Genomic DNA, 569,025 nt, shown 5'->3' with positions numbered 1-569,025 from the left:
TTTGTAAATGTCTTTGTGTGTGCGTGCTTGTGCATCTGTCTTCTGTGGGTGAGAGGGATGGGAGGTCAACAGCTGGTTGACCCCTCCCTCTCCCCGCACCACCATCACTTAACCCTCATGACTGTGATGACGTCCTACTGTACCTGTAGCAGTGATGTCATATTGATGGCGGTGATGCAGGTCATCTCTCTCTCTGTAGTTGGTGACTGTGCTGTTTCTAATCCCTCATCTCTGCTCTCTTATGTCTCCCTCCCTCCCTCCCTCCCCCTCTCTCTCCCCCGTCTGTCTTCGTGCACCTCTCCTCTCCTCCCTCTTGTTTTTTCCTCTCCTCCCTCTGTATCTTTAACCCCCCCCCCCCCCCCCCCCCGTGTCCTGTTTTCCCTTCATCAGGTGTCCCAATGACTATACGGGGGACCGCTGTCAAAACTCCGTCATGGCCGGTTTCTACAGTATGTCCATTTGCTCTTGTCTGTCTCCTTCCCACCAAGATGCTGCATGCTACATTGGAGGGGTTGGATGGAGCTGTGTGTGTGTGTGTGTGTGTGTGTGTGTGTGTGTGTGTGTGTGTGTGTGTGTGTGTGTGTGTGTGTGTGTGTGTTCTTGGGTTTTGATAGTTTAATTACAGTATGTGTGTGTGTGAGTGAGCTGGCTTGCTTCTGTGTCCACCCCTTCTTCCTCCTGTCTCCCCTGGTTCCTCTGTGATGCTCCTCCAGGAACCAGAAACAACTAAACTGTGTGTGCAATTCGCAACCAGTAGCAGCTTCTTCCCTCTACTGTTACACCATAAGATGATTTAATTTTAACCAGTTTATTGCACATAAAACATTTCAGCTGCACAAAAAGGAACAGAGGAGACAGAGAATTAATACAGTAAATGATACAGGAGGTCCAATTTATTTGTCTTGACTGCAACTCCCTATTTTTGCAGATGGTCCATCGATGCTGCTTATTTATCTAGCATTAAAGAAGAACTATCAAACCTGCAGATAGAAGTGATTAATAGTTTTTAATCTTTGCTGTGACCCTCTTTTTAAATGACACTTCCATTGATTCGGCTGTGTTGAACAGCTGCCAGTCTTTACTAGAAGCTAGTTTGTCCAAGATTCCAGTGATTTGGCGAGCGACTGGGAATGAGCTGTAGAGTTTGACTGTGTTTAACATTTCACTTCTAAGGTAATGAGATGTAAAAGCATCGCTCACAGCTTTTCTTCTGACCTGATACTGATCCTAGTTTGAGTATTTTGAATAAACTCACATTTTTTTCCACTCTTAGCATCCATGGATCATCTGTTATATCCACCAAAGCCTGACCACATGCTTCTCAAAGGAATTTGAAGTTGACACCTAATAAGAATGATTTTACTTGGTTTGCTTTTGATCACAGAGATAATGAATGAAAGGAATAGTTTGACATCGGTCAGCGCCAGTGAAGCTAACGGCTAACGGCTAACGGCCTCCAGCTGGGAGCTCCTGACCAGTTGATCATCATTTGACCCCAATCAGGACAATTTGTGCAGACCGTCAAACTAATCCTTTGCATTATGCAGAGAGGCATGTTCTTCTCTTCATCTGCCTGTGAGTGCTTGGGCAGTGACGCCGCTGAAACACGTGATCACAACAGATCACTGAGGATGTGGCACCACGGGCGTTTCGCACCCCCGTTTGCTTGGTTCCCTCTTGCTCCTCCACTTCCTGCCGCTGCCCAAGCGTTCACGGCGGAGGGGCCGACGCGACCCCCTCCTCGACCCCCGGGGTCCAACGCTGCTGTCTCCATGTCGTCCTCGCTTCGCTGTGTGTCTGCTGCGGGTGTTTCCAATAAGAGCAGCCTCTTTCACACGCTCAGAAGTCTAATGCCTGCTTGTGTTCAACGCCGTCATTAAGCCTTGTCTACTTGCTGAGATTTGTGTGCTTTTATTTTGCCCCGTGACGCTCTCTCAGCCAGCGGAAAAGAGGCCTTCTGCTCTTCTAGATCCATGTTGACTCTGAACATGAGGCGCCGTCTCAGCGTAGAGCAGCTCACGCTACAGGAGTGGGGTGGGGGGGGGGTCACTAATGCATGCAAAGCCATGGAAACTTCATGGAGGGTGATTTCTCTGTAAATCATGCGAAAGGTTATATTAGCCGTGCGCAGCAGTAGTGGGACAAAGTGCATCACAAGAGGTTTGCTGCGATCGATGCGAAGGCACAAAATTGTCATTAGTCAAACGAGTTGCAGCACCCACCCCCCATTTGCTGTGCCATCGACTCTACTGTGTTTTTATGTTGTAGAGTAACTCACTGCTTTTTATCCTTTGTTTCCCTATATATGTGTACTGTATATGTATGTATTTATACACTGTACATATACCGTATATATATATATATATATGTTTATATATACACATCTTGTGTTTCGTCCTGTGTCCAACGTTGTCGACTCCATAGGTGAAGTCCAGTGGACACAGCCGTCAGTGGTGCGGCTTCCTGTCTGGTTGTGTGCGTCGCATGCCTCGTCCAGCCTGCTGTCTCTGTCCTCTGCTTCATTTTCTCCCTGTGGCGTCTGATTGTGTGTCGTCGTTGTCGTTGCTGCCGCCGCTGCTGCTGCTGCTGTGGTTGTGTCATTCCTCGGGGTCACAGAGCTGAGGCTGTCTGAGTTGTCTGTCTGTTACCGGACCATCGCTATGACTGACGACGCTCGTTAACCTATATCCTGATTACGTCTATGCAGGACATGTAAACAATATATCTGCTCCAACGTGGACGTTACACCTGACCCTATGTGTCTCTCTCCTTCTATCTCGACCGCTTTCTGCGCTGGCAGAGCTTCTCAGAATTGAATTTATGGGTATGGAACATTATTATTCATTTTGCTGTGCTTAAAGGCTTTGCCAAGATCCTCTCACAGTCACACATTATTGTGCCATCTTCTTTCCAAAACCAACAACTGGGTCTCTCTCAACCTGTCCCCCCTTCTTCTCCTGCCCACTAACCTGGTTTTCAGACATGTAACCCCCCCCCCCCCCCCCCCAACCACCACCACCCCCCTCTGCATGCGCTCCTCTTCTATTCTGACCAATGTCGTAAGGGAGGAAGCAACAAATTGATCTGATTGACTGACCCGATTAGGTCAGTCAATCAGATCGTAAATCAAGGCTGCGATTGTTTGAGCGCCTCCCGCCGTCCGGGAGAACCGGGGAGCGTCGCATCCGTCGAACCAAATGCAAAGATCTGGCTCGTCCTCCGCTTTGGCAGCGCGCGTATCGGCTTCAGCAGCCTGTCGGATAAAAACATGCAAGCCGCGAGCATTCTTGCGGAGCGCTGCCAAATGCCCAGCAAAAGGCCTGACCACATAGTCTGTCCCTATTATTCTGCTCTTGATTGACTCGGTGTCAGAGTCGAGCGCTCGCCTGTCCTAAATCACGATTGTTGTTGGCTCCGCGGTGCCAGCGCGCGCGCCTTCCCATTTCCCTTTGCCTTCCTGTATCAGCACCCTGTGACACACACACAATTGCCGGGCCAAGGCTCTCGTAGGCTTGTCAATCCCTACAGAGGCCCTTTATTTAGAAGTGCTGCCTCCCCCCCCCCCCCTCCCCCCCCCTCCCCTCCCCTCCCCTCCCCTCCCAGCGGTGTGTCTAGAGCTTTTCGTGGGAGCATAGAGGGGAAAAGGTGAGGTGTAGAATTAGGACAGGTTACATTTTTCAGCCCCTCGTTCTCACACTTATCATATTTGGGCAATGTTACCCATAAATGTAACTTTCTCATGTATTCCCCTTTATTTGTCATTTCTTTATATAGATGATTTTCGCTCGGCCAAAATAAAAGGACGCAATTAAACAAATTGTCTTTGAGAAGTATTTGACATTAAGATGCTCTTTCTAGCCTTTATGGAGTTTAATTTGACCATAACTAACAATTCAAGGGCTTCTCTAATCCCGTTCTACCTGATAAGGGCCCGTCAGGCCAGGCTTGGGTTTCTGGGGACCAGCTCCTCCCCAGGCCTTCTAGACACGTCCCTGCTTCCCTCTCAGCCCCTCCTCGACCTCTGTCTATGTGGTTCCCGCTGTTTCTCCTTCCTCACTCTTTTGCTTTTGGCCCTTTTATTTTGTCCCTCGTCCCCTCATGTCCTGGTCTGTTTGTTGCTCCCTCTGTCACCGTGTCGCTGCATTTGCAGTCCTGACACAGTGTTACGCCACAGCGTTCCTCAAACTCTGAATTGACCTACATAGACAGCGACGGTGTAGTGTCCACGTGGCATCGCCCCAAAAATGGGATGAGTTTCATGTAGTGAAGTGTAATAGTGTCGTAATCGAGGTGACTTTTTGAAAAACTCAAAAATGTAATTGAATTTGAAACCCTGATTAAGAAACTTTCCTTTTGTGGGTTGGTTAAATAACTTTATATATACATAATTTTATTCTGCCCTGATTTTTGATGATGAAGTTATTTGAAGTTATTTGAAAACATTTACACTGTGTAGTTATAATACTTGTTGTACTAATTAGTAATTGTAAATGTAAATTGTTGAAATTAAATTACTATATATTTTGATATAATAGTATCACAAAAATGTACACTGTGAAATAATAAGCCTCTGTGGTGTTAACACTGTTCTCATCTGGACGCGTCTCCTTCATTTCATCCATATGAGCATGATGCATTTAGAGCCCCGTCATTACATCCTCATAGCCACTGTAAATATACATGTAAAGCGACAGCAGGAAGTGTACGTCAGGAGGTAGGCTTACATTTATGCGCTTCATCCCGGTATGTCTCAGCTTGTAGGATTACTCATCTATTTTTAGCAGAACTGCATTACTGTAGTAGTTATTACTAGGAGCCATGTGGGGTGGAAGAGCAGGAGGAGCACAGGGGAAGAGGAGGGCAGCGGATAATGAGAAAACTGTATTTGTAGTTGCCATCGGTGGAGTGGCGCTCACGCTGTATGCCTGTGTACCTTTCTCTGTTCTGTGTGTGTACGAATGCAATACACAACCGTGCGCGTGTGCATGTGAACCTGTGTGTGTGTGTGTGTCTGTACGTGCACGCGTTTCCTTCCTCAGAGGCTGAGGAGCTCTACCAGAGGCGGGTGCTGACCATCACGGGCATCTGTGTGGCGTTGCTGGTGGTCGGCATCGTCTGCGTGGTGGCCTACTGCAAAACCAAGTAGGTGTCTTCCCTGGGACGAGGGCTGGCTTTGCATCATTAAAAGGCTCCACACCCTCAACTTAACTGCCTTTGTTCGTTTTTTCCACCCTTTCATGTTGTTCGTGGCTAAAAATGGCCACCGCGAGTTTACGCTGTGATTCTTTCGATTACATATTATGTCTTTTGCTTCTTTCACTGCATAGATATGTTAACTAGAATCAGTTCTTGTGTTGAGTATAGAATATTAATGTATTCTTTACTAATTTAAGCAACTGTGAAAAAACAGTAAATGTAGCTGCTTCTTTTCATGCTAGACCTGGTTTTACTTTTAAGCATGATGTATCTAATACATAACATATTAAAATGTAATTACAAAAATGCAGTGACATTCAAAGTACAATGGGAAATCTGCTGATTGTTTGTGTTTCTGTTCTGTGGTTCGAATTACAGTGATCAACATTATTTGTGGCCGGACTATATAGAAAACACTGGCTATGATCATACTTTAAATGATCATGTGTGATTTACAGACACTGCAATGACCTTACAGAAGTATATGATACCAGTATAATTATACACAGTAGAATTGGAAAAGGCAATAATGATCCCAGACAGGCAAATATAACGTTCTATTTAATGTTCATTCTAAATTCATTCTTACGTCTGTCTAGGAAACAAAGAAAGAAGATGCAGAATCACCTTCACCAGAACCAGAACCAGTGTGTGGAGCAACCCAACCGCATGCTGGCCAATGGGCCCAACCACCCCGGGCCCGGTCCTGAGGAGATCCCCATGGTCGATGTGAGTGCAGACGGTAGAAACACGCAGCACAAACCAGTTCAGGTCTCCAGTCTGAGCCGGGTTCCAGTGTAACTGTCCAGTGACCGGCCTGCGACTCTGGCGAACGCTGAACAGATACGGCTGCTAAGAAATACAATTAGGTGGAACAGGTGTCATCTTTTTTTTTTATCAGAGACTCTGGTCAGTTGCTAAAACAAACCCAAGCAGGGCCAGATTCCACTTTTTAAAGCTGAGTTTAAATTCCACAGACCATGCGATTTTAGTTTGGGTTCCTTGAAGTAGATTTAGCACAAAGAATTACTGACAGATGATGACGTGACGAAAAGAGTGAACTATATTCTTTATCGCTACCAGCTGTTTATTTAAAAAAAATGATAAAAACGGTGAAAGTGTTAAAATGTGCTTCTATGTGTGTTTGTTACAGTACATCTCCAAAAGTGTCCCCACCACAGAGTGCGTGATCAGCCACGGAGCCGAGGGTGCAGGCAACTATGCAGGCAGCCGAATCTCCACCCGCTCCCACCACTCGACCACTGCCTCACACGCTTCCAGGTACAAGTAGGACACGCGGGGACGCCCCGTTAACTGGGCCGAGTCCAAACGCACTGTTTACGCCTCAGACAGCACTGAGGCGAGGCTGGTTTCTCCCTTGTTACAATGAGCCACTCCTCAAACATCAGGCCACAGCGCGGGACATGTCTCCATCACTGATAACTGTCAAACTGCCTTTAGATGTTTCCTCAGGTTTGGCATCCACTGCATTTCTACTGCTTAGAACTTACATTTAACCTTCTTAATGAAATATATTTAGTATATTCACTCTCCAGAACTTTTTCACATTCACACCTTGCTTTGCCTTTAGTGACTGTGGCTGCAGCTACTGATGTTGAAATGTGGGCCGGTGTCTCCTTTTCTCTCTACCTACCAGTTCCCATTAGCTTCGACTCACCGCGTCAGCTGATGACGAGTCCTGATCCAATATCAGCACTTTCTTTTTTCTATGATCACGGTGGAATAACTCATATCTAAGTTAACATTAAGCTGCATGTTGCCAGCACGAAAAATTGAGTAGGCGGCCTGCTCTGATTAAACACTATAATGACATTGGCAAAGAAAGTATATTCAATGTGAATCAGCCACATCATGCATAATAAATGGACTAATACCGAGCTGGGATGCAGGACTGTGAATCCCTATTAACATTGTCCCTCAATGGTGCTTAAACTCACCTTATTCACAGCGGTACAGACGCGTCCCAGTGTCCACTTCTTCTTCTTCTTCTTCTTCTTCTTCTTCTTCTTTATTATTCTTTTCTTCTGCGGAGGCTGAGTATGCTTATGAGGAGGGATGCTGCGGATGACTTGAGGCTGAGGCGGCGGTATGAGTAGGCTGAGGAGGGAGGCGGAGTCGCGATTAGGAGATGATGGAGGAGGAGGCGAGTGAGAGGAGGGGAGGCGGATGATGGGTAGTCGTCTGTATTATTGTGATTATTTTTTCTATCTTCTTCTCTTCTTCTTCTTCTTCTTCTCTTATTCTTCTTCTTCTTCTTCTTCTTCTTCTTCTTCTTCTTCTTCTTCTTCTTCTTCTTCTTCTTCTTCTTCTTCTTCTTCTTCTGGGCTCTAACCTATTTACGCCCGCAGACACGAGGAGCAGACGTGGAGCATGGAGCGAACGGAGAGCATGAACTCAGACTGCCAGTCTGGTGGGCTGTCCAGCTCTGTGGGAACCAGTAAGTGCAGCAGTCCCGCCTGCATGGCCCGGAGAGCTGCCCACTGGGGCTGCACGGACGCGTCCAGAGCGGGAATGCAGTACGGGGACTCGTACGACTCCCTGAGGGACTCGCCTCACAGCGACAGGTAACGGCGGCAGGTCCACGCTGCCTCTCTGACACTGACTTCACAGCACGCTGCTCTATCAGTCTTTTTACAGTCCGGACCTCTTTGCTCTTTGGCGACACCAAGTGGCAGAAGATCGCTACTTCATTATGCGTTCAGGACTTCCAGCAACTGTAATGTGACTTATAAACAAGCCAGGCGTCCATCATGAGATAATATATTTTATAATTTGTTGTTATATTTGGAAGGACACTTTTCACTGTCATCATGATGGTAGATGTTAAACAGGCCATTCTTGGCTCTTTGAACAAACTCAGCTGTGTTTCAAGGTGAGTTCCTACAGTTACAGTGGTTTCCTACAGATCCCAGAACCCAATGCAGGTTTACACTGTATTGTATTACCTGTTGTTTAATATTGGAAATGAATATATCAGCTTTATTTGAATATTTGTAAATAATAAAATAGCCAAAAATATTTGACTTCATATGTTCAAACTTTTAAAGGCTCTACTTTAGACCATTTTAGAGCAGTAATGCTCCAGTTCAAGGCTTCCTCCCCCCAAGCTGGTGTGTCTAACATTCCCCAGTATCTAACACAGACTCACTCAGACACGAGTTCTGCCTGAGTGGCTGTTCTGGGCGTGAGCCTGAGCCAACTGGCTGCGGTGTTTTAGTTCCTCTCACAGCTCAAAGGTACGAGGAACGCTCGGCCGCCTGCAGGTGTCAGTGTGGCTGTTTGTCCATATGCGCGGCGGCCCTGCGACTGAAGGGCGCACCCGTCCTCGTGCCCAGTGCACGTTGGGTCGGCTCCAATCGCTTGGCTCCGAGCAGGACGAGTGGTTCAGACAGCAGATGGATAGGATTCACTGACAGAGGGCCTGATACTTAGCAGCTATTAAGTCTGCGTGCATCAGAGGCGTCCCTTTCTGGCCCCGGTGGTTTATTTCAAGTGTGCAGCCAACAAAGTCCAACGAAATAGCACAGGTTGAACCCGAGCATTCATTCATTCAGCATTCAGCTTCATTCTCCCATCGCGGTGGACTTGTTCTAACCCCGCGCCGTCTCTTTCCTGCAGGTATGTGTCGGCGCTGACCACGCCGGCGCGTCTGTCTCCAGTGGAGTTCCACTACCCGCCGCTGCCTCCCCAGGTGCCCACCTTTCAAATCACCTCACCCAACACAAGCCACGCCCTTTCCCTCCCCCCCGCTGCGGCTGCCTACCACAGAGACGATGACCAGCCGCTACTGCGATGCCCTGATGTACGTCCTGCAGTGTTTGGTTCCAGGAACTGATGCTGCCTGTTTGGGGGTCATTTAGAGCATAGCGTAAAATAGGCTCATCCCTGCCGGAGTTCCCTTAAGCAAACCGCTGATCGGCCAACACACTCAACAAAAGCCGCGCAGGCCGACGCCGGGTTCTGAACCCCCCCCTCTGGTTTCCGTTTCTTTCCAGGATCGCAGCTTGTACCGGCAGCCGAGGCGCCCCAGGCGGCCCTACCTGACGGAGAGCACGGGCAGCCTTCCATCCAGCCCCTACCGCCTCCCCGACGAGGAGGCCTACGAGACCACGCAGGAGTACGCCTCGTCGCGGGAGCCCATCCGCAGCCGGCGCCGCCCGCGCCGCAACCGCCTCAACGGACACGTGTCCCAGCGCTCGGCGGGCCTGCGGGACTGCAGCTCGCAGAGCTTCAGCCAGTCGGAGGAGGAAGAGGAGGAGGAGGAGGAGGAGGAGGATGCTCACGGGGAGAGCACGCCTTTCCTTAGTATGCAGAACATGAACGTGGACCCGCCCCTAAGCATCCCAGGTTTCCGCTCGTCGTCCGGGGCGGACTCGCGGACTCACCGCGGGCTGAGTCGGCCGGGCGCGCGCAGCAACGGGCAGAGCCGAGGCTCCCAGTCGCAGCGCTCCAAGGCCGACAACACGCCCCTCTAAGACTGGAGCCGCCCCGGCACACACCCATGCACCCCCGCCACCTCCCGCCCACGCCCCCTCCACGCCACACACCCTCCTCCTCCCACACACAACCAGTGGACTAGAGACCTGCACCTAGGAAAAATATTTTTATTTTGTATAACAGACAGATATTCTAAACAAATGAAATATTTATTTTCATTTCAGCAAAAATTGTCTACTAGCTAACAGCAAAGACTTTTTTTATAACGGGGGGGATATTTATATGTAAAGTTTTTTGATTTACAGCATTATGAGAGATGAAAAAATAAGAGAATTACGTGCCAATTTTTTCACGAGTTAGATAAATAGAATAATATTGTGGTGCCTTTTGCTGTATGCTGAAGTTGGAGGTCCCATTGAGTTTTTGTAGCCTTTCTTATAAAGACTCCTCGTTTTTATAGAGACCAACCCTCTTCCTTCCTTTTGCTTTGTTTTTTTTCTGATTTGGGATCTTCCTCTTTTTGAACTGTGATCTGATTATGTCATCATGCAATATTGATTCCTCCTCTGTAAAAGGTGTCTGTTTACATGAGTATGATCCACACGATGTGCTCGTTTCACAGGGACATTTAGTCACTGATGCAACCAGATGGATAGGGGAAAACTTGTAGGTGAATCTTTCCGGAAGAACACACATCGGTCATTTACGTCCTCGTTCGCTACCTGTCAGTCACTTATTGTTATTTCTGAGGAAAGTGAGGAAGTGTCAGGGAGCTGGTGAGAGAAAGTGACCTCAAATTCGTGTGCAGGTGTTCAGGGTGCTGCCATTTGTGGTGGTTGCAGTGTGTGTGTGTGTGTGTGTGTGTGTGTGTGTGTGTGTGTGTGTGTGTGTGTGTGTGTGTGTGTGTGTGTGCATGTGTGTGTGTGCGTGTGTGTGTGCGCGTGTTTGTGTGCGTGTGTGTGTGTGTGTGTGTGCATGTGTGTGTGTGCGTGTGTGTGTGCGCGTGTTTGTGTGCGTGTGTGTGTGTGCGTGTGTGTGCTTGCCTCTGTCTACACCTCATGAAGCCTCATTTGGTTGGCGTTTTCCTTCACTCTCGAGGTTGCGGTTCCTTGTTTCGACTGACATGCTCCTCACACCAATCCTCACGCTGCCAGAAGCTCCATTGCACTGTAAGAACCTCCCTCTGTGAGCAGTCATTGGCCAGGGAGCTGCCAATCCAAACCCGAACCGAACCACTCCAATTGTAATCCAGCCTGACTCTGGCCACCCGTGGACTGCCCAGCCCGCCCGTTTCCTATGCCAGCAGCTTAGAGCCGCACTGTGTCTCAGGACTTCCCCATCACATCACAGCCAAAAGACTCAAACGCAGCGAGAGCATGTCACCTCAGTCACAGTTCAGTCCGCAGGCCAGATCCACATCTCTTCGCTGTCATTCCTTCCATCCGTCAGGTTTGTTGCGTTCACGCGTGGCTCCCTGTGACGAAGGGAGCGTGGGTAAAAATCTCCTGGACTCAGGAGGGAGATTGTTTTGCTGTCTCTACTTCCAAGGTCGCGTGTGTGTGTACATGAGCATGTATGTAACTCGGTGTGGGTCACGGTTAATGGTGAAAAAATGTGTTTGCTCTGAAGCAGGGGTGCAGCTAGGATTTCTGAGGCCCCCTTAGAGTGGGAACTCCCTCTGGGTTCCCCTTTTGTTTACTAATGTAAACCTACTGGAAACTGTCCAAGCCCTCTCTGCCTGCCGGCCTCTAAAGTTAGCACCACTTTTCACCCCACTAGCGATGGCACTGCTCTAATGGGAAAAAAAAAACAACGTACGGCTTAGGTTCATAGTGCTAGAGAGCGAGTCTGGTTCTATTTTTTTAAGCTGACAGCCAAACGTTAGTATATGATTACACTGATAACTGCATCCTTGATTTGCATTCCTGTATCTTTACGGTTCAAACTCTTTTGCTTGGTCACATTGACTGAACATGTTATATGTGTTTGTCTGCGTCTGGCCTCCTTTACTCCAACTCACACCTCGTTTCCACATCTTTTTAATCCCTTTATTGACCTTCAGAAGAAACTAGTGGATGAATTTAGGCCCCAGTCTCCAGACAAAAGCACTGAGCAGCTAATTAATAGTAGGCTGGTCATGTCAAAAACTCTTCCTGTGTCTGACAATGTGTGTCCCTATTAGAGTCAATTTCTAATACGTAGAGTTGATTTGTTTTTGTTGTTTTTCACACGGGAGCTGCATGGATCACAGATATAGAAAGTATCTTAAAAACGACAAAGACCCCACACACATCCAGGGGAATCATACTAGAAATATATAAAAATATTATTTGGGTTTTTGGCCCAAAGGTCTGGCTAGTTTTGTCTTACTATTACTGTAATCAATCTGGGATTTGCAATGTGGAAATACTGCAAGTGAGGGTAGTGTGCTTCTAGAGCTAGTTGAATTGTTAACACTCCCCACCCTCTTTCTCTTCACCCTGCACTCCCCCTTCCCTTTTATATGCGCACACACATTTTGCAAATACATGCTGACGTCATATATAGTGAAGCACACACTGAGACGCGCACATACAGACACACGGACCCCCATGTGACACACTGACACACGAAGCCCTTCCATGTTTGTGTTTGTCAAGCAGTTTGCCTTTGTCTTTTTTACCTTCCGACTCCCTCGCTCCTCCCAACTCCTCCTCCTCCGCCCCTCCATCCTCTCCCTTCTCCTCCTCTCTTGCCCCCACCTCTATCCCCCTCTGCATGTCCTAGTGGTACTGGTAGTTGGGTGCATGGAAAAAGCAGCAAGCAAATCGTTTTCCATTCGGTGAAAAAATAAAAAATGTGTCTTCATTTTAACATTCAGCAATAAGTCCCCTTCTCTTCATGTCCATCATTCTTGGAATATGCTAGAAGATTTTTTGCAAGTTTTATCAAAAACATACTACTTGTAAAAGAAGAAAAATCCCAAAACCACCCCTTCATATGAAAAATAAAACTTTATTCCTACCATTTTGAAACAGTCCTGTCATCTTTGAGAGGAAATGCTCTTATGTTTACTTGTGCATGCACACGTTAGTATGGAAACCCATGAGTTCAGTGGCAAATGGACTTCTTGAATTCTTTATCTTGAAAAAAAGCTAATGGAGTTGAAACTTTGGGATAAACATGACCCAGATGAATGAGGACTTTCACAGATGGCACCAGTGTGGGAGTAGGACTCACTCACTCACTCTCTCTCTCATTTTGTCCTCAAATGGGACACGGTCAGTGCTAACCTACCACCACCTTAAATTTCAATAGGAATCAAGTATTTTCTTAGACAGCATCAAATAGTAACCTAGGTAAATACTTTAATTGAAATGTATCATAAAATCAAAGAATCATTACTATATATTCAAATAAACTTCATTTGACAGGTGTCAAACATAACATGTGGTTTATGATATAAATTGTTCTTGGATTATTGTCATTATCATTGTCTGGCATGACAAGCCAAATTACAAACTAAAACCCACAATTAGAGCCTGTGGTATGTAGAGGTCATTGCATTTCTATGTAGAGTTTGCATGTTCCTCCCCCGTGTCCTGTTTCTCTGGTCGCGCCCGTTTCCTCCCCCAGTGCACGGACATGCAACTAGATTGACTGGGGAGACTGAATAGCGTCCAGGGTGTTCCTCACCTCAGCCAATAGTCAGCTGAGAGCTCAGGCAGGTCCAGGAGTGTCCATGAGGCTGTGGGGGTCCAGTTGGACCGAGTCAGAGCCAAGCACGGGCCATGAATCCATGGAAACAGTTTATGTTAAACACAACTCCTTTAAACTAAATCAAAAACACCAGGAGACGAAATGCATAATATAACCTAAACAAAAGTTAACACGTGGAGCTCAGGAAAAAATCCCAACGTGGCTAAGGCATGGCCTGAAAAAAACAAGGCTAGCGGAATGGCATGAGCAACAAGGCTAATGCATGAGCAACAAGGCTCATGCATAGTAAGGTGCGGGAGAAGGTGTGGTCCAGGCTAAAAACAACAGGATGGCTGGCAGAACCTGCCCTGGATCCTGACAAGGAGTGGCTGATGATGAGGATGAGTCAGTGGGTGACATGCTCACATGTGGCACTTTGGACACAGCCATGCCAAAGAATAAAGTATGGGCACTCCCTGATATCAAGACAATGGAAAGAAAAAAAATTTAAACTGTTATTGTCTTGTCAAGAATTAATATAACTATTGAATTGAAATGCCATCATGTAGCATCTTATCTCAGTAGTGGCTTTATGGATGGAAGTGTGTGACACAGAGGCCAAAGAATGCAACGCCACCGCTGCCGTCGGCTCTATGAGTGAACGGAGCGGGTTGAGCAGAAACTGCTCGGCTGCACTGCGCTTTTGGGCGTCTGTGCCCCCCCGACCATTCTTAGCATTTTCGTGCAGGTGCTGCCAAAACACTTTACATCCACTTTAAACAATTCTCACATTTCCGGTTTGACTTGACGTCTTAGGGACTTAGGAATCACAACAGCAGGTGATCTGCATCATAAAAGACGAAGTCACGTCAGTCACCAGGCCTGTTTGTGCAAGTTTCCCTCCACACAACTAGTACTGCTGTTAAAATAGTGGAGTACTAAACATACAGTAGCAGCCCTAAGTCAAGTTTAAGGGTGAGTTGACTGAATATACTGCTGTGCGAGCATCAACGAGTCAGTGACAATATTCAAGGTTAGCGTTTGCCTTACATTGATACTGTATTTACTGGAACTTCTCTCAGGTTGGTCTGCTATTAGTGCCATTCAGCCAATCAGTCAGTGGGCGTGTCATACAAGCACACACCTATTCAGCTCCCTTGTTCACTCAAACATCTTGCAACCACAGTGCTCTCATTCTCAGCGAGTGTCAGGACGGAGCCTGAGCCGACTGTCTGGATCACATGTCTTCTTCTTGTCGGAGCAGGAGGCTTCGTTTTCTGCGCGTGGAGCTCCACGCTCGCCGTGAGCAGAGTGAGTCTGTCTTCCTTAAATCACGTAACCAAAACTCTGCTGATCGAGTCTGTTTTTATACAGATATTTATCTGTCCTCATGAAATCATTTTAGTTGATCTACAGATTTTTTTAAATCATTTTACTAAATAGGTATAGATTTTATATGAGATTGGTGATTATTGATTGATTTAGTTGTAACCTAATATACCGTCAATCTCTCTCTCTTTTGTCTTTCTCAGGTGACTGACTTTTAACTATACAATGAATCCTTCTGTGTACATTGTGCAAACACTAACGCCGTCTGCATGTGATCCTTTGCAGCCAAATGGCGAGGCTTTGCTGCTGCTGCTGCTGCTGCTGCCTCCGTCGCCGGCGCCTACGAAACGTGTTGATCTGTCTGTGCAGCCCCTGCATCTGCCTGGCCCTGTTCGTGGTTTATGTTGGTGTGGTGGTGTATATAAGGACACAGCAGTTCATATCGTCTGGGGCTTTGATGGAAGGAAGTGTGCATATAATACATTTTGTGGCCCCAGGATCTTTAAGGAACGCAAACTTTGCCCCTCTGCCACAAAGCTTCTGGACCCTCGACCCGGCCCAAGGTGCCATTTGGAATCACCTGCAGTTACCCATCGACCGCTACTTCAGCCCCATACTGCACCCCAAACAACACAAACAGCCCGACAGCGATAGCTCGGAAGTCCTACTGAAACAGAGTTTCTCTGCTGTCACCAACACGGACAGTCTGAGGAAGAACTTTAAACAATTCCCGCAGCAGATACAGGACTTTGTGAACCACATGGATAAACGAGACTATCCAAACCTCATCCAGCCAGATGGGGTGTGTGGAGCAGGGGCAAGTGATGAGACCGGCCCCCCTCTCCTTCTTCTGGCCATCAAGACAACGGAGCTGAACTTTAGGAACCGGCAGGCCATTCGTCAGACCTGGGGCCGGGCAGGCTGGGTCGCAGGACACAGGAGCAGCAGCGGGGGCTACGTCCGCAGGGTGTTCCTGCTGGGCAAAGGGAACCCCCAGGACCAGGGTGTGGACTCATCAGAGTTACTGGAGCTAGAGAGCAAACACTATGGAGACATCCTTCAGTGGGACTTCAGAGACACTTTCTTCAACCTCACCTTGAAGGACATCCACTTCTGGAGGTGGTTCTCGCTTCACTGCGGTCAGACTCAGTTTGTCTTCAAAGGAGACGATGACGTCTTCGTCAACACCCCAAAAATGCTAAGTTACCTCCAGGACCAGCTGAGGAAACCGGACGCCAACAAGGTCATGGAGAACTTTATGGTTGGAGATGTCATTGGTGCAGCCATGCCAAGCCGAGCCAACATGTCCAAGTACTTTATCCCCGACACCTTCTTTAAGGGTCTGTATCCTGCGTACGCGGGTGGAGGAGGGGTGGTGTACTCGGGCCCCTTGACCAAGCGCCTGCATGACGTGTCCCAAAGGGTTCATCTGTTCCCCATCGACGACGTCTATGTGGGGATGCTAATGGTCCGGCTCAACACCTCCCCCGTCCACCACCCCGCCTTCCTCACCTTTGGCTTCTCTGAGAAGGAGGAGAAGGAGCCGTGTTCGTACCACACCATCCTGCTGGTGCACAAACGCAGCCCCAGCCAGGTGCTTCGGCTGTGGGACGACATGAGGAAGACGCGGGACCAGTGTCGGAACGTGACGCTGAGGAAAGACACACAAGTTGTGACACAAAAATTGGTTTAAAACCTAGTACAGTAACTGTACTAGTGTCTGTAACAATGTGAAATAATTACAATTAGTTGTCTTTTACGTAAAACTGTATTTTTGTTAAGTCTTTGTTATTTATTATACTAAGAATATAATAATATAATGTAAGCAGGTAAGACAACTATGTAATAATATAGTGTAACACTGTTCTGTTCTGTCTGTGTTCACTCCTTGTCTCTGCTGGTCTCGATGTTCCTGCCTGTGCTGTCTGTGTCTTACGTCATTATTTCGATCACATGCACCTCTGTCCTGTGTATTTAAGGTTCCCTCCCTCATGATTCAGTGTCACTTAGTCATACGTCATATATGTTATGTGGCAGACGCACTGTCATGGTTTGTGCTGTTTTATGTTTTGTTATTATATTTTGTTATATGTTCTACACCTGTCTGTAGTAGTTCATTTACTCCTTCTGCTTAGCAGTGATTTAAAGTCCCAGTCTTTACATTGTGTTGGGAGCTTTGTCCTACTTTGCAATAACTTTCAGTTAAATATTCTTTGTATGTCTCTTGTGGTTTGTGTCATTAAATCATTTATGTTAAATCATTCAAGCCTATTGTCAATCTTAAAAAGTCAGCTGTAGCAGCAAATACTTACAATGAACGCTTCCTTTTTTAGGTTATAAACTTAAAAAAGAGCAATGTTTCCCTCAAATGTTACCAGTGTGTTTAGGTCTAGTTTGTGCAAAAGCAATACAAAAATAAGACATGAAGCTGATCATCCACCTGCATGTGTATATAGACACGTCATTATACTGTAGAACTTGTGTTGTAGCCACATTTGAGTTGAGCCTGTTGTGTAAATGTAGACAGTCAAAACGACACAACAGGTGTCACCGGCCAAAAGAAGAGAACAGTAGAACACATGGAGCTTGGGGCATTTAAGCGTCACACAGAAAATCACTAAAATGGGAAAATGTGCCAAATTTGACGTTTGACAGGAAGCTCAGAGAAACTGTCCAGGAAGTGCATTTAATGCAGGGATGACCGCAAGTTTTGATTAAATAACTATGCATTAATGGAACAGATTATGCAACCTAGTAATTAGTAAAAAGAACACTAGATGTTACAAACAGGGATAGAAATGTGTCCCTAAATCATCACCTGCTTGTTCATTGTCTTGAGGCGATGGAAATCATAATTTTTAAAAAGGAAAGCAGCGTTAGCATCTGGATTTTCTTGAAGACACCATTTTCTTCTGAATCCTTTGTCAGTAAATATTAAAAACATTTGACAATACTTTTCAGAGTTTTTAAGCTCTTTATAGCGTTGTCTCAAACCTCAACCTCTGAAGTAAAAAAAAACAATCAAATATTTAATTTAAATATGCACGTAAAAGAAACTTTACCTTGCAGCAGGGGTTTGAAAACAAAAAAAAATCTAGTGGAAAAAAAACTGTGTCACACATCAGGGCATTACAAGAAATCCTTGTAGAACTGGTTCTATAGTAGGTGTGAAAACTCCTACAACCCTACAGGGACATTTTACGTCATTTATTTGGAATGTGTGTTCATACTTACAACAATCAATTCCAAGAAATCAGCCAGCAATACAGGAAATGTGTAAAAATTGGCATCACACCAAAGTGACAATACTGCACCTGATTTCAATCTTGAGTCACTTTCCATTTTCTGCAGGTGTGCAACAGATTTAGATGTTTAACAGTTCAAGCCAACACTGATCTACATTTGTACTGTAGTACTGGTATCATAATAGGTCAGACAGGCAGGTCAGGAGAAGTGTTTGACAGAATATGAAAAACATTGAGAATCCTATCAGTGAACTCAGCCGTTTTCCCAACAAGAACTGCAGGAGACACTAAAAGACACATGAGGACCGTCGCAGCTATCACTGCATCAGTTCATCATCATCACTGCACCATTCTCACAACTGTCAATTGTTCAGGTCCTCATTGCTGAATCCTATGAACCATTTTCTGTCCTTCCATCTTTGTCCGCACGTTCCTCCTCACTGTCATTGTCGTCATCATCTTCATCGTCGTCATCATCCTCACTCTCACTGTACTGATAGTTACAGCGGTTGGTGTTGACAAAAAGGTCGCTCTCATCATCCTCCGAGTCGCTAACGTCCTCACCCCCATCTTCTGTCTCCTGCTCTTTGCTCGTCTTGTCCTCTATAAACCCCTCTGGCCTAGAGGAATTGAAAACATCATCACAACGCACTCATCGTATACACAAGACAGCAAACACTGTGCTTCTGTATGCCTTTGTGTGTAGTTCACTCACCAAAGATTTTCTTTTTGCAGGTAATGAATGTGATGTTTGTAGAGAATAAAGCTGATCTCTGCCTTCACCTTCTCTCCTTCTTCAATGGGATCCACAATCACATAATCACCTTCAGAATCAGGAAACATCCACAGTATTATATTTTGTGCTACTGGGGTCCAGCAAAATCAATACCTTGTTGGTGAATATGTCAAATTATGGAGCATGGTCATGGCCAATATTTGCTTTTCTATTTTATTGGTCTTTTCAAAGTAGAGATAAAATGCAGAGTTTCTAATAAAGTGGCCACTTGGAGGTTTGAGATTGTTTTTAGGGTTACAGGGTAGTTTAGTTTTTACAGCACCAAAAAATGCACATATAACACAAAGATCAACAACATAAAAGCACTACAAAACCTTACTTTAAACTATGTTTTAAAAGGTCTGCAAGATGTCTATATACACACATACTATTCAGTCTATCACTCCGTCACTAACCTCGTTTGATCCAGATGTTCTTGCGGAACTTCGTGGGCATGCTCACCAGGAAGGTCTCACCCTGGGCAGTGACAGATTCATGAAGGTTGTTCCCACGGCTGCTGATGATCTGCAACAATGGACAGATTCAGAAGAACGTCCTGCTGTTTCCTGCGATAAGTGTGGTTCAAAACCTCCTTAAAGACTGTACACAATACAGCTGATGCACGGCTCACCTTCACAATCTGCTGCTTTTCTGTGGGAGTCACAAAATCTCCGAGGACCTCTTTGACAACATGTTTGCGTTTAGTGGCCTGCGACATTATATGCGGTCAACTTCAGTTCCCTTCGCCAGCTGAGAATGATAAAATGTAATGTCAACTACATTTAGTCATGCACCACTGAGATCACCTAGAGATGAACTCAACAGCAGATAAACAGGTAAACAATTAACGTGTGCGCCAAGTTAGCTAGGCTTAAAAAGTCAGCTAGCATCTTAATTTAACTGTGATTTCAGTGGACGTTTCACAAAAGAAAACACTTACAACCCTACATCACCTCAACACACGTTTCTCTGCTAGACTAGAATCATGAGCGAATATTCTTTAATTAGTGTTAGCATTGACGTTGGTCAGTGTGTTAGCTGACCAAGCTCTTTCAACACGTTTTCCTCTGCTTCTCCACGTAAACATGTTACATAATTACCTTAAAACAATGAAAAACGTAACAGTGTCTCTACGAAGTAGAATGTGCTTATCAACAACTTCTTGGTCACTACAAGTCAAGTCAAGACAAGCTGGAAAACACGCGTTAATTTGGTTTAGCAGTAAATATAAGACACATGCCGTCGGTTTTTTTCTCAACTTCCGGTATCAAGTGATCCAACCTTTTCACAATAAAAGATCGATGAATATCGCACATGCTTTTGTCTAGTTTGCATAAAAACAAAACATACAGTTATATATTTCAGATAAATGTCGGTGTGTATGTCATAGCTCATGTTCAAAACCGATCAGATCGATTGACTGTATCACTTATAACCGCACGAAACAAGCTTGTATTTATTAGGGCGACACACAGTACTGCTTCCGGAGCAGCGCTTTTGCATTATGGGAAAGTGAGTTTCATTGCTCATCATATTGAGTTACGTTCAAGATCAAAAGCGTTCAGTGAAATTCACGATTTCACCCATAAAGCATTTACCGACATTGTATGTTCGATGCAAGTATATATATTGGTTTAATATATTATTATTTAATATTATATTATTGTTATTTAATATATTGGTTTAATATGAAAGTTAATCAATATCTGTATGCTTAGACGACACCATGACAGGTTTATATATATGTGTGTGTGTGTGTGTGTGTGTGTGTCTATATATATATATATATATATGTATGTGTGTGTGTGTGTGTGTGTGTGTGTGTGTGTGTGTGTGTGTGTGTGTGTGTGTGTGTGTGTGTGTGTGTGTGTGTATATATATATATATATATATATATATATATATATATATACTATATATAGTTGAGTAAAAGTATATAAGTATTAAGTATAATTGACAATTTTACTACTAAGATTTCACTCTGTTGCATTGTATTTAAGGAAAAACACCATAAAAATCTGTCCGCACTTTATTATTTATCCTTACAGTCTTACAGCAGATGTTGTCAATTACAGTAATGTCATTTTTGTTACATCAGTGTATGGCAACAACCCAATATTCTACGTAAAAATCCTCTGAGCCACTACACAATAGCACAAACACTGGTTACAAAAATCCCAAACTGACAAGCTCCAACTTTGCCTCAGTTACTGGTAAGATTAGTTAAATCATCTTTTTTCAAACACAACAATGATTAATGCATTCAAATACACACATTATTAAATTACTATATTTAGTACAGCTGGTGTGCATAAGGTTAATAAGCAGCGAGAGGTATGGAGATTTGAAGGTGGAACACTAGTCTGGTTTAACAGTTTAGGTAACATCAGCAGGACTTAATTCGTGTATGACTTTGATTGAGCTTCATGCTCTGTGAATACAATGTATATGTTAGAGTAGTGTGGAGCGTGGCAGCTATGTTATGTGTTGCGATGGTGTGTGTGAGTCTAGGTGTGTGTGTATTATTATTATTGGTTTAATTGACTACAGCAGATGAGCCCATCCGGTTGATCCCACATGCATTAGAGCCCCTGTACAGGTAGTAGTAACCCTGCATGAGACAGAGAGAATAAAAAAGATTGTGAAGCATTGACAGATACACACATCATTCCTTTACCTTCTATAGAGTAAACAAAGAAACGTATTGTATGGGAGAAACAGAAAAGTTACTTTTATATACATATAACTCAATATGATATAAAATTGTTGTTTTTTATAGCATACAACAACCAGACAACTCTGAGATGAAACAGGCTTTGGATAAAAATAATAGCATTCATATGATAATATATGTAGTTAGTGCTTAAAGTCATAACTGTCTTACCTGCTCTCCATAATCCTCTCCCCAGCTGTTTTTGATGGCCCAGTATGGGACACCTCTCCCTGAAAACAGTATAAACGTAAAAATGAACACTCCACACAATACATTTGATTGCATTCTGCAAATTGAACAGCAGTATTTCAATGACCATTTTTATGGTGCCTTACGATATGAAGTAGTGAGAGCTGAAAAAGCAAAAGTAGGATAGCACACTTACGATCTCCATATCCCACCATGAGCACAGCATGGTCGATCATCCAGGGGTTGCAGAAGATCTTCAGAGGGTGAGACACTCCCTTCCTGTAGAACTACTCACATACAAAGCACAACATAAGAGAATAACACGTGTTTATAAATGGATCCTATCAAAAGAAAAACCTAAGATGCTCCTTGATAATTAACATCTTTTGTGAACACACGAGGTGATACTTATGTAGGTTTTTTTCATAAGTAGAAGTTGACAGTTTACCTGCATTGCAAAAGCATTCAGAGCAACAGATACTGGTCCATTCTCAGCCAGCCAGGCTGCAATTTCTAGAAAAAAAATTATTCAGTATTTTCATTACAACCAACTCACTCAATGGCCTTTCCAGGTAAAATGGATGCACCTAAGATGGGAGCTAATTAGTTTCTTGTCACTTTTAGGCTTTTCTTCTTCAGACCATGTTGAATAACCTACTCACCCCTCTCATCTTTGGATAGTTCCACAGAGCTGTTGATGTAGGCAACCACCTTCCTGGAGCTAAAGTCGCAACTCTGCTTGTGACCAGTGTAGGAGTAGTCACTCTCTGTCTCCACGCCACCTGTACCACACAGGAGGGGTGACAATAAGATCTGTAAATTAATAAAATGTTTACAATAGGCTGCACTTCCTCCTCTAAAGATTTGAAGCTCACCCAGCTTCTCAATGGCTTCGTAAGCATTTGACGGCAATCCTCCTCTGCATGCCTGGTCCAGCCCATCACAGTCAACCAGCTCTGGAAGGCACAAATTAATACACCAAAGAAAACATTAATAATGTTAACTATTAAACATTGTGTTTTCTGTAGGAAGAGATTAGTGTAACATTATATACATGTGTCTGTTACCTTGTTCAGAAAGTGACAGCAACGATCCATTTTTTAGGAACCACTGGCCTTCGATATTACCTATAACAGAAAATGCCCAGCAGGATCCACACATGCCCTGTGAACACACACACACACACACACACACACACACACACACACACCAGCATGAACTACACAGGAGTGTGTAAGTGGTTTTGACAGCTGTACAATTAAGTCTGTTTCTTCGTACCTGGTCTTTAACAGAGCTGACGGCACCGTGATCTCGCCAGTCCCAGCTGGCAGGAGCAGGACCTTTGGCAGAAAGGGCTGGTTTCATAGGACGGTGGAGAGTCCACTGACTCAGCAATGGGTTGAGATATGTAGAGCGAAACTCTTCCTCTGGTTGAAAACAGAAGGAGCAAATTTCAACATTCAGGTTTCTTTTAGAAACAAACAATGCAGAACAAGTCTTTCTACACAGGAACTGGTTTGGAAATACATGCACATGAACACACCAGTTAGGTCACTGAACTTGGTGACTCCATATTCAGCCGAGCCCTGATCCAACTCCTGCAGCTTCTCAGCAGTCTTGAGGTTCTGATGAAAGATGGCCAGACGACGGTCGGCCTCTGGGTTGAAGAGCAAATACAAACGCTTAATACTTATGTGCTGCCATGTGTCACATAGTGAACTGTAACTGAGCTGGTAGGACACTACGTTTGTCTATACATGCTGAGTATACAGCAAGTATGAACATGAGTCCAAACCAGCATGCACCTGCTATGTTTAGTATTCCCAATGTGTAAACATGTCAGTCAGTCAGTCAGTCAGTCACTCACCCTTCTGGCTGGTGTAAACCTTGTTGTATTTAACCATGAACTCTTTAAACTGGCCCAGCAGCTCCACAGATTCCTGTCAGATACACATGAGACAAGCACAGACAATGATGATCATCGTGCTCAGGACAAAACAAACAACAAAGTGTTTTTGTTGGTATTTGTACCTCCAGTGGCTGGCTGGTGAGCACTTCCCCCACCTTGGTGGTCTCTTCTGCTTTAGGTTCAGCTAAAAAGGGATAGTCGAAACATCCTGTGTGTCAGTGTAAATCCTCCAGTGTGAATGTGTAATGTATTAGAATATGCATTGACTGTATGATAATAAAAGGAAATGCATGGAATCTGTCAACAGCTGTGACATGGGTTCGAACTAGGGATAAAGGTAAATACTGTTTACTTATTTGGTATAAAGTATCATTCATCAACCAGGCTAGCAAACATACACGTTACATAATAAGGAAGAGGAATAAAGGTCAAAACCTGGACCTTTTTTCAGGCAACATGCAGATGCATTTCAACATCCAAACTGTTTAGTCTTTCTTCATATTGTATGGACTAACTGAGCACTTTGTGAGCTTTTAACATCAGTGCCAGTCAATAGAACAGTGGTGCAGTTAGCATAAAAATATCAGTTTTAATGTTATGTAGTTTTATTCAGTTTGTTGAGGCTGGAAAATGCTGCTGTTGCTGCAAAGGAAGCAAAGCATCTTGGGGAGGATTTGAGGTTAAGGGTTAGACCTTTGGTTGCGTAGTCGTGTTTCTCAAACGGTTAGATGCTTTGGTTGCTGACTTACCTCTGGGCTCACACTTCTGTTTGAGCAGAGTTGAGGTTCCCTGCCAGGGAATGTCCCACACCTCAAACACGCACACCTCCGTCTGACATAAAAAGATACACATACATATATGAATTCCAAGCATTTTATTGAGTTAGTTATTGTATTGTTATGAATCTGGAGTGTCAGAAATGGTGGATCATGCTAATTACAGAGAACACAACAGATGTTTTGCATTTTGTCGCCTGGTAGATGCTTTCATCCAAAGCGAGATGCAAATCAATCATACGTGTCAGTAAGAAGACAGGGTGTTTACAATTCATGTATATTTATACACAAAGTTGCTTTTTAAACACTTTTAAATGCTTTGTTCAGACAACAAAGAGTGGTTAGTCCATGAGCTGAGTCACAATGTCAGGTGACAAGTGACGTACGTGCTGAACAAACAGGACTACAGTGCTGCAAAGTCAGTCTTAAATGAACACACACAAGCCTGTTCACAGCTTGGTCTTATTTCACTCTAATCAGTGAGATCCTTTTTTCACTGCTCTACTTTTCTCTCACAAACACACATACCTTGAGTTTTTCTGACTCGGGGTAAAAGTCACATGTCCTGAGCATGGAAGCCTTCTTACACAGGGTGTTACTCAGTTCCACTGTCATTGTGTAGCGGATTCCTTTAACAAGCTGGAAAACAGACACACACAGGCTACAGTACTTAAATTTAATTTGAAATGTGCAAATAATACGATAATAATATTCATCGCCCACAGTAGAACATATTCTGACTCTAATGCTGCTGTACTCAAACATGCTGACAAGTTTACATTTAGAGTATCTAAATTATATAAAACGATGTGGACACCACCAGATATCACTGCAATGTGCCTTTAGGCTTCTCAACTCGTGATGCTGTTTAACAGTAGTGTCAAGCTAGGACACATTCAACTACAAAGCACTTCCGTCCATAAAGATAATATAAGTATTTAGAGAGACGTGTTGTCAGTTACGCTGTTTTGTAGTCTTTTCGGAGATTGTTGAAATGAACAGAGTAGTTTTGTAACAAATAAACGAATAAATTTAAAATTGACCTTGCTGATTATAAAACCTGTCTGGCATTGTTTTGAAGGACTGTCACGTGTTTTCCGGTTTTACTCTGGCTAATACCTGCTAACGTGACGAATTTTAAATGGTCCGCAGCCGCACTGTTGTTTACAAATCACCGAGTGCGCGTCTCTCTTTGCGTAATGAATGCTATGTAATAAACCTTTAAATAATCACTATTATGCACTCATGGTACTTTACTGTGATCAAACAAGACAACGCGACAACGCAATACATAGATGTTAAAAGTGAGCGTCCGTTACCTGCTTGGTGGCGGAGATGAAGCGGCTGACTTTCCGGAGGTGCACGGCGTTTGAGCCGCGGTTGTACCGCTCCTCGGCGAACTCCAGAGCCTTCTTCAGCCCCGGGTCGGACTCGTGCAGCCAGATGGGACTGCCAGGAGGCCCGAACAGAGGCCGGTCCAGGTCCTCACCTAAACCGAGCACCGACCCCAGCACCGCGGCCAGAGCCACGCAGAGGATTAGCGGGCGAGAGCTGCATCTAGTCCCCATGATGGTCCGAAGGAAAGAGGGACCGGTGTCCAGCCGGTGCTCGGTTAAATAGAGATGTTTGTTTTCCTGGAGGACAGATCGATATTAAGTTAACAACTGCGGTTATACAAGAGGCAGCGCTGCAGTGGTGATGGGCAAACAAATGTGGGATAAAGCTGTGGGAGGAGCCAGACTGGGGAAAAAGTGTATGTACATGTGTACGGGATGTGTGTGTGTGTGTGTGTGTGGGGGGGGGGGGGGGGGGGGGGGGGGGTGCTCTTCATTATAACTATAATGTCATCTATTTATTACCAATATAGGACGGGCTAAAAAAAAATCACCTAAGAAACGATGGATAAGAATGTTCATCAAAATGTGCGCCAGTCTTTGCCTACGCAAAGCAATACAGTAAAATGCAACAATGTTGTCTAAGAGAAAACAATGGCGTCACTCTAAAACAGCCAGCAGAATGCAACTATAGCCATCACCTGAGACTGAGGCTGAATGTGAGAGTTTGTGGATCTGTTGGACATTTCTTTCACATGCTAATTCTGGCCCCTGTCTTCTTCTTCTTCTGCATAAGCACAGTACTACATGTCTAAGCTGTAAATATGTACATATTGTTTTTTATGCTCTTATACCTTTTTTTCTCTTGCAATTCTGCACAATTGCCCTGCTGTCGTCCTGTGGCTGTTCCAACAGCTGAAACAGAAAAGTGCATCTCTGGGAGTTCCTCCCGGGGCTTTTGGGGGCATCTAAGGTGTGTTGGTGGGATTCTGGGGAGGGAAAGAAGCGGAAGTCTTGGTGAACAGATGTGCTGTTGCCAGAGAGTGTAGAACAACAATAAACAATAAATACGCTCCAGTTCTTTGTGGTTAACTAAACAGCTAACCGAAGGTTTAGTGCGACCTAGACTTCACTGACTGGAAGGTGGGGGTCAAAAATACAATATATTGTGTTGTGCCTTGAACTAAATAAAAAATCAGACAGTATAATGCGACATACTATACTGTGTCAGTAACTTGCAGCACCTCACAAGTGCATTAATTTATATAACAGTGAGTGCAGTCAATACAGACTTATGGTGCAGGTATCAAAAGTGACCGGCAGAGGGAGACAAAATGTTTTTTGCTGTTTTCCACTAAATCTATGCGGACTTCAACATTGAAGTATTTCCATAGCAAGCTAGCTTGTGCATGATAATACACGTAAATATATAGGAAGAGTTTTATTTTAAACCACTGATGGGGAAAGTGCGGGATTAGAGTCACCGTTGCCTTATGTGACGCTTCTATTTTTCTATTTTATTCTAGACCGGAAGTGGCCGGAAATGGCCTTGTTGCTGTAGCAGGCGCTAGCATAGCGCTGTTAGATGTAGATTGGTGCTAACATTTTAAAGTTGCTACCAGAGATCGTTAAATGAACAACAACGCGAGCTGTCCGTTTGCCAAGCCGGTGACATATTTGCTGTCGTGAACGTTATGACTAAGTTATTTTTAGGACTCAGGTTGTGTTCTTAGCACTAGCCTCTGAGCAAAGGTCTGACTGGCAGACATGGAGACTCGGGGAATCGAAGACATGTTTGACTTTCGTCGGTAAGTCAAGCTAATGGCTGTGAGCTAACGTAAGCTTAGGTAGCACTTAGCATTGGCTAATAGGTACGCTACGTTAGGTACGCTAATGCTGATTAGCTGTAGTTACGGTGGCCTTGTGTGTCAACAAAATACAATTTGATGTTATCGCCGACGTTTTCTAGTTAACTGTGAAGTGCCACAGGAAATGACAGAAGTAACATATAAAAAAACAAACAAACAAACATTGCGCTAATGCTAGTTAGCTCATCCAGTTGCCAGGCGGGGATGTTAACCTGTCACTTATCACGCAATGCTAATTTTAGTGTACACATGAGCTGTCTGTAACAGTATAAGTTGCCCCCGGCTATCGTAACTGTTTAGCTTAACGTTGTGAATCTAGCCTATATGCGTCCATCAAAAAACATAATGAAGTTTGCCCGACTGTCACCTGCACATTTCTGTGTATGTGGTAAACCTTAGGTGTGAACATTAAAACTTGTTATTTTATCATAATTTAAGGGGGGCGTGCTTAATATTTCACATGAACTCAGGTGAAACATCTGCACTTTTTACTGAGTGTTTGATACTTTCTTGGGCTGTCCAGATGTTTCCACCTCGTGATTTCGACATCAGTCTCAGAGTGACACGTGTATTAAAATGTAGACAGTGAAACTTGGGGACTGTGGTTAAAGGGAAGAAACTAATGCTGACTCCTAAAAAGGAAATTTAAAATTTTCACTTGATGATTTAACATTTCACTACTTATCTAGAAGGTGCAAGAAAGTAATTTATCACAGTGGTTTTTCATTACTACATTCATTGAGTTTGTTCATGGATAAATGCAAGTACATGAAAAAGGTTCCCAACACACCTCTTGTAGGAGCGGGCTTCATAGTTGCAGACACCTATAGACATATTTATTTTTGACAAATTTTATTCTTTAATGGAGTTTGATTATTGTCTTATTTACTATGATTAATTATTTTGAGCAAAAGCATTTCGTATTTATTTGAATTGTATTAAAAAAATACATTTGCTTGCTTCCTTATTCAGGCTTCCCAAAGATGCAATTGTTCTGCTGCTGCTCCTGATTTACTTTCCAGTTGGCATTTGTTTGATGCTTATACGGATTTTTATTGGCATCCACGTGTTCCTGGTCAGCTGTGCCCTTCCTGAAAGTTTTGTCAGAAGGCAAGTAATAGTTGTTTTTTTTTCCAAATTCACATCAACTATAAACTGTTAGATCTAAGCACCAAGGTAAATACCATTTCAGCCATAATTGCAACCCATCTTATAGAATACATAGAAATGAACTGAATGCTGCAATGAGAACAAAACCTTATCTGATGTCTCTGTGTTGAGCAAAACCAATCAACAAAAGAAAGTCTTTTATTGTCATTATCTCATTATAACACTTGTTACAATGTCACAACAAAATTGGTTCTCTGCATTTAACCCATCCCCTGAGAGAGCAGTGGGCTGCTATGCAAGACAGCCCTGGGAGTGTCTGACTCAAAGGACACACCTGCTTACATCCACCTTTCTTTGTTTGCCTTCAGGTTTATTGTGAGAGTCATGTGGTCAGTCCTGGGTTTGCATGTAAGACAGAAAAACCCTCGTTCCAGAGATAAAAACACCAAGCTGTACATATGCAATCATGTGACAGAGTTTGACCACAACATAATCAACCTCCTGACCCCCTGCAATACTGTAAGCTGTTGACTTAATCATGTTATATAATAATTTTAATTAATAGTTTTGGATACATTTGAGTTCTTCCCTACTATATTACTTCATAGTTTGCAAACCAGCTCTCATTTGTTACAAGCTTTGTGACAAAAACTCTTTTTGTGTGTGTGTAACACACTTACAGTGTTAGGCTAATCCCCTCTGTCTCTTTGTGCGTATTAGCCACAGCTAGAAGGCTCTAAAGGCTTTGTATGTTGGGCAAGAGGCTTTATGGAAATCCATGCAACATCTGGTCAGAGAGCAATAGAAGACGCTCTTCAGAGATACTGCTCATCTGATGGAACCTCACCTTTGCTTGTGTTTCCTGAGGAGGACACAACAAACGGTCGTGCTGGCCTGCTTAAGTTCAAGTTAGTTTAACCATTTTTTTTATTCAAACATGAAGATAATTTGATCTTGTACTCATAACTGTGTTTGTAAAAATTTATTAAAGGCAACCGCAAACTATGCCCCTATTGAAAGGAAGTTTTAGATACAGTTACAGAGAATAACTAAGGCATTTGTTTTGCCCCTCTAATTTTATGTGACTTCTATGACAAAACATAGATTGAGAAAAGCTCTCAACAGTGATTTGAGGAAATCAGAATTAAGTGTGCTTTATCAATGAATATATCAAAATCAGGTCTCCTGCACAGAAAAAAACAGTCAAGGACGCTTGTTTGGATGTCAAACATTGCTAAGGTTTTGTTTGCTGAGTTGCCACATGTAGTTTCTCACTACACACAGACACTGACTATATTGGTCGGAAACTACCCCAACAAACCACCAGCTTCCTGGCTGTGTACTTTATGATAATTGAGTCATTTTATAGCTACAGTACTTTCTAATAAAATGCATTTCAGAATTCAAATGTTCTTTTGCTAAAAATTCAGATTTTTTTTTCATTTAAACGTATTTGTCCTGTCTAACTAATCAACTATGTTTGTTTATTTTTCCTTTTAGTTCCTGGCCTTTCTCACTAACTGATTCAATCCAGCCTGTGGCCTTAAGGGTGAACAGACCATTGGTCGCTTTGGTAATGATGTTTGAGTTATTTATAATGAAAAAAATATCCATACTGTATTTTAGATTATTGTGCTGAAGACTCTTCATACAATATCTACACTGAATTTAGTGAAATTTGCATGAGGCGGTTGAATCTAATCCAGATTTTTGTACAGCAGTTGCTAATGTTTTTATGGTGAGAGTATTTTCATTGGGTAAGGATTGCTGGGCTCACCAGGTCCCTGCTGCAGCGATTTTGTTTGTATCCTGTGTGACTGTTTTTGCAATCAGCCACATTTAAAGCATTTCAGACAGCACTGTACTGTATTAGTGTGGTTGACTTCATTGTCTGTTCACAGAGCACACCAGAGTGCAGTTGGTTAATGGAGCTGTTGTGGACATTTTTTGCTCCATGTACAGTGTATCATGTAAGGTACTAAATAGTTTGTCATTTTTTATCACAAGTTTCACCTTGAACCCTCATATTCACTAGATGGCCGTTATGTTACTGTTGCTCTTATGTTTCCAGTTAACCTAAAGCGGTGTGCAGAAATGTATATTGTGTAAATAGAGCCACTGATTAATAAAAATATTCGCTTTGGTGCAAGCAACAGCTCTTCTGTAGCCCACAGTGTTAAGTGGGGAGCATACGTTTAATTTGGTATTATCTTATTTTAATAGGTTTTCTTTCCAACATCTGCTTTTAAATGATTTAAAACATTTCTGTTTCCATATTTTGTTACAATTATTATTAGAATTTACTTTGTGTTTCTTTTCTATTGCAGTTGGCTCCCACCAGTATCCAGACAAGATGGTGAATCCACGCAGGAGTTTGCTGACAAAGTCCAGGAGGTAAAATCACCCAATGAGTTTATTGGTTTGTTTAACTGACAAGCAACAACTAATTATTAGTTGGCTAATTAGTTCTATGAAATGTATCCTTCATGTATTATTTATTATAGCTATTAGCAGGTGAACTCAGCTTGGTGTCTACAAAGATCACTAAAGCTGATAAAGCAGAGCACATCAAAAGAAAAAGGCACGCTATACCACAAACATCTGCAGGTGAGTAAATTACATGAACCGATAACATATCTAAGGAGTCACATTATTGTTTTGGAGACTTGGTGGATAGGTCAGCTCTTCTTTTACTCACTCTAGGTGTCAGACCTGGTTCTATTGGGCTTGGTTTCATGGTCCATAATTTGGGCACAGATGATCATACAATTGCTAAGATGGCCCAGCAAGTGAAGGATGTGCTTCCTCATATCCCCCTGAATGTCATCACAAAGGACCTAGGTAGGATACACGTGCTGTGCTCTACCACGTCTCTGACTATACAGTGAATAAACAAATTTGAGTATGGTCCTAAATGTGCTTCAAAAGTTATCTTCTGATTGTTGACAGCAAAAACAAATTGTGTTGACACCACTATAACAAATCTGTTGGAAAACAAAGAAGAATCTTCAATGGAAGCAACTGGGACATCTACATTTGGATCTAAGCTCAGCTCCTACTCTTCTGGTTCTGCTCCCACCATAAAGGTTTGGACTCTACATTTTGCTGTGTCTTTACATTAGATTGCAAATTTATTTTGAGGATTCATTATCTGGATGAAAAAACAAAAAAACAAGTTCATTATTACTTTGGATTTTAATATTTAGACACAGGAGATTTTAGGCTACTGATACTCTGCTGCCACAGGTTCATTAATTTATGTGCTTTACACAAGCATCTGTTTTGCTCTTCTCTGCAGCCTGCTGCCAAATGTTTTGGGAAATCACCAGTTGACAGACACTTGTCTCTGCAAGAGAGAAAAGAAGCGCTATATAATTTTGCAAGAAGGTGGGATTTTTTTCGATGTCATTATGTCATTATGCACAATATCTTGTAGTCCAAAAAACAGTAAATTCATTTTAAGGGTTGTATCCACCTTTTAGCTTTGATTCTACATAATGTTAAAGCTGAAGCAAATAAAGGTAAAACACATTTGTCAGTTATTTGGAATCTACAGATATTCTACATAATTTACAGACTTATTCTGTAATCTCATGTGTTGTTACACATGATGATCAGTAGCAGCGGTAAATATATTGTATTTACACATTTGTTTGGCACCTACATTAGCTACATCTTAACCACTGATGATTTGTTTTGGTGTGTTGTGCTAGTAGGGGCTAGTGTAAGTGCTGTTAGTCACTAGACATATATAGGGGTTTGAGGAGGAGGCTACAGGGGTCAGTTACGTCGGTTCTTTCTTAATCACATGGCTCACATTGTTTTCAGCTCTAACCTGAACAGATTCTAGTGACACTGCTTGAACACATTGAGCATATGGCTACGCAGAGACAGCGAATGCTTTATAGAAATGTTTTACATGCAGTAGTGTTGGCTAACTTGTGTTAACTGTCTCCACCTTTTAATAGGCTACAGCATTAGGTTGTGTAAATGTGTCCAGTAAAAACTTGATGTATAAATTGGAAGAGCTGCTATACAATTGACTGTACACATACTGTCGATTAAATGAGAAGTCTTTTACTTTCTATAAGTTTTGCTTTGTATACAGTGAATGTTAAGTTGTGAGGATCATAGGTAAGTTCAGCTGCATTATCATGCGTGTCACTATTTGCAGCCAGGCTGCCACTTGCAGGGTGGTGGGCATGGTCCAGTGGGAATGTGACATTTGTTTATAACCCTCTGTCCCATGTCATCGAGTTCAAATATATTGATTTAATACCTGATAACGCTGAAGGTGAGACTGACTAAAGATGCACAGTGATATCGTAGTACATTTAAGGTTGTACTAATCGATCAATTTCAAAATCAACAGTGGGTCAAAGGTGACATGTAATTAAGGAATCGCTTTTTATGTGATTAAAGCTGAACACGGTTAAAGAATCTGTTGCCGCATTTGCATTTAAAGTGAGGTTCACAGGTTTAAGAGTTTTAGTTTAAGATTTGACTTGCTGTTATAAATGATAATGTTGCTGTGGAACGTGAACGTGAAAAAAAGCAATTGTTCAATTGCACATTTGCTATAACACATTCAGTGGCAATGTTGAATTCAGGTTGAGGCGTTGTTTCAAAGTGAATGAACATCTTTATGTGTTACTGGTGCTTGGAGGCTTTGGAAGGAAGTGTGGACCACTGTGTAATGTTCATTGTGATTCCGTCTGTAATGAAACGTGTCACATTAACGCTGGTTGGTTTGTTTCTGTTTTTTTCTCCAACAGACGTTATATTGAAAAGCATGGACTGGATCAAGGAGAAAGTCACTGAACACACTTTGAGTCAAGCCGTCTTTGGTCTGATAGAAGCATATTCAACTTGTTTTGCAGTCTAAGTTAAATGGTGATTTTATATTCTGTCAACAGATTTTGTTATTTACAAAAAAGTATTCAGAACATGTGATGAAATGGTTTTATGCATGTTGCATTCTTCATTCTGGCTGACACATAATTTTGATAACAATTTGTATAACAATCCACTGACTGTGAATCATCTATTTATTTTTATAATGTCCAGACTTGTTGATGAGAATAAAGAGCAGCTTGACCTTGTTTTTGATCTGTTATTTCAAACATGTAAGGTCTTTGTTGTCAAACCTGCTGAGGTTGAGTCTAAGGTCCAAGGTCATCTTCATCTAATAGTCTAAAACGGGCGTTTAGGAGAAGAACGTGTTGACATTAATTGCACAATTTGTTTTTCAAGGGTTTTTGCTGTAATGTCATAGTTCATGTAGTTGTACCAAATTCAGCCATAAGATGGAGCCAGAAGCTAACGCATCACTAGAGCGAAGGGAACAGAGGTATAGATCAGACATAAACATAGAAAATGTCCTGGGGACACTGGTGCTGATGCACTTCAGCCACACGAGACTGAAAGAAAACAATATCTATACTGAAGTTCGTTCAAAATCGTTAAATGAAGACACAATTTCCCACAGCGCTTGAAGGCATCATCCGCCCATCACACCGGAAGTTACGCTTTCTTTTTTCCGTTCCTGAAGCAGACGCGATTAAGCTAAACTGCAAAGTTAGCAATGTCAGGTGTCGAAGAAACTTTAAGTGAACCCGTAGAAGGCAAAGAAGATAAAGAGTTTAGCGTGGAGGCTGAGGACCAACTTGGAGATGATTATATTGCGGATCCGACTAGATATATATATTACAGGTAGTGTTTAGTTATTTTCTTTAAACGTTTGGGTGGCTAACCTGCTAGCTGCGCTGTCGTAAATTAGCTAGCTAGTTACGACTTCCTTTAGCTAACTTCAGCGCTTGTAATTCATTTGACGTTTCTAATCTGATGCATGTTATTTTCCTTAGTAAATGTTTGTATCGCTTGTCAAATAAAAACTCTACGCATGTAACAATAAGCATGTTTATTAAACTTTGGTGCGCAAACCAAGTGATTACTGTTTCATCCGCACCCCAAATGGCCAGTTTCACGATCATGCAAAAAGAATTGCTTCAGAGTTTAAATTAACATCCGTATTGCTTTTGTTGTGTGTTGTTGTGTGTGTTGTTCTCGATGCCTACGTGCGACACTACAGCTAAATGACGACCTTTGCTGGGTTTCAGAGACCGAAAGGAGTGGGCTGACCTGGAGCCCGTTCCTCAGGATGATGGACCTAATCCTGTGGTGAAGATCGCCTACTCTGAAAAGTGTAAGACAGAATCATCAGGAAGAAATTCACATCTTATAAAAGACGTCATAGACCTTTAACCAGCTCACTTACTGACATCGTGCAGATTTAATAAGCATAATGTTATATATAATTTACGGTAAACTGCTGTACATAGTTATGCATATAAGCACAGGCTATATTTATATTGTACATGTGTGTGTTTTATACCAGTTTCAGATGTTTATGACTATTTTCGTGCCCTCCTGAAGAAGGATGAAAGAAGCGACCGGGCCTTTGCATTAACAGCTGAGGCTATTGAGCTAAATGCTGCAAACTATACAGTATGGTGAGCATATTTGTATGTGCATGAAAAGTACATTAAAACACAACTAAATCTACGTTTTTTTTAATTAGTACCCATTTAATAATGGTTTCTAGATGTATTTCTAAATAGTATTTTGGAGACTTGGAAACAATCTTTCCTCCTACTGATCCTGGGCTGTGGCTCATAAAAGCTGCACCTCCTCATCAAATGTTTTATGTTTGGATGTCAAGATGTGTTTGGTTAGTACTTCATTAAGTAAAGTCAAGAAAGCTCTCTTTGATTTAGTATTAAGTTATAGTTTGTTTAATAGTTATTTACAAATAACATAATATCAAATATAACAAACTATTTGAATTAATAGCAAAAGCATCTTTCATTTTGGCTGTAATGTTTACACATGTTGGTGTCATATGTTAATGTAATGCTGCAGGTGGTGTGTGTGTGTGTGTGTGTGTGTGTGTGTGTGTGTGTGTGTGTGTGTGTGTGTGTGTGTGTGTGTGTGTGTGTGTGTGTGAACATGCAGGCACTACAGGCGAGTACTGTTGCAAGCCCTGTCAAAGGACCTGAGGGAGGAGATGAAGTACATTACTGCCATCATTGAGGATCAACCCAAAAACTATCAAGTCTGGTGAGTGCTGTCAAAGAAATTGGTCACATCTCCATCTGATAGAGTCATTTAAGTAAAAACGTTAAATCCAGCTTTTGGTTTCCAGGCACCACAGACGTATGGTGGTCGAGTGGCTGAACGATCCCTCAGAGGAGCTGGAGTTTATAGCAGACATTCTCAGCCAAGATGCAAAGAACTACCACGCCTGGCAGCACAGACAGTGGGTCATCCAGGTAGGTGTTTGAGTTTCAGCAGAGTCTGGCTTCAAAATTGTGGACTTAGATCCATTTTCTGCCTACAATGATCCACTCTGCCAGGCTGGCTTCTGTACTTATTTAGTATTCATTTGGTTGTTTTAATCCTTCATTAGACAGTATTTGTTCTAAGCAGTACAGGGCCACTAGTAAAAGCACTGCATGATTACATAAACAAATTTGTTTCCAGCATTTGTTCTATTGAATTTTCAGGAGTACAAACTGTGGGATGATGAGCTGGAGTTTGTTGAAAACCTTTTGGAAGATGATGTGAGGAATAATTCAGCATGGAACCAGAGACATTTTGTCATTTCTCATACTACAGGCTTCTCTGATCCGGCCATAGTGGAGCGAGAGATTCAGTAAGTACTTTCCCAAAACTATACACAAATTAAATGCGTTAATATGCACAAATTTACTCACACTTTTTTTATTGCTAGGTATTGTCTGAGTCAGATCAAGAAGGCTCCTCACAATGAAAGTGTATGGAACTATTTGAAAGGGTAAGATGTACAACACATACAAAAATACTTTTCTACATCATATAAAAGTGCTGCTAAGAGTAAACTTGTTCATATTTCATGTGCTGGTCTCATTCAGACATTCACAATAGATGACATGCTACAGGGGGAAGAAACAAGTGGAGACTCAGCTATTAAAAATAGAAAAGCTCACTGACAATATCCCCCCCCCCTTTTTTTTTTTCTTCTCCAAAGGATGCTGCAAGACAGAGGTCTGTCATCTCAGCCAAAGCTGCTGGAAAGAGTCCTGGAGCTGAAGGAGACGCATTGCTCACCTTACCTTCTAGCATTTCTCTACGACTGCTACGAGGATGCTTTGGAGGACAGCAGCCAAAAGGAAAGTGTGGACAAAAAGGAAACGTTAAGAAAGGCAGAAGAAGTGAGCGCTTTTAAGAGTTTTGTGGTAAATACATTCATAACTTTGTGGCTGTTGTTTTTCTGAAACACACTTTGTTTCTGTTTTTATTTTTTTTTTTTTTAGATTTGTGAATTTCTGGCACACGAGAAAGACACGATTCGTAAGGAGTACTGGCTGTTTTTGGGACGTTCTCTGAGAAGCAAACACGACTCTGAGCCAGCAGACAGCCCTGAACCTTCATCCCCAACGTCTGGACAGCAAGAGATGAGCTAGAGGAGGAGACCCGTGCCATTAGCGCTTCAGCTTGCCTCATGTCTAACTCACAGCGTGGTTTGACTGCAATGTATACTGCTAAATGAAAGGCACAGACGTCAAGACAGGTTCAGTGTTTGAATCATAAGCCATAATTTATACCATCGGATGTCAGGAATTTGAAACCATCTAACCAGTTTATCGTCTCCATATCAGTTCAGCAAAGTGGCTTTTGATAGTGTTTCTTGGAATCTGAGCGAGGCAGTCATGTTGTTTTCTAATTGTGTCAGTCTCAGTTTGCCAGCGTTGATTTATGATTGATTTAGGTAGTATTACCAAGTATACTGGTAATACTTCAGTCAGTGCATTTAAATGTACGATAAAAAACTATTTACAGTTGGAGAACAAATCTATTAACATGTTTATGCTCTTTGTGTTTTGTATTTTAAAGTACCTTTATGTGTGAATGGACACGTTAGTGACTGTAAATCAATATCATGTGCTTGTAAAGGCTGGAACGTTTTCTGAAACCGGTCAGAGAATTGGGTTCGTATAAATAAAAACTTTGTAGTAATACTGTAAGGTCACCTGTTGGCAGTGATGAGTGCGATGCTGCATTCTGAGCTACACAGCATTGCACACGTTGCGAACTCTGTCGGTGGCTGTAGACGGGCCACGTTGTTGCTCCTGGGCAGTTTGTCCTGTTTGGTGCTTTGACCTGTGCTGCCAGGAGGAAACACCGCTAACAAGCCGCTGAGCACACAGCACATGTATTGACACGAAGCCTCGTGTCCTCTTCTCCCTTGGAGCTCGGGAGAAAAAGATTTACTCCACTAGATGCAGCTGCTTCTACTTCTGCTGACACTACACCACAATCCATCCCCTCCAGTTTCCAAGCAAGCAGCCGGAGAGCCAGCAGCGTGTAATTAGAGCTTCTCTGCGTACTTCTTATTAATGGCGAATAGATTGCTTTTCTCTGCTTTTCCTCACTAATGTTTAGGTCAGTGTGATGAGCGAATTCACGTCATCAGCTGTTATGACACATGAGCACGAGGGCCACATGACACTGACATTTCCACGTAAGGCTGATGTAGTCAGTAGGACTTGCTGTATTCGAGTATTCACAACTGTTTCAGTTTATTCAAATCCATCCAGTATCACTGCATGACTACAAGCATTGTGTTGGGCTCCCTCATGGTTTAACCCAGAACAAAAAGCTGAGTGTCAGACAGTGTATAATTAAAATACTAATTAAACCCAGCCCACGTCAAAACAATCCACTCGCACTGCAACCTGGGGAAGTTATTAAATGCAGGTGAGGGCGGCAGACAGAAGCCAGAAACACGTCTTGGGTTCAGGCGTCCATATGTGAGGTTCACCACAGACAAAGTGGATTAACAGGGGAACAGCGAATCCAAATCCGGCTTGACTCAGGCATCTGTTTCTTCTAAATGTTTGAAAGGCAACTAATCCCACATGGGTCTCTGCCGCTTCTCCGCGTGTCACAGAGCCAGACACAACAACTGTTTCAGGCAACGACTGATGCTGGTGATATTAAAGCTAGAGCCACTATGGAGGATGAATCGAGTGTTCATTCTTTGTGATATACGCATTGTAAAATAAGATCTGTCAGACTCTTTGTCCTCTACAGTTTGTTTCTGTTCCGATGTGAAACAGTAACAGTTCCATCAATGCTCCACTGAAGCCTTTAATGAGGAGTGGGGGAGCCAGATTTTCCCAATATCTCATTCAAAGCAGCTTTGACGGCCACCAGGGGGCAGCACTGAGCTCACGACTTCACCACTAACGCGTCTTCACCTCATAGAGGGACCAAACTTAGTTCTTTTTCTTAATGAAACACGCACTGATGTGTTAAGACTGATAATTTGATTCCTTTTTACTGAATTAACTTTAGTAAATTTTATTTATATGTTTAGTTGTTATTAGCATCATATGACTAAACAGCATTTATTGGAGCCATCAGCAAGTAAGTGTGTATGAATGTAAGTGTTCTCACTCTTCTCAAAGCTATTTTTAGCTGCTCAATGCAACACTAGGCTTCAGTGATTATTGTCTGGGTTCACGTGTACCTGCCACGAAATACATTGTTCCTCTCAGACATTAGTTAGAGCAGGTTTAAATAACAACCTTGGCTTTTGACCACTGTGCTCGTTTGTTCATCTGCCCCGGTCCTGCCCGTTTGACAGCTCCGTTTCTGGAGATCTGTAGCTTATTGATTCTCTGCAGTTCTAAGTCAATTCCTCGTTGGGATAAACATCATCTGAGTCCCTCCCCGGTCCAGCCAGCAGCGGCAGACTGCTTTGGATTCATTAATATTTATGGCCTAACACAGGACTTTACAGGCTGACCTGTCAGCGCTGTTGTAGCCGCTGCTGTAAAAATGCATCTCAGATGCCAGAGCAGTCCCTTCACAGCCGACGCGCACACGCACACACACACACACACACGCACACACACACACACACACACACACACACACACACACGCGCGCACACACACACACACACACACACACACACACACACACACACACACACACACACACACACACACACACACACACAGGTTAAGCTGCTCTTAAGTGTGAAGGTGGTTTTTCTTCAGCGTGAGCGATCCGCCTGCATCGCTCCGTATGGCGCTGGACGCTTAGTTTTACCTTATTCTTCTGGGAAAAGTCCTCCACACTGAAATTAAATTACTTTTAATTCTACACTGGTAGACAGCCTTCCCCCCTCTCGCAGCCTTGTGATCTTACCTATTAGGATGGGAATTACTTTCCTCCTCGGTGGCGGCGTCTCCCAGGTTTGCGACCGTGACAGGGAAATTGTCTGTGTTATGGAGGTGAGCGGTGACATGTGCTGTTAACAACTTCTGCTTCATCACATTCGTCAGACAATTGAATTCAGCAGCTTGTTCCTCGGATTAAAATGCACGCTGCCTACCTGCGGCTGTTCCGACTGTGTGTTAACTAAAGACATTTTCCAAACTGGCCTGATGGGCCAAGTTTATTTGTATAGCTCTTAATCACAGCTACAGATCTAAAGGCTTCACAACGCCCACATTATGGAACAACAAATGTGAAAAATGGCCTGAATTTGTTGATCACCAAGGCGTAGACGTTATACAATACTGGAGCACAAGGGAAGACGGAGAGCTGGGTTCTGTCCTGCGGCTAGGCCTGATCTGTTTGGGTCCGTGCGTTTGCTCTTAACGCTGATGACATCGTCAGCTCTGCTGATCGACTGGCAGAGACGCGCGTTGCCTCCTAGCGGAACTGCCAATCACTTCATCAATTCATCATTCGCGCTGCTTACCAGCAAACCTGAGAAGTAAGTGTTTAAAAGCCACTTAGACTCACGCTCACACATACACTTACTGGCAGCTTCACCGGTGCAGTCAATGAGGTGGCTCATTGTGATGAATGTTCAGACCACGGCTTTCCCCGGTGAAACTCTCCCACCTGTACTCGTCAAATGTTTGGCTCATTAAGTCAAAAACTTGTCCTGTAAATGATTTTACATCCAGAGTTAATGATCTGGTAATGATTTAAATCCAACAACCTCCAATATTCTGGAAGCGGGTCGTGGTCTGGAAACATTTTACACGTCCTTCAACCTTTTCCACATGGTTGACTCTTATAGTAATCGTACAGTTCATTTTGTTACTTTTCCAAAGTTAGCAGCTGTAGCTTCGCTTTATATATGTTTTTATATATATGCTAGCAGATACTGACTTAGGTGATGCCATGACCTTTCCTGGCCTCCACCTGGTCTGGAAAGGTGTGCACAACATTTTATATATGAGCGTAAGTCACTCTAGATGATTTGTAACAACGCTCGTGACCTTAGACCTGCAATGTCAGTGTCAGCCTGAACTCTACTGTGTTTTATTTTGCTAAGTGTTACCAGACTTACACTCTAAGATAAAGTAGCATGCAGCAAATCAACCCCATTTATCCGCTCCTTCTTGTCTTTTAATAGGACCATATTGGACTTCACACCCAAATACTTACTTTTAGACTGTGGGTTGCATCAGCCATGTTCCAGCTTGGACTTTGGATGAGTCACACCATGTGTCCTCCTGTGTTTATTGTAGGGAAAAAAAACTGATTTTGTTTCCTCATCTACTGGTGCCTCCTGAGTTCTTCCGGCGTCTCCTGCCTCTCCCCCTCTCATCCAAGGTCACCTGGGCACTTGTCCAAAAGACCGACCCCACATCAGGTGACGGAGTCAGCGAGAAGCACAGTTAATGCCACACAGGCCTGGTGGGGTTTTAGGAGACTGGCCGAGGGGGAAAAGATGCTGAGGAGTCCAGTCAGTTGCCGTCTGGCCCAGGGGGTTTCAGCACCACGGACAGCGCACAGCCTCAGCAGCACCGCTCTATTATTAATGCTTTTGTTTATGATTTCCAGAAAGATGCACCTGACTGAAACATTTATGCAAGGATGACGTCTCCCTCAGTATGTATGCAACCTGCAACAACAATAGGAGGAAGATTTCTATGCGGTGATATTAGACTTGGAGATCACGATTATCCATCTTGTAGTTGCCTCGGGGATTTATGTAATTTACTGAACCATTCTACTGGTGGTTGTTTGGTCACCATTCAAAAGTGCGGTAGTTAACTCATTTTTCCATTTGTCACCAATTAACCTCGCCACGGGCGCCGTGGACACCATTAAAGTCGCTCTGAGGGTGTTTCACGCATTTGAAGGCCCGAGGGCCACTGGTCATTGGTCCACGGGACCCTCGGGCATCTCAGGCTAAAGCAGCCGCCTCCTTCTCTGCCTCAAAAGCGCCACACGGCATTGAGTCCGACGACTTGGCGGACTGCAGAGAGTCTGGCGTTCGGAGCAGAAGAGGAGGAAGAAAAAAAAACTTTTGGTCCGGAGGAAAAATGTCAAGAGTCTAATGGGCGGTCAGCTGACGCGGAGCTAAAGTGATCATCGACTGCGCAGGCTATGGGTTATCGATAAGTGCAAAAAGGAACGCGTTGTTGCCATTAATTATTTATATATTAAAGCGTCGCGGATGCGAGAGAGACGCCACAGCGGCGAGCATCTCCCGCTCTGAGCCCGAGGAGTCCAGCGGCGGATGATGTCCCGACGCGAGAGCGTTTCCAGAGGAGTCGAAGGAGAGGACGAAGGAGGATGAAGACGGGCGGAGAGGGATCGGGACCGGCAGAGGCGGAATATAATGAAGTTGAGTGGGAAAGGACTGTGCACCGTCTTCTCCAGCACTCTCCTCTTCGTGTGCGCCCTGAGCGAAGTTGTCGTTGGATTAAGATGCGTCTCGCTGGGATCTACGGTCAAAGCGCATTTCCACCTGGGCACCGCGGCCGGCGCCTTCTACTCGGGGCTACTCGTGGGCATCGGCCAGGTGCTGCTGGGCTCCGCGCTGCTCTGTTGCACGGAGAAGCCCGGCTGCAGGAATTTCTTCCTCCTCGGCGTGGTGGTCTTCCTGCTGGGGGTCCTCACCGCCTTCTCCGGCGCCGTGGTGGACGGGGACACCGCTTCTCTGGTGGAGAGGAAGTACTCCCACTACTGCTTCCACCCGCTGGCCGTGAACCCCGCGTGCGAGCAGCTGAGGGACTACCAGCGGAGCCTGGTCGTCTCCACCGTCCTCAGCACCCTGGAGTGCCTGCTGGGGCTCATCCACCTGCTGGTCATCAAGCGGTACAAGGCGGCGCAGTTCTCCAGGAGCAGACAGTGCCAGCGGCAGCGCGGCGCGATCATCTTCAGCGAGGAGAGGGACTGCTCCTCGGCGGATTTCCAGCCGGTGTCCTACATCAATTTGGGTGTTTTTAACGTGTTGGACGAGACAGGAGCGGAGGTGCAGTGCGGGGGACACCCGTCCGTCGAGCTGCCGGGCTACTCGCCCTCGGACCCGGAGCTCAACCACAGCTTCCCGTTCTCGTACCCGCTGCCCAGCGAACTGCCGCCCGCGTACGAGGACATCTTCCCCGCAGAGGCATGCAACACATAGCCGCTCCGGAGCAGCGCCGGCAGTGCTGTGACAATCAGGGACTTTAAGCGAGCCTCCCAGTCCTCCCAGCAAAACCAGTAAGTTACAGAGGAAGACGGCAGGAGCGGGTTTTAAATCACCCGGTTCCTTCTCATTCTCATATATGCCACATAATCCGCCTGATAGATTATCAGCAGACCGGTGACCAAAGTGAGAGAGAGAGAGAGAGAGAGAGAGAGAGAGAGAGAGAGCAGGCACATCAAGGCCCATAAACGCATCAGCTTGCTAGTATAACAAAGCAGAGTTTGTGTTTTGAATGTGTGCTGTTAACATTTTTACGTGTGAATAAAAACTATATTTAACCTCATCCGACGTCTAGTTTAGATTTTGGAAATTGCAAGAATTCAGCCCAATCTTTTTACTCCATGAGTTGAGATAATCAGTGAGGCGCTCATGTTGCACAGTGCAACTCACCAGGACACTGTTCAGAGGCAGCGCGGGGGGGAGAATGGCGTTAATACAGGATGCCGCATTCCCCACAATGCACCTGGCAGCATCTTCCATTAGACACCAGGCTTCGGACCTGCTGTTTATAAAGCACGTCTCCTGTGGCCTCCAGTTGTTTGAGCGACAGCAGACAATGTAACTGTTCACAAAGCCAGAATTGACACACGGCAAAGTGAGCCTGACGTGTAAAATGGGATAAAGTTTCAGTTTGGTCAAAGGTCGCACAGCGGAAGAACAAAATGATTCATGAAGCTGTTATCAGAGATAATGAGGGCTCAGGAGGAAGCTGGCGGACGGGTTGCACCTGAACACACCGTTCGCCCATAAACAGCAGAAGGGGCAACGATAGGAAATCTTTATTTCACAACTCCTTTAATGCACCGTCAGATGCAGCAGGCTGCCCGGCTGCGATACAGCTCCGCTTCTCATATGGTTCCCTTTAATATGATTGGAAACAAGTCCAGTACACACACGCAGCCACACGGGTTCTCAGCACGCATCTCCCCAGACCATCGAAACCTTGCAGCCCCGCTGTTACTAATTTCACTTACCTTCAGTGGATTTGGCCGACATCATCGCGTCTCCTCCTTTGGCTGCTCTGTGGCAAATGCATATGAAATGGTTCTGGTTCCCTCCAGTCGGAGCTCTCAAATGATCATCCACAGCCAAATGTCTCTCCAGGGGCGTTTGGACTGAAAACTTTGCTTTACGGGATCAGAGTAATAATCCTCCTCTTATCCTTTTCAAACTGTGTGCTGATGCTTTCCACGTACTCATTCTACTTAGCCTGGGATCTCTGTGCCAGAGCTCACTGCCAGATAATAAAATAAAAGAATCCTTCTGCTTATTTTGTCCAAAAATGATAAATACCATGAACAAATGCAGCAATGCCGTCTTTACATTAACAACATTAACTCAGCAGCCTCTGACTGAAGCAACGAGCTCAACGGCTCCGTGCGACTCACCTGCTGTGGTCGTGCACTCGCAGCGTCTTCTGACCCTTTTGAAGCAAAGGGCAAATCCAGCAGCACAAATAAGGAGTGCGTCCTAGACAGAAGCAGGTGTGAAGCACAGACAAGCTGCATGAGGAAGCTGGGCACCGTTACCTCCACAGAAAGTAGCTGGGAAGGTGTGTGCCCCCTCTCTAACCCCACAAGAGAGTGGGAGCAGATGCTGTAAAGCAATCCTGGCTCTGTTCCATATTTCTATGATACATGCTTCTTATTACTTATGATAAATGACCAAACATTAAACAGCTGAAGTCCAAATAAGACAGGAAAAGCCAGTGTGAATAAGCATTTTCGGTTTTGCTCCACTGCTTCTGAATAGGATCTTTAGGAGGATGAATATAAGATAAATAAAGTCCAGATTTATATGGTAATATAAACTCCAGATGAATCTGCTGTCTGATGAAACTATCAGCCGTTCTATTAAATTACCAGATTCATAACTGCTTTTGTTTGCATTCAGGCTTATTGGACTGGAGATACTGTCTTCTGCTTCTATTTTCCAGCTGATTATCTGGTCAAGATAAACACATATTTCATACATTTTCAGAATATTCAAGATCTACTTTCAAACTCTGCATTTGCATCTTCACACAATGCAGATGCAACACTGAATATTAAACTTATGGGAAACAATCGTGCAAATGTACAGCCCAGAGAGGTTTTTGTGGCAAACACAATTGTTAGAGATACACTTAAAAATCACTGATATTCACACTGACTGCGTCATACAGACAAAAACATATATTTCATTTCTGAATAATACAGAAAAATTAAGTAATAGCTTGTTTGTATTGTAATTTACACTATGTAAAACTATAGAAAGCAACAGATCACACTACTCACAACTGTCACAAAGGGCAATACAACAATGTATTACAATGTCAGCGTCTACAAATGCAGATGTTTCAAATTCAGAGGTCTTTTCTGCATTTATGCTGCTTTTATTTGTGACCTTTGGCAAATAATATTTAATCCTTTAACATAATTTGTATTATACTTAAATATTCAAAGTTTCTGAAAGAAAGTCTACCAGGAATTTACAAAATTCGGCTTTTCATTCAACCAATACAAAGTTATTGGATTCAACTAATAATATATGTAGCAAAAAGAGTACGGCAATAAAAGTTCTAGTTTTAATAAACATCTACAAATAAAGATAGAAGAAAGAAATATTTTTACTTGTTTTAACTGTGGTAAAATGTGAAAAATGTATTGACACAGTTAAAGTGTCCAAAATTATTATTATTGATGAAAATGCAACTTTAATTAAGTCTAGGTCGTTGCTCAGGTTTGACAGCTAGTTCAGCAAAGTAGTTGCTAGTTATAATACAAGTTATGTGTTGCTATGGTAACTGTCAGCGATTTCATACCCTATAAACCAGTAACACCAGTTTAAATGCCCTGACGCTACTCCCAGCCGGATTCCTGTTACCCAGAATGCTTCACTCTGCTCCCTCTCCTGCCTGCGTGCCTCCGCTCCAACGCGTAAAAGAAGCAGAGATTAACTTTGCTTCGAACCCGACGCCCGTCCAGACGAACGCGCCTCTGCTCTGCGGTTCTTAACAAGTGTCGCCCGCCTGTTGACTGGAAAGAAAACCATTTCACAATGAACGCACTCGGCCGTGCATCCAGGGAGGCGACTGAGCCTGGATCCACTTTTCCAGTAATTCACACATTCACACATTCATAGTGACAACGGGCCGCTGTCAGCTGTCACCGACTATGGAGCCGTCGCACGAGAGGAGACGGGAGGCGAACGTCGGGCTCGGAGGCCCTGAACCCGCTGACCTCCGCTCGCATGCCTGTTTGATCGCTGTTAATCACCTTAAGCCTTCATTTCTCTATTGCTCAATGAGTTGTTGGCTCACGATGTCCGCGGGAGAAGCTCCATATTATGATAAGTAATCAGGCCCGGGGTTGTAATGTAGGACAGCCTATTATCTTTAGATCTGCATTGTCCGTGGCCTGTGGGTTCTCTCTCTCTCCTCGGTGGATGACCCTTTGTTGGACGGCAGTGCTGCATTAGTGTAATGACAGCCTCCGGCCTTGGTCACACGAAAGTAAAAAAAAAAAAAAAAAAAAACTCAAAACGCTGACTTGCATCTCAGAAGTTCTTCACTCTGAGGAATACAAAGGAGGGCGACTGCACGGGTGATTACACTGCAGATATGGGGGTGATTGATGTACGTGGACAGGAGCGTTGGGCCCTGAGGCGCAGGAAGCGGGATCACAAGTGTCTCTGCCGCTTCCTGCTTTAGACAATTGGCTCATTAGCGCGTAATAACTTTAAAAGTGGCGACGGCGCTTCGGTGGCCGCACTGCTAAGACACAAGCACACACTCGTATTCCTCCAGTCCTTTTTCCGCCTCATCTGCATACTCGCCCCAATCTGTGTCAAGGACAAAACTAGCAGCCGTACTTATAGGACAAAAATCAATACCCCCTAAAAGCCTTTCATTAGATACATATCCATTTGTGCGCGTGCAGCTGCCAGCGAAGCTGCGTCTGGAAAAGCTCCAGTGGCTTTTAAAAGCCAGCGTTGGGCTTCTCCTGGAGGAACGTGTGCGTCTGAACCTACGCGGGAGCTCCAAAGCTGCTGGACTTCATTATCGTCCGTGACAGAATTCACAGAGAGGAGCGCCGCTTTGGAACGGGACGCAGACCCGCCTGCTCAGCGGCCGCGCGCCGCTCCGCGTACTGTACGTGAACCACAAGCAGCACAGTCGCAAAGGTGTCATTGAAATTCATTTACGTCTGCGCCCCGTAATTGGTTTATGCACTTCAGTGGATTTGTATCATCGGAATCTGATGTTTCTGACATATAATTATTCACTGTAATGCTGCATAATATAATTCAGTTTATTTATATACTGCAGCTGCACGTCAGCAGCCACAAAAGTCATCTCAAGGCGCTTTGCAATGGGAGATCTAAAACCGCACACATCACAAGGTTCAACTAAATGAGTACAATATAAACACACAAGGAAATGGAAATATTAAGACAACATGCCTATGATTATGTTTTTACTATTTTAATGATGTATTTTGAATATAATGACTGATTAATTAGTTGGAAGTTATCAAATCAAACCCTTCAAAGCTTCTAGTGACACAAAATTTGGTTTCACACTTTCCCTTTGAGTGATGAAAAGTACTTCTGATCAAAATTTGAGTAAATGTACTCTTAATATATTACCTGCATTTAAATGATAGTTGCCAGTTGCTTAAAGCAAACTGCTTTTGTTTCAACTCATCACAGTAGTAAACGATATTACAATGATTAATATACATTTACTACTATATTAAGACTCATCAGGTCTCGGTCTCTCCTGCACCAGTAATTACAGCTTTTTAGCTGCGGGCCCAGTAAACGGATACAGCAGGAAGTTACGGAGGTCGATGGATTTAACAGTAGCGGCCAAGTGCTGGGAACCTTTGGCTGTTTTCCATCCGCTGTTTCAAATCTCAGTAACGTCTGATAGAACGCTGCTCGACAGGAACGGACAGATGTGAAGCGGAGGCGTGCTGACCTCGGCCTCCACCTTCATGAACTGCTGAGTGAATGAGCTCCTATTTAATCACCCTTCATACTCCCCATACCCACATCTCGCTGCAGAGCAGTTAGTTCCATTCGTCAGCTAACGAGCACCGTTTGCTGGCGACGTATTTTATATTGTGCTGACTTCTGACACATTTTTTCATCCGCTGCTCCTCTTCATGCCGGGATTTTAAAGTTAATGGAGTTGCCGAGTCCCACATTCGTCACCAGAAATTTCCCTAAGAGACAATGTTGTGTTATTCAGTATATGAAGTCATTAAATTCCCAGATGATCTTCTCAACACTTCCTGACATTTAAGTCTGGATGGGTTAGAATACTGTTTTTAGGTCAGAGTCACTTCCATATTTGACTGCTAAGACATTTCAAACTCAATGGATTTATCAATGGAAGGCTGCTGTGCAGCCGGTCAGATCTGGTTGATGAGCGGTTAACAAACAGCTTTTCCGCCGCTGTGTCAAGTCAGTAGTAATTTTATGCAAACGGCGAGTGCTTCCCTCAAGGCTTCTCAACAACAGAGCAGTTTTCAGTGAGCTGGATTCCTCTCCGCAGCCTGGAACGGAAAGCGCGGCAGAGACGCAGCGGAGGGAGAAAGGGGAACCCTGGCAGCGCCCGCCGCCGCGGCGCGAGGTGCGTGTCAATCAATGGATCCTGCAGCCGCTGTGTTTTCAGACGGCGCCGGCGCCAAACCCGCAGCAGCCTCCTTGGCCGGCTGCCACCTGCCACTTAGCAGACGGCTCCTGGAGCATCGGGGGGAGCGGGGCGGTGGAGGCGAGGCTGCTCTCGCAGCGGAGGCCCCGACCTGATGCTGCGGCGGCGATTCGGCGCTCCAGCTGCGACAGCCCATCAACCGGCTCACAAAGGCTTAGTTCTTTATCTTATTATGACTTAAAAAGGATCTGGATGCAGAAGCGTTACGTCTCCGCTCACTCCAGCTGCTGGATGTGACCAACGTTAAACAGGTGGGAGCAACAAGAATGAGCTAAAACTCCAGCGAGCTAAGAGTTTAGCGACAGCTCTCTGTGGGTTTGTCAGTTTCAGTGACCTTTGACGAGTACAAAGAATGACTCTCTATGAAGCTTTATAACAAACAGTGAGATGTAATTAATGTAATTATAGTCAAGACACAGAAATCGATGTTATGTCACGGCATCAACCCTGGAGCGACAGCGCAGCTCAGGGGACACGGCGTCAGGCAGATGTTATCATGAGCACAGAGCTGAACAGTGCTATAATAAAACAATGAGCAACGTGCCACTTGTCTGGAGACGTCTCAGCACCTTCACAGGCTCATCTGAACCTGCTCTTACCTTCATGCGTTAGTGGGTGCGGCCATTAAAACCCTTAAAGCTCTGCAGCAGCCAGACTGATTAAAGAGTTAAAGCACAGTTCCTGCTCCAATGTGGACCCTGTGATAGACTGGCGACCTGCGCCTGCCTTTCCTGCAGTGACAGCTGGGACCCTTAACAGGATAAGCAGTATAGATAACGGATGGATGAGTGAATAACATCAGTTCCACCACAGGAAGCAGGAAAACCCCAGGGCAAACTGGGAACGCCTTGGGGAGATCGCATGTCCTTTCTAAGCAGTAAATGCCTCAGGATCCCCCGAAAGCTGGAAGACGAGACGGAAGAGAAGGTCACTGGATAAACATGGGTCAAAGTCTGCCTCACATGAAAGAGTCAGAAAACAAATTAGCATTAACGCACTAAAATAAGATACTCGTGCTACATAGAACTCAGCATTCTCACTGATTTAGATTTCAGGGCAACAACACATATTCAGTTCACCATCACCTCTGTGGTTGTGAGAGACACTCCCACTCAGAAGAAAGCACTGCACCAAATGCGCCTCTCTTTAAATAACTGCACTGAAGTCCAGCTCCAGAATCAACCGATCGCTTGATAATGACTCCTGAATAAGACCAGAAGCACAAAGAAAATGCAGACATTTGGTTTATTGCGAAGAGTCAGAGACAAACAGAAATGGGCTAAATTGCACAGTTACCTTCCACAAGACACAGTGATGTAACAAGAGGAACTAATGCAGCTGGTGACTGTGACCATCACGCTGATATTTGTGTTCTGGTTACAGTTACATATTCAGGATTATGAGGAATAAAATAGCTCGACTAGAATAACTCAGACATGAGACAGGAGCCGTGAACAGATGCTGGAGCTTTGAGATCACTAAGATTCAAGCTGCAAAAAAAAAAAAAAAAACACAAACAGACCTACATTTTATACAATTTAAACAGAGTTGGAAAAAAGCACTCAGCTTCCAGTTGTATAGACACAATGGCTTTCATGGCTGCGTGGGTATTTGGATGCAGTGGACTGATTTCGTGCAGACAGAGGTCCCATCAGACTCATGAGGAGCTGCTCTGAGGCGGCTCCCTGCACCGCTGCAGACAGCTGTGGCTCTAAGTGCGCCTGAGATCCTTCAGGAAATGAAGCTGTTTAGGTTTATGGGCAGAATACAAACCCAGAAATATCCAACGTTCCATCAACCCACAAAAAACAAAAACTAACCACTGTGCCAACTCCAAGAGAAATGACCCGGTAAAGTCAGAGCCGGTGCCGTCCAGGAGCCGCCCCGCTGCTCTGAGGAACGGTGGCATCGTACGTTTTCATTTTAGTGTCAAGCAGCTGATGAGATGCAGAAAGAGGCTCCTCCATCAGCCGTAAGTCATCCGCAGCACCGGAGAAACACTGAGTGGCCTGTGACCAGCAGCAGCATCCGTTCTCATCTCTCTAAACACAATATCTCTGTCAGGGAAAAACTGATTTCTACACATTCTAACTCACCCGAAGATTTACACTCACCGGAGGAATTTACATAATATTGACAAAGAGCTGAAAGAATCAGACGAGAGTCAACATTATTCAGAGGTTTTGGTCACTCAGTGATGTCCTCGTTTTCCTCGATTTAATGCTTTTCAGTGCGATTTTGTTTTATTCAAAAGTTCTTTTTCCAAATTAGAATTGTTTCCTTCAAAATGATCAAGGACACCTCCTTTGCAGACGTCGGCAGTTGAAGCCGTCCAACTCTTCAGGAGACAAAGACAAAGCCCATGTTTTCAGGAGGGTCTCGCCACAGATGGGACCGGCTCGTTGGACCCGAGCTGCTCCCACGACGGGGTCAGAGACGATTCTGATTCAGATTTAGGAGCTTTGGGTCCTGTTGTCCTGCTACAATAAAAGGCAAACAAGCCCACATGCTGCCAAAAAGCCCTTAGTTGAGATTAAGTTTCCACTCTTCACTGAAATTTAGATGAGGGGACTGACAAAAACAGACAATAATAATATGCTAATGTGATTTTTTTCATAATGTAAAATAATAAAACCTGTGTTGTTTGTTCCCACTGGGAGTTAACGCAAGCATTGTGCTGGTTCAGTGGATAGTTTGACTCTTGAAAGCGTGTGTACATTTATTACTCTTGTATCCGTACGGTGCAGGTTCCTACTCACGCATTACAGCGGCTGTTGCAGTTACTCAGATTGTTAACTTTGTCCATTAGCCTTTGTTTGAAGGCTGCAAGGATCCTTATTCAAGGCACCCGTCAGGAGACGCGGCCAATTTAGAAAAGGGGCGAATTCAGCTCCGAGTCAGAATGAAGTTAAACGTCTCCTGCTTCTGATGCAGACGAGCTTAACCGGCCGTGATCCATATGCAGCGTGCGCCTGCAGCTAACCCGCTCTATTCACATGGAAATCCTCTTGTTTGTCTGACTTTTCAATGATGGTCAGGACATTTAAATTCCCGTAGCCGGCGTTGAGGTTTGTCCCTGTCAAGGTGAGACGCGGCAACAAAAACAAAGGGTGAAGCTCATCTTGCATCAGACTTAAATCTATTCAAAAACACAGGGAACATCGGCTTTGCCTTTTTTTGTGGGGTTTCGGCATCTGCTCTCCCGGTGCCTGTGGCGGCTTCGGGGGATGTCAGTGATCTTAGCCGCGGGCGAGACGCTGTTTGGCGACAGACAGCTCATCAAGGTGAGTGACGGGTGCTGGGGCGGGAACTCGTGCTTCGCTTTCCAGCCTTGGAGGTGAGAAGTTGCACACGGCAGCTTTAACACCAAATCTTTCAACTGCCTGTTTTTTTTTGGCTTTCCTGGACGAATCTCGCAGGGCTGTGACGTAGGAACAGCTGGGTTATAAGCAACAAAGGTCTCTGAAGCCGTCCCAACGTCTCACTGACGTCACAGATTCAGAGGTAAATGCTAGAAACCTGCACTGTTGCATTTGGAGCATTGACTTTATGTCCAAACGACATGAAGAAACGCGAACAGATGTTCCAGAGGCAGCAGGTTTAAGTGGGACCCAGACAAACATCCTTGCTCTACAGGACGTCTGCCTGCAAATTTCCATTTTCTGATTTTCACTGTGAAACCGGAGACCAGGCAATCAGGGAGATAATGTAATTGTGCAGTACAATATGCTCCATCAGCGCTGGGACAGAAACACGTTGATTCTCTTTCGGCTCCAGTGTCTTACTGCTCTGGATGAATGGCCGTTTTCCTTTGGTGGGATTCGGAGCGATGTTGAAGGAACAGCTTGAGTTAAGGTTCAGCCAAGTTCATATATCAGCGCACTGCTTCCATGTTCAAAGATACAAAGAACATGAAGAACAACACGTGTGATTTTTCATTTCCTGCGCCCACAAGGAGAAGAAAAAACACACTTCAAACGTAAATAGATCAGCCTCACAACAAACTCTTTCCAGTTTGAAGTTCTTAGAGACTTTAGGATTGTGCTCCTGACACTTCTACAGCTAAATCCAACCAGGATAAACAGCCTAGAGGAAAAGCTGGTCACAACTGTGTGTCGCTCATCTTCTGAGGAGTAAATCACATTTTTATTTATTGGTATTTCATACACGGACATTTTGTCTTTTTGTTCTGAACCCTGAACCTCAATGTCAACTTAAGAAAAAAACAAGCTGTACATACATCGATAGCAATTAGATTCAAACATACTGTATAGTAAAAATAAAAATGTTCTTTGGAACCATAATATTCTACTTAGAGGCTGCATCAAGGCTAAGTTATCATCAAATACTTTATTTCTCTAATTCTAAATGTTCGTAGTGTTATTTTAAAAGTTCTTACTGACAAAGTAGGAAGAAACCCTGAAGCTTAGAACAGGATCATTATGAGATGCAAAGACTTTGTAAGTACTTTGCAAAGTTTTGCTAAAGTGTGAGAATTGAATGTAATCCTAATCCATCAAGGAGAAATAATACAAAGAAAGATGAACGGCTTTGTATTTAATAAACTTCAGGTCTTCAGCCGACATGATCTGCAGAATATTTACCAAAAACACCAAAGGTGTCAACATGAGCTAAATCCTCACATTAATCCATCAGGATATTAAAGTTAACACATTTAGTTTGGTGATAATTAGCTGGTTAACATAATAAATAATTTCATTGAAACACACAGATTTAAATGAAACAAAAAAGGTGATTATGATTATGAAACAGCAATTTTTTTTAATCTGATGGTAAATTAATTCACACTCTCGTTAAACCCTCACCCTCACATTCAGACATTGGGAGTTATGCATGTGCATATGTGCATTATGTGCAGCTTTTTGTCAGCCACTTCCAAAATGTCACAGACAAACGGAGGGTTAAATTCTAGCGCGGCTGAAAAAAGGCGCGGACAGAAGAAGGAGACCACATAATGTGCTGCCAGCCGGCGGAGAGTGTTCTGATCACAACACGAATGCGATGCCTTGCGAACGCCTGCATTAAAGCCCACCAGCCCCACGTCACGCCCACGCGGGTGATTTCACTGATGTGGCTGATTAGAGCTCCTCAGGACCGCGTGGGCGGCTGCCGGCCGCGTTTGACTGACATCACCCCCCTCCCCTCCGCGAGCCGCTCTGTACCTGTTGGGGCCGGGACAGCGCATGACTGGTTGTTCAGGAAGTCATGACTGTGTGACGGCGGCAGGCTCTGAAGCGGAAGCAGCTGAGCGTCTTTAGTTAATAGTTACACACGTGGTTTGGTTAAACTGTGCAGCCCCGACTCTTTTTACTTATAGATTATAAATATCACAAAGGAGCTCCACCATCTTATGGAGGGCTGCAGTCCCTGAGGTATTTTACAGGATGTATGTACTGTATAAAAAGTCATTTTCCAATAAAAACCATTCACATCCTCACCCAAACAAAGTATTTCCTGCAGACCAGGTGCAGGGAGTTCAGACGATGAACCCACAGATCAGTCTTTATCACTGGTGTTACCAGACTGTGTCCAGGCATTTGACTTAGAGGACGCCGCTCAGTGCTCAGCTCCCTAAGACTTACTGGAAGAGTGGCTTTGATCCATGGTGTTGAAGAACAGGCACACTGCTGCCGTCAGCAGTAGGTGCATGGACTCGTACAGCAGCTTGGGAGAAAAGACGCTCCATATGAAGAGATGGTAGCGCAGAACAGTCACCAGCACGATGTAGGCAGCAGCCGGCACCGACCTGAGCAGGGCCAAACAGTAGCAGCCGTGGCCCACTGCAACCGGGCTCCTGCGGAGACGAGAGAGGGATTCATCAGAGGAGGCGAGCGCCGCGGACGGCGACGCTGCAAAGTTCCTCCGGAGTAACACACAAAGTTTACGGGTGAACCAAGGTCACCCGGCGCTGATTTATGTGTTCTGAGCGATACAGTGTGTGGCGACGCCGATTCAATAAAGCCGCAGAACATTTCTGATGACTCAGTGCGAAGGCCACGTTTTCACATTTACCTCATGCGTGTATCCAGGAGAAGAGGCCTGATCCAATTATCTTCATAATAATACAGCTCGCTGGGAAATTCTGATAAAGAAACTAACGACTTTAAAACCCGCGCGAAGGGAGGAAGCCAGGAGATACCGAGGCGAAATCAGACGCGCACCGACACAAACTGGTGTGCGTCTAATCACTGAAGCGCGTGGCGTAGGTTCGCAACAGAGAAACGGGCTGAGTCCCATGTGAGGGGGAGGAACCTCAAACCTTCTCCCAAGACGAGAGGGAGGCACGACGGTGCAGTAGGAGAGGAGGGAGGAAGGTCAGTTTGGAGGCAGGAATTGAATCAAATGGCCAATTTACTCACACATTGTTACAAAGATACACATGAGGCAAAATTTAGCATAGAACATATCTAACAGTGGCCAATAATCAAGTACGGTACAGTGTATGTTTCTTTTGATGGAGTGGGCAATAGACAACCATCCCCTGACAAAGCTAACATTAGCTTGACCCAATATGCAAGAAAATGCTCTTTAAAGATAAAATAATACAACAGTTACATATGTAGATGTTGAATGTAAATAAAAGTCCTACATCATCTAGGAATGAGAAGTGGGAATATTCTGGTCTGGGCTGCACGACGGCCAGTAAATGAGACGGAGAAACATGACAAGTCTACCTGCAGGGTCTAAATAGAAAAAAGTCCTGCAGTCAGTCATGACAGTGAACAGGGCCTGGCTTCTGCAGCAGGACAATAATCTGGAGCGGACCCTCAAAATCGATCACGAAGAAACTAACAGCTGGAACGGCCCACGCAGTCCACAGACCTGAACGGCATTGAGCAGCATCTGTGGGAGGCTCCGACACGCTGCGTGGCCAGAAATATCTTTACATAAAATGGATTTTGTCAACACGATTGTTTGAAATCTAAATTTAATTAGCTTCCGTGTCTACTTCAACTATAGCTGAACACGCTCCACATGGATTTACAGCTACTGGTGCCACTGCATCACAATGTAGGTGACTGCCCTCAAAACAAAGTAAGGACAGAGTCTGAAGCCAAACCTGGATCTACCTCATCAGGCCTGATGCTAATGTAGGTAAAGGCAGCAGGAGCTAAGCAAAATAGCAGTAGGTTAGTAGCCACTAGTCTGTCTGAAGCAACATAAAGGTGATCTCTCAGTGTCCTGCCTCTAAAAGCTTATGGGGCGTTCATGTGCAGCCTCTCATGAGGGGGAGTTACTTGGTAAACACTCGGTCTTTGTGAAATCCCTTCCGCTGATTAATTCTCCCGGAGGAGAAAATAAACGGCATCTTTGACATTTTCTCTAAATCACACTTTTATAAGTTAATGAAGCCATAGAGAGGCCTGGCTCAACTTAAGCCTGGTGACATTTATCCAAAGTTATTCTTAGTTTCTTTTTGCTGTTGTAAATGTGCAACTGGGAGGATAAATGAAACTAAAAACCATGGTGAGTTTGTTGGGAAACTCTTAAATCTGCTGTATTTTAGGAAATCGTCACACTTCTGAGCTCACAGCCTGTCACCATCCCAACCCACAACTCTCTGAGTAGGTGATTTCAAAGAGCCAAAGCAGTTTCTGGGAAATGGGAAAGACTCTATGACATGAAGGTGCATTCAGAAGCCTGTGGTTTAGGCAAAATTTGCATCTAGCAGCAGTTTTAATGACGATACTCGAGTTGTGATGTGCATCTGCAGACGTCAGATTTAAAGGGCCACAGTGATAATGTGAACTAAAACAATAAGGACTACAGCATCTCCTCAAATTACCATGTTTCTTTAAATAGAGGTAGACAGTGTCCAGGGAGACCCGTTGATCAGCTATCGATCTAAACCCATTTCCAGTACTTTCCTTGGGGCCGAGCTGCTGATGGTGCAGAGTGAATTTTAAATGAGTTAACCGTGCTCTGTATGAGTTCCATTTGACTCTGAGTGCTTATTAGACCTAGGGTTACTGTGGAAAGCTTCATGACATGAATGATGTCAGCACAGGATGTCGGTCATGTCTCCCTGGTGCTTAATACTGTATGTCAGGCTGGAGTCACAGCAGTGGCCTCTAGAGGCTGTGATTCTCATTACAGGCAAATGATTTGGCTGCGCAGAGAGTAAAACAGCAGTCACTGAGCTATTTGTGGACAGATCAATCAAGACGTCAGTCTTAAGACGATGTAACGCCTGCAGAGGTGCAATATTGCTCTTCCGCGCTACTCTACAATATGTAAGATCTTATCGTGCTGCCTCCACTGTCTTTGTGTGTGTGTAATTTATAAATCTCATACTGTTACTTGCTTAGGAAATGCAGTTATTGGAGGTTAATATAATAGGTCACGACTGCTGAGGAAAATTACAACATATCTGTGTAAAGAGAGAAATTGGGATGAAGAGGGTGAAGATTTCATGATTGCATGATTGTAAATAGAAGGTATAAATCATTAACTGGACCAAAGCGCTCACTGTTGCATATCATAACAGCACTTGACTCAATGGAATTAGACATTATTAGGAATTTAGTGTATTTTGTAATGAACACAAAAAGCATTTGTCGCATAAAGGTGCGACTCTATGGCTGCAACCAGAAATACCCCCACATTTCTCTTAGTGGCATTTAAACAACAGATGCGGGTTAAACAAATCCCTTGAACACGAACGCCAACCTCTGTCTACATTAAAAGAGCATTTTAGCTTTGGCTCTTTGAGCAGGGCAGCTGTTGCCTAGTCACAGACCTCATCACTCAGCGGTGTGCAGAACCTCATGCTGAGGAAGCTGAAGTTATCGGCTGCGCACACACACACACACACACACACACACACACACACACACACACACACACACACACACACACACACACACACACACACACACACACACACACACACACACACACACAAAACTGGCCTCTCTCCAGTGGAGGTCTTGTGCAGGTTAAGCTGTGTGCATGCATGTCTCACAGTCTTAAAGCTTGGCGTCCACGATTAAACCAATTACCAGAAAACTGGGGTGCATCTGATAATTGAGTTAGTGACTGAGCCCTCTAAGGCTGGCTCCTACCTGTCTCTCTCTGAGCTGAGGTAGCAGACGAGGTGGCACGCCCAGAGCAGCGGCCCCGCGTAGGTGCTGAGGGCCGTGAGGAAGATGGCAGGCGCCTCCACGTAGCTTTCCAGTCCGACGAAGCCCACTGAAATGTCAACGGTGGCGATGTTGTTGGAATTGCCCTGCAGGAGCACAGAAATATACTTTAGCATAGACCGAGGGTTCAGGAATAGCGTGGCCCGTACGCAGACGGAAATAAGCACACGGAGGTCTGTGGGAGAAGCTCTGTAAGCATTTCAGAGCTTGCTTTATCATCATTACACCGAGCTTTTGGCGACTTCCCAGCGGCCCAGTTGTTTGTGTTTTCTAGTTAGTGACCACACACACACACACACACACACACACACACACACACACACACACACACACACACACACACACACACACACACACACACACACACACACACACACACACACACACACACACTCGTTAAGCCACTCAGGTTATGGTGTATGTGTGCGCATGTATACGTGCATTTTGTTCTTTAAAACACAGCATATTTCAGGACTTATTTAATTTCGCAGCCCGGTGCCAGCATCTCTGGAACAAGTCGAAGACGCCGGCAGTTAACTTAAAGTATTAAACTTTTCTAACCTTGTTTTCAACTTTTTTTTTCATTATTCACAAGAGCCAAAGAGCAAAAAGCCAAAACTTATTTCTTATTTTATCTCAAGCTTTAGAATATTTTAGCAGTGCAGTGCAATCAGAGTTTATAGTCATAATATAAAAGCAAGAATTCGATGTTAAAATGAACAAATGTAATAAAAAAAAAAACATTGCCGTTAAAACTCCTTAACATACGGTAATTTACTGTTTAAGAGCATCTTAACTTTCATTATACAACACCCTCAGACAAATCACCTGTATCCTGTTCATGTGTCTGACATGCAGCCTGCGGAAAAATCAATCAACCTGAGGCACTGAACAGGACCACGGAGATTCAGCTCACATCTTCTCCTACAAAGCTTCAAATGCCTCATTAGCCGTATTTGATTCTGTTGGTGTTTTTTCCACAGTAACTATTCAATTTCCCCGTGCACGTAACAAGTCATAAAACCATTCAAAATTCATTGTGATTCTTGGAGTGTTTAATGAATGTTCCACCCTATGCGAGCAAACACACACTGGAAGGAAAATCACACAATACGCTGAAATAGGCAGAAGGTGAAGACCAAGAGTGGCTTTTTTTGTTAAATCTGAAAGCAACACAGATCTATAAGCAGCAACGCATCAAGTAATGGTTCATTTCCCTTCTGTGCGCACATCTCTGATCACAGAGGAAGGGAAAATTAACAGCTGGCTCCCGTTTAAGCAGATAGGGAGTATCAGTGAGCAGGTTGGAGGCTGTACGCAGGCATTCTCCTGTGCAGGAAACACGCTGTGATCTTTCAACCAGCATTCTGCACCATGGACAAATATCCCAACAATGTTTATGTATGAATTTCAGACAAAATTGACTGTCATGACAGTTGTCAAGGAGCTGAACTGGCCTCATAGGGCTCCAAGCTACAGAACAGTGGATGGATTCATACTCATCTCAATTTTGGAGAAAGTCACAGAGGAAATAAACACGGGTCAGTTCTTCACCGTGGCCATGATTGACAGACGTCACAACACTCAGAGTGGGACTGGGTGGGTGAAAACCACCTCGTGCAGTGACTTGAGTTTTTTGCAAGTCATATTTGATGAATTGAATGTGACTTTCAGTTCCAGGCTTTACAACATGCCTGTGATGATCCATTTTCTACAGACGGCTGCTAAGCTGCTACTTCAAATCACAATCGCCACAGCTGATGTGGCAATATTTGAAAAAACGGTCTCATTTCTGTAGAATGAACATTTTCTTGCTGCATCACTGACCATCTGTTTCAGAGAAAGAACGTTCCACATGTCCATCACTCCGAGTGATCGGACAGTGGAACGCGCGCGGCCAAGCCGCTCGCCGACATCTTCCTGTGAGACAGTTAATTCGCTGTGTGACACAACTGAGCTTTCTTTGTGACACTAGCAATGCCTCTGCAGCTGAGGTTATCTGGAATATTTCCCATAATCCTCTCGAGCTTTTGTGTGTTTGGCTGCCAAAAGAACAAGGGCATTCTGAAAACAACAACAATCTACTGCCAATTGTTTATGGTGAAGCCTCTGAAACAAAACAACTGTCAAGGCGAAGACAGCGGTGCTTGAAACTATATGAGCCCGCTTCTTTTTTATGACCCAGTGTGCTCTAAAATCAGAATATTCAAAAAGGAAAACAGCTAAATAGCCAAAATCAAAAATACATTTCTTTGTTCAATATTACCTAAAACTAACATCTGGCAAATGTATCTGACTATAAATTAATTTCTATCAATTCATGATACAGTAAATGACAATCAGATGCAAGTCTCATAGGCCAACTTTAAGTTGAGTTAATATGATAATATGACTTGATCATCGGTTCACCTCCAGGACAACTGAGTGAACGGCGGAACCACTACCATGTCCCTTGCTGATGGGATAGAAGGCTGCTGGAGGCAGGAGGAGGGACCTGACTGGACTAGTATTATGATTGCTCACCTGCCTCTGATCCAGGGAAACCTTTCATTATTAATGGAGCTATGCCTTCTGAATTACACAAGCAAATTCTGCTCAGGGAGTTGTGTCTGCCTCCATGTGTGGTCCTGCGCTGGCCTGGCGACTTGTCCAGGGTGGACCCGGCCTCTTGACCAACTGACAGCTGGTACAGGCTCCAGCAGAGCGCAACCCTTGGGTTCATACTGCACACTTTTATCACATGACTATTTTCTGCTAAATGCCACAGTAATAACTAGCGACTCTAATCAATTTGCAACGTAGAGCTCCCTGATCAGCTGTAACTGTACGCGCTGATTAAGCTTTAATTCAGCACAAGTTTAATTGTTCAGAATGAGCCAGGGTTTTGGTTCGGAGCAGTGAATTTAAATCACACGTAGCTGCTTTACAGATCCATTATGCTTACAGCTTTACTGAGAACGTGACTACTCCAAAGTCTGTAATTACATGCCTGGGCGCCTGGACTGAAAATTGTCTAGTGGCGGCGTATTCCCGAACCCATCACCGTATTAATGACCCAAGGGTGATGAGGGTTATTAAATTCTTAGCGATGTGGAAGTTCAGTGTTGACAACAATACAGCGCTGATAAGCAAACATATCTGTCCTGACTGGAGGTGAAGTCAAATGCCAAGTGCCATATCTGCATTTAGGGAACATTCATACGGTAGCTCCCGGCACAACCACATAAAAGACCCGGTCTGGTTGGCCTTTATGCCAGTGCTGATGAAGGCAGTGCAATTTATAACCCATCGCCTCTACAGTTCACATGTTATCAGCGTTGATAGCATTCTTACTTGTTGCTACACTCAGTGTCAATATGTTAAATTGGACGTCTCCTTTAATCAGAGAACAACGGCTCCGATTCACAGGACTCCCTTTTGTAAATATGGACGGTGGTGATTCTGGCTCCAAGCCACAGTCTCACACCTGCGATCTTTTGGGGTTGGCTTCTGGAGCTTAGCAATTTGTGTAATAGCTGGAATGAAACTACTGGGTAAGCATGATGGTTTGTACCACTATTAGGCCCAGTGATGGGCTGACGACCTGTCCAGGGGGCAACCTGCCTCTCACCAAATAAATCCAAGACTTGGGGAGAAGCAGTTCAGATGATGGATGGATGTGGTACAATTAAAGTAATGTGATGAGTTTCATGAGCAGAACGGTCTTACTGTATCTGCTTGATTAGGGTGATAGCATGTTATGGTTTCTCCCAACATAACTTTTTTAAATACAGTATGCCCATAGTTTTTCTTTAGATACAGTATATATGAGTTAAAGAACAAATGTATTGAATTTCAGTCTTTCCTACCAAGTTTAATATATTCCTAAGTGCTTTGATAGTTAACAATGATATCAGCTTTGTTGCTTACCTGAAAGAAAAAGAAGGCCTGACCGAACCAGTAGTGCATGATGGTAGTCTGGGCTGCATCATACTGTAGTTTCTCCCAAATAAACTGAACCATGAGAGTCTGGATCAACAAGCAGCAGCATAGTATCGGCAGGTTGTGAGGGCGAAACAACAACGCAACCAACAGAACCAAGCCGCTGTATATCTCCCACAATCCCCTGCTCTTCAGTTTGGCATCTGCTGTGATGATCTGGGAGCGCAGCAGGTCCTTGGAGCCCGTGAAGAGGATGCCCAACACGAAGACGTAAACAAAGCGTGCCTCCACTGTTCCCCTAAATGAGAAAGATTACACACTGTGTCATTCCAGCATTCGCAGCATTGATTTTTCTCACAGAACTTCTCAATCAATATTTTAGTAATTGTAGTAAGTGACACTGAGTTGTGGATTGTGGTGCACTCGCTGCCCACGTCCATATGCAGCATTTATCAAATGAATATCCACAGAAAGGTTATGGAACATGAGGGGAATTATTTAATTTAGGCTGTACTGTATAACAAATAAAACAAGAACGATGCTTCCTATTCTAAAGTGACAACAACAGCTGAGGACAATGTTAGACACTGTTGCTCAACTGGCGAAGAAGGCAATGAATCAAAGGAGGTTAGTGCCGTTGTATAAGTCAGATCTACAGCCTAAAGCAGTGGACCTGAAAACTAGAAAGGCAGTGGCGTTTTAACCAATGACATCTATCCTGCATTCTGTAGCATGGAAAGACAGTTTAACACTATATATAAAGCACTTCGTGGCTGCTACTGTAGAGCCACATAATACTTACGTTCTTATTAATTGAGGAAAATAAAAAGGAGTTTTCAGCGCTGTAGCCGGGCTCACTAAGGGTCATAGTTGTGCTGAGCCTACTGTAGCATCCCTCTCATCAGCAATGACTTCATGAACTTTACAAATACATTTATTTATAAATCAACCTGAAGAAATTAATCTGAGCCTGCCAACAAACCTTCAGACTCAGAGCTGTGTGTCTCCAGTGTTCAGTAGTTGTCCAACCAGCCTGCCTGTGTTCTGTTGCTGCATGTTGTTGCTGTCGTCCGTGTTCTTTTTTTCTCTTCTCTAATCCCCTCACCATAACCGGTTGAGGCAGATGACTGCCCACACTGAGCCTGGTTCTGCTGGAGGTTTCTTCCTGTATAAAGCTTCTAAAAGCTTCTAAAGTCAATGTGTGGGAAACTGCCATTTTTGTGAAAAAAATACACTTTTTGATAAATGGAGTATCCTAAATAATAAGAGAAATATGATAGACGTATGTCATATTAGAACTAACGTCCAATTGTCCAGTTAGTAACAAGATGCTTAATGTGAAAAAAGTTAAATGCTAAGGTATATAAATAACACCAAAAGTCACTTTATCCAGCTTCACCAGTGTATCAGAATTGGTCTCATGAAGTCAAAACATGTGTTGAGGATTGACCTCTTCAAGGAAGAGAACAGTTTAAAATAGGAAAGTGCCAGTGGAAGGAGAGCAGATTTGATTATATCAAAAGGTACGAAAAACAGATATTAAAATCCAAGTGGGTGGGAAATCTAGAGGAATGATTTTATGGAGGCGATTTTCAAGGCTTGACACATCAACTGGCTCAAAATGAATGAACAAAAGGAGCAGCCTCGGGAGAGATATAGATTTTCAGATGATGTGGGAGAAATTTGTAGCCTGATCTCTTTGGTAGAACTCAAAGTCCCTTACTCACTCTTTACATTTTACTGTGGCGATTTCAGGGAATTCAATGAGGCAAGGCCTGAGCACTGCTAAGTCAGCCGTCTGAAATAAAACCTCCAGTTACAAGTGGCAATCTGCTATGAAAGCCACTCCTTACTTAATGCATACATATCTGCTGAAACGCAGTACTGATATGAAAGACAGTCCATGACCTCCAGTCTAACACACCATTTCAAACCATTTGTTCTAATAGGTTTTCAAAGTTCACAGCTTTAATTAATTTCATATCCGTCTCCTGTTGCACATACCTTATACTCCTGTAACTCATAACCAATCTTTCATTGAGTATGCAATGTGTCAGTGGAACATTAATAATTAAAGGTGTGAGACTGGGAGACAGAACAAATCGCCTGAGGAAAGCAGACTTCCTCACACCCGTCGCACAGTCTGCATAATTTGAGAAACACTGTTTGAAACACTTTAGGGTCATGTGACATTTTATTACAATTCGTCTTTAGGAGTGACTCATCGCTGGTTGTAAATAGCAGATAATATTAGGTAATATTAGGCATATGTAAGAAGAGTTAGACGCGACTCCTGAAGGTCAAGCAAGGATTCATAACCGCAGCTCTGGAATGTAAAAACTTTCACAAGTTTAATTTCTGGGATGCTGCTCTCACCAAATTTAAAATGTCAAAAGTGTGTGGCTATATTCTTCCCATGGTCACAAAGCTCCCACTTCTCAAAGTCTGCTGCCAGCTGCTGCACCTCCATAAAACGCTGAAGTTGCTCTCCTGAGTTACTGTACATAATGTATGTAACTGTGCTCCACTTACAGAATAGCAGCTTAATGGAGTGAGAGGTCTGTAATATTGTCCAAGTCTACTCTCCACAAAACAAAGCATAACATCACTACTGTAAAAAGTATCACCATCCACCTGCATCTCAAATAGAGTCTCAGAACGATGACCGAGCTGAGTCACCGCTTTTATGTTTGACAAAATCAAATGCTCTGTACACACAATCACTCTCTGTAAACAAACCACTGCTGAAAGCCAAAGTTTTGTGTGTTATGAATAACAAGATGTCACAAACTCGGTGCTTTGAACAATATGACCGATAATGAGCAATATGACTGATTACAGGATAAGCGGTCGACTGTACCTCCGACAAGGTGAGCAAGGCCAATAGAGGAGTGAGGGAGATGGAAGTCTGGGCTGTATATGTCAGCTTGGGTGAAAACATCAACGTGGGCGGACGACGAGTGGGCAGGAGCTTTAAGTCAAAATTAAACTGCCTTTGTGGTTAGAAAGCATTTCACTGTTGTGTATAACTCTCTGATGGGCTAAATGTTTGCCTTCATTCAGAGAAGGTAAATGCATTTAGAATGTGAGCGAAAGATATTAGACCATCACAAGCAGAGATCAGTCTTGTTGACGTTGTTCCTTGTGGACCTTAACACTTTAGACAACAGGATGTCTTCTGTTTAATGGTTAGAAGAACGTATGGTACAGAAATCGCTGTCGGCAACATTTAGCACAACTTCAAATGTAGGTAAGACCTATAATGTATGCCCTGTGGTGAATGACACTAAGTCTGGGTCTAAAGTCTGAAGCCTCTACAAGGTTAAGCCCATTCTCCTTCGAAAGGCTTACACCACAAAAATCATTTTACCCACCATCAATAATTTATATGCTCAAAAAGTCCCAAATTGAAGCTTTAAAGGAAAAGTGCTTTCGATTATGAAGGCAATTACATGTCGTCTAATTTCCATTTCAGACATTCAGCAGTGGCTGGTGCAGAAGAACTTAAACATTTCCCTAAACCTACAGGACATTTTAGAACATTGCCCTTTGATAATATTTGCTCAAAAATAAGAAATTAGCCCTAATTAGAGAAACGCAAACAAACACACAGCTGCAGTGTGTAGAGAGATCAAAAGATAAGTCGTGGAATTGTTCTGCATAATAGATAGAGGGGAAATAATGAGCATTAGGAGCTAATGACGTTTAGAGAGGCGGTGGATATTCGAGCAGGTTACAGCCTGAGGACATGGAGGCTTTTAATTGTGTTCTCGACAAACAAGTGGAAATTAACCCAGGCATTAAGAACACAATGTTGTTGTTTCCAATGTCTGTCTAAGAAACTGATCAGTGACAGAATCATTCCCAAAACCTGTTTGAATGAATGCCTCGTAATACAGAAACCTTCAAACAATGCACACATTGAGAAAACCCTAGGAGAACGAGAAGCTGCTTTCTTTTCTGTGGAATGTGATCACACCGTAAAAAAAAGGCGTCACTTTAGCAGCTGGATAGAGACAAAGCTGCACAAGTACTACAGGATAATAGCTGACCCTGGAGGAGTTGAGCGAGTATGGAACATGTATTATTAATCAGGGTGTTTTATGGAAACTTGTTCTAAGAGAGGAAAAGGAGCAGAGTAATGTGCGCCATACAGCGCTATTCTTTATTCACAAGTCCCCTAACACTATGGCAGGGATTGTATTCATCATTATTTCATGCAGGAGAAAAATCCCGGCCTGGATCTGATCTCATGTGGGGATGGTGGCGGGTTTGAGCTGCCAGGTTAACTTGTTAACTAGTGCACACGGTGGAAGAGATGAGAGAGTTACACACTAATCTTTGTCTAATCTTTCCGTCCAAACAGGATTGTGCCACACACCTACTGTAACGTGGCTGTTACCACGGAGCCAACGCCACGGAGGAAGATGGTCGATTTACATACTTCTCATCCCAAACCTGTACAGTATATTTAAATCTGAACGACAGCGGGACTAATCCACATCAGCCTGAAACAATAAACATTCTCTCATACACAGAGGCGAACTAAACGCTGAAAGGCATCTTGTTTGCTTTGACATTTTCAAGGCAGCGAGCGCGAGCTTTTCTCCGTGTCTGAGCAATAAAAAGCTATTTGTTTATGTCATTTCCCCAATCGCAGAGGCTGCGGGTATTTTTAGAATCTCCTGATTATAGTATGTCGCGCAGCACTTCCTCCACAATCAAACATCTAAATGAGATGCCGTTGCCCCCCATCAGATTCCTCAAAATATCCAGCCCTTATTTAACCCGGACTGCTTGTCAACAGCGGCAAGGCACCGAATTTAACTGCAACATGTCCCTGCCCTCTTGTTTTCTGCTCCCCTGAGGCGTGGTGGGTTGTTGTACACGTAAACAGTAGAGTGGTTTTCCGTCAGAGAGCAAGCAAACATCCAACTGAAGCAGCATCTATGAAGCACTATACATGTAGGTACGTATGTAGGGGCTGGCGGTTGGAGGTTCGACTCCCGATTCCTCCCATTTGTAGCCACTTGGCAGAGACAAACCCCTTATCTGCTTAAAATGCAGCTCATCAACTTCAAGAAAATTAAAAGGTATCAGGTATTTCTGGTGACAGTCTTAGAAGAGGTAGTTTTTGGTCTAATTACACCGCAGCCAGTAATCAGCCCTCTGTCAGATGTAAAATTATGATCTGGTTTTGAGGGGCTCTAAAAGTCCTCTATTTGTCCTTTGGCAGACACTAGTTAAGACCACCGAGCAAAGGCAGAGATCACAGCGAGTGCAGTCCTACTCCAGAATAATAAGTACGACGAGGCCAAAGTTGTCATGATAATAGTGTTTAGCTGTGCAGAGCACATTTATCTTACAGAACAATGCTAAAAGTGCATTTTGGTATTTCTAGCAACATTTCCTTTGAAGACTACTTGTGGAATTGTAAACTCTAAAAGGAGCATCATCTCCAGATTACATGGCTGGTCATAGAGCAAAGCAAAAAGCTCTGGACTAGAATTTAATAATTAAACTTTACATGATTATTTACATATAATAAAAATCAACTGCCCAATTTCAGAATAATCTAATTATCTTATATTAAATTTTAGAAACTATCAATATTATACTGTATATAGTCATGGGAACTAATTTCAAATCAAATAGCTTCCTACCATAATTGATGAAGTAATTTAATATAAGATAGTTCTGTTTTGGAGATTATACAGTATGCGCTGCTGTTACTGGTTTAAACTGGAATAATGTTATGTCACCAGTTGTATGTGAAATAAAAATCGCTTATTGTGTTTTACATTATCAATAACACTGATATGTCACAGATACTAATATAACATTACATCATACTGGTTCTAAATTATTAACAGCCCAGAGAACATGGTGAGCACAGGGATAAGAGTCTTTTGAAAAATCAGCTGTTCAACAGGTAAACAGAAAATCAGTGCTTTCAGCTGCTGTCCCTGTAGTTTCCCATCTGCTGCCAGAACGTTTTAGAGACAGCTCGCTACTTAGGCTAATGGCAAAACTGAAGTTGTTTGTACTGTTTAGCCTAATTAGTCACTCGTCTTACATTTGGCAGACTGTTGTGACATTAGCTCCCATCCAAACTCACCCCTAGCAGCTCTACCTGGCCAGCAATGAATCCACATTAGCAAGTTAGCGAAAGAGCAACAGAGGTTTGACGCTTGATGGCTGATTTGTTTTCGCGTTATTTCCATTGCTTTTGAATTTCTTTCAAGAACATAAACAAATTATTAAGGATAAAAAATACTTGTGTGATGTATACAAAATGTATGTTTCTACAGTATACTTCCCTCAGCACAACATACAGTGTACTGCTACATTAGAAAGTACAGTATGAATGGTTTTTGCATTTGGACATTATCCTATGGGGCTATGACCAAATGTAACATGCATATCATGACCACAATATGGTTTTTCTATTCACATTGCTAATACAATTTAGTGAGGATCAAATTTAAAGAGACCGTTTAGGGATTTTTTTATGCCTGTCAGTCAAATCAAATCAAACTAAGGACACACTCAATGCAGCAAAGCAGTTCAGTTTTTCAGCATCAATCGCTTTAAAAATAAAAGCCAAGAATTTTTAAATCTTTAATAGTTGCTTGTTTACCTAAAATTGTGTAGAAAAATGTGTAAACTTCCACGGCATTAAAGGCTCAGACAATCCCCCACAGCTTGTTAAGGAAGCAAAACCAGCCCTATCAATCAGATCCCATGTGCTGACTTTTGTAACGTTAATAGTAGAAACAGTCAGCAGAAAATAGTAGCTTGTCAAGCTGTGGTACATAGGAGCTGCTTGGATTTCACGTTACCTTGGAAACAAGAACCGGTGTTACAGCAAGTGAATAAGAAAAGGTAAGGCTATGTCCAATCCCCCGCAACATGTTTGGTATATCCCCTTCATCAATCACCTGCACCAGGCTAGCACTTGGAGTAAATCAGCCAAAACAAGTAATTCACAGCCAGAGCAAAGCATTGATCAGATGGAAGAGAATGATGAGGGCCTGTCTGAGCCCCAGTCTATTTGAGGGACGAGGCAGAGTACATCATAATTACAATAATGACACAATAATCACTTAAAGACAATAGTCAGAGGCAAAACAACTAATTACACAACAAAGCACAAGATCGATACCTGCTCAGCTGGCAGCAAAAGCTGTTGTTTCAGCCTTATGTTAGATTAAAGATCCAACAGTAGGATTATTTAGGAAGATTAAGCAGCATAGAGTAGAATCAGTTTGAGGAAGAACGCACCAAAGTCAGAGGAGGAAGATGCTTTGTTAAATGTTACCGTTGATGTACTGCACCAACACAGAATCCCCTTTGAATCTAACTAAACTGGTTTACCTCTTGGGTAATAAAACTCAAAAGTGAATTCAGTGTGTGTGTGTGTGTGTGTGTGTGTGTGTGTGTGTGTGTGTGTGAGTGTGAGCATGCACGTGTGTGTGAAAGAGTGTGGCAGGGGTTCACAGGTGTTTTGAGACGAGTTTGAATACATTTCCATTTTTTAAAATGGGATCGGTATGCATGAATATTTTTGAAACTGGGACCTGTATAACAGCCCCTTTCTAGATAAAGCAGCGCAGGATAAAATGTTTTGTACGGGTCCAACGCACCAGCACACACACAGTCACACACACACAACACACGCATTGTAAATGTTTGTTGTGGCTTCATGTTTGGTAGAAAAGTGCATAAGTGGAGAGATGGAAGACGAATGTCAGCTATGATGCATACCGGCTCAGACAGATTTGGCCCTGAGCCGGCTGCTTTGATGTTGAGCTACTTTCTATTGGAGTTGTTGTTTAGAAATTACACTTGCTTCATCTTTTACGGTACCTCCATTTCTGTGTTTTCCATGTTTTTAGTCATAGTCAGATTTGTCAATATGCAGTAAATAATAATAACATGCTTGCCCACTCTGTCAGCTGGCTCCAGGTCTATTTTTAGGTTTATTTCTGATGCTACCAGGATGGATGTGTGTGTGAGAACGAGAGAGAGAGAGAGAGAGAGAGAGAGAGAGAGAGAGAGAGAGAGAGAGAGAGACAAACTGTTTCCTCAGTGACATCAATCCAAGCAACTCTTTGAACCATTTAAAGTGAGCAGTGTTTGCTGTTCTCAACACCATTAGCCATTTTGAAAGATGCAACAGTGCAATTAGGCAGTTGGCACAAAGAGACGGTGAGGAAGGAGCTGGGGGCTTCAGGCTGATAAGATGCAGAGAAAGAGCAATCCGGGAAGACCAGACATTAAAAAAGGGTCATTATCCAAAGTCAGTCCTTGAAAAATGTGGAAATACAACTTGTTTAGAGCTTTTTTTTTTTTAGTTTGATACTGTAAGTGAAAGAGTTTGAAATTTAGCTCAGCATTTCTCCAACATTAAACCAAATAAAATCTGGGGAATCTTTTTTAAAGCTCGATGTAATTGCACCAACATTTCTTTTCAGACCCAGCAAAAGCATCCGGCATCTAAAACTGACTGCATGTTGCTTTCTTAAGGTCGAAGATTAAAGTTTGTCTCGGCTACATAAAGAGCTTTAGCCCAGATTCCTCTGTGTGGGCTAAATCTAAAATAAATCCTTGAGGCGGAGCACCATAACAATCACATTGATAGAGGTCTGAAGAAAAAGCAGAGGGATTGGTTCAACAGCCGCCCATGTCAATCACACACGGTGTCAAAGGGAGTTGGGGACCGTGAATGGCTTTCTTCAGGTGTCATCATATGAAAAAAGGGCGAGAGGTTGAGCTTTTAATTAGGTGAACAGGTAGGAGAGACTGCCAAGGAGAGCAGAGAAGGTTAGGGAAGGCCAGATACTGGTGGCTGATGAAGGGAGGTCAGCAAAAGTAGACAGGGGAGCTGTGTGCAGCCATGCACACTCATTATCTTCTGTCGGGGGTTAGCACCACATACAGTAACTCTGTGGCAAGCGCCTGCGAAACGCAAATTACCACAACAGAGCTGGAGGATTGTTGATTTCCTGTTTTTTTTTACCAGCAGCTACAGTACTACACTGCCTGAAGTAAGTTTGAAGGCACACTTGAGTTAATAGGTCCACAGGTTACGATAGCATGTACTGTACCAGACGCTGGATCACAGCTGATGAAAGGATGACATTATTATTTGTTCAGAGCTGAAGAGGCTCAAAAGGAAGATTTGCACTCCTAGGCTTTACTGTAAGGTTTTAACCTACATGCAGGTTTAATCTAAAATCCCAGCAACTACTGCACCTTAACTATCAAAAAAATCTAAATCCTCTCCAATTCATATTTTAATGATAACAGGAACAAAAACCATTTTAATGAGAAGAAGGTAAGATAGGAGATGAAAATGAAGACGGGTATTTCAGATACGCACCTCATGTTTCAGGTAAAATGTCTCCAGTTGATTCAAAACACTTTTAATTTGATTATCTGATCATTTAACACACACACTAGACTACTGCACACTGTGCTGTTGTGAGGCTATGCTTAACTTCCATTTAAAAGTGTCAAATTTCTGGTGGCAATACAGGCTCACCAAGGTCATGGAGATCCAGATGTGCACAAAGATTTCTACATACCCTAAAATTCCACAGCCTACAGAGCAATGTACCGTTTTGTATTTCATGAAAGCTAAAACAATTATTTTCACATCTAATGAAAAGCAAATTTACACAACTATTCCTCCCCTATTCTACACGGCGCTGTATTACCTCCTCAATCTCTGCTCTAATTGTGTTGGAGGAGAAAACATCCGTTAATACTACCGCAGGTCCTACTGGCTGCCAATTTAAATCAGCAGTCATAGATCACTTCAATGTTATTAATTTAGTTTCAAGCATGGTCAGACTTCTACGCTGGGTCAAGGAGATTTATGTAAAGCATTAAATAATCACAGCAACTTTGACAGTGCAGATAAGAGGGATGGGAGTGTGTGTGTCCCAACTAAATCAGCGGAAAAAAACAACCCTCCCGCACTTTAAATCAATCCTACTAAAGGGAGACAGCCATTTGCCAACCGTTCAGAGGAATACTTACTTGGACATGGTTCGGCCAGAGTGTTGCCAAGGAAACAAGACATTGCCAACAGCTGCCCGGTAGCTGTAGACACCCAAAAGTCCAAGGGCGAGGGCAACCTTTGAGACCCACGAGCACCGTCTTTGAACCAGCAGGTAGATGAGAACCAAACAGAACGCCGCCAATAGGGACAGCACCGTCTTGTGTTCAGAGCTAGGACAGAAACAGACAGACACGGGGTCACAGGAATGCACAGCACTCAGATATGAAAGCCTCTTTGAAATAACAGCCTGAAATTCATTTATGTTTGTCAAATGTCTTAGCTACGTTTCAGTAGTTTACCCAGTAGATCAACATAACTATGAATATTGTTTATAATTTATTTTTTTAAAAAGCCAAACATGATGCTTGAGCAACGCAAATCATTTTAATGAGAGGAAACACTGTCAGTCATTTCCTTCAGCGGTAGATTAAACTTTAAAACGACACAGCCCTTCAGTTTTCATTCACTTTAGTCTGACGTTACACCGCACTGAGCACAGACTGGAGGTAAAACCAAATTTAAATAGAAGCTGTGTATTTAGCTATTAGGCAGCTCAGGCACCTGTGGACGTTTGCTACTTTGAGACAAGATGAGGGGCAACGCCACCCAGATCTCATTATTCAGGCAACAGGCCGCGCAGGTAGGGAGAAAGGGCAACGCTGGGCAGGAGAAGGTCAGATCCACATCTCTATTCTACAATGTGATGCATGTTAAAGAACGCTCCATAATCCCACTGCCCTGTGCTGTTGACAGAATATTAACGGCTCTGAAACTGTTTCACTGAGAAATCAAGACTTATCTACAGTCTAATCAATCACAACGATTTGGCCTTCTTGAATGAAAACGTGTAAGTGGAGGGGCCTGTCAGCTTCTCAGCCAGAAACAAGACATTTAAAAGATGTTTCAGGGGAAAAAAGCGTTACATTTTCTTTTTTGTCTGCAATGGCCAAATTATTATCAGGTTGAACTTCCCCGTGCTGTTCTGTACATTACACTAAACCAGTCACAACAACATTCAGTAGACTTCCTGTGTTTCCTGTAGTAGCTGTTCAGAAAAAAGAAATTACTTGTTGCACTGATCTCTTACATGTACCGCATGTGTAAGCAGAACAGGAAAATTGAGATTGAACTGTCGGTACCTGCCTTTAATAATGGCTTCATCCCCAAGTGAAAGGTGAATGTGAAAGTCACTTCCACACTGAGGGACATGGACCAAAAACTTCACTGCAAATGTGCTTTCTCCCCTTCCGCTTGCCACTGTTGCTGTGCTGCAAATGACTTCCTGTAATGCCCTGTCACCTATATGTTCTCAAATACGCACAGAAGAAGAAAAATACGCAGTTCTGTAACACAAGACTAATAGTCCATCGGTCCGCCAGCAGCCCGTGTTCATTATAGTCCACTACGCAGTTTGTTTTTCAGAGCCAATGGTAAATTGCTCATGGGGCCTTAGCAGTAGTATAGATTAATTCAACAGTAAATCTTGTTTGGAAGTATGGACAGTTAAGGCACATATTTAACAATTTAAGTTCAAATTCTTTGTTTAGATCAACATCTGAACGCAAAGACTAAATAAAATAAACTGATAATATATTCTTTCTGGTGTTTGCAGGGAACTCTTCATAGACTTCATAGAAACTAAATAAAGAGGCAAAGTGTGAAATCTTATTGTTATTCAAACAGCGTTGCATCTTCTCCCCACAGAACATCTTAGGAATCATAATGCTGCCAAAGTAATTCTGAATCAACCAGGTAACTGCTGCTAAAACTCTCGCTTTGCTTTGCTACCTACTGGACCCCACGCTGGTGGAGCTCTAAAGGATTGTCAGACTTGATGAGTTACGCATAACATGCATTGAAATTATATTATAGTCAATTAATAATAATATAGTCAATAATTATAGTATAAATTACTGCTCAGGTTCTCATAGGTGGGCACCAGTTGCAAAGGTAATACCCAACTATTAGAACACAAATCGACTTCAACTTGTGTTTCAAAGACATAACAACTTTGAGACACAACAGTAGTTGTATTTAGGTCAAAACACCTCAGAGATGCACTATATGTACAGTACCTTTGGATTTTCTCTATTTTGGATTGTACTGGCCTCTGGTACTTGTGAGGAACCTTAGTATTGATCTCAAGACCTGCCTTTCTCCACCTGTGGAGTACTGTACTATCAAAACCTGGATCCCAACAACAACAACAACAACAATAATAATAATAATAGTAAATAAAAAGGTCCCTATACCTGGCTAAAATTCTCCAGTTAGATCAGAAATGCCGCAGCCACAGGTGTAATGAATTATCCTCCTTTGTGGCACCAACTAATGCTTCAGGTTTAGGAGCTTAAAACACGCTCTCTTTGATAACACTCACAGTCAGACAGGGATCAGGTCACTCCTCTCTCCCACTGTTTCTTTTGTTCATGCATTAACACTGAATATCATTAACTCTATTTTCTCTCTCTCGTAGCCATGTGCTTTGTCCTCTCTATACCATTCTGACTGTACGCTCAGGGATGGAGATGTGCTCCACATGCCTGTGCCAGGAACAGGCCGTGACACGTGATTGGTTTAGGGGCAAGGAGGTGGGCACTAATGCAAACATTACCACGACTACAGTAGTAGTAAGAAATATTTTCTTAAGTCATTTAACCAATTGGTTAATGGATATTAATGTTAGCGAAACCCTTTACTGAATTAGTGTTTAGTTGCTTTATGTAACAGTGTGTTTGTAATTTGAGGAAGCTCACCTGTTAAGCCAGTGTCCAACATCTGGAAGATGAGCCCACTGCACACCGGTCTGATTAAGGGATCGCAGCAGCCGGCAGCACAACAGTATGAAGGGGGGTGTGGCCAGCGAAAGCCACTTCTCTGGGTTATTTCCTGCCTTAGGGTTTGTAGAGTGATGACAGTCTTTGGAAGGAAGGATATGCTCTTTTTCATCCCCAGAGGCACTCTGTTCTCTGAAGTACTTCCGGCAGACATCTTGGAAGATGGCGAGGCAGAGGGTACTGAGGAGAAAGTACCAGGTTTGGTGCTCCTCTTCGACAAAGCTGCTGGCTGCCAAGCTCAGAGTGTGCCCGACTGTGCCAGCCAGCAGCAATACATCAAGCTCCGAAAGTGACCACTCACTGCCACTGCTGCTTATTGGAGACTATAAAAGAGAAAGCAAACCAACACTTTAGAACAAGCAGTAAAAAAGGACCAATGGTGTTTATATGCAAGAATATTTATGTTTGTTAAATGGGCATCTCATAAATCAATGCACACATTTTAGTGCAATTTTGTGGAAAGACAAGTCTATGGAAACGCTGGGTATGACTCAGGCAGAAACTGGGTAATTATCATTGTTGTAGTCTGCATTGTAAAATGTGAAAAGTTCCAATCTTTACAGTCTTTGTAGAAACTTTTCTGGGTCAACAAACCCATTTAACATATAGTAGGAACATTTCTTGGACTTGAAAGAGCCCGATTATATTTTTACCTCTGCCTTGTTTATATACATAAGCTACTGTCTTTCATTGTGCTTGGGTGATTCAGTTTATTTCACTATAAAACAAAAGTACAACTCTAGCAATGCCTGTGAAATGTTGCTACTACTTGTATCGGCTTTATCACCTTTGTTGTACTCTATCATTTGAAATGGCTTCAACAAGAGAAAATTACATTTAGTAAATTATTTTGTAATATTTCTCTCACACTATCTCTTTCTGCATTAGAAAAAGAAATGAGAAGATAAGAACTTAGAAAATATACATCAGCTTTAGATACAGAAAGATATCTGCAGGCAGTGACCTTGAGCTGTCATACATAAATTGTAGTCAATCACTTACTGTACGAATGCTTCCATCGCATTTTATTTAAGAATTGGTGTTTGTCCAATCACTTAGTTAAATTATTTTGTTCAGAAGTCACAGCTTACTGCCATGCGAGGCAAGTTCAACTAAAGTTCAGCCAACCTCATAGTTCAGCGGTAATATTTTAGCTTAGCCCACAACCATCAAATACAGGCTTCTTAGCCTGTGTTCACCTTGATGATAAAAGGAGGTTCAGTCAGTGCACACGGTACCTGCAGGCCACGGAGGACTTCTTCCATACTTAGATTTTCTGCAGACCATCATTGTCTGCGATTTTTGATATTATTCAGCTCTGGTAAATGTTTTTATGAAAAATCGATGTTTAAGCAAAAACTTGTATTTCTTTATACAAACATCTTTATAATTAGTTATTGTATTACTGAAAGTGACAGTATACATTATTTACAACTTCTTTGTTTCACATCGTGTGCTGCAACACAAACATTCCCACTGACCCCTTTGTCTAGTTTTCTAGTTTTCTATCAGTGCTGGGACATTTGAAAATAAAAGCATCTGTGACTGCACTGCTTTAAAACTGATGAAATAAAAGTGCCTACTGGAAAAACATCTAAATCATGTTAGGGAGCAATGAAATACTATGTATATCATAACAATGCTGATATGCCACAATTTGTGGATTTACCCCCGCATTTGAAAAATGCTGACCTAGATCAGATTTGTCTGGTATATTCTTAGTTTGATAGACAGGAATCAAGAAGAAAACTGTTAGGTGAATTTCTTGGACTTGATTCTTTTTCCTAACCCACAGTAAGTTTGTTGGTTGCTGGCTCCATTACTTTATTTCTCACACCTGCATATGTGAAAAATATCCCTTCAACTGTCAGAAGACAGAAAAAAATGGCGATAGAAATTTAGTCTCCTGATCATCTGAAGAGAAACAGTATAGTAAAAAAGAGAATTATCTTCTAAACAGCCTCAGGCCTGATAAATACAGAACAGTAGAGCAGCAATCAATTAGAATGTGAATTTAGGCCCAACGTGCTCAGGATGGATTAAAGATATTGTTCCCCCGCTGTGTCAAAAGTGTTATCGATCAGCGCACACAAAAAGGCAAGTGTGAGTTTTTTACCAGAGCATCTTTGGTGCCATTTCTCCTTTCATGCTATCATCTTAAATAAAAAACTGTATAAATGAGAGTTGGGACATCTTGGGAAACATTAATTGAGGTATGGTAATATTAGGGTGGCCCTAATATTGTATATGTATTTAATTAAAGTCTATTTGCAAAGCGAACCTATCTTTCTATCATACATTTGTGTCCTTCTGATATATATATTAAGATAGTGGATATATAGTCTGATATATATTATTAAGATAGTTCTTAATATTTTCAAACTCATTGTTCGCAGACTTAAGTAGTTTTCTTACATTACTCATGAGAGACTTAATGAACCCATTTGTTAATTAATATTTTTAATCTTGGTATTTCATTTTTTTGTAACATTTTTTTTCTTTTTAATCAACCTTTCTATCTATTTGTCACCTGTGTCACAAAAATGACTTCTTTAAATGAGGTATATTCACTTTAAGGTTATTAAAATTCATCCGTCTGACATTTTAATCACAATTCTGATCAAGTGGCAACTTAGTAAGCATGTTTAATCTTCTAGTTTCTCAACCTCAATCAGTCTGGCAGAGAAACTAATCAGGGAACTTCTAACAACAGTTTTAAATGCTGCCCATAATGCTTTTATTTGTCAAGTCAACGCAGGTACAGCTTTGCACTCAGTTTCAAACGATTCAAATGAATCATGAATCTAACAAAACTGTACCTGGCTTAGTTTAACACACTCTCTCATCACTTCTTTGATTTCTCTGTTTTGAAACTTGTATTTTGTTATTGGTAACCAAGTCCATCTAAGACTAGTTCAGGAATTTGTTATATGTTGCTAGATTCTAAAATGACGTTAGATACAAACATATTGTTGGGGGGCAATTAGGGGTAAAAGAAAAAACTAGGGTGATTCAGTTTGTTTATTGCATTATTTCTGAATGACACTTAAACTAAAAAAATACTATTGATTAATCCAACAAGCTATTCATCATTATTTAATTCTTCTCTGACAGTAACTTATTTTTTATTTTGCTTTCTGAGACTGGTAAATAAAACAACTGCCAAGTGAAGTATTGTATAAAAAGGTTTGGTGACATTGGAAATCAAAGAAAGAAATCACTTCATAGAAGCCTGGATAGCCTGGACACTGTGCGATACACTGGCTCCTTATATTAGAGGTAGTTTACTATAGCTTCACCTAACCACATGGTCAGACTGAATTTCTTGCCACATCAGCACTTTCGCAAACTCCCCTGAAGGGAAAAGGAGAAATAACCTTTCCAGCGGCAAAGAGCACTCATCTTTTAGGCCAATTTAAACAAAGAAAAAACAGAACAAACGCTTCCTCCAATCTAAGTGGTCACACTGCTTCAGATTGATTGTTAGGGAGATACTGTACAGGAGTAGTACAGTATTTGTGACATTCCCTGTAATTGTTTATGTAAAATTCAATATACTGCAGCTGTAACAAATGCAAAGCTAAGATACCTACAGGTATTAATAACTATTTATGCAGCGGGTCATTCTCAGTCATTTTAAGTCCACTGAATGCTGTCATCTTTCCTGATGTGTTTAAATTTAACTTGTTCATGGGTTCCTGAGGTATCCGGTTCCGGCCTCCCACAGGTTAATTGAGATTCTAAATCACCCAGTCCCTATACGATAAAACTGTGCCGTGATGGACTGGTGACACCCCCCAATTTACAGCTGGTACAGCTTCCAGAATGCCCACGACCTTATAAGGACTAAACGATAGAAAGCGAGTAAGTGAGTCATTTTCACAATGACAACTACCTGAAGTACTGGGCAAAGTGTAGCAAATTATAGCAGAGGAAAGGGGAAGATGGCTGGTAAAAGACGAGTGGATTGATTTTGAGTGACATGCGACAATAGCTTAAGTTTTAAAGTTGAAAAGCTTTACATCCTTGTGTCTGTTGTAATAAAGATAATTACAGAACCTAAAGATGATTGTTAAATCATTTTTTCATTCCCAACCACACAAAGTCCTGTAGCAATTGTCCGTGGGCTGCCAGTGTTGAAGTGGCAGCTACAGTACAGTACTTCATCATTGGTGTGTCCTGAATTCCCACGGGGATCAATAATGTAGTTGATGTTAACTGGACTGGTGCACTGCCGTTAACAGTCTAGCTATGGATTGCATTTGCATTTTCTACCATTTACGGCTTTTTGGGGGCAATAATGGGCATAAGAAAACTTTATATAATAAAGTCAAGGGCAACATCTACTGTACCTGAAGACAACAATGACCAGAAACACAGACTGAACTGAATGGCAGCACAGAACATTTTACATTTTGATGTAAATGACTGTGGGGATACAGACCTATTCAAACATGTGATCCATTTGTAACAGTTATAAATTAGATTAAAGTATAACCTCTGGGATGTGGAGTAATCCTACAGCAGAACAGGTTGTGTCAGCTTCTGTAACGTTTTCATTTTGCTGCTGCTGCTTTTCAAACACTGTCCAATTCATCATTTACAGTACTTGACTGCATTTACTGAGAAAGAAATTCTTCTAATTCAATATTATAACATTGATTCTTCTCACAGATGTATGTAAAGTCACATTACCAAGCTCAAAATGTTGACATCACAAATACTATCTACTTACCTTCTCCTAATGTACATGTTATTAATGAGTTTTCAACATGACTCCACTCAGACTTCCATTAAGAAACAAAGTGCAGTTTAAGCTACTGAACAGCTATAAACAGTTTAATTTAAATGGAGGGTGGTCTCTAAATCAACGACTGTAGGAGCCAATGTCTGAAACACTTTTCATGTTTTGGAGGAGTGGTGTTTCAGTGGTCACAGATCAAAGAAAATCCACTAAAGCTTATTTCAGGGCTATGATTTAAAATACAGAGACAGTCATTAGTGAAGACATTGATAATTTAAATCACAAAACAGGTTTATATAGAGAAGAGTGTGCCATCCTATCTGGATTAAGAGCATTCTCTCTAAAATAAAAAACCTAATACAATAGACAAGGTAAAAAAAGGACAAGTAGTAAGGAAAAGGTTTTATATGCAGAAAAATCTGGACTCATAAATATTGATTTTCCAACCTGGCAAAGCTGAACTAATAAACAAAGTTACATGGAGGTTACTGAATGTAGGTAGCCCGTGTATATATTCATGGGGGTAAACATCTGTTACAATCTGTACCTGTGGTTGGGTGGCATATTTATCAGCCAAAACTCACCTTCCTGTGAATCCTTGGTCCCAATGGGAGTCGCCGTGTTGCCATGGAGACCAGAATACAAAACATTGCTGAGGAAAAGACAACTGCAGCAAACACGAGACCCCAGGAGAGACTGCAGAGGTAGCAGGAACTCTCGGCAGACGTGCACACCAAGACGTGCACCGAGGCGAGCAGCAGGCACAAGAGGTAGAAAGGCAGAGAGAGCAGGGCTGGGAGCACTGGGAGGTCCACTGCAGCTGCACTGCCGAGGGCCTCGGGCATAGCCAGCAGTAAGACCAACAGGAGCTTCGGGGCCGTGAGGGACAGGCAGAATCAAAGGAGAGGGGAGGAAAAGTTTTTTGTTTACTGACTTGAATGACTTGAGCAGCTCACATGAATAGTGGAAAATTAAGTCCTTTATTGGAGGAGAATAATTATTAGTATTATTAGAAGCTGAACATACTGAACTGTAGGTAGTGGAGGGCACAACATGTCTTTACTTACTGTATATTTCAAAATTAACCCACTGTATCAAACCATTATCACAATCTTTTAATTCACCTGAATATCATAGAGTAACAACAGTGAATCAGTGAATCCATTTTTTCCTGCACTCACCTGAAACACAAACATCATGCCTGCAACCATGGAGTACATGTCGTACTTGCCCAGCTGTTTGCCGAGAGCCGAGCTCATGGCGGCCAGGGCCTCCAGATACTGCTTCAGGACCTTTTTGCCCATATTAGACAGCACCTCAGACGTGTTGCCCTCCATGTAGAGCTTCATCCAGCTGCCATGAGCCTTTTCTGCCACACGGAACTGCTCGAACCCGACTTCTAAAATGGAGAGGAGTACAATAGATATTAATAACCGGCTTCATTACACAGTCGGGCGCGAGTGTGGCCATCCTTTAAACTTAATTGTTTGTTGTCATTTACTCAAATCCTTAAAGTTAATGTGATATAACCTTGCTATTCCATTCATGCTCCCAGTATTTGTCAAAATGCTCTAGACATTTCTAGCATTTCATCAATAACTTCCTGATGCAGAACAACATTAATTTTGCTTTTGCTTTGCAACAATTTTACTCCTCCAAACCAAATGTTTCTAGTTGTAGAGTAACACACTGCTGACGAATAGAGCCACCATTTCCTTACACACTCATTGTTTTAATAGAAGAGCACAAATTTGTTTTTTGTTTTTTTTGCTACCATTTATGAACTAAACTAAGTCATGTAAAAAGTGACAAAACCTAGACTGTGGAATGCTTTGTGCTAAAAACGCATCTCATCAGCAGATCGAGCTGTACAGTATGTCATCATAAACACATTCAGGTATCGTTTACCATATGGATGAAAGCTCAATGATCCTATTCAAGACCTTCATCAATCCTTCTAACGATTGCTTAAGGTTTAAATGGAAAATCAATATGTTTTCTGTTTTCTATGTCAGTATTGGCCATTAACTTTAAAAGATAACATCCCTGTGGTAAAAACCATTTGGTCCTGAAAGACGATAAACGTATCATTTGTCAAGATCCGAATAAGCTACATTGACATGTTTACGCGAAACTTAAAATCTTAACCCTCAAACTGAAATTCATACACAACTACATGAAGACGTGTACACACACTCCTAAAAACACCTACACAATCTCAGCAGCATGGGTGGAGAGATGATAAATAGTGACTGTAGCTTAGAAAGGGTGGGTAGAATTATTAGAACCTTATCCCACAGATATGATTCATACAGTGTCGATGGCACTGGTCATGCTTCATCTGTCTAAAAGTAGAGGGTTTGCTTAATAGCCCTTAAAGATGCCTGAGGTCAGAAGTACAATGACATTAAGATTGAATCAGACAGAAAATACAGAGGCATAAAAGGGTTATTTAAACTCTGCATCACCAAAATTAAACTTAATTACTTTGAAATGCTTCAAAAGTTTGCAAGATGGTTCTGACTTTAGGAAAAAGTGAAGACTAAACCAAATACCCACTGTAGTAGTGTTGAGAATAGGGCAATATGGCCAATATACATGTCTATACATATAAATCATTTTATTGTCTTCCTGATGATACATACTTGAACACAAAAAAACAAAAATAGCATCAGCTCTTTTCTACAGAAACCTTCTTGTCAACCAGCGTCCTTCATACCTGGTAAGATCTGACCCCAACAGGTGTCCAACAGTCAGTTAAAATGTGATCCCTGGCGACATGCCCTGCAGTGACAACTATTACACTCCACTGCATAACAGCTTCATGATTACCCAAGTGGACACATTCAAAAAAATCAACACATCCAAATGTAGGTCTGCAGGAATAATTTCCATTTCATCCCATCACTATGGAAACCACGGACCAAAATAGAGTGAAAAATGTGCTGCCAGAGTGGTAAGTTGTTTAATGTGAAAGGATGTAGTTTGTTTCTAATCAAGTTTTTATTTGCTTCTCATTTCACTCAATTGTGTGTGTTTTACAGAACACTGTGCGCTTGTCTTAGCAATTCAACACAATTCAATGTTGTTACTGCACTCGAAACTCTGAATGACACATCACTGTGCGTGCACAAAAGAACAGTAAGGTGTAATGACCAATCGTCCCACAGATGCGAGTACAGTATTCTGGTTGGGTTTGTGCATTTAGCGTTTTTTATCCAGAAGATTCCCGTTACGCAAGAGGACCGCAACCACCACCTTCATTCATGCACATTCATTTCTTGGTCATTCTTTCAAAGAAAAAAAAAACATGGTTCATGGTAGAACAAGTTTTCATTGGCTAGTAAATTAAAAACTACATGTCCAATGTAGAAAAAATAGTTGTGATTGATCAACAAGTGCAATGTTCAGTGGTGCCAGTGGTGTACAGTATAAAATGTTTGTTGCCGTCCCTTACTTTCACAAAGAGTCAGACAGAGCGGGCGACAGATGAGAGGCGCGGGGGGAGAGGTGGCAAGATGGATAATTCTGACAAACTCTGACCCTGAGATACAAGTGGGGAGCAAACTGTGTGATGATATGTACATACATTTGCACAAAGAGTGGGTGGCATCGATGTTCAAGAACAGACTGCAGACTGTGTGGCGTTTTCACTGTTGTATGGTGGTTATTCAATGAGACAACCGTGCAGAGATGTGACATCACATGGTGACACGACAGGGACCAGTGTGTTCAGAACAGTTTGCTGCTGGAGCGTTCTGGTGGATTTCTGTTAATGCTGGGTTCAATCTTCCTTCCTCGCACACCTCCCCCCGTATCATACTGTTTCTTGTCAATGTTGGACGAGTCAATGTACAGTGTAACTACAGAACTACAAAAGCGTGACACATCTGGAAGATCATGCGAAAATCAAATCTGTTAAGCACCTTCCAAGACCACTGGTCAAAGTCATAGCATGAGTCTGAATAAATTTAAACTAGTTTCATCTGAGACATGAATCCACATTATGAAAACCCCACATTTTTTGTAACAAGTGCTTTAGTGCTGATTAGCTTTAGTTCAGTGTGATGTGTGATGAACCTTTTGAACTTGTAAAAGGATCCCACCATCTATTTAATAGGATTGCTTAAGGTTAAATGCTCCGCTTTGATGCAGCCAACGGCGCAGCATGAATAATGAGGAGATAGGCCTCTACTTACACTACAGCAAATAGTAAGGTAGGTTTGTGCCATTTGCTCGCACTGATCATGATTGAAAAGTAAATAGCAACTGTTATGTGGATAGATCGCATGCTACACAAAGCATTACTTTATCATCTGTAATCAACCCCCTCGGTTGAGGTGATTGATGAAGTGCCAGTCTGAGTTCGTTTGTCTTCTTACATCTAGGTTGCCACATACAGAAGCTGACTCCACGCAGTGCAAGTCATTAGGTTTCTGTAGGTGTCATGATCAATGTAAAAGTAGCTCACAAGCCACCATGATACTTACTGATTAAAAAAAGACTAAGTAATTTTGGTGAGAAAAGGAATTCAATTAAATTCAGCTGTTTATTTATATAACTACGAGATAATGTTTACATATTGACATAATGTTTCAAACAGATTGTGTTAATTGGCCTTGATATGTGGAATTAAGTTAATATGTTTATAGTGCTAACTATAGTCAAAATATTTATAGTATTTAAAATGAACTAATCACTAAAATGTAGTGTTTTGGGAATGACCTCAGCTGCTGATTGTAGCATCCCTACATTAAGTCTCCCTGTCAGACAGTGTTCTTGGCTTCCTGGACTTTTCTGGACCAATGACTCCAGACGTTGGAGACTGAATTTGTAACCCACCTTTTTTATAGTCAGGGACGCTGTCTTTGAGCAGGCAGCTGAGCTGGTGGCCATTAAGATGCAGGAAGCGCAGCTGATCTCGGAGTGAGGTTTCCTCCAACACACCCGGGATGACGCGGCCCACGCTGTTCTGAGAAATGGGCAGGCCAAGTCCCAGGGCCAAGGTTGGAGTCAGGTCAACCTGCTCCACCACTCCAGGCTTCTCCATTCCCACTGACAGGACAGGGCAAAACACAGAGGCAAAACAGTGAGGACTAATTACACCAGCAGGCAGATAGATGAAAAACATTGTTGAACAGCACCTATTTCAAGTGGCTTCACTTCTTAATCGGTGTCTCTATGATGTCTTTTTTAATCATATTTTAACTTACATATCTTTTTTCACATTTTTTTTCCAGAAGTATTTGTTCACATACTGTCTTTGTGCTTGATGATTTTCATGTAAAACTGTTTCTTTCAGACCTGGGAAATTGAAAATCCTTCAATACATTGGTGACATGAAAACTCACACTTACTTCAAATTTCATTTCACAAACAAAAAACATTAACATGATAGAAATGAAGAAATGACCAAATTCATACCAAATAAACTTTGAAATAGTAAGAAACATGATAAACCTGACATAAACACCTACAAAAAACACCCCATACTGTATCACTCCCATCACAAACTATTTCTGGGTGTTGCTGCTTCTTCCCCCCTCAGGACAGTCAAAGTGTTTACATGACATTCATCAAGCCAAAGTGCTTTATCTGTTTGCTGATTGGAATAGGGTCAACAGGAAAACTTGAATTTAAACACTGATGCAACCCAAACAACCTTCATAACTGCCCTTGTGTTGATACCTGTGGGTATGTCACAAATGCTAAGCAACCAAAGGAGTGGAATAAATGAAGTCATTATCATGTTAATAGAGGGTTTCATTTTTCTCCTGTCATACATATTTTTGTTGACACTCTACGTCCTTTTTCAAGCTTTCCAGATTGAAAACCAGAGTGGGTGTCATTTCCAAAAATGTCTGTCTCTGGTAAGAATGAAATACAATACAGTAGATCTAAAAAGGAACAATGCAGCTTTACATGTACAAGGAAGTGAGACAGATACAGAATAAAGACCATAACAAACCCCAGAGCTATGGGCTAATTTGGTTATTGGGCACAAGGAAATACTGTAAGCTCCAAAAGAATTCATTTCATAAAGCACAAAAAATAGTTGTCCCTGTACTGTATCAAGCTCATCAAGACTAGTGTATTATAATGCAATAAATGCCTAAGAATGTTGGCTGTACTGTAACAGGCCTGTACTGCTACATCCAGTAAAGATGTCCACTTTGTAATTTACTGTTTGTTTTATGATGATTGAAGGGACAAAGCCACAAACGTGTCACAAATCCAATACATGACAAACAGACTAAATGCTAATGGACAATGAGAAGGCTGCAGGATGCATTACTAAATAACAATAGTATCTCTAAAATACTTTCATAAAAGCCATTTGTAAATATTCCATCCATCCAGACACTCATGGGCAATCTAGAACAAACAAAGAACCTAAGGCACCACGGGATGAAGCCGTAGAACCCAGAGAGAACCCACACTGGGAGAACATGCGAACTCCACACAGAGGCTGGGAATGGAACCCAGGCCCTTCTCGCTGTGAGGCGGCACCGCCGTGCAACATTTCGTCGTACTAACAGGAGAGCCTGTAACTTTATACTACAACCCACTGGATTAAATTGTATTGTAACAACGTTTTAATAAAAGATTATTAATGTTTCCATTCATTTTAATAAACACATTATTTTGAGTTAGATTAATAATAAAATACTATTATTACCTGATGTGTTTTACAGTAACCTTTACTGTCCTTTTAGGACAGTAAAGGTTACTTTACTGTCCATAAATACTTATGTATTGTCTATCCATCCAGCCTGTTGAAGAGTAAACTAATTAGCAAACTGTAAGTCTACGTTATTGAATTCAATTCTATGAGTTTTAGAATATTTTGGATCTGGATGTCTTTTAATAATTAGAACACACAAGGTTTTCTGTAATTTATACAGTTTTTTGAGTTTGATAAAAAAAAAGCATAGCTGTTGACATCCACGTGTTCTGAGGAACAACTGTAAAAGAGTTATTAACAAGAATAGCCTAAAAAAATCCATGCAAGGAAAGAGCCCAAAAATAGACTGGGCTGAGAATGAAGCAATTATCACCATCACACGTTCACACTTAACCACGTTTACCGCTGCAAAACAAAGTTCTGCTCAGGAGCTGCTATTTGCATCACATGACACGGATCCTCACACTGAAGTGAATGGAACGTTTGAGCGTGGGGACAAACGGCTTCGCCTACAAAATTCTATTTACAGAATATCTCAAATTGTAGTTAGATTTTTGATTATCCGTTATGAATGAAATCTGGTCTTTGCTGCAGTTTAGTGGAGTAAGATAAAACCTTATTCATATGTGTTTTGACAGAATAGAGCTGTAGCAGGATGTCAGCCTCCACTAAACAGAATCTCTTCCAGTTAATGAGAAATCCGCTGTCCTAAGCTTCTCTGCGCATCAGTAGGCAATTTACCTTTTCTCTTGAAGGCGGGACTTATGAGTACCAGGGGTGTATTGACTTCTGGCTCTGAGGAGCCTCCATGGCTGCCGGTCTCCGACATGCCGTGGTCTCCACACAGCACCAGCAGATACGGCAACGATCCCTCCGCTTCCTTAGAGAAGGAAACCAAGGTTAATGGACTCCCACTGCATGCACTGATATATGAGGACAACCCTCAAAGCTCCGAGATCTAAATAATTCAAACTTAGCACCAAATGCTTCCTGTGTCAGTGACTGAAATGAAAAAAATAGATTCAGTTTAGAAAACTTCTGTAAAGTAAATAATGACAACCACTTCCTGTCACAGTTCTCTTCCATCTCCAGACTAAATAAGATTCAGTCAAGAGAGAAACAAGTACAGGAGATGAATCATTTGTTAGGGATGACAGACTTTGATCAAGCTTCCCTAAGTGATTCCCTTTCAACTAAACTCCTGAGAACCTTTCGCTGAGCATGAATTCGACAGGGACACCTTATGTATGAGTCACAGCAGCTGGGGCCGATTTAAAAACACGTCTGCAGCCGTTAACAAAACAAAAGCACACTACACATTCTCAGAAGACTCCTCATAGCGCACATAAGAAGATCACAGAGGTCACGTATGATTAAGCATTAAAGACCATCCTACTATGTACAGGTGGTTAATAAGCAGCACGTACTGTGGCATTGAGATGGCAATGAGCACATAGATACAGCTCACATGAGCAGAACACATGGAAACAGGACGAATACACTGAGTGAACACTGCAGGCTGGAGACAAACTGTCCTACTATGCCCAGCTGACCATTATAATTGTTACTAACTCAGCACAAAAAGCACAAAAGAGACCACTCTGTCCTAGATTTACCTTCTGGAGGCTAGTTATAAAAAGGCACTGGACACAAAAGACTATCAACACCCAAAGACAGGTGCTAAATACCTCTAAGGCGCACATCAAGTAGGAGTTCACTCCTGGTTTTCAGGATGAAAGCCCTGATAGAGGCTTTTGGTAGACTTTTCATATAATTAATAGGGTTTTTTTGACTTAGACACATGATACTCTTGTCAGTAGTTCTCCATGGGTGAGCCAGAGAAAAACACGCTTAATGTTTCACATGGCTTCCACTCTTTCTGGCAAATCAGTGATAGTAACCCAGGGGGTACTGTATGTGGTTCAGCTAATTAACTCAACTGAAAAATTATGTTACACTGTAAGTAAAAACAAAAAAATCAACCAACAAACATTAAAACAACTTAGTACAAATATTTGTACTAATTAAGAAAATAAACAGCCAAATTGAATGCAATATTGGTAAAATATCATCTTGAATAGTAACTCCTTTCAACTTTATCCAGTGTGCCACGGCCGGAGCCAAAATATCATCTTGAATACAATAGGGAAAACCGGTTAACTGCCGAGCTACAGTAGAGAGTGTAAAACAGTAAAACTAGTACACAACATAAACAAAACAAACAAAAAAATCTAAAGAAGCTGATAAAGTGGTGATATCTTCTACCCTTTAGTACAGAAAACCTCTGTCCTTATTTTGTTTGTCGTTTATGCAAATGTTAAATGAGTGTAAGAGAAATAATTATCCCCGTTAACAATTGAGTTGTATTGGTATGTAGCCTTAAGCAATGATTTATTATTTATTCTAACTAAAGGGCCGATTCCGAAAAGGAAGTAATGAATTGAATGTTTAAATTTCAAGTGTGTGTATTTCTACCACCTCTGGCTATACTTTAGGTGATGAAAAGTACTGAAACAGTTGAAAGACAAAAGCTCCAGCTAACAGAAAAGCAGTTGACATCATGGCTAAAGCAATCTGCCTTTGGAAAGTGAGATGGTGCCAATGGTGCCAGATGTGATAGCCCATCTGACAGAGCACTGGTCAGACATTAAAAAGGTTCCATGCGTCAAACCTTTTTGTATTTTTTTTTTATAGAACAGAATTCTTTTAATAGAGTAGAATATAATACAGTAATACATCCAAAGCAAAACACATGGCTCAGATTACAGTTCGGTATTTAGATCACATTTTGCACTTCAAACAGCAAAAAAGTAAAATGGGAAATATCCAGAGCAGAATATTGAGGCCATGAACTGTCCATTAACATAAAGGTGGGGCTAAGGTCTTGGTGACAGGGAAGTCCTTCTTTGCAGTGATGATTTAATGGAGAGTATTGTGTCCGTCAGCTCTGCAAGTAGAACTATTCTCTGCCCCAAATATGAGCACAGCGAAAAATCCCTTGCATGACACTGAAAAGGGAACTTGGATGCTTTTTTCTACTCGCACCATTCATTTTATTTCTAAAAGATGCCGCAGCCAACAGCTCCCATGTCACATGTACAGTCAAGCAGCCTGCGATGCTAACATTACACCTAACATGTTACAGTACAGTAAGTGCGTGCGCTGAGAAAACGTAGTTTGTAGAGGCTTGTAGGATACAGTGTACTGTGGGACCCCACTGGGCTGCGTCTATATTTAGGTCACACTGCTGCTGCAAGGAAGAGCAGAACAGTCACTGCTTTCACTAATGTGACTTTACAACATATTTTAGTCAAAGAGCTGTTGCCAGCACATACAGAGACGGGATTAGCAACTTTGGGAAAAATGTACTGAAATGTTAAATGGAATCTTACAGAAAAACAACTTGCTGTATCCTTTAACGTGAGAAAAGCTTTACAAGATGTGCGATTTGACTTCTGACGTCTCTAGTATTTAAGAGATGCGTTGGCCCGTATAGACAAGATCTGACACTCTAAAAGCAAGAATGACAATGAGACAATGGCCACTAACAATGCACACGACAACAGGCATTCGCTGCTGTCAGAATGTAACAATAAGACCACAAAACCTGCTCGCTGATCAAAGACTAAATCAAAGAGAACAGGGAGACTTAACAGTTCATTAAATCTCTGATGCTGCTGCAATGCATAAAACATTAACTGTACAAATGATCTGACTAATTAATGAATATTACTAAAATCTCCCTGATAACATCACCTTAATGATTAATTATTAATAATTACCTTACATTTGCAAATTGCATTTATTTTGTGGACGATTGCTATTATTATTGTTCTAATGATGAAAGACTGCTCTTCCAATATTAGGAAGGAGATGGTTGAGTATTGATGGAAGGAAATACAGTAGATGTTGATAAGCAATAACTAAATTAAGCATCAGCCCAGTTACACAGAACAAATGAGTAAATATCTTGAGATTGAGACAAGCCACTATGCTGAACAGTGAGTTACTGTAAAAGCACCTATTGTCCCACTACTGTATAGTATATTAGTTTTATATATTAGTACGCAAATACTGTCCCTCCTAGTGGCACGGGTCTGCTATTTCTGTGCGGTTTCATTCTACACAAGGAAATTGTCCCATTTGTAATAACAGAATTCAAAATTCCTCAAAATTAGTTTAAAAAAAACCCACATACACAACTACAGATAATGTTACAGTATATCTAGGATAATGATGCATCTCAGGACATAAGAAGATATGATTTGATATTATATGCTACTGTATATCGTAAAAAAACTGATATGATATTTAAACTAGATCAGTGTGAGTGATACCTTTGAAATGAGCGCACTGTGAATCTTCTTGAGGATGTCGTCCATCTCCAGCAGCTTGGGTTGGATGAGTGAGCTGTGGGGCCCACTGATATGACCAATGTGGTCCAGGCCCAGGTAGTGGAGGATCAAAATGTCCCAGTCATCTCTCTTCAGGGTACTGTCTAAATGACGGGTCACATTGTTGTCAACCTAAATGGAAACAAGATTCACACTTACTGAAAGCCAGGGTTTCAAATGATGATCAATTTAGGAGGATATTATTCAAAAACTACTCGCCCACCCCAGATCCAATTAAAACTGAGCAGAAAGGAGCTTTACCCAAAGCTGTGACAGAGTCTGATGAGTGTCTGATTAACATCGGGCAAACATTTTGCTGTCAGATATTTACCTTTATCCAGCATTTCAGGTAAAGGGCTCACAAATCAGCCGCACCAATCTGCCAGTATAAACAAGAGCAGATTGCCTGCAGTCCCTCTGTGCATTCGTGGCTATGGCATACGGAGCTAATTGATGAGCAGTTTTCGTGTGCTCTCAGCTCTGCGCCTCCCTGGCTGATCAACTGCCTTCGTCTCCTTAATGCAGATGATTTGGTCTCGTAGGTAATGTAGCAACTGACTCATTCCAAGTTATACATGTACAGGTTATTACACAAAGCACGTAAACAAACCAATGCTTAATCAGTCTGTATGTGCTGGTTTATTATTTATGGTACAATGTACAGCACTTTAATGGATAGAAGAAAAAGTGTGATGAACGTTAGGAAACTGCATTTCATTTCCATTGTTGTAAGATGTCACTGTTTTCTAATAATTTCACCTGTAGCTAATTTCACAAAGTCTCCTAAAACTTAGAAAGAACTAATGCTGTACCTTTGCACCCCCTCCAATTTCTTCAAATCTGCTTTCCTGCACATACGTTTGCAATTACAATCTGTGCTACCACCTAATCTTGTTTGTAGCACAAAAAGCCCAGTCTCACTGGGATAACAGCAGAAGGCTGGTTAATGTATCTAACCCCAGAACATGAAAGAGACGAACTTGTCTTGCTTATTTTTTCACTTGTCTTTGGAAATATGTAAAATATTACCTACAAGCTAATCCACTGGCGCTCATTACAGACCTAACATACAGTACTGTTAGTTTCTAGGATAAATGTGTATTTGCATATACTAGGGACTGAACAATTAGTAAATTGTATAATAAATTTACACAGTTCACAAAGATCATCTGTCGGTCTTTTCTTTATACTGTCCACAAGACTGAATTTTAAGTTTCCCAACTTGTTCGAACATTTGTTTAATTGCTATTAGCAGAGCAACGCATCCCCTGGATCTTTCATGCAGCCAGATCCCCAGCTGTTAGGCTCATACACACCTCGGTGTAGTCGGACACAAAGAAGGAGGTTGTGCCATCGTACTCCATGAAGTGTTTGGGGAAGAGGCGCACCCACGTGTCATCTCCGTAGAAAACTATCCGCTTCCCAGCTGTCTTGGCCTGCCAAATCAGGTTGTCTTCCAGCAGTGCGGGAGAATTTAGGTTCATTACCACGTCAATGAAGCCCGGGATGCTGCCAGTGGTGAGAGCCTGGGGGAGGGATATGTTTTTGTTACTGTCCTTCAAACAATAATTGTTATTTAATGGCGTTACACAACCGTACAGTCTTGTCTTATGAATCCAGCTAATTAAGATTATTACTGCAGTTTAGTGTCTGTGATAACGTGTTACAAATTACAATAAGCTCCAAGAACAAAGCAAATCAAAGGAATCACAGTCACGTGACATTAAAAAAATGAAACCTATTCCCAAATGCCCAAACCAATCTTGTTGCTACGGATGGGAAGTGAAAGCTGAGTCAGGTAAATAGATGATATTTGTGAAGCACGGTTTCTACTGATTTCATCATGTAATCTGGAATAAAACAACGCCGGCCTCCATCCGACTGACGGGGAAAACACAGCCTATTTGGGAAGTCAGAAGAGAGTCTGATGCATCGTCGAGGGGGAAAATACAAAGGCCTTGTCTTTATGCACTGAAGGAGACATAGGAGTGCAGATGCTGGCAGGAAAACTGTTATATAAACCCCCTATGAGCTGCCTGGAGCAGAGCCGCACATCCTCTGGGACATCCAAAACTTGAGACAAAATGGGAGGTGACCTGCCTTTACTAGAAGGGGGGCCCAGGTGTTAGCGGGACCCGTTGAGGAATTCGAGCTGGAAAAGTCTAAAGCCGCCTGTTCTGACTTCTAGGATTATTTCATCAGGTTTCATGTAGTTGTGCCTCTTGCTTGAAAGCCATTTGTAGCAGTCTGTGCGTGTTTCCTGTGTGAGCATCGCTACAGTAGCAGCTCTATAGCAGGTCTGTAGATACTTCACAGGCACAAGAGACAAACGGCAATAAACTAAAGATGTCACTCCCCCGCAATCAAGGGCAGCAAGACCTGCCACAAACCACTAATCTTTTTTTCTCCGCTCACCTCTTCAATAACCCCAGCTCAGGATCTTTTTAATCAGTTTGAGGCCTGATGTAAGGGCACTATGTGACTGAAAACATCAGGTATTTCTCTGACTGATGCTCAACTTTTGACCTCCATCTTGTGAGCTTTGTTCATAAGCTCAATTATTTAGCGTAGCTCCTTCCCTTCTCTATCTGCTATTGTTTTGCTCCTGTCTGGGCAGATGCTTGCTACTGCATCAAAAGCAGTCTGCCTGCCGCTCCTCACCGAGGTCCCCAGCCTATTATTAGAGACGGTCTGACTAATAGAACTGGTGGTTTGGACAAAAAACAAGAGCTGGTACACAAACCGTGACAAAGCTGACCTTAAAAGATTAAATCTTAACATTTCTACAGATGCGATGCAAAAATGCACCATGAAGCATATGAACCTGTGACTCATCAACATACCAATTACTGGCCCACAGTACTGTCTGTGTAGGCTTTGCGATGTGCCACCACTTGAACATCAAATTCATTATCAGTGGGGTACACAGACATGCTCTTGGAGGCTGGTGACATGTTGAAAAGGTGCCAAAACACAGACGGAAGGGGCTGTGACTTCCATCCGAGTCTGGCAAACAGCATTTCAGTTTCCTTTTCAGTCCTCAGGTTTATGTGGCTAAAAGCAGCGTTTCTACCATCTTCTTGAAAGTATACTCAGTCTTCTGGGGCCTTATTAGCACAAAACACCAATAGGTGGTGATGCAGTGAACCAATTACGCACTTGTGTTCTGTACTACTACCACTACTACAACTACTACAACAACTACTACTGCTACCCAGGCAGATACAAACCTTACAGACATTTCTAAGTCACACACACTTCAGTGCAGCTCCACTCGGTTAGAAACATCCATTAAATTTAGTGGGGAGACCCAGTGAGGTAGTGTTTTCTGCATAACTACCGTTTGTTGCCAGGCCAGATAAAAATAATACACAGTCAAACCAGATACTACAGCCCAACACTGTACTGTATCTACAGGAGAGAAGAGTCCACAGCTGTGCTTTAAGTCCACATGAGGTCCACAACTTTATTACATAGAGTGTTGGTCTTAAATTAATGGCTGTGCCACAGAGAGATTATGATTTAGGTTAGTTGGCTGTGTCATACCAGTTAATTGGGTGCAATGCGGTGATAGTGGGTGACAGTAGGGCTGTAATGCCCCCTACTGGTCTACTACCAAAACACAACCACGCTACAGTCTAAATTTAACTACAGTATGCAAAACTGCTACTAATAAAGGTCTGTGTGACTCATACCAAGACATTTACAGTGGAGCACATGAAGTCATGTGTTGCCTCAGAGCTGGGATCAGGCAGTAGGCTTGCTCTTTCAGGTGCCAGCTGTAGTGTGGCAGCATACTGTCCTGCTTTATTTGCACCTTATAGCAGGGCTTCAACTAAAATAGGTCCTGGGTATAGTTCAAAAACCAATTACCAATCATTTAGTATTTTTTTCTGTAGCGGTTAGTCAACAGATAAGGAAGATGATACACTACAATGATGGAGCTCCTACATTAATCTGCTGAAATCTAATTGAAATGCCCAGCCCCCTAGAAATGATTAAGTGCGCCTATAGAGCTCACAGCTGTACTTGTGTGCTCTCAGCAAGCCTGCAAATCAAGCTTACAAGCTATTGTGAAGCTGGGGAAGTAGCATTTTCCATCTCTCTGTGCACGTGGACAGTAATACAAACCTCTACCTCTGAACAAACCCTCCCCAACACCCGTTCTGAAACAGGATAGAAAAGGAGAAATTATGAAAAGGTAAACATCTCTTCTTATCATCTGTTCATTTTCATATTCGCACCCAGGACTGTTTTCCAAGCTGCCATCGAGTCCCTCCCCTCACCATCACCGAGTCTGCCTCTAAACCCCTGGATTATAGTGGAACATCTGTCTCCCTGCAAGTCCACCTCAAACCAGCTTAGCTCTGTCCCGTCATCCCTTCTCTACATCATCACTGACCTACAACGTCTCATGATGAGAGCCATCAGTCAGTCCTTATCCACACGCTACATACTATTACACACAGGTAGTGCTGGGTCAAAGCATTCATCCCCTAAAGCAGGATACAGAGTTAACATATGCCTATGGGATAAATGTGTATTTAAACGACATACAGCATCTAAAAGAAACACTGGCTATTAAGCATGCACGCTTTATTATTGTTTTTTACTGTTACTCTAAAAGATTTCATGTTACACGTATGTCTAAACAACTGCTAACAGAAACTTTGTTTTAAAAGCTGCTCTTGATAGGTTCTCGGTATCTTCATTCATCCTTGAGTAATAGTATCAAATTGTTGTTGTACTGATCTTTGTCATGACCCCTTTCCACCTTGTGCCAACTTGGAGCTGCTCTCTCATGCCAGCAGTTCCTGACTGTATCTTGCCACCTTTCTGTACAGTATGTCATCACTTTGGAACAAATGCTGTCACTGCAACTGTTCCCGTACAGTAGCTCATTCAGATATTTGTCACTGGTAGTCAGATTCTAGTCAGTTTGCTCAAGTAGCTGACTCTTCCAGTGGGGAGCCAGGAAGTGCTGCTATTGTGAGGATCTTATAAGGCATAGGTGTTTTGGGGTAGGGGTACCTCATTAAGTGCACCCTGAATCTCTGGATATCAGTGACCTCATGACAAAGGTTTGAACAAGAAGCACAAGATTTCTTTTTAGAGCTCTCACTGAGCTTCTCCTGTTCCTTCTTTAACACAAGCTTTTACTGTATGTTGACTCCTGCTCTGCTGCTCGGCTATAACCCTTCTACTACCTTCTGATGTTATTAGGGTATTCACTCATGCTAACAGTAGAACACAGAGGGACTTCTCCATGTTGTTTTGCTGTTACGTACGTCTGCCTGTTTAACTTGCAGTTGAAACTTAATCACAAGATCTTTGAGTTCCTAAATGGACAAAATGACATCCATGAACTTTAACTAACTAGGTATTACACTGCAATGATTTTTGGTCACCTTGATCTTTTTGGGAGCGTTTTATTCGATCATGAAAGCAACTGTATCGGAAGCATCTGACAGCAGGTCATTACTGTTTCTTCTCCAGAAAAGCTTTTCCTCTTCTTCAGCGTTCATCCTGACAGTGTCATGTTTTTGGCACTGTCAACCAACATTGCTCTTGCTAACCTGAGGACTGCTGAGTCGGCGCTCCCACAGCTCCCAGCCTACATGTCTGAGCACATCCACCGGACATCACTGAGCAAGACTCAGTCCACATCGAGCATTTTCAGTAGCAGGGTTCTCCTGGGCTGGGTTTTTGGCAACATCATGCTTCTGTCTTCACAACAGCTTGAATGCTGTCAACACATCCCTATTCCTCCCACCACCGCTAAAGCGTGAACGCTGCCTTTTTTCGCTGCCCTCTGACACCGGCGCTGAATATTCCGCTTCACCTGGCAGCTGTAGTTAGCCGTCTTCCCACAGCTCAGCGTGGCCCAGGCTGAGCTGCTATTTTCCTTGAAAAATCGTTCCCTTTGCAAAATGTCAACAACAACAAGCTGACACTTTCCCACTCTGCACACAACGCTGGTGTAGTTCAGCACAAACCAACTGTCAAAGCACACACAACAGGACTGTGATTCCAATTGGGCTCCGATCCAAAACACTCTGTCAGCAAGACACAAGATCCAAATGTACATAGCAGTGGACCAAGGATAACATTTCCAGACTCTGCATGTAACTTTGTTTCAGTCACAGGTTAAATAATTGGCATCTTTTCCAAACCCAGTGGGACATTTTGTTTTCCCAGGGGTATTTTGAGCTCGCACAACATCATCTGGTTTAAAAGAAAATTTTAAAGCTAAAATTTCCTAATTATGGTAATACAGTAGCTTGTTTAGTCCAAACGCCAAAAGACTCAGGACAATCCTTACACTAAATCCTGTAATATCTCTAATTAAATACTATGAATACTTGACTAACTGCAGTCATGACAGGATCTTTATTAAAGGTTTGATTTGTTCATTTCAGTAACGTATATAAACTGCTCTCTAAATCTGTTCAGCTGCACCATCTTAAATGAGAATTATGTTACAAGAATACATTTCAAAAGCAAAACAACTCTACAAAACCAAAATGTTTTAATTTGCCTGTTTAATACTACATGTACAGGTGGTTATATACTGTACGTCAAGGTAACGTAACGTACGTAAGGTAACATTGGGAATTAGCAAATTATTAAAATTATGTGTTTATATAAAATGTGTTTTATCTGCTTAGAACATTTCCCTAAATCACTAATATATACATTATATTTGAATCACATTTTTAAAAAAAAGGACAGTCAAGAACAGTTTGGCTTCGGGCCACGAAGTTCTGGAGTCTATAAAGTATTCATAGATAGACTATACCAGTGTTGACTTTAGCATTTTATGGGACAACAAACATGAGGAAAAGCAACCTGATGCCTGATTTCCTTCATTATTATCAGTGTACTATTAATATAGATCTACAGGTGGTGTCACGTGAGGCAGTATCTAATATTAAATCAACATGCCTTTCCTCCAAACATATATGTACATATGCTGTATTGACAACACTGAGTCCCTCTATAGAATAAACAGTATCAAACAACAGACACATGTCATGAACAGGCCGACTTACACTGGACTGTACCTCCACCTGAGTGACACCTGAGTGACACCTTACCTTGATCCTGGGCATGGTGACGGTTGGAGGCCTGGCCTTGGCCACGAAGCTCTGCGATGAGGCTCTTTCCACCAGGTGCCTGGTGTACGGCATGTACACGCGACCATTGGGTCCAAACACGAAGTCCTCCCGCAGAGCGTCCACTAACATGATTACCACTCTATTAAACAAGGGCTGTGGGAGGCGGGAGGAATTTGGGGATCTTCCTGTAATGTGGGACAGTATTTAGTAGTAACAGTATTGGAAGGTCATAAGCAGAGGCAGCGCGAACTCTGGGAGGCAGACGACGCTGTGAACTCACCTGTCAGCGGCTCCTCCGGTAGATCTGACAGCTTGCTCTTGGAAGAAAGCGAAGATTTGACAGGTACCGGGAAAAATCCCCGCAGGAACAGGGCAATGCCGACTACTTCAAACAGCAAAATAAACGAGGCGAAAACAGACGAACGCACTTTCATTATGCTGGTGGACGGGACACTTTAAGGAACGCGTAAAGTACACTCGCTATCTAGCAACGAGGTGACGCTTCTCACCCGAATATCCAAAATAAACCATAAGCCATGAGACTTCACCCGTATAAATAAAAAAAACTATGCGCCATGACAGTTCGTTTCAACTCGACACGCAGTAAAACAACACTCCACGAAGCTACGTGTCCTTGTTTTCAATTAACTGCCTTCATGATATATAGTTGAGTCCGTATTGATGGATAAAAACACTAACAGCTCATAGCGCAGATGCTAGCACAGCCGCTTCCGCATTGATAGCATGGAACTACGGGTACCACGAGGAACCAAACCAGTCCAATACGCTATTCCGCTCAGCAGGAATTCTGTGGTAATGATGCGTTAAAAAGTGTTATGTGATGTTAATAATTTACACGCGAAAATATTTAATACAAATAGATGATTATATGAGGTTATTAAGCACATGGCCTTGTTAAAGTGGGATAAAACATTCGATACAGACAGCTGATCAAGTATTAAACCCATAGTTCAAAAACAATTACTGTACGTACTGCTTTCACATTTTTACAATTCTAACCTCATTTTTTTAAACATTATTTCTCAATTGCTTAGAATGAGTAACCATTATAAACTTAAAATATTAATTAGTATGTTAGTATCTATTAGAATCCAATATCAAATATAGATGCTGTACATTTGGTTTAATTTGTCAAGCGCAGCACCTCATGAAGGGACAATGAAATATTTTCATGAAGTCACCTGAAGTTCTGGACAAAACAGGATTGTCTGGAGCTTAATATGACAGCAACCTACATCTATGGGTTCTGGGGACGATGAGGCATGATTGAAAAACAACTGAAAACGGATTTTATGTTTGAGATGCTACTGCCATCTACTGGCAGAACGTCCTGAAAGAAAGTGTTGGAAACATTATCTCATACAGTACATCCTCGGTGCATCATGTACATGAGCACAGATGTGATCAGGTAACTTATGTCTTATTCTGTCTTTTTTTCTAGTGTAAAAACGTCTATCTCCTTACTGTTTTCTTATTGTAAGGGAAGGCTGGACAAATCCTTTGCTCTGTGTAAAAATCTATTACAATTTACTGCAACTGTAGCTACTCTGTGATTCTGGACAAATCTTTCCTCCAAAGTCTTCAAAGCAGCAAATTCCAACTTTATATTGCTGTGTGACACAGCTCAGAAATAAATACCATGTGTAAGAAAAGGAAAGCATAGACAGCTAAAACATCACATCAGGGTTCATCATGAACTTTGGTAACTTACAAACTATTAACTTTGGACCGTATTTGGATGGTGAAATACTAATTACATTAAATCCTGTCAAAATCACCACAGTGACACGTACAACTGTTTACAGCACTTTATTCAGAGAAACCTCTCTTACAGGCATGTAATATTAGTATTTGATAATATACAAATATATGGTTTTGACAGTCTATTTATCTTTTCTCTTCAGAACATCAATAAAGGCATCTTTGGGAACGTCTATGTTGCCGATTCGCCTCATTTTCTTCTTGCCCTCTGCCTGTTTCTTCAGTAGCTTCATCTTTCGTGTTATATCCCCTCCATACTACCACAAAAAAATATGTATGAGATCAGAGAGATTGCAATGCATTCACATATTCAGAGAGAGACGTTAAGAGTTAGGAAAAACTTTACTCACACACTTGGCAAGAACATTTTTTCTGTACGCCTTTATTCTGAAAGATTGTCAAGTAAAGATTTTGCCTTAAAACCTATTCTTTGTATGTAGTCTGACAGCCTTATAACAAAGCCTACAGCTCAGTGCAGATTGTACTCACGTCTCTCTTGCGATGACCTTACTACCAATGGATGCCTGTACAGCAATCTCAAACATCTGCCTCGGTATGGAGTCCCTGAGCCGTTCACACATAGCTTTACCAGTAGAATATGCCCGGTCTCTGTAATCAAAGCAATTTAAAACAGTTCATTAAGCGATGACATAAAGCTTTAATTTTTTTTATGTGTTATGAATAAATAAACTAAATATTATTGGTTATTACCATATTTGAGCTTATAGTAGGAGGTGCTGCCAGATGTTCTTACACATGTACTGTACTGTTACTACTAATGTAAACAATGTCTCTGCCTCATTCGGGATTCTTGTGTCACTATCAATCACCCTGTAACTTGCCACCTGCCCTTGGGCTGGTGATTTGCCCTTAAAGGACATTACAACGCTGCCACCCTCAGCTCAGCCCCAAGGTTTACACGGTCAATGATCAGAGAGCAGCCATCACCAGAGAAGGACAGGACCACTCACCATTACCAAGGCCTGCAGTAGCTCCTGCTCTGGCTTTGGTATTATGCACATTAAACACAGATCTGCTGAGCATAATCACATTTTGCCTCTGATATATAGTTTCTCTATTGTCCTTGTCACATGAGAAATTGAGTCTTTGTCCAGTTGCCAAAAAAGATAATGGTATACCCACCTGCCAAGAAGCCATATTTTTATATTATCCTGGTTGACTGAATATGTTTCATTATTTATAGATTAAGTAGACTTAGTTTACTCAAATGCCACACAAATGACAGTGGTAGCAAAATAGGACGATCAACTGAAGCTGCACCAGGGTTACTGTACACCTCCTGACTTAGAAAATTCAAGCAGCTCACGTTTACCTTGAAACGTCTGAAATTGGCACTTGCCTGTTTACAATTGTGGTGAGCTCTTCCACAGGTTGGCCATTCAGCAGAATATCCATCTTTATCAAATTGGCAGCCTGGTATCCCGCATCCTCATAATCAAAGCTGTGGAAGATGAGATCAATATGGAGGTCACCTGATTGCTACAGTAGGAGGGCAGTGAAAAGTCACGCAGTGTTTTATTAAAGACTTTATCCAACAGCCAGATCAATGTATTTTATGGATTGAGTTTCACGAATGAATTTTATGCTTTTAAAGATACGTTGGATGATCTGAATGTATTTGACCACAAATTATCCATCAGAGAGCAATAACCTTTGAGTACCTCCATTTTTAAACAAGGGGAATTTACAGATGATTTTTTAAATAATAAAATAATCTCCAGACTCAAATTTAAAAGTTTCTCTTTAGGCTTGTTTAATCTAAATACAGTAATAATATATTAGGATTTTTTCCTCCTAAAGAATTTAAATGACCTAGTTCATAGTTATGCAAATTGCATATTTCCCTTTGATGTACAAAGAGGAACACATCTAAGAACGCACTGTTAAATCACAAGAATTGTTACACATGATGAATTCATATCTATGTCAAATTGTAAAGCTTAATTGATTGAAGTTACATAGTTTTTAAAGGTGAGTATAATCCAGGATAAATTACAGCTAAACTCATCATAAACAAACAATCCCTTCTCTACTTGTGCTGTTTCAGAAGTTCAGAAGAAGGTTAAAGTCCTGAGTATTAACTAAATATTTGTGACTGTACTGAGTATTAACTTAGCTGGATGCTACCTGGCATATCCAGATGACAGCGATTTGAGGAGGTCATAGAAATCCACAACAATCTCGTTTAAAGGAAACAGGTACTTCATCATCACGCGCTGGTCGTCTATGTACACCATGCTCTTCTGGACGGCTCTGCGGTTCTTTAGGAACATAACAACGCAACTGTTATTGTTTTCAATCACTTACATATTTTTCATGATGATTTGTCTTGATGGGGTGCACTTTCAATCAATACTATGGATAAAAAAGACACTTTGCATGTAATTATATGGGAAAGATCTGAACATGTTAAAGAAAAAGAATTAACACCACTCTTCCTGAAAATAGAAATAAAGACTTTTTTTTTTCTTATTCAGTTTAGTTGCATTTCCATTCTCCTCTTACCAAGCACAGAGTCATTATCTTGCCAGTGTAAGTGTCTGGTGCCAGAATGGTTCCCAGGACCATGGGTTCCAAATACTCAGACACAACCGATCTGTCTGGGAACTGAGCCGGGTTGACGATGGTTATCTCCTCACTGCCGTGTTCCTATAACAGGGGAAGTGTGAATAACAGACAAATCCTGGGTTAATATAATAACAAAACCGTTAATAATATAGTCTTTATTGCGCACACACACACACACACACACACACACACACACACACACACACACACACACACACAGACACACACACACACACATACTTAAATAAAGAATAATGTATGTGAATTTAATACCAGGTTGAACCAAGTCACTGAGAGTTGTGCAAGGCCAGCTTTACGGTAAGACCAGAAAATATGCCAGAAATATTGGCTCTCACCTTGACGAGTTTGGCTGAGGAGAGGACGGCTTTGTAGGGGACAGTTGGTGCGGTTACAATAACAGAGGCATTGTATTCCTGCTCCAGCCTCTGATTGAACACCTCCATATGGAGCAGGCCTAGGAAGCCAAGTCTGATTGGATACAGGAGGGTTCGAAGCTTTATAATTTATTCATTCATTCATCTATTCTATTCTTTTTAATTACAAAAAGCCTGTTTGGAAAGAGTTCAAGGCTCACTGCATCGCTGGTCATGTTCCTATAGCCAAAGGATCTAAATCACTGCCACTAACAGGATCAAATTTATAACATCTGGATTAGAAATATGGCCTATAATGATGAATAATCTCTTAAGCTCCTACTGTCATTCATTGTCCACTTTGGCAACAGGCAGTATGTCCCTGAGAACGTTCTTACAGTAAGTACCAATAAGTCAATTGCTAAGTCATTCAAGTTTGCATAGGAGCCTCTCATAAAGTCAGTTTCCAGTCATCTCGGAAAACTTTTATGCAACAGAAAATTTCTTGAAAAAATTCAGGCATTATTATGTCTTAAGTCTGTTCTTGTCTCAGAAATATGTCCTGTATATGTGAAGATTCATTGTTCTTTTGTGATATTGAGGTCATTTATCATTTAAATTCAAAATCTGTAAGCAAACATCCTGACCTCCAGCCTGCTCCCAGGGCCAGACTGCTGTCTCTCTGCACTGTGACACTCGAGTCGTTCAGGGTCAGTCGCTCAATGGCACTGCGAAGGCCTTGGTATTCTGACTGGTCCATCGGATACATGCCTGAGGGACACAAAGGCAAAGACGGACAGAATGCACATCAGCAATAAACTTCATTGCGAAAGCGGTGACTAGACTTTCTGTGCTGCACTAGCTACTGAAACACAGCCTTCAAGGCAGAGTCGCATTTGACTGCGTGTCCAGTGATACTCCAGTATGTAGGGCAACGTGAAAAGTCACAACTTTTTACATTTCTACATGCAAGGACGCAACTGCAGATAAAAAAATTTCCTACCAGCGAACACCATGGCTTTGGCTGGTTTAAACCCTGGGAGGGCCTCCACTGGTTGCCCCTGAAGGCATAGTGTGTCACCAATCTGGGCCTCCTTCACATCCTTCATGCCTGCGATTATGTAACCGACCTGGCCTGCAAACCTAGAGAGTGCCCATCAGAGAAGAGTCAAATTACTGCAACCTGAACACGCATCGGAGTGGATGGAGTTAAAGACTTCAAGTAATTACATAATAAAGTGTGTAAGGAGTGAAAGACTCTAGAAAACCAATCAATAATTAAAATCTAAAGAGAGAATAAGTAACTAACAATTTCATCTCAATATCAGAGCTACTCCACATGAATATTAACAGCAATAATGAGATGAGAGGAAACGCCACGTACAGTTTCTGCGTAGGCTGCTCATCTGGCCTAAGAAGCCCCAGCTCGTTAACCTCGTAGGTTTTTCCAAGATGAGCCGACACAATCTTATCTCCCTTTTTTACCCGACCCCCAAACACAGCAATGTTGGCCACAACTCCTCTGTAGTGGTTGAAATTCGAATCGAACACCAGGGCTTTAAAAGGGTCATCGATGTTTGCCGTTGGCCTGGAAACGAAAGCACAAAAAATGCTCAAAATTGTTTATATAAAATATTTGATATGATAAAAATTTAAGTGCGTTGGACTTCCTACGGTGGAATCCTGGTCACCACTGCCTGGAGAATCTGTTCAACATTTGTTCCGAGTTTGGCAGAAATCTGACAAAGGAAAAATGAAGAGAAATTTCTCAGAAAAGTAAAATAAACATTTACAAATAAACAGACTTCAGCATCTTTGACATTCTCCATCTTACCCTGATGCATTCTTCACGTGAAATATCGAACACCTTTTCAATCTGTGTCTCCACTCTTTCTGGATCAGCATTTTTCAGATCAATCTAAGGTAGAACACACCAGGTTAGAGCCTAATGACACACATAAACACAGGAAGATAACAGCCTGTCTGGAATTACCTTGTTAATAACAGGGATTATTGCCAACTGAGCTTCAAAGGCCAGGTAGAAGTTGGCCACCGTCTGCGCTTGAATCCCCTTCACATCAGAAGAAAGCAAATGAAAGTGAGCACATCCACAATGAAGTAATAATGACACTTGTAAGCTATAAATGTGCTTTTGTACCTGATTGGCATCAACTATCAACAGGACACCCTGACAGGCAGAAAGAGATCGAGACACTTCATAACTGAAGTCAACATGACCCTAGAGAGAAGGGGAGGGAGTAGTGGTATGCAATTAAGTCATTGCATATGCATATTTAATATGTGTTGAAAATATTAAACTTTACCCTTTACACAGATCACAGGTTTCTAATCAGAATATCAAACGCATGCCCCATCACACATTTTCTGCCAACCTCTTTTCCCAGCCTCCTTCCCAGCGGAGTACTCACGGGTGTGTCAATAAGGTTCAGGAGGTACTGCTGTCCCTGGTGTTTGTAGAACAATGAGGCTGTCTGGGCCTTCACTGTGATCCCCCTCTCTCGCTCCACCTGAAGCTTGTCCAACACCTGTTTGTTCTTCTCGGTCTTTGCTATGGCTCCTGTTTTTTTTTGTGATATTAAACCTCACTTTAGTCGCAATCGTTATATAAAGAGCAGCTGTAATCATAAACTGATGGAAAACATCTAAAACAAGTGTAATACTGTAGGGTGTGAGCAACGTACCTGTCATTTCTAGGAGTCTGTCAGCTAAAGTGCTTTTTCCATGATCAATATGAGCAATGATGCAGAAATTCCTAATTTTATCCACAGGAAACTTGAACAAATCAATGGTCTCCTTAATTAAATAAAAGGAAAGAGAAATGAAACCTTAATGGTGATGGCCTGTTGTCAACAGTAACAGTTCCATTATGGACAAATAGAATTACTGAATTACTAGGTTTGTAATTGAATACATTTAATGAATTATTAGTTATTAAAGTAAATGTAAAGAAACACTCCTTAACTGTCTGTCGTTCACTGAAATAAAACTGTGTTTTAAACAATTTGATACTTTAAGCGCACAGTGTACAGTAATAAACAACGGCAGTGATGATGACAAACAACACATTAGACGGTCCTGATGTTTTATCACCTTGTCAGTTTGTGTGCTTGTCATCCTGTAGAAAGCAGGCAAACATTTTATCCAGCGATGTCTCAACAGCGTAAACGTCGCATTGTAGTTTAGCATTTTCCGTTTGAACATTTTAAACTGTAACATTCGCCTTAATAAAGGTTCTTTGCAGTGTTTGGCAAGCGAGAACGACATGTCGTTATGCTAGTACCACACGTTAGCAAGGATAAACTACAATAAAGTTAGCTAACGTTAGCTAACTTACAAGCTATGAAGTCTAAATTATTGCCACATTTGTGGACCATTGCTGACCTGTAACGAAAAGAAAATACACAAGTGTTTAAGTCAAATAATCCTATAATAACCCCTGTGAGTGAGATTTTTTAAGGCGCTGACATTTTAGTTGAGAGTTCACCGGCAAAGACTTATGGGAAATGTTGTTACCTTTACAAACCGAAGATGACGGAAAGAATCAAGATCAAGAACAGAGCAGCTTCCGCTTTTGTAGAGTTAACGCAGAACAGCAACGAACCGACAGTATGATGACTGAAACCATACAATGTGTCATTATTAACCGTTATGGTGTTTTAAAAGCAGTAGGCTGCAATACAGAGAAGAAATATGGTCCAAGGGTACGGAATTAAATAATGGAATGGATATCTGTTTTGTTTAAAAATACGTTGACTAATGTCATTGAAAGCTAGCGTTTGAAACAACAGAAAATGTCAACGAAAAATTATTATCGTGTTATACTTTTATCCTCATGTTTATGTTCCACCTCTCAGATGAAGGACAAAAATGGATAACAGTTGCTATGGCAACAGATCTGCCTCTTGGTTTTCTTTTTTGTGCAACTGGGGATAATAAGCCTCTATTAGCCCCACATTCAGTCTGTCATGGAATCATGTTTTTTTGTTACATTTGATAATATTGCAGGATATACGCATATGGATAATGTTGTAGATAAAAGCAGGCAGCCTGTAAAAAAACTGCACAAAACATTTGAAAACACTGTCTGTTTAGAACGAACAAACAATAAATTGTTACATTTGTAAGGAGTGTTCAGTCACACATCTGCTGAAAAATCCACTAGTGTTAACTGTTCTTACACTAAGTGAAGATGAAAACCAGATATGTCTCTTTTTCATGATACAGAAAAATCATATATTTTATATATCCTTGTAGTGATAGATGTATAACCGATCGGCCCAAGTTAGCCCACAAATTAATATATCTTGTTTTAAACTTGCAAAGCCCATTTTAATTATAGGTAAAATAGATAAAATACTCAAACTGTCACATACTCACCAAAAAGGGGACTGGGCAAGAGAGAAGTAGGAAGTCTCCTGCCTGTCTGTGTCCAGGGCACCATTTATTAAATTACCTATCATGTGAAAGCATGAAATAATACCATAGGTAAATAAGGCAGATAATAAAGATGATACATTCAAACTTAACTTCAATAAGTCATAAAGCCAACTACCTAGTGACGAATGAATCTAATTGCTAAATCAATTTATCTATCCATTATCCTGACTGCTTTACCTGTAGCTGTGATACAGCCACTCACTTTATATACAGATGATATAGAGTGAGTGATGAGGTACAGTTTCTCTTCTATCTCAGAGCCAACTCCACCGCAAACACATTCATCTCTATTAGCTACAAAAATAATATTATAATAATTTGTTTTGGCTTCACCAAAGAGACAGTTATTTACAGAAACCGGCCAAATGAACTTTTTTCTAAGGCCTAGAAATGCTGTAGAATCAAATATAGTTTTACAAGTTACAACTTCAAAGTCATTGCACTCTATGACTGAATTTCAAGAAGACCTACAACAAATGCAAGAGTTTAAAAAAATCCCCAGGGCTGATGGGTACTAGTAAACAACATGCACTGTACATACTAATAAACTTCAATAATTATGCCACCACCCATAAACTAGAGTCAGCCATTGTCTCTTTAGATGCAGGAAAGGTTTTTGACAGAGTCAAATGCAAGTTTATTCACCACAGGTATATACTATACTAATACTGTAGATATTTCTTCATAGACTGGATCCAATTGCTGTACAGTTCAGAAAATGCCATAGTGCCACCTTTACCACACTCAAATAAGAGAACATTAGATACCTAGGGATTGGATACAATGCCATGTTTTGCCCATTTCAGTAATGAGAACAATTTCTACAGATAAAGTACAATAAAATAAGCGAAGGAGCTGCTTGAGTCCACTGATGGAAGGACGCCCCCCCATCTACTGTAAGTCAGGTGGGTCTCCCCTTCTGGGATGGGCCAGTGCAGACCCCATGGAGGCCTGACTGGCGGGTGTCCTGTCTGTGGCTGTTGCAGCACTTGAGGAGCAGAGTGGGATCCTCTCTGGCCTCCTGAGCCTGAGAGACGTGGCCGAGCCCCACTCCTCACTTTGGCTTTTACAGGTGGCACTTGGCATGTTCACACAGATGCACAAATGCACCTATCACCTTTTTTGGTGGATGACGTTGTTTTGCTGTCTCACTAACGTGATAAATTGGTCGGTGTTGTACTGTATGTTGCTTTGTGTTTGACTGTTAGTACTGTTCATTTTCTTTTCAATATTGGTTTGTCTTTTGACTATTTGATGTATATTTGTTAATTTCCTAACATCACTAATCCCCAGCATGGGCCTCTTTTGGGGAATGTCTTGGCTCTTGCATTAAGCACTAAGTCATCTCTGGTGTGGCACATTACTGCCTTTCCCCATGTGGCAGCTCACATAATTGTTTGGCTCTGATTAAATTTCTAAAATACTAATTTTTTAATAATTTATTGACAGCACCGGTGAGTCAGAAACAGGATACTATACACACAGTATCAAAGCTTTTTATCATGATTAATAACTCCTGACCTCTCTTTGGTATAACACTGAAGTATCTTTCATCCACCATGGGACTCTGCACTACACTTCATGAGATTCTGACATCCAGACCTTCGGATTCCACCTGATCCTGGATCAAGTCACTTCATGGTTGGTTCAGCTGTGCCCAAATTGAATTTACATACAGTGCACTGGCTGACCTCTCTCTTTGTGCACTCATATAAATCCCATTCAGTTAAGAGCTTGAGCTCACTGTTCAACCATTAGCTGAAGCAGTGCAGATTGGATTTGTCTTTCTTTTATTAGCTGAGCTGAGTTGTCTATCACTCACTTCTAACTGCTCCATTTTAAATGAACTTCAAAGACTTCCAGACGTGTGTGAAGGTCTGTGTGCTCCTCCCCACCACCTGGATACCTCACGTGTCAGGACTGATTCCTGTCAGGCCACATTGTTTGAGTGGAAGAGCAGGGTCAGCTGCAGACTGGGGAGACGAGGCTCAGAGGGCAGGCGACCTCACACTGTGTGCACAGCTGGAGAGGTAGAAGGATTGTGCTGAAAAATTGGAGTCAGTGCCTCAGGGCTTTCCGCAGGTTTGACACACGGAGAGTTTCCTCTACTGCTGAAGGAGGACCGCGCTGCTACATTTGACTGCTGCTAATAACCTTTCTATGAACATGGAGGTGTAGCTCCGTTGAACTGAATGAGCCAGTTGTAGGTTCTGTTCACATATTTCTGTCAAACTGTAAATGTATCTAAAAAATGTAATGTAAATTATCATGGATAATTATTTATACTGTATTTCAACTATAGATGTTTTTTTTTCAGAATTATAATAATAATACATTACCAATGCCAGAAAAGAAATGCCACACAGTAACATTATCATATCATCTTTAAAACAGAAGAAAATATAAAGATTGGTATAAATAATATGATGATACTGCATAAAGAATCAAGATGATATGTGTTTTATTAGAAACTGTGCACTGCATCAAGCATCCACCTCATGAGCAATCGTTACATCTGGAATGTTTAAGATTTCATCAGGAAGTTGGAGAAAACAAAACAAATTTAAAAATAAATAGAACCAACATAATAGCTTGTAAAAAAATCCTGAATTTCCTTTTCATGCAAAATTTGATTTAACCTAATTTGACTATCAAATTAGGTTAAATTAAGTTCAAATACTTATGTGAAGTAAATTATTTCACTTTATGGAACAATTACATAGAGTACTTTATGACTACTGATATGGGCTGAAGGAGATTTGTCAGTATAGTGCTTAAATGATGGTGAAACGAAGGTTTTATACAGTCTGACATCCTTTGTTTTATCCGTGAGTTTATAAAGTCAATGGTTGGCCCAGCTTTATGTAGCTGATGGAAATGTTTTACACAGTGACTGTATATGGCTTTTAGGTTCATTCAGAGATTTTGTGTATATAACAATTCACCTGTGCAAGAATAAGATGAAACTACATGAAAATTAAAAGTCTACGAATCCCACTTCTGTACTGTTACAGTGGTTTACTGTTCCACTGTTGCTACTAGAAGGATTTCCACCCATGTTTCACTCCAAATATGGTCTGCTTCCTTTTTTCCTATTTATCATCTACATTGCTAAAAATATTTAAATGAGCAAATATCTGTACTCTAAATCCAATGTCATTTGCTCTAATCACCACTAAATGTGCATGTTAACGATGAACACACAGTATTATCCCTGTGCTGTGTTATTTTTAGGCCCTTTTAGCTCATTGTTTTGGTTCTAAATGATCAAATTTAGATCTAAGCCTGGTCAATGAAAGTTCAACATGTCTCCAATGTTTTTGCCAGATACATGTGTGAGATGCCAGAAAGTATCATCAACAGCTTATTTTGAAAAAAAAAAAACTGTAACTGGTCTTTTGGCAGCATTTCAGATGATAGCATTTCAACTAACTACTGAATCAAAGTCATGATACACAACAAATAAACTTTCTAGACTTCAATTCTAGTTTAAAATCTTTTTTAGCTTTGAATTATTCTGAAGGTCAGCGCATGATCACAGCCCCATATCTGTAGTCACAGGTTATAAAACAACGCTTACATCGTAACAATATTATACAAGTGTGTTTTTGCATTGGCTTGGACAGAAAAATAAAAGAGTCACGCCACTCTTTGATGGCAAAGACAAAAAGAAATATGATCTACTCAGTCCCTTTCACTCCAAGGAAAAATATATACTGTAATATCAAGAGAGTGGGCATCGCCAGCAAAACTCAACACATTTAGAAGTATTCCTAAATAAAATGTGTGTGTTAATGTTTATGTGTCTGCTCTCCGTTTGATTTGTATGTACAGTGGCCACATACCGGACTGGAAACATACTTCAATAAATATGGAAATATGTACTCTAATTAAAAAGTAATCACACGAGATGCCACCATGAAACCATGAATATAAATATACATACACATTTACAAAAGCCAGGCTTCTCAAAAACTCTGCAGACAGTGTAGAAAACAGGTGGCGATAGAGGATCACACTGCAATCCAGGACTTCACTCTGCAAAGGTATGTGTACACAGTTGCTGGAGGTATTTGGTTTGTCCCTTAGTCCCCAGACCAGAACTCAGTAAAAGTGGCCTCTAGTTAGAGGGGACCATGTCCTTTATGACGGGTTCTCTGTTTAGATAGGTGGCCCAGTAAACTAGGTTAAAACTGCCAAAAAGGACTGGAAACAAAATCCTCGAGAGCCGGTCGATTTTGCTGACGCTGTTGAATGTCTTCTTGTTCTCTGGGGCTTTGCCTTCCGTCTTAGCCTTGTTGGGTTCTCCAGCGCCACCTTTGGCGACAGTTGGAAGTGTGGCGGAGTCCTTGGTGATGTTGGGCGCGTAGTTGGCCACGGCGACAGCGTAGGCGTTGTTCTTCTTGACCACAGACGCCCTCTCTTTTTTCTGTTGACAGACGGAAAGGATCAGGCGTGATGTGTCATGTGAAACATCTGGAAATGAATGTGTGATTTGTACAAACATCTTCTAAAACCCCCGTATTGAATGCAAAGCTGTGTCTAAAATGGAGAGCCATGACAGTAGACATTGTACCCAGTCACACAGTGAGTCACTCCCTTGCAGCAGTTGAAGTGTTTTGCTTCAGGCTACATCATGTAGTTAAGTGACAAGTGTACATAAATGTCTCTCTAAGGTCAAAAACATTTTCTCTCTAAAATATGAATGCTGGAATGCTAATCAGTGGTCCTGCTCCTGCCAGCCTGCACTCACCTCTGCAGACTACGTGTTACACCCAGAGGCCTGTTTTCACGTTTGAGGTTGCAGAGACAGTAATGGAGAGAATTACAGCAGCCTAACGAAGCTCCTCTTCCCTCATCGCCTTCGTTGACACGCAGTGGAATGCTAAGAAATTCTCTTTGAAAATGGAGCTGGCCAAAATGAAGTGTTTCTCGTCCTCGTTACCTTGTCGTTCACAACGCTCTTTCCATCCCAAGCCCAGCCGCGCTTGGTGAAGTAGTTGACGGTGGCGAACTCAATCAGGGCAGAGAAGACGAAGGCGTAGCAGACGGCGATGAACCAGTCCATGGCGGTGGCGTAGGCCACTTTGGGAAGAGAGTTCCTCGCGCTGATGCTCAGTGTTGTCATCGTGAGAACGGTGGTCACACCTGGAAATACGGGACACCAGCCGACGTGCGACAGTTGTTAACAGGTTCAAAAACACACAGGGCTGTTGTGAAGATAAGCAGATACCTGAAATCAAAATAATGAATTACCTGACATTTAACTTTTTTCACTTTAATTTTTCAGATCAGTGAAGCAAGTTTGATTCTCTGTGTTTAGCTCTTAAAATGACAAACAGTGTTGGTAGCTAATAATTCCATTCAATTCACTATAAAGTCTTAATTGCCTTTTCTCAACAAGTGTCTATGAAGCAGACAAGCCACAGCATAACTATAATAAAACACTGCTTTGTGTTACAGTGCGTAACTACTGTAGAACGGCAAGAGACACCAAGGATCTGTGAATTAAGTCCAAAGTGTCAGGGGGCGGCAATGAAAGGACCCACATGCGCAGCACGGAGGCAGGGTTATGATCAAAAGGAAGTTTATTTCCCAAAGCACGGTCAGACGGTCCAGGTCATACACGGGAGGGTTTAAAGCAGTAACAAGGGGAGCAGGCAATCTCGAGTCCAATGTCCAGGCAGGGTTCGTACACAAAGAGGCTCAGCAAAAGTACAGGCAGGGATGAGACAAACTCACGGTCAGTAGCAGTCCAGGGTCAGGCGATGAAACATACATACACTCATGGAACTCGAATACGCTGATGAAACTGGGACACTGAAGAAACACAAACAACGATCTGGCGGGGAACCGAGGACAAAGGTGGTGGTTAAATACAAAGTGAACTAATAGCCGATGAAGTGCAGGTGTGGATAATGCGGACCGGTACTAACAGGGAACAGCTGTGAGAAGAACAAAAACCGGAAGTAAAGCTCAAACCAAAAACAGAGACCGGGAGATTACCAAAATAAAACCGGAAACAACTAGACACAAAACCCAGATCGTGACAGTACCCCCCCCCCAAGGGCGGATTCCAGACGACCAAACAAAAAACAACAAACCCGAGCAGGGCGGGCGGAGGGAGGACCGGCGGAGGGACAGAACCAAAAACAACCCGCACAGAACACCGACAGGGCGGGCGGAGGGCGGACTGGGGGAGGGCAGAACGGGAACCCCCATCAAAACAAAACTCACGCCCGAACTCGACAGACCAGAGGACCTAACAGAAAAACAGAACAAGACCGAGTCCCAAAATCAAGAAACCAACACGAATGTCCATGAAACAAGAACAGAGTCCATGAGAGAAGTCCAGGGTGCATGAATAACCGAAACGTCCCGCTGCTCCTTCTTAAGGCGGGTGGAGACGCGGCGAGATCCTGCCCAGCCGCCTCTGCCCCCTCTGAGGCAGAGGGGCACACCCAGCGCCCCTGGGCTGGGCCAGCGTCCACGGGGATCTCCCCGAACGGCGATGTCCTCCTGGCGGACGCTGATCCAGGCGGTTGAGGAGTCGAGGGGGACGGCGCCGCAGGAGGCAGCACCATCCAAGCAGCGGGAGGTACCGAGGGCGAGGCCACCCGTCCGGCGGCGGAGCCAGAGACGAGGCAGGAACCGGAGGCGAAGGCAGACGTGGGGACGAGGCAGGAACCGATGCAGGTGCGGCCGGAGCCGAGCCGCCAGGAACCGATGCAGGTGCGGCCGGAGCCGAGCCGCCAGGAACCGATGCAGGTGCGGCCGGAGCCGAGCCGCCAGGAACCGATGCAGGTGCGGCCGGAGCCGAGCCGCCAGGAACCGATGCAGGTGCGGCCGGAGCCGAGCCGCCAGGAACCGATGCAGGTGCGGCCGGAGCCGAGCCGCCAGGAACCGATGCAGGTGCGGCCGGAGCCGCGACGGGAGCGACCCCCTCCTGGAGGTCCGCCGGGACTGCGACGGGCGCGACCCCCTCCTGGAGGTCCGCCGGGACTGCGACGGGCGCGACCCCCTCCTGGAGGTCCGCCGGGACTGCGACGGGCGCGACCCCCTCCGGGAGGTCCGCCGGGACTGCGACGGGCGCGACCCCCTCCTGGAGGTGCGCGGGGACTGCAGCAGGCGCGACCTCCTCCTGGAGGTGCGCGGGGACTGCAGCTGGCGCGACCTCCTCCTGGAGGTGCGCGGGGACTGCAGCTGGCGCGACCTCCTCCTGGAGGTGCGCGGGGACTGCAGCTGGCGCGACCCTCCTCCTGGAGGTGCGCGGGGACTGCAGCTGGCGCGACCTCCTCCTGGAGGTGCGCGGGGACTGCAGCCGGCGCGACCTCCTCCTGGAGGTGCGCGGGGACTGCAGCCGGCGCGACCTCCTCCTGGAGGTGCGCGGGGACTGCAGCTGGCGCCGCCTCCTCCTGGAGGTGCGCGGGGACTGCAGCTGGCGCCGCCTCCTCCTGGAGGTGCGCGGGGACTGCAGCTGGCGCCGCCTCCTCCTGGAGGTGCGCGGGGACTGCAGCCGGCGCCGCCTCCTCCTGGAGGCCGGCGGGCGCTGCGGCTCCGAGGGTGACAGGAACTGGAACGGCCGCAACATGGCCGACAGAGACTGGAACGGCCGCAACATGGCCGACAGAGGCCGCAACATGGCCGACAGGGACTGGAACGGCATCTACTTGGCCGACAGGGACTGGAACGGCATCTACTTGGCCGACAGGGACTGGAACGGCATCTACTTGGCCGACAGGGACTGGAACGGCATCTACTTGGCCGACAGGGACTGGAACGGCATCTACTTGGCCGACAGGGACTGGAACGGCATCTACTTGGCCGACAGGAACGGCATCTACTTGGCCGACAGGAACGGCATCTACTTGGCCGACAGGAACGGCATCTACTTGGCCGACAGGAACGACCTCTACTTGGCCGACAGGAACAGGGACTAGAACGGCCGCAACATGGCCGACAGGAACGGCCGCAACATGGCCGACAGGAACGGCCGCAACATGGCCGACAAGAACTGGGACGGCGTCTCCTCTGGAGCTGGCATGGCTACTTGCCGCTGCCGAGCTCGACGGAACAGACGTCGGGCCTGATCGGGTGTGCATAGCACCTGTGCGACAGGTGGTGCCCTCTGGTTGGGACACGACCTGCGCGTGACTGAACTGAACCTGGACAGGAACGTGACTGGACTGAACTGGAACCGGGACAGGAACGTGACTGGACTGAACTGGAACCTGGACAGGAACGTGACTCGACTGAACTGGAACCTGGACAGGAACGTGACTCGACTGAACTGGAACCTGGACAGGAACGTGACTCGACTGAACTGGGGCCGGAACAGGACTCGACTGAACTGGGGCCGGAACAGGACTCGACTGAACTGGGGCCGGAACAGGACTCGACTGAACTGGGCTCGACTGGACTGAGACCTGGGCTGGGCTCGACTGGACTGAGACCTGGGCTGGGCTCGGCTGGACTGAGACCTGGGCTGGGCTCGACTGTACTGAGACCTGGGCTGGGCTCGACTGTACTGGGCTCGACTGGGCTGAAGACTGAACGGGGCTCGGCTGGACTGGAGACTGGGCAGCACGCGGCTGAACTGGGGATTGGGCAGCACGCGGCTGAACTGGGGACTGGGCTAAACACGACTGAGCTGGAGACTGGGCTAAACACGACTGGGCTGGAGACTGGGCTAAACACGACTGGGCTGGAGACTGGGCTAAACACGACTGGGCTGGAGACTGGGCTAAACACGACTGAGCTGGAGACTGGGCAAAACACGGCTGAACTGGAGCCTGAGCGGCGCGCGGCTGGACTGGAGCCTGAGCAGCGCGCGGCTGAACTGGAGACTGAGCAGCGCGCGGCTGAACTGGAGACTGAGCAGCGCGCGGCTGAACTGGAGACTGAGCAGCGCGCGGCTGGACTGGAGACTGAGGACCGCGTGGGAGCAGGAAATCCTCCCAGGGAAACAACCATGGAGCTGGGCAGGTTGGTGCAGGCACGACGATCCGACGGGGCGGGGAGGAGGAAACCGAAACCATCGGCGGTGCGACCGGCGCTGGCGTGGTGCAGAGCGCGTCGCTTAGCTCGTCCGACTTCGCGCACAGTCGCTCATAGAGGCGACGAACACTGGGGTGATCTAACGCGGTGTCATCGTCCTCCAGCGTCAATATCGCCACCTCCACGGCGCAGCGCTGGTCCTTCGGGTTACTAGCCCGTCGGTAATCCTCCGCGAGGATCTCGAAATAAACATGTAGGTCGCTGGGTAGCTCGGCGCAGGTAAACTCCATACTTCCGCGGGAGAGTTATACTCGCCGTAAAAAAAAAACAAGGAAAAACAGTCACTGACCTGACCGGAGGCTAAGTGCTGGCTGGGTCCAAGTTTGGCCAGATCGTTCTGTCAGGGGGCGGCAATGAAAGGACCCACATGCGCAGCACGGAGGCAGGGTTATGATCAAAAGGAAGTTTATTTCCCAAAGCACGGTCAGACGGTCCAGGTCATACACGGGAGGGTTTAAAGCAGTAACAAGGGGAGCAGGCAATCTCGAGTCCAATGTCCAGGCAGGGTTCGTACACAAAGAGGCTCAGCAAAAGTACAGGCAGGGATGAGACAAACTCACGGTCAGTAGCAGTCCAGGGTCAGGCGATGAAACATACATACACTCATGGAACTCGAATACGCTGATGAAACTGGGACACTGAAGAAACACAAACAACGATCTGGCGGGGAACCGAGGACAAAGGTGGTGGTTAAATACAAAGTGAACTAATAGCCGATGAAGTGCAGGTGTGGATAATGCGGACCGGTACTAACAGGGAACAGCTGTGAGAAGAACAAAAACCGGAAGTAAAGCTCAAACCAAAAACAGAGACCGGGAGATTACCAAAATAAAACCGGAAACAACTAGACACAAAACCCAGATCGTGACACAAAGTCTCTTCATGTTTTCTCCAATGAAGCACATATATATCATTATATATATGTTTGTTGTTTATATATGTTTATATTATTTATATTACTGGCCCAAATGTACAGTATTAATTCATAAAAGTTCATCATCTATTTTTGGACATGTAACAAGAAACAAGGAAGCTGCATCCATAAATGTAGGGTTTACTGTGTAAAAAGTAGGTGGGTGTGTCTGTATATATGAGCCAAAAGCTATGAGGTGCTTTTTCATAAAATAATGTCTTTTAATGGTCTGCTTGACTGTTATGTCTTTCAGAATCTTGTGTTTTTATAGTGTGAGGTTAGTATTAGTCAGCTTAACTACAGACCTCCAGTAATGCTTCAACTGTTCTGTTAGTTCCACTTGACTTACTGTACAGAAAAGCCCAACTGGCCTGTAGAAGCACTGAAGCTTCTAGACACGTCACTTTTCCTGTAATGTTCATCACCCGCCATTTTGGAATTTCAGAAAGGAGAGCGCTCACAATCACACGCTCAGTGATAAAGTCCAACTCACCAAACACAGTTCTAGCTGGAACCGATTCTCTGTTCAGCCAAAACGACACTTGGGAGAGGATGACTGTCATGATGCACGGGAGGTACGTCTGGATGACAAAGTATCCAATCTTCCTCTTCAGATGGAAATGAGCCGTCATCACTGTGTATTCACCTGTGGGAACAAGAGGCAGGATCAGTGCGAAGCTCCACCACTGCAGCTGCTTTGACTGACATTTGAGAGTTGCTTTAATTACCTGATGTAATTCAATAAATTCACCCATGTATGGTGTAAATTCTGCCTTGTAGGTGTAACACACCACCTTCTGATAATAGGCCATACGGAGCCAGAAGTGCTTAATTAACTGAAGTTCTTTTCAATTATTCAGATTAGAAGCTGCAGTAATTGTTTTTTGTTTTGTTCTTCTGTGTCAAAAGCCGGGGCCCACTACCCATAATGCAACACCACCACCAGCAAGCAGGCCTTACATTATGATGGCGAGGTGAGATAGTGCTTTATAGATCGCCCAGAGCAAAAATAAAGTGTTAGAGAAAGATACGATACACCTGTACCACAACTACTACGCTACTACTGTACTACTAATACCGCTGCTACTAGTAATAAAATTGATGATGATGATGAATGTGCAAACTGTAACAGCAGTGATGCGGGAGCCGGATGGAAGCACGGACAAAGGTCCTGCGTTAGTGCTCGTACACAGGCATTTGATGGAGCAGCCTGTCACTGAAGGTGCTGCTCAGTGCACTCAGGGAGTCCTCTAGAGGGTGACTGGCACTGCCCATAACAGCCAACAGTTTAGTCATCAATTAGTAACATTTCATGTAGCCCTGAGCCTCTAGCTTTAAGCAGAGCTGAGGAACATGATGGTGGCAGGAGGAAAGGCCTAAAATAATTCATTATTAATATGTATTCAGTTATTCCTGCAACATTATTATAGGTCAGGAATAAATATACAGCTTTCTAATGTATGAGCTTGTCGGACTGGAGCTAATAATTTTATTAGCCAATCACATTGTAATTCTAAAGGAGAAATTTGCTCCCAACATCTTCATATGAACATTAACAAGTGTTTTTTTTCATTGTTTCTCATTTTTCATCATGCGCAGGATTCAACATTCATGATTACATTAAAACTATAACAGTAACAGAATGCATGCATGCATGGCTGAAGCCTAACATTCTTATTTGAGGATCTCGACGGCTTCGAGATGCCGTCTAAGACGCAGATTAAAGAGCCCACTTCAGCCGGGCAGTACATTTTTGATATGATAATCCACACGTACATACACAGAAAAGCAGACAGCCTGATTTTTCTAGCCACTGAGCAAAGCCTAATAGCTGACAAGGCAAACAGTGCCAGTGCTGCAGTAGCAGGCAGGCTTTCAAATGGAAGATATCTCAAAGAGAAGCCAAGATTAGACATGAGAAGAAAAAGATGTTACCCATGGCAACAGAACAGACAAACATAGCTCATTTGCTGCGATACTGAAACGAAGACCTTGATACGGCGCTGCCACTTGGTGCGAGGAGAAGCCTTTTCAGCAGTGGGAAAGTGGAAAGTGGGGGAGAACTACCGGTTATTCTGAAAAAATCTATGCCCTCTTTTTCATACAACTGTAGTTGTGTTGTGTGCATTTCCAGCAGTTACATGAGGCCCCTAATTCTCTCTGACACACACACACACACACTCACACACGCACGCACGCACGCACGCACGCACGCACACACACACACCCAGCGGACCCAGTGTGTACGCTAATGTAACTTCTATGCGGGTTCTGGGACACTTGCATGAACCGATTGAATTTGCTCCAGAGAAGTCTTAGGGGTGAGGCAGTAATTACAGCATGAGGATAGAAATCATACTTCCAACAGACAGGAAACACGTCGGTCTCCTACCAAAGCGACAGCAACGCCTCGCTCGTTCAGGATACGCGGTGTCGCTGCCACCGTCTGACAGACAGACGCCGTGCAACAAAAGACAGAGCAGCCAGCAGACGTTCCTTAGCTGCATGTTTGTTCTTATGCTCTCAAATGATCCACTGCATGTTTATATCATTTATATGACGCAACTGCACTTTGATGTTTTTACTTCATCAGGAAAAAACGCACTTAGCTTCATTTAGGTTTTACAGTTCCCTCAGCTCAGGTTGCTCTGATACACCGTGCTTGTGATAATCGGGTTCATTTCTAAAAAAAAAACATTATCCAACCATTCTCATTTAAAGGTCATCATTTATAAATCTTCGTGTTCATATCCCCTTAGGAAACAAAAAGAAAGTCTTCTCCACCAGACACCTGAACAAAAAATGCAACTCTATGAATAATCATTCATAACCAGCCTCCTTAATTCTTTACTTTTATGACCTACTGCAAACAAATGACTTCTGGTAGCATTAGCTAGAAATCTTGGACCATTTCTCCTCTCTGGCTTGTTATGTTATGCAGCCAATTTATGCTTAGCCTGGAATCTTTGCCATGATTGAGGCTCCAATAACAAATACGATGCAGGATTTAACTAAATCATAAATGTCATAACATTTTTCTCCTACGACAGGTACGAATACTTCACCATCCTTCACTTTATGCATGGGTGTTCTTTCAGTGGGGCGGCACAGTGGTGTAGGCTAACGCTGTCTCACAGCAGGGAGGTGACACTCTGGGGTTTCGTTGCCTCTCACTTCTCTGTGTGGGTTTTCTCCAGGTACTCTGGTTTCCTCCCACGATGCAAGGACATACTGTTTGGTTAATTGGAGATTCTAAATGTGGGAGCGCAATAGTGACTGATTGTCTGTGAGGGACTGGAGACCTGTACAGGGTGGACCCCACCTCTTGCTTGATTGACAGCTGACATGGGCTAAAAATGGACAAAACTGTAGATTCTTCATAATATATAACTGAGCATACAGTATAAGAACCAAGCTTAGTTGTGAAATGTGGTAATTCCTTAACAATACCTGAAATATGCCACATTGTACTTTATGAGAGACTGTTCATGGTGTTGAATAACTTGGAGGATGCAGGAGTCATAAAAAATGCTATTTTGGTGAATTTAAAGGAAAAATCTCTTTGGTTTGAGCTGTTTGGTTGATTTGGTCTCTGCAGGATTTTAGGCAAAACACTTCATTTCCATTGGGAGATGAATCACTTCAGGTGCAACTGTACATTGAGAACACAAAATTATATGAAATGCGAAATTGTCCAAAACGGTCCAAAGGACTATTTTGAAAGTATAAGCAATCACATTTAGGTCACACAGCCATCAATAATAATAATAATCAATATTTATTTTTTATCATACCATCTACTGTACTTGTATGTGGAACAGGTTGCTTTTACTCACAAATCAACGGGGAATTATAGCCTGGTTTCTCCAGTTTGTAGACATTTTAACCCCTAACCCTTCAGTACATGGTTTCAGTTCTTCAAAGTTACCTTACTGTAGTAAGACAGCGTTTAAAGGGGAATAACCCCACTGTAAGACAAAGAGATAAGGGCAGGGGCTTGTTGCTGTATATTCTAGAGCTTTTAGTTTAAAAAGAGCCAGATATTTCCCTCAGGAGTTGGTGGGAGAGCTACACATGACTGAATATTGGATTTACATTTGTCATGTGCCCAGAAACATGACTCAAATGAACATTAATATTTCTTGGGATCTACTAGACTGTTTGCTAAGAACTTAAGTAATAAAAATTAAATTATTATTTTATACTCAACACAAGTCCTGATTCTAGTTAACATTTTTACAGTATGCAGTGAAAGTAGCAAAAAAAAATTATAATCTAAAAAAATACAGCATAAACCTTTTGCAGCCATTTTTGGCCACAAACACAACAAAGGGAGTGTTTGTTTTGCCTTCCATCAAAAAATAGCAATGCATGAAATTTAATGTGTTCATTTGTTGCATATGTGGTATGACTGCCCTGTATGAACTCAAAAATCACCTTAGCACTAAGAATATAGAACATTTTTATAGTTGCATTTTTCCCTAGTGTCACTTATGCAATGAAACTGGCATTTAAATGGTTAAAAAAGTTAAAAGTAAATTATTATTTTATACTCAATACAAGAACTGATTCTAGTCAACATATTCATGCAGTGAAAGTAGCAAAAAAAGCTAAATAAATTGAAGAAATTACAGCTAAAACTTACTGTGGCTAGTCAAATTAAGCCATGTTAACATTTACAGTATATATATACAGTATATATCAAAATCTACTGTATTTCTTGCACGTTTTCAAGTACATATGCACGTTATTGTTATAAGACAGGGATACTGCTAGGCCACCATATAACACATGATAATCTCTGCGTATCAAGTGCGACACATTCACTTCTGTTCACAGTATAGTAACACAAAAATCTTTTAACAGCAAACAAACAAGCTCTTTGACACAGCGAGTCCAAAATGACAGTGACAAGCATAGGTATAGTTGAACAGTGGGATTGTGTTTGTGTGTGTGTGTTGACATGTTCACAGCCTTATGCAAGATGTCTGCCACGGCGAAGCCTCAGAGCATATTCATCGGCGCCAAGTGACCTAGTTTGAAAATACGCTACACCAAACACTGACACACAGTAATGAATGTTTCATTTAAAGTCAGCCAATCACATAATGCAGGGTGACTAGTTAAAACAAGACAAACATTTACTGGCAGGCGTGCTGCCTGCTACCGAGGCCTCGTCCACCACTTAACCTACATAGGTGCGTTTAGTGCACGCAAGGACTTTCATGCTCAGTGAGGATGAAGCAGCGAATCCCTTGATAGAGAGCTGCAGCCACTGGGGAAAAGCTCCACACGGGTAATTGATATCTATAGGGAGTAGTGGTGGGACACTTGTATCAGGCTTGTAGTTATGAAGTATGTTATGTAAAACAGTGTTATATTCATCTGATCTCTAACAATTTGAAATGACTGCTTCAATAGCATGAATGAATAATCGACTTGTTATATGTAAACAACAAAGAAAATAACCCTGTTAATGCTGAGATGTAATTTGGATTAATAACCGGATCTAGTTTTGACTCACTTCACTGGCCTAAAATACTTCAGCACGAAAAACCAGCACAGTTTATGAGAAAAGGACTCGCTCTACATGCTCAGGTGCATAAAGCAGCCATGTAACGCCACAGTGATGTCTGCAAACCACCCACTGCTCCCTTGATTTTACAGCTACTGGAAAGTCAGGAAGCGATAACTACAAGGCTGATATCCTCCACCAGGAACAAACCTCTTCAACGTTGGGCGGATGTAATTCATTCTCTACCTTTTTTTGCCAACAGCGACGCTTGTAATTCAAATTTCCTCTCCAGAACCTGCTGCAGCTACTCTTCTCAGAGGTCCATATCTGTGCTTGTATGCTGTAAATTATTCACCAGCGTATTTATTTTCTTAGCGGAGGAAAACATTTTTAAAAATTCAGCTTCCACACATCACTGATAAAAAAAAATGGCTAAAACTGCCCTTAATAAAGAATAAATAATTAAAACTTGTACATGTAGCTGTGCTTGAAAGGCCGTTATATATGGAGCATTTAGTCAAAGCAACTTAAAGATGAAAAACACCACTGGTCGGCCGGCACTTGATCACAAATCCTGCATCACAACTGATGCGACTGTGCTGCAAAATGGTATATCACAAAGCTCCTACAATCACATTCTCCTCTGCCAAGTAGTATGCTAAAATTAGATCCGTGCTGTCGCTCGGCAACACGGGGAATCGTGCATGACAACGCATCTGTCATCCACCGCAACTTTTTAACCTAAACAACAAACGGGGACGTAGCGCGAGGCTGTCAAACCATGCGGTGGACATGTTTAACCCTATTATAGCTGTAGCGTTATGTGACTTCGTCTTTAGCATCAGATCCCATCAGGCTTCAGAAACCACTTTTAGATTAATAGCTTTTAACCACTCATCAAGGCCTTGGCAGCGGCCTGCTACGCCTTTTTACCCACTAACGTCAGACGTGTCTGTTTATCCTGTATTTATCTGGTGAAAAACAACCCTCAGTGACACGTTGGTGGCCGTCAGCCGGTGAGCGTTAGGTCGTCAGAACCTGCGACCTCTGCTTTGTGATGTGCTGTTTAAGTTTTACTTAAACTAGTATACTGTCGAACAGTATATTGTTAGCATAGTAACGTGCACTGTTATATTGTGCGTCTCAATTGAGGTCCGCGGTTCTTTGTGCTCCATACGCTCGCGTTGATATCATTATTATTATTCATCAGCCGCAAAGTGCCGCTGCACAACGTCGTCCCCTTCTGCTGTAACAGTTAATCATCCACATCCACAGTCATCACATCTGACTGCACTGATCTGAAGGTCTATTTAAAGACCACCACATTCGCGCTACATGCTGACGTGCTCTGGCTGCTGTTACTACTGCGCCGCTCCACCCAGCCCTCCACCTGCTTCAGTTCTGCTCTGTTTGTACGCGTGCTGGAGGGCATTTACTTCAAAGTTAAAAACCACTGGAGATTATTTACAATGATCCCCACATGCTGTTCATCACTGTGCCACGTATTTAATTCTCCTGCTCTGTGCTGCCACAGCAGGGGGCCGTACCCAGGGGAAAATCATATTGCCTGAGAAAACTCTGTTCCCGGTTTTCTTCGCTATCTTAAAAGATTACGTGACCCATGAAACTGAAACGAACACGAGGCTGAGAATGAATTCCATTTATTAGGCAGCGAGGAGCTCTCTAAAACAACCCCTTTCTATCACCCGCAAATTTGATCCGCAATTGTCCAGTCACTTCATAAAGTGCCCTGTACATAAATGAGCAACACAACAAGATCACATCACTGCAGCGTGGCCTTGGTGTCGCTCCAGGGGCTCGATGACCCTCATCTCATTGACCTCGTTTTCAACAATCAGATCACACGCGGGCACCGCTAATGTAAGTACAACAAACACCAAGATGGTTGGCCATGGTCAGATCACCCCAGCCACTTGCCGACATGGTCAGGGACGGGGCCCACCCCCCGACCTTTCAGCGCAGACACTAATGTGTTCCGATGCATCCCCAGCTGGAGAATCGACCATCGGTGCAGGACGAGGCCCGGGCAGTTTCACAGCTTTCACCTCATCTTCCTTCTGATTAGCAGTGTACAGGAATGCTTCACTTATATTCACAAACCCATGTACGCACAGTGGAAATATGGCCCAGTTTCTTGGCATCTGTCCTAGTCTGTTTGCATGAAATGTGTTAGCTTGATTTTTAGTCCACATTATCGGAGGATATATAGAGGATTTTACTATTTCTGTTCAGGCCCAGCCTTCAGCACATAGAAATACTTTGCTACAGTATCTGTGACTCATTGTACTTAATATTGCTATAGCTGCCAGTTTTCTTACTGCAGCACGTTTTTTTCACACGTGACAGCTTTAGAATTTAAATTTAAAAGTAAATTCTGAAAACAATAAATCACAGGAACTTTGAAAGCAAAACATTCCAACCCTTTTCACTATTTATCACACATACTTAGCTGTAGCGAAATGTTATGGGCAAAAGTGTTCGTCAAAGCTCTTGTGCTTTATAACGCTACACTTGAGCAGCTGTTTAATAATGAGCTCGTCACTGTTACATCTACTAGCTAATGTTTCCTGCAGGTCTATTTAACAGAAAGCGCCACAACAAGTGCACAATGTGAGACGAGGACATAGATTTTCCTTTCATGTCACGCATTGCTGTGCTGTGAGAAACCCTTGTGTCTCTAAGCGTCAACATAAATCAAGTGAAGAACACCCGAGCCGTATAGCGCCTCTGTTAGCGTCCCTGACAGAGACGACGGACCAACATGCCCCCTAATCTTAGGTTGTGCCTCAGCATCTCCCATCTCTAGTTAATGATGTCTATGTAAAATCCATCCAAACCACACTGCATTCAAATGAATTCCCCTCTCTGGTTAATGAAGTGGAAAGGCTGCCCCAGCAGCAGCAGCAGCAGCAGAAGCAGCACTGCCACCAGCAGCTCACCTGTCATGTTGCTTTCACTTCTCCAGGCAATGCTAAGTGTAGAGTAACACGGTACAAGACAAGGCATACAGGGGCGGAAGGATGCAGTAAAGCCAGATCCCTGTTTTGTTGAATCTTTGTCATACAGTCGAACGCTTCTCTGCGTTGTTGCATCCAAATAAAGTGAGCAACATGAAACGCAAAACTCAGCAAGTGCTTCACAGCGAGGCACGGCCGCCTCCTGCAACATGTAGGAGGTTCAAGTTCAGCAACTACCCAAACAAGCACAAAATCCCCACAGTTAGACTTTCACACACACTGTGTAAAGAATAGAGAAGCTCCCAAATCCACAAAATTAAGCAGGCATTGATGCTGTCACAGTTTTCAAATTAACGCCGTGTTTACACAGGTTTCATCCCTACAGGGTGTTTCAGAAGCAGTAATAACATTCTACCTGATGCACACCACGTGGGTCTGTGTCCACTAAAACGCATTTCAGCAGCGTGGCTTCATAATTTGCAGCATTTGAGAGCCCCCTGTTTCCACCTTATTTCGAATCAGCTTCCGTAAAGGAATAACATTTATTAAGGAGGACATGGAGAAGTCGTGAGATGGATTTAATGCCCTCCGGCGTTCTGCAAAGCCTCACCTGTACTCGACTTGATAGTTTCCTGTCCGACCGTTTGCCCAAGGAGGTCGTATTGGTTCAGACGGGAGCTCTCACCTTCCACCACCACAGAGTCACTGGCGTTTCGAGTCCAGGCATAGGTGACTTCTGAGATTGTGTAGGCATCTAAAAAAAAGAGCGAGAGAAAGAGATAAACCTGGGGGAACAAATCTGGGGCGGCCACAACTACTGTACTGATGATTTTCTGAGAAATTATTTCAATTCCCCAAATGAAAACATTGTTTGAGGTATACAGTAACTAACACGGCAAAGAAAACTCAGCAGAATAGTCAGTAATTTATGAGCTTAACTTATGAGCCAATAATATGCGAGAAACTACGAATGTTACAAAAACATCAGTCGATATATTTAATTCTAATAGATTCTGACAATATTCTGTCAGTCCCATTAAACTGTAGTGCTTAATGCACTTACTGTAAGTAAAAAATGCCATACATTAATTAATTAGTCTGAGTAAATGCATTTCACACAAGTTTGAAACAATATATTAAAAGCAGCTTAAAGCAAAAGGTTTTAATGGCAATAAAAGTGTGATTAAAACACATTAAATTCAAAAAATGCAATAATTGGATGAGTTCAGTTTATTTTTTCCACAGATTTCTCAGTGACGTTTTCACTCACACTTTTATATGTCACTTACTGTATCTGTTTAACCACGGATGCAAATTGTGTTAATTTAAAGTCCCACTGGCGAAATACATGCATCCCAGCTTCACTCAGTTCTCTGTCGCCAAAGGACCAGTGAGGAGTGGGGGGAGGGGGAGCATTTTACTTAAAGTTGCCTCAGGCTCTATCACCATCAGAGTTACTCACAGCTGCCAAATTTTAGTGGACAGGAATGAAAGTCCATGGGGAAATCCTCCAGATGCATGGGGCACTCTGCATGCACAGTTAACCTGCATCCAATTCACAGAAAATGAAGGAGACTTTGCGAATGCTTAAAAAGGTAAACGGCACAGATTAGGCACAGTGTCAGAAAAACAAAACTCACAAGCCACATGCACTATTCAAGACATTTCCCATCTGCAATGCCTTGAAACAGAAACAGTTTGTCGTTACTATAACCAGCGGAGCAAAGTAAACGAGGCGCTAGAGAGCAGCAGAAATCATATGTAAGCGGGTGTGACTCCACGCGTTAGACATATTTATCTACCATTTATTCTGAATTCAACCACTAAAAATGATACATGTTTCTGTAGGGCTATGGCATGGTTTTGAAAGGTAAGTCTATGTTTTGGAATGATCTGGCTTATTGTCATCTGAGGAGTGTAAAAGCACATGTATGTGCTTTAAATTGATGAATGCTTTAAAATGAGCCTAGCACAACCAAACAGGGTAAATGACCAGCCTGTTTGTTTTTTCAAGGGTACCAATTAAATTCAACTTTTAAGATGTTATTCTGTATCTTATTTAATCTCTGGGTAAACATGTGGGTTTGTGTGTCTGACCCTTAACAGGAAATAGCATTCAGTGTATAATCCACTGCTTCTGTGATTGGAGTTACCTCATGGTGTACAACAGCGTCCCATCGTCTTTGATCCTCAGCAGTTTATTGGGCATGGTCATGTTATGCGCCACAGACTTCTTCCCATTGTGGAAGAAGGTGTCAGGAGTCCAGATTTTGCTCGCCATCAGGTTGTTTAGAGGCAGAATGTTCATTGGCCCGTGGAATTTCAACCTCTCGTCCTTCCAGCTTTGCCGGAAAAAAACATCTATGGTGTATTCCTGTGGGCAGGGGAGACAGATAAATCAAAGCATAGAGTTAAACGGCTTTTGATTCTATTACCTATAAATCTATTTTATGTTGCAGCTTTCCCACAAATGAAATGAGTCCTTCTCCAAAAATGTTAAATAAAACAGCACTTCCCACTGCCTGTGCTTTATAGAAGCCTACAGCGGTTCTTCACGACTCACTTCACCCACTACTCTAAACCTGCTTTCAGCTTCCTCTATTTGTCAAAGCTCCATCAAGGTGAAGTCCACAGTATCTGCAGACATCGCATCTCTCTGTAGCAGTGTTTTCCTAAACTGGCTTGGAGGCCAAGACAACCTCCTTGACCTACAATCCTCTGTTGTCAAAAGAAACCACGCGCAAGGAAGGATTTAGGGCAGAAAGCACTGCACTGCACTGTGAAATGAGTGTGTGTGTGTGTGTGTGTGTGTGTGTGTGTGTGTGTGTGTGTGTGTGTGTGTGTGTGTGTGTGTGTGCGCGCGCGTGCGTGCGTGTGCGTGTGTGTGTGTGTGTGTGTGTGTGTTGGCTTTCACACGCACCAAGTGAGCATGAGAAGGAGGGAGATAAATTCCTCCACAGTTTTTTTTTCCCATGTCACAGTTGAAAAGACTCTGACATTTAGATCTGGGGACACTGAAACTGTCTACTGAAACCAAGGCTAATTAAATTCTTCTGGGGTAGAGCAGCTCTTGCAGCAAAGTTTTGGTACAAATCTAGGATCTAGGTCTTGCTTTCATAGTTCTGGCCAGCTTTATTGTTGGCTGTCATAACATTGTGCTGTACCCACTGAGTCATAGGATGTGGGAGCGCATCAATATTATAGCAACAATTGTGAGAAGTCAGGAAACACAACCTGTTCAATGGTCAGACAAACTGTAAACATGCTTACTGTCAACCTTACTGATCTGAAATACTGTAAGTGATTTCATTTGAAGTACAATAAATAAACATGCTGGTACAATCACACTTTTCTATGTGTTTGTTAAAAAGTCAAATCATTTGAAGAAATCCTCCCTTGTGCTGTGTTTTTGAAATAAGGGCAAGAAAAACAAATGTACAGAATGACTCAAATTATTTGTCCTTGAGATGATCTTTAAGGACACGTTGCCACAAACACCACTCTACAGTACATGCAAATACATAAGGGCAGCTGAAAATATATAGCTTTATGGCTTTGGTTTCATATACAGTATAGACCACTGTCAGGCTCATGTTATGCTTGGCAATTGCTCTTGAAGTTAAATCTACAGTATATAATTTATTATACATACCAAGTCTATGCATGTGGCTCATTTCGAGGATAAAATCTGTCTCGTATGTTAATTTAAAAACCTCAATACATTTTAATGTATTGCCCTAGATACAGTATCTGAGCATTGATTTTACACCTACTGTATAACATCACAGTTTCTACCAATTATTGGTTATAAGCTGTAACTGACTCACTGATGTCTTTAGCCATTAAGTGAGAATGTGCCTTCCTGCTCGTCTGTCCATCTGCTAGGTTGCAAGATCATTTAAATAGAGGCATTAAAAGCAATTTCAATTTAATTAATTAGCGATCAGATGATTGTAGTGCGACTGCGCTCGGTTCCCTAAGTGGCGGTTTATGTTCAACCCAGTGCCTCCTAGTTTACATATCGCTCAGAGGCCACTGCATTGAACTCAACATCATAATTGTAAAACCAATAGATCAATCACTTGGAAAATGGGTCTTCAACAACAGAAGAGACGTTGATGATGTGATGTGAAGGTGGGCCAGTGTTTCAGAATAATAAACAGGAAAGCCCAGGATACACAAAGGAGTGAGTTGAATAACAAGAAGACTTTCAATAATTTATAGGATGAAAATTGTTGGATGACTGTTGTGTGGAATACTCGTCCTACTTCAGCACTGCAGCGTTTGTTAGTGTGTGGAAGGAAGGCAAGAAGGATGACACTATTAGAAAAGGAGGGGAAGGCGTAATGAAACTAAATATGAAGCAAAAAAAGCTTTTCTACCTTGAAAAACACCGCAGAGTAGAGTTAGTCTCTAAGCGCTTTACAACATGATGTGCTTGGACAATCAAAGCCATAAAAGAAAGGTCTGACGTCTGTTCTCACCATGTCTGTGTCAGAGACTGGTCCAAAACTGGTGACGTAGATGTTTGTCTTCACCTCAGTTACTCTGTCTAGATAAGAAACAACAATTAGAAGCATCAGGGCAGCAAAGGGGAAAACGCATGTCAAAGAAGCAAGTCTGCAAGAAGGAAAATGAACAGGGGGGAATATGTGAACGTTTACATGTAGCCTCTCACAAACCGCTTCTACATTTCTTTCACTCCCATTTTTAATTTAAAAGAGACTGTCAACATTTGAACCACAAGCAATTCTGTGATTCAATTGGGCTTCGCTGACACAAGTGAGAAGCAAATTACAATCAAAATGGGATATAATTAATGTATTATTAGTCATCACCATTTCATCTGAGCACACGATATTCCTGAGTTTGATAATGTTCCTGGGGGGTTAAAGAAAACAAACCAAACTAATTATGTGTCTAGAATTAAAGCCTGATCGCTCTCAATGCCCAAATTATGGATCATAGACTTTTCTGAAAAAAACTTTCTCTGATCTTTGGAATAAAATTAACTAGGGCAGAAATACAGCAACAGAATCATACCCCAGACAGAAACATGTAGACGAACACAAAGCTTTCTGTACAAAATAAATCTGAGCCATCGCTGCCAGCACCTGAGCCTCTTAACCACGATATGATGGTCAGCCATGTTAAAAACAGCACTGAGACCTAATAATCCCAACACAGACGATTCTTCTACTTTCTCTGACATCTGCATAAAATCCTACACTCAACAGGAGCTGAGCTGATTGTGTAAAGAAAAGCCACGTTAACGCAATTTATATAAAATATAACCTTTTAAAACCTGATGTGCACAGTAGCATTTAGTTTGGATCAAATTAACCTAAATAGCTCAACTAGAACTGACTCTTTAATAATGATAACAGATACATTAAATGTAATGCGCCACAGCAACGTGTAAGACTTTAAGCGTCCTAGATGTCCTAAATGTTCACACCGAAGAGCAAAGCCTCACACGCTTCCTATTCAAGGCATAATGTGTGACCGCTCCGGCGCTGGTGCATCAGGTTCATTTGCTTTCTCTACACTCTGTCTCTTTCAATAATTACTGAAGCTCGATTTCTCATGCACGGCCAATTAAAAAGGCTTTCACGTTTCAATCCTCAATCACAGCGTACTACAGTACACAGCGAACGACGTGAAAAGAACATTACCCAAAAGTCAAACGCCGTGGAGCGTGGTAAGGACAGCTGCCATCCATGTCCGTCTCACAGGGTGCAATGTGGGTCTGTGACAGAAAGCTTTAATATTTACAGCACTGGCTAATCGAGAGCATTTGGCAGCTTGGTGCCATCGATTTAGCGAGTAATGTCTGCAATTTGGTCGTGATCTCTTGTACAGAATTGTTATGTAGTCAGTGCTTCCAAAAAGTAAAATACCATATCTTATATCTACACTGTATATACGCTTATGCAATGATGTGTAAAAGCATTGGGTTATTTATCTCTATGTACATGTGTATACAAGCTTTTTCCAGTTATTACAGTGTAAGGAATGATGAAAAAAAACACTCCATACGTATAAACTAAACAGCGCAATGTGGAAATAAGATCCACCGCCAGACGACAGCTCGAGTCCATCTGCATTGCACGAGCGAAGCAAAGTCACAAGCTAAACTACAAATTATGCAAGCTCACGATAGCAAACCCAGACAAGCCATCCCGTAGAGCCATCAGGCAAAATATGTGCTCGCTAGTTGAAAATATCCAGAGTGCCTTTAATGCCTGGGGACGCCAGGCTGCAGAGGAAAACAACAGTAAAATGCAAAGTTGCTTATTTAGAAAGAACAATCGTAAACGCGTGCCTTTCATTGAATCTGAAGCGTTAAGTACAGATGGGTCTCCTGAACCATGTTTAATTGGTCAGACGCAACCTGTCTGTGTCAGGGGACTGAGCAACTATTCAAATGTTAACTCCTGCCAGTTGGGATGAAGGTAAAACGTCAACAAGGACCCAATGCTGTGTGTGGATGGACCAGGGAAACGCAGGAGATCGATTCTGGAAGGTGAAGTGATAACAGGCCAACGGTGACATGAATGCAATCAAACCGGCACTTCTTTGAATAAGAGTGATTAAATTAATATTCATCCTCCCCTATTGCTTAAAAATCCAACACAAAAAAGTGATTGAAAGAAATTCATTACAACTTCCGGTGTTTTAACACAAGTTAACAAGTTTTGAGTTATTATGTAGCCTTATATTATGAGCCACGTTTTTAATGGAATAAACAATCATCCTGGTGCCAAGACTGTCAAGTGTTACATAATAAGCATATTTAGGTGGGTAATAAGTCTATCAACCTAAATGTTTTATTATTTGGATGTAATTTTGAAGCTGCATTAATCAGCTTAACAAGTCATTACCTCCTGTTTCTTATGCAGGCATTGCCGTGTTGACGACAGAGAAAGGGCCTTACCTGGCAACACAATTTATTTTTAATCACAAATCCATAGCATCTAAACCAGTGACGGCGGCCTCTACAATGGAAGGTTGGGATTTCATCTTACACAAGTGCCTGGTGTAGCTACATTGCTGGAACATAATGTGTAGCTCCGAGCATTGAATTTGGTGATTAGATGACAAATTTCTGTACAGAAAACAAATTAGTAGCAGAAGTGTGAATATGAACAGAAGTGGGCTGCCTCGCAGTCACACTAATGATGATGATGTGGGAGCAAATGCTTTTCTGTAGTCACTCTGTAGTGAAAGCCACGTAAGCTAGCCTAGCCCTTAAAGAGACCTACTGTAGGTACACATACGGCTTCAACACTTGTACCAAGCGACAGGGAGCTAAAAAAAAGAAATATGCAGAATGAAAGCTGTAAGAATTATAATCTAGTCCAAAGCAGTTCCATTATGGGCTCATTATTACAGATATATGGCCATTTGTGCTTCTAAAAGCAATAGGTGTGTTGAGCCATGCATTGGCTGTCGTTATATTGTATTTGCTATAAATAAATTCAAGCAAAATGTGCAGCCTAAACCCACACAGTAATTCATTCACCGCTAAAACGATTACATTGGCTTTTTCTCTCCCCTGAAACCTTCTAGTAGCCCCCGAGGGACACGTGGGTTAATCTTGAAAACCTCTGCCCTAGATTCCTCTTTATCATTTGATAATCAGTGGAAGCTATAAAACTCCCATCTCTTGTTCGCGACGGTAAAAGACAGTAAAATGCTCATCAGCGGAGATTTACCTGTCTCACAGTTAAGTAAAAACCTCCAATCAATTAGTTAGCGTTCAATCACAGTATACAGCATTTTCTGCAGTGACAGCCCTTGTGCTGATTCTACCTTCACACAGCTTCTTAAAGCCTGTTGTTTCTCAGAGAATTTGTACCCAACAAACTGTCTTTTCTAGCAACCTTGGAGCATGGAGACTGTCCCCTGTGCGTCTGAATATGCAGCGTGTGTGACTGAGCACACCGGTGCAGCTGTGGTGAGGCTCTTTTTCAGCCATTACAAATGTGGTACAAAGTCAAGTCCTGTGAAGCGTAAACATGTTTTTCCCACAGGTGAGTCATGCTGATCTAATGTGTCCACAGCGTGGAAACCTCCATCTGATGGTCATTCTTCTTTTTAGGCTGAAATGTAAGCTATTGTGTCTGGGTTCATTATTAGGCAAAGTGAGCGCTGGGGTTCAGTTTGTGCTGGGTCCAAATCTGATTTAAAATGTAAAATGCTTTCTGCTGATACTTATTGTCATAGTGTGTCATCAGTAACTATGATATTACTATGGGGTTGTGCAACAGATATATTCTAGAAAACAGCGAATGATGCATTTTGTTGATTGATGATTTATTTAACAGAAGGTCGTTAAAAATGTAAATTTCTGTACCTTTAAAAGCGATTTGCTGCTACAAAAAGCCACACATACAAAATCACACCACTCATTGTGATTGTACATATAATTTAGGTATCCCCTTCTTCTGGTTTGTTGATGAAAAATCATTAAATAATGTCATTTTATCATTAAAATCAATAATGTTGTATTGATGCAATCACACAAATCCCACGCTAGACGACAAAACTGCTGTCAAATACAAGGAGCAAATAAATAATGGAGACTGTGAAATATTACCATCCACGCTTTTAAGGTAATTTATGCATCAGAGTAAACACTCGTGCTTTTCATACATAAGCACGGTACAGTACAGTATGTCCAGTTGTACATCCTAAGCTAGAGGAGGTCTGCTCCATATGGCATCTCCTAGACTGGGCTCATGGCCGCAGGAATTTGAAATTCAAATGGAACCAAATCCTGAGGGAGGAGCTCAGCTTTGGGGTGAGGGGCCATCTGGAAATGAGATGCCAAACATGGGGAATGATGGAAGAGGTGAGAATGGAAATGGAAGCTCTGTGCCAGTAAATCTAATTTAAAAAAAGTCAACCTTATCTGAGTGTTATATATTAAATTTAGAATTTGAAAATTTGAATATTCTGATATACAGTATGAATTCTTCTGACATTAAATTAATTAAATATTTTCAATGCATACATTTTATATTTTGTTTTTATTGAGGTTTCTGGTGCATTGTTTCTTCAAACTTAGTTACATTTAGAGGTCTGAAGAATAAGCAGTTTAACAAGTCAGTGGTGTGCCTGCGGTTTCAACCATGGAGCACAACAACAACTCACTAAAACATCAACATCAAGTCCAATCCTATTCTTTGTTCCGAACTTTCATTCCTTCAGTTTTTGAAATACCTCTAAAATAAAGCCCCCTGCGGTTTTCTGCGTGTCCACTTTGGCTGCTTTTACTTTCCAGGAAGTGTGATGAGTCTTATATAACCCAAGCCTTTGTGCACAGTGTGTTTGTCAGTTTATACTTGAGGGGATTGCTGTCAAAGGTAATCAGTGATACAAGGGCTGATGTTAAATTAAGTGTTCTCAGTCCAAATGAGCCATCAACCATTTAAAAAGCGGTAGATTCTACAAACCATCCACGTTGCTAAATTACAGTATGAAGTGCGGTACTTCAACATGACGCAGGCTTTTCTTACCGCCAAGACCAGGCCGTAGACGGTTGTCATATCCATCCAGCAGTCTGTCCAGGATTCGCGTGAACAGGGTGATGTTGGTTTTAAAGGCATCGGAATTAGCATTCACCAAACTAGTCAACAGACACACAAACAGCAACAGGATTACGCTTTGAATGCACTTCGAAACATTATTATTTTCTCCTGAACGTCCTTATTTATGGGAAGCAAGGCTTTATGATTATCTGGCATGTCCACACACACACACACACACACACACACACACACACACACACACACTTCCTCATCCACATTGATGACCCAGTTCAAGGCAGAACATCGGAGAGCCAAAGCCCAAATGCAGATGAATATGCAAATGCAATCAAAAATGGAGTTCATAGTAAATAAATTCAGATAAAGTCCTACATTAAAACTTGCCATAATTACAACAATCAACATCCTGGCAAAGAACATACTGCATATAATACTAAAATATCTAATTGACTTATTTTACCTCATTACTTATTTTAGGCTTTGTTACATCACATTAAGAATAATAATAATAATCACAAGCCATTATCACACACACAAACACAGCTATAAGCTAAAATTTATCCGCTTATCTGCTTCGATTTACTATTTTTATGTTGTTAGCATTACCCTGCTAGCAGTAGCTAGCAGTTTGTTGGCTACTAGCGTTAGTCTAAATTAGCTGCACTGCTAAGCATTAGAGGACGTGATATGCATCGGTTTTACCTCGTAATTGTTAAGTATGATCAACCTAATCTTACCTGGTGAACAAAGTGGCAGAAGAACAGCTCACCTGCTTTAAAATGGCCTGTACAATAATGGGCTAAAGCTAAAAGAGCAGCATAGTGTTTGAGTCTTGCTTTAGTTGTTAGCAATTTAATTTGCTGCAGATTATTTTACACAAAGTTGTTTCTCTGCCTGTGTTTTTAATACTGTCCTTTTTGAGAGTAGATATTTTTGTGGCATTGCATATATTGTCTGAAGCAAATCTTAGGTCCAAACCGAAAAACCTTTCTACAACATGACAATGTTTTTACACGATTTGCACGCGCCAACCATCATCTTCCGGTGAGAAAGGTCCACTCATCCTACAGTATAGCCCTCAGCCGTCCATCTGTGGGGTCCTAATGGAGCCTTGAGAGGAATTTAATCAACCCAGTTAAATAGCTTCTCTGTCGCCTCTGACTTTATCTTATGTCAACACTCCGCTGATGCCAGCGTGCGCGCGTGACCTCAATAGTCACTCTGTATAGACGCTGCTGCACCTGATGGGATGTGATGTCCTGAGAATGGAACGTATACAGTGTATTTATTCAAGTGTTGCTCTGTTTTCAGTCAATATGAATGAAACTCGATAGCTGTTTTGAGGGATTTCTGTTTAACGGGCTGTGGGCTGCATCACCTGCATAGTCTGCGTTTTTAGCCGATAATTAGCCCCGTGTCCAATGGGTTGTTTTACGCTCACACTGAGGATGCAGGAGGCGATAAACGCTCTCTTCTCATGCGCAATGTGGCTCCACTGATAACAGTCCGACGGGCCTATTGTTAATTCTGGATAAATGGAGACCTCCGGTGCGTCCGCGAGGACAGGAGGAGCGATCCCGCACATCCCGCACATCCCGCAGCTCGCGCGTCGCCTCCCATTCAAAGGGCTCACCTGGTTTTCCAGAGAGCGCTGAGCGCCAGGAGGCAGATGAGAAGTGGAGACGCGCTCTCTCTGCTCCACATGGCTGCTTCAACACCTACACACAGCAGGGCCGCTCTGAAATGACCGGAGGTTCAGTTTAACCGGCCTGACGTGCCACTGGATTTTATTTATGTGACCTACATAGTCGTCAGCGCTACTTATTTCTTGAGGTTCCCCCTTAGCGCGCAAAAGAAGGCGCACCAAAAAAAAAAAAAAAAGCAGCAACTGACAGTAATTAGTATTCAGTGACACGTCCCACGCCTCCACTCACTGAACGTTACTGCTACCAAAATGTTTAGGTATTTGTGTCAATATTTAGACGCAAAAATGTCAATAAATGCAGAATATTGGCGGTAACATTATAACACCAGTGCCGGAGACGCGACGCTCCTTTCCAGTGATTTACAACAAACCATCATGTAACGGATAATAATAAAATAGAGCGTTTCTTTGTCTCTGAGGTAAAAATAAGAAACGCACGCTCACCTCAAGTGCACTATGTACCTGCTGAAGCCGGAATCGTCGAAGATGCAGGAAAGTTGAGATCAATTCACCGCTGGCTCCTGTTTTGATGAGACTGAATGAGTGCAAGTCTGTCATGAGAACAAAGCTATGAGCGCTGATATATCACAGTCTGAGGCAGCAGCTGCAGGAATGCACCCGAAATGCAGCGGCATTCATGGTGTCCCCGAATGTGATCATGAAAAATGAACAGAAACGATAATAATGAGAGGAGGAAAAAATAGAAAAGATAGAAAATAAAAATGAAATTAAAAAAAAACAGGCCGTTGAGGGAACTGATCCTGGCTTCAAATCGTCCTATTCAGCATCCTCCTCAGCCGGTACACAAGCTCGATGTGAATCGTGATAAGAAAGAAGCACATCTCAGTCTCCCTCGTCTCAACACAAAAAACTACAAAGGCTGAGGAGCACTCACTGGGTCCTAGAGGTAGTTTAGTATGCACTGAGTCTCCTGCACAGCGAGCTGGGGACGTGGGGTTGTTAATGAATGTGCTTTCCACTCAGTCATTTATTAGTGGCATATTGATTATGCAGAGACAAGCCGCACTGCTGGGCTGTGATGGAAATGACACGTTTGGGGGAGAATGTGGCTATAAACCATTCATTTTTTGTACGTGTGCCCACGGCCGCTCGATATTTTAGGGCTGTTAAAATAAGTATTTAATATGGACGTGTTTACTGGAAGGAAGCAGCCTTGAAGGCAGCAATTAGACCGCAGGACACTCTCCAGTCACATGCACTGACTAACGACTTGAGCAGAGTGGCAACTACATCCTTTTAATGGCACACCAGCTTCTAATATACATGACTGATCTAAAATGAAAGGTTAATGAACTGGTTTAAATACAGTATTATTCCCAGTAAAATGCTCCGTTGTGTCGGTCAGTTTGGACCCACACATGTTTACTGTGTTTATTTCTCAAACACAAATGGGGGTCTCACGTAATATTTGTTACATATGAATGATTACAAATGAAAAGCTCATTAAACTAATAAATAGCTCAAAAAAGAACGCCCAGATAAAGTGTCTCCACCTGTGTTTGTTGGAGAGGTGATGGAGGCAAACCTTCAGGGTGAGTTGATTAGATTGTTGGTCAGCGTCACTGCAACTTCATTTCTGTCCGGTTCTGATCACCTGAAACACCTGCAGCATATTTTGTTCCATCTGGCCCAAACGTCCACATGGACTCAGGGATGAGCTGATCAGAATGTGAGTGTGGCCGGAACCACAGCAGAGAAGCGACGCGCCAGCACCCGGGTCTCCCTTTCAGAGGGGGAGGAGCTGGACATTTAATGGCCACTGGAGAAAGCTACAACTTGACATTGATTCATTCTCTGTCTGAACGTTGTTCTCGTGTTCAGTCAGGACACTGAGTGGGTGGGAGGTCCAGGGCCGAGAGGATTGAACAGGAACTCCTACCACTAATATCTAATGCACTCCAGTTCCACACACTCACATCCAACTATTAAAGGGTTTCTTATGCTTATCTGGGCTGCGTGGCCCTGGGTGACTATCCTGCCTCCTCCTGGTTGGGGAAGGGGGACCACGGCTCTAGGGGGCTGCAGGCCCTGCCTAGGACGCCAGGGAGACCTACCCTCACCATGAATGAGAAAAGGTGAATGGTGCAGGTGTAAGCGTGTGTGTATGTGCTGTGCTGTGGTGGGTGTATGGGGGGTCCCTACGGACCACGGGTCCTCGGGATCCAATCTCTGGGCTGACGCTCCCACCGTCGGGAGTGTTTGCCCCTGGTCCTCATGGGGCAGACAGCGTTGACCCACGGTGGTCCACTCTGACCTCGGGTGCTGTCTCTGTGGCTGCTGCTGCTCTGTCTGGGGGGTTCTGTGTGCTCGTTGACTGGGTGTAGTGGCTGAGCTCCCCACATCACCCTGGCTTCCACAAGTGGCATTGTTCATGCACCGTCTGCCTCACCCTTTGGGTGAACAGTGTTAAGCTCCAGCTTTACTAACCTTGTAGTGGGACACTCAACACCTGAGCTGATAAACAGGCTTCCTAATCTTAGCTGTACGTACGTCATTTACTGTTATCACTAATAATAATGTTTGATTATGGTAGTTGCAATACTGTATGTCACTATTATTCAGTGTCATGTGATTATGTGTAATAATATATATGCATAGGTGTATGTATATGAATGTATTTGTGTCTGAGTGTATGCACACGCCTTAACATTATTATTAGTATTAATATTAATTTAACCATTAACGCCATTACTGCAGTTATTTACTTTACTTGTGTTTACCAAAGGTGTATTTTTTTTTTGTGCCTTGTATGTCCATATTTAGTTCTTTCGCTTCATTGTTTTCTTTGTTTTCAGCAGCTGGTTGCACTTTCTCTACCTACAAACAAAAACAAACATAAACCATAAAAAAAGCAAACTGTCCATCTCATGACATTCAGCCTAATGGATGCTTCTTGTTGAACTGCGGGACAGGACAAATTAAAATAATACAGCAGTCTCCCCTCAGAAGCAGTTGTCTTTGAGTCCAGTGTGTCCTCCAGCAGGACACAGCACAGATTATTATATTATAGGAGACACCACAGATTACAGCTAGCTGCTTTTATCCTACTGTTGTCTTCCAGACAACCTCCAGGTCGTCGACTCAAAAGAGAGGAACAATAGTCTCAGCCATTTCTGAAGCGTCATCTTTTAACTCATCAACATTTGAGGTGATTAACTCTAGTCAATTACTCTGGTATAAAGAATTTAAAAATGGCAAAACCACATAGGGTACGTAGTTTAGGTAGGTTTATTTACAGGTTTCATTATTCCTAACTTCTGTAAAACAAGATTTACCAGGAAACCTTTTGCATTAGAGTTTTAAAACAGTAATTATGCAGACACTTGATGAGCGACAAACCAGGATGGAGGTTAAGTTGAAAAGCAGCAGAGGACGCTCGCGCTCTCACAGATCTAAAACAGGCCCCGGCCCTCAGGGGTTGGACCGTTATCAAGCATTCACTGCTTCCATTTGCTACACTTCAGACCCGCGCTCCAATCTATATCCGTGACAGGTGATCGATGAGGCATTTCATCTCAATAACAATGACCCTCCGGCCCATCATCAAGTCCAAGGGAGCTGGCAGGTACTGGAAAAGCAAGGCAGCAGAAGCAAGAGCATCAAGGAAAACACTCCAATATCCTTATTTCTGTTAACCAGTGTTCACACGTGTGTCTCTATTTTCTAAACTTGGAAGCTGCCTGCTCTGATAGCCTCTGGGCAACACACATACTCATGCAGCACATTGTTTATTGCAGGATGTTGCATCACAGTGAGCCCATCACCAGGCCTGCGTGCGTCCCAGCTGGGCACAGCGATCAAATCACTGTAAAATATGCAAATCATCTAACGTTCGCCGCTCTATTTGGATTAAAATAAAATACAGGTTTAGCGTATTGTTGGAGCATCGGGGTGAACGGAGATGTTAAAATCCTCCTGACGTTGTTGTCGTGACAGCGACAGCTTTGTGATTTATCTCACATACTTACATGCAAATGTTTTCATCACGTTTATGATTAATGGGCTGCTGAGTTACTTCAATCTGTGCTTCCGCAAACTTGTCTGTTAACCCTTTGATTTGTTTTCACAGCCCCCAGTTACCGATAGACAGATCACCTGTAAACAGAATGCCGAGGGAGCAATGAAAATGCAGATTTGGACAGGGAGGAATCGACTGCTTGAGCCGGTGGGGGAGCGGCTCAATAATGATCTGCTCAATCAAGGAGGCCGGGACAGTAACACATCCACAGGGGCTGAAGCTATGCAGCAGGACGGCGCCAGTAACTCACATTCACCGGTCAGGCGTAAATAGAAATATTTGTTTTGCATAAAATAAAATAAAGAAATCACAGCGTGAGGCTTGTGCGACTCGCACGTGTGCACAAACGCACACGCTCAGATTTCCAGCAGTGGCAGCTGGTGATTTTTTACCTGAGTGGGCCTGCTGCCGCTGAGGGCTTCTGCTTGTGTGTATGATGAATGTTGTTGTCAAGCTCAGTGCACTACACTTTGAATACAGTGGACTCTTACATTACTCAACAGCTGAATCTAAGAAGAGAACAGGTGTCGTCCAGCAGCTCTTTGCTTCATAGCCTGCCTTTACTCCAACAAAGGATTAAAAGCAATGAAAACCATTCCACTCATTTTATTTTTATTACATTCCTTAAATCCTAGCATGCCTAGATGCTACATTCAGCTTGAAATGAACCGTAGACTCTAACTCGTGTGCCCCCTCTGTTGACCATGACTGTTACTGATCACAGACTCTGGATCATTTCCTGTGGTGGAGATTCACAGGAGACCACTGTCCGCCTGTTCCAGTTTTACCCCACAAAGATCCTGGAAAGGACTGGAGATGCAAGCGAGGACGTCGCCATCACCAGGTTCTATCTGCTCAGTCAAGTCACTGGTATCAAACACAGCTCAGTTCATGCTACTGGTCTTCACACAGAGCAGTGGATGTGGCCCGTGTGCTGTACCTTTGAGCCGTATGATCACACACATGAGCCTATAAAGCCGGAAGGTCAATGACGCGTGCGACAGTTGGGGCAAAATACCCGTCACGCAGATACACATCGCGCCGTTGTCAGCGCCGCGTCGGCATGAGTTGTTTCACCAGACGTCGCTGGAAATGTTAAACCATTCTCAGGCCTGTTACCTCGGCAACAAGCCATGCACGGCAGAAGGAAGATGCTGTGAGAGAAAAAAGATGAGGAGCCTCCTTGAGGGGCTCTGGCACTCTTAAAGGGATAGGTCACCCTCAAAAATCCTTTGTCAAAATCCACCCGCTTTATGCACAACGCACTCGAATCCCGAGCCAGCTGCCAAACAGCTGTCCTCCCTGCAGAGCATTAACTGTTTCATTTATTAGGCACTTTACAGGGACTGGGAGATATTGCCAGAAAACCCAGAATCCATTTGGACAGTCAGGGAAAGACGTGTTCATGAAGGTAGAGCTTGGAGACGTAGCTGTGCTGTATCATGGCTGAGAACAGGTGGTTCTGGTGCTGTTGCTGGGTTCTGCTGGCGTAACTCATCGTCATTAGAATCCCTGGTGTTTGGTTTCTTGCTTGTTCAGCGTGCTTCTTCTTACTTGATGTTTCCAGTTTCCAGACCTTGCTTTGAACCATCTCTGCATGTGGGATCCTTTATGGTGCAATAAACCCTCATTGATCTGGTGCTAGTGATGGATGGATGGATGGACGGACGGACGGACGGACGGATGGATGGAAGTTCACATAGGGTTCGTGATATCAGCTGCCAGATGATCTCACCGTTACAAAATGCTGATGTTACATCTCTACGCCCTATTTTTGCCTCTTGCTGCATCTTATGCAACAAAAGTCTGAATCACAGGTACACTTTGCTTATAAAAATTAAAAGGTCACTTTCATAACCTTGGTAGTGCTATTTATGAAGCAGGAGTTTTCTGCACTGACTGTTGCTAATTTCCCTCGAGTTACCAAGGCAACTAAAACAAGTGCAGCTGGCAGTGGTCCATGTTTTTGCTGGTCATATTGCATCTGTCATTCTGTGCTCCAGAGTTCCTCCCTTGTTTTCATTCAATTCCCTTATTGTCTGTGGCTAAATCTGTCTTCTGAGTCTGTCTTCTGAGTCTGTCTTCATCGCGAACTTTGCTTTTTGCAGCACACTGTCACATTTATAGTACAAGGCAGCGCGCCATTCGCTTTCTTTAATACGCTCTGTGAAGGAAATAGTGATGAGTCTGTCCCAAACTAACTGCCCAGGGCTGTACCTGTACCTGCAGGGCAAAAGATTCAGAATTCATATTAGGGAATAAACATTGTTAGTCTGTTTATTGTATATGCTGTAGGGGTCAACAGTTCACATCATTCTGTATCAGACACAAAAAGTCAAGGGGACGCTCTGTGGACCAGTGTAACACAATACCTTGAAGCTTTGATTGTTCAAAAGACAGTGTGAAACAGAAAAAACATATTCAAAACCATATTATTCTGTCTGTTAGTGTCCAGTTAAGTATCTAGTTCATGGGGTCACTGGACGGTTGTCACACGCTGCCAGTTGTTTCAAAGAAAGGTCCAACAGGGAATTTGTCTAACATGTTTAATTAGTATTTCTTTTTCAATAATGACTAATAAATAACAATTCAAAAATATTTCATCATATGAAATAATATACAGTTGTCAATATTAAGTACAGAAATCACACGCTTCCTTTTCTTTCAGGCATCCGAAGCTCTGCGGGTTAGTTATTATTATTACAGCTGGAGGGTGTGGTAGTGTTCGGTAGGAGCTGAGTAAATACAGGAATTCTCAAAATATTTGACACACACTGTGGTGTTTGGTGCCACATGAGTTTATGTTAGGAAGCCATTCAAGGTTGGTCGCATTCTATGCTTCTGTTTATGTTCTGTGTGATATTAAAGAAAAATCCTAGAAATCGTGCTCCGGCCTTTGACTATTAATACTGAGTCTAGATAAGATCATTTGTTCACATCACAGAAACCCACCATTACAACATGAACCAGCAGATTTCTCTTGCCCAGCAAACAATCAGGGAGTAACCCCCCCCCCCAAAAAAAACAGTTAGGCTCCAGTAGGCATATTAATCCACTAGCTACCAGAGTAGTACACATGCATTGTTTTACTGCAGAAACTGGGTTAAGGGCTATTAACCCACATGAAATCTCTTCTGTGTTTACATCCAGTCCCAGTTGCCTAATAAGTAGCTGACCACCACATCCATTAACCAGCAAGCTGTGACCCACAGGGCTCTCAGTTATGAAGACTGGAGAGGGTTAATAGAACAAAATCCCAGGGTCCCATATCACCACACAATAAAACATCATCCCCGTTATCTTTTGGGAAATTAGACACAAATAGATAATAATTATAATAATAACAAAGTGGCCCTGAATGGAGGAAGCTCTCAGATTCTTAAGTAAACCATGGTTATTTGCTCCATCTAGTGGTTCAGTACTGTCATTGTGACAGTTATGGTGCATTGTGACGTCATGAGACGTTTTATTTCTTAAATCAATATTTTTTTTGGAGCAGCCAGAAATGTTTGATCTCACAGACTACATAGGATGTTGATACTCTTTATTTTTTAGATTCGTAGTTCTTCTTTTTTTAATCAGGTTGTAGATTTTTCTATGGTTATGACTACAACATTTTTACAGGCAAAAATCCTACACAGGTTTAATGGGAGACAACTTTAAAGTGTACTCTACTGAAGTACTGAATGTTTCCTTTCCACTGTGTGTAAAATAGGGTCACAAGTTATTTTTCAAGTACATTTTCTAAAACGCAAAACCATATTGTGTATGTTCAGAAATGTAACCATTTGTTTTTGAAATATGATTTGAGATTCTGAGCCTCAGTGTATTATCTGATCATCCATTTCCATACTTGTTCTGAAAACGAATTTATTTATTTATTAATTTGCAGGTCCCTTAATTAGCAGTCTAATAACAGAGAAATATAGTTTTTCCAAATAAAATGAAGGAATTTAGGATTGTGTTTAAAATGCAACTCAACAGTTAAGCCACTAGAGGGAGTGTTATTCCATAGTTTAAGCTCTGCTCGTCCCATTTTAACAGCGACATCTGCACTTTGTAGTTGATGAAGAGGCTTAAACAACTAAAAGAGGTAAATGTCAATCACCATGAGCGATTGACTGGTCGAACCTTCTGCAAACTAACCTGTGTCAGCTTTCAAAATGGCTAAATGAGCACGTTGACCATGTTGAGCTGCCTGTCATCCAGAACAGCATGTGTGTGAGAAAAACAGAGAGCTCACAGCCTGGCGTTGGCAGCGCTGTCACTCACGCACACGTGTGAAGCCGCAGACTCACACCACATAAACACTGAGCATCAATCTGTTGCTGGACGGGCTCCTTGTTAGGACATGGGCGCGCTGTGTTTTTATGATGAGATATATTTTGTACACTGTTTTGAGAGACAGGGGGGATGGGGGGCACCCACAGGGACGTAATGACGGCAAAATCAATTTCACACGCGGCTGCGTTTAGGAGCGCTGAGTGGCGGCGAGCGTCTTGATCTGTCCATCATCGTATCTCATGTCGGACTAAGCGGGACGAGGGCTGGCGACCATGACTGCGTGCATGATATGGCTGTTAGAGCAGGAAACTAAGGGCAAGTAAACCAGGAGCGTCCACGCGCACCAAGTCCGTTCCACATCTCTCTCTGCAGCGCGGGGAGTGACTCTTTAACCTATAAATGGTCTCATCTGAATAATGGAGCAGAAAATGAGGCCAAGAGGAAATACATCATCATACATCTGGTGGCTTTTATGATTCCTTCATGGACCTAAGGATAATATTTAATAAAGCATACGCTAATGCTGCTTAATGAGGGACTACATATCACTTCAGGACCAGTATTTAATAAAGCTCATTTTAAACCTAATCGTTTCTGCCCCTGTTATTTATAGCAGGCACCCAAAATGTCACATTGTCCAGAGGTGGGCTTCAATGATAATGAATGCCCCACTCACCTCTGCCTGAGCGCTACAAGACCAAGGGAGGCAGCGCAGGGGACAATTTCCAGACATCACGGTGGCGCACGGCTCGGTAATGGCATCCTTCACACTTTCAAAAGATTCAATTATTAGCAGTGTCTTTCATTTCAAACACAGGACCACATTTGCATTCTGCTCAGTTTTGACCAAGGAAAACACGGACAAAGAAGAAGTTAAACATTGTGGCAGCTGCACTTGTTCAAGGAGTTTGTCAGAAGGTTGATGCCACCCTGAATTTGAACACGAATGGACTCTTTCTATTATCAGAACCTAATGCACTTTGAAACATTTAGATGCTAGTGCACATTTTTCCCAAACTCTTCACTGTTCTACTGTTTCAGACCTGAAACTGACACCACCTGATTGTCCTGCTGAGCTACAGCATGTGACCGCTGGCTCTAGCTTTATATTTACCATCCAGCTGTGACTGTGGTATCCATCTTCTCATCTATCCCATGTTTCCAGGGACGGAATCTGACTGTGTGACTGAGAGCAGGATCATGGAATCTGGAGGTAGGTGCCAAACAGGACAAAAGAACTTGGGCTGATCTACTTTGCTCCACTTATGGCTTTAACGAAATGGGCCTTTCAGCACTTGTTCAAACTGTGTCAGCTGTAGTCAGGCTCCAGCGCAGCTTTACAGCTTCTAGACTTCATCCAGCCACATACTGTCAGAACAATGACTTTCCAGCTCTAATAGAAAAAGCCTAAACTGTCAATATAAAAAGGTCACATTTGTTAGATGACCTCCAGTTGAAGTGTCACATTTTATTGCTCCACAACAATCAACTCGCTACTATTTTGCAGCTGTCTTCTAACAGCTGACTTGTTTTGTTGTTGTATGAAACCATTTTAGTCTGGTACAATCGTTGTCTGTAATCGATTAAGACGCTTACCTTCTACTATTCCATGAAGTAATAACTCTTACTGTCCAACTGATCCACTCTTCACTAAATTTCATCCTCAATGTTCCCAGATTATTTAATCCACCTTGTATGTAAAGAAGCTTCGCTGCGTGTTACCGGTGCGGTTTGAGAGGAGCTTTTTCTGGCTGATCAGGTCCAACACTTCCGTCTGCCTGCCTTTATTCTGACCCAAACCCCTGTATCTATTTCGTTTTGATTTCACCATCATTCGGACGGTAATCAGGAATATATTGACCCAAAGGTCCAGCATCTCTTTGCTGCACTCAGATAATTTGGGTTTTGTGTTATCTGGTCTGACGATATCAAAGTCTTACTCTCCAAATGGAAGTACACTGTAATCATTCCATATAAATCCATTTATCCTAATAAATATATGTATTTATTTACATAACGTGAGTCAGTTCATTCCAGGACGGTGGTGCACACAGCTGAACATCCTGTCGTTGCAGATTACAAAAATAGGAAAATGAAAACAGGAGAAAATCCAAGCTTTCTCTTGACTGCAGGCCAACAGGATCTTAAGGCAGTCGAAGCCCATGAAGACCTTTCCTGTCACACGTAGTGTCTATGTCACATGGAGTAAAGAAGACAGAAGCATATTCCATTTTGACTCTGTATTTCTAATTTGGTGGTACGTTCCATGCTTGCTGTTTGAGGATCGTAGGAAGAAAAATAAAATGTATTCTGAGTTTGCTCTCCGGGAAGCGTAAGTCGTTGGCCAGCACTTTTGTTTATCTGTGTTGGCATGAGCAGTTTCCTGTTATTGTGTTCAAACTCCCACAATCCTTATTTGCTCCCCATCTGGTAGACGTGAATATCTGGGCTCCTCGTCGGAGAGCAAAGTCTACCCAGCTTTAGCCACCATGGTGTCCTTGGATAAGTAGACCACCCAGTAGACCATGTTAAACGCGCCGAAGGACACTGGGAACAGGATCCGGGCGTACTTGTCGATCTTACTGGTTCCGCCCATGCCGGCGGTGCTGGGCTGGGAGCACGGGGTCTGCTTGGGCTCCAGCTTGTTCCCCATCATGTGGATGCGCTCCAGCTTGGGCCCCAGCAGGTGCTGCAGCGCCGAGGCCTCGGCCGCCTGCCTGCCCTGCGTCCCCTGCGTCCCCTGCGTCCCCTGCGTCCCCTGCGTCCCCTGCGTCCCCTGCGTCCCCTGCGTCCCCGCCATCACGTCTGGACTGGAAGCCGCGGCCTGGGGGGTGCTCTTGACCAGCTGGGCGGACGACGAGGCCACGCTCAGCAGGCTCTCGGACTTGGGGCTGGAGCGGGAAAGGGTGGAGGAGCTGCCGTGGGGGCCGCCGGCTAGAGGTCGCAGAGGCCTGGATCGGCCGACTCCTGAAATGTTGGTGGTGGACTGGGCTCGCTGTTGGCTGCTCGGCTCCTGGTGGGGGATGTAATTCATCCGCTTTCTCAGGTTGCCGTTGGTATCTGGGTTTTGCTATGAGAGAAAACATGATGAAAACATCAGGCCCAGCGGTTTGGTAAAGTATCTCTACGCACTTAGCGCCTGGATGCTGAGCAGCTTCGTAACCTGCCGCTAACAGACATAAATGAGCCCCATTGAGATACAGTAGTCGGGTTAAGGAGTTCCTAAAGTGTTCTTTTCACCCCCCACTGAGTCGTCCTCACCATCTCATTACCTGATAGCGACTGAGTGTCATCTGCTGATCCGCCTCTATTCATGTAAAGGTGACCCTCCCATTCTCTGAAGGAAACAACAGGGGCTGCATCCCTTCTCTTACTAACATAATCGAATATATCATATCCCATTAATTTGATGCGAGAAGTCATAAAATAAAGAAAGTCATTTTACTAACATGAAACGTATTGTAGCCTCACATAAAAGACTATAATAGTGTACAGGATTGTGAATAACGCTCTCATTACTCCTGTCTCGCTGGTGCATGAAAGTACTTAGAGTCTGGCTAAAGCTCCTTTGTGTTTCTGTTCTGGAAAGCAGTGCGGGCGACTTAAACCTTTTCATATTGATCTTGTGACAGGCCCCATGACGCAGATGGCCTTCATCTGGAAGCAGCCGATTGAACGGATGCAATGCGGATGTCACTTACCAGGATTTTACTCATTTCACACAAGCTTAAGACAGAAAGTAGGTAGCACTGCATCAAGCTGTAATGCAGTGTAGCGTCAAAGGAGCTTATCTTTAGAGAGTTGATGTTTTCAAGCAGGGACTGTGATGCTAGCACTAAGGCATTTGCAGGAGTAATCCACCCTCTGGAAACTCAAAACATGCAGCGAGTGTGTGTGTGTGCGTTTGTGTGTGCGTGTGTGTGTGTGTGTGTGTGTGTGTGTGTGTGTGTGTGTGTGTGTGTGTGTGTGTGTGTGTGTGTGTGTGTGTGTGTGTGTGTGTGTGTGTGTGTCCAGCTTTGGCTGCACCACCAGGACCTGCTCTCGAGGAAAACGCCATTAATGGTCCTCCCGGTGCCAGAGTCTTCCTGAAACCTATACAGATGTACCCAGGCTGTGTTGCCGTGGCAACCTGCTAATCCACTGATGTGTCGTTGTCACTATACCACATTCAGGCACGATTACGCCACACTGAGATTTGGACCGGAGGGGGCAACTAAAAGTAGTGAGTGTAAAACTGGCACATGTGCTGCTGGGTTCCGTCAGCTCCAGGGATCGGTTAACAGCCAGAACTACTGAACAAATCAATCAGAATATAAAGATCAAAACAAAGCAGAAATATGCGCTTCTCTCATCCGAACACCGTTAATACATGACAGTTACATGAGCAGTGAGTTGTAACATATTCGTCATATCTGACTAAGAGCTCTGAAATAGCTTCATGGCATATTCATAAATTCTGTCCATATGTCAGCTGCTATTGTAATATGTTTAACCTTGTGATGCGAAATCTCAGAATATGTTCGTTTATTAATATAAAGTATCAAACTGTTTAATATTTTTTCCATCTTTTCCAAACAATAGCAAACAAAGCTGTTATATTTACAAGTATAGATGAATAAAAGGTTAATTTGTCCATTTGAGGATTTTGGGAGATTTGACAAAGCAATTACTTTCATTATCAAGTCAGAAAAACATCAGGCGCAAAGAGTCTGAGAACAAATATTATATTTGTCATAATCATAAAAACATGATTGTTTATGTCAATAATAGTTTATAGTTTTGTTGTAATGCTGCTTGTTTTTGCTTTAGTCGTTCACTGGAAGTAAAGCAGGGTCTCGTCTGCGGTGACACAAGTCGCTGTGAACTCACATCCTGTGTCACCTCACTTCTATGTTAAGACCCTCTTATCTCTCACGAGCCTCACCAAAGCCGACAAACCTCTGCGGGCCCACTCCCTGGCCACTCATCCACATACAGTAAGCACATAATAAGGGACATCCTGTGTAAGAGCTCCTCGAAGTCGAGCGCCATCAGATTATTTTCCACAGCCACTCGGAGGAAAACAAAAAAAAAAAAACCTCACCTGCAGCACTTCCTCCGCGTCCTTGACCTTGACAGGAGTGGTTTGTGGCACCGGGGGACATTTGGCCGGCTTCCTCTTGGCTCTCTCAATCTGTGCTTGGGTGAAGTAGTTCACCGCCGCGAACTCGATGAGGGCCGAGAAGACGAAGGCGAAGCAGACGGCGATGAACCAGTCCATGGCGGTGGCGTAGGAGACCTTGGGGAGCGAGTGGCGGGCGCTGATGCTGAGCGTGGTCATGGTCAGGACAGTGGTGATACCTGCAGCAGAGGGAAAAGGAGGAACGTCACAGGGCCATAGATCCAAGGCTTGGAATGAAAGACTTTTAGCATTAAAAAAAAGGAAACGACTTCCTTGTGCCGCTGCTTAATGGATGCTGTTCATTTGCCCAGTGTTCAATAGCCCGTGTGCTGAACTCATCAGCGTATTTCATTAACCGATTGCAGAGGGATAATGAACCAAATATATTTGTGTCTCTGAAATGGAAGAAGTACAAAAGACCCACAGTATTTACAGTATGCTTTGCTAATTGTGTCGACTGGGCACTTGAAGGCAACGTGAAATCAGTAAAGTGCATTTAGTGTATTGTAGTTTATGTGTGTGTGTGTGTGTGTGTGTGTGTGTGTGTGTGTGTGTGTGTGTGTGTGTGTGTGTGTGTGTGTGTGTGTGTGTGTGTGTGTGTGTGTGTGTGTGTGTGACGAGAATCTGGTAACACAGTAAGAGGGTCCTGGGTTCGTTTCCCAGGGGTCACCCTCTGTGTGCCAGCGAATCTAGTGTTTGTCAGCATCAATGCAGCATCACACAACGCATTACACAGTAGCAGCGTATCAATACATGTTCCAGCCCTAAGTAAGATGTATTGGTCCTACAGCTTTTTAGGGCTGGGACACGAGGGGGACAGCAGAGGTAGAGATGAGGAGGCAGCTCCCACTGCATCAACTGTTTAAAGGAGCAAACGGAGACTGACCTGCTGTGAAAACATACAGAGAAGGGACTTCATTTGGAACACGGCGACCGATGATATCAAGACACCAGAATAAAGCGAGCTGCTCCTGGCTGACAGACAAGGTCACACAGCAGAAAGGTCGCAGCATGAGCCTGTTGCTCAGCGCGTCCTTGATATTACTAACCAACGGCAATAATGTGATTGGGAGAAAATCCCCTTTACGTGGAGGTCTGGAACAGCGTGTGCTGCAGAGTCCTTGGCCAACGTGGACTCATCTCCGGTGTGTGGACGCGAGCGCCATCTAATTAGCTGTCAGTCAAGTGCGGCTGGGTGACATTGATGGGTGAACCGTGGCTTGGGGGCACAGACTGAGGATATTAACCTCTGAAATAAAGATGATCTCAACCAAAAAAATTCTGAAGAGATTAGATATTGAAGTTTTTTTTACTCTATTATATGAATACGGTACAGTATGAATGTACTGTATGACTCTAATTAAGTGGAGTTAGATTTTAGTCTATTTTTCTGGGTAAATATTCAAATGACTAATTTGACTGAAGTTCTACAGTTGAGCTACATTTTAATTATTAACACCTTTAGCAGATGTTTCATTTTCACACCCAGAATATCAAGACTCCAGGCTTCGCAGGTTGTGGTGGTACAAAAACAGATGTGCGACAACGTTACATTATGAGGGATGTACAACAATTAAATTTAATAAAAAGATCAGATTTTTTACAAATAAACATATTCTGTATATTATAACTCATGATGTCTGAAAACAGAGAATAAAGGGAAATTGTAATAAAATAATAATACAGAGAGAGGAGGAGCTGTACAGACTGATGGCACCGGTAGGAAGGATCTCTGGTAGCGTTCTGTGGAGAACCTAATACTGATCAGCCTTGGCTGAAGGTGCTCCTCTGTCCAGCCACACACTGTGTAGGGGGTGGAGGTGTTGTCTAGGATAGAGAGGAGTTGGACCAGCATCCTCCTCTCAGCTACAGCATGTAGGGGGTCCAGCTCCACCCCCAGAACAGAACCAGCCCTCGTGATCAGTATGTCCAGTCTATTACTGTCTGCTACATTCATGCTGCTGCCCCACAGACCACAGCCTAAAACACTGGCCACCACAGACTCATAGAACATCCTCAGCATGGAGCTGCACACGTTAAAGGACCTGAGCCTCCTCAGGAAGTATGAGCCGTCTTGTTCACAGCTGAGGAGTTCTTTTTCCAGTCCAGTTTATTGTCCAAGTACACTCCCAGGTATTTGTACTCATTCACCACCTCCACCTCTTCATTTTTAATAGTGAGTTACAGATTTCCTAAAGTCTATCACCAGCTCCTTAGTTTTACTGATGTTCAGTTGATGCGACGTTCTGCCTTCACGCCACTAGAGGCGCTCCTTGATTTTCTTGTCTGTGTAATTGGTTGACCTACCTGGTGTTATTTAGGTCATGTCTTTGGTTTCGTTGGTGTGTATGTGGTTGTAGCTGGATGCTACACCAAGTTACTCGTTAAAGAGAGGAGTTAAAGCAGTGGAGTTCGTTTTGGTTTCCTTTGATGTCTTGTTCCCTGTCAAGGTTTGTGAGTGTCTTGTGTTCATGTTTCATGTCAGGTTCTATGTGACCGTTAGTGAACGGAACGTTTCACATTTGTTAAAATAGTTTTCCAGTTTTCCTGCATTGCAGTGGTTTTTAGTTCTTTTTAGTAGTGCATTTTGTGGTAGAACTGAGTCCTGTCCTGCAGTGAGTTTTTGTTTGTGTTATTTTATTTAAGGTTATTTTCTGTGTGGGTCGTGCATTTGGGGTCTTCCCTCTTCCTGTTCCCCTGTGAGCGTAATGGTTCAGCAGAGGGCCAACTGTCTCTAATGGTGCGGTGTTCACACCAGTCCACAATGATGTCCACCACTCCCTTATTCGCATCCTACAACTGCAGAGTCATCAGAGAACGTCTGGAGACAGGACTCTGAGTTGTACCTGACGTCTGAGGTGCACAGGGTGAAGAGGAAGGAAACAGGACCCCCCCTGTGGAGCTCCTGTGCTGCAGAGCACGGTGTCACACACAGTTCTGCAGGCGGACGTACTGGGGGCGGTTGGTGAGGTGGTCCATGATCCATGAGATCAGGGGGCTCCAGCTCCATGTCCTTCAGTTTGTCTCCCAGCAGTGCAGACTGGATAGTGTTAAATGCACTGGAGAATTTAAAGAACATGATCCTCACTAAGGAGCCAGGCTGCAGGTGGTTATAGGCGCAATGGAGCAGGAGTATGATGGCGTCATCCACTTCTAGTTGTGGTTGATCTGCAAACTGGAGGGGGTCGACTGAGGGTTCAACCAGAGAACGCATGGGAGTCCAGGATCAGCCTCTCAAAAGCTTCATGATGTGAGAGGTCAGAGCCACGGGTCTGTAGTTGTTGAAGACTCTGGGACGTGGCGTCTTATTCACTGGCACAATGCATGACTTCTTCCACTCAAGAGGAACTCTCTCCAGCCGCAGGCTCAGGTTGAAGATGTGTTGGAGGACACCACATAGCTGGGGAGCACAGACTTTCAGCAAACTTGGGCTGATTCCATCAGGTCCTGCAGCCTTTGTTGGATGAAGCTTGTTCAGCTCCTCACACTTCAGGCATACTGTATTAACAGGTTGCTGTGGTGTAGCTTCAATGTAGAGACAGGGTTACTGTAGTTAAAGCTCCATAACCCTGATCCAGCTACACTGTAAACCCGGATTTCTTTGTAATTACAGTTTGTAAGTAATTATTAATAATTCCTTTCTTCTTTATAAAACAGAGTCATCACTAAAACAGACCAGTAGGTATCACTTTTCAGCTGAACTGTTCAGTGAACTAATTTTGTTGAGCATTGTTTTATGTAACGACACACTGAATATAATTGTGAGTATTTATAGTTGAATATCTGACATACAGTATTTGATCCTATAAGAGTTAGCTTAATTAATTAGTTACTTAAATACATCACACGTTACTTTTGTTATTTATCCTGCATGTTTCTTGCTTCATGTGCACAATAAAATCAGTTTTCATACACATACTCAGTTGATAGAGCACTGCTTGGGAAGCAAAAGGTCCCCGGTTCAAGCTCAACAAAACTCAACATGTAGAGGCAACGGATTTCCACCAGAACGTTTGGGTCAACAGTGTAGACCACCGATGACTTTGTAAAAGCTTATAACAAAACAAACACAGAATAAATGCTGGGATCATGAAAACGAGTAAATTAAAAGTGCATTCACATCAATTAGTAGATATAGTTGTTTTGTGGCAATTGCTGACATCTGGCATCTCAACGTTATTAATGGTTGAAAGTGACTTAAACATATGTGCTTGAAATAACTGCGTGCTGCCAGTCCAAACGAACGCCTGTCACAGCCACACAAAGCAACCGGTGTCAGTTTTGGATAAGCTGGTTAAAAACAGGCCTTTGTACTTGGACCCGTCCATCTGCAGCCAGCTCGCTCTAACACTAATCCTCCATCCTCTCCTGTTTGTCTTCCCGACAAATTGCTTCTTCCAGGCCAGCGACAGCGCTGACTCACCGAGGCAGGAAGTCAGAACAGTCTGCGGCTGCGGGGGGACGGGGGGGACGAACCCTGGTGTCACCCGGCCCAGCCTCACCCGGCGCTGCCACGCGCTGGCTGCTGCTGAGGATGAGCCTCAGAGGAGCCACCGACGCAACAATAGCGCCGCTGTGACACTGCTGTCATGCTGGACAGCCTGGGCCGGGCCGGGCCGGGCCGGGCCGGGGCGGGGGGGGGTGCAGCTGGACTGTCAGATACATTGGCCACCGCAGGAAAGCAGCACTGATCCTCCAGTTCTTAATTACTGCGAGGAGCGCTTTTTCCTACTCAGCAAACACACTAAATGCAACAAACTTGTGCGAAACAGCCCCAACCAGAACCGTTTAGCAGCCGAAGACGCAGCGAGCAGCAACTTTCCATTATTCCATATTAGTCACAATCATCAAATGAAATCCCTTTACAAAGCTTTAAAATGGAGATAAATGGAGACACATGGTTCATTAACTACCAGAAGGAGATGTCGCTTTATAATAAAGTAACAAAGCCCATCACATAGTTTAGCAGATCTGTCATTGTTTATATTGTTTGGTGGAACTGGGTCACAGGTCCAAAACACAATGCCCCATGGCATCTGTACATCTCTGCATGCGTTCATTAATCACAAATGAAAATGAAAACCATAACTTCAGGCAAAACCTGAGGAATAAGCAGAACACGCACTCAGATGCGTTTAGGAAGGTATTTCTTGTTTCTTTCCCTCCATATGCAGCTAATAAGTACATGATATAACGATGGCAGTGATGTCATAAGCAATGAGAATCATCCACTAAACATCACAAATGGTACTGTGGCGAATGGACGCTCACGTTCTACAGCGCTGACTTACTACAAAGTTCCACAATCAAACGGTTTCTAATTTGGAATAGAAACTAGAATTTGAGATTTTCATGAGAATCTAGAAATAAAAACTGCAGCTTTTTTTTCGTGCACGTGAACCACGTCACCTCATCATCTCATCATCAGAGACACGCACACTTTGATCGCTCTGAGCGCTGATGCCACGTGTGCATCACATAAACAAACAGAGAGGCTGTGACGGGTGGGGGATGCGTGAGGTCTACGTACCAAAGACTGTGCGCGCTGGGACCGACTCTTTATTTATCCAGAAGGACACTTGGGAGAGGATTACTGTCATTATGCAGGGGATGTACGTCTGAATCATGAAGTAGCCCATTTTACGTTTCAAGTGGAAGTAGACCGTCATCACCACATATTCACCTGGAGGGGCGAAGGAAGTGAATTAGTTTGATTCCAGTTCAAATCGATGCTTCCACGTGTGTGAAGCCGTCCACTCATGATGTTTGCAGTCTACTGAGGCTGGTACACATCTAGTTAAAAGCCCATTTTAGACACTGAAGCATCTGCGGTCTCCAAAAACAGTACACAACACCAGAATGGCGTCTGGAGCATTGTTCCTGCAGGCGTGTTGCTCAGCGATGGTGAGACTCGAACGCTGAAAGGACAAGCGAGTCTCACCTGTGATGGATTTGATGGTTTCACTGGAGACCGTCTGGCCGATGAGGTCGTACTGAACCAGGCTGGAGGACTCGGGGGGCACCTCCACTGACTGCTGAGGCCCTTTGGTCCAAGTATAGATCATCTCTGTTTTGGGATAGGCGTCTGTGGGCAGAACAGGAAGAGAGCTTGAATCCACATAATGTGCTGCATGGGTGTCGCCTCACGTGGGCCGGTTCTATCTGCCATCTTGTCACGAGAGTGTACGCCACCGTATGTGACATACATCATCCCAGCGTTGAAATCCACTTATTTTTAGCCACTAAAAGCAACATGGTGGAGTCAAAGGTCGCTGAGCTCCCAGCTGTCACGTTTCACCCGGTAATGCGTCGTGTTGGGACCTAAATAAGACATGCATTGCCGCAGCGTGGAACTGGCGACGGCCTCACAATGGTCGGAGCCCGTCGCTCCCTGTGGGACTCCGCGTCACGGAGCGGAACGCACGGGTCCAGATGGAGACAGGGAGAGGGAGCGACACCGGAACGCTGCGAAGTCAGGGCCAGATGAAGGGCCGCGAACACACGGGCGACGGCTTAGAGACAACAGATGCGTAGGTCTGCGCCGGCCTGAGGCGCAGGGAGGGACTCTGACCTTTCCTTCACTCCAGGCTGCTGCCTCCTGACCGCAGCGGCGGAGCAGGACGACGAAGGGGGACGAGGATGACGAGGGCCGAGTTGAAGCTCGTCCCCTGCAGTGTCACCGCGCCGCGCAACTGTAGAGTTGCGTTCCGTTCTGTGCCTGATTTGATCTACACGTCGCTGCTCTGCGGATAAGACGGCGCTGCTCCGGTTTCTGCTGACCAGTAGTTCCACTACAAACACGGATACTGAGCGAGGCCCCATTGTTCCCAGCCGAGGATGACATCATTCTGTCACTTAGCCTCGCGTTAGCGTACGGCTCCTAAAAGCGCAGATCCTCCTCCTCACTTCAGTGACTTTTAGGGAAAAAACATCTGTGAATTCCTGTGAATTGCTCTGATATCGTCTATAAAAATGAAATTCTTTTTATTGTCAACACAAGAGCATTAAAACCCCGGTGCTTGTTTTGCATTACAAGTGAAGCTGCTCCTCGTAATGCAGAGTAGAGTAGCACCGCAGGGCACAAGATGGAAACCTGAGTGTGGAGGTTGGTGAAAGCTGTGCCTTCCTTTAAGCAGGGCCTTGATTTGTTTATAGATTTAATAAATGACTCAAATGATGCAGATCTGCAGTGTGAATGTGAGTCATGATAGACTGTGTGTGAGGTTCCTTCTTACACAGCAACCGTCTTGCAAGCGGGATTTCTGAACTTTAGCGTTTCATTAAAGGGGTCAAAGGTCAAAATCACAATATCGTAATTATGGGTTTGGGGCAAAATCAAAATTTGCACGCGTCTGTTTTACATTCTCTCGGACGGAACTTACAGCTGCCGAACTTGAGGGGGCACGCGTGTCCATCCATGGGGAAGTCCACCAGCTTCATGGGACACTCTGCGCTGATGGTCAGCCTGTCTCAGCACAGACCGGCGGCTCAAAAGAGGCTCGCATTTGCACATAAACACAACTTGTGAAGATTTTCTGCCTGTTATATAGGACATTTTAGCCCTGATGATGAGTTCAATGTCATTATATATATTCTAGAGGGTAACATTACACACACTAATCTGGACACGCACCGGTTAGTGATGTCATAACTGTGCTATAGTACCTCATGGTGTAGAGAATGGTGCCATTCTTCATGATGCGGAAAAGCTTGTTGGGCGCCGTCATGTTGTGTGCCACTGACCTCTTGCCATTCCTGAAAAAGGTGTCTGGTGTCCACACTTTAGTCACCATCAGGTTGTTGAGTCTTAAAATCTCCACGGGCCCCTCGTACATCAGCCGGCGGTCCACCCACGTCTGACGAAAGAACACGTCCATTGTGTACTCCTAAGACGGGAGCGTTGAGGAAGAAGAGCACAAGAGGCTGGTGGGTTGGCAGGTGGGCTGATACTGGTTCTGAACGGGTCGCAATAAGCTCACAGCAAATCCGAGGAGAAGAACCGACAAAGGCAGGAAGGAGGGATGATAGAAAGTTGTGTGACCATATAAAATGATGGGATACGTACCATTTCCACATCTGACACAGGCCCGAAGCTCGTCACATAAATGTCAGTCTTCACCTCCGTGACGGGACCTGACGAGTCAGCGAAACACACCAAATATGCCGTTTTCACCAACTGCTTCCTGTTTTAAATCCTATGTCACTAGACTTATTTACACTTCTCGTGAAAACGCGACATCCCACCAGGATCCCGCTCTGAAACGTGTGCAGTAGCTTATCTCATTCAGAGGCGAAGCGCGGACTATCTGCATAATGGGAGTGAAAAAAAAAAACGCTCAAAAGACGTAAAAAAAAAATACATAATCCATTTTTTCTCAGTGAATGAATGCGGAGGGAGGCTGTGCGGCAAAGTGCAGGGATGAGCAGAGCTGCCCTGTAGAGGAACGCTGCCTCCTAACACATGATGCCTGACACACAAATCCGAGGGCCCGTCCACCTCTTCAGCTGTGCATTAAGCCCCGCGTACACAGTTACGTAAACGCATCATCTTACCGTCAAAACTATCAGGCTTGCGGGTCAGGCGACAATATGGCCACAGATTTATACGTGACCTCAAAGAAGCAGCTGCGTCCTGTCGCTTTAAGAGATTCAGACTTCACCTGCGTTCGAGCCACTACTTCACCGTTTCTTCAGCTCCCGAGGCGTGAAAAGTAAAGAAAGGTGTTTTATGACTTGTTACACTGCGGGGGGGCGCGCGCTTATCTGTGTGTGTGTGTGTAGCCAAACTAATTTTATGCTTTATTTATTTATTTATTTATTTTTTCAAGTGTCGTATGAACTTAAGCAAAAATAATAACTACCATTAACTTCACATCTGGCCTCACCGTTGCTCGCACTAATCGCTGCATCGTTTAAATCGTTGCTCGTTCTACGCGTTGCCTGAAAATAGTGAAACTTGTGCTTTTTAGGAATTTCTATGATCGGGCATTTTAAATACATTTTGTAAATTTCTTTCCCACAAACCTCCGAATCCAGGTCGCAGCCTGTTGTCGTATCCGTCCAGAAGTCGGTCCAAAATGCGAGTGAAATTCTCCGGATAAACCTTTTCATCCTTCCTTGTCTGCGCACAAACGTTCTTCACACTAGAAAGAAGAAAAAAGACGAGGGTGTTGATAAAAAGGACAGCCGTAACGAGGGGTTGGACGCCACGGGCTGCGGGTTTCAGCGCCGCGCACGGAGACGCGGCGGGGACTCACCAAGTCGCCAAACACAAAAAGTAGAAGAGGGTCCGAATCAGCGCGGGGCGCATCGCTGTCACCGTCTCCTTCTTGCGGACAGAAAGCATCTTCGCATGCCATTCTTCAAACCTCTTCACATCTCACACGCACCACACACGCCTGAGTCCCGGGTAGAAGAGGCGGCGGACGCGGAGGGCAGGGGGGGGGGGTGAGCCTCTCTCCTTGTCCAGCGCTCCCTCCGCCAGACGCACGCACACACACACGCACGCACGCACGCGCACGGACGCACACGCGTTTCACCTCCAGATTCCGCTTCTGCCGCTGCGTCCAGACAAATAAAACAATCCTGCCTCTCAGTTCTGTGATTTCTTTCTCTGTGCGCCTCTCTCTCTCTCTCTCTCTCTCTCTCTCTCTCTCTCTCTCCTGCCCTTTCCCACCTTCTTTTCTCTCTCTCTCCCCTTGTCCCTCTCTCACCAGCACCTTCCTTTGGTTTGGACACAGATTGGACGTGCACTGCTTTGAAATGACTTGCAGCAGAGATAGTCACATCTCTGTCCAAACTTAGAATGCACTCTGATGGGGGGGGGGTTATCCCTCTGACCTCCAATGCTTTTCAAAATCACTTTTTTTCTATCAAGGTTTACTTTGTCACCTCAGAGGAGCCACAGGAATCCAGATGTGCTCCTAGTTTGCCCTCTGACCGCAGCATCACCTAGCTTCCATTACTTGGTGACAATTGTGCACGCAGCCCATACAGTCGCCTATGAACTAGTTTCAGGAATGCATTGGTGAGCGCATGTATTAAGATTCAAATGGGTCAGTCTTGTCGCAATATGCAATCACACACACACACACACACACACACACACACACACACACACACACACACACACACACACACACACACACTCACTCACTCACATACGCACAAAGGCACACAGGTACTGTAGAGGAACTGGGACAAGCCACATGCTGCTCACAGATTTCTCTGCACCTGGGACAAGCAAAAGACCTTCACTGTGTGTGTGTAAAGTGAGAGCATGCGTGTGTGTGTGTGTGTGTGTGTGTGTGTGTGTGTGTGTGTGTGTGTGTGTGTGTGTGTGTGTGTGTGTGTGTGTGTGTGTGTGTGTGTGTGAGAGTGAGAGAGTGACTCTGAAGGTGAAGTGCGGATAAATCTCACAGGATAAACAAGATGTCTAGGTTCCACCACACTGGCTCTCCTGATTAGTTTTGAAGCATAACACACACACACAGATTCACACCGGGGTGAAAGAGGAGCCACTTACGGTGAGGAAACGTTATGTAGATGTGTTCCATGCAAGCTGAAGTCATGTAGTCTTAGTTAGTCTTATAACGCAGCTCCCAATCCCCTGCACAGCCGCCCACCCCAGTCCTCCCACAATACACTAGAGCAAGGCGGCTCTGTGGGGGATGAGTAATATGCTTGCTCTTTGTGGGGGCAGGCATTCATCCAAGTGATTTTTTCTTTCTTTCTTTTCTTCTCTTTTTAGACATTTGATTAAAAATTGCTCTTTTAATAGAAGCACTTTGAGCGTTACTGTACAAAACGTTGCATAAAAGTGCATCCAAACATCAGAAGTGTTGTTTTAGCTGAAGCCTCGTTGGTCTTGTTTTGCCACCAGTGACCTTTGCCTTTAGGTGGCAATTATGTCCCATGATGAAGTCTTGAATGTTGTTTTGTTATGATCTTCTGAGACTTTAGTACGAGACTGTTTGTGATACGCTTTGTCCTGAGATGACTTGAAGCAGGTTCTTCTGCTTCGTAAGCTGTATGCCCTGCAGCAGAAATAACCGCTATGATAACCTAGTTTTTGATCAGTGTGAGTGTGTGCTCGAAGGATAACGCGAGGTGTGTGTGTGTGTGTGTGTGTGTGTGTGTGTGTGTGTGTGTGTGTGTGTGTGTGTGTGTGTGGGTTGTAGAGTTGAGGGACATGGCAGCAGAGGGTCATTGCATTAACTTCTGTCGAATCCACACAGGGCCCGATGTCAGCCTTCACACACACACACACACACACACACACACACACACACACACACACACACACACACACATGCACACACACACACACACACACATGCACGCATGGACACACAGACACACATACACACACCTACAGATGCTGCAGCAGAGCTGTCAGCTCTCATGGTAACACAGGGAATTTAATTTCCATTGCGATATTAAAGTATATCAAGGAAAATGTTAAAAAGGTTATTTGAAGTCAGAGATGATTGTGACGAGTTGCACTATCAACCCCACCTCTCTGATTTGTCTTTATATGTATATTGTCTTAATGAGTGAGTGAGTGAGTGAGTGAGTGAGTGAGTGAGTGAGTGAGTGAGTGAGTGAGTGAGTGAGTGAGTGAGTGAGTGAGTGAGTGAGTGAGAAACTGTCAACAAAATGAGACAGAAGCTAAAATTGCCTAAAGAGCATTTCAGATATTTGCAGCATTTTAACTCGATAATTATTATTTCAGGTCAATGGAAGCAAATAATAAAACATAAAATTAAGCATATTATGGTTTCCTCAAACAATCCCTGAATGATTCTTTCTTCGAAGAAGAAACCAAGTATGATGTGTGGGATCATTTTGTGCATTTGTTATTACAATAGAGTATGAGCGACTAATTTTATTTTACACATGTGTGTTGTGGTACTTTGTTAATTTAGTCAGCTTTAATCTCAATATCCATTATATTTCTGTTTTAAATTCCATTACTTTAAGATTATTTTGTGATTGATTGGCAGCATTTTAACTATTAAACAACACATTATTGTCTAATGTCTACTGGTTTCCAGTCATTGTCACCATTCCAGACCAGGTCTTCATGAGTGGCCTGAGTGAATGATCGGTCCAAGCAAAGGCAAAGGAGACATGATTCTCGTAGTTGCTAGTTGTCTATGCAGCTCGCTGCATCTTTGTAAAAGCATTTTGCATGAATCTGCAGCCCACACTTTCCTGAACGCAACATGTGCCTACATGAAATGCCAACGTTAGTTTTCCTTTCTCATACAGCCCCAACAACACAAATTAGGAAATCACATTTTTGACAGCATTTACCAAAGTCTTTGTCTGTGTTCTGTATTTTCCTGCCGTGACCACACTTAACCTGTTTTTAGGTTGTGTGGCTGAGTGTGTGTTATTGATACTCAGGTAGGAAGAAAGCGCTTTTGTGCCGGGGGCTACGATTGATGAGGCTCATTGTGGCAGTGCAGGAAGCTAATGAGTCAGAACCACGACTCAAGCTGTCGGGAAATCACACGGCACGAAAAAAGCACAATGTGACATCTTCAGCACCAAACAAATGAAGAGAGAGAGACACACACACACACACACACACACAGACTGAGTGAAAATAAGACACCAGAGCAAAGAGCTCCTTCAAACACTAATTCATTACTTGAAGATGCATTTTGCACATAACAGTGCACAAATTACAAAACGACCTTCCTGCTCGTTTTACCAGTAAGCAACCAGCACCTTAATGAGCAGATTACATCACCTTTGTGTGGTGGAAATTTTCCATAAAGAAGCAGATGAGAGAGTTGTCCTTTTGTGCGATTTATTGAAATAATAAAGAAAATAAAAATAATGGGGAAAGCAAATAAAAAGCATGGATGTTGATCGTGCACATCAACAAACCAAAAACCAGCTGGGGAGATCAGTGCACACACCACGAAGGTGTGATGCAAAGAGCCCACGATCCTCAAGTTGCTTCTGCCTTTTAGCTTCTCTGTCCGACTAGGGTGGAATGTCTTTCTAACCCAATCAAATTACATGCACCATCTCCTTCCTGTCGCAGTGTGTGTGAAGATATTTACATTCTCACACCTGCATCGCTGACGTCCAACTATCTGTGAGAAAGGAGCACCAAGTCTCAACAGACAGAGACACAACTCCCCGACCTTGGGTTTGGGAGCTAGAGTTGAGAGTCTATCAGGCAGAGACAACCATTGAACAATCTAGGTGAAATGTCAAATGCATACAGTAAGACAAAACATAAGATATTAATTGCAGAACATAAGTCATAAATCATATAATAACTGCATAGAAGTAAGGAAGAGACATAGAAATAAGGAAGAGACAATTTTTCCCATAACACTCCCCCCTTTTGATTACACATTAATCAACCCATAAAAGAATAAAAATTGTCAACGTCACATTCTGTAATAATAAAAGACCTTGCAAATGAAACAATAAGGGTATTAACTCATCAAGATTCAAAATACACCTTCACATAAAATGCAAGTAACTTAGGGACAAAAGGTTGGGAACTGTTTTGGTGGGTAGTTATACAAGAATAACTTCTGTATTGGCATGTGAAGAAAATAAGCTCATTATCATATTTGTATCATGTTATATTTTTGATCCGATAGCCTAAGACCATCGTCAAAGTCATTAAGTGAATTAGAGTTGGGGTTTTTGAACATAGTGCATTGTGTCATTTGATACGAGAGTGTTGCTGGGGTCGCACGCATGATGAGACCTCTAACCAGTGTGATAACGCAAAAACCAAACAAGAGAATCACAGCCATCTCAATTATAAGGGAAACAGCTGCGGACATGAGAACAGATTTCCATTTTCCAGACATTTCGTCTAGCCAATTCCAAGGGAAAAAAACCTATACCAGAGTTAGCTGAGATTCTGAAGGCCGTGGAGCGCCTTCGCCACAATACCATTAGAATCAGTGTTTTCAGGATGAAGTACAACATGCGTCTCCAAACATAACACAAACGTCTCTTTTCTCTGCTAACAACGTGTCTACGGCCATTCAATTGTAATGTAATAAATACAATTAATGTATGATAGCCATAGGTTTCCGGTGGGGTTCTGTTTCATATAATCTTAAGATAGATTTAATGCTTTCGATCTTTAATTGTACATTTGCGTCTAGAAGAATACGAGATCAGGGATTTAACCAGAATGATGATGCATATTTCCGCTTGTGTTGTCTTTCATCTGTAGATGAAAGGATAAAAAGTCTTTGTAGCAGTGAATAAAGTGATTGTGAGCAAATTAAACACCAAGTCAACTTCAGGATATTTAAACTCAGTGTTGTGAAATTTTCTTCTTCAAAAGTAGTGTGTGAAGTTACATGGAAACATCATATGATAAAGGCAATATTCAGAGTAACATAAAATGTCTAACGCAACGAGGTTACAATTGATGTCTCGTAACAATCTGCTTCGTCCTGTTGAACAGTAGCGTTAGATTGTTTCCAACCTGTGTGTTGATGTATTGCCAGTTCGTTGGAGTTCTTCAGGTTGTGATCAGCTGATCACAGAGACACTTGGGATTCGTTATCACCGCCAGGTTTCCTCCCAATGTCGTCTGAGTCACTGTCACTCCCGTGATGTGAAGAGTCTACACGTCGTCCAGCGTTGGCAACTCAAGGCTGCTCGTGTGTGTGTTTTCTCAGGAGCGTGTGTGTAGATGTATGGTCTGATAGTGTGATTCACCGGCGCAGCTTCAGGCGGCGCTTGGCTCACACCTTTAGCTGAACGGTCAACGCAGCCTCGCCTCAGTGCATGTGTGAGCACAGCGAGGGTCGACCTTCTCAGTTCTTTTCGTCAGTGGTGTTTCTCGTGTGGTGTGAAGATATAGATGGAGGGTCGTCTGTCGGATCCGGGACCTTCCTGCAGTGGCTGGAGTGGATCCAAGTCGCTCTTTCTGCGATCTTCACAGCCGTGTTGGTCGTCAGAAGGACCTGGAAGGGACCTTGCCAACCGCTTTGAGTTCCAGTGCTTCCTGCGAAGCTCCTTAATGATCACCCAGTCTCCTGGTTGAATGATGTGCAGTGGTTCTGTCGCCTGTTTGGGCAGAGCCGCTTTCACACCTGCTTGGAGATTTGGGACAGAAACAGAGGATAAGTTCTTACAGTACTGTAGCATTGGCGTCTTTCGCACATTTCAGTAGGTGGTAAAATCCTAGTCTCGGTCTCAGGGGTGGATTCCCATCATAGGGGTCTACCAAATAGGATCTCATACGGGCTGAGGTTTGTTCTCATCCTTCTCCTCATTCTCATGTATGAGAGCACAATGGGAAGAGCCTGAGTCCACTTGAGACCAGTCTCTGAGCAGCATTTAGCCAGTTTGTTTTTCAAAGTGCCATTCTTTCTCTCTACCCTACTAACCCACCTACCACCACCCTCTCTAAACCACCCAACCCAACTACCTAACCCTCCTACCCCCCCCCTCCGCTTTGAGGGTGGTAAGAGCAGTGCTTTCTGATGTCGATGTTCAGAAACTTTCCCACTTCCTCGAGGGCTTGGTTTGCGAAGTGTGAGCCGTTGTCACTGCTGATTTTAGATGGAATTCCCCATCTGGGAATTATTTCTGTCAGCAAGGCTTTGGTAACTGCATGGCTGTTAGCATGTTTAGCTGGGAAGGCCTCCACCCATTTTGACCACATATCAACAATCACTAAACAATACTTTTTACCTTCCTGCCGGCGTTAGTTCGATGAAGTCCAGCATTAAATGGTCAAACGCCTGTTCCGGTGGTGGGGTGAGCTGCCAGTGGTTTGGCAGTCGTCTTACCTGGGTTGTGTTGGGCGCATGTCATACATGCTTCACAGTATTTTTGCGCATAGATTGAAAATCCCTTAGTGTACCAATGTTTTGTAAGAGCATCTAACATTCCCCCCTTTGATACATGGTCTAATCCATGTGTCAACTTCGCGAAATGGGGGAAAAAGTGTTTAGGTAGGCAAGGTTTGCCGTCGGGCCCATACCAAACGCCGTGGCTACTGGTGGCGCCATTCGTCAGCCAGAGCTTGCGTTCCTGTGGGGTAGAGAATGTCTGAAGATCAGGGAGAGCAGAGGGAGGAGAGGGAGGTTGGGTAGAGGTGGAGGATAAGAGGCAGGGAACAAAGGGAAGGGAATGTCGAGCAGCTGCCTTCGCAGCAGCATCAGCACGTGTGTTTCCAGCAGAGATGGGATCAGTGCCCCCAGTGTGTGCGGGGCACTTACATACAGCAATTGCAGCTGGTAACAGAATTGCGTCGAGCAGATCAGCAACCTTATCATGATGCAAGATAGGTTTGCCATCAGATTTCAAAACTTTCTGTTTTCCACAGAGCACCAAAGTCATGTGTGACGCCAAAAAGCGTATCTGGAGTCTGTGTAGATAGTAGCAGACTTCCCTTCAGCCAATTTACAGGCTTCGGTCAGTGCGATCAACTCCGCAGCCTGAGCAGAGTAATGTCCCTGGCAAAGCGCCAGACTGTAAAACAGTATGAGAGGTGCAGACTGCATATCCAACCTGACAGCGGCCCGAAGCAGGGTCTCTAGAGGCGGAGCCATCAACAAAGAGAACGAGGTCACAGTTAGGAATTGGCACCTCCGACAGATCTGGGCGCGGAGTGCAGACTTGGTTCAAGACCGAAACACAGTTGTGAGGACTCGCCATCGTCAGGGCCTGGAAACAAAGTGGCTGGGTTAAGCACATTGCACACCTTTTGACAGTAATGTTTGGCATTTCCAGTAAGATGGTGTTGTATCTAAGCATCGGCTGTAGAAAGATGTGATGTTTTTGTTCCAAAAGGATCAAAGACACGGCATGAGGAACCAGCAGGGTGACATCAGAATAGCCAACAATGTCACGTGATGCCAGCACGGCTTTCTCTGCCGCAGCCACTGCTCGGAGGGCATCGTGGGAGCCCCGCAGCGACTGGGTCCAAGCTTAGCAGAGAAATAGGCTACAGGGCGCGAGACGTCCTCCGTGATCCTGTAAAAGGACAGAGGTCATACAACCTGATTTCTCATCCACTGTTTGGGTGAAAGGTCGCGTAGGGTCAGGCAGACCCAAAGTAGGAGCCGACTGAAGAGCAAGTTTGAGGTCGGTGAACGCCTGTTCAGCCTCAGACGTCCACGTGAGACAAGAAGTGGACGATGAAAGATGTCTGCATCAGAACCCTGAGTGGGGGCCTCAAAGACAGTAAAGTTAGGACTGAAGGTCCTACAATAAGAACAAAGACCTAGAAAAAAACATCAGCTGTTTTTTTACGTGCACGGTTTAGGCAGGTTTCAATTGCTTTACTCTGTTGGGTGAGATGGATTTGCCATCAGCTGTATTACAAATGACCCAGAAAAATGACCTTTGTCTGAACAAAGTGTAATTTAGACAGGCTCCTCTTGTGGCCTGTAGCATCCAATGTTTCAGTATCTTAGATGGTGTCTGCAGTAACGCCATCATGGCTTCCTTTAAGAGGGTGTTGTTGTTTACATGGTTGTGGTCAGATTTAGGTGTGATGACCACTGGTTTCACATCCTCTGATCAACCTACATCATTCTGTGTGTGGAGCACAGGGAAGCAGGGCTTCCTGTAGAGGCTGAGTGTTGGGTCAGAGCGTCCTCTGAAAAATGAAAATAAAAACAAAAGCGTGTAATGTGTGTCATTAGAATGTGGAGGTACCCAGTTTACTGTTTGCTTGCACATGACAGGCAGATAAAAAAAAGTTTTCTCTAAAGTATGCAAAGTAGGTGAATACGTCAACATGGGGTCAGAAGTCGTTCACCAGTCTCCTACCCCGTTACATCTGTTCACGAAAGGACCCACGTCCTGCATCTGTCTCCATCATGTTTCACAGAGGGACGTGTGGACTGTAAAATAAAAATCAAAAATCTTTTTGTTCGTTAGTAAAAGAAATCGCAAGCGCAGACCTGTGTTCATCCCAAAAGAGGGAAGTTGAGGTCAGTTTGTGTGTGTGTGTGAAATCATAAACAAGCTGTGATGCAGCCTGTGTGAGGGCCTCAGTTACAGCCCCCCCTCAGCAGCCAATGATAGGAGCACAGCTGAGCTGAAGTTAACACCAACAAAAGAGGGATTATTTAGAATGTCTGTAGATGTAACCTGCACTTCGTCTGGAGTGGAAATCAATCAAATACCTAAACTACACATGAGATCTCTTCCTAAAAATTTAACTGGGCACAAGTTTGAAAGCAAAAATGAATGTTAAGGTGTCTTGCTGTCAGATGTTGCACAAGACAGTGAAAGAATAGGTTTTTCTTTAATAGTCTGGTACGTACAGTAATTATTATTACTTCTCTCTAATAGTCGTCTTCCCTTTAATAGTCATTAATAGTCTGTTTCAGTCAGTCTCAGTCTTCCTATAGTCTGTTTTGTTTTTTCTACAGTCTGTTTTGTTTTTCTACCGTCTGTTTTGTTTCCTATAGTCTTCTAGTCTTCTAGTCTGGCCAGACAAACCTATATTGTGCACAAGTATTTTTAGAAACATGGAGGATTTTATTACTGAATTTGTTGCAAATTGAAATAGTTTAAACCCATCAGACTGTAAAGTCATGCAGCAGTTGTCATTTAGCTGTTTGTCATCATTGTAAAATCACTCTGTGGGATTTTTTTTAAGCAAAAAGCGATTCTTCATTGCGAGCAGATAAGCATGAACATGATTTTGAGCGTGTATCAGCTGTAAGCGTGTTTCTTCATTGCGTGTATGAATGTGTGTGTGTGTGTGTGTGTGTGTGTTTGCGGTACCGTCTTGTACGTCACGTGAAAAGGAACCGTCACCTTCCTCCGTCCCCAACCATCAGTCTGATGTGAGCGCCAGCGGGCGAAACCTTTCAATGGGACAGTTGTTCCTCGATGACAGACCTTTCCTGGATCCTCAGATGCAGCTCTATTGGGCCGATCACGTCTGAAGCCTCTCCTGTTGTTTCAACCAGTGTCTCTGTTAGAGCACGTCTTCTCTGCTGTTGCTCTGTCCTTGTTTTCCTTTGCTGATTGTCATAAGCAGGTGTCTGTCAGACACACACGCTTGTAAGACAGTTTCCTCTGAAGCTTCAGACACAGTCCTTTCATGCTGGTGCAGGGTCTGTAGTAGCTGGTTCATCTGATGAGCCCAGAACGTGATGGCTGCAGACGTTGTGTGAGTCGGTGAGGCGTCCATGCTGTGGTCTGTGTCCTCCAGCTGCTGTGGTGTCAGAGCTTCCACCCTGTTCTGGTTGTTGGTTTGCGCTTCTTCTCCTTCGGTTCTTCTGCTGATGGTGGGAAAGGAGTCCAGATCCGGATTTACCCTCATCGCGCTCAGTTCTGCATTAGAATAGAGAGCAGAAAGAATGGGAGCATTTGCTCTTGGCATGACATGTGTGTGTGTGGTGTGGTGTATGTGTGTGTGTGGCGAGTGCAAACAATTCTTCCCCAGAGTTGTTATCTCCTTTTTTCCTGTTACTCTCATCACTCTTTTGTTTCTTTTAGGGCTTTAGTTTTGATAGTTTTGCTTTTTCAAGTATTTTCTTTTGTCTCTAATTTTTCTTTTAAGGTGCGTATGTCCTTACACAAAGCGATTCTCCTTTTGAACCCATAACCAGTTTCCCACTCATGGAAACATGAAACGCACTAATAACCATATTTACCTTTTACTTTTAATTACCTTTAATTTTGTAATGCTGCAGTCTGGTGGTGGAGACTTAGATCGCCCCGAACCCATCTTTCAGAGTCCCGGCGGTTTTCTGCCTTAGATTTTTATGTGTTCCGGCCGGAACCTTCCCAAAATGCCTTTTTATCGGACGTCTCCGTAAAAAGGGAACCAACCCGATCTGGCGACAGAGTCTTTCACGAAGTACTTCCTCAACGTTAGGCCCCTCTAGGCCCGGGGCCCTCGTCTCTTGAAAACACTTCACTCTGCAAACGCACTCCCTCTTTCAGAAGCCGTCTTTTATACTCAGTCCCCCACGTGTGGACCACGCACAGATCAGAAAAACATGTCTGTATCCTCAGTACAGACGGAAGCTCGGTTCCACGAGCCAACCCTTAGCAACCACCGTCTCGACCACCAGGGCACACTTTGACCTAATTAATTTTACCCGAATATTAAGTTTTTTAATTAAAAAAAATTGTTTGGTCCTAATTATTATATTTTAGATGTTTTCAGCCACATAGTCGTTTTAGAAATATTATCTCTTTTCCTAGTTATATTTTCTTTTTGTTTTTTCCCAAATTAAAAGGAATCTCTCTCACCGAGCTGAGCCAAATTAGGATTTGAGTTTGAATCTGAGTTCGTGGATCTCGTCAGAGGCGATCCAGACGGGTGAGCAGTCCTCCCAGCTCTGAATGTCTGTAGAGGTTTGGAGGCTGAGCGACCCTAGTCCTCAGGACTATCGTCCCTGGTCACACCGTCCAGACGACCTGCTGCGGGATCCTGCCGACAACGCCAATTTCTGTGGTGGAAATTTTCCATAAAGAAGCAGATGAGAGAGTTGTCCTTTTGTGCGATTTATTGAAATAATAAAGAAAATAAAAATAATGGGGAAAGCAAATAAAAAGCATGGATGTTGATCGTGCACATCAACAAACCAAAAACCAGCTGGGGAGATCAGTGCACACACCACGAAGGTGTGATGCAAAGAGCCCACGATCCTCAAGTTGCTTCTGCCTTTTAGCTTCTCTGTCCGACTAGGGTGGAATGTCTTTCTAACCCAATCAAATTACATGCACCATCTCCTTCCTGTCGCAGTGTGTGTGAAGATATTTACATTCTCACACCTGCATCGCTGACGTCCAACTATCTGTGAGAAAGGAGCACCAAGTCTCAACAGACAGAGACACAACTCCCCGACCTTGGGTTTGGGAGCTAGAGTTGAGAGTCTATCAGGCAGAGACAACCATTGAACAATCTAGGTGAAATGTCAAATGCATACAGTAAGACAAAACATAAGATATTAATTGCAGAACATAAGTCATAAATCATATAATAACTGCATAGAAGTAAGGAAGAGACATAGAAATAAGGAAGAGACAATTTTTCCCATAACACTTTGGCTGCGGCATCAGCTGCAACTGCACTGAATTACCTGGCGCTGGCACTGACAGCTTTACGCCTTATGTTGTTGAATGGCTCATCCTTGTTTGATTAACGTTATTTATGTGGGAACTGAGGGTGCTAATTATTGAAATAATTATTATTGTCTTGTGCTCTTTATACTGTACATCTTTGCTGATTACTAGACTTTAGCCCTCTCAAGATCCATGGCTGCTATTGGAGCTTTCTCTGATTTCAGAAAGTGCTGATTCAAATTAATCTATGGCAGAAAACACAGGAAACAGGAAATTTTATTTTTACATACATCATTAGTACCTGGGTTTATGTGAGATGAAAAATTGAGAATCCTAAAGTGAAGGTGGCTAAATATTAGGCTGAGAAGGACAGGAAACTCTGCAGTAATCTGAAGGGTCTACAGTTGCTCTTGTTTTGTGACAGAGAACCATCAATAACACTGAACTGAGATTCAGGGACTCAGGAGAACTCATGATATGAATCAAGTCCTAGGGCAGAAACCCATGTTGAATGTACATGACGTTCATATATACAGTATTGTTAATTCAATTCAGTCATGTTGCGTTATGTGGACTCGTTCTCTGCTGGGTTCTGTGGACTTGAGCTCATGTTACATAGAGCAGCAGGTTAGAACTGACCTGCACCTGCCTCGCTGTTAATGATGCTGGTTGGAAATGTGCATGTTCGATATCAATTCAGCTGTTGTGCCCCTCCATTTTGGAGTGGCTTCGTTATTTTCAAGTTGCCCTTCAAATCAGAGTGAGTGCACGGCTGATGTGATTATTTATTAGCTGAACACTAATTGTGTCGAACCTTTCAAACCTCAATGAACCTTCTGCCAAGAAGAGGAAAGATACAGTACAGCATAAAACACATGGTTACAACATAAGACAGGATGATGATGATGATGATGATGATGATGATGATGATGATGATGATGATGATGATGATGATGATGATGATGATTAACAGTCTATTAATAATCTATTTAGTTTATGGAATCCTTTTTGTCCTTCAAACAAGTGATTCACGAGTCGTCAAACTGAAAAAGTCGGGATAATATCTGGAATTTGTTTGCGCGTTGAACCTGATTTCATTAAGGATGCTTTAGACTACATTAGCACCGAGTTTGAAATTCATACTGTGTAATAATTATTCTGTCTTGACATTTTTAGAATTTTTACTCTGCCCAGAGCGGTTTTAAGATCATTTGTGCTTCCACAACATCTCTCCCACTGAGAAATATTTGGGAAACCAGACGTTCTAACTGCAATGAATCCATTTGCCTCATGTTAAACTGTGGCTCCCATTCATCAGGGCGTATTTATCCTGCACGGCTGCTGTTCTGCTGCAGCCGACCGCTGGAATACGTGTCTTCATCACATGAGACAGGAATGCAACTCAGAGCTCACCGTGGCCTCTGACTTTCCTGCAGAGGTGGAGGTGGAGCCAAAACAGGAATCTTCCCTCAGGGTTCAAAAGGCGCTAAAACCACACAATCGCTGATGTATGTGTCTATAAATATCACATCAAATTCAGGGGAAAAAAAAGATATTGACATACATCCTTTCCTCAGGGGTTCCGGTTACAGCCTCGCAGCCCACGCTGCTATCGGCCAGTTCCCACCTTGACTCGTACAAATAAAAAGATGTGGAACAAAAGGCGGCCTCACGAGGTCATAACTACAGCATAACCTCCAAACGAGCGTTCCTCTGGATCATATTCCAACATTATCCTCTGTCTGAAAGACTTTCTACTTGCCAAGAGAGTTAAAGTGTGATCTTGAGGCGCTAACGACTTCAATATGAGAGAGAAGCCGTTAGAAGAGAGGGGAGCATATCCCGCCAAGTCATTTTCTTCAGTGCTATTGCTATCTGCAGCCATGGAAAATCAAGTTGCTCCATCCAAATGTGAAGGAAGCATCAGCGTGAACCATTATCCACTTGTGAATCAGAGTGATTGGGAGCCATTTAGGCTTTTCAGTGCCCTAGTGCCCTCTCATCTACTCCAGTCAGGCTGCCTACCTATTACATGCAAGTGCTTGACAACACTTGAGTGGCCCGTAATGTACAGATGGCAAATTTGCCTCTTTCCAGACAATTCTCGCTTTGTCACGCGGTCGATCCGGCTTGATGAGCGAGGTAGAAGCAGCCGAAGAGCTGAAGTACACTGCATCAATTACCTCAATGCATCGCGAAAAGGTAGAGCCTCGTTCCCCTTGGCCTTTGGTCGGATCAGCCCCATTAACACTTGTGTCTCACACCCTGGTGTCAACTGCAGGCATTTGAAGGGATCTGAGGGTGATATGAAAGCTTGGTTTTGACTAGAAGTCTATTGTGGTGTTGGAACCTATGATGTGGCTTAATGAATCTGCACCGTGTAAAAAAATAGAACACTAAATCAAAATACAGAGCAGTGAGTTCAGTTAGAGGCACTTTTTGCTACTGTCCATCAAAAATAATTATCTCTATCTGAAACCTAACAAATATTTCAGTTCTGCTCAGTGAAAAATATAATTTAAATATAATTAAAAGTGCAAAATAGATTCTAGATCTGAACTGCTTCATATCAAAACCCTGACCTCATTGTCTGAGCATGTGTTATTTCTGAGACCTTTAAATGTTCAGAATCCTGAGTCACTTTCTTATAATAATCTAAAAATGCTTGTGACTGACTGACATGTTGGAATCCAAATTGATCAAACGGAAAATTGGATGAAAATGAAATGAACGCACAGATTTAAACTCTCAGCATCACCTAAATTAAATATTCATTTCTTTAATTTGAAATGAAAGCAGACACTTACAACAGACAGACGACTACAGCTGTTCTGGGCTTTTTTTATTTCTTGAACACAGAAGGCGTTTGCACATTTATAGATTATTCCTGGTGACGATTCTGGTTCCGTCTGTTCGGGACGTGGCCTGTAGGAGAACTTACTGTTGGAAGGGAAATGTTTCCCCTGCAGCAAATAATGTGTGAGAGCGTGAGTGAATTCATGTTTGTTTATGAAAGTCTGAATCTTAAGCAGGAAGCTTTAGGACACAAGCAAAGAAACAAAGGCAGCGTTTCACTGGGAGAAATGGATAAGAACCATCTCTTTATTACCGAAAAGGGCTGTTTCATCCAGTTTGGAGCGCAGCTTTTAATCCTCTGTAATATAAATAGCAGTTTAACAGCATTTCTCTGAACATACTCGGCCCGGGACGAGCGCAGACGGCGTTTCCCCTGTGCAGCGCGGGGTGGGAGTGCTCCCAGCGTGCTCCCGTTCTGCTTCACGCCTCTCTCCACAGCAGCCGGGACCGCCCGCCGGCAGCAGCAGATGCGGCCGCGCCGTTCCGCTGAGCCATCGCGGCCGCTGCGGCGCCAGAACGGGCCCGACGCACGGTGACCTCGGTGCCAGCGACGAGGTCGTCGGTTCGACCTGTGCAGAGGGGCTTTCAGCGTCACCGGCCCTTTAAACACATATAAGTGCAAATACATCAGCAGAGGAGGTGCAGCTCAGCTTTGACGGCTTCGTTGCTGCTGTGTCTTTGCAGAAAAAACCCCCAAAAGGAACAATTTAGACTAGATCTTGTGATTAGAGACACAAAGCAGGCTGCTGAGCGTCCTCGCGGGCCTTTAGCAGCAGCGGCCGCCTGCAGGGGACGCTTCGCCTCCAGCAGGGGAACCAGAGCCTCGCTAACGCAGATGATTAGGCAAATGACTGAAAGCTGCTGTGAAGTGAACTCCGGAGTTTGGACGAGCACCTGTTTGCCTTTATTGTTACAACCTGGCTGCACGTCCGGAGTGAGAAGATGCTGCGTGGTTTTAATTGGCAGGCTGTGAGACTGGAGGAGGTTTGAATGGGGTTATAGACAGGCACATCTGGCTTCCAGCTCTCAGGGATGAGTCTGTGATCTAATGTTGCTCTGATGTCTCCACAGAGTGTTTAGCTTGACTTTCCTCCCCTCAGAGCATCTGCACGCACTCCTTCCACCGCGTGTGCACTTACTGCGAATGCCTCATAAACACTTCAGTTCAGGTGGATTTAGAGTGAAAGCAATCGCTAAATTCTGACTCTCATTTCATTCTGTGCGATTTAAACACAATACCTCAGTGTGTCCTGTTGTAATCTGCTAAGGCCTGCGTATTTTTACTTCAGGTTGATTTTATGTCTTAAGGCAAAAGTGCGACTCTGGTCGGTGAAGCCGCTCGTTTCCTGGCCTGATTGCTGGGAAGACCTTTTTTTTCATCTCGCCTCTCCTCCTATCGAGGCAAGCACTGTATAAATAGGCACACTGGAAATAGACCTTCACTCTCAGAGGAGCCTCTCAGGAGAGGGCCCCGACCAACGGCCAGACTCCCAGCACTCAGATGTAGGCCACACCGTTACATATGAGGTGATGCTTTGTGGAATCCCTTCACATTTCGTGAACAGGTAGTAGTTCAACACTTTCGAATCAACATGAGTTCCTTTTTATATTCTAGAAAGTTTTTAAAAAGAATCTCTGAAACATTCGTACTTTCATTCATTGATTGTGTGTGGGACATCATTGTGCTGTCTCTCCCAGTGTCTTCCTGTGGGACTGAGCAGACGCACATGATCTGCACATAGAGCGGGTGTTTGTAGAATACTCAACGTATAAACCTCTGCTGCAACTCCAGCAGATCTGTTTGTTAAAGTCCGGGGAGTCACTGAGTCATTGGTTCAGTCAGTTTGTCAGTGGATCAGGTCAGGTTTGAACACTAGCAACATTACAGCCCTCAGGTGTTTTCCAGCATTTGCTGTGATTTCTTTAATTGTTTGTTTTGTTGAACAAAGACTTGTCTTTAAACCTGACCTTAACTATCAACCATCTCTGGACAATGTTGCCGTCATGTTTTACATGAACTGATTCTAGTATTCTTCCATTTTTGTCTGATAGCGGATGACTGTGTAACACAAAAACCGCCATAACAAAGTTAGACACATTATTTTCTCCTAGTACGAACAAAAGCATTTATTGCGATTTGATGACTCAAAGAAACCAACAAATTTTGCTTCCCTGAAACTACATTTGTGGCATTACTATAGTTCTTGATTTGTCAATTAGAATAACATGGTTTTCTATGTATATTGTGTCATTTCTAAGAGTACTTAAATTTTGCTGTGTAAATTTTTATGTTTAAGTATAAAAATCATCTAAATGAAAGCTGAGTTCTCACTCCTTCCAGTTCTACCAGTTCTATTTCAGTCTTTATCAAATCATTAGAGACAAATCTGGCTCTGCTGCTACTAAGTGTGTCACTGGTGGGTTCCCAGCTAGTTGCTAACAGTGTGCCATTAATTCTGAAGTCTGTACAAATGAAAACAGCTCCATGCTCCATCTGGAAACGAAGATGAGAGGAGTGAAAACAAACTCAAACTGGTGTGAGGTGTAAAAACAAGGCAAAGAGTTACAAACGGCTGCGCTGTCCTTCACGTCACACAGTACAGTTAAAACAGCAGACGCACAACTGGACACACTGTCATCCTGAATATGAAGGAATGTGATCACATAAAATGTGACGTAGTTGAAGTAATGTCAATCAAAGGTGATATAAATAAACACTTTGACAGCATCAGACTTTCACAGACACTCAAGATTAAAGCTGGTTCACATCTGCAATCATCACGTTTTTATTTTCAATTACTACAAATATAATATATATACAATTATAAGAGCCATTTAAGCCGTTAGAGTCAATTTTTCAGTTATATACTCCAGACTTGTTGCAGCTGTTCCACTGAGACGTACAGGTAGGGACTGTTATCGTGACTGTGTACCACGCGTGAGAGGGGGCGCCTCAAAAAGAAACCCTGATGCTGGCTCTTATACTGCACTCACCCAGTCATAAAGGTTTAAACAACACGCATTGTAGTTTTGTTAAATGATCTATGATCTGAGAAAATATTACGTCGTGATTGCACTATAAGCAAAAGGGAGAGCGGGAGAGAGAGAGAGAGAGAGAGAGAGAGAGAGAGAGAGAGAGAGAGAGAGAGAGAGAGAGAGAGAGAGAGAGAGAGAATCAGGAAACTCTCAGAGGAGGACAATGGTGCTGAACAGACTCTAACCCAAATCTCCTTCATTTTTTCCCCTGAGTGGCACGGCACTTTAAAGGAAACTGATTTGCCTGCAATTGTCTTCTGATTAAATCCTAATCTATTTTCACCCCTCTGTGCGGAGAGAGCCTTTGTTACAGGTCCTCTTCTAAACTGTGAGCTTCATACTGTATACTGTCGTTGAGGGGTCAGGGCCATTTGCGCATCATGTCATCACAAACCAGAAGTCAGTATGTTGTCAGGGGGCAACGTGGGATTAGATCAGTGTGTGGAGCAGCTGCGGACAGTGGGTCATGAATAAAGTTAAATGTCCAAAACATCCCACTATTGGTGAAATCATTACAGACTATTATGTTCCTAAAATACATTATCTCACATTTGGGACAATTATCAGGTTTAAATCACGTACATTTGTGGGCCAAGGTGAAAAAGCTCATTACCCTTCATCATTAGTGCATTTGTTCAAGCGCTGGATCCCGTCAGTCTCATTGGCAATTAACTTTCCTGGGGTGCAGCCCATGTGCACGTGTAGTTAAAGTGCTCCCTGCTTTGGTAAACTCAAGACGAGAATAGAAAGAAACTGTTCACTGAGCACAAACTACAGTATAGACTGTGGGAATAATGTGGGTCAGCGAATGAGACACTTTTACATATGCCTCAAGAATAGTTCCCACAAAACCTCCAGCTGGTGCACGAAAACTTTTAAGTCTGTTTCATTTCGCAAGTTAAAGCTTTCGCCTTTTAAAATGTCCTTCTGCTGCCAGATTGCCCAAGTGTCTATATTCAGTCTGCGTTTTTCTCCCGAAAAGACCGGGCGTCTGTCTACTAACGACTTTTTAATTATATGAGGATTAATTCTGCTGGGATCAAAGCCGACAGGCACGGCCAGAACCCCCAAATATTCTGTTGTTCATTCCAAGTGACGAGAGACACCAAGTGACTACAAGTGTAAACAGAAATGCAAGCAATATTATCATTAATGAATTAGCACCTAGAGGACTGAAACAAGGAATATGAGTTTGGTTAAACAGAAGGAAAACGGCCTGGGTACTGATTGTATGTCAGAACTCTTCAGCAGCAGCGTGAAGACATAATCTGGAACTTTTCTACTGGAGTTGTGTGACTCAGTAGTGACTCAACCCACTGCCAGTTTATGAAGTGTTTCGTTTTGCTACACACCTCTGCAACGACCTGCTAGTCGTTAAAGTGTCCAGTTTTGAGTTATTGTTTTTATAAGTGCTCATTTTTTTCTTTACAATTCCTCATTTCTTTAACATGCAGTCATTAGTAAACATTTAGTCTCTTATGATCATAAAAATCTATTTTATCTATTATCAGAGTCGCATTAAAGTTGGACATCCAGCGGCCAATCTGCTGTAGCAAAACCAGTGTTTCATTTTTCCTTTTGTCACTGCTTTGGAATTTGCCAAACCAAATTTGTTGTTTATGATTATCTCCAGAAAATGATCTTCTGTTTCTGTTGCTAAACTATGTTGACTATGGTTTGATGGAAAAGGTACAAAACCTCTGATCCATACGGGTTCAGCATCACATTAATCCTAAATGTCAAAGTTTAATGCGTTGAGTTTGTGAAAAAATAAATATTTGTCCTTTACATTTAATGATATGCTGTACAGTAAAAAATTAAAATCTTTAACTGTGCAACATATGGTGACAGTTAATGTCTCTGTTCTGTGCAACTAAACTAGCATTAGCTGTGGTAGTCAGTGTCCTATATTTAGAATATCCTTTCCTTTTTTCCCCAATTCCCAATTCACATTGTAATAATTCATTCAATTAACCAGACTAGAGGGAAGCATAATCATTATGACATGTATAGTTATTCAAGAATGTTCATTAACTGTTGAGGCTTTACCAATCATGCCCTTCCAACGTTTATTAAATATTTGTGACATGATTGATCTTTTAAATTGAGTCATAGTGAGGACGAAGCCTCCTCCTTGGAGCTGATTTGTCATTCACTGGAGCAATGTAAGGAAAAACTGCATAGACTCATCATGTGTTATCAAGTTAGCTAAACTGCAGTTCCTGGTCCAACTGTAGGTCCTGTCCTGGAGTCCGGTGCTGAAAGGTGCAATGAAGAAGAAAGTGATGGTTGTGAGGTGTGGTCTCGACAACTCTCTATCTGCCCACTTTGTATGTGTTTATTTATCCACACACTGAACTTTTTTCATTTTATGTGATCAACTGATACAACTGATACAATGTGTTTTCATACAATTTGTATTACCATTAGTGTGGAAGAGAAGATAAGAGAACAGAGATAAGAATGCCCCATTCTCTGCTCAGCTCAAATAGGAGTTTGTGTACCTGAATGACACCAGGAGCTATGTTGTCGAGGGTTTAATGCCCCTGCTTTGGGTCTCGCATGGCAAACAGGTCCTGGGTGACGAACCAGGCTGAGAGCGACAACAAATCCAGCAGGAGCCCCAGGACCCGCTGGAGGGAGGGAGAGGGGGCTATGTCTCTTGGCTGGCCTGGGAACGCCCTGGGGTTTACTATATATATTTTTTCATATAAATACATATAATGTACTATAGATGTGCATCATTTTTCTTTACGTGTTTATATGTTCATTTACGTTTTCTACCTGCATCTGTCTTAACTATGTTCAAAGAAAACCTGCCGATCCCACTATGCAAGGCAGAATGTTCACCTCTTATATAATAGCAATACCCACTGTCTTTGGGCCACATAAGCGGAGGAGGTGGAGGCTGACTGAAGAGCTCAAGCAGATCATGCAATTCCGTAAGAAACCAACTGCTTTTAGATTCTATTCATACTATAGCAACCACGGTTCCGTACAGTGATACTGTGTAAAAAGCAACTTCCACTACAATTGTTTCAGTAAGGGTGCCTCATAAATATTATTCACGCGACAAGAGATATGCCAAGAATTGTCTGAAGACACGACAGAAAAAGGAAAAAAAATCTTTTTTAACCTTCGAGGACAAAGATGGAACGGTTCCGTCAAATCTGAATAAAACATCATTCCCCTCTCCTCACACAATGTGCCCTTTTCCTTTTGTGAGAGCCAACACTCCCCCATGTGTTTGCATTACTTTAACCTGACAAGCTGACACTGGGATTTCCTACGAGCCAGTGTAGTGTGTGGGCAGCTTTGCAGAGCTGAGATGTGCAGGGTCATGTGTGAATGCGTGGGAGAGAATGTACAGTGTATTCTAAGTACAGTACATTCACTAGTAAACAATGAACTAAAAGAGAAGTTGGAAATCGACTTAGCGTTTCCCTGGAATGAAACCATCACAGTATGAATAGTTCTACTATTCCATATATAAATACAAACACACATATTAATCCTTGTTCTGGATTTTATCATTGTGTTGGACTTTGGGCTCATTGGAAGCTGCTTGATTCAGATTTAGTGATGTGTCTGTGCCATCTAGTGGACAAATAGAACAGCTAGCAGAAATTATTATGGAGAACATTTAAAACTTAATTAAGTTATAAATATATATTAAAAAAATAAAACTCTTCAAACAATTAAATGTTTGTGAAAATTATTGTTGCAAGCATCTAAGAGAACCAAATTATACTTTTACACACAAAACTGCAGCTGCATGTAGGATTTGTACAAACATTACGTGAATGCAACCGCTGCCATGGCAACAGTACATAAACGAACAGCAGTGGAGTCGGTGGTTAATTTGTTGTGCTTAGTTAGCGCTAGCTGTGTGTCAGACGGGTTTTACGTTGCTAACTTACGCAGTAGCCTTTGTTTATCACGAGAAACAACAACGGAGACTTAAACTTATCGTTAGCATGCTATGCCAAACGCTACATTCACCACCTCTGCAGTACTACGGCGTTTGAGGTGAGTTCACTGACTGTTCGTAAATATTGGTAATATAATAGATTAATTTTATAATATTATTATAATATTGATATTTTGTGTGTAAACAATGACAAATTCACGGTTGGCGGTTCACAAAGTGACTTAAGTTTTGACCAAGGAAAAAAAACACAACAAAGCTAATTTGCTCTTAGTACTTTATAGAGTCCTCAAAGAACATATCAATTTATTTTATTGTGTGCTTTTGGAGTAATCTTCTACTAAATTACCATCATGTGCCATGTGCTACATGTCATATTTCTGCTTGACTTACAAAATTATTGTGATTAGATCATTATGAACATAACAAAACCATAGAAACATGTTGGGTTTTATTATGTTCACAGTGAACGCAATGTTTTTCAAGATTAATTTTAATATGATGTAGATGTACGTCACACAATACATAGCGTTATTCCTCGACATGAAATTACTTTTGTAACTTTTAAAAAAAGGATGCCATACCATATCTTGAATATTTTATAATATTTTTTCATAATTTCAAAACCAATATATGTGTGTTTCATTAGTGCTTTAAATTACATAGTAATAAACTTTGCAATGCTTTCATGTACATGTTTAAACTCGTGTGTCAGCATGGTGTACATTATAAACTCAAATGCAGCATCACGACTCCTCTTGCGTGTTCGTTTTCAGTCCCGTCCCGGCGTAGACCGGCCAATTTTTGACAGTAATGTTTAATTCAGCGCGAACTAAGACAGGACTGTCTTATAGTGTACGTTTGATGCAAACTAAGAACTGTACGTAAAGATGGCAAAATAATTTGTTAAAAGATAGATGTCCACTTATTGCTGTGGCTTTTTTGGTTAAAGTGCCTGTCTAGTAAAAAGAAGATCCTAGGTTCCAATCCTAACTGTGCCTTAGGGTAATAATCATACTTACATACAAAATTGAATAACTTACAAGTTAAATATTTGAGAATGTTACTCACTCGGACATTAAAGCATAAACCAAATGAAACTAGTCATGTGACATTTAGAGCTATAAAATGCTTGCTAACCTTATAAGAGACTTTAGGTGGATTTTAGGAGAGTCACTTTACAAACATAAGCTTCAAGGTGGTTTTTAACAATTGTCTTTAAAAAATTCTCTCATGAATATTCTCCTAAGCAACATGTTGACTGCTGGAATAGATGGCATTTGTTGTGGCATTTTGGTCTTGACAGGTCACCAGGTGGTCAATATCTCACATATTTGCTGACACATCACTTTTAGAGATCAGCCCACTAAGGGCAGTGCTGTCAGCTAATTTAAAGTGCACTCAAGCCAGCAGCCCTGTTCAGAGGTGGTGATGGTCTTGTTGTTTCCTGCCTGTAATCTACCTGAGTATTTGAGACAACTTGCCCTGGTGCAGGTCTCATGAAATGGTATTACATGTGAGGTTAAAATATAGAAAATATAGAATACCAGAGAGTCCAGGAGCCAAAGGATAAAGTGGAGAGCCAGGTTATGACAGATGTGTTTGCTCTGCAGGCAAACAAGACTGAGAACACAACGTATGCGCCACTGGTCCTGTGCACCTTTATTTGTCACTGGTATGAATGATTAGAATTGGATGATACATGCTTCTAGTCAGATGTTGACAGTGTCAGCAAAGGCTACTAAAAGCTGGTGAGCCCAGGAGAACCTCTGAATATCCTAATAAAAAGGACTGTGTTACTGGCCTGAAGGGGAGATCAACCGCCATTCCACCAATAAAGGAGGGCTGCAATGTGGGCCATAAGGGGTTAAAAGATTTCTGCCAGGTCCACATTTGACTAGTCAATTTTAATATTCGTATTTTGATTGTAACATGCAGTTAAACTAAAAGTTGAGTCAGTGCAGTGCCACATTCTAGAGGAAACCCAAGAGATCACATTAAAACAAGCCAGTGCGTTAGTGTTGGTTTGATGATGGTGATATGCTGGACACATGATGAACATGACGTTCAAAAGGAAAACCTGCAGAAAATCTAATAAGTTGTTGTGTTTTCTTTGCTCCACAGAGTGCAGGTATGAAGAAGAGAGAGACACGACAGAGTCCATTTAAAGTGCCAGACAGCAAAAGCATTTTTCAGCTGAATGTAGCTGTACAAGAGGACCTTAAAGAGGTTGGTGTGCGTGCACGAGCGATACAGTGACTGTAAAACAAGCTGTTTCACATCCACCGAATGATAAATGTGTGACTCAGTGTCTGCAAAAAAGGTCCAGAATCGATCTTTTGCTCGGCTGAAGTCGTGCTGTTGTTCTCCTCTCTGCTCAGGAGACGCATAAATTCCTGGCTCTGCCGATATATGAGAAGACGTCCCACGCTGCAAGAAAGATGGCCAAGCTGAAGATAGAGCTGAAGGGAGAACTGGAGGAGGGGGAGGAGGGGGAGGAGGGGGAGGAAAGGGAGAAAATGAAAACTATTAAACATGTCAGGAGAAATGAAGCCCTCCCCAAACAAATGACTGGCAGACATGAGCTGAGGACGGCCATGATGAAGCGAGGTGAGAGGAGAGTCACACGGTGCTTTATCCACCTATTTAAACCTGCTGCGTGTGTTACAAACCATTATCCGCCCTGTGTCCCCAGAAAACTTTACAAAAGAGAGCAAGCATGACTTAATCGCCATGGAACGGCAGAAGGCAGTGTTGGAGGTAAACCGCTTCAGGGGTCATGATCTTCTGTGCTGCATCATTATTTATAGATCTGTAAACCAGAAAAGGCGTTTTTCTCTTTACTGATGCAGATTAATACTGATTTATAATTGGGATGCATTAAGTAAACAAGTACCACTAGCTTCCATGCTTCCACTCCTGTGTTGTTTAAGGTGATCAGCTAGGTTTTGATTGTTTTGGTTAGTCAGTATATTCATATCTAGCTTTTCTTTCCTACCTGGATTGTTTGGGATGCAGCTGGCCCTGATGACGAAGAGGTCGGACATCCTGAGGATGGACAGGGCCATTGCAAAAGAGGAGAAGCAGCTAAAGGAGCTCGAAAAGCTCATTGAAAGAGACAACCTCAAAAGCGAAGAGTTCCTCAGAGAGAATGAGAAGAAGTCTGTGGAGGCCCGCGCATTGTGAGATTTTACTTGTTTACGGTTGATCTGAATGACACTTGTGTCAGGTTTTAAACACTAGTGATTTCAGACATTTCTTTTTCCTGTTTTTATTGCCAGTTATGAACAGGAGGCCAAATCCAAAAAGGAGAAGACTGTTGAGATCAAGAAACTGAATGCTGAAACAGCAGCAATAAAAAGGTAGCGTCTGCCTTGATGTCGTATTATAAAGATGTTTGTGTGAGTTATCCACGTTTTTAGGTCTAAACCCACAAAAGCTGTAAAGGTTAGAAGGACGTGGTCTCATGTTAATGAAAATGGAGTCTTTCTTTATCATAGTGAACTCACCAAGTTGGAAGAAACCCTCATGGACTACACCAGATACAAGGATCTTCTGTTCAAGCTGTCTCCTCCAGAGTGGCAGGAGGCCCAGAGAGCGAAAGCCATGAAAGCAAAACCCCCCTCTGACAAAGAAGCACAGGATGAGCACAGCAGGGAGCCTGAGGAGGCGGCTGCTGCAGGTGGCAAGTATTTTACCTTCATGCAAGGAGCCTCAACAGGAAGTGGGAGGCTGTTTCATGTTCCTATTAATGTGCACATAGGGTCGGCGATGACAGCGTCTGAACCGGACAGAGAGACTACTCCCCTGTAAGGAAACATCAGCATACTGACGTACAGTACACAGCACGCTGGATTCACTGTTAACTTATTTTAAATCTGCTTTACATGCTGCTGCTAAAACCTGTCTGAATAGTGAAAGCTCAGACTATGAGGTTCGTTTTTTTATCCTAAATCTTTATTATCGTATGTATTTTTGCTGTGCTCTCAGTTTGTGACGCCTCATTGCAGGATGAGCCGGAGCTGTACTTTACGGAGCCCCAGCAGCTTCTTGACCTGGTGACAGAGCTGAGAGAGCAGAACCTGTCCCTCATTCAGAACTCCACACGGGGGGAGGAGACTGTGGAGGAGCTGCGACAGGTCATGGAGACAACCAGGGAGAAGATGTGAGTACGGAAGGTGGTGGAAATGCAGGCCATGTGGTAAAAAATACTCCCCTCTGCGCTTCCTCTGTTTCCAGCGAAAAAGATGAAGAGCACCTAGAGCTGCAGATTAATGACGTCAACCAGAGGATCGACAAGGAGAAGGCGAAATACAACAAGCTCAAACAGAAGGTTCAGCTGCATCTCTCGCTGAACACAGAGGACCAGGTGAGGAAGCGGCAGCCGATGTGGTGGCATCAGGCAGCAAAGCCATGTTGAGTGTGCCCTCCTGCCTGCAGGACGCGATGTTTGACGCGCTCAGTGACAAAGTGTCAGAGGTGCACAGCAGCTGCGTGGGTGACAGGATGGCCAACCTCAACACCTTGGAGAAGTTGGCCAGCCTTGAAAGCCACATGGTTTTACTGCTGCTGAGCCTTGAGAGCATCCCGAAGGAAATCCTGGAGATGATGAGGAAGATCAAGGACAGCGAGAGGAGGACCAGGTACGGAAGGTTCTATTGGACAAGATCAGTCAGTCACATTCATTGCAATGCAGCCATGAAAATACCGCGGAAGGTAAACTACAAATCAAGTCTCGTTGTAGAGAACGTGAAGAAAAGCTGAGAGAGCAGCAAGAGAAACAGAAGGACAGAATGAGGAGATACTTGGAGAGATCTCTTACTGACTCCAAGAGAACAGTAAGTCCTTTGCAGAGTATTTATTTCATTGAAATTGAATTTCAGCGCAGTGTAATGACATACTGAGTAAGAGCTGCATGAAATTTGCTGTCAATACTACTGTTGTAGGACATTTCTAGTGTCCTAATTTAATTTTACTAATTGGGATAAGTTCAAATGAATCAGAATTTGAAAATCTGGTAACTCTTGGCTATTTTTTTCAGTGCGGAAAGAAGCTTATGCCCAGGTGCATGCCTGTGGTCCAGAAAGTCAAGGTCGTTAAGAAGGACAACGCCCCTGCTCAGGACGAGATTCATGCCTACCTCTTCACCAGTGATGAGACAGACTCGTGATTTATAGAAGGGAAATAATGCACAGATCATTGTGATAAAAAATTGAAGTCATGCTTGTTATGTTTGTCAATAGTTGGCAGTAAATAAATAAAGCAAGCAAATGTCAATGGGCTCTTATTAGTACCACCCAAATGTATTTCTTCAGGGAATCAATCTTATTTTGGTACTTAAATCTTCTTATACGATTTCCCTCACACCTATGTGTGTGTGAATGTCTTCTGACCGTGGGAGGAAGTTGGAGAACCCGGGGAGAACATGCAAATCCACACAGAAAGGCATATTTTTATTTATTTAATGACTATTTAGTTATTTTGTGTGTGTCATTTAGCTCATTAATAGCTGCGGATCAGTAAAAAAACCAGATGTTAAGGTATCTATAATATATGGACTATTTTCTTTAGTTTGCTTGTATATTAAGTTTCAAACAGCTACACCAAAAATACTGCTTATTTATCTGTAATAATAAGCACGTAATTCATAATCATTCGTAAATATAAAATGTGAAATACGCAAATGGCCACTAGGTGGCGGTGTTGAACATTTCCATTGGTGAATAACCGCAGAGGAAAGAGATGAGGAAGCGTTCGCAGCCGTGGACTGGACGCAGACATGAAGTTACCTGCGGCGCTACGGGAGCAGCTGTCAGGCGGTTAAACTAGCTGGCAGCTGCTTAAGACTAATATTTGACAATGCGATGGGAAACTGCTGGGCATACTGTGTCGGCCTCTTCAGGAGAGAAGCCAACAGGATCCAGAGAGGAGGCGGGTGAGTCCAATAGGCTTTAGCTCCCTGAGCTAACGAGTTAGCTTGATAGCATCATGTGAACCAGCGTATCCGGTTACGGCGTTAGCTAGCCGTGGGTTAGCCGGCAACTGGTACACAGTGCCACAGTGAGTACTGAGACAGTTTGAATTCTCCGTGTTTTAGTCAGGCAGTGATGCTGTAACCAGGGATAAAGGCCCGTCGCTCAGCGGCTGCGTCCAAGGCTGTAGAACCTCTTGTCCAAGCTGCAGTCAGTCAGTGCCAGCAGGAGTCAAGACCCCACCCCTATTGTGAACAGTCTGGACATGACATTTAGCCAGATCTCACAAAATGAGGGCATTAGAGGTTCCCTGTGAACACCGGTGGCTGTGGGTAAATTTAATTGCAGTTGACGTTTTGACAAGTCATCGCAGAAAAGACAGGGCGTAATCAATAACACCATAAAGACGTGTTTTACTTTATCATTAATAAATGAACCTGCGCTTCTCTTGCTGTCATCAGTGTTTAGCCAGCAGCTGCTGCTGATTTTGAATTATTTGACATCTGTAAATTGTCATGTTTTCAAAATCAGAAGCAAATTGATAACAAACTTCATGATAATTAAGTCAAAAACATTTCTGAAGAACTGAACATTGTGGGCCAGTATTCTTCTTTAAAGTTGAGAGACTGTTGTTGTTGTGTTGTGTAGTGGCACTGATTGTAGGTATTTTATTCTGTATGTACAGTATTACACAGTGTGATTAATGCCTGCATCATCATTTTCACCAATAAGCCGACCGAGTGTAGCAAACGTCAGGTTCTTTCCACACGTTCTCCTTCTGTCTTATATGGAAGAAGTTCAGATAGCTCATATGTCTGTACTTTGAATAATTCAAATGTATCTGTATAAAATAGGGGGTGTTAACACAGGTTTCGACATTTCAGCGTGTTTATGTCCTGTTGACTGTTCTTACAGGTCCAAATATTTTCGAAGTAGTACCACAGGAGAGCATTACACAATAGAGGTATGAGGCAAACGTTTGGTAGGCTTTCTTTCCTGTTTGATTCGTGGACGTTCGCCCAGTGCACTTTCTAATTGTGAGTTTTTAATTCTTTGCAGTTTGAAAATTTGGTGGAGAGTGATGAGGTAAGTCTGACTAAATTAAGACCTGTTCAGGTTTTTCAAGATGACATTGTAATACTGAATATGTGTTTTATACAATGTAATGACTAAATAAAAGGTTTTAGTGTGCAGCTGCTTCCTACATTCATGTTGCATCACACTATGATTAGATACTAAGGTTAAACCTGCAGCATACATCACTTTAATAAAGCAGTAGCTTGATTATTTGATCAGAGTTGTATTGGAATTCAGTGGTACATGGTCATGTGTTATGCTTGTTGTTTTGCAGGGGGAGGGAGAGAGCCCACAGCCGTGCCCCAGGTAAGATGTCGTATGTTACTGAGATGCAAACCCGTACAGAAACATTGGCAGAATCTTCAAGTAACATTGTCACAGGTTGATCCCAAAGTTTAGCATGTCAGTTTGTGAATTTGAGGGTGTCAGGATTGCATGTTTGCACCCTTGGGTGAGAGGGTCATGCAACCATTTTGTAGCTTCAGTAGGACAATTGTCAAACTTCTGTATTCAGAAATATAGAAATCTATCATGATTTTTATCATTAATATGAAAAGTCAGAAAGGGGCAGCATTTCTGAAATGAAGTTAAGTTGTTAAGTGAAAACACAAACACATTTTAAGGGCTAATAAAGATGATCACAGATTTATGTCATTGTTTAAAAAAAAGTGTTATTTTTCAGTATATGTTGTTAATTTCTAACTGCAGACCCATCAGTGAAGATGAGATCAAGCACCTCAGAGAACACCGCTACACTGCAATCTCAGACAAGCAGGTCCTGATTGACCAGAAGCTTCAAGCAGAGGTACGACACCATATCGATGAGCTTCTGGCTTTGTTAGATTAACAGACCCCCTTGTTCATTTTACGTTAAAACCCCAATTTTTGCTTCTTTTTGATTTGCCGCATTGCTTTTTTCTGTTCTGTAATTTTCTGTTCTGTTTTGTGTTTGTTTCATTTCGTTGTTTCTGCTCAGTTAGAGGCACAAGAAGAGAAGTTAAGGCTAGAAGAAGAGGCTAGAAATGCCGCCCAGCGTGAGGCCGCCAGGTTGGCACGTGAACGCAAAATGAAGGAGGTGAGGCGGCACTGAGCGCTCCCTTCTGTCAGTTTGACTTAACTGCCTGGCCAAAACAGCTGGTCCTGCTTGAGAACTACTCTGCATTCAGCCTCCTCTCCTTGTTGTTTTGGTCTCAGCCAATTATTGTCATCTAGTCAGTGGCACTGGTTTGTTTGTCAGTGCTCCAGTGACCTGGCGTTAGTATTATAGTCTTTCTAATTCATTGACACATCCTAGCTCCAGTATGAACTGGAACTGGAAGTGAAATATGCAAAAATCAACTGTCTACTACAATTTTGTTTTAGTTTGTTTGTTTTGGTTTGTTTTTATTGAGTTTATGCCACATTCCACTATCTCTATGCTCGTATTTACTTTATAGCAAAACCATTGTGAAATGGCTTTTTGAAATTGAAATATTCTGTATTAAAATCACAGGTTTTACTGTTGACTCTACCCGTTGTCTTCTTTGTTAGCAGCTGTCTGCTCAGAGGACACGGGGGAAGGCAGATGGCTCCGGGAATGAACCTCAGCAGAGAAAGTGAGTCACTTATGTTCACTGCTGAGCTGGACCGTTCTTAAGATGAGGACAAACGGTGGTCTGAGGTTCTGCACATGTTTCAGTAGGCAGCATGTCTGCATGTATTACAGGACTGGAAAGAGAAGTGCTTCAACATCCTTAGGAGATTTGAAAAAACACCTGCAGCAGCGGAAAAACAAAGTGACCAGTTTTAGAATTCACTGCCTAATTATAATTGGCAGTTAATACCAGAAGGGCCTGAAAGCAGATTATTCCTCATGCTTTGCAGTGCTAGTAAAAGGTGCTGTATCCGCTTTCAGCTTCTGAATCTTGAAAGCAGGTCTGAGGACAAACATTAGCAAAGAAGCTTCTTTTAAGCTCCTTCAAATTTCATTGTGAATGGTTTTTATCGACTGTTTCAGACGAACCTCCGGGGAGGATTTCGACGTCTACCTCCAGAATGTAAAAGCCCAGTCTGAGGCTTTCAGGAGCAACAGTAAGCCTTAATTGTATTACCAATATTATGCATGTGTAAAAGATTTTGCGTAATAAACGGATCAGAGTTTATTAATTGCCAGTTAAGGTGATGAAGCACTTGTGCACTCTGTTTCCAGGACTTCCCTCTGACACAACCATTGTGACTCCCAACACGGAGTGTAGCTGGGATTTTACCACTAAGACTCGCTCAACCAATGACGATGGGACATCACTGGATCTGGAGTGGGAGGATGAGGAAGGTGAGACGCTGCTTTCCATTTAGACTTTGCTTTGGCACAAACATACGTCTAATAGTCTATTAGAGCTTTGGATGTTTGATTGCATTGGGGAACCAAGTTGATTCTCCTTCTGCCTCTAAACCTGAGTCCCCGAAATATTTGCTCAGAAACACAACTGATGTTAAATTCTATATTGCACAAAATTGAAAAGAGCAAAAAAAGAAACAAGGACATCTTTATAACATGGATCGCCACCTGAAGCTCTTTTTAATGTCAGTGATATATTCTGTGTTAATAAAGCTTGTGTCCTTACTTTGCAGGAATCAATCGAGCACTTCCAGCGTGGGAGAGGTCTCGGACAGAGGAGGACATCCTGCGCGCAGCCCTGAGGCCTGGCGGCAAGCAGATGAACAGTGGCCCAGCCTCGGCCTCGGAGGACTCCAATGCACTGGAGTGGGAGAATGACTTTGTGAGCACCCACCCTGAGGACAATGCGGACGCTGAATTTGAAGGGTTTGTCAATCCTGTCCTAGACACTCCCTCAGAGGATGCCTCAGACTGTGGCCTCAGGTTAGAAAACCAGGACAGATAGTGTCCAGCACCAAAGGAGACTTTTCTTGTATCCTCTTTGTGTCAAAGCTCACCAGCTTTTTGCCTCATGAATGGAAATGTACCTGCTTTTCATTACGTTTTTCATATGAGATGCTGATGCTGCAGGACTACATTATGGATCTCTACACTACACTAAGGTGTAGTCATTTTTTAAATCAAATTTTTATTTTCAGTGCCTTCATTTGCGGTGTTAGCGAACGATTTTGTTCATTGTAACACCTGTTACATCCATCACCATATTTATTTTCAGTACTTAATGCCAAGTTAATAGTACAGAAACAAACACATTGTGAGGCTGCTTTGCAGGCTGCTATTAACTAATTGGTGGAAACTGAATGGTTTTACTGGTTTTGAACAGAGGCGTTGTGCAGAATAAATAATTTAGTTACTTGTTTTAAATTCCAGTGAGGAGAATACGTTCTGAGCACCAGGGCTGTGAGCAGTGCCTAGAGACTTAGTGATTTCACAAAAAAACTTTGTGATTGATTGCACATGTTTTTTTACTTTGAGATGAACCCTAGTTAGCGATATGTATAAAGCAAAACCACCCTCAAGGAAGGAATCCAATTCTAGTATTTGTTGTGTAATGCAAATTTAAACAGGCAGAAGTTTTATGCTATTGCTCTAAGACACAAAGGACCATCATATTCTAAAGACTGATTCAGGACATGCAACACAAGTAGAGCTCAACACAAAGACAATGTTTACCAGCTTTAAAGATTTAATGAATGTTCACCTAATTTGACTTAATCTAAACATGTTCATAACCTGAATGTTGTGCACTGCTAGATATAAAGCAATATGTTTTGAGGGAATTATCAGAGTTCGTCTTACGAAACATGCAAACTTGACTCTGTCTTGACTTTCTTAGAATGGATCCAGTACCGGCCTTACTGGTTCGGCTGTACAAACAAATGTAGTTCTTGTGTATTACATTTGTGCAACCTGATAATTTGACCTATCCCATACTGTTTGGTTGAGCACGGGTCCGCACTGTAGCTTTTCACACCAATTAGTTTATCTGTTTGAATTAAATGCATTTTATAGGTTGCACTCAAATGCAATGATTCACAGATTCACTTGTAAGGAGGAAAATATGCACTATTATTGTGTAGATGGCACAGGTTTAATAGGTTTGTAAATGAAATCAATGTGTAATTAAAAATGTTTTTTTAAAAAGGCATTTTAATGTTATGTTTGCTGCGATTACACTGTATGATGACTCTAATTAATCATTGATTCTGTAAAATGGACTTAACATTCCTTGTCACACTGAGTTTAAGGTGAAAAATAAAAGGCCTTCGGGAAATATTGACTATAATGATATTTATACTCTGGATTTAAAATATAATAGTTATACAAGTAATATTTCACAGTGTCTGGATAACAAACAGAAGTAAATGATGAACCTAAAAGATTGTTTTGTTTAATTTAGTTCCCTGTAGTATGAGCATCTACATGGAATTTTCTGGTCTTAAACACTTCCGGTGATAAAGCCCATCAATCAAAGCTTTTTTATTGTACCATAATTTTATAGAATTTAGTTTATTTATATGGTAAGATGAGGAAAACCACAGGAGTTAGTGGAGGACGAACATGCAGTAGATAGTACTAATTAATGCTACTATCAGTCTGGAGTAAATCTCAGAGACAATACTTTTTCTCATTAGTAATCCTAATTGAAAGAATATAATAACAATTTCCTACAGCATATGTCAGTTATGCTGGTCTATATAAATTACAAATGATTACATTTCCTGACTGCTCATAAAGGTTTTACTCAGTTTGAATCAAAGCAACTTAGGAGTGATGCATTTTAATTTTTCTATTATTAGACCTGAGTTATTAACAGGGTCTGAAAAAGAAAACATAGCTTTGAAATTCAAAGAAAAACATGACAGAGGAAATATGCTCCAATACTGAGGGCATTTTTCAGGGCCACTGTTCATTGTGAATCTTTAATTAGATCAATGCAATGCAGGCCATAGCTGCATTGCAGCATTGGAGGTTATACAACCTTTCTTGATTAGTTGTAATGTAGAGAATGTTTTTGGACGTGTTACTGTCAATAATTAAACTTATTTTTAATGCACACAAAAATTATGAGAACAAATCCCTGTGGTGATTTTGCATAGGCCTAATAAACTAACCCAAAATCAGCTCTATGGATGAAGGGAGACAATAATCCTGCAGCTGTACATGTTTATCACTGATGTCACATTGGGTCTTTAGATAATTATAAAGTACTCCTAACTCTAATTCAGCCAATAACTATAAGATTGTGACCTTGGATGTGTCTTCCCTTAAAGCAGGTGCATAATTTATAATTTCACTATAGCTAAGCTGGTATTATTAAGACATTAATTGAATGATATGGATGAAATAGTGAAGAAACAAAGTGATTTATGAATCTTGGTGCATTATAGAAAGTTCTGTACAAACCTTTTGTATAGTCAAATATATTTTGGTCTTTAGTTCAGTGTGAATCAATGCTTCATTGATTGTCATTGGAGCTTGTTGCTATTTGTTGTCTTTGTGGTTTATATCAAATTTACCTTTGATGCAAAGAACTGGATCCAGATGAAGAAATGCTTTGATTTACGGAATCCATGACACTCATTTTTCAAACTGTGTCAGAAAACTGAAATATTGTAAATATTACAGAAAATACACGTGTTAGGGAAATTGTTAGTTCCCTTTGTAAATCTTAAATAAAGCAGACACAATCAGTTGAGACCTTGAGACCTGAGCAGTTTACAGCAAAGGCAACTTCCTCTCACGGAAGAGAAGACAAGGATTCAGCTCATAATATGTATTGCATTCTGGGAGGTGCATAGTCTCACAGTAAGTGGGGAATATTTTCTGCACAAAGCAAGCATTGGGTGCATCAGATAAGGATGCTACACACCGGTACTCCCTATTTCTTGCAGATCAGAAGGGAGAAAGGTTCAAGGCCAGAGCACAGCCAAAGAGGTTACAGCAAACCACAGCAAATATATTTCAATGATTAAATGCAGCATTTTTCCAACAACATGTAATTAAAATACAGTTAAATCTATTGGAGGATGAGACACAGCCACTACTGATACCCAGCACCACCATGCTGGTAAAGAACAACACAGACCTGGCACCATTTTAAGGTCCAAGGGCTGATAGCAAATTGACACTCCTCCACAAAAATCTCCAAACAGGTGATATGGTGGGTTCATACTGGTCTTACTGGTTTCTAAAAGTTAGGAACGGATGGTTTCTCTTTGGTCACCAATGCTAAACAAATGAAATTTGGACTGTTTGTATGACATCACTGTTAACTGTTCTGCAAAAGGGTGGAGTCAACCCAATGGGAACGGGTTTACACCTTTGATCCCGATGCACTGCTGTAATAGTGATGATGAAAATAAATGAAACCTAGTTATGCAAAATAGGTCAAAGCGACTAATAAAAACTGTAATAAGACGCCCAGCATCAAACTTGGTGTATGTCGCCCACTGGTGGCCGAACACAGTCACTGCGATCAATAGGGAAAGCGGGCACTGACTGAACAATCTGCTCTCCCAACGTTATTCCTACCTAATTAGCGACTCCTCTACGGACATGGCTGTGAAATAGTAATCAATAGTCGGACTAAGCGAAGTTAAACGGATTAACTCGAATAATTGACTACAAAGGACGACAATACACAACAAGCGGCAGTCCTCCAGACTGAGTGGAGCCAGCAACTTGTGAGACGTTCCAGAGCCGCAGCACGACCACCGTAAGAAACAACTTTATGAACTAGGCCGCATGTCTTGTGTTACATGTTTAGACGAGCGTCTGGTTTTGAACGTCAGTTATCGTGATGGTCTTTGTAGGGTGGACAAAGTTTGCTCATTTGGAAAAATATTCTCTTTTGCGCACAGGACAGTGAATTGGTGTTTATAAAATTAACCGTTAAAAATAAAATATTAAAATATAGTCAGTGTTAATGAAGTTTGATGTAGCCATTAGGCCGTAAAATCCGCTTCCGTCGTGACACTGACGCGAGTACTATTTTATCAAACCAGCGGAGGGATATGTTCTCCGCCTCTCTAGTCTATTTGTCTCCAGGACCCGGAGGACATGGCACGGGGAGTAGGAGGGCAGGAGCGGTGGAAAACGGGAGAAAATAGCGCATAAAGAAAGGAGCTCGGCGTTAACACACACGGGGGAAGTCGCGAGCATGGTTGTGTTCTTAAAAGGTACGTGGCTAGATTAGCGCTCGATTTGAAGGGTGTAGTTTAAAATCAGTGCATCAGTCGGGGTACACGGCGGAGTCTGGCCACTTTCCCTCGGAGGGCTGGGCTAGCAGCTAGCTTAGCTTCAGCTGGGAGAAGTTCAAAAAGTTTCTGCAATGGAGGAAGCGCTAACTTCGCTATCGAGAAGAGCCGGGAGATAAAAAAAAACGTACATCTCGCGAAGTCCTATTTTAAAGAGGGGACGTTGTCCCCGACTCTTAACACACGGTGGCAGACGTAGTGTGGGTTTTTAGACTAAAGAAGTTCTAGTTACGTTAGCAGAGCTCGTTAGCAACTTTTCGAGTCTGCTTACGTTAGCGTGCTACATACCAGGTTTGGCTAATGGCACTGGAATAAAGCTAGAATGTGACTGCGTGTTTCCGTGACAGGGCAGAAATAGCGCAGCACTGGGAGATATGTTTGCCACTGTTTGGGGATTTGTGTAACATTAGCTGCGCCTTTCTAACAGCCTTCGCTTCCTCGCTGGGTGGGGGGCGCTTGGCGTTACTTCGCACTACATCTTCCATATTGAACGCTACTCCATACTTTACCTTCACGCTGTGGGCCAGTTTGTTATCATCGTTTTCTTGTCATTGTTGGGCGTTAATGCAGACTTGGTTGGGGCACGAGCTTAGCTAGTTGTTGTTAGTGAGTTACACCGAACCCGGCAGTGATGAACTGTTAAGAGCACACGGTGTCTCACGGTTGTGTTCGTTTTCAGTTTGGGAAAACGATGAAGCAATATGGCTCTAGATATTTGATCCTTCCGTCATTTAAGCATGCCGTAATCTTATCTGTTACACTATGTAAACATCGTACAAAGCCATGGCCGTGATTGTGCTGTGTGAGTTTGCGGGGGAAAAGGGCAGTCATTCAATTCATACCACATTTACGGGATTTCTGATGAGCGACTTACAATCGTTGTGTACAGTTTGGTTCAGCTTTAATCTTTGTTAGTCAAATAAAACTAAATTTGATTGGGGGTTTTTCAGCCTCTGACGTTGACGACATTGGGAACAAGGGGTGAGTTGTTGTCACTTTGTGGGATTAGTCATTAAGACCGTTTTTCTTTTAGTTGTTCATCCAGGAAACGGGCACCTACCATATGTTAAACAATGTGCCTCTATTTGTTTTGGGCAGATCAGGCAGGTCTCTTTTTAGGACGGTTATTTACCATTGTTCACCCAACTGTGATTTGATGAATCATCACACCAGGCTGTGACTGGTCAAGCTATTTAGCAACAACTATTGTAATACAAGGTCAGAGAAGTGAACATTCATGAGTGGATCGTTTCAGTGCACGCCTACGTTGAGGTGTCTCTCTGCTTTCATGTGACTATGGAACAATGAGCAGTGGAAGGTGGGTGCAGTGCTGTCAGACAGCTGTGTGCTGTGAGGGAGGGAGGGAGGGATCGGAGCAGAGATGGGATGAGGGAGGAAGCAGCTTTTTGTGGTCACATCCTTTTCGACTAGGACTGGTTTCATAAGCGCCCTAAAAAGCCACTAGTGCTGATGTGTTTGACCAATTGAGATATAGTGTTATCTGTCACAGTAGGTGTTATGTGTGTAAACATCATGTCGACTGTGTAGAACATTGAAGGAGTTAGTGGAAGCAGTGGGGTGAGTGGGGATGATCTGAGGCACCTTGATGCAATGCTCTGTGAATCGTGGTGATTTAGTTTATTTTTTGTCTCATGCTACTGGATACGTTTACCCCTATTTACCAACATGTCAGTAATTTATTTGAAATGATCTGGGATTTGTTCCATCTGTTCTCTCCTGTTTTGCAGAGGGCTGGTGAAGAGACATCGTACATTGTCTGGATACGTCCGGTTTTAAGGCAGGAGCTGAAGAGAAGTGCTCAGTACGATTCTAAGCCTATCAACTTGCATGGGGGAGACCTGCTTCAGTGTGTCAGCTCTACAAAGTTCTTGATCTTTGCTTCTGCATCGTCCACCCCCTCCCTTCAACAGTGGTGGTGACCCAACTCCGGACAGCTTGCTGCAGGGCCCTTCCTGAGCAGCAGCAGCTGCGTCCTGCTTGCTGACTCCCCTCCCTCCCCTTCTTCCTGTCCTTGGTCAGACAAGGCTACAGCTTTCCCTCCCCTTCCCCACTCCTCATCTGTCTACCTCTCATACTTTCACATACTTGCATTCACATATTGCATATTTTTATCTTGTTGACTGCATCCTCGCATGGTTTCAGGCTACTAACAATATTGGAGATCATTAGAAAGGGACTTGAAGATCCCTCTGACAGACTTGGATTGACCTTCAACCACAGATTTTTTTTTTTCCTATCATCTAAGTTCAACCTAGAGCATGACCTCCATGTCCAGTCTCTTCTCTTTCACGAGCCCAGCAGTTAAGCGGCTGCTTGGCTGGAAGCAGGGAGATGAGGAGGAAAAATGGGCTGAAAAGGCAGTTGATGCACTCGTAAAAAAGTTGAAGAAGAAGAAAGGCGCTATGGAAGACCTGGAAAAGGCCTTGAGCTGCCCAGGACAGCCTAGCAAGTGTGTTACCATTCCACGATCACTGGACGGCCGGCTACAGGTATCCCACAGAAAGGGTCTGCCGCATGTCATCTACTGTCGAGTGTGGCGCTGGCCTGACCTCCAGTCCCACCACGAACTCAAACCACTGGACGTGTGCGAGTATCCGTTTGGCTCCAAACAGAAGGAGGTCTGCATCAATCCATATCACTACAAGAGAGTGGAGAGTCCTGGTGAGTACTTGTCCAGTCTACACAGTGCATGTAATGTGTTTTGTTTAAGACACATGTTGTACTGTAATTTGTAGTAGGTCTAGTTCAAGTGGCAGGTCGCCTGTTGTTGTTTTTTTCTAAATTTGCTTCATAAAGAAATGTCCTGTGTCCCATCTGTTAAACCTTGGCAAATGCAAGACTGTGGCACTTTGAACATCCCATAGCTGGCTCTTTGAATAAACTGTAGAGCTGGTAAACAAATCCGCAAAGGTCAGGAGGCTGTCATCACACGAGGCCTGTTCCACCCACCTCCTCCATTTCACAGAAAATCAATATCAGCAGCTCTTTTAGACTCTTATTAGATTATATGCCTCAGGCACTCCAGATGGGGTGTGGCATCACAGAGGGGCTTACTAAATGCATAAACCACTCAGACTAAACTCCAAGCACATTCTCATCACTACCCCCACCCTCTTTTCCTTTGTGTCACTCATACGAAACGCATGACACTGAGGGGGAAGCTCTTTCTACCATTAGTTTGCTTGGGAACAGCCACTGCTGTATTGACTGCTTCAAGTGTATGATTTGCATGACACAAGTCCTATTGACTCCAAGCACGTGGGGTTCTTACAAGGGAGCAGCCTTGAAGCCATGACACTTAAAGTCAGTGGATGAAAAGCAAGGCTGTGCAAACAACTTCTATCCTCTACAGAAAGTTGAAAATAAATATGGCTGCCTTTTTTCCAAGGTCTTAAGTGGCTTTACAGAAATAATAATGTTTTGTATTGACACAAATTGAGATTGTGAGTGTGTTTGTTTTAATATAAAGTGTTTAGCCCTGCTGTTATAAGCTTTTTATTAAATGTCCCGTAAAACTGTTTCTTTGGAGCTTTAGCACACAATGTCTAATTAATTTAGCTACCTTACATCTATTGATTTGGAACTTACTATGTTTAAAGGAAAATGTATGTATGTATCGTTGACATGATGTATTTTGATGAACTAGAACAGCTTTAATTTGTTGAGCTCTGATGCCAAATAGCAAGCAACAAGACAAGGGTTTGCTGTTTTTCTCAGTTCTTTATCATTGGAAATGAAATATCTCTGGGTTGTGGATTTTGGTTGAATGGGTCAAAGGCATTTAAGACAATTAGGTGTTTTTCCCCACAAGTTTCTGACCCGTTTATAGGTCAGCTGGCTAATTAAAAAAAAAAAGTCCTGTGACCATTTTCCCAGCACTGCTATCACATCCTTGTTAGTGGAAAAGCAACATTGCAAGAGAAGAGTGCTGTGACATAACACAGTCGTGCTATGCATTAAGGTTTGTTGTGTGACATTTTGAAATTAACAAGGAAAAAGTGTGGCAAGATGGATGGACAATTAATTTTTTTCCAACTTCTTTTTAACAAACTGAATCTTCTTTGCTCCAACATCCAGTGCTCCCCCCTGTCCTGGTACCACGACACAGCGAGTTCAACCCACAGCACAGCTTGTTGGTACAGTTCCGCAACCTCACCCACAACGAGCCACACATGCCTCTGAACGCCACCTTTCCAGAGTCCTTCCAGCAGCCACACAGTGGGGGTGGCAGTAGCAGTGGTGGCGGTGGAGGCTCCTTTCCCATATCTCCCAACTCTCCGTATCCTCCATCTCCAGCAAGCAGTGGTACATATCCCAACTCTCCTGCCAGCTCGGGACCTTCTAGTCCATTCCAACTTCCAGGTATGTTAAATAAGTCTGTGTACCTGACCCTGGGAGAGGTGCCAGGCTATTGTTTTTGCTGTCATGCAGCCAGCAAGAGACTAACTGTTGATAAACACTAGTCTATGGTGATTTTCTGTTTTTAAATTTGTTAAGTAAGCAAATGGTATCGTTTACTGCTACATTATAAATTAACTTTTGAATCAAAGCTCAGCTGAGTCCAGTTTTATACAAAACATGCATTAACCAGGTCAAGTTGATGTCTACTCAAGTCCAACTACACCCCTAAATGAGAACAAAGGAAATGCCAGCTAAGCACTGTCCCCCAGTGTCAGAGCTGCTGGCTGGTGGCTTCTGTCATTAACTCAGTGGACCAGGCTAGAGGACAAACTGATATCTAATGTGAACAACTAAGGCTTAACCCTATTTTTTTATACTGTTCAAAAGTCCTGGGGAAATAGCTGTATCTGTTTATATTATATATGTATTTTAGTGAGTGGGTGTCTGTTTGTGTAATCATTTCTCCATTGCAGATCTGCGGACATATCCGATGGCTGAAGGCAGTCGAGCAGAAATAGGGTCTTAATAGCAATTTAGGAGTGGAGTTTGTTCTTAAAAGCTCTGTATCATTCTCTAAACTTAGAAGCAGCAGAGCTGTCAGTTTCCTTACTGCAGTCTAAGTGCAGGCTTTTGCATTTTTTTCTGTGTGCCGCAATATGGACATGGAAAAGCTCATATTGCATCTCTGTTGGGAATGGGTTAGCATGTGGCTTAGCAAGTGAGGCATATGTAACCTGACACCATTTCCGGGGGAATGATCCTATGATGATTGTTGGGGTCTAGAGAGACTTGTCTCTGCACAACCATTTGCCAAAAACAACAACTGGTCTCATCCTCCCTAATTGCTCTCTTAATGTCTCAGCTGACACCCCACCCCCAGCCTACATGCCCCCCGATGAGCAGCTGGGCCAGGATAGCCAGTCAATGGACACGAGCAGCAGCATGGTGACACAGAACATGGCCAGAGGAGGTGAAGTACTTGATAGTGAATGCGTCTAAGAACAGTGGTTATTCATTGATGGCATTTTCTCCCATAGGCCACTGAGTGCTATACTAACAATAAAGATATTATCTTTTTTGAAAGATACAAAAACCTTGAAGATTTTGCAGGCATGAGATTGCATCAGCTTGACACTAGTTTTTGTATTACTTTTTTCCAGATGTTCAACCAGTGGAGTATGAGGAGCCGAGCCACTGGTGCTCTATTGTCTACTATGAATTAAACAATCGTGTAGGTGAGGCTTACCATGCCTCATCTACTAGTGTGCTTGTGGATGGTTTCACTGACCCCTCAAACAACAAGAACCGCTTCTGCCTCGGACTTTTGTCCAACGTTAACCGCAACTCCACGATTGAGAACACCCGCCGCCATATTGGCAAGGGTAAGACAATAGCTCACAGTTTACCAGTACAACAGAAATTTTGTCATAGAACATTTGCGGTCTAACTAGGTCTGTCTTTGGTTAACCAGGTGTGCACCTGTACTACGTGGGAGGGGAGGTGTATGCAGAGTGCCTCAGTGACACCAGCATTTTTGTCCAGAGTCGTAACTGTAATTTCCACCATGGCTTCCATCCGACCACTGTGTGCAAGATCCCCAGTGGATGTAGTCTGAAGATTTTTAACAACCAGGAGTTTGCTCAGCTTCTGGCTCAGTCAGTCAATCATGGCTTTGAGGCAGTCTATGAGCTTACAAAGATGTGCACCATTAGAATGAGCTTTGTCAAGGTAAGACTTGATCTAATAAGAACTAATACAGCAGAATGTAAAGCAAAAATGATTACATTTTGTAAGGTCATTATTACAACTCTCAATCTTTATACTTCCACAGATGTATAATTTGTTTTGTGTCTTTACAGGGATGGGGAGCAGAGTATCATCGACAGGATGTCACCAGCACCCCCTGCTGGATTGAGGTGCACTTGCATGGGCCCCTCCAATGGCTGGACAAGGTGCTAACACAAATGGGCTCACCTCTCAACCCAATCTCTTCCGTGTCCTAATATCGTGAAAGGCTGGGAAATCCCTTCTTTTCTTTTTATATCCCCCTGTGATAATTTAAGTTGGTCTTAATGGCTGAACTGTTTACATAATTTTGGCTGGGGGTTCAACATCAGCAGCCGGAATCCAGTTGTTGAGTAATGGTTACACCTGGAAGAAAGAGAGGAATAAAAAAGATGCCCCAGTAGCCAGTATGGCACGGACATGCTACTGCTTGACAATGCAGCAAAACCTGCAAGAATTGAGGGATCCCTTGTCAAGCTTGAATCTATCAAATTTTTTTTTTTTCATTTCTTCAAATGATTTTATTCCTCTGTGTAGTTTTTAATGAAGCAGAACAGTTTCACTACTCTGCCTTATGTCCGACACATGAATTGGAATTTTACTTGTCTCAATGTCCGATATTTACAGTTAAGATATAGACACAATTGTTTACCATTAGGCTCAGCTATAACAATGCTTTCTTTTTATAGTCTACTGCTAAAAATGAACACTGAGCTACTGCCTTTTAAGAAACCTGCAGTTTTTGATATGGGAAATCAATCACTGAACATGTTTAACACGGCATAAGCTAACAACATTGTGAATGTTACATCTATTGCAATAGAAGTAGACTTTAATGATACAATCTGACATTGACATGGTCATTATTACTGATTCCTGTTTGTACTCTCATTCAAGTATGAGTGACTGTATTTTCCATACTCATTCTATTAACAATATTGTGCACTCATGAATTTTGTGGAGTCGTATTAAATGTTGTGGGTACAAGGCATTATGTTGATGAATAATTGACTTCATTAGCTCAATGAAATAAACAGGTAATTGGTAATAACTTTCTGTGCTCCTGTCTGTTCACTTTGTAGTAGTAGTACTGTAAATAAACAACTAAATGATCATGCTCAATCCATAATCAAACCTCATCAAGGATTTAAGTTGGATGTTACTATTACAATTCAATTCAAGTATGAAAAATATGAATCAGACAATCGATAGAATAGCTAGGCTCACATGATCCTGCTCATCATGATAAGCAAATATCATGCAATGGAAAACACAATTATTAAAGGTCACCAAAGTCACTGTTAAAGCTGAATTATGAGGCATAATCCTCACTAAATGAGATGGACCTGATCTGTGAACAATTTTTTTTTCAATCATAAATTCTATAAACAGCAGGGGGAAATTAACAGTAACCCATCAGCAATGCCATCATTTTATATATTTTGACCCTGTACATATACTGTAGATATCGTTTTTTTCCCTTAGATTGTTCTTTAGAGTAATTACTGAAACCGACTACACAAATTCCCCCAATCTCTTATTTACACGTTTTGCTGATAAACTAAAAGACCTGACCTTTCAAGCAATAAAATTATCACTTGTAATACCTTATAGTTACGGATTAGTTTGTATTAATTATAAAGGCCAGTAACATTGTGAACAGTCATTTTATACAGTATATGTATATATTTACCACCAACATTGTTAAATATTCAAATATACTCGATAGCGGAGTTATTTCCAGTGCTCACTCAGACGCACTGTCTTCTGCATCCAGCCAGACAACTTCTCATTGGTCCACGTTTGTAGTTACCGTAAGTCTTCAATTAAATGAGTCATCTAAAGTTCGCAAATTAATTGTAAATCATTACATTGCATTAAAACCTATAAAAACTGTGCTTGAGCGGAAACACTGGGGCTAAGCAGATGTATCCTGCTAAATGCATTTAACACCAACGTACTGACAGAAAACAGGAACATGTCACTGATGCGTGAAATTGCTTTTGCGGCATTTTACCTTAACAGCCGGATGTGAGGTGGCTCCCAAGTAGCAAGCCAAAGATAAACACGTAGCCACTCGAACAAGGGAGAGCTAAATAAATATTTCAGAGAGGCTGCTGCGAAACCGTCGAAATGGAGTAGTTGGAAATTTTATAGATATTTTTTGTAGTCAAGAAGACATCCGTCAAATCAAGAAAGGAGCAAGTCTTCCGCAGACAACGAGTCGGTAAGTCCCGCAGAGCGCTGACAGCTAGCGTTAGCTTGCTAGCTGATGCGAGCTAACAAACCTAATTATCTGTCTTTGATAGTTGACATTATTTGCCAACTGAATATACTGTTACTAGTGCAAATAGCTTAGGCGAGTTCTGAAAAGTGTGGTTACACCATTACGCTTTTTCCTTTTGGAAAGCTGTTACCAGATTAGCTTAGTCGAATTTATGATACTCAGTTTTGCCACGTTAGCTTTGATGATAGCGAACTAAACAATTTGCCTCAGAAGTACGAAGCATATGGTGGATATTTACTGTAGTAAACACTGAAATAAGACAGGGTAAAATTGTTTACTGTGCAAGAAATCCAAAGTGTACACACACATGCTTTACTGACATCAGTGCAGCAGAAATAATTTTTTCTAAAGACTAACCATAAGCTTGACCTCCCATCTGCACAGTAACTGAACACTATAATAGTTTTATAGGAAAAAGATGGTATTATATTATATTGTATTGCATCACTTCTCGTGTGCATAGACCTAATCCCAAAAAGGAGGTTAGTTTGGTCTAAGTTAAGATAATATAATCTAGTAGAAATAAGAGACAGCCTTTATTTGCATATTGGTCAACATTTACATGTAATGCCTGTCATCATCTGTTGTCCCCACATCTGTTTCCCTTTTACAGTATCTGTAGCTGAACCCAAAATGGTTCGAGCAGCTTTGGTGACTGCCACCAGTCTGGCACTGACTGGGGCTGTGGTGGCCCATGCTTACTTCCTCAAACACCAGTTCTACCCAACGGTTGTCTATCTCACCAAGAGTAGCCCCAGCATGGCGGTAAGAACCGTGCTTCAACAGTGATCTTTGGTTTAGATGTGGTATTTCCACAAAAACGTCTAAACTGATTTACTTTTTTTTTGTTTTGCTTCTTGTGTCAGGTTTTGTACATTCAGGCTTTTGTGCTGGTGTTTTTGTTGGGAAAATTCATGAGGAAAGTCTTTTTTGGGCAACTAAGGGCTGCAGAGATGGAGGTAAAGAGCTGTTCTACTTAATAGTCTCTTCACCTATATCACACATCCCCTTTATTATTTGACATTAATCAGACTGCGTTGTCATCCGTGTTTGCATTCAGCACCTCATTGAGCGCTCCTGGTACGCGGTGACCGAGACGTGCCTGGCATTCACTGTGTTCAGGGATGACTTCTCCCCTCGCTTCGTTGCCCTCTTCACCCTCCTGCTCTTCCTTAAGTGCTTCCACTGGCTGGCAGAGGACCGTGTGGACTTTGTAAGTGATAATAGAGGAACAACTTGCTCATCAACTTCACAATTTAAAGGTAGAAGGCCATGGGTGGACAAAGCGTAGTCGAGTTTAACAGTTGTTTGACATTTTGCTGCTGATAACTGAGTGACGTTTTGTGTTAATAGGAAGTTGTCTGGGAATCTTAAACTGCATTAAAAGACAAATATGTAATGTTTTTGTTCTTTCTTTTAGATGGAACGGAGTCCAAACATATCCTGGGTTTTTCACTTCAGAGTATTATGTACGTATACTTAAAAGCCACGTCACACATTTATTTCATTGATGGCATTTTTTTACTTACCTCACTTTATCTTTCACTTCTCTCTCTATCTGTTTCGCTTTCCAATTACTGCACTTTTGAAACATGCCTGGCAACTGTATGCAAACTGTTTTCCTGCACAGGAGTCCAGGTGTCTATTACCAAGCTCCAGAATGACATAAACCTGTTTATTTTTAGATGTTTATCTTTGCCTTTTTCAGGGCGTTTGTGCACATAAACTAGTTACGTGTGCCCTCACAGAAGTGCTTATCAATGTTTTCTCCTCTGCAGCTCTCATGGGACTGCTGGGTGTCCTGGACTTTCTGTTTGTCAACCATGCCTGTCACAGCATCATTACCCGAGGTGCCTCCGTCCAGCTTGTCTTTGGATTCGAGGTTGGTCAGAGTGTAAATAATTTAAATTTGAGCCCTGTCAGTATGTCGAATGTCAGGTTTTGAGCTTCATTCTTACAAATTTTCATAGTTTTATAACCTTTACTGCATCTGATTACATGCAAAGGCTTGTTATTTGCTAGTGGTTCATGAATCCTAATACAGATAATAAAGAAATGGCTTTATTAGGTCCAAAATGTCAGATCAGCTGTAAATCTGCATCCAGTACTGATAGTTGAGTTTATAGTCAAAGGATTGCAGAAAAGTGCCTCCTATTTAATTTATTAATGAACTTCAGGTATTTAGTTTGTTTTGTTGTTGCTGTCTGTCTTCCTCAGTATGCCATCCTGTTGACCATGGTTCTGACAACGTTCATCAAATATGTCTTGCACACCATCGACCTGCAGAGTGAAAACCCTTGGGACAATAAGGCAGTGTACATGCTCTACACTGAGCTCTTCACAGGTGTTGTCCTTAACTGCTCAAGCTGCAATGCTAGAATTGTTGCTCTAGTTATCATGTGGCGTATTTGTATTAATTCCAGGTTTGTTTTAATTCTAGGTTTCATCAAAGTGCTGCTGTATATTGCCTTCATGACCATCATGATCAAGGTCCACACCTTCCCCCTGTTTGCCATCCGCCCCATGTATCTGGCTATGAGGTGAGCAGCTTTGTGATCTGTGTTTTATATACTTTAGTATGTAAAATTCATTGTTTCATACTCATGTCAAATTCTGTATTTCATTTTCCTATCAGGCAGTTTAAGAAAGCTGTAACAGATGCTATAATGTCTCGGAGAGCCATTCGCAACATGAATACACTGTGAGTCACGTTAAGTCTTACTACATAATTATTTATTGTAACATTTGACAGTACCAGACAATATTTGATAAGACTGGATGATACTGACATTGTCAGCACATTGATAAGCACAAAACCAAAGTTCATATGTGCATTGGCTGAAGTGTCTCTTTTGCTAATCATTTCTGTGTTCAGCTATCCTGATGCTACTCCTGAAGATCTGCAGGCTTCAGATAATGTCTGCATCATCTGTCGGGAGGAAATGGTCACAGGAGCCAAGAAACTGCCTTGTAATCACATTTTCCACTCCAGGTAAGTCATGTGGTCTCAGCAGGAACGATTGTGGGCTGCAAACAAACAGCTTGATTGTCATCTATGATCAGCGCCATTTACAGTAACTGATGTTATACACAAATGCACATAAAGTGCTGCACAAATAATCTAATCACAGTTATAGCAGCAGTGTCAGCCTGTACAACTGTATGACAAAGCCTTAATTAAATAATATCATATGACAACCTGTTTGTGTGCAGTTACTACTTTATCCATGCCCCTGATAAATGTCCAGGCGTGTACATTCACAAGATGTGTTATGTGTTATTTTTGTATTTTATGTGTTAAAACGTGTCAATTTAGTTTCTGTGTCACCATACTGAATGACATTTAAGACACTTGAATGCATTTTTAGTTAAAAACAGAAACAACATTTTGTTACTTTTTTTTTAATATCCTGCATACTAAAGTATTGTTCACAACAAATGTGGTCACTGTTTTTTTTTTTTTTTATATAACACTGAATACATGGACAATCTTTTTGATGACCTAAACTCTTTTTGTGCCCACAGCTGTCTGCGCTCCTGGTTTCAGAGACAGCAGACTTGTCCTACCTGTCGCATGGACGTCCTCCGAGCATCTAATAACAACCAGACTCCAGCTCCAGCACAGGCCCCGGCCCCTGCACCGGCAGCCCCTGCCAATGCCCCTCCAGCCCCACCTGCTAATGGTGAGAGTCCAAACCAGCAGCATGAGCATAGACACGGAGCACAGTTATTAACCGTGGAGAACGTATGCTGAATTGAACTGTCGAAAACAGCCAGAAGAAAAGTGATTACCTGCTCACACTTGCCGTTTAAAGTGACACTCACTACATTTATTCCTTCTGATAATACTTTTCTATATATAGCCATTCTCACTGGCACCAGTGTTTGGGAGCTTGTAGGATTTTTACAAGCTCTACAATGTGCTGGAGTGAACTTGTCTTAAATTCCCCTTTAGTATTTAATAGTAAACTCTGGGGAATCTGCTCAGTCATTATTGTCCGACATTGTCTACTGATTCAATGTCGGGCTTTTATGAAGGGGTCATTTTATTTTGAAGAATCCTCTGTCGGTAAGTTCATGGTGTGAGCTTTGTAAGGAACTCTTTATTCTCTTTGCTCTCCAGTGGCTCCCGGCATGTTGCCAGCTTTTCCTCCTGGCATCTTTCCCTTTTGGGGTCCCTTCCCTGCAGTGCCACCACCACCTCCTCCTCCTGCTGCTGCAGCTGCAACTCCTGGTGCTGCTGAAGCTTCACAGAGCAACACAGAGGCTGCACAGGCAGCAGGTAATGTGGCCTCATACAGCCTTGTATCACACCTTTTCACAATAGAGACATCAAGATGTGTCCCATCAACTGATGCGTGACCCACAAAACTCATTTAACTCATTTACCACCTCAACCCCATTACTAAACCTGCACTGTACTGATTTTTTTTTGTAAGTTGTGACTCTGGCATCATCTCAGGTCAATAAAATGTGTAACTGTGTGTCTGTGTGTTTCCATCAGGCACCAGCCAGACAACCTCATCTACTACAGAGACTACAGCAGCAGCTGCATCAGGATCTGCAATGCCAGGCTTCCCCTTCTCCTTCCCACCTCCTCCCTTCCCTACTGCACCGTGGCTGCCCATGCCGCCTCCTCCTCCCTTTGGTAAGTACTTGATATTTTTCCACATGCACTCTATGTTGTTTTCAAAAGTTTTAGGTAGAATTGGGACACAGCGATGTGGAGTGATTGACTGCTGGTTTTGATTCAAATGTCAAGTCTAATACTTGGTGCTGCTTGGTGCAGTTAGTGTCCATTTACAAAGTTTAAGCCATGTGTTGAGTTGCTGTGTCAGTGGTATAGTGGAGTTTATCTTATTATCTCCAGTGTCGTCTATGCCTCCGCCTCCTCCATCTCTCTCTCGACTGTCTGAGGAGGAGCTGAGGGAGCTGGAGGCTGAAGGTCGGCGTGGGCTTGAAGCCAGACTCCAGTGTCTTCAAAACATTCACACGCTGCTGGACGCCGCCATGCTTAACATCCACCACTACCTGAGCACTGTCGCCACACTCGCGTAACTAAACATTATTCTTTTTTTTCTTTTTTTTTTGTTAAGTGAAAACTAAAACAATCAACTTAGATTCAATATTATGGCAATTTTATGTTTTTATTAATGTAATATATCACGCTTTTAATTATTGTAATAGTTATACAATAGATTCATGCTTCATTGTCCTCCTCTGCTGTTTCCCCTTTAGTCCTCCTCGTACTGAGGGCAGCGCTGGAGAAGCCAGTGGGACAAACCACACTGCACCCTCCCCTGCAGCTGGCACTAGCACAGAGGTCCCCAGCCAGGAGAATGTCTCATCCAGCTGTAAGTGAATGTGCAGTTTGCATCAGCTGTATAAAACCACACTGACATTTAAATTTAAGTTGTTGTCCCTTCACTTTTTTTGTGCCCAGCTGATCAAATGAATGGAACCACGGTTCCCCCTCATTCTGCTGACTCCACTACTTTTGAGTCAGAAAGAAGAGAAAAGGACGATGAAGAAGTGGTGGAGGACGAAGATGGGGAGCCAAGCGCTGCTGAGCTGAGGCGTCGTCGCCTACGTAAGCTGGAAACTGCAACATCGTCATCACTACCCCCTCCAGACAACTGATTGTGACTTAACTCCTTCTCTGGACTTGAATAAACTGTTGATAGATGGTTGCTTTAGTTCATCATTGCCTCTCTCCTTCCGCAAGCTCAGGTTTGTAACTGTCTCAAGTTGGACTCAGGCTGCTGGAGGATGCAGTGATTCGCTTATCTGGACTGTTTGTGTTAGAAAGCAATAGCATGTCTGTTTTTTTGTTTTTTTTGTCCACCACCCACCCCCTTTTTTTCTCCTGATTGACACATGCAGGTTTCTCAGTTCTATCCCAGACTTGAAGGACTATTTAAGTGTACCTGTTGGCGTCTCTGATTTTAGGTTTAATTCAGCTTTCTTCAGTACGAAGGTGTTTGATTCACCATGTGAACATGTTACGCAGCACCCAGATCAGTGCCAGAGGAAAGTAGATCAACTGCGATTTCTTCTTTTCCTCTCACAAATCATTCCTGCGTTTTCTTGTTTCTTCAACTGTTGCCACTGCACAACGCTGTAACATATTGAATAATTTCAACATGTACATACTGTATAAAGAGTTTTAATAGGATGTTCTGTACATAACGCAGAATAAAGTGTTTGACTGAGACTACAGTTACATAACCTGTATACACGTGATTTTGTGTGAAACATTGACACAGCTCTACAGAGAACAGATGATAGGATGTAAATAGCTTCACTGCTATAAGATAATGTCCCTGTTAAATATACTGGCAGCCATGATTCAGTCTAATAAGTTGTTTTGTTTTATTTTTGGTTGTTGAATATTATATTATTTTTGAGTAGTTAATTTACTACTCTGAACTCTATACACACACACACATACACTTCATAATGTGTGCTAGCTTAACATCCATCTGATCGAAGTCAAAAAAATCAGTGGTACTGCAAATAACCCTCAATGACTATCAAATGAAGCATGTGTTCTGTGGGTTAAAACTTGTCAGACCACAGGTTTGGCCTCAGCAAACTTCCCGTGTATGTTTTTCTGCCTAGCAACAGATTGCACGTGCTCATTTTCAGTTTTTATTGGTTGTTGTTGACAGAGCGATTGCCACAGAGGCAGACCACAGGTATAATACCTGTTATTACAGCCCACAGTGAGACATACAAATAATATTCACAATTAAATGCAAAACACTGAGTTATAACACAAGCTAATATGAACAGAATTAAAATCAAGTAAAAAAATGTCAGCAAATGTATGGCAGAAAAATACACAAAGCAATGAATAAGTGTGTTAAGAAAAGAGATCCAATTTGAATTATTAAATCAACAGAACTTTGCTGTTAACAGCAGAAAAGACAGACGACAACTTGTATTTATTGTGCTTCAAAGTAAGTGAAAAGTAAAAACATGCTGCAGCTATTGACGAATTATTGCATTGAACTAAATTAATAAGAACATCAAGTTGAATGTGCATTTCTTAAGAACGTGCAAAAGTTATTTTACCTTTTTAATCCATGTAATACAATGCTAAAATTCTTTGGCTACATCTCATTGACCTTTATGAGAAGCTCACTGAGTTCAGTGTTGGCTCATATGACAGCAGGAATTTTTCCTTTTTTGAGTTTGTTCCCTTTAAGTTAAGAAAGTTAAATATATGTCTAGTAAAAACAACGTGCTTATTCAACATTTGGTGTTGACGTCCCCAAGGTTTTCAGTGCAAAAACGTGGATACCACAGCCCTTATCTTAAACAGCACTTGATCAGTTCTGGGGGGTTGAGTAGAACGAGTGATGCTGGTGGTTTTGGTCGGAGGGGTTGCTGGCAAACAAGAGAGGAGCAGTCTCTCCTCTGTACCAGCTGGAACAGATTTAAGCAGAACGAACAAGTGTTAAATTCAGTCCTATAAAGAAATGACATGATGCTGCTGTTGATTATTTAACCATTTCAGATCATATGTTTATACTGACAGTACCTCACGTGTGGATGTAAACTGCGATCCCATGGAACAGGTGTATCCTCACTGCCTTGAGGGTCATCAAAGAAATACGGCCGAGGCAGGACCCTGTTGTTGACCGTCATGCTGCTGGTCTGTTATAAGAAACAAATGACTGAGAGAAACAACCTTGACTGCTCCAATGGTACAGATGCTGCATTGTAATTTGCATTGCATTTTGGTGAAGATACTCTAGTTCTATCAAACACACTAACTACCTCCTGAGTTGGGCTGCGAACCCTGAAGATGAGGATGAGGAGGCCGGTTGGGAGGAGCTCCCATATGAAGAGGATGGCACCGAAGACCAGGTAGCCTTTGTCGCCTAGTTCATCTCGCAAGTCAGCCTGAAAAACAAATGCCTACATGGTTTATGATCAATTCAGCATTCCTGTACCCAGGCAGACCCAGGAATGGTGACATGCCTTCATTAATCACATTACCTGGTCGGAGACGTTGTACCAGTCAAAGTTAAACGACGGGTAGTTCTGGGACAGAAAGAGGGCCGTGAGGTTGTAGCAGGCTCGGCTGAGAAACAGCATGATCACGGCCACTCCCAGTGCTGCTGTACGGCACACTGTGGTCCCCTGGTGAGGAGTTACATAGGAGAGTCCAGTAAGAGCTGGTTCGCACCTTAACATGTTCCCATCTTACAATGACAACGCATATTTTAGTGCTCACCCTGCTGATCAGGTACGGGCTGGTGGAGCGCGAGTGCCGCGCCAGCAGCATCAGCAGAGCTGCCAGAAGCACTGCATCCAAAATGAAGAGGAAATCGTTGACCAGGACTCGAACCAAGACGAGATTCCATGTCTGCTCCCCTGAAGCGCGACGGCCTCTGTCGCCCAGCGAGGCGCAAACAACGTTGACACACAGGAAGAATGCGTTCAAACTCCCGTATAACAACCGCGCCGCCCACCTGACGTGAAGAGGAACAAATCGGGACTTTGTGAAGGTAGTCTGGGGTTAAAAAAAAAGATCATTCTAGACCGATTCTAACTGGCACTGTAGAAGAAAACTTACAGTTTTTTGTTCCCTTCTGAGCAATAACTCTCTCTAACTTTAAGTAAGACCTGTGTGAAAGAAAATGAAAGAGAATCCACAAACATAGTAAACAGAGAGACCTAAAGAAAGAAAGTGAAAGCTACATTATCGATATTTTGCACACATATGACAGGAGACAGTTCTGTCTACCTGTCCCCTGCTCCATCCTCCTGATCTTACCTGAGTAAAATAAAGGTTTATGAGGCTGAAAGTGAAGAACTGCAGACACACAGGGAAGCAGTAAAGCAGCCAGTAGGCTGCCACAGGTAGGTGGTTGGCCTCCAGAGCGTTACAGAAGTAAAAGGAGAACAGAGTTGTCCGGAGGGCAGCCCAGAGAACACAGAGGAACAGAAAGACACTCTGGTAGCTCCATCTTTTGTGCTTGTACAGGTACAGGAGCCAGAGCTGGACATACACCACCAGGAAGAGTCCGGCGTACAGAGTGGTGTAGAGGATGGTGAAGCCGAGCTCCACCGATGGAGCGACGGCTGGATGCAGAGGGATGGGGGCCGGTGGCAGGCCGGAGGAGTTGGGAGGAGAGGCGGCTGTGACTGGAGCTTCCATCGAGTGCCGTAGACATTAACTGTCCATTATCACCTCCTGAACTGCTCCTCTGAGGCTGAAGGGATTGTTTGGGAGACCTAGTGGAAGATTCACATGTGTGATTCAATCTTTAAGCCACGATTAAACAATTAATAGTAGTAATTATAGAACTGCAACATCATCTGCTGCATGTTGAGCCTGGAACTCATTACCAGACAAATTTAATCTATGTTTCATCATTTGAATGGAAGGTCACATCTCTTAACGACACTGTGACAGCTAAACCATAGCACTGATCAGACTATAGACAGATCTGTTACACTAACAACACGTCACTGGGTCGACTTGGCTAAATTAGCGCGTGTTTTACCAAAGCGATACCATGATAAGAACACGCTTCATCAACACAACAGTTGTCAGGATACTTGTGTTTATTTTACCTGAGTATCGTTGACCTTTGAAGCCGAGTGGCTGGCGATCGTTCACCAAACGACTTTCTGATGAACATAAACAACCTCCGTTCTAGACTTGGAACGACTAACCTGGTAGAATCCAACTGTGTGCTAGTTGGCGGATATCCAGCGTGTCACTGAGCTGCGCGTTGCTAGTTCATGAAAACAAACCGCTTAATCTCTCGTAAATAACTGCATAATGTCACAGACCTTGCTTGACTGACAGCAGACGAGGCTAATCCTTAGCTTCCGTGTTTTGTGACCAACGTAACGTCTAATGGGCGGAGCCTAAGTTTTGATTCCAACCGCCAATCAGCGACAGAAGAGAACCGCGGTTTCTTTAACTTGTTGTTTATTTACCCTCAGGAGGACGGGGCATATGAATCATATTGTTCCTCGGTTTATTCAAATGTCCCGTATAAGAGTCAGTATTTAGCTGTAAGTTTTGCATATCAGGGATCCAGCGACTCCGCCGTCGTTCACAGCGCGGATACAGTGGTAAACGTAACCGGTGTCCTCGCTCCGTCCCGTCCGTTAATCTCGTGCCACCGCGGTGCTGCATTATTAAAGTGCTCCAAGATGCCGATGTTACTGCGATCTAGACGATCCCTCCACCCGAGCCAGGCGGCGGAGGCAGGCGTGGAGGCACGGGACGCGACCCCAAGAAGGTCGATCCGCCTGCACGGGAAAAAGGCGACGGCTACGTATGAGGTGGGTATTTCTATTACTCAGCTTTTCCGCCTCCTCTTCCTCCGCTGCCGAAAACTTAGCAGTCGGCCACGTAGTTAGCTGGATCGCTAAGGACGACGGCGGCAGCGTTCGGTGGATCCTCTGCTAACGGAAAAAAACGCTCCAGGAGGCATTAGATCGCCCCCAAACTGCGTTATACTGCAGTATTTTCCTACCATTGCCCACAACGTCTGTGATGTTTGGTAGCTTGTTAGCATATCTGTAAAAAGCTAATAAAATAGCTGCACTGCGCCCAGAAAAAAAACTTATTCCACTCAGTACACGGCGGGTAAGTTCAGCTTCACCCTGACGACTTTGTTCGCGGGAATAACAATTATATGTGTAACTTATAAGCTCCTGTCAGTCTCATGCGTTAGCTGAATCGCGGCTTAGTTTGCAGCTGGTCCATTATTACACGCATACGTAGCCACTGCTTTACTACAACGGTGTAGCCTGTGTAATGAGTTCGATGATCCCCGCTGTGGTCCTGTCAGGAATCAGATGAGTCAGACTCGGAGCCGACCCAGGGCCCAGTGATGGAGGAGCACCAGAGTGTCCCGGCCGAGCCAGAGCCAGAGCCAGAGCCAGAGCCGGAGGAGGCTGCAGAGGATGCAGATCTGACGGTAGGCTGAACCCACCAACACCTCTGCCTGCGTGTGTGTGATGAGCAGCGTGATCACCTGTGATACTGTACCTGGGTGTGGCGCGGCTCACGTTTCAGCAGCTCTGCCCTCAAAGATTTTATACAGTGTGTGTGTGTGTGTGTGTGTGCAGCAGCAGCGTGTAACCATCAACAGGACACATTTAAGGTTAGTGTGGAAGTGTGTCCTAATCGCTTCTACTAATTACTACTACTTACTAAAATGACTTATATATTAAGCCTGGGCGACGATTACAACTAGCTGACTGCGAGTGTTTAGGTTGTTTTAGTTCTGATTTGATAAGATCTAGATCAGGTCTCATAGAAAGCCGCTTTAAAAGCCTTGTTAGTGATCACAGAGGTGGTGTGACTTCCCAGAAAGCTACAGTCTTGTCTCCTGTGCAACCCTGTAACTTTAATATTCCCTTGACATGCATGTGTTTAGATTAATGCTTTTCTATTTTGTACTTGATTGATAATTAATGTTGGGTCTACAACACAAAAAGTGACTCTTTTTTATTAAGTATTGTTATTTACTTTGATTTATTGTGTTTTTAAAGATATTCTTAGATGAGATCAACAGTACTGATGCCTCAAGGGAAATTCAGCTTTTTATTCAATCTAAATCAATCTAAAGGAGTTATTTAGTTGAAATGATGCCGCTGGCTGCTCGCGCTATAAACGTTATACTCCTGTTGACCCTGTTCATCCAGAAAATACCCTCAGATGACATCATAACAACCGCTTCTGGCAGTTTTCAAACAAAGGACGACAGCGCAAAGTCCGCTATCCATGTACCTGCATTGCTTAAAGCAGGACCTAAAGGTTAAAACAGTCCAATCTGATCTTAGAAGGTACTTTCCCGTGTCTGACATAAGTATAACTTTGTGTGTTGTTAAAAGATATTGTGTGAGCTCTTAGTGGGAGCTCAGGTGTACTACATTCAAGGACAATACAAGCAGGAAGCCTGTGGTTAAAAAATTGTTGCACCTTTGTCAGAGGATGCAGAGTCATGGTTGAACCCACTGGTTGAACTACATGACTTGGTTGGACAAAGTTAGGATTAATTAAACCCAGGCTACTTGGTTCATGGTGACTTGTTCTGTCCTGTGTCGTCATCACATCATCTTTATTTTGCCAAGACTCATTTAGGAGAGATTAATCCTAATGATTTATGTTTAGCTGTTAGACTCAGTTTTATGAGGATTGCTGTACATGTTGTTGTGGTTTGAGGAGTTTTGTACATGTAGGGTAGGGGAGCAAGTGCTTTAGGTAATGAAGCTCTGTTTCCCGTAGGAACTGAAGCCCTGTACTGTTGTGCTGGACCGCTTTGGCGCTAACGACAAGGCTGCAAGAAAAGAGCGTGAGGAAAAAGAAGACATGAACCGCAAAGGTGCAAAACCCACCTCTCGGATCCCCACCTTCCATAAACGACCGTCCGGCGGCGGCCAGAACACAGAGATGCCTGTTCTCAAGAAAGATACTCCAGTGCAAGTCACCCATCCTCCCCAGAAAGCTGAGAGTGGAGGCGTTGAGGCTTCAAAGGCCAAAGTGCCTGAAGCCAGAGAAACAGCGCTTTCCCTGCCAGCGTTCACGCTCCCTAAGCCCACCTTGGAGGCCTCCTCGCCTGTCAGCGGCACACAACAACCACCTCCACCTCATAGCGCCCAAATTACTTCACCCAAGAGCTGGAGTTTCTCTGGGTCTGAGCAGCTCATGACCGCGAGCCCCAGACCTGCCCTCAGACCAGAACAGGGCACACAGCAGCATTTACCAGAGCAAGACCAAAGCAAAACCCCGCAAACCCGAGCTCCTGCCACCGCCGTGAGTCACCCTCCACCCACTTCACGGAGAGACGCGGCGGAGATACATGACGCTGACACCAGAAGCAGATTTCACCTCAAGGCCTCCGGCGATACAGATAAGTCAGCGGCTGAAGAGATGGTTGAGCACGTGGACGCTATAATGGACGAAGAACCACCGTGGGTGACGGATCCGATAAACACCCTTGAATTAAAGGACAGTAGATCATCATCGGATGCTGAATGTGAGGAGACTGTGGAAGGCGAGGACCCCGAGGGTGACGATCCAGGGCAGGTGGAGGAGCATCATCACTGTGATGTCAGCAGGATGGAGTCTTCTGAAGAGGAAGCAGTTAAAATGGATGAAAAGCTCTTGCCTGCCTCAAAGGAGCCCACTAGAGTTAAATCAGCCGAGTCACCTAAGGTCAGTTGCTTTGCTCATCGTGTCTCTGACATGAGCTCGTACTGTCTTGTTTGTTCACAGCTGATTTAGTCACATGTGCGGAAGAATTCAGCCACGTCCAGTGACTCAGACTCTCCACCTGTCATTCTGCAGCGGTCAGGCTGCTCCAGTTTGGTCCTCGGCGTCTTCCTGCCCACCACCCTGCTGCTTCTCGGGGGACTCGGTCAGCACGTTTGGCATTATGGGCTTCCCATGTCCGTAGCTCAGCTCACAGCTCAGCTGGAACTGCACTGGCTGGAAGGTCTTGGCTTAGTGCCAGAGCCTTGCACCACGGATTGTCGGTAAGAATCGCTCTCCGTCGGGGCCGTTTGCAGGAGTCATCTGTCGGACAATTTAAAGCTAAATATAACATCTCTGTCTCGGCTCCACTTTAAATCACACAGCAAACATTAAATGATGTAGCCTTTAGAACGCTGCCATGATGGAAGCCAGATTGAAACATTGGTTTAAGACGATTAAATGTCCTTGATAAAGCTTGCGCTTCCCTGTCCTTGCTCAGCGTGACTCTGGTGGAGAGCATCCCTGTGGGTCTCTACGCGTCGTCCCCCTCGCCCAGACACAGCATCGCAGACAGCTGGCTGCGTCTGCTGCACAAGGCCAACAGCTCCGTCCACATCGCTGCTTTCTACTTCACACTACGAGGCAACGATTTGGAATCAACTGATTCCCTTGACTCTGAAGTGAGTTCAGACTAACTCAGTTTTCTGTATGTACAAAATCCTGTCGTAATTGAAAATGTTTTAATGTGTGTTTTATAGGGAACAAAGGTTTTTCAGCACCTAAAACAACTTGAATCTAGAGGTGTGAATCTCCAGATTGCGGTGAATGCTCCTCAGACCTCTGTCCACGACACAGCAGACCTGGCCTCGACAGGTACAGGATAAAACATAGCAAACCGTCCTTAAAACAGAGGCCCACAACGTCATGTTGTCGAAAGAGAAAATCACGTAATCAAATCAAGGTGAGGATATAGTGTGTCTTTGTTTCTCAGGTGCAGAAGTCAGAGAGGTGGACCTCAAGGCTGTGACTGGAGGCATCATCCACACCAAGCTGTGGGTGGTCGATCAGAAGCACTTCTACCTGGGCAGTGCCAACATGGACTGGCGCTCCCTAAGTCAGGTAAAACAGCGATAAGAGAGGAGTTGACCAGCAAAGGGATCATTGGATACGACATACAAACGCGCGTGTAGCGGTTGCTGGGACAGAGCTCGCATGTCGTTTGTCCCCTGCTACTCCCAGGTGAAGGAGGTGGGCCTGTCTGTGGAGGACTGCGGCTGCCTGGCTCAGGATGCGCTTCGTGTCTTTGGGGTGTACTGGACCATTGGCGGCTTGAACAATGGTTCCCTGCCACCGTACTGGCCCGCTCGCCTCTCTGCCCTGTCCAGCTCCCACAAGCCCTTGCACCTGAAGTTCAATGGCGTCCCTGCGCGCGTCTACCTGTCTGTAAGTTCCCCACCACTCTATCATAGCAAGTTGCATTGAAGGCATTTAGTCGCCTACAGATTTGCCTATTGGTAGTTCTTTATGAAACCGTCGTGTTCCAGCATTTTCATTGTTTCAACCCCACCTGTTGTCGTTTTCATCAAGTGCTTTTCCTTCTGTATCTGTTTCCTGCAGAGTGCCCCTCCTCAAATCTCAGCCCGCGGCCGCTCCGATGATCTCTCCAGCATCCTGTCTGTCATCAACGACGCCCAGAGATTTGTTTACATATCTGTCATGGACTACCTTCCTCTGTCTGAGTTCACACAGCCGCTAAGGTACAACCCACTCACAGAACCATTGGCGTAACTGTCGGAAATCTCATCATGTCAAGTAAATTGCATAATAGATGTCAACATAATAGAGTGACGACTAGGCGCATTTCGAATGCAGCTTTCTAACAAGTTTTTACTTGGAGCATACAGCCCACCCACCCGTTCTCTCGTGTCATGCTTTCAGGTTCTGGCCGCCCATCGACTCAGCCCTGCGAGCGGCGGGCTGCACCAGGGGGGTCGAGGTGAGACTGATGGTCAGCTGCTGGAAGCACTCTTCTGCCTCCATGTTCACCTTCCTGCAGTCCCTGCAGGTGCTCGTCAGGCCTCCGCTGAAGTGCAACATTCACGTGGTACGCTCCATACCTCGCTTTGAATTCATGGACTCAGAATATGTCCTGAACCCGTGTGGCTCTTTTGTTTTCGTGCAGAAAATCTTTGCAGTCCCTTCATCGGTGGAGCAGATGAAGATACCCTTTGCACGAGTCAATCACGCCAAGTTCATGGTTACGGACCGAGTCGTCTATATAGGTTTGCTATATCTCCTATTGCTTTAACAGAAAGCAGGAAGTGTTTCTGTGAACACAGATGAGCTGCATATTATAATAACAACTAGTAATTAGTAATAAGTAACAACCTTTTTTTGTTGATGAGCATTGGTAAACATTTCTAACATACTGGTAATCGTCACATTTAAGAATGACCACATGAAGGAACACTTTCCTGATACGAGTGTTTGTGTCCACAGGGACGTCCAACTGGTCAGAGAACTACTTCACTCAGACTGCAGGTGTGGGCTTGGTGGTAAATCAGACGGGCTCCGAGGTCGGGTTGGACCAGCAGACTCTGCAGAGCCAAGCGGAGCACCTCTTCCTCAGAGACTGGAGCTCCCAGCACGCCACAGCACTCTCTGTTGACGACGTGGACGTCTGTCCTCATGCCAGACATTGAAGGTTTGCTGTTGAATCACGCATGGAGGAGGCCTGGTTCCCTCTTGACACTTGAACTTTATTTTCCTTTTTGCAAAAATCAGCATGCTGCCCTGTGTTAACGGACACAGTTTATGGCTGCTTCTTAACTGGCTGCCCTTGTCTGTAAATATTTGCATTTTTACATTTCGTTTCAGGACATCTTATTTTTATACTTTATTTTCCTCTGTGACTTGAGGCATGTGGCTCAACTTATATGTGTTGTATTTTTTCCTTCAATTGTTCCCCCCTAAATAAGATGTGCCTTTTTAGTCTTATGCAGATTAAGCATTTCCAAAGAGGTGTGTGCACCCTGTCTATGTTTACAGCGCTGCAGCTATTCATGTCTGTGTTAGTGGAAACATTTGATGTTGGACAATAATAAATTATTGTACATACTGTCATAAGGAAATACAACTAAATGTTTGCCAGCGTAGATGGGAACTCACTCAAATAAGGGAGCGTGCTTTGGTTTTGATTTCTCATTTCTTTTTCTGGCACCTGTGTTACTGTACTGGTCATTATTGTGCTGTCTCCTTGACCAATTCATTACTTAGGTGATCTGCTGGACTGACAAATAAAGGACCTTCTGGCTCAGAGTGAAACAAGTCAACATGTTTCTATAAATTGTGTCTGTTTGACTCTTATGAACACAGTTGGAGGCTATTGTTTACTTGTTGAAGAACTAGACACATTTCTACTTAAAGTTCACCAAAACTGACCAAACCTTAGTTACCTCCCAGCATGTGACCATTAGGTTAATTCATTTTTGTGCATCTATGTTAAACGATTACAACTATAAGCATGATTTTTTTTTAATTATCGGACACATTGACAATTCCTAAATTTGGCAGTTAACACACAATGATACTATGCTCATAACAATGTTAACATAACGCCTTGTAGGTATAACACTATTAGGATCCATTGTCTCGCAGGCTATAAAAATGTTATGGTCATTTTTTTAGTAGAGCAGCTGATAGTACAGTAAATCCAGGTTATATACTGAGTGTTTCATAGGTACAATGTGCATTAATAAGGGTTAACCACTTGAAAGACTCACTAGGTTTATGTGCCTTTAATTTCACATAGTTTTATTTCAAGAATTTAATGTAATGGCTCAAACACACCCAACGAAAATAAAGCCTAACTTTAAAGTCTATGTTACATGTAAAGGAACCTGTTCCTGACTGACCCACTCCTTATTCTGTACTGGGTCATAACTACCTTTACAGGTCTATCTTTCCCCACCCCAGGTCAGTGTCACGTGTCTTACACCCGATCTGTGTCCAAACTCTTCAAAGCCTTCCTGTGTTCTGTTTGTCCCCACCGAGCTGAAGCTGCTGCACGTGTGCTATTAGCTGAGAAGAAACAGCAGGTGAATGAAGACAGGTCCTTGGAGGAGCCAGACAAAAGCTAACAGGATGGGTGTGGTGACCGCGGCAGCCATTCAAGTAGTTTCCTGTGATGCAGAGACAGATTGAAGACACAGCAGTGTTTCTCCTGACAGTCTGTGTTGTGTGTCCTCCTGCTTTTATTCCATGGAGAGCTGCACACTGTCTGCCTGGCCCTGCTGCTGCTGCTGGTGCTGCTGCTGCTGGTGCTGCTCATATTTTCTGGCTAAAAGACACGAGAAAAGATCCTTCCCATGAATCCATCCAGAATGACAGCACAAGAGACATGTGCCTGTCTAAACTGAATAAGGTCTGTGTTGTGGAATTACACACAATTTTATGTGTCCACAAAAATGATAAGAAGAAATCATTATTATGTTATGTTTTGAGAGCGAATAGAGATTCCAAATGATATGTGTGTGTTAAACTACACTTCATGTCATAATAAAACTTCAGATTGCAGAATATCCCTTAACTCTATCGTCCAATATACCAAACTATCTTTAAAGAGAAGATGGAAAATACTACCGTCCAGTGTTTTGGGAGGCAGATTTAGCAGATGTGCACTGATACTCACCCAGCGAGTACATCTCCAGCTGCTGCCGCAGGCGGACCTTCTGCAGGCTGTCGTAGAAGTTGGGCTCCGGGCTGCTGCCTGCTGTGGGAGGCAGCGTGAAGATGCGCATGATCTTCCTCTTGTTTCTAAATATTAAGCGGATGAAAAGGAGTCAATCGTTCTTTGTTTTGTATTTTGTTAGAGAGCTTAAATTAACGTAGTGCATATGCTTTGGAGTACTTTATCAGCGCCGAATTTGTCAAAAGACACCACACTTATCATTTTGATCCCACTCAATTCATGAGACCTACGGATATAAAAGTGACGAGGCAAACATTGAATTGTCGCATGTTATTCAACGACGTATGGTGGGACTTTGAGCAGAGGCGGAATGAGTGCGATCCCGACAGAGACAGACCTCCTCCGCCTCCTCCTCCTCCCACCTCCGCCTGTGAAGTGACAGAGAGAAATGTTGGCTGCAAATTGAACCTGTCCTTACTTTCTGGCGTACATCAACAGGCCGAAGCTGACGAGGATGACCAGCAGGTAGACGTTCGTGGCCTCGTTCCAGGCTTCGTGTACCGAGTAGTCTAAAGACTCGGGCTCGTTCCCCAGAAGCCCGTGGGCGCCCATCGAAACACAACCACGGCCAAACTCTGCGAGTATATACGGCAAAAAACAGAGGATTCTTACAACACCTAAATTCGCTTTGTTTAGCCTGCGAGTTGATGTATTGTAAACACTGTGACGTCACATCCGCTCCCTTCTTACCCGAGGTGGCGCCACTGCCCCCTACAGTCTGTACACGCAAATGATAATTGTAATATTTACCTTTTTTTATATTGCTTTGTGTACATGTTCATGTTAAACACCATTTGTGAATCCAAAGTGTTTACCTTAGAAGATATGTCTTTAAATAAAGCACGTGGCCCTAATTAAGCTTCATAGTTCACTAATCCTGTCAAACCTGTTCAGCCATCGTTGACAGGTCAGTGAGATCAAGCTACAAAAAAAACAGTGGCTAAAAAAAGATGTGAAGAAACATTACGATGCAACAACACTTTTATTTGTAAAGTTTACAACATATTCAAATCAAAATGGTAATGTGTTTTTACCTACCAATGGTAAAAGGTTTCAAATAATGTGAAATTAATATAACACTGTCTTCTCAAAACACAACATAAACTTTGGGCTACACTAAAAACATTTTGAAATGAAATAATTAATCAGCTGGGCACCGCACGCTTTCAGCATTTACATAGTACATTATAAACTCGTGTCGCATCACGCTGGCCTCCTTTGAATGTCTATTTTCAAAATTCATATTTTTCAAAATAGAGCTTCACTAAATCATTATTACAGAACAGATGAAGCTGCTTTTAATACATTTGCAGCAATTATTATGTTTATACATGAGAATGAGTCAAAGCTTTTCAAAGTATTAGAGAGAGCAGCATCAGGCTGCAGTGGTTCTTTGTGTTACACCTAAGAAGTCATGGAAAAATATTTTTTACAAAGTATCCTGAAAAAAAAAACGCAGACATGATATTTTAGGTTGCTTTTTCTATCTAATATGATAATGATATGACAGCCCAGAATTTCAAAGAATTACTTTCCTGTAGATTTAATATATTTTAAAGGAGTTAGTTGATGTGAGTTGTGGATGCACACGCTTAAGAAACCTGCTCAAGTGTAGCGCCAAAATCAAACCAGCCATACAGTACTCAGATTGGATCTGTAAAAGAATTCTTGTAAAGTTTAACCAAGGCTCAACTGCTAATGGAGAATTTTATTCTGTCTCTATAGGAGTGTCTGAAGACAAAAACAAAGACAAGTCAGAGTTTAAAAGATGTCATGAACAAATAACAAACTCAAGTACTTACAAAACACAATTAAATTCACTAAAATAAGATCTTCTTCTAGACCCAGTGGCAACTTACAGCACTAAAGCTATAATAACCAGTTAGTTTACTTGTCTTTCATAATGTATACAAACAAACATGAAAAAATGTTGTATCTAACCTTTATCACTGAAAGAAATGTAAAAGCAATATGCAGTAAATATGCTGTTATTTTTCATTTATTCACAAAACAGAGGCTATTTAACAGGTGGTATGTAAAGAATGAAGCAGGTCGTTAGTTGGCTGGACCACGCAGGGACTCAGTGTGGGCAATGACTTAAACATGCAGTGTTTCAGTGCTCCCTCTAAGCCTTGAGTGAGATGGATCCACAACACTCGTAGAGAAAGACAGACCAGCTCCTTCCTTCACTTCGGTTTTCAAATTACTAATCTTGTGCTTCTGAAATGACTTTAACTCTAAGACTACATGTTTAATCAAATTAAGTGTCTGCTCCCAATGTATGCCTTATAAAATAACCCATATTTACAGTCTATCTGCTTTCATGGAAAACTAATGTTAACAGTTTTTTACACTTAAGTCTTACTAGCTTTAATCTTTGCTGCTGTAGCCCAAATTGCAGCAGATTAAACTAGGTGTAGATGAGCACTGTGACCAGTACAGTTGGAACAGCTAATAAGATGAATGTATTTGTAAGCTGACTTGTTACCATCACTCTGTAGAACCTTTACAAACTCTGCTTCTGTTGCCGGATCTGTCCTTCTGCCAGCGGTGGCAGTATTAGTAGCAGTACATAGAAGCTGTTCTACAAGCATCTATAAGCAATTGTCTTGCTAACAGTATAAAGCTGAAATAATTAGTGTGTATTAGTGTATGTTCATGTATAACGGCAAGCTTCACAGCTGCAACATTAGCTCTTGCTGTCCAAAGGCTAGATAGCATAAGCAGGATTTTAGCAGGAACATTATGTACTGCACCCACAAGCAGTATCCCACTAGTATCAGAAAGCAAAAACTCTGTCCTAGAGGCTACAGGAAGCATTACTGCCAGACATTATTCTACAAAAAGCATTAGGAGCCTATTCGAAGCTAATGCATGCAGCGATTTGGACTAGCATGGTCTCTAAGCTCTATGCTAACGGCCGGATGGTGAGCAGGCATAGAGGGAGCACTGATTAATTCACTGGTGTCACATCAATATGTCCAGGTCGTCCGCATGGTCGTCTTCCTCTGTGACCCGCATCGACAGCACCTCCTCATTCAGAAACAGTCCGCTGAGACGCTCCTTCCGAGCCTGTCGCTGCTCTTTCAGCTGCCGCTTTCGGAGGGCTTTCTGCTGAAGCTTACGCTGCTTTGATCGTTTCTAAAAAGTCAGAGATGAGAGCAAGTAGAGATGGTACCTGGGTTTGGATCTAGGTTTTGAGGCTGTCAAGCAACTGTATGTTCTGTTAAATAGATAATTAAAATAAAATAAATAGAATAGATAAATAGAACAGGGCAAAACTTTTTCAGTACCTAAATTAATATAGATTTAATGTTTGGACAATGATCAGCTGTCTATAACACATAGTGACGTGTCCCAAAGTAGATGTTTCTAATTCATCTGTTTGTTTATGATACTTTCTGAAGCCTTTGTAGGGAGCACTGGGGTAGGACAGCCGCAGAAATGGGATAATATTTTGACATTTGCACGCACGCACGTGTGCGCGCACACACAGCATACAAATGTGTTCCTTACTTTAGAATCTCTTATACGTTCTGCAGCGCTAGAAAGGTTTCCATCACTGTGGGCTCTGCTAATGTTAGCAACACTGCTGCCACTGCAAGCTGAAGCTGTGCCACCTGCATAACAAGTACAATATTTAAATAGCTGCACCTAGACACATATTACTGGCAATTAAGCAGCCAGCCAACCAAGTGGCTCACCTGCTACTGAGTTGGATGCTGTGGAACTGGTGGAAGAGCTAGCAGAGCTGACCATGCTGGCATTACTGCTGCTGGCCCCACTGACGCCGCCGGTGCTAGCACTGCTGTGGCTACTTCTCTTCCAGCCCTCTCTGGTGCTGCTGGCCCGCTGCCTGGGGCTATGCTCTCTGATGTAGTTACGCACCTGATGACATCAAACAGGTTATAAATTATATTGTGCAGACTGAGAGTGAACCATGTCATCATTCATGATTTTCCAAGTGATTAATTAGCTATGAGCATTATAAGCGTTTTTGCATCACCTGTTTAAGTTTCTCATCTGTGAGACAGTTGAGTTCGATGATAAACTCGCTGTCAGTGGGAGATATCTGAGCACATGGGTCAATGATCTTGATGATGTCCAGCTGTTCTCTTAGGCCCATCTCTGTGCTGACCTTTCGACTCAGATACTCAATGTACTCCACCTAGTTATGGTAAACACAGACATATACACTTGTAAATGTGGGCCTAACATGTTGTCATGTCATGTCACAGATAGCAACCAGGAAAAGAGTGAGTATTAGTTTGACTCAGGGGTTCACAATTATTGTTGTTGATTGTATTTACAACAGCAGAAAGACTTTCTTTACTTGTTCATCGTTGGTCATGGCGCTCCATGGCAGTTCATCCAGGTTACGATGAGGGTGGGGCTTTGGCTTCCTCTTGGAAAACAAACAGGGTGAACTTGGCACACTTGGGATAATGTCAGAGAGGACATCACTGCCACTGGCAATGTCGCTTCCTGGCAACTGTGTGAATGACAGTGAAAGACAGATCAACGGTGAGACAACAATAAAGAATTTAAAAATGATTCAGCTTGATTTTTAATCGCACACAACTGTGTTCTAATGACCTTCAGCATAACGTACAGCACCTACAATACACTTAATCCTGCAGTAGAAATAATTCGTATATTGGCTAACAACTAACCTGCCACTCAAACTCGCTGTCAGACCAATCCCAGTAGGTGCTAATAGAAGAGGAGACATCGCTGCAGACACTGCCCTCTGGAAACAAGTCCAGCGATGTCAGTTCTTGGTCATCTAGAAGTGAATAGCAGTCATCCTGATCCCCTACAGACACAGAGGAGAACAGCTCCTCACTGCACTCTGAGCTGGCAACACTCGTCCCACAGGAAGTGAGGTTCCACCTGGCAAAAACAATAAATGATTCATGATGCATTTGGAACTTATGAATAACAAGTTGTATTTTAAACAACTTATTCTGCATAAAACTCACTGACAAGATGAACACAAATAAATATAGTTATTCTGTCATACACCATAACACTGAATATCACATTTACTATTTCTTTTTCTGATAGCAGCAAATTTCAGTGTCATGTAACAATATAACTACTATGAACACAATCTCTTATAGTAGCAGGGTGGAGTGATGTTTTTTTAATTAGTAAATTCATGTAACTTTATCAGTAACTGCATAATCTTAGTGATACGATGGCTCTACATCAAACCCAACTATGCAACTTGACATCCGACAGTGATAAGGTAGACAGCTGCAACTGCACATCTAGCAGGAGATGATGGTTGAGATTATATGCCACAAAATACTCAACCACGAGTTACAGGGATTTCCTACTTATAAACCTTAAAACAATAGTCTTACCGGTGGCAGGATACTTATATTTATGAACACAAAATCAGAAACATTGCTTGCCTGTTGCTGTGGAAGCGGTGAAGAGGATCTGTTCTATGACAAGATGAAAGCTGACATCCAAAGTCACTCACGTCCAACGTTCCCACATCACTGAGATTGGCCCTTTGTGAGAGGAGAGGGAACGGCTCCTCCGGGGCCAAAAACTTCTCATATAGAGATTCAGACATGAATACCTGACACAGCAGCAGATAAAAACATAAGTCACACAAAAATGTCACCATTAATACACAATGAATAAACAAACTCTCAACAAAACTCCCTGTGGTCTTTTATATCGTTTCTTTAATCACTTAAAAAAGAACGTCTTAATGCAGCAATAATAAGAACAGGAATGGGACAAGGTCGTTAAATTCGAACAATATTTAACTATATTTCAGTAAAATAAATTGTGGTTCAAAAAAAGACACGATACAAGCACTTCAGTAGTCGATGTATTAGTTTACGTTTATATAATCGTGCATTTGAGTCTCTGGTGGCAAAAGTAGTGGGGAAAATGTTGTTACATAACTTCAAAACGATTTTTTCCTTCGAGGGACGTTGAATAATAACCTGTTGGCAATAACTGAGTTTTGCTGTTGACAGATGTCATCCATGTTATGCGTCTCATAATTTAGTGTATATCTCAAATACACACTAAATACAACATTGTAAACATACCGACGTAAACGAAAAAAAGCCTACTGACAATCCACGATCAAAACTGTGGTTAGCGTTACTTTAATGTGAGTTGAGTTGGGCTTTTTCTTGAGCTGCTTTTTTTAGTGTTATATTGTTGTGTAGTTGTTGAATACGAACAGTTAATCTGTAATAACAACACAAGCTAACGTCGTCAGCTGGTGGCTAACCCAGCTAACGTTACCGTTCGTTAAGCCAGAAAACGACACAAAACTAAGCCTTTTCGCACTATACTACATCTCAGCTGTTAATAAACAATCTACTTTGGCATTTAAGGAACTAACTGAATTAAAACACCAACCTTTTATCGTTCAAATTCTGCACACTTCTGCCACCTCCATTTGCAAATCCTTTCTCTTCCACCGATAATCTACGTTAACACCGCGAGACTCGCGGGAACCAGGTCAACGTCATGTGACCTGAAGGCGGAAGTACCGCATAAACACAGAGCACACAGATCTGCAGTCAAATTGGACGTTTTCTCGCCCCCTTTTCTATGACTGGTGCATTTTGGTGTGTGTTTTGTCATGTCATCGATTCATGCACAGGATTCCAGCTTTTTAGGAGGCAGGGTACCACCAGAAATCGAGTCTCTGTCTAAAAACCTGAAGGATGTGGACCAGGAGATGTTCCGAAAAACACTGAAAGGTAAACGCTCCAATATAGCCAATGTGGTTGTTTAGTTTAGTTTAGTTAGCAGATTTGAATGAAAAGAAAATGAAACCTTTAGCAGTTTTTAAATCAACATTGTTGGCGCTATTTTTCTGGAACTGTTCAAATATTGGAATCCACAGGGGCCCCTGTCTGTTCATTTACGTTATTGCGATAACATTCAAGCACCACGGAGTCTCTAAAGCAGAAGTAAGTGACGTGTCTGTGATATGTTCCCTGTCCAGCTGTGGTCAGTGCCCTGGAGGGGAAGGACTGCAGAGAGATGATGAAGTCTATAGCTGAGAGTTCTATAATCCCGCAGGACAGACTCGGTCACATCGTTGCTGGGATGCACAGAATGCTGTCTGAGGCGATTCGCATCCCCACATCATCGCTTAAACAGGAGGTATGTAGTTATTAAACACTGTAATGTATATGTATTAGTCTCTTTTGCCCACTGGGGGTTTCTACTATTTTAGCCTGATAATATCAAATGCTCACACCTGTGTGATATTCTACGACCATAAATGTCGCCTACTTCTAGTCAATTATAATAGATTAAAATTATTAACATCAGCGATGAGCAATAACATTTTGTTGTCTCTTTGTTTAGGCCTTTAAAGAAGATCTCAGAGAACTGAGGCAAGATACATTTTCGATTCATTGTCAGTCGAACGTTTGGAAGACACGCATTCAGTTCTAATTGATCTCTTGTATCTATTTCTGTCAAACAGAATACCAGAGGAATTTATCACAGATTTCTCCAGTGTTGTTTTTGGAGCTCGGTATGTTGAATTAATGTTTTTTTTAAGTTTGAATCACTGACAGCTTTAGTTTGAGTGTATTATTGTAGTGTATGTCTCTTTAGTTTAACTGCAATAAAGTCAGAGCTGTTTTATTGTTACTGCAAATGTGTTAGGTCAGTGTTGTGGCTGGTTACACACACCTAGAATAACACTACCATTAATCGTCTTTATAGGACTGAGATTTCTGAACGATGGTGCAGTTAAAAATGATCTTCAGTTGTCATTCATAAAGAATCGTGATCAATGTGTCACATCTCTCTTTGTATTTTTAGTCGTGCTGCTATAGAGTCAGTGGCCTTTCAGAAGGATTCTCACCTGCCAACAGTAGAAGACTTTAAATGGAGAGTAGATGTTGCCATTTCTACAAGGTAATATGCATAAATGAAACACTGGCAAATGCATCAATGACTAAAATATAAGTATAATATTTCTTCAAGAGAAAATGTGAACGTGAACTGTTCAGTCAAACTCTGTGTCACAATGACTTTTTTTTTTTCTTTCTCCTCTGTCTCTCCAGCTCTTTAGCTAGAGCCCTGCAGCCTTCTGTGCTGATGCAAATGAAACTATCAGATGGGAGCTTTCACCGCTTTGAGGTGCATAAACAATTGACTAGATCATTTACATCACCTTTTAAAATAACTTGTTTTCATTGTGAATGCATATGCACAGTTCATACATAGATGTAAAAAAGTAGCACGTCCAGATCTACATCGTTATTGAAGATAAAGGTAAAATCTGTTTATATTACTATTAGATTAACACAGCTCCGGTTTAGATGTGCAGAATAGTAACCATATGTCCTTAAAGCCTTCTTTGCATTATAATTGTCTTTAAGCTTGTATTTTAGAAACCCACACAGAGAGTTTTGTCTGAGTGAGTTTCTAAAAAGTTTATCTTTAGCCTGTACTGTAGGTAGACAAAAGTTGGTCATTAGCCAGTAGGCTAATAAAGGACTGTTTAACTTGTTACGTAACTGGATCACACTGGAATAATTAAATAGAGCCTAACCCAGAATCAGTTTATGGTCAAGCATTTCTAATGCAAAAGCAGAATGCAATTAATAACTTATGACTTTGTAGTTTGTAGAACAATTAGTGATAAATGATTAATAAATTGACTAAACCAAAAAAGTGAAGCGAAGGATTCAGACACTGGAAATTTTAATATATTCTACAACAAATTAGAAATGAACTCAGTAGGGGGCGCTGCAGACCTGCAAAGTAGGTTAGTAACTTGGACATACGCAGCAGGACGGAGGAACTCTACCAGGGTTTTCATTGCACCTAGTGCAGCAGTTATGTAATCAGATTACAGCTGTATTATGAGATTAGCAGCAACAACATCCGATGTGTGAATTCTATTGATGGACCTCATCTCTACTTGATATGTGTTACTCAGTGTCCGGTTTAGAGTATGACTAACACATATATTCTGCTGTCACCATAGGAAACGGACAGGAGAGAACACACCCTGTATAGTTACTTTATCTGGCAGCTTACTTTTTGGGTTAAGCAGTTTATGAATCACTTTTACTGATAATGATTATGGTGCGTGTGTGTTATTTTTTTTTGTTGTAGTGCTTCCTGTGTTACATTGTGGGTTAAATGTTGCTATTTTCTGAATGTCCAGGTACCTGTGTCCAAGTTCCACGATCTCCGTTACAATGTGGCCTTGATCCTCAAAGAGATGAATGACCTGGAGAAGAAGAGCATTCTCAAAATTCAAGACTGATAAACCAGAAATCACACTGTCCTTTCTACCTGGGGTTTATCTTTTAAACACTCAGTGAAACTTTGTAAATGTGTAACATACAGATTAACCTTCTAGCCTAGGTACAAGACAATTAGCCGTAAAGACAGTGGTTTCTTTTGGTTTCTTTCTTTGTTGTAAGTCATTATTTTAACTGTAAAGCTTCTATTGTGCTAACATACAATTTCAGTCAAATGAGCTGTTAGACACTTACACTGAGTGAATCGTCAATGTTGTTGGAGACTCTGCATTCACATACATCTGAAACATGAGGATGAGTCAAAGAATATTTTTTTCTTACCCAGTTTTTTCATCTCTACTTTAAACCAGTGTCAATGGTTCTTTTATCTTTTTGAAATTTTATCTTAAAAGTACAAGAATGATTGCTTTGTGCGGATCACAGTGCACAATAATAAACGCATCCTTCCGTCCTCTCCGTCAATAGCCTTTGATCATACAGATTCGGGTTAATGAATAAATAGTTAATGTTAAGTAAATGAACTGAAGCATAAATGGAATGTCTCTGTAAGCCCAGTTTTTCTAATTATTTAGGGCACAGCTCAAGACAAGCAGGTCTAAGATGTATTAGACAAACAAATGCATTTTTATGTGGCACTAAATGTTACCAACCACTGGATGTGTGTAATAGCTAGGCTACTTATGCACAGGCATTCATCATCAGAGATGAGGCTGACATTTGTGGAGCAAAATTATCAAGATGAAAAATGTCTCTAAATGTTCACAGCTGGACGATTTTTAATGCAATTAATCACAGACATATGTGTTAGTATAAAAAATCTCATTAGTGTGTTAGTACCAAAAACTCTTTATCGTGTAATTGGGTTTCCACAGCAGCGTGCTGGTGTCTCAGCAGTTCTACCTGTGCATGTAGTTCCAGTATTTAGGTCTTTGAAAAACACCTTTAATCAATAATTTGTTCATCATTGGAAGGAGGTAGATCTCAGTCACTAATATCTACACTTGCAAAGTGACATCTCGTTGCTTTTCATTAGCTCTTAATTTTATACATTTTTATTTTAAGTATCACAGCTTTTGCTCAGCTCAAACCCCTCGGACACGTGCAGCATATCACACTTGAATGTTCTCTGGTTTAAATTTTAATTATTTGTAACATAAACAAAAATTGATTTGTCATTATTAGTTAACATTTTAGTATAAAATCTGTAAACACAATGGTACAGTACTGATATTCATCACATAATTATTCAGCTTCCTTTCCAGACAAGTTTGATAATGTTTTATAATATCTTCGAGGTGACTTTTAGGATGAATGCAGGTTCCAGCCCAGTATTTAATGTCCAGACAGACTGTGCTAGAAGAGCTGGCTAGACCGTGTTGTTGGCCTAGAAACACACACAGCAAAATTTCAAGGTTGAGAGGGGACGCGAGGACATCTGATTCTGGGTTTGTACTTGTATAATACTCTGAGTGTCCTCATTTGCATATAAGTCAGTCCCTCTCTTTTTACATGTGTGTCAGTCTGTCTCTGTCTGAACTGGTGTATATGTCAGCGTTTGTGTCTGTGTGTGGGATTGAGTTCACAGGCTAGACCGGCCGACCTATATTACCAGCACCGCTACTACTGACACGCACGCTGATCGACAGACCCGCCTGTAATCCCCACTCCCACACAGCAAACCCCTGTAACAAACAGTGCCTATTTTCAGATACAGGAAATACTACTGATAGGCTTCAGGTAAGGCTAATAATACCACGCAGTCTAGTGTCAGCACCATTTAGAGGACAATCCCTTAACTAGAGCCATTATATCCTGACTTTAACCATAACCTACTTCCAATCCTAGACTCAGAGTAAGTCAGTGTAATCAGTTGTTATGTTAGTTTAAGTCAACCATGGTTAATGTTAAAGTATGTAGTTACTACAACTAGAAAAGAGCTCTATTGTTAAATGTAATTCATTTCATTTTCATGCTTTCACATTCACATTTACTCAGGAAATCATGGAGTTTTATTGCTCATGACCCACAACCTAAGCTGTTGGCGGAATAAGTGTATAAATAAAACGTCACCATTAAACTCCCTCTAAAACGAACATATAAAATGTTAGATGAGTCATTGCTACTAAAAAAGCCAAAGTACATGTTCAGTACATGGAGTAAAAATGCAGTCTCAGTGTACAGGGTGTACTTGATGTGATTCATGGTATTTATACAACAGTGGCAGGTTAAATTCCACTGTTCTGGGAACAGACTGTGGCTGTCACAGTGCTCTCTGTTAGAGAGACACTTTGATAACCTGACATGTCTGCAGGTTTATTGCCCTACGAGCGACGCCGCCCTGCTTTGGATTATTTAAACCATTGTCCCTGTACGTAAAGTTTGTGTAAGTGCAGAACAAGTTTACCTGCTCTGCACCGGAGTGACTAATTAGAACCTCCCAGTGCCTCCAGTACTGTATGTCCCAACAACATGCAAACAAACGTCAAACCCATTCAGTCGCTTATGGCTTCAAAGGCCTCCCGTGTAGCACATCCCATAGCCTTTAGTACAGCTTTTCCAAAGTGAGGTAGGCAGCAGGTGTTTGTAGGTCATGTATTTGCTGTTTCTTAATCTAAAACAGGCAGAGTGCTCGTAAAAGCTCACACCCCTGGTTCATTGTTTTATCATAGTTTAAAGCTGCTCCAGGCGAGGGTTGTAACAGAACCATTGACGAATAAAGCTTCAGTTAAAATGTGTTAAAGACGAGACAGTAATCACAGCAATTACTTACTGACCGCATTAGGGTGATTCTGACCTGTGTCAATAAAATATAATTTGAATTGAAATATTTGAGATTTGTGCAGAAAATTATTAAATTTTTATTTATTTATTTATTGTTTATTTTTTGTAAATATTAAATAAAATTATTACATGTAAATAATGAGGTTACAGTTCAGAGTAGTGGACTAACAGAGTGGGAATAACCCCTATAATGGTGTGTGTTTGGTTGGTGAGGTGGTGTGAAACTACCCCCGACCCGCTGCTCCCGCATGCAGGTCACGCCCCCCCCCCCTTCTCTGCCCCGTCTCCGAAACTGTTACATGTTGGATTGTTTTGTAACGTGCCTCGACCAATGACATTAGCTGGGCTCCGTCACGTGACGCAACTTTTACGTAAGAGTTTTTTTCGCCCCCTTCCCCTGCTCCATTGAGAATAATATCAGTACTTCCTGGAGCGGACCATGAACGCGCCGCGCCGTCCGCGCTTCTCAGCAGACGCAGCTACAAACATGAGCGGCAGCGGGAGAGCGGAGCACAGACGCGCCGCGCACGCGAGGGCATAGGCGTCTGCGTCTGCGGGGCATGGGGACAGAGCGCGAGAGCATGCTGCAGCTGGCGGCGGAGGCGTTCCACTCCAAGAACTTCGACCTGGCGGCGGACATCTACCAGTGCCAGCTAGCGGGTCTCGGAGACCCCGGGAGCCGCCAGGAGCTGATGGTGAAGCGGGCGGACGCGCTCGCCTTCGGCGGCAAATTCACGGAGGCTTTCGCCGTGTACCGCCAAGCAGCGGAGATGGACCGACTGAGACCCGCGCACCTGGCCAACTTCATAGAGTACCTGTCCAGCAGCATCAGGAGGCAGGAGCGGGCTGGGGCTCAGAGTCAGGGGACGGGGACGGGAGCGGCGGCTCCGGGCACCGGCCGCGAAGACTTCTCGTGTCGGATCTGCCTGAGCTTCCTGTTCGAGCCCGTGACGCTGCCGTGCGGCCACAGCTTCTGCAAGAAGTGTCTGGAGCGCGAGAGGAAGGAGCGCGAGCGCCCGGTGATGTGCCGGGAGTGCAGCGACAGCTCCAGGGTGGCCGACGTGCAGAGTTACCGCGTGAACGTGGTGCTCAGCGGCCTGCTGGCCAAGTGCTTCCCCAGCCTGCAGCAGGCCGGCCGGCTGCGGCGGGAGGGCAACGCGCTGTACGCGGAGAAGCGGATGGAAGCGGCGCTGGAGCGATACGACCGGGCCGTGCTCATAGGTGGGCTTCGCTTTAATGGGCGCCTAACGCTGCGTAGCGCTGCGGGGCTGCGTGCTTTATTGTAGAGCAGCGTTATAACAGCGATGATTCGTTTTAAAACCCGACAGGGAGCCCAATAGGAGCCGGTTATAAATAAGACTCGGTTTCATAAGCGTGTCACCTACGGAGCGAGCCGCTCACACACTGCGGAGCGACGGGAGCGTCTCTCCGCTGGCATCCGCGCGTGTTGGATAACAGGGTTATGTAGGCTGGGCCAGTGGACCAAACATTGCGTAAGCGTAACCCGCCTCCCCCAGCCTCCGCATTGTGTAACGTCAAACAATGATTCAGGCAAATGTGGGTCAAGGGTATTATTGTGGGTCAGCACTAGGCGCACTAGTGAACAGGCGGTGTTATATAGTGTGGAGAGGAAGCAGGTGAACTGGGACCTGATAAATGAAACTATGTCAGCACAGGTGTCAGATCCACACAGTGGAATAAAGGTCAGTTCGCAGAGATCTGTGCTTTCTAGGATAGATTTTTCAGAGACATTGTGTGTGTGTGTGTGTGTGTGTGTGTGTGTGTGTGTGTGTGTGTGTGTGTGTGTGTGTGTGTGTGCCCGCGCTGGTCGCTCCTCCAGCTCCAGTTTGACTCCACAACTGTGAGACTCAGCCTGACCTCATTTGACTTTGCTCTGCTGTGCTGGAGCAGCTCCAGGCTCTTTGCAGGCTGCTTGTGTAAGTGTGCAGCTACTTGTTTCGCTCGCACACAGTTGACGCCTCTGTGACACCGATATTGTCTCTTTGGCCTGACGCTGGTTTGAAGCGCCCCGTCTCGGTGGGTATTAAGCTCCTACCTGCTGCAAAGCGGAGCTGCAAAGGCGCCGGCAGTCGTTGACCTCGTTAGCTCCCACAGAGTTGCACAGGGCTCGTTATGGGATGTTTCCAGGCCTGAGTGTGTATTAGGTGTATTATTAAAACGATCCTCTATTACAACACGGAATGATTGACAGAGATTCACATAACTGTGTTCGCACTGGTAGCACTTGTAGAAATGTTGAGCACACAAAACAATTTCTGTGTCTGTTTTGTGGACTGATTATCCGGTTGCATGCATTTATTTCACTGTTCTGGAAACACTCAAATGTAGGGATACGTTTTCCATGTGCAGGTAAAAGCTTGTTCGCCCTCTTATTTTGCGGTTAGGAGTTAATTTTAGAGCTGGATGTAGGTTAAGGCTGAGGATAAGGCCTGTGTTTAGGCACATATCAGTCATGGTTAAGGTTAAGGCAAACCCCCAGGGAGTGATGCATGTCAGTGCAGAGTTATAATTAGGTGTGTGTGTGTGTGTGTGTGTGTGTGTGTGTGTGTGTGTGTGTGTGTGTGTGTGTGTGTGTGTGTGTGTGTGTGTGTGTGTGTGTGTGTGTGTGTGTGTGTGTGTGTGTGTGTGTGTGTGTGTGTGTGTGTGTGTGTGCGCATCTGCAACAAAGCTACTTTGTTCAAAATAAGGATTTCTAAGAATCCTGTGCAGAACAGTGTTATTGTTGTCCTGCATCACTTTCTGTGTGTTATTGTGACCTGTACATTCGCAACCCACATTTCAATCGGTTCCTTGATGTAATTGATTGATTTACTGCCTGTTTGCATAAAAGCCAGTACCATACAGTATTTTCTTCTGATTCTCTTTGGGCATTTGCATAAGTTTGTATAGTTATGAAACCTGGAATGTGGGTGACCTTGATAGAGCTGCATGGTTTTGTAAGGCTTTTTTTTTTCATAACATGTTTTGTAACGTGGAATGTGATCCATTTTAAACATTCTTCCTGTCACACTACGGGAAACCTTATATCACCTCCAAAGTGTGGAGAGTGAAGGAAAAGCGTGCGGTGGCCAGACTATTTTAAATTCTTCAGTGGGTTATGAAACCAGTTATGAATCTTACAACATACTGTATGTTCTAGTCATCTGACTGACGTATTGCAACTCTGATGTGTAAATTATTTCTATAGAAAGTCATTTTTTATTTAATTGTTAGTTGTTTTATTTTTTCCAGTGTGATATTATGTTTTATTTATTAATTACTAAATATAATCATTTTTTGGATTTATTCCTCCCTAGCACCCATGGACCACATACTGTTCAGCAATCGCTCCCAGATCCACTCCAGCCTGAAGCACTATGACAAGGCTCTGAGGGACGCTGAGGTGGCCTGCAGGCTCATGCCTCGCTGGTCCAAGGTGAGACAAGCAAAGTTTGGCTCTGTTCAGCATACCGACGAACAGGTAAAAGCCCTTAGCTGTTATCATGAAAGTCACGTATCGCCTCTCTGCCTGCAGTGTCACGTTCGCAAGGCCCAGGCCCTGGTGTCACTGGGCAGGACAGAGGAAGCTCTGAGGGAGTATCTGCTGTGTCTGTCCATAGAGCCGGACTGTAAACTGGCAAAGGCTGAAGCTCAGAGGGTAAATACATTAGTACACTTTTATTAAGTCGTCTGTCCTTCCCTTTCTTATTTTTTCAAGTTCACATTCACAAGTGCACATTCTGAGTCAAACAATAGAAGGCTGATCTATTGCACGGTATGGAATAATCAAAGTTGTTTTGTCGTTTCCTCTCAGCTCCTCAGCGATCTCCTGGCTCCAGTCACAGATCAGGTCCCTGAACACATCTCGGACTACTCCAATATACTGTCTTCCAGAGCTCACATCAAAAGCAGCATCAGTTCTCCCTCCCAGGTAGGTGATGCCCGCATCCCTGACAGTCCTTTCAGTCCTAATAAAACAAAATGTGGGGTTTTATCATGCTCACCTTCCTTTTTCCTCTCAGACGCTCAGTCCCAGTTTGCAGTCTTCTGGGTCCAGTCTGGCCGCCACTCCTGCTCCTGAGAGGTCAGAGAAACGCGAAGTCAGAGATCAGGAAAAGCCCGAGGTCAGGAGGCTGGACCAATGTTTTAGCTTGAAACGGAAGCGACAAAATACAGAGGAGGAGGTCAAGGACGGGAGACATGAGAGGAGCGATGACCACAAGAGATCCAAACCCGGTGAGCTTTTGGAGGGCGCCAACGATGTACAGACACCCGTCACATTGGTGACGTTGGTGTGTTACTAATTGTCTCTCACTGTCTCCATTTAGAGCCATCAGACCTAAATGGGTCGTTAGGTTCTGCACTTGGTGACATTTTGGACCCGGCTGATCTGGAGTGTTCTCTTTGCATGAGGTCAGAATTACTTCATTGCTTGATTCAGATCTGAAAATGAAGTAACATGTAAATTAACTCATTTATATTGTACGCTGAACTGTTCGAGAAGGGAATAAAAGTTTATATTCTAGTTGGCTGATGTGTGGGAGCAGACTGAACTGGCAGACTACACTATGACACAATAATAACTAAAGGTCAACTTACTAGCGCTCTGTAGAGCCTTTAGTCATATATTGTATTGTTCTGCTGGTACATTTTACTCTGCTATCATTTTACAACCTGAGCTTGGAACTTGGATTATGTGTCACAGCAGGTGGGTGTCAAGCTGCCAAGCTTTTGTTCAAGGCCAGTTAAGATTTCCCAGGCAATATGGCTGGAAGCAAACACACAAACACAAACTATTTACCCAGAGTGCACCTGGGTCGTGTCAGTCAGTGTGCCACTGGTTCATCACTGTGTTGCTCTTCCAGACTCTTCTATGAGCCAGTGACGACACCGTGTGGCCACACCTTCTGTCTTCAGTGTCTGGAGAGGTGTTTGGACCACAACCCCAAGTGTCCACTCTGTAAAGAAGAGCTGTCTGAGGTACAAGAAATACTCCCGGAATAACGCTAGGAACATCACGAGTGTCACCAATTCATGTTATAGAAGCTCAGGATTTCTATGGCTCTGCTACTGAAAACATGTGTAATACTGTGTTCTCTCTAGTACCTGGTCCAGAGGCAGTACTCTAAGACAGTGTTGATGGAGAACCTGATATCTAAGTATCTTCCCTCTGAGCTAATGGAAAGACAAAAAGTCCATCAGGAGGAAATGGCGGAGCTCTCCAAGTAAGTTCACGTCCCCCCTCTTCCACTGTCTCATCGTCACATTGCACGGGTTCTCTGGGCTCTGTTTTCAGCATAGATTATGGCTTGTGGCTAATATAACACTCTGTACGTGAACACCCTTTTCTGGCCTTTGACCTACTAACCTACAGTAGGAAACCACTCTGACACAGCTGACGTCACACGAGGCATTAAGTATCGCTCAAATTGGCTCACTCACACAGAAGCGCAGGTTTTTTGGAATGGGGCCCAAAGTTTAGCTTTAATTACTGGTGCAGATGTAGTTTGGCCAAATGTTTTGAAATTTAAAAGACTTTTTTAGTTCTCGTTTACTTAGGATTATACTATTATGTAGTGAAATGTGAAAATGTTCTGATTTGTGTCCTGTTTCAGTCTTAACAAGAACGTGCCTATATTCGTGTGCACCATGGCCTTCCCCACTGTGCCATGTCCTCTACATATCTTCGAGCCCTGCTACAGACTGATGATTCGCCGGTGCATGGAGACGGGAACCAACTGCTTCGGCATGTGTTTAGGAGACAACCTCAAAGGGTCAGTACTGGGATGGTCGCTGTGTTTGATATGCCAGCGTCAGTAGGCTGAATGTTGGTGACTCCCGTCCACAGGTTCGCAGACTACGGCTGCCTGTTGGAGATCCGCGATGTGAAGTTCTTCTCCGACGGCCGCTCGGTGGTGGACACGATTGGGAGGCGGAGGTTTAAAGTTGTTCAGCACAGCGAGAGGGATGGATACAATACAGCTGATATAGAGTACCTCGAGGATGCTAAGGTATGGCGTCATGGGGGTTGAGAAAGAGCATCAAATGCTAGAAAGCTCAAGAGTTAACTGAAATGCATGTGTGTGTGTTTGTGTGCATAGGTTGAAGGTGTAGCAGAACGTGAGCTACAGTCTTTGCACGATGTGGTGTATGACCAGGCCCTGGTTTGGGTCAACTCTCTCAAGGCTGAGCAGAAGGCTCGTATTGAAGGGCACTTTGGACCTATGCCTGCCAAGGACTTTGAACTTCAGGTACAGTAGCACAAAATGATTGGATAGTCCCATATTTTTGAGACTTACAGATTAGCTTTGACTTCGATATGTGTTTTAAACCATCCTAACCTGGTCCTTGTCTCCCTTCAGGCCAGTCCTAATGGTCCCTCATGGTGCTGGTGGTTATTGGCTGTTCTTCCATTAGAGGGCAGAGCCCAGCTGCCGTTCCTGGCCCTCACTTCTCTGAAAGATCGACTCAGTGGCATCCGCAAGGTGCTGCTCTTCATGACCCAGTGCAGACACCGGTGACATGATCTCCACAAACTTTCAGCCACCTGGAAAATGCAGTGTCCGTGTTCCTGCCCCCATACACAACCCCTGCAACATGGCAGCAGTTGACCTGCTGTTGTTCCCTTTTGATGCACAAAGAAATTGACCTTGTTACACCTTCCGCCGTCTTCAACCTAAAGCAGCGCTGCATTTCACCTGCACATCAACAGCAAGCAAAGATGAAATAGATCAAACATAACAGCTATCTTCCAGCATTCTCTTCGCCAACCAACCAACCAACCAACCAACCAACCAACCAACCAATTCTTGCTGACTGTCTTTGAAATCAAACATCATTTTAAACAGGCTCATTTACCTCCATTTGATGTCATTGCGACAATGTTAACGCGCACAATCTCTGTTTTATGTTATAGTTCAAACACTAGTGTTCAGCAATAAGCTGTTGTGTATCTTCCACTATTGCCTTTCGGACTCTTTCCACCAGTGCAGTTCTCCACTTCATCTGAAGAATATGACGAAAACAAAACAACAAAAAGGAACTGATTTTGCACAATAGTTCAGTCTTCTAAAAAAATTATGGTAACCTTTCAAAAACATTATACAAAATGCTAAAGAAAGACTGAGCCAATTTCTCAGATCCAAAATATAGATTAGCTTTCTCCACCTACTACACATAACAAAACTTAGATATGCTTGATCAAATAACATCTCTGTAAATTGTGTGTCCGTTAGGAAGTGCAGGCATTTAGCGATAAATGTCTAATTACTGTAAGTCTTACAATATTAACAGCTTCCTCCTATTTTTGTGTGACTTCTCCAGCAGAATAACACTGGACCTGGACTGGACCTTTACATCAGTGTGCTTTAAGGCTTGTGTTCAGGTGTTTTATTCATTCATTTTTTGTTTTTATTTTCTTCCAGTATTTATTTTTGCGATTATTTATGCATGCATTGACATTGTTTACATTTCACAGAAAGAGAGCTGCTCACCTTCCAAAGTTTTTTTTTTCTGATCCCAAACATCAGCAATAACTACAGATTAAGTTTGGGTGGAAAAGCCCCAAGGTCACTTACCAAACCTCAGTTCAGAGAGGGTAACACACAGCTGATGTAGCTATCACTAAAACCTGCAAAGGACCAACTCTGGAAACGGGTTATGGGTAGAGTCCATCCCAGAACACCTATTTATAGATGACTGGTGACCCAAATCTATGTAGTAATTTACTGGCCTGTCGTGATCGGAGCTATGTTGAGTTTCAACCACCGCTCCTTCTCATGATCTCTTAAGGGTATTTATTTAGTATTTATTCCGATTTTTTGCACTTCTCCATTAAATAAGGGAACGAAACTAAGTAAACAGGCCTCAGTTCATATATGTTTAACCTCACAGGAGTCGGATGACTTTTTTGATTGACTATTTTGATTAATGATATTTAGTGTCCTTAGCAAAAAAATTAAACGCTTTCTAAATGTAAGTCTATTGCAGATCTCCATTCATTTGGCCAGTGCCTTCTATTCACAAAAATAAAGTTTACCCTTTACATTCACAATTGTTCATTCAAAACATGTGTTCATCACAGTATAAACAAAAACTAAACAATCGAATTACAGTTTGAGGATATTGAGGCCTTGCCGATGTCTGTGACATGACTGTTTTTACATGGTTTAAGATAATCTCAGATTGTTGAACTTTGTCTGCAAAAATATTATATTGTATCTACATGTTTGCTTTAAATGTTTTGATGTCAGTCAGGTTCTTTGTATTTTATATTTTCTTCATTTAGTATTTGTCACTTTATTTTCTGTGTAAGAGTACAGGGAGTGTCATGTCAAGTCATCAAACCAATTTTCTTTTTGGTACTGAAAGGGCCAAAGTCATGCAATGCTGAAGAATGGATCCCCGGTAATATGAAATGCCACAACTTAAATCTATTTGAAAAATAATTTATGGATATTGTTTTGATGCCTATATGATTTTTTTCATAGTGTCAGATAGCAGCAGTGTTTATTTATGGAATTGTAATTCCATAAATCCATTGTGCAATTTATCATCTATGAATGAATTTAGATGAAAAATATTGACATGACAGAAATAGTTTCATTCAACCATCTGCCTACCGCATAAAAGTATTGCTGCAGTAATGCTGAAAAAATGTTAAATGCATTTTGTAGCTGTTAATCAACAAGACTACAACAAATTATTAGCTCCAACTGGGCAGTAAAAGGAAACCCAGCATAAAAAGCATATCAGTGTATTCTTGTCTTCTTTCCTGATTCGAAAGGGCTCAAGTGGGAAACCAGTCTTAAATTTGGCTTCAAAGCAATATCTATATATTATTGTTTATTTGTGGCAGCAGCATTAGTGCCTTAAGTTAGACTTCTTCCATATTCTCTATGATGTATATCCTACAGTGGCAACAAGGTAACATGGTTTTAAAAAAAAAACTGAAGTTCTCTGTATCACATCTAATGATGATGAGCAAAGAAATTTCATTTAAAATTGATCCTGTCCTGACTTTATTTTTATCTCATTGCAGTGTCTGTTGGAACTGATCTGAATTGCTGTGTCTGACAGTATTTATTTTACTTGGAATTTGGTGTACGTTGAGAGAGTAACGTATTACATACTCCTGTGCTTAATTGTCACTTTAATTTGGAACATATAAATAATTCAAAGTCCTCTGGTCAAAACAAATGTTCTGAGGTTGATTTGGCTTACTAGATAACGGACACTACCCTCATTTCTACTAATGCTAGTATTAGCAGCCAGTTACTGTAGCTTAGTTCATCCTTTAAAGTCAAATGTAAGGCAGCTTCTCTAAGTTTGGACACAACCAGGCTAGTTCTTTATGTTTTATTCTAACTTTAATTAACTTGCTAACGGCAACAGATGCGTATTTTATTTATAGACGTGAAAGTGAACCAATATTTTAATCCAACTCTTGGCAAGAATCCAGTCCATTTCCCAAAGAGTCAAACTTGACTTACTTGACTCGATATTCAGGATGTTTTCGTACTACAGGATTTACTGAATTTTACCGCAATTACAAATATAACTTAAAACAAGAGAATATACAAATATTTTCACTCCCTGCAAACCTAAATTAGTTCTATCCGTAATTTTAATTTTAACATTATTATTACAAAATTACTGTTTTTTTTAAACACAGCAATGGATAATGTTTTTGTCACCAGTGAGACTCCATACATGGTTTATCACACTGTAGCTTATAGAGGTGTCACCTTTGAGCAGCAAACAGCACAGGTTATAAAATATAACTTTGAATACAGTGACATTTGTCTTTGTGTCAACTACTGAATCCTTGAAGGTCAGGATGAGTTAAAGCTGATTTTACATTTTAGTAGCACTCCAATCTCTTGATAACTGTGACTGACAAACAGCATTCCCTGTAAACAGCAGGCATGTGCTCCAGCATTGTGGGTGATTACATGTTAAAACACTGACCATGCTGATGTAGAAGGAGATGGATATTTTCAACTATGCAACAAAAGTTGACCTGAGCTCTAAAAGCCCATTGACACCATGACCTTTCAGAATTCACCCTTTGACCTTTTGAAGAAGTGTAACTACCTCTGGTATCTTCCTCAAGCACTTCCACGAAGAGGGAAAGAAAAATTATGATGCTTCCTAATTTTATAGTTTTTTCTTCTCTTTTCTCACCCATTTTAAGTGAAATTCATAGAATATATACAAATGTTGTACACCATGTCCCATAAGTGGTTATTTTTTAATTTGATCTGTTAAAAGGATATTCATAAAAGTTCAGCAACTTTTCACAGAACCCAAATATTTAAACAAATTAAGGAAGCGCTTGATTTATCTGAATTGCTTTCTAGAACCAAAAGCAACATTTTGAGGTTAAAATAAATTAAAACCCTCTGTGATTTTATCATTTGTGCATTTCTATCTGCTAAGCCTCAAAAATGTTCATGTCCTAAAGAAACGGAAGAACCAAGCGCTCTAGATATTTTTAACTATTTGCTGTAACTCCAGTTTTTACATTGCCTGCTTCTTTTAAACACTATCCTGTAGAACCCCATGGCCTCTAAATGTGTCTGGGTTAAATTGTACAAGATGAATGTATGTATGCCTGGACATCGCTGACGTTTTCTGTACATGTCTGTTTTTGATAGTTAAACTTTGGTTTGCATTATGTTTGCAAAAGTGCAGCCTAAAGCTACAGCTTGTGAATAAACCAAATGGTTTGTGTTTTTGATGCTACATGGAGTTTTAAACACACTAGACACAGACTAGACGATACAAGGTTACGTTCCCTGTTTACTCTATAGTTACACAAAAAGCTTTACAAAACAACTAAAACCACAGCATCTCGGTATTTACAGTAGACATATGGTGCACCGATAATATAAATGATATAAATGAAGTTAATTAAAAACAATTTCAGCTTTAAAATGACTAGTGCACGATTCATGCTACTTTATAGCAAGTATATATTGCACAAATATAAAGCCAGTGCCCAGAGGTTCTGTATTTTATAAGATATATTATCAAACAGCTTATATAAAGTGGATTATGAGTGGGTTACTCATTATCCACCAGCCGGCTGCAGCCTACATTACTAATGATAACCTCATTCTGCACTAATGCACATAAAGTTAATTTGGGTCAATATCCTTATAAATAGGGGGTGTTTAGGGAAAACACTGCAACCCACTGAAGGACAATGATTAAAGCTCAGTAAAGTAGTTTGAGGGGAGGTTGTGGTTACACAGGAGAATAAATAAGTATCATAAGCCAAGAACAGGCTGAGCCAAGATAACAAAAGTGAAACAAATTATCTTGCTCTTTAGTTCAAAACACTTTATCTTCACATAGCGCAGAGTAGTTTTTGATGTTTCGGACGTGCGCACGTTGTTAGTATCCACTTTATGTGAAGAGATAATGAGAAAGCGGAGCAAAGCAGGACAGACTGTTTATGCAGCATGAATTCAGGTCAGTTAGGAAACTTATAAAAGACACAGGCAGGTGTTCAGGGACCGGCGGCGACTCCTCCTCCTCCTGGATCGCTCTTTATTCGTTGCTCTTTGACATAATTACACTGCAGATTACACACAAGCACTGTCGTGTCACTGAAGGCTGCACGTGGACGTGGACGTGTTCTCTAACATGTAGATGTTGAAGATGCAGCTATAATCACTACATGAATAGACTGACTAAGAGTCTGTTTGAAATACGTACAGATACATAATAAGTTTCCTGTGAGCATTCGTTATGTTTGTGTGTCAACAATTACAAGACAAGGCATGTTTTTACTTTCTTTTGGAACAGAACACTGTGTTCAAGGAGCAGTAATTCAGGATGTGTGACAAAAAACTCTTATAGTCTGATGAGCCACGAAACAAGCAGAAGAATTTGGTATTTACAGACTTAGAATGTGAGAAGCCATGAATTTCAGCTTCAGTGACACTTTTCTTTATTTCTGTGTAAAAAAAGAGTTTGGCAAAATAAAACAGCTTTAACCAAAAAATGGTTCGAGCTGAAGAAATTCAGTGTTTTGGCTGATGCCTGATGCAGTGAAAGGACCTGAAGCGGCCAGAAGTGGATCAACAAACCTCAGCTGGTCTGTGAGTAGGAATTTGAAACAAACAAAAGTTTGTATTTTTTATTTAGCTTATTGAACTGACTTCACTTCATTCAGTCCAACAGGATTTAGACATGGGGACAAGGTTCATACAGTAAATGTTCAGGCACCACTGTGTTTAGTTTGAGATAGTTTTAGTTTTCTTTTTATCAGTATTTTCATAAACACAACAAATCAATGTGGAACAAACTCATACTAACAGTGAGTGAGAGAGTGTTTTTCATGCATTTTTGAGGTTATTGTTTTTATTTCAGATCTTGTAACTTAAACATTTATATTTATTATCACTGGTCTGTTGTGACTTAAAAGGTCTTTCTACCTTTTTCCAACTCTGTAACAATGTTAGATTTGTTATAGTTATTTTTTTATCATGCTGGTAAAGTTATTAAACAGTGATGGTCATGATTAAGTGGATGTCTCATGGATGTTAGCAGGAGATGTTTACCCTTGTTAAGGTTCAATCTTGTGTTGACCCATCCATGCAGAACCAGAACCAGAACCATTCTTATCTTTCCCACACCTCCTCCACTATGTTGCACCGTCACTTGAATAAATATGTTGTTTGGGGCTTTTGAAAATCATGGAACATGATTCATAGACAATGTTTAGCAATTATGGATGAAAAAATGTACAATATGTGTCACAGATTAATTTCATTAAAATAATTTGATTTACATGAATATTTTCTCAGATCATTTCTCGGCTTTTCTCTCTTGTCTGCAGACATTCATGCCTCTCCACCAACCCTGCGCTTCAGATTGCTGCCAACTTGGTTGGTTATATAACCTGTAAATGAGAAGGTCAGAACCCAGCAGTCACCGCTGTGGAGACTTGGCACCAGCACACGCGCATCGTACATCTTGGTTGGCTGGTCCAGTTTGGAGCTGTGTGTGTGTGTGTGTGTGTGTGTGTGTGTGTGTGTGTGTGTGTGTGTGTGTGTGTGTGATAGCATGCAGCAGAAGTAGGCCAGCAGTGGCATTACCTAACTCACCCAGAAACGGTATGTGGAGGGTGACGGCAGGCCACTGGTTACAGCTTCCTGTGACACACACGCACGCGCAGGAACCCACAGTTTGGCTTCGTGTCTCCTGGAGTTCACGAAGGAGAAGGAGATTAGCAAGCATGCGAGACAAGAGTGAGGTGCGCAGCGGACTCCACGTTATTGTTTCATCTGTAAGCGTTAAAGTCAGGATGGAAGAAAGGAAACGCGCGTCATAGTGTGTCTGTACGTGAGAGACAGAGGAACACATGTCGCAACGTTTTCATTTGTGGCGTGTGACGTCATCGACTGGACCGCGCTGCGATCGATCAGCTGATTCGCCATTGTATCCACGACGACACACGAGTGACGTAAATGAAACAAGGCGCCTCCAGTTTAATTATTATGTGGATGAAATGTTCCGCTTCTGTTACGTGAATGAACCAAATCGTCGACCGAGGCGTTCCCTCAAAAGAGTAATACAGATAATAATAAACGATAGTACGAATTAAAACCAATTAATGGACGAACAAAGCCACATAGTTAAAGCGCTGTTTGTGGATCCTGGAAATATTAGACTTGTATTGTATTAAGTGTCGTACAGTGAAAGTAGCCCGTGATGTCATCATAACTTCAGTATCAGTAATGAATTTTTGGAAAGCGCATGCGTCGGATCCTGTGTTGCTTGTCATCACATCTTTAACTCGCCTAATAACTGCTACAGAGACATGTGCTGGAAGTAGAGAAGACTAAACTGGAAACCATGGAATTAGAGGCTGGTACGGTTTCATATGTGGCAAACGTAACTGTAAACGTGGTTCTGCATTGTAGATGTCAATGCATGGATGAGAACATGGTCAGTGCCACAGTGAAAATAAAGTGAGTAATAATTTAGAATAGCAAAAATACTTCCCTGTGAGACATAAAGAAAATGCACATTAATGCAATGTCTGCTGAGTAATTCATAATGTTTTATTGTATGAACTTTCAGACTCAATGAATGGTTAATGGTGTAAAATCGCAGATGAGAAAATAAAAACTGAATTAAAAAAGTGAATTATTTGTTCTTTACTGTGGACCGTATGTACAGAACAGGTATTCAAAAGCAATACAAAAAAAAAAAAAATCACACACACACGCGCTCACACACATTTAATACAATGGAGACCTCCGCTGTGAAACTCACTTTGCTTTAGTGATGCTGTGCATCTTGCATAAAACTAATCTCAAAGTGGATGATTAGAAATATATTTATTTACATAGTTGTGACTGGAGAAAATTTTCAATTGAAACAACGCACTCATGCAGCTGTGACACGTTAACAAGACAACAGTCAACGTCTATAGTTCATGGCTTGTTGGATGCTGTTCAATCAGTAGATGTTATGTATTTAATACATAAAAACTGACAACATTCCTGTTATAGAAACTCACTAACAGCTGACACGCATGTGGCGTCTGCATGTTGTTACAACCAATATGTTTGTCTGAAGAGCCTGACTCCGAGAGAACAGCTTGTGGAACAGTGGATCAGCACATTTTTACCAAAGCTCCTGATCAGCAGTGGTTTGTGCAGCACATTGTTCTCCAGCTGTGGTTAGATGCGTTCCCATTTCACCCTCTGCCCATAAAGGCCCACCACATTCCCACATTAAAAGAAGCACACACACACTGACAGAAACAAAACATCCAATCAAATCATTCTTTTAGACAAAAATGAGTTAGTTTTACTTTATTCTGTAAAAAAGGATCCTTTTCATAAAATAACGACTCTTTTCCTCGCAATGTTACTGATATAAGGTTCAATCCTTTAGATAAAATAAATCATACTTGTGAATTTCTCTCATTTAGGCATCTTACACCAGACTATATGTGAAATAAGGACTTACTCCCAAGTAAAGATGCGTTAGCTTTGTGGGGATCCGACCCTGTCATTTAAAAAAACATGACTGTACAACTTAAGACAATAAAAGTGACGGGGTTAAACAGAACCTGTCGTCAGTGGCGTGAATCGACTCTTTGCACCCGACGACGGAGGCCGGGAAATATTAAAAATAAATAAAACAACCGCTGCGTGCGCGTGCGCCGATGTAAGCTCGCCCGTCCGGCCTCTCGGACCCCGTGAGCCCCCTCCACGCGTGACCCGCGGGGTCCGCTGAAGCCGGCTTTGGCCCGTTTACGCGACCCGACTCGGGCGCCGCTTCTCACTGCACGATCTGGGGCATCTCGCTCCAGGCCTTGGCCTTCTTCTTGGCCAGCGCCATCCAGGGCGGCTCGTCCGGGGGCGAGGCCGGGCCGGGCAGGCCTCGCTGGGCAGACGGGCCGGGCCCAGGAAGCCCCGGGGGCCTGGAGGCGGCGCTTTCTAAGCTGCTCCTCGACGCGGCGGGAGGGGGGGGGGCAGCCGGGAGCTGGGGCTGTGCTGGTTTGAACGCAGGCGGGGAGGGGCTTGTGCCGCAGGGAGGTTTTTGGTAAACTGGGACCGGGGTGGGTGGGGAGAGGGAGCGTGGGGCCGAGTGGGGCTGGGGGGGGGGCAGAAACTGCGGCTTTGGAGCGACGGGGGAGGGGGGCGGCGGGGACTTCGTAGCAGCTTTTCTGGCCTCCTTCTCGGCAGGTGCTGGAGGCTGACTGGTTTCCAGCAGACTCACTGGGAGAGGGAGAGAGACCAACAGTCAGAGCTACAGACGGGGCTGCTGAAAACAGAGGCTGCTGGGAGACGGCGCCGAATGCCCTAATTATTGAATCACCATATGAAACCAGTTAATTTGAAGGTAACCAGTGGATGCGTGCAGCTTTAATGTATAACTTTGTTTAATGCCTTGTCAGAAAAACGTTCTTCTACTTTGGGGACTGTATATGAATATGAATACCTGCATTCCTTATGTTAATGTTTGCTCGGCTTCTAGCTGTTTCCTTTAATTGAGTCCTTTTTGTTTTTCCAGAACCAGAATTTATTTTAATATATATTTCATATTAGTATATAATTCACCCATTAAGAACACACTCCTTGACGTCTTGTGATCATCCTAAGCACGTGAGACACATAACAATCACTTTAGCTGATGTTACGTGTTATCAGTGCAAATAACCTCAGAATAGCAGAAGCGTAATAGTTCAGTTGCGACATTCAGTGTTGAGTCTCACACAGTAGCAGGTGAGATCCACCAGATGGCAGCACCGCATCAGTCAAAATACACAGCTACTGTATGAGCTGAGCTAACAGCAGCAGCAGAGTGGGGACACGCTGCTGATGAAAGTTAGGGGTCATCACAGTAAACCACCACTGCAAATCACACTGATCATCTGAACTTGATGACTCTTGAAACACTTTCATGCGTCAGCTGATCTGTGTTTCTGAAAAAGGTAATTTTGTCAGAATCATCTCTTTTATCCTTCGTTCCACCGCAGTCGGCCGAAACACAGGATGTAAGTCTAATAAACACAAACCTGTCCTCTCAGTAAATTACAGTTGTGTGTTTGTGTTCTGACCTGTGCTGCCAGAGTCAGCTGGGTTGTTGCTCTGCTCCCTGACTGCAGCTGAGGCGATGTAGGTTGGCAGCGAACTCTTCCTCTCTGGCTCCTCCTGATGTCAGAGAGTCGTACAGATAAAGTACACACGAGCTGGCACGCGCACGCACGCACGCACGCACGCACGCACGCACGCACGCACGCACGCACGCACGCACACACACACACACACACACACACACACACACACACACACACACACACACACACACACACACACACACACACACACACACACACACACACACACACACACACACACCTTCTTGAGAGAAATCTCCTCCAGTGAGCTGTCTTTATAGATCTTCTGCTTCTGTTTGGCTACAGAGATCCAGCTGGGAGAGTCCAGTCCACCACCTGCAGCTGGGTCTGAAGCAATAACACTGTTAAACCACGGCAGCGTGTTGAGCTACGGGTGAAGGGACTCTCACCGACCTGAGGGGCTCTTGGTCTTTGCCGCGTCCCTGTGGACGTCGGGTTTCTTGGGGACGGCGGGTCTGGTGCTGACTGGCTGACTCAGCAGAGGCCTAGCACCGGCCGGCGGTTCCGCCCCACAGCCGCGTGGCTGAGATGTGGCCTCAGCGGGCGTCTGGGAGGAGGACGACAGGTTCAGTAAAGAGGTAGAAGCCGTGGTCCCGTGCTGTGACCGTCATCATCATCACCTCTGCGGTTTCCTCCTCGGAGCTGAAGCGGCGCGGCGCCGACGTCTTCCTCAGGCGAACTCCAAACGGGTTGTCAGGATTCGCTCTCGCTGAGACGGAGCTCCCTGAGGGAGGAGTTCAACCGTCAACCACCTCCATGACAAACAGCAGACCATGCACTCTGCGCCGGTGATGAAGGGACGCCCACCTGTGTCTGTGCCTGCAGCAGCTGGAGCGCTTCCGGAACCGCTCCCTGCGTTCCTGGCTTCGACCGGGCTCAGAACCGGCTCCGCCTCAGCACCGCCCGCCGGCTCCACGCGACCCGCTGCCGCCTCCAGCCCGTGGGGTTCTGGTTCCGTGGCGGTGGGGGAGGAGGGCGGAGTCGAACCCTGCGTTCTCTGCCAGGCGGCGGCGACGGTGAATCGGACTCGAGTCTGGTCTGAGGAGGGCGACGTGTGGTTCAGGGCTTCCTCCACAGACCCTTTGGTTTCCTCCTCCACACCCGCTGGCGCCTCTGCTTCCATTTGCTCCACACCCGCTGGTGTCGCTGCTCCCACTTCCTCTGCGTCTCGCCCGGCTGCTGCTGTGAAGGGAGGCTCCTCGCCGTCTTTGGGCCGCGCCGAGGTCGGAGAGCGCTGGAAGAACGCTGCAGACGTGTCTGAGCCGGGAGACACCAGGTTAATGTGGATGGTGCTGGTCTTACTGGGAGCGATGGGCTGCCTTTCTGGTGAATCAGCTGCAAGGCCGGACTCTGGAGGAGGCAGAGACGCAGCGGGGGCTTGTTCTTCAGCTTCGCTGTGGCCGTTTCCTGCTTCTTTCCCGTGAGACACCTCCTCACTGTCCTGATCTGCAGCTTCCTGGTTTGTTTCTTCTTCTGGCTCTGATTCCCGTTTGCTGTGCTCCACCTCCTTTTCTTCCCCATTCTCGTCCTGGCCTCCATGGTTTTGGTCGCCCCCTGCGGTGGAGCCTCCGTCACACACATCTGCAGGGATCTCCCCGTCGCCTGTGGGTTTTGTTGTGCGCGCGGCGTCGTCTCCAACCACGTAGTCTGTCTTGCGTCGCGTCACGGCGACCTGTGCGTCATCTTGCGAGACGTGAGGAAACCTCTCCGTCATCTCCTCTGCGTCGTCCCGCTCTTCTTCTGTGGCCTCCTCTGCCTCCTCCACTCTCTCCTTCCCTTCTCTCCTCTCCTCATCGGGCTCCTCTGTCTTCTCCCGTCCTTCCTCCTCCACCTCCGCCTCCTTTTCCAGCTCTATTGCCTCTTCCTCACCCCCGCTCTGGTAGTCTTCGTCATCTGCTTCGCCTTCTACGTGGACATGTGTTTGTCGGACGCGCTCATCCTCATTGTTTTTCTGCTGTGATTTAACTTCTTCCACCTCCTCTTGTAGCTGCAGGACAAAAAAAAGAAGAGCAAAGACGTGAGTTTTCAACAAGAGCAAACGCTTCCCATGTATTAATCTAAAGCAGAACAAACAACAAACAACAGATTTAGGATCAGTCAATGTTCTTTGTGTTTTCAATAATTAAAAAAAAATGGTAAAAGTACATACACGATGTTGATTGATCTCTTCTAACAACACTTCTTCCTCCTCTGATTGTTCTTCTTCCAGCTCTTCTTCAGGGATCACTTCGTCCTCACAGGAAACAGTAGCAGCGTCCTCCTCTTCCTCGCTGGTTTGACTCGACAGTTCAGGGTCTGAGGGAGAAGACTGGTGGATGTCAGTCTCCTCAAGCTCTGCCCCCTCCTCTTTCATCTCCTCTCCTTCTTCTATCTCAAATTCTTCCTTGTCTTCTTCCTTCACCTCCCGCTCCATCTCCAGAACGCCACCGTCAGCCTCCGTATTGAGTAAACAGGACGGAAGAGGGGTCTTCAAGGAGCTCAGCACTTCCTGTAGGAAGGAACTCTCCTCCTCCTCCTCCTCCTCCTCTGCTCCTCTGTCGTCTTCTTCTCTAAATGCTAACTCACTGTCATCTCTGCTCTCCTCGGCTCCACAGGCAACACCTGCAGGGTCCAACAAATACTCCCTACGACCAGCAGGGGGCTCTGGTGAGGCTCTAGAAGCAGAAACCAGGGCCTCAGATTCACAGGAGAAAACAGACAAACCTATTGCATGTAGGAGAAGGGGATGCCACTTCCACTTACCTGAGACTGTCCACGGAGGAAGCTGAGGAGCAGGGCTTGGGGGAGGGCAGGGGAGGAGAGTCTGAAACATCTTCCACTGACAGACTGGGCTGTGGAGAAGCAGCGCGCTCCGAGTGGTGAGAAACATCCTGTCCTGCTTCTGACTCGTCCGCCCTCTCCTCTCTATCTGTGGACAGGGATAGCGTGGAACGCTGCTGTGGCTCTTTCTCAACCTCCTCCCCCTCTTCATCTTCATCTTCTCCCCTTTCTACGTTCAATTTCAGCTCATCAAAACTTACATCTGGGTCATAGACAGAAAAAAAAAGTCTGTGGGAGCGAATGTCAACAGTCTACAGCAGACATAATGCAATCATGTCATTCAATTGAAATCTCATTATTAGTTCTTTGTAAAGCAAGCTTCTAAATATTCAGAATTTGAAAAGAAACCAAACAGTTAAACAACACGGCTAAGTAAACTTAACACTAAATGTGCCATTGAAATAATGGAATATGAACTTATTTTAATGCTGGCAGTCAGTGACTTCCACACATCTGACCTTCTGTCTTCAGCTGTTCATGCTCCACTGAAACCTCTGTTACAGAGGCGTTCAGCACCTCGTCCACAGAGTCCTCCTCCGCTTTCAACTCCAGCCTCTGCATTTAACAAGACGGAAAAACCGCTTCAGCAACTCACATGGTAGCGATCAGTCCTTCAACCAAGTTACACACTCATAAAATCAACAGCCAAATTTTTGTGTTTACATGCAACTGAGTAGAAGACTGGTTGTTTTAATAATGTGTGACATTTTTAAAAAATTTCCAACATTTGATACTGTCAACTGTATAGTAAGGTTTGCAATTAGGTACAATAGCTACAGTACAATGAAGCCCTAGTTGTGGAATAACTGTATAGAACTGATTTGAACTGAAGTGTAAACATTCCCCTTCGTAACGAACGCGTCTTACGCTGGCAGGTTTCCTCCTGTTGCAGGCTTTGTGTCTGAGGCCCATCTTGTGTTTGGCAGCTGAGTTATCCAGGCAGCCAAAGGGACTGGCCGGCTGACTGAAGTCGCCTGGAACCACCAGGGGGCTCACAGCCCTACTGGAAGCAGCACAGGACAGCTGGGCACAAACAGACAGCGAGACCTCGTTTCAGTAGGACATTCACAAACAGCGCGGTAACTAGTGACTGCAGGTGAATAATAATAATGTGATGCAGCACATTTTGGAGAAACAAAGAAGAAACAATTGACTGCAATAACATTAACTGGTCTTTTCCAAGACAAGCCAAAAAAAGCTAAATGTGAGAAAGGAAATAAGGTACCATGTTAAAAAGGATGTACAGAATTTAAGCTCCACTTCTCTGCAAATAGAAACAACCGTGTGATGTTTGGTTTAAACATTTCCACACTCCCATATCGATAGAGTTGTCATAAGTTTGTAACCCAGAGTTGGACAGGCCTTAGTTTTTACAGCTGATACTGTACATGCACAAGTTCTTGCATCACACATTTGGTGAATGATATAGTAAAATAGTTTTGCCATCTCAAGCTTGATCGTAAATACTGCTGTCACTCTATTAGTCTTTTTATTATAGTTATTATTCTGGTGGTTGTTGTGTATTATTATATAAAAGTATTATCTCTTTTCCAATCTAATGTACCCTATGTTGCTAGGGTAACATATGCTGCAGTTATTCAAATACGGCACATTTGATTTTTTATGTTTTAATTGAATGCTTAAATTGATGAATTCATTGACCTCCCGTAGTGAGGATGGAGAAGTCAATGGACAGGGTCATAAATAAGGTCATCACAATTGCCCATAACTGATTAATTTACCTTGAGGTAAAAATGATACCATAGTGAACCAAGTCAGAACCAAGCATGAAACAGCCCCGAGGGAAGCTACAGTATGTTGGCAAAGCTTGTTGTTTTCACCATGAAGAGAAGATCCAGATTCAAACAGGCATCATGATTTTAGACTGATATGGACATTTTGTTGTGGCTCGTGCTGCAGTAAAATCCATCTAGTTTCAGAGTCTCCATAAAGCCTGGCTCCAGAAAGGGCCACAGTGCCTGCAGTTCAGTCCTCCACGGCCACATTCTAGTGTGTAGAATGCACTTAGAAAGAGATATTTTCAGTTTGTGTGTGCATGTCTTTGGAGCTGGCCATTTGTGGTCCCTCGCAGAGGGAAGTGGGCCGGCCAGAACCTTTGTGAAACAGCTAAAAGTGCACTATGATTAAATGCTCGTTTGTCATACTTTGCTGACTGTGCCCTTTGTCGACATTATGACTAGAGAGGCTTAATCATTAGTTGAGGGTTTTTCGGACGTTTTTTCTTATCTCACATTGGCACCGTGTGTCTGCTCGCTGCTTAAGGGGATAGTTTCAAGCATTTGAGGCAAATGGACTAAACCGCGACGACTGAAAGTTGCCGAGGAGGATGCAGGACGGGAAGACAACAAAGACAGCAAGGAAAGATGAAGGGACGGATCCGAGTGGACAGAAGGAACCAAAGCAGTAAATGTGCATCAAAGGAGCTTTATTTCGAACCAAAGAGCGCTTGTTTCTGTGACTGCACCATGTGAAGTGGCTGGTTGTCACATGAGAAGACGTGTCACGTTTACATAAGCTCCACACTCACACTTGCCTTTTTAAAGAGCTCAGTAAATACATGCATATGACTCTTCCTGTACTTCCACTCTTACTCAGTCTTGCGCAGTGAGTCTTACCTGATCATCGTCACGCTCCAGACTGGTGGAGCTGTTCCTCTGAGCCTGGTTCTGTGAGAGCAGGAAGGAAAAAAAAGCATGGCTAATGTAATAAACGGTGTTGAAGTAGACTGGTTCAGATGTGTTTGTGTGTTACCATCGCTGCGTGGAGGGTGGTGTATTCAGGAGGACTACAGGGCAGACCGTCGTCCTCAGACATGGTTCCTGGGTCCTCTCTCCCCTTCATGCACATCAGGGAGGGAGGAGAGCCCATTTTGATGGCCTGCTTCAGCTGGAGCTGCAGCACAAGCACAAGCAGCAGCACGATAAGCGGTGAAAAGAAGCCACGCAAAAGGCCGCCTTTGCATTTTAGGGTTTTACAATGTTCCACTGATTTTACAATCTGTCTGTGTGTGTGTGCTTGTTACTGTGTTAGCCTGAAGACGTCACTCAAGCACCGGACCAGACAACTCATCTTTAGCTGGGCCGAACAGCGACACACACCGGGAAAAGCTCCCAGAGCGAAAAGTCCAGTGTTACTGGACTATTCTTTGACAAAGTCAAACGCAGGAGCCTCATATTAAACGGAATAAATCAATACATTTTTAGATATATTTACATAGATTTTTGAGACAAGACGTTTCCTTTTACCGATATGCTATTTCCTGATTCAGTTTTACTCTCATCTCTTTATCTTGTCACGTGGCTTTACAAAAAATCTACATGAAAGGTGAAAATGAAAATAAAAAGTATAATGTAAAATAAATTTATTGAATAAAAACATAAAAGTTATTTAAAGGGTTGCACATGTCCCTGCTTCCTTTCCTTTTCCTCCAGTGAGTAAGTCTGAACCAAATCCTCTAACTCCAGGACAAACTTTTCCTTTTTAGCAAATCCTCTTAAGACACTGTTGACCGTAGCTGTTTAGCTCTTAGCTTAGCGGATGCCAGCCGGTTTGACTGGTTGTCGTGACAGACATTGGTCCCGTCTGTCTGCGTTTCCGTTCATCACCCAGTCCCTTGTTTAATCATTTGGTGCTTCAGCAGACACACATCAGCTCAGGCCGTGATCAGAAAGGCATTAACCTCGAGGAAGGATCCACCGCGGAAGTGTTAGGCCCGTTCCATGCAACCTGTTCCCTTCACATCCCTGAGGAACGTTAACGTGATCACACTAACTATAAACACGGCGAAGTCGCAGCTCTGTCCTCCAGCGTCAACTAGTTTTGATCAGTACTGTTTATGACAGCTGGGAGCAGCACATTCAAACCCCGCTGGGGCTTCATTTGTTTATTATTCCTCATACAATGATGTCTGATGATGTCCTGTTTTCTCTCCCCTCTCTACGTAGGTGGGTCAAAGGTCAGCATCCAAGCCTTCAGGGATTTACTGTAGTGATGTTCACTGTATGCGTGAATGTGCAGATCTATGTACCTGTAAGGATTTCACCTTCCCATGAATGCTGTCCTGAGATGCTCCCAGTGCCTCGTTGGCCTCCGATGAGTCAGACACGAAGACAGAGTCATGTGACAAAGCCTTGGTTCCCAGGCTGCTCTTTGACCTTTGGTGAACAGGATGAAGGAAGGCAGAAATAAACAAGGCAGAAAGGGATATTTCACAGCTTCCTGAGGAAGATAAACAAAAGCAGACATAGGCGTCCAGCACATCACAGGTTGTTGTGTTTGGTGCCGAGTCACAGGCTGCTCAGTGTGTGTGATGCTGTCCCCAACAACACCCGCGCCAGAAGAGAGTGTCAGTTTCGGTGCATATCCTGTGGTGCCGAGGAAACGTCAAGAGTCAAGAAGGCAGGAAGTGGCACAGTTTAGGAAAACACAGGAAATCAGGACTGTTCACAGGAAGAGACGTTTCAACCGCTTGTTGGCAAAACAGGAAACAATGGGGTGACTTTGGCAGGAGAGGAGATGGTTGTTAAAATATTATCTTCCTTTCTCAATTATCTCCGTCCTTTTCACACAAGGAGACGTTTATCTGAGATGTTGGGCCCAGAACCCTCTGGGCTGCAAGTGGCATCTATGCTCAGCAGGCATTTCAACCTCGAACCACAGTGAATCAACGTCATAATCATGGTTGAATGACCGTTGGATTGTGTTTTGATTTTGAAAGGTGAGTCAATGTTGATGGGACAACGTAGCTGTCAACGTTACATCAATCTCAATGTCACAACAATAATTGACATTATTTCAACCATCTTTTAACGTTGAAGGTCGGTTGTGTTGCTGCTGGGTGTCTTTGTTAAATCTTTTTTTTTTAAAGACAACTGAAAAACTAGATACTGTACAATAATATTAGATTTTTCCATTTTTCTTCTTATTATTATTGTTAAATGTTAAATATGTCCCTATCCATTCCTCAGCTTTTCCTGTCCTCCTCGATGTCAGCTGTGTGTCTTTGTGTGGGTCTGCTCTCACCCGGAGCCCTTATCCTTGTCCGACGGAGTGAGTGTGTTATTCTCAGAGGCTTTGCTGACATTGTCGCTTGACTGGCTGCCTTTGAGCCCGTCGTCTGCTCCAGCGCCTGACGGCTCCTTCCTCTTCTTCCTGGCAAAGAATTTTTTAAATGTCTGAAACCTGGACTTCTTCTTTCCTGAAAGTAGAGTGAAAACAAATAAAAGGAGGTTGTTTCATTATTATTATTCTATTAATTATTTGATTGTATTCTTTATATTTCATAACCCACATCTTTACACACTGCCCTCATATGAACTCTAGTGTGACTAGTGTGACCAATTATCCCTGTGTGAGCTGTAAAGGTGCTAGTCCTCGGGATAAACCACACACATGCTGATGAAGGCTCACACACACGCACGCTTGTAAACCGCCCCCCCAGCGGGTCCCCGTCCATTAGCACCACAGTGGAAAACTCAACAACTCTCCTTCAACAGCTCCAAACCGCTTTCATTGCCTCCAGTCAGAAAGTCACTTCTCCAGAACATGAAATGCCCCCTTGTCCCCTCACTCACTGCCCCAATCGGTCCAGGAGGCCTTCATTCAAATCAAGTGACTAGAACACGGTTCATGTTCACCATGCTCTTTAAAACTAAGACGATGTGAAAGTTGTTGAGTTGCATTTTGGGTAATAAAGTGTAGGCTGCTGATGACACGTGGAGGATAAAGTGTCTTATTTATTATTGACAGCTTGGAAAAGTAACCATCACTTATGGTAATGCAAAACTATTTACATGGAGGGAAATGCTGGAACTGAAAATGAAAGGAACTGAAGCTATTGTATTCTGCTCATTTCAGGCACCAAAACTACACAGGAGCTGATAAACATCATGAACTAACTGATCTACTGTAACTATCACTCAGACATGGACACATTGTTTTTTATTCCCAGTAGGGAATCCTAGCGTTCCTCCTCCTGTCTAAAAATAGACTTTTGTGGCTGAAGCTAAATTACAGCTGAGAAAGTCAAGAATCCAAATACGGTGTCTGGGCCAAGATGCTTTACATTTCTGGGTCACTTGCTTAAGAACACAGGCCAGAATAACTAAGGATTTTACAAATGAGCAGCTTACTTTCCTCCCGTGTGTGATCTTTTATGTGCGTCTTTAGAAATACAAAACTTTGAAAAACACAAATCTCAAACACAGAGATACTGGATGTCGTTCTATAAATAGCAGCAATCCAACCATTTTTATGAGCCACCACTAAGCCACTCATCACTTTTTATCCTCTTCTGCAGGAAAAATGTTGGCTGTAAAATCTTTTGTCTTTTGTCCCTGAAGTGAAATGCTCTGTTTATTTCTCAAGCCTCCAACATGCTTTTTGATGACACTTCAGAGGCTTTTCTGCGGTGCCAAGATGAAAAATCTGAGGGAAACACCAGCCGACGGCACAATTTATTGGGCTATTTTAGGCACAATGCGCCGTTAAGCTAAAGGTCTGCACTCAGAGGGAGATAAAGGCCACTGGTCGGTCAGTCAGGGAATGAATGGAGATTGTTTCTCAACTTACTGTACATTAAACACGACCATAAGCATGCAATCAGGATAACATAAGAAATTATAGGAGGAAGGGAATGACCTCAACTGGAAAACAATGACAAGATGGTGACCTTTGACAGGGAAACAATGTTGTGGATGTGGAGAAAAAACAGAAGGAGAAGAAGGAACCTACAACATGCTTTAAAACAAACAAGTGTGTGGTACAATTTGCGACAGGAAAAGTTTTGTACGAGTGTTTTTGAATTTTATTTACAAAGAGAGGCAGAAAGTGGTAGTGGATCCTCTATTTCTTAGGCAAATGCAGTTCCGTTAAAAGGCAACTAGTTCTTTTATCAGTCAACACACAATGGAGAACAGATCTGCAACAACCTCCTCACAACCTGCTGGTCAGACCTGCCGTTCGGTGACTCCTCCCCGACAGCACACAGCTCTGCTCCGAGAGGATGCGCCTGTTTTCCGCTATTACCCGTTCATCCCTCAGATCAATATCAGTGTTGATGTTCTGCCGATCAGGATTCAGGCCAGTTTGAATGCACCAAAGCACAGCACATGAACCGTCTTCTGTATCAGCTGCTGTGTTTGTGGGTCTGTTTTATACCTGCATAGTTAGCAGACAGCGGCTACACAACAGCTGATGCTGCAAAGCTCACGCACCAGCTGCAGGCGCCGCTTCTTTCTTGCTACAAGCTACAGCTGCCACATCTAATAGCACAGCAGCGAGCATTTTGCAAGCTACAGCAGCTAGTTAGTTAAATATTGACAGTAAACAAACGGCAGCTGTCTAATATGTGTATTGAAAATAATGTCTCTCGTTCTCGAATGGGGTCAGAGAATTTTTTGTGCAAACAATACCAGTGAATATACAGCACATTTAATATTTTTGTGGATTTAATTTACAAATGTTAAGGTGTTTGCAAAGAATGAACAGATCATAGAAGAATAATTTTGAGCAGGACTAGGATGTGAAGCCCCAAATTCAACTCAAAATGCATCTGGTAATTAAAACTGTGATCTGACATTTGCAGATCTGGAAAAATTACACAAAAACATGAGATGTAAGTTCTTCTACTGTAGATACTGAAAGGAGAAGGAACAGTGGATGAAAGTAAAGGCTGAAACCAGACGTCTGATGAGGCAGATGGAGAAAAGTCAGTGAGGACCATTTTAACCAGTAGACCTTCCTACATGTGATCAAACCTCAAACCTGGTGTCTATCTATCACATTTGAGAATGTGAACACAAACCTCTATACAGCACATCAGTCCAGTGACGGACCACAGGCACACGCACACTAAGCAGCACAGCTAATGATAGAATAGATAAACAGAATGAAAGCAAGCTCAAACTTGTCTATTTGCTATATAAAGACTGCAGTCACTCTACTGATCCAATTAAAATACAACACATTCTGCCAGGCGCCAGTCACAGATAAGCCGTCCCTCTGGCACCAGCACTGGCTGAGCAGCAGGAGAATCATATGGACCCGACATCATCTTCTCTGAGCCCTGATCTTCTCTGCTACACATGTAAGAAACCTCATCACGCTACCGTATGCTACCAGTTCTAATGTCTGCTGATACGGTCATTAAACAAACATAGGGAGCTCCTCTATGACGTTAAAGGACGTATATGACCCTAGTATATGGAAGCCAAAAGATGAAAAATAATAGAAAAAAGAACGACAATAATGACTAAAGCACTAAATGTATTCATTCCCATTTCTACACTTTATCCCTATTATTTTAATTTATTTAATTATAGACAATTATATATTCAGCAAATTCCTTACTAAGTCTATCTGTAGGAAGGTTTGAATGTTTTAAGGTACTATAGCATAAAGTAGTGTTTTGTGTAATATCAACTCTTATAGAACGTTCTCTCCCAGATCACTTTCCATATCATTTTATCAAATCATCAAAGAGCTACACTAAGCCTCATATTGTCCAGTTTCTTTTTGTTTTTTATTTTCTTAAGACATGATTCTTGGTTCTGTTACATTAGAGGATTTAGCAGCCTGACCCCCAAACTGAAAAATATATAAAAACTGCAATCAAGTATAAATAATGAAACACTGATACACAACCACAAAGAGAAGAATAATTTAAACTCTGCACTGACAGTTTTCATAAAATTCTAGGCAAACAGCTAGTGAGTGTTAATGGGATATTTAACCTAAAACTGCAATGTAACTCAAGCAGAGAGGACATTGTTGATTGAGGACAGTTTTCAAATTCAATTCAATTTCAAAAAACAAACATTACCTGAGCAATCTTCCTGAACCTCAGCAGGCTCCTGATTGGCCAGCACGTCTGCAGGGCCTGACGCCATGGCAGCCCTGTCGCTGCTGAGACAAGGCAAGAAAAGGGATTCTAGTGGAACCCAACTAGGAATGTGACGAGGCCTGATGATAAGTGCTGCGACACCCACCTAGTGCTGCCAAGAGACGTGGAGCTGGCAGGTTGACTGGACCTGAAATCACAAAGTTAAGACAGTTACTGCCTATGAAGATCGAAATTCTTAACAGCGATGTGTTCATTCCCTGAACACGAGTAGTGAGAGACAAATGTTGATTTTGACAGTGCTTCAACGCAAACTCATAAATCCAGTGTTCAGTCTAAACTGCTCTCAGCAGAGGAATCTTGGCTGATGTTTCCAGCTGGGCTCCTGCCTGTGTGCTGCCACCCACATCTGTCAGGTTCACATATCAGCATATATCAGCATGTAATGTGGTGTCAAACAGAGTAAACAGATTAAAAACCAATTCTTCACCTTGCTGACGAATGCTGGACATTCAAAAACCCGCAAGATCTTCAGAAACTTTGGGGTCATGTGAGAGTTCAGCCCCACTGTACAGAACCAGTAAGCTCCTCCTACAGAGGGAGCATTCAACTTTTAAATGACCCCACATTTGATTCTCAAACCTAATTAGTCTGCACCCACTGGAGCTCCAGTACAGTTTAACCGGAAGACGAGTCATTACTGGTTTTCAGTAAACTGATATCTTGGAATAATTGCGGCTGCTACACAGTTTATTTAATACAGTTCATTACGGAGCCATTTCATGAAGTTCGTTGTGGTCGTGATCACAGGATCATGAAGTGGAAAGATTGGAACATTTCATTCAAAATACACTTCAGGACGTTTAGTTTCCAACACATCAAAAAATAGGCCTGGAACCACGTTCAGGCTCCAAAGCTGTTCTGATTGGCTGCTTCAAAGCTGTAATTGTGATTAATGAGACAAAGTGGAAAAGACAATGAGACAGAATCTGCCTGTCCTGAACTGAAACTGAACCATTACATGAAAATAGGACACATAACAGCAATGTTACTGTTATTAGCTCTCCTCTATGCAGCCGAGCACCATGTGCCTATTACTTTAAGATTAAACACACTGTATGAAACTTCTTTGTGTATAATAACCACTGAAACCACACAAGTACAAAACCAGAGGCCTTATTAAAGTCCTAGCAAATGTGACAGGAGCTGATGCCTTTGGGGATCAAGTCTAAAGCAGCTCGTCCAACTGTTGGCAAACAGAAACAAGACGTCCTTGAAGCACCATGTTTTATAACGCACTCCACTTCTCCATGACAACCGAGCAAACTCCATCCACGTCACATAACTCATCACCCAATTCAAGCGGACGACTGGACCTTCACTTGACATTGTTTTGACTCCAAAAGACATTGTGCTTCCACATGTGGCAGCGTTTTTGTCATTTCTTCTGGTCCTTTTTAGATGTTGGTTTATGAGACGGCCGTGTTTCCATGTTTGCCCTCAGCGCAAACAGCCTCTCTCTCTCTCCATTAAGGAAGCGGCTGGAGAGCTTCTTGTCAACTGTGTTTACAGAGAGTTTACATTATAGAAGCACATGGAAAATTCCAGAGTTTGTGGATGTGCTGAAGGCCTCTCCTCATTATTACATAAACCTTAGCTATTATCACTGATGTGGCCATAAGAAGTATGTTTTCCACCATCATAGCCACCAACAACTGAATGCTGCTAACACCATTTTTATATGCACATCAATGCAGGCCATCACATGCCCCTGAGCAGAAACATAGCGCTGCTGCTGCTGCTGTTATTACAGCCGCTGATAGTGCTGCACTAATCAATTTCCTGTCTGATGCCACAGGAAGACACTTGCACACACTGGATTCAAGAGGCTTAATAACATCGCTAGGAAACAGATACACAGACAGAAGCAAACACACAAACACAGACGTTCATGACGCGCGTTGCCTGTGATATGAACACAAGAAACAATGACGTGCACTGGAGACGAGCGAAACACAACACTGCACAGGAAAAACGATAAATATTACAATACCGACATAAAGGGAGTATTAACATCCTACTCTGTGTTGTGTAATAGAGTTTCTTTAGATTTTTAATCTTGTTGAGTCTCACAAATGTTTTTCAAAGGACTGACCTGCCCCCACTTCCAAAGCCAGCACCCCACGACGTCACTCCCCGCTTCATCTATAGGGGGCGATGGTGGGAGGACACAAGGGGGGAGGACACAAGGAGGGAGGACACAAGGGGGGAGGACACAGGGGGGGAAGGACACAAGGAGGGAGGACACAAGGGGGAAGGACACAAGGAGGGAGGACACAAGGAGGGAGGACACAAGGGGGGGGGGGGGGGGGGGGGGCAAGGGGGGGAGGTAATAAAAAAGCAAGATGTTGAAGCAGAAAGATGGATTTGCAAAGAAACATACAAGGATGAGAAAGGGCACATAAATAAGGAGCGAAGAGGAGCGAGAGAGGGGACAGTGAGAAACCAGGGGATAAATACAAGACGTGGAGCGAAGAGGTCAAAGACAAGGGTTGTGGGAAAGAGCAGCATGAAAGAACAGAAGAGTCCGTTAGATAAACACAAGAATATTAGAAACACAAGAAAGACAAACAACAGTAGATTGAAGAACCAAAGATGGTGGAAAGACCTGATTTCACACTTTAAGTGGGAAATGATCTGAATAAAGCTGGAGATTCTGAATCATTCGCTCATTAGTAGCATGGCCCAACATTACACACAAAATTAACTCTTAAAAGGTCAGTGTGACTGTGATGTCATTTGTTTGAAGCTTAACAGTAAGACGATTTTAGGCTGCAAAAGTCAGAAAAGTTCACTTGTGGAGTTTCCCTTCGCGAACAAAACTGTGTAAACTTCACTAATCTCGTTTTCCACCCAGAACTCTACTTCTCCCTGTCTGAGCTTCTCACCTTTCGCCATGTGTTTGTATATGATTTTAATACCCTTTGCTTATGTGCATATGCAAATGAGCATTACACAATGACCTACTGTACAGCGCTACATATATTTATAGCTGCGTTAACCACATACTGCGTGAACAGGGTCCAGTCGTACAACCTCATTTTCCTGTGGGTGTGAAGGGCCTCGTTAATCTGCATTGTCTTCCTCTGAAGGGTAAAACCTGTTCCCAGGCACACGCATGGGCTGCAGCTCCATCCTGATATTAAAGTACATTATTATGTAAAAGTTAAAATCCACAACAGCCATTTTTGAGTTGTAACTGTGTATTCTTTATGAGACTATTGCAAATGTTGTTTTCTTTTGGGCCACTTTTACATTATTGCATTGTTCCAGGAACATCTCGCGTCAACTTTGCTTAATTTCAAGTCGGAATCCTGTTGGGACTCCCCGGCACATCATTAGCTTTATTTAGAAGCCAATAAATGCGTGTCTGTGCTAGAGAGAATATCAGTGCGCGCGCGCGTGTGTGTGTGTGTGTGTGTGTGTGTGTGTGTGTGTGGTGTGTGTGTGTGTGTGGTGTGTGTGTGTCAGCATTATTACGTAACAATGGATATTAGCACGTAGCACAGCTCAGAGCAACACCAATAAAACAGCCAAAAACTCTAAGCACACACAAAGGAACACATGAGTTTAATATAACTCACCACATATTAGAGTATGTATTAATGAGAGAAGAAGAAACACAAAGCTCCCTATGACTGTAGCTTGACCTTGTCCACGTGGTTCTTGTGATTCTGACGTTAAGCAAATCCAGTCTAGTCCAGTCTTAATCTCTCAATGGGACCAGTGTTAGCAGACTCAGAGCACCACAGGCTTATGGTGCTGACTAATTGGCTCATCACGCAGACATGCAGATGTCCAGCCTGATGAAGACAGAGTGGACATTTGACCTGATGGGGAAATAAGCTCTCATTCTGATTAATAAGCCCATTCATGGCACTGAAACGGTTTGTGCTGCACACAAACGCACATATCGATCTTAAGTGTCTAAAACAAATCATCTAATATAGTTACACAGAGGCCTGAATAGAATGTCCCCTGTTGGACTTGGTTTTATAAGCACTCCACTCCTGTCCTAATCCTTCTGTAACACCGGCCTAATATGGACCTGATTACATTACAACAGCAATTAGAGACAGCGGAGGAAGAGCTTTCTGGTGAATCAGATGCAGAGACTGAGACGCAGGCAGAGGTTGGTTAAGGACAGGCCTCTAAGACACTTTAACATTGTCGAGGAAAACACCTTCGATGCCCACAGCTGCAGGTTTTCACTGGCGCTCGCAACACTTCTGCCTTAGATAACATGATTAAATCACAGTAATGATTTTGCTGCAGGCAAACAGAACAAACCCTTTGGACACGAGAAAAGCAGAGCTTCAACCAAGTCTAAGAGAGCTGTTAGAGCAGAATGAGCATATTCTGCTTTTTCATCACACGTTTCGTCCTCTGAAGCAAACAGGCTCATTCAGACTATTACAGTGGGTTCTGATGACCTGACGTACCTAAAAATATTAAAATTACACAGATGTTTGAGGTGATAAACTAATGTGTTAACAAATCAGAGTAAAATTAATTTTGATATTTGGTCTCTCTCGAATTGTCAGCAACATTTTAGAAGGAGAATTCTTGGAAATGTTTATCTATAGAGTATCTGACATACAAAGACGGGCCCTGTACAGGACATGGAGATGAACTGACCTCTGTGATACAATATTAGCCTGATGACGAGCCATGAGCCTTCAATTTCCACAGAGAAAGCCAGAGCTGAATCAGAAGGAGAAGATCAGGGCAAACACACACACACACACACACACACACACACACACACACACACACACACACACACACACACACACACACACACACACACACACACACACACACACACACACACACAGCAGCGTCCAGCCAGCATCAGTGTCGTTCACTCACCCATCACTTTCTTCCCATGATGCCAAACTACAGTGTTACTGTTCAACCAGTATCCATTGTTTGAGAGAGCTCAATTTGAGCCAAAGAGCCATAGAAGGATATGAGAAATATGTAGAAGAATGTGGGCAGACAGCACAGCAACACACCAACAGTTCATTATTCCCTCCACCCCCACAGTCGCTTCATTCTTTTATTCCTGTCATCTTATCGCCATCCATTCTCTACCTCTTTGTTTCGTGTGTTGTCCAAGTGCACAGATCTACTGTAACAGGGAACATGCCTGCAAATCTTTATTCTGTAGTCACACGACTGGGAGTCATAGTCAGAGAAGAAGAAAAGTAGCTGTTAGATTGGAATAATGCTGCAGGTCTGGACTGTACTTGATCCTTCCTGGTGCCTGAACACATCAGTGTGGTGTTTTAGACGCCTGTGAGCAGCACCATCTGTTAAATGTGTTTGGAATTCCAGTGAGATAGTTTTGATTTGTGAGTGTGTTTTCATAATGTGCAATTAATCAGGGGAAAGGGAAAATAAAACAACTGCAGGACCACATCAGAAACTAAAGCAAAGATAACAAAGCATCTTAGTCCAGTAGGAACCACAGTGTTTCTCTAAACCAGCAATGAAGAAACCCAGTAGGAACAAAGGAAAAACAAGTGTTTATGTTACAAGACTCGTCAGAATAAAGAAAAGGCCAAGACGGATTATCAACTTTATGCGTTTCTTTCTAAACTGCACAAAGATAAAGCACCTATTAGCAAAAGTGGAACCCACTGTTCAAATAGTTTGACCACGGTTGAGCCTCGGTGCGGTTACACGTTAGAACCCCTCTGGGTTCTGGGGCTTCCTTTGACTCGCTGCTCGCGGCCACATTCTCCTGTGCTCCATCGCTGCTCGGCTCCTGCGTGAAGCGGCGCTGTGCTCTTAGCAACGGGCCTTACAAGGACTCCAGACAGAAACTGAGCAAACAGCCTCATCAGTCACTCCGCGCATTCATTCACAGCTGCATCACCATTCCTGCCCAGCAAACTCAACGTACTATGGTTACACAATGACTGGGAGCCAAGGGGACGATGGGGCCTGGTGCACAGCTCAGCAGACGGCTCTGAGACGGACGCACATGAAACACTGGAGAGTTCCACGGCCTGACCGTCACCAAACAAACAGGCAAAAGTCTAATTCTACAAGGTGACAAGATGGTGATATCTCAATTCTACTTACACTTACACTTCTACAGCAGAAAGAAGCATAAATGAACTTAAGTTGGAATGACTTTAGCTTAAGTTGAACCTATTTAGGTCCAGTTTTATGAGCGAGCCATGGTCTCAGTTGGACATAATGAGAGTGTTCATCTTTTTTTAGACATATGTGTCAGATGTGACATTATCTAATGACGTCTGACCTTTACTGTGGATTCTTAGCGCGCTTCCACTGAAAACAGATTGCTGCTGGAAAAGCAACCAACACACAACTGATTTTATATCATGTTTGATTCCTGCTCCTTAAGTGGGGTCATGTCTTTGACCCTTTGAAAAATGAATGAATTCCAACAGTGAATACAGCTCTACAATTCTGACAGGTCTGAGCACACGGGTTGCTATAAAAAAGTACGTCCTTAGAGGTTTTTATTGGCTCTGTTCTCACTGCCACAGTTTAAAGGCTGTCATTTAAAAAGCATTTTCGAATATTTAGGAAGAACCGAGTAAAAGCTGTCTCAATGAAGGGTACGCGCTGTCTCTCCTCCTTAACTCATTTACACAACACTATGTTTGCTCTGCTCAGTGTGCCATTAAAGCCTGTATTGTTGTCATGCCATGACACTAAAAGCACAGACACAAAACAAGTAGAAGGGCAATCAGCTCGCTGGAAAACCACATCTACACATGTCTGGAACCAAAAAAAGCTTCTTTACTGCAGGCCAAACGCTAAAGGCTCTCATTATTTTAGTCCTCTGTGGTCCACACTGTGCCAAGCCCCGCGTCCTATTTATAGACAATGAAAAGATCTGAACATCACTAAAGGAAAAGCATTTAAATGAAGTAAAATGGCGGGGCATTACTGCAGGTGACCAACAATGTGACTGGCCTCAGAGTGTGAGCGATCCGCCGCATGCTTCTGCAAAAACAAAGTTAGGTTCAGGGGATTTCTGAGTGAAGGCGCTCAGTAAAGCAGCGCTGAGCAACACCACGACACAAAGCTGAAGACGCCTGCGTCTGCACGCGGCACAGTGAGCTGCCAGGTGTGATGGGGGGTATGTTAGAGCTGACACTTACTTCTTGCACTTAAAGCATCCGTTCATTCCAGCCATGCTTCGAGGCTGACAGGAAGCAAGGACCAAGAGACAAAGGCTTCCTCCCCCCTCTTTGCAAAACAAATGAGGTTTTCTTCTGTCGAATGTCAAGCCTTTACATGGAGCTTTTTTGTTGTATTCATATTGCTCTTTGCAACAGAGAAGATGCTACTCCACACGAAAAGACCACCAGTGTCAAATGGCGTTCCAATCTCTCCTCTCCAACTGTAGGTAAAATATGAACCACCGAAGGATCAGAACATCACATAATCAGCTGGAAGTTATAGGAGCAAAACCAGAAAAAACAGGACCTCCTGTTGGAATTAATCAGGACTTTTATGTGTCTTAAAAAACAAAAAGTTTCTTCCAGGTCAATTGTGGAATCAAGATACATTAAAAAAGCCAATCCGTGCGTATAAGTTAGAGGAAAAAACAGCTGAGTGAATGAGAGAATGAGTGGCTGCCGCTGCCTCGCTCCTCGCCTCACCAGTCCCCACACTGGTAATGCTGTGGTGGGAGGGCTGGAGGAAGCAGGGAGATAAAGAGGGAGGAGTGAGGGAGGAGGCGAGCGTGAACTAGACACTGCCCATGGATTCATCCTCCACCCTTATCTCCTGTTCTCTCTGTCTCTACTTGCTGGCTGTCTCAAATAACAGAAATCTTAACATTGTCTTCATTGTACTAAGGTGAGTGTTTGAGTTGCGTAACTATATTGAACACGAGTAAAAACACGACCTGAAGGAACGACAAATGCTTCTACTTAATAATTTATTTCCCATCTCTTGTTTTTATACTGACGTGCCGGTTATGCTAACGCTTCGTTGTCAGTCTATTAAATATGGCTCTAATGGAGTCGCTGTATATGAAACAGACAAGGTTGGGTTTTATGAGGAAGCTGATGCACAGGAAACCTACGCACAAACAACACTTAAGACACTAAACCTGCAAAGAAATACTTTAGTTACAAAGTAGGATATAGAAACTTGCGCTTGAGTTGGCTCAAGACGTTGATGTATCTTTGTCATGGTTTTGATGATGAGGTTGTTTGATTGACAGCATTGGCTGTCAAATTTAATAAATACAGCAGCCACAGATAGATCTCAATAACTTATTATCTTTTTTATATCTTAATTAACTTTTTTAAATTTTATTTCTGTAATCAAAATAATCATGACTGATGATTCTGCCTACAACTAATGAAAACCCCAAATTCACTATCCCAAATAATCAGCTCAAAGGTTTCCTACATGACGGTCGTCCAGCAGACAGTCACTGACAGCCTCCACATCGAGGGGACAGGAGGTCGCTGCAGGAGAAGCTGGCTTTTAACAGAGGGCTGCGTATTCATTGAAAGCTGAGTGGACTGCGGCTAAAGTCAGCGTCAGACGTATCCAGGAGATGGGCTGCAACTGTCACATTCCTAGTGACTCCCTCTGCTGACACGCTTCATGGAGACGCTGGCTCCATTCTCCAGCACACACTTCCCCAAAAACACCAAGCCCTGCTCAAATGACCACGGGATCACTGTGATTGATTGGCCGGCAGACCCACCTGACCTCCATCCCAGAACCAACCTTTTACTGGGCTAAACGTCTGACAGTAAACTTCAGTTGAGCTGTAAGCTAGCAGCGTTATAATAAATGAAACAACTGGTTCAAACGGATCACTGTGTGTAATTTCCTGAAGCCAAGTCCTCTCAGACTCATAAATACAATCAAGTGAAGAATCATGAGTTTTCCTCAAATATCTGTAAAATCGTTACATTTCTGTCTGTGTAAATGTCTGAGGATCAGTGTGATTCGATTTACTTTCCCGTCCTATATGACCTTTGATCTGAATCTGTTATACAAATACAAAGAGTATCTTGTTACCATTAAATGCAAAAGTGAAAATAGGCTCAAAACATCTGAATCACCACATCATGAACAGGGGACGAAAAATCCAATTTCTCAACTCATACGTGCCCAAACTAAGTTCCTCCAATGATTCATCTCAAACATGTTGAAACAAATACAGTCCAAGTGACAAGAGCCTGTGTGTGTGTGTGTGTGTGTGTGTGTGTGTGTGTGTGTGTGTGTGTGTGTGTGTGTGTGTGTGTCAGTGTAAACAGACTCGGCCTGTATCCCGTCCAGAGTCAGCAGCTCCATTTCAACACCATAATACACAAGCCGTCACTAGGATTGAGCAATTCTTTACGCTCACTCACACACACTGCTCATTGTAGAGGCCACAAGACATGACATGACTACAAATCATCAGGAAGCACCGTCTCAAGTGTTGTTGACAGAGGATGTGTTAATCAGCCCCCCCCCCCCGCTAGTTACCAGTAAAGGATCCTGAGTTTCCCCAGTCGGCCCCAGAGTCATATCAGACACTTAGTCACACATGTGGTTCATATCAAACAGAAACCGTGGGGTGGGGTGTGGCCTGGAAAGCTTTGTGCTGACGCGGCGCCGTGCAGATGTTCCACCGGTGTCCACAGCTGGAGCACAGCAGCAGGGCTGGTCAGACACATCAACCAGAGCTGGCTGCGTTCTGCTGTGAAACGTCTCCATGTTGAGGCTGAGAGGAGGAGGACGCTGTCTGGTCCCTCCCTCCCTCCCTCCCTCCCTCCCACAACACAGCACAGAGCACGTTGTCTGAGCTCAACCCAGGCACACGCCATTCAACTCCTCCCAGCAGAACCAGGCCCGAACCCATCACGTCCTCATATTAAGTATTAGAATGGTATCCTAATCATTATTGCTTGGCTCAAGTCTGCCTTTGAGCCAAGCATTTTTCATAATTTAGTTCCTCCATGTTGCAGCAGAGACGTGTAGAATACATTAGTAGGAACTCTTTATTTTGCTGTTAGCAGTTTGAGCTGTTAACGTTCTTCATTAGTGTGTGTGTAGTGGTGCAGGTGGTGTTGGGCTCAGTCTGAGCACAGAACAGACACATGACATAACGTCCAAAACGCCCGTACCCGGTGCACGTCTGCGTCGGTACATGTGATCGGCGCCGACAGGTCACACTGGACCCTACGGCGCCGCCCGGGTCGCGACGTGCGCCTGAGACTGTGTATTAATGCTATGGCTCTGTGTTTATACAGCCCAGAGGAATGTTGGTCAGTTTCCCTTAGAAAAAAACCCTGGGATGTTGGTATTTCCTCCGACGGGCCTGAGTCAGGCCTGAAAGAGATGAGGAGTGAGGGAACTGATAGTGAGCCAGTGTGAAGGTGAAGTACAGAAGATCAGGAACATCAGGACTGACGTGAAGATCATCTAAGAAGATCACTGTTTCACTGATTTTGAAAGAGTCCAATGTGTCATTTGATTTAGAGCCTTTAAAGCCAGAACTTCTCTCAGCAGTAAACGGGGACGGATGAAGCATTGGTTTCATCGTGGTGGGTTTGTTTTTCATTCAATGGTAAAACAGACAGTCTGACTTTCTGATCTGATCAACAGAGTGGCTTCATTCTTTCTATCCTCATCGCTATCACTTGCTTTTCTTCTGCTGACTCGGGTCCTCCTCCCCGTCTCCTATTCTCTCCATACCAGCATGCATAGGCTGATCCAGATCTGTGATTCTCTGTGAAGACGAGGAGGAGGAGGAGGAGGAGGAGGGGAGTCACTGTAGCTCTGAATTCCGCCTCACATCTGGAAACCATCTTCTCTCCCGACCCAATTCCCTGCCTCTCTGTGCTGTAATGTAAATAGGCCTGTAATCGTACTCCTTCCCTGAAGCCTGCCTCGCTGGGCGGCGTGTGAGGGGCCGAGCGTGAAGCCCACTCCTCAACTCCAACTCTGCCTCTAGGCTGTTTCAGGTGCCGGTTGAAGTCCGACTGCCTCACACCTCACCTGTGCGTGTGCAAAACACAGCAACAACCCGACAACCTCAAACCAAGGATTTTAATGATGGTTGGATTTTAATGCTGATGTGATGAACTACTGCAGTCTGCGTTGTTCGGCGACTTCGCTCTTCTGTGCTGTCCAGCACAGATTATGTGTATTATAGTCTAAAAAAGAAATGCACCAAACTGAGCTTTATAATTAAAACTACTTATCGTCTAAAAGCAATTGCTGCGGTTGCACAAAAAAGAGAAACTATAATACAAGTTTTCATTAAAATATAAAACTCTTGCTTTAGAAGTGCCTTTAATACGATAATCATCTCTACTTCCATCTTAATGTACTATATGGAAACAATCGCACATTTATAGCATCTCTGTCAGTCACAGCAGCACAACAGGTAGAAAGAGTGACTCATCAGCAAACAGGATGTCTGTCAAACATCTGAACGTTTGTTCAGCGACCTGGTGGCAGTTGACCTGATGAGCGCTCTAATCAGGAAGGCTGACAGTTGACAGGCCACACACACACACACACACACACACACACACACACACACACACACACACACACACACACACACACACACACACACACACAGGCAGATTACAAGCGCTGATGCCCTTAAGCTCACATATCCTCATCCAGTGTGTTAATACTAACTGGATTTACTGCCAGAGACCCGTCCATTATCGTGTTTGATCAGCGCTGTGGGGACTTTAGGGAGCACTGTTTGTTTTGAGTCACTGACGTCTCAGACGTCGATGTTGCTTTGCACCTTTTCCTCATGAGGATCAGGTGAGGTGAGCTCAGATCAATAGTGTCTTTCATCGCCAGACAACGTGCTGCTGTTCTGACTCAGTCAGTTTGTCCGTGTTAAGGATTACACTGGTTCCCACACAGTGAAAAATAACTGTTTAATCTGGACCGTCCTTGACCTGCCTCCTCTAAACAGTGACATCACACACGCACTGACACTGTGTGTGTGAGAGAGAAACAAGACACAGGAAGATTTCAATAGAAAGAAAATCACAGAGCTCATTACGGTAACTTCCAAACTAATTTTGCACAGGAAAACAATGTTAGTGTGAGAGTAAAGCTGATTACATAAAAGTTGTGTTTGATGGCGACCAAAACTTCAACTCTCTGTTTCGCCACCGTTTCACACTGAACTTCAATCAAGAGCTCGTCTCAGCTGTGATTTAACGGAGTAAAGCCCTTTAACTGTCACTAGACTAATTACAGTCGCATCCATCGCAGCAGCCCGTGCATCGTGATCCACTCACTAAAAACACACTTCAGCGGCTCCGGTCGAGGGGAAAACAAAGCGAAACCCTCCGCGCATCGATCACCAATCAAACGTCATCAGCCGCTCGCAGCACAACAGCTAAAGTTGCTCTCCCGCTGTTTGTGGAGCTCATCGCGGACGCGGAGGACCAGGACTCACCGCGTCTGCTCCAGCTCGAACGGCCTCAGAGTGAAGTCATCCCTCAGGGCCTGAAACCAAGACATCAGCGCTGTGTGGACTTCTCGCTGGATTATTTGTCCCAGCGCTGCCTTGGCGAACGCTGATCAGGAGTGCTGCGTTCGCGCGCGCCTCGGAATCTTCTCAAGCTTAACGGATACGGTTGCTGGTGTTGAACGTGTGAACATCGACCTGTGTACACTGTAAACACGTTCGGCTCACACAGTGTCTGTAATCCTAGTGCTGCATCCCATAAACAGCTGATGGTGAATTTTTTTTAACCCATGGTAAGGCCATGGTGAGGCCAATCAACCTAATGCATGCTTTTGGACTGTGGGATGAGGCCGGAGAACCCGGAGAGAACCCACATGAACACGGGGAGAACATGCAAACTCCCGGTAGACACGTCACAAACAATATCTACGTAGACTATTCACAATTTTCAATTCAGTGCTTATTTGTTGCCCTTTTCAAAATTTAAATATACACAAAAAGGGTCAAATCTTTAATTCACATACTCTTCTCAACACATCAATAAATATTAGTCTGGAGGCGATCGTCTATAAAGTATGTCAACTGTCACAGTTGGACCTAACTTGATGCACAAGTCTAGTTGCCGACTTGGAGCAACTTCCAGACACCCCACATGGATGACTGAGAATCTTTAATAAGAGGTTCACCACAAAAGGGATGATGGTCATTTTTACGAGGAGCGTTTAAATGCACCACAGGCACAAACAGAGCACCGCCCAGCTGATTTTAGATGAGATAACGAAATAATCTTCATCGCAACGAGCGCCGTTCTTTAGCAAACACCTGAGATGACTCTGAACATCTCAAGCAGCCAGAAACTATTTATGTGAGAGAAAAATATCAATTCATTTAAAAAGCAACTTGCAAGAGCAGCCAAACATGGTTCCTCAACTCCAGGAAATTAAGCACCATAACCGCAGGTTAATTGAGATTTTAATAAAAAGGACCTTAAAAACATACCTTTCATTTACAGTGTGTAATTAGTTTGTAAAAATAAGAAAGAATCCCAGACTATATAACGATGGAAGTTTGCGGATCTTTGTATGATAAACACTGCCATCTACTGTGGCAGCTGATGTAACTGACCACTGTCAATTACCTCTATTTCAATGTAGCTTTACATTAAAAATGACTTTCCTCAGGACAGAACGGTGATGTAGTGATTAGTAGTATGTACCCCATCTTTAAATGCATATCATGTTAATTTGAGGTTCTAAATTACCCATAAGTGAGTTGTATGCATTTTTATGTCTGAGTGTCTGTCTGTGTTCTTACAGTATGTAGCCCTGTGATATACTAGGATCCTGTCCAGGATGTAACCCCAGCACCCTTACAACAATAAATAATTCAAATGGTGCATGGACAGTCTTGGCAGATTCTACTCATGTTCAGTCTGAAATGTGAAAATTAAACCAAGCATGCAAAGCAACTTCACAGTCAATAGGAAACAAAGTCCTAAATGCAGTTAGAAACATTTGGAAGGATTATAAAAACACCTTAAAGAGAAGTCAAACTCAAAAGTTGTACTTCTTTTTTACACAAATTTGCATCAAATGTTGGACATTATTAATCAGCTGATGTTTGAAATACTAACAACATTTTGTTCTTGAATTTAACATTTATAAAAAAAACAACAACCATAACAAATGATGATTGATTTGAATGTCTTAAAACTACTGTAAGTAAAATGTAAATAATACTTTTTTTGTGTGTAAAGGCTGTTACAGTCTCCCTGCCTCCTTGAACTTTCCGAGCAGCCCGTTGTCTGCCCTCAGGGGGAAGTACAGGGTGCGGGTTTTGTAGTACTCCGGGTCAGACTGCAGGTTCTGGATGACGTCTGCCAGAAGGTGGGCTCGCTCCACACCGCAGCCTGGCGCATCGTAGCCCAACTTGGTGAAGTGAACGTGTAGGTGGTAGTAGGACGGCTGGTAGTGAAGGTAGATTCTTAGCTTGCTGGCTGGAAGGTTGTAGCGCTGCAGGATCGCCTCCTGGACCACAAATACACTGGTGTAAGCATCCTTTCTGGACTGTTCTTGTTATCTTGATCACAGCTTTGAAAACTGCCTCTTGGACAGCACACAGGTCATTTTATTGGTGGCTGTGACCCTCCAGTAGAACAACCACAACCACAGGGATCATTGTGACCTTACCTTTCCTTTGTGAAAGATGTTCTGCAGCATTTCTAGGTGATCTGACGTCAGGTCTCTGAGACAACTGATGCCTCTTTTATTTACTAAGGCAATCAGATACAGATCTTCTACCTAAAAGTGAACAACAAATATAGTTTAAGTATTTAGACTAGACTCCTAAAAGCAAAACACCCAATCCAAAAGATCAAATTGAAGTGCAGGAATTGTGAATGTGAATTTATCAGATAATTTATCAGTGATTGTAAAGATGTATAAAACTTGTTTTTGCTCCTGAAATTGTGTGTTTTTTTTTATTGTGTTCAATATTCCTGGTACTTCACCTGTTTTTGATCCCATTTGAAGTCAGGGAGAAGGACAAAGCCAACATCAGGGTCTGGATCTTCAAAGACTATTCTCTCAGCTTCTGCCTTCTTCTCCAGGATGTTGTACACCCACTGGAAGTCATCGAAAACACACAATGTTAATATTGCATTGTTTAATCATTTATTGTGTCTCAGGGGAGGTTATTTCCGAACTCTGACCTGCACACTGAAGCTCTGCTCCTGAATATATGGCAAGGTGATGGACTGATAGTCCTCAAACGTCTCCTCCACCAGGAAACTTTCCTGACGCAGGTATTTCTTCACATGCTTCTCCGTGGCAGGACACACCACTGTAGTCTTAATCTCTTTAAAACAGAAACAAACACATCACCTAATGTTCCAGTTGTTGCTGGATTAACAAAAAGCTCAGCTGTATACATTTGTACCATTAAGATGAAGAGGCGCTTGGAGTCGATATGTGCTGTATATGTCATTCTTCATCTCCAGCGTGAGTCTGGAGCCACTAAAGATCTCGGCCAGACACTCTTCCCTGATGGGAGTTTTCTCTAGGATGACCACAGCCTCCTGATCAGCAAGCTGGGGACGATGTTTACAACACCATGCAATTATGTGATCCATGTTAAAGACCTGATAACTTCAAGAAGGGTCACAATTCAAGTCATTTTAATGTGTTATTTCAGTTTAAATTTTAGCGTGCTTCAAAATATTCAGAATTTAACAATTTAATTTATACAATTAATAATGCAGATAATACTTGCATGTTCTGGCTTTAAAATGTACCATCACTGTCTCTATTTTACACCAAATGCAGCAGGCTTGAAAACGATGATCATATTATTTTGAAATAGCAAACCGGATGTGCAACTTATGTCCGTCAACAGGCAAACGGTCTTGAATGAATTTAAGTACAAGACGCATAGCTCTTACCTTTAAATGTAAAAACGTTTCAAGGACTAGGACACAAAGAACGTATTTAGGTCGTTCAATTTTACGTTAACGGTACAAACCTTCCCATGAATGAAAATGTTCTTCTCGCGGGCAGAATCACTCAACACGGCGCTGAGCTGAAAACCAGACAACACGTTTCCCGGTTCAGACTCTTGTTTAGATTCTCCACCATTCTCTTTGTCAACTTTCACCCTCTTGTTTTTTCCGGATAATTCATCAGAATCATTTTCCACTTCACGTTTAGCTGCACTGTCTGCCATGTTTATGTCCGTGGTGCTGCTTTACAAAGATCGTTTATATTATGAGTGATGACTCACTTCAACTTCCTTCTCAAACTCACTCAGCAAATGAAAACCTGGAGCGCATGCACTCCACTTTACCCAATGCAAAAAATATTTCTAAAGAAATAATATAAATACAACACTAATAATAATGCTTATCGACACAACAGTTTCTGTTAGTTTAACAAGCGTACACACTCTTTTATTTGATTATGTTATTCAACTATCTTTACTTAAGAACATAAGTCTCATTACTTGATATATTATTAGATATCTCAGATATTAATTTTTCTAATACATTTTCCCTCGTAGAAAACAATTGTGAAATCATTTTTTGGTCTTTTTCACCGCGACTTTAGGTAGCGTTGCTTGTAAAATACCAGTATGGCCATAGGACTGGTGGGCAACTTCCGGTTTTCGAGTCAAGTCTATGTGTCGCTGCAGGAATTGCAGCTCCATCTAGCGAACTAATTGCGGACTTACCCTGAATAACTGCTCAAGAGTCGTCTAACAAATCAGAAAATAGATAGACTGTCAATCAGTCAGTCAATCAAACAACCAAACAATCAGCTTTATTCATACAGCACTTTAAAAATAACAAAGTTGTTGCTATACACAGAGATCTGGAGAGTTAAAACACTAAAGACAACACTTAAGACATAAAAAACAATTAAAATAGCAATAAAATAGCACAGAGAGCAAATGTCAATTTTTCAAAGTGAAAAGACAAAAATGTGCTTTAATGAGAGATTTTAAAACAGAGACAGAACTAGTTTGCCTGATGTACACAGGTAATGCATTCCACCGTTTGGGCCCACAGTGGGCCCCTCACCATAATGTTAGGGAAAGGTAAAGAAATGACTGATCTGATGACCTCAAAGAGTGAGACAGAGCACTGAACAGAGATCAGACAGATACTGTGGAGCATGTTTTAGCTTTAACCAGTATCTTTGAACTTAACCATTTAGCTGATATGGAATCAAATTTAAGTTCACGCGATTCATCTACACACTACACAGAGACGCTGAACCAGACCAGACCCTAAACCCAGCATAAAGAGGTTCAGTGAAGGTGGTGTTGAAGGTGTGGAGGTGAATCAGTTTGTCAGAGGAGACTTTGTAGAAGGACAGAGTGCCAGCAGGATGGTCCAAGTACACTGATGCTCTGTTAGAGACGGATGAGGTGGAAGTGGGCACAGTTGTTTCTCTACTATTGTGCCAGACAGAATAACCATCATCACAGCAGTTTAGACACCAGGACTGATCATTTCTTCCAAACAAACAGTCTTCACTGTCTCCTTTCCTTCTGATTCCTCTGTAACTCACTGATATATGTAGGTTTCCTGTCCACTCAACCTCCCAGTAACAACGACCTGTCAGGCCATTCCTACACAGCAGCTGAGGCCACACATCAAACCTCTCGGAATGATTAGGATATGACTGCTCCTCCTCTGCGTGTGTCACCATCTTGTTGTTGTCAGAAAGTTTTAGTTTTGTGTTCACTGTGTTTGGATCCACTTCCAGTTCACAGGCATCTGGAGGAAAAACAAGACTCATTACAGCCACATTTTTTGTCAAACCTAATTACGCAAGGCAAATGATTCAATTAATTTCACGTTCCACTGTGAATATCACTAAACTTAACTTTAAGTTAAATACAACAGATATATAACATTAACAGTTACTGAATATGACAGTCCAGATGTCAGCAATATTCAGCTTTGGTTCTGCTGTAAACCCAATAATGACTGCTAATGGAGATACACATCTAAAAACACATGGGGAGAGTAAAGTCTTACTGAAAATATTTATTACAATATTTAAAAATATTTATTAGTTTATTATGAATATTCGGTCCATCTATCCTTCTATTTCGAGATTATAACTGATCTCTGAAGTTGCTGAAGTTCAATCTGAATTTGAATTGTTTGTGTTTGTGCTGTTTATAGAAATACTGTACTACTGAATGTGCAAATTTATGAGCAGCAACTGTTCTCATGGATTAAACCAGAAACGGACTTACACTTCTTTTTCACTCTGTGAGGTCCACCATGGTCCAACCTAGAGAAAGACAGAATCAGAATCTGTTACATACACTTTCACTTATATCCTCCAAGAAACAAAAAACAGAACTGAGTTCTTCAGGTAGTCAGAGACATGGGAGCTGCTGATGTTGGTTTGTACCTGAGAGTTTCCAGTCTCCAGTGTGAATCCACCATTCCAGCAGACAAGAGCTTCATTCCCATGTCTCCTGGATGATTGTAGCTCAGGTCCAGTTCTCTCAGATGGGACGGGTTAGAGCTCAGAGCTTCAACCAGAGAAACGCAGCCTTCCTCTGTGATCAGACAACCTGACAGACTGAACACATATTTCATATCAACTTTGGAGTATGGTACATTGATTCACACTTGTTTCCTGGATCAGACTTTCTGGCAAGTCAAAACCTTTTTAATGTAATAAAATGTACCTTGATAATGAAACTTTTAGGAAAAAAATCAACACATTTCAAGGTTGATAAAAAATTTCATAGTTCCATGAAACATAACATAAGGTGTAGGTCAGGCATTTTCCCATCATCCCCTAGGGTTCTGTGGTCGATGGATAACAATTGTAGTGCCTGGCTTCATTAACTAGCATCCTACCCATACCCAGTGAAGGGAGGTGCCATATCAGGCACATTGAGGCACTGGACCTACTGTATGCTACTGTTCAAAATGACTTCTCTCTACAGGCCTCCCTCCTCCATCAGCACACACTCCCAGTCCAACAGCTTTAATCTAGGAACCTCCTGTGTAGGTCGGGTTTGACACATACTAACAAGCCAAACCACTACAGACCAGTAGTCTTGACCTCCCACCTGATCAATAGAGTCATGTCATGGCTTTTGTTCTTTTTAGTTGCTAGTTATTAAGAACCAAACAAAGCGTTATAACTGCTTAGGGAATTCTGACCTTAGAGTTTCTAGTTGGCAATGTTGTTGCTTTAGTCCAGCAGAAAGCAGCTTCAATCCTGAGTCCTGCAGCTCATTGTTACTCAGGTCCAGTTCTTTCAGACTTGTGGACCGGGAACTGAGAACTGAGGACAGAGCTTCACAGCTTTTCTCCGTCAGTCTACAGCCACTGAGTCTGAGAAATATATGTGAAAGAAAAGAAGCCACTGTAACACATTAACAATGTTTCCGTTTAAAGCAAAATACTCATTTTCTAATGTTTATGTTCACACACAGAGCTTTGTTGGAGGCCTTAACCACTGGCAGCAGCCTCAGAAGAACCTCCTCTGAACCAGAGTATTTCTTCAGGTCAAACACGTCCAGATCTTTTTTTGATGACAGTAAGATGAAAACCAGAGCTGACCACTGAGCGGGAGACAGTTTATCTGTAGACAAACATCCTGATCTCAGGTTCTGTTGAATCTCCTCCATTAATGAATGATCATTCAGTTCATTCAGACAGTGGAACAGGTTGATGCTTTTCTCTGCAGACAGATTCTCACTGATCTTCTTCTTTATGTACTGGACGGTTTCCTGGCTGGTCTGTGATCTACTTCCTGTCTTGGTCAAAAGGCCTCGAAGGAGAGCTTGGTTGCTCTTCAATGAAAGACCGAGAAGGAAACGGAGGAACAAGTCCAGGTGTCCATTTGGACTCTGTAAGGCCTGGTCCACAGCATTCTTGTAGAACTGTGATGGTTCAGGTTCTTTAAAAAGTTGAAAAAAGTTGGATGATCGTTGTTCTGACAGCAGATTGACTCCAGTGTTAATGAAGGTCCGATGCACATGAAGAGCAGCCAGAAACTCCTGAACACTCAGATGAACAAAGCAGAACACCTTGTCCTGATACAGTCCTTTCTCCTCTTTAAAGATCTGTGTGAACACTCCTGAGTAAACTGAGGCTGCTCTGATGTCGATGCCACACTCTTTTAGATCTGATTCATAAAAGATTAAGTTTCTTTTTTGTAGCTGCTCAAAAGCCAGTTTTCCTAGAGATTCAATCGTCTTCCTGTTCTCTAGACTCCAGTGAGGATCTGTCTCAGCTCCACCGTCATACTTGATTTTCCTCACTTTGGTCTGAACCACCAGGAAGTGGATGTACATCTCAGTCAGGGTCTTGGGCAGCTCTCCTCCATCTCTGGTTTTCAACACATCCTCCAGAACCGTAGCAGTGATCCAGCAGAAGACTGGGATGTGGCACATGATGTGGAGGCTTCGTGATGTCTCGATGTGGGACATGATTCTGATGGCCTCTTCTTCATTTAAGAATCTCTTCCCGAAGTACTCCTCCTTCTGTGGGTCAGTGAACCCTCTGACCTCTGTCACCAGGTCAACACAGCCAGGAGGGATCTGATTGGCTGCTCCAGGTCGTGTGGTGATCCAGAGGCGAGCAGAGGGAAGCAGGTTCCCCCTGATCAGGTTTGTCAGCAGCACATCCACTGAGGTGGACTCTGTGACATCAGTCAGGATCTTATTATTGTGGAAGTCCAGAGGAAGTCGACACTCATCCAGACCGTCCAAGATGAACACCACCTGGAACTCTTCAAACCTGCAGATTCCTGCTGCTTTGGTTTCAGTAAAGAAGTAATGAACAAGTTCCACCAAGCTGAACTTTGTCTTTCTCACCACATTCAGCTCTCTGAAGGTGAATGGAAACGTGAAGTGTATGTCCTGGTTGGCTTTGTCTTCAGCCCAGTCCAGAGTGAACTTCTGTGTTAGGACTGTTTTCCCAATGCCAGCCACTCCCTTTGTCATCACTGTTCTGACTGGTTTATCTCTTCCATGTGAGCCTTTAAACATGTCTTCTTGTCTGATTGTTCTTTCTGCTCTGTCCAGTTTCCTGACCGCTGTTTCAATCTGTCTGACCTCATGTTCATCGTTGACCTCTCCAGTCCCTCCCTCTGTGATGTGAAGCTCTGTGTAGATCTGGTTTAGCAGGGTTGAGTTTCCTGCTTTAGTGATTCCCTCAAACACACACTGGAACTTCTCTTTTAGGTTAGACTTGAGTTCATGTTGACACAGTGGAGCAAAAATTACTGAATGAACAGAGACAGAACAGGGTTATTAGTGAGTGGATCTTTCAGAAAATCTGAGAATCTATACATTTGAGGGTGTGTGTAGGTTTTTTCCTTTATTGGTTTTATCATGATTTGAGAATAATAGAAGTGTGTATTTAAAACAGCCTCTGATCTGATACAGATTTTCTTACTGCTTTGCAAACGATCAGCAAGATCCTCCTTCTTCATTCTCCTCAGGAAGTTCAGGGTGATCTTCTGAAATGACTCTCTGCTGCTCCTCCTCTGCTCTTCATCCCTGTCCAACACCACCTGATCCTCCCTCAAACTCTCCAAACAGTAATCCAGACTCAGGACCCTCTGAATCGTCTTCAGCTCATTCTTCACAAACGTCACAATGTTCTCCTCCAGAAGCTGGAACAGAATGAGAACTTAACATTTAATTTCAACTAGAGGAAGAAATAATTTGATTCCTTTGGAATCTGTCCAGGATGTGAATGGTTCAGTATTTAATCAGAGTTTAATGTATTTCATAGAAAAAAGCTTGTACTGTACATGTACAGACCATAAATACAGAGTCCAGATCTGATTGATGCTGCTGGGTAGACTGATCACAGGGGACATCTGCGCTCTCCTCATCTGCTCTGTGGAAAAAAAAGTTTACTGATTTACCCCAGTGCTTGTAGATCAGTGAATATGTGTAGGGTGGATTGCAGGTCACTTTTTGACACTTGATTAATGCATAATACAATACAGATAGAGAAGCAGTCAGTCTGAAATCTTTTCTTTACCACCATCGGTGTCATTATGGGATGCATATGTCCTAAGATATGTTTTCTGGTCAATTTGTGACTACTAACCAGGAAAGTAAAAAGAGTATGTTGCAATGGTCTACTGTATGTCAATGCACTGTGTAGTACATGGCCATAGAAGTGGGTGAGAACACTGTTGTGATATGCACTGGCCTATTAGTGTTTGTCTCTCTGTCAGTGATCATCTCTCCGACTGCTCTCCCTCCCAGCTGGACTCCATCGAGTCAATGCCAAAACCCTGGCATAGACGTTCCTTATAATTAAGGAATACCTGATTAGAAATACTGTACTGTTCAGAAGCACAGAACCCACTTATAAGTAAAAGCCAACAAACTGAGAATCAGTTCCTGTTGAAAGAATTAGTTCAAAAATCTACCCTTCATTAGCGTGTTGTCCATCTTTGAAGTTAACAACAGCACCCTTGGACCCATCACTCTTCATGGAGACCCCACTGGCTTCAGGAGATTGTGGTCGTTGCTGCTTCATCCTGATACATCAAACAAGTCAAAAATCAAAATGTAGTTTGCTTCAAATGATAGACAGATACTGTAATGTTCTCCGGTTCATCTACATGTCATCTAATTAAAATTCTGTTTCATCTTAGCTGGCAACCTGTAGTTCCCTAATAAGTGGCTGGACTTTTTTTAAATAAGATAAATAAGTTACTAGTTCTTCTGCTATTGACTGGCTGAACGGCAGATGCGACAATGATATTTTGTGTTGTGCCTCGACATGGAGGTCATCTCACCTTAGAGCTTGTGTCTGACTCTTATGTTCCTCATCCAGAGTGCTTTTAGAGGGAAGGACTCCCTCCTCCCTGTCCTCACACTGATTCATAGCAGAGCCTGTTGGGAGAACTAGGCTCGGTGTTCTCTTGGAAGATGATTAGTTGCTGAATTTGCATACAGGCAGAGACTTTGGAGCTTTAGCTGTAGAAGAAATACGTAGAGAGGAGTAAAGACAAGTTTTATTGATGTTATATTGTTTGGTTTTAATTTTTTTTTTATTAAAACAAGTTCAGTAGGTTAATCTTTTGGTTTTCAGACAGTTTTGTTTGTAAACATGTATACTATATAATTCAACACAGAACAACTAACAACTGATATCTACATTTTAGCAGATTTTCAAGTGAATCATTTTAAGACTTGAGACTACTAAGTGAAAAAAAACCCTCAATATTCCACTTGCTAATTTCATTCTGCTTTGAAACTGAACAAATTGTTCATGCATGAACCATAAATCTTTCATGTAAGTTCTGGCAGCTGCATAGAAATCATTAACTCTTGATGTAATAAACTGAGGGACTTTAGACTAAACAGCAAAAGTAATAAAAGTAACAACAGACTTGTACCTTTATCCCTGGGATCTTGCTAAAAAACTAAGGATCTTTAGTCTAAATTAAAAGTAACAATACAAACTTATAATTTGACATTTAAACCAGTACAACAGCTCCCAAAAGACACGGACACAGTAGTGTCATGATTCAGTGAACCCTGTCCATCAGTGAACCTAGAACTGAACAAGTCCAGATGCATCTGTACAAAGCTCAAAGCACAATTTAAACTAAATATATATATATATATACAGTATATAAATATTATATATACAGTATATAAATAATAAAATAGCAACAGTTACAATAATCCACTTGCCTATGATTCAAACAAACACAGAAGGAAAGATCTCAGCATACACTCACCGTTCTCTGTGCCACCAAACTGTCAGCAAACAGTGATTAAAAGTAATAAAAGGAAACATCTGTACTTTGACACTGTCACCCGTACGGCAGCTACAAGTGCAAACAAGTAATACTGTTTTAGAACCTCCCATTCAGTGGACCATATTTACTAGGTGAAAATGAAAATGATTCCTGATAGGGATGATAGGATGATGCGTGCAAGGGTCCAGTGGTGATTTTAGATCATTACTGTCGGCACACTTAAAGACAATAATAATTATCACTGTTTATTAACATTTAATTTCATTGATATATTTTACAGATTAAATCAGATTTAATCCACAACTAAACTAAAATGTTTATAAAAAAACTAAAATGTTTATAAAAAAATAGTAGATGTACTAATAAAGAACTGTTGGGTCAAATTAACTGAACTGCATTATGGCATATTAATGGATGTGTGAGGTTATAAGTAGCTGCAAGGTGCGAATACTGTCAAACAATATTAGATCTAATAGTTTACCATTTTATCAGCTAATGTTAGCATTAGCGTATTAAGCTAATGTTAGTATGGTTGTAAACCCTCAAAAGAACGTGGTTTATTTGCTTAATATAACCACACCAGCAGACAATTGCTAAGCCATAAACATCAGATACTCCCAATAAACATATAGTAAAATCCATAAATCGTCCATAAATGGATTAAAAACTTACCCTGAAACATGTACACTCTGACGGCCCTGTACTCCCAGCATGCAGTGGGAGAGAAGACGGAAAAACAATAGAAAAACAGATTCCATTTTTTCATTTCATTGTTCATTTCAGTTATTCCAATTATTTGATAAAAAAACGGTCTGGTGTTACAACATTCAATGGAGCATGTTTTTTAAAAATATTTTTTAAATATTAAAGGTGCCTGTTAAAGAAAACAGAGGATGGAACAATAATGAGCATCCCATAACAAACAACAAACAAACAAACAAACAAACAAGCATCCCGTCAGCCCCCCACCACCACCACCACATGGACTTTTACTCACTCACACACACAAGCAGACCAGAGCAAGAGAGAGAATCCATCCATTAATTTTCTACCGCTTAATCCCATGCAGGGTCTCGGGTGGTGCTGGAGCCTATTTCAGTTGTCTTTGCTGGGGCTAGAGGCGGGGTGCACCCTGGACAGGTCACCAGTCCATTGCAGGGCAACACACAGAAACACAACCATTCACACACACACTCACACCTATGGCCATTTCAGAGTGACCAATCAACCTAATACATGTTTTTGGACCGTGGAAGGAAGCTGGTGAACACAGGGGGAACATGCAAACTCCACACAAAAAGGAACCCGGCCCACTCCGGGAATGGAACCCAGGACCTTCTCCTTCTCGCTATGAGGGGTCAGTGCTACCCACCACCGTGCTGCACAGATACACAGTATTTAACATCTAATATTAGGACAAACATGGGGGAACAGATTATTTAACATTGTCTTAGGTGCTGATCTTTATGTAAACCAAGTTGCTTCCTAAATTGGAGCCAGTTCTTAATAGTGTTGAGAACCACTGGGCTACTCGAGATTTTAAACAACTCGAGAGCAAGCTGAGAACAGATAATAGAGAGCAAAAAGAGAGAGGAAGATTTCGCTATGTGTAGCCAGAGTGGAATAGAAGCTCTGCCTCTAAAGCCACAACAGTAATTTACTGATGTTACATGCCCAAAACTAGAATTGGAAATGCTAAGCCCCCCTTAGATTTGGGAAGCTGATGTTCCAATGCAAGAAGAAGAAGAATTTATTAATACAGATTGTGATATGTTGGAAAAGATATAATAGTCTTGGCAAAACAAGAATTTTAATAATATTTGCACAGCTAATTAAAGTTAAGGAAAGGGTATGCCAACTTACTTAGTCAGTTTTACATTTGATTTTTTTTTAAATTAGATTTAATTTGTATTCTGACTTGCTGCCAAACTGATGATGACCAAAGTGAGTGATCCCTTTAAATGCAGCCTGCAGCAAAATGGACAGGCCTGGTTAGTTACCTGGTGAAGCAGGAAGAGAGAAGAATAAACCCCATTAGTATACACTGATGAAGACCAAGAAGCATACAAGAATCAAAACCAAGAAATTAATTTAGCGTCAAAGCCAAACTTCCCACTCCACCATGTCAAATGCTTTCTCTACATCCAGTCAAACCAAGACCTCTGGAGCAGAAGATGGGAGAGGTTTAAATGTTGAGCAGTCTCCTAGTGTTAAACAAGGACTGTCACCCCAACCTGTTTGGTCCAGAGGAAGTATGAATGGGATAACATCCTGAAGACGAAGAGAAGACATTTTTGTCAGATTGTCAATCGTACAATCTACATTTAGTAAGGAAATTGGACGATAGCTACCACACAAGGTGGGATCTCTGTCCTTCAGAAGGAGTGATATGGAGGCCATGCATACAGTTATTGGCAATCCTTAACGCCCGAATGTTTGTGTGTAAACCAGAGGAGTTATGCTATGTGAAAACACACGCCTCATCTCAGGTAGCTCCAATCTCTCAAGCTCGAGAGATTCGTCAAAGCACAGTGCAGTCTGGGAGTGGTTGGATATGACCTCTGGACATAGACCAACAATGTTAAATGTTGCTGCACATTTTTGCTAATAAAATGTAGTTTTTATAACAAAACAAAAGGGAATCACTTAAAAGGGCTTTGGTGAACATGTGAAATTTAAGATGAGTATGTAGACAGGAAACAAATATAAATGGTCAATAAGTAAACCAACCATTCAAACTGAACATCAAATGCGTCTCCATCTACTGTTACCCTCACCACAGAGTACAGTACAGTCGACATCCACAATGGTGGATAAAATATTGTTAATGTAAAAATGAATAAAGTGCAAGAACACAATATGCATGATTCTACATATAAATGTAACCCTAAGTACTAAGTAAGTAACTAAGAATTTTGAATACCAGTGTTTTCTTACTGAGCAAATGGTGTAAGCATTGAATTGAATTGAAACAAGCTGTATAAGCACTAGACTTGTACACACCTTGTGAGGTGCCCTGGCTCTTTTGGCATTTCTCTCTTGCTCAGTCTTTCTTTCTTTCTTTCTTTCTTTCTTTCTTTCTTTCTTTCTTTCTTTCTTTCTTTCTTTCTTTCTTTCTTTCTTTCTTTCTTTCTTTCTTTCTTTCTCTCTCTCTCTCTCTCTCTCTCTTTCTTTCTTTCTTTCTGTTTCTCTCTCTCTCTCTCTCTCTCTCTCTCTCTCTCTCTCTCTCTCTCTTTCTTTCTTTCTTTCTGTTTCTCTCTCTGCCTTCCTGAGGTGGAGCTATGCAAATTCTCAGGTGCCAGACCTTGTCCGGGATTGGAGGATGCAACTGAGCCTTCTTCCTTATAGCTGTGGCAGTCTCCACTGGACCCACCTCCACGGATTGAGCCTACAATTGAGACCTGCCATGAGGCTACAAAAAGGAGCCCAAGAGCTGGGTCTTGGGCAGTTTGGGGGCCATTTTGTGTGGAAGTGGCATTTGGGTGGTTGCTTGGTGGTGTTCTGGGTTATTTTAGTTTAATTTATTTTATTTTATTGTTGCAATTGTGTTTAAAACAAGTGCTGTCTTGCTTTCAGTCCAAGATTATCTACCAGTTGTTGCTTGAGTTTTTTTCTTTCTGAATTGTCTTATTTTGTTTGTGTTTTGTTTAAGATTACCTACCGATTACCTCATACTTAGAGATGGTGAAATCTAAAGCCTCGTGAATCACCAAGCAACTTTGACACAACTGGGTTAAAATCAACATGCTACTCGAAACATTTGATACAGTTAGAAATACAGACATCTGCTGGTTGTTTGCGAGAACTGCAACAAAGCAAACTGGCCTCAAATCCTCACAGATAAGTGGTGGCTTAACGTCTGACAGTCCCTGTTTTATTGTCAAATAAAAATTATTTGTCAAAGAGGTGTAATTGTGTTTCTTGGTAGATAACTGTATAGTAGTCTTACGTCAAATGTGTGATAGTGAAATGTTACGATTTACTGCGTGAGTGCTTCTGCAACTTTGTTTTTATTACATTGACGAGTGTCTGTCATTTGTGACATCAAAGATTAAGAAAAAGAATGGTTTCCAAAGTGCATGGTTTTAATCTGCTCCTCCTTCAGTTTGCCACCTCTCCATCTTTGGAGAAGACCCGCTCACACGGCGCAGATGTTTCTGGCATGTGGCGATTATTTTTTGGCCAAACTGAAAAGTAGTGGACACGTCGTTGCGCGTGTCTTCCAGTAAGCGAGCGGGTCTTCTCCTGTGGAGAGGTACGACTCAGACAGATACCGCTGAACTTCCACAGTTGCATTTGTGGAGTTGCTCCTAAAACAAAGTTAAGTATGTCGTCCACAGCTCCTGCCTCAGGATCGGGCTCTGACATTGCTGCTGACTGAAAAACATCATTTAGATTTGATCATACATGTATGTAAAGAAAAAGATAACGTACTCTAATAGATGAAAAATTACCTGCGATGTTGATGGCTCTGCACTTCCCCCCCGTATTGTGGTTGCACATTCTGCCGTCAGTTTAGCCACAGCCTCCTGAGCATGGCTTTGACTTCCAAATGCCAATGTTTTGAAACATGGGTCCAGAGGGTGGACAAACTAGGACTCGGATCATTTCTACGTTGCACCTTGTAGCCAAAATCTGCTGTAGGGTCTGGCACAGAAGACCTGGGGTTTCATTTTTTTTTAATCCTGCAGCCTTCGATGCCAGCTTGTGTTGCACCATTCTAATAATAGGTATAACTTTGGATCCTGATACAATTCACTCCACTGACAAATCCGTTGTAGCCAAATAGAACGGTGCTTCTAAGCATTCACTTATAGCGTCATCGTCCAGTGATACAAGGGGGGTGTCTGTCGGTATGGATGCCAGAGCTGCACTGACTGCTTCACGTTGTTCGTGTAGTCGTTTTAACATGGGGTATGTAGAATTCCACCGCGTATCAACTTCTTGGAGTTTATGTGGTGGAGTTTGGAGGTGATTTTGAACCTGAGTTTTTCTTTTGCCTTGACACTGCTTTTAAAAAATGTTACAATTCTTTTCCCTCTTGTAAACATGGCAGATCTGCCTTCATAATAATGGATGTCCACATGTCAGCAGTCACACTGACTGCCTCTGAGTCTGTCGAAGGCAGGACATACGTGGGGTCAAGCTTCTGAACAAAGGCCCTGAAGCCTTTGTCCTCCATCACTTTCAAAGGCTTTGCATCCAGCACAATCATATTCACCAGTGCCTCATCCAACTCCGCTTGTCGGCCTTAAAATTAAAACAGTGCCTTTTTTTAGTTCTTTCAATTGTGTACCTTTTTTAATTATAAATAAACTGCATACCTCGTTGGGCTCCAGCTCTACCTGCAGCAGCAGATGCATCAGTTGCTGCTGTATTAGGTGTGGTTTCTGGGTGTTTGGCTCGCAGATGACGCAGCATGGATGATGTATTGCTGCTCCTATTCTATAACTATCTGTATAAATAAATATGGTGTATGCGCCTGTGTATGTTTGTATGTATTGAGTGTTCAGTGTTTAACTAAACTAAATAAATCTAAATCTCTACTAGAACTCTCTCTATTTAATTGGTAAAATGATAATGACTCTAGCAATCTCCTCTCAAAAACCCACAGGTAAGCAGTGATTTGGACCCTTTTATAAAGCCATGACATATTGGCATTCCCCGCCCGCTCAAAATGCCCACTCAGCTGCTCGACGCGTCACGTGACAGGTCGAGACATCGACACCCATACTCCATATCAATAAAAATTATTTTTCAAAGATGTGTAATTGTGTTTCTTTGTAGGTAAAGCTATATTGGGTTGGGTAGCTTTGATATGTCAATATGTGTGATAGTGAAATGTTATGATTACTGCACTAGCGCTTCTGCAACTTTGTTTATACTACATTGACGAGCATCTGTCATTTCGTGACCTCAAAGAAAAAGAATGGTTTCCAAAGTACGGGGTTTTAATCCGCTCCTCCTTTGGCTTGCCACCTCTCCAGTATTGGAGAAGACCCGCTCGCACAGCATAGATGTTGGTGGCATGTGGAGATATCGCTTGGCCAAACTGAAAAGCAGTGGATACGATGTTGCGCGTGTCTTCCAGTAAGCGAGCGGATCTTCTCCTCTGGAGAGGTACGACTCAGGATTGGGTTCTGATATTTCTGCTGACTGAAAAACATTGTTAGATTTGATCATACTTATGTTAAGGAAAAAGATAACAGACTCTACCTGCGATGTTCCAAGCATTCGCTTGTCCAATGATACAAGGACGGTTATTTCTGCCTGTATGGAAGCCAGAGCTGCACTGGCTGCTTCACGTTGTTCGTGTAGTCGTAACGTAAGCAGCAGTCTGAGCAGAGAGTTCAAGACATCCCTCTCCCTAGACACTTCCTTAAGCTCGTCCGGTGGGACCCCAAGACGTTCCCTTACAGAGGAAGCTCATTTTGGCCACTTGTATCCGTGATATTGCCCTTTCAGTCATTACCACAGGTGAGGGTAGGAACGTAGATTGACTGGTGAATTGAGAGCTTTGCCTTTCGGCTCAGCTCCCTCTTCACCACGATGGACTGATACACTGACCTTAATACTGTAGCCGCCGCACTGATACGTCTGTCAATCTTGCGCTCCTTCCTTCCCTCACTCGATACTTGAACTCCTCCACTTGGGGCAGGAACTCTCCTCCAACCTGAAGAGACCAAACCACCTTTTACCTGTCAGGAACCATGGCCTCAGATTTTGAGGAACTGATTCTCGTCCCAGCCACTTCACACTCAGCTGCAAACCGCACCAGTGCACGCTGAAGGTCCTGACCATGGGGAACACGGTCCACTCGGACTCTGTCTCCAACCTCCTAAAGGTCTGTCTGACAGAAGGTTCAGACAGACGTTCACCCGAGTGTCCAAAACATATGGCCGAAGGTCAGGTGAAACGACTACAAAGTCTATCATCAACCTCCGGCCTAGGGTGTCTTGGTGCCATGTGCACTGATGGACACCCTTAAGTTCGAACCTGGTGTATGGTATGGCCAAACTGTGCCACATAAGTCCAATAACATAACACCATTCGGGTTCAGATCAGGGAGGCCAATCCTCCCAATCACGCCTCTCCAGGTATCACTGTCGTTACCCCCGTGTGCATTGACATCTGATGGGGTCCCCAGTTGGAGCACTTTCAAACACTCCCTCCAGAGACTCCAAGAATGCTGGGTAATCCACACTACCGTTTGGCCCTTAAGCACAAACAACAGTGAGTGACCAATACCCCACCCGAAGGCGCAGGGAAGCAACCCTCTCGTCTACCAGGGAAAACTCCAACCAATGGTGGCTAAGCTGGGGAGCTATGAGCCCACCAGCCCACCGCCAACTCCAGAGTAGCAGAGGGTCCAGCCCCTTTTTCAAGGAGTTGGGTTCCAGAGCCCAGGCTGTGTGAAGATGAGCCCGACTATTTCTAGCCAGTACCGCTTGACCTCCTGCACAAGCTCAGGCTCCCCCCCCCCCCCAGTGACGTGACATATCCCAATAGCCAGATTGGTTATCCAGGGATTGGGTCGCCTAGGCTCCCGCCTTTAACTGCTGCCCAATCCACTATGCACCTGCCCCCTACGGTTCCTCCTGCGGATGGTAGGTCCACCTGAGGACGGTCTCGCATTGCTCCTTCGAGCTGTTCCCGACCGAGCCCCATGGGAATAGGCGCGGCCACCAGCCGCTCCCATGTGAGCCCCAACCCCGGGCCTGGCTCCAGGGTGGGGCCCCGGCTGCATTTCTAACACACTGCTCCTTTTCGGACTGACTATCTTTAATTATCACGTCTACCCAGGCCTCATCCAGCTTCTGTTTTCTGGACACTGTGGAGGAAAGGTTTCTAACATTATACACATCTACAATAAATACACACTTGCTTTCAGGATTTCCAGCGTTGGCAGGGTGACTGGTTTTCTGGGTATGATTGTCATCATGCTTGGCACGCAAGTGTCACAGCATAGATTTTGTGCAGAGCAAATGCCACACCTACAATAAGTTGTAATTTTGAGACCTATTACAAAATTTAAAATAACATTCAATTATGGAAACATAAAATGTACTGTATGCCATAATCTAGATTGTATTTTATTTGTTGGTGAGATCATAACTATCCCAAACTTTAGAACGCCGTTTATTGGTGGTACTTGCCAACTTACCAAAGTACTCCCAAATCTCTCATATCACCCACATGCACAGCTTCAGACAGGATTTGAATAGAATAAAATAGTTATTCTTGTTCAGGCAAGGTCAGTTCAGGCAGGGTCATACACGGTAAGGCTCACAGCGACGGTACAGACAGGGTGCAGGCGGACTCAGGTCAAAAACAAACGATCGTTACCAGACAGACAGGCTACAGTACAGACGAGGATCAGGCAAAGCTCAGGAATGACGGCCAGGATACAGGATCAATATCAGGATGTAGACAAGACAAGGTAACACTGGATAGTGCTGAGTACACACAACAATCTGGCAACTGGTTCGGGTGACTACTGGTGCTTAAATGCAGGTGAGTAAATGACTGATGGCAAACAGGTGTGTGTTAACAAGAACTGAGAGCGAGAACTAACATGATAGGAACTGAAACGGAAGTGCTTTCAACATGAAACAGGAAATCGGTCTGACACTCTCTATCCTCACAACCCCATTTGAAGCAGAATGATGCATCTTGTATAGCTGGTATGGCACCAAACCACTCAAATCTGTGATACCTGTCAAGCTGTCATTGGCTCAGAATGCATTGAAACGCCATAAGCCAATCACACACACTGAAAGACTCGGAGCCAAGAAAAGCTTCGAAAACATTTGAAAGGAATTTAAAAAAAAAGCAAAAGCAAAACAGCGATGACATTTTAAGCTCCGAATGTCATCGGTCACATGATACATGTGTTTCGATACAAGCTCCGACACAGCGCTTCGAATCACTCCGCTCTGAGAGTGACACAAGTTCCGAAGCCTCTGTATCATTTGTCCATCACTAAATTTAAGATAACCTGTCTGTTGTGTTTTCGTTTGGAATTGTTTGAGTTGGGTGTTTTGTTTAATCTCAAACCTGTCTCTGAGCAATTCAAACAAGATTCAAGAATGAAAGATCCACATTTATTTCACTTACAAATGTACAACAAACAACACCCTAACTTTATCATGACATGATACGTTCATTTACTTCTAGGAAACCGATGAACTAGTCATGGCAACAACCATAATTGCCTGTGCTGGGGTGTGTTCCAGAAAGCGGGGTATGTGACATACCCAGGTAAGTTTGAGGGTATATTAGTGATTAACCTCAGCTTTCGGTTCCAAAAACAGAGGTAACTTTCAGGGTATTACATACATACCCATAGCAATGTCTCTGAACAAAATCTGCTCCGGAACAGGTTATGTTTCGGGGTACAGTAAGATCATTTCGGAGGTTGCTGAGCAGGGCGTGCCCATTAGATGACGAGCCTGTGGACGTGGAGGCGCAGCTTATATGGGGATTCTTCAATCGTGAGAGGCTCATACGGCCCTGTATCATTGTTTTTTCATATCCTGATGATTATTTTAAGGGGCGTTATTGTTTCTCTAAAAATCGGTAATTTATTCAATATACCTTTTGAAACCTTTTATTTTGAACATAAACCGCGGGTCTGCACTTACCACCGAAAGCATTCTGTGCTGCTTTTTTTGCATCAGGACATTTTTTATATAATTTGGGCGATGCAGAGCATGTGGGAAAGACACTGGTGTGTAGAGCCGTTCGTGTCTGGCACTGAAACTGTTCCTGCACACTTTTGTACAGTTCCCTGGCCACAAACCTCTGCGTGTCAAAGATGAATTCCACTTTCCATTTCCAAACATGATTGGGGGCATCGATAGCACCCACATTCCTATTAAAGCTCCTTCATTTAATGAGGGAGACTATGTTATTAGGAAGTAATTTCACAGTACAGTGCAGGTAACTACTGTATTATTTCCTGTCCAGAATCTTTTGGTGTAAAGACCATTACACTCGTTACTCATAACTAGGTAATATGTGATGCAACCCATCTCATCACAAATGTGGAAGTAAAATTGCCAGGGTCGGTACATGATTCCAGAGTTTTCAGGGAGTCAGAGGGTTCCCTTGTCTGCCCTATTTAATGACACCCTACCCTGAACCTGGACCACAGACACGGTTCATCCAGGTCTACAGCAGAACACGAGCCAAGGTGGAGAACACCATAGGCGTCATGAAGGCGAGGTTCCAGTGTCTATGTGGCCTCAGGATCAGTCCAGAGAGGGCATGTGACATTATAGTGGCGTGTGTGGTCCTTCACAACATTGTCACGATAAGAGGAGCGAGCCACCCTTCTTGTCTTGATCCAGTTAACCACGTAGACCACCGAAATGAAGGACTCTTAAGACAGATGATTTGTCAGAATCCTTTTTATTAAAATGTTTCTGCACCAAGAGTGGTCTTCATTTCTTCATGTCCCAAAACATAAAATGGACTATTTACATTGCTTCACGCACCCACACTTCAAATTGTAACATTAATGTTCAGATAAAGTAATAACCTTAAGGTGATGCTCCAGGATTTCGATTTCGAGTTTAGCCTTTTTGATGGCCAGTCTCTTCTCTATTTTGAGCTGTATAAGGTCCATCTCCAAGTCATTCTTTTTAATTTGTTGAAATGTCGAAAATAGACCTAATGCAGCTCCTTTGCCGGGAAATTAGAAGGCATTAAAAAGGGAATATTTGTTATAAAATCATATTAAACATTATGTGATCCAAATATAACTGCAGACACATTCTTATACTGCTTAGATTTTGTGACCCTCATCTGCATTTAAATCCCCAGGAATGTTTTGTAAAATGACAATTTGTTACTGTCATGTTAAAAGGGATCATGTGTTAAGTTATAATATGTATCAGATCTAGGAGCCCTGACCAATTCTGTTACAGCAGCAGTGGTCTCTTCATCTTCATTTTATAGTGGATATATGCAAGTATACTTTTATCTGGCGATTAAAAAAAAAAAATAACTTAAAGGTTCAGTACATGGCAACAAATTTTGCTTTGCTGTGCTTTCTGGAGGATCCAATAACACAATCCGTCCGTTAGTGACTGCAAGACTGCAAGACTATGACTTTATTTCACATTCATCTTAGGGGTAGCAGAGTACTATGCAGCATATGTAGTTAAATAAAACAAGCCTACATACTACTGTTAAGCAGATTAAAAAATCCTATTGAGAGAGAGTATTTATTTTGAAAGACAGGAAAAAATAATTAATATAATATGAACTAGTACTACTGTGGTAAAACTTACATTTCACTAAATTACTCATGTCATGAGAGGTAGTGTGGGATGAAGTGTCCCGGGAATGCCCTCGACCACTGGTCGCCCTTTATTCAGGGACAGAGCTAGCTCGTCAGATGGGGTGAGGGGAGGCATTGGTGCCCCCCACCTTTCTGAGGAGCCTCTGCCTTCTGCCGATTACAATGTCAACTGACAATTACAATGTCTTTATATATACAGTACGCCGTGCACGAGCGTTGACTCTGGGTTACTACATTACCAATATATTCCAGGCGTAGATACAGGCAAGGCGCAGGCAGAAATCGGCAGTCAGGTTCAAACAGGATCAAGAGACAAGGTGAGCTATACGGGAACGCTGGAATGTGGTGTATGCACGCAACAATCTGGCGTCTGACTGCTGAATGAGGTGGTGACTAAATACTGGTGATTACTGATTATTGTCAGGTGTGCATGATGAACTGGAGATAGCATGGGAAACAGGTGTGATATGGATAAGACACGAAGTCCTTCAAAATAAAGCAGGAACTAGAACTGAAACATGACACCAGGAAGCCTAAGGGTTCTGCGCAGTATCCTTGCTGTTCCGAGGACTGCGCTTTTCTGGACTGAGATGTCAGATGTTTTTCCAGGGATCTTTTGTAGCCACTCCTCCAGTTTGGGGGTCACTCCCCCCAGTGCTCCGATCACCACAGGCACCACTGTGGCCTTCACCTTCCAAGCCTTCTCCAGTTCTTCTCTGAGCCCTTGGTATTTCTCTAGTTTCTCATGTTCCTTTTTCCTGATGTTGCCATCGCTTGGTATTGCCACATCCAACACTACGGCTTTCCTCTGTTCTTTGTCCACCACCACAATGTCTGGTTGGTTCGCCATTACCATTCTGTCAGTCTGTATCTGGAAGTCCCACAGGATCTTGGCTCGCTCGTTCTTTACCACCTTGGGAGGTGTTTCCCACTTTGACCTTGGGGTCTCCAGTCCATACTCCACGCAGATGTTCCTGTATACTATGCCAGCCACTTGGTTATGGCGTTCCATGTATGCTGGCTCTCACGCTCACTAGTCCTCGGCCTCCTTCCTTGCGGCTAGCGTAAAGTCTCAGGGTGCTGGATTTGGGGTGGAACCCTCCATGCATAGTGAGGAGCTTTCATGTCTTAACATCTGTGGTCTGTATCTCTTTCTTTGGCCACCTTATTATTCCCGCAGGGTATCTGATCACTGGCAGGGCGTAGCTGTTTATTGCCTGGGATTTGTTCTTGCCATTGAGCTGGCTTCTTGGGACTTGCCTTACTTGTTGGAGGTATTCGGCTGTTGCCGCTTTCCTTGTTGCCTGTTCAAGGTTGCCATTCACCTGTGGTATTCCAAGGTATTTGTAATTGTCCTCTGTTGGGGCAGAGTGAGGGTTGTGGTAGTGCCAAGTGAATAAGCAACACCACCTAGTCTCAGAAAGGGCTGAGTTTGATTAACCGCACACAGGTTTGCACCAATTATGTTGGGGATGTGCGAGGAGCACAAAGGACATGGATATGACAAAGGACTATAGTTTGGTAAGTGAAACGCTTGACTATTATTGATTTAATAATTATTAATTGAATTAATAATTACTTAATTTACGGGGCACCACCCTGTTACCAGGGACCAATAACCAATTTGGAGTAGCCAATACAGTCTCACACACAGTATGTGTGTGTGTGAGAGAGAGATTTCATAAAACTTTAATCGTCCAGTTTAAATAACATAAAATAACATAATAATAAAATTAAATTTCAGCAACTAACAGTTCACAATATTAGAACCACAGTGCAGGAATGAATAAATAAATAAAAGATCATTAAAAACTAGTAAAAACTGACAATATTCAAAAAAAGAGCTAAAGACCAATTTATCATATATAACAGTGCAAATAATGTTTCCGTGGCACCACTCATCAATAAAACCAGGCATATTGTTCATGGCCTTGTAAAAATTAAAATCTACCCAAACTCTGGCCCTGACCAAAGCCAGGAAGACTGAGGTGGGCTCCTGTCTGATCTCATTTCTGCTTTTATAAATCGTCATCTTCGCCTGCCCTGACAAGAAGTTTAGCAGCTGCCACTTTTTGGCATCATTCTTACTGTAGCCGGCGCCAAAGATGAAAAAAGCCATGTTCCAGTCTACCTTAAAACAATTAAAAACAACAGATAATAACCTAAAAAGACGGTGCAGTCTGTTACACTCCATAAAACAGTGGAAAACGGTCTCTACCTTTCCGCAGTGGAGACATGCCCATGACACTGTTGGATTGAGTTTTGCCACAAAAGAATTGACAGCAATCGCCCCTTGCAGTATGCTCCACTGAAGGTCACCAGTTCTTTTGTTAAGAGGGAGTTTGTAAAAAACCTTCAAAACTGGCTGCACTCCATCGTCAACAGCCAGTTTTCCCCTCCACACCGTGGAGGGGAAAACTTCTATTGTTAAAATGCACCTTGTTTAGCTCTTTGACACAACACATATAGTATATAAGTTAAAACCCAATTCAGGAAAAGGATCCCGTTCATCTGCGGTTTCTAAGCCACTGCAGTACTCTCGTAGCATCATTCGCTCCTCAGTGGTAAGTTTCCTTGAAAACTTATGTAGAATCCTTGTGGCCATCCGAACTGAATTCAGGCCCAGCGTAGAAGTCACAGCCTGGGTGTCTGTCAGATCAGGGCCCGTTAAGTCCACCAGATGTTTCAGAGTGGTCACTCCCGCTGGTATTAGTGCGTGAGTCAGGACTGGAGTCGAACCATCTTGGACGTCCAATCTGGAACCGTGTATTAAAGGTTCTGCCAGAAGCCAGTATAGCGAGACTGAGGGCTCCAGTCTCTGCCACTTAAAAAGCTTCCAGGATCTAAGAACACTTTGATAAAACACAGGTAAAACTGACACATTAAGAACATTGGAGTTCAGTAAAAACATTGCAGTGTCAAGCTTTAGCCCATCAAGTGTCTTTAAAATGGCAGAGGCCACAGGTTTCCAGACCACGTCATCTGGTCTAATCAGTAGCCGCTGAGCAAACTGTAGCCTGAAGGCAGAGACTCTGCTTTGCAGTTGGACTACGCCTTGTCCTCCTTGATTTTTGGGGAGAAAGAGGATAGATTGTGGCACCCAGTGAAGTTGGTCCCAGAAGAACTTTATCAGTATGGCCTGAAGTCTGTTCAGAAAGCCTGCAGGGGGCTCCATGCAGGCCAAGCAATGCCACAGTCCACTGGCCACAAGGTTATTAATAATAATGGTTCTCCCTCTGCATGACATTTGTGGGAGCAAAAACCTCCACTTCTGCAGCCTCCCTTCAACCTTTTCCACCACACCTTCCCAGTTTCTTTTGGTATGCTCATCATCACCCAGAAACACACCCAGATATCGGAGGCCACCTTTTTTCCAAGTGAGACCCCTGGGGAGGCTGGGAAGACCTCTGTTCCATCTTCCAACAGCCAAAGCCTCACTCTTTGCCCAGTTTACTTTGGCCGATGATAATTCACAAAAAAGTGTCATAATTTCGCCAAGTGTCTCAATTTCTTCTCCTGTCCTCACAACGACAACAATATCATCTGCATAGGCTGATAAAGTGGGATTTGCAGTGCAGTTAGGTAAAACCAAGCCTTAGATGATCGAGCGGATCTTACATAAAAGAAGCTCTATTGACGGAGCGTACAGCATCCCTGAGAGGGAGCATCCTTGTTTGATGCCCCTTCCCACACTAAAAGGAGCACTCAGCCCACCATTAACTTTCAGCACACTCTCAATGTCTTGGTACAGAACCTTGATCATAATTACAAGACCAGGGTTGAGGCCAAAACTCTCCAGAGTTTTCCAGAGGTATTGGTGCTCAACCCGGTCAAAAGCTTTTTCTTGGTCTATTGAAATCAGACCTAAGTCAATGCCCAATGAACTAGAGTTCCAAAATATCCCGAATTAAAATCACGTTGTTCGTGATTAACCTACTCATCTAACCTTTTCATCTTCAGAGGCCTGAGGAAGATCACTGCAGAAATTCTAAAAAACATTGGTCATTCTCTTTGTACTGGCATTTTTACAGATCCTTGTAAAAAGCCACCGCCCTCTGTCTGATGTCAGCAGGTTCCCTCAGCTCCTCTCCAGTAGAGGACCGCAAGCTGTGTATGTATCTGCTCTGGTCATTCTTCTTCTCCAGACCAAAAAAGAACCTGGAGGAGGCATCCATCTCCGTGATGTTCTGGAACCTGGACCGTATTAGTGCCCCTTGTACTCTGGTGCCCAGTAGGCTGGCAAGACTTGTCTGTTTGGATTTGAGGACCTCAATGTTTCCTCTGTTTCCTGTGAACTCTGTTTGCTGTTGCAGTTTCACGATGTCGGTCTCTAGATCTCTAATGGATCTGGTAATGTCCCTAGTGACATTGAGAGTGTACTGCAAACAAAATTGCTTAATTTCCACCTTCCCACAGTCCCACCACTGTCTCAAATTTATAAAATCCGATTGTCTGGTCTTAAAATTCTCCCATAAGAACCTAAAACCATCCTTAAAACCTTCGTCAAGCAGTAAGGAAGTATTAAAATGCCAGTAAGGGCTTCTATACTTGATCTTGCTAATATAAACGTGACGCAGAACCATGGCATGATCAGTAAAACCAACAGGTGAGATAGAGCAGGATCTAAAAAACGTTTAGCTGGTGTTTAAAACAATAAAACCTGTCCAATCTCGCCAGAGAGTGTATTGTCTTTCAGTATTATGGAGACTCCTCCAAACGTCTGCCAGCTCATGAGTTTTTCTAACCCGCTTTAAAACACTCTTCGATGCAGAGTGAGGTTCAATGTGGTTACGATCCAGCAAGTCATTTTCCATACAGTTAAAATCACCGCCTAAAAACAGGAGGTCATCAGAATTAAAAAGATTTAAAACAGTGTTCACTTCACTGAAGAACAAAATTCTCTCTGTCCCAACAGTAGGAGCATATACATTAATCAATGTACGGTGCTCAAACACTGCCTGCACTGCCAATAGTCTGCCTGGAATGACTTTAAAAACAGTAAGGGAGGTTGGAAGACAGGATCTGGAGAACAGAATGCCCACCCCTCCACTACTGCTGCTGCCATGGTTCAGTGTCACCTGCCCGTCCCATTCGCTGTGCCAGTCCACTTCACTGCTGCTGTCACTGTGCGTCTCCTGTATAAACATAACATCAATGTGATTTAATTTCATTAGCTCAAAAGCAGCCATTCTTTTCTTAAAATCCCTAGCCCCATTCAGGCTCAAGGTGCTAATTTTAAAATTAATCATGAGAGAGGAGAAATCAAAAACAACAAAAATAAAACCCATTAGCAGCATGGCTAAAAGTGTGCGGTTACAAAAGACTACCATCATCATCATTTTGAAGTTCCTGACTCACTTTGTGCACCAGTTTCTTTAATCTAAAAACCTCTTGGTCAGTATATCCACCTTTACCCCTGCTTCTCAGCTGCCCACAAACTGGTTTTACAAAGATTTCTTTATCTGGGAAATAATCTTCAATTTTTACCCCCTTCATGTTCTTAGTCTGTGACAGAAACGGCTTGACTCTGTCAACACTGTAGGCCCTGGGCCTCTGTGATTGCGATCTGCAGTCAGACATTTCAGTGTCTGTGCACAGAGAGACTTCATCCTCACTAACGTCGGATTCTGGAGGGAACTGTTGACTGCCCGGTCTCCTCCCCTTTTTCACAGCCCCCAAATGGTCTTGGGAGCTGTCTACAGTGGCTTTGCTTTTCCTTTTTATACTTTCCTTTTCACCTTCTGTATTTGGCGATATAGTCACGTGATTACAGATCACAGATTACAGCACTTCAATGTGCAACTCTTAGATTCACGCAGATCTATAACAGCGTTACAGTCACGTGATCGCGAAAATACACTGATTATATCGGGTTTTCTGGAAAAGAAAACAATACAACAATAAAACAATTACTGATCCCCTAAGAGTTCTACTCTGCTCAGACTTAAAGGAATGCCTCTGCCTTACTGCTCAATCTTGGTGAGAAGATCCGGCGTTGCGGGCGTGCGTGCGTGCGTGCGTGCATGCGTTGTTGAGGTCCGGTCCGGTCCAGGTGTGCGTCGCAGTGATCGCGTCGTGATCAGCTGAGGCAGCACCGGGCGAGATGATTAAGATGGCGGTTTCCTGCCAGGTGGCTGGAAGTAGATGGGTGATCTGTTCTCTCTGACGATGTCCACGTTGGTTGGAGAGGACGAGGAGAGCAAATTTGAGCAAAGGGGGCGGGACAAGGGTCGAAGAGAACAAGAGGCGAGTCTTTGGTCACGAGAGCTTTTATAACCGTGTTTTTGGTCACGCCCGTCCTATTGCTTGGTCCAATCAGGATGGCTGACGTCTAAGTTCCTCCTCCGTTTGTTGCTTATATCAGCGGGGAGTCCTGGTGTCTTAGCGGGGAAGCCAGGTATGGTTCCCCAGCCTGGCGCCTGGCTTTGGCGCTCAGATTTGAAATCTCTTTGTTCTCACTCACTACTATCAGGATGAAGACTTTACATGCAGGCCGCAGTGCCTCCTTTGTCTGAGCATGTGGAACCTTAATAATAATTCTGTTAATAACAGATTATACAGATGAGGTCCCCCAACATCCCCCTTTTTTGTTCTGAATGTTGGCATGTCAGCCGTCGCTTTGGAACAAGACATTGAAAGGGTCCATGTGCTCTGACAAGTTTCTTAAGGTCCTCAATGTACTTGTCACCCCTGTGGGCATTATCAGTGTTCATTGACAGTCCATGTATTCTAAGCAGTCCTTGTTTGCTAGAGTTGGAGGCAAGTCTAAGCATTTTAGAGGCATGTCTGAGCAGAGGCAATAGCATGTCTGTCTACAATCCTAAACCATATAATTTCCAATGTATTTCTCAGGTGAAAGAAAACACAAGAAAAGAGAGGGATAGATGAGTGAGGAGAGGTGTGGTTAGAGTTTCCTGGTCAACTCATGAAAGAGTTGTTAGCTGGCAAGGCATTGCCAGGTTGGTGTCTTTATGAAGTGTACATGTCTGTGTCTGGTGTGGACTACAGTGTGTACATTCTCTCGTTGCATGAGATCTATAAAGACATGGGCCTGCTTCTAGGTTAATCTAACAACAATTTGAGTTGGTACTGCAAGGGTTGTGGTACCTGAAAGGGATGCATAACCGTGGTGGTAGAGAACACAAGGCTTTCCTTGATAAGGCTTTAACAGAAACTCAATAAGTTGCTACTGACTCTGACCGAGGAGCTAACTTGTAGATCAGATTTCATTAGCCTACCTAGCTACCTGTACCTGAATTATCTTCTCTGATTGTCCTGGAGGGTCTCAGGAGGCTGCAAAATCATTTAGAAGAAGAAATGAACTATGTGTGGGTTACACATTGTTTAGGCTCATCCAGAGATCCAGCTATTTTTACCAGGTTGCTGGTAAGATTTTGGGACTTACAATGGATGCGGGCTAGTTCTCTTTATACATTTCACGTTGTGGCATAGACTAGTCTACCCTTGCCTTTGGGAGCTAGGACTGCTCCCCCCCTTTGGTATGTGGATGTGTTTGACGCAGGCTTGGTGCCTGGTCTAGGCCACCTATGTCTTTCGTAACTAGTGGACTAGGAATAGGGAAAGATGCCTGATCTAATCCACTAGTGGGGAGTCAGTGTCTGAGTTCTGTTGAGAGGTCTGAAGGAGCATCCAAACTGGTAGGCCGATTATTGTCTTTTAAGGCCTCCTCCACGCATTTCCGTACCAGACTAACAATGTCCACCTCTGAGTCTTCCCGTGACAGGTGAACTGGACTGTTGTCCCTGTACTGTACCTGTGGTTCAAGTTCTGTCTGAACCGACCTCTTCCCCCTTGTGGGTGGGAACGAGGTTGTTTTGGCCTTGAATTACAGTGTTGAAGAGGCTCATCTTCCCGGTTGACTGTGTCAACCTGCTGGCGACGTGACCTGCGGTTGTGAGTCTTCCTTTGCCCTCGTCTGCTTCTCTTAGCACGAGGCATTTCATGGCCTTCTATTGTTAATAGAAGACTTTTGATGGGTCTGGATGCTAAAAACTCGGGCGTCCCCTCCAGGTCTCCTAATGGGGTGTACATGCGTTTTACATACCAGCTGGGCATATCTCACAACTCCCTGCATTGTGCGCCTGCCTGTTCTACAGTGCCTGGCGACATCAAATTGGATGGAGATTATGCAGGAATAAGGACTGGAATGTACTGTCTTCTTCTAGATCTGGTGTATTCCATCCTTAGAAGTAGGCCTTTCTGAGACGCCTGTAATATTCTTTTGGAGGTTCATTTCTTTTGTGTAAGACATTGAACACTTCAAAGATAGCTGCTGCCGGGTCAGAATATGTGGCATATTCTTCTCTTAAAGCTCGACAGAGTAAAGAGTATTGATCCCGAATGGCAGGCTTGAGTGTTGCCATGAAGACATGGACACTCCTGGGTGTGGTCTTCCAGATTAGCTTCAGTTTCTCACGAGCTGTTGCATGAGGGAGGTCCAATAAGCAACGATCGACTTCCCGTAAGTAGTCTAAGGTGGAATCATAGTTATTGGGGTCGCAGCACTCAATGTCCTTGGCTAGGGATTCAAGCTGGCGTAGGCGCAAACCTGAGTTTTGGGAAGGATAAGCATTATCAGAGTCACTTGAGCTTGTGTCGTCCCACTGGTCACCGTAACGTGGGTGAACCCGACGCTGCTTCCTGCGTTTGGGATGAGGTGCTTTCTCCTCCAACAGGGGGCTTAACCTGCCACTGTCACATTGGCTCTCAGGTTGGTTTTCCCTTCCCAGAGTGGGGGCATTTCTGTCCTCAGTGCATGAGGGGGAGTAAATCAAGTTTGCAGTGCTGTGCACTGGAACGCTATAGTCCTTGTACTCAGCCACTGTAGTGGTCTGAAAACCTTTGCCGTTGACTATCTCACTGGTTACACAAGTAGCTGGACTGAGCTGGTGCTCGTAACAAGGTGGCTGGGGGGTCTCTAGCCTCTGGGCAAGAGCCACTGTGCCTGCTTGGTGCATCTGCAGCTTTGCATGTGTTTGGTTGTCAAGAGGCAGGGGGTGCTCAGCCTTCCTGGGAGCTAGCCTACTCTCACCACCTAAACCTGACCTGGTCAGCTCTGGTCTCCTTGGACTGGCTGTCATGTCTACCTGATCACTCTGGCTCTTCCTCCTGGCTTTCTCAACTTCCTGACGGGCCACTGGGAGACTAGATTGTAGGGCGTCATGGTCCTGCTGCAATCTCTCCTTGTCTTCCCAGAGCTGCTCCAGCTCTCGTTTCATTACCCAGAGGCTCTGCTCAAGGTGGGAAATTGTCTCCTGCTCAGCTTTGTAGCCACTGCACACAAGGAAGAGTTTCTTTTAATACTCTGCAGCCTTCAGCTGCGCCTTGCGGTGGCACAGTAGAGCCAACTCACCCACTACCTCTTGGGCCAGGTGAGTTTCCATTGAGGGCTTGGCCATGTAAGATAAATACCTTTGCAATTCAGCTTCACAGTCATCAATAGTATAACTATTGTGGTCTTCAAATTCTGTTACTGACACTTCTAAGATCTTTGCAACAACTCCTTGAAAGCTTAAGTTTCCCTGTTTGGGGGAACGTTCAGCACAGGATCTCCAAAGATTCACATTGCCCATTTTGGTTCTGAGGAGCAATGTGATTTACAACTACAGTTAAAGTAGTGGTGCACAGGTGACACTTCAAACTGTGGCTTACTTGAATGTTTTTTATGTGTTAGCTGTGGAGGCTTTAGTCTGGGTTTGTTTTGCAGAAACCCGAGCTTGGCTCCCGTTAACACACAATTAGCTAGCAGGGGTTGCTAACTATAAAGGCATTAAGCCTACTCAATTTGGTTTCAGTGAAGGCTTGGCATAACCGATTCTTAATTTCTGGGGTTGTGGTTAGCAGCAGTTAATGCTAAGGGAAACACAACCCAATGGTATCACAATGGTAACACTTACCAGTTAATGCTAAGCTACTCCAGCTCACAGCAGCTATGCTAATGGTAGCATGCTAAAACACACACACACACACTAGCTGACATGTGGTAGCTTGTTCCTAAGCTAACAAAGCACAGCTTGGTAACACTGATCGCATTTATGCTTTGTTGACCGCGAGGACGTTGCCGCTTTAACCGTTGACTCAGTAGTCACTCAGGAGCGTCAATAGGATCGGATCCACGTGGACGGACAGAAACATGCAGTAAATAGCAGGACGGGTGTAATTTGACCGGAGAGGCAGAAATAAGCCGTAATTTAGTCATATTTGCAATACTTTTGTAGATAATTCATTATATAATATACATTACTAATAACATTGTTATTATTAATAAAGCTGATTTTTGTGGGCCCCTCAAAGTACCTGAGTCCTTAGCAATCATCACACCAGCGCAGGTGCTGATATTATTTCTTTGTTGTGCACTTTGTGGGAGGATTAGTTTTTTTTATCTGTTCTGCGTCTTCGTGTCTTTTTGTTTTTTGTTTGTTTTTTTGTGGGACAAATACAGCCCATCTATGTATCTATGTATCCATCCATCCAACCAGCTCCCCCAACAAGTTATTATTTTAACACAAAAGTACAGGATTAGCAAAGTACTTATGTTGAGGTGATATTGTGAGGATCCAGTGTGAGAATCCATGAAGGGATTTCCACCCCCCCCCCCTGTCAGAGACCCCTCCCCCCTTTCCCGCGCAGTCCGCGGCCAGGTGCCCTTGAGTCGACCCGCCATTTCACGGACCCGCGACAGAGTCAAGCCTCGTGATGTCTCCATTAATCTTTCTCGTGCGTTGCAAGTTTATTGTAAACGACTGCACTCGTCGACTCCTGGAGGATGAACGTACGAGCGAACTTTATCAGTCGACTTTTAGAAGGTGAGTTCAGAATTTATTAGAAGTACAGGAAAACAATTAATGTCAAACGTCCATTACGCCGGTGGACTGAGGTTGTGTTCTGGTGGAGACTCGTCGTGTCGTTAAATGTTTGACGTGAACGTGGGCTTTTTTTTTACTTTTTAAGAATGGAGGTCCTGCGAATGAGCCTTGAGTGGGCGAGGGGGGCGCTGATCAGCGAAGAAGCTGCTGACGAAATACTGTGTCTCATAGCTGATTATGTCCGAGGAGTGGAACGAGCATCTCAGGCCGCTCCGCAAGGTGAGTGAATAAAGAATGAATACAATGAATAATGTCGCTGGACTTCAGTCAGCTTGGTTGCCATGAACTACTATTCTACTACTAGTTTAACCCACTGAAACCCCCAAAACTGGGAACAACGGGGAGAACCCCGATTGACCTGGTTATTATTTACTGCGACTACGTGCCACAATTGTCGGAGGTTTGGAATAAAACTAACTAACTAACTGGATTGGACCTCAGAGCTCAGGCGTCACAGCTAAAACGTCCGACAAGATGGCGGACACGTGCTGTGGTAAATTATGGAGCATTTGTTGTCCCACACTGCCACCTAGCGTTAACAGCAGCGAAGAGTCAACGTTAATGCATATTGTCAGTGAGTGCTTTCTTTGTTTCTTCATGAAATATAAACTTTTATTTAAACTTAGACAGCAATCAATTTAAAAAAAAAATTAGTTTAATTTGAAAAGCATGTAAGTAAACTGGACTGTGTCTGCACAGACAGGAAATTATGAATAAATGTAAGAGTTGAGCAAAGTCGTCATTCTGTTTTTCTTTTTCTTGCATAGTATATTTTATCATTTCTTATGAAAAATAGAAGTGATGTGGCCTTTAGGTGCTGGGTTTAAAGGGCTTGTTTTAACCGAGGATACAGAGTTAGTTGGTGACTGTGAAACAGTTTGTTCTTAGGGAAACCTCTGCAGTTAATGTCAGGCTGACCGTGGTTAATGACCAAAAGAGTTGTGGGAGTGCGGTGGAGGTCCAAAGATTTCTGGGAAGCTTAACAGATAACTGGTCCATTTATCTTTTCTTTTGTGTAATCACGTAGCTTCTTTGCATTTCAAGCAAATGACTAAACCTTGTTCAAGTCTTATTTGGACATGGGGAGAGAGCTGAACTAGTGGTTGAAACAGGCCCGCAAAGTCTAAGGGGGTCTGCTTCTTTTTATTTGTCGTTCATGTATTGATTTTAATGTATTGGTCTGTTTCAATTTTCTGAAGAAGTTGATGTTCTGAATCTACACTTGCAAGAGAAGTACATTGAGACAGCGCACAATTGCCCTGCACCGTGTAATGATTAAATATGTACGTATGTGCCTCTATAAAATGACATCATTAATTATGGCATTTTGTGCTTAATAATATGTTACAAAACAGGTGGAATGAGTAATAATGTGTTTGTTTGTTTTGTTTTTTTTACTGAAAGTGCTGGTATGATGAAAAGAATAAATGTGATGGCCAATTATTTCAATACCTTACACACAATACCTGGTATTACATAAAGCTTTAGATTGTAAATGCATTACTAAAATTGTTATTTGATTTATGAAGTTCAGTTTAGGCAACAAAACTGCCACTCTTGACTAACTCGTGCTTACCTGGGCCTGAACCTGCTGACTGTCATTCTTTACATAACTTGCTTCTGTTTTGCCTATTTATTCAATTGCAGTCTTTGTTGTTGCAGGTAACTATGATTACCAAGCACCGTTGGTTTGGGGAGGTCGGGCTCGTTATTCAATCACCGCAGAACAGCTGTCATTCATGCACTCCGTAGGCTTCACTGCACGTGAGATTGCAGATATTCTAAATGTATCTGTGCGTTCAGTAAACTGCCGTTTAAGGTGAGTGGTTTCATTACATTGCTATATTTGTGTTGTGATTTAAGCACTACTCAAAATTGTACATCTGTTCACACAATCATCATAATAATAGTTATGTCTAACAAACATATATGTTTTTGGTGCAGGGAATTTAACTTGTCCAGAGTGTCTACGTTCTCGGACATGCAAGACGCTGACCTGGATGGCATTGTCAGAGACTTTGTGGGTGGCAATGATCTGATTGGTCCTGAGTCTGTGAAAGCATCGTTAAGATCCATAGGGCTTAACGTGCAAATCAGACGGATTCGTGAAAGCATGCTACGAATTAATCCAGGAGCATCTGCCCTTCGAGCCCTTTCGCTTAGGCCTGAGAGACAGGTGTTTCATGTTGCTGGTCCCAATAGTTTGTGGCACATAGGTGGAAATCACAAACTCATCAGGTATTGGTAGTTGCAGCATGGTTTTATTCCTGAACAAATATATTTTAAGAAAATTGCAAGAAAACTAGTGTCATGTTGCAACACGATTAATAAACAAACATGTTCCTTTTTAGGTGGAGAATAATTATTCATGGAGGAATCGATGATTACAGTCGTGTTGTGGTCTTCCTTCGTGCTTCAAACAACAACCGCAGCAGCACGGTGTTGGACAGCTTTGCTGAAGCCATTGTCCGCTACGGAATTCCGTCACATGTCAAGACAGTCGGAGGAGAAAATACCGATGTGGCACTGTCCTCAGGTCCTCAGCGAGACAGTGTTCTCCAGGGACGGAGTGTCCGCAGTCAAAGGATTTTGCGGCTCTGGAGTGATGTGTGGCGTGGAGTGACCAATGTGTACTACTCATTGTTTACCCGCCTGGAAAATGAGGGCATCATTAACATTCACAATGAATCACACCTCTGGGCTCTACACTATGTGTACCTTCCAAGGATAAACAGAGATTTATCTGACTTTGAAAATCAGTGGAACCACCATGGTCTGAGAACAGAGAGACACATGACACCACTACAAATTTATGTCAGAGGCTGTCTTCAACAACAGGGCAGAGGTTCTACAGCTTTGCAGGACCTCTTTCCAGCTGCCGCCGCCGCTCCTGCCGCCGCAGCCGCCGCTCCTGCTATGGCCGCCGCCACTCCTGCTGCTGGCGCCCCTGACTTGGCATCGCTGTTAGACTGGCCGGCAACAGTTGTTTTGCCAGATGCACAGCACAATTTGGACGATGCCATATTGCAGCAGGTTCAAATGCAGTTTGACCCTTTGGGTGGTTCAAGATCAGAACTTGGAATACAAATACTCCGGGATGTCATATCATTCTTGGATTCAGTGGTGCAGTGATAATCACAAAGACTGAATGTGCAGGGGTGTTTCTATGTTCTATGTTCTTCTATACAGTGGGTCTGGGGGTATTCAGACCCCCTAAAGTTCTCCTTGCACCCATTTGCTTAAATCATAAAGTTCAGTTATTTGTTTTTTACCCTCGTTAATGTACACACAGTACCACATATCGAGAAGAAAACACAGAATTGTTGGCATTTTTGCAGATTTATTAAAAAAGAAAAACTAAAATATTACACTCGTACTTATTCAGACCCTTTGCGGTGACGCTTATGTTTAACTTAGGTACTCTTTATTTCTTTTGATCATCCTTGAGATTTCCCTTTATTTGAGCCCAACTGTGTTTGAATATTGATTGGATTTGATTAGGAAAGCCACACACGTCTATATAGACTCACTGCTCACAGTGAGGGCAAAGGAACTGCCTAAAGAGCTCAGACAGAACTTTGGTAAGGCACTGATGTGGCCAAGTCACATCAAAGGTCTGCTGCATCTAAGTTTCCTAAAAGCACAGTGGCCTCCTTGCATTTGGGATGACCAGAAACCTTCCTAGAGCTGGCTGTGCAGCTAAAGAGCTGAGGTGAGATGTTAAGAAGTCGTCAGGTAAACTTTATACAGTATATAAAGCACTCCAAAAAAAACAGCAAGGGCTGACCTAAGTGTTTAACAATTTAAATTAAAGCACTAAAGTACAATCATAATAAAAGTACCAATAATATAGCAATAAAGCAGCAGGCCCAGATGGGATTTCAGGCAGAGTACTTTGCCTACCAGGTACTGAAGGATATTTTTAACACCTGTTTTGAAAACCCCATCAGGTACCTGCCTCAATGACTAATGACCAATCGCATGGAGAGGCTGGTAATGACACGCATAAACAGAAATGTCATCTCAGCCGTCATCTATCAGGCCGTGACACACCCAGAGAATAAGTGCTCAAGTCAGGTTGCATTTTCTGGATTTTAGCTCATCTTTTAATGCAATCATTCCATACACATTAGCAACAAAACTGTCCTCAGGTTGTCCTCACGCCTATGTAACTGGATCCTGGACTTTCTAACAGCAATGCCCCAAACTGGGGATTAACAACATCTCATCCTTCAGCATCATCCTGAACACTGGTTCTCCACAGGGGTGGAGCCCCCTCTTTTACACCCTTTTGACACATGACTGCACAGCTCAACATGACAGCAGCCTGACAGTGAAGTTTGCAGATGACACAGCAGTGGTGGGCTGATAGCAGACAACACTGAGAGCCTACAGGCAGGAGGTAGAGGACCTGGTAACTTGGTGTAAACAAAACAACCTCATCCTCAACACACAAGAACAAAAATGGTGGTGGTGAAGTCCAGTGCAATGCTGCTCCATCTCTTCATCGATGGAGCAGCTGTGGAGATGGAGAAACAACACTGCCTCCATCATTAAAAAGGCTTATCAGCACCTGTACTCCTGCAGCGTGGGATAAAGACAGCACAAAATATGTATGTATATGTCGTGATGGGGCCCTACACATCATGAGAGACACCACCCACATGGCACATGAACTGTTTACTCTCCCTTCAGACCGGAGGCTGAAAAGCATCAAGGCAAACACTAAAAGAAGGACAGTTTTTATCCTACTACAGTTTGTATTGTAAACACTATCCCTTACATGCTGCTACCTTTACGTTTTTAAAAATGTCTTCAAAATGTTTTTTATTTATTAAACTCGGGCTAAAATGCCACACTTAGGATTATTAATGTCCTCTAGGAATAATTTATACTATCTAGAACACATATTTGGCGTAGGTCACGTTTTAATTATTGTTTGTATTGCTTTTGTTTATTCTTTTATTTAATGTAAAATGTTTCCAAATGCTTATTATCTTAAATTATGTTTTTTTCAAATCGTTTATATTGTTTACTATACCGAGACCTTGAGTAAAAATGTTTTGTTCTTCATAGCTCATGTTGAATGACAATATATAATCAGCAGGAGACTGTTACAGCCACAGTGTAGGAAGGAGCGCCACCGTAGGTCATTCCTCCCCACAGACATCTGACCTTCCAACATATCACTGCAGTGACACACAATACCCACCTATGTGGTGTAATTTCATTCATTGTTGTCGTGTAATGTAAAAAAAATTACTTGTTACTGTGTTTTATTTTTCTTGTACAGTTAATACTGTTGTCTATTCTATACTGTTTTTGTCTGCTGTTACAAAGACAAAAGAATTTCCCCATGGTGGGATTAAAGTCTATCTTATCTTATTCCACAATTCCCCTACTGTGACAAAAAAGGCTTTAGGTTATTTGAACAGAGCATAATAGGTCAGATTCATACCAACAATAAATAATAGTGAATGGGAGGGATACATGATGCATGTAGGAGGTTCTTATTTACATAGAGCTTCCCCTCTATTATTGTAACTGTTCACCTGAATCATGCGAAACATTCTCCAACAGCAATACCAGCCAAAGCATTATCAATACTGCATTTATATTTAGTCTCTTATGTTTTAGTTTTACATCTATACCTTTCATACGGCCCCTCAGATGTAGGTGGTTAAATTCTTCATAATAAAACAGGAAATAAAACCCCAGAACATGACAGTACCCCCCAGGGCGTCTACCACGGCGCCCATGGAGGCCCCGCCGACCAGGGCGGGTGGAGGGTGGCTTCAGGAGGAGGGACCGGTCTCTTTAGTACCTGGCGGACATGTGTGACGTGCTCTTCCTTAGAACGAGGAAATATGAGGATGTCATCCAGGTAAACAAAAACGAAATTGTTTATCATAGGTTCCAATACCTCATTCACAAACGACTGGAATACTGCAGGAGCATTGGTGAGACCAACTGCAGCAAAAGGAGGGTGTTCCTAGAGCAGCTGGGCGAGGCGCTCGTGACTCCTATCATCCGGAGACAGCGGCATCCGCCTCGCTTGTGCGGAGGCTTCAGAAGGGGGTTCGGGACCATTCGGGTCCTCCTCCCACTCCTGCTCTGCCTCCTCTCCTAACCTGCACGTCCAGTGTCCTCCTGGGGTCAAGCTCGACTCCCGCCCACCACCCCCCACCAGCCCTCACATCCTCACCCACTTGTGGGGTCAGATGTAAAACCCTCCTCTGTTGCCCTCATGGGGTCTAAAAACGAGCACTGTGTGAGGGTTAAAGCGCTATCGCAGCACATGTACAATAAATGTTACACTGTCGTTACATACAACGACACACAACCATAAAACTGACAGCTAATAGATATGAATGCACTGTAAGCTAGATCTGTCTGCTGTGTTTCCTACACTCCGTTCGCTGTGAAGACCAGCGAACGGCTTTTTGAACAATAGCATCAGATGTAAACGGCTCCACTCAGCCCACGGTCCTCACGATGTTCCTGCCAAGACGCATGCGTTATCACTGCGGCTCCGGCGGACGCTCACAGCCTCTCCGCTACATTTAGGAAACGGACAAAGTCAAGGCAGCGGAGTCGCGGCTCCTCCCAGCGCGCGGCGTGTTTAGACTCACTCCACTTCTGTCCTGTTCCACTGAACCAGTCAGATGTCAGTGTCAACATAAGCAAACACTCAACTTGCATTTCCTTTTTGTAAAAGTCCTTTTAGTATTTCAAAGCCTTCAGCTTAGTCAGTGTTGCTGCCACGGTAGCAAGTGAAGTGCACTTTGTGCATTAAGACGGGGGCCGATTCTGCATCTGAGAAGAGAACCAGCATTGTGTTGCTTTCCTCAAAGCCCAGAGGCTCCTCACCAAAAGAGATCAGGCTCAGGCACAATGTGTCTGCTGAGATTCTGCAGATCAGCGGCCGGTCAGGAAACGAGGAGCTGCTGAAGGACTGAGTCATGTTCATACAAGACATTCAGAAGAGCATTTACCCTCTAGATAGTTGGTTTGTCTTTTGTCAGTTCAACATAAAACAAAACTTAAACGTCTAAAAGCGTCCTCACATCACATGCCATCATAGCTAAGGGCTCTTTGGTTTTACCGCAGCCTTAAGGTAAAACACACAACAGGTCATGTGTAAAGTATTGTATTTGTGTTGAAATGAAACTCTCCACACTCCATCAGTGGACAGGCGGGAGGAGGAGCAGAAACTCTGGTGCCACCTTGTGTTGTTGAGCCAGACGACGGCTGAAGCGCTGTGTGAACGCAGAAGGGAATTCTGTTAACACACTTCTTTTATCAGAGTCAAACATCAGCGTGTTCAGTTTATGGGTTTACTGTGTTCTCAGTACTGTACAGTAAGTGTTGAAAACAAGTCCTGTTATCAGCAGCTACATTGGCATCGTAAAGAACTAACCAATAAACTAAAATAAACTCTACTGCACCATACAGTATATCTGAAGACATGCATACATAATTATTAATTAATACATAAGATAAAATAAAAAATTTTTAATAGTCCCGGAGTGGGAAAATTACTTCACACAACAGCAAGTACAGATTTAGAGAATAATCATTATTGATTATAGCTCAAATGCACCAGATTATGAATTGAATATATATCTCTCTCTCTCTCATCGTAAAATGTTTAAAATAAATCCATGATAAAAAGTTATAGTGGAGTCAATGTGGTCTTTGCTCATCTTTGCAAAAGTTAAGAGGCTGAGATTTATTCTGGGTTGGTACAAAATTTTTCTACCAGTGTTAGACCTACTGTAATAATGGACAAATGTGTTAGTTACTGTTAGTTTTAAATGGAAAGTGTGATTAACGAGTTTATTTTTTTCTCAGACAGTTATTTAATGAACTGGGCCTTTTCATTACTGAAGCTCATCTTTAGCAAAGGCACACACACAGTGTATCTTAATAATAATTAAATTCAGCATCGATATAAGAAGACAGCTATTTCTGACAGAGTTCATATGTAACGCACCTTCTGACCTACAGTAGAAAGTAATATGGGCACCAACAGGTCAGGTGTATGAGAAACCAAGGCCTCTTGCTGTGCTCTTCAGATCTAATGACACAAACTGCAGCACGTGAAGCACAGACCTGAGGAACATGATGGGCTCCTGCACAAAAAAACAAAGTTTAAGATGAGTTTAAAATAGTGGAATGTTCTGTATAAACACTACTGTTTAGATTACTGTAAATATCTGATCCATAGCATAAACAAGAAGTGCACCAATGTGTGGATTGTTGTCAACGTGGGCAAAGTGTGCAACAATGAGCTTGAAGGCTGCCAGGACACGTTTCTTTCCAGCAACACCGCAGAAGAGACACAAGACGACTTCACCCAACAACCTGAGGAGCGCACACATGAAGAAAACAGGATGTTCCTCATGCTGATCTGCATGTTAGGGTACAAACCAGTGTCTGTGCACCACTGCACCTTCATGAAAGCAGCAAAATGGCAGACAGAGGGATGAGACCATACAGATCTGACCATATGGGCCTGATTGAGTTATTTACACACACACCCTCACAGATGTTAACATGAAGCTGATAGAGCTAAAAGAGGAAAAGTAGCGTAGTGATTTCATTAGTGACCAACAAATACAAGTTATTATTTTATGTTATTAAAGCATCACTCATTATTTTGAATGTTTGGTGAATTAATGAGGTCAATTTCTAGATTTCTGGGGTCATAACATAAAAAGTAAGATGAACATTTGGAGAAACGCTGTTTACCTGTTTATTGAACCTGTAACATGAATAAAGATTCAGGCGAACAGTTTAAAGTGGGTCCAGTTTCTTTGCTCTTGCAGAACAGTTCTGATCAGACAAATGTTACTGATGCTCATCAGTCCAATAATGGTCATGTGCTGTAACCATGGCGACATGGACCTCACTCTCTTTCTAACAGGAGAAAGATCTAGAAAATTCTTTACCCAAACAACTGCGATAGACAGAGATAGGACATTTTACAGCTGGGCTAAAAATTTAGATTGAACTTTTCCCAAACTATGTTTGGGAAAACGTTTATTTACCGTCCCTGTGTGTTTCTGTCAAGTTTTATATTATTGTACTAATTTTTTAATATTAGTTTTACTAATTTTTAATCACCATCAAACTGAGATGAGCATAATAATCATACACGTGAGTGTAACTAGATTATACATGCTCTAATTGTCTGAGTGAAAGGATACCACACGGTTTCACAGTGTGTGGTGACAGTAACACATTTAAGGGCAGAAAATTAAAGAATCCTTCTAAGGTGGCAGCATTAGCATCGCTCTATACTAGTTGTTTTGCTTAAGCTAAACGCCTGTTAGCATTAGCATGCTAGCTAGAAACTGCTGATGTCATTCATTAGCTGCTAAAACGCCATCTATCTAAATGTAAGTAGACAAATAGTAGATTCTCACATTTCTAGGTAAAAGGCAACAATGTGACACATTTTAAGGGAGAAAATTGAAAAATTCAATTCAATTTTGGCAGCATTAACATTACTTAATGTGTTCTGCTGATGCTAAATGCCATTAGTGTTTAGCATGCTAGCTGGACGTAGCTAATAGCATTAGCTTGCTAGCTGGAGGCTGCCAGAAGCATTAACATGCTAGCTGGAAACTGCTGGTGGCGTTCATCAGCTGCTAAAACACCCTCCATTTTGTCCCGCACTCACCTCTCAGATCTTCACCCCTCAGAGGTACATTATCTAGTGAACTGATCACAGCCTCTGTATCTCTGGCAGATTTAAAATGTCCAGACAAATTCAGGCAGTCTACATGTAGTAAAAACTAGTCAGCCAAAGTTTAGTACAAAAAGTAACAGTATGATTACTAATTTGTGGGAACATTTTTGTTTTGTTTCTGTTTAATCATTATTAATACATAGTTCATCTTCTGTGCTGTTTGAAATTAAGCCAAATATTTAGTAGTACTTTTGAGAAGCCGCGAATGTCGTGAGGGATGGGGATCAGTTTTTTTTTACTATTTGTGTACGTCAAGCCAGAAACTCTGAACTCTATCACAAAAATTACATGGTTGGTATCGTCAATGCTATGCTAAAATCTGATAAATACTTTAGGAGGATAGATATTGTTCATCATTATAATAGGTTTTTCTCTAGTTTATTGAGGAAGAGGGTGTTTCATATACATGTATGTTATTCTAATATTTGTGGTTATATCAAATTTATGAAATAATAATTTTATTTTTCTTCTGTTTTACAGGACAGAGTTAAAGTGACATTTTCAATATGTTTGTAAGAAGGCAGAGCGACATGGAGGAGAAAGATAGAAAGAAGGCAAAGAAAGCAGAGGCAAAAGAAATGAAAAACAGGGAGAATAAAGAAGAAAAGGAAAAGAAGAACAGACGAAAGCAAGAAGAAAAGGAAAGACTTAAGAAAGAAGGAAGAAGAAGAAAGAGAAAAGAAGAGAAGAGAAAAGAAAGGAAAGATGAGCGAAAAGGAAGATGAAGAAGAAAAAAAGAAGAAAGAAAAAGAGGAAGAAAAGAAAATGACAGGGAAACAACCAATCTCACCAATCGTCATCACTAAAATCATGATGATTTCCACCTCCTCCACCACCCCTATTCCCCCCTTCTCCCCCGCCGTCATGCAAGCGCTCCTAATCATTAAAAAACAACAAGGAAATGTGAGAGAAAGAAAGAAGAAGAAGATAAAAGGGAACGGAAAAAGAAAGATCAAATGGAAAGACAGAAAAAACTGATAGTTAAACACATGGACAGGATGTCAAAGAAATGAAATGTACACACCCTCATCCCTAAACCCAGCCCCAGTTCCACCCCCCCCCCCCCCCCCCCCCCCCTACTTCTCCCTTCTTCAAACTCCTCATTTGTACCCTCCCTGACTATAAGGAAAATAAATGAAGAAGAAGGCAAAGACTGACGAAATGGAAAGCATGTCAATGAAACAACCCTTCTTAAACCAACCTTATCCCCAAACACACCCCCTTTTCCACCTTCCCCACCCCCCTTACTTCTCCCTTCTTTAAACCCCTCATTCTTACCCTCCCTGAGTATAAGGAAAAGAAAGAAGAGGAAATGAAGAACAAGGCAAAGCCTGACGAAATGGAAAGCATGTCAATGAAACAACCCTTCTTGGTGGTGGGAGTAGTCCCTTCCCCTTCCCCATCACCTCCACTCCGACATTCCCTACCACCCCTACTCCTACTTTACCCATCAGCCCCTGTCAGGAGGGACTGGGGCTGATGTAGTGGTGACTTATCCCTCCAGGGGTCGCCGCAGCTAATGATTCGCATGAGTAATTTTTGCACCGGGTGCCCCTCCTGACGCAACCCGCAACCTAGCCGTCAGGAACGCAAAGCACTAACCATTGCGCCAAACAGCCAGGGCAATTTATTACCCTACTCCCACCTAAATAAAATAATTTTAGCATTTTAGAGGGAGGACCAGGTGAGGTTGATGAAGTTAAGAGACGAGCAATGGAGGGAGATTAACAAGATAAAAGGAGGTGAAAGTGGAGGAGGAGGAGGAAGATGGTGAAGATGAAGGCGGAGAAAAAGGAGAAACAAATGGAGGAGGAGGAGGCACAGAAAGCGTAAAAAGGCCAAGAAGAGGTTGAAGGTAGAGGAGGGAACAAGAGCAGCCTGACAGCCACCTGGGCCACTCAATGTACTGTAAATGTCCATGGCAGCCACCTGAAAACAGCGTTACAAGCAGCTGGTAACACCAACAACCCTCACGTGTGTGACGTGGTGTGAGGTAAGTGAAGGGGGAGGGAATCTGTGTTGGGGAAGGAGCCAAAACCAGCCTCTGAGCTGCTAGTTGTGCGGCGTAAACATGGCAGGCTGGTTCGCTGATGACGGGTCGGACCCGGAGGCACAGTCACGACTGTTTGACACCAAAAACAAGCTCTTCTGGACTTGTGTGTGGACGTGTCCTTGGGAAAGATACTGAAAGTCGTGTGAATTTGTATGTTTATAAAGGCTCTGTATGAGCCACACTGACCTCACTGTCACCACAATCTGTGAGGCTCTCTCACCAGGCACATGTCTCCAAAAACTTTACTATGACAACAATCACCTCTGGGTGGTGATGTCAATGTAACAATGTGTGTGTCTGTGCTGGAGGAGAAGCCAACAACAGCCTTTTAGAGTGAACAGTGTTTAAATAGGCCGACCTCGTTTAATCTTTCAGTACATTCATAGATTGTTTTCTTCACGCGGAGACCAAAATGGCATGTCCAAATCTAGACGATCCACGATCGGACCACAAGTTAAGTTTCTGTCATGTTCCCGTGCATACTCATTTGAGCGGTTCTGTTTTTCTTGAGAGGCCATAACATATATCAACAATCTTATCCACCCATACGTCAGACACATCACCCATCGTGGCCGTGCTCTTACATCCGAGCAGATTTATTGTGTTGCGTTACGTTTTTTTGCAAACATTTATTACAAAAATTATTCCAACAAAAGACGCTTGCAAAGAGCAAGGAAGGCAAAAATAACACGAACCACTGCTGCTAAGGTGAAAAATAGATGGAAGCTCTAAGCAGGCAGGACTATGAAGCAGACCTACGTCTTCACATGGCTGAACAGGCTCTATTAACTCTCTTCTTGGATCAACAATTACTCGTACACGAGTCATGCATCACGGTCCACTGTGACTTACCAGTAACTAGATCCAGTCCGACCCTGATTTGAATACACAGCCTAGTGATAAGACAACCAGCTCCAGGTGTGTCTAATTGCACCTGTGTAGAAACGGGTCAGATCAGAGACCGCTTCACATGATTATAATTAACAGGTAAAAACTGATTGCTGTGATGTTGATTTAAAAAGAATGTCAGGAAACAAAATGAAACGCCTTTGATAAAATATTGATTTAGCAGCGGTTTATAACCGGAACATTTATACACAGCCAGTGTGAACAGGAAGTGTAAAAACTGACAGTGTTTCAGTGTCAAACAGGATGAACAAACAAGAGCTGAGCAGAGAGAAACCTCTGACTGCAGCTTGTCTGTAAGAGAAAGTTTTAAAACACTCTCACATTTATGATTGCAGGTTTTGTGCATGTTATTGTATTTTCTTTCATTAACATTCAAAGAAGCCAACTGAAACAGTTTAGACTTCATCAGACACTGAACCACTGTTGCAGCTATGGGGGCATGTGCTGTAGGAAAAAGAAAGTTTATTCAACAATCATAAGAAAAAGAAAGGCTTTTATTGTCCCACAGTGGAAAATTGCATCTCACAAAAACACAGTACAGAGTCGAATTACAGTATCAGACGCTAAGTTTAACTGGCACAGTACAACACAATACAACAAGTATTTACAATTCAGTAAATCAACAGCAAAATCATCAATCACATTTCACAACTACACATTTAAAGACTTTGGTGACATCCCAGTAATCAAACAATGAGTTATACTGAATTGATGCTGCTGAGTAGGAACAATAACTGAAAACAAGCTGTTGCTCAAATGATTGGTTCTGTAGGAAACATGACAGAAACTAAATGTAATCAGACCCTATTAAACTCCTAACTGTAACTTCTAATAATTTGCTTATTTAAATGTATTCTTACTGGTCACTTTTTTTCCTAATCTTCTCTGCCACTTTCACAACTGCAGCTGTAACTGCAATCCCCACTCCAGCTCCCAATGCAACTCCCACTGGACCCCCGACCCCTCCAATAACTGCTCCGATAGCTGCTCCAGTTTCTGCTGCAATAATTCCTCCAACAGCTGCTCCACCAACTGCTCCACCAACTGCTCCAACTGCTCCCACTCTCAAAGCTTGCAAAATGAAATCGTTGAGTTTCCTTGCCTCTTTTCTTGCTTCTTTTGGCTTCATGTCTGGATATATTTGCTGAAGACGTTCTTCTTCTTCTCTTATGGCTCTCGCTGCTTCATTGAACATCTCGTTGGTGTAGTGGTTTCCTCCATTTTTCTGAACCATCTTGTTGATTTTCTCCAGCAATGCTACGACTTGACCCCGACCCTTATCTCTGTTGTTGAAAACACAATATCCTCCTTCACACTCATTGACAAGGTCGCGGAGATTTGGATTTTTACAAATGAATTTATCTACTGGTATATTATTTGCCTCCAGATCTTCTCCGTGAGTGAACAGGACCATAGTGTAGCACCTGGCCCCTTCACCAAAGTCCTTCTGAATAATGCTGACTGTTTTCTTTTCTTCTTCTGTGAATCTGCCAGGTTGGATCACAAGCAGGAAAACATGAGGACCAGGAGCAGCAAATGAGATGCATTTACGGAGCTCTGTCTCCACTTCCTCTTGAGTTTTTCTAGTGTCAAAAAGACCTGGTGTGTCAACAACAACCAGTGTTTGACCTTCAAACGTTGCTGTTTCTCTCTTGCAATTCACTGTCACCGTGGAGGGAGACATTTCTGATGTAAACGCATCTTTGTTCCCTAAGATGGTGTTTCCTGTTGCGCTCTTCCCAACTCCAGTTTTTCCAACAAGAACAATCCTGAGTTCTGGTTCCTCTTCCTCTGTTGGAAAAAGTACAAACACAGTAATGATTTTTTCAGCAGCAAAAAAGGTTTATTACAAGTTTACACGTAGCACAATGATACAATACATGTAGCTACTGTAGCTGCTCCACTTCAGAACTAAATGAAACTGCTCAATCCTTTTCTGCTTCTATGTTACTGGGTCCAGTTTTTCATGGCCTTGTGTGTACTTTGTGTACTAACTGTGCTATTGTACTGTTATATAAATACATATTCAGTATGCAGAAATGCTGTACCTTCATATGCTCAAACATGCAAAGTATACTGTTTGCAGCCTTCATACGGATTTATTAAACACCATGACTTTGTACAACCTGCCTAATGTGTTTATCGATGTTTTTGTGACACAATTACTTTTCTGATCGTGCTTAAACCGACAGAGATCGCGCACCACGGCGCTTGCTCGTGCGCGCGCACTTTTCTGTTGGAGGATAGGAGTTAAACGGAGTATTTCTTCCGCGGGGGGGTTTCCGCCTCGGGTTTCTGTTGCAGTGCACATTTTGTCCGCTTTTGAACGCGTGTGTCTGGCTGCGTGCGCGCGCTGCCTTCCGCTCGCGGGTGTGTAACCTGGTACACGGTCGTTGCGGCTTTGTTCTATTGCTTTGTGCAGTGGAGGCGAATCTTTGGGCCGCTTTGGCTGCGCGTGCGCCGGTCTCTGACGCTCTGCGGTCGGAGAAGCGCAGTGCGTGCAGTGTGTGCGCACTTTCCAGCGTTTCAGCGTGTGTCTTTGAAAAGCACTGTTTTCTGTTGAGAAGGGCTGCGCATTTGGGGGCATTGCTCTGACAAAGGCGCTCTGATTAAGTCCCCATCGTCTACTGGATGAGCGTTGCTGTTGAAGGATGTTTTGTCTGGTGTTTCACCACGAGGCAGCAAAAAGATAAATTTTAGCAGTGCATTTTTCGCACCCCATAGTAATGTACCACTACACATTTCTTGCTCTGCCGCCTCATACTGAAGCATCAGGGCCGTTGATTTTGATGTGTAATCATTTCTCTCACTTGGGAAAAAAAAGCGAAGACAAAAAAAAATGAAGATGATTTAATTTAGAAGGGCTCGAAAACGTTTAATGCAAAAGCATCTGAAGTTCAGTGAAAGCAAGACTTTATAAGACTTTATGTTTGTGGGTTTCAAGGACTCAACGCAGCAGTTCAAGACAACTGGACTTACTTCACCACCCAAAACTAACTCCCATAAGAGACAGAAGTTCAACCAACTGTTAATAATAAATCAAGACACACCCTTCATCACCTGGACATGAAAACATCAGGATATTTTAGTTTGATTAATTAATTTAAATTAAAACTGTATTTTTTTTTAAATGAATAAGTCAGTTCATTAACATTGCTCATTCAAGAAGATGCATAAATAAATGCAAATTAAAAACATGCATATGATAATAAACTAATAATAAACACATGTTTACATGGTTATTTTCATAACTTCAGCGTCACCTCTGTGTATATATTCTAAATTAAAAGTCAATAAATGTCATACTAGGTCAAAAATAGGAACTAAACAACAAAAAAAATGACATTTTAAATTTCCATGACAAATTCTAATCAACAATGGCTTCATCAATGAAAAACATGATGACAGAGGTTTTACTAGAGGGAGATTTGTTTGCTTTTGGTTGGTTAAATGCCAGTATGTCAGTATCTCCACCAGACCTTAGACACTGGTGAGTTTCTTTTGTTAAGCCATACCTGGATTTTTCAGACATTTCAACATCAAAGTGAAACTACAAATTTCTTGTCACAGTGATATATCACATACCGAGAAGAGCATATTTGCAGGCCATGTCGTCTTCAACGGGATCTGAAGTCTGTTGGTGACTAATGCAACTTTCAGTTCATCTGTGTTGCTGCTGTTTTTCATGCAGCAGATGTATTGTGTTACTTCCTGTGATAATATGCAACGTGTTGCTGTAGTGCACAGACGTGACTGAGCTACTTCTGTTTTTGAACCATCAGTGGTTCACTAGACACCAAGGTGGACAAAAGGGAACAGTAACTGATGATGTGGCCGAGGTAGTGAAACAAAAATTAAAGCACATGACAGCCTCCTCAAACATTACAGTGCTGGACAGTCAAGCAGGACCTGCATGGTTAATATGAATGATTTAGAAAAATGAAAGAAGAAGGGAATAGGTCTTCTTCCTCCATCAGTTTTAAAATCTCTGATATACAAATGTGAGCTGAGATTCAGCGTCCTCTTCCTTACAGAAACTCAAACTAACTAACACAACTACAACAAAACAAATGTTTAAATGACAATGACATTGTGATATTGAAATTATGTAAAGACGTACAAACTGGTTTGTGGTCCAGACCTCATGTTAGATGTATCAAAACAGAGCAGCCTCTGACTGAATCAGGAAACAGACACTTGTGTTTATTCTTTACTGAAGAGCTTCATTTCAAGCTACTGTATTACTGTATCTCCAGAGGGTGATTGTTATTCAGCAGTTCACAGTTTGATTAAACAACAGATTAATAACAACCCTGGTAATAGTTTCAGTTTCAGTCATTAACCAGATTCAAAACAACAGGAATGTGTGACATTTTAAACGTAAGCCAGAAAACATTTGTGTCCTGATAAAAGTCTAACTTTACCCTCACAAGTGAAGAAGAGATCACCTACAGTAAGGTGGCTCGGCCTGCTTCAAGGATCTGAGCATATACACAACATTCACACATTGACACCACAATGGAACCAATTTCTCTGAAGGTTAACTGTACCGGCAGTTTAAAAAAACACAAGAACTGATTCAATTAGGAGAGACAGTCACATCGACACACTCAGAGACACTGAGGAACAGGGGCTGATCCAGAACCCGGGATAAAGAGGTTCAGTGAATGTGGTGCTGAAGGTGTAGAGGTGGATCAGTTTGTCAAAGGAGACTCTGTAGAAGGACAGAATGCCGGCAGGACAGTCCACATACACAGCTACTTTGTTTAAATAAAAGGAAGAGGAGGAGGGGATGGATGTGACTTTGCTGTTGTGACAGACAGAGTAACCACTGTCATCACAGCAGTCCAGACTCCAGGACTGTTCATTCATTCCAAACCAACAGTCACTGATGGCTCCTGTTCTTTTGATTCCTCTGTAACTCACTGATATATGAACCTCTCCGGTCCACTCAACCTCCCAGTAACAGCGACCAGTCAGACCATTTCTACACAGCAGCTGAGGCCAGAAGTTAAATCTGTCTGGATGATCAGGATACGACTGATCTTCCCTCATCCATGTCACCTCCCTGTTGTTGTCAGACAGCTGTAGTTTTCCGTTCACTGTGTTTAGGTCCACTTCCAGTTCACAGGCCCCTGATGGAGAGAACAAGACGCAGCACAGCTGCAGTTTAGCTGTTGATTTAGAACAACTTTACTGGAACAATTACTGTGATTACACCAACATTATTTATTTTTTTTTTATTATTTAGATGTAAATGATGTGTGACTAAATCAAAGTCAAATTTAACATGATTGACAGGTTCGTGAGGGTTTAAATTTCAGCATTGTTCTGCTTTGGTACTGCTTTGAACCCAGGGATAATGGCTATGAATGTGTGTAGTGCGTTTAGTTGGATCATTCAAACCTGATCGACCTAATGATGTAGTTTTTATTAGTTCTACTGTACATTCTAACATACATCTCAAAAATAAATCTGAGCTCCCAAATGCACCAATTATAGTGACAATCATAAAAACAACAAATACATAGTTTGACTTTTGTTGGCATCGCTGCTGTTGATAAAATGTGTGCTTTTACCAACATCATCTATTTATTTGCTTATATAACTGTGTTTAGTGTGTTGGGTTTGTGTATGGATTTGCAATTTATTGATCAATAGATATTTCTATTGACACAGAAGAAAAGCTTGTATCATCTTTGGACGAACCAGGTGTGGCTGTGCTCACATTGATCAAATAAAAAAAACACACTCACATTTCCTCAGACCAGATTTAATCCACTGTTGCCCACCATTGTCCAACCTGGAGGAAGAGAGAAAGTCAGCATCATGCATCATCTTACCTTTCACTCATAAAGTAGTCTGTGACTAGTCTGTGTCTGTCCATACCTGAGACTTTCCAGTCTCCAGTGTGAATGCTCCAGTCCAGCAGACAGGAGCATCACTCCTGAGTCTCCTGGATGATTGTAGCTCAGGTCCAGCTCTCTTAGATGGGAGGGGTTGGAGCTCAGAGCTGAGGCCAGAGAGACACAGCCTTGTTCTGTGATCTGACAACCTGACAGACTGAACACACACACACACACACACACACACACACACACACACACACACACACACACACACACACACACACACACACACACACACACACACACACACACACGATAAATATTACACAGGTTTGAGCGCACACACATAGATGTTGTGGTAGTTAAGAATTTTTCTGTCAGCCATCAGAAGAAAATAACTAATACGTAAATTTAAGGTTTTTGTGCTTAATATAAGCAAGTCAAATTCCTGGTGAACACTGAAACACTGGTGACTGTTACTGTTGATCATTAGATAGAATAAGATGAATACTAACCCAAGAGTCTCCAGTTTGCAGTGTTGGTCCCTCAGTCCAGTTGACAGCAGCTTCACTCCTGAGTCCTTCAGCTCATTGTTACTCAGATCCAGTTCTCTCAGACTAGAAGACTGGGAGCAGAGAACTGAGGACAGGGCTCCGCAGCTTCTCTTTGATAAATTACAGCCACTGAGTCTAAATAGTGGTTTTACTCAATTAATATCCAGAAGAAAACAGAAAAAGTTGTGTGCTATAAACTTGATCAAATACCCAGAAGCTGACCTGAGGCTTCTCACTTCACAATGCAGACTCTTCAGTTGATCACAGAGCAGATTCACTCCTGAGTCCTGCAAGTCATTGTTACTCATGTCCAGTTCTCTCAGATTAGAAGAGATGAGAACTGAGGACAGAGCTTCACAGCTTCTCTCTGTGAGGTTACAGCCACTTAGTCTAAAGAGTAATAAAAACAATAGATACCAAAGCTCAAAAGGTTAGACTAAAGTAAAAGATAAACTGAACCAGCAAATGGATAAATGTATATATTTACACACAGAGCTTTGTTGGAGGCCTTAACCACTGGCAGCAGCCTCAGAAGAACCTCCTCTGAACCAGAGTATTTCTTCAGGTCAAACACGTCCAGATCTTTTTTTGATGACAGTAAGATGAAAACCAGAGCTGACCACTGAGCGGGAGACAGTTTATCTGTAGACAAACATCCTGATCTCAGGTTCTGTTGAATCTCCTCCATTAATGAATGATCATTCAGTTCATTCAGACAGTGGAACAGGTTGATGCTTTTCTCTGCAGACAGATTCTCACTGATCTTCTTCTTTATGTACTGGACGGTTTCCTGGCTGGTCTGTGATCTACTTCCTGTCTTGGTCAAAAGGCCTTGAAGGAGAGCTTGGTTGCTCTTCAATGAAAGACCGAGAAGGAAACGGAGGAACAAGTCCAGGTGTCCATTTGGACTCTGTAAGGCCTGGTCCACAGCATTATTGTAGAACTGTGATGGTTCAGGTTTATCTTTAAAAAGTTTAGCTAACTTGGATGTCGATCGTTGTTCTGAAAGCAGATTAACTCCAGAGTTGATGAAGGTCCGATGCACATGAAGAGCAGCCAGAAACTCCTGAACACTCAGATGAATAAAGGAGAACACCTTGTCCTGGTACAGTCCTCTCTCCTCTTTAAAGATCTGTGTGAACACTCCTGAGTAAACTGAGGCTGCTCTGATGTCAATGCCACACTCTGTCAGATCTGATTCACAGAAGATTATGTTGCCTTTCTGTAGCTGCTCAAAAGCCACTTTTCCGAGAGACTTGATCATCTTTTTGTTGTTTTTATTCCAGTGAGGATCTGTCTCAGCTCCACCATCATACTTGATGGCCTTCACTTTGGACTGGACGACCAGTAACTGGATGAACATCTCAGTCAGGGTCTTGGGCAGCTCTCCTCCATCATTGGTTTTCAACACATCCTCCAGAACTGTAGCAGTGATCCAGCAGAAGACTGGGATGTGGCACATGATGTGGAGGCTTCGTGACGCCTTGATGTGGGAGATGATTGTTGTAGCCTGCTGCTCATCTCTAAATCTCTTCCTAAAGTACTCTTCCTTCTGTGGGTCAGTGAACCCTCTGACCTCTGTCACCAGGTCAACACAGCCAGGAGGGATCTGATTGGCTGCTCCAGGTCGTGTGGTGATCCAGAGGCGAGCAGAGGGAAGCAGGTTCCCCCTGATCAGGTTTGTCAGCAGCACATCCACTGAGGTGGACTCTGTGACATCAGTCAGGATCTTATTATTGTGGAAGTCCAGAGGAAGTCGACACTCATCCAGACCGTCCAAGATGAACACCACCTGGAACTCTTCAAACCTGCAGATTCCTGCTGCTTTGGTTTCAGTAAAGAAGTAATGAACAAGTTCCACCAAGCTGAACTTTTTCTTTCTCACCACATTCAGCTCTCTGAAGGTGAATGGAAACGTGAAGTGTATGTCCTGGTTGGCTTTGTCTTCAGCCCAGTCCAGAGTGAACTTCTGTGTTAGGATTGTTTTCCCAATGCCAGCCACTCCCTTTGTCATCACTGTTCTGACTGGTTTACCTCTTCCATGTGAGCCTTTAAACATGTCTTCCTGTCTGATTGTTCTTTCTGCTCTGTCCAGTTTCCTGGACGCTGTTTCAATCTGTCTGACCTCATGTTCATCGTTGACCTCTCCAGTCCCTCCCTCTGTAACGTAGAGCTCTGTGTAGATCTGGTTTAGCAGGGTTGAGTTTCCTGCTTTAGTGATTCCCTCAAACACACATTGGAACTTAACCTTAAGGTTAGACTGAAATTCACGTCGACATGCTGCAGCTTCAGTTCCTGAATGAACATAGCAGAAATGAAATCAGTGTGCGGATCCTACACATGTCTATCAATTTATTCAGCAGTGAAGGACACAACAGCTTCTAAACTGATACATCTATGAGCAGCATTTTTAGAGTTGTATATTTACTGTACATGTACTGTACAAGACATGACATTTAAACTTCCCCTCATGCTGCTTCTATTTGTCTCATGTTCAATGTGTGCAAACATTCTTACTGCTTTGAAGACATTCAGCCAGCTCCTCCTGATTCATCTTTCTAAGGAAGTTCAAAGTGATCTTCAGAAATGACTCTCTGATGCCCCCCCTCTGCTCTTCATCAGTCCTGTCTAACACCTCCTCATCCTCCATGTGACTTTTTAAACATTCTGGATAATCTGGTTTTAGGAACCTCTGGATCTTCTTTAGCTCCATCTTTACAAAAGTCGCAATGTTCTTCTCCAGCAGCTGGAACGGGAAGAGAACTAAACATTTAATTTCATGTACTTTGAACTAAAAGGATTGTACATTTACTGTACAGACCATAAATACACAGTCCACGTCTGGTTGATGCTGCTTAGTAGGCTGATCACTGGGAACCTCTGAGCTCTCCACATCCACTCTGTGGAGAAAATGTACTGAAAATTTGAGTGTGGAGTTTTAGCCATGTTTGCAGCCAAAACACTGATGTCAGATAGTATTAGGTAACCAGGTGTGTCCTTAAAGCCCTCCAATTATGTTTTTTTATGGCAAAAGAATATTGGATCTGGATGTCTCAACAAGTTCTCCACTATCCTGTCTGAAGTGAATGTTTCACTTCAAGCCCTTCTTTGAGATGTTTTAAATCAGGATCGACTGCTGTCGAGCCTATACATGCACTACAGTATACACTACTGTAACTGCTTACTCATAGGATGTTCTAACAGCTCCTTAAAAAGCCTACAGCTTATTCAAAATGCTGTAGCTTGAGTTGAGACTTAGAAAGAGAGATCACATTTCTCCTACATTAGGTTCTCTGCACTGGCTGCCTGTAAAATGTAGAATAGAATTTAAAACCCTCCTCCTCAGTCTGATGTGCTGTTTGAAGCAAATGTCAGATATCTAGAGTTTGTCTTGGGATGTGTTTGGGTTGAGCCTGTGAGGGTACTGTTTAAGACAGAACCCAGTTTACACTGACAAGGTGAAAAAATCTGAATGGACCATTGTAGGAAAGGGCTGGACTAATCAGCTAAATGTAAAAAAGAAGTGCATTTCTAACATAATAATGTATGAAAGTGGATGATGAGGAAACTATGCACTAAAGATGTCATAAAACCTGAGCCTGTGTATGTTCAAATCTACTCTTTATAAAACACTAAAGTTGAATTTGAGCTTCTTACGTTCCATCAGCAGGCTGTCCATCTGCAAAGTGAACAGGATGCTGCTTAGACATGTCACTTTTCATGGAGATCCGGTTAGGTTCAGTAGAGTCTGCTCTCTGCTGCTGCATCCTGAAAAGAAGTGACAGAAGTGACAAAAGAAAAGTAGTTTAAAGTTAAAAAACAGATGAACAAGAACAACCGTGTGACTGCACTGCTCCCCTTTACTGCATGTTACAGTAATGTAATTAGTAGTGAGTTAGTAAAATGCTGTATTATGTACTTATCTCAAAATAAAAGGTTTTTCTGAAGACACTAAGCCCTCATTGAGTGGATGTGCAGTGTTGCAGCATGTTGGCCTATACTGTGATTGCCTGTTTATTACCTTTCACTGAAACTCAACAGAGAAACTCTGTCGCGGGAAGGCAATTTTATATTCAAATGAAAAAATTTGAATTTATAAGAAATAGACTTCTTCATAGATTAAAAAAAAGTATGTCTTGCAAATTACTGTTTTAATTAAATTTTACTTTTTCTAAAATATTTAGTATGATGTGAATGTATTGCTCCCCTAGACTGTAATGTAACAATAACACAGTAGATATAGGAAAGGATCATCCTCCCATTAAAGTACCAGGGAATTCTATTTCACACGTCCACAAAACCAACACCGACCGTTTGTTGACTAAAGTCATTGTAATGGAAAAATTGTTTGTTCCTTATTCTGTGCGGTTATTATATCTTACTGTATGTTTTGTCTTACATCTGTTTTATGTATTTGATATTTCACCTAGATTGTTCAATGGTTGTCTCTGCCTGATACACTCTGGACTCCAGCTCCCAAACCCCAGTTCTCATCTTGTAAGTCCAGCCATGTACCAGTTTTGCTTCGTGTTTGACCTCGTCTTGCCTGCTCCCTGTCAGTACTGCATTGGACTCTGCCTCTGTGCATTATTCGTGCCTGGAAACGAACTGCTCTTGCCTACTTCTTGTCTGTGCTGCCGCTGGAAGTAATGCTAACCCGTGTGTCGACCTTTGCCTGTCATCACCATTAATAAATCCACTTCAGATCACGTCCTGCCTGCGCCGTGCATTTGGGTCCTTTCCCGTGTAATCGTGACGGTAGGAATCATGTTGTTAGATGTGAGTTCAACTGTTTATATGTACATACAATCTTTTAGTATTGAGACAGACTAACGTTGAACGAAAACAGATTTCCTGTTCCCAGGAGAGCTAGGAGACGGTAAAGTTGAATTTGAGCTTCTTACGTTCCATCAGCAGGCTGTCCATCTGTAAAGTGAACAGGATGCTGCTTAGACATGTCACTTTTCATGGAGATCCGGTTAGGTTCAGAGTTCGCTTTCTGCTGCTGCATACTGAATTGAACACAACAAGGACAAAAGAAAAGTACTTACTAGTAGTAGTAAGTAGATTACTCAACTGCAGTATATGTACATACAATAATTTGGTATTGAGACAGACTAATGCTGAACGAAAATATATTTCCTGTTCCCAGGAGAACTAGGACATGGTAATGGTCAATTCATACATTCCATCAGCAGGTTGTCCTTCTTTAGGACGGTCCATGGACACATCACTATTCATGGAGACCAGGGTAGGTTCAGGAGAGTCTGGTCTCTGCTGCTGCCGTCTGACCTGAAAAAACAAGTGACAAAAACAAACAATTTAGCTAAATCTGCTATAATGTCTTTGTTCTTCTCGACATATAAGATAAATATTGTTGTAAATGGTCCCTGAACAAATAATAATAATTAAAAAAAACAAAGTTCATAATTGGTTTTGTAAATATAATTTCCCCAAATTTCCCAAAGTGACAATTCTACCTACAGTTTTCAACAAGGCACAGACTATACACACACCGCAGTAACATTGGGTCAAACAATACAGAAGTATGAGGCTACCAGGCACGCTTCACCCTGTGTAATGCTTTAAGAAAAATCACATTCCTGACAAAAACTGCTGTATCACATGGTGGTGAGGCACGAAATTCTTGTCAGAAAGCACAACAGTCATTGTCAAGAAGGCACCACACATTCCAAGTTACATCATCCAACTGTGACACCCACTGTATAAAACCTATGTCCATGAAGAACACAGTGGTTCTAAATGACCTCATCAGATTTACTGGACTGGAATTACTTCCAGTTAAAACAAGTCTGCCTCAGTGTTTTGAATCAAAATGCACATGAGTTACATCCTGTCCAACCAGTCTCACTCATTCCAGCTCAGATTTTGGTAAACATGCTGAAGAGGTACTAAGAGTAAAACACACAAATCAGTCCACTCTCCTTCGAGTGGAACTGTAAAAAATTCAAATCTAAAGGATTAATAGGATGTGATTTTATAAAGGACAACAGAAACAAAAACATTTGTAATGTTAAGTCAAACAATGATAAGAAACAATGTAATAAAAGTGATGGTGTTCATCAGACAAAGACATACCGGTATATCTCTTGCAGAATTCTTACCACCTTAATGTAATTCACTTTAGCGCCGCACAGACACCTTCCACCTTCATGTGTAGAGGAAACATTTGAAGAGAAACAGCAGCTTATTCTCCCTCTTCTGTCCCGGTGACTGTTAGTATGTTGTCTGGCAGGGTAACTTCAAAACCAGTAGAACTGGGTTAGTAGCATTGCTTAGTTGTAAACACTAGACTACACTCAGTAGACATGTGATAAATCACACACTCTTATTGTGAAATGCAGTACATTGCTGTAAATCTTTTTTGTGAAATGTCTTTTACCAGTTTTCTACAGTGTTAATACTGTAGAAAAAACAGTACAATACTCTTTGCAATGCATCGTGGGAATACAAGCAACTAGTGAGCCCACATGCTTGAGACCACAATCCAGTTTGAATTTTCACCCATCTTCATCCGTCAGTTTAATAGGTAGGTTTAACAGGTAAAGTACATGACATTTTCAAACAGGTCATATTGTGCATGACAAGTGTAGGTCTTTACAATTGTTAAATGATGTACGTTTTAGGCAGGGATGTCTACATTCACTGCACTATATGGGATGTACAGACACTGCCTGTTCTGCATAACTTGAATGAACATGTTTGAGTAGGTTGCTGAGCTTATTTGCTGAAAATTGCTTAATTGCTAAAGAGAACTACCAAAAAGGTATAAACATACTGTATCAGACTTTTCCAGTCAGTTGTCCCTGTATATGAAAAGCTGGGTATAGCTTTTCAGTTTTAGAACTTCCTCACACGAAAGAAATGGCTAGTGCTGTTAAAATAAAGTGGATGTGTTGCGTAAATGGTTTAGGTGATTAGTAGTATGTAAATTGAATTGACTCTTATCACCCACAATTTAGTTTCAGACATTTCATCGGGATTGATCCTGAGAGGGACAGCAAGGCTACACGAGGTTGAAGACGAAGGGTCGTTCAAAAAAAGATGACTTCAGTGGTCCCTCATCTCCAGCCTTTTAAAGAAACTAATGGACTATGAATGGGACTTTACATTTTGAGGCTTAGTTATTGAAAATTACAAATTTAAGTCCATTTTTTCTGTGTAACATTGGAGAGAGTCAGAGTTAGAACTTGGATAATAATCTGGTAATACTTAAAAAAAATAAAATCTATGTAGCCATGTTTGCTAGCAATTAATTTAATACTCAGGCAAAGTAATGTAAACTGTATTGTCAGTGTGTAGTAGTAGTGTAAAGTAGTGTATTTAATTTAAAAATTAAAATCTGTACTGTATATACTGTATACATCTTTTAGAAAAGGTGTAAATAAACAGTAAGTAATTGCTAAATACAAAATAACAGCCTTTTGCTGTATTTAGTAAATTTCAGCTACATTAAAGCACTGTTAATCTACAGTTAAATATTGTTAACTGTGCTGCCTGTACTTTACTGTTTTTTAACAGAAAAAAAGAGTGTAGATGAACAGAACTGTGCTGTCTGTGGAACAGGCTGTGGAGAGTAAAGGGGTAGTGGAGGTGGTGGAGATGTGACAAGGTAAGTCCAGATGATGGTGTGAGGATGGTTGGTAGTGAATGGGCAAACCTGGTAGACAATGGGAGCACTGGAACAGGCAGGCATCACGTAGCAAGCTAATCTGGGGGGGGCGCGGACTCCTGTTGAAGAGGGCCGACAACAGTGGGCACCCAAGAACAAAACAACTCCTCCTCCACTGTTACAGGGCTGTTTGTGTGTCCTTTCTGTTGGTCTTGAACTTATATTTGGAATAGATGAAAGGGCAGCATGATAAATGGGAGACACGTTGTGTCTGAATAAGGATTTGTACATGTAAATCTTCCCTCACCCCTCTCTCAAACCTCTTGTCTTCAAACTAAACCAATCACCCTACAACACAACAACAAATAGAACAACAAAGGTTGGCAGTTCATTCTCTAAACAGCTGCCTCTCCTGGTCAGACTTGGAGGCGGTGAGGATAGAATATATATACTATAGTTCAAGCTTGTTACGCAAATAAGTTTGGATTGTAAACAGACAAACTGATATTTGTTTAAAAATGCTATCAACAAAAAATGATTTAAAAAAAAGAAGCAGCATCTGGATGCATTTAAATTATACTGGAGACGGCAAATCTGAGTGCAGACTGTAATTTTAAAATATCTGTCAACCTCCACTAAACACTATTAACTAAAGTGTTAAAATGTTAAGGCCACAATGTTTGAATAAAATGTTAAACAGTGGTGACTAAGTTTATTTTTTAATAGAAAACTCTATTTAAATAAGGCTTTTATGAAAACACAGAATAAACAAATGCTTAGAAACACAATTTTCCATTTATAATTGCTAAATTCAGTTAAAATATAAGGCACAGAGTCATAATGAATTAGGGGCCGACCGGGAGCCGAGCCAAAAGAGCTGAATGCTTGTTTAAATCACCCAAGATGCCGTCTTCATTATCTTAGGAATAATACAAAGGGCCAATTTGGACCCAAAGTTCTGAATAAGACACACTGTAACCTCCAGGTGTGTCGTAGTCAGTGGACAGTGGGATTTGATTTGATGTGGCTCTGATTTCTGTATAATGATTTTCCAGGAAATTAGAAGTTTTCATAAAATTTCCAGGTGGACCAGGTTGGAAGCGCATGGAGCCACAGTGCCACCTTTTGAGTAGAAACAAGAAGTGTCCTCATGCAACAGTTCACCATGTGTTCCTTTGTGAAAAATTAACATTAAAAATGTTGAAAATAAAGATGTCATATTCACCCGCTAACCCTGTATGCTATGCATATATACTAATCCATAGACATGGCAATTGTGTTATGATTACAGGTAACTCAACCCTGTAATAGTTTCATTGGTAATATCCAGATTCAGTCATTCATTTTGTTGTTATTGTTACTTGTATGTGTTTTATAGTTTGATACTGAACACTTCACTTCAGCTGTTGCAGCATTGTCAGAACTATATCTGAGAATTTTGGTCATCTGCATTTGATTTTCATTCTTTCATTTTCATTCTTAATCATCACCTTGATATGAAAAACAGAATGATTATAAAATGTTGTTGTGGGTATTGTGTGTTGTATGATGGAACCTTGAGCTTGATAGAAAGGGACAGTATCTAGTCCAAATTTAGGATTTATTTTAAATATGATGATTCTGATAAAGTAGAGGCGGAACTTCATCCCAGTCAAGTTTTTATGTATATGTATATGGATATAGATGTATATGGATATGTGAGCTGCTTAAACATGTGTAATTCCATTTATTTATTGCATAAATGTACATACAATAAAAGGCGTAAGCATGGCGACAGTCATTAAAATATTGACTACCCAACTCTCACACTCTCCTCCCTCTTTTCACCTGAGCGCAGGTGTAAGTGGTTTTCATGGCATTTGTCGCCATCACATGAACAAACCTAAATCAACCAATAAGAAAGGCCCAGGTGTTTCTGTGTGGAGTTTCCATGTTCTCCCTGTGTTTGCGTCGGTTCCCTCCGGGTTCATACATTTCCTCACCGTTCCCAGTTGAGAATCACTGGTCCTGTACATGAGTGTCCAAATCCAATAGTTATTATTGTTTCATCCCTTCTGTTTCTACCTGCACCTACTTCCCTACTTTTTCAATGACAAAAGATAATAAATCTAAATATAAAGTACATTAGAATAAAATAATATTTTTAGTAATTATTACTATAATTGCTAGTATAGTTCTAATTGCCGAGACTAATGTCTAATCGTCAAATATGATTGACAGCTTAAGGCGGGGCGACGTCTAAGCAACAGGCCAATAAATACACAGCAGTCGTGTGACGCAACAATCAGGAAGTTTTTCAATTTAAAGACGACACACTGACTTGTGTTCATGCGCGTGTGAAGACAGACAGACAGACAGACAGACAGACAGACAGCAAGCAGTGTGACGGGATGCCTCAGATTTAGATTCACTTCATCCTACAACGTTAACATGATGCACACGCGTCGCGTCTCCGTCCTGCTCCTGCTTCTTCAAACGCTGGCTTTTGTTTTTGCCAGAAGAGGTGACGTCACGCAGCGCGTGTGTTCCGCTTGTGTGTAGTTGGCGTAATGATATAGTTAGTGCAGCTGACATGAGTGGTTAATACAGTCGCGTTCTTGTTTCTCCACTTAATGGCGCTCGGTCACGCAACCCCACGTTAATTTAACTCTCTGAACACTTTCACTCGCGCTGTTGTGTTGAGTCTGAGAATATCTGACAGTTTCTGTTCAGATTTGTAGCCAATAACATCTAATGTAGTAATAAAATGACAAAGCAGGTGAGACCTGCTAGTTTAAATTCCCTTCTCATTCGCTGGCCACTTACTGTACCACCGTTCACTGTGACTTGCAGTCATTTTACCCACGGGCACTTTTAACTGGCTCGTAGTTTATTCGGCTTCTTTAACCACCGTGAAGCGGCTGAAACAGGAACTAACGGTGATCGTCGCTTTCCAGGTGTGAAGAACGTCCTCCTCATCGTGGCCGATGACCTGCGCGCGTCGCTGGGCTGCTACGGGGACCACGTGGTCAAGTCCCCCAACGTCGACCAGCTGGCGTCGCAGAGCCAGGTTTTCGTCAATGCCTACGCACAGGTCAGCTGCTGGTGACGCTCGCGGTCGGCTGTTTGAGTGGATGTGTTCCTCACGAGCCCCCCCCCCCCCCCCCCCGCAGCAAGCCGTGTGCGCGCCCAGTCGCACGTCCATGCTGACCAGTCGCAGGCCGGACACCACCAGGCTCTATGACTTCAAGTCCTACTGGAGAGTCCACTCTGGAAACTACACCACCTTGCCTCAGTATTTTAAATCCAGAGGTTATTTCACCATGTCTGTGGGCAAAGTATTTCACCCAGGTACGCTCAAAAAGCTCTATAGAAATGTTTACACGGACAACATTATGCATGAAATGATATGATGATACGTTGATATTTGCTGTAAATTCAAACCTTGACATTTTAGTGACCATCTGATTGTTACTGTTGTTCTGATTGTGTCATGTATTCTTCCCACAGGTATTGCCTCTAACCATAGTGACGACTACCCCTACAGCTGGTCCGTCCCTGCCTTCCACCCAGCCTCCTTTAAGTACGAGAAGAAAAAGGTATTAAGAATACGTCAGTACATGCAAGACAAGGCGTGGTGTCGTGTAAGAATCTACACACAAGGGTTGTTGATCAGTTTATAACATCGCTGTACTGGAGCTCTCAGTTACCACTTCTCTCATTGCCTGAATAGTGATGAGTATTGAATTGTTGAGGGTGGTTCACACAGTCAATTATCTTTACATTATTTGTAAATTTTAGGGTCATCTGTTAACGTGACTAGCTAGGTAAGTTACATTTACCTCATATTTCGCAGTACTTGGTCTCATATACTTGTCCAGCCATGTGGCCAATGCTTTTTATATTGTTTGTAGGGCATTTACTAGAGGAGAGGTTACTGTCAAAGTAGAGGATTCCTCCTAAGGTTGCTGCTGAATCTGATATGACGAGGCCCAGGGGCACCTCTGGGGCGCTTTGTGCTCTTTATTCTGCTGCTGACAGAGGTCACGTGCAAAGTTTCTGCTCCCTCTTCTGCCCTATGGGCAGATCCGAGCAAAGTCGGTTTGTTTTTAAGGATGGCTGTTTTCAATATGGGCATAAATGTGATTAAATGTGCTTCCAGATGTGCAAAGGAGAAGACGGTAAACTTCATGCCAACTTATTGTGCGCGGTGAACGTTACAGAGCAGCCTGGGGGAACGCTCCCCGACCTGGAGAGCGCCGACGAGGCAGTGAGGCTGCTGAAGAGTCGAGTCAGCGCTCACGATCCTTTCTTCTTAGCTGTGGGTTTCCACAAACCACACATTCCCTTCAGGATACCACAGGTACGTAAATGAATCTTGTTTTTTCTATACATATAAATCCTGTAGCTTCATCACTTTACCCTCATTTGGCCTGGAGTTGGAAGTATCGCTGTCTGTAAGGCAATGCAAGAACGAAAAAGTAGCATGAAAAATGTAGTTTTTCTGCTGTGGAATAAAAAGCTATACAGTTTGAGCAAAATAATAGTAGTAACCCTGCCAAAGGAAAGTACATTAAATCCACAGAGCAGTCGATATCCTATATGACAAAAATACTACAGATGTTTTTTAAAAAAAAAGCCAAGGCTACGAGTGAGTAAGAGTAATATGAGGCTAGTTCTTAAATGAATAAAATAAATGTGAATCTTTAAAGCAAGCACTGGAAGTTTACTGATCAAGATATGAGACGATTCTGCCTGAATGAAGAAGAGGATGTGAAGTTGAATGAGGGCCGAGTGGCGTAGCGTTGATCAGTGTCACGACGCCAGAGGTTTCCCACAAAATGAGAGATAAAAAAGCGGGAGACGCTCAGGCCGACGCTTTGTTGGAATGTGATTGATCCTGCACTTGATTTGCCCCAGACGCTGTGAGCTCAGCCGGATTAAAATCTGGAGCAAAAGAATCAGAAGCGGTAAAAGTCGCTTTGTCTGAAGATAAAGCGAGGAACTGAGTTTTAAACTTTTAGTGGTCAGAGAAAAAACTATTTAGTGCCTTTACCGCATTAAGAATAAAACCGTCAACAAGTCTTACGACCTGTGGAGGGCTTAAATTCTAAGCTTCTTGGGTCAAGATGGATCAGATGAATGTTTTAGGAATATTTTATTTCCAGAGTCAAGTCATTTAAAGGTGGTTAATATTGACAGTAAATAAATGATTTATTTTCTTCATCTGATGCTCAGTAATGTTTCCAATAACCCTGTACTGTAAGTTGTTTGTATATTCCAGGAGTACCTGAGCCTGTACCCCATAGAACAGATGAGGCTGGCCCCGGACCCGGACGTCCCCAAACACCTTCCACCTGTGGCCTACAACCCCTGGACGGATGTGAGGAAGAGAGACGATGTGCAGAAGCTCAACATCAGCTTCCCTTATGGACCCATTCCTAAGGACTTTCAGGTGTGAACCGTCGGCCGTCAAGTCCACCAGCCTGTTTATGGCGCGTCCTTCATCTGACGGTAGTGCTGTGTGTTTACCGTTCAGCTCCGCATCCGCCAGCACTACTACGCTGCCGTGTCTTACATGGACGCTCAGGTCGGCCGGCTGCTTAGTGCCCTTGATGAGCTGGGACTGGCTGAAAACACTGTGGTGGTCTTCACCTCCGATCACGGTTAGTGGACTGTGAATGGCTAAACAGACTTAAGTGGTTGTTCAAAAATAGCTGTGTTTTGTGCATTTTAAACTTTCTACCACCAGGTGGCAGTGTTGGAGCAGCATAAATTGTCACTGCCTCGTTTTTTTTTGTGCTGCTCTTTTTCTGAGCCTTTCACTTTGCTTAAACTTTGTGACTTGGAAACTCAATTTCTTTTAATGTCTCCTTCAGTGAAGGCTACTTGAGTAAATTCACTCTCACTGTTTGATGCTTATCCAGCAAATGCTGCAATTCTGAACATAAAGTGAGCGATGAAATCAGTAGAATTGACTTCTTGAAATGTTTTTTATTTAAATCTGTGTTCTTGCTTTTTCATTGGTCTTTTTCTCCATTATTGCAGGCTGGTCACTGGGAGAACACGGGGAATGGGCCAAGTACTCTAACTTTGATGTAACAACGCGCGTCCCTCTTGTCATCTTTGTTCCTGGCATCACCACACACTCTGACTCCACTTTCCCTTTTCTTGACGTCTCAACCAAACAAGAGCATAACTTTAAGAGTAAGCTCTCTTTACACATATGGACAGAATCCCTATCTATCATATGAAACCTAGAGTGCATCTCTAAAGCGGTGTCAAATGATAAAAAGGAAATTCAAATACGGTATAAATTTCTGTCCTAATATGCTCATATGAACCTTGTTAAAACATTTATGATTAAGTCAACTTGCCTTTTAATAAGGTCTTTGATATACACAGGGAAATTCAAAGTGTTTAGACAGGGATACACTTTGATATTTTGCCTCTGGACAGATTTTACTTCAAATGCAAATGGTGCAATGCTGATGAAATCTTGGCATGTCTAGTAAAATTAGGTTAAAATCTTGACTATATTGCTCTCGGTGACAAAATAAGCCTGTCTGACCTTACTGTGTTCCAGATGGCAAAGTTATCCAAAACATGGTGGAGTTGGTGGATGTTTTTCCCACAGTGGCCCATATGGCTGGTCTGGCGGCACCTCCAACCTGTCCTCCTGTTTCCTTCCAGGTATCAGAGTGAAAATGCATAAATGAATTGCGCCTACTGCACCATTACTTTTCATAACGCATTAATACGATGAGGTGTTCTGTGGTAGTAGCCACACTGTGGTCCAGGCAGAAATATATCAAAGCATGTTTGATGAATTGCCGTGACTTTTTGTTCCGACGTTCATGGTCCCCAGAGGAGGAATCCTCTCCTCCAGGACCACCACGAGTTGGGATTTTCGCTGTTGCTGAATAGCTTTGAAGCTCTCTTTAAAATTCCCAATCTGCCGAGGATAAATGGCCCTAAACACGTGCTATGCTGTGGAGCCAGGCTGGTAAACATTCTGCTGGCTAAACAGCGGCATCTTAACATTTCCATCATGCGCATGTTGGCATTTAACCGCGAGCACCGCTGGGCCTCATGCTGCATTCAGGTCACTTTTGTTCAAATGGCTGTTACGCGCTGGGGCGCAGCTTGTGCGCGGCTGCGTTAAAGGCGCCGGTCGCTCGACGCACTCAAATTAATTTGCGCCACACAGAGCGTAGGTCAGCTAGTGTTTTTACGGATGTGAGGAACTAATGTGATTTTCACTTTCTGTTCACATGTTGGAACTCTATTTTAAATGTGAGTTACAAGGCAACAGTAGATGACTCAGACGCCGTGTGAATTCTTAGTTCTGCTTTCGCTGCTGATTACTCCGTATTTTAAACCAATTATACCACAGGAACACAACTGAGACCTTTCAGTGGTCCTCATATACGCGGCGCAAATGACATTGTACTAACGAAGGCAAACATAATGAGTCAAGAAGCAAACGCTCCAGAAACACGCCTGACATGAATGGGATCTAATTGCCTCTGACATTTCACTTCCTCTGCTCCTCCGTCCGCTGTCGTGCTTTCAGGAGGAGCTGTGCACTGAAGGGAGGAACCTCGCCTACACGTTCCGATCCCGGGAGCGAGTGAACGAGGAGGCGGTGTCTTTCAGCCAGTACCCTCGACCCGCTGATGCCCCACAGGTAGCGAGCAGCGTTGGTTTAGAGGAGCGAATTAGGGAGCTTTCATGAGCCGGCGAAAGGTTAAGTCATTAAAGGTTTGAAGTTTATTCTAAACATGTCACACTGCTACTTTTGCATAGGGCTGCATTTAAAATGTCAGAATAGAGTTTTAGTTGTATTTTTTTTTTTAATTAGCGGAGGTCATGCAGAGCGAGCTCGTGTAGAGCTCTTTGACCCCTCTGCTTCTGCTGGAGCTGCAGTATGAGTGCACACGCTGTAGGTTAATCTGTGCAGTGGAGTCGGCAGCCTGAGACGGGCTCATCGGCCGCTGCTGGATGAGTTGGCAGCCGCGGGTTCGACCGCACTGGGCGCAGATTCTACAGAGATTCTACATTCTACAGAGCTCTGCTGGTTTCAGCCGCCTTTTAAAGTTGAATATTTCTCCGTTAGGTGAATTCCGACCTCCCGGACCTCAAAGACATAAAGGTCATGGGCTACTCGCTGCGCTGCTGGGACTATAGATACACTCTGTGGCTGGGCTTCAATCCTAAAACATTTCAGGTACTCGAGGTGTTTCATATTGCAGCACAGCATGATGATCATCTGCCTCTCTGTTATTCTCCTGTGTGTGTGATGAAGTCGGGTTCAGGCGTGTGTGTGTGCGCGCGTTAGCACTTATCCTTTCATGGTGTCTAGCACAGTCTGAGACGATTGTCTATCATGTTTCTGTCTCTTCATATAGGTGAATGTATCCGATATCCATGCTGGAGAGTTGTACATGATGGCAGACGACCCCGGGGAAGACAACAACGTCTACGATGACTCTGTCCACAGCATCGTTATGACGAAGAAGTCTGGTCTCCCTCCTGTAAGGCAGGGTTTCTTCAGTAACATCATTCTGTTGTTTCCTTGTCATTTGTTTATTTACCTGCATGTTCGCTTCATCCCTAACTCGTCCAGACTGTGGCTCTGCAGATGAGAATGAAACTGCAGCTCCTCTACTTCACTGCAGGGATGAAGACGAATTCAGGGAAGCCAAGATGACGGTAATAAAACAGACGGAGGGAAGATGGACTGATGGCAAAAAAACCCACAGAGAAAGTGTTTTTGTGTTTTTTTTTGTTTTGTTTTTTTACTATGATTACTTGAACCTGTAATAAGTGCTGTCAGACACTGTTTAAACACATAAGCAGCGGTTATTCAGTGACATGTTCTTCATGACGCCAGATGTATTTTCAGGCCTTTAGGCCAATGTGAGGCTAGACTCAAGGCTCAGTACGATGTCTGCCATCACTTCCACTCAAAGGGTTCTGGGAAATATGGACATGGAGTAAAGGGAACTAGAGGGACACTGGCTACATTTGTATTTTACACGAGGGACCATAAATGCATAAATTCCAATGCAAGAGTGACCTGGTGCAGCGTTACTTCCTCCCTGTTCGAGCCCTTCCGTCATATTAGAAGCCTATAGAGTCGTGTCTTCTGAGGAACGCTGGCATCGTCGTCTCTCCAGCGCTGTTGATCATCCAGTCTTGTGTGGAGACTCCACTGCAACAGCTCTTTTGTTTTCTACTGTAGTGTTAAACAATGCGGCATTTGTGTCTTTGTGACAGATTAGGTCTGTCGCTGGTTATTTTTAGGCCACACTGGCTTTGTGGTAGTGAGATACAGTTGAATCGTATAATCAGTGGAGTTGATTTATGTCTGAAGACTCTGAGCTGGCTCATTTTGTTTCCCATGTCTCAGCTTAGATGGTCGAGTTTTTTGAAGCAAGAATTACTTTCCATATTGTACTCCTGCTACTTCAGAGTGTCTCTTTTGTGAACATCTGCTGCTTGTAATATGTTCAACACGCCTGGAACATCGCCAGCACTGACCAGTAATAAACAGAACGTCCATATAGACGCTAAATATGAAATGAGCTTGTTGCACCCAAGCTCTAGTTTTGTTCAAGGGAAAATAAAAAATAAATGCTCAACAAATAATTGAGATCTCAAGCTGGGAAAGAAGCCATGATAATATATTAATGTCTAGTCTGATTAAGTTGTAAAAAATAAAACAATGAGGGGACAAAAGTTTGTTCTGTCTTTTTCCAAACTTTCAGTGCAAAACCTCGACACACTCTGCTGCCTGTCTGCACAACCCGCTCTGTTTCAATGCCGTTTTCTTTTTTGCACACCCACAGCAGAAGTGTAAAGCTGCAGAGTAGTGAGGGCGCTCCTCCGGGAACTCGCCAGTCTATTTAGTGTTTTCTCTCCTTCCTCTGTCATTTCTCTCCTCTGGAACAGAGGATGCAGACGCCTGCGCTCCGGCGCTGGAGGTTTCTGGATCAAACTCGACAGACGTGTGTGTGTGTGTGTGTGTGTGTGTGTGTGTGTGTGTGTGTGTGTGTGTGTGTGTGTGTGTGTGTGTGTGTGTGTGTGTGTGTGTGTGTGTGTGTGTGTGTGTGTGTGTTTCCACAGAGTCAGTCCGTCCAGGCAATACAAACGTTAAAAGCCCTGTAATTGCATTTGAAATAGTGTGAATTCGATCTTGTGTCAATTTTCGGGCAGTCATGCAGAAAGATGTGCAAGAACTGAAGCCGAAGTCGGTATGTTACAAATGAAAAAATCAAAAACTTCCCTAAGAGCAGGGAAGCACTTGACACGTCTCCCCAGCCAGTTTCACCTCTGCCTCCTTTTTCCATTTTCATTCCGCTGACATCATTTCATGTGCTTTGAATGCACCAGGGTTCAGACTTGAGCCAATGTCTTGTAGTTGTGCGTCTCTTGATCTGCTCTCAAATGTGTCAGTGTAATGAATGAACGAGCCGACTGAACTTCGTTTGTGAAAACCATGAGATCATAGGGAATGAAGGGAAGCACAAAATGCTGAATGTGATGATAATGTGTGTTTCCCACTCTGAGCAGGCTCTTACTGCACTTTACACTTTCATTTACTGGCATCGCACAGCTATTGATTGGGACGGCTTTTAGACAAAAATGAGATTTAGTTCCATCCCTCCAGGACAGGACAGCCTGGGCATTGGTTGGCGGCCCACCAACCCACCTGCAGCCTGGCTTTATATATGAACAGGAGGAGAGGGTCTGAGTCAGTGCAGCTGTAACCACTCTCCTCTCCCTGTATTCATGTCAGCTCATATTTCTGCCTCAGTGGTTTTAGCAGATCAATATTTATCATCATGAGCAGTGATCTCTGACCACGATCAAATTGATGTAATGGCAATTACCTTATTGTTTACCTGCTGTTTTTTTTTTTAGTTTCACTTTTTTTTACTGCTGTTCCTCCGCTGCTCTTTACCTGCTCTTTCTCTCCAATCCACTCTGTCTTTGTCTCGCTCTCATCGTTTATCATTATCTTTCATACGCCGGTAATCGCATTACTGCTATAGGCTCATATTCTGGCAGGTCACACTGGCTTTCTGTTTACGTTGGCGACATACACAATTACATTAGAGAGCGGAGGAAAGTGTGTGTGTGTGTGTGTGTGTGTGGTGTGTGTGTGTGTGTGTGTGTGTGTGTGTGTGTGTGTGTGTGTGTGTGTGTGTGTGTGTGTGTGTGTGTGTGTGTGTGTAAAAACAAATAAAAACGCTTACCTCAGCTGCTTCACCACTGGAGTTCCAGTCAAGGTGTGTGTGTGTGTGTGTGTGTGTGTGTGTGTGTGTGTGTGTGTGTGTGTGTGTGTACACATGAATCCAGGAATAGAATTCTTTTGCCTTTTTTTTTTTACTCCGCATTCTCAAAGACTTGACAACTGGTTTCAGAGGAGCAGTTTTTCACTGGAACTGCTCCCAGAACACCCAAATTAATTTAGAAGATGCCGTCTATGTGTTTGAGGCCACTGCTGCTTACACTGTTTTCTAAGGCCAAGTTGATCGTGTTTTTCCTACTAGGAAATGACGCGTGAGCTGCAAGTGTTCCAGGATCTCATTGACCTGGTCTGGTCTTGCAGTGTTTAGGGTGTCGGCTTCTCCCTCACTCACCAATTAATGAACACTTTCTAAGACAGAAATCTAAAAAAGCAGAATAACCATCACTTCTCATTAACTTGACAGAAACCATTCAAATTAACACCGACCATGAAGAAGAACGCATGGTGGAGGTGCCACCGCTTCGACCCGTCCTCGCTTCCTGTTCCACACGTGAGGTCGCTCATCACAGCAGTTTAAGGGAACCTCCACAGAGGAGCTCATCCGCACATATATTATCCTCGACGCGGGTATTTACACAAGGTGACTTCACGTCGTTGGCTGAATCTTGTGAAACAAAGGGTGTGATAGCGTGAAGCTGAGCCTTTTCCTTTTCTCGCATGCTAATTCGGTTCGATTCCGTGACTCCGCCGCCGCGCTCCAGTGTTTCCTGACCCTCGGTGCAGACATCTGCATCACCAGAGCATGTGCTGCCATCGAGGAAGCAGCCAATTAGACGTTGGACAAGATGTGATATGTTGGCTGTCAGTGTGAAATCAGCTTAATCAGGACTCATTCAATTAGAGCTGACGAGCTCTTCCCTCATTAGTGTTTCTGTAGCTGTGAGCTGCAGAGAAGCCTGCGTTCATCGCCACGTGTTTAAGCGAAGGGGGAAGCTTCACAACTGCCGCGCCGCATGCGAACGCGGAGCACGCGTGTTTTCAGAAAGGCTTTGTTCTAATGAAGCTGAATGGCTGTAATCAAGCGTCGGGTGTGTTGTGGTTCACTCAGATGCCAGTTACTGCAACCACAGGCTGCTGGATGAAAATGTAGCTGTAAAATAATAAATAATTTTACTGTAAGTAGAGGAATGCTGCTGGTTCAACTTAGTTGAAATTAATCTTTTTGCTGTTTTCCTTTACTGTAGAAAGGAAGAACATGGAGAATGAAACCAGCTTTGAACCTGGATCTTCTACATCCAAAGCCGACCTTTCGAACTGCGTCCTTTAATGCTTTCCAAATTCCAATTACAGATTGAGTAATACTTATAAATAATGAGTAAATAATTCAGCGCTTTTTAGTTAAGTGGATGTTTATCCCAAATCCACACTGAGGTTTGTTTATGGTTCCAGTAGATGAAATATAACAATAATAGTAATAATAAAAGTAGTAGTAGTAATAGTAGTAGTAGTAGTAGTAGTAGTATTACTACTACTACTACTACTAGTAGTAGTAGTAGTATTACTACTACTACTACTACTACTACTACTACTACTACTAATATTAGCAGTAATACTACTACTACTACTACTACTACTACTACTACTACTACTACTACTAATAATAATAATAATAATAATAATAATAATAATAATAATAATAATAATTGAACTTTGTTAATCCCACATTGAGGGAATTACCCTCTGCATTTCTACCCATCCCTGAGGCAGCAGTGGGCAGCCACAATGCGGCGCCCGGGGAGCTACAGTACAATAAGTGTAAGTGTAAGGACACACACTCTGGTGGGCCTGAACCTGGGACCTTCCTCTCACCAAGCCACCAATATCATCTGTCTAAACACAGCCTGACACATTAAAACCTTCAATGTGCCTCCTCTAACGCCACTTCATAGCTAAAATGTCTCTGAAAATATGTAAATTTAACTCGGGCTTGAACACGTCTCCTTGTCTTAGTCGTTAGTTTTTCGTCCGTCTCCTTCCTGCTCCAGACCTTCTTCTCTCCTCAATTCTAATGCATGGCAGCAGTCAGTGAATTACTCGTGCATGGTGGAGTGGGATGATAGTTGCTGTGATGTCGAGAGAAGATTTCATTAGTGCAATGAGAGGAGCCCACTCTTCTAATGTAATACATGAAGTCCACTCAATGGATGGGGTCACACTGTACTTGGAACTGGTTCTTGATGTGAAATCTGAAAGGATTTCACAATTCATGCCAATTCATGCTATTATCATGAAGTTCATAATATTTGACCCTGTGGGGGGAAGTTTTCCATTTTGCTACTTCTATTAAATATACAATTTAAAATAGGCAGGAAAATGGAAATCCAGTGTTTGGCATGCAGCCAACTTCAAAACTGATGTTTTCCAAAGTTCCAACAAAGACAACAAGAGCAGCAGGATCACTGGTTCAAACAGATTTTAATCCATATTTTAGAGACATTAAATATTTAAAAACAATGAAACTGCATCACAACTTCTCATCATCACATAGAACAACTTCATTATAAAAAGAACCATAGAAAAGGCCCAAAGATAGCACTGATAGAAACAGAAGAAACAGCTGAAGTTGTGTAACACATTTAAAAAATACTATGTAATCCTTGCTGGACAGACGTGTTCTCACATGTTGCTGTATAGAAACCATTGAAACGTTGTGTTTAGCCAGTGATGCACGTCACAGATCTGTCAGACTGGATCAGCGGCAGCGCGATGCTGCGTCTAAAGACCCGAATCGAACTAACTGTCGCTCCAAAGCTCATACAGTAGATGATGTTGTGTTGTGTCCATATGACAATGTCAGCTTTTATGGAGCGTTAATTAAGTTCAGGCTATTTCATTTCAGTAAACTGTCCTCTTGGCATTAATATAATTGTTCTGGATCTTCCAAAATGTCAAATATTGCTCTTGTTTTACAATAATTAAGTGACTAAGAAATATATTTATTAACAAATTTCGTTGATGTAGTTTATTAATGTCTCCCCTCATTCACTTCTATTTCTCTCAAATACTCTCTCTGCGTGACCCTAATGTTCGTAAAGTGTGTTTCTCATGAATACTGCTAATTGGCAACTTTTATAAACTACTGTAAATGGTGTCTGTGATTTTCTGACAAACAAATATTAAAGACTCTCATCACTACGGGTGAGATTATCCGTGTTTTATCGGCTTCTTACCATCTGCTGTTAAGTCTGTTAATCTCCTGATTGTAATCACACCAGCAGCAGCGTTGTGTCTCTGTCACTGTTGTCTCTGATAAATAAGTTGACAACTGTGATAATGTAACAGGAGCTAATGGGATATTAAATAATCTGTCAGCGCAATAAAAGTCCGTGCTGGGGAGTCAAGCAACATATTGACTTTTTCAGATAAATGAATGAATTTTACAGAAGCTGCGACATTCAGACGTTTCTGATGATGTTATCGCCACATCAGGTTTACAGTATCATACAATATCATTTATTTATCATATGTTGCTGCATGTTGACCAGAACAAAGTAACATCACTGCTTCACCATAAAACAAAACATCACTGAATTAGACTCAGTGGAAGGTGTTGTTTGTTTGCTGTTCAGTGGATTGTGAGATGCTGCTAATTTGTCCTTTTATCAACTCATCTTCAAAACATGTAAAAGGCAAATTGTATCTATCCAGTGCTCAGTAAAAGGAAGAATTTCAGGCTTTTAGATAAAAAAGCAGCATCTGTTAAATAGCTGGACATTTTTGGAAACATTGACTTCCTTGTGTCTGGACACTGAATAAAACCTGACTGGCTGCTATTGATTTTAGTGACAGTGCCTTAAATGATTAAATCATAAGGCTGATGCTGACGTCTGCAGTGCAGCTCTGTTCTGTCTGACTGCATCAGTGTGCCGTCACATTCAGGACACGCTCCTGTGGCAGTAAAACGTGTGTCTGCTCATCAGAATCACACACATAAAGTCAAAACAGAACACTTCAATGGATCCAGTGGTTTTCATTAATCACCTAAACCCAAACTACTGTATGTGTGACGCGATAGCTGAGTTCGCTTTAGCGCTGCTGTCTTTATGCTAAGCTAAGCTAACCGTTTCCTAGAACTCCCTGTGACGTGTGATGCTGCTGGACGTCCCTGCCTCCGTCAGGCTGTCAGTTCAGTGCGGTGCATTCAAAGCAGCTCTGTATTTTTAGGTGATGGAGAACATTCTCACTGTAACTGACTCGGCAACAATAAATACATCTTTTTTTTTCTCCAAAATGGACACAAGTAGCTTGGTCTGAAGCTAATATTTATTATTGCATGCGATGGTTTTAATTTTTCAGGCATTTCAGACAAACCATTACTTGCTCGAATCATCAAGAAAAAAACTGCAACTGATGCAAATTTGACACAATAAATCACACATTTTTTTAAAGCCAAACCCTGGTGTCGTCATAAACGCCAGTCAAAAGCTCATGGAAACATTTGAGTTTACGAAAAAACAATCTCATATTTATACCAATATGGTATGGAAAATCATTTAGATTCATTCTTTGTTGTTAAATAAATAGAGCAATTCCCACTGGACACAAATAGAGGCACTTGAGTTTCTTTTTTGTCAAAGTGAAAACTACCTTTCACATCTGCGATGTCGTCCATACACATTCAGCGATGGTCGAGTGAACCTAAACGTAAAAGGACGGATGAATTAAAAAAAGGAAAGCTTGGCACGGTGGCGCTCGCTGTGTGTGGGTCAGCGTGTGGTCGTGCTGGTGTGGGCTGCTGCTCCAGCCTCCGCCCACACCCCCACACACGCTGATGAGGAGAGCTAGCGACTCTAAATGGCCTGTAGGTGTGATGGTCGTCTCTGCTGTAATGGACTGGGAACCTGTCCACAGTGGACCCGCCTCCCGCTCTGGTGACAGCTGGGTCTGAGGCTCCAGCCATAAGTACAGCACGGTGAAGCAGATGAGAGTTGACTTCATGTGCTACGGTGAGTTTGGATGTTTGGTGCTGTGTAAATGCAGCTGTAGCTTATACACACACACATCTGTCAGATTATTACACTAAGCCAGTGGAATCGTACTGCGCTGTGGGTGTTCCTATTATTTTGTCCACCCCATTACATGAGTGGAGCTGCTTTATGTAATGGTTTCTTTACAGCGCAGCACAGTCCAGCTCATCTGAACAGTTTCAGGAGCTTATTGCAGGATTAGTACCTAATAAACTGACACACACACACACACAAACACAGTCACACACACACACACAAACCTTCTGTTCCTGTTTCACACTATCGTTCATTCACATCAAACCATTTGCTAAGACACTAAAAAAACAACACTGCTTTTAGGAGTCACAGTCTGTACATTATGGTACACGAACATCGTATCGTCCAGTTGGCTGATGGTTGAAATAGACGTGACAATCAGCTGTACACGTACACACACTAACAACACGACACCACAAATGTTGGGAAATGACTACAAGAGCCCCGGTGGATGGTTTGATCTCATTAGGAGCTGTACAAAGTCGCAGACTGTTTGACATCTGGACAGAAAAGCCGATGTGATTTTCACCCTGTTTACTTGATCTGCACGTGGGTGGGGGCTTAATTAGAGTCAAATCATACTGGATCTTGTAGTTTTCTCCCCCTCGTAAGTGTTTGACACCGTAGTGGGTGGGTTACTATGGGAACTAGAACTGAGTGGAATTTCACAGAAGCCCTTAACCAGTAAGAGAAGAACCAGACTGATGCTTTGTTGAATGGCTCTGATTTGTGGCACCAGTGAAGTGGCTGCTGGTTCTGCTGAGCTGTTGACGCTCTGGACTCCAACCTGGTCATGTATTGTAACACTCTTCATGTCTCTGACTCAAGCACTGATCCAGGTTGCACTGTATTAGTCCCCAGATTCATGATTTCAACTGTAACACACATTTTAATCGTCTATCTATTCAAATAACAACCATATTTTTCATATGCTAATTTGTATTCTATGATTTAGTGCCAAAGTCCTCTGTTCAGTTCTAAATGTAGGTGAACAACCCAATTAATCCACCCAGTCTGAACCATTATATGATAGTGGATTTGGAGGTTCCCAGTGGGGGGTGAAGCATCGCCCTGTATCTTACTTGCTATCCCAGTTCTAGTTCCCAGGCATATTTGTCTTTAAAAACGTTTGGCTCAGGTCCAGTCTTTACAGCAGGTGAGCTTCTATGCGGAGCCAGTGGAGTCCCTGCCTGATGTATCGGACCAGATCAGTCATGCTGCTCTGCTGACTCAGCGGCTCCATCACTGAGTCCAGCTCCTGGAAGAACTCTACAGGGGGCAAGGGAGACACAGAGTAAGCACAGTTTAGCCTTTTTTTGAGGAGGCTACAGTTGTCAGGAGGCACAATTGTGTGTGTTTGTTGTCTCACCCTGGCTGTCAGTGGCCAGTCTGTCAGCCGTCTCCCAGTGTTCGTAGCTCCTCAGGATGTTGTTGGTGATGTTCACATGACTGGCGGCCATGTGGTGAATCCTCTGCGGAATAGCTACACTGCCCGACGACCCCGGTGCGCCCCCAGACCCTCCTCCGGCGCCCCCTCCTCCACTGCTGGCTGGGGAAGGACTAAGTGAGAGAGGAGACGGAGTCCCATTGACTCTGGAAAAAAAAGAAAAGCAGTTGGTGTCAGGTGCCACGTGGGAACCTGACGTTCACACAGATTCTAAAGCTGGGGTGGTTTTGAAATCACTTGTCACCACTGACTCACCAGGGGTTCACGTTTAAGAGGGCCTCAGGCCAAGTATTTGACAAGTATTTATGCAGTTATTAGAATTAAATAATTGTCTGCAGTATTTACTCAGCAGAGTTTGTTCGAGTGCATATTCAGTGAAAAGATGTTAAAGCTGCCGCTACGTTACCTACAGGATGGTAAACTGATACAGCCTTAATAGAAAGTGATCTGCACTGTTAGCGTAGCCTAAACTACAGAAACTAAAACAAACAAAGATTCAGTCTGTTAACGGTGATCTAACACAACACTCTGCTCTGTCTTCAACTGTGCAGGAAACTAGAACAATACTGAGATCATTTCTCATGTCCACTGCACAGCTCCAGTGGTCAGGTTAGTACAGTATAACTGCTCCCCCTGCCACGCACGGCGGGGTGCGATGTGGTGATGTAACGTCTGTGATGTGGCCTTGACCCTCGCTGACCCAGCGACTTGTGCCGGATTCGCTGCTTCACACAAACACACTCTGAGCTCCAGTCCTGCTGTTGTGCAGCATCAGAGCTGTCCAAAGTCATTAGCTTCACATTCACAGCTCCTCCACTCCCCTTCACCTCCATCTATCATCACTCCCTCCATCATTCCTTCTCGCCCTGCACTCTGCAAGCCCCTCCAGTCTTCTCCTCACATCTACAACAAATCAATCCCTTTATTTGCTTCCTGAGGGGTTTGTTTGAGCAAGTGGCTGTCAGGGGCGGCGTGGTATTTTGCAGCAGAGCTCCAGTGAATTATAAATTCTCAATTATCTAGGTGAATGAAGGGGCTTGATACTGTGTGTGTGTGTGTGTGTGTGTGTGTGTGTGTGTGTGTGTGTGTGTGTGTGTGTGTGTGTGTGTGTGTGTGTGTGTGTGTGTGTGTGTACTCACTTCCCATTGGTCCTCCAGGGAGAAGGTGCTTGGTGGGAACTCTTGGCTGAATTCTATGTCACACAGAAACAGGATCTGCTTCATTTGATGCAGTATATAAAGGAAGGCCTATATGACAATGACATATATAATACATATACATAATAATGTGCCTGCCAAAGGATGTATTAACTACAGTCACACAGGGGAACCAGGCTGATGATGTGTGGTTAATTCCTGTAAGCATGTTGCTCTATACAATAACTAATGAATGATGAATAAATGTTATTTATTGAGGAGTAGTTCAAACTCTCACATGTTCAATGTTGCATCATTTTACATTCATATAAAACCTCTCTCAGTGATTTCTTGTCTTTGTGTCAACACACACTGAATGTACACAGTCTGCGCACACAAAACTGCTAAACCGCCAGTCAGTCACTTCCCGAATCCAATCCCATCAATACAAATGCAGCACTGTGATAATGACAGCCTAAGTAATTAATTAAACTAAACATAATTAATCAAAACAAGCACATTAAACCCTAACAATCCACTGCGATGATTGATGGAGCTAATTAATAAATTAATATCAAAGAGAAAGAATGGATTTTACTAACGTCATGCAAAGTTAATGCACAGGCAGCATGAAAATGAATATGAAATGGACTATTTGAGGCCACTGTAATTGGCTTTGGTTGTTTTTCAACCACAGAGGGAGAGAATGAGCGGGGAAGGAAATGAACTCTGTGTCTGTGTGTGTTACCTTGAAGTACTCCATGAGCGACCGCGAGTACTTGACAGCGTGGTCTTTCTTCAGATGGAACATCCTCAGATACAGCAGAGACAGACAGCGGTTACTATGGAAACAAAAACATTAGAAGGCAGATGAATCCTCTGGACAGATTCCCTTTTAAAGCTCCATCCTCGACGTTATTTTGATGTCGTCCACACAAAATGCATGAGGACTTGAAACGTGCCCCACGACTACAAATGGATTGTGTGAATGCACAGAATGTGTGAAATGTTCTAGTCTGTGAAAATATAAAATACCCACATGTTTGGTTGTTAAGTGTCAAACTCACGGCTCATGGAAGAAAAATGCTGAACAATCTAATTACTGCACAAAATACACTCAAAGGAACTAAGATTCTGTATAACGATGATGGATTGTTTAATTTATTGCACTTGCAAACTCATGACCCCAGCATTTCTAAAAGCATGGCTCAGCTTCTGAAGGAGGAGACGAAGAAGAGACTCGTACCACAGCACAGCGAGCTTTCTCTCGGCGACGGTGGCTGAGTGGCTGGTGAAGTTCTTCAACCTCATGGCATACCTGCAGAGGACCAAAGTCATTACTGCTCCGCTGACATTTCCACTGATTTAGGGCTGAAATGAAAAAAACTTCTCACTTTCATCGTAACAACTAAACTTCTAACCTGAAGGTAGAACTTAATTAAAATATTAAGGTTAAAGTAACTCCTGGAGCTTCTCTTTCTGAACATAAACAATCTGAAGCGACTCAGTGACAAGCAGTCAGCGAATTATTCCTTCATCTCCCTGACAGCTGGGGTGAACGGTGCTGAGGTGCCCTCAGGCAGGACAAGCTGCATGTTAGTGTTGCATGAGGTGAAGGGATGGCGCTTTTATTGGTTATTTATTAGGCATTTAAAATGCTGTGGAGGTCAGCTGTGGCTCTTTGTAACTCAGTCCAGTGTCAAAGCTAAATTCAGGTAAAGGCGAATCAATAGAGACCAGTCATGCCTTTACATTGTTTTTTCACGTTATTGATTTCTGCAGGAAAATTGTTGCGTGGTCCCCTGCTTTCCTCCGCTGGGAGGTCAGGGGTCGTGCTCCCTGATCATCAGGCCTGCAGCTGGTAATCATTCAGGGTTGTGCTCAAGGACACCTCAGAGTGCTGGATAAGCACAGACAAGCTGGACTTGAGCACTATCTTCCCCAACACAGCCTGTCAGCCTGTCTGCAATCTCACATTAGCAGTGCTGACAGACAGGAGCGGATTCTACAGCGTAACAGTGATCAGTATTAGAAATGTATAATCCAATAAAAGGCGGTGATGTTGTTATTTTGCATGTGAGCACATACTGTACACTGTCACCTCATGAACACAGTTCAGTTCTGTGCAGCTGCCAGGAGAGTTTAGTGTCAAATGTTCAAAGCAGCTTTCGTTAGTTGTTGCACATGATCACATATTTAATGGTTATGATTAACATAACAAGGGAAAGCTTGATACCCTTCAAAAGTACAGTACAGTATATCCAAAACAGTGCTGCCAGGATCCTGATGAGGGCGCGTAAATACAGTCATATTACACCCATTCTCAAATCCCCCACTGGCTCCCGGTCTCTCTTAGAATTGACTGCAAGCTTGCCCTTCTTACCCAGCAGTGCATTTATGGTGATGCCCCTCTGTACCTCAGAGAACTCATTATTCCATATACAGCCGTACGCAACCTTCGCTCTGTGTCAGCACATCTTATACTATGGGAGAGCAGGCCTTCTGCTCAGCGGCACCCAGGCTGTGGAACGCTCTCCCGGAGCCACTGAGAATGCCACAGACTGTAAATGCTTTCACATCTGATCCTAAAACTTATTTATTTATCAGAGCTTTTGGGCCAAACTAAACTGCAGCACTTTGAGATGTGTCTCAAATGGAATGTATTATTATTATTATTTACACAATCATTTCTCTAGAAACAGCCCCCAGATGTACAGTAGAGTCTCGGTGGAAGTAAATGATGATTTCCCAGTGTCTGTATCTGTATATGTCTGGAACTATCAGTTTTAGTCAGCCAGTGAATCTAATAGATATCAAATTCCCCTTTGAAAAAACACAATAAATTATGTAAACAATAATTTTTAAAATTAAGTAAATATTTAATGCAAATATATATCATATCAGGGGTATTCTCTTTATATGCTCTTGATGCTCTTTATATCAGGGGTAGTCCTGGTACCGCTGCCCTGATCCTCACCATGCCTATGCACCTTACCTATGCAGCCTCTGATTGACTGAACACGCCTTGATCCAGGCAATCAGCTGTAGCTCGGGCAGAGATCGTTAGAAAACAAGCAGGGCAGTGGTACCAAAGGACTAGGCATTCGACTCGCTGCTCTGTACAAACCATTGATTTGTTCTAAATGGGTCACCTGTTGCAGAGTGAACAAGAGAGTCATCATAATGAAGAACCAACAACAGAATGCTCTCTGAAATGCGGATACACAGGAAGCAAAAAGACTAGATGGATGTCTGAAACTGAACCCTGACTGAAGTTCTAACCTTGTGTTAATTTGGACACTGCTGTGATGTGCTCTGATGTCCAGTACTGTACATTCACAGCAGTGGCATTAAACCAGGTTCTATGATCTTCTCAAAAGCACTTAACATGGAGCACTAGCTATTTAGTTTGTGCTAATCTAATGACTATAGCACTTTGGCTAAGCATGAGAGTTGGGAGATAAGCCAACAGTTATTTAACTGAGCAGCTTTCCCAATGCTACTGTATGTTTCTCTTAATGTCTGTCTGAAAAAACTGTATCCAGTTTACTGATTTTAGAATAAGTAATATAAAAATACAAATAAGACAAAGTACCATTTTAAATTATACAAATTCACCGATATGTTTAACAGAACCTGTGTTATCAAAGCCATTTACAGTACTGTAGATGAACATTGTTACAGTTTCAGAATAATCAACCCTACATTATTTTGTTACAGCTGTGATGTTTGTACTGTATTATATTTTACTTGTTTAAACTTTTTTGGTGAATTGAATACATTTTCGTATATGGTATGCTGTAGCTGAAGGCCTCACATAGTCCAGATAGCGCTGTACACTTGTTCCTGCTGGTCTGCTGCTGTGTTCAAGGTCACAGTGATGTTTATGCATCTGTGCATCCTGTTCACTGAAGCTTTGCAGGTTTGCTTGTTATAATAACAACTGGGACTGACAGGATTTATTTTCTTAAAGTTTCTTACAGCAAAATAAACAGTGATGACTATGAAGTGAATTTATGAAGAAAAATATGTTCTGTAAATGAGTGAGTGAAATTATTATTATTGATTATTATTATATTAATGTTTTACTGTATATCTCTTGTATCCATCTATACCTGATCAGCTCCACAGTTTCAGAGTACATGGTATACGGTGATTTAGCCTCCAGTGGATCTCTTTCCATAGCGTTTCCACACTCTATGAAGGAGAGGGCACCGTCTGCGTAGTTCACAGCTTTGCCAAATTTGTCCATCTATAAGTAAACAGGTAAAAAGAGAGAAGGCAGTGAGTGACTGAGGATAACAGTTTGAAGAATGAACAGAAATGTAACAGTAGGCAGAGTAAAGCCATGAATGAATGAGGAATGTGTTAACTGCATTGTGGCAGGCGTAAAGTCTTCTCTTTGAATAATCTCCTGCTAAGATGCAAATCCCCAGATAAATTTGAGGAAACAACGCATAAACATAAGATAAATAAGTTAAATAAATCTCATTTCATTGTTCGGGGAGGATCAGATAATTCTGTTGATATTGTATAATCTTGCAGAGATCGTCAGTCCTTGAATGCAATGTTCCCTTTGAGACAAATGGTGCAATAAATAACACAAATTATACAGTACAGTCCTTGATATGAAATAGATTTTCATTCTTTGAAGACTCGGCACACACACACACACACACACACACATAATTACGGTCTAGACGACATGGTACTGTGGATGTTAACTTTGTGTGTTGCTCCTCTGTGTGCATCCAACCATCTGTCTTTCTTTGCCTCCTGCCTGTGCATGAATATGAAGGTGTGAATATAATTCTGTGGAACCTGTGTGTGTGTGACTGTAAAACGACTCCAGCTACATCTCACCAAAGCGTCAGCCTTGTGCTTCAGTCTCTTGGCCTCCTGCATGTAGTAGTCTGCACTGTGCACTCTGAAACACAGAAGAAGAAAAAAAGAGCACACATAAAGCACACTGACATACCATTTAACAAAACTAATAGAAAAAAAACTCAGCATGTTGGCGATTTACATAATCACTGACTACAAGTAGCTTGTGCTGAGTTATATACAGCAGCCTACTTAGACACACATACTGTACCTCAGGCTTAGTGTAACATTAGTATAACAACGAAACATGCTTCATGAATAATGCAGGAAGCCTTAGGGACAAATAAATAAGATGCATCATCTTTCCAGGTTTCAACACAACTGGACTAGTGGTGAGGCAGTTATAGCTACACTGTATTTGTCCCAGCATGTAATGCAGTAATAAGTCACCATGTGGCCCATTGTCGAAGTTGTTGTGTTTAGGCCGATTGATCACTGGCAGCAGTCAATCAAGACCCTCTGAGTTGGGCTAACTCCACGCGGTTCAGTGTTATGTGGTCTTATTTGTGCAGCCATACGTCTCAGGCCTGTTTGTCAGGATGTCTAACTGCATCTGGCAGTGCTAGTAGTAATGTGGTGGTGGTGGTGATGTGACACCTTAATGGGGGGAAGGAAACTTTCTGTGGAAATAATGGTTACACTTAAATTGCATTTTGCATAATCCATGACAATCTATTTAATGGTCTTAGATGGGGCCGAACACTTTATAGAGCTTTTGATGAAAAAGACATGTCCACACGAGGAAGAGGAATAACCTGCTGAAAAGTGCAAGAATCAAAAGTAAGTGGAGCAAAAAAGTCACATCCCATCTGAAAACCCTGACGCCCACACATTGCCTTTATTCCAAGTGTCTACATACGTGTCACTGAATGACAGTCTCGACCTGCGAGGTTCTGCAGGTTCCATCGCTGGTTCCGACCACACCTCTGAGTCTGACTGTCCGTTGGCATGGTAACCGTCGACGCAGGGTTTCTCAACGTGTGGATCTATTTCCTGTTGCATAAAAGGCGGCAGTTAGTATGTTTGTTTCCAAAGAGTGAACCTGGAGGCCATGCGAAGGCTACGTACACTGCCGTTCCTGGTGTGCGACAGTGCTTTGCCGTCGCCTTTCCTGTGTCTGTGTGAGGAGGAGGAGGAGGTGCCCGTAAAGGAGGCGGGGCAGGGCTGAATCCCAGCGGTGCTGCCCTCCAGGCTGAGGGAGGAACCGCCGTCACAGGTTCGTTTGCGAGGGGAGTCATCAGAGAGGGGGGACAGGAGGGGGGGAAGCAGCTTCTCGTCACGTCTCCGAGACTGCTTCCTGTTCAGTGAGCTGCTAAACACACAAAAACATCCACCTGAGAATTAGTTACTTATTGGGCTACAGAAAATAAACATGCTTACAGTAACTTTCCCAGCTTGTTTGTGTTTACTGGGTTCATATACTGTACTAACAGTGTTAAACAACCCAGAATATGTTTCTTCTTTTGCTTCCTAAACGTAGCTTTGACACACACATGGCAGTATCTCATCACCTGGAATGATATTTAATTCACAAGTGCCTTGCCAACAGTCAATGTTTGACATTTCTTAGCTTCCTAATGAGCTTTGGACCATCTGGTTGTTGACAAAAGGGTGGCTACAGATTAGTGCTGCTACAACTACTGCACAAATCTATAGAAGAGAAAGAAACACTAAGTCAAGAGTAAAGACACTCCTTCATTACTTATAAAAATACAGGCCAATAAACTAAGAAATCCAAAGGACTCTAAAATGTTGACTCCTAAACTATCAAAGTCTGTAATGACACTGGTTCTAATGAGAACTCTCTCTGGAAATGATGACCAAGATTCACCTTTGCTGCAAGGTTATTAAAATTAACAGCCTCAGAAGGCACCCAAGTTCAGTATCTTAGATATATTTCAACATCCCGAGCTCAGACATGACTAATAGTCATTCCTTTATGTTTGAATTACAGCAGAGCAACCATCAGAATCAACAAGCAGGAGCAAGTTGCGTTATGAAAGGATCAGAAATCAGATTGGTTCTAAACTGTCCTATGTCGTAGTGAGTCCACATTTTGTAACAGTAATTTATTCAAACTGTCCAAACACATATCAAAACAAATGTAGAGTAAATAAAAGCCCACGGCTGTGCATTGGGCAACATCTAGGTATGTTGTTGTGACTTAATTTGCTGAATTATACTGTGTTTTCCTTCTAAAATTGTGGTAATTCTGCCTTTCCGGCAGGAGCTTGCCTATTATTCCCTCAGCTGCCTTATTGTAGCTCCTGTGACTCATTCTGTTTGCAAGACAACAGATAATATTTTTATGTTTTTCCTCTGCCTGGAAACTCTGGGGGTTTGATGCAGTAAGAAAAGTTGCTGAGCTCGCAGAACAACGCCCCGGGCACCGACATTAGTGGTAATATACAAAACCAAGGAGACAAAGACTAATTAGTTGCTATAGTGTGTGTGTGTGTGTGTGTGTGTGTGTGTGTGTGTGTGTGTGACTACAGCATACCTAAGTTGTGCTGTTTTGTTTGTGTATATGACTTTGCAATTTTTTGTGTATTTGTGTGTGTGTGCACGTGTGCGCATGCGTGTGTGTATGCTTGTGTGTGTACAGTACTGTAAATCTTTGGTGTGTACAGTATATACTGTGTTATTTCTATTAAGGAGAGTGAGTTAAATTTACTCACAAAACGATCACAGTGTATCTGCCAATTATCTACTTTAATTTACTATTGATGACTACATTGACTCTAATAATAATATGTCCTGGTTAAATTTCCACTTTGGCTGTTAGTACAATTACTTTTGAGAAGTTCAATAATATTCACTGCATCATAGATGGGTACTAAAGTTGGCAATCTGCAAATGAAAACTCATCAAAACCAGGATTTTTTTTATTTATTAAATTATTATTTTTCAGATCAACCAAATCTGTGCGTCTGCAGTCTAAAATCAATTGTAAATGCTAAACTTTATGATATTATTTATATGTGTGATGCTGCACTTGTTACTAGGCTGCACTGCTGTCCGTACTGTACTGTAGGATGTCCCACTACCTGATTAAATGAATTCAATGGTCCTTCAAATTGTTCTTCCTCAGGGAGCTGGGACACTTGTTGCCAGAGTTTCTAAAGGTAGAATGGGAGGCAGAGGCTTTACTGTAACTACCACAGCTCCACTTTAAAAACTATAGCCCGGTTCAACATTTTGCTGTTCGCTGAAGCTTTTACAGTAGACAGACAAGACTGACAGCCGATCCAGCTGTGCCTCCGTCATCACAAACTGCTGTCTCTTTGAGGACGCCTCATTTGACTGAAACACTTATCTCTTACAGATATACAATTTTCCCTCTTCACAGATTTTCCTTGTATGTGATGCAGGGAAGGAAACATTTGAAGTAATGAGACTCATCAAATGTCGCCGGTTCAACTCCGGGCCACCCGATCCTTCCCTTCCGCCTTCCCCTGCTGTGTTCTCTTTGATGATCCAAATAAAATTTCTCTGTAGCTGTCACGCTGAGGCTTATGTATGGTGGCAGCCAGCTTAGTCTGCTTTTAATAATTCACATGGAAAAGTTAAAATGTATGGTTTGTCATCTCTGGGTGAATTCAACCCTCCTTACTTGTGAACTCACCATCACATCAAGAGTAACGTTTTAAAAAACTACTTCTGATTTTTAGCTGATTAATTCATTTATTATTGAATGTAACTATCCTGCCAGTACTTACTCTGAGCCGTTCTTGTGGTTGTGTATTGGGGAGATGCAGGGTGGAAGCAGTTGACAGTCTTTGTCCAGTCGCAGCTTCTTATTGCCATTTGCTGAGGACTCATTGTGATCCAGCTGGAAACAGGATAAGACAAATGTAATAAACAGCTGAACATACAATACTGTAGTGTAGGTGTGATCTAAAATTGGAAGCACACCTTGTGTTTCCTCTTGGTCTTTCCCGTGTGTTTCTCTGTTGGGACTAACATAGTTCCAGCAGCCTGCCTCTTGTGTTTGCCTCCCGTCTCCCCCCTCTCCCCCCTGCCGGGCAGCCTGGGGTTGCTCTGCTCCTGCGCAGGCGGGTTGTCCAGGACCACCAGACCTTGGCATACCTTCTCCCGTTCCCTGGCCAGCGATCGCTCCCTGTCGGCACGGCCGAAGCGCTCTCGTTCGTCCTGCCTCTCCCTCTCCCTCTCTGCTACTCTGTCTCTGTCACCTTGCCGCTCTTTGTCCTGCACTAATCGCTCATTCTCCTCTTCCTGCCTCTCGCCTTTAGCGAGCTTTGGTCGCTCTCTCAGCCCTGGCCACTCTTTGTCTTCCTGGGTCAGTTTTTCTCTCTCTGACACACCTGTCCTCTCCCCCTGCCTCTCTCTGTCTCTCCCTTCACTCCCGTCTCTCTCGGTTAACCCCACCCTGGACCTTTCCAACAAACCCTGTCCCGGGACGCGCGTGAGCAGGCCCAGGTCTATTTTCACCCATAAACTCTGGATTTCGTGGTACTCCCTCAGGGGAGAGAGAAGCACCTCATGGTCCATGTTGGAATGTGGTGACATGGACTCCAGGTCCTTACACTGTCCTCCTAACCCTCCAGGATCAGGAACAGATGTACCAAATGAGCCACTTACTTCGGTAATGCTTAGGGAGTTACAGCTACTACCGCTGCCATTACTACTGCTGTTGGTGCTACTATTACTAGTGCTGCTGCCATTAGTGGTCACATTAGTGCCATCTTTGACTCTAAGCCCTTTGCCTCCGAATGTTCCCAGACTCCCCACACTGCCAGCAGAGCCGAGGCAGGGGAGGAGGGGCGCGTGCATGTGCGTGTTGGACAGAGACTGTGTGTTAATTGCTGCGCGTGTCATCTGAGGTGGCAGAGTGGGGATTTTGATGGCTTCTTCTGAATCTGACTGGCATTCTGAGGAGGAGGAGGAATCTGTTTCGATGAACTCGCGGGATTTTGGTGTGATTCTTGTGCTGGGGCCTCTGTGTTTCCTCTTATCCTGCTGACAGAGACAGAGATGACAAAAAAATTGACATCACCTTATGTGACGGTAAACTATGCTGCATGAGTTGACAGCTTGTCTATGTAAGTGAAACATGTTTTAAGGACCAATTTTGAATAACAACATGCAGGAAATCTTCTGTTTGTCTCAAATATTAAGAAGCATTTTTAAATTTGCATGTTAGCATATTTTCTGTATCTCTCCAACATCCCGTCTTTGTTCTTACTCTTACTCTTGCCCTATTAGGTTTGTGAATATGTAAAGAACAGAATCATAGTAAACTGTCATAGTCACAAATTGTGTTTCTATAGAAACCACAATGCTTGTCTTCCTTATATTCCTTATATAATATGTTAATGTATATGTTTTACTACTGTAAACACATTCAACAAAACACCAAAACTAACTTTGTGTCAATCAACTTTTTTGGTCTGTGGCTCTCAATAAAAAAATATACAGAATATTTCCAGCCTGAGTTATTATGTGAGGAATCTTTTAATCATCAATAAGTGTCAACACACCGACACTGATTGTGTGAAGAATGTGTGACATCAGCAGCAGCAACCTCGCTCTGTTCATTTGATTTTCTTTGTAGGTACATCCTCATCCCTGGCCTCGACTCATTACCGAACACAAGTGTTCGTTAGATGCCGAATTCTTGATTTTAGAAGTGAAACAATCAATGATCTTTGTCTGAAGTGGGGAGCAGTTCTATGTGTGTGTGAAGTCAATGTGAGAAAGCAATTACAGAGGCAGATGCAGCACAGAAAACACTGCTAATGTTCCCAGTCTGCAGCAAAACCCACTCGCTTGGCAGACGCAAGGCGACAGTTTTCTCCTACTTCTGAAATTCTTCCAATGCATGTTGCCATCTGCAAAAATCCATTCTCAATAAACACCATGTTGTGTTTTGTTAAAAATGGGAAAAAAACTGTATCCTGAATAATCATTATTTACACTTCTGAGGAAAAGCTTTCTCTTCCTTAAAAAGAGAAAGGCCCCGTCCTCTCTCACCCTCTAACATCAGCTGCTCTGCCAGCTGCTGGGCACATCTACTGCTGGCAGGGCCTCAAATGTTGTGACAGCACAGGTTGCAGATGTTAGCGTGGCCGGTTCCAGGTAATTCAGGAAAAGCTCTTTTCTTTCCTTTAGCAAAATGGGATTTTCAGATGGTGGAAGTGTAAATTAAACTCGGGTTCTTGTTGAGGTTGAGCAAACTCTGTAATACACCTCAATATGTGTTATGTGATTCTATTTAATGTAGTTTGGTGAATTTTAATTGAATTGCCTGAAGATATGTAGATCGCTATCTTTAGTTGAGTTAAAGCAGGACTAGTTGATATTACTGTGTCAATTCCATCTTTAATTTTTTCTTTAATATTGTTTTTCCATATCCTGTCTTTTTTTATCTTTCATTCCCTCTCTCTCCTCAAGCCAATCATCATAAAACCACAGAGTGTTAACTCATTATGGCTTAAAATCTTGCAGTTCTGTCTCGTTGTCAGTTTTACTCTTTCACTATGAAAGTATTGAGCCGTAACACAGTTTTTAATGCTGAATAATTTTATGACACTGACAGGTCATCTGGAGACTACAGCAATGGAGGAATCATTACAGGACATGTCGACAGTGTGTTACATGTTGCGTTGGTCTCAAACTGTCTTCAGAGTCTTTGTTTTAGTGATTTTCCCTGCACCAACAAACACACAAACCTGGTTTACATTGACAGCAGGCATTGGTATCTGGGTTTGCTGTAGCGCTGCTGGTAGAGTAACAGTGTTGCTGTTTGTATTGGTTGCACTGCGAGGTTCCTTCCTGGGGGCTGTTTTCCCACTGTGGGATTTGCCTCGTGGCCTCAGGGGGTTCTGATGCTCCAGGGAAGGCGGAGGCAACAGGTCCTTCTCCCTCGCTGCAGGGCTGCGGTGAAAAAAGCAAAGTGTGAAAGATCCTGACAATTAATATTTGCATGTGCTGTTGAGCAAGGCACTGCTGCAGCTTTACATGGACAAACAGATGATGTTTGCCTTGATCGGCTTCTGGGGGGTGAATGTCTGCTGAAATGAAAAAAAATATATCAGACAGCATGAAATAATTGAAAACAGCATGCATTCAGCAGAACTTGTTAAGCTTTAAATGGACAGAGGGAAGGAAAGGAGTGATGGAAGGAGAGGAGAATAAAGAAATGAGAAAGGTGGCGTTTTTTTCCACACAGTCTAACGTCACGCTGAGCTTCCAGTTTGGCATGGCTGCTGCACAACACGGGGATTTTTCACAACAGATGTGGAAGTGACAGCGTCTGCTGGCTAGCTGCCAAAAAGCTTGATGATGCGCCGGTGGTTCTGTTAGCGCTCGATAGCAAGTGACAACTCTGACTAGTAAGGTGTTAACGGTAATTGTTTTACAAGTAACAACTTACATGTGGGTTAAAAAAATAAGATTAAACTAGAAACTACTACAACAAAGACATACTGCATTCCTCAGCTTTATTTGACGCCTTCGCTGGCACTAATCATTTTTGTTTGCTCGGCTCAGGACAACAAGTATTTGGCAACAAGTCCAAATGCGAGAACTAATTACTGTAGTACTGTAAATGAGCTTGATATATTTGGGACGTGGCCTTGTACCAAAGCCTGTAAAGGCCTTCCTTACCTATGCTGGTTTGCTCTGCTCCATGTCTGGTTCTGATTATCCTCTATGCTGTTTGACCTCTCTGTCCGTCTGGGCTGTTTCTTCCCCGTGGTGTTCCTCCGCGGTGCCGTGACCTCTGGCCCTGACAACAGGCCCGGTGACAGCCTCGTTTTTGACTTCTGGCCCTCCCCTGAGGCTTTCTGACTGAGTTTGGCTTTGGCCTTTTCTCTGCCCGGGCTGTGGGACACGAGAAATTGTTATTGTGTCATATCCTGTGTGGATGTCAGTTGTAGCCTCCAGTCTTTTGCCCCATTCCACTGACTCATTTATTAAGTCATTCAAAAGGTGATATTTGAAAGGTTAATTTGGCAGATTCTCGCTCGTACCAGAAGGTTCCCCTCGCGTCCTTGTGTTCCACTGCCGGGGCGGCTGGAACAGAGCTGCTGTTGGATCCACACGGCTTGGTCTTGGCAGTCGCCCCCGCTGCTGGTCCTTCACTTCCTGGAGAGAACGTCTCTGGACCCTGGGTGATGGACCCTTTGACCAAATTAGGACCAAAGTTAATACATTTCACCAAAACCAGAGTATCTTTTTAAAACCTCTTCTTTAACTCCCAACCTGTTCCATGATGCTCTTGCTGTGGGGGAACCAGGGGTTTCGTTTGAGCTTGGACCTTGTTCAACCAGCTGTCCAGCTGCCACTTGTTGGTGGAGGGCGGCTCAGGCTACAGGGGAAAAAAGAAAAACAACGTACAGTATGGCCTAATAAATATTTAATTAGACAAAACACTCCTTGAGGAAAACTACACATCTAGGACTGTCTAAAATTACCATTGCCATTATCATAAATCGTAAAATGTTTCTTAGCAACCATTAAAATCTAAAAGACGGTGGGAGCAGCTTGATGTGCTCTCTCTGTGCTGTGGATTGTTTGACAGTGACATATATCTGCCGGCGTGCTTCATGCTACAGCACTCGGCGGCTCCACCAACATAATTTTCCTTCTGTCTCAGCTTTTCTCTCTTACTTCTCAGTGGGTACAACTGCATAAGCCCATGAAAGCAGGCAGCGTGGGGCCGTTAAAATAATGCGATAAATATTATTATAACTCAGTTTTTCTGCAGCTGGAGCTTTTATGAATGTCACAACACCAACCACACACTGTGGGAAGAGATCAGTGGAGGCGGAGGCAGAGAGTCACAGTGAAATGAATAGTGGTGAGCCAGGGAGAATAATGCACCAGTTTTTATTTTCTTAAACATCATCTGCTCTCTTATTCTTGCCTTTAGTTTTTGTGGGGCTACGGTTGAACTGGGATTTAAACAGGAACATTTGGTTTGAAAACTGGTATGACGAAGTAAAGCATAGTGTCATCTACTGTACCATGTTGAGCACGCTCACACATAAAAACACGGTCCTACCTCTGGAGTGTTTGTGCGGGAGGCCTGGTTATACTCGCTGTCGCTGGAGCTGCTCTCTGACTCGTCGGTGTCCGACTCCGAGCTGCTCTCTGATTCACTGCTGCTGCCGGATGCACCGCTGCAGAAAGGACAAATGACGGAGGAAGACGAGAGAGGATCAAGAAATCAAAATGTCACCAACCGAAATCTATTTTAGTAGATGCTTCGGAAACACATAAATAGACGCTGTCACTCCGTCACAAGATTACTCACAATGCGTTAATATGGTGTTCAAGAAAAAAAGGAACATACAGTGTAATCAACCACAACCCGCACTTTTTTTCCACTGACAATATAAAATGTGTGTAATAACATTTCCTGCAGGCGTCAACTTAATTACAGCTTATGGCTGGAAAATAAATTGCATGGTTTTAGAGTGTTGGATTAATCTTCCACTCTCCTTAATTGGATAAAAAGCAATGGTCAATTACTTCTTTTCAATGATTCGCAACTTTGCACAGCTGAATGGACCTATTTACTTGATTTCTGTCCTCTTCCTGTGGCTAAAACTCAAATCTGTCAGTCCAGCCAATGGTCACCTTCCTACACTATTATTAAAAGAAATGTGGATCCTTTTTAATTAGACAAAATTTAACACAGAAACTTCTCAGAACTCCACAACACATACTGTATAAATACACTGTACATGCGTATCCAGGATGACAACTACTTTGAAAACTCCACTAAATCCACCAGCTTCATACTGCAATAAATAAGTTAGAAAAGGAAACTTCCATCTGCAGCAGGGATCGCGTTTCCCCTTGATCCCTAGTGACTCATCCTGCCACTTACGCTCAATCAGTGTCAGGGTTATTTAAGGCACCTGCTGGGACACGGCTTCTGAAGCATTTCCCTGCCGTTCCCACTGGTATATAGGGTGATGGATCGCTGTTATTGATTGTTTATGGTGGAAAGCCATCAGTGCAGCTGCTGTTTCACTCATGAATTTTTTGCAATAATACGTACAAGATGAGCAGCTGAATGTTTGCTTGGCTTCTGCCCATTGTTGCATTTTGGCTGTCTGGACCTAATTGTCTTGGTTTTGGTTGGTTAGTGCTTCTGTGATAGGGAAGGCTAATCACCCTCAGTGGTGCCCCCTCATTCTTACTTTTTAATATCACTGTTCTCCATCGGAGACCTTGTTTCTCTTGTTTCTTCATATCATGTTGTTGTTGCCCGTGGTCAGATTCTCCAGGAGGTTGTAGTTCACATTCATCTCATTTTTCCACATCCTTGCAAACGCCCCTAGTTACCACAGCCCACCCTGCCGCTCACATAATCTCCTCTGCACTGCCCATTGGAGCAAAACACACATCTTCACCACACGTTTCGAGACAATGCATTAATCTCATCCACGGACCTGACGTACAGTAGAGGGCCGAGAAGTGGCTCCAATGTTATTAAAAAAGGACTGACATGATTCATAATATGCTCCAACTGCCTCAATTAGAAGAATGTATCATCAAATTCTAAGTAAATCTCTCTCTAATATGGTGAATAAATTAATCTTCTGTGCATTTTAAATCTCACTTCACCAATTCATAAAAATGACAGTAATTAAGCCATCCACTTTGCTACTGATTCAATAAAAATCAAATGACAATATAATAAACATTTTCAACCAGTTCAACTGTCTCATCTTCTCTGGTGCTTGGCCTTGTGTTCATCCATCCTTTCACTGTGCTTTGAAATGGCCTCCTAGAGGCAACATACACTCTCCCCAAGTTAAGAATACACACAATTGCACTCCAACACACAGAACTTGCAATTATGTGTAGTTCCCTTTGTGTTCGTGTGTGTGTGTGAGAGAGAGAGAGAGAGAAAGAGAGAGAGAGAGAGAGAGAGAGAGAGAGAGAGAGAGAGCATGTAATTTCAGTTCAAGGCTGCCATCACAGCAGGCACCAATCTGTGTGAGCAGTCAAGCAGCAAATCCATCAACTGTTCCTCGGGCACACACACACACACACACACACACACACACACACACACACACACACACACACACACACACACACACACACACACACACACACACACACACACACACACAGTGACAAATACTGTATGAATGCAGTCTCTGCCCTGTTTTTCTTCTTCTATCATTACTCATCTCTTCTCTTTGTCTGTCTGACCTTCTCTCTTTCAATTTCAATTAAATTTTAACCTCAGCTGCTCTATTAGTGTCACAGTTAAAACAATATTCTTGAAGCAATAAGTTAAATTCCCTGTATACTAAACAATATGTGTGTGTATGTGCTTCATTGATCTTTATGTAGACTCTGATCCATGTAATTACTGTGGTTTTGAACAACATATTACAGCAGCTTCACGAATGAATAGAAACACATTTAGATTCTGATTTATAAAACAGGTCTCTAGTAAATGGTCTTGAATAGTGTTTTTCTCCCTTTTGGTACTCAAAGTGTTTTGACACTGCATCACATTGACCCCCCCTTTCTGCATAAGCACACACATTTACACACCTGTGGCAGCTTAAGCTGACACCTGAGGCACCTGGAGTTCAGTGTCTTGCCCAAGGACTCTCTGGCACATGACCCAGGGGAGCAAGGACTGGAAGCACTGGTCCTGAGATTAGTGGGCAGCTGCTCTACCTCTTGAGTCACTGATGCCACAATTTGGCAATTCTGTTTAACGTTGAGTCTTTCAAACATCTAATAGACAACATTATTCTGCCCTGAGGAATGTATTGACGAGTCCTGGTGCACACTTGAAAAAGCCAACAAGAAAAGGTTTTCAGAATGAGGAACAGACATGTGCTTTGCAGTGGACCCCATGGATCACTCTACAGTGACGCATGGGTGCTAACTTTACCTCTTCAAACACAAGGAGTAGCATGTGTTTCTTGGTCTTTATAAATGATCCATTTTGGAAAAAGGAGGTTAAACTGGGTTTCCTATAGGCCGACTGAGTGGCGACTGATGTTGCATGTTTAAATTTTCTACAGGCATTTCTTACAAATGATAAGTTTTTCAATAAATACAGTAATACACCTGATACCTGGCTTCCCCGGGTTCTGGGTCTCCCTCAGGGTCCCCTCCCAGCCAGACAGGTATGTCGTAGTCCAGCAGTTCTGCTTCAACCTCCCAAAGCTCTCACAACAGATTTACAAGACCAGGATGGGTCATAAGAAAAGCCTCAGCACTCCAGACACATGGTGATAGATATTGTTTAAATCCACAAAATATATTCTAACTCCCATGACTCGTTCAGCAGACAGTCCCCAGTTCTGATCTAAGGTACAGGCACCTTCTTTTGCTATCACTGCTGTGCAAATAGGATGGTTTCCGACACGTGACAAGTTCAATTTTTGTGATGTTTAATGATTCTTGGATCAGAATAGTTAAAAATTGGTTGAGCTTTCCTCTGTGAACTGGCAGCGAAAACAGACAGATGGTGATAGCAGATGTATCTTGGACTTGTGTTTCGGTCTGTGTTTCTGTCTCTTACTGGCTTTAAAGAATCTTTTGATGTGCAAGTAAAAAGAAGCAGGAGTCCAGCGAGTCAGTGGCAGCTCTCTGTTGCGCTGTAGAGACTCATTTCTACTCTTGATTCAGACCCAAACAAGGTACTGACCAGCATGCGGCACAACTACTGAGACAAATCTGATCCATTTATGAAGCTTCTGTCAAGAACAGCAACAGTCATGATAAATGAGGCAGATTGGAACCATGTGTCCATATTATAATTCTTCATACACACTAATGCTGCCGTTGCCTTTCCTTCTGTAATGGAACCTGACTTGAGGATTAGCCTCACCTACTGTTTTTCTCAGACCTATCATTTGCCAAATTTTGGGTTCTAATGAAATTTGTGCACCTCAAATAATACATTTACCCACACTGTCACCTAATTGGCTTTGACACTAAACACTAGGCAAAGCTCTCCAGGCCAAGACGGGTTTCAGAAAACTCAAGATTCTATTACAAAATAAAACTACTGCTTCACCTGATACGTGTCTGCAACATGAAGATGGTCTGTACATAACAAGACAGAATATCTCATTCATTCATTCATGCACACAAACATACACAAGTATCAGAGATGCCACTGAGCCAACAGCACCGCTATTGGTTGATGGACAGTAAAATTAATTCACTCCAGGCACATTAGAAGTTCTTTACACCAGTATTTCCCAGGAAGATATGATCATCCAGAACACCTTGATATTTGACAGGTACTTACATCGTAGCTCTTGCAAGCAACTCACGTCCCCTTGTGGGCTAGTCCACATTAACGATGAGACATTTGGCACGAAATAAAGGGGAGAACAAACCTCAATCAAGCGTCTGCTGTTGCATGCTGTTCTCCCTTTATTCATTAGTGCTGAAAACACTGGATAACATGGAGATGTTGGGAGTGCTGAGTATTGGTATAAATGAGGCCAGAACCCTGAGCCCGAGGCAACGCAGAGGAGAATGAATGATTCATCTCAAATGAGACAAGTCTATATTTCCCAACCCTAATATATTTGTGTTTTTGTTTGACTATCATCACAGGAAGTTTAAAGGAAAGCAGGAGTTTCTTTTCCTCTCAATGGGAGTTCTAGTTGAGTGCTCTCTAGCCTGTTCTATTCTGGCAGCATAAACCGTATGTTTTGGAGGAACGAGATGAAAGAAAATGGGTATGCGTGTGAAAGCATTACATCTGGCTTACGCTCCGCTTTTTCCTCAGGAATCAGCCATCAGCTGTCGACAATAATTTAATGCCATAGTTGCTGCCAAATTAAAAAGCACCAGCTGGTGCAGACTGACAAAATATTTTTTTTTTCTTTTACATTTTAGGTACAAAGTGTTTTGTGGAAGTTAGGTTATACTTTTACTCCAAGTTTTAGCACAGCATTATGTCTGGATATATGACTCGACTGATGGGAAGTGTTTTACTGTTTTACATTTAATAACACACAGGTGTGCTTTATAAAATACAGTAAAACACCACAGGTCAGAGCTATGTTTCATTTATTACGTGGTTGTGTTTCATAGCAATTCTGCTTTAATCGCAGACATCAGTACAAGCCTTGCTTATTCAGTCCACCTGCAATCTACGTATACTCCATGTCTTGTGTGTATGCCTGTGTCAACATTGCATAAGTAACAGATAGGACTTACAAAGTAGCCTTTGTCAGATATTTAGACCCCAGTGGAGGCTTTTGTGTTTATTTGTGTGATAAAATCACAAGCACAACAGGGGAAATGAAAGTCTTACAATGTTGACAAAATGATCTGTTGGTTTGATACAAGTGGGCCTCTTAGGATGTGACTCCCACAGACTCACAGGCTGCAGCTAAGCTACAAGCTGCACTTTGTTCCACAGTAAATGGACCGTCCTCATTAAGTTGATGGGGTTGTTGGTGGAAACCTGACAGAAAGACAAGCAATGCCTTTTGGCAAAATGTTGTCTATAAAACATATTTCATTTTAGAAAACATTTCAGCAGGAACAGCTTTCCAGTAGCTCTGGACTAAGTCTAGATGTAAAGAGCAGACGGACACTTTGCATGTTCAAATTTACCTTTGGTGCATATTCTTTCTACAGCGTTTTATCAGGAAAGGTTTTGTCGCCATCATCAACCTAATCTCAGCTGTTTTTGCTACAACCTTTAAAGTTCTGGAGGATTGTAAGTGGAGTTGTCCAAGGGAACTCTTAACCCCATCATTTCTTCAATGTTTGTCTAGTATGGGAATTGTAGAGGGGGGCTGCAGTGGTGAAGCGCTGTCACCTGGGTTTGAATGCAGCAGTTGGCCAGGCGCCTCTGTGTTTATGTCAGGTACTCCTAGTTGCTGCCACTGTTATATTATAAGACATGCACTTAAACTAGGTTAACTGGCGGGTCTAATGATCCAGTCTGGTGCGTTGACTGGTGACCTGGGGGCTTACATACTTCGCCTCTCACTCAGTGACGACTGGGATTTGGAAGGGGTTCGAATACTTAATATTTTTGGTGGAATATTGTACAGTGCATATTGATCGTCTAGACTGTTTAATTATGTAAACATAGCGTCCTATTCCTCAAGAAATGGATATTAGCAATGTGATCATTATGCATAGCTCCATGTGGTCTCTGGGGTCCATCTGTGTTACAGCGCACATTTCATTTCAGCTGTATCACCTTTAATTAACCAGCATGAATTGAACATAAGGAGGACAATCAACAGACAATAGAGTTTTACAGTTTTTTCCTCCTCACAAATGCTTCTGCTGTAAAACGGAATTGATCAACCCCTAATGATAGCGAAGCAGATGGCTTTGAGCCAGAGACAAGCTGTAACCGGATGCAAAGTACAAGATCAAGCTGAGGAACAGGTACAGTAAAGACAGTCCCTTAAAATAACCAGGGAACGGAGTGAACGACACGTGGAACTGTTGCTGTTTTGTGGGACGGGGGAGTGAAGATGTGGAGGCCATCTGGGCCCGGTTCATCTGTCATCTTATCATCAGCCATCAGCTCGCTGGTTCTGCCCTCCACTTGGCAGAGCTTCCCGCTGCACAGCTGGCTTCACAATCTCTCTCAATCACTCACGCTCACGTGTGTGTAGTCTGCAGCACAGTGTTTGTGTATTATTATCTTCGGGGGGTGTGTAAACTTACTGTATGATGTGTGAAGCAATAGTATGGGATTTCTGTTGTTATTACTGTACTTAGACAATGAAACATATAAAGCTGTCAGACCCACTGACCCAGGACTTCACAGAACAGGAGGACAAACGCTGTTCATGATGTTGGTTTGACCAGGTGGAATATTTCCTCCTGCCTATTGTCCTATCATTTGTATTGTATTGTATATGTGTCATTTCTTACAACCTAACCAATTAGAACAAATTGCACACAGAACTAAATTAAAATACTGTACACAATTAGTCACACAAAGGCTCAACAACAGCAAATTTTATTTAATGAGTGTGACAAAGTGCTTTGATAACTATTGTGGCTGTGTTGTAATGTTCCACTAATTATATGTTTGTCTTCTTGGAGTGAAAAATATAAATTTCCATATTAAAAAAGAGTGTGTGTGTGTGTGTGTGTGTGTGTGTGTGTGTGTGTGTGTGTGTGTGTGTGTGTGTGTGTGTGTGTGTGTGTGTGTGTGTGTGTGTGTGTGTGTGTGTGTGTGTGTGTGTGTGTGTGTGTGTGTGTGTTTGCTGTGGGCAGTACTGTAGGGTTTCCATTCGTACATATACCCACACACTTCTAGCACGTCTATGACTCCCTTCATTTTTCCATTAGAAAAACAGTGGCTACAGAACATGCGCTACAGTATGTCACCTGGCTGGTAAAATGAAACTATTTTTAGCTGGTGCTACTGAGTGGACATTCCTGTTTATAATTTTACAATGGAATAGGTTGTAAATGACTTTGAAACCCTATAGTTCAGTGAGCAACACTAAACGCTGCTACGCTCTGCTACTTTCTCCGTGTTCCTGGAACGAGAGGCAGTAATGAGTGAGAAGCATCACAGGACTGACAACTGCCACCTTGAGTTGAGACTTGCGAGGCGTGGTGGTGACCTTTCCATTTAAAAAGCATTCCTCCAAAACGATGTGAATGCGGAATGTGTATATTGTTTATCTGGTGTTTATTTTCTTTACATTTATACTGCATTCGTGCTGGAAAAATCTAATTTGAGTCTAGTTTGCTACGTTATCCACTGACATACTGTTCAACACCGGACACTGGTTTGCCTACAGTACCTGCCTTAGCCACCCATTTTTCCTGTTGATCTTGATTGCACACTCTTTAGCGTTGTACAAGAACAAACTGCTCTCAATAAAAATACCCACTGGATTACCCACCAGGCAGATTGTTCTGACCATGGCACACTGTACGCCATGAAGGATGCATATTGCATGTAGAATAAGGGCAGACAGTGCAAAGACAGTAAGTATAGCAAAGTAGTAAAATAAAAATGATGCAGTACTATACACTTCACATGTATGGATCATGTCTGTGAGTGCAGTAGCAGAATTTGGTCTGTGGGTGAGCTTGTCAGTGTGAGGATTTAAAAATATATTTGTGTCTATATGGATGGCGCAAAGAGAGTGGATGAGAGAGGGAGAGTGTGTGTGTGTGTGTGTGTGTGTGTGTGTTTGTGTGTGTGTGTGTGTGTGTGTGTGTGTGTGTGTGTGTGTGTGTGTGTGTGTGTGTGTGTGTGTGTGTGTGTGTGTGTGTTGCTTTTCATCGGGGATCTAGCCAGTGGATCGCTCGCAGCATCTCTAGTCCCAGCGTCCCTGTGGATGTGTGTGTGTGGTGTTCAGTAGATTGGGCTGCAGAGTGAATGGGCTCATTAGCGGTAGCAGAGTAACACATGGCCTGGGGCACACACACACTCTCTCTCCCTGGCTGTCTGTCTCGCTGTTTCTCACACACACACTGGAGTCACACTCCAGACTTGCATACTAATGCCCTCAGACTGTGAACACAGCAAGCCTCATTTATAAAAGATTCCTATATTCTTATGCACTCGTCTGGGCTCTGAAACAGAGCAAAAGATGAAAAATTGATCTCACTGCTGAAATCAGCTGTTTACACGAATTCTTTCCAGTGTTTTTTGTGATATCACAAATGGAAGTAGCATTTTGTTACATTTTTGTAAATATTAAATGGCGAAAATATTATTATTAGATAAAACTCTGTATTTTACTGCCAAAAAGTTGATAACATTGGCGAAAAAACAACAACACATCAGTGAAGACTGAAGAGACACCTTCATATGGGTTTTTCTGTGAGGCTCCCTCTTCTAATGGAGAACTTTAATTATTCCTTCTTACTCAGCTGGATGACTGTAGCGTTTTACAATAAGGACAACACTTCTAATGTAAATAACCTTTAAACATAATTAGAATATCTTACAGTAACATTAAAGCATTCTGCTCAATTCAATTATAAATAACTGTACTTCAGCGAAGAAAATGCCTTTATACAACATACTGTACTGTACCGTACTGTTTCTACATTCATAGCTTTCATTCACTGAGTGAGGTTCCCATAAGCAGATTCAGCTTTATATTTGAACCTGCAAATAGTGGCTGTAGAGGACATCTGCTGCCTAATTTGAAATGGTGCAGAGCTGAGTGTGTGATTGGAGGCTGGTGGCTGAGGTTGTCAAGTGGGCACCTGCCATCACAGATGTTTCAGTGAATTAGAGCAACTATACCTCCACAAAAGCCCCACAATGTTCATACATATATCTGCAATAACCTTAAAGAAGGACTGGTTCTGGAGAGAATCCCGTGTAGCACCAGTACCCTTCACCTCATGATCTCTAAGATTAAAGGACAAATAATGCATCTGTGCACATCTGCTGAGGGTTATGTTACAGGCTCCGAGCTCAGTCACATTGACGTCTTTGACCTTAACAGCATTTCAATAAGAACTGAAGAAAAAAAAAAGACCAGAGAGTCATCCAACGCACGACAGAGCTGCCTCAATTATATGTTTTAGGGCAAAGAACATTTATTTATAGCCTGTTAGTTGGCTCATGTTGAAAGTCACACACTGTGCTGACTTATAGACTCTGCCAAAGACACACTGGCCACCAACACAGAGGAGCGAGGCTTTAGATGAATCCCCAAAAGCAGATTTCAGGTTCTCTAGGCCATTGCAGCCTGTCAGAAAGTCACATTATTATACTTGATGTCTTACCTTAGAGCTGTGCTTCTGGTTTTGGGCTTTTCAGACACCTGTCAAAATGCACACACAAAGAAAGAGGTTGCAGTCGTGAAGTTTCATGTCTATATGAATGGATACATGTACAGTAATTGCATCTTTTAATGCAGAACTATTGTTTTGCCTGGTTTTGTGTGTTATATTAAAAATGAATTGACTCATTCTGTAGTATCCTGAAAATAGTTTTAGTGTTTCTAAAAAAGATTTTGTTTTCAGGGGGACTACACTTTTCCTCTCTTCCTCTTTTATGCAGGTGAAGCACCTCTTTATCTTCTCTACGGTACCTTTCCTTCACCTTCTCTTGTTTCCTATCTGCCCTCTTGCTTTTCACCCCTACAGTATTTCTATTCACCCTTTCTCTTCTTCAGTAAAAGAATGGAGTGATTAAGTTTGTCAATGAAGCTTTTCCTCTAAACCCCCACCATCCTCCTCTTTCCTCCCTCTGTCAACTCTGAGTCAATTTTGCACATGACTACATCAATTAGAATAAGAAAACAAAAAAACAGTAAACTCAATTTCAGCATATATCAGCCATTAATTCATTTTTAAGCACTGAAACCCACCAATTAAAATAAATTACTCAAATAAACAGACAAGCCTTTTCTTGCCTCTGGCGTGTTGTTTTCCTTTCTCACTCTCTCTCTCTAGGAATAAGGTGATTAACTGGACCAGTGAAGTTTCTGATAGATCGATGCGTAGCCGCAGGCTACAACAACAAACCTCCTCAGATCTTTGACTTTGGAAGACTTGCAGGGCTCATGAAGATGATCTGTGTGTGAATATATTTAGGTAGCTGGTGGCTTAACTTGGATTTTAAATAAAGAACAACCCAGCCAGTGTTTACTCAAACGATCTCCTCTGTAACATCAAGGCTGGAAATATTGTTCCTGACAAAGAGGACAAGCTGTTTTACCCAAACCAAGACAATTCAAACCCTAAAGCCTTGAAGACATAAAGCACTCATTATCTGATTGTGTGTGTGTGTGTGTGTGTGTGTGTGTGTGTGTGTGTGTGTGTGTGTGTGTGTGTGTGTGTGTGTGTGTGCGTGCGCGCAAAATCTCCACATCCTCTTCTTCCCTATTTCTCATGTGGGTGCAAGACAGCAGAGTGTTGCACATCAGGCCTGGCGATACAGTTTTAACGAGGCTTTAAACACCCCCGCACCATCTTGAACGGTGACTGAACAATGGATTCTTCGCTTGTCTATATTATGTCGCCTTACTTTGCGTGAGAGACTTTCTAAAGCATTTCCAGCACCTGAACACTGGGTTCAAAATCCTGAATTTCTGATGAAACTCTTGCTTATAGGTTACACTGCTGAAAATATACTGGGTTTTCACTGGCACAAAACAAAAGAGACTCCATATCCTACATTTTCGCACACTTCTATTGGCTGCCACTTGAATTTAACACCGTTATTTGACTCACATACCTGTGTTCACAAATAACGCCATGAAACTTCAGACTGAACAGCAAAAATTCAGCATTTTACAAAAACTGGTATACGGCAGTCAGCACTGGTGTATGTCCATCCACCCATCAAACCATTATTCTATCCTTCTCCACAAGTAGCCAGTCTTGGCTGTCACAGAGAGCAAGGCAGTGAAAAACCTGGACAGCTGTCCAATCCATCCATTTATGAGCGGTAAGAGATAAAATGTCAGCACAGATACTGTATGTGCCATACAGTATCTGTATGTAAGCTGATTTAGTCACTTTTACCACATTTATTTACTTTTGAACCTAATACCTCAGTATACTGTAGCTCACACACACTCCTTTGCTCGTCCATTACAAGCAATCTTGGGTTCAAGGTCGATTTCTAGCCTCTGCAATTAGCTTTTTTTCCCTAGATAGAGTCTGCACAATCTGCTCTATTGTTAGATGTAATCTGCACCTATATCATACCACTAGATGAACGAAGATGCCAAATCCATAATTACTTCATCATAAACACAATAAGTTACTGCATTACATCAGCTGCTACACAATGTTAACATTAAAGTAAATACTGTATGACATTTGACTAATAAAAACAAAATCTGTAAAATCTCATCACATTCATTTCGAAAAGTCTGATTTTATTTGTTTAATTGAAGCTTAATGCAGTGTTACATTATTGTTTCACTGTTTGCCTGTGCACATTTAAATGAATGTAGGTTTGATTTGAGTTCACTCGATAACTACAGTCTTACGCAGGTCCAGCTTATGCACATGTTTAATTGTGCCTTCAGCTCTAACCCTAAACAAGTGTCTTTTCCATCCTAAAAAAACACTATACAGTACTTACATACTACATGTGGGTCTTTCTTTGTGTGTGTACATGTATGTGGGGGATGGGGGGTTATCCAGTTTGCTTCATCACCAGTCAATGACGATCTGTAAGTTAGCTACACACTTACACACTACAGTGACTAGACGCATGGGAAATGATTACACTAATATTACTTCCACTAAATAATGTCCTCACACTGATTTTGTCCATCACAGATTTGTCAACGTGTTTTTAGGTTAATGTTTCATGTCCATATACTGTAAACATGCAGGAAAGCATCTCATCCAATAGACGTGAGCAGGTCGTCCAGTGTGCCTGACATTTTCACCAGCTGCGACTGCACTTTCATATAAAGACAGAGCTTTTAGGTTTGCCTTTGCTCTGGCCAAGGTGATCTGTCATCACAAGCTTGCAGACAGAAAGGAGAGAAATGTAGAGAGACAAAGGACAGTCCTGCAGCAGTAATTGGGTTGCTGTTTTTCTGTCACTTTCTAAAGTCATTAGGAACATCTCTCTCTTTCCTGCTATCTCTGGTTTCCTCTCCTCTTCCCCTTCTTTCCTCCATTCCCTCTGTTCTCTGCTCTCTTTCAATTCCCTCCACCCCTTTATCTCTTTGCTCTGTGCCAAAAACATATTCATCATACTCCTCTGCTGCCCTCACAGTGCTGTGCTACAGCATACTAATGACTGAGTGTTGCCTGTGCGTACGTGTGTGTTCGGGAGACCGAAATTGTCAGCATGTGTTTATATTTATGTGTTTGCTGGTGTAAATGCTTGTGAGTATATTTGTCATTAGTTATAAGTCTCCATGGGTATGCGCTATTCTGTATGCATTATATGTATGCATGCACATCTATGTATTTGATTATCTAAACGTGTGTGCTGTGTTTTACTCGAGGCTATAAAAGCTTGATAATGCACCATGCACTCATTTGCTATAAGCCTTTTAACAGCATGGACAGAGAAAATGCCACAGAATCTCTCCCAGTCTCGTTCTCCCTTCTTTAATCTTTCTCACTCTGCCACTTTGTCTCTCGCTCAGTTTTGTTTTCCGTCTTTGTCTTTATCTTCGCCTCCCGTCTGCAGCGTTATCTGTCTGTCTCATCTGTTTTTGTTTGTCGCTTTGTCCCACTAATTTACTCACTTTTTCACTTTCTCCCTTTCTTCTTTGTTTACTTAACTCACTCTCCGTGTCTGTCTTGCACAGTCAACCAAAAGACAATGACGACTACACTAGACAACACGATTAAAAACGAAGGGATAGATGATCTGGCAGCAACAGAGGCTCAGTGAAATAAACAACTTTTCCCAAGCTTCGATTCCCACTGTTATCTCTTGGTATGTGTCAAATACACGTATGTTAACTGCACAGTTTTTTTTAACAAAATCTCTCTTTTTTCCCCTGTTCCTGTAAAGAAAGGAAGTTGTTTTTTTTCATATGACTGTATTCTCGTTGTTGTTAAAACACAGAATTATGGCTTTGTTTGTTGTAATTCTACAATGAAAGAGGAAGAAGAAAGGAGTACGAATACCATGGATCCATGAATGACTGGAAACTGGAGACACTGTTGATTATCTATCCTCCAGCAATAATTGTTTTCATATTACAGAAGTCTTTATAAAAAGGCTCAGTCATCAGATTTTAAATATACAGAGTTACTCCTGTTTTTACAGCAGAAAAGTGTTTGATTTAAGTTTGTAAGTGGACTTTGTGACTGTTGGTTGTTCCAGTGATTAATCAGCTGCTGGGACCGAGTCTTCACAGTTTCAGCCTGATTTATGAAGGGTTACAACAGAAAACAATAAAACTATATATACTGTACTCTAATGTATTTCATGAAGGAATGTGTAAAAGACAAACCAGAAAGAAAATGTTACAGTGTCCTGTCTTATCCTATTATTCCTCTTATTACTAAGAAAACTCCAATCCTGCATCCAAACTATGTATGATGAGCAGATCTACTTAGAGCATAATTATAATAACTAAAATCAATACGAATGACCTGCCATAATTCATAATTATAACATCTACCATTATGGTAATTATACAATCAGAAGGCCAGTTTAAAGGGGATGAGAGGAAATGGCATCTTTTCATTAACAAAAAATATCTCATGGACTCTTTGATGAGCACTAATATCATTCGGCACAGCGGGGGACGGGGCAGCGGCACGACCCCCACTGACTGCTTTGAACTCATCTCTGGCATCATTAGTGCATGATGATAGTGATTACAGGAGAGAGGGCCACCATGCCAATTTTCATACTGCAAAACAAGACAAGTAGAGTGGGACATCCGCAGCACTCATATGCCCCAGAGTATCAAACTGAAATAAAAGAAACAACCTTTGGATAAAAAGCAACAAGGATGCTCATATCTCTAGGCTCTATCAGCATCCAACTAATGATGCGGCAGGTATGGCCTTTCAACTCCTACTTTACTAGCTAATTTTGTACCATGAACATCATAATTAGTAAATATCCTTTTATAAGTTACTTTTAACAAGATACTGTACAAAAGACTAGAATTATATGCAAAACTACTACAAACAGATGCAAAATTACTACAAAGCGATTTAAGCTATTTCAAATATATGTGAAATGACTACAAAGAGATGCTAAGTAAGTACAAATTATGGAAAACGACTACAACGAGCTGAAAAATGAGTCAATGAGCCTCATTCCACCACGAGCTGCTAAACCTCATATTTACTTATCTTCATATCATATTACAGAAGTTCATTTTCAAGTACAATAAAAGCATTTTTTAAAATAAAGGTCATAATAAAAAAACTATTAAAATTTCAAGTGACATATAATAGAAGTGAGTGTCTTCTTGTGGTTGTTTCTATATATTATGTACATGGTGAAACACTGTACAGTATGTGTATCAATATTATCTTTCAGTTAGGAGTGTTGTTCACTAGCTCTCTGCAACACATTAGAAGCAGTATATTTGAATGTCACACAAAGAGAACAGAAAGCAAAGCCTTTACAAGTGGCCACAGTTTTGTACTGTCGTAGTGTAAGTGTCACTTCAGTTAAGACTGTTTATACACTTTATGTTGCTACTATTAACGTCAAGCCCTACAAGACATGTCCTTCAACTAATGGATGGCTGCAAAGTACTGGGAAAGGCAACTATTAACACTACGATGTCCTACAGTAGCTGTTATATCCCAAACCTTCTTGTCATTAAACATTTAACTCTTTCTCGTTCCTCAGTTTGCTTTTACAACGATGACATTTCATTTGTTTGTGCTTGATGTTTGTGCACATCAGTGTTTATTTACAGTATATTACTCTGCTTAATAGAAGAAGAGGCTGGGCAGACTTACTGTAGAAATAAACACAAATGACTTTGTTAATGAAACTCATTCTGTGTGTTTATATGACTTGTGTAATTGTACAGTAAATACACATAATGTGTATCAGGCTGTTTTTCAGTACAGTATAAGAAGTTCTATGTCAACGTGGAACTGTTACAAACAAAGCTGGATCTGGGACACTAGTGTGTTAAGAGTCTGACTCAATGAAACAGTGCTTACGGTACTTACTTGGGTGAGCACAGGGTGGCTCAGAACTGTACTGCAGTGACACAATATCTGGATAAAACTATCTTTGAAGCAAGTGCTGTCAGTCACAGTGGTTTAGTCTAAGCAAGGGTAAATAAGCCAGGGTCAAGCTTACAAGTACCCACTCTTTATCCAACTCTTTGACTGGAGTTAGAGCATCTTATTATGGTAGGTGACACTTAAAGGTATCCTAGTTTAGACCTGGAGAACAGTTACACTCTTTCTGTGGCACATTACCTGTAACTTGAAAATGGTGAGGATTTTTCTGACATTAAAGATCAGATATCGCCTTAATATACAGTATGTATAATGCATACATATTTGATTTATGACTGAGGAAAGCTGATAAAGGCTTATACAGTATGTGTCTAATGACCGCACAGGGAGCTCACCTGTTGCTCAGCCTCCTCCTCATCACTGCTGATCTTCAGATCATCCTCCAACATTCTGCACAGAGACAAAAGACACGTGTTACTGCAGCCATGACCTCCTGTCTGCCTGTATTAGCTCGGATATTGCCTTTGAACAACCTTTCTGGCAAACTGATTAATCACACAGTGAAAGCGGCGCTGGTGGCTCATGTTGGGGAATGTGGAAGTAGACAGTGGACGGAGCACTTGCTGATTACCAGATGTTGGGCTTATGGAGCTTGGAGAGTGCAGCCAGATTGTTTTTTCACCTGGAAACTTTCAGTCTGACAAGCACTGACCTACAGCCAAGAAATCCTTGGAAACAGAGGACATGCTCGTCAGGGATCGGTCAGTACTGATCAGTCAGGACCGTACGTGGATGTTTCAGGTGTTTCTGCTTCTCCCTGTGTTTCGTCTGGTGTGTTTGTGTGTTATGGTCAAATTTACAACAACAATATAAAGTAAATATACACAGGCTGTGAAAAAGATATACATGACACAGTCAATAACATGACCTCCCTTATAGCAGCACCTGCCTTATACCACACAAATTATTCAGTATTTATGTGCTGTGCATTGGCAAGTTCCTGTGTTTTACTGCTTTATATAAACCCTGCACACAAACTGCTGTTATTTTAAGCTGCCACTGCTATTGTTATGACAGAAGAATCCCCTAAAGGGATTTTTACTGCCACACGAAACCACTCTTGTCTGTACTTGCACTGCTAAAAACACTCCCCAGTGTTGTGGTGTTTTCAGATGGGACCGTACAAGTCGCGAATAACGGAAGCACAATAAGAAGAAGCTTTGCAGATAAGGGGCACAGTGCAGCATGCACCGATGATAGATATGTTTGAATGAATGAATGAATGAATAATGGATTCATATTTTATTTCATAAGAAGGGGACAGATGGAGTGAGGGAGATTGTGAGTGAGATGGAGATGATAATGATGGGGAGAAGAGGACAGAAGGGGATAAAGAGAGGGACATAAAGACTGACTAGAGAGAGTGGTTGGACTGAAAGCAGTTATATATAAATGAGCTACAGACTAAAGCTTTTATGATGTGCAGAGTCTAGAAAGCATAGCATCATAGGTGCAAATGCTCTTAATTGCCCTTTTCATTATTCTTTTTTGGTATTAGCTATGATAAGCCTAATACCAATATATATATATATATATATATATATATATATATATATATATATATATATATATACACGCTTAGGCTTTGCTGTTAATTTACGTATAAAATTCTAAAGTATATTTCTGTAATTCTGAAATGCAGTACATTGCTGTACATACTTTTTGTGAAATGTCTTTTACCAGTTTTCTACAGTAATATTTTGAGGAGAGTAAACAGCACTTTACAATATGTTTGCAATGCATCATGGGAATACAAGCAACTAGTGAGCCCACATGCTTGAAACAATCGTCCAGTTTGAATTTTCCCCCATCTTACAAAGTAGTTACTTTTCTTTCTCTTCAGAGGAATTTGTGACATTGCAAACTGGCACTGGATGTCTTTGTGTCACCCTGCAAATATCATGGTATGTTTAAATTTACATTGTTTTGAACCTTTCTCATGTGCAACTGTTGCCTGTTCCGCAGAACTTGAATGTACTGTACATGTTTGAGTTTGCAGAGCTTATTTGCTAAAGTTAGCTTGATTGCTAGAGAACTGCCAAAAGTCAAGTTATAAACATTTTTCAATTTTCCATTCAATTGTCCCTGTACATGAAAAGCTGTTGTTTTTTAGTTTAAGATCTTCCTCACAGAAAGGATATGGCCAGTGCTGTTAATGCTAAAGTATGTGTTGCATAAATGGTTTATGTCATTATTAGTATGTCACCGTGCAAGCAAATTGTATAAACTTTAACTTTAACACCTACACTTGTGTTTCAGACAGTTCATTAGGATCAATCCTGAAAAACATTTTAAGGCTCAGTTATTGCAAATTACACATTTAAGTCACAATTTTACTGTGTAATGTAGGAGATAGTAAGAGTTAGAACTCAGATAATAATTTGGTATTAGTTTAGAAAAAAATAAAATCTATGCAGCCATGTTTGCTAGCATTTCATTAATTATTTAAATGCTCATAGAAATATACATCTTCTAGAAAATGCGTAAATAAACTAATTAATTGCTAAATATTGGCTTTGTCATTAGACTTCTGTCCACGCTCCTGCAAAAATTATTTAGAATAATTCATGGTTCTGCCTAGTTCTGCCTGTGGTTGTGATGTGTTTGACATTAAGCCAGAAACAAAGAAATGAATGAAAAATGGAAATAAAAAGCAAAGGAGCAAACGCTGTGCCAAAATACGTTAATTTAAACATGTGAAAGAGGATTGTTTATTGATTTGTACAGTGCACAGGTAAATGTTTTGTTTGTTTGTTTACTTGTGTATAGCTCATCTCATCACACTTCCTCAGCAACAGGTAATTAAAAACATGGAAGCATGTGGTTAGGTATAAAAAACTTGGCTTCCGATTATTCCTTCAATATGGGCATTAGGATTTTTTTTCTATTTAGTTATGTAAGTCATTACACTATAATAGCTGTATAATATTATAAGGTGAGACCCCAATAAAAAATACTATAAATGAAATTGTGGCTATTTTGAAATTCTTCTGGGAGATGAGGCCTCATCAAGGCAAGACATACAATGAAAAGAAAACCACTTCACTTTTAGCCAGAACATATGCAACTGATACAGTAACAAGGGACTGAAAAAACACACTGAGGAAAGGAGGCAAAAATGTTAGGGACCACAAATGGATAGACATTAAAGGAATGAATAAAACCTGAGTGCCACTGATGCGGTGTAGTGATGCCAACATGTATGGATCAGCGCAGGTATTTGAAGTCCTCCATCTTCCACAGTGTTTTTTTCTGCATGAAGCACTATTGTTACAAACATGTGTTCATACTTACACATTTGTGTCTGATCCTCACGTAAGTGGATCAGAGCACAACGAAAGAGGAGCACTAAAGTACACTGTGTTCTGTACTCTACCCTCATTTCTCTCATGTATTTATTATGTGGGAATATGGTTAATTTAAGAAGTATTACTATTGAATAGGTTTTATGCAGTAGTCAAACGCAGTTAGTAAAGAATACAGCGATTAGCGTGGAAAGCACAATTACTCTTGAATGGGACAAGGTAGAGCTGTTCATTATGGGGAACATTTTACGCCGGTTGGCATCATAGTAAAAACAGAGAATGGATTAATAGCTGCAGGAAACTAGGCATTGTTTTTACCAATAACAATTATTTCACCCTAATAAACAAAGACCATTTATGTGTAAATATACAATGGGAAAAATTACACCTTAGGGCACACAATAGTAATCAAAAGAAATGGGCTTATCAGCTTTGGAAACACAATAGCATAATAAGTTACAAAAGGCACTGTAGCTCCAGCAGACAACAGCCTAATGGAGATATAATTAACTATTTAAATGGTATATGTAGTCAGAGAGGAGGAAATGAGCGCTAGCGTGGTGTCCTGGAATGTAATCACCCCATCCAGATCACTTACAGCAAACAAATGACTATGGGCTTCATCGTTGCTGCCGTCTGTCCATCATGTATTTCAGATTTTATGTTTTAACCACACGTTCTTGCCACACGTTCTCTCCGATTTAAAAGTTTGCTTTAATCACAATTAACATGTATTTAATTATAAACCATTCGTTAGTGGTAACGGGCATCATGTGTAGAAGAAATTTTAGAGGATGAACTACTGTATCCACCCATCCCATAATCAACCTTTTTATGGCCGAGAAGAAGAAAGTCATACTACTGTCTATACCACTTTACAGTACATTTACAGTATATGGTATCTTGGGTGACAGAGCCATTGCTGAATTTGATGCTAAATCCTTCATTAAGACATTTACCATGACAGGGCAACTGTAAGGTCGTGTGCACTGCTTTGTGGTCTACTGTAGCCGCAATATCCTCCCTTCTTTTTACCTTACAGATGTGATTTTCTGGTTTACAATTACATCCTACCTGTACTGTAGATTCACTGTAGGTTCATTTGGTTAAAATGCCTTACTATTAATTATTGAATCCTAAATTAAATTCAACAGTACATTTGATTTTCTTACAATTAATGAGCAAAAATAAAGAGTCGCTTCTGAGTTCATTGAAACATTTTCAGGGGTAAAGTTCTGTCTGGTTACATTGAAGTCATCTCTTATGTGACCAATATCTGGTATGTATAAGACAACAGGAGGATTCTCATACATCTACTGTAAATAATATAAAAGAACATTAACAACCAGAATGAGCATCTGTGCTCTCAATTTGTACATGAGGGAAACAGCAGCATGTTAGTTTTTAATACTGATGTTGGTTGCGTGAGGGCTTTTTTGTGCTTTTAATTCTAATGTGCCTGTTTGCTTTTGGATAAACATGCACCTACACATCTTATCCTGAGCTATTGTTAGAAATCATTACTACCAGTGTCAGCAGCCAGTGCTACCTGTCAAATGTGACATCTCATTGGAAGAAACGGTAAATACTCTGTTCAAAACAGGCATTCACCCATTTGTACTGTAGGTTATGTCTGAGTACACAGCTACACTTTTGCCCCAGTGATTGTAGCTCTGGAAGGTCTGCAGTACATACAGTTGTTAAGCTATAGTTGAGCAATAAGTGCTCAGGGGATGGGGTTAACAAACTGCCAATCTTTAAAACAAATCATTGAGCTTGTTGTGGTGAAGCACGTGCTATATCAGGGCCGTGAGGCAGATTTACAAGCCAAGATTTCGCTTTCCAATCTCACCCTGCCATGAATCCTGCCCAGCTCTGTGAGTGAAGTGGGCTGCAGCCAGAGATGTTGCAGTGTGCTCCTGGCTCACGTTAAATTAATGTAGCTGCACTTTTCTGCTCTGATCCGCACAATCTTTTTTTTTTCCCTCCTACCAGCAGTGAATTTTATCCAGTCAAGCTTAATTTTACCTTAAGGCAAATTCAGTAGCAGTGGGTCAGAAATTCACTGTTTGCATATGTGTGTGTGTGTGTGTGTGTGTGTGTGTGTGTGTGTGTGTGTGTGTGTGTGTGTGTGTGTGTGTGTGTGTGTGTGTGTGTGTAAGGGAGGGTGGGAGATACTCACGACTTCTGTGGTGCAGTTGGTGGTTTAGCAGCAGGCTTGTTAGCTGATACAGCACATCGCTCTGTAACACAAGAGGGGACACTTAAGCATTGCTGTTAATTGCTGTTATGTATCCTGTTTTGAGTTGTGTGAGTATGTGTTTGCTGGTTAGTGTTTGACAAGCAGCCAGACTCACATCACTGTATATGTGTGCTTTACTACTGTATAGTCACACTGGAAAACATTAGTCTCTCTCTAGTGCTGTTACAATGTGTGTGTGATTTTCTCTACTTTGGTAACATGAGCTTGGGCTAGAAGCACAAAGCAGATGTTCTTTAACTGAAATGTGCTCTATTCAGTCATGTTTCCAGTCTCTGTAAAATTATGTTTCCATCATGTGATGTTTCCAACATGAATGTTTTTCACAAACGTTTCTTTAGGTCCGAGTGTGCAAGGACAGCTTCAGAAGCGGATAGCACTTTGATGAAGGTTAAAGAAAGGTTGTGGTGAGGCTTAGACAACAATGTAACACTCCTCATGTCTTTGGTAACTTTAAAAAAAAAATCTATAATCTTTTCTAACCTCAAGCAACTTCAACCTTTTATTTTCACTAGGATGAATATATGCCTGTTAGTTATCTTTTGTTAATGTGTAATAAATCTGCCTAAAAGCCCTTGGTAGATGTATAGTTTAATTATCTCTAGACAAACTTTATTGGGTTGTAGTGTAAAGTACATCAAAGGAAAGTAAATCTTCGTTCTAAAAGTTAAACCAAGAGAAAATGCATCCTAGTGTTTACTAATAAAATCTAGAAAAATTGTGTCAATTTCCACTTGCTCGCTTCTATCACCTTATGAACACACTGTGTTCCTCTCCTCCATTAAGTGTGAGCTTGGTGATAAATGACTCAAGGGTGTAATTGTCCATGAATGGAAGCGAATCACGGTTGGGTGTATTTCAGAAGCCACATCCTAATTCTGAGTGAGTGTCCTTTGTGTTCTTAATAATAAATAGACTGGGCGATCAATCAAACCACACGAGTTGTGTGTAAAATCACGCTTGCGTGATTACGTGTTTGGATAAAAGCAAGGCTTTTGAAAGTAACATCATATCATGACTATGAATTCATTTAAACATCAGCTGCTTTTCTCACATTTCTTCTGGGTGGAACTGCCTTTATGGGCTCTCTGCTGTTAATTATCACTGAGCACACACGTGCAAGTGCCGATGCTGGGAAACTTACTCTGGGTGTTGTAGCCCGAGGTCACATGCTGTGACTCCTAGAGAGAGGGGGAAATGGAGAGAGAAAGCCAAAGGGAGATGAGCTGAATGAATAAACCAACAGATGCCATTATTGATTTCACAGGAGTACAACAACGCCATTACACAAAATTCTGATCCTCTCATCTCCCTGCGTCCACACTCCGACTCATTCTTAAACCTCGCTGGCAGGATTAGTGTGACGCTGGGGGCTGGAAGCGAAGTCTTTGCTAATTCATTAACTACTGGGTCAGATTTACTGCCTCTGTGTTTACACCGCGTTGTCTTTTGACATCAACACCACTGAGATGTTTAGCGTACTAAGAGTGATTCATGAAAGTCGAAATCTACCACCTGCTGTTTCATTCACAATATTACTGCAATTTCTGAGATAAATGCTCAATACAACATTTACGCTAGTTTGAAAGTAACAAATATCGCCACTATTTACCTCACAAGGTGACATATTTCTTATAAGAGCAGGTGTAGAAGTGATCTGAGGGGGCAATTCGTCACCTATTGTTGAGTTGTTTATTGTTCTTCTCTGCATCTCACCTCTGAAACATCTCCTGTCAAATTGTCTGGGTGCTACTACAATGTCATTTTTTTTAAACTGCTGCAGATGACATTTCTCAAGCTTTCTGTAAAGGATTTAATCACAACCTTTGGTATTTAAAACACACTTCAAAATAATTGTTCCATGCCACTGCTGTTTGTTTGGATATTAAGGAACAAGGATTAAGAAAACAGAACTCAAAATACAGGATGTCTTTTGGCATTTTTGCATTCATTTACTAATATTATTAAGAAGACACACAGCTCAAAGAAGAGATGATACCATATGCAGTAGAGTCCCCAGTCTGTGGATGCATGACATTCACCTGACAAATCAGCTACAAAGACAATTTTGCAAAATTGTGGACAACATATAATTATACAAACAACATTTAATGTTGCGTCGCTGCAGTAGAAATAATCAGATTCTATCACAGCAGTGACTGCCATGATTAATTTTACCAGCAGGCTGAAGGCTTTCAGTGACAGAGGAGGTTAAGATACACTTTGTGAACTATTTAATTTTTAGCAATTTTAACTGTTGCTAAATGAAGAAAACTTATACTAACCTTGTTTGGGATGGGAAACTTGGTCTGATCTGCCTTCCCAGGAGTGTGTATAGCTGTGAGAGGAGGGGGCCAGGAATGTGTCATCTCCTGAACACACACACACAGTAGTGTCATGTTAGCGCAAAATAAGGAAAGAATACAATTAAAACTAAATGTACATTTGGTCTCAAGTGAAAAGTGCCAGGTGAATATCAATGATGGCTGGAGCTGAGCCTATGGGAGCAGAGACTGCTTATACAACATCTTTGATGCAGAGGAGTGGAGTCAGCATTCAATCAAGGTTGTGCTGAACTATCTCAATTGGAACGGACTATTATAACTTACAGGTTAAACTGAGAGGCGCATGGGGAGTTGGTGGCACACCAGGGATCAGTGTACTCTGAGTGAACTAAGTGCAGCATACCAAAATAAAAGCTGGCCTCAGTCAACTGCATTACAGCTAAGCAGCAGCAGCAGCAGCAGCTTTTTCAGTTTCTATTACTCTATTTGCAACCTACTTAATTGAATTGGAGTCTAAGTGTGCAGAAGCTTTAATTAGGTGTCGAGATAAGCAAGAGTGTGCGTCCCATATTTAACCTCTTAGTTATTGGCTGCTTCTCAGTGGGACATGCAATGTGGTTATTGTAAGATTTACCCATAAGGTAGCAGTCAACCTCCCACTCTCACATACTGTACTCTGGACAGTCTTAGTCACTGGTTCCATTACAAAGTCAGATGCTTTGTAGAAGGTTGAACTCAAATTATCCCTAACAAGGCTCCAAAAACATCAGTATTAGTCATTAGTCTGTCAAATTGTAACAAAGATTTACGCTCACTGACATATCTGCCAAACGGCAGGTCAACGGGTCAAAAGGTCTATGTTTAAAAGGTCAATGACGTCACAATTTCCCATCATGCAAGCCTTTACCCCCTCTGGTGTGGATGACTCATTATCATCACATGAGTCATAGTTTGATGTGTCTGTAGGAATATAAGGGTGTGTATAAGATGTTGATATGCATAGTTTAACAGTGCTAAAATCTGTGTGTGTGTGTGTGTGTGTGTGTGTGTGTGTGTGTGTGTGTGTGTGTGTGTGTGTGTGTGTGCCCTCCTTGTAGTCGTGACGTACTTGGCCTGACACATATGGTGCGTTGCTAGGCAACAATTCTGTGACATCATCATGTCCCTCAGAGAAGAGTTCCTGCGTTTTGACAGACGGTACTCCTGATGGTGTGTGTGTGTGTGCCTGTGTATGTACTTGTAGTGTTTGTGTGTGTGTTTCTATAAAAGTGTTACTACTGGCATTGTGTGCGATTTACTCAGTCTGTCACATTAACACAGACCCACATGTCACTGTGTTTTTCCAGTTATAGGGTATCATGTTCTAATCAGGAAAGCCCCTCTGTCTTTGCAGTCATGAAGCTAACACAGATAACAGTACAGTAGACTTTGGTGTTAATTTCAACAAAATCTGATTAGAAGAGGAATGATAGAAACACATACGCAGAAGAAAAAAAACTTAACAAAAGCAAAAAAAAAAAACTACACTACATAGATTCTACTAATTTGAGTGAAACAACCTTTTTTACACAATACTATTAAAATATTATGTTACTTAAAAGCACACTCTGAGATCCATTAGGTAGAGGAAAATAAAAGAATAGTAATTGTGTTATAGTGAACTCTGGAGGTGCTAATTATCTCTCTTAGATGCTAAAATACAGTCTTAACACACATTTGTCTATGAGAGAACAAGTAATCCATTAAATCACGCCATTGGGTTGCTCCATATTCACTTACTCACTTCACTCCCTCAATAAATCTCACTTTTAGCAGCTTTTCTTCTCTGCACAGTATCTCTGATACATGCTTTTACCCTAAACAATGACAACATCCAAGTCAACATTTCTGTGACAACCAACTTGTAGCTGTGTCATCGCAGAAAGAGCAAAATGAACTGCGGGCCTCCACTCCGACTCACCTCACCTCACATTTTGAACTCCCTGATCTTTCCACTTGACACGGCTAAAAACCACAGACTGAATTCAATAGTGCACCAATATTATTGACAAAGGCCTTTCATGCAGCTCACAGCACACTATCTGTCACACAGCCTGTTGGCCAGCATATTGATTTGTGAAAGGAAGAGAGAGGTGAATGACAGAGGGCACAGAAAGATGAAGAGAATAAAGTAGACGTAGAAATGGAGAGGCAGCGCAGACGACAGAGCAGAGGGAAGCCATAGAAATAAGTGGAAGAGGAAGACAGAAGGAATGGGCAGAGGAAAAGATACTGTAAGCTGGCATACAGTCGGAGAATGTCCTTGTCTTCATACAGTAGCTGCAAATACTCTGAATTCAAAGACAAATTTGTGAAAAAATGAATTTTTTCACATTGCTCTGAAGCAACATACTGTAGTAAGCAAAGACTCTAGAACTATAAAGAAAGATGAAAACGGCAAAAAAGTATGATGTTCTTTTGATGACATGCTGATAGGAGAAGATGAGGCAGAGAGGAACATACAGTTGATTAAAGGAAGATAAAGGAGAGAAGAAACTGTGCAAGAGTGTTCTGCATAAAGTCATCTACCGAAACAAAAAACTTGTATAATCACTGGCCTGAGCCATAAGATTTTCTTTTTTCTCTCTCACTGCATTTTGTTCACTCTGGTATTTTGTCTCCCTTTCCTTTATGCTTTCTTCACAAAATCAGACACACAGGAGACCCACAAAGATCCCAGTGAGCAAACAGAAAACAGCTGATAATCAGTGCAATTACTCTGTGGTGTGTGTGTGTGTGTGTGTGTGTGTGTGTGTGTGTGTGTGTGTGTGTGTGTGTGTGTGTGTGTGTGTGTGTGTGCCTGTACTTGCATCTAAGTGAGAACCACAAAACGTATTTTCTTACCAAAGTGAGGACATTTTTTCGGTCCTCACTTCTTTGAAGGCCTGTTTAAGGGTTAAAATGTGATTTTAGGGCTGAGGTTACAATTGAGTTTGAGCAAGGGTTAGACGTCAGCCTTCAGTTGTGCTGGTTAGGGTTAGGGTAAGGGGCTAGGGGAGGCAATATGTCAATGGAGGGCCTCACTCTGATGTACAGTAACTACAAGAATGTGTGTGTGTGTGTGTGTGTGTGTGTGTGTGTGTGTGTGTGTGTCTCTATGTCTGTGGGTGTGCGCACGTCCATGCAACAGACCCGCAGAATCTCTTCAACACAGCTGGAGTCATTTGGCAGGCTGACCTGGAGGAGAGAAAGCAGAGACAAAGAGACGTCAACACTATTTATAGCATTAAATTACATGTTAAACAGCAAAGCAGAGCAATGGAAAAGTCACAGTGAACAACATGCAAATACTCACCCAAACCACATATGAGTGACAGTTTCCAAGCCATCCTCTGTCAAGATTATTATTCTTGTCTAAGGTGTCAGATCTTAGGCTAAAATGTTTTAATATATTGTTAAAATATAGGTCCTTTTATTTTATATGTACTGAGTAAATAATTTAAAGTTGGTTATTATTAAGGTAAGGTAAGGTTATTACTGTGCTAACAAGAAATCTAATATTTTTAATAGGAAAAGAATACCAGGGTATCAATGCTGTCTTTATTTAAATGGAACCTTTAATATGCAAAATGAATGTTATCTAATAAGTTAATAATGTTCTGGTCAACTAATTGTTTGCATTTTGACGAACTAGAATAATACACATTGTTTTTTCTTTTTAGGACTTTCAAACTTACTCCACATAGAACAAACCAATGAAAAGAGAGTGTGATGAGTCCTCATATACAGAGTATGTGGAGCAGGTGTAAGTGATTGTTTGTGATTGGTCTGAGACAGGAAATGACATAGTGAAAGCGCACAAACAGAAACAAACCAAAACATACGCGCCTTCAGCCAAAGGGCCAAACTGTAACATTTGTTAGCTGAGCATAGAATTGACTGCTGCTTCCATTATATATTAAAGAAGCAACCTCTTCATTCCAGTGTCTGGTTTAATCACAGCTTGATGCTGTAAACAAGTAGAAGAATTTAAGTCTAGAAAACCTGTTGTAGCGACTCACTATTGCTTCATGGATGTTTTGTCTGGTGCAAAACAATCTATTTTTAAATGTCCCCTTGAAATAGTCCAAAATCCCACTGATTGCATCTGTAGTTAAGATACGTGCCATTTTGGTTGTTTACGATTATAAATATAGCTAGAATTATATATATCCTCCTCATTATATCTTTGTGTCTGTGTGGCTTGTGTGTGTGGGCACTGAAATGTGATGTTGGGACATTTAGAGATATTTCAGTTCAAAAAAAGCCATGAATGCCTGTGGTTTGGCCCATGTACTGTTAGCTATAAGGCCATCTCAGTCTAACTAGGATTTTATTTAAAGACAAACAAATAGGCTGGTGGAGTCATACACAACAACACTGATTGAATTTACCAGTTCAATGGCTTCAGACTGTTGTGTTAACATGTGCCCTTGTCAATAAAGGCTTTTGCATTGAACTGTGAGCTAATGAATGAAGCGACACAGCAGCAGATGCTCAGCTTTGTCCTTTACATGATAATGCCAGGGCCACATTTAACCAGGTGTGCTACTGAAATATCACTTAAATGGTCATGAAAAATAAAAGCAAATGAACAATTATTGTCAAACATGGAAATCTGTGAGAAAGAAAAAAAGTATAGAATATCATGGACTTTGGACCTGTTTTCAGTTCATCCAAAGTTCACATTGCTGCTCACGCAAACTACAGAGTTGCTTTTCTATTTATGTCAAACAAACCATTACTTCTGCTGCTGGAAACACATGACACACTTTGTTAACTAAAGCCTACAAGACACGAGAACAAATGTCCGTTGCCGAATTATCGCTTCCAAGAAGTAATTGAAAACAGAATAAAGTGTTCTCTGGGCCTGGTCTTGGCTTGGATCAATCCAACAAACAGGCTCATTAAAGAAGAAAGAGACGCACGACAAAGGTTGAGAGAAAAACTGAACGAAAGCAATTCACTGTACAGCTCATGTCTGACATGTTACAGCACCATAACCTCAGCTACACAGTGGAAAGATTCAGTAACTGAGAGAAAAAACAACATAAAAATAAAAGCACAGTGTATTTAAACACTGTGTGTGTGTGCGCGTGTGAGTGTGTGTATGTGTGTGTGCGCGTGTGTGTGTGTGTGTGCGTGTGTGCGTGTGTCAGACAGGGTCAAAACTGCTCACCAATAATAATCCCTCCAAATGTCTACTACACATGAACTAAAGCACATTGCTCCACATCTAAATGACATTAATTAGACAGTAAGTCAACAGGAAACCAGAGTGGGAGGATGAAAATGTGAGCTTTCCAGCAAAACATTCAAAGCTACATAAAAACCCAAAACGTAGAAGACTTGCCTGTCTTTTAATGACAACATGAAAAAAAGCCTTACTTTGAATTTGGGCAAAACCCTTATGCTTTTGCAGAAATAATAAATGATGTTTGGCTCCGTTAAAGGCTAACATAATAAGGAAAGAACATTATGCTGTTTGGCACTCTTCAAGATACGTATTTACCGTAAGAGAAATTTTCCTTCGGTTTGGCTATTGCAGGTTTCACTGTATGTTTACAAGCTTGATTCTAAATTTGTCTTACTGCTGTTTGGTTCAAGTACTTACAATGACACTAATGAGAGTAGAGAGAGGCAGTAATGCTGAGCGCTGAAAAACCAAAACAATTAGTGGGAAAGCAATAAAATAATAAAGCTGGGCAACTACAGTGTTGGGAGCTTAATTTTCACGTCACATTTAGTCATTATTCATTATTCATCGGTAATATTAAAACATTGTTTAGAGAATCTTTATTCCCATAGTGACTTTTAAACTGATAAATATGTTTATCAAAAAAATTAAAAAAAAGTTTGTCTGACGTCATCTGACAAGTGTTCTAACAGAAATGCTGATTATTTTAAATAGAAAAGTGAAGCATACTGTATACTGGAAAAAAATAATAAATAAATAAATAAATTTAGCATCTTTATCTGCTTGATAATGACAATGATGATAATTAATGATAACATGGCTTTAACTATAGTAATTTTTTTTTGTGATAGTCCATTGCCCACCCTTTAATGTAATATCTCCCAGCAGGGATTTCAACGTTGAATCATAGTTGAATCAACATCATATTATGGTTGACCATTGGATTCTATGTTCATTTTAAAAAGGTAAATCAACGTTGATGTACAACGTTGATTCAACGTTGATCAAGCGTTGATCAAACGTTGCTTCAACGTTACATCAATGTCACAGAAACAACTGACAATATTTCAATCTTGATTTAAAAGTATTTTAAGTATTTTATAAAAGTATATTTAAACTCAAATAGTGGTTAAACTTTGAAAATGTTTAAGTACAAGGTTAAAGGCTAAAAGACATGATGTATTCTACATCGCACTAATTCTATATTAATAAAATACAAACGTGTGGTGAAAATAGGTCACTTCCTGTGTTATTTTTCCCATTAGTTGACATGTGTGACGGATGCAACCAAGAGCATTTAAGTTTAATTTCTTTGCTTCAGTATAAAATACATCTGACTGACAAAAATGGAAACACTCATGATTTCAGGCTCGTTGAATCTGTCTATTCTTTTCTCTGTCCATCTATCTATACATCTGTTTCTCCCTGCCTCACTTCAACCATCCTTGTCCATCACAGATGTGTTTGGATCACTGGAGTACAGCATTGGCACTTCCCGGGGGTCTTGGGTTTGTTTCCTAGTGTAGTGTCGACCTCTAAACCAGATAGCACACTTAGTGTTTTATAATAAAAATACTATAACATTACTCAGTCCTTGTAAACATACCAGTCTGATTCAGGCCCAGTGAATGGACACTGGCTTTAATGGATCCTAATGGACATTTGACTCTTGCATGCACTACACGTGCATGTCTTCTAAATGATGTTATTGTGAGAGCACAGTTATTGTTAAGGACTTCAGGATGGAAGAAATGAGAAAAATTAAAGAAATGTAGAGGAAAGAAGGACACAGTTCTGAGAGAAAATAGACACCAAATGGAAATGAGAGCAGGGCGAGAGAGAGAGAGACAGAGAGAGAGAGAGAGAGAGAGAGAGAAAATATAGCTGAGGCAATTACTGAGGCAGAAATCCTTTCTCTCTGAAATAGCAGCTCCAACAGATGCACACACATATACACATACACCAACCTAAAGGCACATTGGACTCTGACATACACTGATAAACAAGTTCTCTGCCACATAAAAAACAGCAAATTCTCATAATTATCAACACTGACTACTAATGTAATGTTGGGATCCCTACTCCTTATTTCTCTCCTTGTAATGTTACTCAGGTTTCATCACCGTATGTTCAAAAAAGATCCGCTATCAAGGACTTTCCTCTGCAGATCTTAATTATCATTTTATCAATATTGTGTAAAATAGGCAATGAAACATATTCACTCTCCCTGTAAATTACTTTTCCTGGTTTCACAGTTCGAACCACAGCAAGGATTTATTATTACTTAATATAACGATGAATGCAGCAAGATGTCTATCACCCACTCATTTGCATTGCATCCTGTTTGTAGCCCAGAGTTGTGGCTTATGGTCAGCGCCACATGTCCACTTGGAACCAGGCTCTTACAAAGGATATGCTTGTTTTGTTGCCTTTGGCCCCCCTACCTAGTACCAAACGTGAGTGTAATTCAGGCTAAATTCAATAATAACTGTCAGTAGATTAAAATACGTAACTGTTTCCCATACAAAATGATATATGGCCTCACACTCCTTCCCGATAGGCTGAATGGGTCTTCATTACATTAATTTGTCATATTAGCACGGTGCCAGTTCACACTCCACAAGCAGTCACCTATTAAATTGCATAACAAACACATTTAATGTAATTCCACTAAAATGATTTCCTTTTATAAGTCTGTGTCTTTTCATGTTTCAAATCAGCCAGTGCCTTGTTTCTTTTGTGCTAGAATTAAACATCATTACGAGCTAATTATAGTAATGTATTTAAGACTGAAGAAACAGACTCCCCTTCTCTTTGTGTGCGTGAAACGAATGAATGACTCAATAAAAGCATGTGCGATGACAAAATATGAATTAATAAAACACCCCCACAGATATAAGGTCTATTCATATCGACAATAACACAGAGATAGTAACGTTTGACATGGAGATTGTCAGAAACAGAAGATAAGAGAGAAATGAAGAGATGCAAAGAGATTGAACGAGGATATTGAGCAAAGAAAGGAAAGATTTGCAAAGACAAAGTCAAACAGAATCAAATCTTGTGGCTGGCTCAATGTAAACACTTTCTCCTGCACTGTCCTCTGAGAGCTATTAACTTGAGATCATTCTGTATTTCTGTTACACTTCTGTTTTCTCAGGATATTTCTCAGTAAGATAAGGAAATCGTTTACTTTTTTGGTTAAATTACACAAAGAAACTAAACTCTATCCCCTATCAGGGCACCCTACACCACCAGAGTTGCTAAAATGTGCCACAGGAAAAAAACGTGAAAAATGTCTAAAAAGGCAAATGCTGGGTTAAAAACACATATCAATCAACCTGTCGGCGTAATTGAAGGTTGAAGTTGTGTACAGTTCAAACTGGGGTCCAACAGGGTTTGGAAAATCTTCAAGGATTTTTGTCCATAAGCTTCTTGTTTATTCAGTTTCATCTGGTCCTTTTATCATCCATATTTTAGCTGTTTACAGTGCTGGAGTGACCGCCATCACTGGGATTACCAGCATGCTAGCTAGATCACAAGCATCGCCCTCAGAGGACGCTGTGCGTCTGTTGAGTGCCTGGTGTGAGAGAGCATGTCTGTGCGTGACTTATAATAAAGAACACAGTGTGCATGTGGATGCAAAACGCTGTTTGCTCCAGGACAGTTTTGACATTTTATGCAAGTTGTTATTATTATAATAGTCAGTGCTGCAACTGCAGCATACAGTAGGTTGAAATGACTGAGGTCAAAGGTTGCATTGATATCTGTGAGTAAAGACATTTGAGATATTTCTTGAATGCATAAGAACACAATTTTATTTTTGCCTACTCCATTTATTGCTCATTAACATTAGTAAAATCTTCTGTACTAATGCAGTTTATTAGAAAAACTGATGCTGTACATCTGCAGCCCTAACTACAGTGATGAAGTATACTGGTAATCAAAGGTGGGTCAGATTCATTTTCAATAAAGGTAGGGACACAATTCAACACAATTCAGATTCAACACGACAAAATTTTTAAACTAAAGAGAGCAGTGAAACACAAACAACTTCTCAGACAAAGCCAAAAGGTATTTTGCACAGTTCATCCAAAGCATTTATCTTCCTACTTGAAAAAGGCGGTGGTCACTATTGTTCACCCTGCTCTGAACATGAGCAATGCACTGTAACCTTAACCTAATTAATGTGATTTCACTAACAGCTCTAGCAATATTAAATGGTTAATATGCTCTGTGTGAACTGGTAAGAATGTTTGACATCAGAACATTGCGGTTTCTTTAATTAGGACTACAGATGTAGTGACGTCTGCAGTTGATCACTTAGCGTTTATTGCAGTATTTCACATTTTCAACTGCATGTCTCTCTGATACATGTCCATCATTGTGCTAGTTGGTCTTACTCTGCTGCAGCCTGCTGGATGAATTACTTCCTAATAATCGAAGACACTATTCCCAGGGTTCCCACTCCAGCGTTTTGACTTCAGTAAACTTGCTGCACATACACATTCTAGTTATTCCCTTTTCCCCTCATGTCTTCGTATTTGTTTCTCCCTTGCTCACTCTTTGTCCCCATACTGCTCTGAATCTCCCTTGTCCCCTCGCTCGCTCTCTTTTCTCATTTTTTTCCTCCCCACATCAAGCTGTGCCGACGCAGATAAGGAGTTGATTTACCATCCAATTAAATGTCGTCATTGAAACATTGCTTCAAATAAGCCTGTCTTTTTCACCCTCTGCTAATTGGCCTTGCACTAGCATGTGCATGCGTTGGGATGGCAGCGCTGGTGTGTGCACGTTTGCCTTTTTGTGTGTACCTAATGCTTTTACTTGAGACCCATATACTCAGCTCCTCACTTCAGAAGAGGGTCATCTTAAGTTCAAACTAAGCAGTATTAGTGAAGCTTTTTTGTCTCTTTTATTTTTTGCTTTCCAAACTCTCGGATGTTCAACTGAGCAAAGCTGTGGATTCTGAAATTAAAAAAAACTTCTCAAAGCTCTGTTAATGAATATTTTCATAATAGCATAGTATAAAATGCAAGAAAGGTTTGAAAGGTCGGACTCAGTCAGAAAACTACAGTTAATTATCGTCTAACTCAGTTAAAAGGCGAACATGCTCTTGTTAACTCTTAGTCTTTTAAATGTATATCAAACAGTTTAATTGTGCGATCTTTGTTTGAAGGGTTAAAAAAACTAAAGATAGTAATGAACTCGTAACGCGTAAATTAGTTTGATATTCATTATACATATAGCATAAAAATTTGTTTTCTATTCCTTTCCCCCTCCATGTACAGTATGCAAAGACACACACACACAAAGTAAAAATTTCGTTTTTTATATAAATTGTGATAAATCCATGGAGAAGCAGTCTTGAAAGTCATTGATCAAACATTTAACACTGTCTTAGCCATTAAATAGGGTGAGCGAGGAAGTGAAGGGGATAGATTGAAGAAGAGGCTCCATGATCAATGCCAGTGGACCATATAATTGCACCAGGAATGGGTTAGCTGAAAACATTTGCCTTGTTTTCTGATGGATCACATCCTGGAGCCAGCCAGCCAAGCTAAACGCTTCAATCTGTATTAATATGACTCAGAGTCATCCATCTGAAGGAGCTGAGCTACAGAAATTAACAAAAGTTCTTTACACAACTGATGAGCTGATAACGAATGCATAAATGTCTGTATGGGATTCTAACAGGTGGTGTCTTTAACATTCACATTAAATAAATTTCCATCCTTTGAAACCAAATTTGCAACTGTGAAGCGCAATCTGCAGGATTTTACCTGGTCTTTTTCTTCTCTTGGACTCCAGTCAGACAGAATAATGATTTTTCACTCAAGATGTCTGTTCAGAAGCACAAGGGTCACAAAAGAAGTACAGCACATCAAATCTTCAGCAGAAGTCATTGCCGCTGACCTTTTATCGAGTCATTTTTTTCACCTGGCGCACCATAAAGCATGCCAAGACTGGAGTTTCTAGCTAAGTCTCACCCCATTACAGCGTCTTTCTTTGCCGCTCTTTCCTGAAAATATTTCAGATCTGTGACAAGTGAAGTCATCCACATTTTCGGCTGCTTCATGTGGATATTTCTTGATAATATCCTTCCACAAGAGTCTGCTTGGTGTCACTAACCTTACACTATATCTAATTAAATGCTTAATTGTTTCAGTATTAAACAGAGTCTATGTTTTCTTTCTTATTAGATCACTGTAGATCTGATTGAATTGAACTGTTAAACTACCCATCAGACTGAGGAGATTGATGTTTAAATAATTTTAATTAATTAGACACTATTCACAAAATCATTGTTGAGTATTGTATGTAACTGAACTCTATAATGAGACAAATTAATACATGCTCTATTTTTACCAACCAAGGGAGAGTAATGGAAATGACTTGTCAAACTGTGCTAAGCTACTGTAGATAATAATTTTAGCTAATATACTAAAATACTAAACTAATACTAAAACCTCTCCACAAGTGGATCAATAAGCAACAGGCATCAAAGTTGGCTGCTCTGGTTACCTAAGTGCATGAACTGTACTCATCGCCCAGTGGCACCAAAGATGCTTCAGATGTTGCTTTCTCTGTTTGTTAGCTGTGAACTCTGGCGTCCAAAAACATTAACACATATCCGTCATGTATTTGCTGTTGTTTTAATGTGTCTGAACCTCATCTTATGAGCCTATGGAAAAAGGTATTAAATGAAAGCAGTGTTTTAATATTGACCATTCTTCTCTAGACATCTGACAAATTTCCAGTATATTTCAAGATCCGACAAAATGTGATCGTAAATTGTGGTTTCTTACTTCTGAAGAAGATCCTAAATGTTCCAATTTTGGTTTTGGCAAGCACTTTTCTGAACAGATTGTGAAATTGTTATTTAGTTTCATACCCAGTGGGCTGGTGTGTAGTGATGATTTTCTACTTTGTTATGCTATAAATCAGCCGAAGCACTCCTTAAGTACAATCAGTTGAGTTCCTGATGTAGATGACATCTATGTTGTACAACAAGGATCAGATGGCACTATGACTTTCTGTCTTTCATACACACACATTTAGAAAAAACCCTTCATAAATATATGAACATAACAAATGATTACACACAACTACTGCATATTAATGGAAGGAAAAGGCTCTTTAAAGTCACACATGCAGCTCTGTTTTAATTAAGGGAAAGAGGAAACACACAGACACACTACTGCAGCCTGAGTTGGTTAGACAAGGAGAAATGGATGATTGACAGGTGTGTGTGCATGTGGAGGCGAACCGCAGGCTGAGTATATTTGATTTGTCTTGTTTGCAGGATGTGTTGGAGTGTGTGTGGTCTGTCTGTGTGTGGCTCTCAGCATGGTGTCTGTGTACCAACTAAATAAGGGCCTCTTGAGAGGGGGACGTCGACAACTGAGAGATGGAGGGGTCTACTGCAGAATAGGAGCATTGAACTTGTGTGCCTTTGTGTGTTTTTCTTGTATGTTTATCAATGCAGACAACTGAATTGGTCCATAAAACAATCATAATATCATCAAAAAGAGAATTTATCAGCCAAATAATTCCTTGATTTTATGGCCACTTCTAATAAAAATCATCTGCACATTTATCTTGTCTCTTGCTTTCACAATTCAAAATAAAGAACTAAAAGAACTACTTACTACTACATTTTCACTGATTCACAACCACTCTGGTACCTCATAGAATGCGTGAATGGACGTTTGGTGGACGTTACAGAAACTGGGGCAAAATCTGGAAATCAAACTTAGTGGTACAGTAGCTTTGTTTAGGAGACCAGCTATGTGGAAGAATATTAGAATATTTAGAAGGTCATCTACTGTAAAACTAGTTATAGGGCCTTTAAGAATTTTCTACTTTCACGAGACAGTGAAAGAGCAGCTTGTAAACATTAACAACATTGAGTCCCGTCAGTCTTTGTGCTAATGACGTACAGTAGTGGCAAAGTAGCTTTACAGAAAACAAAATTTAATTGTTTTTTAATTTAATTTAATGTGTGTCATTTATACATATACTGTAATATTTATGCTACTGGCCCACTATTACTCAACAGATCATATTTCAGATTGATCAGAGAAGTTGGAAAGGAAATTGTTGTGTGAATTGGAATGACAGTAAAGCTCCTTATGTCCCATACAGTGTGTCCTTGGCTGTTCCCTTCTAGCTAAAAATATAAATGAAAAAGGAGGGTAATTTTTAACGGAAAACGTTTAGGTTTATTATTTAAGACGGAAAATATATATATTAACAACAGGTCTGTTCAGATAAAAACTTAATGTTTTTATGGATGTATTGGTCTCTTTATTTGTGGGGGGGGTTTCTAGGCTATATTTTCTTCATTTCAACAAATACCGTGAAGCGTGTCAAAAAAACAAGTTAAGTCTGTACAGGTTACCCAGCAGAGACATCTGAGCAGCATCACGGGTGCCAGCGTTGGCCCTCAGCCCAGACGCTGACAACCACAGAGCTATAAAATAAGGTGAGACCTGTGTGACTTCACAGGTATGTGTGTGTGTTTACACAGAAGCCAAAGAACTACTGCAGTATTTGACACCACGGTGGCACAGACACGCTCGCAGGGTGACAAGTGATCCCTAAGCATGGAATCTCTTCTCAATTAGTCAAATGTAGCATCTCAAAGTTTGATTGATCAGCTCAGCTTGTTAACATCCCTATTAAATCCTTTGTTTCCCGATTCTTCTGATTAGGAAAGGAAACAAGCTGTTTTCACTGATTTAATTTACGTGATCACGTCAACAGCATATACTTTAAATGGGCATTTGTTTTGCCCTCTTCTGATTTTACACACGTTTCCTTCCCCTCCTCATCCCTTCTTCCACACATCCCTCTTTTTTTTCCGTCTATGCAGTTTAAGTCTAAATCAGGGGATTTCGGGGTGTTAAGAGCTGAGGTGTAAAACACCGGCTGGGTCTCTGTAAGCTCCTAAGAGGAGAAAATAATCCAACACAAAGTCTTTTTCTCAACAGCAGCTCTCCTCCCCCTTAATCACCCTATTAGTTGCCTCCTCTCCTCTCCTCCCCCCTCTTCTCCTTACACATAAACACATATGTACAAAATGTTCAAACACAAATACTGTATGTTGTAAGTTGATGTGTCTGGAGTCAACTACATACAAAACACTGCTTTGTTGGTCAGTTATGGTTGTTTGACTGAGTTTCCAAGAGTCTGCCTCCTCCAACAATAAAGTCCCTCTAAATCACCTGTGATGTAGCCAGGGCTGCATAGATGACTAATAATAACAAGGAATCTGTTCTGATTGCAGCATGCCTTTGGTTTAATCAACCAATCATGCTTCATGTATATTGATATTGAACATTTCCATAAATCTCAGGCTTTGTGCCGACGGTGCCGAGGTTCATCTCTCATCATCTGACTCCTGTAATAATATAGAACAATATACAAAACGGGAAAATGCAAAACAAATGGCAGAGAAACACTGAGGAAGCCATTTCATCATTTATCTTCCATGTAATCTTTCTGAAGCATTTTTCCCTCAACTAAATAATAAACTGTTGCACACAGGAAAAGAGCAGAAAATGTTGTTTCCTCTGACTTTCCTCCCCGGTCATATTTCTCTCTCTCCCCTGTCTTTCTCATCCTCTTCCGCTCGCTTCCATCCTTCTCCCTCTCTCTCTTTTTTATATTCATAGGATTTTAAAATGTCTGTAATGGCCCTGGTAGATCAAAACACATCTTCTCCCACAGTGAGTGTGTGTGTGCGGGCGTGAGTGTATGCCTGTGTGTGTGTTTACATATGCGTGTGCTGTGTGTGTGTGTGTGTGTGTGTGTGTGTGTGTGTGTGTGTGTGTGTGTGTGTGCAATTTGCATATCGTGGCTATGCTCTGATTGGCAAACTGGCAACACAGAGCCCAGCGGGGCATTTTTTATTAAAAGACCCTACCACCACACACACACACACACACACACACACACACACACACACACACACACACACACACACACACACACACACACACACACACACACACACAAAGTTAGGAACAGCCACTGGCCTGTATCAGAACCTAATGAATAATACTAAAGAGCTAACAGCAGGGGTTCTCCATGTATTGTTCTGTAACGCCGAGAGCAATAAAAAATGTTATTACCATATTTTTATGGACACCAGACATAAGCTGCTCTGAAATAGTCAGATATTTTATTAGCTGTTGTGACCAGATTTTTATTGTCCAAAATTAAGATGCCTAGTAATTTATTATACTTTACTGGACCAGATATAGAAGCAACAGCTAAGACGTTTAACTGCACTAACATCCAGTATTGCATTAAAACACTACAGCATTATTAATCACATATCAGCAATTAATTACAGGATTGCATAAAAAAATTTGATTTTATTCAGCTGCTACCAAAGCACAGCTCTGTAATGTATTAAGTGAAGTAGTCTGCAGCCTCATAAGAGCATGATATATGGACTTACTACTGGAACAATATAAAACAACTATTTTTTAAAGGAGAGCAGGCACTTCATTTTATTTGGCACCGTGTGGGCTGATAAAATAATAGATGTACTCCCAGAACCACCAGCTGCACTTAGATCAGAAAAGATAGCGGGAAAATAATGAAGAAAAAGTGTCAAGGAAATACTAAAAGTGTGGATTTACATTTTCTCAAAAACTGTGTGCCCTAACTGTGAGACATGTCAGACAGTCTTGGCTGAAATTAAACTCATCGCTACTGTTTCAAATTCAATGGAACCGTGAGCCTGAGCCATCGGCCAACTGTTTATTCATTAGCAGTCTACTCAAGTTTATCATTTTGAATTGTTTGAAATGTGACATTAGATTTTAGGCTCTTTATCGATGAGGTTTCATTCACGTTAATGTGAGCTTTTAGAAAATAGATGAAGATGAACAACATCTAAAATGTTATAAATAATGTGACTAGTTCAAAAATAAAATGCTGCATTTGTTTAGTTCACTGTTACACTTGTGATATGCTGAATATATTGTATTTCACTGCATTTAAAGCATTCCGAAATCATTCTGTATTTTGAACTGTGATACTGCCCTTTTACTCAAAATGATCTGAATACTTCCTCTATTACTACCTAAAATTCTTTTATTAAAGTGTCAAACTACAAATTGAAGTCTTGACTGTGTGAACCCGTGACATCAGATACATACTACTGTCTGCCCACTAAGCCCCCAAATAACTCTGGCAGATGATACGGAAGCTGCTGTGAAAGTGCAGGGATTGACTGCTGTGACCCTTGGTCAACGATCAATGGGAGCTGCTGCGTGTCGAGTGCTCGGTCCTGCTCTGACTTGAACCACCGGCCTCAGATCCGACAGCATTACGTGGCTAGAATTTTCAAAATTTAAAGTTGAAGCAGCACCCTTATCCTACTAAGCTCATGGAAAATGTTTAATTGAGATGGTGAAAAGCAGGGATTTACTTACGGTGACAAGCACCATATTGGCTTTTTATAGTAATAGGTGAGCAATGATCGTTAAGGCTAATCCAGTACAGAGCTGTAATATTAAACCTTAGGATAAACGGCTGGTCTAAAATCATGTTCTGTTATAGACAGTGCTGCTAAAATACGACTTGAGCTCTGCAGGAGTGTGTGTGTGTGTGTGTGTGTGTGTGTGTGTGTGTGTGTGTGTGTGTGTGTGTGTGTGTGTGTGTGTGTGTGTGCGTGTGCGTGTGTGTGTGTGTGTGTGTGTGTGTGTGTGTGTGTGTGTGTGTGTGTGTGTGTGTGTGTGTGTGCGTGTGTAACTTCCGCCGATGTTCTCTCTGATGCTGACATGTCTTTTGCTGCCTGGCAGCTTGTACGTGGTCACAAAACATGACACAACATCCCTGTGTTGTTATCTTACATCACACCATTCACACAACGTTGTTATCACAGAGCACAGGCCTCTCCAGATTATCTTGTAACAAACCTGAAGATGATCTAAGTGTTAGAATATTGAAGTTTAAGACCTACAAACATGAACCCTGGCTGCGTGGACTTGACCATGATGCCTTATCACAGAGCGACTACTGCTGTGATGACACCCAGCAGCTGATGGGAGACCTTCCCTTGGGTGTTTGCTCTAAGTAGAAGTTTTCCACGAGCCTTTTTACTGCAGCCTCTTAAGGGCAGTTTGATTCACTGGACTGTATTCTTTGTTTCAAGAAGATGATTTTATGATCATTTTATTATCAGCATAAAAGCTCAATCATCTTGTGGTCTCTGTTGAGGCAATTAGCCGGCTATATGACGTTCAAATGAATTACAGTGCTAGAAAGCTTTCAGTGTATCACTGAGGGACTTGACACAGTATAAGTACTACAGAAAAAATACACAAGAATATTCCCTTAAAATGCATAGGTACTGATTTAGTGGCTGGTGCTGCCACGTGTTTGTATATATTCCTGCGTCTCAGTTGTGAGTTGACAAGCAGCCTGAGGGAAAGGGAGGGCTGATGGGTATTATGCAAATGAAGCCAGCTGTTTTCTGCATTGGCAGACTCCACATAACTCTCTTCTAGTTCTGCTGGAAGTAAGAAAATATTTCATTCCAGTTTCCCTCCTTGCCTCCTCTTTATTTCCACAGAGAAGGTATTTCTCTATACTGTGATTTTATACAGCACCGTCCCTGCACATTTTATCGCTCTGCACACATATGGGCGAAACTAATGTATACATGTATACACTGCTGAAGTATTGAATAGAAAAACAAAAAAGTTTTAAGGTAATTATTTAAAGGTCCACCGTTCACCCAAAAACAAGTCAACACTATGCCATACTGTATAATGCTGATTAAAATACTGCACAACTGCAGTCAGTCCTTGTTTTAGCATATATTACCTATATTAAATCTCCGGTATGTATAATATTATCAGTTAAAGAGGAAGTTATTGTTTCCATTAATAAAATGGTCACTCAAGCAGTGGAGTCTATGAATAATGAGGCTCATTCACCTCTTTTACAACACTATAATCCCTACAGTGTGTTGATTAATATTAATAAATGCAATATAAAAATATTGATGAGTGCAGATTAGCAATATGTCTACACTACAAGCTATTGAGTTTGCTAAAACACTCTAAAAAAAACACAAACACATTTGAAGTAGCTCACAAATGCAACATCAACAATGTACTATGCTTTCATGGCAAAATGAGCACACTGTACTGACTCCAACAACATTTGCCAATAAATCAGTACAAAGATGCTAGATCTGTTTTTTTGTTGTGCTTGTCACCTTCCAGTACCACCTGCACCAGCCTCCCTTCAGGTGTCAGCAACACAGATGTGACTGTACATATTTAACCTATGAGATCCTCAAGTTAGCAGCTAAAATATTCCAAGCTACAGTGACACTCGCACAATTTACACATTCATGACCCCAAAGTATTTAGTGAAGATTGACTAAATGACTCAGCTGTGATAATTAGTGATATAATACTTTGTTTTTACATAAGATTAAAAACATGTCTTGCCTTTTGAATGCCACTACTGGCCCGGAGCAGAACACACACTAGCATTAAGAACTGACAGTCGACAGGTTAGAGGGTTAGAGCCGCCTGGAGTGTGAGTCTGTGATTAACAGTTTTCTGAGGACACAGGTCCACGTTTCTTTGAACGAGCCAGTGTGTTGCATAATGGCAGGATCCTTTTGTGTTAAACAGAATAAACGAATGCTTTCTCTGACAGCAGAATTGATTCGGGTGGTGTTGGCCTTCTGGTGATTACTGACTGGAGGTCTTGGTCTACCCTGCTTCTTATTTACCGCTACATTAGAGGTGAGGCAGCGTGTGCGCCTCTTCACACACCTGAAGGAGACGCCACGGCAGACCTTCAAATTCGCGTGAAATTACATCAGCTCTATACTTTGAACTACATGTAAATGAAACTTGTCACAGCGCGGTTGGAAATGTCACCTGTCACCGCAGTGTTTACTTTCCTGCAGCATAACTTGCAGGGCCTTACAAACGTGCTTGTATAGTCACTTGACTTCAGTGTTTGTTTGTTTACATGAATGAGAATGCAGTGGAAATTCTAAGTGAATGTCACTAAAAGCATCGCGACAGATTGAACATGCATCTCATTGTAAAAACTAAATGTTGCTGTGATGGTTTCATTAGACTTCACCTACTTCTGTTCTTCTGATTTAAACACTGAATAAAATGATTTAAAGGATTTTTTAAATGAATGTAAATGACTTTCTGAGGACTTATTCTCATATAATGCTGCATACATTTGAGACTGGGTTCATTGTAAATGAAAGGGGTTTCAACTTACAGTATAATTGCAATTGAGAAAAATAAATCTATCCTCAGTGGAAGTTAAAGAATGTGCATGTATATGCATTGTAACTACACTGTAATAAATGAGGTTCAGCATGTGCACATTTATTCTGTCCTGACCTAAATGTAGTTAGTCAGTTATATTTAAGTTTGTTTCTTAGTTGTTTTTTTCTCTAAATGGCTTCTTGTAGTACACAGCATTATCTTCAGGGGCCGAAGACATAAAATATTCTGACATCTGACATGTGAAGCATCATTTTGTCAGATGCTGACAATATCTGTGTGTAGTACATTATATGCAGAGGTGCTGCAGATTCGGGCCTATTGGAAATATTAGCCATAGACATGAATAGTGTTATCACCCTCTTTCTCCCTGCTTCTCTCATTCTCCCTCTCCAACTCACACACTACGGGCCTCTAATCAATAACTCTATAGTGCTAACAGAAAGCTTCCACAGCAGTTTAAAGGCTTATTGCACACACACAGACAACACGCTCACATAATCAGCCAGTACTCAACAACTGAACTGTGAGCCAAATATTGAGTATTTCAAACACATTCATGGCACCTGAACTAATCTGAAAACGGTTACATGGAAAATCAATCTTGCTGAATGACTCCACAGGAATTTCTTGTATTGATATTGTATTCAGCGGACACATCAGGACTAAAGCGTTGCTATCTTAAGTTGTTAAACCTTTCATTTACTAATTAAAGGGTAAAATGGGGACACTTGGAGCCTTTTCTGTCATAAATTGAGCAGCAGGACTCTCAAAGATGTTCTGTAAAGTAGCACATCTGCTGTTCGGCTCGCTCTTGTGATTTGCTGCTGTTTGCTGTTTAAGCTGCGGAATACATCCAATAACTCATCTAACCAGAACGAATACAGCGATGATAAGGTGCTGTAATCAGTCAGTCATTGTCTTCCTCTCCTTCAAGCCCCCCTCCTCTATCTGCCCCTCTAGATACCCCCTCCCGTTTCATCTGCAGTCCCCTTTTCCTGTTTTATCCCTCTCTTCCTCCCCCTCAGTCCATATTCAGTTAAATCTTCCTTCCAAAAAACTCTCACTGGAATAAATATGAGAGGAGTGAAAACTAAACGGTGTGCAGGCGATAACGGAGCATCCATGGATGTGTGGGTGAAACAAAGTGAAAGAAAGCACTCATGGCCATGAATGTACTTCTTATCCTCCATGCGAAAGTGTTGAAAGTAAAGTATATTTTAATTCCCTCCCTCTCTCCCCCCTGTCTCCCTTGCCTTCTCCTTCTCTATGCCATATGCTCAAAGCTTCATCTCGGGCTCATTTAGAGTGCTACACACACGCGCTGAAACACACACACGGGCTCTATCAAAGCACAGGAACAGCTGGCTTGCTCGATATGGATGACTACTCGCCTGTCAACTAGCTTCACACACACACACACACACACACACACACACACACACACACACACACACACACACACACACACACACACACACCCCATCATCAGGCGTGGAGTTTCTTGCTGTTTTAAAAAGAAAGGTAGGGAGAGATAGAGTGACATAAATAAAGAGCTAGAGAGAGGGAGAAAAAAATCAGGTCAGAGAGTTAAGTGAGTGAGTCAGAGGGAGTGAGTGAGAAGCTTGTGGAGGAGTTTGGTTACTGTCACATTCATTTGACATAACAATTAGCCAAATGTGCAAAGAAGAAAGTTGAACGAAAGAAAGTTGTTTTTTTAAAGAAAAATGCAAAGATGATTTCAAACGCACAATTACACTTAAATTATGCTACATTCATGATGTTGATACTAATAAACACATTTTCAGACTTAGGTTTAGTTTGAACAATGTTACTTTAAAGATGCAGGAGCGATCTACATGTACTTTAGTATACATGGGTATAACACACAGTAAACAGTAACAATATCAAGTCTTTTATTTGCCAAAAACATCAGGAAATGGAATTGTAGAAAGTAACAAAAGTTTTGGTGCACATTTGGTCTAAATCTGCGTCTATCATTGTTGTTTTAGGCTTCAGTGCATCATTGTACGCTGACTCCACGTGTAGTTCACACAAGAGCCTGAGAACAGATCTGAACCTTGGCAGATGTATGATGGGCTTATAAGAAAGTAAAGCTACTGTACGCAGCTGGAATGCAAACATGCAAACTCTGCAGTCAAAGGCAGAAGCGGGTCTGGAACCCAAGTATTGTTTCTTCTGCTGTACCACACTTAGCCCTTCACTCCACAAGCTGTATGTTTGGTTTGAATCTATTAGGACTATGCTGCCTGTAAACACAGGCCAAACACTTCTGTTCACAATGCAATCTGTTGTTTGGACAAGTTATGTATTAAATCATCATAAAAGCATCATTAGGCAACAATGAACACTATCTATTTTTATTATTAATACTAATTACTATTATTATAATGTTAAATAAATATTAAAAATATAATTGATTTCAATTGTATTTGTACTGTACCATCCTATTACTACTTCCTTTAAATGGCACCTATTACTACAGTAGTTGTTTTAAGTTGTTTTTATTTCATAAATGCTGTAATTGGTGCTACTGGTTTTAAAAAGGCAATTCACTGTTCATTTAGAAACATATCTGCAGTTAATAAGCCACAGTAGCTGATCTCTTACCTCTCCTGTGTGGCTGAGGCTCAGTTTTGGCAGTTTATTCTTCACATTTCCAGAGTTTCCATTGTAAGCTTGGTTGTTGTTGAACCCCTCTGCGGCCACTAGGGGTGGTTTAAGTTGGGGAGAGTCACTAGGTGCCTGATCCTGGCCATCCATTGGTCGAACATATGCTGTGGGCTTCTGCTGAACAGCAACTGGCTTCCCTGACAGGCTACCAGGTGGGAAGGTGGGGGTCGTCAATCCAGATGTAGGAGTGGTCAGACCAGGAGCAGGTGTAGTCAGAACTGATGTGGAAGCCAGTGGAGATGAGGACGTTGAGAGGTGAGAACCAGTTTCATTTTCAAAAGGGGAGGATTTAAAATGGCCACCATTTTCTGTGTTAGTGGAAGACTTAAAATGACTACCATCCATGGTGGAGGATCGAAAACTGCCACCATCTGCGAGAGATAAGAAAAGAAATGTTCAAAATCACCAAAGCACCACCTGTTAGAGAAGAATATTGCTCTGCTTCATGCTGTCTAAACCTAATGAATGTTGAATGCCAAAGAAATTCTCCCTCTCCCAGGTGGATCAAGCCAATTACAATTAAAACAAAATTGTAACTGGGTGGTTAAAAAAATCAACAGCATGATGTGATTTTTATATACAATACAGCAGCAAGGAAGATGTTCACTTTCATAAATGCCAACCAAAAGCTGTCTGATGTTTGATTAGATTAGTCATCAAACTCATGAAGCAGGAAATATACAAAGAATACCAATGAATATCTAGTTCTCAGAACATTGAAAGCAGACATTCTCCACAAATAGTTTACGTATTACAATTATTATCCCAATGCTAGCTACTTTTAGCTGGAGTTACTGTATACAGTAGTACTGTCCTGTACAGGGGATGAAACTGTTGACACACCTCCCTCCTCTGTACATTTAATATGAAGCTTAGACTATAATTCAACAGCACTGTCTTTGCTCATTTTAAACAGCAGGTTGTTTCCCTCCTACTTTGAAGTAACTCAATTATTATTATGCTTAATTCTAGGATTTTATTTCATCCTGGCTCCAGAATAGAAGACTATAAATTTGTGACTTTGAAAATTCCTCTAATGCAAAAGTCCATCAAGCCTCCTCCTTAAAGATCAACAATTCATTTAACTTACTCTGTAGGTCATGGTTAGGACCTACCTGGGAGAGGAAGGGTTTTGGAGGGGTGGGGGGAGTGCCTTCTAGAAGAAGAGGAGGATGATGAGGATGAAGAAGAGGAAGAGGGGCTGGAATCTCCTTTTAAACCGAGTTCATCTTTCAGTGAGCTGAAAAGCTCTTTGTGTCTTTGAATTTGCTGCTCTTCTATTAAAGACATTTTGCCTCTGCCACTTGTAGTCCCCCCTGTGACCTGCCCCTGCCCATTCTGTCCTAACCCGAGAACAAGACCTGCTCCTTGTGCACTCTGTCCATGGCTTCCCCTCGACCAATCCATGGAGCCTCGAGACTTTTTCAAATTCTGATGTGGGCCTGTTGTGGTATTTGATGATGAGGTGGTTGAAGCAGGAGGCTGTACAGAGGTCGTAGAAGAAGATGATACATTGGTGACCCTTTTGTCCTCTAATCCTCCACCCCCACTTGTTCCTGACTTCAGGGTTTCATTGAAAAGCTGGGAATCTATAGCAGGTGTAGCTGAAGTGGTCGGGGTTTGCAGGTTGTTGTTGGCACTGTTTCCTTTAGGGATTCCCACTAAGTGGCTCTGGTTGGAATGACTAGTCAAAAGGTCTTTCATTTCTTCATAGGATCCCAATGTGTTCTGGACACGACTGGCCAGCGCATCACCCTTATTGGTCTGTGAAAAGAAGTGGAAGCAGAAAAACACAGAAGGGAGGGAAAGAGAGAACAATGTTAATTAGGTCTTCCATTTTTCCATATCTCCACACTTGATGAAAAGCCCCTCTTTATTCAGCTAGAGAGACAGGTTGAGAGATGGATAGGGTGACTACTGACCAGACTTTAGGATGAGATGATTAATTAAGCACATGCCACCCTTAAGAGGGTCCAGTCAAGGCTGGTGAAGTAAAATTAATGGGGCAGAAATCATTATTAGCCTGATTCTCAAACAATAAGAGCTCGGGAGGATGAAGCGAATCTTACTGATAAATGACAAAGTCTCAGTACACCTCCTGTGCAACCCTTTGTCAGTTACTGATACTTTCTGAACTATGATTTGGCATTGTTAAAGGATAATAACAGTCAGTAAGTACTTTCAGCAAATCTGTGTGGAACTAATTTTTTCCAAAAAGCTCTGAAAATGGAAATGAGACTCCAATAATAAAACAAAGTCATTTTCAACACTGCATGAAATTGCTTGCATTTGTAGGTATTCATGAATTTATAAATGATACATCTATGTTTAGGTAATTCACTCACACTTAGTTTGCTTTATGTGACGCTTAATAGGTAATTTGCTAAAGACATAGCTGAATCTGATGAGCAAATCATTAGTAATATGGACATTATTGCAAATAAAATTGTGTCATGGACTGATTTCCAGAATCATTAAGATTCAACCTCTGGGGATCTTGAATATCTATTAAAAAGTTTATAAAAACACATTAAGCAGTTATTAAGATGTTTCAATTTGAACCGAAGCAGTGCAGCATTAACCAAATGGCGACTAACTAACATACAACACTACCATCCCTTGAGCCACTCCACACAGTAATTAAGGGCACATTTCATTCCCATTTAAATTGTTTTAGCAACACTTTCAAAATCAATGTATTCACACAACAGGTAGCATTACTGCTGGGTTTAACATGTCTCACTGTGGTCCTCTGGTCTCCAATCTTTCATTAAGTCTGTGACTAAAAGCAATATTCATCTGTTCTAACCAATGTCTCTAACTTTGCCTTCGACCATGTCTCTCTTTACTTCACCAAATCCTTCATTTTACACTCTAATAAAGCAGAAAAGGCATACAAATACCTCAAACTGAAATAGAGTAAGGAATAAAACCCTATTTACAAAGGATTCAAGAAAGAAGAGAATTGCATTCAAATACTCTTAAAACATGTAATTCCTGTGTGCACACATGCACGCAAACACTACACACCGTGGCAAGCCAAAGTTAGCTGTGAATAAATTAGACCATCTCTTCTCCATCTCAGCCTCATGAATAAAAGATCTGGTGGCTGAAGAGGAACAGAAAACACATTTACAGAGAGGCAAAATGGAAAACAGAGAAGGAGAGGATGAATACCTATGTGTGTGCATGCGAGTGTGTGGATAGATCATCCCAAATAGCTGCTAACAGCATAACACTCTTTAACAGGATTAGAAGAGGGATTAGCTAATAGCTGACAGAGAGAATGAATATGGGAGAGAGGGAGTGGGGAAGACAGAGCCAGAGAATGACAGACATACAGTATGATAAATATTCCAATACAAAAGGAAAAAAAGACAGTTATCGTCAACAAAAAAATGAGACATGAAAGACTGAGAACCATAAAACGTCTATCATTACTTTGTGATAATAAAAACAGGCTGACATACTGTAGATCTCTAATAAATTTTTACAGACATTGGTAAATCCACTGAACTGTATGAAGTAAAGCAAAGCAAAATGAAAATTTTAGTGTGTAGGTTAAATCAGTAGAAGAATGCAGAAAGCTGGGCTGGGTTTTTTCACGTTTAGAAGTGGTGAGAAATAAATTTAGGAATAAATAAATAGTATGGAAATAAAATATTTGTTGAAAAAAGCTGAAATATAAAAAAGTAAACAGTCATTCATACATTTCTGCATTTTTCTAGCTCTGTAAGTGTGTGAAATATTATACCTTGACTGCTGTAAGTTTTAAGTTGTTAGCTCAAATATTATAGGGGGGAAGAACGGAGGCTTGTGGGATGTGCTTGGGAACGATGATAGTGATGAGATGTAGATGTCCGGTAAACAACAGCTCCCTTCAGGTCAGTCACGTGTTTTTAAAATGTAGGCATAATGTTAATGGATCAAGCCACTATCAACAGAAAATACATTCATAATGGATCAAGGTTGTGTGTTAGAAGCTGTTTATCTCTTATGTAGGGAAGCTAAAACAGAGGTACGACTTTGAAGACCGCAGGACATCCAGTGTGTTCAGAGGCTAGAAATGCTACAGTACATGGATGAGTACTATAATAATAATATTCAGATTTGGCACTAATCGCCAACATATTTTAGTCCCCTACATTCCATTACAATAGCATGATCAGTGTCTGAAATATGGCCCTTCAACATGCCCAGTCTACAGTTCTCCTTGTTCTCCCCTTGCACGGTAACATCTTGACCTCACCTCAGCACTATTAATTATTTGGAAACATTAGTTGAAGTACGGCGGCACCTAGGATTAGATTAATTATCCGAACAACCTCTTGTGTGCTTCCGTTGCCCACAAACCTCCGGCAGCATCTTAGCGAGGAGCCCTCGTGTCCTCTGTGCTCACACGCGGCAGCAGTTAAACACACTCTGTCAAGACTCAAAGCTAGTCTGTCCCAAGGTCGATACACTTGGCAGCAGGACCAAGTGTTGAAGTGCCTGGCGGTAGCAAATGAGAGTTAACAAACCCAAATCAATTTCGTACACAGGGGCAGGAGAGTGGCCGTAGACTTCATGCACGGCTGCTTCACTTTCAGCTGAATGCAAAACTAAACGATGTCATCGGAAGTGCTTCACAACACAGCCGACCCGAACCTTAAGCCTGAGGCTGTTGCATTATTGTTGGTCTCCAGGGGAGAGTGAAGAAAACATGGTTCATGATGTTCCAGGAGCTTTTATCAGCTATGCTGGAAAAAAGCAGTACTAAAATTTAATTAGGAAATTGATTCATACGAGCCTCAATTACAAACGGGGCACCTGTAGCGTCAGTGGCCAATCTTCACTGATTAATATCTGACGTAAATCCCCTCATGCATGAATCAATCAAAACTGTCTTCTAAACAAAACACCTTGTGCATAGAAAGCTCTGCCTTGCTGTAAAGGTGAGCGTCTACCATGTGCAGCTAACTGCCATTAGCTTACAGGGCAATATTAGCTTATGACAACATTACAGTTCAGGTTTAAGAGTTGAAAGCGTCACAGTAACTACTGTACAGTAGCTGCGTGCAGAGATATAATAAATAAATAAACATTAGCCTAGATAAGCTAGGAAAGGCCGCTAACATTGGTATTTATGTTAGGAAAAGCAGCTAACATTGGTATTTATGCTGAGAAAAGCAGCTAACATTAGTATTTATGCTGAGAAAAGCGGCTAACATTGGTATTTTAGCTAGGAAAAACAGCTAACATTGGTAATTATGCTAGGAAACAGAGCTAACATTGGTATTTATGTTAGGAAAAGCAGCTAACATTGGTATTTATGCTAGGAAACAGAGCTAACATTGGTATTTATGTTAGGAAAAGCAGCTAACATTGGTATTTATGCTAGGCTAATTGACTGGTTCACATCTAGTAGACATGTAATAGTATTGATGTTTTCTTTTCATTTTGTTAAAATTAAAATGAGTTTATAGTATACTTTATGCTCTTGGCCGCTCTTACTTTGTAAGGTTCCCCAAACAAGTTGAATCCGGTTGAGAAGAGGTCTTCATCCTGCTGCACTTCCTGGTTCCTGCGCTCCCACTCTCTCCTCTTCAGGGCGCTGCGCTCTGTCTCCAGATGACTGAAGCAACACAAAGAGAGAGCTCGTTAGGGTCGCTCACCGCCCAACACACAGCCTGACACCGGTGAGACCAACTGCCTCTAATGAGTGTTACTAACAAGTCATTTTTGGATTTGCTGTAATCCTTTTCCTGCCGCGTTATTAGAGCAGCTGCAGAGTGAATAAAGGAAGTAACTGTGTAAATCATGTCATGGTTTGAAGATGACAAATGCTGCGCAGCTAAATATAATGATTTGATTTGAAGTGTTCTCTAGATAGTAATTTAAAATGCAACTAGTTCCATGTTTAGATTTACGAATGATGGTTAGACATAGAATAGTTATTATAATATAGTAAACATTGCAGTATATCGATTCTGTGACACTTGTCTGCTGTTTTCCTGTGAAACTAACATCCACACAATCTATTGAACATGGTTCAGTATAGTGTTGGACTGATGGATACACACACCAAAACTTTTCTGTTGGATTAAAAACTGAACATGTTGCCAACCAGAGTCAATGAATTTCTAACTTATTGAGAGGCAGTTTAAAGATCATTGCTCAGCGTTACAGTACCTAAATGACTTCTGTATTTAGTGCTAGAGAAATGCAAAACTATTTGGCACATTTTTAATACACATATAAATGTACACATGCTGTTTGGAATTAATGGTGTAACGTGTTACTTCATCAGAAGCAAAAAGAACAACGAAATAAAATAACTAGCACAGTAAATAATGGATTAAAATGTTGCATCGTTATATAGGATAAGCCAAGTAAGTAAAGCATGGATCTACTCAGACTGCATTTCTATTCACAAAATAAGGTTAATATTCTATGATATATGTTATTATGTTTGTACTTTCATTGATGAGATCATGCATTCTTTACGTGGGTGGGAGCAGTGGGAGTTGAACCCCTAATCCAGACAGTGTTTCTGCCAGGCTGTAGACACTGAACAACTGTACGCTATGAAGCCAAGACATTTATTATCTGTTTTTTAATCCTTTAGCATTCCTGCAATGCTCACATATGTGAAGCCTACCTTCCTGCCTGTGTTGATTTTTGATTAGCCAACGCTGTGACTGTGAGACCCATGACAGCAAATAACGATAGGAACGATCGGAGGGAGGAACGCAGATGGTGGTGAACTACATTCCACTTGCATAACAATGTATTTTTAGCAAAAACCTCTGTTGCTGCTCAGTTGCTGAGTCATCCTGCCCTCTTAAACGTCTTCAGTCACAAGACGTCCACTGAGGAATCTACGGTACAGTACAGGCTGGAAGCATCACTCACACAGGTTCAAAGTAATTTAGTGGGTCCTCACAACTCCCTAGGGCTGTTTGACGTTAAGATTAAAATATAGGGATTTGGTTTAGGCTTTGGTTAGGGAGGATAAGAAGCTTTACAGTGCATTTTATCAATATGTCCTTACAAGATAGATGTAGAACTGTGTGTGTGTGTGTGTGTGTGTGTGTGTGTGTGTGTGTGTGTGTGTGTGTGTGTGTGTGTGTTATGCATGGAGCATTGGCCTGCTGACCCAGGAAAGGGTGTCCTGTTTTACCACTTCCGCTGTCGAGATATGAGACAAACTGCCTAATTAGCGATCAACACAATTAAAAGAGACTCTCTCCTTTTCGCTAGCAGACCTTGTGAGTGGGAGGGAGGAAGAACAGAAAGGCAATGAGAGGAAAGAGTGAGGAAAAAAAACCACAGAGGCCCAGGGGAGAGAAAAAGAAAGAAAACCAGTTTCAGGGCAATAGACAGTTTCTTGAAAAGGAAAGAAAATAATGAAATGATGAAAGACAGCATGGCGAGATGGGTGAGCGGAAGGTAGAATAAGAAGAAGGGAGGAGCAAAAGCAATAGAGAGCAGTGGGAATACTGGGAGACGTGAGTGACAGGTTAGCTCTGTGTGTGTGTGTGTGTGTGTGTGTGTGTGTGTGTGTGTGTGTGTGTGTGTGTGTGTGTGTGTTACAGCGGCGTGCATAGATGTGATCACTGCGCATGCTGGGACCACTGGTTGACATGTGCATTGTGTGTCGGCGTAGAGAGATAACTGACAAGGCTGTCACTACGACAAACACACACACTCGTGTACACAGATCTGCGGTCCCACGCTACGCATCACTGTCTTTGTCTGTCATACGCCAGAATTTCACACAGGCAGAGGGAATCGGGTCAGACAAGGTAATTAACACCTCCACCGTTTATTTCCAGTTGTGCAGAATAAGAACTACCTGCCACACACAGGTTCCTGCCAGCGCGTTACACTTCAGCAAATGGGCTCATTTTAGGCTTTGTAATACACAATAGTCACAGTCAAACCAATAAGAGGTGGTACATTTTAGTACCTTAGCCATCTGTTGCTGTTAAATATATTTGGTTGATCGTGTATATATTTGTTCTCCATTTGTCCAAAAATATATAAAATACATTCACAATTAAGCCTTAACATGACACAACTGCACTGATCTACACAGAAAGTTTTCTGTACTCAAAAAAAGTCTCATCACTGAACTAAACATGCCCAAAGTTTAAAATATGTATTGTCATTCTTCTATAAACATAAGTCTTTAGAATGAAAGGACCAACAGCACGCTTGTTGGATACAGCAGGAAACATCTCTCAGCATCTCAACCTGTGAAACACTCTATGCAGTAACCACTGTTGACAAAAACGGTGTTAACCACTTAAGAAGGATGTTGATGATTTTCCATCAAAGCTTTTCCTACAAAAAATAAAAAAAAATCTATTTCAGCTTCAGTTTGTACCAAAGGCATTTAAACTTTATCTGATATAATCTCCATCTTGGTCTTTATAAAATGATGATAGGGGCACTGCTGATAACTGCAATGCACTTTGATAGAGAGAGAGAGTCTAAATTCAAAAAGAAAAGTAAAGATGATGACGGACACACTGACAGACAGATAAATGGATTGTTTGGGATTATTAGTGGTGGTGATATCACCAGTGGACATACTGTACTGTCTATGTTGATATTTTCTGTGAATGAAAATGTAGCGATGGCAGCTTTCTTTCCCTCTACTCTGGTTTCCTTCAGTTTGTGTGTGTGTGTGTGTGTGTGTGTGTGTGTGTGTGTGTGTGTGTGTGTGTGTGTGTGTGTGTGTGTGTGTGTGTGTGTGTGTGTGTGTGTGTGTGTGTGTGTGTGTCCTGAAGTAATTCTGATAGCCAGAGTAAGCTCTGGGAATTTAATCTCAGCAGAGCTATGCTGTGCTCCCCTGATAACTACATGCACACATGCACATACACACAGCAGCATCGCAAACTGAACCTCATCACCCTCTCATTCGCTTTCACTGCGCACGGCTTCAGTATTGCTGTTGCCTTCCCCAGAAACTGCCGGGGTGCCTCTTAGCAAGGCATGGAAACTTCAGGCATATGTAAGTGGTGTTCAACAATACTGTGTAATCTGAGGTCCGGTGATGCTGGTTCTAAAACCCTGCATCTAACTCCAGCACCGCTGCAGTCACACGTTGGAGCTGGTCACTGTGACTTAAACATGCTGAGCTTTCTGTGTTTCGCAATCAATAGAAAGAAAAGCTCCAGTCTGCACATGTCATCAAGACAGTTAGTGGAGCTGCTCCGCTAAAAAATCTACTGGAGCCCGACTTTGTGGACTCATGCTGAATTTGTGTCTCTTAGGAATTAGCGTCAGAACTGTTTAAGGCAACTGCTTGGAAATACATTTTATTATGAAGCCATCAAGACGTTTTAAGCAAAGCTTTCTGTACATTTTAGTCATTTGCAAATTGCCTTTCTCCACTTAACGCACACGCTACTTTGGCATTTCACAGTCAGAGAGTTGATCACGTTCTTCATAAAGAGATGAAACGCTCTAACTGAAGTGAATACATAATTCATCATTTGTTTCATATTCCAAGTGATGTTTAATAAATAACATGCTCAGCAGCTCCTTTATTAGATTAATCTGAAGCAGCGCAGTCCCAATAATGGGCCGTGATTGGCTGACTTAATGCAGCACCTCGGCTAATAGATGTTTTCAAGCTTAGGTGCTTCATAACTGTCGCAAGTTTTTACAGGAAATATTTTGACTTGCACTAATAGGAAAAGCGCAGGTGTGACTAAGTGTCACGAGCGTCCCTCTGCGAGTCGCAGTAGTGACAGTGAACCTGCAAGAACAATAGCAGGACCCGGAAACGACTGGAGGAGATAAATGGGTTCAGCCGTCAAAATTCTTTGATTTGTTTTATTATTTGCAGATGAAAACTGTTTCTAAAAGTAGTATTAAATAGAAACAAATGTGAGTCCAATAGTCCATAAAAATAGGAAAACAGGTGAATAAAACATTAAATGTGACAACAAGCTGATTTTTGTTTACTCACTATTTCTGTGCTACAGTAATTTGACCCAGCCAGAACTCACTGCTGCAGTCGAAGACTTTAATTTAATAAATGAAATTCTTCTTTCAATATTTATTATCATCCTCAAAATGTAGTAGATTCTCCTCATGGGTGTTATATTTTCAGTTATATTAGTCCAATAGGATATCAACATTACAGCAAATGTAAATATGTGCATTTCAGATGACATAACTTAATAATGTCAAATATGATCATACAATAAATAAAATAAAAAAATAAATATATCATAAAAACAAGGTCAGTTTTGCATCAAATGTAAACCAACTCACAGAGGACAGGGAGTCACTGAATGTGGGTTGGGAACTCCGGTGGGAAGTTCCCTTTTAACTGTGGCAGGAGGAGCGCAGGGTCGGTGTCTCTGCAGCTCCTCCACACGAGCTCATCCTGGAGCATTAACAGCGTGGACGTACATCTTCTACTGAACCTACTGACTGTTTCTTTTATGGAGGCGTGTCATGCTCTGTGGCGTTATAGCATCAGTAACATACAAATCCAGGCTGATAAATTTTCTTTATTTTACTTTTGTCTTCATTCTTTTAGAGTAAAATAATATGTAAAACTGCCCGTTTCCAGAAGTTGCAGTGAATCTTAAACCTCATAACAGGATCCTTCTCAGTGCTGGTGTTCCTGAATTCCTGTCACTGAACACAAAGGGGCTTTGTTCATATTCTCCCAACTGTCACGCATGATGCTAAAACAGATGAAAGACTGTGTTTTTGTTTTACTTCAAAAAGTGAACCCACGCTTTTATTAGTGCCACTTGTGCCAGTAATGGAGTCATTATGACAATTAGCTTTAAAATAAATCCTCATATTAATCTGTACCTTCACAACGGAGACAGTGCTGATTGTTATAGTTTTATTCAAGTGGGTTTATAAAAAGCCCTTCACACTTTCAATCTTTGTATTTTATTTAACCTGCGTTTAACCAGCCTGCCCAATTAGGAATACACCCTTGAATGCGTTTGTGTGTGTGTGGGTTTGAGGGGTGGGGGTTCCAGGGAGATGAGGCGGGGAGTGAGGGGATTAGAGGGTAGAACGAGTGTTTTGGAATGACAGGGAGAAGTGAGGGGGATAATGAGAGGAGGAGGAAGAGGAGGAGAGGGGGAAGGAAAGAGGAATAGCTGTCAGGGAGCAGACAAAAGCTTTGTTTGAAGTGTCAGTTCAGCGATGCATTTGGTGCGTGCGTGTGTGTGTGTGTGTGTGTGTGTGCGTGTGTGTGTGTGTGTGTGTGTGTGTGTGTGCGTCCGTGCGTGCGTGCGTGCGTGCGTGCATGCGTGTGTGTTCTCTGGTTTCTGTGTTCACTCAGACTGCATTAGACATCAGAGAAATATCAGAAGGAATTCCTGGATAGATACAGGACAGCAGGAAGATCAACAATGGCATCAATATGAAAATATCCAGCTCTTCAGCTTCTGTCTCCGGACGGATCCGGCGTATCAGAAATGACTGCTTTGTGTCTTTGTGTGCGCTTGACATGAGAGCGGGTTTTATAATGAGACGCAGCCTTCAAACACCTTGTTACCTTCCACCTCTGTTTTCATGCGCATCACACGGGCCTGTGTACTTGACACTGATTGATAGATACACAGACTTAGAGCGAGGAGACGACTTTGGTGCCTCGTGCGCGGGACACAACAACAGTGCACACGCGTATAAAATCACACAGTGCGAACAGGGGTTCCATGACACAGAAGCCTGCTGTTGGTGTGCGTTTCTTGTTTGTATTTCTCTCAATGAAGCTCTGATCTTGAAGTCTGCTGCTGACAGTTTACCATCTATGCCAGATGACTGTAACGTACGGGCTCGAGTTTGACCACAGACCCTTGTGTTATATTAAAAGTTTAAATGATCAAAATTCTGATTTTGGATGATTTGATGATTTTCTTCCCTTTCATTTTCTGACCTCGTCCTTCAGCCAAACCTCTTGTCATTTGATCTCGCTTTGCTTTTCTTCTACTGTAACTCGATTCCTCCCAACTGCAGTGAGATCTGTGTTGCCCTGTGATGGACGATGAGTCTGCCCGTACGCTGAGTCTCCACTACTGGGACCTTTCCTTTCACTACATTAAATCAAAACAAAAAGCAATTTTATATTTATTCTATCATTACCAGCTCTAAGGTGATTTTCGAGGGGCAGTGTTGTTTGAAGTATCACCCGTACAGTACAATAAATGCTGACCCGACTAAAACGCATGATTGCTTAAAAAAGAAAGATTATTGCTGAAGATGATTAAGATTTATAAAGTACATAGAATTTGATCCCAGAACTTTTAAAATCCAACTGGGATCTCTATAGAACCAGGCATAATTATGACCATTCATAAGATGAAGGAGGTGTTTTCATGAATATAGACAAAACCTCAAGTCATCATCAGTGAGCCCCCGTCTCCTGTTGTTGGCATCTCGAGCAGACTTCTACTCGCTGTATTTCATTATTTTCTGAAACCTAATTTCACAAAACATTTGTTACCATTTGAATGCGAGGAGGTGATTTACCCTGAATTTACTGTGATGTACTGTATGAACTACATGACAAAGCTTTGTTATTGGTTCCTCCCAGTCTTGTGCAAGGGGTGTATTAAATCACGCACTGTATCTCTATCATTGTAGGTACTCTAACATAATGGCTTTTGGAGCCCAGTGAAACAAAGGATTAAAGCGAGAGAGAGAGAGAAAGAGATGTTGAAGTGTGTGTGATCCAATGAAAACAGGCCACTCAGGCACATTTTGGAGAGCAAACACTTTGGAGTAGAATCACTGTCACAGCAAACACAGATTCAGTGACTCTAGAGGCTGTTCTCACGCCATCTCATCTGCGTCCCACACCTCATCGTGAATGTCGGGAATGGCCCCCCGCTGTTCTTTGTGCAGTGGGCAAATATTAATGTGACCTCTTGAAATGTATTGTTTGAATTATGTTGGCTATGACACACAGCATTTGGGTGTGTGAAATAAAAAAAATCACAGTTTTACTATGGTCAAAAAGTTGAATAACTTTGAAAAGGTTGGAGAGAATCTTTAGCTCGGTCCAACTGCACATGGGTGACGATGACCCATTGTTCTGTCAGAGCACTAGAGCTGCCAAAGACTTGTGATAATTCACAGATAAGGTGTGAAGATTCATACTGTGTTAATAATACTACAACATGTGCCTCCTTTTATTAATTAGGTGTTGCTGAATAATGACCAGATGAAAGGTAGGAAAAGTAACAAATAAAACACACACACACACACACACACACACACACACACACACACACACACACACACACACACACACACACACAGAGCAAGACGCAATGTGTTACAGTGGTTCTGGTGATAAAACACAACATGGACAGTTTCACTCAAAGTTGAGTGATTTGGGCCTGTGTGGGAAGGAAGCAGAACAATTCTGGAGCCTGGGCATTATTCATCTGTCGGAGGAACGGGCTCAACAAGCGTTATTGGGATGACTGGTAGCTCGATTGCAGCATGAGGAGCGACTATGTCATATCAAAGCTTCTGCAGACAGCTACAGTGAATGGCTGCATGTGAGGCGCAGTTCAGACTCGAGTGAAGGTTTCTATGATCTGACGTCACCGTGTTTGATCTGAAGCTGGGCGCCATTCAAAAGACGCGGTGAGGAAATGGGGTTGCCAGGTTGTGGGGATGCTTCCTCCTGGAATGTTTGTGAAGGTACAGGGCAACATGTATTTAAAACATGACAACAGCCTTAGGGGAAACCTCTGTAAGAGAACTATGACTGTGTTTGACCCCAAAAGCAATAAGCCTTTGTCAATAGGAGGAAAACTTAATATGGAATGCAATGCAGAATATAGATTGGTAGCTAGAATATAGCAAGTTTGATTCAGGCGCAACTGTAATGGTGCAAAATTGATTCACAGACACATTTTGGCATCTTACAGACATTCCACATGAGCAGTGGCCTGTTAAGACCTGAACCTTTATGAATCCTGAATCGTGACTATGACAGGCTTTGAGTGTGTTCTTCTCTGTAACCAAGCCTTGCTGGATGTTATGTTTGGCTGTCTGTCCTTTAGCTTTAATGATGCCTAAGCTTTAGCTTCCTCACAGACAGCGTGGCGTTTTCTCCTCGTTGTTGAAGGAGAGGAGGCAGAGCAGCCCCAGAGCATCACTGAGCCACTGCTTGTAGTAAAAAATACCTCACACTGTATAACGTCGGGTCAATTCAATTATAAATCTTAATTAAGTTTATGAGGCAAGTTGAAAAAAAAAAGATTTTTCACAATCATACAATGTCTAAACACTTCCTGGTTCTGGACACATAACACACCGACTAGCTTCACATCTTTCTTTTATATTATTATTTTAAGGCTTTGGGCAGTTTTCACTCTATTGCAAGGAGATGGTGTATAATTGCTAAACTTAAAAAAAAAGCTAATACTGTAGCTGCAGCCTTAACAGCCATAAAGAAATAGTTTGGGTTTAAACCTGCCACTGTACATGATTGATGTTTGATGCGCTCATTGCATTCACTGCTAGTTATCAGTAAATTAGAATCACTGCTAAGTAGCTTTTGCCTTCGCCCCGATCTCCTCACAGGCTCTCAGTGAACTCTCGTTACACCCAGCAGTGCGATGTTGTGGCGCTACACAGGGCTGCTTCCCTTCATCCAATCTCAAGATTTCTCTCTGCTTTGCCTTTGATGTGCAACTTCCCCGTTTGCCTGAAGGGTGTTTTCATTTGGCAGTGGGCCACCCTCACCCTCACCCCCCCCCCCCCCCCCCCCCCCCTCCCCCACCCCCAAAGAAGGGGAAATGAGAGCGCCACGGCAACAATGACACAGTATTCTTAACATTAAAAAGTGTCATGGCAATTATTTCACAGGAATGCATTGATGCGAAAAGGCTACGGGCTGCGTCTTCAGCTGTCAATGCACAAAATCATTAATGATGGCGTGAAAAAAAACCTGACTGTTCACTGTCAGCTTTTGAAAAGATAAATGATTATTCCCTGAATCCCTGATGTCCTGCCTTTCACCTGATAATGATGGGTTAATAATTTAATACACACTCATATAATAATTTAATACACACACACACACACACACACACACACACACACACACACACACACACACACACACACACACACACACACACACACACACACATATCCATACTTAATCTGCAGACTATTAGCTGATGAGAAAGAATTAGCGCTGGGTAAATTAGTTAATTAGATAATGAATGAACACACTTAACTACATCATGTATTCTGTGAAATCAGAGCAAGAGAGAGAGAGACACAGCAAATTATCAGATAACAGGTCGGAGGGAGAGGGACAAAAGATGGGAGGTGGTGGTGAGGTGTGTGGGGGGGGGGGTGAAGGGAGGGAGAGGGAGAGTCAGACTGAGGCATCTGGTGATGGTAATGTTTGCCTCTTTCTGCTCCGAGAGCCGAGCTCTGGAGACACAGTCTAGCTGAAACAAACACCCGCCTGCTGGTCGAGCTATACAGTGGTTATGAGGGTATTCATAAACATACAGTAATGCCTCCCCAGCGTCTTACAATAACCATAACCTGAGTCGTGAATCCATAGTTTGCCAGGGAATTCACATACAGGCTTGCACTTAAACGTGAGGACAAAAGCTCGACCTCAAACCAGCCGTGTGTCCCCACAAGAGTGGTGCACACACGCACAGACACATGCACACACACACACACACGCACAGACACACGCACACACACACACACACACACACACACACACACACACACACACACACACACACACACACACACACACACACACACACACAGTGATAAGAAAACAATGTTAGACAGGCAGTTTATCATGAGGGCAGGAGGAGACAGAGAAAGATTAAAGACCATCCCAGTATTCACAGGGACATAAACACTGTGTGTAGGTGTGTGTGTGTGTGTTTCTTTTTGCACAATCTCCAGAAAATGACTCAGATGTCACACATATATATATATATATATATATATATAGGTTACTTTTACTGTGTTTGTACTGTGTTCGTGTTTTGCCTGGGTCTCTTGGCAGTTAATGACATTATACTTGTTAATATCTGTATCACATAATCCATGACCTTTAATCTTCTTTACTTACTGTACACCCCTATGTATATATTTGTGTGTGTGTGTGTGTGTGTGTGTGTGTGTGTGTGTGTGTGTGTGTGTGTGTGTGTGTGTGTGTGTGTGTGTGTGTGTGTTTGGGGGGTGTTTAAGGCTATTTACATGTTAATGAGCTCTGTCATCTACAGCATAATAGCTTTACTAATGTAATCACAGGCATTATCACACTTATGATCTCTGTCTAAGACATTATCACTAATGTCACATGCCTGTCAGTGCTGCTGGGATCCTCCGACTGTGTCCCCGTCACATTTGTGATGCACCGGTCGTTAGCATGCTGTTGACATTTCCTGTGCTTCCTCTGCTGTTCGCAAGTCAAGGAATTACGCGATTGTAGAACTTTAATTGAAAAGACAGGCGCGTAATCCTCACGCCTTAATCTTGCTGATTTACATGTGAGCAAACAGAGTGCACGAATGCAGACATATGTTTGTGTGTCTGTGTGGATGTGTTGTTTCCTTGTAGCTCAGTAATAGGTTAAAACTACAAAGACGTTTAAATGAAAATTGCCTCCGCAAAACCAGTTAAGCTGCAGTTTAGGTGCATGTCTGACATGATTCACACCTTAATCAACTTCATCCTCTTGGTTCCAGATGCAATTCTTTCAGACCATTGAGATTAGAAGAGGCGTAAAGCCACCGTAACCTAATCGGTTCATCTAGTTCGGCTTCACTTCAACTGGATGTTTGTGCAGAATTGTGGAGAGGAAAATCCCCTCGCTGCATTTTTGAAAAAAGAACGCAAACAAGACCGTGACACGTGAGCACCTTTAATCAGTCCATCCTTGAGTTTCACTGCAGGTTTGTGCCAAATTTGTGGAAAATTCCCCCTTGGGAAGTAGGGTTCTTGTGAAAATGGACAGATGTTGATGAATATTAATCTTGTTTTGATAATCACAAAACCTAAACATGGATGTAGATATGTGTATTCATCCTGCTCCACCTTTAGTTTATGGCCTCGTGGTGGTTTGGTAAAGAACAGTAAGGCACAATAGACAGTGTACATATGTTTTAAATTCTGTTTCAGTCTAACTGCAGCCTCTTTTGAAAGAAGAACATATCCCTTCTCTTAACAGGCGCGAGTGGAATTAATATGCACAAAAACACCTGCCTCGCCGCTGCTCTGCGCCGCCTGGCAGCTGCAGTGATTGCAGAGAGGTTCTGGATAGTGGCGTGGAAGTGGAGCAGCAAACGATGAACTCCTGTGTTTTGTGGTGAACTGTGCTCGCGACAAACCTCCCAGTGTTCAGTCATCAACAACGGCAGCTTTCCATTGATCGGTGATGCAAATCACTCTGAAAATCAAGCTTTGGTTAGTGTAAATGAACATGGACGCTACAGCGGTCACTAATAAAATAATGGTGCCTCATTTGGGTCCAAGGATTTCAATTCAAAGCTGCCAGCGGTTCAATTACTGTTAGTGACTTTGGACACAATCTTCTCTTATCACATTTCAAGAAATCTTATGAAGATATTTGCCAAATATGAAGTCAATAATAAAAGTCATTCTTATTTTATGAATCTGCTTGTGTGTATTCTAGGTCAAAGCTACCATTAGATATCATAAGCATAACAACAGCATCACATATTAATGCATCGCACACTGCACCTGAACTACACCTAAGTGAAGCCACACATTGCTCTGTGATATCGTGCAGTTTGCTCTGCAGCTTTGCTGGAAGCCAAAGCAAATCAAGCTTCATGGCACCTCGCAGAGCCAAAAGTACCTGTTGTCCAATAGGCTAACAACTAGCGAAAAATAATGAATGAGTAAAAGCCAATTATGCTCCTTCAGCGGCATAAATAAACTATCCTGCTGCTGCTACATGACCTCGTCTACTCTGCTGCAACATTCTGCCTGTTTTGCTTTTCCTTCAACCAGTCTCGCTCTTTTTCTCCGTGCATGTGTGTGTGTGTGTGTGTGTGTGTGTGTGTGTGTGTGTGTGTGTGTGTGTGTGTGTGTGTGTGTGTGTGTGTGTGTGCGCGCGTGTGTGCTTTTTGCCTGCCAGCACGAACAAGCTGTACTGGACACACACAGATAAACACACACATGCGCACACTCCCTACAGCCTGCCAGTTCGTATATGAGCGAGATCAACGGAGGAGCAGAGTGTGTGCGAGCGTGCGTGTGCGCGTCTTAAAAAGATAATACAATTTTTGGGACTCCGGCAGCATTACCTCTCCTTCTATGTTGCTATGGTAACAAGCTCCGGACTAGAGAGTGCGAGCGAGAAAGATGGATAGAGAGACCCCCAAGGACACACACACACGCACACACACACACACACACTGCAAACATGCCTCCACACTACCCCTCTCCCTCTCTCTCTCGCTCTCTCTCTCTCCCTCTCTCTCTTGCTCTCTCTCTCTTCCAGACAAAGGCTTTTCCAGCCAATTATCCGGTCCCAGCACATGAAGGGTTAACAGCTGTTTGGTGTCTGTACCACAGAGCTTTTACCTCGAGCCATTTGGTCTTGGCTGTAATCGCTGCACACTATTCTGTAGCCTTACATGTATGCCAACTATGTAAAATAGCATTCTCTCATTGTGGGCAATGGCCATAACGGTTTCTCACCACACACACACACACACACACACACACACACACACACACACACACACACACACACACACGAACACACACACACACACACACACACACACACACACACACACACACACACACACACACACACACACACACACACACTGGCTAATCTTGCTGACCATACTAAGGCTTTGTTTTGTGTTACTTAATGTCACCGGACTCTGAATCAATATGAGGGTGTCACGTAATATCATTTATCCTACTTAATTGATGTGTCTTTGTTAAACCGGAATCAATATGTCACTGTATTTCATTACAGTGACTCAGTAGAGATGCATTTACATTTATTTGTGCTACTAAAAGTAAACACAATCAATATTTTATTATCTTTTGGTCATTAGGAGACAGTGTGTATGTCATGATGGAGATGACTAATTGCTTCTTTAAAGTCTGCTGTATCTTTTTTCTGTAATGACTGTAACAACAAAAAGTCTAATCACATCAATGAACATTTAAACGCATCACTTTTACTCCACATGTAATCTGACCTGTCACTTCACAAAGCTCTTTTCCTCTGTGTTTCCTCTGTTTATCACAGTTTGTCCCTTGATCGACTGGCTAGATTTCAGCGTTACAGCATAAAAGCTCATTTCTCAGGGTTAAACGTGCGATCATTGATGTTCTGGCCATACTGTATGTGAACCCGTGCAACAATTAAAGTCCACTCATACTGACCATCCCACGACAGGACCCATAAAACATCCTACACTATAATAAGTGTACATCTACTGTAAAGTCTCGGTAGATTGTGTATTATATATATAATATAAATAAGTTACTGCTAGAAATATGACAGATGAGAAGCAATTGTGAGTAATAGTTTTGGTTCTATGTGTAATTTCCTTAAATCTGGCTTTAAATTTTGCTGGTGGCTGGTTATTTATGACCAAATAATCAACAAAAGGTACAAAACATTTGATCTTCAGGTCCATTTTCAGCAACCCTGGACACGCTGAGGCCTTCAGTCAGAACTCTTATTTACTACAATCTTCAGCGTAAACTGAGAAAGCAGCCTTTTGAAACACGTAAACCTTGATTTCTCCTGTAGACGCCGTCACTTGACCAGGCCAGCTGATACAGACAGCTGTCGAGGATCTTATGCAGGCTCCTTAATCATCCACTCCAGGTGTGCGGAAATCCTCAGTCATTTATCTTGTTCCTGAGAAGAGCAATCCGGCCCAGTGACACCCGCTGCAGCGGTTCTAAACCCCCTCAAGAGGCTCCAGCGCGAAGCCAGAGGCTCCACGAGGCCACTCCAGCGTACTTACAGGTACGAAAGGTATGGGACACACTTATCGCCCCGCTTAGTCACACGACGCAAAGCCAGGCCCAGCAGGTGTTTGTTGGCTTCTCAAGTGCTCTCTCACAAAGTAGTGTAAGTCTGTCTTATGGACCTCAAGCTGCTTAGTCTGAATATCAAAGCTTCAGCTGATCCTGCGATTCAGTCTTTTACTTAAGAGTGGGTCAGATTCAAGCAGCAGTGGACACACTATCAGATTTATCTCAACACAAACGCTGCAGGGCCTCTGCATTATCCCCAGCGCTGTGTACTTTACATAGAGACAACAGCAGGAGTTCACACCCTGATGTGCTCGGATTCACTGTACTCTGACTATTATCATTTTTATTATTGCTCATGATCACAGATCCATGTTGCCATGTAACGTAACGCCCTCATGTATGAGAGTCTGATCAAATGTGTCTGATGTAAAGATTTTAGTGGGACTTCAACAATTCAACAGCTCCAATACTACATCACTGGGCAGATGACATGTTTGTATTATTTTTTTGTCTCATTCCAGATATTATAGTAATATATTCTTTCATTTCTCTCTCTGGCTAAAAAAACAGAAGCCATCTGTGCACAAGCAGATTGCACCTGCCTTTGCACATATTAAACACAGACGCAATCAAAGACAAAACAATCACCTCAGGCTTGATAATCGCATTACGTGTGCTCATTGTATGTATTTGCATTTTCTCCTCCTGTATTTTGCACACTTTTTAAGAAACGCACCCCGGTGCATATTTATAAAAAGCAGAAATGAGCAGCCGGGACGCACGCGTTCAGGTTTAGTAAAGTAAATGTGTGTGAGCGCTGCCGCTGGCCACAGGCTCCGCTGACCATGAACACCTCACACGTGTCTGCGTGAGAAAAGGCAGGTGTCAGAGGTCTGTGCCTCAGGCCCATCACAGATGTTTTAGTCAAGTGCTTTCATAGTCCAGCACAGGTTTGTGTCTGAGCCTTGAGCAGCGTGGCGTCAGGTACATTCATCCAACCGAACCCACGAACCTGATGCTGACTATAAACTCAGCCCATCCAGGCCAGAAGCAGGCGCCGCCACAGCAGGCTGCTGTCTGTCAGGATAATCACACAAACAACACAACGCGTCACCGTTCTCCAGCAACACTGAGTAAGAACCATCACCAGGTGATTGGTTGAAACTGATTTTCATTCCACGTCAGGAGCCTTCACGCAGCGGAGCAGGCCGAGGTCCCACTTTAGCCACACGGTCCGTGGTGCCTGCACTCCATCAACACAACAGGTATTTCACACTGAATATTCGTTTGGGGCACAGTTTGATTTGGGCTGCGCTGCTGTGACAAAGCAAAACAATCGCACACATCAATCGTTGGTCTTGGCTTCGCTTTCACGCGCTACCAGCTATAAAACCAGCAATTGTAGCACTTAGAGTGCGTTTTAGCTGACGGCCATTACACAGCTGATACTGAGATAATGTATAGACATGAGCAGAAAGCATTGCCTCGTTGCCGCCTCCATCGGACTTCTGCAAAGGCTGCTCCACCGTAGATGGAGACTCTGTGATGGGGATCGAGCTGTGACTAAGACCTACTGAGTAAAACATCATTTAGAGAATCAACCTCAGGAGCCGCTGCTTTTAATCTGTCATTTTACTGAGCTCTGTATGAGACACTGCCTCGTGTGACTCATCTATCAAAACATTCAAACAAACAAGCTGCTGCACTGGTCCTGCGTCTCTGTCTAGACGGGCGGCGCCGCACCGGGCCTGACAGCACAGCCATTGTTTTCTAGGTCAGTTCCCCGTGCGAGGCAGCCCATCAAGGCCACACGCGTACCTGGACCCACACAGGGGACATGAGGCTTCGAGAATCTCACTCTTCAGCACATTCAGACAGACAGGCACTGGGCGCTCTGTCAGTGTGGAAACGTCAGACGGGACCTGGAGTCCGTTTTCACTCGCGATCCCTTCGCAGGCAAAGGCGCAGGTGCAGAACCAGTCTAGTGGGACCGGTTTACGACTCAATGAGCAGACACTTGGTTCAGACTGGGGGGTTCGTCCACTCAGTGTGAGGTTTATTAGCTCGACGCAAACTAATGAGAGTGTTTCCTTCTTCGCCTCTGGCGCCAGCGTGAAGCGTATTAATATCTGTGCACAGTCGCTCCAGACAGCGTTTAACAGGGCAAGGTATTAAACATTGCCACAAACGCGCTCACACAGTGGATCTCATAACACCACTTGACAAGTCAGGCAACAAGCGAGCGGGCGCGTCGCGAGCAGCCCACACAGCGTAGAGGCTGCAAAGCAGCTGTGAGTCAGGCAGCCGCTGAACAACAGAAGGAAAGACGGTCACCGGTCACGGGTCACCGGGTCTCAGTGATGGAGTGTGGACCGGACGGGACGGACGGCCGTTTTATTACAGCTCAATCATTCTCGGCCGTCGTTTGCCTCGGCTGCAGACGACAGGAACGCTGGGAAGTGACGATGTGATTCATCAGCGGCATACATTTTCAGGTGAACTACATTTGCGACAGGATGCTGTTTAAAAACTGACTTTAACAACAGGCTGAAAGCTCGTGAATAGTAAGAAAAAACGTGAAAAAAATCCAAGTAATTGCAGCCAGATTCTTGGAGCTGTGTAACAATATGGAGTTTTTCTCTTAGTGTCTGGAAATGGGAAAGTAAAAAATTATCTCAGACTAAAAAGAAAGAACTTAAGCATGACATTATAAAATAAATGAGGAAAATATTACAAATCCACATGAAGCCAGAAGACTTCATTCCGAAGGATTTATCGTGATAACACGGTGATTAGACTTGGAGAACAAGAACTATGGAAAACGAGAGAGGAGAACAATAGACGGAGGATAAAGAGCGCAGGAGGAATTGAATTAACAACATATGGAGAGATGGTGGGTTTTATGTGTTTATGTGTGAGAACTTGTGGGAGGTGGGATGTATGTAAGGCTTTGAGTTTATGCAGTGGTATTTACAGTAGCATTAACTATTTGACCTGCTTTCTCTCTCTCTTTCGTTTGAGGTTGGAGCCGCCGGGTGCGAGACGCGATTGTATTGCTCAGGTTTATTATCCTTATTATTCTCCTCCTGCTGTTTCACGATTTCCCCTGAGAGACTCACGTATAACTACCAATCTAATGATGAGCAAAGGCTCGAAACCATGCAATTTATATTTATTTATATGACGCTGGTGCTAAAAAATCATTTAAAATACTCACTTAGAAAAAGCTTATTGTTAAAATCACTGTGCCTTAAAAGTTATATGGGACCACAAAGAAATAAGGTTTACCAGTGTTTAGGGACCGTGAAGAAATTACTGTGGGCCTTGGAAGGAGGTCTTTAAATAATGAAAAAATGATTAATTACATCATCGTTTTCAATAAAACTTAGTTAACTATGGGTAAAAACCATAGGCACTGTGGCTGCGTCACTTGTTTTCATTGATGCTGGTCATTTAGAAGCAAAAGTGCTGTTCTGTATTTTTATAACTCTGTCAAGTTAACTCTGTCGCACACCGAGAACAGTGTTGCTCAATACTTCAGTAGAGTCACAGTAACAATTAAGGCCAACTATTACGATTGCAAATTAAACTCAGCTTCATAATTTCCTCGTCTGAGAAGAGTTCTGGTTGCTTTGTTTTCAGAGAAAGGCTTTTTGCAGCTTGACTTAATAAACTTTATAATTAACGCATCAATTATTTGTAATATAATCTCTATACGGTCCCTCAGCCTCAACCAGCCACTAAATGCAGCTTGTCGTCTAGTGAGAAGGAAAATGAGCCAGCGCACTGTCAATGCAAAGCTTAAGTCATGCGAAGGAACGACCTGAGGTTGCCTCAGGAAAATGAAAGGAATATCAGGATGTCATAAAACATTACAAAACAGAAACCTTTCTATTTCCACAATCAACGCATTGATTCAGTGCCACACTGGCTACAGGAGAAATGATGAACACTCAACAGTCACCAGAGACAGGCGTAGGATTATAGCTAACAGCAAACACAAACAGTAGTGCCAGCTATGCACACACACACACACGCACACACGCACACACACACACACACACACACACACACACACACACACACACATAGGATGTGTGTATGTCGTGTGTGCTCAAATACACTGCAGCTACGCTTCTGCTGAACACAGCTGCACACACACACCTCCAATCGCTACCCAAAATGCACCAGGTCTCATTCCTGATGGCTGAAAAATGTCCTGAGACTTACTTACTTAAAAAAAAAACACTCTGCATCAGGCTTCAGCCGACATTTGTCATCATCTGTGTGTGTGTGCCAAACTTAATGAAAGTAAAACACAGCAGACCATCAGAAACACAAAACAACACCGCATGATCAATACACATTTAGATGGTCAACAGACACACACACACACACACGCACACACACACACACACACGCACGCACACACACACACACACACACACACACACACACACACACGCACACACACACACACACACACACACACACACACACACACACACACACACACACACACAAAATGACACAGACTCACACACTCGCCATATTGATTGAGCTCCCTGTTAGCTGTTTTCTCCAGCAGCTGAATGGGCTGAGTGAAGGCTTACAGCTTGCAGTGAGCCCTCGCCAAACCACCACCATCTATCTACAGGTTAATGAGCCTCAGCTAAGGTTCTTCATCTCCTTTACCGCGCTTAGCAGTAAGTAAGTGGGATTAGATTATACACAGCGATACAGAATATTATGTGATGATAGTTTAAGCCGCTATATTTTTAAAGCATGTGACTGTTTTCCACAACGCAGACAGTTTGTATGAAGAATCTGGTCTTTCCACTCATATAAAAACTTCCTTCATTATCCTTTGATTATGTATGTATTTGGTTCTACTTGGTACATCCTGCATGAAGAAGTTCTTTACCAACCCAAAAAAATTATTTCATTTAACTAACTATTTTAATTAACTATTTTTTTTCCTTGCATGAAAATGTGAAATACAATACAATACTACAATACAGTACAGTACTTAAATTACAATGTGTTCATTGTTTTTGGGGACCCAAATCAGATCACTCCACGACACCTAGCAAAAAGAGGTAACTCCTTTGGGCTTTTCCCATCAGGGGTCCCACAGCGACTGATTCGCATGTTGTTTTTACACCCGATGTCCTTCCTGACACAACCTGTCTATTTATCCGGGCTCAGACCAGCACAAAACTTACTGGCTTGCAACTTCTGCCCCTAGACTCAAACCAGCAACCTTGGCATCAACAGCACAACGTTCTAACCTCTGCAGCAAATGGCCGGGACACCACTATACCAGCAAGATGCTTGTTTTAATAGGGTCCTACTTTTATTGCTATAATACAATGTACTTGTATAGTTTCAATAATAATAGTATACAGTATTATACTATAAAGCAAGAAATATTGTACTTTGTACCTCACCTCTATTACTATTATTATCATTATTATCCATCTTTACACATTCTGATAAATTAGCTGAACAATATTTGACACTTGTATGTTTCCACTATTACAAACTATGATTACAAATACTTCAGTTTAACTAATAATACCAGTGCTGCACTGTGCTCATATACACTGTAAGGCGTGCATGTTGCTGACACATACAGTGTAATAAAATCATTGTAATGACAGTATAATGGTATTATCCACTATAACACAGTGTGTCTGTGGCAGTGGGCGAGTCCGGTACATTCCATAGATCAAGCTGAGCGCCGCACATCAAAGCTGACACGTTTAGTGCTTAGTGACCCAACGAGCAGGAGGGTTTCAGATCTGAGGGCGTGTGTGTCTGTCACAGACATGCTTGGAGGTGACTGGATGCCGGGCGTGTTGGGTTCACTGCATTGTTAGCGGGACCGGTGCAGGTGAGGGAGAGGAAGAATAACACACCCCACAAGAAATGTTAGTGGGAATGTGCTGTAAGCTGTTTCTTTATGTCAAGTACACAAAACACATGAGGTTTTCTTTTCTTTTCAAGGGGAGATCCAGGATCTGGAGAGCAATTCTGCTGGGAATGAGATGTCACAGGGCAACATTTAAAGCAAATGCTAATGGCTAACACACACACACACACACACACACACACACACACACACACACACACACACACACACACACACACACGGTACACACGCACAAGCTCACACATTCTCAAAGAAAATGGATGTCAGCATCCTACAGGCTTTTAAGACAGAAAAATTGTCTGTCTGTAGATAATAAAGCCTCAGAAGTGAGGTTGAGGAGAAATTCATCTGTTACAAAAAAGCGAGACAGAAAGAGAAGATGTGAGAAGAAGTCAGAATGAAGCAGGGGAGAAGGAAGAAGACATCTTGACAGGGTAATAGAGATAGGAAGGGCTCAGACAGAGAGGTGGCATGTTAATTAGGGAGTCGGTTGATAACAAATGTATTAGCAGACCTTTGAAGGAAGGCAGGGGGGAGACAGGGGGAGGAAAAGGGGTGAGAGAGATAGGAAAAGGTTAACAGAAAAAGGAGAGAGGCAAGAAGCTGTAAAAAAAGCAGAGTGGAGCAGGATAATTATGAATTAGTTGATAAAGAGGTAATAAAAGTCCTGGAGGGGAGCGGAAGTGACAGAGACAGAGGAGCAGCGGAGGGGAAAATGAGGACTGGGATCCTTTTGATAATAAACTTTGAGCATCGAATAAAAAGTTATTACCACTTCTATTTATTAAGTGGGAATGAATAACGCCACTTCTGATGAGTCAAGGTCACGGAGGTCTCTGTGCTGCTGGGACTCAGGTACCTGTGTGACTCTGCAGCACAGCCTGTGAACAATGGGCACTAATAGTCATGTACTTGGCTTTATCTTGCTGCAGACGAAGCATTCTCACAGTTACACTTTGTTTTTTCATACATTTGATTGTTGCATGAAACAAAAAGTTCAACCTATAAACACTTTAAGTTTAATTTAATCACTGTAACGATTTACATTAAACACAATCTATTATGAATAAATAAAAGCCTTAATCTTCAATTTGTTCATAAAAATTCTGACACTTTAATAAAATGTACAGTTTATTACTGTGTAATCACATACATATAATGCTTTATTCATTAAAGACGGAACTAAATATTAATATTCCTGCTCATTTCCCAAACATTTATCTACTAATCCCTTTGGCTGTTCTTTTGTGGGACAGCCCAGGGAACGCGCGCGCACGCGCACACAGCAGCGGCTCTACGGGGAACCGGGTTCTCTCCTCCGGGGGGGAAAAGACTGCGTTCGTTCTCACCGTTTGTTTAACGTAGTGAGAACGAGGAACCGAAGCAAACGACGGCCGCGCACCGTCGATGGAACGCGCTTTAACAAAGCGTGGGAGCCGCTCCGGCGCGAGGGGGTTCCCCGCGTGGGGGACTTGTTTCCGCCGTCGTTGACAGTTCCCATGGATCGCCTGTCAATCACGCTGCTGCTGCGCAGCACTGTCCGGAGATCAGCCGTCAATCCCAACGTGTGCTCCGACACTGTGTCCACGGCTGTTTGTGGGCGAGGGGTTCGTCTTGGTCCAATAGGTGGCGCTCTACTCGTGCTAATGCTAATTAGCGCTTGTCTTTTTAGTCAAAACTCATGTGAAACCACAAACAACAAAACAAGGTGTCAGACGAGTGTAACATTAGCCGTCTATGGGATGGAGTGAAGCTGCTCTTTTCCAAATGATCAGTTTAATCAGTGCTACGCTGTAAATTCCAGCCCGCGTGCGCCCAAAAATCAAGACGTCAACACGCGACGCAGGACGGAGGAGGTCCGTGTCAAAACGCAGGTGCTTTGATAAGAGCGTCATTAGGCAAAGTGTTAGCGAGTGTCTTCAGGGTTCTTGTGTTAACACCGCAGACCAATTACAGTCAAACACACACTCTGCCTCCCTCGCGCTTCCTTTATTTCTCTTTCTACTCAGTGTAAATAATGTAATTTGTCACAGACAGGCCTCTATGTAGGAGATGACCTTTTGAAACCTCGCAGTAAATTGGCCTCAGCTACAGGAGCTACGTCATTAGCCGCTCCGGCTCCGGCTCCGGCTCGTCCTCGCTCTCGACTCGGCTTTATTATTTATGTTTCATTTTAAATTCAGTGTTTAATCTACTGTCCTTGGAGGCTAACTAGCTCTGGCTGTCCGTGGCTTTCTCTGTCAATGTGACACACACACACGCGCACACACAGACATACACACGCACACACGCACGCACACAGAGATACACACGCACACACACGCACGCACACAGAGATACACACACACGCACGCACACAGAGGTACACACGCACACACACACACACAGATACACACACACACACACACACACAGATACACATGCACACGCACGCACACACAGAGATACACACATACACACAGATACAAGCACACACACACGCACGCACACAGAGGTACACACGCACACACACACACACAGATACACACGCATACACACACACACACACAGATACACATGCACACGCACGCACACACAGAGATACACACATACACACAGATACAAGCACACACACATGCACGCACACACACAGAGATACACACGCGTACACACACACACAGATACACATGCACACACACACACAGATACACACAAAAACACGCACACACAGATACACACAAAAACATGCACGCACACACAGAGATACACACGCATACACACACACACACAGATACACATGCACACGCACGCACACACAGAGATACACACATACACACAGATACAAGCACACACACATGTACGCACACACACAGAGATACACACGCGTACACACACACACACAGATACACATGCACACACACACACAGATACACACAAAAACACGCACACACAGATACGCACAAAAACACGCACGCACGCGCACACACATACACACACATGCGCACGCACACACACGTACGTGCATGCACACACAAACACACATGCACACACACACATGCACATACACAAACACACAAACACACGAGCACGACCCTCTGCTTGATGCTGACGTTAAGCTTCTCTTGTTCTACAGGTTCGTTTGAAACTATAAAGCTACTTACATTGTTTTAAATGAAACACTGAGAAGCTGAAGTTGATGAGTAGCCAGTCGTGAGATGTGAATCCATTGTGCTTCGTCGTTTATACCGAGTTGGCCTCAGAGAACGAGCACACGATGAACACACAACATCGCGCCACACATATGGATTTGACATCATGTACTGAAGCGCCGGTGTAACTCTGTGCGTTTTCAGCGCATCCCGCTGACAGACAGCGCGAGCTTCGCTGCCTGGTGCTGAGGCTGAACCCTGGTCTCCTCCACAGCTCCTCCTGAATGTCGGTGGAACACACTGAGGCCCGGTTGGCCATACCGACGCCCACTCCAGGAAGCAGAGGAGCACTTTTGGGAAGAGGATCGATGGGAAACAGCTCCTGGCCCAGTGTCAGAGGTGAAATATAATCTGCTCAGCGCTTTGAGTGCATCAGATGTAGAGTAGCTGCACTAGCAGGGTTACAGGTGTGTAATTCACAACCAAGCTTGGCATGAAGCTCACTGGCCCTTTGCCCATTTCTTTGTGCTTTTTTTATTTACTTTTAAGTCAAACTGTTTGCTATAATTTTTAAAACAACTGCTGCGGTTACATAGAATGAGAATGAAATCGTTTTGCTCCTTTATTTGATTATTGTTTATTATGCAGTTAATTTCCAGTCCCTTGTTATTGTTTTATTGAATTGTTATTGTTTTTATTCTACTCTTTTGAGCTTTTAAGTCTGTCATGTACCTCCAATCACAGATTGTTGACTAGTGTCAGTTCTCAGATTGCACGAGTTCGCAAACGCCGGGCACCGAGTGGAAGAGTTCACTGAAAGCATCACATTGTCTCCATGTTTGTAGCCTGTGTTTGTAATGATGGTGGACAAGACCGAGCTGCTAAAACGCTGGAGTTCAGGAGGTTGGAACAACACCAACAGACAGATTTCCAATAGGTCTGCGCGAAGCAGGAATTAAGTCCGCTCTCTGCAACCTTTGAATACTCACACACACATTTCTACTTCTATACAGACACAAAGTAGGTATCAGCAGTATCACGAGTGCCAAGTACAGCAGAGAGGAGAGGAGTACGGGAGCTCTGGGTTCAAGGCAGGGAGTGCGTGTTTGTGTGTGCGCCTCCAAAGAAAAGCGTGTGTGTGTGTGTGTGTGTGTGTGTGTGTGTGTGTGTGTGTGTGCTTTTGAGTGCATGCGTTATCATTCCTCAACACCATGTTCCTCTTGGCAGATGGCTCTGCCAACCTCAGGACCTGATGTGTGTGTGTGTGCGTCTGGGTGTGTGTATTGTCTCGGTATCTTGGGGGCACAAGGGCAGAAGCTACCTGGTGTTGACTGCCAAGTCTCTCGCTCTCTTGTGCTCTCTCTTTCACTAAATTCTCCAACACACACACACACACACACACACACACACACACACACACACACACACACACACACACACACACACACACACACACACACACACACACACACACACACACACACACACACACTCCTGCTGCTATGCCTTGCCCAGTCACGACATTTACTGCAAATGCTGCTTGCACTGCTCTCCTTCTTTTACTGTATCGTAGCTGAATTATATACAAAATATTTTTATATAGAAGCAGTTGAGGCCCAAACTCGGGAAATAATGCAAGTGACATTATATCAAATCTTTTTTTTTGTTTGTACTGGATTAAAGTATTTCCACTAATAACTCATTAAAATTCTCCATCAAATCAAAAAGCATCAAACAAACACTTCATCAGCAAATTAAACTTATGCTTAATTGGTACTGACAACAAATTAAGGATTTTGATTCAAGCAAAGCTGTTCATTACATCATTTTAAATGGAACAAACTGATAATACTGAAAAACATTGTATGTGTATTTGTTTATTACTGAACAACAACTGCTGACGTCCACATGTGTCAGTGTTTATCTGCTGCACGCTGACAGAGATCTGATCTGATCACACAAACTCATACACGCGCCTGCACTAATTCTCAGCGTCGTAGGTGTGTGTGTGCTTTACAAAGTGAACCGCATCTCGCCCTCTCCTTATCGCTCCTCTGTGTATTCTCCGATAAGGAAAACTACCTTGAAAGTAATCTTTAAAAAGGCATGAAAAAAAGCCCACGGATAATAGCAATAACTACGCAGATAAATATGAGCGTTAAGAGGTGAGAAACACTGTGGAGACAATGACTGTGCCAATATTAGAAGAGCAGCTACAACAGAAGCTCAGTGATCTGATCCCACGGGGGAGATCTGCTTCTGTTATGTCTCCTATTCTGCTTTATAGTCTAATTAGCAGTTACAAGGCTTTTAGTCACATCTATTGACAAGTCGGTTGCAATTCCCGCACACCATTAATAGGAAATAATGCCCTAATACAATGCCACCATTTCCATCCCAGCTTATTTAGTTGACACAATACGGCTCCAGCTTAAGCATCTTTTGATCTGGAGGAGCGGTCGATCTTGTAACTGTAAGTCTTTTTTAATAAAGATACTGCAGCTCAGAGAGACATCGCTCAGCGTAAGTACTTGAGCCGCATTCAGCGGTGACTCTTTACGGCACCTCGTTGAGCCACTGAGCGCCTGTTGGGTTTCATCATCTCATGTTTGTCATGCTAATTTTCTCTGTGTGAATTCAGGTTGTATTCATTTTTTTGTAATTATGAGTTCATTACCTGTTTGAACTTCTTTTTTTTTTTTTTTTTTGCGACACATCGCTAATTAAATAAAAAGCCAAGCACAGCAACGACTGGCTTTTCAGAATAAGTGCACAATCGTGCCATTTAACACGCGCTCCTCTCTCTCTGACGCTAAACAGAGTTCAGCTACACAGCTACTTGTCATAATGAACGTTATGGGCCCATTTCAGTGGATAATTCAGCCGTGCAGTGAATGTTCTCAGCCAGTGCTACAGTGAATGCAGGTATATCAGACCTGCATCTGCACCTGATCCAAGCTTTGACCACACTACATAAAACGAGCTCCATCACTTCTCCAAGCATGTGTGTGTGTGATTTATGCGGACGAGGCTCTGTGAATTGTTTATAACGGAACATATGTGTTTGCATCTCCTGCTGAGGTGCAAATAATGGCTGGTAATTCCTCCAAGACCTTCAGAAGTCGCAACATTTAAATATACCCTGAAGCACACAGATGGCTTACAGCATGTTTGTGGTTATTCTGGACACTTGTTGTGTATATAACATTTCAGACGTCGGCTCTATTCTGGGCTGGGAAATGTTAGACGGCTTTGGCACAATTTCTTAACCGAGGTGTAATATTGTCATGGTCCGATGGATGAATCTCAGATTAAACTTTCCATGTGACACTTTGGATTTTTACATTATTTCTACCTTCCCTCTCAGACTGTCTCATCTCTTTGATGTCAGCTTTTCCCCTGGTTGTGCGTTCCTCAGATGTTGTTTGATTACCTGCGTCTCCGTTGAATGTCTCCTTAATGACTGGCACTTAGATCAGGCTTTGTACATAGAACATGTGATAGCGTCGTAATGTAGCATCATATCGGGCGTTTTCTGCAGCCACAGTTGCCTTGTGCTTCATATGTCTTTAACAGATCTGTTTTATCCTCTATTAATACTTCCCAAACAGACATTTGCTTATGTAAAAATAGAAAGCTATAAGTTCTCGGCAACAAACGCAAACCTGCTGAACCAGATGAGAATAACAGCAGCTTTGATCGAGTGATGAAATGAAATCTGACGTAAAGCCATCACCGGTTTCTCCTCATGTTTAGGGGACGACGCAACCACAGGCAGAACACACAAGCAATGATGGGTAGAGGGGAAACCTGCACATCACTACTTCGATGGGCTCAGTTTCAGCGGTAGAGTTAAATGTTCTTCTGTAGGTTTTCTATCCTGTCCAGATGGCAGCTTCACTTAAGACGCTGACCAGATGGCTTCACTCATTATATGCAGCATGTGAAAATTCTAAAAAGGCTATATCCTCAGCCAGAGAGAGGAGCTTCAATTTATTCAATGAAGTCTTAACAGTTGACCTTTGCCTCTATTTGGCTTTAGTACCTAATTTTACTTTCTTAATTATCACATGGGAATTTAAAGCATGTAAGATAAATGTATTTTTAAGAAATGATTTGATAATATAAGAGGATTTTCTATTAAACTATTAATTTAGAGGGTTGAGCTCCTTAAGTATGATTTTCAGATTCATACAGATTTTTCATTATCTCTTCCACTACTTTACTGTGCATCTCCTGCTTTTTATAGTTCTGTTCTGCAAGCATCCAATAGTAAAGTAAAAAAGAGCAGAGTGGAAATGGAGCTGTCGGCAGCAACGGATGATAACATGTGACAGATATCTATAAAAATGCAAAAACACTGTGTAACCACACCGCAGTGATTTGGTGGGGAATAGTCTGCCTCGCTCTGATCTCTCGGGGTTCGGCAGGCGTGTTTTTAATACTAATATGGGACAGATGTTGGACTTGGACGCAGCGACTGTTTATGATTCTGTGATTTTTTTAATGAGTCTGGATCTAAATCTTAAACAAGACAAAGACAGAGAGAGAGAGAGAGAGAGAGAGAGAGAGAGAGAGAAAGTATTACGTTGATGTGGAAATTCTGTGTCATTACTATTTTGATGTTCTTGTTAAATTTATAAACAGCTGGAGAGACACATCTGTATAATATTACATGCCCCATGCCAGCAGTGGATCGCTAACAGGTCTCCACAATTACTATCTGGCACAGAATTTGATAAATGTGTCTGGAAGACATTAAGTCTGCAAATGTATTCTGGAGGACGACATCAGAGCAACTTCAAGACAGATCTTAAAACTGCCAGAACTGACAAGTTTTGATTAGTGCATGTAATTAAAAATTCTCCAATGCACAAACAAAACAGAGCATTTTAGCATTTTCAGGTAATTGGTTTTTTGTTTTTGGGCCACAACTGTACTGATTTCATTCGATCTCATTAGTGTTATTCTCAGCTGCAGCAGGCAGACTTTTTATGTTTTTTTGCAAGAAGTCGCTTACAACCAACAAGACATGCACCAGCACCACACTGAAGAAATGAACAAGTGGCTAATGAGCAGAGCACTTAGCAGCTGAAATGCCAGATGATTGCCTCAGCAGTTGGTGGTGACAAAAACAAAGCTACAAGGAGGAAAGAATGGACAGGCGCAACACGTCCATGTGTGTCTGCTGGATGCGTCATGTAGTGTTTATCTACAAAATCCACATGTTATTATACCTGAATAATATACTTTACAGTATATTAAGACTCTGTTGTGTCCACCGTCTAATTCCAGCTCATAAAAATAAAATAAAACATATCATTAAATAATTGTAACTATACTGCTGTCATAATTTAGTTGCACTGAATAGTACATTTGTGGAAAATGTATGACAGGTTTTGATTTTCAACAATCAGAAAACCAACTGAAAGTGAGTCATTATATGCAGTTTGTGGAAGATTGTGTTGGTTTCCCAGTAAACTCTGTGATTTAATTCAATGTCATGAATATCAAAATTTCTTGTATGTGTTTGACTTTGCACACGTGGAGTCGGGTTTAATAAAGTTTAAAATGAAGCAACACTTCAGAACCATGGACAGTGACTGACTTCTCCAGCTCCTTCACACCTGCCGACAGAGCTCCCGTCTTCCATCCGCGACGGATAATTACGCCGCCAATACGGCACAAAGCTGGGTTTCCAACGCATACAAGTCTTCCTTCAGTGTCATCTTCTGTTAGTTTCGGAGCATTTGTTTGTGAATGCTTGTCAGTTTGGGATGAGACACAGCTTCCTTTCACAGCCTCTGAGTCACAGATGATGTTGGTGTGAAGTATCGACAAGTGGGGCTGCTTTGGCAAAACGAGGCCGATCGCACAGTGAGAAGAAATTTCAGCAGTGTGATGAATGATTTCGGGCGTACTGAGCGCGCACGTGTGACTGAACTGATTGAGAGCTTGGGAGGATTGACGGGGAGATTGAATACTGGACTGTGCGAGTTAACATTGAATGCATTGACTATAAATTGACTCTGCCACATCTTTTCCCTGGAGATCCCATCTTTTCTTCAGACTCAGGTTTTCACGCTCTGGAAGCAGCATCTTGACTGTCACTCTGAATCTTTTGACTCCATTGTCTACATGTTAGGCCTGCAATAGAAAAAACAACCTCTAAACCCCACGTGACCTGGTAGTAATAAAAATAGTAATCAGAGCGTCTTCCTGCAGATGTGAACCGCTGAGCTCCAAAACACGCAGCTGGAATCTCACAATTCCATGCTGACGAAACGCGTAATCAATTCTATAATTAACTACTTAAATGGTTCAACCAATCACCATCAGCGCCAATTAACATTCAAAGCGATCTCCCCGAGATTCCGCTGCCATGATTAGCCAGCGACATGATGGGCAATTACAGTGAGGAGCACGCAATACTCAACGCGAGCCCTAATACAATCACACAAAGCCTTCAGATCTCTGAGTGAGAGAATGAAACAAGGAGTGAGATGGGAGGAGGAGGAGGAGGAGGAGGAGAAAGAGCAACAATGAGGAGAACAGAAAGGGTGTTTCTTCGGGAGGAGGAGGAGGAGGAGACCTACAGTGTTGGATTCGTTCACATTTAACAAAGGCGTGCGCGGCTTCAAGATTGTTTTCTCTCTCTCTTTTCCATAAAGGGAAAATCCACTGTCAAACAGGAGCCGCACATCAATGGCGAGTGACAGACTTTTAACTCCAATCTGAGTGATTTCCATGGTTTCTATTGAAGCCGCGCGTTGTCTTTCATGGCTGTAAAACCCATTGTAAATTTTTTAGTCCATTTGAAAATAACTCGGGCTCTCTCCGCTCCGCGTTTCATCTTCCAGCGGCTGTGCTATCGTCCTCACAATCTCCAGGCTATTTTAACATTTATTAGCACTGGGCTGCTGGCTACATCAAAGCAGCTTTTCCACAGCTATTGGCAGGAGACACTGGTTAAGAGCAGCAGCATCATGTGCTACACTGGCTCCATTACAAACCAAATACATTTCATCGTGTTTCCTTTGGCCCGGACTGTGGCTGAAAGCTTCGTTTATTGAAGTACTTGTATTTGATTGGTTTAAATGCTTGAAACGCACAACAGCGCGCGATGTTGTCGTCCAACACGTTTAGAGGCCAAAGCTGCAGCAAGTGGTCAGTTACCAGTCTGTCTTTAAGAACTCTTTGTAGTCTCAACGGGTCAGAGAGGCTTTTTCTTGTGAGGACTGTCAGAGATGGAAGGTTAAAACACCAGCCGTCCAAATTCAGTCACTGTTAGAAAACACAAACAGGACCCTGTTGGACACTGAAGGCTTTGGTTTTATGTGATTTAAATATAGGTCAATGTCTGAGTGTCAGCGGTTAAATGGTCATTTTTTTGGATGGACACAAACAGTTCTTCGGGTTAGGAAGAACTATTGTTTGTCTCTGTCCTTCATGTATTTTTTTTTCACGCACTTTATAGGATGCCAACGTTCACACTACACGACTGTCATTATAATGAACCACCCAACTGCTTTCTGGTTCAGACATGGGAGGAGTGGTTCGCTGGTTGGCTTTATAAATGTCTAATGAAAATGAAAAGGTTTTGAAAACACAGATTTCCTACGCTTCGCACTGTCACTGAACATCTCTTAAACAGCTGACGTGTGCGTTTGTGCTCGTTTTGGTTTTGATGTTTTTTATTATACTTGCTTCGACCCCGTGTTCAGTGCTGGAACCCCAGTAAAGTCTATTTACACCCTGACTCCCTCAACTGATGCCAATTAATAACAAGTGTTAAAGATCATCTCATTATTTTGAACCCAGTCTGGTAGAAAATGGTGGTTTTGTGAATTTGCTATTAGAGAAAAGTCACATCACAAACAGCAGCATGCAACAAAAATCCTGTGTCTGTGCCACAATTTGTTACACAAACGCTTTTACTTTGTTATTTTGTAAAATGCCAAAATGAATAAAAAAGTTTTTTGTGACATTAAAAAAACTACTGCCAGAAATATGTCTGTAGTTTCAGTCAGTCAAACATGACAACATGTTCTTTTCCTCTGTCCTGGTACACGTGGGAATAAATAAATAGATGAATCTTTGGGTCTTATCGCTTATGTGCTTTGTGATTCAGAGATTTCCTCAACTTTTCTGTGCAAGTCGCTGTTGCTGCCTAATCAGATTCCACTTGTCACCCGGTGGTACTGTCAGCTGCTGCTTTCACTGTCCTCCCGTTCATTAAGCCGCGTCTTCTGCGGAACCTGATTTCTTTCTCCTAATGAAGTGCATGTGTGTGTGTGTGTGTGTGTGCGTGCATGCGTGTGTGTGTGCGTGTGTGCATGCGTGTGTGTATGTGCGTGTATGTGTGTGTGTGTGTGTGTGCGTGCCTGTGTGTGCGTGTATATGCGCGTGTGTGTGTGCATGCGTGCGTGTGTGTGAGTTTGTATATGCGTGCATGTGTATGTGTGCGCATGTGTGTGTGCATGTGTGCGTGCGTGCGCGCATGCGTGTGCGTGCATGCGTGTGCGTGCATGCCTGTGTGTATGCGCACGCTCAGCCTCAGCGCCGGCGTGATGGAGTGGTGGCAGGGGGAGGGTTGCATGTGTAGACACCCTGCGCTTGTTGTTGAGCCCTGAGCAGCTCCACTCCAGCAGCGGGGGGTTAAGTACCTTGCTCCAGGGCCTTTCCATGGAGGCTGCTGAGGGACAGCAGTGTGTGACACTTTGTCTGTTCACACTCTCCCTGCTGGAATAAGGATTCAAAACAGCAACATGGTTGCCAAGTTATTGTGCTCCCACTGTAACACACAGTTGAAGTGGAGACACTTGCTGTTACATACAGTAAACTCCACCTCCTACCACCTTAGCTACTCATGTACAGTTCTATCCAGTGTGTGAATTCTGCAATAGAACTTCTTTCTCATTGTGTTTTTATTTTATTACACCTGTTTAGTGCATTTGATCAAACTCTGCATTTGTATTATTGATCACACTGAACAAACATGACTCGCCATCATCAGCAGGTGCAGGGAACACTTTGCTCTAAACTGAGGTTAAATGCGCTCCATTACGTTTCACATCTCCGACTCCAAGTGGCACCAACAGGAGGTTTCAACTTTTTATCTGTCTTTTAAACATCCAAAATATGTCGCACTCCCTGTTGTTGACCCCTTAATCCACAGTGAGAGTCATAGTTGTGCTGCATACAAAGTATTTGTCTACTACTGGCCAATGTGTCAAATTGGTTGATTTACTGGTCGACCTCAGAGACATGTTTAAATATTCAAATTGAGGTTCATAGTCGGATACTTAGCGGTTTTTAAGGTAACACTGATATTGGTATTTGTTGGTAATAGAAATGTGATAATATCTTTATAGTGTTTGCTTTGTTTGTTGCTTCCTTTGTACAAGAAATGTTGAGACCACGCCATTTTTCATTGTCTCTAGGGGAAAAACTACTGTCTAGAACACTAAAGTACATACAGTCCAGTATATACTGCAATATATATCACAGGCATTTGTGCACCCCCGCCTTCTGGTACTGATACACACAGTATTACTTTTATTTAATCCCAGTGTTTTTCTAATAAACTGCCTGATGTCGGAGTCAGGCTCCGATCACAGGTTCCAAAAGGCCACTGAAGCAACGTCATCATAGGTCTGTGTGTAATCCACACAACTTCATTTATGCCCGAGGGGCAAATCGCATTCACACCCAACAAACGTGCACGTTAACACACGGGAATAGAATCCATTAACTATGGGAGTAGTTTCTGACACTAAGTCCGCAAATGACAGCTGAGCATGCGGAGCGCAGTCAGTTCTGCGTGCGGAAAAGACGCAGGTACAGCATTAACCACGTGACTGATGACTAGCGACACACAAACTTCAGTCCCTCGTGACACACTAGTGTAGGATTTAACAAAGACTTTGTCATCACAGCCAAACTTGTGTTCCGTCGCATGCGGACACGCACACTTCATCCCGGCTGCGCCGTTATTCGCCGTGTCACCGCTCCGTCACGCGACCCGGTGCGGTCTCACGCGCGAATCCAACGATCCCAACGTCTCCCAATGACACCGCGGGAGCCGGCGCCGTGTGCGTCGCGTGCGTTTGCGGGCTACGTGCGCGCGAAGCCTCCCGGTCCGTGCGGAGCAACAGCGGCGGCGTCACAGTCACAAAGAAAGGCGGTTTGCGCGATTCCACTTCAGCGGCGCCTCCATCTCCCCAAAACAGGAGACGCGCGCACCGAGAGCCCGTGCTCAGCCCCCCAGCCGGGGTTGCCATGTCCGCTTCATCCCTCTCCCCGAACACTTCCCGTTGAACGCAAACGTGCATTAAAAACCCAGCGCATAACGAGCGGCGCGCGCTCCAACACTTACCAGGGTTGTTCGAGCTCCCAGTCTCGGAAAAAGTCGAATTCAAAGAGATCCATTACCGCTCCGGCTGTTGCTGGTGCCGCTGGTGCTGATGATAGTTACAATCCAAGGCTGGTGCTGCGTGCTTCTACATAGGCTACTGATACTGAGCGCGTGTACGTGTGTACGCGTGTCAGAGAGAAGCAGACTAGACACAAGCCGCTGCCGCTGCCAGGAAGCTGCTACGTGGTCGAGGCAGAGCTGACAGCCAGGCAGAGGTGGAGGGAGGGGGGGGGGGGGGGGGGGGGGGGGGGGGGGGGGGGGGGTTTTGTTTTTTTTTTTTTTTTTTTTTTTTTTTTTTTTTTTTTTGTTTTTTTTTTTTTTTTTTTTTTTTTTTTTTTTTTTTTTTTTCTTTTTTTTTTTTTTTTTTTTTTTTTTTTTTTTTTTTGTTCTTTTTTTTTTTTGGTGGCCCGCTCCACTGTGTTTCTCTGCAAAAATGTTTCTTCATAACAAGCCGAGCTATTTATATTGTGCGACTTCTACGAGAAATAAATCATGTCTTCACCCATTTTCCAAAAGCCCAGTGCCTCTTATTGTGAAAGAGTGACTTGGCAGGAGCCGAGACGGGGATTTAAATGCTCTGAAAAGCGCACTTGTAATAATAGATGACCGCTGGTCCTGCAGGAGGCCACACACACACACACACACGCACGCACGCACGCACGCACGCACATACACACACACACACGCACACACGCACACACGCTTGCACGCACGCACGCAGGCACGCACGCACGCACGCACATACACACACACACACACACACACGCACACACACTTGCACGCAGGCACGCACGCAGGCACGCAGGCACGCACGCACGCACACACACACGCACACACACACACTGACTTCCTGCTGACCCTCTGACAGCGCTCGCCTCTGCTCCGGTGCTGGTTTCTCACCGGCCACAAACCTGACAGTTTACCACCTCACAGACTCACATTTTTGCATCTGTCTGTGCTCCGGGAGCAGATTTCTGATCGGGCGCCGTGACAGTGACTCAGTGCACTGGATCACTGAGTCATGAGGAGTGGTTGTCTGGATACAGGTTGTGCAGGAACACATGGTGCTACAAGAAGCAGCCAGACGCAGCGAAGAGCTCCACGTTGGGACCTTTACTCCATTTAAACCAGGATTCATTCATTTACGTTCACTGTGTAACAACCTAAAGGTACTTAATCCACTACGTGCAGCTGAGAATGACTGTACTGCAGAATCTAACATTCCCTTCAGGTCATTAAAACTCCCAAAGGTCCAGACACTGCCAGGGGAACGAGCTGCGCGTTCCGACCGTGCTGCTGGTGGTTCTGCGGCGTAGCGTCGTTAACGGAACACAATGGAGCTCTGCTGTGAGAGCGCGGCCGAAGGTTGAAGCAGCGAGATCGGGCTGCAGGTCCACTCCTCCATACGCATGGTGGATGTCGGGCCGGACCGGGCTGAGCCGACGTGGCGCTGACCCGTAACTGAGGCCGGGAAAGCGTAAGTGATGCTGAATTATTCAAGGTGAAGTCCAGTAGTGATATCTGACACTGTAAACAGGCGGCCGAACAACAAGCGCTCAACGTCACCCTGAATGAGGACAGTGGAAAATGAACTAACGCACTACAGCAGGTTTTAGGGCCTCACTCCTAAAACCTCCCTGCCAGGACTTGGCTTGAATGGCACCTCTGCATATTAGCTCTCTGACGAGCCCGAACGCTTGCTAGTCTTCCATTTTCTCGGGAGCAGCAACGCGGACCTGCTGCATCTATCACGCTCGCTGACGCCGTTGTAAAGCCAGGTCTGTGCCTGTTAAACGCGGGACGATCCCAAAATGTGCACCAGCAAAGTCAGTTGACGTCTAAGTGGACATGTGCTGATCCAGGTCCCATCAGTCCAAGCCTCACATCTGGCCGTCATGTGCAGTCATGGTTGCACGGCACAGCTCAGTTGTGCAGCATCCGTGATTTCCCCTGTTAAACGCGCCTGAATCCAGTCTGGGTCCAGGTGGTCCTTGAACCTCTCACAAAGCCCTACCTGCCACCTGCCTTTCAACCACCTCACCTTTGTGTCAGATCCTCCCAAACACGAGTTTAGTGGCCCGTCGTCCTCGTCCTCCACTGTGCACTTGCCGCAGCACATGCCCAGTGGCACGTTTTACTGTTTATGCCTCGCTATGAATAATGATTGACCAGATGGTTGAAACTTCTCACTCGGCATGTGCGATCGCAGTCGCTGTAACTGTGGTTCCTTTGTGACATCACTGTCCTCTGCTTTAACGAAGACCTCCTACACAAAAGCCTGCACGCTTTTTTAGCCGCGTTGAGAAGGAGAGGCTGGAGAGTTTCTGCTGGCCGCGCGCGCCCGGGTCTTTGTTGTGGCGCTTGTGCGTCTGTGAGGACGGGTGTGTGTGGTTTTGGTGTGGTCCGGGGCCACGTGCCAGTCCTGCTCTGCATCACAGGAGAGGAAGAGAGGGGGAAAGAAGACGAGCAGAGCAGAGCAGACTCCTGGGCATGAGCATTATTGTCTGAAAGTACTGTTTTATGACCTTGGCCAATTCCAATCATTTCAAACTCGCAAATCAAAATTCCAGGCGTCTCATCAGCTTTAAACATCACATCAAAATTCAAGCAATTTTCAAGGATTGTAGGTACCTGAAAGAACACTGGTCTCCGTGTGGCTATCCAGAAGTAGGTCAGACACGGAGAGGCAGAGAGAGAGAGAGGGAGAGAGGGAGGAGAGTGTAGACAGATGTGGCAGAATTTAAAAATGCCGTTGCAGGATCCTAGGACGAGTTCACATGAGTTCAATGAGCTAATAAGAAAAACGTTTAGAGAACCGCTCACATCGGTCCGGTTCCAGCTCTCCTCTACTGTTTGTTTAGGAATTACATTTATTTCTTTGTTTGCATCTTTTGCAGTGGTGTTAAAGCAACATCTGCGCCAGTAATCCCGCTTTTAATGACGAGAGCCTGACACAGTGGCACCGAGCTGCAAAGAAAAACCAACATAAAATAGTCAGGAAGGACCGAGTCTTTGAGCTCATTATACTTGCTGTGTATCTTGCAGAAGTTGAGAAGTGCATGTCATGAATTTCCAATATGTGACCAGACTTTCTCCGACTCTATCTCCCTCTGGTGCTCGTAGAAATGTCAGTAAATAAACGCGGCACCACAGCGCCACCATGTGGTCAGTTATGCGCTTTGCAGTGCGTCGTGATGGCCGTGACTCATGACTGACACCTGTCAACTGCACCTTTAAAAGCCTTAGTTGTATTGATTCAACACAACATTTAACACAGTCATACATTATGAGTGTGCAAACAATCAGTCTCCACCCAAATAGCTACAAATGGCCAGAACCATATACGTTGACATATAAATACATAACTGTAACACTGATCTCATGTAATGTCAGTAGTGGACTTCTTGAACGTGAGCATCAGATTTAACGTTTTAATTAGTAAATAACTGCACAGAATCCTGTAATGCAGATAATTGAGGGACCAGGCTGAGCTAATGGAGGAAGATCAACTTTTATTTATTGAAACTGCTTGCATACAAAATATATTGCACTATAACCAGACATGTCAACCCAAACATCTTTAATGCTAGTATGTACAAAAGAAAACCAACAAAAAAAATGCTCCAAAGTGCACACAAGGTTTTACAGCTTTTTTGACTACCCTGGTTTAAGTATCTACAGATTCTCGGCGTGTCTTCACTTTCTACCACTCTACTGTCAACAGTCCACTATGTGTCTGGTTAGCATCTGTCGATGTCGTACACATTCTGCAAATTAACGACTGCTGCAGGGACAAAGACGTTTTTGGGGGTGGTCTCATCTCGAAATTGGTGCCAACATGATCCATGTTGCGATCCTGCCGGGACTCGGCGTTCAGCGAGGGACAGATGAGAGGTAGTGAACCAGGACCGTTCCACAGCTGTCTTACAGAGATCGCAAGTATCTTAACAGAACCAGGACACAGGTTGTCGGCACTGTCCTAGTGCGTTGCACACGTCAGGTCAAAATCAAGGCTTGGTAAAGACAGAACCTGTATTTCCCTTCCGCATTTGAAGGGAACGCGGGCGCAGATTTAAAGTAACAACGTGGGCTGTATTTCCACCTAGAATTCATGATCACTGGTGTTCCTCTCCTGCAACGCACCGAGTCGTCAGTACGGAATACACGCTGTACAACAAAACATTAGAACGACAAGGAGGCCTAGCAACTACCCTGCAACTGGAGAGAAAACAACCTCAATGCACACACACGTTTCAGGAGAACCACATCCTACAGCTATCCTTAGCTTGACATTCTGTCAACAGGTGGCGTTGTATCTACCAGGTATATCGTTCAGTCCGATAAAAGCCTCACTTTTTAAAGTTTTGAAGTTCTAATTCACAGAGGACCACAATAATGGTTCTAATGTACTGGAGACAGAGGACTGTCAATGTCACACCAGAAATGGCAAATCATGACAATCGGAGTTGCTTTAGAAGAAAGTCGAAAGTCCTCTACATAGAGCTGGCCATTTGGGATCCCCTTATTTATTCAGGTAGGTGCTGCATATGACACCTCACATTGCCAGGATGTATTATAAAAATGTACAGTTTGATCGCGGAAAAAAAACAAAAAAAAACATGAATGCATGCTGTTCCATGTGTTCAATATTAGTTTTGGGATCCCAAAAGGTTCACTAAGCCGGTACTTTTCGTGTCCACAGGATATATAACAAACAAAGTCGCTACATTTCTTTTATATCTGGCCCGGTCTCATCTTGAATGAGCTGTTTACATTGCAGGTCACTGGAAACAGCAAGATTGGATGACGATGTCACAACCAGTTAAGTAAAATGTTTCATTGTAGAAATGCTTCCTTAGCACCAATACATCAGAAACCCCCCTTCTTCTGGTCAGCATGCACCAGTCTCCACCCTCATGTTTTTTTGTTTTTTTTTTAGATTTACATATTTCAATATAGTACAAGCCTTGGGCTAGCGTTACAGTCTGTCAGTAATCAAACCAAAGCATGAGAAAGTCATTAAACTGCTTTTGTTGGTGCCTAAGACACACTCTCTAATCCTGGTGTTTGGAGGCACAATATAATACACCAACAAAGAGGTTGAAGCACAGTCACAGAAATCCATTGTCACTGTGGCACAACAGAGCTGAAGGTGCAGTTGGAGCTTTGCACACACATCCATTTGTTTTTTTCTAGATGTGTCACAAGCAGAAACTTTCAGGAAACACCAGTCTCCAAAAAAGAAATAGTACAAACTTATGGGAGCCCAAGTCATGCGTTCATCATTAGCTGTCTGCATGACGGCTCGTCAAGTCCAGAAAACAATGTACAAGAGATGTTTGCGAACCCAAAGTTAACAGGGAAAATCCACCTTAAAGCATTATTAGACCAGATCTTATCAGTTGAAGAGCAGGTGTCACGTATCTGACGCCGACTAAACAGGCAGAAATGTGAGATCGAGAAGTGCTTGTGATGTGTCGTGTTCAAAGCTAAACCACCACTTCTTACGCTACACGGAGATGCTAAGCTAACTTAGCCCTGGCTCCAGGTGTTAAGATGCAGGCGTCGAAGAATCTACTCCAAATAATTTACTCAGCAAAATTCTAAACTTCAGGCTATAGTGATGGATTCTAACAGTTCCAAAGTTTTCACAGAGCAGCCATGAGGTTTTAAATAAGAAGTTGTGTTTTAAGCTGGATTTTCCCTTGTCAACATCACATTATTTTTAAAATTCTGCAGCACTAAGGACATTGTAATATATACAACATCTGCGTGTGACTCAACCCTGATCATTTTTCCACATACCATGAACTTTATTATCAAGAGCTCTAGCATAATAACTGATATTAAACAGCAAAAGAAAAAGAAAATATCAGGATAAGTGCACATTTAAAACAATAGTACAAATCTGTTCTCAAGACAAATAATGACATTATATACAGTAAACCACCCTCCTTCCATCTGTTCATTTTCTTTTGAACTGATGATGCTCTATTGGAAACAGACAGTATTTTAACTTGACTGATTTGACCGCAGAAAATGAGTTGTAGATAAAAAGTGCAGCGTGGCTGGAGTGTGAACCACGAGAGAATGCAAAGGTTTAAACTGGTTGTTAGAGAGAGATGAACATTTCCTCCCATAAAAAAAGCCTCTTTTGCGTTATGCAACAGTTACTCTCTTCTGCTCGGAGCTAAAGGTTCCTCACTTGTCACCGACTCTAAGGTGACGGTTGCCTCATGCAGTAGCACGTGATGACTTACTCTAGACTGGCCACCACTGCCAAAACAAAAAACAAACTAAACAAAGAAACACCTTTAGGGAAGAAATTTAAGCAACAACCAAAGATAATGAATAAAAGCTGTACATGAATGCAAGGCCTGGACCAACTGAAACTTCAGTTACTTTCTGGAGGGGAAAGGAACAAGAGGACCACATCACTTTCTCAAAATTAGCCAAATTGGAAAGGGACCTAAATTGCCAAAATGGCCACTATAGATCATGGTTTGAAGGTAACTGAATCTATTTCACAAATCAATTAATCCAGGCCACAAGCTACAGGCTCACATTTGTACAAGAATACAAGACCTTCAGTGTTTAAAAAGGATCAGGTGGTTAAAGCTGGCAGTTTCCTGGTGAAGCAACAATCGCCCTTTAATTTAACACCTGCACAATTTTAGCGGAAGCTCAGAAACGTTCAGCTTGACCAGTAACAACACATATTGAAGCAATAATGCCAGGAAAAGCCTTTTTTTACACATCTGCTCTTTTCAAAGCGTCACGTTCCCTGATTTACATGTCTACATTGTGATCCTAGCCACAATTAAAGGCACATTTCACACAAAATACTGTGAGGTTTCTCTGAGCATTTCCTGCTTTCTAGCTATTAGACACCCCCATCCCCAAAAGTAAATCAGCTCACATTAGGAATAATTCTCACAAGCTGTTCCGTGACTGGCTAAAAGAGGCGGCAGTCTGTTGGAAAAGTTATTTCAAGCCATGCTGATCGATGTCAAACTAAAAAGTAGGAACGCTATTCGCGAAGGAATCCCAGGCTACAAGACAATCCGAATGAGTAGATTCAAACTTGTTTACTATTTATTTTCCAAAGTAATACAGTATTGTTTGTAAATACACCTGCAAATGCAGAGTGAAACCATGAAAACACTTTTGCTGCTTTGATTTTGTTATTTTACAGAGATTTTCTCACGTTGCAGCAGGTTTGCTCAAATACTTCCTACACTAGTCCATGTTACTGCAACCACTTCAACTTTAGGACAACTGCAGCTAACAAAACCTGTTAATGATTTTATAGACCTTTATACCAATGAACCTGTATTCTGATGAAGATGCCAGTAAAACGTTTTCCATGCAGAACATTTATGATGTTAGTAGCTTGGTCGTTAACAGAACAGAAGGCTAAAGCGCCTTAAAATGAGAGCCTGAAGTAAACACATTGTCCTGTTGGGTGGTGGTTTGATGTGTGAGAAGTCAATTTCAATCTAAGCATGACTACTTGTTTTGTTTGTTTGTTTGTTTATATCCATGTCAGTGTGTTGCAGAAGTCTAGCAGGAGGCAGGCAGGTTCAGATCTGTTAAAAATTTAAACAAATGATCAGCATCTGGAGTAATCTCAGAACCTTTATGCCCCCCCCACAATCAGGGTTACATAATAATGTGTGAGTGTATGCCGAAAAGCATAAAGGTAAGAAATGGAGAAAGCAAAACAAAGTTTGATGGTGTCAGAGTGGGGCTGAATGGAACAAAAATGGAGACGCATGAATCCAAGGCACAAATACAAGACTTTGCAAACTAAACATAGTGTACACGTCACCTGCTGTAGTGGTTTTTATGAGGATTACAAGCATGTGATGATACAACCACAGTAGACAAGTGCAGACTTAAAGTAAAAAAGGAGCCAAATAATGGACAAAAATCTATAAAAACACAATGTAAAAAGCAACTGGGAGAAAAATATCAATAACGAATAGAAATTGCACAGTAGTTTTATTTTGTCGAGGTACGTTTCAAAAATGTCTCAAAACAAAACTTTTAAATACAAAGGTCAATGTGTTGGGTTAGATGGTGTCCACGCTTTAGTTGAATGTAGGAACTGAGTGTTAGCCCACTACAGAGGTTAATAAGGCCTGTCTCAATGCGCCTTCTATGTAGTGGCTTAAAGAAAGTCGGCACATGCTTGAGTCTCTGCACCACAGATCATTCAGTAACTGCTACTGTATGGGTTTTTTTATTGTCATGGCATTATTGTGCCATTAAGTTATTATTTATTTTTAATCACTATGTGATCTAGTCCGACTGAAAGGAAACCTGTGAGGACTCCGGGGGGTTGCGGTCTAATTATCTGCCTACAAATGTTCTCAAATAGGTGCCTTAGATTTATGGTTCTCCATCAGCAAAGCCTAAATTTTGGAATTTATACTTTGTTTAATGGTCCGATCTTTAGTTATAATGTTATAAGGAAACATATCCGAGCTCCTTAGGTTATTATACTGTTGGCAAAAAAAATACACCTTGTAGGAGCAAATTTTGACGAACTAAATAAAATCTGATGTACTCGTTTGACTTCATGAAAAGTCATGGGAGGATGCGTGTTTGGAAGATATGAGCTTTAATCAATCATCCTCTTGTTTTCCTCTTGTCCAAAAAGTACTGCTTGTTTTATTTGTCACGCTGAGCAGGAGATACGTCTAAGACCAAAGCAGATCAGATCACAGACCACAAATTGCCTGGTTACCTCCGGTCTACAACTTCACTACAGTCGACTTAATGCTGATGACATGTGTGTATTTGTGTGTTTGATGAAGACAGAGAACATAAAAGCCAGAGTGACTCTACAATGGATTTACAATGAACTGTTTGTGTGTGTTTCTGAATGTGTGTGTGTGTGTGTGTGTGTGTGTGTGTGTGTGTGTCTAAGTGATAAGGTCCTCCAGTGGCATATCTACGAAACTCCGTTCACCAGTGGAGGGGCATCCTGTTTGTCCTTCTTCATAACTCGGTCTCTGATGGGTCTCTGATGGTGATGGCGAGACGGGCCCTCGCCACTGGTGCCAATGCCACCGTGTGCTGAGGAAGGCCCCCCTCCTCCTCCTCCTCGCCCCCCTGAGGAGTGCTGCACGCTGCGCTCGTTGTTACTGTCCACACGAATCTGTGGAAAAAGATCAATTATGCATTTTATCAACCATTAACAACATCATAAGCCCTTATTTTACTATCATCTAAGCTCCTTCAGTGGTTACGGGTTTAGGTGGTCACTTGGACTTACTACAAGAACATTAAGCTTTAATTACAATCTAAAAAGCCAAAATAATAAAGCTTCAAAAAACATATTTATTTAGCGCACAAACAATAAAACTTCCAGAAACTACAATAACTCCAGTGAAAACCCTTCTCTAATAGGCATCAGGTATGCTTTTTCATTTAAAATGGAAATTCAACGTTCATTACAATAAGGAGGAGAGGCGATACGTGTGTGCGCGCTACCTGTAAGGTGTCTTCCGGCGCCCTTGTCTTGGGGTCTCTCATGTGACGAGGCCTTGGGTCACCCCACTGCATTTCTTCACCTAAGCCTAAGCAAAAACAGAAGTGTACAACCGTCAGCCTCGCCTCTGGGAAGGCAGTCTGCAAAGATCTCATTATTTGATTCATTTTCACTACTGAAGCTGAAGTTCAAATCACAACACATTATTTGTGTCATTTTTCTGCAACTTGAATACGATCAGCTGCATTCATTATCTTTCCTCTCAATATATGATCACACTGATAATTTCCCCCAACCTTTATATCCTCCTCCCCCTCTTCCTCTCCCTCCTCGTCCTCTCGGTCCTCCACCGCCAGCCCTCTTCCTCCCATCTGTCCGCCTGGGCATGGTTCCGCCTCCTGTCATTAGCTCCTCGGTGGGGGCCAGTGACCAGTCGCTGAGCTCGTCTCTGTGGTCTGACTCCGTCTCTGATGCGTTGGATGCCTCAGAGTTGGTGCCTGGGGGACAAAGCACACGAGACAGGGCTCACTAAATCACACTGGAAAAACCACCTGGATCCAAACACTCATTGGTTGCACAACTGTTGCTGAGAAGTAAAAGAGAACAGTTGTCATAGACCAAGGCTTAGGTAGATTACATGGAAAAATGTTTTATATGGCTATTACTTTCCATTTTGCTGAATGTGTAATTCTTAATACCTGAGGCAAAAGCTGCTCCTCCTCCTCTTCGTCCCCGTCCACCTCGTCCTCCCATTCCCGTATAGGGCTTCCCTCCACCTCCTGCTCCTCTGCCCATCCCTAGTCCCATGCCGTTGTCAAGCACGTAGGTTTTATCTTTGGGGTTTCTTGGTCCCGTCACTCCTCCTCCACCCCCCATCTGTCTCAGCTGCTCGTCAATCTGAAGCCGCTCCATACGAAGCTGATCCACCTCCTGTGGACGTCCAATTATGATAAGCAGCCATACGTAGAAATAGAGGAGGGTGATCACATGCTTGTGGCTCAGTTTCTGTAGTCTTTCAATTATTATAATTATTATTATTGGCAGGTTTCTGAAAGCTAGAGTTTAGACTGATCTTAATGTAACAGCCAGGATATGACAGTTACAAGCAAGCATACAAATATGAGTAAAACCTCAGAATCCATGTTTTGTTTCACTAAACCATAAATGCCATCATAAACACGGGTTTATTTTAGCATCAGTCTGCTCTTTGGCACCCACCTCAGCACTAAACACACCAGGAAGTTGTGAGATATTATATGCTACTTACCCCACTGACTAAACCGAGACTGTTGTGTGTGTGAATGATGATCAAATAGACAACACTTTGTTACTTTATACACTTGCACACACACTAATTCATTAAAACTGCAGCATCTAAACTGTAAATATGTGATTACACACACCTTAAGGTAGTTGAGGTGGTAGTCCAGCAGTACCGTAGCATTGGAGATGCTTTCCTTGGTCCCCACAAATACAAATGGCACCAGGCCCTATGATTGAGACAATAAAGAATGCAGAATCAGCTCCTAAATGTTGAACCTTTGTTCATAATGACATGTAATTACAAGTCACCTCATCTGTTGTTGCCGCTGCTGCCAGAGGCTTTTTGTCATTCTCTGGCTCAATACGAACCCGCACCACACCGGACTTATCAACCACTTCCTGGATCAGCTTACCGTTCTTGCCAATCACCTTCCCTGATAAGACAATAAGATCACCAGTGACAATGAAGGTCGGACAGGAAGTTCATTTACCTAATTAATGCAGTCAGGGTACCACACGAGCATTTGAGTTTTTACTCACCTACTAAATTACGGGGAACTTTAATGATATCTTCAGAAAACTCAAGGAAACTTCTGGCTATGCGGACAGCATCTTGGTCCTAGACAAACATCCAACAGATTGAAGTGCTGTTAAGATCCACTCGCTAAATAAAGATATATTTAGAAAACAACACTATGAAACCTGTTATCCAGATCATACAGCACAAAGTAAATCCAAGAACACTGTGTCACACTGACTGTGTATAGGTCATGGCTTCCTACCTCTCCATATATATGAAATGTGCACGTCTCCTCATCCAGGTCTATGTTTGTTACTCCAGGGACTTTGCAAGCCTGCTGAATATTGGCGCCATGGGTCCCAATGGCAAGACCCATTAAATCATCTCGAACTGCAAACTGCTCATGAAACCGTGATGCAAGCTGCCTGGAACTCTGTACCAACACACACAAAATATATCATCAGAGCAACAACAGACGTAAAGGTATGATGTCATTCTTGATTATGAAGCAAGTTATAATCACCACAATACCAAATCATCAAATTAAATGTACAGAAACAAACATACACTTGTTATCGTAGGTTGCATAACAATTCTGTGTGCGTACCTCCAGCTGTCTGCTGGCCTCTTCATTCCTCAGCATGAGGGACAGTTTAGTGCGGAGGCTTCTGAAGTGCATGTCGCTCATCATGCTGGCCCGTTTTGTTGTGACCTCATTTACCGACTGCAGCAACAATCACAGCAGATTTCACACAAACAGACTTTGGAAGTACACGTCTCAGGCACAACATAAAAAAACTTAGCTTTATTAAGTAGATACAATTTCAATAAATGATTGATTGAATATTTGCCTTTGCACTTTAGTAACAAGTTTAACTAACCAAGATAACAAGCTGCTTTTTCTCCGAGTCGTAGATTACACTGAAAGCTCCCACTGCCTTCTTAAAGTCTTTGTGTGCTGATTCCTTGGAGCACCTGGTAAGAGAGTATGGAAAAAAATATATTATAGTAAATAAAATGCTATTATTTTCTTTCCCCTAAATATTCTGTTGTATTGTTAAATAATGTATTCAGACAACTTATATCAAACTAGAATTTTAATGAAGTCCACCTTGACAGGACACAAGTGACAGGTGAAATGATGAAACCATTTCTAAAGCCTTGCGTTTTCCCAGGGTCACAGTGATAGCAACAACTGTGAAATTCTCTAGGCTCTTTCTGCAGTTAACCATCTGACAAAACAGAGTCACTGCACAAGAAGGACCTAGCCCACTGTCAATGTAAAAGATCTTAAGAAGTTCTGGGGGAATCCTGAATGATTCAAAATCAGTCAGGATTCAAAAATCTTACAACACTACATTCAGGCCTTAATATCAGTAGTTAGAAGTTAGTGTAAGTTCAAGGTTACAGCAGCAGCTTAAGGAAAACAAAAAAGGAGAGAGAACAATTTCACCCTGAAAGTAGACTTCTATGTTTGAATAATTACCTACCTAGTGTGAGAGAAAGACCATCTACACATAAAAAATGGAATTCCAATCTGTCTGAATACTAAATGACAGTTTGTGGGGGGGGGGTTAACCACCATACTTGTTAACTATACATTCAAAACAGTTTTCCCCAAGTTACATGAAGTATAAATTTGCTCTTGTTTACAGTGCAATATTTCACAATAATGGTCCTGTATTGTACGGTGATTCGTGCAAACATCCAGACTAGCTGCATTCTGCAAATGTGTTTATGTATCTAATGCACTTACATCTGCCGTAGATCCTCGGGTACATCCAGTCTGATCTTGATGAAGGTGTTTTTGGTAGCTGGTTTATTTGGGTTGACTGGCCGTAACCGCTCCAGCGTCACTATCTCGTTTAACGTAGCATCACATGCTGCATATTCTATGACATAAAACTAGAGACAAAGAAGAAAAAAAATTATGCTCTGAAATGATCCGAACGCTGTTTGTGGAGCATTATTCAGATTTTCCAGTCTTTTCTTGCCACCGTCACATTTTACTTAACATCCCAACTTGAAAACTATGAAAATAATGAAAATAAGGTGACCCAGCAAAAAAGTGAGAAATAAAGTTTAAGAGGTAAAGAACATTAGTGAATTAAATGAAGTCAGGACTTCGATATGAATAACTAAATAAGACAATACCATGTTTTATACATCTCTAGGTGATTTTTGCCATGTTATAATATTACCATTTTAAAGATAATTCGATACAACTGATTTATACCGTATGATGAGAGGCTATAGTGACATGTTTGTAGAGATTGTAGACTGATTCCTACCTCTCCTTTGACCATGCGAACCTTAGCAAGCCACCACCCGCATGGCTCCTTGTCATTAGCCCTGGAATATACCTGTAAACGAACACGTGTCAGCTCCACAGCATTTTCCTCATATTACAAGCTTTGACTATTCAAGGAATCTAGGGGAAAACAAGTTAGTATCCATAAGCTCTAAACAGAAATGTGCTGTTTTTATTATTCAAACCAAGACTTGGAAGTGGCAAAACTGAAAAACATTTGCTTATAAAATATGTATTATTAGGGAGAATTACCCAATTAATTATCGTGACTTCTGAGGGATTGCTTTTTTCATTTTACTTTCTACTCATCATTAGGAGCTTTCTCCGCTGTGGGCCTGTCTCAACCTCTCAGGACTAGTAAGTTGATTTTATTTCAGTGTGCTATACAACTACGCCACACTCTTACTTTTTTGATACCACCATCGTATGTCTGGTGATAGAGTTATTTTAAAGCCTATTTTCTGTAGGTTAGCAGGTTACCAGCTGGTCTTACCTCAACCTCATCACTCTCATTTATCTCTTTGCAGAACCCTGTTGGAGGAGGAAAGCGCACATCCTGAAACGGGATCTGACGCTCAGGCTGCCAGCTAAAGGAGAACAACATATACAAAAACATGTTTACATCAAAAAGGAAAAAAATCAACATTTGTGTCCTCTTTTGTTGTGCATTTGCATTGCTTACTTGTTTTCAAATGCGACATTGACCGATCCTTCGTGAACATCTTTCACAAAGGCCTGAATGAAAAAATAAAGCTTTTAGTAATCAAGGGTTGACATACATGTAAAAATGACACGCACCGTACACATTACATACATATAGTAGTATACATAGTTTTACTGGTATGTTAAATGCCACATTTATACCTCCCAAAACCTACTGAAAGAGAAGTCCAAGCCCAAAGCTATGAGGAACCAAACAAGTCAAAATGTTTCAGATTTTGAGTCATTTGCTCTGGCTGTACAGACAGTCTGCATCCATGTGTGTCAAGTGTTGCAAGTAGGACATGCCATGCCTAGGAGGAAAAGGGAGCGGAGGAGAGGGAAGCCGATGGGGAGCATTAGCCGGGCGAGCTAACAGCCACAATGGATGAAATAAGGCAATAAAACGCCAAACTCACAAAGTCTGGTAGAAAGCTTTTTAACTGTGCCACCAACATGACCTGCTTCACCCACAGCTAGTACATCAGTGCTACTGTAATTCAACCACGACGGTGAATTGTGGAAAAAGAAATGTACAATTAGGTTCTGCAAATTTATAGTTACCTACCGTTCTCTATTTTGTACAACCTTGTTAATGTGGGATGCAGAAATATCTACACGACTTGCAGAACAGCCGACAGATAAACAGTCAGAATATTTATTATGGTCCGAATCAAAGCCTGTTTTACATATTACTATGACTTCACACGTTTTCTTCAGCAATGACTAATGACTCATTCATGACAGAACACATTATCAAAAAATATGCTATCCAGTAGAATGTGACTGTAAAACAACAGAGCACAGGGCTCGCCTACACTCAACCACAACCTGCTAAGCTCTTCACTTACAACATATAAAAGCAGCCACGGACCTTTGAAATCAGAGTGAAGCCCGTAAAGATCTAACTATGTCGGTCAGCGAGTGCGACTTCACAGCACGTGTAGTTTCAGTCTGTGCATGCGATTTGCCAACATTTGAGTCAAGTGCTAGTACACACTGTAATAATGATGTGTGAGATGACATCAACACACATGTATGCAAAACACTGCTGTCTGTCGTCAGTCTAACCTACATATACATAAATATATAGATTAGAAAAATGCATCTAAATGTGCCTGCATCCAACTTGTTGAGTCAACACATCAAATCACGATCAGTCTTAACGAACGGTGAGCCCTATTCGCGTGCAGGTAGCAAAAACACCACCACATTAACTGTCTTCACCCTAAAACACCAACGCACACAGGCACTTGTTTCATCGGCATCCACCTGGACACCACGCTGGTCGGACACGACTGGAATCACGTCAACATTCCCGACTGTACTATAGGGTCAGCACCGACATTATCGCCAGCAGCCCGTTAATTAAGCTAGCAGCACCGAGCCGTCGGCAGCAGCCTAGCGTTAGCTTTGTTTACAGGCTTTCAGCGTTCGCGTCTCGGCGGAGGTTGGACAGAAGCACTGAGGCCTGCAGATGCAAACAGACCCCAAGTAACCCGTCCTGCAGATAATTCCCTGTTAATCTAGCGCGTGTGCTCATTGTGGCAACCCAAATGATACCTATAAGCAAAAGTCGTGCACTTACCTTATAAAAGGCCCCACTTGTCCCCCTCACTTCCACGACTAATTCATCCATGACGCAAGTTACTACAGCTCGCTAGCTAGCTAACTAACGTTACCGTTAGCGATGTCAGCAGCTAGCTAGCTAGCTAGCTGGCTAGCTTGACGCTAGCCAAGGCAGGATATGCTAACGCTGGCTCCGCTAGCAAGCCAAAATACTCTGCCAAACGGATGCAAGAAGAGGCCACGGTTACTGTGCGTGACCGAGTTGCTGCTTCCTGCTTGACACTATCTACGAAGCTCGCGTTTTGTATGGTGACCCGCAATTTCGACTGTTTGACAAATCAAAGGCGAGCCATGTAGCTAGCCAGGTTAGCTTGTGGCATAGAGTTGTGATAATGTTGAGTAGTGAAGCAGCTAGCGCTGGTTGCACCTCTCCATGTGACGTCTCCGCCTTCTTCCTCTACTCACGGCTGCGCTGCTTCAGCTCATCTTAACCTATTGCTGCTCTCCACAGGTGATACAGAGAATTTACTCAGCAGAATGTATTTATTATTCCTAGCAATGACACCACCCAATTTCTGATGACGAATCTAAACAGACATTAGTCTAACACTATACAGTTCGCTCACATAAAGTTGTCTCAGAAAAAGTGGGCACTTTATTTTAACCCCAATAAAGTTCGGTTTAAGTGGATGTAAAATGTTGTGTATGACGTAAAACTGCTTCCTCTGCTCCACCATCTACTGTAGAAAATAAATGTTACCAAAACTCTCCTCTCTGCACCAGAATTCAGCACAGAGACACATCACCACAATCAGGAGGATCACGGAGGCACCTGATTTTGTTAGTCTTACCTGGTTGCCTGCACTCCACCACTGAAGCTCAAATCAGATTGTTTGGGAGTGTTTACAACCTTTTACTCAAAAGTGCCAGATTTGATTAAAACATTTTGCCCCCGACATTTGTCTTTTAGAGTCAAGATCAGAATTAGAACTCACTTTGTAGTATTCAAAATTAAACTGCTGTAATTTCAGTCAAGTCTATCTCTTCTGTTCCCTGATATTGTAGTGATTTGACAAATCCTTGCAGGGAATCCTAAGAAAGTGTAAAATGCCTTAAAGTCTTAATTTCCAACGCTTAGAGACATAGAAAGACTCTGCGTCTTTTACAAACTGTAATATTTAACTCCAAAACAGATTTTGCAAAGTCAGCAAAAAGAATCAAACTGTTTTTACTCCCCTGATCTTGTGCACACTCATTCGACAGCCATCACTCACTCATCTGTTTTGTCCATTAACGGCCACATGATCTGCCTGAGAATTTAATTTTCTCGCCAACAGCAAGGAACAGCCACAAGCCACATTCAGGGAAAAAAAGGGAAAGATGGAGACTAATGCAGACAGTCAGAGGCGTATTAAAGGTCTCTAAAACACAGAAGCACTGACAATAAATTATGAGACAAAAAAAAGAAATATGAGACAGGCAGCAGAGGACTTAAAAGGATAAACGATAGAAAGACTAGGATAAAAATAGAATAAGAAGGCAGTAGGATTAGAGTGACATGTGAAGTAAAACACAAGCCACAGAAACAGAAGGAAGTAAATGAAAAACACATTAAATATCATGTTGCATGGAACATTTCAAAAGATTTAAATCTATGAGAGAGATTCAGAGGGTGAACTTTACTCCAAGTCATGAGGCTCAGAGTCAAATCAAGTTTGTTCAGCAGTTTTATCAGATGTCCCTCTGTGAGAATGTAACAATGACCGTGTTACACATTGAACAAATACAGACGAACATAAGTTCTTCAAAACAACATTGCAACAATTCAACAATTATAATCAAGTTATGACAACATCATCAAGTCAAGATTACACCACGTTTTTGTTAAAGAACTAACTTATTGTGTTGATTGACATTTTATGAAGAATCTGGGCTGCAAGAGGACACAGACACAAACCTTTGTGATGTACAGTAGCAAAGACAGATAAGTGCTGTGTGTCTGACTGATAACTTCTGCTTTCTGTCTATTTTTTTTTCTCAGGGAAGTGAACAAATTAACCAATATAAAATAAATACAACAATCAGCAACAGGTCAAAGGGGACCAAGGCTCTTACAGGTGGTAATAGATGGTTAATATATTACTTAAATATCTTATGTGGGTACGAATAGAAATAATCCTGAATACGTTTGTCAAGAGATCTGATACGAGATACGAGTCTGAGTGTTGCTCGCACACAACTGTTTGTATTTTCGTTTCTTGTTATCAAAGAAAAGCAAACGTAATATCAAAACATGATAGAATGAAGGCAAGCATCTTGTAAATAAATCAAACAGACATTTGTGATTTTCAATAATTAAAAAAATATTTGTTGTGTAATGTTGAGTAAATGATCAATTACTGTATAGTTTGTTTTTTTTAAACTTTAGTATGTTGCAAATTTGTTGAGTCATTTTAATATAGGTGGACTTGGTGCAGGGAACAAGCTGAAAACCACTGCACCCCCACTTGTTTGGCCTAATCATGGCATTTTGTTGAGTGTTGTTGAGTGTAGGTAAATCCAGGCACATTTGCGTCATATTAGGCTCAGACAGCTGTATCACTCGTGTATTAATCGGCCGGTTCTTCCAAATGGTAAATGAAGCTGTAGATATTAACAAACATGATATTTTAACACATCAGTAGTTGCTGCAGTTCTTGCATTTATTCAGAAAATGGATGGAAGTTTCTAGGAACTTTCCTAGTTTTGAGTCCTTTCGTCCAACTGCCCTCCAGCTGGTTGTACAGTGTCAGTCAGATGTGCAATAAAGGTAAACCAAATCCTCCCCGCTTAAAGTAAGATCATTAATTGTAACAGTGACCCCAACTTGATGCTTTTAATTAAAGCTTGTATTGAAAAAAAGAAAAAGCGTGAAGCCGAGTTTTTAGTTAAGGCTAATACAACCTGCCTCATCTCAGACATTATAGCTCTCTGGATTACGTTGGGCTTTGCACAGTGTTTGAGTTGCTGTAACTTGTTATACACAAGGCATCCGCATGTATATGATAGATCACAGTCAGGCCCTGAGCCTGAATCGCTAGTACAAAGAATAACTAATAGTGTGTTCCTGCTCCCACCGCCTCTCTAGGAACCAATGTACAGCACATTGTATCTCTCTGTACAGTACATATTGCATATGGCTTTCTACAGTGTTCCATGCGACCTGTATCATCCATAGCTTGGTACTCATGGATCCAATCCTTAGTACAGACATCGGGAGTAGTAGTCCAGTGACAGTGTACACAAGGCTCAGTCTGTTCAGCAGTGTAGATCGTGTGGTTGTCTACACAGCAAGAGTTTTCTACCATCTCTCTATCCCCTTTGAAACTGGAGGCAGTGATATTGATTTAAAAAGCACACACACACACACACACACACACACACACACACACACACGCACGCACACACACACACACTATCTACAGAACAGAAGAAGTGGCGAAAGGCTGACGTGAGATGCTTGAACATCTGCACACAAACAAAAAGCCAGATCAACCACCCTGCGACAGGAAATACATGATATGTTCACGTCGGGATCAGATCAGAAAGACAAGCTCAGCTACGTATGAAGGCCATAGTTTGTAGAAGAGTGCGTTTCTCCTTCACGTGGGTAAGACGATCCTGCAGCTTCTGAATCAATACGTCACTTGCTGCCTGTACACAGTCGGTGGTGGGGAAGTCTTGGTGCCAAGGTCATCCTGTATATCTCCTTGGAGCTCACTTGTTTTATTGTCTAACATGTGTAGCATAGTATTTGTGATCTCATTCACCTACTCTACAGATTTCAGATATATTCACATGCAAAGACAAAATGCGTTTTGCTGAGTCATTGTGTTTGAAATACAGTTTTGGAAAAAAAATGCTACCTGCTCGTTCGTCGTCAAAACCACGGCTGTAGAAAATGGTGGGGAGATGCTGTTTGTCAGCGAACCAGGGTGGAAATATGGATCAAGCAGCAGCAGAAATAAGAAAGGAAGCTGCAGTGTGTTGCTGTGGTACAGTATGTTGTAAAGATGACTGCACTAAGCAGCAAACCAGGACTGTGTTATTCTAACTGACTTCAGTGGTTATAATGTAGCCACACAAAGTGATATTGTTACTTAGATTGTGTCTAGGTTTGAAAAACTGGAAGGATTTCTACACAACAGTGTAGCATAAAAGGCAACATAGTCTTGTTTGTGAATTGCTAATTATTGTGTCTCCTTAAAATCCATGAATCCTGGTGACCATGTCACCCTCTACCCTCTCTACCATCATCCTACAACAGGAATATTGATTATGTTGCTTCTCAGTGTCCCCCTCCATCCTCCCCCCTCACACATAGATTGTTCCCAGAGTCACTATCAAGACCCCCAACCTCCCCCTAAACCACATAACCTGTACTTAAAGGCCTCCTGCTGCAGCCTCACTCGCCCATCCTCCCTCTCCTCCTCTTCCGACACATGTGCAGCCGCTCGTCTCTTCCTCCCTCCCGTTCTGCCTCCCGCGTCTCATCTTTTCTCAGCAGGGACAGCCGCTCTTTGTCTCGGTCTCTTGCGTGAGTCGCACTCTCCCGTCCTCTCTCTCCACGTCTCTGTGGAGCAGGGACTTCTGGGCCTTCAGTCGACAGGCCAGCGACATGAAGATGGAGTCGATGTTCTGGGACTCCCTCGGGTCTTTGGCCGAGGTCTCGAACAGCAACATGTTGTGGGCGTCTGCAAACTTCAGCGCCGTGTTGGAGGGCACCTGGGAACGCATGAGGAAAAGCGGGGTATCATATTTAAAACACGGCTTTACTGGATATTGAGTACACATTATCAAGTCCGCTGACCTGTATTTGGTCGACAAGGTCACATTTGTTTCCCACCAGGACTCGAGGTACTGATGCAGAGACTCGATGGCCATTACACTCCTGGCACAGAGCAGAAAGAACAGAACATAGTCACCTCAGTATTTTATAACCAGTGGTTCCCAGTGGCTCATAAAGTAACTAATGGTGGACTGACCAGACTGTAGTAGCAGCTATGTGCATGTTGCTGCTGTAGTGTTTTAGCAGACACTGAAATGTTTTTCTGCCCCCTACACACACAGCTACAGTACAATAATCCACTTTGTAAAGCCACAGAGCAGCTGTGGATCAGTCGGGGCTTTGTTGGCTTCCACACAGCAGAGGATGGAATTGTGGCAGCATTAGCATCCACAGCATCCAGAGGAGCAAACTGCTCAAAGTGTTACACAGCAAGCGAACAGTCTGAGAAAGGAGCCAACACTGACCGGTCCTTTATATGGCTCCGCTGAGCCGTTCTTCTCTGTTAATAGACTATTTAGCTCTTCTCTCCAGCAACCAACCTCTATCCACGTCTGTAGGTTCCGAAAGGAAGTCATCTTGGTGACGTCATACACAAAGACGACTGCGTGAACGTTGCGGTAGTAGTGCTCCACCATGGATTTGCGAAAGCGCTCCTGCCCTGCTGTGTCCCACACCTGCACCTGGAGAGACAGGAGACGGATACCATAGATACAACGGCACGAATGATGCACATGCAAATGCAGTAGCTGTGTGTGTGAAGGTCCCCTGTGTAATAACAAGGGTGTCTGCAACGCTTCAGTGTGAAATGTCCGGTGAATTAGCCTCCATTAGCATCTGAAAGGCCCAGCAATCACAGGTAGCCCATCAAAGCTCGGCGTGTCACATGCACTGATGTGATGATTGTAATTTAACAGAATAGATGAGAAGATCCGACAGGAGACTTCCTGTTAAGTGGACTGTCTTAGTTTGCTCTTTTTAATCTATTGTTAGAATAAAATGCGCTGGCCTGAAGAATAATATTCATGTAGTGTCACTAACATTTGTATGTGAAGTTTCATGTATTCTACAGACGATGTTATATATTGAACTCTGATCTTGAGGCCTCATTTGACCTCATTACCTGATTGCCCAGTGGTCTTGTCACACAAAAACAGGAAACCCAATACCTTCAAATCAAATAACGATGATGATAATGATTTAATCTGAGAACAACCTCCTGCCTCATCAGTGATGATTGCCGTGCTTAGTCCAGATGCTTAGCTAATGAGTAGGTAAACGACTTTTTTCACATTTAAATTCACAGGATGTTAATGGTTCAGACCAGTTCCAGATTGACCCAGTACTCTACCTAATAGGTGTATTGCACCTTATTTGTGTGATGTGCATTTATGAGTCAGCATCAGGGAGCATCTGAGGCTGTAGGCAGACAAAGAAGATGAAGACCATGGGCCTCATACACAGCTTTACATGTTGTTACCATAGCGACTCAGCTGCTCGCTGATTGAGCAGATACGTGTAATAATACCACGGTGAGCGTGTCATAATACTTCAGCCAGGCTGTTGCTGCACTTACTGTAAGTGCGTTCTTTTGAATCTGCTGATATGATTTTTTTTTTGTCAGCCTTTGAAATCATTACATTTTAATTCTGCAACTAACACAGTTACCAGCAGAGATGCACAAATATGCTCCACAGTTCTGATCCTGGCGTTGGTCACGGAGTTCATATAACAGTCACAGGGTAAAACCTAACATGATGCCAAAACAACAACAATCGTACTGGATGAGCAGTTCAAATGCAGACAAACGCTGTCACCCTGATTTTGGAAGAAACCTGATGCCTTGAACCATGTCTAGGACCAGTATCACTGAGCAGTAGTTGTTTTCTGTGTCAAATCCTCCAAATCACACATTTGTTGTTTACTACACGCACTGAGAGGAACCAAAGTGCCTGTGAGGACACTGTAGGGGAGAGAATGATCTGGTCTGAGCTGCAGCTGATCAACATAAAGGAAAGACGGGGTGGGGGTGGTGGATCGTGAGGAAACACCACTGAGCATCCGTCCTCTCTGTTGCTTTTACCTTGATGGTCTCCCCTTCAATCTCCACTGCCTTCTCTCTGAAATCCACGCCGATGGTGGCCTCGGTCTTATCCGGGAAACTGCCGCCGGTGAAACGGAAGGTGAGGCAGGTCTTCCCCACGTTGGAGTCCCCGATGACGATGATCTTGAAGATCCGCGTCTGGATGCTGAGCTCCAGGGAGGAGGTGCTCAGATCCACGGAGGACGTGAGGCTCGGCGCGGCGTCGTTGCTGCTGCTGGCTCGGCTCCGGCCGGCTCTGTGGAAATCCATGGAGGATGTCAGGATGGTGACATTGTCGTCCGCTCGGTTTCGTCGCGCGAGCCCTCTGCCGCCACCGACACCGCCTCCGCTTCCGCCTCCGCCCGGTGCTCGGGTCTCCCCCTCCGGGGAATCGTTGGTCATTATGCCGGAGGAGTCGATGCGCAAGTCCGAGTGCGTGTGAAGCGAGGAGAGGGGGTGAAAGGATGGGTGAGTGGAGGGAGGAGAAAGGAGGAGGGGACCAGAGATGCAACAATGCAACCAGCGATGCTCTGATTCAGTGTTGCCTTAAAGGAGAAAGCATTCAAACGAATTTAACACATTTAAATACAAAATCTTTTTCAAGGAACCTAATAAGTCTCCAGAAATACTCAGTATTACTGGCACTTTATGAATTCTGTTCATTTAACTATTATGTTTGTAATGTCATGCATTAGTCTAACTTCCTCCCAGAGATTTTCCTCAGCATTCATACGTTCCAACAGAACACCTGTCCTAAACAGGATAGAACACCTACAGTATGACCTGTAATGGAAACAAGTTACAAAACTGCTGTTTTGAAAAGGAGACAAATCTTTACACCAAGTCTGATCATGTGATCAAATCACCTGCTCACATTATCACATTCCATGAAACCAACACTGCCATTATGCACAGGGCTGCAGCGTTTTCAGATTCCAGGCGTGATTAAGGTAGAGACCAGTTTTCCCACTAACGCGTCTGTTTTTGCAACAGTGAATAAATTACAAAATCGTCTTTGACATAGAATTGTCTCAGTTCTGATTGGAATACAGTGCAATATGTAAAAGCTGCACAACAACCACTGTAAAATGTTGCAGGATGAAGTCAGGAGCCACCTCTGGTCTGCGTCGGGTAATATTCACTTCACAGCCATGCTGTTGCTCTGTGAGAACGTTTGTGCTGGGCACAGTTTAGTTCTGTTTACCATGTTCAGTGGTTTAGATTAGACTGTTATCAATGGTGTGTGGTGAGGTTCAAGGCCGGTGAGGCACAAAGTCATCTGAAGTTAGATTTTACAATCATAATACCTTAAAAGAGTGTATTTTTTCAAATTTACTTCTCAAGCACTTAAATTGTTTTACTTAGTGTCATTCAGTAAGTCTTTTTAGAAAAATGAAACCCATTTGTGGGGACACCCTGTGTTAAAGGGTGGAAGCAGCGCCCCCTTCCGGATGAAGCGCAGACCTGTCCAGCCTCCCCTCATGAGTTTTCTCTGTCGGTGTTCACGTCACAAAAACATCGATAAACACATTAGGCAGGTTGTACAAAGTCATGGTGTATAATAAATCCGTCTGAAGGCTGCAAAAAAAGACAAAATGTGAAACAGAAACAGATTACACCTTGTATCAGCCCATTTACTGACAGTTTCAGCATCGGGCTGAAGCCTCACTTCTGGTTTCTCGCCATACAGTATTAGACCATTAGAATTGAAATTATAGGAAAAAAATATTTTGTAACATGTAAAACACAGAGCAATGGACAGAAGTTTTTTAGTCATGCTATGATACTGTCAGGCGAGGTGAGGCTCTGCCTCCCCTGCCAAATTTTTTACAAATCACCCCTATTTACACTTAGTGAGTTCATGTTGTTCATGTTGTTCATGTTGTTCATGTTGGGACCATCAATACCCTGATAATATTCATTTTTACTAGCTTGAGACAGTTGTAGACAGATCAGTTGATCTTACACACATTTTGCATCCCAGTGGAATTTCTGAGAAATCTTGAGAGCTCAGTATCTTTAAACACACCCTTACAGTTTCTCTACAGATTATGTGAAATCCATTTTGTACTGCAGGGCATTCTAAGCATATCACATGGAAACAGCTGCAACAATCAATGAGTCTGTTTTACTTACTGCTGTACAAGTTGCTGTTGGGTGCTTGAGTTGCTGTGCCTCCATTTTAAATATTAGCAAAGGAAGCAAAAGCCACAGAATGCAGGTTAGTGCACACTTCCCGTCTATTGATATCAGGCCTGCTGTTGATATAGCGCACTGGCACCCCATGCAGCTCACTGTGTTTAAGGACACCTCACAGACACCTACCTCTTCCTTGCAGACGTACACACATAATCTCCATCTTACACACGCGCAAGAAACGCACACTCGCATGTGAACAATCCCAGCACTTGTGTTGGACAAAGCTGCCTTCATCCTAAATAAAAGGCCTGTTTGTCTGGATTCAAGGCTCAGTGGGACATCTACTGTACATGTACGTCCTGATCAACACAAAGCAACTCTGAAACACAGCTTGCATTTAAGTAAACACGTCTTTAAATGCATACGTACAGTATATGCTCATACACCAAACACTGCTTTGGTTTCAAACTTACAAATTTGAGCCTGCTCCTATGAACTCGTGTCCTATCTACAGTACCACCTCTCGAAAAATCAATCACTCGTCTCATCGGTTGATTTCAAACAAGCAATAGTAGTGGTTTGGCTTTCATATACTTTGACAACAAAGTCTCAAAGCAAGAAGTCGTCTGACTGTCATGTTTCAGTAAGAATGAAGATTTAAAATACTAACATATGTAAATGAATGTGCTCTATCTATGAAGCTTGACTAAACCCCAGTCCCAGCTGCCACTTAGATCAGACCAAACCTAAAGATTCTGTTCACGCATGATAGAAAAAATGGATCAGCGCCTTTTTCTCAGGATATTTGGTGAGACTGCTCATTGGGCAAGCTGTTAAACTGCTTGATCTTTAAGCTGAAAGTGAGAGTTAAGAGCAAGCAGCGCTGTCAGCTAAAGAGAAGTACAAAGAGACCTTTTAAATCGGCTTTGTTACTCCATGGTGGTATGATATTAACATGTTTGCATACATAGGTTCTGGCAGGAAGAATTATAGAATATATTGACCTAAAGATCAAAGGTAAAAGATCAAAGGTTTGAACTTGCTTTGAGGTTACTTTTACAGCTCATGAAGCATCTGATTAAAATGTATGTATGTATGAGTTTTATTTTAACTTATAACACATTCACATACATACAGTATTTATCATTTTCACGTTTGTGGTGAACATTTCAGTCAGCTATTAATAATAAAAAATCTAAGCTGTTATAATCTATTACTGTTTCATGAAATTTAATAAATGATACTAATACGTATGATAGTTAATTTTATGTAATACATCAGCAGTAGAGAGTATGAATTTGCTCTTACACCTAGAATTAATAGAATAGCTGATAATAAACCCGTGTGAAACTGTCACATTTTAAATACATTGGTGGTAGATTTGCATGAACTCTCTCCCCCAAGTTTAACGTAGTAATGTGAGTAACACTTTGAACACATGTGAGGGGAAAATTCAAAGTACATAATCTACCTGTTGGTGAAGAGATTAAAGAAAAAGGTACAAACAAAAGTAGTGAATATTCACTGTGGAAGTCACAATAAAATGTCAGCGTTTGGTGAAGAACTTACAATCTGAACATGTTCGCATGATTAAAATCCTGAAGAAATTTCCCTGTACAGTTATTATGACTATCATTCAGACAACTTGTAGGTATGTTGATTTGAAGTCCGTTCCAAGCGCATTTTTGGCATTGCATTTGTAAATGCCTGAGTTCATGAGCACAGGATTCTGAATGACCAGACTCCCATCCTCTGTCATGTGGATCCCTCCCTGCACAGCGAAGCGGTTATGTGGAACAAGTGTTGTGCGTCCAGGCAACGTCCATGACACATCCGGCTTGGGAATACCGGTCGCGGCGCAGTTTAATGTCACTGCTGATCCCCGGTTGACTCTTGTAATTGAGGTGAGTATGTTAGTGATGCGTGGAGGGAAAACCATAACTGACACTGGATAGGACAGTGTCGCTGAGCCAAAAGAGTTGGATGCTTTACATACATATGTGCCTTTATCAAAGTTGGCGACTTGTCTGAGCTGCAGGGTCCCATTGGAGAAAAAAGAAACTCTGCCAGTGGTCTGAGGTTTGTCCAGAACCAGGCCACTGGGTAGCTTCCAAACCACTGATGGCTGTGGCCAACCATCCACGGTGCAGGGCAAGGTCAGATCAAGGCCATAAGTGATCTTCATTCCTCCTGGAACACAGTGAATAAATACAATTCATACTGTGAATATAGAAGAAACCAAAACGTAGCCTTCTTTCATTTGATACGCAAAGATGTACCTGTAAATCCTCGGATCGCTGGCTTTCGGCCTGCCTCCAGGGCATACCGCTTCTCCGCTTGCCCTGCTACATTTTTCGCTAGACACCGGTACACTCCCTTATCGCCTGCAACTGGTTGAGAAATCCGTAGCGTTCCGTTTCCCAGATAGTGGGTGAAGCGCTGAAGTCTAGCACCAGGCATTAGCATTGTCCCATTTGGAAGCACCCAGGCATACTCTGGGTTTGGCTTGCCTCGAGCGAGGCACTCCAGGACCAGCTCCCCGCCATCTTGCTTTATTGGTAAGATTTCAATGTTAGGAACTGCAAAGCTGGGCTTCTCTGCCAGCGATGCCACCTCTAATTCTATCAAAAGTGAGGCGTCTCCCAGGCTGTTCTTAGCCAGACACATGTAACTCCCTTCATCCGTTTTCCTGACCCCTCTCAACTCCAAGCTCCCGTTCTGATGGACTTGAAAGCGGCCACCGAGGTAGGGTGTTGAGAGCGAGTGGCCGTAGGGAGTAACCCACCAGATTCTTGGTTCAGGTTTCCCCTCCACTCTGCAGTCCAGAAGTGCCGTCTGGTAAGACACAGCTAGAACCTTTGTGGTGCTCTCCCCTTTGATCCCACTGATAGATGGCTGCTGTGGTTCAACCTCAAGTTGCACGTTTTTGATATCATCACCAGCTGAATTTCGTGCCACACATGCATATTTCCCTTCGTCAGCCAGTGTTACTTTTTTGACTACTAATGTCCCATCTACAAGTTGAAATCGATGTGATGATGTGGATATAACATCATTCTGAGGTGAGATCCACACAATCCTCGGCATAGGGTCACCTGTTGCCTGACAGCTAAACTTAGCTGACTGTCCTAATTTTACCAAGACGATTGACTGATATCTTGATCTTATATTTGGAGCAGTTGGGCCCACTTTGATGCTGACTTTTCTTTCATCTTTGCCCAGTTTGTTTTTGGCATAACATGTGTAGTCCCCCTCATCTTTTTTGCCCATGTGCTGAAGGAGCAAAGTTCCGTTGCCAAAGATCACATAGCGACGGCTGCGAAGACCGCTGTCATCAGATTGAAGCGCATTGTTGATTAAAGTTCCATCTGGGAGGCTCCAGGAAACCTCTGGATCAGGGAGGCCTGTCGCAACGCAGTCGACCTAGAAAACATAAAAGTACTGATGTAAAAAATAACAGTACAAAAACGTTTTTTTGGATTAGATATTGTTTCCAAGCTACACTCAAAAAATGTTTTTTGCCCCTAAAAAAACATATTTATAATTTTTAAGTATTGTATACATGAAAGCTAGGATTTCAAATGGTTATGTGCTTGTTGAAATAAACATAGCTCAGATATGCTCAAACATATACAATGTGTAAAAAAAATAAATAACCTTTGCTTAAGATCTATGAAACAGGTTGGTCAGCAGGGTTATGTAATTTTACACAAAGCTTATGTTTTATTGATGTACAGATAATGAGGAATTTCATATTAATGTTACCTATTTCATTAGTTTATGATTATGTGAAATATCTACATGTAAGATAAAACCTAGTTTTTTGACTTCCTTGGGAAACTTTGTTTGTGAGCCGGTTGAGCACTACGTGTTGTACTGTTGAAGCAATAGCAAAGTATTAATTGTATAATTTTCAATTACGTTTGTAAGTGTATATGTTTTCAGTGTTCATAAATAACCAATCAACCATATATATTTATTCTTATATTTATGTTCATATTTTAGTAACATTTACATGGGATACGGAAACTCCTTTGGTGGCTCAGTGGGTAAGCGGCAGTCTGAGAAGCAGGAGGTTCTAGGTTTGAGCCGAGTTAGTCTCAAAAGTTCCATGAGTAAGAAGCTTCACACAAACTTCTGGATGTGGCTGCTAGCTACAACCAGTGAGGGATCAGATGCAGAGAATGCAACTGAATCAATAATCCAATCACCTTATTTCATGTAACTATTTCACATAAACATAAACTGATGAAATTGCACAACCCTAACCTGACTTTACATTAAATCTCACCCCTACTTAGTATTTATTTGATAAACTTACATGGAAAATGTACATCTAATTAAATTACATAAAGATCAAGTTTTTAGGCATTAATTTTTAATTAAGTCAGTTACAGTTACAATATACTGTACCTGAAAGTTTTCTCCAGAGGTGATCTGGGTCTGTGTAGTCCTAACATGTTGAATTCTGGGAGGTGTCATTAACACCTCCACCTGATAAATAAAAGATTAAAATATTAAAATATTTGAAACATCACTATAAGCAATAAATCAGCATTAACTATAATTGTTATTATTAACAAAGAGAAAAGAGATAAGTCATTATCTGTGCTGCTCATACAGTACCTGAAAGAGTTCCATGTCCTCTCCATTCGGTCGCTGAAAGACACACAGGTAATTTCCACCATCTAGCTCTGTAAGCTGAAGAATTCTCAACGTCCCATTATGGAAAACTTTAATTGGTCTCTCTGGACTGGACGCAGACAGGAGAGAGATGAAATTATAAAAAAGCAGGAGGGTTTAAGGATAACACACTTAAATGCTCACATGAGCAGTGTAAGTTACAAAAAGAAGTAATTCAGTAACCTATATCGATGCTCCATGATGACTTTAGATGGCAGTTGCCAGACGGTCCCTCTTGTGGATCCGATAGATTCTGGACAGTGGAGGTAGACTGCAGAACCGTACATGGCTGAGACTTGGTGTTGGCGAGATGGCGCAGCATGATGATTGGTTGGCGGAATGGAGAGAGGAGGAGGGAGCTGGTGAGAGGTGAGGAGGGGATCCGTCCTCACTTCCAGTTGGACTGTTCTTTTAGCAACGCCTACTACATTAGTGGCCAAGCATTCGTACCTGTGGAAGGATTGATGCCAGAAATACAGAAAATAACTGTAAAAGTTATTTAGTGTTATTTATTACTATCATTTTATGATAGGGTATAATTATTGCATACCTCCCATCATCAGATGGCAATGCAGTCTTCACAAACAGTGTTCCATTGGGAAAGACGAAAAGCCTGCGTCCCAGAAACTGTGACGGCTTAACATGAACTCCCGCTGGGAGCACCCATCTGACAGCAGGCACTGGTTCACCCTTCACAGAGCAGTGGACATACACGTTCCAGCCTAGTTGGAGGAGATTCTATTACGCAGTTAATACGTACAATACAAGTGTTGAGAAAAGCTTTTTTCTTGAAAAAAAGATATCTTTTGTTTGGTGTTTTGTTTGTTATTGAGTGATTTTATATTTGCATATCATACCTGGCTGAACTATCACAGTATCCATTGCTCCTTCACCTATGCTTGGAGGCAGAGCTGCAACATGGAGACGATAAGTAATTGTATCAGCACCTGCTGCATTACTTGCAATACATTTATAGTCCCCTTTGCTGGAGAAATTGGTGGGATGAAATTGTAGAGTTCCATTGTTAAGGAGAGACACTGCAGAAAGGAAGGTGTGAATGGTCCCAGTTTCACGAATAAACGTCCTGTCTGGAAGAATCCAGGATATTTGGGCTGGTGGTTTTCCAGATGCCAGGCAGTCGAGGCTCACAGTTTTTCCCAGGTAAACTGCTATCTCCGTTGACGTGGGTGCTTGGATCTTGGGCGCCTCAGTCTGTACAGCTAAGGTAATGACCATTCGATCTGTTCCAAACCTGTTCTGGGCTGTGCAGAGGTATTGTCCTCGATCCTGGAGCTGGACGTTTTTAATGATAAAAGTTCCATTTGGGAAGACTTCAAAGCGTGGCCCATGTTTGGTATTAGCTGGAATTGTTGCACCTGAAAAATATTAAAGACTCTGTCTTTAATATTTAAATAAAAATGCTTACAAAGAAAAAAAAACTATTCCTATTACCAGTAGAAACTTTGGTCCATGAAATATTTGGTTCTGGATTTCCTGTTGCATTGCAAGGCAGGAGTACATCACTTTCTGCCAGAACTGACACACTGGCTGCAGCTGATGTAGTGATACGGGGTCTCACCCCACCACTTCCAGCTCCCAGCACCCATGGGAAAGGGGGTACAGCTGTGGACCACAAAGAACTGGCTCGTCCTGCGACAAAAATACATCCAGAAAGCCTAAAACATTGTACTGTATATACAATAAGCAGTGACTGAATGATTTGAATGACTTTCAATGATTCCCTTACCTCCAAAGGCTCTCTGACCCCCGTTCATGACGGCAGTAGTGTGGTGGTTAGGAGCAGAAGTTGACAAGACACCAGTAGATGCTGGTGATTTGGGATTGTTAGGTCTTGGTGGAGGTGGAAGGTTGGGTTTGGGTGTGAAGGAGTAGGGAGGATTGTAGCTAGTTTGAGGTGTTGCCATTTTGCCAAGCTGAGTGATACGATCAAGCTGTGCCTAGAAAAAATCAATTAAAAATGCTATTTTAAAAGGATTTAAGACTTGGTCCAAAAAAAATCGTTGTTGATCACCAGGAGGCAACAGACCTTGTACAGTATGTTTTCAAGGTATATTCTAAATGCTTTAATACAAAATTAAATGACAGATTACAAGCTATATACACAAAAAGCCTACACTTGTACCTGTCTGTATCTGTTCCTCAGTCTTGTAAGAAACAGCTGATCTCTGGTTTGGGTTCTGCCATCCTCATGATTATTCTGATGATCACGATGTGACAAATGGGGAATGGAGATTGTAAAGCGGGAATTCCCTGTTGCTCTTGAAACTGTAGTCGTGGGTTTGATTGTTTCAGCAACTATTTCAGGTCCGTTAGTCACGAATGGGCCCTGAACCCAGGGATGGGGGTGGAGCCAGGGTCGATGGGTGGGTAGAGGTTGGGACGCTGAATCGAGAAACAGATGTAAAACAATTTGATCTTACATAATATAGTTATGTTACCATATATATAATATATAAGGTACTGTAACATAACTATACTGTATATGGGACATTTTTTCATTGGCTTAGTGTATTAGCAAAATAAGCCACTAATGTAGTTTTACTTGTTACCTCCTATTAACAGTAGTTACACTGCAGCTTTTCTTACCTTTCCATCGATTGGGAAATGCCCTTTGACCTGGCCAGGAATGATAGATGGGGTTGTAATAGTGATGATGTTGAAAATGATGATGCGAGGGCCAATGGGAGGTGGGAGAGACTCTAGGAGGCTCGGAGTGCCTGCCTGCTGTCACTGCAGTCTGTTTTCCTGTTTTTCTGTCAAGGCCTGTCTGTGTTGTCTGGGATACAGCAGTTTGCCCTCTTTCTTGATTGTGCCGATGCAGCCAGGGATGAATTGGCTCCACTAGAGGAAAACTGTGGCTCTCGGGATTCACTCTGGTCCTGTTTTGCTCATTTTCCTGGTTTGGTGGGACTTGTTGTGTTCTAGCTCTATTTGAAAGTGAAGGAATGACTTTGGGAGATGGAAATCTTGGTTGGGCTTTTATACTTTCTTCTGCTGAAGGCCCAGTGCTATCCTGTGTATTGTAATGTGGTGATACCTGATTCTTTTTCAATTCTGTATTTTTCTCACTAGCCCCCCTGAGTAGTTTTTGATTTTCTTGCCAATCATTTGCGTCTTCCTCTTTAGATTTCTCTAAACTTACAGTGTCTTCAGCCTTTTGTTCTGTTTGTGTCAAATCCACATTTGTCCTTTCAGTAGGATGAGGGCTACTCTCTAACCTTGTAGTGATAATTGTCTTTGGACTAGGTAAATAGAGTGAAGCATCAATATCAAGAACCTTTTCTACAAATGGTGTGGTGAGGCTCCTGTCGACATCCTGGGAGGTAAAAAGAGTTTCTCCATTTGAATCTTTTTTTTCGCTTTCCTTGTAATTGTATTCTTCATAGTCTTCGCCTTCATATTCCTCTGGCTGATACACAGCAGATAAGGTTTTATGGTTTTCCTCTGTGGCTACAACAGGTGCTGTAGTGGAGGCAGTAGTAGTAGTGGTTGTTGTAGTAGTAGTTGTGGTTGTGGTGGTGGTTGTTGGTGGTGTGGTGGTGGTTGTTGTTGGGGGAACAGTTGTTTGAGGCCTTTTTGATGAGTTATGGAATGGATTCAGGTTGGAATTGATTCCAGTTCTCGTTGGCAGTTTTCTACGTCTATATGGAAGTCGTCTTCTGTTTGCTTGGCCAGGAAGGAAGCCATTATTCCTTCTGAAGTATTGCTCAACAGGCTGCTGAGTTCCAACCGCAGGAGAAGCTGTGATAGATGGCCTCCCTGGCCTTCCAGTATGCTGTTCCTGGGATGGTTCTGTACTTCTGGGAGGTGGAGGATGTAAAAGCTGTGGATTGATTTCTTGATGATCATCTATATTTTCTGTCAATTGGACCTCATCCTTAGTTTTTCGGTTAATTGAAGAAACTGTTGGTTGTGTTGTAACATACGTAGAGGTAGTAATGTGAAGGACTTTGCTAGACGTAGAGACAAATGAATTAATGGTTGTAGTTGGTTTGCGCACAATAACAGTGCTGGGCTCTTCTAGTGATTGCTCTGTAGGCAGAGCAACACTTGGTTTAGCATTAGCTTTAGCCAAAATCTTTGCCCAGCGATTGGGATCCAGTTTCCCAATTGATGTGTTTGGTTTTCTTTTTGAATTTAGAATTCTTATTCTCTTTGAAAGCCCATTGCGGTTTCGTTGTTGTGTTGTAGTCTTTTTAGGGATTTGTGTAGCAAAAGGACGTATAGTTTCCTGGTAGTCTACCCCTGAACCTTCTCCTTCCTCTGTGTGTATTGGTAAGATCTGCTGGTCCCTCTCAGCGTCTAATTTAGACCTATCAGCGGTTGTGCCTCCGGTTACTTCTACCATGTGAGATATCATGTCAACTCCATACAGGTTTGAAGCCAAGCAGCTGTATTCTCCTGAATCTTCTTGCGTCAACTTCCTTAACACCAAAGTTCCGTTAGCCATCACCTCTGCGCGTTTTGTCTGTTGTGTCGGGAGAAGGAATTGGTTTTTAGGTAGATACCATATGATTTGACTTGGCTGGACTGAGGTCACATTACAAGTAAGAGAGAATGATTGTCCCTTTTCAAATAAAACCTTCTGACCATTAAAGGCAGTGGGACTGAGTAAGCGTTCTTTGATGGTGAGCCTTAGAGGCATCAAGTCCACACCAGCTTTGGTTCTGACCATACAGTGATAAAGCCCAGAGTCAGAGAGTGTAGCATTTAAAATCACAAGTTCCCCTCTTTCAGAAAGTTCTATTTGATCACTTGCATCCTCCACAGCAGTCAAATCCGGAAGTATCCACTCCACCTTCACGTCTCTATCTGAAGTGATGACATTGCACTGCAGATGAACCTTGGTACCTTCAAGAGCCGTCTGAACCTGTTGACCTGTCCCTCTGCGAATTATTGCCCAGGAAGAAATGAGGTCATTGTCTCCATCCTGTTGTCTCTGGCCGTTGATGTGCTTGGTAATTATTGTAGTAAAATCCATCACCAGTTTCTTAGTTGTTGTTTGTTTTCTGTTGAGTCTCAGTGTGACTCTGGGTTGAAGCAACCATGAGGGTTCTGCTACTAAATGCCCTTTTAATTCTGTGAAATATGGTGAATTTTCATTTACAGCCTGGACATACTGGTAGGTTACTTTACTTGTATTAGCTCTGAGTTGACCTCTCTCCAGTATAGCAGGGCTTTCATAGTAATATGCAATGAGTTGCCACAGACTTTGCAAAGTCTCTCGATCAATTTCACACTCAAGCAGAGTTAGCAGCGATACATTGACAGATAACTCCCCAGGCGACTGTGGATTCACTGCCCAACTCATTGGTGAGCTGTCTCCAGGGTGGCGCACATCACATGCCACCTGAGCATGGTTTCCATGACTGTCGGACAGAGCAAAAGTCAGGTGGCCTAAAGGTTTTTCATAGTCCCGGGTGTATGGCAAGTCCGGCTCTGCTTCAGATTCAGCCCACACTGGGTTGTTCCACTTTTTAAGGGGGGAGTGAAGAGCTGGACGCTCACAGCTCAGCTGGTCTGGTGTGAGTCCTAACAAGAGAGTCCTATTTAGGGTTTGAGGAAAGGAACACTGGGGGCAAGTCTCACTGGAGCCACGTTCCTTCTTACACTTTATTACACCTGACAGGAAGAGGATGGGGAATAGTGAAATAAACGGAGGGAGGGACATAAAAGGACAAAAGATAAATGTTAAGATATAGAAAGATGCAAAATACTCATAACATTAACATACATATATATGTACAGTACAGGCAGGTGCAGCATGGGACTAAACCTCAATTACTGTAGCTATTAGTTTTGGAACATTTTCAGGAATCAGATTTTTTGCCATGTGGAAAGTAAAACAGCTCTAAATCAATTATAATTGTTATTTTTAATTGCTGTTAGTCCTAATAAATAAATAAAATCCACGGGGCTTACCTTCATGTGCAGAGTTCCATTCTACCAGCCAGCTGAGTTGGCAGTCACAATTCCATGGATTACCATGAAGAGAGAGGAACTCGAGCCTAGGAGCACTTTTCAACGCTGCAGCGGGGAACTGCTCCAACAAATTGTCAGACAGGTGTAAGTGTCTAAGAGATAAAATAGTAGGATGATTTTCTTCACTTCCTGGACTTATTGGAAACATGCAAACTCAATTACATTTAAACTGCTGTCCAAACTTTGTCTCTTTGGTTTCTTACTTAAGTCCAGAGGTCCAAAAGCTTCCAAGTACTGACACGGTTATGAAGGTGTGAGGGTGGATGTCTTTGAGGAGGTTTCCCTCCAGCTGAAGAAGTTTTAAAGAGGTCAGTCCAGAGAAAGAGTATGGCTCTATGAACTCTATAAGGTTGTGGTCCAGATGGAGACGGATCAAACCAACAAGGCCCTCGAAGAGCCCAGGGGTCACCAAGGTTAACTTGTTGTAGCTCATTTTCAAGATCTGGGAAAAGAAACGTGTATCAGTCACACATTTATTATCGCAGATGCCAAATGAAGAAGAATTAGACTCTAAAAATCCTAATAAATATAAACAGTCTCAAATGCTTAGTTCTTTTTAACTGAGGAGTTGTTTTAAATTGTGCATTGGCTTGAATTATTGGTCTGTTTAAAATGCAGATTTAGTCTCTGATTGGATCCATCTGGACCCAAGACTCCCTGAATCTTTAGTCAAGTAATCAAAGTGCTTAAATTTAAAAGTAAGCTTAAATGTGGGTTTAGTAGAGGGAGAGTGGATTTGGTTCCGGTTCAATGTACACTGTCCCCCTGTTAGCCAGCACCAGTATGGTTCACTTTGAATCAAGCTTTACTAATGAAATATATTAGTTAGTTATTATTTAGTAGTTACAGTTATTAATTAGTACTGATATACCAGGTAATGCTCACCCTACCTGTAGCGATCTTAAGCTGTAAAACGCTCCTGAGTAGACTGTGCTAATGTCGTTTCCGTGCAACATAAGCATCTCCAGTTGTCGCAGTGACCTGAATTCTGACCCCTCCACCTCTGCCAGACTGTTATAACTGTAAGAGAGAGAGAAACCATTTATGAATCACTGCACTGAGCTAGAGGTCAGGAAAGTGGTGAAGAACAGGAGCCACAACAGGAACAGGGATGACACACTAACAAAGGTGAGTATAATCACACAGACTAAAGAGGGACAAGACCAGACAGGGCAGAAACCTAGGGTTTGGAATAATGAATCATGACAATTTCAAGTTTGTAATGACTTTACATATGCTCAAAAAAGCCTTGCTTTTGTCATCGTTTGTGGTATTTGTGTTCCTTTCTTATAGTAAAGATAATACAAACACAATTAATGAATTGCAAACCTTGATTGAGGTTCTTATTCTTCAGCAAACATTCCAACCAACCAAAATACAAACTGGTTGTACAGTTTAGAACAGAGGTTACCAGAGCCCAAAGCATCACCTGACTACAGCAACTATCGGACTGACAGACCTCAAACAGTCTGTGGTGAGTTACAAAATTACATTTTAACCTCACAACCAAAATTCATGTTCACATTCCTGAGAGTTTTCACTGAAACCAACATGTGAAAGTTATTTCCTTTTGTGTTTGTGCTCATGAAGAAGCCACTGAATGGGAGCGTGTTCCATAAATGTTCTGTACACATGTTTAACATGTTAAAGCCTAACTCTTGATGACACCATGCTTTTTGGTTTTCTCTACTTAATCTGCATGAGTGATGAGATCCAGCCTTTATTAGAACAGTTTGCTGTAGTATAAACGGCACTGCACTCGATTTGCACTAAGGGAAAACAGAGTCCAGAGTGTAAATAAAACACTTCAAACATGCCTTGTGTGAAAAGCTTTGCATTAGAAGCTAAATCCCCTCGTTCTTGGCCCCCAAGTTTGCAGGGTGGTCTAGTATTTAGAGCTAGAGCCTGGTAGCCTAATGAACGTTTGATCCCTCTCCACATGTAGGCTCTGCTGCAGAGTAGGAGAATTTCTTTGTTCCCATTAAAGGTGATACTGGCTGCATCCATAGCACTGTAAGGCTCACTTAGTCCTCAAAAGCTAAAATGTGTAGTCGACCGTTCTTTTCCATTTTGTTGTGAAGGCACAGATGGACATCAAAGACAATGCAGAGTGGATTCTGGACTCCAGTACATGAGTCTAGAATCCATGCTGGAAGTTCTTTGGTTGGTCTGATGTGTGTTTTGATATACAGTATGGAGGAGGGGTGAGCTGGTCTGGGGCTGCTAATAACAATGCACAGCATTCTGTGTGTATGTGTGTTTTAGTTTTGGGCTAAGACACACTGGGCTGTTCCCACAGTGCAGGGCCACATGTGGAAACGGTTTACAATGTGATGCTGTATGGTTGTGCAGCTGTCTGGAGACTATTGTAAGCACAGTTTAGCACAACACACAGCATTCGGTGACTGCGTTGCACAAAGGCAAGCCTACTACTGGCTGCTACTCACTGACCTTTGACCTCTAAATGTAGTGTTTAGTTTGGAGCTCATCGTTTCAGAATACAGCATATTTGTGTTCATATACAAAACTGTAGTAGGTGAAACCCACAAGGAAGCAGAAGGGTACATGCTTTTTTACCTAATGAGACAACTGTGCAGTCATCTGGAGTTCTACAGGAGCAACATCTGCAACCTAATCTGAACTAAAAGGTCCTCCAGATGACATCACGCAGTGTATTTACCTTCAGTAATTATACAGTTTCTTTTTATTCATTATCTTTATAAAAATAAAGGAAACTAGTTGAAAAAGTCCTGGAAACAAAGCTCAGTCACTCACAGCATCTTCTGGCCTCCGCATTTGCTCTCACATGCACATGTGGTAAAAAATGAAACACTACAATGCACCAAAATGATAACCAGTGTCTATTTTATCACTTTTCATTTTACCATTAACTATGTCTCTCATAAATCAGCCACACAGTATTCTAGACTTTCTGCTGAATGTTTGATTTTCTTCGCCTAAGGCCAAAGTGCCTCGTTGAGTCTGTGAGCATATATTATACTGTATGTGTTAATGTTAAGTGAGTGGCTCCTCACCCCAGGTTGAGCCTCTCTGTGTCCTTAGGGAAGGTTTTTGGTATGGTGGTAAGGTGTCTGAACGTGCAGTGGACCTCTTTGACACCTGGACAGCTACAGCTCCGAGGGCAGGATGGGGCGGCGTAGACGAGGGAAATCTGCAGGGGGGAGAGAAGAAAGCTGTCCATTATAGAAGGATATGGACAAAAAACACAGACAGAGAACAATAAAAATGAGAAGGAAAAAAAATCATTCAGATGTTAGAGTTTGGGAAGAAATAAGTAAGAAGATGAAACTTTAGCAACTGGCAAAATATTTTTCAAATTGTAAATGCACCAGTAATGAGCTTATACAGTAAAAGAACCTGAGAGCTACTGTGATGATGATCTACAGACTGTACCGTTTGCCACAGCAGCGATGAGAAGAGCAGGGGAAAGCCCACTGCAGGCAGCCTGCAGAGGAGCCTAGCACACCACCACAGGGCCATGACTGGATGTCTGCCGGGCCTCACGCCATGAATACACCTGCACAAGACAGGAAGTGGTTAGAGGCTCATGTGTGGTGTAAATAAGCAGCTTTAGACTATGACATTTTAGGGTAACAAGCATTAATCATTTTCTACTCATGCTGTAAACTCATTCAGGGCCATGCTAGTATTTACCAGCCCTGTTCATAACTACAATATTGTAAGTCACTTAAACAACCCTCATCCTCTGAGGTCATGACCCTCTGAATAGTCGTCATGTTTGCATGTTCAGAGTTTCTCTAATGAGTTCTCAGAAATGTATGGATTTGGTTTCCCTCTTTGATGAATGAGGAGCTTATGATTACGACTTCCAGTGCCTTGCGTTAATAATGATCTGTCCAGGTCCACATGCGAATGTTACACTAAAAATAAAGTCACATGATAGTGTTAGAGACAAAAGCAGCGCTGTGGTCAGCAGCTCCCCTAATAGGAATCTATTCAAAAGTACAGTAACAGGTATGTTTTCAGAGGCAGAAAACAGACGTAATCTGGTGGCATGAAGTTATAACAAGCGATTTGCACCGGGCGGTCTGGCATCCTCTTCAGTTTAAAGGTTGGCACGTTCTCTGGGGGCATAAAAGCCCAGATACAGCAGTTACAGCCCAACACACACCATTCTGACACTTAACAAACGTTGGCATGAATGAGAATGGATGGAGAGAGAATAAATAGAGAAAGAGGAGTACTGACCGCAAAACCTGTACCTCTAAACTATATGATATACACGTTCCTTTGCTTTGTTACTGCTATGCTTTCGCTCATACGTTTTCACATGACGTTTCCTATTTTATCCAGAAGATAAAAAGTATCAGATGATTATGTTTTACACTCTGGTTGTGTCCACTCTGACCAAGACAGAACCTGTGCAGTAAAGGAACACATGCAATTGATCTGACAGTAGCTGCCTTACTATACTTTACTATACTATACTATACTATACTATACTATACTATACTATACTATACTATACTATACTATACTATACTATACTATGCTATGCTATGCTATGCTATGCTATGCTATGCTATGCTATGCTATGCTATGCTATTGCTATACACAGCTGGTCTGGAGCATTCAGGTTTATCACAATGCAATCTACATCTCAGATCCTGCAAGACATCACTTGGATGATGTAAAGTGGTAAAGTAATGACAGCGAGGTTAGAAAAAGGAAAAAGTTTTGTGATTCATGCTCATCATCATGTTTGGCCAAACCCAACGCAGCCTTTCAGCAGACACACCACAGTGAACAGCAGCAGCATTTCCGGCTGTTTGCTGTATTGATTCACAGAGGAAACGTTTTCCCTGTGCTTCTTCCACAGAGGTCAGAGGTCAGGACGACTCAGCAAAGGTCTCAGACTTACTCCAGATGAATGGTTGTGGAGCACACCGCTCCAGCGTAGGGGTTAAGTGCTTTAACCTGTGCCCTCTGCTTGGTAATGACATTTGACAGCTTGTGAACTGGATCATAAAACAAAGCATTTTATGACACTGTTTGTATGATATGACAACGTGGTGCCTGCCTCACGTGTTATTTTAGCCATTTAATCTATATGTGGACATCCACAAGTGTAGTTTATTGGGTGTCAGACACTACTACACACTCATAACAAGGCTCAGGTCAGAGCGTGACCTGTTGCTGCAACTGTTTCTGCCTTGCTGTGTTTTTTACAGGGCAGTAAAGGAGGAGGAAGCTGGTCCTTGTATCTACTCTAATGGTTTTACCAGCCATCCTGTGCGATGGTGCAGGAGACTTTAAGGTCACACAAGCCAAGAGGAGCAAAAGATTAAAACAGAGGCCGGAGGGAGTGAAGGAAAGAGAAAGTTTAACTAGGACAAAAACATGAGAGCAGGAAACGCCTTGTGGCCAGAAGTATTCATCATTTCTGCTTTTCTCTCCCTTCACTCACCCCCGCTGCTCGTTACATATACAGTATGTTCAGTAACTAGCAGTCCTAGTTAATGCTTCCTAGCAGCTCTGATGGGCCTGACAAACTCAAACAGCTGTGGTAACGTGTAAAGTCTACAACGACAGTAGCAGACCCCCCCCCCCAACCCCCACCCAACAGGCCCCATCTCTCAGTCCTGTTGCAAGTAGCACATGTAAACACAATAAAAAGATAAGGGGGAACAACAACTTGGCAGCATTTGACAATTTAATCTTATATTTAACCTTTATTGAACCATTGAGTAATCCAACGTCTGCTGCGCTGCATCTGACACCTACATGTGCAGTACTGTCATGATGTGACAGCTGAGCACAGGCATGACGCCTTTCATGTCCCTGGATGAGCGTGTCATCACCAATGGGCCTTCAGTCCCTTCAGTCGGACTGTGATCCCAATCTAAACTCAAACTTCAGCAGTCTTTCATGAATTTCCCATCATGGGGTCATGGTCATCTGGTGTGAGGCTGTGCGTCACGACCACTAAAGGAATTTTTAATGCAAAGGGTGCATTGGTGTTTCTACGTTCTCACTCAACACCAACCAAGTGTCTCCTCAGAGCGCGGCATATTCCTTTAAGAAGGTCTGTGCGGAGCCCAGAAGCACTGACTACCAGCCAAGTCACAGCTGCTCCATACAAGATAACACATGTCAGGACAGAACTACAATATGATTCCCACATTTTCCAAGACGCTTGTATTCCTGTACAATATATTCTCATTATATAAAGAGTTACTATGATTTCTTATATTTGTTATTAACAAACACATGTTTTGACATTTTGTTTCATATTCAAAATAGTAGTTTTATGATTCCTTTCATACACGTCTGGTTCATGTCTGACTTCCAAAAAACATACAATAAATCTCTTTTATTGTGCTCACATCAAATATATCACATGACAAACTGGCACTAACTGAGACTTTTAACTACTTTTCATGAGCAGATTCCTTTGAAATTAGTATTTGGCCGTAAATCTTTCCAAATGTTACCAGACCTCTGTGTTTGCACAGAGGGAAGCGTCAGTGGGTAATGGATGCTTGTGTGTATTTATGTTGAGCGTGTGTAGTTCTCATTAGTATCAGCATGGACGACGGCGTGAGAGGACTTGGTTATACTGTAGTAAACACACTTCCTCCGCACAGGCGACGCTTCCCTTCCCACTACAGCAAGAATAAATATTTAAACTTTCTATGAACTAAATCACATTGAACGTTTTTTGTCGCTGCTGGGCAAAATTCAAACAGTGTTCACAAACAGGCGCATCGACGCTTTTCAGGAGAGCAACTCAACACATCAACTACCACATGAATCCCAGTGACACCAGCCGCATCTCTGTCAATGCGACTCTGAGCGCCTTTCGAGTTGCTGCAAAGACAAATGTGCCTTTAAAGGTGTCACTTTGCTGACTCGCGCTTTCTGACTGACACTGGACAATTAGTCACCGGACGTCACTCACTCAGTTCAGGCAAACGTTCACTTTTTCTCCAAGAATCTGAACGCACACCAGAGCTTCTGGGGAAGTGATGGTCACATCTGGAAGCATTTAACACATGTGCTCTATAAAAACCTAAAAAGCAAACTCACCTGGAAATGACTACAGAAAAACAAACAGCTGAAGTCCAAAATAGACCCTTCCAAAAAACAAGTCCTTTAGATCCTACAGTAGAAGAAGAACCCGCTGGATGCTTTTAGTCCAGTTGATGTTTGCAGACTTGCAAGTCGAGGTCTGTAACAGAGGGGATGTAGTGTTCTGTGTGCGTGCGTGCGTGTGTGTGTGTGTGTGTATGTGTGTGTGGATTAGTTTGACCCTCTGCTGGTCCTTAAGGCATCTGGATTTCAGATTAACGTCTTTCCCCTCTTTCTTGTAACTGTGCGGTCAGGAATGCAGCTTCTCCATCCCCTTCTACACCTACGCTCCTTCCCTCACCTCCTCCATTCATCCCCCTCTTTCTCTCTCTCTCTCTCTCTCTCTCGCTCTGCCTTGCTCCCCCTTCCATACTGTTGTTTTTCCTGCTGGAAACACTTTTTCTTTCTTTTTCACTCCTTTGTGTGTCTTTTTTGTTACTTCTCTGCGTTCTTTGCTTTTTCCATCTCAGATGTTTTTCACTCTACAGGGTTTTACCTTTTCAACCCCCTCTTCCTCTCTTTTCTCCCTCCTGACATTCAGCACATTACAGTTTGTGTATCCAGATTAGTCAGTTACATTAACGCTCCCATAGACGTCAAGCCTTTGCCGTCGGCAATGCACGCTGACAATTACAGTGTTCCGCAGATATCGGTAGTCAGTCAGTGCTTGTGTGATCTGCCTGCTTACAATACACAGTGAATGAGACAGGGTGAGGTGAATTGACCCTAAGCCCTGATAAAACCATAATGCTGTCGTGTTGACAGCTTACAGGCAGAAATATAAAGTCTGGGCTTTTCACAACAAGAGTGTTGCTAAATAAGGCTCTTAACCATATTGTTCTCATTGAGTATAAGGGGTTTAATTATATTTGTAACATTTGGAAACACTTAAGTCGCTCACCTGCTTAGAGTCAAAGTCTAAACAAATGTACTTGAATGGCCTTTTGTAAGTGAATGACTGCTAATGTGCTCCACCTTTTAGTTTGGAAAGAGGAGATGAAACCATTGCTGTGCGGTTTACAAGCTAAAGCCTGTAAAACACTTAACAAAAGCATCTTATTACTGTATGCTGTTGCCACAGTGAAAGGTCTGTTCTATTTTCCACCCACATATCAGAGGACGCATATGTTTTATGACTTATTGTATTTGTTTTTTGGAAAATATTTTACCCTTCACTTTGAATGAATGAAGTGAATGCTTGTGTTGATTGTGTTGTTTCAGTACATAATGAGCAGCTACGGGAGCGAACTTTCATCTATTTGTCCGTCTATGTAATGAACCAAGAACCCACACACACGTGAGAACGTCCACACAGAACCAACGAGCTTCTGGCTCTGCGTCATCAGTGCTCACCATTACATCAGAAATATGAGATAACAGAAAAACAGTAATAGTCATCTTGTGTTTTAAAGTAAAATGGATTTACAGTAAAAGGATTCACAATAATAATAAACAATAACACTCAAGAAGCCAAAATGTTATCTCTTTATTACAGTATTTGTTTTTCCTCTAACCACTCCATCCAAATTCCTAAAGGATTTGTACCTCATGGTTTTTGTATGTTTTAACATTTTACATTCAATTATGCGTTAAAGTGTATTTTTTATTTATTAATGGAATACAAGGTTAAAGCCAACTCTATTTGGGTTCTTCATTTATATATTCACTTGTGTAGATTCTACTTGTAGCAAACTGATCTGACCCGTAAACCGTGACGCCTCTGCCCTGTGCTTGTGTGTCCATAATGCAAACACAAAAGTTTAGTTGATCTCTTGACTACTTATACTTATTATGTTTAGAATTGCTTTGTTTTGATTTCTTCTGTCTCAAACCAGAATTCACTGTGTGTTTCATCATCATCGGTCACAATGAATGTATGAACCCATTCATAGCTGCCTCAACAGGATACATTTACACTCTTACATCACTCAACACTTCTTTCTCTCTGCAGTTTCTTACACACACACACACACACACACACACACACACACACACACACACACACACACACAATCATCAATCATCAGTTCATCATCAATCATCAGTATTCATCGTAGTGAAGCCAGTTGTATGAGTGTGTATATACATATAACATATACTGTACAGTCACTTACAAATGAATCGTTTTTTGTTGTTTTTTTTTTACGACTGTATTTCTGTACAATTAAAGTAGTGCTTCCAGGCATATGTGCAAAGACAAGTTCTGCAAATTACAATGAAGAACTAGTGCAAACAGAGAGACATTCATACTGAATGAGACCATATTCTGTCCAGGCCTTATATGTTTACGAACATTTCCGTTTAAACTATAGTGTAAACCTCTAATCTACAGTTACAATACATAGAGTGGTGCAGACAGCACAGACCATCACGAGAAGCAGTCACGTCTCTATTGAGGAGATCTTTCACAGACGGTGCTTGTGAAAGTCAAGCAGCATCATTAGGGACCACAGTCACTCCAACGCCTGCTACCTTCTGGCACACGTTACAGGGGTCTGATTGAATGCAGGACTGAAAGGCAGCTTCTACCACCAGATCTGAATCTGAATTTCTAGCATATTCAACTCTAAGCCACGTAATTTGAATGTGCATGACACTGTAACACTGAGGATGAGACGTTCTGTAACAGCAAAAACAAAGAAACAAACACAGTAATTAAAAGTATAACTCAATCCGGGACATCTGAAGCCATTTTAGTGGCTCTGGGTGAAATTATGACAATGCGTCAAAATTAAAGTTCCAGTTGAAAAGATGTTACATTCAATCAAAAGTGACTGTTGAAGCCAGGATTGAGGTGTCAGTTAGTAGATGAGATGCGTGAGAGCGACAACATTCCATGCATTCATAAGAAATCTCATTGCTAAAATGAAATGTGTAGATAGTGATTAAGACATTTTCTTAGGCTTGAGCTGATCACAGAAGGTCACAAAAGGAGCTTTAACACGCAACCACGTCACAGTGTTAGTTAAGATTTCTGTTTACTTCCAAACCTCCAGCTGAAGAATCAAGGTCCACTTTTATTATTGCTCTCTGACCCAGCTGTGATTTCTCAGAGATCTCTCTTCCCATTCGTTCCTTACAAATCTCTGGCTGTTAGTCTTTCGTTGTCCTAATCTCACAAGCACCGAGGTTCTTCATGCTCCATCTGTTCACCTCCGCATCTCCATAATCTACTGGCTCCCGTGTTGTTTCTTTACCCGATACTGGCACTGGAGCCCTTTTCACAGCATATCCCCTTAGAAGGTGGTTTATTTGTATTGGGACTGATGCAGGAGCAGCGGCGTTCCATCGTCAGCCCGTGGATTAGACGCTCGTTGGCTGCAGCTCCGCTCCGCTCCTGCCTCGGCCTCTCTGCAGCATTCTAAGGCTTCACAAAGGGGCTGCAAACAAAAAGGCTCAACCGTTATTCACAAATGATACACCTCCTCAGTCTCAGTCGTGGGACTCAATTCAGCTACATACAGATAAGTTTAAATTCAGTTATAGTTTGACAGCAAAAAGGGAGAGGAAAAAGCTCCCAGGAGGAAGAAACCTCAGAACCAGGCTGAATGTGGGCGAGCGTCTGCCTGGACCGGTTGGAGTGAGGGAGAGAGAGAGAAAGCACTGACTGACACTCTCTGTCTATTACTTCCTGCTTTTCCTCTTTTATATTTATGTTCCCCATTACGTGGACCGCTCTCCCACAGCACAGCTGTGTTGACTCTCGGTTGGTTGGGAGCTGAAACAGAAGGAGCTGCAGCCGTTCTGAGAGCCGAGGTTTCTATCATGTGAGGGACCAGAGGACATTCATGTTCCCCATGTGTGCTGCACTGCTCTATGGTTTCATGTTTTCACTGACGTTCTTTCCTCCATCACTACTTCAGGAATGCTGAAGGGGGAACGGGGGGGGGGGGGGGGGGGGGGTGGAGGACGGAGATGCTGCGACGCTGCTCTGCTGGTGACACACCAAACATGGCAACCACAGTGTTTAACAGCGGCCTTAAAATAAAGCTCCATTTTATTCTTACAATCTGTCCTAATGGAAAAACTGTAAAGTTAATCCAGTTACTAAGTACAATAAAAACAAATTAGTTATATACAGTAAAGACGCTTCTGTACTTTCACCAAGTCAAAACTTGTTTACGCCTCTTTGTATCTGACCATTTTACTCCTCATTGGACACTAATAAAGGCCGTAGTGCTCCCAGTTGATCATTCTATGGACTCAGAGCAGTGCCTACTGGGTTTTTCTTACCTCTAGTCTGTCTTCTGCCGTCTCGAGCTCTAGTGTATATGTTGATTGTTCACTTCCTTTACTCTGTGACCTCTAAACCATAAAACCTAACACCTGCTTTTTTCTTGTCAACAAAGGGTGCATCTAAAGTCATATGATTTCTTCTTCAAATGCCTCAGCTCTCAGCTTATCTGAAGACTTCATTCAGAAGCTCCATTAGCTCACTCACAGTCACAGTAACTCAGTCGAAGTGTGACGGGCTGTTTATCAGATGTTCCTACAGTCCTACAGGCTGTGCAGCAGCTCTGGCTGCATCTGGAGCACACACTTACAGTACAAGACCTCAGTGAGATGGTACAGGAAAGGAAGCAACAGCTACAACAGATGAGGTGATAGCAGAGAAGGAATCCGTGTTCTGTATGAAGAGAAACAGCTGCTTAATGACATAGAAAATGAAATCAGAAGGTGAATCAAACCCATCTGAAACAAAAGTGTCTCTGCAGAATTGTCATAGCTTTAAAGAACCTGGTACACTTTCAGATAATAAGGCACTTTTATCCATAGCTATAGCATCATAACCTAACAAAGGTTATGATGTGAACAAAGAAGTAAAAAAATAGTTTTGATTGCTTTTCTGGAAATTAGGTCAAGATCAACTCAGGCAACTCAGAGTTCAACCAATATTATGTTGCAGCAGCCGTATCTCTTCTGCGCTGTGTATGTGAAATACAACACAAATGTGTGTATTTAGTGAACGATTTGAATGAGGACTCCAGGTTTGTGTGCACAATGAACAAACTGTGAACACAAAGGTGCTCACAGCTACACTTTATACGCTTTTTCCTGGCATCCTTAAACTTACTGACATCAACTAACAATGTTCCATTTTGTTTTTTGTTTTTTATGTGAAACAGACCAATACAAAGGAATGAAATTAAATTGTTTACAGACTAACAATAATTTGAGATTGGTAACAGCCATGTTAATGAAAGTTAGTAATGCAGGCATCTTCCAGATGAGTTAATTACTATGAAAGATACTATGAAAGATACTTCTTACTAGTGTGTGAGTTACTGTGTTTGAGTGAGGTGTATGTAATGCTTGTGGCAGCACAGCATGGCACTCAGGAACGACCTGAAGGGCGGCACATGTCTGTGAAAGGAGGAGAGAGAGCAAACAGGCAGAGACAGATGTTTGACGGAGCGCATTTGGACCCTGGGGCCACAGCAAGCTGTGAAGGATGAGGCCCAACAGCCCAAACACACACACACACACACACACACACACACACACACACACACACACACACACACACACACACACACACACACACACACAAATCACAGACAGATTTTTTTACTTACAGTAAACGTGATTTATTACAATAGGACCCAAAACTCAAGTATGAAATCAGCTCTTAACCTTTAATCTTTTTATAACTTCAGGGTTTATAACATTTTTTTCTTTTTTGCACAGCAAAGACGCCCACATACAGTGTAGTGGCCCACTACAGTAGCTCAATGGGGCACGACGAGCATCAGCCTGAGAAGCAGAAGGTCCCTGGTTTGACCCCACAAGTTGTGTCCTTGAGCAAGACACTTCACACTGGATTTGTGAAGCTGAAGGACTGTGTGTCTTATGTGATCGTCTGCAACAACTCCCACCACTGTCACCTCCAAAGGTTCCCAGATGACACGGCCATTATTGGATGTTTATCAGGGGGGTACAGAGGGGTCATCTCTGACTTTGTGGGTTGGTGTGAAAATAACCACCTGATCCCTAACTCTGGCAAAACAAAGGAGTTAGTCCTTGACTTCAGGAGGTCCCCTCCACAACACATACCGGTGAACGTCCAGGACTCAGACACTGAGACTGAGAACACATACCTGGGTGTTCACCTAAACAGTCACCTCCACCTGCTGAGGAGACAGAGGTCCTTTGGTGTGTGCAGACAGCTGCTAAGGACCTTCTATGACACTGTGGAGGCCTCAGTAGTCCTGTATGGAGCTGTGTGCTGGGCGGGGGGCAGTAGAGAGACAGGAAGAGACTCAGCCTGTCCTGGGCTGCACACTGGAGTCCATGGAGGAGGTGGTGCTGGTAAACTAACATCCATCATGGAGAACCCCTCCACCCCCTGCACCACTGTAGAGGCTCTGAGCAGCTCCTTCAGCACCACACACTCACAGTGCAGGAAGGAGCTACTGCAGGTCATTGCTCCTCACAGGCATCAGACTGTACAACACAGTACTACAGTGACACACAATTGTCACAACCTGTTGTTTCTTACAGTTATTTCCTTTTGAACAACTTTTCTGCTGTTGGTGCTTACTTTTTCTTTATTGTTTGTCATGCTGCTGCTTTAAACACAAGAATTTCCCCATTGTGGGATTAATAAAGTCGTATCCTATCCTAGTGCCATGTGTGGCAGCCCACTGCACATATAACTCAATGAATGGATCAATAAAGTATGTATCTTATTTCTCGTACAGTCTCAGGGTCAACTAGTCAGAATGAACTTTATTTGCCAAGTTTGACCAGCAAGGAATTATATTCGGTCTATCTCCATCTCCTGGTACTCTCTAGTAACATAAACAGCACACTATGTCACATAGGGTCATTGCACTGACTCCTTGTTCTGTGTGAGTGGCGAGTTCAGCTCAGACAAAGCCTGGGGGAAGAAGCTGACTCTGTCTGGTGGTTCTGGTGACTATGGCTCTGTAGCGCCTGCCAGAGGGGGAGAGGGGCCAGCGCTTCCTCCTGACGCCACCACCATCTCCACAGTCTTGAGGGTGTTGACCTCTAAGTGGTTCTCACTACACCTGTGGACCAGCTGCTCTATGGCCATAGATATTACAACTAATAGCTATAGATACGACAACTAACATGACACAACATTCTGTCAGCCATCAGCTACTGTAGCTACAGTATAGTTATATAGCATATAGATTTGTATACGTGTGGTAAATGTACTGGATGTGTCTGGGTGTGTGATGTGCTGAGAGATACAGTATCAACGTGTCCTGCATTGCCCTTAACGTTTTCTAGCACACCACAATAAGTGTTTCTGTACATTAATCTAACTGTATCAGTAACGGTCATAATTCTGTGTGCATGACAAAGGTCATGCTCATTACAATAGCAAGGAATCCTGCTATTTCCAAAGACGCTCATTTGGGTCAAGAGCAACAAGCTGACCTAATCATTGAACCAGGCAGATGCTTGATGTGTCTCAATTTCCAATCACACACTAAATAATAACTAAACTAACTAATTACTTAATTGAAATCAAAATATGGTTTTAAAATGACACATTAGGCCCAAATATGAAAGATTCCAGGTTCACCTTAGTACTCTGACATACACATGTGACACACATGTGCCCTAATGCTCACCTGTGTTGAACTTAATGTAACCTTTAACATGAGAAATCAGTAATATTCAAGGAAAAAAACTCGACCATTTAGCTGCAGGCAGAGAAGGGAGCAAGACATTCCAACGCAAATAAGTCAAGAAGCAGAAACTAGAGCCTGTGCTGTGGACAACTGCTTGCGCCAGCATCTTCAAAGTCAGTGCCAACTCTTTCTCCTCAGTGATAACAGGTGGAATTACACAAGACTTATGTTCAGTGGAAACAGTGATTTGAGTATTTTTCTATCCTGTGTTGCTTTGTTACCAATTATTTAATCTACTGTATATCCTTAAAAACATACAGTACAAGCTTTTCTAACCACTCAGAAATGTTGAGTAAAGGAAGGGAAATACCTGATTAACAAGGATTTGTTTCATTTAGCACAAATTATTACATCAGTAATACTACTTGATCTAGTATTCAATTGTAACCTGAATTTGTTTCATTTGTTTATAGGATTATGTAAAGGATAGAACTGCAAATAGTACTGTTTAATTTCTTGAACGGGTAAATCAAAATCAAACCAGTAACGTGCTTTTTACTTTTATGCAGATGCTGCATCCAGGATGAGTCTGTTATGCTGGTAAACCTCTGAGGAACATCTGGTCTTTTAATCCTACACACGTGTGTACAGTACAAAGGCACATTTGAATATTTAAGGGGACACTGACAGAGGGGACAAGGAAACGAAGGAATGAAGGAAATGAAGACTGCATTTCAGCTAGAGCATCTTTGAGATATAGTAAACATGCTTAGTGAACAAAATAAATAAATAAATTAGAGTTGTGTCTTTTTAGCTTTTATGTAGAACTGGGTTTTATGTAGAGTTGGGTTTTGATTTCTGTAAATGTGCATTATGTTAAGTCATGCACATTTCCTTCTGCCACAATTTTAAAGTCAGCATTAAATCACAAAATTACATGGAAACCATCCAACCAGGTTTTTAATGAACAGGTGTAAAAAGTAAAAGCCCTGTACTGAATTAATTTTAATTTATGTTGGACTAAATCTGCAGAGACATGTTATTCAGCTTGATAGGAGCATCGAATGAGTTAAACAACCTACTGCCAATAAAAGTTTCATGTATATGATATGTATATAATTTTTGGGCTTTTTTTTTTTGCACCCCCCGTCTTCTAACATTTCGGTCGCAGCCTGATGACGTATGCAGTCGGTGTTTTTACCATGGCGGCTAACTGCTAATGTATTGCAAGATGCGGAATCTATTGCTGCAATAATAATAATAGTTTCACTAAAGAAAACAAAGTTAGATCTTGTAAAATGACTAACAGGACGTCGTATTTTTACGACCCAGATGTAGGCAATTTTCATTATGGTGAGTTTTGTTTATTGTAGTAAATGGGCCTTCAACGTGAGCTAGCTACGGTTACATGCTAATAACTCAATGGATGTGTTTTGAATGTTTTTTTTTTAGTATTTCACACGCTCTTTTTCTATTTAGTTTGGTTGCGTTGGTTTTCGCTGTAGCGATTTAATACTTGTAGACTTGGTTTTGCTGGGATTCGGTAGCATTTGTTTAGCTAGCTAGCACTGATGACATTAACGCTACTGGCATGTCCACATTTCTCCCGAAGCAACTTTAACAGATCTGAAATAGTGTCGTCGGTGTGAATTAACATTAATATGTAATGTTTACTGTCTTTCACGTAAAATATGTTTTGTTTCTGCGGCTAAAGGCGTTGACGTTAGTCGCCACGCTATTAGCAGAGGAAGTCATCGCATTTGGGCTCATAGGTTAAATCAGAAACAGGGTTCGTTTGTTGTGTAGTTGCGCACCCATTATGTCACCACGTAGATTGTGCAGTGATTATGATATTGCGATGATCCATTTGAATGTTATTTGTCATGAAGGTAACTAATACACAATGCAACTGTGTTCCAGGTGCTGGTCATCCCATGAAACCTCACCGTTTGTCTCTGACACACAGTCTGGTGTTGCACTATGGACTTTACAAGAAGATGATGGTGACTAGTACAAATACACATGGTCACAATGTGGTGACATGGACTTAGTGTAATTCTGGCTCTTTTGCTTTTAGGTGTTTAAGCCATATAAAGCGTCTCAGCACGACATGTGTCGTTTCCATTCTGAAGACTACATAGACTTTCTACAGAAGGTCAGCCCCAACAACATGCAGGGCTTCACAAAAAGCCTTAACACATTTAATGTCGGAGACGACTGGTAAGTTTTACTCACCATACGTTTTAAAACTCAAATGTATAAATTAAATATTACCTAATTCTCTTGCTAATATTCATGTCATTTATGTTTTGTTTGTCTTTTAGTCCAGTGTTTCCAGGTCTTTTTGAGTTTTGCTCAAGATACACAGGAGCTTCATTACAAGGAGCTACACAGCTCAACCACAAGGTAACACAATTACACACAAAACAGTCAGTGCTGTCAGATATGGCTTCTTGATCAGTAGCTAAATAACAATCAGCAGCTATGTTATCTTCTTGTCCTGTGTGTTGTAAAGTCTGTGTGTGTGTAAGATGACGTATAAATCTCTGGGCAGCTTACTCACTCAGCCACATGCTTTCCACTGAGTGAGGGCCATACTGACACATGACTGATGCTCATTCAATTTTACTTTTACTTTTTACCAGATCTGTGACATTGCCATCAACTGGGCCGGAGGTTTACATCATGCTAAAAAATTTGAGGTCAGAGAGAATCTTTTCTACTGGTGTCAGTCATCACTATAAATTTCAGAGTGAAAACGTAATAGGATAAATGATGTGTGTGTTTACAGGCATCTGGCTTTTGTTACGTCAATGACATTGTCATCAGCATCCTGGAGCTACTCAAGTAGGACCACACTCCTCGGAGCAAATGTGTCAGAATGCGTCTGTTTTCTTGTTTTTTTTGGCCATTGACGCTTTGTGTGTTTGTTACAGATACCATCCCAGAGTTTTGTACATTGACATAGACATTCATCATGGAGACGGTGTTCAGGAGGCGTTTTACTTGACAGACCGTGTCATGACCGTCTCCTTCCACAAATACGGGAACTACTTTTTTCCAGGAACAGGTATATGCATCTGTGAAACTATTAAAAAACTATTAAAATAGGTAATGTTTATAATTTCTTAAAAATTTCTTAATTTCTTAAATTCTCATAGCATTTTCATTGCACGTTCATTTTACTGTTTAAATCAAGTGTATATCATTGAGGTGCATGGGTGTGCTGCAGGTGACATGTATGAAGTAGGAGCAGAGAGCGGTCGGTACTACTGTCTCAATGTCCCTCTAAGAGACGGAATCGATGACCAGAGTAAGTTGACAAAGTTGATTTCAAAAATGTAGCAGCTGCTGAAGATTTATGCTGCTAAATACAAGTTACTATGTGAGCAATGACTTCACCTTTGTGTGTGTTTCAGGTTACAGGCAGCTGTTCCAGCCAGTTATTAAACAAGTGGTAGATTTCTACCAGCCGACCTGCATCGTTCTGCAGGTCAGATTGTGCTTCTCAGTCTAAAGTAGATATAATTGTAACACAATCAGATTTAGAAGACCCAGAATCTGCTGACATTCATCTAGAATGTGATTACACTGTGAGGATGTTTTTGGTTTTATGCTTATGCTTATTGTTGCAGTGCGGAGCAGATTCTCTGGGCTGTGATAGACTGGGCTGCTTCAACCTCAGCATACGAGGACATGGGTGAGGCAGACATTACATTACGTTTCACTGAAGAGCTGTCCAAAATCCTTTGTAGTGTTATTTTTGTAGTCTAAACTTTTTATGTTGTACAGTCCTGTTTGCTCCATGTACGAGATAAGAAGGATCTCACATTATTAATTTCTTATGTATGTATTTGGACATCACTTTGTGTTCCAGTGAGTGTGTGGAGTTTGTAAAGAGTTTTAAGATTCCTCTTTTGGTCCTGGGAGGAGGCGGATACACAGTGAGAAATGTGGCTCGCTGCTGGTAAGGCGCACACACACAATTGTTATTGTGTGACACACATTGCTGCTTTTCTCCAAAATGTCTGTTTTCCTTGGGATTGTAGGACTTTTGAGACCTCGCTGTTATTGGACGAATCCATCAGTGATGAGCTGCCTTATAGTGGTGAGCTTCTATTAATATTTCACATTTCTAATAATCTACTTAAACTGTACCTCACTGTTTTAACAATTAAAGGTACAGAGCGACTCTCCTCTCGTGCTGTTTAATTTTAGCGAGCTTTGTCTATTTTGACTAAGTAGATTCCTAGTGAGCATGTTTAGTCTTTAGTGTCACCTAGTGGACTTTCAGTGTAGCATAACAATTAAATGAAAACTCTTCTCGTGTAACTGTCCTCTGCAGAGTATTTTGAATACTTTGCTCCAGACTTCACATTACATCCTGACGTCAGTACCAGGATAGAAAACCAGAACTCCAGACAGGTAAAACACAGTCACAAACAATTTCCACACTCAAGGTTTTTTTAAGCTATCACTTGGTTTGGGTCTTGTCTTGTGTAGTGACAGTTTTGTCCTTAATGTCAGAATCATTGCGCTTTCTTCTTTTAGTTCTTATAACACTCCAATGTTGTAGACACCACAGCTTGTCCTTGTGTCCCATCACAACAAGCTAATAAATATGTCAGCTCCTCCAGTGTGCCGCGTCTCTGACTGTATACATGTTGTTGCAGTACTTGGAGCAGATTCGTCAGACTGTGTTTGAGAACTTAAAGATGCTGAACCATGCACCTAGTGTTCAGATTCACGACGTCCCATCTGACATGCTGAGTTACGAACGCAACGACGAGCCAGACCCTGATGAGAGGGGGGGCGAGGAAAACTACACCAGGTCAGGACAGCGAGCAGCGGACTAAAATGAACTGTAAATCTACTAGTTGCTTCTTATTTTCAAATCTAACTGGCTGTCAATAATTTGTCACTTTTACAGACCAGAGGCAGCCAATGAGTTCTACGATGGTGACCATGACAACGACAAAGAGAGTGACGTGGAAATTTGAACTACTGTATGAGAACGAGCAAGTGGAACTTTATTACAGTCTTCAGTTTGGATCAGCTGCAGTCTCCAAACATCACGCCTTAACTGCAGCTTGCAAATTTACAGTCACAAAGGCTGGATAAGACTTTTTTTTTTGTTTGTTTTTTAAATGTATGTTTTTATTGAACAAAAGTTAATTTTGATCAGTTATGGTTTGTCTATTAATGTAGAAAGATTCCACATCCTGTTCTGTATATAAACAAATAGTCATGTATTTCCTTTTTTTTTAACTACAGTCAGCTGGGTTCAGTTTAAAAACAATGTCCTATTTCTCAGAGCTCTAAAAGCAGTTCCTCTGCTGCTCTGTGCGACTGACTGCAGATTACATGTGAAGAGACTTGCAGGAAAAAAAACACACCAACAGGTGTTGCGAGTGCTAGATTTATTTTTTTCAGACACGTTAATGTGGAAGCTGCTTCAGTGCAAAAACGTATTAGTCACACATTAGCTGGTACAGATGTTAGAACCAAACCTACAGTTTTAGAGGCTCAGCAGTGATGTAGAGCTAGACCCTCTTTGTGACCTTCCACTAATGTGCAAATTGGGCCACTTGACATATTTCTGCCAGGAATAAGTGTCAGCCAGTGTTTAAAGTTTTTTCTGTTCCTTCTGCCCCGGCTCACAACTAGACTGTTTTGTACTGTAGAACTGTGGTCTTAGTGAAGGATTTCCTGCAGTTCTAGTTGTTGACTGTACAACATGGCTGGACTCGAGCTGTGCAGCTTTCTACATTGATACCTCGGGTGTTCTTTTAGTCACATGTTTTATGTAATTTTTTATATCATCTGCTACATTTGTTTATTAAAAACTATTTGCATAACTGTTGCATATTTAAGTCAAAACATGTTTTGAACAGAGCCACCAGAGGGAGACAAATATTGACTAATGTGAGCATAAAACCAACTTTCCCACTATAAAGAAATACACAGGAAGAGACAAAGACAAGGTCACATTAACTTTATTCCTCATTTATGTAACATGTTGAACTTTACACAACAAACAGTACTTGGTGAGAACACACACCTACCTGCACTTAAAAGCTTAATTATTCTGGTTAAAATGTTTGACCTTATTTGATCTAAGTTTAATAATACGAGACATGATGACTCTAAACCCATTAGATCTGAATAAAGGATGGTTCACATATTTCTGCAAACTACAGATGTGCATCCATGGATTTGAAAGAAAAAATATGCAGATTGTAGGTTTTACTGATCATGAAGTTTTCTGCCATTTGGCTGTGGCCACATATGGTTCAATACTAGATTTCAGTGTTCATGCAGTTCCTTTAGTAATATTAGCTCCTGGATACAGTACCAACAACAAAAAGTTCCAGGTATGCTATTAATACCATGCCCCAGTTAAAATCGGTGCATTTGGCAAATCTGGGCACAGGCTTACATACACACCTAGTGTTTTACCGAATATTAATGAAACATGCAGTAAAATCACTCATCTGCTCTGCAGATGTTATAATGTAAACATTTATTCCTTAGTCTCAATTTAGTTATATGTTGAGGTGAAGAAAAGCCTGTTTGTCAAACGTGTTATTAATGCATACTGTATCGCTGGGTGGGGTGTTGTACAGGCAAACAGATGGGCAGCAAAGTTCCAGCATCGGTAACAATAACATCAGTTCAAATAAATAGTTTTTCATGTACACTGTATTTCAGATAGCAACTTTAAAAACACATACGGCTGAACCACAGCAGAGAATCTGAGCAGGTAAATGAGGAGTTAAAAATCTAAATAATTGTATTTCAGTTAATAAACGTTTAAAAAAGCAGCTGCTGCAACACTGAGAGGAGCGTGTCACAAACAAAAAGATGGATGAAAGGAGGGCGGGTGCTGGTAAGACACAAACAGTGTCAGATTAAAGTGCAGCTATGTTAATAGTGTTGGATTGTGGGTAGTGTAGTAAATCCAGGCCATAGAAACAGTGCGTCAAACCAACAGTTATTGCAGAGGTGCTTACCCACCAAATACCACAACAGACTCGAACGTAAGTAGGAGATAAATTATCTTGGGTTCTGATTCATTCTGTGAAATGGTTCCAGATCACAGAGAATATGTTGTGGTAACGCACTGGGATAAAACTGGCAGCAGGGCTGACTGTCATACATACCCAAGGCTATTAATATGTCTATGACCTAGACCGTTTTGGTGAGAGCAGACTGAACAGGCAGAGTACAGAGTATAATAAGCGCGTAATACGTAAAAGCCCTAACAACAAAGAGGCAGACAACGAAAAAGATAACAAGCAACAGCAGAGGGACATTACAGACAGTTGATGCAAATCAGGGCCATGGAAAATTATTCCCATGTTCTTAAATGTTAATATTAAATCTTTAAATAGCCAATTCAGATTATCCACCTGTGAAAGATGTCCAGTAAAAGATGAAGAAATAAAAAAAAATTCTACTGACTGTCTTGAAAATGTGGCTAAATTCTACCTGATTTAGACCTGGCCTCCAAAGTAATGGGACTCATCTGCTGTGAGGCTAATTGTTTGTCCTACGCACTCACAGCCTGTACAGCCTGAACCTCCGCCGCTACAGCTGAGACACGCTCTGGCCCAGTTTTACAGTTCAGACAGGTAGAATGAATCACGTACTGGAGCTGGGGGTCCTACAGCTCTTCGCTCTCATACAGGGGGGCCGTGTGCTGAGCGGGGCTCTCCACAGTCAGAGCTGGCACATGGCTCAGAGAGGAAAGCAGCTTCAATGTTTTCGAGCCAGGGGGCGCTGTCTTCATGGCTGGTGTTGAGCGAGCTAGAATAAAAGTTTCAACATTTATTTATATCTTAATATACGATACTAAAACTAACCGTGTTGCAAGTGCAGCTTTTGTTGTTTTGAACAAGACAGGTCTTCAGATAGTGTTCATTTATACACTTCACAAAAGACACAAAACAGTAGGATTATAGGTCAGGTGTATGATCAACCTATTCTACTCTACCAAACATCATTAGGTTCACCTGTGGTTAGTTCTCCAACTTTGGAAAAACCTACCACCCGAGGTCCTTGATTAAGATTTGACTTTTGTTTATTCACTGCATTTTGTTCATTTACAAAAATAAATGTTTAACACTTCCGCTTTTGAAAGCATTCTTTCTTTACAGCATTTTTTCCACACTTACCTAAATACACACAGGCACAGTAAGACACTACAGTATATCTCCTTAATAGTGGTGTTATCAACAGCTGTAACACACTTTACTGGGGGGGGGGGGGCAGCAGTGACAGACACACACTTACCTACAGCAACATTACAATTAACAATGAGCGTCCTTCTTAAAGCGACTGTAGTTTTTGTACTCTAATTAAACTTTACCTAATTATTAGACTTTGTATAAGAATACGGCGTACTGGGTAAGCCACCAGCCCGTGTCAGTGTTGGACTCCGGTGGCTGACTCCTGGTTGGGGTAAAGACATCTAACGTCACTTTCAGGCTGGCTGACCAGGTGAGCAGTGTTGCTTATTCAAGCATTAGTGTCAGTACTTTCACTCGGCTCCCTCTCCACACAGCAGATGGTGTGTTGTGTGATCGAGCAGAAACCCTATAGCTGTATTTTCCTCTGATGAGCTCAGTGGATGGGGCTCACTGCGCTGGCTTGGTGATCATGCCGTATTCTTAAGGTAAACTGCTCTTTGTGTAATATGTTCATCAGGTTTCCACTCGGTCATGTAACACAGCAGAGCTGCTGAGTGCAGAATACTCTCCATCTGCTGTAGGATTTTACAGCCTGGGATACTATGGTAACTAGCCCCCATGGGCAATTTAAAGCTAATGTGCATTAACACACAGTGGACTTACTGCCTACATCCAGCCTGGCATTGCACGTAGACATGCCAGCTTCATTAATGGCAGAAAGAGTGTACCAGCCGGCGTCAGACTTCATCACCCTCTCTATCAACAAGCACTGTCGGCCTGATCCGTCCTCATACAGGCTGTGGAGACATAAAGGAATTCAGATTCAACACAAAGTGAAAGCATGGAGGCTCCTCAACAAACTGAACAGTGTGTACAGTGTGTTCGCAGACGATCATCGGGAATCACACACACACATTTTATTTAAAGTACAACAAAGCAAATGTACTATTTTAGTGGCTTTTTAGGATTTGGGGGTAATTGACTAACCTCATTCTGTTGGGGTCAATGCGCAGCATATCTTTGTCCTTCTTCCAGAAGAGCTGTGGGGGAGGCGACGCGTCCACTTTGCACTCTAATCTAACTGTGTCGCCTTCCAGAGCTCTGGTGTTCAACATCTTGTGGACAAAGGTGGGAGGACGGAGAACTTCCTGAGCTGCAGGGGAGGAGGACGAGGCATTTCTATCGAAGTGTGAAATATAAACAAATGAATGCAAACATAGCTGAGGCGTCTACCTAGGACGTCCAGCCTCATGGTGAACCTGCTTTCCCCAGCTCTGTTCCTGGCCACACATTCGTACACGCCAGCATGGTGGACGGTGACGATCTCTATGATGAATGAGTGCATCCCCTTCTCACAAACCAGCATCTTATGATAGTCATCTGGGCGGATGGCTTTTCCATCCAAGTACCAGCAGATGTCTGGCGCAGGAAGTCCTCCCACCTTAAGTTGAGAAACACAGACACTGTTATTCCCCATTTTTGTATATTTGATGAACTAATACATCAAGTTGAATATTCCACCTTGAAATCAATCCTACAGAAGCGGCCCTCCTCTACAGTGAGGTCTGAGGGGATCTGCAGGAAGCGAGGGGCGTAGCACTTCTCCTGGATAGCCGACCCCTCGTTTCCCCTCTCGTCTGTCCCTGAGTGGTGCCTCCCCCTGCAGGGAGGGAGACATCATTTATTCATGACCTCGCTTTACATCACTTTCAGTGAATGCACTTTACACCTCATTAGTGACAAAATGGACACAAGCAAACATATCAATTAAGTAAGTCCTTTGACCGATGGGTTTGGTATCTCTTTTTAAAGTCAGCTGGAGCTACAAAGTGTCCAGTGGATTTAGAAATATTCATTAACACAATGTAGGTATTAGGTAACCCTGGTTATAATTGGGGTACAGCTGCTCAGTCATGCAGAGAATAGTCCCATTTCTATCTTGAATCCTCTTCAAATATTGTTAAAAAAAAGGAAATGATTAAAGTATGAGTCTACACTTGGATTCTTTTCTAATGGATGGTTGGGCTGTAACCCCCCCCCCATTATGCAACAATTGGCCACAAATGTTCCACAAGGCATGGTAGTACATTCATACCACTTGGTATGAATGTACTACGATGAGTAGGATTAATCATAAGAAAAAGAAAGAAAAAACAAGTTGTTCCATGGCTGTTTCTGTGATGTAAAACTGCTAATACATGTATGCATGACTGTGCGGTACTTCAGCTTCAGTTACCGCATCAAATGGGCAGAAACAAACGTGTCAGATGACCAGTTATTCATGAGCTATTTTTGAAGGACCAATTTAGTTTTACAACTGCAGCAGAGGGTAAGTGCCAGACTAGGCAGGAATCCTAGAGGAAAAACACACACTTAGGAGTCTGATGCTGGCCTGGAGACCAGGGTTAATATTTACATACAAGTATTGATTAAATACAATTGTATTTACCAGAGTCCACCTGTTTGTCTTCCCTCTGGTGAATCTGGCTGTAACAGACAACAAATGAGCAGGGGTGAATACAGGGTGGAACTGTGAAGACCTGATGGTACAGTACTGGTCAACAGGTTGCCAGCAAGCTAAGATGGCGTCTGTTCTGACACAATAGTCCTCTTATCACCGGTGAATGGGGCCCGTTCTCAGAACACGGGCTAGAAATAGCCACTGACCAACCTTGCTGGCTTTAGACGACATGCCTGAGTGTGTGTGAATATCAGTGTGTTGTGTGGCGGTGTGTGTTGTTTGGGAGTGTGAAAGACAGAGAGAATAGCCTATGCTAAGCCCTGTGAGCAGCAGAGGCTTTTTGACAGAACAATCCCGCACACGCACACACAGAGAGCTGGTCAGAATGACAGCATAATACTGTTCACTAGGGCTTTTTCAACTTTGGGGTTGAGAGCCCATTGGGAGGCCCTGAGAGGGGAACAGGCTCCCTGTGCAGTCATTCACAGCTAAATGACTGTAATAATGCATGGGCTTCACTTAATGGCCAAATGAAAGCTAATGGTTTTTGGATAAGCGCCAACACAAATGTCTATGAGAAACAGTCAGCACTGCAAAACACATCAGTATAACTTGAGAGGTACTGTTCCAAATGTTGGGCTGAGGGGTTTTTAGAACTGCAGTAACGCTATAAGTGGTTGTTTTTGTTGTACCTGGTCGAGCTGCGAGTCTGAGAGATTGTCTTGGTCAAACATGTGGTTGGCGTTGTCTGGACCCAGCAGCCTCCGAGCCATATGCTCTTCATAGGACAGTTTCTGTCAAAAAGAAAGCTTTCTACTGGTGAACAGGATTGTCTCCACACTCACAGACAAAGTGTGCTGTGGTTTGTCTGGACAACTACAATTATTAAATCATTTTTGTTGTTATGTTTGTGTGGAAGGAGACATTACTGTTTTGGATAAATGAAAATTTAGGACACTCTACTTCTATTCCACTTTGACAGACTCTCTCACACATGCACACACACACCTGGCTGTTTCTCCTCCTAGCTTCCTTTGAACGTAACTTTTTCTCCAGATCCTGAATGAGGGCGTCTTTGGAGCCCTGAATGTCATCATCTGTGGAGCGGGAGGAAGAAGGCCGAGGAGCTACGGACTTTTTCAGGATAGGTTTGGGAAGGCTGTGAGATAAAAGAGGGAGGAAGTTATAAAAAGCTCAAACACAACAGACAAGCTAACGACTTGTAATTATTGAAACTAATTAAGCTGATCTGTCTTATCAAAATGTGCTGTGACCAAATGTAAATGCTTTCTGTTCATGGTCAGTGCTAAACGAGCTAGAATTTTTTTAATTGATTTTTTTTTACTATTGAGTTAGGTACTGTTAATCACAGTTAATGGCAAACTAGGAAAGTCACACTTATCCTTCAGGTTCTGAACTGTTCTTTCGGTATCTGTTTTTACATCTTGCTTTTCATTTTACTGTCCTTACTTTTGTGTCCATTACTTAACTTAACTTTACATAACTTTGCATTGGCCGTCCAAAACGTATGTAAACCCAAACTTACGTATTGGGTGTTCCCTTGTAGCTGGCGGGCAGAGAGACCACAGAAGGCTGGACTCTGTTCTGAGTGTTCGGTGTGTTGGGTTGTAGGGGAGAGGAAGAGTTTGGAGAAAGAGGGGAATGAGGAAGAGAAGGGGACACTGGCAAAGTCTGCTGAGGAAGGGAGGAAGGAGAGGAGGGAGCTCTGGTGGATGGGAGCGGGCTAGAAGGGGCTAGTGGGGAGCGAGAAGGAGAGGTGGAGGGCTGGAGGAGAGTGGAGTTGGGAGAGAGTTTGGAAGTGGGGAAAGGGGAGAGGGAAGACGGGGAGGGCAGCACGGAGCAGAGATAAGCAGCAGGGGCGGACATGCTGTCCTGGTTGGCTGGCAGGGTGGCGCTGCCGAGGCCGGTGGCACTAGGTACACTGGGGGTGAGGGTGATGCTGGAACGCAGTTTGGTGCGGGGGACGGAAGATGAAGAAGAGGAAGAGGAGGCCAGCAAAGGTGAGGAAGAGGAGGTAGTGGCTGAGGGACTGAGCACATGGGAAGTGGAGGAAAGAGTAGGCACAGCGGTGGAGGCTGGGGTGGAGATGGGAGAGCTGAGGCTAGAGGAGGACGGGGAGGACTTGCAGGTGCCGTTGGCCTGGGTCTGGATCTGTGTCTGGGTGACGGACTGGGTCTGGTTTTGATTCAGGCTTAGAGACTGAAACTGCGACTGGGTCTGGGACAAGGACCTGGACACTGAGCGAGTTTGAGAAAATGACTGCATTTGTGTGGACTTGATTTTAGTTGGACTCTGAGGCTCGGTAGCACCTGGACTATTCTGGAAAGTGCCAAGCTTCTGTTGGGAGTTGCTCTGGTTCTCCTGGGCATCCCTCAGCACGCTTTCATAGCTGGGTGCCTGGAAGGCTGGCTGTGACTGTATAAAATGCCTGGGTCGCTCATAGTTAAAGGCGCTGGGCGGAAAGGCACTGGGGGTGAAGGTAGGCAGGTCCGACAGGTTCATACTGTTGCCTCCTGACTGGGAGGACTGGGAGGAGGGCAGAGAAAAGTGTAGTTATGTCAGTTATGGCAGCTTCTTCAACATCTAACTTAGAGCGTTCAATTGCCTTACACTGAAACTGAGCTTGCTTGGTGTAAACAGCTTGGGTGTTGGGTCTTTCTCCTCGTCGTGTAACGGTGGTGGAGGTGACGGTGGTGGAGGAGGGCTGGGTGTACTGGCTTGAACAGTGACCTCTGACCTTTGGCTCCCTGAGCAGGAATCACCCCGATCAAACAGCTCTGCAAAGGAGTGGCTGGCTGGCTGAGGCTCTGGAAAACTGACAGATACAGAAGAATATATTCATTTACAATAGATGCTGTATATAAATACAAATCTACAGCAATGCTTGTGTGGATTCATTACTTACACACAAGTAGAGTGACTAAAGCTACAGAGTTCACAACTGATTAACTGAGCAGATGAAATTTATTGGGTTTGGATTTAACCAGCGGAACAGAATTCCTCATAGAGAACAGTTGGTCCACAATGATCTAGCATAAAATGCCAACATAAAATTATTGGCCAAACAGTTGTTCTTCAGCGTGGAAGTGAATACTGAGTTTACTCACTTTGCTTCTAGAAAGCCATGTTGCGCTTCTGAACCAGCTGATGTTGGGAACGCTAGTGCATGATGTTAGTGGACAATTCTCTGACCCTGCCTGTATTTTACGTCATATGAATGGCTCTGATTTTTACTACCAAGATCAATATGACAACTGGTCAATAGTTATAAATACCCCTCCCTGCAGATAATGTGTCCCAGTTTGGCCGCGGTACCAGGAGGATCGTCTAATGACAGTAACAGATATCTGCGGTTCTGCTCTCATTTCAGCCCACTCAGTGGTCCTCTTCCTGTAATACCAAGCCTGGCTGGTCCTCAGCATTTCTACTAGGAAAGAATTTTGTTCCCATGACGACCACGTAGTCTGGCCTATGCAGGAACATAATGACAATAGCAGCCAGTCTCCCTCTCACACTCGGTGTGTTCCTGCATTTCTCCCAGTCTCCTTGGGGTGTAGGACAGTTTTAGTCTGACAGCATCAGTTGACCTAAACTATGCAACTGACGGATCGAACATTTCAACTTGAGGAACACCTTGAAGAAAAGGTAAAATAGAATCAAATCCCACTATGAAAGAATTGTCTTTTGGGAAATATTGAAGATTTGACTAGATTCACAATTAAACTTTAAATTATTGGTACATTGTGTCATTATTATTAAAAACAATACCTGAAACTTAACAATATACATTAAGAACAGCTGAAGTATTGAATGAATGAGCTGAATAATAAATCAAATAAATTGGTCATGTGTGCTCTACTGTACATTCACAAATGATGTAGCAAGAGATCTGTTAGACCAATGTGTGTTTAGGCAAATGAACACAGAATGAAGACAGTATTTACTCTGTTGACCACTATGTAGTGGAGTTTCTATGCTTTAAATGCTACTATGGGAACATAGTGAGTGAGATTCTACGGTTTAGTTCAGTGCAGCGCTTCCCTTCAGGTCCATGTTCGTGTATTTATGTTTGGGTGATTAAGACTGCAAAGCTATATTGGTCCTGAAATCAGCTGGCAGGTGCAAACAGATGACTTGTGACCTAACCCCTAACACACACACACACACACACACACACACACACACACACACACACACACACACACACACACACACACACACACACACACAACACACACACACACACACACAATTAGATGCAGTCATTTCACTGCACAGTCCATTGTGTTTCAGCAGTTTGTTTGAAATTTTGAACCATATAGCACAATGTGATAATGTGGTGACAGCCATTTGATCATTTGATGCTAGAGGGAAAATAAAAAAGAGGTTTACACTAGATGTGCAATTCCTTACAAAATGAGCCTTAAATGACCCAGCTGAGATACATTCCAGACAAAATGTCTCAAAACACACTATTTTGTAGCCGCACAAAGTCTGTATTATCTAAAAAAAAAATATGTTCTCCAAGCAAAATGTGTCATCATTAAACTGTCTTCTACTTCTAGCAGAAAACGTTCATCCCAGAAAAACAACACACATCATAGATAAATCAATTTACCCACAGATTCTCAGCATGACCTTAACTCCCAGACTGCTGCCAAAGGTTTAGGAGCAACTGCTGTGTGCAGCACTGAGGACACGGGGATTGTGAAGGACACAGACGCCATGTCCGTGCTTCATTACAGATGACATCATCGCTTTGGACACCGACAGAGTGCCGAACATATTTACCACCGACCGGATTTGAATATGAACCAGAGTAAAGTCAAAGTTCACAACACATCTACAGAGCAGTATCAAACGGCAAAGAGCTCTCATTAAATAAAATCAGGTGAAGGATCAACACACGTTTTAAGACTCTAATCTTGTTGACAGTATGTTTTGGAATATTATTTCAGAATGTAGTCGAGGTGCAAACAATTTGGGTCCAAAATTAGGAAAAAGCTGCCCAAAATCTGAGAACATACGGTAAGATGCAGTGTGAGCTGTGACTCTGGTCTGTTCTGAAGGACACACGGTCCACAGAACAATTAGATGAGCTCAGGTCAATCACACGACAGGCTTCACATGTGCACGTGCTTCTCAATCAGCTCCACAGGTTAAATCAATGTGTTGAAGACGACACGGAGCACGTTCATTTACTTTGGGTTAATAACTAGAGGTTTGGACGCCAACTTGAAACTTTAATAAACTTTAGTAATTAATACTAGTCATTGTTCTTGACTGACCGAACGTAAAAATAAGTAAAACTGTTCAAGTTTCCGCTCGCACCCTTAAAACGCCACCAACCAGACGATAAACAAGCAAAAGTAAACAAGGATAAACTAGCTTGTTTAGCTAAACAACCACTGAAAAAGTGAGGTTAAAACCGTGACAGCAGAAGCCCCCGCAGGTCAAACGTTACTGTGACTCTGACGCTGTTTTCTTACCTCGTGAACCGTTTCTACAGCGCGGTCCGTACACTTCAAAGCGGGCTGAATGAAACCGAACCTCCCCTGTACGACGCGGGGGAAACTGCGGGGTCCGAGGAGGAGAGCGGGAGGCTGGACCGCAACAGGTGGCGGCGCGCGCTCACGAGCGGCACGAGGCGAGACGTGAGCGCGCGCGCCCAGCTGATCGCTTTCGTTTTTTTTTTAAGGCCGCCGCTCGTTTTAGACTGACGTTTCAGTGTTACACGTTAGAAAGAAAGAAAGAAAGAAAGAAAGAAAGAAAGAAAGAAAGAAAGAAAGAAAGAAAGAAAGAAAGAAAGGAACAATGCAACAGCGACCTCTACTGGAAACACTTTACTTGTAATTAACTGGGTTGAACTACAAATATTACAAGGAATATTGCACGTTATGTTATGTTATGTTATGTTATGTTATGTTATGTTATGTTATGTTATGTTATGTTATGTTATGTTAAGTTAAGTTAAGTTAAGTTAAGTTAAGTTAAGTTAAGTTAAGTTAAGTTAAGTTAAGTTAAGTTATGTGCCACAGAGCTGGTAGTTTTGAATGAGAATAATGTGCATGGTGTGTACTCACTCTTCCACAGCAGGGACGTTGTCCTCTCCGGGGCTGTCAGGCCACTCAGGAGGTGAGAGGTTTGTAGAGTCAGGCAGCACAGATGAAAACTCACTGCTGTTTCCAGAAGAAGTCATTTCCTGCCGTAACTCCGACTGTGCTTGCTGCCTGATGGAAAGTGCCTCCTGCTGCTCCTCCAGGCCTGAATGGAGGGGTCAGACCAATCATTATTGCTATAATGAGGCATAACGAGCTAACCTGTCGACTCAGTTAGACGTCTCACCACTGTAAACCTCCAGGATGGCTGAGCAGGACACGGAGCCAAAAGGGTTGTGGGCAACACATTTAAACAAGCCTGAGTCCTCTGGAAACGCTTCAGTGATCACCAGTGTACACAGCTCTTCTGCAAGGAAGGAACACTACTTTACAAACCACATCATTTCATTCCTAAAGCTCATGCCTTTTTCCTTCCACATGGAGATGCTAGTGTGCTACTCAGGAGCACTAACGTCATGTTCCATTGCAAACCCATGTATGGAAAATATATGACAAAAAAACACATGAGACTTTCCATAAAATATTCAGACACATTTTCTGTTGTTAGATTTGTTTTGAGCCAAAGCTCAGGAAGAATTTTAATGTGAAAAAGAGAAATGTTAAGAGTTAACACTATAAAAAAACGGTCCACATATATTTGACACACATCCCCATTTTCATTATTTGTCTACTCACCTGGAACTAAAGTTGAACTGGCCTCTGGAATAACAAGGAGAAAGACAGTTATTTCCTCTGGAGGTCGGAGGTCAAAGCACTTCAAAGCACTTGGGAGTGTGGGAACTCTCAAGTCAAGCATTTCATGATCCCGTAGTATTAACACAATACATTTCTATTCATACAGTACACACTTACTCTTGCGTAGTATTCGAAAGTCGTCTGAGTCCAGTATTTGCTCATCCTCTCTGTACCACATGACCTGGAGGGGTGGCGTCCCCCTCAGTCTGCACTCTAACACCACTAACTGTCCCTTTGCTGTGGACACATCATGGAGACACTAGGACACGAGAATGATGGCGATTGAACATGTGATCAGACACGAGAAAAAGGAAAATAAGTAAAAAGCATTTTGTTTTAAGTCAAACTTATACATGTATTTCACAGTAATATTGTACCTTAACAAAAGTAGGAGCCACTCCGCTTCCTGAATATTGTTGATTGTAAATGGGACTCTGAATCTGAAGACCAAAACAGATTAAATGCAATTTGTTGTTTTATTTCATTCATGTGTTTACTCTTTTGAGAGTTGCCAAATGTCTGCAGGGCATTCAAGTTGCACAGTTACATAAAACAATATGCATTATTGTCGGAGGGAGAGGCAGAAGGGAGGTGGATGTAATTACCCTCTGAGGGTTGACACACATAGGCTGCACGAGGCTGGAGTGTCTCTGGGTGAGGAGGGTGGAGGAAGAGGAGGAGCTGGAGGAGAGCTCTCGAGAGGAAGATGCAGAGGAAGAGGAAGTGGAGGAGGAGATGGTCAGGGACATGGTGCTGGTCTTCTTCTGCATCCTCTGGATTCTACACAGCAGAGGAAGCAGTGTAGCAGGTGTGTGTGTGTGTGTGTGTGTGTGTGTGTGTGTGTGTGTGTGTGTGTGTGTGTGTGTGTGTGTGTGTGTGTGTGTGTGTGTGTCAGACTTACTGTGCCATGTTTCAGCTTTTCCACGTACTGACTGAGGTTGTTGTGCTTTCTACAAAGACAAAACGTAGATGTCAGACATTTGACAGAAGCTGTGTCTGTGTGACAACACAGATTCGTAGAAGTGACTCATACAGTAACTCAGACTCCATTTTCAAACACAGCTGCTCATGTCCACGACTTAAAGTGTCAAGGGTCATCAGGCACACAATGAGGTGTGTACATTTAAACATGCACAACTACAGTGTACTAACTAAGTGATTTACAAAGGGCCTTTTAATTGTCCAGTTGGATTTTTAAAACATGAAAGATTTCCATGTGCATCATTACATTTAATGCAGAGCCATAATCAGAATTATTCATCAGGTGACAGACAGAACCCAATAATCCTGTAGTCAATCATTTCCTTATTAATGTTGCAAAGCTCAGTCTTAGAAGAAGCTGAGTGTGTGACTTTTCTGAGCCAGCAAAAAAAAGAATGCGCAAATCCAGTGGTTGAAATAATCTGGTTTCATAATATGTTTACAGATGTGGAGTGTTTAAAAAAGTTTAACAGTAAATGTGACTCTAAAGGCCAAAGAAGGGTCTTAATCCAAGGTTTCAGGCAGCCCAACCAATCCTGCCTCCAAGTGGTGAGTGTGATTTCATGTGAAGTCTTTCACCACCAGGCCAGTATCACCTCCCCTCCGTGGTGGGCTCGGGTTGTTCAGGTCGGGTGTGGGGTATCACGGTTAATTGAAGGTAAATTTCATCTTTCAACATTTCACACCCAGAAGACCCCGTGAACCTCCCAGGCCACAGCCTGTGTGCTGTGTTGGGCCCAGAGAAGGAGCTGACAGCGCAGGCCGAGGCTCAGGTTTCCAGGCTAAATTAAACTCTGCTGCCTCCTGAGCCCAGCAAAGACTCTCTGACCGGAGATAAATCTCTGTGTCTCCGGTAACGGGACCCGTGAAGACAGACGGGGAGGATAAAGCCCACCTTGACTTCACTGTTATGCTCCACCCCACCTGTAACTCACTCTGTCCGGTGTCGAGCCACGTCGGGATCAGAGCATTAACGTCTGCGCAGTCATAACAGCCGGGGCTCAGGCAAAATAGCTGAGGGATGTTCAGCATCCATGTGCACATCCCGTTTTCCCCGCAGATAAGCGCCTACGACAGGTGTGTCTGTGTGTGCGCAGTGTGTACCTCAGCGCAACAACAGCTGCTGCTGACCGCTTCATATCAATCGCTTTGTGTAACACAAGCGCGGGATTTAGAGAAGAGACAGCAAGCTGCATTCATCAAAGTGCCGTGAAGCAGAGGGAGGAGGCTGTCTGCTGCTTTCACACATCAGCGGCTTCTTGAGGCAAATCTGAGAGGTGTCTCTTTAATGCAACAATGGGAACATTGCCCGAAAAGTCATATTAGCAGCTTATCTATGGAAGTGTAACAATCCTTCCCAGTAACTGATGAACTGATCGAATATTTACAGCTTGACTGAAGCTGGCAAAAGCCACAGTTGTGAGAGTACAACACAGACACCAGGCTGCATGAAAGCTGGCTGTAGTGAGATGAACAGCACACAACAGCACCTGTACACTACAAAAAATGAAACTTCAAAGTAAAATTATACTTCCCTGCAACAGATGTTAAAAAAGGCCATAATTAATGATCAAGCTTTAAATCAGTGAACTTAAACACACCCTGATCCCTGACTGACCCACTAAACCCTACAATGACTTTGAATTGTGTAAATAATGTGAGAAATATACGGTAGCATTGTTACTGTACAATCTATTTACACATGAACTACATGTACAGTATAGAAAAAACAACTGAGATAAAAACATTATGGTGACTGAACTATATGAAGGTCTAAAATGTTCTTAAACCGTGCAAATAATAAGTTTCAAAAAAAGTTGTCATGCATTTTTTTATGTATAGCCAAAAGATAATAACTGGTATTTTAACGTTGATGGTGTTTGACCTATTTTAAAAAAGAATAAAAGTATGCAATGACTTCAACAGCAGAGTCTAGAGAATGTTACATTGAATGTGATGGTGGAAAAATCTGTTGTTGAGCAGATGAAGGAAATTGTGCGAGAGGAGTCGTTTCTCAGCTGTTATCATGTACTTTCTGTGCTCATATGAGTATAAATGCAGTACAGTATGGTGTGAGTGATGTACTTATTCCCTCTATTTTAACACACACCTTGAACCTGTACTGTATGTGTGATGTTTCATTGCCCCTCATTGATAATAGATGAAGATTCCTAAATTGTGCTGACAGATTCTGAGATGAACTAAATCTTTTCAAGAGAAAATAGGAGAAATCTACTCCAACGTCTACCAACGTCCACCTGGTTAAATATAAACAAACCACCCACTGTGCAATTCCAGGCCTTCACACAACACCATGAGGCCACTAAGCAGCTCTCAGTGGACCGGTTTAGCCCAGCAGCGGTTCCCAGCAGCAACCGGGGTTTATTGAAACCTGCCATTGAGCAATCGACTCATAATCTGTGTGGCTGATTTATTCAGACAATGTCAAACTAAAAGTTGGTCACGGCTGAAGAATTCGATTTTAGTGCTCAAACACCAGTGAAAAGCCCATTTACACTGTGTGTGTTAAGTGTAAAGCTCTTTACCTTTGGCATTAGGTTCCCATTACACAGTTCACTAGAGCAACAACATGGACTTAACCAACATCATAGTCCAAAAAAAACTACCTACAATAATAAGATGACGTTTTTAGTACATGTTGTTGTTGTTAATTTCTCAGTTTTTTAATTGATATTTATATGTAACAGTGAAGAAACATGTCTATAACCAAGGATTGTTACAATAATTAATTTAAATATTATTTTTATTCCTGTATTATTGTAATATTAAGTACAGTCTAACCATAAAGCTGAAGCTAATAGGAAGTGTCATAAATGTTGTCAAGCTGAAACAGTTGCAACATCAGAAAAGCATATCACATGATAAATCCTACAATTATACATACAGTAAAAAGGGCCAAGGTTTATTTAACAGGTATGTTGCCAAACACAAGAAACAAACTTAATTTTTAATTTTAACTGTTTTAATTTTTGTTTACATTACTGACTGTCTCCATTTAACAGATCGCTCAATTTAAACTCCAGGGCGTGTTTATTACCTTTAGCTCACTTGATTCCTTCTTAATAAATGCTTGGTGAACCCTCATCCAGGCAGTGGACCTAATTCCTGTACTAGCCCTCAAATCTGTTGTTCTCTGTTGCATCATCATGTGATGAAGTCCTGAAAGTCTATGTCCAACTTTCCATTTTAACTTCATGTGGTTGGGGTCCTGATTTAGCTTGGACCGGGCCACCTGGTCCCTGTCTCCACCAACCACAGCTCAGCAGCAGAACACAACACACACACACACACACACACACACACACACACACACACACACACACACACACACACACACACACACACACACACACACACACAGCTCACTCGGGTCCATTGTGTGTTGCCTCACCCTACAGGTTAGATGTGTGGCACATTCAAGTCCCAAGCAGATGTAGCAAATGTATCATAAATAAGAACACAGGCGGTCGGACGGACGGACGGACGTGTGGCACATGGCCATATGACACAGCATAAATTTAGCTCCAGGCAAATCATTCCAACCCGTCCTTTACTTTTTAACTGCAAACTCATGCACTACAGTCTTTCCTGCTCTACCCACACACTCATAACCTTTTTTTTTTTTTTTTTTAATTCCAACATTTTTGACTTGTGCCTTCTCTACTCCAAACCTAACCCTCCCGTCAACAGCAGGAAGCGTAAACCAGGACATGCTCCAGACCCAGGCTCACAGAGCAGCGGCTGAAGCTAATGTGCTGCCTGTTTCTGGCAGGTTCCCTCTAGCTGGGCTTGAATTCTAGAGGTGCCAATGTGGGTGCTGCTCCGGCCGCGCTAATGCAGAACAGGCCCAGCTGCACCTTCAGCACACAGCTTCAGTCCATCTGTGGGGGAGGTTAACCACACAGTTCCCTTCTTACCTGTGAGGCCTTTCCCAGCAGGCGAAAACACGTGCCGGTCCAGCAGGAAGCGTGAATGTTCCGAGTGTAAAACTGCTATGTGACCGCGAGGCTGCCAGTCATGGCCCGGTCGCTCCCTGCTCTGGGTGTGCTGACACACACGCACACAGGCAGGCAGGCAGGCAGGCAGCAGTGTGTGTAAGTGTGTGTGTTGAGGGGGGGTTGTGGCAGTGGAATGGGGTTAAGAGGGAATCTGAGGCTGGTGGGGGCGGCAGGAGGGCAGGGGGGCACTAAAGAGGCAAATTTAGAGCGCAGTGTTGGTCAACACATGGGAAGAAAGACTAGCTCCACTCAAACCAAGAGGTTCACCTGCCTCTGGTTGGAGCACACTGGGACACCTCAGGGGTTGGGGGTAGGCTTTAATATAGGGCGTCACGCATTTGGAGTCGGGATGAAAAAAACTCCGTCCACGAGTGTGAGACAGGAAACCTGCAACTGGTGCCAGTGAGTCTTCATAAGACACATGAGACCCCTGAAAGAGAGCGAGAGTCACTCAGAGACAGGGAGGGATCAGAGGCAGTAGCTGACATGCGAGGCTCCACCCACACTGCATATAACATGAGGAGCCTAAAACTAGGCAAATCATGAATCAGCCCTGTGGTGAGACCACGAAGGCTTTCAGCAGTTCTGAAACTGTTGAAATAAAAGGAAAAGATGGCTGAGCTGTTACTGGGAACATTTCTGATGTGGACTCCAACCACGGCGGTGATGAAACCACTTCTGGGAATGCGTTGGAAATCTCAGTAAAGCCCTCAAAGCTGTGACTTTATCCATCAGTAAAGTTCAGCAAGACAGTGATGTCCACATACAGTGTAAGGCAGAGAGCAAAGGCTTAAAGAGATGTCTTTTAGGTTTAATATCTGTGGTGATGTTCCTGCTGGAAGGCTGTGTTGTGTTGATATCACACAGTCTGATGTGTGTGTGTGTGTGTGTGTTAAGTACATGCAAACCGCCCCCCAGTGGTTCACAGGTTAATTGGATGCTAAAGTATTCTGATGAGTCAGTGTTGGTTTGACGCGGGAGTGGAGAGATGTGCAGAGATAAACAAAGACCATCGATTGCACCTCGAGACCAAAACAACACACAACACATCTGTTCTTCAAGTTAACACATTTATTACAGCCTCACTGTGATTTGGTTCTTTACACGCATCTTGAAGCAGGAGGCGTGTACAGTATGTGACACATCGAAACAGGTCCAGTGCAACAGTAACAATCAGTTATATAACGACAAAGAAAGTAGCCAGTTACAGGAAAAATATATTCTTAAATGTTCATCAGAATAACATTTGGTTTTATATAATCTCAATCTAACTGGATTTTTAATACAATAATCCTGTTTTTGTATATAGAAAATAAACGTAAAATTCTGACAGGAGAATTAAATTGTTGGATAAATCTGAACTTTTGGAAAATATCACCCGTCCACAGTTCAGTAAACATCACCATCGGCCTTTACAACTTGTGCCATTAAGGGGGAAGATTCAGTCGTTTAATATGAGTGACAGCGATGAAACACACATCTTCCTTCTACATCTATCTATAATTTTAACCATGTGCCCTCGAACTCCAACCTTCCTTCCTGATTCAACGTACTGAAGACCTGCTACACAAAACAATCAGCTCTCTTTTAAAAGGCATAGTTCATCCACAAAGCTCTGCTCATGTGCTGACTGGAATGTAACGTAGTTGTAGTGCTTGAAGCAAATAGCCTAGAGATAAAATGCAGCCTTTATCACCTCAGTTAACTTGTGCGTGTTTCTTTTCTTTATACTTACTTCAACCATTATCACTCACTCATGAACACCTGTTTGAAAATACTACAGTCCTGAGTCCTGTTAACAGCGAAATGAAGCTGCTTTGTATAGGAATTGTTCTGCATCAACTTCCATCCAACTGCAAGTATATCCAACAGTGACAAGGAAAACTCAAAAGACTGACTGTGTTGAAGGGTCTTTGAATGAGTCTGGGGGTGGATGGAAAGGTTCAACACAGGAGGGATGAGAACTCGAGAGACATGAGAGACAATGTGAGTCAGCAATAAACGAGACATGTTGACACAGCGGGAGAAAAGAGTTGGTGGGAGACGTATGGGAGGTGAGTCAGAATCCAGTATCAGCTCAACCAGTGGAAGCAGTGGGAGGAACGGCACGCATCTCTTTCTCATTAGGGATCCACCTCCAGCTGAATGTTCACTTACAGACGGATGGAGTGCATGATGACACAGAGGCATCTGCATCCGGTGCGCCACTAAAATCTTCCCACTGTGTCTCCAGAGTGGAGACTCAGATGACAAACAGACACACATCATTACTCTGGGTTTGTTAGAAGCCAAGATGATTTATGGGCTGTTTTAAGAAGCAGAATGAAAAACGATGCACATAAAAAGGAAAATTGTGTTGTTACATCTAAAACATGCAACAACATTATCAGGCAAAATACAATGCACATTTGTTATAAAGACAACAAAGGACGGAAACTCAACTGACACTTCAGTCGGTCAAAGGACTGAATTTAAGAGCTTCAGGAGATTTGTAATTGTAATACAGTTGCATTAAATATCAGTGGCATTCATAAAGAAATGACTGCTTGCATGGCATATAACTCTAAAGCACCTATTAGCTCTTTTCGTCGGTTTGATGTCATTTAATTTGTAATCTATTACAGGATAATTGTAAGTATGTGGAAAATACTAGGTAAAGACTGCATATATCAGTAAACTAAACTTATAATTAGCCAGGTAATATAAGGTAATATAAATAACTCTATAATGTCTTTAGCCCATGTTGGTTGCCTACTCTGCACCTGTTAGCTTGCCATTTATTTGCATTGCTTTACTTCTATATCATGTTATCCAACCGAGAAAAGCAGTTTCTCATTAAAAACGTAGCAACTTAGTGATAAAGCTTCTAGTTTCAAATAATGTCACAGAACCAGCTGCTGTACATTATAGCCACAAAATTTAAAAGTACATAAAATACAGGTAATAAACTCAATTTATTGTTTAATCTGAATCTGATAAAAATTGGTTAAATGGAAATTAGAAAGAGACACATTGCAAATTCACATTTGAAGGCTGAAGACTATTAAGGTCATCACTTTCACCAGATTTAGGACTTTCTGAAGTAAACATGTTATTCAAAATACGTAAGTGGACTATCTAGATAATTTTGCTTATGATTACCTAGTTCAGGTTGATTTGTTCAGGTGGGATGCAGGAATATTTTACAAAGTATAACATACCCCACATTGAGTTTTTAGGATACAAATATAGATGATTAACTCTAAGTCTTCATAACATAATTCAATTTTCAAATCAAAAAGTCAGTCGTTATGTGTGACGTATCTCAGACAATGAGTTAAAAAAAGCCAAAAGAGCAAAACCTTCTACTTTGGTTTCTTTCTTTGAAGATTATGGCATAAATCATAAAGAATCTGTGAACAAAGGTTCCAAATTATACACAATTATACACGTGGCAGAATTTAGTCTCTTCAGACACAGGTCCAAGAAAACATGTGGCTATCTGACCTATGAAAAGTGTGTGTGCCACGTGGGGTACACTAACTACGGAATGGCTTCACATGTTCCATTATTTTAAAGGACACATGAATAAGGTGGCTGTTGTGCAAAGAGCCTGACTTATATATGCTAGAGAAGATCTACCACCAAACACACTCTGCGTGATACATCAAGTAATATTTAACACGTCAACTAGGTTAAAACCTCGAGGTGAGCATTCAAGTTCACTGTCAGTATCTCATATTCTTACTCACATTCAAATATCATGGACATCATCATGTACAAACTCTGTTTTGGGATGGATTTCACATTCATTAGCCTACAATTCTGTACACATTGATAAAAATGATTTAGAAAACAGTTACAAGATTATTTACATCCCAGACTGTACAAAACTGAGCAAAGCTACAAAAAGCCTCAATGTTAATGTAGGATTAGAAACCTCTACTGATGTAAATATTTATCCTGTATATCCTAAGTGTGGTTCAGATGCGGGATAAAGCAAACCCTCAAGCTGGAGCCTTAAAAAATGCACAATGTAATTTTTAACTGACTCAGGAAGATTGGTTGTACGCTGACCTATGACCACACAAAGAGCACACAGACAGGGTGACTGCAGCTAATGACAGAACTGATTGAATGCTTGATGACAGGGTACGACCTCCAACAAGAAAACAACATAACATGATAAATAATATCAAATATGATGAGTGCATAATATGACAGTCTATTACTGTAGCCGCATTAATGAAACTAAACATCCTCCATACAGGGAAGCCTTTTTGAGGTATTACAAGAACTCTGGTGTGAACTGATGGTGTGAAATGAACAGTACAAGTAAAATGTGGAATGACAAGTTTTCTCTCCTTCATACATGCTGTAGCTGCTGATCCAGATGGGAAGAGCCTAAAATGGAACGATCTGAATGGATTGCTATGGTCTCCAATGGTAGGAAGGGAAGAAACCTTGGGGCCGGATGGTAAACAGTCACGTAAGAGTTGGCGGGCTCCAGTGATCCGTTTGTTAGCAGGTGAAAAACCATCCAACCAAGCATGGAAAACCATGCATAACAAATTGGAGCAAATGTGTTTAGTTGATGCCCATATCCATATCTAGTGCCCATAGAGACTCCAGGAAGCACTATTATAAAAAGACATCGCTGGATGTAAAAAGATGAACCCAGCCACCACCAGATGATCCCAGAGTCCACGTCCAGCCACTACCAGTTGAATAACGAGTTCTGTCCCAGAGTCATGAAGTAAATCTGGCTGCTGCCTCCTGACTGCACTGAGGCAAAGAACACCTACAACAGCAAACAAGGTTCACGGTTTACAAGGTTTCCTCAGGAAGTCAGTTTACAGGTTCTGGTTGTTGTACAGTACCTTATCATTCCTTTCACACAAAAACTTGAGCTTCTGGGCCTTTTTGTGCATGAAAACTCCCTCAAGATTCCCTGTGTTGGCAGACCTCAGTTCAATGGCCTTCTCTCCCCATCCCATCACCTGGTTGGACTGAAGGTAGGCTGGAGAGGAAATGATGGAATAATAATCTACTCTAGAGTATCTTCTACAGGCATTTTATTTATAGCCCAAACTGTCCTCAGAATCTGGTTCAGCTCCCAGGGGTCAGGGGCTGATCCAGAATCAGCAAGTGAGACAGAATTTGGCCATTCTGCCCGCGGATGAATGAGTGAAACTTACCGACCGATGCTGGCATCTCCCCCCACTGCAACACCGTGTCCTTGGTGATGCGTCCGTAAGTGTCGATGTAAACACCCTCATCTTCATAGCAAACCAGAACCTCTGTTCCTGCACTATTTGGTAAAATGATGATGGCATGGGGGCGGATCGAACCCTGGATCTGACAAACACACACAACCGCAAATGTACAATCAGCTTGTCTGTCTCAATATTCACATACGTTATAACGTGTAAAGTGTAATAATTCATTGGTGGGTATCAGAAAAAAATAAGTTTTAAAAAGTTAAAAAGGAGGACATAAAAATATTTTTGAAGGAAAATAAAAACAAAGCAACACTTCTGCATCACTCATGCAAAATGCAACCAGACGCCAATCACAAATCATCAGCTCAGAAACATTGTTATTATTTTTATGCATTTTAACTGTGTAAACTATATAACTAGTTCAGGGATATGTAGGAACCATCTGTTTCACATCAAAAAAGGTCCAGAAACCATGAACCTACAGAAAAGTGTGTTTAGAAAGATGCATACAACAGAAACAATCAGGGCAGTGACAACTTGTCCACTAACACCACGTACGCCACACGTAGATACAGCGCATACAGAACACAGTCAAAGCTCTGAAACAGATCAGTCCCTTTAGCAACAGCTTCTCCCTGTTTAATACATTACCACAGAGTGAGCCACCACAATCCTGAGCATCAGAACCGGCATCCACAAACGCAACGCAATCTTAATCCTCTGCCTTGGAATCAGCATTGTTACATAGCTTGCAGTCAGCAGAAGAAAATGCCTGTGTGTGTGTGTGTGTGTGTGTGTGTGTGGGGGGTGGGGGGGGGGGGTTGGGTTATCAGCGACGAGGATATAAATCAGTGTGGAGTGTGAATGTGTTTCACTGTTGATGCAGGTGGTTGTTTGTATGAGAGTAAATGTGTGTGTAAAGTGTAGATATTTAAATACAAAATAGTGAAGTGTCCTTAAGAGTCCTCAAAGACTGAACTTGGCGCGTGTTGAAGTATAAGTGATTGGGTTCAAAGCGCTCTGTACCTGACTGAGCGTGTGTAGGAGAGGAGAGGTTGAAAGCTTGACTATGTGCAGGAAAAGAGAAGAGGCAAAAAGAAAAGAGCAAGGCTGGAGAGCTGCAATGATCCTGCAGCAGCAGAATAAGGCACCGGTGTAGTGGGCAGCTGTGAGCACACTCACTTAATATACCAGAGGAAAAAAAAGACTCAACGGGAGCAAGAACACGCCAGAGCACACACACACACACACATGCAGGCGCGCACGCATGCACACACGCACGCACGAACGCACGCACACACACAGACACGCACGCACACAACCCCCCACACACACACGCCGCACGCACATGCACGCACACACGGACGCACAGAGTTAATGATGGTGGGAAAAACAGGACAGGAAGGATGTATTTTTAGAGCTTATTTCTCTCATTGGTCCCTCTCAGACTAACTCTCCATTCCCTATAGAAAGTAGCACACATGGTGGTGGCTGGGGCACTGTGCACTTATACTGTACAGTATGTGTGCACATATTGAGAACATGAATCAGAAGAATCTGAATAGAATGCTAGTGTTAAGGAAAAATAGCAGGCTTTTTTTCTTAATTTAAGTGTTTCTGACTTTGTACTAAAAGTTTGATGCTGCTTTTATACAGTTGTAGCCATTAGTAACTCAAAACCTAAATGCTAATGTAAAGAGTTCCTCTGCTGCTTTTTCACATTAAAAGTAAGGAGCTCATAAAACACTGGGTGGCTTTACAGCATTTCAAATCAACAAGATTCTAATCATGAAAGAGTATTGGGTGAGAAAGAGATGAACTGAGCCACAGCATAAAAATACTGTAGTCTGGCAAGGATAAAGGAAATCATTAAAACAGTTCCTATTCAGGCCACCCGCACAAAACCATGCACAGGACGTGATACTAATAATCTGCTATATTCCACAGATGGAACGTTAACCAAAAAACTAATGGTTTTACTGTAGGAATGCTGTTGGTACATGACATATACTGTATGAGAAGAGACTAAATGTTTCACGTTGTAAATTTAAATAATTATTAATAATAATAATTATCCTACCGGGAGCTTTAAGGTTCTCTAGTTCTCTGTAAAACATATTTATCACGATGTGTCAGTTTGTGAATATGAGTCACCAGAGGCTGCAGAGAGCTATACATGCCCCCATCCAGCAAACCAGAGGAAAAATGCTCTGTGCCAGCAGTGAGCGATACCAATTAATTTTAACAAACATGACAAACTACCATACAGTATGTAGTTATAAGCTTATAAGCGCTGAAAGACTGGAAAAATGCATTTTCAACTAAAATTCGTTATGGCCTCAAATAAAATATGTTGATAAACAAATCGTGTGTTTAAACAAATCGTTGACTGAACCAGGTCGTACTGGATACAATAAAAATGTTAAAGGAAACACTGTACAGCATGAATAAGTAAAATGAACAACAATTTCTGAATAGAAATGTTAAATGTTGAGTCACAACAATCTGCTGTCGGCTCCATCTGCCCACGAAGAGAAAGAGAGAGGGCGAGAGAGAGAGAGAGAGAGAGAGAGAGAGAGAGAGAGAGAGAGAGAGAGAGAGAGAGAGAGAGAGAGAGAGAGAGAGAGAGAGGAAGAGAGGGAAGAGTCAGAAAGTGGAAAAGACAAAAAAATAAGCAAACAATGTCACAATGAATGACAGAGCAGGAAGGCAGAGGAAAAGAGAATGTGTTTGACAGCTAGTGGCTGAGTGAGATGACAGTGAAGTGGAAAAAAGAAAGGCAGGAGAAAACAAGTAGAGCAGTGACTGACATTAGACAGTGTGGGGGGGTGGGGGGGGTATCAAGACTGAGGTTATATTACTAAGGGACAGGTATAAGCAGCTGGTGAGATGTTAAATCAAAGTAAGCTACAGTATGAAAAAGAACTAGGAAGAATATATTTATATAAACTGAAGTAACTCAAAAACTAGAAACACTATACAGTACAGTGCTTTTAGGGCTGCAAAAGACAATTATTTTAGTAATCGCTTGTTTTTGGTTAAGAATGAATCCAGTAAAATCTAAACACATTTTTATTAGCTGTTTTCCTAATTATACAGTAACTACTATAGATAAAACCCCAAATCATACAACTTTACTTTTAACACCTTTTTGACTTTAATCGCACAGCTGGGAACAAAGTTATGCAGTATGATGACAAGTGAACTTGGAGCAGATCTTACATGCGTTGGCAGGTAAAGATCATATGGTGTTCCAGAGTCCACATCGATCGCATGGAACCCAGACAATGAGCCATAGATGACCTTTAACCTTTGGCCTTCCTCCACTGTCAGGTCAACGGACAGAGGTTTTTGAGGCAGTGACCTGAAAGACTGGCCAGACACACACAACCACAAAATTAGTCAAGAGTACAAGGACAAAATAGGATTATCATGCTTACAAGTGCATTTTCAACAATAACAACAACCTAACACAACCTGTTATTTAACTGGAACTTTTCCATTAACCACAGTCAGCAGTTCTGTTCTACAAGGGCAAAGTGCAGGATCACACTGAAACACTGGAACTCAGTAAACTACATTTCTAGAGCCTAAATTCTGTTGTTTGTAAATTTGTAGGCAGATTAGAGGTAATGACTTTATGTAATGTTTTATGGATAAGAACCATCACCTAAGCTCACTTCCAGTCTTCCAGATGTGCATGTTGTTCTTTATAGGTCAGAACTGATGCTGACACTGATGCTGCGTAAAATGGCCATCCTAAAATACCAACACGGCCATAGTGTTGCATATTTTTGGCCTTTTGATGCAGATAGAGAGTTAAACCGCACAGTGAGAGGAGAAAATGTAGCTCAGGCCACGAAGGACGTAACAAATTGGGACACAACTCCAAGAGTCTGCACATACACAGTCTCACCCAGCCTGTGTGTGTGTGTGTGTGTGTGTGTGTGTGTGTGTGTGTGTGTGTGTGTGTGTGTGTGTGTGTGTGTGTGTGTGTGTGTGTGCATGGCAGTTTTGACCCACATATGTGCATACACTAACTTATATGTAATGAAATAAAGCCAGTGGAGAATAAAACTCAGCAATGACCTTTTTATGGGCGTTTATATTTACACACATTTTCACATTTTAGATGTTCATCCTTTATTTGCTGTTTCTTCAGACACATTTAGACAAACGGTACCCACCTTGAAGGCCATGAATTTGTGGTAGGGTTTTGGCGCCCATGCATACACCTCCACGGCATTTTTCAAAGCGATGACCAAGAACTTTATCTTCTCATAACGCACTGGAAGCACGAGAGAAGACAAACACCATCTTTAACTCGGTGCGTGTCACTCTGCAGGAGCTTTACTAGAACAGCATTCTTAATATATATGCATTTTCAGTGTAACACTTCATACTTACCCACTTTATAATGAACACAGCCCTCTAGGTCACCTACTGATGTCCAACCCTGTCTCTTCTCCACCTCAGGGTCATTATGGAGAATTTTATTCCTTAACCAGGACAGGTAGTACAGACGGAGCTTGTTCTTTTTACCTACAGATAGAAAGAGACAGAGAGTTATGTTTGCACTCATATTTCAGCAGTATAAACGTACATGCACTCCTTAAGTACCTGATATGGTGATGAGAACATTGAGTCCTTCCAGAACATCCATCTGCTGAAATCTTCGTCTGCTGATGAGGGAGTAGACCTTCCCCTGACCACTTCGGTCCAGCAGCCACAGACCATTCTCTGTCCCCACCAGCAGATTCACACCTGCGACAAATGTGTGCCATGTTTACTTCTCTTGTGTGTGCACTGGTTTGAAGTACATATGAAAGCGTGCATGGAGTCATTATAAACTTGACGAACCCCACAGTCCAGCACAGAGGACCTCAGCATTAAATTTCTTCTTGTACTTGCGAATCTCTGGCGTGTCGCTCTGTGGTCGAATGTTGGTCGGGTTGACATTCACCACTGAGCCCTTCCTGTGGTTCTCTCTCTTGAACGGCTCGCCCTTGCTGCCTGCTAAGCAAAATGAACACATGAAAGTCAACAGTAACAACACACAGGTCAGGTTAGTTAAACCGATATCTTCTTTTTAACAGTTTAATGCAAACACAACCAGAAAATATTCCATATATTACCACAGATAAATGGAGCATAGTTCATAATTAATGCAGTGCTAGGGCGCTCAATATGTTGATTACAATTGTAGTCACACAGAAAAACCGTGTAGGCACCTCTGAGTTACTGTACAGTGCCTTCATTTAATCATTCTGTAGATGCATAAGCATTATGCATTACAACTAGTGTATGTGATCAGTGAGACCGTATTTATATTTTACGGTATCTTGTAAACCTGTGTGTAAATCTACTTACTGGGGCTTTGCGGTGGTGATGATATGGGAATTAATCTTGGATCGATGAAAGACAAGAAAGAAGAAGACGACGATGTGGAGGTGTTTTTATTAGAGGGACTCCCAATAGCCTGCGGAGTACAACAACAGAAGAGATGATTCTTTTTTTTTTCAATTTTAATTCCAATTTCGAGAACTTTGTCATCCCTCTGTCTGTCCATGCCCGTCAGCCTGTCATTTACCTGGTCTCTCCTGTGCTTCCTTCACTGAACTAATAACTAATACAGTAACTAAATAAACCTCTTTCTCAGTGTATTTAGTTGCCAAATAACTGGGATTTTCATGGCATAGACTTTGATGGAGTCTATTTGGTTGATTTTAGTATTTGCTGTTCTACTACTGCTACTACTTACTATTGTTTTAGATATTGAAAATACTGGGTTCTTCTTTTAAACCTGTTAGATTGCACCTTAAACTCTGAGATTACACATGAAGACTCTCTTTCAAGACTCACTCTTATTTGATCTCTATGCATTGAAAATACAAAATTAAATCACAAGTTTATGTCAGTAAACAAAGCTGTGTTCATGTAAAGACGACACAACAGGTGCAGTTGGCACAACCTCTCAATACTGTACCACCATCTCCCTCTGGTGGACAAATGCATTTATTACAAGTACAGTTTTTGCACTAATACATTTTTGCAGTGATTGAAAAGAACACATTATGACACTCACGCATAGCTCCTCATGCACGGGGGATCGAGGGGCTGTGGGCAACTGGGAGTAGTGGAGTTGCTGTTGGCCCAGTGCTTTATTGGTAAGACTGGAGAAAGAAGTTTTCTGCAGAAGGTCTGGTAGCAGGTAGGTATCGTCTGAGCCCTTTTGAGAAAACTTTAGGGGGAACACAGATATAAAAATAATAATAAGTGATGCTAAGTCTAAAGTCTATTGTCACAAAGTGTCAAATTCTAAAGTTTAACACATGACAAGTCAAACATGAACAATACTTAACCAGTAATCTACTACTGTACTTAATTATGTCACAACAAGAATTCTAAAGGAAAACAGTGAAGTGAGTTTGGTGTGCTTCTCTTGAACAGTATGGGTTCTTAAGTGTGTGCATCCTCATTAACTCCCATCTCTGGCTTGAAGGTTGAACCTGCTCGCTTTTTACCTTTATAACACAGCGAGAAGTACAGAGTAGTGTGTGCTTGTTTGTGTGCTGAGTACCTGGTTGAGATTGTGGTGAGGCTGCAGGACAATGCCGTCAGGTATTCCTCTGAAGTACTTCCCTTTTCCATTGGACAGGCCAGACCTTAAAACAGACAAATCAAGATTTCAGACCAGCGTCTGGCTGTAGGTGTTGCATTAATTAGAGGCAAAATCAATACATCCTCAAGATCAATGGCAATGAAAACAAACTATAACCTCCTGGCATCAGCCGTGAAATCTAGAAAGATGTTATTATTTAAAGTTAATTAACACCGCAATCTATTTTCACTCATCATAAGCAGACACTAATGTATTGTAATTTAAATGTTCAGTCTGATCTCACTTTTTTGCCATGTAAAATCTTTGATTTGTGACAATAATGGAATTATTTCTGGTGCTGTCAGTGTCGTGAATTCAGCTTTGTTTGTAGCAGTCGGCAAGAACTTTTCAGTATAAACTGTAAAGCAGGATTATGAGTAACAACGTTTTTTTTTCACAACTTGTTACACAATAGCTACTTCACATCTTTATCTTTCAATGATGCCATGTTTTTTTGTGCATTAGGCCACAATTGTTAAAGAAGGAACATTTTTCCTATAAAAAAATCACATGTGTATTAATAAATATATATATAGTGATGATAAAAATCCCACCTGCTCCTGTCTTCTTCGTCACTGCTGCCGATCTCGTCACTTGATGATGAGTATTCTGTGGCTTTATTAAGACGACCGTGAGCCGACTTTAAACCCTGCGTGACAGAGGTGATGGAAATATGAGTTAAGCGGATGAGTCCGGATGAGTCATAACAACAAAACTTAGATGGTGAAATATTTTTAACAAGTGGATAAAATATGAAACAGAGGAGCTGCAGGTAACAAAAATGGGAATTTACTTGTGAATTTCCACCAGTTACAACTTCCCTCCTGTAATGCTGCCGAAGAGGACTCTCCATCTTGAAGAAACCTGTAACACACGAGTTAGAATTTTCAGAACTGCTGGGACGGTCATAGTTTTGTATTATAATTTTTTTTATATTATGTACAGTAAACCACAATATGAAATCAGTGTGTGATTAACCATTAATGCCAGAAAAACCCAACCCAACCACAGTATGCAGAAGTTCAAAGAGGAAAGCAGGGTAATTTACAGTAAGAATCTATGATCTGAGGCTCAAAACAAATCAAAAGCTGTAGATGAGATGTTTGTGTATTTCTCTCCTTACACACACAAGCAGAGAGAGGGCGAGCTTTGAACATATAGTATTACTCTGAGGTCTGTCCTCCTGCTCCTTCAGAGTAACTCTACACTGCTACTATGGTTTCTGAGGGGGGTTAGATGTGGCTGGGGAGCCACTGGCATTTTGTTTAAAGCATACAGTAACTTGGCACACCGTACTGTATGTGTGTGTTTGGGCTGTTTAAGCTAACCAGACACACCAGGGACTTTATGAGACCACACAGCAGTAGCTCATGCCTGTGAGAAAAGAAGTTCTGAGCTACATGGTAATTTAGTTGCGGGAGTAATCACTGGATGTACTGCAGATAACAGCATGTGACTGGGGCACAGACCTTGTTGGAGGCTACTTGTAGGGGGGACACCATGAGACCCAGGCCGGACACTTTTATCTGCTACAGACACAGGACTGCCACTAGATGGAGAGAGAGACACATGGACACAGACACAGGCAGTGAATAAAGCAGTACCATGAACTGTGAGGAAGGTCATTTTTGATCTGAAGTGGACAATATGTCTCTCCCTGCCTCCGCAGTCACCCAGTTTCCTCATCATTAGTTTTATCAATTAATGTAATAACAATAAATGATTCTTCTTCACCAATGTGCAGAACTGTTATGAATTAAACCTTCACAAGAGGCAAGATTCACTTTAGCTAGAACAATACTTACACATTAAAAAACAACTCTGTTCACAATAAATATCCACAATGTGTGTGTGTGTGTGTGTGTGTGTGTGTATGCGTGCTGTTGTACCTTGAAGCAGCCCTCTTGTGACTCAACACCAGCTCTCTACAGTAAAACTTAGAGGTAGTGCGTTCTGGGACCTGCAATTCACACATAGTAGAGGACACAAAGTATAAATAACGCGATAACGCTAATATACAAAGCTAGCAGACTTTAGGCACAGTAGTTCCAGTTGTTTGTTTCACTTAAGTGAGAACATAACATTTTATAAGTTGTGTTATAGACAAGTGAATAAGCTAAGAGGGGGGGGTGTCTACTACGAGTGTCTGAGTTTTCTTATTGTCTTTCTCTATTCTCGTTCATCATGAGCATTGTATAACAAAACTAAATCAGACTATGTCAGCAATTGTTTCAGATATAGCTATAATTTTATAGTTTTTAACAAAGCTTCTGCCTTGCCAAGCAGCTGGTGACCTTTCCACCTCTCATATCCTGGGTCAGCTGACCCAGATGCAGAGAGGAAGACACACCCAGCAGAGCAGGAAGTCAGCCGTGGGACTATCTACCATCCGTCTGTCAAGTTGCCGACATCCTACATCTGACTTAAACATGCCAAACCAGGTGTCTACTGTTTCCTGTCTACTGTTGTGACATTCGACGAGAGTTTGCAGGGAGACCTTTATTTTTTTTTATCACAGAGCCATAGATACAGATAGACAACCACTGACACACACACACACACTCACACCTTTGGTTAACCTTAGAGGCTCAAATTAACCTGAAAGCCAGAATGGGCCCACGCAGATGTGGAATAACTCCACACAGCAAAGGCAACTCTGGGATCAAACCCTGGTACTTCTTATTTATTAGATTATTTATTATTTATTTGTCATATTTTTATGAAGCAGAAGCACACCACAGCCATCACAATACAATAGTGAGGAGAATAGCTGATCTATTTATTATTAAAAAGAAAGTAAATGATGTGTTTTTGAGCAGGCATGTGTTTATCACAGACCTGGGGTATGTTGGAGGCACCTCATAATAATCCTGAAGGGTAAAACACAACTTCCTCCTTCCTCAAACACACACAAACCTACCCCCACACAGTCACCAACCTCGTGCAGTGTGCACCACTTCCTTGGGTTTGTAAGAATGCAGTCTATGCTCACAGTCTATGCACACACAAACACATGTCACAATCTCATGAGTACATCCTGCCTGGCATGACACGAACAACCAGGTTCCCCATTCAACGCTAGCCAGGAAGGCAGAGTATACACCAGTTCAAAGTATGTGCCATTCACATCAGTCATCAAACCTGCTGACCTGTGAGCAAAAAGGGCAGCTCTTACTCACTTTTGGTGGCGCCTCGACTGGGTCCCAGAAGACATCATCAAATGGGGACAATGGGGTAAATGGGGACAATGGAGAAATGGCCATATCTGACATAGAGCTGCTGTGAGGGGCATCTCGAGTAGAGAGCAGATTGGCATTCTATAAAAAAAAAAAAAAACAGTTATTCATTTTTGACAAAATTGACATGCAAAAACAATACATAAAATAAAGCAAAGAAAAAGTATTTGTATTATATTCACAGTCAGTGCATATAAATGTGTATGCAGTACCTGGTTAAAATGAGCTCTCTGCATGGCTGGTGTACAAGGACTAGAGCTGCTCCCAGAGCCCAGCCTCAAGTGCACCTGGTTGGGAAGAGCAGCAGCCAACAGCAGCTTGGCTAGGTTTGACTCCTGGAGGTCCATCTAAAGCATAAAGTGAATCACAGTTGGGACTGAGAGACTATGATAATACTGTATTTAACACTGTGGCTGATTGGTGAAATAAAGAAAACAATCGGACATTTTAATCTATACTGCATAATTCCTAATGACCCAAAAACATAGACAATCGATGTGATGGAGCGGGTATGTGACAATGGTGTCTGGAAACCTAATTTAACCACTGAGGGAGGAAATTGGAAGTATTCATCCTATAAGATGTGCTGATTTGTAAATGTTTTATTGATATGTTCTAGATGCCCCTTTTATTACAACTATACTGTACTTCTATGTCAATGTACAGGAATAATCAGGAACCAGGAACAGTGTCACTGAACAGTTACAGCTCTGCAACTTTCTTCAATGTTTGAGTACAGGGTTCCCAATATAAAACTTTAATACAATTTTAAGGCCTTTAAAGCTGATGATTCAAATGCAGATTAAACAGAAAGTTGAGAATATAGACTGAAGTGAGGGCACAAGTCCATAAAATCTGTTGTGTTCAATTTAGATTTCCAGATCCTGATTTGACGAGAGCACGTTTTTGTTTTTTTATCATAAGTTTTTCAACTGGTAGTTGAAACATTTTCCACGCTTTATCTTTAGTCTGTTTCCTGTTCATGAGGATCAACTACAATATTAAAAACAGAAAGCGTGAGCCACATTCTGTCACCCTGCACCAACAGCCAAGATGTCTGGCCAACAAAACCTCATTTGAATAAAATTCTCAGACTGGGTTCACTTTACAACTTCACAACAGCTTCAAAGCAAAGGGGGCACAAGCGAGACAGACACAGTGGAAGATGTGGGACGTGGAGGCGAAGGAGCTAGGCGAGCTGCGAGGACGGCAGGGCTTTACCGCTGAGCGCTGGCTGTTTGCTTGGTGGCTGGCCGAGGAAGCAGCAGCAGTGGCAGCGGCAGCTGTTTTCCCACTATTAGCTGTGAGCCTCTGGACAGCTGCCACAGGCTTGTCTCTCTGCCTCTGCCTTTCTCTCTCCCTGTTTCTGTGGTCGTGCTGCAGAGACAGGAGCTGCGTTTGGTCCTTGGGCAGGGTGCGGTGGGATCTCCTGCCTGCTGCGGGCTGCTGATGCTGGGCCAGAGGCTGAGGCTTAGCTTGTGGCTGTAGCTGAGCCTGAGAGTGCTGGGCTCTATGCTGAAGCAGTTGGTTTGAAGCCAGGGCTCTCTATGTAGCAAACATGAAAAGCACACACACACAGAACAAAGTGACGAAGACTGGGAGTGCATTTGATGAAGATGCGTACAGCGCACTAGTGGGAATTCATCATTGCTGTGAATGTTTTACTGACTTTTAAACTGCTGACGAACTGGGGAACATGAACCCTGATAGTGTGAAGTAAAGACAATACTGTTGTGGGATTTGTTGTGTTTAGTTGTGTAAGATCTTAAACCTTACTGTAACTTGTAAAGTGCCTTGAGATAACGTTGTTGTGATTGAGTTCTATATGAATTAAATTGAATTTAAGAAAGTCTCTAAAACATATTTTTATATAGATGACAAAATATTCAGTTATCAATTAAATTGTTGATTAGAAAGAACATTTGAAGGCCATCTGGTGGAAAATACCCATTACGAATAAAGTAAAAATGATTCAATTCAGATATGACCAATAGTTCATGGACAAACTAGTGCTGAACAGAATGCACTCCCAGGTGCATTCAGAGACATCGTAGCTGTTGAATTAAACTCCCATAAAAACATACTGGTTTGTTAAACAGGGACACATATTCAAAAAAAGCACATACTGTACAGGGCAAAGCTGATTTGATTCACTACTTTTGTTTACACTGCCAAAAATGTGAAAATACTTAGAAAACTGTGATAAGCACAGTGTGTACGTGCAGCAGCTGGTTCTCTGCTGGTATGAAAATCCAATTTGCAAGCGCGAAATTCGATAAGAGCACAAATAAACAACCTGCTGTAATCTACACATCACGACTCTGATTCTGTTTGCAACAGCTGGAGAGAAAATGTGTTTTTTTCTCAAGAAAATGATAGATGTTTTATATTTGCTGGGGAATGTTCACAGATGTTGCATTCGTGTAGAACTGTCACTCAGGTCAGCAGTTTGTACACTATAGCTGTGCAGCAAACATGGAATGGAAATGTACACAGTGCACAGCTTGGTTTGATTTGTTCCTAGGCTACTCATAAAAATAAGTGCAACAGCCCAGATGACAGCGACTGTGGGTTTGAGTGTGGTGACTGCCGGCTTGTTTTTATATATTCACCCTTCACTTTGTGCACACTTGACTGGTGGTGAACATTAATTTCATTGGGCAAAGGATCAACTCTGACCACTAGGCTACACGCAGTAACCCATAACATCTAACTAAAAGCATGTTAGCACCATAAAGTATACAATAGCTGAATTGGCCTAAAAACATCCTGAAGCCACTGCATAAGCAGAAATATCCATACATTCACTAAGGACCTACAGAGAAGCACCTTAACCCCCTGCCTCTGCTGGGCGCGACAACAACAAACCACCACAACACAGAGAAGCAACACCTGGTGTTCCATCCTGCTTTCCACCTGGAACATGAACGTGGCTGCCACATGACAGCTGCTTAGCACCACAGACTGAATGCTATTTTCTCCAGACTGAGAGGAAACAGACGCAAAGATCCTAAATCTAAGTAGCACTAAATATAGCACATTACACTATATAGCCGTTTTCTGTACGACAGAATCGTTACAATGTCAGACCTGAGATCGCACAGAAGAACAGAGAACAGGGGAACTTTGGAAGTTAGTCAAGGGAAACTGAGACATACAGTGTTTGATGGATTTGTACAGTAGGTATGAAGCCCCTACTGAGATTAGATAGTAACACGATGCAAGTGAGAAAACTGAGGAGAGTTTAAAAGAGAGATGCACGAAATGAATGCGGTTGCAAGCTGTGAACGACGGGGGGAGGAGATAGAAAGAGGAAAGAAGTGAAGGAAGGAGCGAGAAGGCATGGTGGGATCAGCAGACAGAAGGGGGGAGAGAGAGAGACAGAGGGAAGGGTTTAAAACAAAGTGAAGGCACGCTGTGATAAGAGTTGGTATAAGCTTGTGAGAACAGTGAGACCACTGGTGCAGTACGGTCTATGTCAGTTCTTCTGGATCCTTACTGGCCTCCAATGAAAACACTGAAAATAAAATTAGACTCTTAGCATTACTGAAGCCTTCTCTGTACAGAAGGTTCAATAGATATATTATTATACTGTACTGTTTGTACAAACTCATTTTTGAGTATTTTGAGTATAAGAATGGGAGTTAAGTCTCAAACAACTTCAAATAAATTAAATAACTAACTAACTAATAACTAAACCTTTTTAACATGTCAGACAGTGCAGTCACATACTGTATGTACAGTATTGTATAATAATGACTTCATGTAAATACATACCAATTCATCTTTCAAAGAAGAGATCAAAGAACAAATACACAAAGTAGGATATTAGATAAATCTAAATGTAGCATAACACATAAGTCTGCAGACATGCAAGCCTATTTAACGCAACAACCACCCACACAGTGTGCCCTCACTGAGCGAAAACCAGCGTCTGCACTAAGAATCAGCCCACGTTCAGAATCTTTCTAAATAAATTCCACCTGCTCTCACTCATATGAAAAATTGAGGAGTTAATGACAAGTGAAAAGCTCCCAAGTGAAGCGTTGTTACCTGCTCTGCCGTGGAGTCCAGAGGCCTTACTGACACGTCGGCGCTCCGCTGTCTGCCTGCCCCGTCCTGCTGCGAGAAAGGCACACACACACACATGCTTGAACCTCCACAGCCAAATGGCTGAATAAAGACACTTCACATCAGAATGCATGACATTAATTAGCTCTTCTTGGCCCTAACAACAAGACGTGAACTACAGTTCAGTTCTGAAGGTCTCCTGTGGATGGTTCTTGCAGGAATAGAGGTATACTAACACACAAACAGGCATGCACACAAAGAGGCTTACTTTAATTAGGGTACACTAAGGTCCTGAGCAGAATTCTAAGAGGTGGGAACTAAAATATTCAGAGTGTGCATGATGGCATGGAGCTTTTAGCTAACGCCCTTAAGTCTAAATATTTTATTGTGACCTCTTTTTGAAGTTCTCCTGGATAACCCTTGTGTGTCCAGATGGCACGGCGTCAATATTTTTTACAATTACTCTGATTAATTGAATCTAATCTGTTGACACACTTGCTGTGGCTGCATCGCTGGCTTTAAATTGTGTTTATTCAGTTTGGCACCGAGGGTTCAACGGAGCTTGAGCTGAAAAAGCCGCTTAACTTCATGACAAAGCAGTTCGAACAACTGATAAGTTCCTTTCGGGTGTTAATTCAAGGTGGGCACACAGACTCTTTATCTAGAACAACAAGAACCACAATGGGTGTTGAGCACATGTAGTGCAGGGTGAGTACACAGAAACAGCGCAGTGGTTTTACAAACCACTGTTTGCATCTGTACCTGCTAGCGTGCACAGAGCAACCAAGCACATCTCAAATATGCCACAAAGGCCGTGCATCAGGATGACACAAGGTTAGAGACGCCTGAAACAATGACCACAGTTGAGAGTATGAGGGTAGATCAACTGGTATATCAAAACCTCCTTCTTCAGCATCCACATTACTGCTGCCGAAGGACCGAGCCACACTATACTAATGACACTGGAGTGTAAAATGAGTAATAGCAGTTCAAGTGACCCTGCTAGTTGCATTATCCAGCACACCACCATCTACCGGTAGTTTCTTTTTCCAATAAATTTATTCAGAGCTGCTCAGTATTCATTAAGACAGAGCTGACTGCAGATAAGCTGTCCATCTGTTAACACCTAACATTACTTACTGTAGGTTTGTCTAATGATAACGAGGCGATAGTGGGGGTTTTTCTCTTCTTTTGAACACAGTTGTGTAATAGCGCCCTAGATCTTTCACTTTCCCTATGCACTGTGAAGATTCACATTAAACACAGCTTTAAGACACCAACACACCGCTGAGATCCAATATGTGACGCTTGCTAAATCAATCAGTGTGTGATTGGAAGCGCCTCATCCAGGCAGGCTTTTCATCTTACAAACTACAAGGCATCACACACTCACTGAACTTGTTATACACTTATATGTAGATGCATTAAAACTTAATGAGGCAGCGGATAGATCCATTGCTCATGGTGAACTTAATGACTTTGAGGCAGCCTGTATAATCAGAAACTAATATGTACAAATAGCTCTGTGCCACACACGGGCGAGCACACACAAACCGAACAGACACCTAATGTAAGAATATTATCTACAGTACTGGAAAGCAGCATCTTCTACATGAAGAAATCTCAGCCACTAATTTGCTCTGACTTATTCAAACTCACCTGAGTGTGGAATAGATTCATTAAGCATGTGTTAAATTAATGGCTAAAAATGATTCTCAAACAAATGTGTTAGAGGGAGCTACAGTATGTCTTCTTGTTTGAACTGACAGGAACCGACAGAGATACTTCACCTTGTCTCAGAATACTATGTAGAAATGTGCACTCGCATTGTTACACAGCCTGTGGCCCCCAGTTTCTCTACACAGCATTTTAGTCTTAAGCCACAACTTTACAGTTTGGCTTCTGATAGTTGTCATTGATGTTCCAGACCCATGGCCTGGGGCAGCAGTGGGTGCAGGAGCTAGTGTGAAGTGTCTTGCTCAAGGACACACCTGGTGCCAGAGCCGGGGATCGAACCAGGGCTTCCCAATGTGCTACCTGCTGAGCTTTATGTTGGATTGCATGTCTAGATATGCAAATATGCAAACTGGTTGCATGGCAGTTGGTAATCGTCACGCAGCAGTTGTCCACTGACAACAGACATACATTGAAGTACAGTAAATGGACAGATTAACTAGAAATGTATTTGGCAAATAGAGTTACAAAGTTGGGGTTTGATATATAAAAAACCTGAAACTTAGCCTAACCTGTGTTCTGTCAGCCCTTCTGTTTCTCTCATCCAATCGTATTCTGTTGTCGTGGAGATCAGACTCCTCTCCAAGCAATACCTCCTGAAGCTCCCCCCACTTCAAAGCGCAGTCTGTCAGTTGTCGCCTCTGTTGCTAGAAACAGAAACAGTCAGAACAAACCTCTATATACATGTACAGTACAGTACATGACATATAAGATTTATCACCCGCTTTTAACATTGCTGTGGGCACACATCAGTGTGGGCATGATTGACAGGCCATTCATGTTGAGTCTGTTCACCAGCACATGCACACCATGCGGTGGTGGTAGCCTTCCAGGAGTTTTTGTATCTAGCATATTTCATGCAGTGTTTCAAGATTCGTGACCAACACAACAGTTGCAGTCGCCAGTTTCTTTTTGAAGGTGTCTGAACAGTTAAAGTGGGCAGAGTAACAACGTGACTCAGAAGGCGAAAGATGACGCAAGCGTTTCTTGTGAAGACATACTGTAGTGAATTTAAGCTGATGGAGCATTTCCTCTTTTCCTGACATGTTTCATTTCCGGACTGAAGCTCACCCACGGTGCTGAGAATAGAGAACAAAAAATATCTTTAAGCTGCACTTACATCCTCTAACTTCTGCCGCTGCTCGTGTTGCTGTTGGATCCTCTTCTGTCTGTCAGCTACCAACTGCTGCTTGTATCGTTCCTGCTCTGCCAGCTGTTGCCTGTGCTGCTGCAATGCCTGGACATGAAGTTTAGTATCACAGTCACAAGAAAAGCAGGGACACTACATAGCTTTTAAAACAAGTTATTTGAACTCAGTAAAAGCTTAACTTTAAAAGAAGGTCAGATGAACTATTGCACTGGCATGACATTTAGGACAGTCTCATGGCTAAAGGCTAATTGCTCAGTATGTTACTGCAGTAGATATCAGGATGGACGTCTTCTTAATTCTCTGATCTCAGTTAATTTGCTAAGACCTTTTCTACTGTATGTGCCTGTGTGTGCATCAAGTGAAATTACTGCTACTTACTGTAGATTTTACATTACATAAGACTAAGAGGTTTTAATGCTACAGGAAAATATAAATTACATAACAACAGAAAATCTATTGTGACAGATTGTGACAATAAGAAAAAGATTACAAACTATCACATGGCAGGAATTGATAATACTGTAGTTTTTTTTTTACCATAAACCCTTGAATAAATTCTAACTCAGTATCATCTAACTTAGTAAGTTTCGAAGTGCCTTACTCTTATTTTATTTACTTGCTAACTTATGACTGGAGTTACAAAAAGAGTACATATTCAACGCACCTGTGGCCTTTGTTGACCTCCACCATCTCCATAGCCTCCGTCTCTGCTTTTATCACGATCTTCTGTCTGTAAGCGGAGAAACTCCCGCCTCAACGTCCATTCACCAGGAACATTCACTATGGAACTAAGAGGGAGAGGCAGAGAAAGTTAGAATAAGAGGCTAAGTGTATATGATAACACAGTTAAATAAGCCATGGGCCTCGTCCTAAGAGGAAATGCTGAGCTCGTAGTGCCATCTGCTAAGTGATGCCCTGGGGCAGTAGCTGAAGGGCCAGTGCTTCTGTTTTTAAACGTGCACTGTACACACACTGAAGGTATTCACTTGGTAATTATTGACTATACATTATGTACATACGTACTTTGTATATATTTAAACCAAAATGATCTGATGAGGTTCAGACTTCTTTGTCATGACGCCATACTGTATTGTACTGAAGTACTGTATGATAAGTGAAAATAATCAATATGGGGCACGGTATTGACAGTGGGCCTGATGTGAAAAGGCTTTTACCTGGGCTCTCCTTCCTCCTCCGGCACCTCGTCTTCCTCTTCTTCACTACCACTGTACTCATACTCTGGACCCTCTGACAAGCAAAAATAATAAGAAATAATTAGAAACATTATTTAGTATATTAAAAAATAACCTAATTCATCTACATTTTTAAAATCTATACTATACATTTTACTGTATTAACAGCAGTCATTAGCTGCATAACACTTATGGAATGCCTCCTGTCTATCTCTGGTGTCCACTTTAAGCACTTTAGCACACATCAGCAGGTTATCAATTGAAAAACTGTCTTTAGAGTAAGAAATAATGTCATGGGTGGAGTACTAGTGTGGACATTCCTTGCTTGAGTACAGTAAAGAAGTAGCCTCTGAATCACCCACAGCCTTATTACAAATCCCTTCATGCCTGCCATGTTGTTTCTTCATTGTTTGCTGCCAGTTGTAATTTTGTCATTACCAAAGCCACACAAAAGTCCAGTGTAACCAAACTCGAGAAGCAAGAAAGTAAATGAGGGTCTGTTTAGTTGAAGACATATGGGACAGGGTTGTTTTACTGTAATGTGGCGTCAGATCAGCAAAGCTGAGTCATCTCAGCAACAGAACCCAAATTACACAGTGAAGAAGCTCCTCTTCTTCAGCTGTAAAACAGTGTTTAGAATACATAATGATATTGTTAAACTTACAATAATTCCAGTAGTTAATGTTGCAGCTGTCTATGAAAATTCCTTTTAATTTCACTGGCAGTTCGTGGTCACTACATCAAAATCAGTGTTCTGAAGAGAAGCGGATTGTCTACAGACCAGAAAGCTGGTTCGAGTCAACATTTGGCCGACATATGGTCTGAAACTGGCTTAGGCCAACTTGAACATTTGTGTGACATGCCATATGTTGTCTGTGGGGTAACACAATACAGGTGCGCGTTGCTAATAAATTCTACTTTGGAAAGGTTAAGAGGAAATCTACGCTGTTGCTGTGATGTCATGGTTGAACCTGCTGGCTCGTGTTACTCTGTGTCTTTCTGAGAGCTGTGTATTTTGAGGGTTAATGCCCCACTTTCATGGGCCGAGGTTCTATTCCTTAGAGTGGTTCATCTTCCACAACAGACCATTCCTGCTGTAACTACTCCTGGGTATACTGAAAATGACAAAAGCTTTTTGCATCACGGCCCAGGGTGTTTTTTTCCTGCAGTAGTGACTTTTTGCCTACATGCACTTAGGACTAGCAGAATTTCATTATTTTGGAGAAACATAGGGGCACACTGACACACTCCCATAAACAAACACACACACACACACACACACACACACGCACACATAGACAACCCATGCAGAATGCACAAGGTCTACTAGTCATTAGTGTGTTTTTATAAGCTAGCAGAAGATTAGAAACAGATGGTCATTCAGTTTCCTCCTTCCTTCCCCTCAGCTTTTTCTCCCTCACTACCATGGCTGTCTTTTCAGTTTCCAAGATGAAGATGAATAAACCAAAAGAACAATGCAGTAATGTATTACATTCCTTGAAAATCAGTGTGAAAACAAAAAAAGCAAAGTCATAAATATCAGTTTTCTCCTCCCCTTCCTTAAATCTTTTCCACTGTTTGTGACTGCATGTTATCCACATGCAGCTCATGCAGAATCAATCTTTAGAACAGGATGAGGATGAATGACACCGTAGGTGCCTTCCTTCCTCTCTCTCTATATTTCTAATTTGTCTCGCCCTTTGTTGCTTTTTCCATCGCTGAGTCTCTTTCTGTGCCAGTTGTGTAAAACGTCCCGAGTGAAAGCGCAGAAAAAAAGAGCAAGGGTCAGCCGTGTACAGCCTGCTGGCATGATCAAACATTCCTCCTCCTTTCCCTCTTGTTCTGTTTGTCTCACTTTCTCACTGTGACGCTTATTTTCTTCCTTCTCGGTTCAATTAAATTCAAAATATCTCAGATAATAGACATAGAGTTGAAATTTAAAGACTTCATAACATATGAGGGAAACTTGTCATCTATTCATTATTAATGTATCAACTACTTTAATAGATATTAATACAGTATGTGCATGATAATACTGTATAACTGTAACTAAGTTAGCATTTCTGCCCATCAAACTGTTTGTTGGTCTATTGGACCAATAGAATATATCAGTTTAGTCTTATGTCTAAATTGTTTTCATTTCACTGCAGTGATAATAGAAACCTGCAGATTATAATAATAAAATGGCGTGTCAAAATAAAAGTGTAAAACTATATATGTTTCTGGGTGATGTAAACAGCTTGTAGTAAATCATCCTGTTTGGCTGTTCGAATAAAGCAGCTGCTGCACCCTCAGCTGGTAGTCACCATGACTGGGCTAAAAACCAGATGATACTGTGAATTTGTGAAACACAAGGGACACTTTTGGCATACGCCTGTGAAGTAGCTTATTTGGAAAAGGTTCTAAAATGGTATCAGTTGCTCACGTTAGATTACTTCACAGTTGGCAGCAATGAGTGGGAGAGGTGATGACCTCAATCATGAATACGCCTGGATGTTACACTGACACTGTGTATCTTCTCTATGCTGCCATACTTAAACTAGTGTGTAGAATCAAAACGGCAGCAGTTTCATAAAACAAGCGCAGTCTCCTCACCTTTCTCCTTCTTCTTTCTGGTTCTGTCCAGGTGATCTCGGAGCATGATGCGAACCTGCCTTTCATTAGCCAGGTCTCTGATGAATGCGTGTCTCAGCAGGGCGTCAGTGGTGGGTCGGTGCAGGTGGTTCTTGACCAGACAACTATCAATGAATGACAAGAACCGCTTCGACCTATGAAAGACAGTGCAGGAAGAGATGCAGCATAAATATTACCATCCAAACTAACACTATAAAAATATACACAGTAACATGTAACACATCTGCTTTGTTTGATTGTAAACTTAATTAGGTTCTAAAGTGTCCCAGTTAAGAGTCCTTAACGATATTCATTTTTAAGTAAAACATTACTGCCCATAAATTTTATTTATGATTATCTTTATTTTAAATGTAATTATTTAAATACACATTCACTTAGATTTCCAAGATTTATTCTCAATATTTAATTTCATCATGTTTTTCAGATTGACAATCTTCAAGTCTGAAGGCAGGCAGTTGCTGTCTGAGAGCTGTCTATGAATAAACTAGACAAACAGGATGTGACTTAACTAAGGAACTACTACATTTCAACACATTTTTTAATACAAAAATCCCCTAAAATACAAGTCAGAGCAAGGTCCATGAAAAGGTTTCACACTACAAAGTCATTATGCCTTTGGTACAGCAGTAAAGGCGAATACAGAAACCAGTGCAAAGCATTTACAACCTCTCAGTGCATTCTCAAATTTGTTTCAACTCACCTGCAGGATGCAAGGTAGTAATCAAGTTCTGGCAAAATCATTGAGTTAAGTTCGATCCAGACAACTGCGCACCGAAGTGCTTCTAACAAGACGTATGTTGTGTGTGCTCTTAATTAACGGGAAATAGGGAATGCACAGATTTGTTTTGTTGCCTTAGGCCGTCCCCAAGGGTACGAAGACTACAAGCCGTTGCTACTGAGACGGTTGAAGCTATTAAAAACTGTCCCATAAACTAGTACTTCTAATCGCATTAACAGTTAATGAAAGTCAGTATGAGGCTCAGTGTCAGTGTTTTCACAGTAAGGGAGGAAGAGAGTGCTACTGTAAGAGAAATAGGGATAAATATGTGTGCTTTCTGTCAAAGGGAAGTGTATATGACACTTTATATGTAATCAAATGTTACCGTGGGTGATCTAAGTGAGTTTGAGCTTCCTTTCAATTTCAGAACAAAGTGTTGAGCGTCTCTTTCTGAACCCACAACAAAGGTGATTTCATGTTGTGTTATCAGAAACAAAAACTCTCTCCATCCTGCATATGTGTATGCGCGTAGCAGAGGGGGACTTACCATTTCTTTGATTTAAGTTTAGGAGGAGGGTTTCGTGGAATTAAAAACAGAGCTCTCATGGGATGCATGTCACACAGTGCTAGAAAGTAAGAGACATGGTCAGAGAGGGACAGACGGTCACAGCGGCAGTTACACATAGAAGAAATATTTACAGAAATATTCACTGTGGGTCTACAAACAGAAACATCATGTATTCAGCAATCAAACTGTGTATGTGTAGTTGTTTCGTTGTTTTTCACTTACGTGGGGCTCCTTCAGCCATCTCTAAAGCAGTGATGCCTAGGGACCAGAGGTCACTCTGTGAATGGAAGCAATGAAAATGGTTAAAAATGTAAAAGGTGTTTATGTGAAAATCTATATTAGTACTGGAAAATAGAAAAAAATGAAGTGTTGCTTTACATGTGTTCCGCAGTAATAAAATATTATATAGACATTCTCTTCTGAATTGTTTTATTCTCATAATGCTGGAGCCTTTTCCAGCTGTCATTTCCATCACAGGGCCACATATACAGACCACGGCCAATTTACAATACATTTATTGCAATTATCTAATTTGCTACCCTGATGTTCAACCATAGTGCATGAGTAAGCACTCTGGTGTAATCTTTGCCATGATAAAATGATATCTGAAGCTATGCATAAATCAGAGCTCTTTGTCCTTGTCTCATTAAAGGGGCAAGAACAAACAAGTTCCCTGATGGAAGCTTGAAGCTGCTGCACTGCTAATTTGCTGTGTATGTTACATGGGCTGTTTAGACATTGTGGAAGGATATGCAACATGAATTAACAACTGAAATTTATATTCTACTGTAAAATCTAAGATATGCTTGAAATTAAAATGTAAACGAAGGTCAGACAGATTTCATCATAAACACTTGTTCATGATTTATGTACTGCTGCATTTCATTATTATCATTTACATTTCTTACAGTACATCCCCAGTATACTGTGACCATTTACTCTCACTTACATGGACAGGCAATTTAGAATCTCCAATTTGACCCCAGGTTAAACAGACTGCAATGAGCAAAGAGTGTAGCAGAGCAGACAGGACAATAAAACCTGTCCACCATTCTCCCCACGATGTTGTATGGAGCTGCGGCTGTTTATTTAGGCTTTATAACATAAAACCATGAAAAAATGTTTGTTATTTTGTTCTTTTGACTCTGCGTTCAGGTTGAGCTGGGGCCAGAACGATACTAGCACACATGGATGATAAAAGTGGGATTTTTTTAATGAAAGTAAGTACCCTAGAGTCATATGTGGCCTCAGGGTTCTCGTCACAAGCGATGACCTCTGGAGCCATCCAATAGGGAGTCCCGATGAAGGTGTTCCTCCTACCGATGGTCCTGTCCAGCTGAGCTGACACTCCAAAGTCAACTGGAATAAAAAAAACGCATGACAGCCTTCTAACCAACATGATCTTAGCTTTTTTGTGAAGCGGGTTTTGTGGTTGTGTGATTTATGTGTGTATGCATGACTATGTGACTGTTAAGCAGTTTTGCCTGAAGGTACGAGCGCATGCCTGTGATGCCACAGTGCATGTGTCGATGTGTCATACCCAGCTTGACTTCAGCATTCTCTGTGAGCAAAACATTCTGTCCCTTAATGTCTCTGTGAATCACATGATGGGAGTGAAGATGGGAAAGACCCTGGAAGACAAATATACGCAGATAATAAACACAGAGTCAGATGATCGCTATAAATATGTAGCCACTAACATTTCCTTTCTACTTATTTAAGGAAATCTAGATGAAGAAAGGAATTTATTTTAGGCTTCTTTCAATTTCCTTTCCTAATAAACCTAATATCTTTTCTTTAGGTGGCAGTGACCTACTGTAGTAACTCAGGCAAGTTTAAATGTGCGTGCGTGTGTGTGTATGTTTATGCTCTCACTTCTTCAAAGGAGGTTAAATAAACAGAGGAAGTGAGTCCTTTTTCAGACAATGACTTCAGCATGCTATGATGAGATTGAGTGTGTATCCTGAAAACAATAGGGAGACAGTGTGGCTGACAGCAACAGCAAAGACACTGGCGACAGTCCGGTGTACTTTGTATCTTAATTTTTTTGTGCCAAGAAAATTTTTTAGCCCTTTGATGATGTCAGTATGAGGGACAGCTACATAGACAGTGTATGTGCTGATCTGTTCGTTGGGTCTCAAACACAAAATTTAGACAAGAAAGCAGCACAAACATCCCAGAGTTTTTCTCAGGACCTTGTGATCTCTCATAATGATAACCATAACATCTTACAGACATGTGTTTCAAACTGGCCTTTTAAGTATATAAGTGAAACAAATACATCAATTATTCTCTCACAGTCACAGTGGAAAAACATGAGAGACATCAAAAAAAGCATCACTGTCAGTCTGATGTATTCTCTTTGATATTTGTTAAAAAAAAACTAAAATTATCATTTATTTATTATTAGATTACAAATGTCCTGTGCTATACAGACAGTATTATGTGACTGATACTTGGGCAGAAGTTTGAGCAGGTTGTCCACTAATAGTAACAGTACTAACGCTTCATGTGTCCTTTGGAAAATACACTCGGCCCACTGTACTGTATGTGCATCAGTTATTAGTCATTTTAGATGGCAGTGCCAAATGTCAAAACAAATAAACAAATATAAAATACAATTCTGCAGTCTTTAAATAGCACTTATGCAAACTATTTTTCTTTTATTTTTAAGCTTCCTAATGTTAATATTTATGTAAGTGGTTGTAATGCTCTAATGCTTGAATGCTTTACGTCCCACGTACCCTGAGCACCTCACGGCAGATGTAAGCGATCCAGTCTTCTTTCAAGTAGTTTCCTTTGGTCTTCTTTACCAAGTCTGTAACTGAGCCAGCGCCACAGTACTCCATCACCAACTAGATAGAAACACAAAAAAGTGTGATTCAGATATAAGCAGCTACACAAAATAACTAGAAATACAATATATATATGGTTTTATTGACTTAAAAATAACTGTAAAGTCAGAGAAACATCTGACAATTTACAATTTATTTATTTAGTATAAACACTGAAATATAGAAATTACTCAAAAGAAATTAATAAAATCTATAATATTTAAGCAATACATTCGGAAGTAGATTAGTAGTTTACACACCCAGAGTTGGTGGTCCTGTCCAGCAGGACCTTTCTTAATAAAAGCTCCATAGTAAGTAGCAATGTTTCTATGGTGGGAATAACTCTTCAACATGTTGATCTCCAGCTTTATCTCCTCCTCTTCCTCCTAAACATGACAACAATTGAAAAAAAGGCTCTAAGGTTATTTACAGCCTAAAACGTTTTAGCAGGGATTATATGGAAGAATATGATGGATGGCGTTGATGCTTAAGAGAGAGGTAGATACAGTAGTATCCTACTGACTCCTACTAATATCTCAAACTTAAATCCTGTTATTTCTTCTTTTCATAAACCTAAAAAAGGGCCAATAAAAAAAGAGGTGAACAACAAGCAACTAGACAGCAGGAGACACCATATATTGGAGCTGGATGTGGCTTCTAATCAGCGAATAGGAAACAACATATATATAACACATATTATATATATATATATATATATATATATATATATATATATATATATATATATATATATATATATATATATATATATATATATATATATATATATATATATATATATATATATATATATATCTATATATATATATATATATATATAATATATTGATCATGATGCACATTTCTTAAATGTGTGTTGTGTCTTAAAAACTGTAACATTAATTCATTTAATACCAAGAAAACTCACGCAGTATCAAGATGTGTTCTAGACAATCTAAACAAAATATTGGTCAGATTCAAATCACTGTAAGATAAAAGGACAATTTCATTTAGTCCATTTCATTTTGTCAAGCTTGAGTAAATTCAAATTACATTTCTTTTTGATAACTGATCAGAAAAGGGGTGACGCACTGGGAGACCTGTGATTCACCATGATAAGTTTTAAAACCATTTATTTGTGTTTTCAGCTTTGGAAACAAAACACCTCCATCAAATAATATTGTCCTTGTTTTTTGCACAGGTAGGGGTCATGTCACTAGGAAGAGAAGCTGCAGAACGACAGAAAAAGAACTGTAATGTAAACCTCCAATAACCTCAGTGCCTCATCAAAAGAAGATAGGAAACAAAGTTCCAGGTGCCACATCACTACTGTATGTACAACTGCCATATGGTGAGAAGTGCTGTATGCATGTGATGTGAAGCAGCAGGACGGCGCACTGCTCAGTGTTCTAGGTCAGATTTGTTTACGATATATGAGCATCCAGGGAAATGTCTCTTAATGACTTACAAATTTAAAACTGAGAAGTGAAGTGCTTTCCTCTAATGAGGCAGTCAACAGGTAATGATGAACACTGATTCGGCAATACAGCAACTATATTATGTATATATCCTATGTATTTACAGTATTCTTTGACTGTTCACAGTCTTTATTTATTATTTGCAATATTCGACTAGATTTTACATATTAAAGCACTTTGGAAATGTTTGAATGTTAATGTTCACCATGGGACAGAACTGGATTAGCTGACAGCAAATTAATGTTAAATTAATTTCACTTGGTTTTTTTTTTGATGAGTGACAGAAGAGAACAACGCGATGGTAGACAAAAGGAGTGTGCATCTTTGTGCTATTACCTCTGTGACTTCCATGACTTTGATTGCTGCCAGTTGACCTGTCTTGACATGCCGCCCCTGTTAAAATACATGAAAAAATGGGAACGTTGAAAACGCAGCCACACAGTCGTAATGTAACACAGGCTGCAACACAAGCTTGGAGCAAACTCGTGGACAGATCATTTTACTTGGATCGTTTTCAGTGCGTGCGGGCACGGCTACATCTGCATAATATCGGTTCCTCAGGGGATGCACAGTCACAAAGAACAAGATAGGGGGCAAGATGAAAGAGAGCGGGCTACAGCCAGAACTGTAAAGTGCAGTCAGGTGAGAAAGGAGAAAATTGAAAACCTTGTCATGAGTCAGAAAACAGACACGATACTAGAGTTCGCTACTTTATAAGCCTTTAAGCTGTGATGTATGACAGCGTCCTGAGAATGTTGGGTTATGAAATGGAGTACAGGGTATGGCACACCTGACTATACTCAATCAGTCAGTTAATATGAAAGTATAGATACAAAAACTGTGAAGACAGGCTGTGAGTCTAGCAAATAAAAATATATATTTGTTTGGTTTGTCTCTGCAGCCAAATCTTAGAAACACTCTATCAATTCCCAAGTGGTACAAAATTACACCGAAGCGATTTCTCAATTACAAAGCAGTCCAGGAGAGATAGCAGGGTGTTGCAACTGGTGTGTCTGAAAAACTGTGTCACAGTCATTGGAAATTTCATAAAACTAAATTCAGCAGTTTTTTTAACTCCTATCGTTTACTGTCAGAACCACCCTCCTTGTGTGACCACCAATCACGCTTCATATTTGTCAGAGATAAAGATTAAAGAAGAGATTTGCGTCTTTTTGTATGAACTCCTTAAAATTTTAAACTTTTCACTTGTCAGCTTGCATCCACAAAGAAAAGAAAATAATTAGTAATATGAATAAGTATTAGTTACATCAGTCTTGTTAAGCAAAATGTATGAAAAGAGTGATTACAGATAAAGTAGGAGCAAAGGAAAACACAGCTACAGTACAGCCATGCATGAGGGGATGAGGAAGCTAGACTTAAGACTAAAAAAGCATCCATCTTCAGCCCAGAGAAAGCTAACAGCTCATAAACACTCTGTACAGGAGAACAGCTGAGCAGAAGCAGAAGCAGTTGCAGAAACAAGACACGACAGAGCAAACAACAAATGCATATAGTCAGAGGCACGTGGTCTTAGAGGAGTAAGTATGTATGTATGTAGTGTACGTGGAAGGCCCTAAGATGGTTTGATCCTCAAAGGCTACACAAAGATGGTTAAATGGCCTCTAAACCTTCAATGAAACAAGTACATAAAGTATTACTTGAGTATATAGGTACTGTGTGTGTATGTGTATGTATATGTGTATGCAGTCAACACGTTTAAAGAACAAAACCAAATGGAAACCTATTATCAGGAACTGAAACATGCGTGTAGATAGTTTCCTTCTCATTTTTGTTCTTATTTCTTATTCTGAAGTCAAAGGTTTTTGACCTTTTTGGCTCATGTTCTTGGTAGAAAATTTCAAATCTGCTGTAATCAATAGGTGTTAGAACACACAACTCATCACAATTTGCAGTACGGAGCGACATAGTGTCCATGCCGAAAATCACTGTTGTGTTTTCACCGCCATCACAATGTTTTTCTCTTATTTTAGAGGTGGCAGTAAAATGTTGCAAATTTGTGGCATTTTGTTGCTGTTTAAAATGGACAGAAATGGAAAGAGGTGCTGCATTGCTGGGACTGTTGCATTTCTCAATCAGCGTATGCTGAGTAAGTAAGTATGAAAAGCAGAATGGCTCGCTCTGAATTCACATGCTCGTGAATGTTCTCATGGAATACTACGACATTCTTCTTAACAATGTTTACTGAAAATCTTGCTGAACCAGCTGCCATGAAACAGACTCACTGACCTCTATTCATTCTGGCCTTAAGTCTGTCCCCGAGAGTAGGACATTGTTCATAATTGCAAAGAATTGTAGCACACAAGCAGCCAGTGGCCTGACTGTGATAAATAAGGACGCTTCCTTCCTGACCTTCCGGTCAGACGCAATGGTTGCTGCTGGCTAAAAATGTCTAGACTGCTTATTAACAATATGCACAATTTAGTCATGATTACACACATAGTGGACTTTTTTCCTCGCCAGATAACTGGTATTGAGAAAAGCTTGCACAGGTCAACATTGAAGCCTAGGCCTTCGCTATCACTATCACATCATACACTGATGTGAAGTGCTTGCAATCAGCTTCACAACACTGTATGACTTTGGTCCACTGTGGGTGCTTTACAAATAACGTTAAATCTATACTGGCCTACAAAAGAAAGTTAATAGGAAGTTAATTACAGAGCTTAAGTAAATACCATAGATGCCTGATAAACATCATTAGGCATGGGGGTGGAACCATGTCAATAGAAGTAGGTGCACTGTGTGCAAGGCATTGTCAATAAGGGTGGAAACCTCTCCATCCTCAAAGGCTATGCCACACCCACTGAGCCAGAATTGATTAGGGATAAGAAAACTATAGCGAAGACTCATGGAAGGCCTGGGAGGGATTTACACAAATATCTGCCAAACCAAGCAGCTGAACGCCTCAGATCTGTCAGGAAATTACTGGTCTAAAGGCTGTAACATACAGTACCACAAAGTTTGATCTGACCAATATTCTGTGCTCAAATATAACCAGCAAAACCAAATCATAATAATACACAAGTCTATAGTGTAAGTTATATGTTCTTCTTATCTGCCCATTACTTTGACAAGAAAGGCCTCCATGACATATTTACATGTATATTTGAGCTAATCAAATATCAGAGGGACATTTTCTACAGTACATCATACAGGGCTGAAAGGACTGTGGACACCACACCACTCCGTTGTCCTCTAAGCACCATGTAGCTACTGTATTTAAAGGCTGCAGTTTGTGTGCTTCACAATTTGCTAGGAGGAAATTGGTTTGTTTTCCTCTTCCACACAGTGGAAACCTTCACTGACTGGCACTACAGGGTCAAAAGGCCTGGACTGGTTTCCATTATACTAAGTGTGATGTGTCCAAAAGGCTCACTGATAACTCACTGACACAAACTGTGAAAATGAAGTGGCTGTACTTGTGAATAAGAGCTCTTTCAGCCAACAAAGAAATATGCAGTGTATCAGCACATACTAACAAACAACAAGAAACTTTAACCTCATAAATGTCAAACTAAAAAAACAAAACAAAAAACTATGGTAGTTACAGTACACATCAATGAGTGCCTGGATATGTGGATGTAACATGCAAACAGTTTAGGCCCAGGTGGCATCATTACCATCATCTTCCAGCAACTGCCGACACATTTTGCTCACATGAAGCACTGTCACCATGTTTGGTGCTGACTAGAGTTTATGTAGGCTGTTTTACTGATGCAGGTTACAGTACCTGCTGCAGCTGGAAACAAGATAACTTACAACCAAAGAAGTGAAGGTGGGCTGCAAAAACCTAAGATCCCCCATTGACCTAACATTGACAATCATTCAGGGTGTGGTCTCAACGGGTGTTGTTCATTCCTATTCAGCTCTATTTTGTCGATCCATTCACACCTAATCAACCAGGTTGTACCTCTTTTTTGCAGTGTGATGACATCTCAGTGACATTTACTGTATGAGGCAGACAGATCAGGTAAAGAAAACACTGTCAGATTGCATTATAACTTATTTTAAGCCTTATCCTTACTAAAGTTGTGAATAAGCCACTCTCTACTGCATCAATTATTTTTTTCATATTGAATTTTGCATTTTCCCAAACTTTACAGAACTGAATCTCTGGTGTACCTTTAATCACATTTTTGGCATTTTAAAAGTACAGTAAGGCTAAAAAGGCCAGACACATCTGAGGATATTCTAACTAGTAACTCATATTTTCACTGTTCTCTCAGTCTCTGACGCACGCACACACACACACACACACACACACACACACACACACACACACACACACACACACACACACACACACACCAATGGGTATTCAGCATGAAACCATAGCTACTGCACACATAGGTCCCATTAGGGGCTGCTTTCCTTTTCTCTCTTTAGTTTTTATCTCTCTCTCTCCGTCTCGCTCTCTCTCTCTCTCTCTCTCGCTCTCTCTCTCCGTCTCTCTCTCTCTCTCTGTCTCTCTCTCTCTCTGTCTGTCTCTCTCTCTTCCTTTTCCTTCCTCCCCTCCTCTCTGTCTCTCTGCCTTTCACCTCTGCCTTCCTTCCATTGCTCTTGTTCACTCTCTAGCTTTCCTCTCTCCTTCCTCTCCCTTTTCCCTTTGTCTCTCTCACCCATTTGTCTTTTTGTAACTCTAACAAGCACATAGTATGCAGTGGCTATGCTAAAGAACATTTCCTGTTCTCTCTCTTTCAGCCCAAAGCACCCAGCCTTTGCTTCAAAACCAATTCAAAATATTTTAACTTATATTTTATTATATTTTGTATTAGTTTAATAGAAGAATGAACTAAAGACTTAGTATGTAGAAGAAACCCTTTTGAAATGTATTAAGTTTTCAAAATTAAATTTCTCCAGTTGTTTTGTTCTGTGAAACAGATGTCGAGGTCTCAGAGCAAAGGTATTAGCGTGGTTGCAACACAGAGCAGCAGGACAAAACCAGCATTCAGACAGTTATAACATATAAATCAGCAAATTACTGTAGTTACGTGTAACATGATTCAGACAAGAATGGAGACGTCTGCACAACGAAAAGGGAAGTGACGGAATTGAAACAAGATAGATTTGAGGAAGTGCAAGTAAGTCACACAGGGAGAGGTATTGTAGCCAGCTGTTTTTTTATGGCCCAGTAACACTGTAGTTCATGATGTTTCAACATAGTGTGAGGAAGTTTTTCAGACATCACCTATGGAATGCTCTACAGCAAATGTGGATGGGAAATTTCAAGCTTGCCACACATAGTATCTATGGACTCGATTCAAAGAAGCCCCCTTCATTTCTAGACATGATACCTGCTAGTACAACATAAAGTAAAAACCTATTTAAACCTCACTCAAAAATGTGTTGCATCATCGCTTCAGCGTGGACTGATGTGCATGCATGCACACACTCAAACAGAGATTCCTCTATAGCAGTGCCTAGCAGAGAAGGGAAGTTTGGTTTGCAAACAGGGAAACGCCCTTTCTGTGTGTGTGTGTGTGTGTGTGTGTGTGTGTGTGTGTGTGTGTGTGTGTGTGTGTGTGTGTGTGTGTGTGTGTGTGTGTGTGTGTGTGTGTGTGTGTGTGCTAAAGTGTGAGTTACCGAGCATGCATGAGATACGGTTCATCTCAAAGCGATGCTTTGTTAGGTCAGTTGAAGACATCACTCGTTATCTTTATGTTGTGTTTATATGTTATATCTAATACATTATCAAGCTAGAATTACCACCTGCGCCTCCTCACCTACTGGCCTGCTAAACCTGAGTAAATTTCTAGCCTCCTTCAACTATATGCACTGTACATTGAAATGTTATTTTTGCCCCTTTAACCTGTAAAAACTATTATAATCCAGTTCACATTTTCTGAAAAGCCAAGGGGCGATTCCTTTCTTCTGAGGACGCGAAACTAGTGAAGCCTTTATGCTGGCATGTGACCACTGCCACACATAATACACCCCTTAGTACTAATGGGCATGTGTTCTACATCAGTAGCTCACAACTGCATTTGTCCTTGCAGGCACTGAAAACAAACAGGCCAAATGTGTGAACTGATGCTGTGATTTAAACAATCTGTTGAGTTGAGACAGGGCCTAAAGACACACTGTAGAATTGGAGATAGATTTAAAGGGTGTAGAGCGGACACACCGCTTCCCCTTTCTGATTGCAAAAAAACTTTCCAGGAACCTTTTCAAATATTAAAAAACTTTACAATTATAGAACATATTTTAGCAGCTGTCTGTTAAAAGGTCTTCAATGCAGAAGTTATGTCTCTTGAATCTGCCAACTCACTAGTCAACAAAAGTATGAAAGTGGTTTGCTATGTTTAAAAATTGTAATCCTTGATTCAGAAATCAGTCACACACAACAACAATGTGTGTTTTCTGGTGCATTAATCATGTCTACATAATTCACGCAATCTGGTTTAATCGCAGTAATCACTCTAATTTCACCAGTTATCACACTTTACAACATACTGAAGAGCCTCCTGATGTTTTTAGCCCCAGGCCAGTTTGGAAGAAAGGCCTCGACTGTCTCCATCAGTCGTCCGTACTCAGCATCTAATCTGATTCTCTATTACCTTTAATTGAGTGTGACTTACAGTAGCATGTCAGAATGTCCTGGCTGATCATCAATGCAGTTTTTAAACTAAATAGAAATGAGGCTAAAGTGGCGAACTACACTGGCGATTGATTGACATGATGTCTGACATCACCCTGCAATCAGCCCCAGATGCTAGATTCAGGTCAGATGTAAAGCTTTGATTTAGAGCAGAACTAATAGGCAGCATTACCTAAGCTGGACGGTGTACAGCAACACTTCACCCAACAGCAGACTACAGCAGCAGTGTATGGTCTAAATAAAACCGCTCTCCTCAAACACAGTCATTTCATATGCTTCTGGTTGCCTTCTTTTACACAAACGCAAATAATATTTTAAAGTTTGGCTGGAAATGCTAAGTATTAGTGATACTGTTTCTGAAGCAGTCATGCAGGTCTGAACCATGCTTCACAGATGAGATGGACACACACGGGCATAATCCACCATCACTTTGTGGTCTTATGAGCCCATGACTACACTTCTTCCTGCTGATGGAGAGTGTAACCCCATACTGTATTGCGCAAATTCACAAGTGTCAGCTCAACACACTTTACAAAGTAAGGACTTTCCAGAAAACCCGAGAAATTTAAGGTCTTCCATCCTTTCTACAACACAAATTAATACATTATATTAATAGAACAAAGAAGAACAGTGCAACACAACGATTGGCTGTGTGATCACTGAAAGCAACTGCGTCCCACATCTCTGTGTGGTCACTATTCTCCAAACAACTTTTTCTTCCAAAGCTAAAGACTATCTCATTTATGAATTACAGAAAAAATGCTCACAACTCATGTTTTTCAATTGCATAATCTACTTTTTTACAAATTGTGGGTGTTTCTATCTCACTTTAGCTCACTCATTGCACTTGTTAAAATAGTTAATAGTCAAATCTAAATGTCTACATTGCAACATAACAAAAATGCAACACACATGAATAAACACAGGGAAAATCCCAAAGTTTTTGTCGGCATCTTGAGCACTCGCGTCAACCCACAACCAAGTGTTTTCTCCAGGGGTTGTGTGTATCTCTTAGTGCAAGTCATTGTTCTGTGAGCCCTTTTCCTGCTCTGTTTTCCCATAATGGGACCTTTTTGGATTGCTGGAAACACACACACACACACACACACACACACACACACACACACACACACACACACACACACACACACACACACACACACACACACACACACACACACACACACACGGTTTCTGTGGGAGGAGAATCAACTCCCAATACTGCCATGTTAGCATTGGACACCATCAACTGCCTATAGCACCTCTCAAATAATCATCATCCTAACTAACTGTGAGCAAGTAATTGGTAAAGAAGTCTTCAAAGATTACATCACCTCTAATCACCTCACATTTACAAGAGAGAGGCACTAAGAGGGCACGTAGTATTGAGGACAATGATTATTACTTATTTGGGTTTTACCTTTTATGAAACAAATCCTCTTATACTGGAGTTCCTCGTCAAACCCATTCATCAAGTTGATGTTAAATGGTCTGAACCGCTCCTGTTTGTGCGATCCATTCCCTGTGTCTAATTGAAACTGATCACCATTCATCAATATTTGAAGAAGTAATGAATGTGAGTCACAGGATGAATTTTGTGAATTTCTTTTCTACGCTTGTGTAAAAGCGCTCTATGTAAAGGCCAACACAGCACTTACTGTCCTGTACATCTCTTGCAACGTTTCCTCCTTCAGGAAATCAAGTGGCAATCGCAACACACTCACCCTCTGTTTTGCACAAATTCACACACGCTTGTGCAAACTTCATTCATTCCTCAACTCTAAACTTCTGAACTATGCCTTTGTGCATATCCTGTAAAAATCTGTTTCCTATTTAATTACTTTTGTGCCATAAGTTTAACAGGGTTTATACTGCGAACATTATTACTAAGCATATTAGTTACTAATATTTTATGAAGCATTTCTTCCTCATTAAAATGCACTTTGGATTAATTAAATCTCAAACCACATTCTGCATAAGCATATTTTTAGTACCATCTTATACTTATGCTGTATGGCAGCTGGGCCTTGACTGTCACAACCACGGCCAACCCAAAATAAAACTTTTTAGATTTCCGTCCGTGTTTTAATAGTAATACACCCTTTGTAGCATGTGAACTTAGCCTAAAATGAACTGAAGCCTAAAAAAGCCTAAGCACCTCCTGTGACCACAAGCCACTAACACACACACACACGCAAACAGATACTGCGATAAGGAAGTGTGCCCCACCCAGGGTCCTTTAAAGATGCTGCAGATGCTGCTGGGTGTGGGCAGTATGTGAGCGCTGCTCATAAACACACGCGCTCATTTGAGTGAGAATCTCAGGGTTCTCCCCCTAATAACTGGATGTAGCTACAGCACAGCAGCTATTTACACACCATATATGACAACGCTGTAGTGATGGCTGCATATGCAGCATATGCATAAGACAGAATAGAAGTACAGTATGTGTTTAAAGCACTCACCTTGTACACCTGCCCGTACGTGCCATTTCCCACCACCTCCACCAACTCAAAGATACCTGCTGGATCCTAAAAAGACAATTACACGGTCATGTGAATTGGTGAGAACAAGGGTGTCCTGCTGTCCTGCATCACAATAAAACCTGGGATCCAGCAGAAAGAGAAGTGCCATTGTTTATCACAGTCAGGTAGAGTAGTTTCAATTTCCAAATAAAATGACCAAACTCGTCAATACCAGCGGTGAAGTAGCTACGTCACAAACTTAGAGACACACACAACACAAAATCAATTAAAGAACCACACAAGGGAAAGCCCGAAGACACAGGCAGAAAGCCATAGCAGAGATGGTATCATCATATTACTGTATCACCCAAATCCATCATCACACGCAGGTGAGGATTCACTAAGATGTTAGATGACACTTATGAAGGAGAACAGAGAGGATGGGGGGGGGGTCAGTGTGACTGGGAAGTCGGGTCGTCGGGATTTATGATTCAAGACAGCTGTGGAAATCTGAGAGAAAAACGTGAATGTGTCTGAGTGAAAACACAGCAGCATGAATGGCGACGACGCCACGCGCGATGGTGCATCTCAGGCCAAACAACAGTACGGAGACACTGAGCACTGGTGAGGGGGGGGACTGGGGGAGTGGGGCTGGAAACACTGGGAGCTCCGACGCCCGAACACATCCATGCAAAACCACAACACACTTTAATATGTGACGCTGCAGCTCGACTGACCTTAGAAACACTGTGAGCTAAAGGGAAGTGACACACAACACTTCATTTGTAATGTAACAGTCTCCACATCACACAGTGCAGTTTGCACAGCACTAACCTCTGGTGTTTGGAGCTTCTTTAGCTTTTCTCCTATAAACCTACAGGGTCTGCGCTGTGTGTTGGTGTCACCCACTTGTTGCCCGGCGGCTCGTTAACTTTCTTTTAACCAAACCAAGTCCCGCGTGTAAACACTGCCGCTTGTAAACGCAAAGCAAACAGGACCCGCTGCACCGTTACACGATCAAACAGGCAGAGCCCACGACCCACAGCTCCACGGGGAGTGAGAAAACGGTTGGAAAAACTCAGCGCTGACTCAATTTGAAACCGACTAACGTTGAAGTTTTAAGCAACACCCAGCATTTCTCCCCCGACTGTTTACTTTACACTTCATTCGCAGGAAAGACAACTTAACTGTACTTACTCTTAAGGCAGCGAGGTCTATGCTGTCCAGACTCCGAGTGGTGTTTTCTCTCGACATTGCTGTCAATAACTTTGTCAGCGTGTTGACCTCTGTAGACAAGTCATGGACGGTCCCCGTTTCTCCTCAACAAACTAACGGGATTTCCTCTAGATGGGTCCATTCTGAAGTTTTGCTAGCATTGTCAAGTCGCCCAATCTAGTACAGACACTTCCGGAATGCCTTTTCAAAATAATTCCCTCGCCGCACTTTGAAGGGGTGTAAAAGTTACGCTTTATCATAAGAAGACGTTGATTGTAATTTAAAATTTAAGAAAATATATATGTTTTTGAAGTACCTGTATCTTGTACCAGACTGAAGTCGTACTGTTATCAGCTTTTAGCTTCTGAAAAGCTATAGTAAATACAGAAGCTATTTCCGGTAGACTTAACTTTGTAAACTTGACGCTGCTGAGCTTTGCTCGGTAGAAAGTACTGCTGATGAGTATTACGCGCTTCAAACTTGTGTTTGGTACTTTTGTACTGAATCTGTGCTTTGACATACTTTACAGTGTTGGTTTTTTAAAGCACGTTATAGCTAAAATGACACCGTGAGCGTGGTCGGTGTGACTGTCAGTAAAGCTTTAGGCTGAACGACTACAGCTGAGCTCACTAGTACCTCACTACTGGAAGGTTTGGTTTGCAGCGAAAGGATCCCGTCTGCCACGCTGTATTGTATAAAACTTTACACTGATTTAAATAGGTTACTATAAAATAACGTGTTCCCACTCAATGATCGTTGTTGCACTATATAGTTGCTGTACTGTATGTAGTGTAAAATGCATTGGTGAGATGGGCCTTAACATTCCAGTGCCCTGACGGTCGTCAGAGATCATTATGTGGTGGGACACAGTCACTGTGTGTGTGTGTGTGTGTGTGTGTGTGTGTGTGTGTGTGCTGCACTTGTGTTTGTTACTGAGCGTAGGGGAACGAGAGCTGGCGAGTGACTCTCTTGCTCCCTCTGCGTTCGTGTGCGTAAGTGAACGCAGCAAATTAAAGAGGGAGAGGATGGCTGTGTGTGTGTGTGTGTGTGTGTGTGTGTGTGTGTGTGTGTGTGTCTGTGTCTGTGTCTGTGTGTGTTTGTTGCAGCAAAGAATGGTCTCTCTGTGGCCTCACAGAGTGGCCCTGTTCACGCCAGGGTCAGCTGCCTGCACACAAACACACTCGTTCCTACACTCGCATCCAACCTAAACAACACAACATTCAGTGGAAGGACTGAATACTAAAATTTGACAGTGACAGAGGTTGTTTGTCTGTCGTTTTCCATCGTCATTTCTTTCTTCAGGTCTGTCTGTGTCTGACAAAATACAACACAGCTTCTATTTAATCTAAATTTCAACATGTGAAATAATACATTCAAGCTTAGGTAGAAAAATACATTGTTTTACCAACTTTGGGATTTTCCCTGCGTTTTATTTATGTGTTGCATCTTTGTTACGTTGCAATGTAGACATTTAGATTTGACTATTAAGTATTTTAACAAGTGCAATGATTGGACCAGG

General features: G+C 42.4%; 35 protein-coding genes and 2 long non-coding RNA genes across 80 annotated transcripts in view; 17 read left to right on the top strand and 20 right to left on the bottom strand.

The window, feature by feature from the left end:
- nrg2b (neuregulin 2b) overlaps positions 1–12,668 on the top strand; it is a 31,988-nt gene extending 19,320 nt beyond the window's left edge. Inside the window, exons 5-12 of one of the 3 annotated variants that reach the window (XM_029165758.3) lie at positions 391–449; positions 2,801–2,824; positions 5,040–5,142; positions 5,796–5,925; positions 6,350–6,477; positions 7,566–7,781; positions 8,836–8,908; positions 9,213–12,668. In XM_029165758.3, coding sequence (XP_029021591.1) covers positions 391–449; positions 2,801–2,824; positions 5,040–5,142; positions 5,796–5,925; positions 6,350–6,477; positions 7,566–7,781; positions 8,836–8,908; positions 9,213–9,692 — 1,213 coding nt within the window. In that variant the 3' untranslated portion in view covers positions 9,693–12,668. Of the gene's footprint in view, positions 1–390; positions 450–2,800; positions 2,825–5,039; positions 5,143–5,795; positions 5,926–6,349; positions 6,478–7,565; positions 7,782–8,835; positions 9,020–9,212 lie in introns of all 3 variants that reach the window. The other 2 variants (XM_029165756.3, XM_029165757.3) reach the window with 2 other exon arrangements.
- Positions 12,669–14,493: 1,825 nt separating this feature from the next.
- si:dkey-160o24.3 (N-acetyllactosaminide beta-1,3-N-acetylglucosaminyltransferase 2) lies at positions 14,494–16,939 on the top strand. 2 transcript variants are annotated; one of them, XM_029165270.3, is made up of 2 exons: positions 14,494–14,643; positions 14,947–16,939. In XM_029165270.3, the coding sequence occupies exon 2, from the start codon at positions 14,951–14,953 to the stop codon at positions 16,352–16,354; it is 1,404 nt and encodes a 467-aa protein (XP_029021103.1). In that variant the 5' UTR covers positions 14,494–14,643; positions 14,947–14,950; the 3' UTR covers positions 16,355–16,939. The 2 variants fall into 2 exon arrangements, with proteins under 2 accessions (XP_029021103.1, XP_029021104.1); XM_029165271.3 differs by having other exon boundaries at positions 14,517–14,643; positions 14,865–16,939.
- Positions 16,940–17,241: 302 nt separating this feature from the next.
- eif1ad (eukaryotic translation initiation factor 1A domain containing) lies at positions 17,242–19,951 on the bottom strand. Its single transcript, XM_029165970.3, has 5 exons — positions 19,782–19,951; positions 19,313–19,431; positions 19,098–19,206; positions 18,622–18,730; positions 17,242–18,526 (listed from the first exon to the last, which is right to left on the bottom strand). Exons 2-5 carry the CDS (start codon positions 19,397–19,399, stop codon positions 18,298–18,300), a joined length of 534 nt encoding a protein of 177 aa, XP_029021803.1. The 5' UTR covers positions 19,400–19,431; positions 19,782–19,951; the 3' UTR covers positions 17,242–18,297.
- Positions 19,952–20,694: 743 nt separating this feature from the next.
- ctsf (cathepsin F) lies at positions 20,695–25,984 on the bottom strand. Its single transcript, XM_029165058.2, has 14 exons — positions 25,588–25,984; positions 24,797–24,907; positions 24,242–24,323; positions 23,615–23,676; positions 23,451–23,523; positions 23,127–23,240; positions 22,862–23,010; positions 22,651–22,747; positions 22,459–22,539; positions 22,246–22,365; positions 22,032–22,096; positions 21,780–21,870; positions 21,566–21,624; positions 20,695–21,292 (listed from the first exon to the last, which is right to left on the bottom strand). The coding sequence occupies exons 1-14, from the start codon at positions 25,834–25,836 to the stop codon at positions 21,218–21,220; spliced, it is 1,428 nt and encodes a 475-aa protein (XP_029020891.1). The 5' UTR covers positions 25,837–25,984; the 3' UTR covers positions 20,695–21,217.
- Positions 25,985–27,146: 1,162 nt separating this feature from the next.
- aup1 (AUP1 lipid droplet regulating VLDL assembly factor) lies at positions 27,147–33,682 on the top strand. 2 transcript variants are annotated; one of them, XM_029165059.3, is made up of 12 exons: positions 27,147–27,410; positions 28,443–28,580; positions 28,949–29,099; positions 29,301–29,488; positions 30,081–30,153; positions 30,482–30,555; positions 30,908–30,974; positions 31,085–31,187; positions 31,284–31,421; positions 31,530–31,666; positions 31,879–31,967; positions 33,356–33,682. In XM_029165059.3, the coding sequence occupies exons 1-12, from the start codon at positions 27,370–27,372 to the stop codon at positions 33,399–33,401; spliced, it is 1,245 nt and encodes a 414-aa protein (XP_029020892.1). In that variant the 5' UTR covers positions 27,147–27,369; the 3' UTR covers positions 33,402–33,682. The 2 variants fall into 2 exon arrangements, with proteins under 2 accessions (XP_029020892.1, XP_055368252.1); XM_055512277.1 differs by lacking the exons at positions 28,949–29,099; positions 29,301–29,488.
- A 420-nt stretch (positions 33,683–34,102) lies between these two features.
- fnta (farnesyltransferase, CAAX box, alpha) lies at positions 34,103–37,650 on the top strand. Its single transcript, XM_029165060.3, has 9 exons — positions 34,103–34,292; positions 34,700–34,785; positions 34,978–35,092; positions 35,595–35,699; positions 35,785–35,911; positions 36,146–36,294; positions 36,373–36,435; positions 36,649–36,832; positions 36,935–37,650. The coding sequence occupies exons 1-9, from the start codon at positions 34,165–34,167 to the stop codon at positions 37,082–37,084; spliced, it is 1,107 nt and encodes a 368-aa protein (XP_029020893.1). The 5' UTR covers positions 34,103–34,164; the 3' UTR covers positions 37,085–37,650.
- A 3,825-nt stretch (positions 37,651–41,475) lies between these two features.
- On the top strand, positions 41,476–45,004 carry LOC114865002 (transmembrane protein 271-like). Its single transcript, XM_029166011.3, has one exon. It carries the CDS (start codon positions 42,280–42,282, stop codon positions 43,066–43,068), a length of 789 nt encoding a protein of 262 aa, XP_029021844.1. The 5' UTR covers positions 41,476–42,279; the 3' UTR covers positions 43,069–45,004.
- A 5,055-nt stretch (positions 45,005–50,059) lies between these two features.
- On the bottom strand, positions 50,060–98,531 carry pigg (phosphatidylinositol glycan anchor biosynthesis class G). The gene is made up of 13 exons (XM_029165259.3): positions 98,045–98,531; positions 97,744–97,949; positions 91,963–92,172; positions 90,590–90,778; positions 86,994–87,132; positions 84,410–84,622; positions 80,749–80,966; positions 80,152–80,436; positions 74,743–75,146; positions 71,965–72,156; positions 61,906–62,215; positions 57,919–58,082; positions 50,060–54,647 (listed from the first exon to the last, which is right to left on the bottom strand). Exons 1-13 carry the CDS (start codon positions 98,196–98,198, stop codon positions 54,425–54,427), a joined length of 2,907 nt encoding a protein of 968 aa, XP_029021092.1. The 5' UTR covers positions 98,199–98,531; the 3' UTR covers positions 50,060–54,424.
- Positions 71,997–74,860, top strand: LOC121202537 (uncharacterized). Its single transcript, XR_005898228.2, has 3 exons — positions 71,997–72,098; positions 74,463–74,577; positions 74,734–74,860. It is a non-coding gene; the product is annotated as an uncharacterized LOC121202537 (long non-coding RNA).
- A 1,047-nt stretch (positions 98,532–99,578) lies between the features above and the next one.
- guf1 (GTP binding elongation factor GUF1) lies at positions 99,579–106,164 on the bottom strand. Of its 3 annotated transcripts, none has more exons than XM_029165895.3 (17): positions 106,044–106,164; positions 105,212–105,323; positions 104,939–105,087; positions 104,668–104,748; positions 104,503–104,580; positions 104,344–104,427; positions 104,184–104,248; positions 103,894–104,097; positions 103,513–103,652; positions 103,157–103,280; positions 102,492–102,624; positions 102,073–102,216; positions 101,695–101,828; positions 100,907–101,008; positions 100,036–100,155; positions 99,897–99,933; positions 99,579–99,803 (listed from the first exon to the last, which is right to left on the bottom strand). In XM_029165895.3, the coding sequence occupies exons 2-17, from the start codon at positions 105,216–105,218 to the stop codon at positions 99,669–99,671; spliced, it is 1,737 nt and encodes a 578-aa protein (XP_029021728.1). In that variant the 5' UTR covers positions 105,219–105,323; positions 106,044–106,164; the 3' UTR covers positions 99,579–99,668. The 3 variants fall into 3 exon arrangements, with proteins under 3 accessions (XP_029021728.1, XP_029021727.1, XP_040928645.1); XM_029165894.3 differs by lacking the exon at positions 106,044–106,164 and adding an exon at positions 105,621–106,024; XM_041072711.2 differs by lacking the exon at positions 106,044–106,164 and adding an exon at positions 105,621–106,023 and having other exon boundaries at positions 105,212–105,320.
- Positions 106,165–109,404: 3,240 nt separating this feature from the next.
- LOC114864290 (gamma-aminobutyric acid receptor subunit alpha-2) lies at positions 109,405–137,586 on the bottom strand. 4 transcript variants are annotated; one of them, XM_029165041.3, is made up of 10 exons: positions 137,152–137,586; positions 136,618–136,722; positions 134,955–135,064; positions 129,915–129,982; positions 127,584–127,804; positions 126,893–126,975; positions 126,041–126,184; positions 117,431–117,583; positions 111,913–112,115; positions 109,405–111,396 (listed from the first exon to the last, which is right to left on the bottom strand). In XM_029165041.3, the coding sequence occupies exons 2-10, from the start codon at positions 136,686–136,688 to the stop codon at positions 111,088–111,090; spliced, it is 1,362 nt and encodes a 453-aa protein (XP_029020874.1). In that variant the 5' UTR covers positions 136,689–136,722; positions 137,152–137,586; the 3' UTR covers positions 109,405–111,087. The 4 variants fall into 4 exon arrangements, with proteins under 4 accessions (XP_029020874.1, XP_029020873.1, XP_029020875.1 ...); XM_029165040.3 differs by having other exon boundaries at positions 137,134–137,585; XM_029165042.3 differs by lacking the exon at positions 136,618–136,722 and having other exon boundaries at positions 137,134–137,582.
- Positions 137,587–142,979: 5,393 nt separating this feature from the next.
- On the bottom strand, positions 142,980–159,797 carry gabra4 (gamma-aminobutyric acid type A receptor subunit alpha4). 2 transcript variants are annotated; one of them, XM_041072655.2, is made up of 9 exons: positions 159,431–159,797; positions 159,198–159,316; positions 158,239–158,306; positions 157,917–158,059; positions 157,556–157,638; positions 156,115–156,258; positions 155,704–155,856; positions 150,096–150,352; positions 142,980–148,082 (listed from the first exon to the last, which is right to left on the bottom strand). In XM_041072655.2, exons 1-9 carry the CDS (start codon positions 159,517–159,519, stop codon positions 147,483–147,485), a joined length of 1,656 nt encoding a protein of 551 aa, XP_040928589.1. In that variant the 5' UTR covers positions 159,520–159,797; the 3' UTR covers positions 142,980–147,482. The 2 variants fall into 2 exon arrangements, with proteins under 2 accessions (XP_040928589.1, XP_040928588.1); XM_041072654.2 differs by having other exon boundaries at positions 157,839–158,059; positions 159,431–159,796.
- A 21,133-nt stretch (positions 159,798–180,930) lies between these two features.
- cfap100 (cilia and flagella associated protein 100) lies at positions 180,931–186,321 on the top strand. Of its 4 annotated transcripts, none has more exons than XM_029166084.3 (14): positions 180,931–181,145; positions 183,169–183,273; positions 183,426–183,654; positions 183,740–183,804; positions 184,063–184,226; positions 184,326–184,406; positions 184,545–184,726; positions 184,823–184,853; positions 184,960–184,978; positions 185,055–185,209; positions 185,284–185,413; positions 185,485–185,687; positions 185,789–185,882; positions 186,086–186,321. In XM_029166084.3, the coding sequence occupies exons 2-14, from the start codon at positions 183,178–183,180 to the stop codon at positions 186,212–186,214; spliced, it is 1,578 nt and encodes a 525-aa protein (XP_029021917.1). In that variant the 5' UTR covers positions 180,931–181,145; positions 183,169–183,177; the 3' UTR covers positions 186,215–186,321. The 4 variants fall into 4 exon arrangements, with proteins under 4 accessions (XP_029021917.1, XP_029021915.1, XP_029021916.1 ...); XM_029166082.3 differs by having other exon boundaries at positions 184,808–184,853; XM_029166083.3 differs by having other exon boundaries at positions 184,545–184,729.
- Positions 186,322–186,780: 459 nt separating this feature from the next.
- Positions 186,781–192,310, top strand: ap1ar (adaptor related protein complex 1 associated regulatory protein). Of its 4 annotated transcripts, none has more exons than XM_029165744.3 (10): positions 186,781–186,979; positions 187,932–187,980; positions 188,076–188,102; positions 188,368–188,399; positions 188,802–188,898; positions 189,070–189,168; positions 189,624–189,688; positions 190,090–190,163; positions 190,282–190,404; positions 190,704–192,310. In XM_029165744.3, the coding sequence occupies exons 1-10, from the start codon at positions 186,909–186,911 to the stop codon at positions 190,973–190,975; spliced, it is 909 nt and encodes a 302-aa protein (XP_029021577.1). In that variant the 5' UTR covers positions 186,781–186,908; the 3' UTR covers positions 190,976–192,310. The 4 variants fall into 4 exon arrangements, with proteins under 4 accessions (XP_029021577.1, XP_029021580.1, XP_029021579.1 ...); XM_029165745.3 differs by having other exon boundaries at positions 186,782–186,979; positions 189,627–189,688; XM_029165747.3 differs by lacking the exon at positions 189,070–189,168 and having other exon boundaries at positions 189,627–189,688.
- A 2,196-nt stretch (positions 192,311–194,506) lies between these two features.
- smad5 (SMAD family member 5) lies at positions 194,507–202,549 on the top strand. Of its 2 annotated transcripts, XM_029165395.3 has the most exons (8): positions 194,507–194,749; positions 195,082–195,212; positions 197,039–197,972; positions 199,389–199,673; positions 200,575–200,682; positions 200,873–201,094; positions 201,184–201,440; positions 201,572–202,549. In XM_029165395.3, the coding sequence occupies exons 3-8, from the start codon at positions 197,570–197,572 to the stop codon at positions 201,713–201,715; spliced, it is 1,419 nt and encodes a 472-aa protein (XP_029021228.1). In that variant the 5' UTR covers positions 194,507–194,749; positions 195,082–195,212; positions 197,039–197,569; the 3' UTR covers positions 201,716–202,549. The 2 variants fall into 2 exon arrangements, with proteins under 2 accessions (XP_029021228.1, XP_029021229.1); XM_029165396.3 differs by lacking the exon at positions 195,082–195,212.
- Positions 202,550–203,519: 970 nt separating this feature from the next.
- syvn1 (synovial apoptosis inhibitor 1, synoviolin) lies at positions 203,520–210,003 on the top strand. The gene is made up of 16 exons (XM_029165063.3): positions 203,520–203,724; positions 204,398–204,549; positions 204,651–204,743; positions 204,845–204,997; positions 205,205–205,253; positions 205,563–205,666; positions 206,002–206,128; positions 206,225–206,324; positions 206,420–206,485; positions 206,660–206,776; positions 207,310–207,467; positions 207,908–208,066; positions 208,289–208,432; positions 208,655–208,838; positions 209,023–209,138; positions 209,228–210,003. The coding sequence occupies exons 2-16, from the start codon at positions 204,418–204,420 to the stop codon at positions 209,422–209,424; spliced, it is 1,899 nt and encodes a 632-aa protein (XP_029020896.1). The 5' UTR covers positions 203,520–203,724; positions 204,398–204,417; the 3' UTR covers positions 209,425–210,003.
- A 419-nt stretch (positions 210,004–210,422) lies between these two features.
- On the bottom strand, positions 210,423–213,625 carry gpr137 (G protein-coupled receptor 137). Of its 2 annotated transcripts, none has more exons than XM_055512425.1 (8): positions 213,478–213,625; positions 212,573–213,033; positions 212,372–212,421; positions 212,030–212,267; positions 211,792–211,935; positions 211,570–211,695; positions 211,331–211,446; positions 210,423–211,215 (listed from the first exon to the last, which is right to left on the bottom strand). In XM_055512425.1, the coding sequence occupies exons 2-8, from the start codon at positions 212,954–212,956 to the stop codon at positions 211,119–211,121; spliced, it is 1,155 nt and encodes a 384-aa protein (XP_055368400.1). In that variant the 5' UTR covers positions 212,957–213,033; positions 213,478–213,625; the 3' UTR covers positions 210,423–211,118. The 2 variants fall into 2 exon arrangements, with proteins under 2 accessions (XP_055368400.1, XP_029020897.1); XM_029165064.3 differs by having other exon boundaries at positions 213,376–213,619.
- A 96-nt stretch (positions 213,626–213,721) lies between these two features.
- On the top strand, positions 213,722–220,353 carry pld7 (phospholipase D family, member 7). Of its 2 annotated transcripts, none has more exons than XM_029165061.3 (12): positions 213,722–214,098; positions 214,611–214,739; positions 216,053–216,982; positions 217,115–217,302; positions 217,521–217,701; positions 217,780–217,894; positions 218,013–218,140; positions 218,261–218,464; positions 218,639–218,778; positions 218,960–219,125; positions 219,204–219,303; positions 219,521–220,353. In XM_029165061.3, exons 1-12 carry the CDS (start codon positions 213,967–213,969, stop codon positions 219,721–219,723), a joined length of 2,616 nt encoding a protein of 871 aa, XP_029020894.1. In that variant the 5' UTR covers positions 213,722–213,966; the 3' UTR covers positions 219,724–220,353. The 2 variants fall into 2 exon arrangements, with proteins under 2 accessions (XP_029020894.1, XP_029020895.1); XM_029165062.3 differs by lacking the exon at positions 213,722–214,098 and adding an exon at positions 214,134–214,405.
- A 450-nt stretch (positions 220,354–220,803) lies between these two features.
- Positions 220,804–222,468, bottom strand: smim19 (small integral membrane protein 19). Its single transcript, XM_029165066.3, has 3 exons — positions 222,190–222,468; positions 221,712–221,836; positions 220,804–221,360 (listed from the first exon to the last, which is right to left on the bottom strand). Exons 1-3 carry the CDS (start codon positions 222,321–222,323, stop codon positions 221,275–221,277), a joined length of 345 nt encoding a protein of 114 aa, XP_029020899.1. The 5' UTR covers positions 222,324–222,468; the 3' UTR covers positions 220,804–221,274.
- Positions 222,469–222,734: 266 nt separating this feature from the next.
- Positions 222,735–228,304, bottom strand: fam199x (family with sequence similarity 199, X-linked). The gene is made up of 8 exons (XM_029166043.3): positions 228,168–228,304; positions 227,192–227,364; positions 226,445–226,664; positions 226,105–226,263; positions 225,778–225,939; positions 225,476–225,659; positions 225,288–225,391; positions 222,735–224,912 (listed from the first exon to the last, which is right to left on the bottom strand). Exons 2-8 carry the CDS (start codon positions 227,356–227,358, stop codon positions 224,739–224,741), a joined length of 1,170 nt encoding a protein of 389 aa, XP_029021876.1. The 5' UTR covers positions 227,359–227,364; positions 228,168–228,304; the 3' UTR covers positions 222,735–224,738.
- A 75-nt stretch (positions 228,305–228,379) lies between these two features.
- Positions 228,380–231,514, top strand: commd5 (COMM domain containing 5). The gene is made up of 7 exons (XM_029166044.3): positions 228,380–228,514; positions 228,763–228,923; positions 229,131–229,159; positions 229,252–229,302; positions 229,596–229,691; positions 229,841–229,916; positions 230,953–231,514. Exons 1-7 carry the CDS (start codon positions 228,394–228,396, stop codon positions 231,052–231,054), a joined length of 636 nt encoding a protein of 211 aa, XP_029021877.1. The 5' UTR covers positions 228,380–228,393; the 3' UTR covers positions 231,055–231,514.
- Positions 231,515–234,242: 2,728 nt separating this feature from the next.
- On the top strand, positions 234,243–244,579 carry LOC114865026 (LON peptidase N-terminal domain and RING finger protein 3-like). The gene is made up of 12 exons (XM_029166042.3): positions 234,243–235,054; positions 237,151–237,269; positions 237,369–237,491; positions 237,648–237,764; positions 237,856–238,069; positions 238,162–238,246; positions 238,699–238,813; positions 238,937–239,058; positions 239,449–239,607; positions 239,682–239,844; positions 239,935–240,084; positions 240,196–244,579. The coding sequence occupies exons 1-12, from the start codon at positions 234,394–234,396 to the stop codon at positions 240,352–240,354; spliced, it is 2,187 nt and encodes a 728-aa protein (XP_029021875.1). The 5' UTR covers positions 234,243–234,393; the 3' UTR covers positions 240,355–244,579.
- Positions 244,580–247,888: 3,309 nt separating this feature from the next.
- Positions 247,889–274,834, bottom strand: zgc:66433 (uncharacterized protein LOC321250 homolog). Of its 7 annotated transcripts, none has more exons than XM_055512240.1 (18): positions 274,685–274,746; positions 264,341–264,390; positions 262,334–262,375; positions 262,168–262,250; positions 258,369–258,543; positions 257,374–257,500; positions 256,098–256,238; positions 255,962–256,012; positions 254,193–254,348; positions 253,784–253,880; positions 253,248–253,527; positions 252,655–253,159; positions 251,313–252,492; positions 251,126–251,229; positions 250,899–251,052; positions 250,726–250,832; positions 250,425–250,518; positions 247,889–249,582 (listed from the first exon to the last, which is right to left on the bottom strand). In XM_055512240.1, exons 2-18 carry the CDS (start codon positions 264,388–264,390, stop codon positions 249,143–249,145), a joined length of 3,786 nt encoding a protein of 1,261 aa, XP_055368215.1. In that variant the 5' UTR covers positions 274,685–274,746; the 3' UTR covers positions 247,889–249,142. The 7 variants fall into 7 exon arrangements, with proteins under 7 accessions (XP_055368215.1, XP_029021870.1, XP_055368216.1 ...); XM_029166037.3 differs by lacking the exon at positions 274,685–274,746 and adding an exon at positions 269,391–269,918; XM_055512241.1 differs by lacking the exon at positions 274,685–274,746 and adding an exon at positions 269,391–269,918 and having other exon boundaries at positions 262,168–262,247.
- Positions 274,835–275,651: 817 nt separating this feature from the next.
- Positions 275,652–278,471, bottom strand: dcps (decapping enzyme, scavenger). Its single transcript, XM_029165969.3, has 6 exons — positions 278,216–278,471; positions 277,634–277,784; positions 277,407–277,552; positions 277,206–277,319; positions 276,886–276,996; positions 275,652–276,723 (listed from the first exon to the last, which is right to left on the bottom strand). The coding sequence occupies exons 1-6, from the start codon at positions 278,414–278,416 to the stop codon at positions 276,457–276,459; spliced, it is 990 nt and encodes a 329-aa protein (XP_029021802.1). The 5' UTR covers positions 278,417–278,471; the 3' UTR covers positions 275,652–276,456.
- A 516-nt stretch (positions 278,472–278,987) lies between these two features.
- Positions 278,988–286,757, bottom strand: LOC114864101 (NACHT, LRR and PYD domains-containing protein 4E-like). The gene is made up of 10 exons (XM_029164754.3): positions 286,642–286,757; positions 284,998–285,178; positions 284,626–284,736; positions 284,003–284,081; positions 283,632–283,851; positions 281,661–283,458; positions 281,388–281,561; positions 280,621–280,794; positions 280,460–280,497; positions 278,988–279,971 (listed from the first exon to the last, which is right to left on the bottom strand). The coding sequence occupies exons 2-10, from the start codon at positions 285,084–285,086 to the stop codon at positions 279,442–279,444; spliced, it is 3,213 nt and encodes a 1,070-aa protein (XP_029020587.1). The 5' UTR covers positions 285,087–285,178; positions 286,642–286,757; the 3' UTR covers positions 278,988–279,441.
- Positions 286,758–307,912: 21,155 nt separating this feature from the next.
- Positions 307,913–311,528, top strand: LOC114864103 (uncharacterized). Of its 3 annotated transcripts, none has more exons than XM_055512377.1 (5): positions 307,913–308,103; positions 308,249–308,382; positions 309,916–309,982; positions 310,108–310,401; positions 310,515–311,528. In XM_055512377.1, exons 1-5 carry the CDS (start codon positions 307,994–307,996, stop codon positions 311,293–311,295), a joined length of 1,386 nt encoding a protein of 461 aa, XP_055368352.1. In that variant the 5' UTR covers positions 307,913–307,993; the 3' UTR covers positions 311,296–311,528. The 3 variants fall into 3 exon arrangements, with proteins under 3 accessions (XP_055368352.1, XP_029020589.1, XP_029020590.1); XM_029164756.3 differs by having other exon boundaries at positions 307,914–308,103; positions 309,811–309,982; XM_029164757.3 differs by having other exon boundaries at positions 307,916–308,103; positions 309,826–309,982.
- A 3,093-nt stretch (positions 311,529–314,621) lies between these two features.
- LOC114864106 (GTPase IMAP family member 9-like) lies at positions 314,622–324,492 on the bottom strand. Its single transcript, XM_055512588.1, has 4 exons — positions 324,468–324,492; positions 321,743–322,673; positions 316,160–316,298; positions 314,622–315,422 (listed from the first exon to the last, which is right to left on the bottom strand). The coding sequence occupies exons 1-3, from the start codon at positions 324,490–324,492 to the stop codon at positions 316,244–316,246; spliced, it is 1,011 nt and encodes a 336-aa protein (XP_055368563.1). The 3' UTR covers positions 314,622–315,422; positions 316,160–316,243.
- LOC129604726 (uncharacterized) lies at positions 316,856–318,719 on the top strand. Its single transcript, XR_008695890.1, has 2 exons — positions 316,856–317,325; positions 318,401–318,719. It is a non-coding gene; the product is annotated as an uncharacterized LOC129604726 (long non-coding RNA).
- Positions 324,493–325,064: 572 nt separating the features above from the next.
- On the bottom strand, positions 325,065–333,561 carry LOC114864100 (NACHT, LRR and PYD domains-containing protein 3-like). Its single transcript, XM_029164753.3, has 12 exons — positions 333,414–333,561; positions 332,471–332,577; positions 332,190–332,297; positions 330,943–331,053; positions 330,107–330,185; positions 329,803–330,031; positions 327,777–329,580; positions 327,508–327,675; positions 327,247–327,420; positions 326,772–326,945; positions 326,639–326,685; positions 325,065–326,017 (listed from the first exon to the last, which is right to left on the bottom strand). The coding sequence occupies exons 2-12, from the start codon at positions 332,524–332,526 to the stop codon at positions 325,479–325,481; spliced, it is 3,489 nt and encodes a 1,162-aa protein (XP_029020586.1). The 5' UTR covers positions 332,527–332,577; positions 333,414–333,561; the 3' UTR covers positions 325,065–325,478.
- Positions 333,562–337,254: 3,693 nt separating this feature from the next.
- ids (iduronate 2-sulfatase) lies at positions 337,255–344,641 on the top strand. The gene is made up of 13 exons (XM_029164755.2): positions 337,255–337,421; positions 337,855–337,991; positions 338,071–338,248; positions 338,408–338,496; positions 339,060–339,260; positions 340,182–340,352; positions 340,437–340,563; positions 340,946–341,104; positions 341,484–341,590; positions 342,474–342,587; positions 343,017–343,127; positions 343,309–343,434; positions 343,527–344,641. Exons 1-13 carry the CDS (start codon positions 337,349–337,351, stop codon positions 343,608–343,610), a joined length of 1,677 nt encoding a protein of 558 aa, XP_029020588.1. The 5' UTR covers positions 337,255–337,348; the 3' UTR covers positions 343,611–344,641.
- A 3,972-nt stretch (positions 344,642–348,613) lies between these two features.
- aff2 (AF4/FMR2 family, member 2) lies at positions 348,614–453,097 on the bottom strand. 5 transcript variants are annotated; one of them, XM_029164480.3, is made up of 26 exons: positions 452,852–453,097; positions 418,885–419,005; positions 414,507–415,155; positions 413,329–413,762; positions 394,360–394,404; positions 391,189–391,275; positions 390,048–390,084; positions 388,826–388,886; positions 383,674–383,728; positions 377,408–377,445; positions 367,716–367,833; positions 366,914–367,019; positions 366,682–366,832; positions 366,317–366,532; positions 365,380–365,584; positions 362,603–363,667; positions 362,407–362,519; positions 359,756–359,999; positions 359,571–359,680; positions 358,667–358,730; positions 357,919–358,055; positions 355,050–355,121; positions 354,552–354,645; positions 353,807–353,859; positions 352,590–352,813; positions 348,614–352,489 (listed from the first exon to the last, which is right to left on the bottom strand). In XM_029164480.3, the coding sequence occupies exons 1-26, from the start codon at positions 452,902–452,904 to the stop codon at positions 352,368–352,370; spliced, it is 4,674 nt and encodes a 1,557-aa protein (XP_029020313.1). In that variant the 5' UTR covers positions 452,905–453,097; the 3' UTR covers positions 348,614–352,367. The 5 variants fall into 5 exon arrangements, with proteins under 5 accessions (XP_029020313.1, XP_029020312.1, XP_029020310.1 ...); XM_029164479.3 differs by having other exon boundaries at positions 359,547–359,680; positions 359,756–359,996; XM_029164477.3 differs by having other exon boundaries at positions 359,547–359,680; positions 452,852–453,096.
- Positions 453,098–456,382: 3,285 nt separating this feature from the next.
- fmr1 (fragile X messenger ribonucleoprotein 1) lies at positions 456,383–469,261 on the bottom strand. 2 transcript variants are annotated; one of them, XM_041072622.2, is made up of 15 exons: positions 469,179–469,261; positions 467,166–467,218; positions 466,977–467,070; positions 466,464–466,535; positions 465,929–466,077; positions 465,054–465,147; positions 464,780–464,896; positions 464,435–464,605; positions 464,193–464,271; positions 463,962–464,086; positions 463,793–463,879; positions 463,088–463,319; positions 462,686–462,886; positions 462,392–462,477; positions 456,383–462,056 (listed from the first exon to the last, which is right to left on the bottom strand). In XM_041072622.2, exons 4-15 carry the CDS (start codon positions 466,476–466,478, stop codon positions 461,850–461,852), a joined length of 1,563 nt encoding a protein of 520 aa, XP_040928556.1. In that variant the 5' UTR covers positions 466,479–466,535; positions 466,977–467,070; positions 467,166–467,218; positions 469,179–469,261; the 3' UTR covers positions 456,383–461,849. The 2 variants fall into 2 exon arrangements, with proteins under 2 accessions (XP_040928556.1, XP_029020680.1); XM_029164847.3 differs by lacking the exon at positions 469,179–469,261 and adding an exon at positions 468,771–469,172.
- A 1,199-nt stretch (positions 469,262–470,460) lies between these two features.
- Positions 470,461–476,203, bottom strand: rab33a (RAB33A, member RAS oncogene family). The gene is made up of 4 exons (XM_029164848.3): positions 475,660–476,203; positions 474,119–474,259; positions 473,601–473,681; positions 470,461–473,515 (listed from the first exon to the last, which is right to left on the bottom strand). Exons 1-4 carry the CDS (start codon positions 476,059–476,061, stop codon positions 473,291–473,293), a joined length of 849 nt encoding a protein of 282 aa, XP_029020681.1. The 5' UTR covers positions 476,062–476,203; the 3' UTR covers positions 470,461–473,290.
- A 991-nt stretch (positions 476,204–477,194) lies between these two features.
- si:ch211-159i8.4 (matrix-remodeling-associated protein 5) lies at positions 477,195–495,910 on the bottom strand. Its single transcript, XM_029166065.3, has 17 exons — positions 495,556–495,910; positions 491,899–492,022; positions 491,520–491,656; positions 489,375–489,504; positions 488,688–488,926; positions 488,425–488,576; positions 485,089–488,124; positions 484,625–484,884; positions 484,229–484,439; positions 483,934–484,131; positions 483,339–483,857; positions 483,032–483,203; positions 482,665–482,931; positions 482,425–482,551; positions 482,212–482,292; positions 480,078–481,221; positions 477,195–479,988 (listed from the first exon to the last, which is right to left on the bottom strand). Exons 2-17 carry the CDS (start codon positions 491,983–491,985, stop codon positions 479,435–479,437), a joined length of 7,314 nt encoding a protein of 2,437 aa, XP_029021898.3. The 5' UTR covers positions 491,986–492,022; positions 495,556–495,910; the 3' UTR covers positions 477,195–479,434.
- Positions 495,911–504,363: 8,453 nt separating this feature from the next.
- Positions 504,364–509,059, top strand: hdac3 (histone deacetylase 3). The gene is made up of 15 exons (XM_029165263.3): positions 504,364–504,554; positions 505,122–505,204; positions 505,279–505,421; positions 505,526–505,607; positions 505,847–505,903; positions 505,993–506,048; positions 506,138–506,271; positions 506,434–506,514; positions 506,621–506,694; positions 506,837–506,901; positions 507,079–507,168; positions 507,251–507,309; positions 507,547–507,626; positions 507,875–508,032; positions 508,132–509,059. The coding sequence occupies exons 1-15, from the start codon at positions 504,500–504,502 to the stop codon at positions 508,199–508,201; spliced, it is 1,287 nt and encodes a 428-aa protein (XP_029021096.1). The 5' UTR covers positions 504,364–504,499; the 3' UTR covers positions 508,202–509,059.
- Positions 509,060–509,181: 122 nt separating this feature from the next.
- myot (myotilin) lies at positions 509,182–525,824 on the bottom strand. 3 transcript variants are annotated; one of them, XM_029165261.3, is made up of 18 exons: positions 525,649–525,823; positions 521,631–521,679; positions 521,335–521,509; positions 521,107–521,169; positions 520,847–520,988; positions 520,670–520,693; positions 520,221–520,340; positions 519,959–520,139; positions 516,486–516,690; positions 515,401–516,401; positions 514,863–515,013; positions 514,547–514,648; positions 513,843–513,880; positions 512,915–513,053; positions 512,627–512,834; positions 512,381–512,546; positions 512,057–512,190; positions 509,182–511,010 (listed from the first exon to the last, which is right to left on the bottom strand). In XM_029165261.3, the coding sequence occupies exons 2-18, from the start codon at positions 521,636–521,638 to the stop codon at positions 510,868–510,870; spliced, it is 3,000 nt and encodes a 999-aa protein (XP_029021094.1). In that variant the 5' UTR covers positions 521,639–521,679; positions 525,649–525,823; the 3' UTR covers positions 509,182–510,867. The 3 variants fall into 3 exon arrangements, with proteins under 3 accessions (XP_029021094.1, XP_029021095.1, XP_055368429.1); XM_029165262.3 differs by lacking the exon at positions 514,547–514,648 and having other exon boundaries at positions 525,649–525,824; XM_055512454.1 differs by lacking the exons at positions 521,631–521,679; positions 525,649–525,823 and having other exon boundaries at positions 520,847–520,966; positions 521,335–521,352.
- Positions 525,825–529,154: 3,330 nt separating this feature from the next.
- Positions 529,155–567,680, bottom strand: si:zfos-2326c3.2 (mitogen-activated protein kinase kinase kinase kinase 4). 10 transcript variants are annotated; one of them, XM_029165031.2, is made up of 33 exons: positions 567,489–567,671; positions 566,292–566,357; positions 557,544–557,600; positions 555,990–556,115; positions 555,640–555,750; positions 554,436–554,526; positions 554,124–554,254; positions 553,118–553,172; positions 552,875–552,953; positions 551,571–551,743; positions 548,958–549,030; positions 548,447–548,570; positions 547,753–547,869; positions 547,145–547,279; positions 544,881–544,949; positions 542,049–542,372; positions 541,040–541,174; positions 540,771–540,908; positions 539,481–539,551; positions 539,061–539,140; positions 538,385–538,455; positions 538,146–538,240; positions 537,511–537,595; positions 537,016–537,171; positions 536,301–536,409; positions 535,791–535,946; positions 535,551–535,694; positions 535,338–535,472; positions 535,118–535,218; positions 534,153–534,302; positions 530,907–531,066; positions 530,589–530,728; positions 529,155–530,509 (listed from the first exon to the last, which is right to left on the bottom strand). In XM_029165031.2, the coding sequence occupies exons 1-33, from the start codon at positions 567,543–567,545 to the stop codon at positions 530,426–530,428; spliced, it is 3,798 nt and encodes a 1,265-aa protein (XP_029020864.1). In that variant the 5' UTR covers positions 567,546–567,671; the 3' UTR covers positions 529,155–530,425. The 10 variants fall into 10 exon arrangements, with proteins under 10 accessions (XP_029020864.1, XP_029020865.1, XP_029020866.1 ...); XM_029165032.2 differs by having other exon boundaries at positions 535,791–535,943; XM_029165033.2 differs by having other exon boundaries at positions 544,881–544,946.
- Positions 567,681–569,025: the final 1,345 nt, after the last annotated feature.

Source organism: Betta splendens, chromosome 10, assembly GCF_900634795.4.
Source record: "Betta splendens chromosome 10, fBetSpl5.4, whole genome shotgun sequence".
Taxonomy (NCBI): Eukaryota; Metazoa; Chordata; class Actinopteri; order Anabantiformes; family Osphronemidae; genus Betta; species Betta splendens.
This window is presented reverse-complemented; position numbering and strand designations above follow the sequence as displayed.

What these genes read in the sequence shown, in the direction of transcription:
- smim19 (XM_029165066.3), bottom strand. Translation starts at nt 222,323, where the DNA reads ATGGGCGCCCACGGGCTTCTGGGGAACGAGCCCGAGTCTTTAGACTAC. An exon ending in CTGTTGATGTACGCCAGAAA is followed by an intron (nt 221,837 to 222,189) that starts GTAAGGACAGGT and finishes CTTAATATTTAG; the next exon opens with AAACAAGAGGAAGATCATGC. An exon ending in GCTGGAGATGTACTCGCTGG is followed by an intron (nt 221,361 to 221,711) that starts GTGAGTATCAGT and finishes CGTGTCTTTTAG; the next exon opens with CCAGAAAATATGAGCAGCAC.
- gpr137 (XM_055512425.1), bottom strand. Translation starts at nt 212,956, where the DNA reads ATGGAAGCTCCAGTCACAGCCGCCTCTCCTCCCAACTCCTCCGGCCTG. An exon ending in TAAACCTTTATTTTACTCAG is followed by an intron (nt 212,422 to 212,572) that starts GTAAGATCAGGA and finishes TCTTTCACACAG; the next exon opens with GTCTTACTTAAAGTTAGAGA. An exon ending in TCAGAAGGGAACAAAAAACT is followed by an intron (nt 212,268 to 212,371) that starts GTAAGTTTTCTT and finishes TCTTCACGTCAG; the next exon opens with GTGGGCGGCGCGGTTGTTAT.
- ids (XM_029164755.2), top strand. Translation starts at nt 337,349, where the DNA reads ATGATGCACACGCGTCGCGTCTCCGTCCTGCTCCTGCTTCTTCAAACG. An exon ending in GACCCGCTGATGCCCCACAG is followed by an intron (nt 342,588 to 343,016) that starts GTAGCGAGCAGC and finishes TTTCTCCGTTAG; the next exon opens with GTGAATTCCGACCTCCCGGA. An exon ending in AGAAGTCTGGTCTCCCTCCT is followed by an intron (nt 343,435 to 343,526) that starts GTAAGGCAGGGT and finishes TAACTCGTCCAG; the next exon opens with ACTGTGGCTCTGCAGATGAG.
- eif1ad (XM_029165970.3), bottom strand. Translation starts at nt 19,399, where the DNA reads ATGTCGCAGGCCACTAAACGCAAACATGTTGTCAAAGAGGTCCTCGGA. An exon ending in AAAAGCAGCAGATTGTGAAG is followed by an intron (nt 19,207 to 19,312) that starts GTGAGCCGTGCA and finishes CCATTGTTGCAG; the next exon opens with ATCATCAGCAGCCGTGGGAA. An exon ending in CTGCAAAAAGAAAATCTTTG is followed by an intron (nt 18,527 to 18,621) that starts GTGAGTGAACTA and finishes CAATTCCTCTAG; the next exon opens with GCCAGAGGGGTTTATAGAGG.
- LOC114865026 (XM_029166042.3), top strand. Translation starts at nt 234,394, where the DNA reads ATGGGGACAGAGCGCGAGAGCATGCTGCAGCTGGCGGCGGAGGCGTTC. An exon ending in GCATCAGTTCTCCCTCCCAG is followed by an intron (nt 237,765 to 237,855) that starts GTAGGTGATGCC and finishes TTTTCCTCTCAG; the next exon opens with ACGCTCAGTCCCAGTTTGCA. An exon ending in CCAAGGACTTTGAACTTCAG is followed by an intron (nt 240,085 to 240,195) that starts GTACAGTAGCAC and finishes GTCTCCCTTCAG; the next exon opens with GCCAGTCCTAATGGTCCCTC.
- si:zfos-2326c3.2 (XM_029165031.2), bottom strand. Translation starts at nt 567,545, where the DNA reads ATGTCGAGAGAAAACACCACTCGGAGTCTGGACAGCATAGACCTCGCT. An exon ending in GAGGTCAACAAAGGCCACAG is followed by an intron (nt 547,870 to 548,446) that starts GTGCGTTGAATA and finishes CTTCATGTCCAG; the next exon opens with GCATTGCAGCAGCACAGGCA. An exon ending in TGGACTCCACGGCAGAGCAG is followed by an intron (nt 542,373 to 544,880) that starts GTAACAACGCTT and finishes TTTGCTACATAG; the next exon opens with AGAGCCCTGGCTTCAAACCA.
- dcps (XM_029165969.3), bottom strand. Translation starts at nt 278,416, where the DNA reads ATGGCAGACAGTGCAGCTAAACGTGAAGTGGAAAATGATTCTGATGAA. An exon ending in ACATTTTCATTCATGGGAAG is followed by an intron (nt 277,785 to 278,215) that starts GTTTGTACCGTT and finishes CATCGTCCCCAG; the next exon opens with CTTGCTGATCAGGAGGCTGT. An exon ending in TCAAATGGGATCAAAAACAG is followed by an intron (nt 276,997 to 277,205) that starts GTGAAGTACCAG and finishes GTTCACTTTTAG; the next exon opens with GTAGAAGATCTGTATCTGAT.
- LOC114864106 (XM_055512588.1), bottom strand. Translation starts at nt 324,492, where the DNA reads ATGGCCTGCAAATATGCTCTTCTCG. An exon ending in CTGCAAATATGCTCTTCTCG is followed by an intron (nt 322,674 to 324,467) that starts GTATGTGATATA and finishes TTTTTCCAACAG; the next exon opens with AGGAAGAGGAACCAGAACTC. An exon ending in ATTAGGAAAAAAAGTGACCA is followed by an intron (nt 316,299 to 321,742) that starts GTAAGAATACAT and finishes TTTTTTGTGCAG; the next exon opens with GAGCCCATCATGTTCCTCAG.
- LOC114864100 (XM_029164753.3), bottom strand. Translation starts at nt 332,526, where the DNA reads ATGAATAGTGATGTGTCCATGGACCGTCCTAAAGAAGGACAACCTGCT. An exon ending in TGGAGACTGGAAAGTCTCAG is followed by an intron (nt 326,686 to 326,771) that starts GTATGGACAGAC and finishes CTCTTCCTCCAG; the next exon opens with GTTGGACAATGGTGGGCAAC. An exon ending in TAAATCTGGTCTGAGGAAAT is followed by an intron (nt 326,018 to 326,638) that starts GTGAGTGTGTTT and finishes TCTCTCCATCAG; the next exon opens with GGGCCTGTGAACTGGAAGTG.
- LOC114865002 (XM_029166011.3), top strand. Translation starts at nt 42,280, where the DNA reads ATGAAGTTGAGTGGGAAAGGACTGTGCACCGTCTTCTCCAGCACTCTC.
- pigg (XM_029165259.3), bottom strand. Translation starts at nt 98,198, where the DNA reads ATGAAAGTGCGTTCGTCTGTTTTCGCCTCGTTTATTTTGCTGTTTGAA. An exon ending in TCACCATGCCCAGGATCAAG is followed by an intron (nt 92,173 to 97,743) that starts GTAAGGTGTCAC and finishes TCCCTCCCCCAG; the next exon opens with GCTCTCACCACTGGCAGCAT. An exon ending in GACCAAGGATTCACAGGAAG is followed by an intron (nt 75,147 to 80,151) that starts GTGAGTTTTGGC and finishes TCTCTTTTATAG; the next exon opens with TCTCCAATAAGCAGCAGTGG.
- syvn1 (XM_029165063.3), top strand. Translation starts at nt 204,418, where the DNA reads ATGGTTCGAGCAGCTTTGGTGACTGCCACCAGTCTGGCACTGACTGGG. An exon ending in AGCTTGTCTTTGGATTCGAG is followed by an intron (nt 205,667 to 206,001) that starts GTTGGTCAGAGT and finishes TGTCTTCCTCAG; the next exon opens with TATGCCATCCTGTTGACCAT. An exon ending in GGAGAATGTCTCATCCAGCT is followed by an intron (nt 209,139 to 209,227) that starts GTAAGTGAATGT and finishes TTTTGTGCCCAG; the next exon opens with CTGATCAAATGAATGGAACC.
- fnta (XM_029165060.3), top strand. Translation starts at nt 34,165, where the DNA reads ATGTCAGGTGTCGAAGAAACTTTAAGTGAACCCGTAGAAGGCAAAGAA. An exon ending in ACAGACAGTGGGTCATCCAG is followed by an intron (nt 35,912 to 36,145) that starts GTAGGTGTTTGA and finishes TTGAATTTTCAG; the next exon opens with GAGTACAAACTGTGGGATGA. An exon ending in GTATGGAACTATTTGAAAGG is followed by an intron (nt 36,436 to 36,648) that starts GTAAGATGTACA and finishes TCTTCTCCAAAG; the next exon opens with GATGCTGCAAGACAGAGGTC.
- zgc:66433 (XM_029166035.3), bottom strand. Translation starts at nt 274,749, where the DNA reads ATGTCTTGGTTTCAGGCCCTGAGGGATGACTTCACTCTGAGGCCGTTC. An exon ending in TGAACAGCTGAAGACAGAAG is followed by an intron (nt 253,528 to 253,783) that starts GTCAGATGTGTG and finishes TCTATGACCCAG; the next exon opens with ATGTAAGTTTTGATGAGCTG. An exon ending in TGCTGCAGGCACAGACACAG is followed by an intron (nt 251,230 to 251,312) that starts GTGGGCGTCCCT and finishes CTCCTCCCTCAG; the next exon opens with GGAGCTCCGTCTCAGCGAGA.
- si:ch211-159i8.4 (XM_029166065.3), bottom strand. Translation starts at nt 491,985, where the DNA reads ATGGCCCTGTGGTGGTGTGCTAGGCTCCTCTGCAGGCTGCCTGCAGTG. An exon ending in ATGGACCAAAGTTTCTACTG is followed by an intron (nt 483,858 to 483,933) that starts GTAATAGGAATA and finishes AATATTTTTCAG; the next exon opens with GTGCAACAATTCCAGCTAAT. An exon ending in TTGCCATCTGATGATGGGAG is followed by an intron (nt 482,932 to 483,031) that starts GTATGCAATAAT and finishes ATCCTTCCACAG; the next exon opens with GTACGAATGCTTGGCCACTA.
- pld7 (XM_029165061.3), top strand. Translation starts at nt 213,967, where the DNA reads ATGCCGATGTTACTGCGATCTAGACGATCCCTCCACCCGAGCCAGGCG. An exon ending in CCTTGCACCACGGATTGTCG is followed by an intron (nt 217,303 to 217,520) that starts GTAAGAATCGCT and finishes GTCCTTGCTCAG; the next exon opens with CGTGACTCTGGTGGAGAGCA. An exon ending in AGCAGACCTGGCCTCGACAG is followed by an intron (nt 217,895 to 218,012) that starts GTACAGGATAAA and finishes TTTGTTTCTCAG; the next exon opens with GTGCAGAAGTCAGAGAGGTG.
- smad5 (XM_029165396.3), top strand. Translation starts at nt 197,570, where the DNA reads ATGACCTCCATGTCCAGTCTCTTCTCTTTCACGAGCCCAGCAGTTAAG. An exon ending in TAGTCCATTCCAACTTCCAG is followed by an intron (nt 199,674 to 200,574) that starts GTATGTTAAATA and finishes TTAATGTCTCAG; the next exon opens with CTGACACCCCACCCCCAGCC. An exon ending in TTAGAATGAGCTTTGTCAAG is followed by an intron (nt 201,441 to 201,571) that starts GTAAGACTTGAT and finishes GTGTCTTTACAG; the next exon opens with GGATGGGGAGCAGAGTATCA.
- fam199x (XM_029166043.3), bottom strand. Translation starts at nt 227,358, where the DNA reads ATGTCTGAATCTCTATATGAGAAGTTTTTGGCCCCGGAGGAGCCGTTC. An exon ending in CAGATGAGAAACTTAAACAG is followed by an intron (nt 225,660 to 225,777) that starts GTGATGCAAAAA and finishes TGATGTCATCAG; the next exon opens with GTGCGTAACTACATCAGAGA. An exon ending in AACGTATAAGAGATTCTAAA is followed by an intron (nt 224,913 to 225,287) that starts GTAAGGAACACA and finishes CTGACTTTTTAG; the next exon opens with AAACGATCAAAGCAGCGTAA.
- gabra4 (XM_041072654.2), bottom strand. Translation starts at nt 159,519, where the DNA reads ATGCTTTCTGTCCGCAAGAAGGAGACGGTGACAGCGATGCGCCCCGCG. An exon ending in AACCATCAAATCCATCACAG is followed by an intron (nt 155,857 to 156,114) that starts GTGAGACTCGCT and finishes TCGCCCCTCCAG; the next exon opens with GTGAATATGTGGTGATGACG. An exon ending in CCCAGCGCGCACAGTCTTTG is followed by an intron (nt 150,353 to 155,703) that starts GTACGTAGACCT and finishes CCTCTGCTGCAG; the next exon opens with GTATCACCACTGTCCTGACC.
- ap1ar (XM_029165744.3), top strand. Translation starts at nt 186,909, where the DNA reads ATGGGAAACTGCTGGGCATACTGTGTCGGCCTCTTCAGGAGAGAAGCC. An exon ending in AGGATCCAGAGAGGAGGCGG is followed by an intron (nt 186,980 to 187,931) that starts GTGAGTCCAATA and finishes CTGTTCTTACAG; the next exon opens with GTCCAAATATTTTCGAAGTA. An exon ending in GTGAACGCAAAATGAAGGAG is followed by an intron (nt 189,169 to 189,623) that starts GTGAGGCGGCAC and finishes CTTCTTTGTTAG; the next exon opens with CAGCTGTCTGCTCAGAGGAC.
- cfap100 (XM_029166081.3), top strand. Translation starts at nt 183,178, where the DNA reads ATGAAGAAGAGAGAGACACGACAGAGTCCATTTAAAGTGCCAGACAGC. An exon ending in GAAACAGCAGCAATAAAAAG is followed by an intron (nt 184,407 to 184,544) that starts GTAGCGTCTGCC and finishes TCTTTATCATAG; the next exon opens with TGAACTCACCAAGTTGGAAG. An exon ending in CGCTGAACACAGAGGACCAG is followed by an intron (nt 185,414 to 185,484) that starts GTGAGGAAGCGG and finishes TCCTGCCTGCAG; the next exon opens with GACGCGATGTTTGACGCGCT.
- LOC114864101 (XM_029164754.3), bottom strand. Translation starts at nt 285,086, where the DNA reads ATGAATCAGTGTGAGGACAGGGAGGAGGGAGTCCTTCCCTCTAAAAGC. An exon ending in TGCTGATCGTTTGCAAAGCA is followed by an intron (nt 283,459 to 283,631) that starts GTAAGAAAATCT and finishes CTGTTCATTCAG; the next exon opens with TAATTTTTGCTCCACTGTGT. An exon ending in TGGAGACTGGAAACTCTCAG is followed by an intron (nt 280,498 to 280,620) that starts GTACAAACCAAC and finishes GTCTTTCTCTAG; the next exon opens with GTTGGACCATGGTGGACCTC.
- hdac3 (XM_029165263.3), top strand. Translation starts at nt 504,500, where the DNA reads ATGACTAACAGGACGTCGTATTTTTACGACCCAGATGTAGGCAATTTT. An exon ending in TTTAATGTCGGAGACGACTG is followed by an intron (nt 505,422 to 505,525) that starts GTAAGTTTTACT and finishes TTTGTCTTTTAG; the next exon opens with TCCAGTGTTTCCAGGTCTTT. An exon ending in ATCATGCTAAAAAATTTGAG is followed by an intron (nt 505,904 to 505,992) that starts GTCAGAGAGAAT and finishes GTGTGTTTACAG; the next exon opens with GCATCTGGCTTTTGTTACGT.
- guf1 (XM_029165894.3), bottom strand. Translation starts at nt 105,794, where the DNA reads ATGTCGTTCTCGCTTGCCAAACACTGCAAAGAACCTTTATTAAGGCGA. An exon ending in TAATCCCTGTTATTAACAAG is followed by an intron (nt 104,428 to 104,502) that starts GTAATTCCAGAC and finishes GTTCTACCTTAG; the next exon opens with ATTGATCTGAAAAATGCTGA. An exon ending in AGATAATGACTCTGTGCTTG is followed by an intron (nt 101,829 to 102,072) that starts GTAAGAGGAGAA and finishes ATGTTCCTAAAG; the next exon opens with AACCGCAGAGCCGTCCAGAA.
- myot (XM_029165261.3), bottom strand. An exon ending in AACGTCCCTGCTGTGGAAGA is followed by an intron (nt 516,691 to 519,958) that starts GTGAGTACACAC and finishes TGTATCTGTCAG; the next exon opens with TTTTCCAGAGCCTCAGCCAG. An exon ending in TACAAGGGAACACCCAATAC is followed by an intron (nt 515,014 to 515,400) that starts GTAAGTTTGGGT and finishes TTTATCTCACAG; the next exon opens with CCTTCCCAAACCTATCCTGA.
- aff2 (XM_029164477.3), bottom strand. Translation starts at nt 452,904, where the DNA reads ATGGATCTCTTTGAATTCGACTTTTTCCGAGACTGGGAGCTCGAACAA. An exon ending in CGCTCATGGAGTACTTCAAG is followed by an intron (nt 353,860 to 354,551) that starts GTAACACACACA and finishes TGTGTGACATAG; the next exon opens with AATTCAGCCAAGAGTTCCCA. An exon ending in ACTGGCCACTGACAGCCAGG is followed by an intron (nt 352,490 to 352,589) that starts GTGAGACAACAA and finishes TGCCCCCTGTAG; the next exon opens with AGTTCTTCCAGGAGCTGGAC.
- ctsf (XM_029165058.2), bottom strand. Translation starts at nt 25,836, where the DNA reads ATGGGGACTAGATGCAGCTCTCGCCCGCTAATCCTCTGCGTGGCTCTG. An exon ending in CCGAGTCAGAAAAACTCAAG is followed by an intron (nt 24,324 to 24,796) that starts GTATGTGTGTTT and finishes TTTTTATGTCAG; the next exon opens with ACGGAGGTGTGCGTGTTTGA. An exon ending in CGAAGCCATTGAGAAGCTGG is followed by an intron (nt 22,366 to 22,458) that starts GTGAGCTTCAAA and finishes TGTGTGGTACAG; the next exon opens with GTGGCGTGGAGACAGAGAGT.
- aup1 (XM_029165059.3), top strand. Translation starts at nt 27,370, where the DNA reads ATGGAGACTCGGGGAATCGAAGACATGTTTGACTTTCGTCG. An exon ending in GACATGTTTGACTTTCGTCG is followed by an intron (nt 27,411 to 28,442) that starts GTAAGTCAAGCT and finishes TTCCTTATTCAG; the next exon opens with GCTTCCCAAAGATGCAATTG. An exon ending in TGTACAGTGTATCATGTAAG is followed by an intron (nt 30,556 to 30,907) that starts GTACTAAATAGT and finishes TTTCTATTGCAG; the next exon opens with TTGGCTCCCACCAGTATCCA.
- LOC114864103 (XM_029164756.3), top strand. Translation starts at nt 307,994, where the DNA reads ATGTCTCCATTAATCTTTCTCGTGCGTTGCAAGTTTATTGTAAACGAC. An exon ending in TATCAGTCGACTTTTAGAAG is followed by an intron (nt 308,104 to 308,248) that starts GTGAGTTCAGAA and finishes TTACTTTTTAAG; the next exon opens with AATGGAGGTCCTGCGAATGA. An exon ending in TCAGTAAACTGCCGTTTAAG is followed by an intron (nt 309,983 to 310,107) that starts GTGAGTGGTTTC and finishes TTTTTGGTGCAG; the next exon opens with GGAATTTAACTTGTCCAGAG.
- si:dkey-160o24.3 (XM_029165270.3), top strand. Translation starts at nt 14,951, where the DNA reads ATGGCGAGGCTTTGCTGCTGCTGCTGCTGCTGCTGCCTCCGTCGCCGG.
- LOC114864290 (XM_029165041.3), bottom strand. Translation starts at nt 136,688, where the DNA reads ATGTGGAGCAGAGAGAGCGCGTCTCCACTTCTCATCTGCCTCCTGGCG. An exon ending in ACGCTGTTGTACACCATGAG is followed by an intron (nt 126,976 to 127,583) that starts GTAACTCCAATC and finishes AATTGGATGCAG; the next exon opens with GTTAACTGTGCATGCAGAGT. An exon ending in AACTATCAAGTCGAGTACAG is followed by an intron (nt 117,584 to 126,040) that starts GTGAGGCTTTGC and finishes TTGTTCCCACAG; the next exon opens with GTGAATACACAGTGATGACG.
- commd5 (XM_029166044.3), top strand. Translation starts at nt 228,394, where the DNA reads ATGTCATCGATTCATGCACAGGATTCCAGCTTTTTAGGAGGCAGGGTA. An exon ending in GTTCCGAAAAACACTGAAAG is followed by an intron (nt 228,515 to 228,762) that starts GTAAACGCTCCA and finishes TTCCCTGTCCAG; the next exon opens with CTGTGGTCAGTGCCCTGGAG. An exon ending in GAAGATCTCAGAGAACTGAG is followed by an intron (nt 229,160 to 229,251) that starts GCAAGATACATT and finishes TCTGTCAAACAG; the next exon opens with AATACCAGAGGAATTTATCA.
- rab33a (XM_029164848.3), bottom strand. Translation starts at nt 476,061, where the DNA reads ATGACCAACGATTCCCCGGAGGGGGAGACCCGAGCACCGGGCGGAGGC. An exon ending in TTGAAGGGGAGACCATCAAG is followed by an intron (nt 474,260 to 475,659) that starts GTAAAAGCAACA and finishes CTGTCTCTCCAG; the next exon opens with GTGCAGGTGTGGGACACAGC. An exon ending in ACCTACAGACGTGGATAGAG is followed by an intron (nt 473,682 to 474,118) that starts GTTGGTTGCTGG and finishes GCTCTGTGCCAG; the next exon opens with GAGTGTAATGGCCATCGAGT.
- fmr1 (XM_029164847.3), bottom strand. Translation starts at nt 468,821, where the DNA reads ATGGATGAATTAGTCGTGGAAGTGAGGGGGACAAGTGGGGCCTTTTAT. An exon ending in CCCGAGGATCTACGGCAGAT is followed by an intron (nt 465,148 to 465,928) that starts GTAAGTGCATTA and finishes CTCTCTTACCAG; the next exon opens with GTGCTCCAAGGAATCAGCAC. An exon ending in AGGCCAGCAGACAGCTGGAG is followed by an intron (nt 464,606 to 464,779) that starts GTACGCACACAG and finishes GTGTTGGTACAG; the next exon opens with AGTTCCAGGCAGCTTGCATC.